The sequence below is a fragment of the Salarias fasciatus genome, chromosome 2, assembly GCF_902148845.1.
Source record: "Salarias fasciatus chromosome 2, fSalaFa1.1, whole genome shotgun sequence".
Lineage (NCBI taxonomy): Eukaryota > Metazoa > Chordata > Actinopteri > Blenniiformes > Blenniidae > Salarias > Salarias fasciatus.
Genome location: NC_043746.1, coordinates 13,789,980 through 14,366,695, shown reverse-complemented (window position 1 = coordinate 14,366,695; position 576,716 = coordinate 13,789,980). Strand labels below are relative to the sequence as shown.

Here is a 576,716-nt window from a genome sequence, read left to right as displayed (position 1 = left end):
GGGTAGACTACTCACAATTACCCCGAGCGGTAGGCAGGCTACCAACCCAGGTCAGAATGCATTCACCAATAAGGGGGTAACAGACTGCAACTCTTCCGATCGTGGGAAGCTCAGCTTAACTCGCATGAAAATATGAGGGATGACATTGACACCGTCTGGAGGGAAGCAACTAAAACATGAGCCATGTTCTGGATAGGGGTCCTAGTCTTCACACAGCTCTGCTGACACTAAATGTTTCTTAGGAAGTGCTGGCTTTAATGATGTTATTTTATTATTTCAGATCAATGCAGGCTGTTATTTACATAAAATTAAAATGTGTCTCTGTAAAAGTGGATGATGCAATATGAAGATGTGAGATAAAATGAATGATACATGATAAAATGTACTATTGAATGCACAGGACACTAAATCATAGTATCATGATGTAAAGTTTGTTGGGGTTTTTCCTTTTTCTCCCCCTTTGGACTCTATTTGCCCAATGTGAGTCCCTTTGTTATTCATAGTCCATGTGTTTGCTATAACACGCAACCTATTGCAGCTCTGGACCGAGTGATTGACAGCTAAATTCAAGCGCTGCCTGAAATAGAAACACACAAGATGAGTTTTTAATGAGAATGTGCAAGAGTTCACTGGTGACAGATTCTGACACTACCAGTCTGGGAGCTGTAGTATAACTATGATGAAGTTCATATTAGAGATCATTTATCACCATGCAGGGCTGGGTAAAGAGTTGTTGAATTCTAGTTTTTTCTGCTAATATTTCTTGTCCCTTTCGTTGAGATGGTTTCCAAAACTGTGTAAAGAGAAATGATGCTTATATATACACTACTGTGAGTGTAAGCTCAAACTGTAAGACAACACAACTCTTTTGACAGGTCTATTTGTGCGTATTCTCCTGTGGGACACAATCTACTTTTGTAGTCATTAATTAAGACAAAGACAGAGGGTGTCCATGCAGGTGTGTGTTGTGGTGAGCACGAAACAAAAGAGTGAACTTGAGTGGAATAGTGAGGACGTGCTGTGAGCGGCTGTGCATAAGACAATGATGAAAGCTAATGAAAAATTTTTCCAGCTTAAAAAAAAAAAAGATCGGACAGGAGACAAGACACTGCAAAGCACCCGTCTTATCCTTGTCCCCTTTTGTCATTTGTCACTCGCTCTTCCTCCCATTGTCAGAAAGTCCTTGCATTGCTGTCTCTCCATTTCTGCTTCTCTTTGAAGGCCTCAGACAGATAATGGGAAAAGTGGAGGCAAGCAAGAATTGAGGGTTTCCTAATACTTCCTGAATGTGTCATTATATTTATCAGGCCTGGAGACCAAGCTCAGCAAATTTAATTAGCTCTGAGGAAAGACCCCTTTATTACTTTAATTACTGAATATTAATACCATGAATATTGCTTTTTTTGTGTGTGTGTTTGCAGAGAGAAGCTGCACAGAACTTACTCATACAATGTCATTTCTGTTTCCTGATCCATGATCAAAAAGAGTGGACAACGTGTAAAATGGATACCAAAATAGGACGCAAACAAAATGGGTCATAAGTCCATATTTAAATTATGAAGAACAATATAGAATATGTTGTGTTCAGTTTTGTTAAACATTTGTCAAAACTCATTTAACATTTAGTGTTTTGCATATTCATAATAGTGAACAAAATTTAGGCTTTACTCAATTTTTTTCTTCCTCTTATGTTAGATTTGATTCTGTTACTGGATGATTTGTGACTGTACTTGTCTTTCATTAGTTCAGAGTAAATCTAAAAGCTGCCAAATATGGTCACCTGCCAAAAAAAAAAAAAAAAAAATTGGGAAAATTGTGAACATGACTCTCAGCCTTTTTTTCTTTATAGTTTGAGGTTAGGGTGCCTGAGGGTTCATGGGTTTTGTGGATTCTGAAAAGACATTCAACCGTGTCGCTCGTGGTACTTCGTTGGGATCCTTTGGGAGTATGCAATCTGAGGCCACTTGTTAATGGCCATCCGTTTTCTGTATGACTGAAGTACGGGCTTGGTCCACATTGCCGGCTGTAAGTCAAACCTGTTCCGAGTGCATGTTGGCCTCTGGCAGGTCTGCCCTTTGTCACTTGTCTGTTCATAATTTTTATGGACAGAATTTCTAGGTGCAGCCAGAGGGGCTCAAGTTCGGGGACCACGGGGTTTCATGTCTGCTTTTTGCAGATAATGGTTGTCCTGTTGGCTCATCAAACCTGGACCTTCAGCATGCAGTGGGGCAGTTTGCTGCCGAGTGTGAAGCAATGGGGAAGAACGTGGACTATCCTCTCCATGTCAGCAGAAAAATCCTGGCCCAAGTGGAGTACTTCAAGTGTCTCGGGGGTTTGTTCACAAGTGGGGGAAGGACGAAGCGTGAGATTGGCAGGCGTATTAGCACAGCGTCGGCAGTGATGCAGTTGTTGTATTTGTCTGTTGTGGTGAAGAAGGTGCTGAGCCAAAAGGCAAAGCTTTCAATTTACCAGTCAATCTACATTCCTACCCTCACCTAAAGCCATGAGCTTTGGGTCATAACTGAAAGGACAAGATCTCACACAGAAGCACCTGAAATGAGCTTCCTTCTTAGGGTGGCTGGGCGCTCCCTTAGAGACAGGTTGAGGAGTTCGGTCACCAGGGAGGAGCTCGGAGTGGAGCCGTCACTCCTCCACATCCAGAGGAACCAGCTGAGGCAACTCGGGCACCTCTTTAGGATGCCTCCTGGACGCCTCCCTGGGGAGGTGTTCAGGCATGTCCCACTGGGAGGAGACCCCGGGGAAGACCCAGAACATGCTAGAGAGACTGTCGTCTCGGCTGGCCTGGGAACGCCTTGGGATCCTCCCTGAAGAACTGGAGGAAGTGTCTGGGGACAGGGAAGTCTGGGTATCCCTGTTCACACTGCTGCCTCTGCAAGCCGGTCCCGGATAAGCGGGAGATGATAGATGGATTGATTGATGGAGGCACAGGCGTAATTTACGTAGGATTGGTGGGTCAGATATTTCGCAGTCACCAGGGAAATGGACATTGGAGGCATCTTATTCTTTATGATCTCATCTCGTTCTCTTTCATCCAGTGTAAGTATTTATACCCACATTCACTGTTTGGACAAAGTGTATTCTCTCACATGCTACCTTTACTGGACGTCATAAATGTAACAAATCATAGCCTTCTATTTGCCTGAAGGATGTCTGTGTATTGTGCCCCTAATAAAGAAGGGGCAGAGGATTCGCAGTTGCTGTAACTGTTTGTCATGTCTCTATTATTAATGCCTGAATTATTAAGGAATATAATGCACTAGAGACAAAAGAAGTGGTAAAAAAAAAGGTTTAACTTCCGAGTTTGGCAGTGGGAAGCCAAGTCAATTAAACTTTTACATCTCATTTAACACTTTTTAAAGGCTATTAGAAAGAAAGAAGGAAAGTGAGGAAACATCCATTCATTTTATTACTTCGAGTTTTTTTCTTCATCACATCCCATCAGGAGCAAATACTGTAACTTTCCTGAGCAACAAGCAACAAATTCACTTCTTAAGTTGTGTCCTGTTTCATTCTGTAGGGACTGACCAACAAGATCACAGTAGAATTAAATGTAAGAATTTACTGAGTTACATTTTAAAGTGCTTACAAAAATCATAGCAATGCTTGCACTTGAATATGTAAGTGAAATATTAGTGCTCTTCCTTGACCAATATTATTGACCAAGTGTGTTTCTTTAGAATCATAAGTGTTAACATTTGACTGCAGCCTAGTATTTTTGTATTTTGGACAATAACAGATCTACTTTGATAGAAATATTTCTATGCAGTGCCTGTAAATGTTAAGGCTTACTGACAAATTCCAACTGAATCAAATTTAATTTTGTGATCATAAACTAAATTATGATTTAAATTAGAAGAAACTAATAAAACCGTGGCAGTTCTCTGGAGCCTTTTGGGGTGGCTGTGCTTCAGTGGGGAGAGCAGTCGTGTCACAATCGGGGGGTTATTAGTTCAATTCCTGTCTCCTCCCGTCTGCATGTCGAAGTGTCCTTGGGCAAGACACTGAACCCTAAATTGCCCCCAGTGGACGAACTGAGCGCCTTACATGGCAGCCGCCTCCACTGGCGAGTGAATGTGTGTGTGAATGGATCATGCAGTGTAAAGTGCTTTGGACTCTGTCAATACAGGGTAAAAAGCGTTATATAAGTGTTGTCTATTTACCATTTTTTTATCTTTGGAATGGAAAAAAGTAAATGTTGCCAAAAAACAGATCTTTAGTAATGTCACTCTTGACATGATCACTCTTACATTTGTCTATATTTGCAACTTCGCTATTAATGTTGCCAGAACTGGAATCCTTTCACTGTCAGTGAACTTTTATCAGGTTGAGATTGAGTCAGTTTAACACGGTCAGGAAGTAGGAACTATAGATATTTGTGTTCAGTTAAATGGTGGGAGTAAAAATATCAAGGCATTAAAAAAAAAAAAAGAAAATTCAAGTACACCTACTTGGAAAAAAATCTACTTCATTAATGCACAAATACTGTTACTTTTTTAATGTTTTTTTTTACCACAATTTTTCAAGGTTCTTTGAACTTACAGTACTTTATTTTACTTTATTATGTATGCCACTTAGTTTATGCACTTTGAACATCTTTAATATAGTATTTTTTTTCTAATGAAAAGTCATCAAGCTAATGAATGTGAGCTATTTAATTCTGTTGGAACAGTTTTAACAACAAACGTTTGTAGGATACTGAAAACTATTCCAAAGCAATGAAAACCAGTACAAATACTCTGTCACTTGCCATCTCTGTGTTTGTGGCCAAATGAAATTTTGTGTTGAAGAACAATGTTTCCCCAAAAATATCCAAAACCTCTGATGTTGATCTACACAGTGAAAGAAATTAGCGGCTGTTTAGAACCACATGAACCAAACATACATTCCTTTCTGAGCTTCTTCAGTTGTTTGGTTTTCAGATGAGGTGAAGTGTCACTGGGAAACAGGGATAAGAGATACTTGGACTCATAAAGAAGACAGATTGGAGAGCGAGAGAGACACAGAGGAACAGAGAATTACCAAAAAAAAAAAAAAACGGAGAGCGAGAGAGAGAATGTGAGACAATGTGATGCAGACAAGTGGCTGCACGTTGATAGATAAGCCAGGCAATTCTCAGCCAGGTCCTCATATCTCCTATTATGGCTGATTGGGGGGACAGAATAACCTTTCAGGAACGTCCCATCTTTCCTTCCTCCCTGCTCCAGCTCCATTTTCAGCCTCCAAATTAGACTTGCATTTGCTCACACAGTGTGCTTTTACATCGGAAGGGTACCTGGGTTCAATTCATTGCGGCTTTGTGTGGTTCTTTGTTGTGGTTCCCAAGGTGGTGGAGTGACAGGAATGAACAGATGAATTTGTTAATTCATTATGGAATGAGCTTTCTCCCATTAGGCAGTGGCCACGGTGGACTCCTCCAATGTTACTGTAGAGAAAGATAAGTGACTGGAGAGAACAGATCAACTGAGAAACATAAATTGGACATGATTTCATTTGGGGGGAAATTTCCCAGCTGGCATTACCTTCAAATCAAATGTTTAGTTTGTGTATTTCTCCTACTAGAATGAAAAACAAAATGGATTTTTATTCTTGTGATGCGTGGTTTCTCTCTTTCTTTTCTCCTTCCATCTTTTTCTCATTTGTGGCCTTGGTTTCAGTTCCTAGCTCTGACTCAGCCAAAAGGCTCCTGTAAATCAAAGGGTATGTTGTCGGCTGCAAGAAGTCTCACATCCTTTGGTTATTATTTTTGCTGGTGCCGTCCTTCCCAACACATAAAAAAAAGTCTAAACCTTCATTGCGTGGTCTCACGCATTTTTTTTTTACAGAAGCTTTTGTCCACAGCTCAGGTTTTTTTTTTTTTTTGGGGGGGGGGGGGTGGAGAAAGAGCACGGACACAGCTGTGAAAGTGCTAGACAGCTGAGACTTTAGGGGAAACACTAACAAATCCGAAAGAAGAGAAATGGCAGAGGAGTTGAAAGACAGGAGAGCAAGTACAAAGTGTGTACACTGTGTTTAGTGCCTTTTCTTGTGAAGAAAGAAACACACATATACTTTTCTTTCTTCTGGATCTTGACAAAACAGTGCATTCTACCAAGAATATCCATGCAACTTTTAAATTGTTTTAGTTATTGAAATCTGATTACAGGACAGTTTTTATTTCATTCATCAGAAGAAAAACACGAACAAGCAAATATGGTCAGATAGTGTTAGTTCAGCTGCAGCAGATTAAAACTCATGAGCAGCAGATTAAAACTCATTTTCTGAGTCAAAGGATTCAGAATTTATTGCCAAAGCAAAAGATGGCCGTGAATCTGAAAACTGCTGGCAGACCACGACTGATACCTGATCTGCTCGGTTACTGCAAGATTTCCACTCCACATTGCATCAGATTTGCTTAAGTCTTTTCAGAGAGCATCCGTAATTTTACTTCACTTTATGCAAGGATGCGTTCTGTTCTTTTTTTTCTTTCAAGTATCAGGAGTCTCTTCCCTTCAGTGATATAAGCATTTCATCTGACAGCAGCAATTGGCCAGTGGGAGACAGCTCCTGTCTTTTGCTCTGCTGGTACGTCTGCAGTGCAAACACATAGCGTACACACAATCCTGTTTAACGAGCAGAAACCTCAGCCATGCAGCAAGCCGGCTGGATGAACGATGTTTTATGCCGGTGGTTAAAAAAACACACACACACAGGACTCTGTGTGTGTGTGTATGTGTGTGTGAGAGAGGAGTCTTTATCATGAACTTCCACACTGTGCACACTTGTCTGGCTTTCGCCTCTTTGGATGTACAGTATAGGCTGAATTTCACCAGTCTGCCACTGAAATATGCAGTGATGGCCAACAGCTGCTTTTGAGGGATTACTGTCCTCCATTGTGTGCCTCTTTAAGTCTGTCTGCACATATATTCCTCACTGAAAGTTTGTATGTCAATATTTTCCAGCTAAAATTAAAGTCTAATTGTCAAGCATTCATTCATGTCAAAACCCCGCAAGTGTCAGAGGAATGTTGTGTCTGTCTTCTAGACCACTTTAACTAATTTTCTTGTTGTAGGACAGCTGTTCGTGCTCTTGATTCATACAGAAAAGGTCATGGTTTCTGTTTGGGGTTTACATGTTCTTGGTGTGTATGTGTGGACTTCCTGGGTACTCCAGTTCAATCCAAAAACATGCTTGTTGGGTTAATTGGTGACACTAAATTGCCCATAGGTTGTATGTTGTCTGTCTCTGTGTTTAAACTGTGATGGACTCTCATACCCCGCTACCCCGAACAGAAGAAATTCTCACTCTGCCGAATACAGGATTCAGATAGTTGCATCAAATCACGGCACAGGTCAGTGGAAGGCCGACATGTTGGAGCAAACATGCCAAAATGAGAACTGTATGATGGCAGAGCTGCAGCAACAGTATGCTCTTTGTTTGAGGTATTAATGTAAGATTGAGCCTTTCCTGCAGGGATTGGTAAAGTCAAATTAAATTCTAATCAGTGATGAAAGGATAATATATGATTAGAATAAAGGTCAACTTTAAATTGCATTTTAATGTATTCATTTGTTCTCAGCCACTTAGTAGTGTTTGCTGATTTTGCTCATAAATGACTGAAGCCACCAAACTGTGAAAATAAGTCAGAGCGAAGCAGCTCATGTGTGAATAACAGTACTGCTTTGTAAGAGATTTCCGTGGTAGTAATCTCATACTGGTTGGATTTAAACTGAAGAACTGCTGTTTTGGAGATACTCTGAATAAATATTTATTGCTCCAGTGGTTTTCCTCATATCTGATTGTTGGGAGCTTCACAGTGTATCAGCCATGTCATGTCTATGACAGCCAGCCTGCAGTGTGGTGTGCCTCAGGGCTCAGTTCTGGGACCCCTCCTGTTCCTTCTGTATTTGCTTCCTCCGGGTCAGATAATCCAGCAGTTCGGTGATGTTTCGTACCACCTATTTGCAGACGACCTGCAGCTGTACTGCTCTCTCAAGCCCTCTGAAACCCACAAAGTGAGCTCCCGAATAAACTGCTTATCACTAATCAAGCAGTGGCTAAGAGACAACGGCCTCCAGCTGAACTCAGAAAAAACAGAGAACCTCACTATTGCCCCAGACAGTGCCATCCCTGCTATTGAGCGGCACCTTGGTGATCTGAGCCCCTCAACCACAACTGAACTGAGGAACCTTGGAGTGATCTTTGACAGTGCCACGTCACTAGACCACCACTCAAGGCAGCTGGTTAGAAACTGTTTCTTCCAGCTGCGCAACATCGCTAAGCTCAAACCCATGGTGTCTAAAAATGAGCTTGAAATGGTCATTCATGCCTTTATATCCTCGTGGCTGGATAACTGTAAAAGCCTATTTACTTGTCTTAAAGCTAGGGTTGGCGATCTGAATTAGATCCATTTTTTTTAAATGCTGGTTAAAATGATCTTCCGATGGGAAGCAATTCATAGCGTGTTCTTAAAGTAGATCGGAAAATATCTGCTATCTACAGCAGGAGTAAAACAGGAAAAACAGCAACCAATAGTCTTGGCGGGACACCTTGGTTGTAAACCAATAAATCCCTTCGCCGTTCGACCTGCACCCTGCGCGTACATTTCAATGGCGTGCACTGGCCCTGGTTCAGTGCACGCGTTGCCAAGCTGAGAAGGACGGAGCGTCATTGCAGAATGGCGGAGAAGAATGTTTGGGGGTTTGCTTACCGTTGAGTGCGCCATAACTTGGCGTAGTGCAAATAAAGAAAAACGAAGCACTGAGGACAGGTTAGTACTGTAACAGTGGTGCTCGTGCATGTAAGCGGGTGAGTCCCATGGGAGCTCCTCCAATAGGGTGGGAGCTGGGCGGGAGCTGGGCGGAGCTAGGCGGAGCCTTGCGGAGATGCTACATTCAAGAACATGCTAGTTTTCCAAGATCGCCAACCCTAGCTTTAACAAGAAAGAGCTGGCTCGTCTCTAGTATGTTGTACTGTGAAATTTTTTTTTGTGATTCCTACACTGTGAAGCACTTTGTGACCGAAATAAACCAGAAGCCACACAGACAAAAAAGGTTTGCAACATCTCCAGTTTGTCTCTGTACATTTTTGTTAACTGACACCAATATTACTTTCTTTTAAATGCTGAAAAAAAAACCCTACACAACTCATTTGAATTTCAGCATGACACTTCCACTTCAATCTCGTTTGGCTCTCTCCCAGGTGGGAAGTGGACCGTAGACTCCTGCAGCTAAGCCAGTATGGGAAAATGTATCTGAAGTGTCACAGAATAATGGGGTCTTCTCCTCAGAAATTGAGCTTTTTCAACCTCTGTTGAGCTTAAAATGGCATGACAGTTCAATAATGGTTTCCGAATGGATACATATTATTATCGATAATATAATTACACAATTTAGATTGATTTAATTGTCATTACATAATAGTGCTTTAAAACATGCCTGATACGCATGACTGAGACCTGCTTTGTATATCATTGAAGTGTTTTTGAATTGTAGCTCAGTGCAAATGAAGGCATGATGAATGAAAGACGAAGAAGAGCTTTCAGGTAAGCAGTGCAGCAAACATGATGAAAGTCTGTTGTCATAGTGAGACATCCCAAATAAAAACAGCTCCTGAAGAACAACATTACTTGTGGAACAGAGAGATCAATGGCCACGAAAATATGAATTGTCATTGATTCGTTGGATTCAATGCATTTGCGGTCTGGTATCATTACTGCATTAGATTTTAATGACAAAAAACTCTGTTGTTTCACACTAAAGACCAGTCACACTCAAAGTTGTCATGGTGTTTTATTGTGAACATTTAAGCACCTTTTCATTTTGTCACATTCTGAAGAGGCCATCATTAGGTGAACTGCTTTCAAATTAGAAGACTTTTATCACGCTTTGTTGAATGATGACTTTTCATAAGCTCCATGTTTACTGAAGATATTATCTTACTTTGAGGTTAGCTGGAAACTGTTACAGGTGATTTCAACAGGTGTAGACTGTTTGCAGTTCAATAGACCAGGTTCATACAAAGCACAGAAGACATTAACAAACAGAGGTCAGATTTTTTTTAGGGATGGAGCCCATAGGGCATGGTGGCCGAATTTTTTTTTTTTTTTTTTTTTGCTTGGTTGTGTATTGAATCAAGAGAACTTTAGAAAATATAACAACATGATTGAAGGGAAAATAAGCTGTGTTTTTGAAGATGTGTGTTACAAACCAAGCCAATAAACCCCAGACAGTCTAGTATTACATCATCATTCTGTACCCCAAGGTGATTTCTTCAGTCATTTTAAAGTGTAGTCTGTCCTCAGGCCAACAAGAGAGGGAAAAAGCAAAAACTGTTTTCAAGTGTGTCTATTGTACAAAAACATCAACCAGAACCAGGCAGAAACGACTCTACAGAAATACTTACAAATATTTCAACAGTGAATAAAGACACTGGAAAATCACACTGGTTTATGTGCTATTTACATATCTAGTAGATTTCACAGCATCTCCTGACACTTGAGGAGTTATAGTGAGATTGTCTTCCTCTGTTAACCTCACTGATGTACCGGAATTTAACTACTTCAGGCATCATGCTCCTTTAATGTACCATGGACCAGTTTGAGCATTTTAGTTGCCTGTGTTACTTAGTTTGCTACAGTAAAATTAATAGAAAACATGCATGCCACTAAGTGTAAATTGTAATTCAGGTTATACATGTTTACACACAGATGTAAGCATTTCAATAGGAAACATACAATGTGCAAATGTGAAACATCAAGATCAAACGTGTATCATTATTTCATTTCCCGTCATTTGATTCCCATATTCTTTGATTTTTTTTTTTTTTTTTTTGTAATGTCACCAGCATTTGTTTTGAAAGCTCTCACTACTCTCACAGCCTCCTGTCACTTCCACTTCTTTGTTCAACAGTGTGAAAAGGCAGGCCTTGCCAGCACCTTCATTCTCTCAGGACCTTTTTCAATTTACAGCATGGATTTCCCATGACTGTGCAAGCTGGGTGAGAGTGTGAGATGAAGGCGTTTGGCAAAGACTGCTAACATGTAACAAGTCACTTATGAAGTGTGCGTGGGTCGACCACAGGCCTGAGGGCAGGTATACCGCAGAGCCATTCACAGTTCAGAGAGGTTTTATACCTCTATATAAGATATTTTGTGGGTTGACATGGGATACTGGTGTGAGCCACTAAATATGTCCTTTTGGGTCGATTACTCCCCGCCCCCCCCAACCCCGAGGAGTTGTTTTTTTTTTTGATGGCTTCAGTTGATCGTTTGTTTCAATTGAGGCAGTAACTTTTGAGAGAGAGCCATCATCATTGACTCAAATGAAGTCTGAATTTGAGTTGCTGTCTTTTTCTGTTATACTGTTTAAAAAAAAAGAAGGTGTGTAGTGACTTGAATACACAGAAATGTGTTCTCTCTCCCAGGGCTGCAAGAAAAAAAACAATATCACTCAGGTCAACATGAAAGGGGATGGACTGTCTAGTTGTGCACCTTTTCTTCCATTTCCTCCGTAGGAAGCTCTGCGCTTGATTTTCTTGATAAGCATGAAACGCCCAGGAGAGACGTGACTTTGCTCTTGTTCTTGCAATCTTGATGAACACTCCGTCTACATAAAGTTTGTGTGTGTCTACACCTGTGTGTGTGTCCGTAGGCATTTAGTCATACAACTGCTTCCCTTTCACCACCTTTACTTCTGTTGTTGGTTTATTGTTAGAACAATTTCTGTCACAAATCCACATTTCTTTTCTTTTTTAAATGATACCCATGTCACTTCTGCTTTTCATGTGTTTTCTTCAGTTTGTCCTTAGGGCTTTGTTGATTTGTCATGTCCTTGTCAATGAGGCATTACGTCCATTTAGCCACAATAACTTTTTTCTATTCTTTTTGTGTTTATAATGTCTAACTTTTAACTAGAAAGTAATGAGTGTTGACAGTTTTATTCACAGAAATCAATGACATTGCCTTTTATTTTGTCACGGTGTCATTTCCACTGTCACAGACTTTAACAGTTAAAGAGGGTCTGTGTTTTATATTGACTAGAACAGCTTCACCCATAGACATTTGGCCCATCAAGCTGTGAAGTCAATAATGATTCGGGAATTAGATTTCCATTCAAACTGGCATCAGTATGTATTAATTTGATTTCAACCCAGGAGGTTTGTTTACATAGCAGGGGGGCCTCACACTCAGGGCTACACTGCAGGGACATCCAGTTCTCCAGCTGTTGTGTTCGACGGGGGAAGCAGACTCACTGCCACAGACAGTGTTGATCCTCCCAGCATAGGTCACTGGTGGGGATAATTGATGGCAGCTTTCATTGATCTGCTCTGCGTGAGCGAATGAAGCCACATTCCTCACTTCACATAGACTACGAGCTGGAGTCTGCAACAAGTCCAAAAGCCAAGGTGCAGACGGCTGCTGCTGCTGCATTGTGGGAACGTTTATGGTGGTCATTCATCAATGCAGACTTAATCAGGAAATTGAAGGATTGTTTTAATTGGACTCTACTTCGTCACTATGAATTATTTTGAAAATACTTTGAAGGAAATAAATTGTGAAAGAGAGCAAGGAAATCACTTCCACTGTTGTTTTGGGAATTCTTTGACTTTATTGAGCTTAAGATGAATACTTAGGAAGACTAATATGATGCATTCATGAGTGAATGAGAGGGTAGAAAGGTCCGTCTTCACAGTGGAAACGACTACCCTCACTGCACTGACATCATTTAACTTGGTTTTGGTGTTCCTGAAACTTAAGAAATGTTCTCACTCGGGACACAAACTTATTTTCATCATTTGGTGTAAACATGAGTTGTGCCTTCTGAGTTTCAGTTAATTTTACTGCAGCAACAAGTTGCTTTGCAGAAAGAGGCTGTTTGTTGTTTTTAAATCTCATTTAAAGATCGAGAAGTGGTTATCATTTTGCTTCACAACTGCTCAATCATATAAAATTGTGAATAACAATTGGGCATATTTCAATTTACTTCTTTAATCAAATCAATAAATAACTGTTGCCATCTTTTTTATGTGTTGAAGGAGTCATTTTTAGTTTATTGAACAGAGAAAATTTTAATAAGGCTCTTCTTTTATTTTCATGCATACAATGTGCATAGGCTCCCCATGCAGTGTATATTAGGGATTTAGACAATTACGCACTCAGCGTAGCTGTGTGTGAGATTCAGACAGCTACGCAAACAGCGTCTGATAGCTTTAATCCATGCAAGATGGCAGAATACCTCATTAAATGCTCTGTCACAAGTCATTCATCAAATCGTGGCAAGCAGACATAATAAAAGTTTCAAAGATTTCAGTGCCTGAGCCATTACTTGGCACCAATAAAATATGCATGGAGTGTGTATTGGCTCCAATATGAACCTGTATTAAAACCTTAGCAGTGAAATATCTCATTGATGGAGGAATGGAGTGAGGTTGAGAGAGAGAGGTGAATATCCAAAGTAAACTCAAGGGTAAATATGCAGCCCTCATGGGAGTGGCACTCACATTGACGGGCATATAATTGATTAAATGACCACTAAAATGATCATGGAGTCATTGAAGGTTGTGTGTGATTTGCATTCATGCCCTTCTTTCTCTGACACATTAACATAGATCGGCCTGTCTGAAGTCAGAAAGCTACAACGCTCTCTTCACTCATGACTGGCCCTGCGTTATAAACCACACTTCTCCTCTTTAATGACATGTAACTTGACCAGCATGGTGTGATTGTTTGACATCTTCTAATCACGGCTTCTTCCACACTCTGCTACACAGATGTCAGTTCTCAGCATAAACTCTATCCATCCCCCCTATATTAACCTAACAGGGATGTTTTGTTTATGGTCTTTCTCTACTTACTTTGCGGTTTAATTTGATTTTAATCATCTCCATGTGAACGGTACCCCCAAGCACATCCCCAAGCTGATATACATAATAAAACAAATGAGTAAAGAATTGATCTGTAATCCCATTAACACATTTTCCCTTATGGGTCGCAATGTGGACAATATGCCTCCAGACCTGAAGAAATAATGACTTGAACTGGGACCAAACAGAAGGAGCTGCATGTGTGTGAGACCGTGTGAGACAGCGAGGGAATGAGTAGAGGACAGAGTGTGAAAAACAGGACGACATACATTATGCAGAGACGGAGAAAAGCGCAACAGAAATGATTGATGTCTGTCAACCTTTGCTCCTCTGTGTAATTTCCTCTCAGTCATTTAAACTCTGCAGCGACACTTCTTAACCAACACGCTCACAAGCATAATTTACATGAGAAAACAGGAAATAGAAAAGTTAATGGGGCCAAAGATTTCTTTCTGACCAACTCTGAGAGATGTTAATATTGAAGGAAGCTTCAAACTGACTGTGGGAGCAAACTGATCAGATTGACGGTCTCTGCAGAACTTTTGCTGTCAGCATTTTTCATTAGTTTTCCTTACGATATCCTCTTCTGGCATGAGAAATGTTTTACTGGCTATCGCAGGGATCTCAAAGTGCTGTTAAGACTGGGGAAGGAGTGCAGTCTCAAATACTGAGAATGTCAGAGCTGACTCAAAATGAAAGGATCAACTTGACAAAGTGCTTCAACAATATTTCTTCCAGTACAGACAAAGCTCACTGGTAACATTATGACTCTGTCATATCAGTATATCAATATTTTCACATGTAAGCTCCAGGTCTACAGACAGAGGTCAGGGTTGTCAAACAGATCCAAGGCCAAGATGAGCCCACCAAAGGCCCTACTACAACCTTAAACAAATTACAAAAAAATAAATGAACTTTTCAATAAAAGTGCCATTGTGATGGTAAAATCTGGAGTAACACAACACTGTAACCCAGACCTACACATCACTGATGCGGTGGTGAACACTAGATACTGCATACTAAGCAAAGTAGCATCAAAGTCTTAATCTGAGGGTGAATTTGTAAAAACATGAATGGTGAAAGGCTGTAGAAAGGATCTGCCTGGAGAGAAGACGAGTTTTTACATGTCACTGTATTCTGCTCCAGGAGGCATCATTAAAAAAATAGCTCGCTGTTGAAGTTGCTCTCAAAGCTCGTTGCAGTCAAATAAACTCGAAATTTGCAGCTGTTATTATTTGAAGTGAGTTATATAATTTTAGTGGTTTTCAAATCCCTGATTTAAATGATAGAGTTATCCCTATTTAGTGAAAGGTGTCTGCACTTGCCTTTGAGATTGGACAAAATATGGAAATGTTCTCGCTCCAATGGATAAAATTACAAGGATGATGTTGCATGGTTAAATATATCTCTTCTCATAGTAAATCATTGTTAATGACCAACTCTCTTCACACACTTGAATATTTAATGAGTGATCAGTGCAATTGTAATCATTTAGAATGTTTGTAACAAGTAGCTCTCGGTTTCAAAAGGTTTGATGACTCCTGGTGCCGTTGTGCAGATTGTGGATGTGACTTTTGATCATGTGCCTGTAAATCTGATGCTGTCAATACACCGGTTGTCAGTCTGTATAACATGAGACTTATTCGTTATTTTTTTCAATGTATGTGACTTTTTTTGCATCGAATGGATGATTTACATGTTAATCATGAGAATAGTTTATCACAACAGATGATAAACAAGGAATCATGACATGGATTTGCTTTGTGTTGCAAGCAGTGCCGCTTCAACATTGGGAGTGGATGAACAAACAGGAAAAAGACAAAGGTATTGACGACTATGTGAATCTCCTGGTGTAACAAAATTTATAGATTTCACTCTTTGGGAGTTTCCACAGACATATATCTTTGTTTTGATAGACTTCTCTGTCCGGATGTTGTAGGTTTGCAACAGTGAAACGCCTCGTTTGAACCAGACTGATTGTTGGCATCACCAAGGTGCACATCTGCTGTCCCCTGCTTCCTCCTCCTCCTCTTTCTGACAGCTTGTCCAACAGACTGGACTAACTTGGCTGCTGGAGGGACTCACCTGCTTGATTTTTAAACCAGATGCTGGAAGTAGCTCGGAGCTGGAAGTGAAAGCGTGGCTTGTGGGTATGAAGGACTGCTGTCATGTCACGTCTCAGCCAGTGAGTGCTGCGATCGATGCATTCAATGTGTGATTAACTGTTGGGGCCAAATTAATTTATTCTTTCGTCTGAAGACAAGAGCATTTCCAGATTGTCCCTGTTCTGTACTCACTGTCTGATTCTTGACTGAATATAATAAGAGTAGCTGCATATTTCAATATGTGCTATGGAAGAAGAGCGTTTGGGTCACTGGTAAAAATTGGAGTGCCGTTTAATATGATAATATTTGACTTTTGCTCCGTTGCAACACATAATTCAATCACATCTGTCCAATACTGTCTGCTTTTCATTTGTCTTTGTCTGTTTGGCCTGAACACTTTAGGAACAGAGCGTGGCGGCAAACACTCGAGATGACGCTAAGCATTTAATGTGATGTTTAATATGTGACAAATCCCTCCATATTAATCATGTGCTGGATTTGCTTTGAAATCATAATTTCACACAGAATATAGGAGTTCTCCTGCACAGGCACGTGGCTTTACTGAACAGTCTCATCAGTGATTTCACAGCAGGAGTTTTTCCTGTGACAGACAATAGAAAAATCACCCCCCTGAGACAAAGTGATTGTACTGAGGTCTGAATATTTCCAACCTGTGCAGAGACGCTACATTAGAGAAATCTGATTTAGCCACTTGAACAGTCAAACAAGGTGTTTTTGTTTTCATTATACCAGCATCTTAAAACTAATCTAACCTGCCTAACGTGTTTTGCATGTATTTTTCTGTCCTGAATACAAGACTTTTGTTTTTTATGTTTTTTTTTTCTGTGAGCCTATTTGCCTTTTCATGTTTCATCTTTGAGAACTAGCTTGAAACATTGGCTCATTGAAGACGTCCTCTGCCCCTGTAAAATTTGTGAATGAATGAAATAATGATGTAGTGGATTATATGCATTGAGGAAAGGGAATAATAGTGTTCATTGGACAAAGAGAGAACAAATAATGACCTCCATTTTTATGTCTTCTCACAACGTATAACATGCACTTCTCTGATTGTGATTCTCGAGGACTTGACAAACAGAAGAAGCTTGGGTGGTAGTGAAAACAAATTACTCTGGATAAATCATACTTTAAGTAGCTTAGTGTGGCTTTGAAATCACATGCATATAGGCAGAAAAAGCTTTTCTATGCAAAGCCATATGGCAGAGGAGGTATCATGACAGACCCCTACACATGCTGAGATGCACAGCCACTCAGTGCCACTCAGGATTTCATGTGCAGTGTTACGCTGTTTCACCCATTTCTCATTCATTTTCAAATTATCGGTTAGGCTGGAGATTAGAGTGGAGCTCCAGCAATGCTAATGTGCCACCCGGTAAAATTTTCTTCCATTTCGAGGTGTAGTCAACTTGGTATGAAAGCACAAATTGGTGTTCAGGGAGGTTTCCAAAAGTGAACCCAGCACCATAAAGTGAGCCTGGTAGCAATTCAGTGTCATTAAAATATTCATTTCCATGTGTGTAATTAATCCTGCATGGCCGCTTCACTGGATTTTCAATTTTAGTTCAATCACTGCATTGTGGAAACAAGTTGAAAATATGACATAAGAATGATTCACAACTGCTCCAATTTAATATTAGAAGCTGATATTTAATCATGTATAGGCTAGGTACCTTTTTACATCTTAAAGTGTGAAAGATAATCATTTGGTTAAGCCAAATGTTGGATGAACCAGTGAAAAGATTAATTTAGGTTCATATGATGATCAAAGGATAGCTAAATCCAATTTAAAATCTATACATACTCTGCAAGAACAGAGACATGTATTTTCTCTTCTTTGGCTGTGAGAGAAGAAAGATGCCTTTGGTTAACCAGTCCTGATTTGGAAGTTCAAGCAGCTTGTTCTTGACACATGCTCTGGCAATAATTTTCTTTTTTTTTTTTTGTTGTTGGTCAGAAATTTGAAATGGGTGTGGTTAATGTAGAAAATCAAACATGCTATCTGTTTAATCTTCACTTGATCTTGAAACGTGACAAAAATATTTGTTATATAACATTGTCATTCAACAAAACTTATATATGTATAAAAGAAAATCTCCACACTTTGATAATAAGGTTAGAAATATGACCACCAATTACAACTGCTGTCTGTGAACGTGCTGGGTGCATAAACAGGAGTGGATCAAAGTTCTTGGTCAGGACTGGTTAATGTCTGTGTGGGGGTGGAGGAAGTCTCTCATCATAACTAATGGGTCTCTGCGTCCAATTAGCAGACATGACAGAGGCACAAGACACAAATGGAGTGACATTTAGCCAAGCTCTGGATGTCCTTCATCTGCTTCATATTTTACATCAGAAACGTCCAGATTTGTTTAAACCAGTGTGGATTGGGATTATAATGAAGATCACCAGAGAGATTCAGGAGGATGTAGCAGCAAGAACGATTTGAGGGTCCTGGGTACTGGACTGGGTACTTTTTTATTATTATTATTATTATTAAAATGATTATCTTCAAAAGAAATCCAGATGAAAAGAAATTACTGGAGTGTGCAACTTATGTAGTTAAAACACATTTTGCATTTGTAAATTTGTTGTAAGTTTATTAGTGACTGATTAAAATAAGAATTAAAATAGCGAAGTGAAGGCACAAGTGTAACAACAGCTACAGATGACCTATTGAGACCTCCTAGATTTAAAATTAAGAGCTGTCTTACTGGAACTGGAAGAGTTTCTATTGCCGTGGATTGTACTAATCATTATCAACATCTTATCGTATGGATGAAAAACATATGCAGCCTGACTTTCAACGATATATTGCACGAGACATACTGTAGCATCAGTGCAGGTGAAATAAATGGGTAGCTTTAAATTTCACAAGTCCAACTCTATATCAGGAACTTCAATATATCATAAACTCAGCATCTTATGCAGCCGCAGTGCCATAATCACTCCCGGTGTAACATAAATCACAGAACCCGGCCAAAGTAACACAAACACTGAATAACATGAGTGATTATGACACAAAACAACAACAATTTATGAACAATAACACGATCGCTTTTGAACCAAGAACCCCCTCCAAAGAACATGTCCCACAATGCCTTTCAGCCACTCACCCCAGGCCGCTGCTTCAGTAGTGTCAGCGTTGCCTGAGGGTGAGTTAGGGTTTTCCATAAAGTTTTGTAATAATCCCTAAGTCTAAAGGCACCAAAGTGCTGCAGGATTCACACTGTTGTTGTCTGGAGCTGAACCCATATATGCCAGCAACTGGCCAGCAAAAGGTGGGGATGTTTAATGTCTTAATTATCTCATGAGGATGAAAGCCATTTTCAAAATGCACAACTGCTTTTCTTTCCTTCGTTTCTAACAGTGAAGTGTGACAGTGTCCGCTGGTCAGTGTGAGTTAATTCATTTGGAGCCGGTGACACACCTCCCTTTCCATTTTGTAAAGGGTTGGCTTCCTGCGCGCGCACTCCGGGTGCGCTCTAATTGGCGGGCGCGCTCCCGTGCCAAGGTGGAGGTTCGGCACATTCGCTGCTGCGCCGCTCAGAAGAAACTTGTCCTATCGAAACTTTGGCCAACGCGGTTAAATGCCTGTCACACAGGCACTCTTCTTCTTCTTTTTCATTTTTTAAAAGTAAATGTTGCACAGAAGCTCTCCAAATGTGTGACGAGGCAGAGGACAGCGACAGCGGCGAGAGAGCGCATCTCTCCGAGTCTCCCTCCCCGCCGCTCTCTGTCAGTCTTCCCCGAGGATCGCCGTCCTCTCCGCGGCCCCTGAACCTCTTCTCCTCCGCCTCTCCTCTCCTGGGGGACACGGACCCGCCTTACCTCGCCTCTCAGGAGTGTCTCCACGCCTCTCCGCAGGAGCGGGAACCGGAGGTCTCCACGCACTTCACGCCGACAAAGTTCCCCCAGCGCGCGGTGGACCCCGGCTCCCCGCTGTATTCGCGGTCGGATGTGCGGTTCGATGTGGCGCGCGACCACCACGATGACCCGTTCCCCAAGTGGAGAGGACGCGGAGCGGCGACCGCCGAGCGCTTTCAGCACCGCGGACAGAGACTCCACCGGGGCCCGGAGCTCTCGGACCACGGGAACCACTTCTCCGCAGAGCACATAGACACCGAGTTCAACTCGGAATCCCGGCAAACGTGAGTCCCTCTATATATTGTTATACCCACAATTCAGTTCCTCCTGTCCGGTGAACCGTTTGACGGCCTGGGTCAGGTTTTGGTGCTCAGTTGTGAACTTTGTAGTTAGACGAAGGGAGTGCTGCGTGTGAGTTTGGAAATAGCAAACCTATTTTGAGGGAGGGGAATTTATTAAAGAGCACATAATCCGCCAGAAATGTCAACAAGTAGAGGTCACTTTTGTGAAGTGTCGAGTAAAGCAGCCGGGATTTTCTAGCTGCACCTATCCTGTGGGCCACGGTTCATGGTTATGTGCTTTGTAATGCCTGTTATTATGGATTACATTTGTTCTGGATTACAACAAGGTGACTGAACTGCACACTTTTGAGTTAAAGGTTACATGGGTTGTGATTTATTCTGCTTTTACCTTAACCTCTGCTGTGCTGTGTTTCCTCTCAGATTTCTCCAATTTCTGAAGCTTGAGATTGGAAAGTGATGAGTCCCCTCTGGGTGTTTTTGAGAGAACACATGACTTTAAATGTATCTTTTTTAACTTCTTTCTTGAGAAAAACTATCTTGGTTGACTCTATTGCACAATAAATGCATAAGCTCAGATGTGTGTTTGAGTGTGTGAGTGAGTGAGAGGGCAAGATGATTTATGTGATGTATGATGTATGTGTGACGTATGTGTTTGTGTGTGTGTGAGTGTGTGTGTGTGTACAATATAATGGTCCCCTATATGGTCCCCTATAATATATTATTCCAATACTTTCAAAAATATCCATCTAAATATATTTGCATAATGTTGAGATGAAAGCTTTCAAAGCCATAGTCACAATCCAGTGAAGTGATTTCATGTAGAAACTATCTACAGAGACAAAGTGGCACACATACGCTGACATGTAATAGATGTGCATGCAGCAGTGCCAGCTTAGCTATGACTATCAGGCACTGAGACTGCCAGACCTCTGTCCTGGGTCTTTGATCTTCCCTGGTCTGCTTCTTTGATACCCCAGTGTTCATCTTGAAAGGCCTCGCATGGAGGAGAAGCATGTATGCTCTCACTGCTCCCTGACTTGGCTCAATATTGGACTCCCATATGTGTGTGTGTGTGCGTGTCTTGTGTGAAAGTGGGTGCAGAAGAGAAGGGGACATGTCTGTTTCTCATTACCACTAAATTATGGTGAGCAACTCACCTTTGATCTTAAAAATTGCCAATTTACTGCTTGAAAGGATGTCTGTGTGTGCATTTGATGAAGACAGAGGGAGAGCTGAGGATTCAGCCCTTCTCAAATATTCAGCTTGTGTCTTCGTACTGATAAAGTTGTCACTCATTTGATGATTTTACACATATTCCTGCTGAGCAGAGACATATTCCTCACTCTCCATTCTCATTATTTGATTTCAGACCTGGGTCATCTTCTTTTCCTCTCCTTCCTGTCTCTTGTTCACCGGTAAATGACCCAACGTAATTGATTGCTTGGCACTGATTACAAGTGACTTGATGGCCCAACCTCCGAAAGTTCATCTCTGAAAAGGAGGACATTGTGTGCAAATAAGACTTGATTAACGGCTGTAAAACTCATGGTGACAGCTATTTTGTGGGATTTTTAGGAAAGCAATGTTTTCTTCATCACATTTTTACCACTGATAGAATAATCATACCTTTTATAAAAGGTGTCTGATCACTATTTGCTTGTCTTTTTGCAGTAAAGTCAACAAAATTAGGAATTAAATATTGATTTGTGTTTTTTTGCATCATAACTTTTTAAAGTAACATTCACATGAGTGCCACTTCAAGCAGACAACAGTGAACATAGTTCTGTTTTTTTTTCAATTTAAAAATACATAACTAATTATAATGCTTATATAACATCGAAGTGTGAGGTTTCATCACTTCGGCTTTCCAAATGCACTTAATTACTGAAACTTTGATTCAGATTGAACTGTACAACTTTATACCAGAGCCAATTAAGTTTCTAAACTGTCAGAGTGAGAACTTTAGCTAAGTTGAGGAAGATTTTAGAATATGTACTGCAGTGGTCTGTTGGAATCACATTCAGTAATGATACATGAATGTACTCTTCAGTCTTCTGACAGTTTCTGTTGTTAATAGGAGAAGGAGCTATGGGATTGGACAGCCACTCTGATCTGTAGCAAGCTCTGACCGAAACATGAATGTAGTTAACTCAGTCGAAGCTCAAATGCTGTGTTGAGAAACAATAATCTAATGAGAAGTCCGTTACACTAAATTATTTGGTGCGAAAAGGTTAACACCACTGCCAATTTCACTATGAATAAAAAACCCATTGATTTTCCATTCTGTGAGACTGAGTCTACACTCCTTCCAAACAGAGTGACAATACACTCCGGTGCCTGCTCAGCTCAGTATTAGATAAAGGAGAGTAGTAACAAACAAATGGGCAGTTAAGACGGTACACAACAATAAAGTTTAGCACATGGGCACACGGGAGTTCCTGAGGTACTGATGTTTTCATTTTTGTACTTTTTTTTATTTGACATAAAGAGTGCATTTCAACTAATAGACTGGTTTTCCTGGCCTGTTCTCATAATTTGCAACTTGAACTAGAAGTGGTGTAAACACATTGTACAGAACATTGTGGATAAATAGGTTTTGGCACATAGATGAACTGAAGACATCCCAAACAACCATTTAGCACAAGAATCAAAAGAAAAATTAATAAGTTGGAAAATGTGCTAACACAACAAATAAATTATGACTCGGTCACAAGCAATCGACGCTGAGGATGTGGGAAATAGATTTGCATATGTCAGATCAATGTAAAGAAAACCATAATAATTATAAATCTGAAAATATTGGTTGTGTGTATAATTGAAAGGCTTCAATACAAAAGACTGGAAGTCATTTACATGATGTGTGTTTGAATATAAATCCAGCTTAGTCACACGACTGCAATGTGGCGAGTTCTTCATTCATGTTTAACTATTAAAAGATGCCTCAGACAAACAGTGGACAAATGACTGCACATTCATAACTGTCCTCTATTTTATTTATGATCTGCCCAACATATTGTTCTTTTCTATCAATTCGTCTCCATTGTGTCTGTTTCTGCTTGTCCGTGTGACTTTAATTCTGCACAGAAATGATGCAGGTAAATTGTATTTAAGATTTGAATCACAAACAGTCAGAGATGGATGGGGTGGCAGATAGAGAGGGATGGAAAATGGCGATTCATTACCTGACTATACAAGGTTATCTAAATGGCCTGGCAGCCAGATTGTTCATTCATTTAAGAGGAATTCCCTCTAATGCTAACCAATGTGTGTGTGAAAGTGATGGTGTGACCACATGCTGTGTGTGACTCTCACTTTGGCCTCATAGCAAGAGTGACCTCAGTTTGAAGCAGGCCTGGGGTTCTTTGTGGCCAAGTCTTAATGTGTGGCAGTTTTATCCAGGTGTTCTGGTTTCCATGTTTGTGGTTGTTTGTCTTTCTGCATTTGCCCTGTGATGGGCTGGTGGTCTGTCTCAAGCATCTATAGTCAGCAGGAAGTGGCACAAACTCCCCAGTTGCACAAAATCTTATCAGAGATAGGTGAATGGAGTGGTTGTGTGCACTCAGAAGTAGGAGGCTATGGGAGGTTTTAGATACAATCTACAATATAAACCACTGGGCCACACAAACTGTGGCCTAACAAAACAACTTTCTTCTGAGTAAACACAATAATAAGCTTCATAGGGAATGCTGTAGGGTATGCTTGGTATGCATTACATTTTACAAATAACGTATAATGGATTCACCTTTCTGTGTGTGTGTGTGTGTGTGTGTGTGTGTGGGGGTGTGTGGGTGTGGGTGTGTGTGTGTGTGTTACCTCCAAATTGATTGGCACTCAAGGTGTGCACGGCTGATTGTATAAATAGAAAAATCAAATCTTACTGAGCTTTCTCAACCTTGAATCAAAAGTATCTCTTTTTCACAAATTTCTATTCGCCGCACACGTCCACATTTGTCTTGGTGTTTTCTTTTCATCCTCTCTGTTCCACATATTTTGATGGGGATGTATTTCTGCCTTTCGTTTTAACTTTTCATTCGACGGTCTGTCTGCACACACATACATCTGCATATGCACACAAATGCGCATGTTAAAAGAATATCAACACATTCCAATAAAATGATGTACAATTTTTTGGGGATATGGACAGGACCAGTAATGGTGTTGATTTCTTTTAAGTTCACTAGTCTATGCGATTTCCTTTGGCTCACTCAAGCAGGACTGTTCTAATTAGGTGCTGAGTGACATACTATCATATTAGCCTTTTCTAAATGAAATCGCAAGTCTGAATTGGTTAGTTCAACGTGGAAAATCAATCTGTGCTGGTCAATGACTTTTTCGCCAAGGCCACTCCTAATTTCCATTTCCTGATTTTCATTTCAAAGCTTTCCAGTCTGTTTGTGGTGAGCTTCAAGGGTTTCTTTCACTGTTAAAGCGCACAACAGTCAGAGATCATAGTTTGGTAAATTTTCGTATTCCTAAAATGCAATTGAATTAAGAGGATGATGTTTTGTGCAAGTGACAGTGTGTCAAATTTTAATCTGTGCTACAAATGAAGGTACTGCTTAGAACTCAAGGTGCATGTTTACACCTGTCGTTGACAAGTGATGACAGGTAAAGGCACAGTCAGCAATGGTCAAAGAGTCATTTAGGATGACCTCTCCTGTATTCTGGGTGTCTGTCATGCCTGAGCCAATTAAACTGACAGCCTCATCCCCGTCTTGCCAATCACAGCTATTGACCTGAGATGGCCATTCGGCGAGCTTTGACCCTGACTGCAGTTCATTGATCGAGCCAGGAGCAGATACATCACTGATGTCTTGCTAATGCTTTCTATGAGGTCAGGGGAGAAGCCTGTGTTAAGCACTGCTGATTGTGTTTGAGTCAGCCGTGTCCACGGCGGACGTGTACAGGAGGAGACACTAATGACTATGTTTACCTTAATACACCATAGGAAGTTAGATGAAACTAATGATGCTGTCTTTTCCTCTCGCCTGTACAATTTCCTTTCATGCTGTCTACTTTAGTGCCCCTCGCTCTCTATCACCTCAGTGCTCTTACATGTCCTCTCACCTCTATTATGACAATCAATTGTTCTTTCGCCTCATTTCACTGTTTCTCCATCTCTCTGCTGTCTCCAGGGTGGAAGCCATGCATCGGCGGCACACCACGCTGAGGGAGAAGGGGCGTCGCCAGGCGGTGCGGGGCCCAGCCTATATGTTCAACGAGCGCGGTTCGCCCCTCACTGCAGAGGAGGAGCGGTTTCTGGATGCTGCCGAATACGGAAACATTCCTGTGGTTCGCAAAATGCTGGAGGAGTCCAAAACCCTGAACTTCAACTGTGTGGACTACATGGGCCAGAATGCTTTGCAGCTGGCGGTGGGCAACGAGCACCTGGAGGTGACTGAGCTGCTGCTGAAGAAGGATGGTTTAGCTCGGATCGGGGACGGGCTGCTATTGGCTATCTCCAAAGGTTACGTTAGAATCGTCGAAGCCATTCTCGGCCATCCCGCTTTCGGTGGGGGCCTTCGGTTGGCCCTGAGCCCTCTGGAGCAGGAAATGCGTGACGATGACTTTTATGCCTATGACGAAGATGGAACTCGGTTTTCTCATGACGTCACGCCCGTCATTCTGGCCGCTCACTGCCAGGAGTACGAGATTGTCCACATCCTTTTGTCGAAGGGGGCCCGCATAGAGAGGCCCCACGACTATTTCTGTAAATGTTCAGAGTGTGTGGAGAAACAGAAGAAGGATTCCTTCAGCCACTCGCGTTCCAGGATGAATGCATACAAAGGTCTGGCCAGTGCGGCTTACCTGTCCCTCAGCAGTGAAGATCCTGTGCTGACCGCCCTCGAGCTGAGCAATGAACTGGCTCGACTGGCCAACATTGAGACCGAGTTTAAGGTGAGAGAATTCTGTGTTTTTATTTGCTTTTTTGTTTGTATTTGCCAAGTGGTGGGACAAATGGTGTATCCATTAATCCCATTTGATCAAACCTGATTTTGGTAGGTGAATCAGTCAACAGATTTCTGTATGTTCATACAATCACATTAGCATTTATTCATCAGTTTTTAATTGTAATTTTATCTCCGGGATCCATACTCATAGCTGCTTGTTTCTTTGTAGCTCTTTCAGTCTTTCTCTAGTCATGGATGATAATTCAATTGGAATTTTAAGGTTATAATGAAATGTACTACAGTAAGAAGAAGAAGAAACTGTCAATACCAAACCTTTAATGCTGGGCTGATTTGGTGGTTTGTGTGCTCTTCATTGCATGCAACTGCCACTCTGAGTTCCCCCTGCCAACACACGCACACACGCACGCACATACACACGCGAAAACTCTTCCCTTGGGCCTCTGCAGTGTCCACACTCGGCCTTAAGCATGACTAACACAAGGGAAATATTAGTCTTACATCTTTATCCAGTAACCATCAATTCAATTAAAAATTCTTTGTGGATGGCAGAATGATCACACTTTTACATCACTGTAAGTCCCTGAACAAGGCAGGCTACACAATATATTTTAAGATGAATTAAAACAGCACATGTTCTTACTTTGACACGTTGGATGAATCTTTTAACAGGGGGAGATATCGTTTCCTCTTTGTTGTTCTCAAGTTATTCCATTTTACAGTTTCTTCAGTGATATCCAATGAGCACAGCGGTTTTTGCTAAGTTTTCACACGTTTGCAAACATCATCTGTTCTTTTTCCATGGCCAGCAGCCTCAGGAACAGAGAGTCAAAGCAGACAGGTTAAACAAAGGATCAGAATCAAAGGTTTAATACCTGATTTTCTGGCTACAGATCTTTACAGATACGTAGACATCCAACTTGAAAATAAATCCATTGTTAATCTATAATCTGATCCTATTGATTGTTCTGGCATTGCTATGTGCAGGACTTTTTACAGCTTTACTTTTTTGGAGTTTATGTACAATAGAAAGATAGAAAAAAAATAGATAGAAATAGAAAAAAAAATCAGTAGCTCGGCCTCTGCCAGTGTTTTATCCATTTTTCTGGCAACAATTCAACCAAGTCACTTGACTTTCATCTTTAATGGATTTCCCAGTGCTCTGCTGGCACTTTATTACTCTTCCTTTGGCGCTGGTTACAAATGGGATCGCTTATCAAGTTCTGTTGAAATAAGAATTGCAAAGCAGGAACCCTGTATTGTTTGAGAGGAAGTAGAAACGAATTTTGTGAACTTTAACCGAGAGGAATGATTGCATTCATTCATTCATCTGCAGCTGCTGGAATGCTTCTCAATACCGATATTGTGCTGGCAGAGCAAAATAATAACATATAGGAATATGTTTGTGGGTTTGTAGTGGTCTCTTGGTGAGTAATCATTTCAGAAAAAAATGTTGTGAATGTACCACAAAGTGTTGAAGAGTAAAGACCTACTCCAGTTTAAGGATTAAGGTTAAAAATAGATGAAGGTTTTAATGGCGGAGGTCTGATGGCTAACGGTAGGAGGCTTTCCGATGCATGATTTTAAAAATTCTTCAAAAATGTCACGCATTAGTGTGTTGTAATGTTTGGTAAATTAACTGATGATAAGTAACTTGGGTTATCAGGAATTAAACCTAACTCTTTGCTGGTATCTGTCCTGCTTCAGGCTGATTGCTTTGGGCTCGAGGTACAACATGTTACACTCTGAGGGGCACGTGTGCGATTTCCAAGTAGCAGCTTGAGGTGGAAAGGAAAGTAATTCCCTCAGACGGTGCCAGCAAGTAAATCTGTCGTAAATCATTTGGCTCGGGATATTAAGGCCATCACACTCTCTGGCAAATGACAGACTCATGAATAAGCATCTGAACATATTTAACCTGTTCAATTCTCTCTTAGATTAGTTTTTCTCAGCTCTTTGGAAATCAAGGCCCCACCTCTACAATGCCAGTGTTTCATTATGGAGCTATTTAACACCTCCCTGTCTAATTTAGACAACCTCAGTTTGATTTACAATACTGCAATATATGATATAAAACAATGCAAATACTTGTATATGAGCTCAAACTGAAAGTAATCCATTTTCCTTGTTATAGGACGTAAAATTTATTTGAGTGATTATACAGTATTTTTCAAATACTCTAATGCCTGGGGCAGAGAGGGAATAAGGATTGGCTCGGTCCGGCTCACTAATACCCAGCTGTAAACACACCATCCTTTCGAGTCAACTTATGTTCAAGGTTAAAATAGCGACAAGAACGAAAAGTTACTTTTAAATTTCACTTGCTCAATACAATTTCCTTCTGTGACCTCAAGTCGGAAAAACTGTCCCTTAGTTTTAGCGTGTTTACTGGCACGTCAATCAAATAGTTTATTAATGAGTTTTTCCGGAGTGATTTTTTTCCCCATTGATTTTCTTTCACTTTGTCTCATTGAGAGTACAGGTTGTAAACAGGTTCAGTTTCAAGCTGAAACATCAAGCAGCCTGCAATATCCTGCATTAGTCCAGATAATGTTTGCCGTTTTAGTATACACCTAATCATATTTACAGTTGAGCTCATTAAATTGAAAAGCAAACTCCTATAATTGGACCAAGCAGATAAGAATAATCTTATCGTGTTACAGTTCCCATCTCTCTTTATATTTGTTTGCCTTCATTCACTCGTGTTGTTTTGCTTTTTCTTTCTTTTTTTTTTTGTCTCCTAGCACTCTTTTAATTTCCGCCTGCCCTTATGCCTGTGTTCCTTCCGCTTTTCCAGCCAGCCCTGTGTTTGATATTCACTCGTTGTGCTTGTCATTCTGTTCCCTGTCTTCAGACAAGTTAATGAGGAGGGCTCACCTGAGGGACCAGAGTTGTGTTAGAGCTCATCTGTCTCATTACCATCTCATTATCACCCCCGAGTCTTCTCTTCTTATTTGTATCTCTGTCCTTCCTTAGATCATCTTCTTGTTTATCTAAAATATGTAATAATGTTTTGACAGTCTGCCAACAGTCAATCAAGTTTTATATTGAGACATAAAAGTTAAGCGATCTTGCTCCAGGCAAAGAAATGTCATATAAATATGGAACCTTAGTGTGAGCCAAGCAGGTACCTAAAAAAGTCAACAAGTGCAGTCTGGAACTATAATGATAATTTCTGCTGAAAACAAGTGTAAGTTAGTGGCACCAGAAGAAAGAATTGCATGTAGGCCATATTTTCCTGGAGGCTTTTTGAAAGTATTGCTGGCTAAATATTCCTCTCTGTGACTTCAAACTTAACAGGTTGACATTCAAGCAGTCAATCTGAAATGTACACATTTTCTCATCAATGCTTGACAATTTAAAAGAATTATTTAAAAGATTAATCATGACAGTCAAAATGAACTCATTTCAGAGTGTCATTTCTTCAATTCCATCACCCTAAAAAGACCCAAATCATCCCAGAACAGCAGTATATGGCGAGAGGTGGCTGTTATGTCTCTCTGCAATTTACACTTGACTGCTCTACATCACTTTTTTCTGTCTAAATCTGTGAAATATGTCTTCGTATGAGAGCGAAGCAGAATTACAGTGTAAACCTGGAGCCGATATGGTCTCCAGGTTTGACTAAAAACAGCTCAGGTGAAAGTTGCGTTTTTCTAACCAGCTCCCAGACTGTTCATAAAGGAAATGTGTTTAAAAGCACGCGTCCACATCGATATTAAAACTCAATTCATACTTTATTAATCCCATGGGAAAATTTGTTTTTGACCAGTCGGTGGTGCAGCCACGTTACAATGCTTCAGGGGGGTCAAAGGTCTTGCTTGGGCACCTACAGTGGTGGCCTTTTTGCTGTGGGGATCAAATGTGCAAACTTCTGATCCCAAGTCCGCCACTTTAACCACTTAAGCCTCATCTAGACTGCAGGAACTCGTGTTTCATTACCTCTCCTGTCTGATTCAACATGTTTTAAAAGCAATATAGTACCATTAATAACAGCACAAGTTAAACCTCCTTTCTGTTGACAGTCTGTGAAAAGACAAATGCGGCCTCTTCACCTACATTCTGTCATTGTTATATGACTTTGGTCTTATCAGTATTTGTTCTTTTTTCCCTCCAAGATTAAAAACCTACTTATATTCATTATTTTTTCAAACCTTATCAGTCAGATGGCATAATACTCTATACCAGGGGTCGGCAACTAGATTTGGCATCGGGCCACTTTTTTTTTTTTGGGGGGGCACTTGAAGATGCCGTTTGGACGGGTGTCGTACATCCGGTCGCGGGCCCGGGGGTGGCGTGCGTGCTTTGGAATCCAGTCGTGGGCCGAATTGGATGGTTCGGCGGGCCGGAGTTGGCCCATGGGCCGCCAGTTGCCGACCCCTGCTCTACGCCTTTAATATGGCGTGGAAACACAGGCTACATTGAAGGAACCTTTTTATTTACTTAAACCTTAACTACCGAAAATTACTAAATGTTTCAGGTACTTATTGTCAGAAGTGCCTTTAATATAAGATGTAAGAAGACTTGTCAGTCAGATTTGAGTTGTCAGTGAGATTGCTACTGCATTAGTAGTATCAAGTACCTGTAAGTGTATTGCTGCATTTTAAGACACTGCTTGCTGCAGTGTGTACCTTTTACTTTACTTACTACTCGGCTTTTCCGTGAAACGATGTCAGGAACCGCGTTTGATGCTTGCGGTTGTGTATAGTGAATATCCAGTTTGTTTTGTGCTCCTCCAGAGCAGTCGCATGCACAGGATAGCTTTTAATATAGAAGCTGGGATGAGTCAGGATGCAACAGCAGATGATACTGTGGACTCTTCTTCACTTACACAGTCACACAGTCACACAGTCACAGTTCAGGGTATTTGTTGCTGTTGGGCCTGATCTGAACCACAGCTGTTACTTTCACGTCACGTATTTACGTAGTTGACCCAACAACTGATCCTGACAACATTTATCCTATTTCAAAGGTTCAATAAATGTGAACCCATCCCACTCAGCATCTTCATTCATATACTGGCTTACATTAATTCAAAATTTCGATAAAAAAGACTATTTTAATATGAAGGATTAGGGAAACCTTTCAGAACAATTTGACAAACTTTTTATGTCCATCCATTGGAAAACATCCAACCTTCTTCCTAAAACTATCCTTAAAGAACACCAACACTGTTTCAAGGCTCCTGTAAACCTTGATTCCACCGAGATACATTAGTGCCATCAGAAATGATGGTGCAGTTTCAATTAAAGCTTTCTGCTGTAGTTACTCCAGATGAATATGTGGAAATGTTTTTCAGAATACAGTTATTGTAACAGTTCAAAGTTAAATGTTCTAGTAGGATTAGTATACAATATGTCAGGATGACAGGTTTTTGCATGTCGTATGTGGAAAGAGACTGAAGGGCGTAGAATATGTTTCTATTAATATGAAAAACAATCCAATTTGAACATGTGCAAGCAAGCACCACTTTTTGGCTCACTGGCTCTATATGAAATTAGACATTTATCACACGCAGTAACTCAGGATTACATTATGCAGTTTGAGAACATACAGAAACACAGATGGAGTTAAAAAATGCTATTTAATATTCCTATTTGCGTCTCAAATTGAACTTTGATTTTAAAGTTCTAATTTATTTCATGAGTTGATTTAATGATGAGAAGTCAAGAGAACATGCAGAAAAATAAATAGGGTGAAGGTTCACTGAAGTGCAATCTTTCTCTTCTTCTCATCCGTCTCACATCTCCTCCTCTCCCTCGGTTTGCCTCATGTCCCTCGCAGTTCACTCATCTGTGACTATTCTCACTCTGTTTCACACCACTCAGTCTCCAATTTCAATCTCACAGCATCATTCCCTTTCCTTAATCTCAGCTCCCCAAGCGAAATCCTCATACCTCGTAGTGTGATTGGATTTGCTCGCATGTGTGTGTGTACTCGTGTGTGTCCCTGTTATGTGTCACATAATAAAAATATCATTGATGAAGAGAGTATTTTTTGAAGATTGACCACACAGAAAAAGATTGCAATTGATTTGTTTTACCCAGAGGCTTAAATAACCCTAATGCTGACTTTTTCATCTCCATCGCCTGAAAGTCCAACAGATGTTCTTGCTTGATGTGGAGAATGAGCTTTTTAATTTGACCATGGGTCCTCACGCCTCTCCGTTTCTGGACCAGAGGATAAAAAGTATATTTTGTGGCTGGATGGTGTAACAGACTACAACCATTTGACAAAACACTAGTTAATATTCAAGGCAAAAAATGTCCAATATATTCCATAGGGAAACATGTTTTCTTAAAGGGTCACATGCTGAAGGAATATAAATTATCATCGGCAGAACATGTACCCTAATACTGTACAACCTCACACTCCCAATTGTTCATGCAGGTAAATGTCTTAAAAGAAGCTGAGACTAGAAAGGGTCACTTTACAATGATGCTTAGGGGATAATTATTTTAGCGGAACAACCCATGTAAAAGGTTTTGCTTCAACACACTGTGCTGGTTTGCTTGAACACTGCACAAACATGGTGATGAATGTGTAATGAAAACCATTCTTCAGGGAACTGGACCCTGACCTCTTTGTCCTCAACCAAGTGCCATTGAACAGAGCGAGGCAGGAGGGCAAAGGAAGGTGAAAAGCTAGGAGTTAACTGTGGAAATTGCAAGAGCTTCAATTACTTTTCAAGAAAGCCAATCAGCTAATAGTGTACGGTAAGTTAAATGCAACATATGCAGTATATCAGACTCCAACTGGTAATGAACTGCTACTAGCACATGACACACTGAGTGGCTGCTGCTCGGGAGGTTAATGCAAAGATGAGATATTTCGAAAGATGTTCGTGGTTTTCATCTGTGCTCATTGTTAGACCTTGGTATACATGCCAGTAAGATGAATGTGATCTTCAGCGAAGGTCGTTTTACTTTTCAACGCCTACATTTTCTACATTTTGTAAACACTTGTGAAATAAAATGTTCATTCTGATCACTTTCTGACATCTACAGCCTTGATCTAGCTGATTAGAGGTACATACATTCATTTATATAGCAGTGAAGTTTTTACTGCTGTTCAGAGTGTGGCCAGCATCTGGGGTTTACCACAGGTCTAGAGTTATGCCTTTCCCCAGCATTTTTTTTTTTTTTTTCAGAAGAAGCCATGAAAGCAACATAAACAAGAAAAAAGAAAACTGTAAATCCATTTTCAGATCATCTCAAAGCAAATGGAATCAGGTCCTTAGACGTTTCACCACTTATTCAAGTGGAGTCGTCAGTTCATGTTGTTCACTTGCCTATGGGCTGACCAGTATTATTGATTATTGATTATTTTATAAGGAATAACAAAATAAAATGATTCAAAAAAAGTTTAAAACCCAACTGTAACCATTCAGCAATTGCATACTATATTTACTAGAGATTTCAGATTGAAAGCGTTTTGTCCCTTTTATTGTCTTTGGATCTCAACATGTGTCAAAAGCATTGTCCTGGACAGTTTTTTGGCATTTAACTGACAGTGACTGCTTGGTGTGAGATCAAGCCTGTGTGATGTCAGCGTTGAGCATTGGGGTGAAATACATAAGGATGGATGCATTATTTAAGAAGGAGTCTTTATTTTATTTTCTGCTATCTGTCTGGTACATTTATAATTCTTTGGGGGTTTTTTTCTCACTGAACCTGAAATCCCTATGTTCTAAATTTTGGGGGGGTTTTCAGGCATTTGTTATGCTTTTTTCTTCAGCTAATTCAAATGTGTGCATAAATCAGAAGGATCAAAATTGACTAATTAATAAATCAGAGTGAATCCCCATATTTTCTTTTGCATATCATTTTGAATGGCTTGACTAACTTTTGCTCTATGGACTTTGAATTAAATATATTTTTTAAGTTAAGGTGTAAATTGAAAAGGTGAAGAAGCCAATTCTCACATTTAATTTCTTGCACCTGAGCTATTTTATGGTCTCAATAGGAATAAATAAATGTCTGCGTGATGTCGGCGTGTCTTATGCCAAAAGGCTGGAGAGCTGGTTTCAAGCAATGTTCAACAGATTTTCTAGAAATCATACAAAAGACTGTGGAGGTGAACGACTGCACTCTACACAGTCAGACAGTTGTCAGCTGAGTCGACAGCCAATCGCCAGCTTTTGTAAGATGAGATCGCACTCAGACAGAATACAAAGAGCGCTGGTTGGGAGTTTGATTGAGGCGAGGGCACCAAAGTGCATGATGTGAGAATATCTGAAGTGATGTGTAAAGCAAGAGAGGAAAATGCGGCGCCAACGAAGGGACACAAAAGACAAAAGACTAAAACAAAGGGGCAGCTGGAGACTGTCACAATCTGATAAACCCTGTAGTTTTCTGTTCTCACTCTTATTGTAGATGAATGAATGTCTACTGTATAACATTGACATGACAACCTGAAGGTGACTTGCAGCTAAAATCTTCTTTCTCATTTTGTCCTTTCTTCCCATGTCTATCGTCCACCGCCTCCTTTCACGCAGAATGACTACCGTAAGCTGTCCATGCAGTGTAAGGACTTTGTGGTGGGCGTGCTGGACCTTTGCCGGGACACAGAGGAAGTTGAGGCCATACTGAACGGTGACGTGGATCAGTGCCCACCGAGCCCTTACAACCGACCCTGCCTCAGCCGCGTCAAACTAGCCATCAAGTATGAAGTGAAGAAGGTAAGAAAACGAGAATAATATAATCCTTTGTTCATTTATCGGACCGGTGGTGTTGTTATTCGTGCATGCTTCAGTATGCCACAGTGACTGTCTTCTCTCATTCAGAGGAGAGTGACATCGGGCACGCAAGCCTGTGAAATCCACATCACACTGTGTAGCAGGTAATAAACACAGGTGTAGGAGGGCAGAAACCGTCTGAATGGAGACGGGGGATGTCATAAAAACATAAAAATGACAATAACTCAAGACAATAACAGAAACATTATGAGAGGGGAAACAGTGTTTGAGTCACACAATGAATTATGCAAAACAGTAGAGCAGACACAGGCTAGGAGAGTACGTACATACACTCCAACAAAATAGAGAGATGTGTGCGGCCAGCCTTTGTGTATCTATTATGTGCCTATTTATGTAAATCTTTAATTGATAAGTATGAAATACAATGGATTGTTCAGATTTAATCACTCTAATCCTGTCTGCAGGCAATGAGTGAACTTTACTGACAGTTTCACCACTTGAGCAGTTGAAAGTGCTATACACTATTAGTCACATTCTCTTTCTCTTTCTCTCTCACACACACACACACACACACACACACACACACACACACACACACACACACACACACACTGATTGCAACTGATCTGACATGCAAGACAGAAGCCCTCCATTGGGAGGAACTTGTGGTTCAGTGTGTTGCCGAAAGGCCCTCCGGCACAGAGACAGGTGGAGAATAGGTTTGGGCTGCCAAACTTGCATTTGGTGACAACCTGCTTTTTCCCCTAAGCCAAAGCCGCCCCAATTTGTTTTCTTTTTCTCGAGGATAGTAGTGAGTAATAATTGCAGAAACAGCAACATGGTACAAAGTACCAAGAAAAGGAGTCACAAAAAGTATTACTTCAAGCAGCCTTCAGTCACATACAAGTATGAGCTACACCATAGCTTCTGCTTCAGACCTCAGCAAATCATCACTTCAGAACCGATAGTAATGTTCATGTCTTGATTTATCTCAGTTTGGTCATGTTGTCTTGTGTTCGGTAGAGTGACCACACTTTCATTTTCAAAAGCGAGCTGGCTTCACAACGATTGAAATGATACTCAGACTTCATGCACCAAAGCGCTGCAGTATTCAGTGCTGTGTGCCAGTCAATGTCAATATATGTTTAATATTTTCAGGAAAAACCTTGAAAACCAGACTTTATTCTGAATTGATTAGAAAAATGTGAAAAGAGTGCAGGTCTCTGAAACGAGGAGAACATCTGGTCACCGTCATGTCCTTCATGATTGAAATCTTTAAGATGGTTAGATTCTGAGTGATGTTGGGTATCTCAGGAAGAGAATGAGCAATTCTTACATTATGGCTTAAAACCTGTGGTATTTCATAATAACCTGAGACAGGTTTGTGGAGGGACTGACTGCATACAGCCTGAGAGTATTTTTCCAGCAGTGTCAGAAATGTCACTAAACCACAGAGTGTACGAGCTACAGCAGCTAACAACCATTAGAAATGCAGCAGAGAACGGCACAAGAGTCACACGCTCCACATACACAATAGTGAGCAGATTCCCAAGGAGCTAAATGTCGTGTCATGTCCACACTCTCCTTTCATACCAAACATTTCCGCCGCGCATCCATGTCACTAGAACAGCGGCTCAGTTCTGTTTCACCGGTTGACTTCATGAAGCCGCTGGTGACCTGCTGTATTTAGATAAGGCACAAGATAATTCTGCTTCTCTTGTGTCCTGAAGTACATGGGATCAGCTGTGACTCCTCTTTGTTTATATATATCAGCTTTAACCTCTACTTAAATCTGTGTTATTTGTTTTTAGCTTTTTTTGTTGTCTCGGATTTACTGATCTGTTGATCCTGCTTTTGTTGTTCATTTTTTTATCATCTTAATGAAATGTTTCTTCCCATTGTTCAGTTCATGTCTTAATACTTACTGCTACGATTTGAAGTATTTTTGCTTTAACCTTGTTTGCGATCTTTTGAAGTCTTAACCATGAAGTCAAGACTGATTGAAACTTCTGTAGCTAAACTTCCCATTATGGATGACAAGCATACGACCTTGTAAAAGGATCAATACTGTTTCACGTCACATCTCACTAGTGAAATAAATGAAAACTGGGACAAGGGCAGGGCAGACAGCCCATCCCACAGTCGTACGATCTATAAATGTATTTTATCCAGAATGCAAGTGGATGCAGTAGTGATGATTTATTTGGTCATTTGTTTTTCACAAGTTCACAGTGGACACAGAAGTAAAGGCAACTCCTCATGCAAGACAACATTTTAATTTTATGTAAAGTTTTGTACATCAACTTAACCAGGAGATACATAAACTGATTCAAGATACATCACCCTAATTGGTGTTGTTGAATCTTCATCTCTAAGCCAATGTTTAATGATTTTTATTTGCTGTTAGAGTGCCGTGAGACTGCAGCGCTAAGAAACTCAAGTATTTTATCGTATGGTTCACAGGTGTATTTGTTTATATTCAGGTTACATTGCCACTATTAATAGATGTTCACTCTTTTAAACAGTAACATTGAGTCGTACATGATAGTTTTAAATATCTTCGATATATACAGTAGCTTGTGAAAACTTCAAATAGCAGGGGGACAACTGCTTGTCTATGACTTGTGCAAAAGTTTACTTCCAGGAGCCTTTTGTACACCTTTACATAGAGTGTGTATTTTTGTTTTTTTGATGCCGTGCATGTGGCCTCAAAGGGACCCAAGTAAACAACTCTTGGCCTCTCTGTAAGAGCTAATCCCTGCTGAGCGGAAGTGCTTTTTCTAAATGTCAGACCAAATCCCCTTTCTGTTGCTCTAACCATACCCTTTCATTCACTGGAGTTTCTGTTTGACCCTGATGCGCGCTCGTGTTTTTGTTATCAGGTGCATTTTTGCAAACATATTTGTGTAATAGTGTGAGTCTGTGAGCATGTTGGGTGGCAAAGCAGCCGGTTTGAGCCGTACTTTTGTTTTCACCCTGCACATTATTGTGTGCCCAAAACAAGGTAGCTAATTACACGAGAGACAAAGAGGAGAGAAGGATGGATTGCCATGGAAACCAGGTGGTGCTTGACTATGTGTTTTGTGTGTGGTGCTGGACACGGGGAGGGTTCATGTCATGGGTCAGTGGTTTGACCGCCTGCTCACTGGACACCTGTGAGAACCGGTCTTTTGTGTTGCAATGTTGTGTGTGGTTTTCTTTTCTATGTAGACCTGCCTGATAGCACCGACACACACTGTTCATGTGTGAGTGTTTCCACTGGCAGACGTAAGCAGAGGACATCAACTGGCAGCCCAGATAAATGCTGAATGTGATGATGGAGGCTGGTTTGTGAGGAGGAGAAAGAACTGATGGATGGAAACAAAGAGGCAAGCAAAAATCAAAAGACGGCTGGTTTGACCAGAAGAGAACCTCTTGGTTCGATCTCGGACATGAACCAAAAACAATACACAACACAGTGTCAGATTGTTACACTGGTCGACCACCGACTGAGCATTGATTATTCTGTTGTCCACATCCTTCCTGCAGCTGGAGGAAAAACATCCATCCTCTCGTTCCTCATCAGACCATTGCAGCTTTCTATTTATCACATCTTTTCTTGGAATGAAGTCCATAATTAATGTGAACACTCAGTCCTTCATATTTGCTGCTTGGGTTCTGTTTCACATTATACAATGAATTGATTTTCCAACCTGCTTGTTGACATTTTTTTCTCTCTATGAAGCAAAGTGGCAGCCATAAATACAAACATGTTGTGAATAATAGAGTCAGACTTCAATGAAAACAAAATAAATTTGGCTCTATATATAGCCACCACACTCAGCTGCATGAAATACTTTGAAATCTAAATTAAAATTATGAAGCATTTTCATGGAAGCAGTATAGATGTGAGCCTTTATTTCACATTGATATATTTGAAACAGTCAGAGAATAATTGGTACTTCACATATACTTCACAAAAATAAACACCTGATAAGCGCTGGGTGTTGAAACCTGCTGTCGCGGTGTAATATTGGGTTTTTTTTTTTACATTCCTCAGCCACTTAAGATCCTTCACAGGATAAAGCCAAAATAGATAATGGTTAATGTGGTTGGTCAGGTCACATCTTGAAAATACATCCTGGCAGCTCAATTTGGAGTTGTTGAGGTGGATGCACATTTTAATACAGCCGAACCTGAAGCCATGGCTTTCTGCCCTTCTGTTTGATGAATGAGTGGAACCGTGGCGTTTCTTATGTCCTGTGAATAGAATATCTTGTTTGACTTAAGCCTCCAAGGTTTGAGTTCTAGATCATAAAAAAACAAAAGAAGATGAAAACTTTAATTGATATCACTGCGACAATTCAACGTATTCCTTTGGTTTTGTCGCTCATTTCACCTCTTCTTTCCCTTCAGTTCGTTGCCCATCCCAACTGCCAGCAGCAGCTGCTCACGATCTGGTACGAGAACCTGCCCGGCCTGAGGCAGCAGTCTGTCGGTGTGAAGTGCTGGACGGTGCTGGGAGTCACCGTGGGTCTGCCCTTCTTGGCTATCGCCTACTGGATTATGCCGTGCAGCAAGGTATTAACACACAGCATGCACCAGCACATTATTAACCCACAGTAACACCTGCAGACAGACGAAACACATGGCACATTAGGATGTCTATTACTGTTGTTTTGATTTCTAATATAATCTCTGAGAGAAATGTTCTCATTTATTATTGATGTGGTAACAGCAGCTGCTGCAATACACTGGATGGAATTTTCATTACATTTCTGTAAACACTCTTGTGTAATACATCTTTACAGCACTTTACACCAAACCTGTATTTGCCTTTTCAGGGCATTTCAGACTCAGGTAGTCTGGCTCCACCCTACAACTTAGTTTGAATGACACACCTCTCATTTAGATTTCTTTTAAAAGCATTTTAATTTGTTAAAATAGCAGCAAACTGCATGTTTAAGAGGTTTATTCATTCCATCTCTTTTTGGGACTGCTTTGTTCAATTCAGGGTTTCTCGTGGGTCCTTTATCTGCTTTATCCAATTCACGGTTACTGTACTCTGGAGTCATTCCCAGCTGACGAAGAGTGAAATCAAACTAAGAGAGACACACACACACACACACAACCCCACACTTTCATTCACACTTTATAGTCACCATGCAAACTTCACCCAGACTGGGACCAGGGAAATCCTCACTGAGAAGTGAGAGTGCTCAACACTACAGTCACTTCAGTTGTAAACTTAAGCCAGTTTTAGTCTAGCTCATTTATTATAGTCAAGACTGCAATGATAAGTCTATTTCGTCATTTACAAACAGGCGTCAACGCTGTGTTTATGCTGTGCACACACACTCAAACTCAATATATTGCTCCTACGTGCCATTTTAAACTTTCAGGTCGTGAGATGATGTTACGCTAATCCCTGAACATGTGTCCAAACTTGATGCTCGTCCACTAGTTGTTGGGATGATTGACTTAGTGCCAATATACACAGACAGAGAAATGACTAACCTGTCTAAAAACATCAGAGATTTCCGGTTTAAAGAGTGGCGTGTAATCACCATTTGATTATCTGGCTTGAGGCATTTTATCAGGCTTTCTTAATACTCCATCAAGCAAATTATAATTTGTAAAGTGACACAATATGACAGAGGCTACACACACACGCATGCAGCAGCTGAGCGAGCCGTTATGCAAATGTACTCATCAACCTGAATGATCCTCAACCTCATCACAGTGTGTGTGTGCGTGTGCGCCAAAGTGCTATCATTTAGAAAAGTGTTGAGGACTTGTGAGTGCTTCACGTTAGGTGTAACTGATGAATTAGTCATTTTTGCAGACAAAGTGGGAAAAGCGCAGCTGATGTCAAGTGTGTGTGAGAGGATGGAGGGTTGCGGCGGCGCCGCCAGTGCGCCTCCTCAGCTGACATATGCATTCCATCATGAGACAATATTTGTATCTGATCCCGTTGCGCCGTCTACACCTGTCAATGTAAATGTGTGCCAAGTGCGTAAGTGTGCACGTTTGTGCGCGTATGATTACCTTTGATTATGAGGCAACCGACCGTTGAGTCTGCATGTCACAGTCTGCAATTTTGTGACGCAGCTGTGAGAGCACAAAAAAAAGTAGGAGCGTATGAGGAAAAACAGATTATTTTTGGAAGCAGAGCTTGGCGACATCTGATGTTATCACTTTTTATTTCTTGACTTGCATAAAAGAAACTGGTTACATTTGAGATTTTGGAAATGCACTGCTATGAAGGGTGGGACAGTAAAAACTGTTTAATGAAATAAATAAGTTAGAGGGGAGAAGCATGTTTATTCATGCTGAACAACAATGTGTCCAAGGGCTCAGCAGAGACAAACAAAAAAAATGTCCACAAAGGATTTGATAATGAAAAATCTAACAGAAAAAGCACACCAGAAAAATACAGAAAACAGAAAGACACTCAGGGTGCAGAGAGACAGCTTTGATGTGATTTGGCTGATTGTGTATTGTGGGCTCTTCTGCACCTGCAGCTAATCGTGATATTTGGTTCTGCTCATTGCCTCAGTTGCTCATCTCGTGCAGTCCCTCTCTGTTTTCACAGCTCCACAACAACCATTATCAAAACCACAGACCTCTCCACGTCATCTGGAGGAGATATGGAACATGTTGATATATGTTCTCCTCAAATAGGAGCAATAAGTCCTTGATAACATGCATAAAAAACATGGCTATAATCCTTTTTAGAAAAAAAAAATCCCCATAAAATCTTATGGTTTTAATGTTATGACAAATAGATATGCATGTAGATATGCCATCTTCTTATTGGTCAGCAGTATAATACAGTACAATGATGTGATTAGATAAGAAGTTCACTGTGAGACCTTCTGCATCAAGCTTCCAGTTAGTAGAAGATGAACTGTGTCTGTGTTTCATCGATAAACAATAGATTCTTATTGCTCAATTCAAATTTACACAGTATTTATGAGTACAGATATAAAACTATCTGGTCAAGGGAGTCATATTTTCCTATAGAACAGGATTCCAGCTATCACAGTCAATTAATCGTCGACAAACGCTGACATTTGCAAAGCTGCTTAAGTTGCTCCCATGTTAAGTAATTATTTTTGTTTAATTACTTTCCTACAGTCTGCTAATCATTTAATTTGCTCTAATTCCATTGCGGTAAAACTCTGACCACACTGTTCAGAGTTTTTGATGGTAATGTTTCTATAAATGTATCCACATAATGTGAGCATACATGTCTATATATGTATGTCATACGTATATAGGTTACATATCTCTGGATAGATCTGCACTGGGCACAATCTTCAATATACACCAAAGTGACACTTGTGCTGCTTCAATATCACTAATTTCATTTCCCCCAGTTTGACTAGAGGATCGGTTCAGATGTAAATGTAGATTGTCGTACTTTTCTGTGAACAGTCACAGAGGCTCTTTCACAATGGCAAACACCTTTGGTTTATATTCATTGCGAAAAATAGGAAAAACCGTAAAGATGACAGGACATATCTTGTTTTATATATATTTTTATGTTTTTACCAATATTTATTTCAGCTCGAAAGTGTTGCACTCATGGACACTGTAGAGTTGTAAAAAAAAAAAATGCATACAATCCATCTTCTACAGGGTCGCATGACACAGGAGCTGATTACAGCTGACTATAGATGAAGGCAAGGTCACTAGTCCATCACAAGGCACACAGAGAATCTGAAAATCATGCACATTCACACCTGTGAGCAGTTCAGAGTCCACCTAATGCACTTTGCTGGACTGTGGGAATTGGCCTCTGCAGAGGAGACATGCCTGCAAGAGCAATGGTGAAACATGTACTTACAGGTGTCTGCATTATATTTCCATTATAAAATAAAACAAATTCAATACGACACAAACTAACTAGTGCTGTCAGTTTTAATCGCATTGATCGCAATTTAATCGCATTGATCACAATTAATCGTGATTAATTCATGGAGAACTGTCAACAATTAACTTTTTTAAAGTTGAGATTAATTGCAATGAAGAATCTAATCCTCATAAATCAGTCCCAATGTCAGGAAAAAACACTATTATCCTCTAGTTCTTTTCTTTGACCCAATTGGCAGACCTCAATGGATTAATCGCGATTAAAATTGACAGCACTAAAACTAACACATGAACAAATCACTGTTAGCTTTAAATTAAGAGACAAATTGTTGAATCAATAGGAAATAGTGACATCTCTTCTCATGCATAGACTACACAGAGTGGCAATCTCCATGAAAGCTGTGTACATAGGGATTGACTCAGAAAGATGTTCAGGAATGAGAGGACCTCGCAACTTTACTCTGGCTTTATTTCTAGTTTTATTTCAAACCCGACTTCTTTTATTCAGCCTGCAATAGCCAGCCACCAGCAGCCAGCGCAGAGAGAATCAACCCTGCTCACTATCTCACTTAGAAATCGTGTTTTGCAACCATCACACATCAGAGGGAGTTGTATCCAAGAAGATCATCTCATTTGACCGACAACATGAAATGGATCAACCCTATTGGCACAGCAGCTGTGGAAAATAAAGGGAGCGAAAGGAGGTCTGGAGGAGGTGCTGTAGGGTTAAGAATCAGCAGACATCCTCTTCCCACTTGGTTTGGTACTGTGTGCAGCAACGGTAGAGCGGCTGGATCTGATGTGTTATGGTGCATGCGGAGAGAGGAGATGTCCTGTGGGTAGTTAATATTGAACTCAGCAGGTTCAGAGAGTGGCGAATGTTCGATCTTAAATGTCTCTATGGGATTGGAGGTTTGTGTGCAAGTGTGTCTGTGTGAGTATGTGGATTTTTGTTGCTGTTATGGAGGACCTAAACCTGTTTATGTGGTCACATTCTGTGGACCTTATCAGCACGTGTTAGATGAGATGGTTCAGCGTTTGAAGTTAAACAGATAGATTGGGGTTTTTATTATATCAAAAGGAAAATAAGTAGTTGTCATGTCCCAGTAGAATAATGTTGCATAACACGGGCCTGTGTGTCATTGTCTTGGCTTTCGTTTGTGCAGTTATAAGCATTCCTCTATGTGGAGGCATGTTGAACACTGTTTGTGGAGCAACATCTTGTGTTGCGCTCTCCCCATATGGTGCAATTCTCAAACTCTGATTGTTTGGCATCTCGTTACCCCGGCATTGTGTTTGCCATGAAAGCAATTGGCGGTTAAGCACATCCGTGACTGACAACAGCTGCTGTTTGCCTGCTATGATTGTTGTGTAGTGGTGCTTTTCAGCTTTTCATCGCTGGGGACCGAATTCTCAGGAACCCCACTGAGAGCATGAGCTGTCTCGGTAAATAAAAACAGATGTTTTGTTCGGCTGCAATTTCAACTGTTCAAAAACAAGTTGTATGTTTTTTTTGTATTACTCCCTAAGAATCAAACATATCCTGTAAGCTTTAACAGCAGTAGTTGAATTGCTACTTTGTATGAACAATATGTCGGAATATGCATCTGCTTTCCATGAAGTTTATGAAGCACTGCTGTTACAGTTCCAGTTTCAATTAAGTTTTGAACTTTATCTGCTGATCATAGTCACAGCTCTTCAGTCTCTCACCAATATTACCCAACCACACCTTCATATCAGACTGTGAATCACCTTGAATCTTTTCCACAACAGCTTGGTCAGATCCTGCGAAGCCCCTTCATGAAGTTCGTGGCTCACGCTGTCTCCTTCACCATCTTTCTGGGCCTGCTGGTCATCAATGCTTCTGACCGCTTTGAGGGAGTCAAGAACCTGCCCAACGAGACCATCACTGACCACCCGCGGCAGGTGTTCAGGGTCAAAACCACCCAGTTCTCCTGGACTGAGATGTTGATCATGAAGTGGGTTTTAGGTGAGTCGCAATTTGTGTAAACATGCAAGGTGTGTGTGTGTGTGTGTGTGTGTGTGTGTGTGTGTGTGTGTGTGTGTGTGTGATTGTGTGTGTGTGTGTGTGTGTGTGTGTGTGTGTGTGTGTGCGCACAGATACAACTGAAATACACATGTATAGATTTTTATCGGTCACTGATATTGTTGATCATGAGTAAAAGTAAGATTAACATTCCCACCTTGGAGTACAGGGAGAGATTACTGGAGGGTTCAAAAGCATTGCCTGCTGTGAGATTTTCAGAATGATTTTTGCAGATTTGGAAAAAAAAAAAAAAAACATACAAAGACGCTTTGTAGAATCCAGAGTAGTCTGAATATGTTGGGGAAAACTGGTGTGTCCTTCAGCGTTTTGCTCAGATCTCATGTTTTAGCAAATCAGAAGTCAGAGAGGAGATTCACATGCTGTAGTGTTTTTGTTTGTGATCACAGGCATCTTTATTGTGATATGTGAACCAAAGTTAAAAAAGTATTCGAGGCCAATTCAACATATCCTTGAGAGTTTATCTAAGAAACGATACCCCCCCTCAAGTCAACACACATCCTAGAAAGGGTTTGAAAACCCTGTTGCCCATCTTTGATATGAACCATATTTAAAGTTTAATAGTACACTGTACCAACCATAAAGATGAAAGCCAAGGTACTGGCAATACAGGGATTGATTCATTTTTATCTTCAAGAGATCAAATAGAAGTTTCCTAGTTGGATTGAACACTGGCTGGATTTCTCAAAGCCGTGGCCATGCTGAGTCTCAACTGTAACCTAGAAGGAAGTTTTAAAGTCGAAATGAGAAGCGGTGCAGAAGACATGTTAGAGAAGATAGATAGGGAGTTGAGGGAAAAGGGTATGTTGCGAAAAGTATTCGAAGGTGTAGTGTGTCGTATGCAAGAAGACAGGCATGAAAAAACAAGATGCTAGAAAGGCGTGACAGACAAAACAAACTCAATAGATAAATAATCCGTGGCAATATCCTTTAAACCTTAGCCATTTCCCATCTGTCATGCACACACACACATAATAAAATTATCTGTGTGGTCTGTGTATGTAGTTGCGCATATGGTTCTGTTTTTATCTGTTGACATATAATAGCATCATTTTTTCCCCCCGTATTGGGTAATTTAGGCAGCAGGTGCTGTTTATCCTGCATAAACCTCCACCGTACCGTACCTCTGTGTGTGTGTGTGTGTGTGCGTGGGTGCGTACATGCACATGTGTGCGTGTACATGCAGGCTTAGTTAGACCTGGTAATTGGAATTCCAGCACCGTGCTTTGAAGGCCCAGTAATTGTTATAGAGATGATACAGATCAGGGCGCCTTCTTCACTAAGCAATTTTCTTTTTGTTTTGGCCACAGATAGAGAAGACAGAGTGGTTGCGTAAGAGGAATTAGATCTGTGTGTGTGTGTGTGTGTGTGTATGTGTGTTATCATAGCATTATCAGAGCTCTTTGTTGGGCAAAACAAATGTCCCTACAATGAAAATCATAGCATGTTCGGGTTAAAGACACTTTTTAAGGTTAAACTGTGGTTGAGTAATGGTTATGTTTAAGTCTAGAGTTGGTCATTGCAAAGTCTGAAAGTGTGTGTGCATGTGTCTGTGCAGATACACGTGGAAATTCCATAATGTACCGCTGACTGCTTTGGGTAAAAGGAATCTTTAACGAATGGTCTTTTTGTAGTTTATTTGGAGTACAGAAGTCATGCAGCCACCGGCTTGCCTGCATGACCAAATCAGCCTGAGACACACAGAGAAGAAAAAAATTACACACCTCCCAAAGTCGGAGGAGACCCGAGCAGGTGCTGAGCAGTTTAGAGAAAGCAATGCAGTCATTATCAAATTCCACAACTCTGCAAAAACTGGACATCTAATCAGAAAATTTCCCAGACCTGAATGTCAACATAATATGAATCTTATGAGTTATTAAAAAAAAGTGTCATGAAGCTAGCTGTTAGTACTAAAGGAATATTCTGTCATGTGGTTAAACTGTTAGCAGAAAAAAAACACAAAAACTGTAGTATTTCATTTTACCATAACAACACATATCCACTCTGTGTCTACTTACAACCACTTCCAGCATTTACAATGTATTTCTGAAATTTTGATTGAGTTTGAGCTAGTAATACTTTTAGAAAGTGGAACTGGGAGCCCCTGGAAAACTTGTTTTTAAGAATGTGTGCTACATTTCTAAGGAACAAGCAGATGGTATGAGAAGCAGAGACATTTGAATTAAAAATTAACAAACACCAAACAGGTTTTCTTTGCTCTTGCTCTTAATTCTTTGGAGTTTCTGGCACACAGTTCCCTACTTTTGTTGATAAGAGCCTCCTCATCTTTTAGCATTCAAACAAGTTCTGTGTATATATGTACGCTTATTTTCTGTAGTTCCACAACAGTTCATTTTTGTGTCTCTTCTCCACCTTCAGGTATGATTTGGTCAGAGTGTAAAGAGATCTGGAGCGACGGGCCCAGGGAGTACATCATGCACCTCTGGAACGTTTTGGACTTTGGCATGTTGTCAATCTTCGTGGCGTCATTCACGGCACGCTTCATGGCTTTCCTCAAGGCGTCCAAAGCCCAGCAGTACGTGGATATGCACGTACCAGATGAAGACCTCAGCAACGCCTCACTGCCTGATGAAGTGGCTTACTTCACTTATGGTAAGCAGGAGCAAATTGAAAGACATAAAAAATTTCAGCACTGATTTATGCACAATTTGGTGTTTATGACAAGTACACAGTTAAAATTTATGAGTCTCATCTTAGTCTTGCTTCATGGAACTTTGATTTATTGTTGATTCTAGTATTTCTCTCAATCTGTGTTTGTAGTTGTATTTGATGCTAACTGTCTAATTCTTTCCATAACACTGGTTCACATTTATTCTTCAGAAAAGACCAACTTGACACCAGATAATAGAAAGTATAAACTCTTGAGTGCCTGAAGGTTTGCGGTACTACATCTGTCACTGATAAGGACTGACAAATCAGAAGGGTATCTGTGTGCAAATGTTCCGAATACATAAAATTCTGAGATTGTGGCAGAACCAAGACACGAGAATCTGGATGTATTTGCAATTTAGATGTAAATGTCATTTTTTGCATGCTTACCATGAAGACGTGTTTGTGCACACGATCGCTTTGATCATCACAGCACAGCCTGTGAAACAGAGACAATGCTTACAATAATACAACAACAAATTCAAACACATGCAAGTCCAAGTGGCTGTGTGAGTGCTCATAAATTACTCAGCAGAGACACAAGCATGGAGGTGAAGAACACATGCAGATAGATACAAAAGCATGAGCAAATAAAAGCAGCAGCTCCGTGGTCTTCCTGATACATCCTTCATCAGTGCTGCCCCCTGGTGGCCTGACTCCGTCATGACACGGTAGATCGATCGAGGGGTATCACATATGGCAGCAGCTGTCGCCATCATCATAAACTGTTTTCTTTATGTCCCTTGGCGCGATGAAATGTGGATAGATTGTATATGATACCTCTATGCCTGGATCTCAATAGCCACAACAGCAAAATAGTCGAAAGGGGTCCCTCAAGCTTTAATCATCTCTTTTTATGTTTCCCTCTTACTTAATTATGTCGTCTTTCTTCATGTTGCCTCATCGGCAATCCATTTTTCTCATCTCTGTCTGTCCTCACCGGTCCTTGAGGACTCTATCTCTTTATCCCTCCGTTTTGCTGCAAGCCCAGCTCATCCGCCTTGCCTTCCATCTTCCTTTTCCTCTTTAAGTGCAACTTTCCAACATCCATCCACACTTAATCCGCCTCATGTGGTCCCATCTCCCTGCATCCAGGCACAATGTTCCTAATAGCCATGATTATGCTTCTTATGAACATTTCCCACCGATCCCCTGCAATCACACGTCTACTCAGTACACGCTGTACTCAGGAAGGATTCAGACTCAGCGAAAATGATCACAAACTTCTCAATAAATATGCACGAACTGAAAATACGGTGACACTGTAGTTTATGTGCCAATATGTTGAATACAACAATGCTCAATCATATTTGTATGTGGTTATTTGCTATTAGGAAAATTTTTATCTTTGTCCTTAATTGTGTCATTAATGTTAAATTGATGATATTTAATTTCCTTTATACAGATTCAAAAAGTCAAAAAAATGCAGAAAATGTGTGTTTTTAGAAATGAGGCATACTCTCATAAATTTTCATTATGTGTGGGTTTGCATTTCTTTTAAAGAGATAAACATTCCTTCATTTTTCATTTAGTTCCCTTTTGTTTTTTAATATTTGTTTTATCTTCTTCATTTTATTTTTTTTTATTGAATTTGTATGCTTTTGTGAAGCAAAACAGTTCTGTGAAAAACAATGCTATCAAATCAGCTTCGGACTAATTTTTCTTCGGTTTTGTATCGGAGAGAAAAGTAAATCACGGATCTAAAGTTACCATCTGTGAATGAGGGCGAGCTGAGATGGGTGTTGTGTAAGTGCTATTTTTGGAACTTGAACCTTGCTTGATTAATCAGATGCTATTTGGTGTAAAGATATCTGCTCAAGACTGCACAGTGATGGAGTGCTTGGAGATCTCACAGTTCACTGCAAGAATAGCTCAGTTTGAATCCAGGCATAGGGGCCTTTCTGTGTGGAGTTTGCATTTTCTTCTTGTGTATAACTGTGTTTTCCGAAGTTGATTGGATTTTACTGTTAATTCGCGGAGGTTAACTGTGGAATATCCTGAGTTGTGCTGATGAGTTTGATTCAGTTTTGAGAGGATGGATGGATGGATATCAGCTGGGTAAAACCTGCCATGGCTGTTTTGAAAAACAGATTCCATTAAATCAAAACTCTCCACAATTCTCTCATTTGTGGTTTATTTCAGTTTATTTAGATTTACAAAACATTTATGCTCTGTTTTAGCCAGGAACAAGTGGAGACCATCCGACCCGCAGATCATCTCAGAAGGCCTGTATGCCATCGCTGTGGTTCTCAGCTTCTCGCGCATCGCCTACATCCTGCCGGCCAACGAGAGCTTCGGCCCTCTGCAGATCTCACTGGGACGCACAGTCAAAGATATCTTCAAATTCATGGTCATCTTCATCATGGTGTTTGTGGCCTTCATGATCGGCATGTTCAACCTTTACTCGTACTACCTGGGAGCGAAGTACAACCCCGCCTTCACCACGTGAGTTCCGAATGTCTGTCGTGGTCGTTTTGTCTGTGCACAGGTGACATACAAATGTGACTGTGTGAGCAACACATCTCTTGTCGGTCTCACTTCATATACAAACACAAGTACAGTTTGGTGTCATGACATTTAGCCCTATGCCTGTTAATTTTACTAGATTTACTATCATGTCAAATAATTGAATTTGAATGCCTCATATCATTTCCATAAGACCATGTCACATACAAATCCCCAGGACAGTGAGAATCATCACAGAGCTGCTTAGATGAGATTGTTTTCTAGGTTCATTAAATGCTCGGTGCTTTATCAGCAGCCGAGATCGAACTTTAATCTCCCCTCAGGCCTAATGTTGGCAATAAGGCCATTCAGTTAAATTTAATAAGGAGAACGGTCAATGGGGTGGTTCACTCACTAAAATCCATAACAAACACTGGTAAATTATGGTTTTAGCTCTGACAGATTTGCGGATATGAAACGAGACACTTCTCTATCCCCAATTTGTATTCACTGGTCGATACAGGAACAATCCACGGAATGAAAATGGATGAGAAAACAAAATTACTGATTTAAATGCAGGATAGGTCACATTTCTGTCTAATGCTCCAGTATTAGTAGAATTACATTGTCTATTTTGTCTGATGACACAAATGAAATGATTGATACTTACTTTTGAATCAATATAGATTTGAAATGTCAACAAGTGAACACTTTCTGAGTTTCAACACTAATGCTTGGGATTTCAGTGCCTCTGTGGTACAGGACTGAGCTCCTGAATTGATCGCCGCCAGGCGAGACTCAGTGAATTAAATTGTTTGTAAACTTAACAGAGATGAGTATCTTGACACAGCATTTATTTACCATAACACACATATCCTCTTCACTCTTAGCCTCTTGCATCCCAGAACATATGTGATGGAGTTCCAGGTAAAGGAAGACAATTAAAGTGGGACAGATTATGTTTCTGTTCAATAATTGAGCTTAATGCAGATGGAAAGGTCATTAAAAACACCCGAAGCTTTAAATGCACTCCACTTGTAGAAAGTGCTACACATTCAATGCAAATGTAACGGTTATTCAAATGACAAAGGATTCACTTTCACAGGGGTGTCATTTTAAAGCTGGTCTTACAATACTAAATGTGCTTTTTTCTAACTTTCAAACTTTAACCACATCATTGAGTCATTCCAGGCCTAGTGTTTATCCATGTCTCTGCCTACACATACAGTACATGCAACACTTTGAGCTGCAAACAGAGTCACAGTTAATGCTTCACTTACACTGTTGAACATTTGAGGGAAAGTTATCTATCTTACCAGAGACGCTCTCTGAGTTCTCTCTCTGTCACATTTCAGTGCTCTTTTTCTCAGAGGAACTTGTTGGCAAATTTTGTGAGAATGCTTTACAATTAATCTGCCCAATCCCTTAAAAGAAACCATACTTAACAAGTTCACTTGTAACTACACATCACATTCTGCTGTCTGACTTACTAACCAGAACATAAGCATTTAATGTAAGAGTACCTTATGTTTAAATGTTTATCATGACAGATCTTTTAATGGGCTGCATGGTGGTTTAGTGCTAGGCACTCTTGCCTAACAGAAAGAAAATTCCCAGTTTATTTCTTTATTCCCCACATCATGCTTGGGGGATTTATATGCGGAGTTGCCCATTATTTCTGTGCATCCATCTTCTAAAGTGGTTTATCCAGCTCAGGGTTGCGGTGCACTGGAATCAGTCAAATCGGCTGTGGCTAAAGGCGAGTTACACAGTGAACATGTCGCCATTCTAACACCGGGCAGTCACACGGATGTAGACAATTACGTGCACTCCCATCCACTGTCATGGGTAGAGTGACCAATTATTATTTTTCTTATAGAAGATAAATGGAAAGAAAGTCAAGGATGGTAGAGCCATGCAGTGTAAAAACACCTGGGTTCAAATCCAGGCTCAGTCCTTAATGTATGGTGCACACCTTGTGGCTGCATGCCCCCGGAGCTCCCCAGCTTCCAACCAAAGACACATACAGTATGTGATTAGAAGAACTGATGCCTGTTAGTAGCCAGTGACTGCAGGAGGGTGTGAGCTGTTAACAGATTTTTTCGTAACCAGTAAAGATCCCCCCCCCCCATTTTGTGGAAGAAAATTGTTATGAATATTTCCCCTTATTTTTCAGTTACTCAGTTCTTCTTGTCAGAGCAAGCTTTCCAACCTCCAACCTCGACTAACTGCTGCCAGATGTCCACATCTATCTAATCATACGCACAAGCCTCGTGCTGTGTGCTTTATGCTTGGCCTCTGGCCTGTTTGCTTATGCTGGTTTGGAGTTCTCCCAGTACACCATGAGGCAGTCAGAGGCGCCAAAGTTTTACACTGCAGACTCATTGCACTGCACCCAGGCTTCAACTTCCCAACACAGCCGAAGCTGAGGGATTCAACGAGATAAAGTTAGACTGACCTCAGAGTATTGCCACCACTTTGTTGTTTGTGGTTGTTTTGGCAGGCTGCACAGTGAATGTGATCCAGTTTTCCCAGCAGCCTTTGCCATGCCAGTCTGCTTACTTGTCCATCTGTCTACTTGCTAATCTGGTTGTTCACCTGTATGGTACAGGAGCTTCTCTCTTTAACATGTGTGTGTCTAAGCTTCCCTGCACCGTGTTTTCATTTATGCATCTCTGTTTTGCCACCATCAGGACAGAATGTTTTTATACTGCCGTCAATCCATTTTGATAAATCATCTACTTAAATGTGAATGGGGATTGCCACCAGATGCAAATATTGCTAGCACACTTTGATTTGAACTCACTCTACAGTATCCTTACATATTTCCATTAGCTGTGAAGCATATGCACAATATAACTAATTTTCAAGTTTGTGACTCACTGAACATTTATTTATTGCAGAATAAGGAATGATAACAGGTGTGTGATCTGACTTCTGTTGCGAGGACTCTGCTTTCCTTTGCTGACTTACTTGCACCTCTCTGCATGCATATACACTGGCTCTTGTGCTGAGCTTCAGCACCAAGGGTCTTAGTGGCTGTGAGTTCTGCTTGGCTGCCCACATGGAGCCAAGGATCCAGGCAGTGTGATGAGCAGACAGACAGAGCAGAGATTTCCCTGACAGGGAAGCACACAGACAGGTAGGAGTCTAATGGAGTTGAAATGGAGTGTCAGAAAGATAGTGGTCACAACCCAACTGTCTGACATAATGAAGACTTTAAAAAAGCCAAGAACAAGTACAGAGAATACCCTTGGCCTTGTAGATGGAAGTGTCTTATCACTGTCATTATACAATCATTTTCATTGTGTGTGACCCAGCTCCATACATTGTCCCCTTATTGCTTTTCCCTATGACTTCGCAGATCAACATCAAGGCTGATTTCAGAAATCAGCTTTGACACAGACGTGTTAAAAATAGAGACCACTTCTTGTATCAACATCCTTTCATTGCACTTCTTATCAGAGCGATACGGGGAGGTGCCCCTGAAATTCTGCTTCTCAAAGAGGCTCTTACACTTGTTCAGCTGCAAATTGCGGCCGTACAAGACTCACTGACGTTTTTACTTGCTGTTGTATTTCCTGCCACCAGGGGTCAGTCTGGCATCAAATCTCACCGTGCCTGAATAGTGTTTGTCAGAGCTAATATTTGACTAAACTGAAAACAGACAGAGTGAAGCGTTTATTTAGTCCAGAGACATGTTTTGTATGTATTTATAATTTTAATTTAAGGATTATTTTGCCATAAATGCATCACTGAAACCGCACCTTGATGCGTTTTTTTTTTTTTAGCCTTGTTGACTTCACTGTCAATTCAGTTTGAAGTTTGCGTCCCCCACCCCTTTTCATCGAGCAGGGAACATATGCCTTTATGGGTGTCTGTTTCTTTCCTCATGTCAATGTGGGTGGGCAGTGTGACTTTTACGTATTTGACAGGATGCATTTGATGGAGGGCAGAAGAAAGGGCTTTGCTGATAGCTCTGACTTAAGAAACTGAAGAGGGAGCCAGGTGGAGGTGGTAATGATACCCCAGGAGGGACCTTCCATCTGGGGGACAAAGGCAGGGATGTGAAGGGCAGGATACTGCTGTATGACAGTCGAGTGAGGCTGAGGAGGGTATCGCTCCCCTTCACAGCGGCAAAACTCACACTCATAAACGCACAGCTTGATGGGGCTTAATGAAGACTGAGCAGTAATAGCCACACGCTCTACATCCCCAGAGGCGTGAAGACACCTCTGACTCACACACTTAAAAAAAACACACACACTCACACACACATACGAGCCACATGCTCTTTGTGGAGTCCCACGCAGTTATGGTTTTACATGTGCAAACACATTTCAGATGGAGCAGTGCAAGCTGATACCCACAAAGGACGCTCTCAGTGTCTCTCACGATATCCCATAACAGGTGCTTGATGCACAAACAAACCGTGAAAAGATCAATCCAAACTCATCAAGGGCCTGTCCTTAAGTGTTCCAATTAGCCCAGCATTACAACACGCCACAGAACAAGGCAGCAAGGGAATGGAGATGTATAGAAAAAAGAATAAGACAGACGTTGAACCTGCACATATCAGGGCAGTTTAAAAAATTAGGCTGTGTAACAGCAGGGCAAAAAAAAAAAATTGGGAAGATGATGTCTGTTGGGAAGAGGAGGAGGGCAGAGGGAGATGGAGGGAGTCAGGGATGAGAGGAGAACGACATGGAGCGACGCAGAGGAGGGTGCTTTTGGCTTGGTCCTTTGTTCTGGCAAAATGCGGGAGATGGGCCAAAATACATAGACAAAGGAGGAAAAAGAAGAGCGGGAGGATGAGAGAAGGTCACGCAGACCAGAGGACAGACAGACACAGGCTCAGTACACATTTACTGTGGTTATTTGAAAAGAAAGGGGTGGAATTAGGATGTGCTTTGTCCACCGTCGGTCAACTCTCATTCTTAAGCGTCTCTTGATCATTGTGTTTTGCCTGACACCTATGCCATCATGCTGTTTCATGTCATTACTTCAGTGTCTTTCATGCCAGTAAAACGTGCACGTATCTGAAGCGAATTGTGAGACACTTTTAATGCACGCAAATACAGGCAAGATAAGAGGCATTTGAGACTAAGCCAAAGAACAAAGTCGGTGAAGACAGAGGGGGCAGGGATTTAGGGGTAAAGAGAATAGTAGAGTCAGAGATGGCAGATAAAGGAATTTCAAATGAGAAGTGAGGTCTAAAAAAAATGTTGGGAATAAAAGGGGAAAAAACTAAGCGAACGTTAAAGAGGGTCTGGAGTGGCAGATCGAAGACAGGTGGTGAAAGAGACTTGGTCTGAAAGGAGGATAAGAGGTGGGTGAGAGAACTGAGAGTCAGAGTGTGAACAAAAGAGTGAATGTATTAACTCTGACGCCAAGGCAGAGGTGTCGTGTTCAGCCTTTAACAGCAGCCACATCTAAATGTCAAAATAAGGAAAGGAAACGCCGTTATAATTTAGGCAAGACAGGGAAAGTGAAAAGAAACCTGAAAGTTACAGAATAAAGAATTTGTTCACGCTGTGTGACCAGCGTCGACTTTTGGATTGTCAATGTCACGTTCAAAATGATATTTAATATGTTAAAATAACTCCCTACATTATCATTACAAATGATTTTAAGCACTTAATATCCTTCTTTGTGACTTATAATACTTCTAATACAATACTTTGGTTATTATTGGACACTTAATCTTTGGAACAACATGTATTCTTTTAGCGAGGCTTAACCCTTTGTGGAGAGTGTGTTTGTAAACTTCAGCTTTCCTTCATTAACTGATTTTATTTCAACTTCCGCTTTATGAATTGGCATTTTTGAAAAAGTTTGAAAAGAAGCACTTGTACTTTAGCATTTTGAAAACAGATTAGAAGCAATGTCTGCTCCCTCAGGCTGTGAGCAAAGTAGAGTCGCTTACAATTCAGTCTGTAGTAGACTGTGGCAAACAACCCAAACAACCCAGTGCTGTAGTGTCCCGGACAAACATCAATCAAATTAAATGTTTGAAACTCTTTTTAAAATTCAATTAAACTTAAATAATACGTGAATAATTTTGGGAAGCATCGGGACTTGAAAAGTGGATGTTTCTTGGAACAAAATGCCGTGTTTGATCACCCTACCGTCCAAATACCAACGTCCATGTGACATTTTGGACGCACAAACTTTCAATAAATTAGAGCAGATATATCAGAATATGAGTTGAAGGGTATCTACTTTTACATCAGAAGCTTAAAAAGTAGGCTTTCTTTCAGAAAAGCAGAATAGGTACCCAAACCTACATATAACAATGGACATGTTGGAATTCATTAGGCAAACAGATAATTTCAGGTCTTGTGTATTGCCTGTACGTCTGATTTTTTTTTTGTTTGTCTTGTTGTTGGTTTTGTTTTGCTGCAACCATCAAACCAGGCTTGTCGTAGACAATCATATTTGTATACCTGCAACACAGTGGTGAGATTTTTGAAGAGTTACAGAGCAGCATGTAGCTGTCGACAAGGGTACCCTCTATTAAAAAGTTCACCTGAACTAAATGACTCAAACATTTAAAAGTTAAGTTCTGTATTCAAATAGTAAAATGAAAGAAATATTCTTAGCTGCTTTACAAATATGAAATATTAAGAAGAAGGCCTGAAAAAAAGTTTTATTCAATGCAGCCAGTGTACAGTGTAAATTTGTGGACAGATTAAATCTAGAGTAATATTTATAAAATTGTTATAAGTCAATATGTTCATGGGCAATTTTTAACATTCATATCTGAGCCGCTTCAAATAAATAAAGTCCTCTGTTTTCTCCATCCAAACAAAAGATTAATTGGATGGCTCAGACGTGCGTGTACGTTTATTGCAAAATATTATATATTCTGAATGCGCACTCATGTGCTACAGGACAAATGAATGGATACAAAGGTCAGTTTTTCCTGTGTCCAACCTTGTCTGAGACATGCATACAAAAAATATTAAATACAAAAAATATCTGAATGTTATCCTCAGCAGAGTATAATTTACTGTATTTTTTTTTACAAACCACTTGGCTTCCTGTTAAGGAAGATTGAGCAAAATACTGATTTGAAAGGTTGTAACATTAAAAAAATAATAAATCACTCTTCCCGGCAAATTTCTTCCTTCCAGCCTCAAGTGGCGCATGGTCAACAGGATCAGGTGTCTAACTCTGTTCTCTTAGAGCATAAGAGCTTGCAACATCAGAGGGAGACTGTGTTCCTGAAGCTGACGCAGGTGAGGAAGGATGATTGACAATGTGCAAATCTGAAACACTGGCCTCTCCACCATCTCCTGAAAGCTGCAACAAACAGGTCAGATGAAAAGAACCACCAGTGTGAATCAACAAGTGTCAAGTTATTTGCCCACTTCAGTTTGTCTGGTTCATTGATTTATAAAACAGTTGATAAAAACTATATTATAATGAAACGAAAAATTGAGTTTTTATGTAAGTGTGTATAAGAGTATATGTTCTTTATGTCATATATAATATATTACATCATATTAAATATAAAAATGTCAATGAGGTTTAAAAGAAAAACATGAAACACCGTGCATTTGAAATGCGCATATTGAAATTCAGATGCTATAGATAAGTTTGTCTTTCAAGGTTAACCATTGTCTTTATTTGAAATTACATTGGTATGTATTCATCCATTGCAGTCAACAATGGACAAGTCAGATTTTTAAATAAACAAATTGAATTATGGTTGTTTCATTTTCCAGGTGGGTGGTACCTGTCACTGTTTAGTTGATATATACTTTGAGCTATTGCAGGAGTTGGCTGTCTTAGATGCTGAAAGTTTCTGGCCATTTATACAGCTTGTCTTCAAAAAGTATGACAGTGTTTCTTCTTTATGTCTCAATCAGTTTGTAATTGCACTCAGCGGTCATATCAGCCCCACTGTTGATAGTGGTATTGCTCCCTTGGCTTCCAGTAACAGGATACAAACACTGAAAAAATTCATGGAGAATCTGAATAAATGGCTTTGTGTACATCTGGAAACTGATATGTGTATCTAATGCCGTGCATAAATGAGCCTTGAAAGAGAGCAGGGACATTGACGCTTACTTAGAAATGATTGATTCAGATGTTTTGAACCGATAGTGTCCCACACTATCACCAGACCAGACCACCCCCTCAAAGATACCACAATTTTCTTACTCAGTTTGTTAAACATTTAGGAAGACCCCAGTTTAAGTATTTTCCCCCATTCAAGTTAAGCCAGTTTGTTGGTTTCTGATACACTCTATTCATTCAAGAGAAAAGTATACTAAAGCTAATATGTGAGATAATTAAGAATTGAGCTTGCGTCACAGTTTAGAGAAGACTTTGGGAATGTGGACTGCTCATGGTGTTTGGAAAACTTAATCTGAGAACTGTAGAATTGTGGTAGAATTGTGGTTTTGTTTAGCGTTCTATTAACCCCCACCCCAAAATAATCCATTTAGATAATGGTATGGAGAAAGATGGGCCTTATTTTTCCCATTTGTTATAGTAGGTTTTTTGGCTTTTAAATGGCTCAGAATCCATTGAAAACCATTTCTCTGGCGGCTGTGTGAAGCTGTGCCTTTCAAAATGTTGTTCTAGGGAGAATTTGATTAGTTTGCTATGACTGAACATTGCCAAGAAATGAAGGTAATGGTCATAATGTGATTCCAATTTGTCAAAAGGAATAAATAGAAGCTGAAGATAGAAGACAACACAGAATAACACAGAGACAGGGAAAAAAGGCAGACATTGAGGGAGCAGGCAAATAAAAAAAAGGGTTGATGTCGTGCTTGATTCGCTATCAAAACACTCTTAATTGCTCATCTTGTGGTGTTGTATTCCCTGCTTAATAAGATTTCTCTCACAGCTTGCCTGAAGACACACACACACACGCACAAACACACTCTACAATGGCAGCCCTTTTGCGTTGTTCACTTACTGCCTCATTTTCCTCCCGACTGTCTGTCACACAAGCATGCACACACTCATAAACAGACACACGCCGGTTTAGTGCTCAATTTCCTTTTTGTTGAGCATCTTGGTTTTTTTTTTTTTTTTTCCTCCCTATCAAACACACGCACACGCACATCCAGCCGTCTGGAGCCACGTTCATGCATTCATCTTTCATTCATTCATTAAAATACCGAGGTGGATACGGCACCCCACTGAGGTCACCATGGTGACAGCTCCATTGGAATAACAGCAAGTTAAACTCGATTTAATATTTAAAGACTTTTCATCTATATTTGTCTGTGTGACCACTTGTCTGTCAGCTGGAGATGAGAGGAGCGCTCGTCGAGAAGCTGAATTTAATATCTTGCTAATGACTGAAGGGCATAGGGAAGGAGGGAGACCAGGAGCAGCCATTAGCGATAAGCTATATTTACATTTGACCATTATAAAAATATTGCCTCAGATTAAACAAAGAGGAGATATATGTGTGGAGAAAAGATGATGAAAAGAGGGGGGGGGGGGAGAAAGTCAAGACGAGAGTGAGTGACAGAAATGACTAAAAGCTGTCGGGCTGAAAATATGGAAACAGTGAGACTGAGGCAGGGGGAGCGAAGTTGAGAAAGATATAAAAGCAGTGGCAATGGGAATATAATGAGAAAATGGGTGAGAGACGAGGCGGCCAAACAAGAGACGATGATGATGATAATAGAGGAGAAGAAGAGTTGAAAACAACGACAGCCGCAAACATGAAACGCAAGGCTGGAGGAGAGATGGAGACAGGCTGAGAGCACGTCTCTGGGGCAAAGAGGTTGATTTGGGCCTGTCGGCGATTAGGCTTGGACTGCTCCGGAATAGCAGAGGTGACTCACCAGTCTCCCACACACACACGCACACACACACACACACACACACACACACACACACACATACATCATGCTGTATGTGGCATGAGAAAGCGAGTGAGTAGCAGAGAGCCAGCTATTTCCTGACAGTGTCCTGCAGCTGTGTGTCTGTATGAGCAAGAGTACCTTATATTGTGGGGACATATTTCTGATTAAATATTTTGTGAACTGAAGCTTTTTTTGGAGACAAAACCTCTCACTGTATTGGATTTTTGGGTGAAGGCTTGGCTCAAGGTTGAAAGAGTAGGTTGTGGATGTAAGCAGAAAATAACAGGAATGCCCTCGGGAGTGATTGAAATATGGCAGAAAGAATATGGCGATAAACTTTAGAAAAAAAAAACATTGATGACAGGACATAGTTCAAGGTCAGTGTGTTAGGCTTAGGGGTGGACAAGTAGTAGTGGCCTAAACTTTGAAGTCAGTCTGCAGGAAGTCCATGTTTATTTCCTATAATAATACACTGCGTGCGTGCGTCATTCAGCCTTTTGGAAGCTGCCACTCTTAATAACAGATAATAACATACAGTCGATCGCCCCTTCCAGCTGCTCACTTCCCCTGCTGATTCACTGCCTGTTGTACAATTCTGTTACAAAATGCACAACCCCCCACACACCCAATTCTGAAATGAAATAATCGGATGCTCAATGTTGTTAAAACATCTTCCATTATCCAAAGCATGGCGCCTCATCCATCTCAGTAACACGCTATTGTATTATACCCACATAATCTGTATCCTAGCCAATGTTAGTGAGCGAGAAAGTTCAAGTTTATCAGCACTCTTGATCTCCAAAGACACATTTAAAATGTTCCATAATTGCACGTCCTCCCTGAGAGGCAACTCACGCATGTTTCGAGAAATTAAATGAGTGGAAAACAAGGCAAGCAAAACAAATGACGACGCACAAAGCTGCTGGCGGCCCATACATCAGCATTATGCAGCGTGGAACAGGAACCTCTGCTCTGTCTGATTAAGTGTAATTTGAAAAAAAAAGTTGAGGTGTAATATACACATATACTTAAAGCACCACTCAATTTAACCATTTCAGCAGGAATTCTGCCAAGACATAAATATCACACACATTGTTGGAATTTTTTATTTTTTTTTTATTTTGTAAAACTAACAATCTGTCAGGGTGAGCAGATGAACTGTGAATATGAGCAGTCTGCTATGTGCCGATGTCTTATTATAATTTTGTGTGTGTGCGTGCACATTTGTTCCGCCCGTTGTGTGGTTTGATGGAACTTTACTGTAGGCTGGGAGAAAGCCCTTCATCATTATCTACATTTACATTTTGGGGGACATGAGAATTTAAATCAACTGAATATTTCACAAGGGTTGGAAAGTGAGCCAGAAGCCTGATTTGAAGAATAATTTGATTTAAAAGATAGTTGGGATACAACGTAATCGAGACCAGATTATTGTTCTCTTTATTTTGATGCATTTCATATTTCAAAGCCATGGGGAGAGCATCTTTATCTTAAAAGAGAACCTTCAGATAAGTGACGAGGCGTTATTAAAAGAGAGAAGGCTCCCAATAACAGAATTTCAAGAGGAGTCCACCAAAATTACCTTCCTCCACTCCTCTGATTGTAAGATAGAGTTGCGGATGTGTGTGATGAGAATAGTGAGTGAAGAGATGGTACTGTTGGAAGCCCATCACTGTTAATCTCAAAACACTGTCCTGTAGGATCCCAGTGTAAAAAAAAAAAAAGAGCTGTGTTTACACTGTCACTGCATGTTTCTTTATTCAGTACTATAATAGTGTTTGCAAGCCACAACTGGAAGACTCAAGTGAATCATTCCCTGTTGGTCATTGATATTCTTGTTGTCTGTTTTTGTTTATGTTTTTGTTACTTTACACAAACTGTTGATTTCATGCTTCGTGTCTTAAAGGAACCGTTCGGAACATCTGAAAATCGGTTGCATGGGGCTGTTGTGGACAGCAGTTCATTAGCTCAGAGAAGCCAGCGTGCAAACAGCTAAGCAAGGGGAAACTTGTAAAATAAATGTAAGTCTGAGCTGTAATCAGACGGCTGTCGCTGCTGCTGTCAGGCAAGTCTTTCTAATGAGAACCGAAGCTGTTAGAACTCCATCTTTGAAGCCACCAGACTCCACTGACAAAAACAGTCATTTTATCTGCCAAAACACGGGACCTGCCGGTCCACCGACGGCTCAATTAGTTCGCTCGTGTTATTGTGTGACTTTGTGGCACGTCACCAAACTTGCACAATAACATGAAGTAAGTGATAGAGACAGCAGTCGACCCGCATTGCCCGTGTCCGGGTGGGTGCAATAACAGTTTTTGACAGAGGAGTCAGATGCATGTAGCAGTCCAGGTACCTGCTCCCTCCAAACTGAAGACAGGGAGACCATGATTTACCAGAGATTGGACTCTGTCATCAAGTATCTCTTTCAATCTTACTTCAAATCAAATCACATTGAATCAGTCTTTATTTAAAAAATGTCGTTCATACATAAAAGCAACACAAAGTGCTCAAGGGCAGTTAAAACGAAGAAAAACATCCAAAATAGACCCTTCCCTCCCACCCACAATATATACATACCGTATATACGCTAACACATACATGCACACAAACGCAGACTCACATGACTTACATTAAGGAGACATGGCATGATACTGTGGATCAGTAAAAACACCTTCCAATAATCCCCAGGTCTTTGAAAAATACTGCCTGAATACTACCATTTTCAAAATATGTTTAAATTTAATTTGTTATGACATTTTGTTGCACAAGTTAAACTCTTTGTGTTGCCAACGAACAAACTGAAAACTTCTTAACAAATGTGTCCACTCTGTGTCACAGAAACCTCGAATGGACCAAGTGATCTGACAGTTTTTCATTACTTTTTCCCCGCATTGTCCTAATTGGTAACAAAACACTGGTTCTCAAAATGACAAAATATTCACATTTTAGATTTTAGTTTTGTTTTTGTTGAAAGTCAAAATCTGATGTAGGGATGTTTGTAATATCACTTTCATGAATCTCGCTGTTATCAGGCTTTTTAAAAAAAGAGTTGTCTGAAATATGTGATCTTTGAGCCTTTCTATAGCTTGTAGGAAATAGAACATTTATGATTACATGATCTGCTGTCTCATTTTGGCCCCAATCATCCTACTTATGGCCCAAATGTGAGTGAGGAGGGATAGATGGAGAGTTGATGGGTGGTTGGATGTCAATAAAGGAGGAAATATGTTTTTTTGAGTCTTAAAAGTCATATTTTTGAAGTCTCAGGGAGCATGTAACTATTTTGTTTATGTGCTTTCAGTAGCCCCATTCGCATCAACAAATGACTGATTGAAATTTTGAAATGAAAATACTCATTTACAGTTATTTCAGGATAGGTCAGTTCACCATGTGTTACTTGCCGCTGACAGAATTTACTATTATCATCCTCACGAGCTGTCATCTGCATTGAACAGCTGCTCTCTTGTTCACTGAATTCCTGCTCTCTTCAGAATGGCCTCCATCATTAATTTGGAAATGGTTCAATCCTCCAAAGAGAAGCATCGATGATGTCTAAGTGTTTCTGCGGTTATGTTTAATAAGCACAAGCTTACCTTCATAATAGCTATCCACTGCAGTCTGCATGTTTGTGTTTTATGTCAGCTGTTTTTTGCTGAAACTTCCTATTGTCATTGCTTCATGAATTCATTTTTCAGAACTGAACTTGCTGAGTATTGCACACCTTCCCAGAAATAGCTGGTCAAACTTCGGCTGAACTTAAAAACTGAATCAGCCATTAGACTGACCCACATAATGGTGAGAGCCTGGGGAATGTGTCACAGCAACTCTACAGTAATACACCTATGTCTTCACCATTAACTCAATTGAAGGACACATTGCAACATTGCAAGAGTTTCTTCCTCCACATACCAGGAACTACACTCCTTTATTTTTTATGGCTGTACCTTCAATACAATCTCACGTTCAGTAATATGAAAATATTGTCTACACTACTGTTCCATTGCAATACAGATTTGCGAGTTTTCCATGGGATTTGTCAGTCTATCCAGTCGGATTAAACGCAGGACATTCTACAGAAAGGAGATATGGTTTGATACTTTAAATGTTGAACATCAAGGCTATTTCTCCATTCAAAACACCAAACTGTGACATATGGCTGTTATGCTGCTCTGACTTTGGTCACATTTGCAGAGGAACCCTGGGTGCATTTCTGTAGTTGCTGTACAGTTATTATCCTTGAATACACTTGAGAGCCAAGTAAGTACAGATAAGCCCAGTGTTCCTTTATCTGATATGTCAGCTGATGCCATATTCTATCGGATTTCAGAAATGTAAAGGTTTCAGGAAAGTTCAACCTGGAAAACCATGTCAGCTTACTGCAGTGCAGTGCAGCCAATCTGGCCTTTAAATTCTGTTACACAATTATACAACAGTTAAAATAGCCAGCTGCAGTATATCCTCTCATGTATATGGCGATAATCACAGTTATAATCTGTCTGTCACAAGGAGCCAGTTCAGCAGTTTGCGAGAAAGCTGAAAGCAAATGCAAAAGCAGTTCCCAGAACATGCCCCCCTCTGAACCCCCTTTAACATGTTAATACTGAGCACTCGGCACAAAGTTCTGTCTTACTTATAAATTCAAATCATCCACATTGTGTGCCTATGCTCATGTGGAGATTTTGACTGACTGTGAGGGCATGTTTGAATACCACAGAAATGGCTCCTTTTTTTTTTTTAGGGTTCAGAAACGATAAATGTGAGGTCTTCAGCTTATTTCGAGCAGAGCCGGAGACTGTATGTCAACACCTAGAAGCCAGCCTTGTTCAAGGAATCACTTACATGAGCTATGCAATTAAATCTGTCGAGACATTGGCAGTGTATATTGTTCGAGTTCATTTATCCGGGTTAAACAAATGATGAGATACACAATGATGAACAGCCAGTGTTGAATGTTGAAGAGTACGTCAGGCTTTATCCTTGAAAGGTTGAAGCTGAAGTACCAAGAAAGGTCTCTGCGTTTGTTTCCGTGTTGGAGAGAGGAGGGAACACTCTATTCCTGTGTCTGCTTCTGTCTGCTTTTTTTATGCATGTGAGTGCTTCTTCACTTTGTGTGCCATCACCTGGCTGTCTGTTTGCCAGGGAAGCTGCATCTCTTTAAAAGATAATTTGGAAGACACCGACAGCTCTCCAGTCCATGAGCTCACTGATCCTCTCCCCCCGCAGCCTCCTCCTACCCTCCCAGCCCCTCCAGCAATCCAAGCAGGCAGCTTCTCCTTCCCTACGAAGCCCCCCCTCTGTCATCTCAAGCCCATGCTTGCCACTCATGGAATATTTAACAACAGACATGTACTTGAATGTCAATGTTCACAAGTCTCTGAGCCTTGTGCTGTTTTTTTTTTTTTTTTTTTTCTTGTGTCTGTGGTTCTTCATTCTTGGCCCTCTGGCACAAAAGCACACAGTGGGTCAGTGTCAGAGGATGATCCTTCAGAGCACACAGATTTGAGTGTAGACTTCAAGAGCAGAGTACCCTATAGGTTTAAATGAAACAATAGCAGTGCTATGATATGCAGTTGCCAAGAGGAAAAAGCAAGTGCAGTTGTACCATGTAGATTGCCAATAAGTGAGAAATTTAATTCAGAGTAACATTCAGAAGAAGAAAGTATGACGAGCATGCATTTTTGAAAAAGTTCACGCCAATAAAGTATTTAGAATAAAATGAAGTACAGTCCTAACACCCCAAAAACAAACTTTATTCCAGAGGAGAAAAACTATTATTGATTCACCGATCACTATCGTGATGTTTCAGTGTGTTTTGCATCTAGTTTGACCCAGGACTACACTGCAGGCTTAATGAACTGGGTTTTATGAACCAAACAGTCTGTAAATGCTAGAGCTGAGTCATTTCCTGCTATTTCAGTCCTGTTTCATGCATGTGTTGGTAATATATGCCTGTAATAGCAGGTGGATGTGCGACAGTGAGGGAGAGAGAGGAAGAAATTAGATAATGTGTTCAAATTGGGCATGACTCATCAGGTATTTCATCAGTGCCACATCATAAAACCCACAATATTAAAATTCCTTTTATGCACTTGCATATGTGTAACTGAAATCTGTTAATGCAACGGGCTTTTATCTGTGTAGGCACTACCATGTGATTTTAATTCATTCTCTTGCAGGGTCGAGGAAAGTTTTAAGACTCTTTTCTGGTCGATCTTCGGGCTGTCTGAAGTGATCTCCGTGGTGCTGAAATACGACCACAAGTTCATAGAGAACATCGGCTACGTGCTGTACGGAGTCTACAACGTCACAATGGTGGTTGTTCTCCTCAACATGCTCATCGCTATGATCAACAGCTCGTATCAGGAGATAGAGGTACGTCAACGAGATTCTCATTTGATCGAGAGAGAGATTGTTATTGTCAGCAAGTCGATGAGGTTCTCTGTTTGATCGTCTGAGCCTGAGAGTCTGACTTTCAAAAATACCAACAGCTTTTAAAGACCAATATGATGCCAACAAGCAAAATTACTGAATAAAAGAAGTGTCGCAAAAAAACTGAAGTAGTTTGTATTTAATTTATTGATTTCTTTCAATTCTGGCACTCTTACCAAAAGAAATCTCATCTGATTGAGGGACTTTGCAGTTTGCGTGTATATTTCCTGCTGTAGACAGACTTATGGTTTGACTGATTACTTTATAGTATAAGCAGGCAAGATGGACAGGGGTTCCAAACATGTATTAGGTTTAAGCTAAAGTCAGGCTTTATTAGATCCTGCAGTAGAACGGCAAATACTAAAATGCCGCAGGATTGGAAAGATCGGGTGCAAGATGGAGCACAGACAGCAGCATGAACAGACAGATGAACAGAAAGAACTAAGACTCATAACTACGACTGATAACACTGGATACATTTACCTTAATTAGGTGGACCAGCGCAGACACAAAGAGACTGACACACACACACGCACACACACACACACGGAAGCTTGTGGGGAGGATAGAAACAATTAAGGCTGACATTCAAATGAGGTACATGAAGAGCAGATAACAAGACACTCAGAATGGTTTGAGAAAAGGTGCACTTCAACATCCATCTATCTTACATACAGCTTCATCCACGTTATCCAACTCAAGGTTCCACATTGCTGTGTAAAGGTGACTGTTTTTAGTTGTCAGTTGGCCATAAATGAATGTATGTGGACTGTGGGAGGAAAACTGAAGCCAGTGGGAAAAACTCACACACAGAACATGCAACTCTACACACACTGGCTCCCACGCAGACTTCTACAGGTAAACTTCTAACTTTGAAGTGAGAGCACTAACCTTTACACCACCATACAGCATTCCGCAAAAAAACTACATCATTATATGAGACATGAAATTCAACAAACACTTCACTACATCATGAACCCTGGCCGAAACTAAACACAAGCTGGACATAATGTGAACCATGGTATGCGCCACCAAAAGCATCCAACAGAAACGCAACAGGAACCAGAAATGAAAAAAAAAAAAAAAAAAAATCAAGTAACAAGGAAGAATGCAAGCAGTACGCATGACCATAGCACATTGTGCATCGCCTGCAGGGCAAGCTCTAAATATAGAGGTCAGTGTGAATGACATGACATGATAGATAGATAGATAGAATCAAGAACTACATTTTTGGTATGACACACACATAGTTATAGGCTACACAATGTAGAAAGGCAGAGTTTAACTACATGAAGTTAATCCAAGCAGTCAGAGGTTTAGAAACAGACAAGGTCAGGATACACTAAGAAAGGCCTGAACTAGGACACAACACTGCAACGAAAGCCTCTCACTGTCTCTGGCAAGTGAGACAAACTGGCACTGATACTGTGAACCAAACATTTATACACCAAGGAGAGGGTGTATAAATGTGTACAACTCAGCTGACAGTGATGAAGGCATGCAGCAGACAGGATACAGAGGCAGGGGCAGACAGTCACAAGAGGGAAGTTAGAGGGCAATCCGCACAGCAGGAAACATGAGTAAAAAATATGATCAGAGATCCCTGACAGTTACGAAGTAAATCCAGGCTCGCAGCACGGCTGTGAAAGGTAACAGTGTTTGGTGCTAAAATGTTGGGTGTTATTGTTTAATGGTGTTGTGGTTTGATTAGTCACTGAATGCCATGTTAATCCTGATATATCCTAAATAATAGTGTCATTCTGTGTAGTCAGTGTAAGTTTTGCATGGAATTACTATGATGATTTGTTTGTCCTGCATGGTATTCAGAGCTCTGGTGTTCATCAGCCTCTGTCTCTGTCTGCACAGGAGGATGCCGATGTGGAGTGGAAGTTTGCCCGGGCCAAGCTGTGGCTGTCGTACTTTGATGAGGGTCGCACCCTACCTGCTCCCTTTAACCTGGTTCCCAGTCCAAAGTCATTCTACTACCTGGTCCTTCGTATTAAGTCGTGCTTGATACGCCTCTGCAAGGCCAATGGCCATCACCACAACAATGAGCTGGAGATGGGCATGCTCAATTCACAAGCCAAGGTTGGTGTCAGTGAACTGTATGAGTCACGATCTCAAGTACACAGACAAAGTCAGTATATTTTGTCATTTTGTGAAGTCCCATGTCAACGAATGACATGATTGTATATGATAATGTTGCAAAGTGATTAAGTATTCATTTTTGTCAAAAAAAAAAGGTGACTGAAAACAGAATAATATTTTTATCATTATCTATGAAGTGTAAATCTGCAGAAAAATCACCACTGTCTAAAAATTGGTTTTACTTTATTGTAACATTACTTGTATTGTTTTTATGCAGTGGTGAGAAAAGTGCAGTTTCCACGTCATATCCAACCCACTTTAATCTAACTCTGGCCCGATAATATTGACCTTTAAATACTAACAACTCTTATTTATTTATTTATTTTTTATGTGCAAACAACAGTACTCACCCAAATGCAAACTGGATTTCTCAATATTGCACATTCATTTAATCTAATGTTGGCAGAAGTGTGTTGTTTCTAGGGCTGCACTGTTTTTCCGGCATTCAGTGCACTTTTTCCTCATAAACTCACCCTCACACCATGGATTTGAGGTGCAATGCAAATAACAGTGGGCTAAGCAGAAAACTTACCTTCACTGGAAAATTGCTGTTGTCATCTTCTTTGCAATTTTGATCCTTTACAAGGACATTCAAGCCAAAACGGTCCCCCCGGGGGATTGAAAGTGGCCTGTAAGCCATATGTCTGGCACTTCTGCTTTAATGTATATTTTATCTAAGTCATTTTTGTGTTGAATTCCATACTGATTTACCTGGGGAGCACTCTTTTGTTTATTCAAAAATATTTTCCCAGGCAACTTCATCGTAAGCAGTCTTTATTTCTATGTGACTTTAATTAAACTTCTAGTTTGTCAAAAGAAACAGCCTTCAGTACACTGTATGTCATGTGTAACCTTTAATTCAATTCAAATAGTTATGTTATGACCGCAAGAATGTCAGATGTTCACACTGTGAGCCTACAATTGAACTAAAGCAATCATTTTCAGGCTGTCTGCATTTTAAAGATCGTCAATCAAAATAAAGTCGGTGTAATGAAAAGAAAGACTTGCGTGAAGAAAATAAGGCAGACCGTTTAATGTGGAATCAATCTGAGCGCTGCACTTGTCTGCAGACGTTCCCCCTGTCTGATCCCTCAGCTCCAACAGCTCAACACAGCACCTCAGTGAGGCTATTAGTCAGGCCGTTGGCTCTGCCGGCGTCGGCTCAAATGCTTTGGCAGGTTTCACATGGGGACAAGACGGGTTACACCCCGCTGCCTTCGTGAACACCTAAACTTGTGTGCAGCACAGAACACCCGAGCAGGTGCAGACGGCGATCGATAGGTGCGCTCCGACTGAAACACCGTGCGGCTCCGTGAATGTCAAGTGAGACGTCGAGAAGGCAACGTGGTCTTTCTGAGACGCTGCATAGTGCATGTTTCTCAGCACTTTAAATGAGATGAAGCTAATTATATTAATTTCAAAGCAACATATGTTTATGGAGATAGTTTGTCTTGGTGAAATATTTTAATGACTTGAATGTCTGTGTTTAGGGGGCCACAACTCAGCCACTGGTAATCTATTTTTAATTACTGTGTGGAATTGATATAAAAAGTAATAACTTTACATGTTCATTTAGGAAATGTGTGTATGTGTACTTATTTGTACTGTTTGTACTGTGTTTGTACTGTGTGTGTTTGTGTGGGTTTGTGTGTATGTGCCTTCTCTTGCTTGCAGACAGTAATTTATGCGCGGTCCCTTTGGTGTATTTGCCTTTCATATATTCACAACAGTTTGGACAATTAATTTCTTGCTGAAAAGGAAGCAGAGGAATTGAGTATATGTTTAATGGAGCCAGCAGAAGTCAACAAAGCAAGTTATGGATAGGGAAAAGCTGACGGAGTCCAGTACAACACTACAAAGAGATCCGAGCCAAGCCAGTTGGCCTTTGGAAAACTTCTGCATAAAAGATGTGTCCCTCACTCTCACATGGAGCTGAAGCAGCAGATGCCATCCGAGCAAGGCCTTCAGATATTGTAATGATAGATTGGTTGGGGGGGGGGGGAGTATTCGCCTTTTTACAGCTAATAATTGGCTCTTGCAGTTGGCGCAAAATATTCTACAGCATTACAAAAAAAAGGTACATGTTGTTCATGTTGTTTACAGCAGTAGTTCTCCTGCAAACTGAAAAACAGCTTTCATGATTTTCATTATAAAAACATTGAAAGAGTAAATGAATGCCGAAGGGGATTGTCTCCGTGGTAGCTAATCACTGAAGTAACAACATAATAAATGCTTTCGCCTGATGAACATCAGTCTTTTTTATTTTTTTTGCGTCACAATTGACACAATTACATCTACTATTGTACATACAACTTTTTGAAACAGACTCTAGATATAACGCCAGGGACATAAATGATATGTTCTTCACTCAGTACCATCAGCAAGAGTTAAAAGCTTTTGTGTTCTGTGTCTGAAAAAGAAAATATCCAATTGGTAGAGTGGGTCTTTTAACAATCCTCCGTTTTGCTCTGTGGCAAAGTGTCCTTGAGCAAGTCAGTGAACCCCAAGTTTCTCCCAATCGTGTGTGAACATCTTGCACGACTGTGTGTGTGATTGTGTAGCTGAATAAGAACATCAGGTCAAAGTGTCTCTGAGGTCTTATATTCAAATCCCAGCTGGGCCTTTCTGTGTGGAGATTGCATGTTCTTCCTCTGCATGTTCTTCCTGTGGGCATGTGAGGTTAACTGATGACCCAAAATTACCCATAAGTGTGAAAGTGAGTGTGTGGTTGTGTGTTTCTTTGTGTTTGCCTCGTAATGGACGGGGACCTGCCCAGGTTAACCCTCCGTCCCCCAGGATGGACGGGTGGATGGATGGACTGTTAATTTTAAAACATATACTGAAAAAAATAACCCTTGGTTCAAGTACAGATGATGATTCTCTTCTCAACTTAAAAATCTTTAATTTCAAAATTTGCAGCTTGACAATTGTTCTTGGGTAGATAGATATTTTTTATTCATTTCCCTGCATTTTTTTTTTTTACAAGAATAAGTTATGAAACTGAGAACTGTCCATGTCTGTGCAGCATTAGTGCTCACTTTGTAGAGTAGCAGCTAGTTGCATGAGTCCACACTTCAATGAAAACTCATTTTTGCACCACTGTGTCAAAATGGCACACATGCTACAAAGCAAGGTCATGGACGTGGGCGGCATCTGGAAGTAAGCTAATAAAGATTCACTCAGGTCAAGTGATGTTGTCGAATATCATTGCCTTCTCTCTGAAGACGTACGAGCCTCAGACACAAACACTACCACCTGCCTTTCATCGTTGTTTTGTTGTGCCGGCATATTGCCCCTTTAACACCTGTTTCGAATTCTTCCATTTTACAAGATTGCTCAGCCATGAAATGCGAGGGTAAATCTGGGCTGCTGTCTGTTACAGGATGAACGCTTCAGGTCTTATCCACGACCGGGAGAAGAGTTCATCCAGAGAAAATCTCGAAAACACCCGACGAGATATCAGGTAAGACAGAGGCAAAATCAGAAACACAGGATGCGATCAAAAATAAATAAATAAATAAATAAATAAATAAATAAATAAATAAATAAAAATGAACAATTGACGGAGCCAAGAGTGAAAATGCAAAGAGAGACAGAGAGAAACTCACAGTCTGAGTAAGATTAGACAGAAAAAAAAGGAGAGCTATGTAGAGTCAGGGAGTGAGGATGGCTGGAGTGTGTTGACAGGATGACAGGAGAGGAGGAAAGGAGACACAAGGAGAAACTGATGCAAGAGACAGAAGTAAGGAGGTGTGAGGGAGATTGGCCAGACGACATAGAGGAAAGAATTTAACAAGTTTGGATAGAAGGGCACTGACTGGAATGAAGTGGCAAAAAGAAAAGGAGAACAACGGGGAGAGGCTGAAAAATATCTCTAATGAGCTGTTTGGGAGAGATCGAAGGCAAAGCGCTTCACTAAATGAGCTCAAAGTATCGAAGATGAGCGAAGGGAGTCTCTCTTCCTGAGGCTGCTCTTCACCTTTACACAGAGGGAAATCATACCTCCTTTCTCGGCCGAGTGCACTTTTGTCTCATGATTCCCATTATGTGTGTTTTTCCATTCCACACTCAACGGCAAGATTAGTCATTTGTATGTGTGCTGTATGAGTGGTGACAGGTATCGACCCGCAATCCACAGTGGGTTGCATGCAGGGAGCGACTGCTGGAGCCGTGTGAGCAGCTGCAGGACGTCCCCATTGGCCAGAGATTAATACTGAGTCTCTGACATCTCATCTCTGAGACGGAGCTATTATGCTGTTCACTTAGCTTAGTCCGTGTGTGCACACAGTGTCGCTGCAAACAAGCACAGGCGCTTCGAAATTTAACTCGATAAGCTTATTCATCAGGTAAGTTGAGCACGTCACCCTGTTGCATCCTCGCCATGTAAACTCCTCCTTTCCTCTTCTCGTAGAAGATTATGAAGCGCCTGATTAAGCGGTATGTACTGAAAGCTCAAGTGGACAGAGAAAGCGACGAAGTCAATGAAGGTAATAATTCTGTCTTCATTAAGAACTGCTTCCACTCTGTCATTCCACGCTCAGGGTGCTTAAGGGAATTGGATGGAGATGTGCTGGTGTCAATGTGTGTGTGTGTGTGTGTGTGTGTGTCTGCATGGGTAAAATCGACACTAAAATGAGGCTGTGCCGAGATACGTGCCATCTATCATGGTATAATAAGCACTGTGCGGCACTAGCACGTGCTATCGGCTGTGCTGCTGCGTGACCTTGTGGCTAAGAGCCTACCTGCAGAGATCACTTGTTGTCGTCGTGTTTGCTCACTTCTCTCTCTTGCATCTCCGTCCTTGTGTTACTGTGTTGTAGGCGAGCTGAAGGAGATCAAGCAAGACATTTCCAGCCTCCGCTATGAGCTCCTGGAGGAGAAGTCCCAGGCCGCAGGAGAGCTGGCTCTGCTCATACAGCAACTTGGCGACAAGTTTGGCAAGAACACTATGAGACACTGACAGGACTAGAAAGAATGGGAGTGGGGGGTTGAGGGGGGGGGGGGGGGGGGGGGGGTGGCGGATAAAATCAAAAGGAAGTGAGGGCAGAAAGGAGGGTCAACACAGGTATTTTTACTCAATATTGTAAGAGAGAGAGAGAGAGAGAGAGAAACAAGAGAGCGGAAGCAGGATGTTTATGAGGTTAGACAGGATGAATGGAGGACAGCAGAGGAGTCAGAATGAGAATTTGCTTAAAGAGCCAAGAGATTTCGGTATGCTGTGTCCAATTAGGAGGACGGAGAGGAGATTGTGATTGTAAGAGAGCATGAGGTCAAAGAGTCAGAGGTGAAGTAAACTCAGTCAGAGGGGCTTTGTGTTGACAGTTCAATTCTAATTAAAGGCAGTGTCTTCGGGGAGTGAGACGGGAGAAGCTCCTCGCAGGACGGGTGGGAGGCAGAGCGAGACGAATGAGAAGGAGAACACAAGCACTGCGAGATATGAGGAGGCACCACAGGGCACAGGACTGAGGCAGCGCAGTAAGGAGGGCCCCCACATCCACTGCCAACAGATATCAGTGCATCACTAACTCTGAGAGAGAGATGGAAAGAAAGGGAAACCCAGACAATGGATGACACAAAGAGAAAGCTAGGGGAGGGGGACATAGGGAAAGATATCTTCAAAAACTGCCAGTTATTCACTCCCGAAAGGCCGGCTTTGCGCCTGCCTCTTCACTTTGTCAAGACAAGCAGAGATCCCTGTCAAGACACTGCACACACTTTTCTACGCCAGGCTGTCTAATTAATGCATTTCCATCCGTAATGCACAAAGTTACGATCAGGAGTTCGACGATTCAGGAAAAAAAAAATGCAGGAAAGTATGATTTATGCACTCATTTGAAAGTCATTAAAGAAACTGCTCAAAGATTAAACATCATCCTCTCATCTTAATGCCGCCCAGAGACCGAGGTCCGCTTCACACTTAGTACTGCAGCTCCATGAACCACCTCCAACAGAGCTGAGTATGTAAAAAAAAAAAATATTTAAAAACCTCACAAGGGCCGTTAAAATCTCTCCGGACAGCACCTTGTCTTACCTTAGTTATGCTTCCAGAAATGTTGCAAGTACAAGTGAATCTCAAATAGCAAATGCCAGTAGCATGTATAAACACAGATTGGAAACAAATTCATGACCTCACTCTCACTTTAACAGTTTGGTGCGTATTTGAACAACCTTAAACCAACGTGTTTTTAATATGACCTAGATAATGATGTTGTGGATATTTTCCTCTTCATTGTGCCTTCGCAGCACTAATTGTCTCCGTGCAGCGTGTCTTCAGAAATAATAACCAAATGTAAGGTGTCCTGGAGGAGCTGTGTTTACAGCTGTAAAAATCCTGGAGGTCAGTGCTTCGATGAAGCGCATAAAGTAAGCAAAACTGTTCTGTCTGATTGCTTTAGGGGTGCCAGATGAGATGAGAAAATCCGAGAGATGTAGAGGTGTGTTTATGTATGCCATCATTGAGTTATAAAACTGGGATACTGCCGCAGAGGCTATATGTGGAGTCGATTTTGCTCTTGTTTTTCTTCTTGAGACATATTTGACACACTGCTGCAAAAACTGAGATATTCACTGACTTGTGGGAGTATGACTAATAGGTGAACCATAGCTTTGACTTTAAATTTCTGAAAAGTATGATCTGGATAATAATACTAAGTTTAAAATAACTGCTACTTTTATCCCCCAAAAATTTGATGTTTTTTTATTTGATGTTTTTTTTTTTTTTTTATTGAGAGCAAATGCGACGGGTAGGCACATTAGTGTTGATTTCTTCTTTTAGCAGTGTCCCTTAGCAATAAATGTTATGTTTTGGAAATGCTGGAAAATCTGTTTACTCTCCTTTTAAATGGGGGCCACAGAAGAAAGATGCATTTGCTGGATGAGCGGCAAAACTCATTGCACAAATCACTAGTAACAGCAGAGAAAAGCTGTTGACCTTGGAAGATAGAAGGTTTGGGCCTGTTTTCATGGTCACACCCCACATTTTCAGCTCTGCTATTCGTCCCACAAATGCATGTCGCCCACAGATATGGTGCCGTTTGAAAGGGAAACAGTCCGTCTTTCCAGCGTTATTACATTTATTGCCAAAAGCATTGCTATTAGAGAACAGTCCCACTTAAACACAAACATCCTTTCTTTTTGTGCACAGCTAATTAAAAAGTATACCTCATGTGACACTGACTTCAAATGTTGTCAGATTTTTTTTTTTTTGTTTATTATCAATCCCATAGATATGAGGCACCTGAACCAACTGCTACCTCTCCATTTGCTGAATTTTATTCTTTAATGGCATATGTATGACATTATTGCCAAACCTTTGTCATCATGTAAAAAAAAGGAAAATTATTACATTTGATGCTTTTTCATTCAGACCTCAACAATATAACAAATACACAAAAGGAAAATATAACAGGTTATCATAACATGTTAATGTTGTCATGAAGATTGCAGAAGAAATTATGTTTTTTAATGTTTTTTAATGCATTAACTGCATTTGTAATATTACTTCAGTTATTATAAGGGCATGTTTTTTGATGAAAGCAGAAGAAAGATGGGACTTCAGATAATGAGATTAAATCATATGAAAATATACGATATGCATCAGGTAAAACTTGGAATTTTATGAAAACACAGACCACCACAAAAACAATGTTTTCAAGTAATTTAATAAATTCAAACAGAAATACATGATGTGTCAGCTGCAGAGACCTAATATAGCATTTACTGTCACAATTAAGTCTCCAACTAGCACCTGAAAACAAATCTCAGCTATGGACTATATGCACAGCTCCATTACTTCCTGAAGTTCAGACGGCACCTTTATTTCCTGTGTTTCATGATAGGATGAACTGATTAATCCACTGAGGTCAGACACACCTGGATTAATCAGTTCATCCTATCATGAAACACAGGAGATAAAGGTGCCGTCTGAACTTCAGGAAGTAATGGAGCTGTGTATATAGCCCATTGACAACGGATTAATTTCATCTCCAGTGTTTTCCCCGAGACACTTACTTTTACTACAATTCTTCCTTCATCATCATATATTTCTAATTTGCCTCTTAATTTGTAATCCGGTTGGGTACTGTGCCATACCTATGTGACTGATACGAATTTTTTTTTTTTTTTTTTTTTTTGGATGGAATGATGGCATTCAAATCCACTTCAGTGTAAATTTAAAGCTTTAAAAATACTGCAGATATAATTTGCAGTAATGTGTGTCTAGATTATGTCACAAACCTCGGGTGAGAAATTTGTGCATGACGTCAGATTAATTTGATCCTTGATTTATGTCATGATAGATGAAGGTGTTTTCTACAACCTCGGTCTCTCCATATTCCTGCAAAAACAGCCATTAACATATTTTAATTTAATGAATGCACTGAAAAGGATGCATTTTTCTGTGGAGTCCAGTATTTAAAATACATATTTCAGTCTTTTTACTACTTACAAAGCATCTCAAATAGAATACCATCAAGCCAAAATAGCACGCTCTTAGTATTCTATTATTGTGTGGCACTATCAAATGTCATTAGCCTGAAGACGGGAGGGTCAGCAGGGGCTTACTGCATCTATTTACACTTTCAGAGGAGTGCCATTTGTTGTGACCGATTAGAAAAGAAAAAAATTAACAGGTTTTGTTTATTTAAACACCTGTTTCTCTTTCAGCAAACTTTCAACCAGCCAGACTGTGAGATGACTTATTGCCATAATGTAATGTATTTATATTGAAATTCTTACTTATAGTGCTTGAGAAACGCTTGGAGGTTAAAAGGCTAATCTCACAGGGGGGGGTATAGTAGACACAAACAGACTTCCCAGCACCATAAAAGTAGCGTGTGTAATATTTATTTTGTTGATTTTATGGAGCAATGAAAGGATCGTCCTATTACATTTTTCTTACGTGTAGCAGCTGACTCTGTTTCTAATACACAAAGCTCTTGTTATTGTCTATTTATTTGTGTTATGTTTGAAAGCAAGTCTCTTTTTTTGGGTTTTGTTTATGTGAAAATGGATAAGGCTCTCAGAGATTGTTTTTGTGATTCCCACCTTCTAATGACAAATTACCTGAAATACTGTATTTTTAACTTATACGCAAGAGATACTGAATAAATCAAATCTTGTACTGTATATTGTCATATTTTTGATCCTAAATTAAACAGAGTAATCTCTAACCTCATTGGTTTGACTGATGCGTTTGGTGTTTTTGTGCTGATTTCGTGGAGTGGTCTAACTCTTAGTCGAGCTGTTGTTCAGGCACTGCAAACAACCCAAAAATTGACCTGACGAAGTAAAAATGACAGCAGAATAGCTCACAGATAGAAAACTCAAAATTTTTTCAACCCTTCGTTTTAGCTTAAAACTAAATGTTGATAGGTGATGCACTTTTTCACTAAATCAACCAAAGAACTCAAATCTAAAATCTGCAGCCTTCATCTAACTTGCCACTTATTCAAATTATGATTGTGGGGTGCTGAAATCATTCCAGCTAGCTATGGGCGATGACAGGGTACACTCGGGACAGGTTTCTAGTCCATCCGAGAGAAAACACAGAATCAGGCAACCACACACACTTGGATTTGGACCTTCCTGTAGGAGGAGACTGAAGAAACCAGAGAAATGTTCCACGCAGGAAGACCGTCAAGCCTGGACTCAAACCAGAGATTTTCTGGCTGTGAGGGGAAAGTGCTGATCACCACACCACCACACAGCCCACCGTGTTTCTCTTAAGCCTGTTTTTTTTCCCTTGGCCACATGATTTCTCCAGGCTTTAGAATGATTTCCACCAACTCACGCAATAATATTTAAGCTCGCAATAAATCTGCTAGATTTTACTGCTGCATTACTTTGAGCATTCCTGCCATCCCGAAGTTACTTGTTTTATTTTTAAATTGCAAATAAGCTTTGTCATTTTTGTCTTTTGTGAGGATATCCCACGGGCTGACTTTGGTCTTCTGGCCTGTCAGTTTAGCCCACAGGCGGTGTGTTTGACACCCCGGGTCTATTTGTTCATTGAGGTTTGTTCCCAGACTCTGACAGATATGGGAGCAAAAACAACAGTAGCAGTGCCTCAACAAACACACAGAGATACACAATATATGCAAAGCCAAAAGGTTTTTGAAAATGCATTAGAGCAGCTCAGAGAGAACAACCATGGAAAGATGCTCACATTCATACACTTTCATAGCACATGAACATGTGAGGTTTAATGCTTTTTTCTGCTTGTTTAAGAAGCTATATTTGAACTTACAGAGGTTTGTATGGGGGGGGGGGAAATGACATACTACAAATCCTTTCATCACATCAGTCGAGCATGCCCTCTCCTGCACAGCTTGGAAAGGATTGCCTGGAGTGTCGTATCCATGCCCAGTATGACCCCTGATCAATGTCTCCACAAGCCTTGTCCGTTGCCTATATGCACACGCGTTGGTGGAGCTGGCAGGCAACTTCTAAAACCATGTAAATAAAACTCCTTGAGCACAATTCACGAGAGGGAGTATGCGGTGAAAAAGTGGGTGACCTGGGAACCTACTGTGGGCCAAAGCAGTGCAGTGGAAAATACCTGCCCTCTCCTTCTCCGTCTTGTTTTTCTCTGCTTTTCTCTCCTCAGCCAATTCTCCTCTGCTCCAGCCTCCTCGTCCTGTTACTCATTTTGTCATCGCCCTTGTACTGTGTAGTTCTCCTTCTCAACCCTGTCATCCTCTTTGACAGGGTTTTCCAAACAGATATTTACTGGCGGGCTATTCATAGTGCACAAACTGGAATTCGTGAGAAACCTGTCTGAAAGTGTTATCATGTACTGTATGTGTGGGCGGCTGTTGGCTAACCAGAGTGCTTAAGAAGATACCGGTGTTTACAAGTTTTACCTTTATCCAAGTTTGAGGATTTTTGAAAACCACAGTGTCACTATTTTTACATCCAATTACATTTGAATTTGCATTCTCTTCTCCCTCTTTTTTTTTTTTTTCAAATTTCTTGTGACTCCTCCTGTACTTGAGGGCTTCCCCTAACTCTGCGCCCACGAGTAATGTCTGTTGAACTGAAGTCCTGAAAGTGGAAGCAAAGCAAAGAAAATCCACCCATGTTCCAGACCTACATTATCGAGATTAGGATCATAATCTTACCCTTACTGTGCTCACGGCTATTGGCAATTTAGAGCCACCTATCTTTAGATTGCAGAAGAGAGCCGGAGTATGTGGAGACAAACTGAGGGATTCAAACCAGGAACCCTCTTGCTGTGTGGCGACTGCGCAAACCACTAGCCCACTTTTTTTTTTTTTTTTTGACAAAGTCACTTCACATAACTAAAGGTGATTTGTTTGAGCGATTGGACTTTGTCAAAGGAATTCATGTCATTCAAGTCAAGTTAGGAAAGCAACACAATAATGGGACCTGCTCTAATTCCAAATGGAAGACTGGATACACCCTGGGCACGATGCCAGTCCATCGCAATGTGAACTCTGACTACAGAACAAACTGTAACTTGCCTGAAGTGCAAGTCTATCCCAGGAGGACATATATATGTGATAGATATATATAGAGTGATATATACATATCTCTTTCTATTGTTTTTGGGGTAGTGTTAAGCAGTTTGGCTATGAAGTAATGCAGTGGAATGGTAACAACTGACATGGTAATGTCAGTGGCTGTGGTTTGCATTCTCACCTCAAAGTGAGAGCATCCTCATCGGGATTCCAGACTACCTGTGCAAATTGTTTATGTTCTCTCTGCACCTTGGTGGGTCTCGCTCATGGTCCTCAGGTTTCTTCCCACAGTCCAAAAACATCTGAGGGTCTTTTGAATGTGAATCTCATCCAATACACAACCTATTTTCCAGACTTTAAGTCACAATTTTTGGTTGCCGTTTAGCTTGTCCTAAAACTTCTATCAAAATATATCGCGACATTGCTACCGTGTCATTGAAAAATGTCTTTTACCATTATTTCACTTACAAAAGAAATACAATATCAGATGAAGAAAACGCTACAAAACAAATTCTATCTATCCATTATTCACTCAATCTAGTGCAAGGATGAAAAAATGATTAAAGAACCAGTAGATAGTGGGACCGGGCATCAAAGATAGAGTTTAAAGTGTGTGAGAAACTTGCGAGGGACTGGAGAAATGCTAGAAAAAACAAAAAAAAAAAAAAAAACATGATGAAGAAAATAACGAAGTTTAATGGTGCACTGAAAGCCTGACAGAGTTGGACAAATTCGCAGATGGTTCTGGAACAGCAGCTGCTGGCTGAGGCGTATCGACAAGGCAGTCACTTCTGTGCATGGAAAAAAAATATGTCTAAAATGCCAGTGCAGTTTATTTTCAGTGTGCTTTTCTTCTGTCATATGACACATTTTTTTGACAGGAGCAACTTATAGTCCAGAAAATACGGTACTTCTTTTCCAGCCCTTAACTTGTGACTGGAGTGTGTGCGTGCGTTGCGCCTTCTGAAGCAGCTCTATAAACACTCTGTTCCAACATGCGCCTCGGTGTGCCTCGGGCCACAGTTCCTCCATACCGTTCACTCATGCCTCTCTCTGCATTGTTTCAAGCTGTCAGTGAAGGACTCACTTTTTATTGTCTTGTCCTCTATAACGAGAACCTCAGCAAACATTGTAACATTGTCACGAGAACCTTCCTTACTTGGTCATCTTTCAGTCAGATTTGTGGAGGGTTTTTTTTCACCTCTATTAGAATTTATTGTCAGTTCTGAAGAGCGAAATATTTTTAATTTAAGAGCTACTTTGCCATTCACCTTTCCTTCTTTTATTCATCCGTGTTTTTGTGTCATTTTCAGTGATGCTGCAGATAGTGATCAATTTTCCAGACAGACAATATGTCTACACAAACAAGAAAGAACGCTGTGGTATTCAGAGAAGCATCTTTAGCTCACAGTGCAGCTGAGTGTGGTTTGTAACCTCTTTCACATCCTCTCTCGCTCTCGCTTTCTTTCTGTTTCCTCCACCCTTCCTCTCTCTTTCCCATCATTCACTGCTGCTCTATATATGAACACCAATAAAGCACAGATGCCAAAACACTGTCAGAAACGCACACACACACACACACACACACACACACACACACACACACACACACACACACACACACACACACACACACACACACACACAGTCTTCATTTAACCCTGCACAGGAATGCCAAACTGAACACAAACAGCAGTTGACACCCCGACTGGATAACATCCAAAGCAAAGAAGTCACTTTAAAGAATGTGTGTTTTTTGGAAATTCAAAGGAAATTCTATTATCTGACTTCCTGCGGCACTCTGATAGTAGTTTTAGCCACACACAAAAAAAAGTGTGTGTGCGTGTGAGTGTGTTACGTTGTCTCAACCTGTTAGTCGGCATGAAGAGATGTAAATGTGTCGTTCTTTGAGTGCAGGTCACAAGGTATCGCAGCTCGCCCAGCCTCCTGTTACCATGAAGCGGCCTGCCTTGTAGCTAAAAAGTAAAACAGAACAAACAAATAGGTTGAACTACATCTCCAGAGAAAGCCAGCAAACATGATATTAAAGTTGAGAATTAGAAAATCCATCACAAAAACAAGTGAAGATTACCTCGAGTTACATTTTTGACGTAAAAACCTGCCAGTTTCTTCCAGATTGCTGCATTTTGACATGTGGAAGAACTGTGTGTTTCTCTGTGTTTGCATGTACGTGGATGTGATGTCTACATGTGTTTGTCTTTCATCTGTTTTAACCAGACACCATCTTATTGAAGGAAATATGTCTGTTTATGCAGTTTGTCAGTGACCTGTAAGCTAACACTGACCTGTTTGCTTGTGCAAGAAATCCAAGTGTGTGTGTGTGTGTGTGTGTGTGTGTGTGTGTGTGTGTGTGTGTGTGTGTGTGTGTTCTCGTATTTCTATCCTTGTTGGGGCCAAATGTCCCCACAAGGATAGCAAAACGTGAAACAACGTGCCTTGTGGGGACCTTTTTCCGGTCCTAAGTAGGAGAAACAGTGTTTTCTTGACCATGTTGTTGTTACTGAAAAAAGTAAAAGTGCAAAAACATTTCTTTAGGGTTAGGCTTTATTGTGGTGTGGGTTAGGGTTAGGGTAAGGGTCAGGGTTAGGGGCTAGACATGAATGGGAGTCAATGGAAGGTCCCCACAAGGATAGAAATACGAGACTGCGCGCGTGTGTGTGTGTGTGTGTGTGTGTGTGTGTGTGTAGACTCATGTGTGTCTTAGAGCAACACAGTATAACTGACATCCTTTCTCTGGTGTAATTTGTCCCGGAGGCCCAAGGCGAGGAAGTCTTCATAATCTCCCTCCCTCCATCTCTCCTCCTCCTCCTCTTCTCTTCATCCTCCCTCTCTCTCTCCTTCTCTCGCTTTCTCTCTCTCTCCATCCCTCTCGCCTCCTCCATCGGTCTTTCTCGGTTTCTTTCTCTCCTGGCAGAGCAGTGAGCGATGTGACCTCTTGTTTCTCACGGGTAGTGATACCAGGGATTCAAAGGAGACTTTAGAGACTCTCTCGGGTGTGCCCTTGCCTCCTGCAAAGGTCACACTTAACACTGGTACACATGTGTAAATAAATATGCATGTGTGAGCACAGACGTGCACGGCAGCTTCATTTCCCCCTTTTATTGGAAGCCTGAATACAAACGTAGGTGGGCTCAATGAGCATCTTCACCAGAAATCCACACACACACACACACACATCGCACACTCACTGAAGCGTGAAAGCACACATATGCATGCACACTCTCACACCAGACCATCTGTTGTAAACATTCACATTTAGCCTCTAAATGATAACTTGCTTGCATGCAAACAAAAAAAAAAAGGATCACTGGGGTTTATTAATGGTTACATTAGCACAGGTGAAGGTTACGGATACGTTAGTCTTTATGCGTGGCTCTTACTCTAACAAATGTACTCTCACAGTTAACTGTGTGTCACTCAGCGATCTTACGCTCACTCACATAAGGATACAGTTGCCATTCAAGCCATCAATCCCACCCTGAAGCCATCTCAGTCCCTCATCTCGCTATCTCATTAGAAGAAAGCCCGCCTGGGACGACCTCATCAGGAAAACTTGCTCAAATAAACCGAAGCACCAGCGTGAAGCTGTCACTGTCATGCAGCCGTACTCATTTATCACCGAAAAGATCCACTTTATCAGTTATCAACTTTACCATCATCAGCCTGTTAGAAGAAATCACAGATCCATTCTTGTGAGGTTTTATTTATTTATTTATTTATTTTAATGATTGCCCATTGCTGGTAAAATGCCAATATCTCATTTCAGCACCAGTCAGGGGTGCTGATGAAGTGGTGGAGGACAGACCTATGGGGGGCCTATCAAAAGAACAGATTTGCCAAGTGTTTACCAATTCTTCAAAGGCACAGTGCACCGGTGAAAGATGGATGGGGGGAAGGATATAAGAATTCTGACAGGCTCTCCAGGTGGCTCAACTGGCCCTCAAGCTACATGGTCTGCTGCTCAGAGAAGCCATGAGTGCACTCGTAATCGCGAGCGAGGCGCACTGAAATGCACATGGGCAAGATAAATGCATCTATGATGAGATGCTTTTTCCTTCTGAAATTGTCATTATTGCTGCCTTCTTCCTTGACACAATTGGAGAGAGCTTCAGAACAGTAATTTCATGCACTTGTGGCATATAGTAATTCACCGAGCCAATCATAGAGTCTGATTATTTGAAACCCTGATGTTTCTCATTGTAGAAGGAAGCTTAATCAAGCGTGCATTCTTTGACCTGATGTTTAACCTAATCGAAGCGACAATTAAGCTTATTTCTGTTCCTTAGTGGATGTGTAATCCTGATTAAGACCCAAGTCCATTGACTGCCCCCATCATTGAACTGCCAGTGGGATACATCACTGGAATTTGGAGATTCATAGTTTTGTTCTGCTTTTACATTTGCAGCATGAAATACACAAATCAAAAATATAGACGCAACACTTTAGTATTACTCCTATTTTCCATGTGCTAAACTCAAAGATCTAAAACTTTATCTAAGTACACATAAAGAGAAGCAGTAATTGGCTCTTAAATATAAGTCCTATCATAATTTCCATGTTCCAATCACATGTCCAAGCTCGGATCCTTTCGACATAATTACCAGCAACAGGGAGTAATAGAAATTTATGATACAGCAGAACTACTGGTGAATTATCCTGGACAGCAAACATTGCCTATTCACTCTCTGTGATCACCAGGTGGGAGTAAGAAAAGAAAATAAGTGAGGCACGGAGAGGAAGTGGTGTTTACAACAATCCCAGTGTGGCTACTGCTAATATACAGCAACATTTCCCCTCAGTTTATTTATGTACCTACAACATATTTTCCCTTTTATGGGCGAGCCATAGTTGTGGCTCTCCTCTGACTCTGCCTTTCTTTTCTTTTCTATCTTTTTTTCTTTTCAAGCATTACTGTTTCAGTCATTCACCTATTTTGGGTTTATTTCCGTTATTTTCATCAGCAGCCTGAGCATGTGTTCTTTGGTCCTTTCCTTCTATCCTCATTTAGGCAGAGGATATTCACACACCTGAACTTTACACACAAGTGCACACACATTTATGACAAGACCGGGAGGTGTGTTCTGTAAGGAATACTGCCTCTGTTATTTACCTTTTTATCTGTTCAGGCCAGTCCTCCTCCTCCTCCTCCATTCTCACCACCTCCTCCTCTCCTCTGCAACGTCTCTATTTTACTTTTTATGTTTTTCACTTTCTGGAGCTCTACAGGCGGGTCTCTGCTCTGTCGCTTAGCCACTGGACCGCAGGATCCCTCCTGCACTCAGACAAGCACCCATTTACCTGGGGCACTCCCTCCCTTTGGTCCTCAAATCATCTGCACTCATCCCGAACGTAACATCTCCAGAATGAGTCACATTTGAAATTCAGATAAACTGCAAGGGAATGCAAAGCCGAGCCGAGCTTCAGCTTCTTTGCTCCTTGTTTTCGGTTTGTTTATCATACTTGCCCCGAAATTCGTGAAATACCCTGCTTTGGTATAGTGCTTTTTCACCTGATATCCAAGAATAAAATATGGTTCTGACCTCTCACTGCAATACAATATGATTAACTATCTCCTTTTGTGAGACAAAACAAAACAAAAGCGCGATGAACTGATGTGCTTTTCTCAAAAATCTTTTATAGTTTTTGCAGAAAAGCACAGACATTGTAAAAGATGGCAAAAGTAAGACATTTTAGCATTTGAATTTTAGAAGAACCTTTTTGATAAGATGGCAGAAATCAAACAAAATTGGGACAGAGGCCATTAAAAGCAACATCGCAGCTGCATGTATGAGCATAGAAATGCAATTACAGCTACTTGATCCTGAGCGTACATTGATGTAGGATTCCTAAGTTTCCATTGTATGCAGCATCTAATACATTATTGAACAATTCATGTAATCTGGAGACATTTCTGTGCACAAGGTCACAATGTGTTACACCACATACTGCATGAATCAGCTTGACTTCACAGTAGCAGAGTCTGGGTGCTGAACTGACCTGCACAGAGCAGGAAGGACTGTGGAGCAGCGAGATTCTTCCATGAGATAAGAATGCAACAACAGTCCCCTCTTAAAGTCTCCTCACCTCCCAGATGTTTGGAGGCTGCTGTTAGAAGAAGACAGTATACTACAGAAAGATAAACATGGCCCTGTTCCAACTTTTTCAGACGTTTCTGGTCTGCCACTTTATTCAAAGTGACCCAGCATCTTTAATGATTTGTAAAGAATTACTATACATTCAACATCTGATACGCTGTCTGTGTTCGGTTGTGGATCCAATGGGTGTTGACGGAGGAGACAGATCATTGCATCTTTCATTTTATCACTTCACACATTGTTCCAACCTTTTTGGAATTGAATTTGTATGCATACAAATATGAACAATAATGCATCGTGCAAGTAACAAAACGAATTTTGCAAATGAGGGTATTTGCATGTCTGCGTTTGCACAGCTGCAATTTGTTATATTAGATTAGATTATACATTATCAATCCCACAGCAGGGGAAATAGATCAATATAAATATATAAATGCTGTTAGGACAATAGACAAATCTACACAGTGAGGTTGTTGTGGTGCAGTAGTCTGATTGCAGTTGGGATTAACGACCTGCAGTAATGCTCCTTCTTGCACCGTGGGTGTATCGGTCTGCTGCTGAAGGAGCTGCTCAGACCCCACCGTGTCACGCAGTGGGTGAGATGTGTGTTATAATCTATAATGAAGTGGTGCGTTCGATTTACGATGTATATCCTAAATCAAACAGCCGATCTTGAGTATTTTTGTCATTTTTGCTGAAATGCGAAATGCTCTTTTTGGTTTTCCCCGTGATAAGAAGGAGCATTTGGCGTTCTGGTGAGATAATCAAGTGACTAATTGTAGAGCGTCTGATTTCTGCCAATGGGGGCATTTGATGTGCTGGCAGGGAGAATTGCTTTTTTCTGGATGATTTTTCATCTGACATTAAAAGGGAGAGCGTTAGAATAAAATAAGCACAATTGAAGAAACTGGAGGAGGCATTTGTGTGTCACATTCATTTTTTTAAGGAGGGGTTTGTTTTGGATTCTTGCTGCAAATTTGTTGGAGTGTTAATAGAAGTTTGTTGTCAGAAGAAACAGAAGAGTCATAGCCGATCGTGCAGCCATTAGTGATCGTATTGTCTGCGGTGTGTGACAGCGTGTTTCCCTCGCTCTGCCTGCCGGCACGTCTGCGTATGTTTATGCAAGTGTGTAGTAGTGTGTTGATACTCCTGCGTGTGGTTTACATGCCAGATGTCTCCTTCGCAAGTGTTTGAGTGTGTACATGAAGGACAGTGCACAACAGTGCTCTTGTAATCTGTCTTGCTGTCTTGTTTGTGTTTTTGTCTGGAGAGTCTGTCAGGGGAGTTTTATCGTTATCAGAGGCCATATGTATTGTTCTATGTGGGTCTATTCTGTGTGTGTGTGTGTGTGTGTGTGTGTGTGTGTGTGTGTGTGTGTGTGTGTGTGCCTTTACACACAAAGGAAGATGGTTTCATTGTTTAGAAATATCGATCATTAATGTTTTGGGACCTTTGGTAGCAACGATTTTATGAGCAGTAAAAAGCAGAGATGGATAGACTCTTCAGACAGTATATTTCATGTACTTTTGGACTCTATGTGGCAAACAACTCAACTGCACTGTGGTGTCGGTCCAGGGGAAAGCAACAAAACAGTTTTACTCTTTAATAAAGCAAAAATAAACAAAGCTCTGCTCACTCAAGCGATGTGGTCTCAAAGGAATTAGCGGTAACCACTGAGTAAAACACTGCTGTGAGTACAGATTTCCACTTCTTATGGTCGTACTTCTTAGTTTGCCCCTCAATTGACAGGGCATAATGTGAGGTGACCGAAGACTAATGATGTGAGAATGTGGCAGAGCGCTTTGGGGAAAGGCTGTATAGACGTCAATCTTTTCTCTCGCAGAAATAATGGAAGGTATAAGTCAAAAAATAACTATCCCCTGAGCAGACTTCTCTCAAGTTGCTTGAGGAGTGTGAATCATTGAGAGCTTCATCAGAGTGAAGGAAAAAAAAAAAGAGTGGCGTGGAGTGGTATGTGTAGCCTACACATTCATATAACCCACTGACACATGTGGTTCGTCATTTTCTTTGCTCATGCCCCATCAGGAGGAACATTAAGCTTCTTCTCAGCATTGTTCACTTCCTGTTTTTCCTTCATGGAAAAACATATTCTGAAATACAAAGAAACAAAAACCGCCAAACTTTTCATTCCCTTGTTTATCTCCATGCTGAGTTCTTAGTGTTTCATGGATGAGTTGTCATTCGCCCCTTTTTTATGGATTAACAGGATTAAGGAACTGAAAGAGATGGAGAAAAGGGTGTAGGAACAAAGGGGAGTTGAAGGAGGGAAAAGGCACAAAGCGAAGCAATAAAGACATAACACACGACAGATTAAACCAGTGTTCCTATAAGTCCTGGGGTGAAGCATCAATCAGTTCATATGTTATAGTATATTTAGCACTTAGTTCTCCCTGCTTTCTTTATTCCATATTCTCTGAATGAGGTAAGTCAAGGCAACTTCTGACCATGTAAGTGTTTGTCAACCTAACACTGTTCATCACTCGAAGGCACTCACACAGATTTCGACAATAATGGGTCAGATTTTCTCAAAGCTTGTGCATTTGTGTGAATGCGTGTGTGAGGCTACGAGGACAGAAGCCTGTAGCGAAGCACACTGCCACACGCAAAAAAAACTGCAATAATAAACAGTAATCTCCATCATAATTGCTGCTGTCCCTTCACGTATGTAAACAAGGCTTTAGGCTGAATTTAGATTTCCCATGTGACATTCACATTCCACCAAACTCTGGCCCACTGTAATCCTCTTTTGTGTTTACTCCTAAATTGATCTGGAGCAACAAGCTATTAGGTATTTTTTTTGTTTAATATTTGAGGAGTAGTTTTGGAACAAACTAAGAATTGTTGGCCCATAACTCACATTGCGGCGATGTGGCTTCAAAGTTGTTTTCCAATTTGGATTTGATTAACGTTAGAGTTAAGGTGTGTGTTTGTGCTGTTTGTTGTGCCTTTTTCGGATCCTTTCCAGCAGCAACACTGGTAACGGGAATGAAAGTTTTCATGAGATAATGTAATTTCTGAGGTGACGTCTCAAGCTGTGTCATATGTATGGTTTAGTTATGAAGTGAGAATTTGGAATTTGGATATACTGTCAACGATGGATAGAAACTATTACCATGTCCTGACAAAGAGGGTGCACAGGCGTGCGCATGCGCGTGCATGTGCGTCCCCCTGTCCTTGCTCTCGTTGCCTGCCAGCTAGTCTGTTGTGACAGAACAGGTGCAGATGAATATGAAACAGATCGGCATAGCTTTCAGGGGTCGGCTCTTTGCATCTCCACTCATGTCTGAAACATCATGTAAGAGCAAACTGTCTTCCAACCTCCATATCCAGCACCTGCTTTATAATGTCTGCTAGACAAGAAATGGCACTCATGGGTTATTTCACACACAAAGAAGCAAACTCATTCATATCCCAAATGCACCAATCAGGCTAGATGATTACACTTGACTAATCAAAAGTTTTTGACCATTTGCATGCTTCAGGCACTGAAACTCGGATAATTAACAACTGGCTGAGCAACTTTTGCAATTTAATAAATGTAATCACCACCCTACGAGTTCATAAGGCACTCACCAATCTCACACCTTTTCCTGGACTCCCTTCACTCCTGAGTGAGACATTTCCCACAGAGGTTCAAAAATGGCTCTGACTCAGCTTTCTCTCATCACCCTAGATAGATAGATAGATAGATAGATAGATAGATAGATAGATAGATAGACAGTCATCTCATTTTAGGACACGTCTCCGGTGACTTCCCCGCCATCCTTACCCTCTCCTATAATCTGAATGACACCCCTGCTCTCTCTTTCACTCTCTCTCTCTCTCTCTCTCTCTCTCTCTCTCTCTCTCTCTCTCTCTCTCTCTCTTCCTCTCCTCCTCTCTCCATCTCTGTCACACACATGCAAGGAGAAGGGACGACGCGCGCACGTCCAGGACCTGCTGTTCTGCTGTGTTTTCCCAGTCATTAATTTCTCCTTTTTCTTTTATTTTATTGGCACTGGATCGATAAAGCCGTGAGGGCAGACTGGCGGTCGTAGCGGTTCACCATGAGCTATCGATCTTTCTCGGGATAAAAAAGGACAATCAAACGGAAGGAAAAACGAGACTTCTATTCCTTTGCGCTCCGGACGCGCAGGTACACAGCCGATCGTCTTGCGCTGCGCACTTACGCACAAAACATGTGTGCGCACCAGCGTTCGGTCGGTGAACTTCACCACCTCTGCCAGATCTTACAGTCACAGACATCAGGATAGCCTATGAAAACGCGCTCAGTGCCGAATCAACCGCGTGGCAGGAGAATTTGGATTGGAAAGCCAACAAGTGGAGATCGGTAATGTAGCCCCTTTGCTTGCGCGTGGATATTTTTTTTTGGCCGGGTCTGTTGGAGGAGAAGGGTGCCGCCACGGTAGTTTCCCCTCTCGGTGGCATCTGGTCTGTCGGTGTAGATTTGAAGCGATCGAGCCGCAGCTGCTTGACGTTGCGCCCTCGGCGGCGCTGGAGCAGACAGAGCCGGGGACGCCGAGGAATGCGGATCCCAGATTTAGTCTCTGTCAGCTCACCTGCGGAACTCTTCGCAGCTCACGCCAAAGTAAGTAATAAATGGAACTGTGCCATATTGTATTTTGAAGACTCCACAGTATTGTCAAAAGTCTACTTTGTGGTGTTTTTCCTATGTCCGTGGATCCGTAGGAACAGAAATGTGAACATTATGTATCATTGACCTTGTCAGACATCAGAGCATTGTGACTGCTTGCAAAGACAGACCTGGATAACTACAACTAGTATCCAAATGTGGCACCAAATGTCTCTTGTTTATTGCTTTGTTGAGTCGTTGCTTTGTGTTTCAGTCTCTTTTCGTGTCTTGAAGACGCCCAGCCGGAAACAAACGGTCAGCGGAGCGCATGACCTGCGTGTGTTTTCTGTCCCCGCGCAGCAGACCGACGCAGCGGGTGAGCCCACGGAGCGACATGCTGAGGCAGATCCTCCTCAACTCCACCGACAGCCCGGACTTCGACCTGGTGCTCATGGCCGGCTCCACCACGCACGCCCCCACCTCTCTGAACGCCTCCCACGGCGGCGGCTCGGTGAGCGTGGCCGCTCTCCTGAGACCCACCACGGGCAGAGGAGGCGGAGGGCTCCGGGAGGGCGAGCTCCACAAACCGGACCTCATCACCTACATAGTCATGTGCCTGCTGCTTTTCCTCTTGGTGCTGCTCATTGTGTTCTTCATCAACTGCCAGCTCCGGAACTCTTTTTTCGCCTCCATGCCATATGACAGGTCACTGAGGGAGGCTCGGACCTCCTACAAGTAGAAAAAGAAAAGAAAAGAAAAGAAAAGAAACTTGTGGGATTCTGGGTGTTTAGTCAGATTCCTGAATCTGAACTACAGCTGCACACCTGGACACATGAAGATCTTGCCTTTATCAGTTGTCTTGGACACATGGGGACCTCAGTATCCTGGAATCTAGTATATGGAGTCTACATTTTTAACTTAAGGTTCATAGCTCAGAAAATATGGCATTTTAGAATATTGTGGATAGATATAAAGAAAAAAATATGACTTTGATCACACGAGTGAGCTGAAATGAGTGAAATAAGCTGTTATCTTGAGTCACCATGTAGTTTGACAATAGCTAAGATGTGAAATAATTTATCATGTGCTAACATTTTCATTTCCAGGGCCTGTGATCCAAAGTTAGATTGATCTGACACAATTGCACATTAATTTGACCTAGCATTTTCAGTTGAATTCAAAACTGATTTGACAGTGGTCCTGTGAAGGTGAATCTGTCCTTTTTCTATGAGAAAGTATGTCATTATGTCATCCTAGGGGTCTGCAGTATTCTGTATATAGACTAAACTATTTTGTAAGATTGTAACTTAACTGTTCTGTCTTGTGAAGCTAAACAATCAACACACAATTCTCTCCAAAATCATCCATTGTGAAAATGATTGAATGACCTCTGGCACTTCTTCAGCTCCATTAAAATATACAAATATAGCTGACTTTGAAGTGGCAGTCTTTTCGTCTGTGCACGTGTAAATGACTAACGATGCTGAGGACTATGTTGCAGCTGTGCGTGCAAAAGGCCAACTGTTTATCATTTAGTACGTCATTGGAGGCTCTTTTACGAGAGCCACAGGGCTGCCATGTCTTATCGTGCACTTTCACTTTTAATTAACCTCTCTTCCATAATTTATAGTGCCAATATGCCAGAGAATGAAGACTTGAGGCTGAAGCATGCCGAGTCCTGTACGATAAACCAAATTGTTGTCTGTTTCAGTGCCACTGGTGATGCACAAATCCTCTCCAATCTTGTTGTTGGAAAACATCTTTCACATACCAAGGCAGATAAACCAGTCCTATCTCTGTAATCCTGCGCCCGTGTATGTATGCGTGTTCCCAAGCGGGTGTGCACCATCACTGGTTTTCGGACAAGAAGAAGCTGCATTTTAAGCAGCTTTTGGACATGACTTCACAAAGTTACCCAATTCACTGAAAGTGATGTCAGACATTCTTCTGAGCAGAATTCATTCAATATCTTCTGGATGCTCCATCTTAGAGATGTACAATTTCACTGAGATGAGCTAAAAATGGTGATTATTTCTGGCTGTGGTGCATAATCAGGATCTGTTGTGGATGTTAGGAGCCTTGAAATCAGACATTATGGGTGGCTGAGATCTGTATTTGCTAAAAGTTGGACACTAAAGCAAATAAATGCTGTTATTTGGGGAAAATTATGCCAGGAATTGAGCAATTATTTCCCACACTTTTGGTTTTATGTCCTTTGATAACTGCAGTTTCTTTGTGTACTTTTGCCCACACCGCCTCATGCACGCTGTATCTACACATGTGCATCAAGGCAATTAAGAGAAGTATGAAGTAGTTTTCGTCACAGTTACACTATTGATGAGTGACACCAAACCGCCTGCTGTTTACATTCTAACCACGTGGTGGAGCCTCGGGTTCTGATCATTTGCATGCAGAATTGGATTATTGTACAAGGAAATTTTAGTGCCTAATCTATGGAAATGTCGGGAATTTACATTTGCAAATGACTAAAACCACATACACCACTTACATAAAACAGATATAAAGAATCCAGCCGCACCACTGGTGTCTTTGAGAGGAAAACCAGGTCGTGACGCACACTTTATTAATAGCCTAATCATTGTGACGCTGGTACAATTAAGATCTCTCTGCTTCATCAGAGAGTTCCTTTGCAGATACGTGTGATAAGATAGACTGCGTGTGTGTAATAATAAGGGAGTGTGCAACTACAGAAGACTGAGAGGTTGGTGTGACACTTACATTTTGACAGATCTTGAAGATAGAAAGACTGGAATGCAATGAAAGAGAAGGGGCAGTCTGCCAGCAGAAAGCTTTAAAAATAGCCCAAAGACAGCACACTAAATTTAGGAGAAATTTTCATGCTACATTAATTTTGTAAAATTCCAGAGCAAAATGAATTTCCTCAGCTTGCCTCCAGAAACTCTGCCTGTCTGGTTATGTGTGCTGGATTGTAAAAAGCTTCTTAGGCTATTTCCAGCCGCTGGCTGCTGTGAAACTTAAGTGTAGGTTGTATGTATGGAGCTGACAGTGACTGCTGTGCCTCATAATCCACGCTGGAAGTTGTTAATTTCATATCTCAAGACAGCAGAAGGTTACATACCAGAAACTGTCATCCTTCTCGGTATTCAGATTAACTGGTCTGTACTGCCTACTGCTGGTGGGTTAAACTACTACAATACTTTCAACTGACCTTTGTGTGGATTTTAAACCACGTTTCCCTCTGTCATAAACAAAAAAAATATTGATAGACAATTTGAAAAACCAGATTAATAATGGCCATTATAAAAGTCACAAATGGAAACCCTTAGAAGTGCTGCTGAAGTTACATCTCATTGGTTTGACTTTTCCTGCCTCAAGGTAGTTTGTGAGGTTCATCATAAGGGTCATCCTAAAACAGATCATGGACTTGAAGGAAATGAGAGTCACAAGTGTGATTAAAGGGTTGCAGCTAGATTGAAGAAGGTCCACTCTCGTGAAAGATATGTACGGATGAGAGACAGTCACACTACCCAAAAGGCAAGAGGTGGAACTGGAGGCGGTTGAGTTGAAAGATGCCAAGGTTTTCACTGGGAGTGAGCAGAATAAAGAGGATTTATAAGAGAGGGATAGCTTGTGGTGGACAATCCAGAAGGAAAGAAAGAAAAGAGAGATGAGATTGATTTAATTCAGACACGCATGTCAGAGAAATGATAGCTCTGTCAAGAAAAGGTGCTGGAAATGGAGCTGTCCGTCAAGAAGAGAAGAGAGTGAAGAAGATGATCTGCTTTGGCAATATAAAATGATTGAAGGAAAATAAAAAAGAACAAGCTTCACTACATCAATTATAATAAAGACTTCCACAGATGTTGAAACAGGAAGCAAGCTGAAAACTTGTTGACAGATGATAACCGGATCACAGTTGATTTTCAAACAGCAGATTGGTTGGCCAAAGCAATGTATGATCCCAGGGTATGTGAAAATTACCTAAAATATATGTGGTCCGTTTAAAATCTTTTCTAAAAACTAACCAGAAACTGCAGCGAAATTATTAAAGATCAGTCACCAGCTAGCGAGACCTACTGTCTGGCAGGCCAGTCAAGATACCATCACATTGTTATCTAGTGAAGAGTCTGGAAATGAAAAGGTGTCAGAATGTGAAGAAAAAGTGAAGGAGGTTTCACTGAGCACTGCAAAATGAATCATCTTGAGTCAATTACTGAGGGCATACCTAGAAGCATTTGAAAGACTGATCTATGTCTATCATTTAATATCTATAATTAGTTTTACAGTGCCTGCTGATACGACCCCAGCCTTGTCCAAGCTGCTTAAAATACCCTCATGATTATTTCACCAAAGCTTTTGGACATATGGCATTAACCTTGGTCACCAACTAATCCAATCAATATTAATTATTGAATATATTTAAATGTTTGTTTTGTGTTCTTTTCATGTGAAGAAACCATTATTTCACTTCTGCTTGTCCATTTTACAGATTCTAAATGTCTTAATCCTCTGTCTGAAACAGACTGTTTTGTCTTTGTCTCTTTCAAGCAGGCTCAGACTTCTGACTCCACTGACAGACTGCATTGAGTGTTTGTAATTGGGGATGCATGGATGTGTTTTCTCTTGAAGGATTCAAACAACCAATGCTTTTCTCTCCATCAATAGCTACACAAATAAACTAATATTTACATTTTCCCATTTTTGTGTTTCAAAAACATCTAGATTAGCATTTGTAGACTTGTATAATAATATAAGGTAGGAAATACAAAGATTTATCTTGCTTTTTTAAGTAATATTTATGTACCTCAGTATATTAATCAGAGCATGTGTGATAGCCATGACTGGGCACATATCTGAAAAGTGGTGCATTTTTTAAAGAGTTGAGCATAATCAGGATACCACAAGAGGAAACATTTCTTCTTTTCTTAGATTAAAGTTTCTGCTAAAATTCAAGCACTTTCACCCCCTCAAAATCTGTATAGATTAAACATTAAGGACAGCTCACGCCTCTGGTAGGAGCTGCAGGTGTGCCAAAGCAACAACAAAGACACTCAGAAACAGTTTCTTTTCCAAAGCCACAACCACCTTAAATTCACCCATTCGGTAATTCTGCACATCACAAACAACTCAAACATCTTGTGTGAAATATCTGCAATCCTGTTGTCACATTGCACTATTGTTTCTTCGTTCATTTGCCCTGTGAGAAGAGCAGCTCTCCAATCCTGTTGTACATTGCATAATGACAGTAAAGGCATTCTATTTTTGTGAATGAAAATGTTGAAAGACTTTTTTAAATTTTTCAACACAAAACGTGAATCCATAAGTCAATGAAATAAAAAAATAATCAAAGTATTATGCAAGGCAAGGCAAGACAAGATTTGTGTCTATTGCACCTTTCAGACACAAGGCAATTCACAGTAAAGACAAACATTAAAACAAGATGATTAAAAATGATGAAAAATATTTAAACAAAGCAATTAGAAGGAAAATAAATAAAGTAAATTTATTAAAATTGAGGCAATAAACCAAGTAAAATCTATTGTCTAAAGGAAATCCTGAGCGATAGTGCCTGATTTTAAAGTGTCTGTGAGTAAATATCTCAATATTTCATAAAACCAGATGTTTTCATGTTTTTTTCTTCAATAAAAATACATTTTGTGTTATTTGTCTGCATAAATGATTTGATTGTTCATGACAGCTTGATTTTTTTACATGCATCTGAAACCTGATCTATCGTAAAAGAAGCATCTGAACACTCTGATATAAATAATTGACCAAGATCATCCAGCCAAGTCAAGCAGACACTGCAGGTGTTTTTGTCTTAGCATGCGCAGGCAGCAGCCGTGGTGTTTCTCGGTGTAAACTTGTGGAGGAGGCTGTCAGAGCTGATGTCACTTAAATCCTGTCAGGTGAAGCTGCAGAGCTCAGACTCCTCCCCAACCAGCCCCGACCGGACTGTCAGAACAGGAAGACTCCTCTGCGGCTGGCATTCAGGGGTTAAAAAGTTCCCCAAACTTCAAGCAGTCATGGAAACAACCCCGGGACACGCCGAGGACCGAAGTCTCCCGTAGCACCACCTTGTCTCCGGTGTTGTGGCGGCTTGAACAACTTGTGGAAGTTTTGTTTTAGGTTTTTTTTTTTGTTTGTTTTCACGTCACGTAGCCGACGAGCTAGCCCTGCTAAGGCTAACGTTAGCTTGGTTAGTGCCGCATAATTTGTAAAAGTTTACTTTGCTGAGACGTCGGCTTGTGTCACATGTGAGAGGTGTTGGAGAAACGCCTCGGTTTATGTGTTTAAGGACTCCGCAGGCTCTTTTCATACTTGTCCTGAGCCGGACTTGTGGTCGAGCTTTGAATTTCCCTCCTTCGTCCGGAGAAGCGGCTCACCGAGGGGCTCGCTGGGTTTCCCTTGGCTCTCCACCAAATCATTAGCAACGCGGTGCTAATTGTGGCTAGTTTAGCTGGGACTCTACCAAGGCCCCAGGGGGATTATCGGTTCGCCTTTTCCCCCCCAAAGTTAATAAACACCGTAGCTCTGTGGTGGAAGCGGAGAGATTACCGCTACACGTGGTTATTTTGACACCCAGTTCAAGGAAACGGATTACCGTATAAATATGGATCAGCACACGGGCAATTCTGCCTCCGCCGCGGGTCCCAAGAAGGACAAGAAGTCAAAGAAGAACTACGAGGATGGCGATGGGAAGAAGAAATTTGTAAGTATGACACTAATGTACCCATATGAGTAGCCCAAACACTAATGATCAGATTTTCTTCCGGACTTCTGAAGCGACGGCACACAGACTGTCACCACACCTGTAATTACTGTCACCACCTGTCAACACAACCTGAAATGTTTTCCTGCAGGATTTAGGTCAAAGTACTGATAAATGTCACTGTATGAGGAAGTAGCTTTAATCTGACCACATAAACTCTACCAGAAGTTGAGCAGAATGCAACAGGTTAATTCATCCTTTTCACAACTTATCATTGTTGTATCCTGAGAGGGTTGTAGGTATTCTAAATTGTATTCCAAACAAAATTCTAGAAAGTGTGGATGGAATGAGTGAAGTGACTTTCCAGGGTAAGGAGTGGCTTGGAATTTTCTCAACTTAGCCTCATCGTAATGACCTCACAGTTTCTACCTGGCTGTGTCAGCATGTATGATTCAGCACGGTGTCTGTAGGAGTCACAGGTGGGGATGTCTGTCAGCAGCCACAGCAAACTGTTGTGCAACTTAAAACCCATGGCCGTGTCTAGCAACAAGTGAAAACTGATATTGTACATGGTAACTATAGAGGATGCGCAGCTAGAATAAGCAACTCTATCACATATACATGGTTAGTTTCCAATGATCTTCTTGTCCTTTATTTAAACCCAGTTGTTGTTTTAAACCTTATTTACAGAAATGAACACAAATGGTTGAATACAGAAAAGTTTGTTGAAACTTTTTGTGTAATTATACCACTTGGGCCATGAGCCCAGAAGCACATATGCCAAGCAGTGGGGGTTGATGTTGGACAAGGCCTGGCTTTGGTGACAAGGTCAGCTATGCAGTTTAAACTACCATATGATGCGATGCGCACACACATACACCACTGCACTGAAAACAAATTGCATTTAATGACAAAGGTTAAGATTTCAGGGCATTTCTATGCCCAAATATTGTACTTGTGATAATGTGCACATAGGTGAGGTAGGACTGTAAGTAAACATGAGTCACAGCAAGTGGTTATGCAATGACCCTGAGATAAGTGTCTTTTTTGCCTTAAAGTGTAAGTGCCTGTGTGTATGAGCACAGCTCAACTTTCCAACTGACAGAGATGAATACCCCTGACTTTAGCACACCACTAACGCTGAAATGTGAACTTTTTGTGCTGAATTTTTATTAGACCGTCACAACCAGAGTTCAGACAAAGATAAAAGCTTGACAAATTATCTGTGTTGAGCTTGATGTACAGCAAAACATGCACTTTTTCAATCATCTTATCTGTAACAATGACTTATGTGTGTTCATCATCTCATCTTCTTGTGGACAGTAACACAATGAGAAACACAGGGCTAATGATGGGTACATTGTTGCCATTCAACCTGTTTGCTATTCTGCTTTAAAGTTGTCTTTGTCTGAGTTGATCAGTTTTGGTCATCATCTTTATAATTGTAGTCTAAATGAGACCGCATGATTGTCAAGAGAGCCCTGTTTCAGGAAAAAATACAAGTTAACAAACAACTGGTTTCAAGCAGAGTGTTTCTGTAAAGTACAATATAATCAATGTAGTGCAGAATACAGCAGGTTAAAAAGCTAAAAATAGCTTTTCAGAGATTTTTTTACAAGTGCTTTTGAGTTCTTTGTAAGTTAAAATATGTTGTTGGATTTACATCAATCTAGTTTGGGGAAAAACAAAAACCAATGTTTCTTACTTCCCCTCATTAATTTGACCAAAATTGGTCAAATTAATAAAGGGAAGTAAGAAATCTATTCTTTCACATCAAGTTGGGTTTGTCAGTTGTCTCTAACCTACAAATTCAGTACTTTTTAAATTGACAAAAAAAAAACAAAAAACACAAAAACATACTGCTTGCGTGTAATGCTCCCCAGCCATGTGTGTGTTCGGTCAAACCGGCCATTCATTATCTGATTAACCTGCAGTTATTTATTTATTTTTTTTTTTTATATTGAATTAATATTTGCAGTATTCAATAAGATTGACTGCTTACAGATACATCTTCAGCTTAATGTTCAATTTACAGATACACGCAGCATACTGATGCATGAAGCTGTTGCCAAGATATTCAGTTTGAAGCCAAAAGCGGATCATTTTTGCTGTGAACCCTGAAGGGCTATCTGTGTTCTTAAGACTCAGATACAGAAGGGATCAACATTCATGAATGCTGTTGACATAAACATACAGGATCAAGCCTGCAGGCAGGAACACTGTAGATTAGCCAGGGATCACTGCTTTGGACAGTTATGAATACAAGGTAGCCCAGGTTCTTCAGCTGGAATACCTTTGTTGAATTTGGCAGATTGTTTGATTTTTCTTTTTTTGCCTGGAAGTTTCCCTTAAGAGACTCCTTTGTACTCTGATAAAAAATTTAAACCAAATAGACTAATAACAAACATTTGGTGAAGGTTGTGTAACTCCAATATTATTCTGATGACCACAGGAGATTATACTTTACCTTCTCTCTCTCTCTCTCTCTCTCTCTCTCTCTCTCTCTCTCCCCCTTTCTTCCACCTTCTGCCCTCCTTTATCCAGTTCAGGGTCTTGTGGAACTGGAGCCAAAACTGAACTGGCACCCCGCCCATAGTCAGTTAACACGAATACACACTCACATGCACATCTATAGGAACTTAAGTGAGACCATTGAACCTCAGACATGTTTTGAACTGCGAGTTTTACTACTTGGAAAAAACATTCCAAACAAAGCACTGCACTCAAACCTGGGGTATTTCTGCTGAATGCGGAGAGCAGTAACCACTACACAACAGTAAATTGTAGTCACTGGTAAATAATTTTGTCATTATAGACATCTTGGTTGAATTTTTAGCTGGGTTTATAGATGTTTTTTCCCAAAATTTGAATTAATGGCGGATAATAGTTTGATTTGCTTTCATATTACAAATGGATTATGAAGATATATCGCTATTAAAATTGAAATTATTATAATAATTCAAATTTTTATGTTTACTCCGCTATTCAGGATGATCTAAAACATCTATATTCATATTCACTTTTTCATTTGTCTGGAAGAAGACCAACCTGTTGTGGTTCACATCAAGCAGTATCTATGCACAACATTCTTCTTTTGTGATGAATATTTTCAGAGCTGGAAAATATGCTGACTTGCTCAAGCGTGCAATCTCAGCCTGCCAGTTGGACTGGTTTTCACAAGGACCTGATAGTAAAAGTAATCTATTATATTCATTGCTTTAATGTAATCTATGTGGAGTTACTGTACGTTATGAATTGAATAAAATAAATGCCAAGTATGATTTTGACACTGGCTTGGGGTCTTTAAATCTGAATCTATAATTTCTGAATGGCGCAATTATTACTATCTTAAATAACATTGTAAATATCACCTTGCAAATGATTTGATTTGTGCTTGCCACTCGCCTGTTTAGCAGAGAGAGTTCCCTCATGACCTATCAGTCTGTCAGTGCACTGAATAAATCAGTGGCCTTGTTCTTGTCTGTCTGATTTTATTGCAGTCTTATATTTAAGTGCTCAAACTGTCACCATTGTCCTTGAGTTTCAGTGTCAAATTCAGGTTAATATGGTGCAGGTTTTTTTTTTATATTATTATTATTACTAAAAGTCAGATGAATTGCAAAGATGAGTGCACGGTCCTCCAAGCATGAAATCTTGTGCTTTTGTGCAGCAGTGCACCTACATCCTGGGGGAGCTACCTCAGCAGAAGCTCAATTTATGATAACGCTAGAAAGTACAGCAGTCGGGTCACGACTCTGTAGTCACACTTGAATTTGACTCTCATAATTTGAGTCAAGTAGAAACAATTTTTCTTTGTTGCACATTGAGTCTCTTGCCTCTTTCCCCCCCATACCACACTCCGAGGCATGCACAGACACACAGCTTCCTGTTCTGTACATCTCAGGGGAAGAAGAGCACACTGTGAGTTGAAGAATAGGATGACTGAGTGCCAGCGTGAAACTGGAGTGGTTAATGGACTGCCAGTGGCAGGGGTCTCTTGGCTCAGAGTGAACGACGGTATTTTAGAGGGTGAACTGCGAAAGCGAGTGAGCCATCATCGAGGAAGTGCAGGGGAGGCAGGCACGAAGTGAGCAAGGAAGAGAGTAAGAGGGAGTTAAGTGAAGAGTGTGACAAAAAGCTAAGAAAAAAAGAGTGGGAGGGACGACGGAAAAGGAAAATGCAGATAAGGAGATTAATGCACATTTTCTGCCTTCCTTGGAGGCGGTGTAGTGAGTGTTAATAACAAGTTATAGGTGATGTGAAATTTGAATTTCTGAGTTGAAGCTAGCAAAACTAAAGGTGCTACGAAAGTATTATGTTACTGAAGCAAAGAATGTTTTCTAATTTCTAAAGATGAATTAATGTGCTTGTAGTTGCAACCAAAGTCACTTTGTGATTACAATAACCGTGCGTTAGTTGTCAAAGAAAACTCTTTGCTTGTGAGAACTTGAAATGTTCTGGAATAATTCCTGTCAATGAAATGAAAATCAGTGTCAGAGTTCTGGATGTCTTCATAAAAACTATTAGTGGTCTATTCTTGTTTTAAATGATCTTGTATGTTGCCATGTTGACTTGTTGCCATGTTGCTATGTTGCTATGTTGCCATGTTGCTTGTATGTTGTGGATTTAAAAGGATGTCTACATTAATGAATTGTGGAAACCTCCTCAGGTTAAGCTTGTAACATGGGTCATTTGGCCTGGTCAGTAAGAGAGGTGTGGCAGTACAGTTGGTGAACCCTCTGTGCTCCACTGGGTGTTTATTCAGATGTGTCATGTTTGAATTGAAATCATTTACCACACAAATAATCTGCGCTGGAGAGGTTGCTACAGGACCGCTAACAGCATGTGGCACGCAGTTGTCAGTTTATCGTTAGCTGGCTCAGTTTGATGAATGTTGATCAATTAAATAAACATTGAAATCACCTAGATCGGATTAGGACGTAACTAATGCGATATCGTCATGGAAGAATACAGAAAGAAGCTATTACACAGACTGGAGCAGTTACTTTCAACACAGCTGGAAATGAGCCCGAAAAGGTGGTCTCCAACTGTGGTGATATTGATATGTAATTAATATATAAAACTGTATATTATTACATAACTTTGGCTCTACATCTGCAAAACAATAATAGTTTGAATACCACACATTATAAAATCTATTTGCTGAATGCACAATAACATTTTAAACAGGTGACACACATTTTTACTGAGAAAAACTTCATTTCAATAGTGTCACTTTTCAGATGCCATCCATTGATTTCTGTTAGTGGTCTAATACACCAACCAACTTGTCATTCATTTTGAAGCTAGACTAATAGCCTGTCCAGATTTCAGTAATTACATGGAAGGAAGACGATTGGAATAATGTGCTGTGGATAAGTGTAATGATTAATGTACACATTAGCTGCTTTTCCTCATTCACGCTGTAATCCAAAAATGGAAAAGGAGCAGCTGTTTTCTCTGAAGCCTGTTCTGACAGGATGTGAGCTGTGCATTGTGTCATAAAAGTGCCAGTGACCAATTTGTTGAGGCAGGCACACAGTGGAATGTGGAGTCACTGTGCCACTATACTTCAAGTGGAATTTCACCTTTTTTTGCAGAGCTATTTGATCCGTGATTTTTTTTTTCCCCCCCCCCGACTCCACAACTCATCCCCTGTGAGTCTTATTATTACAGCATATCAGTTGACAGTGTGCTGCAGGTGTCAGTTTGGTCACTGGTGGATTGGCTGCGTTCTAGGAGGGGCGGTCACCATAATGCTGATGTGCACAGCTGCAGTAGTGCAAACATTAACAGGTGTTGTGACTAACTGCTACTGTGCTGTCTGCTGACTTTGCATGGCTCTGTTACAGCAACATGATTTGCTCAGCTCTCAGCGGTTCTTGATCTTATTGGCTCTCTGTGTTGTCTGTGAAGACATGGATGGTGCGGAATCTGTGGGTGCCCAGTGATGAGATTTGCTCCGCCCAGCTGCATGATTGTTTCAGCGCAGAGCCACTCTCATTATCGTTGGCAATTTGTATTCTTTATCAAAGCATGGACAAATGAAGTCTATGAAAGCGTATCGACTATGTTTTATCTTTCTATCAAGGAAAAAATATTTCACGATGCATATCTTTGTCATTATATCATCCAGTTTTAGTATAAGGCAATAAGTACAAGTCATTTGTTCACAATGACATATTGAGGGGATGGGGTGTGGTTAGGTAGTTCATTTTTAATTGACATGACTTGATACTTCATAAGTGAGGGGTCACACTGCAGTGTTGACCGCTCCTGCCTCACTGCCAGATGATTCCCAGTTTTAGTGTGGGCTTGGAGCCTCCTCTCTCTGTGGAAACTGCATTTTCTCCAGACACTGTGGCTTCCTACCACATGTTTTTGTGTCTAATTGGTGAAACCAAGTTTTGTGTATGTGTGTAGTGGACAGGACTGTTGACCTGTTCGAGAGTGTACTTGTCTTTGCCTAAAGTCAGTTACAGTCAGCTGGCTACAGTTGCTTGTGACAGTATTTTAGATAAAGCAATATAGAAGATGCATGGAGTGGTAGATGAATTTCAACTTTATTCTCGATATTCTTTCTTCATTCTGAAAATTACAAAAAAAAATGAAAATTTTCTTTATGCAACCTGATCTTAAAATATTGATGTTTCATAAGTTAGTGGCGACAATTTGAAGCCCTATATCTTGTTTAAAGTTCCTCTTCCCCTATCCCTTTTTATATTGTAGACTGAAATTCTCTTGGTTTGTAACTGCTGGTATGATCATTTGATCACTGTGGTTTCTGAGAAATTGAAATGAACTTTTCTCAGCAAAATGTTTGACTTTGGTGATGTGACAACCTCTTAGTGGGGGAAAAATAAGCTGCCAATAAGCACATAATGAAAGCAATTGTTAGCTGCTGTCCTAATCAAACTGCATGTACAGTGATAGAGGACTTAGGCTAATCCATATTGCTCACACTTCAGTATCTGAGTTTTATTTGTGTGAGGAGCCCTTGTAGGCTCACTGTAGAAGATATTGCTTGTCTGTTTTTTGCACCAATAAATTCACCAAGGGTGGGGTGGTGTTGCTGTCTTATTACCACAAACCCCTGTGACAGCAGTTTTTCTGCCTTGAGAGGAAAAAGTTGTTGTTCTGTTGCCGTTTAAGTTTTGTTTTGTGTTTCAATACTGGCACTCAGTGGTAGAATGTGCACAGTGTGTTATTGTGCTGTTTATAAGCTGCTGTGCAAGTGGGGACGTTTAAGACAATTGTGAAATGAATTATGATTTTATTGTAAAATTGGGGGTAAGGACAAAGTGAGCAAGGCCCACACTCACATATTCAGTAGAAAGCCACAACTGTAACTAGTATTAGTTCCCCTTTTCTTGTCAGGTGGTGCAGTTGACAGTCGTTTGCCATTTCTGCACCGAAGCACGTCTTCCGGTTTGATTGCTGCATGAGTTTCTGAGTGTGACGCAGTGAGCCTACAGGGGAAGTGTAGCACTCTGTTTCTCTGCATGTCATTCCTTGTCACCATTATTTCCCCTTAATCAGAGAAGTTGCTTCAGCAAATACCTGGGAGCATATGCTGCCTGGGGTTGTTGAATATTTGCCACTGTCGGGCTAATCCACTACCACCTTATGGCTTGTGGAATTTAGAAAGTCCACGCTTTGGTTAACAGTATAAGTAAGTTTGTCCACTCAGATCAATTCTTTCATCAGTTTTACCAAATAACAGCTAAATCTGGTCTTTTTATTGCACAATTAGATGAGATTTTTTTCATAAATGAAGCAGTTTTGGACATTAAAACCGTTTTGCTTGTTTTTTTATTTCACACCCTCTTTTTGTCACCTATTTTCTATTACCTCTTATTTCTGATAGGCATGCGTCAGTGTTGCTGCTGTACTGTATTTTTTTTCCCTCAAATTCTGAGGCCTGTGACAGGAAGTTGTGCAAATACAGAGAACAGGATGCTTCCTTATTTGTCCCCATTATTTTGTATGCTTATCTCCGTCATTCTCCCTTTCCATCAATTGTACTTAAATGTACCAGTGGGGTTGTAAAAATGTCAAAGAACATAGGCACAGCCCAGCTCTGTGACTTTGAAAGCCTGACTCCTCTAGATGCCTTGGATGTGATGTTCCACTAAATGGCAGCAGTCACTAATCAGTTGAAATTGTAACACTTTACACATGGTTTCTGTTCTTCAGATTTGTATGTAAATGAGTTTATTTCTATTTCAGCGGAGCATTATTCGAAGCCTCTCTTAGCTACATCTCATCCGATGAACTTGAAACCATAGTAATGATCTTAATGGGACTCCTTTGCTTCAGTAGCGTTTGATTACAGTCTTCTACCAACTACAGAAGGTTTAGGCCTGATTCACACATAAGCGGTCACTGCGTGGGCATGGGGTGGACGTGTAGACGGCGCTGGAGCGGCGTGTTCAAGTGTCCCTTTCTCACCAGCGCGGTCTGCGTGAGCGGGTTGTCCGCGGCAATGGGCTACTAGTGTAATATGTTTGAAGTAATTCCAGAGGCGTTTCGGGAGCGAAAAGATGTTTATTCCCAAGAGCAGGCATCCAAAAACGTGCATCAGCAGTCAAAAACACACAACACAATGCGGCTTCTGTAGCGGTGACATAGACCCATATCGATATAGATCTCGAGATGTATGTATCTAGACACGCGCGCGTCTCTCAACTGTGCCGAATAGCAAATTCAAACAGAACATATATCTGCATATATGACAACTAGTCCCTGTCTTCATTGTTTTCAATGGGACCCCGCTCCAAGCCGAGCGGAAAAATAGACGGAGCAGAACACTGGCAAAAGCCTCTTGTGTAGACTGGTTTGTGGGCAGACATGAGCTCAATGCATGCATAGAAAGCCTAGTTGACACGAGATGTGTGTTTATGCCATTGGTTTCAATGGGACACGGCGCACAGCCCGCTCAAGTCCGCGCAGAAAAATAGACTTGATTTCTATTTAGAAATCGCCGCGCGGATATGAACGGGCTACGCGCCGGGCCCGCGCGTTCCCCGCGCGTGCAGTGTGAAAGGACTGATCTGTTTGCATGCAGTTCTGACTTTTCCGCGCAGACACCATGCAAACCCGGACAGATCCGCGCCCGCACAGCCGCGTATGTGTGAATGAGGCCTTATGCTGCTGATTAATAGTTTGTGTAGAGTCCTCAAGTGTGTCAAGTCTTTGTCATACATTCTCATCTATGTAACACAGCTAGAGGTGATGAGGCCCCAGCTTTTGTCCAGCAGCCCACGGATTGCCTCCTGACTTGCTGTCTCTGTGCCCTCTGTCTTTTGAACCCTGTGATGCCCAGCATGCAGTTTGCAAACCCTTTGCATCTCACTGCCATTTGCATTTTCATTTTTGCAGTTCAGTATAATTTAATTGGTATTTAAACATTACAATCTTTAATAACTTGAAGCAAAATAAAGGACAAAGTCTAAAAATGTCATGGCCTTAATATATAAATACCTCATGCTGCAGGTATTTTCTGTTAATGTTTACCACGGCTGCTATTTATGTATTCACATGATCATTTTTTTTTTCTTTCTGGTACTTGGTAACTGGGAAGCATTTCACTAAGTTCACTTGAATGAAGATAAAGATGAGCAGAAACTTTGAAGTCGAGATGTTGAAATTCTCAGTTCCCACTTTTTTTTTTTCTTTGCTTGATTTTCCTTTGCGCATTTGAATGTTGACTATCTTCACCGACTTTCACCTCGCTGAGGGTTTCATTGCGTCAGGTCTATTTGTTTTAGGTTAACCATTCCTCATATTTTCCCTTTGCTTTTGCTGTTAACATTTTGATTCTGCTGAACCTATTACCCCACCCCCCCACAATATCATTTTTCTTCACAATATGAACTACATATTTACTTGTCTTGTGTTGTAATTTTATGTAAAAGCTCATAGGAGGCGAGACTTCTGGAAATCTGTCCCCTTCAAATAACTGGTACCAATAAAGTTGGTGTAAAGGGAGTTCCATGACGTATGTCTAGATAATCCTCTGTATCTTTTAAAGAGCAAGTAGAGAAGTGAAGAAACAATCCAGGAGACGGATCCTCCCAGATAGGAGTATTTTTTTTACCTGTGTGTGTTTTACATAATGGGGGCGGTGGGGGGTTACAGGCCTTAGTCAGGATTATAGTGTCAGTCTGCTTCTGTGACTCTCCCCAGTCTTCCCTTGAGAGATTAAAGCTAATCTCAGACTGCTCTGTGTGTTGCCACAGCTTTACAGCATGGGCCTTCATGTGGATGGGAACACTTATAGTAGGAATGAAGTCAGATGTTGAAACGTTTATGGCTACAGAAGCAGTTTAACAGTTGAACACACATGCACATCACATCAGAGGGTGTTTTGGTGAGCGCTGTAGGAAACTGAGGTCACTGAAGTCTATTTTTACTTCACATTGTAATGACTTTGTGAATGACGTTATGAAAGTTTATGGCTCGCTAATAGCTAAATATAGCACCCTCCGAGTGTGACTGTGTCTGGAATGCAACAGAAAAAGGTTTTTCTATTAATTCGTTCAACCGTAGAGTTGATTATAGTATGATACCTCAAAATAGTTTTCAGTCAATCCAAGACAGAATTCTCCACACCAAGATGCACATTATAAAGACAGTCTTCATATGGGCATTGCATTGTATATTTCCTAGTAAGCTGTTGGAAAGGATCTGTACAGAAGAACAGTACAAATGTATTCCATGCTGGTCTCATCATTCTGAGAACTGAAACCTTAATACTCGCCGCCAATTAGGGGTATGACAAAAATTTCATGTCACAGTTTTTTTTAAAAATCATATCGGTTTCACAGTATTTGATGGTATTTTTTTTCATGCATGAGTGTTCTTACTAATAACAAAATAATTACTGCAGTTGATTGGCTTTAAATAACCCATTTTGCTGTCATAAGGACTGTATCATGTTTTTTTCATGTCTAGATACAGGTAAAAGCATGACCCCTTCAAAGTGTGGTTGCCAGTAGGTTGGCAGTAATTAAGTTAAATATTAGAATGATAATGGTTGCAGTCAAAATAGAACATTTTTATTGAACAGAGTTAGCGTAATCAGTGCAGTTCACCATCATTATTATTAACGAACATCCCATGAGGTATTTCAGCTGGTATTAGGTTAGGAAAGGAATCAAACATATTTTCTTTCTTTCTTTCTTTCTTTCTTTCTTTCTTTCTTTCTTTCGTAGACCAACATACATTGCACACATTGTTAATATTGAATATTCCTGTTCCCTGAACAACTGACCCTCCATTCAATTCATTTGGGCTACACAATATCTTAACAAATGAACAATAGTGTTCAACTTCCAGTAATTATGCTGCTTAAGAAGGTACATCACACAATATTCAAGGAAAAAAAAGCTCTAAAACGACAATTTGCATCAATAAAATAATATTGCACAATAGCAAGGCACATTTCAATAAGTGTTCAAGTATCTATAAAGTGCAACTTGGCTCGTATTATTCAGTAGTAACAGCTTTCACTCATCTGAACATGAAAGGCAGAGGCACAGTGATTATAAGTTACGAGCAAGGAAAATCAGACGTTCGACTGCATCTGGTTTTAGTGCTGCCCTGTGGCATGTGACAGTGTTCCCACCAGTACTGAAAACTCTCTCTGATGGCGTACTGGTGGCAGGGATGCATAAATATCGCCGTGCTAATTTAGCAATGCGGGGGAAATTAGCTTCACGGGATTTCCACCATGCCAGGGGGTCGTGTTGCTGTCCACTTCTATAAACTTCTATAATCTGCAGATATGTTCCGAGCTCCATCTTGATGCTGTCCTCCTTTTGCAGTGTGTCACTGGAGCCCATGCTGCTCTTTTTCTGACTCTTAAAAAAGCCAGACAAGGGCTTTTTTCTCTTCACCTCCTACACGCTGTGTTGTTGGTGTGCAGCAGTGAAATGGGTCCCGGCTGAAACACTTTACTGCCGCATGAGGAGGACGTTCTGGACGTTGTTTGGGCTATTCACCGGTATTGCGGTATATGAAAGCTTTGTATCATAATGAAAATAAAGACCGGTTTTCGCTACGAACTGGTATACCACACAGGCCTACCACCAATGCATACTTTGTGTACTTTTTGAGAGTGAAAATACAAGTTTATTACATGGAAATCCATGGCTGATAACTTCTCTAAGTGACTCTTAACACGCTCTTGTGCTACAGCTTGACTTGACAGAACGGTGTAAAATGCTCAGAAACAGTCTGTGCTGAATAATTGTCACGTTCATCAACTCTCTAGCTAGGACGTGGGTTGGGGGTGGGTTTTGTGTCTCCATTAACAACAGTAGGCCATCCATGAGGAGCAGTCATGCAGCAAACATGCCCCACTTGAGCTGATATACAATTAAAATGTCTTTCGCACGTAGACAGTCTGTGCACTCAAATGCACCTCACGCCTATGGGACAGTCAGGTGTGTGCGATCATTAGAAGCAGCTGCTTAGAGGTTGGATCTAGAATCACAGCATTACAGGCTTGGTAAACAATATTGCCTCTTGGCTTCTCCTCTGATGTTTTTCTTTTGATTACAGGTTTCTTAAAATTGTGATTGATGTGTTGACAGCCAGATTTCAAGTCTGAAACAAGCATTTGTGCTTGGACCTAAAATTGTGAATGTTTTGTTATTCGTATTATCAGCTAAAGCTTATTCAGAACTTTAAAGGTGGTTCGTCTCTCAGCAACCGAAACTCTAGTCAGAGAAGAGTTTCCCCTTACACAGTGCGTGACTGCGCAACACATAGTGGTTGTTTGTAATTTCCTGTGATGACTGTATGTGTTGGAAACGTTAACTGTGCCTGGGTGTGCCTGCCTGCCTTAGTACTGACTGCCTCCTCCTCCTCCTGCACGCTATGTATGTCGCTATGGCGACGCCTCAAGTCATTATGGTCCACAAGATGACACAACACACCCAAACATTAACTGTGTTTTGTCAGACCAAAAAGAGAACAACTTAAGTGTATGTATAAAGTGATGAATATCTTATCCTGATAATGAGGTCATGTTTTTGAAATATTCGATATAACAATAAAATATAACAATTTATCAACAATATCACATTGTTTTTCAGCGACAGTCATGCAGAGAATAATGGTAGTATTCTTAGTTATATTGACAGATGTTTTATTTCCACCCTCTCCTTTCTAAAAAGTATTGTGCATATAACGGATAAGTGAGTGAACGTTGATGACTAGTGTTAAGTACCTGATCTCAAACAACACAAAAAACAGATGTGATTTGGACATTTATGCATATGTCTGCATAAGCATATAAGGTACACATATACCCACAAAAATGCATGTATAAAAATCAATCACCTGTGAAATGGATATACAGTACAAGCAATTTACAAAATGGAAAAAAAAAACACTGGGCTAAATTAAAGAAAAAGATGAGAACAAGTGAGATGACTGGCATGACATGTAAAACTTAAAGCGATACTTCAAGATTTTGGCAAATTGGCCCATTTAGGGCAATTCCCTAGTCATTTAGAACAGCCTACTTACTTTTTTTGTGAGGGCGAGCTGTTTATTCAGCGGTGAGTCTGAGGAGAGCTTCACGGCGGACATAATGGAAGTGGATGGTACTTTTGCTTCCCTCGTCAAACTCATCAAATACACAATCCAACAACCCCAAAAACACTTAGGTGGACACGTTATAATCTGCACATTCACTACGCTGTGAAATAATAATGCAAAATTACGAGATTGAGTGGTTTTTGCGAAGATTGCTAAGACGGAACTACTTACTAAACATGGCGTCTGGGCGTAGTGATTTCAAAAGAAAAAGTAGTTCCCAGTATTTGCTTCAATGTCGTAACGCTACAATATTATTTGTAGGTGTTTCACAGCTTAGTGAATGTGCAGATTATAACGTGTCCACCAAAGTGTTTTGGGGTTGTTGGATTGTGTATTTGATGAGTTTGACGAGGGAAGCAAAAGTACCATCCACTTCCATTATGTCCGCCGTGAAGCTCTCCTCAGACCCACCGCTGAATAAACAACAGCTCGCCCTCACCAAAAAAGTAAGTAGGCTGTTCTAAATGACTAGGGAATTGCCCTAAATGGGCCAATTTGCCAAAATGTTGAAGTATCGCTTTAAGAAGAATTGTTTGATTGCTATGATCCCAAAGATTTGTTTTTGTAAGAAATATGTTTTGTTTGTTGGACAGGGACTACTTAAAGCAGTGAGGTGGTAGAAAAGCACAAAAGACACAACAGATGTGAAAATGTTTTTAGCAGCCTTAAAGATTGTGTCATCATTAGTAAACAAATAGATACTTTTTATTAATCCCCACATGGGGAAATTCAAGGGTCATTCAGTAGCAACACATAAAATAGGACAGTATAATAATAAATAGCATTAAAAACAACATAAGAAAGAAGAATCCCGTGTATAAACCCCAGCATATTAATGTTACATTAACGGTGCTCATTATAAAATCGAATGGCAGCAGGAATTAATGATCTGCTAAAGCGCTCCGTCCTACAGCGCACTGAGAGGAGACGGTCTGATCTGTGGCTCCTCTAAGCAGACAGAGTGTCATGTAGAGGGTGCCTGGTGTTACTGAGGATGGACATTAACTTTCTCCCCATGCACCTCTCCACCACCGCCCCCACAAATGTGTGTGAGTGGGTGGATATTCCAGTGTGGGCCTTGACATATATATAAGTTTGTATTGTTGAATAATCATAAATTCTAAATGTTAAGTCAATCAATTAAAATCTTACAGAAGATAAATGGTTGTATCGCATGCTTTCGTACTAAGTTTATACTGCTCTGTGCACCCTTTCATCCTCACCCTGTCCTCCCCCTGACACAATATAGCACTTCACTAGCCCTGCCCACAAATTTGTCTCACCACGATCCTTCTCTGGCCCACCAGACAGTGGTCTCTTCGACCTGTTGACGCAGGGTAATATCTTAAAGGTTTATGGCCTGTGGCGGGAAGGTGCATGAATTAAATTGATTAATTACTGTTTTGACCTTCTAACATCTCCAGGTCCACTCATGCTGACATGTTCATTTAATTACGTTTTTCACATGGGCACTCATTCTGCCCTTAAAGCTCTGGAGTAGCTTTAATTTTAATTGCGCCTTCATCTGCAGAAGGCAGACAACAACAAAATGGCATTTTGTGACACACAGATGTGTTTGACATTTCTCACCTAACTAGCAGCAAGCTTTCCAAACTGATGTAGTTCAAGTATGATTCATCATAACAGATGGGTCATTTGTCTTCCACCCATTCCTTTAAATGTTTTAAAATCCTCTTGTTTGGTAGATTTGACAAAGAATTAAGAGTACATGGTAAAGCATAGATATAGGGGGAGGGTTATCTTTATTTGTTAAATAAATTTTAGATTTGAACAAATCTTTACGAATTGCATTTTTGAGAGATTCTTTAAACATTTTGCTCTTATTCAGAAAACAGACAAGTACAGAGGCATAACATGCCAAAACTAACAGTAAGTAAGGCGTTTTGTGTTCATGTTACCTTTTGTTAACCCAAGATAAATGTTGCACAAAGATGTGTTTACAAAATGACAAGGTTTTTCTTTCACTTGCCACTGTGGCTATTAGCAGTAAAATGGGATTTCCCACATTGGTCATACCCATTTCAACTAGTGTTTTCAGTTTTAATCGCATTAATTGATGGAAGCCTGTCAATGATTAATTTTTTAAAGTTATTTTTAATCACATTATTTGTGAACTTGTAATCAAGTTTCAAATGAATATTCACCTGTACTGCACAAAGATGAAAAAAAACATCCCAATGACAGTAAAATGAGTTTTTATTGTCTATTTCTTTTCTTTGAGCCAATTGCGATCAATAAGTTTTAAAAAAATTGACAGCTCTCCATCGATTAATCATTAATAATCACGATTAGAACTGATAGCACTAATTGAAATGTATTCCTCATGAGTGAAACTTTACCTTTATTCTTGCCTTGTGATCCGAGATGTAAGGATCATCTTTGACAATATAGATAATATTTAAACAGCTTACGTTCAGTATTTCTAGACTTTAAATTTAAACACAATTAATTAAAAAAGCCTCTCAGTAAATTACAGTCCCCATTATACCATGCCATCTTGTCACTAAAGTCATAATATCATCAGAAAATGAGAATGCTCCCAAATCCCTCGGCACCTCATCCATTTTAATTAGTTGGCGTCATGGCTGAGCTCTGTTCATGCATCATGTGTGTTCAGTTGTGTTCAGTAATGTGCATGTCCTCTATATGTTGAGTCACAGTCATCGTGCTGCCTACTAGAGACATTTTTAAATTAATCCTACAAATAATCTGGTGGTATCATTTCTCCATCTTCTGTTTTGCTAATCAGCTGAGGACTCTTTCTTTGTACAAAAATACCTATTTCTCTCACATATTGTTGACAAATGTGTCAGAGTCTGTTAGGGAGCATTTCTCCTTTGCTCAGATAATCCATCCATCTCACAGGTGTGGCATATCAATATGCTGATTAGACAGTAGGATTATTGCACAGGTGTGCCTTAGGCTGGAAACAATCAAAGGACACTACAATTTCCAGTTTTACTGTATGGAGGGGTGGATATCAGAAAGCCAGTCAGTATCTGATGTGACCACCATTTGCCTCATTCAGTTTAAGACTCCTTTGCATAGAACTGGTCAGGTGTTTTGTGGCCTGTGGAATGTTGGTACCACGTTGCTGGATATTGGCAGGAACTAGAACATGCTGTCGTACACCTCGATCGAGACTAGCATCCCAAGCATGCTTGATAGGTGACATGTCCAGTAATCCCATTCAAGAACTGGGGTGTTTTCACCTTCCAGGAGTTGTGTGGTCCTTGCAGCATGAGGCCGTGCGATGACATGCTGCAACATGAGGTCACCCTATTGACACCTTGGGCCACTTGATTCACGACACCATACATGCTTCCTGCCATCTGCTCTGTTCAGGGACTACCAGGATTCATCCGAGAAGAGAGCACCTCCACGAACTGTCAGATCCCTGCAAATGTGAGCATTTACCCACTAATGTCAGTTACGATGACAAACAGCAGTCAGATCGAGACCCCTATGAGGACAACACGCATGCAGATGAGCTTCCCTGAGACAGTTTCTGACAGTTTGTGAAGAAATTCTTTGGTTAAGAAAACTGATTGTTGCAGCAGCTGTCTGAGTGGCTGGTCTCAGATCATGTTGGAGCCGAAGATGCTGGATGTGGAGGTACTCGGCTGGTGTAGTTGTTCGTGATCTGACGTTCTGTGGCCAATTTTCTGAAACTCCTTTGGAAACTTTTTATGGTAGAGAAAGTGCTCAACAACGCATATTTCGACACATTTGTTAGCAATATTTGGGAGAAATAGGTCATTTGTGTACATAGAAAAGGTCCTAAATCTTTGAGTTCAGCTTATGAAAACTGGGAGCAAAAACTGAAGTGTTGCATTTATATTTTTGTTCGCTGCATGACACATTTTGTCCTGCTGTAGATTCAAAATGAACCGAAAATAACTTGACGTGTCATAACACGAAAACAGCGATTTTATGCTTTGCACCACTACTCCGGCGGTGCTCCTTACTATTTGTAGCTCATCCTCATCCTCACTGAATACATGCTGTCAGCATTCACCTGTCCATGAAGTGTGCAGATCCATCTGTGGCATTTAATGGGAAACTGTACTGTCACAGGTACACAGTATGAACTCTGCAGCATCCACAGCAGTTTTATTTGTGATTAGGGATGGTACTGTTGTGAATTTATTGACACTACTGCTTATTTCAATGCTGCTTGTTGATCCGTTACTTTAATGGTATTCTTTTTGGTACTTCTTTTACTTTTTGTATAATATTTTTAAATGATTGCATGATGATTACACTGAACAACAACAGCTGTTTACGAGACTAAACTGTCCTTGGATCATTCAGTACCAGGCTGCAAATAGAGAATCAAGTTTTATTTTGAAAGTAAATTTAAATTTCCATTAGTCTGTGCATTGAGTTTTATTCTGAAAAATGATTCACTTCCGTCAGCGCTTCTTTCCTGCACTTAAATTTATCCTTTTTTTTTTCGTGAATCTTTAAGCCCTTGCTAAGGCGTTTTTATACACTGTCTTGCCGGTCCGCAGAAAAATCAAGTTGTTAAAAACCAATTTGCGGTGCCAAAGAGATTAGGGACCGTTGTTCTAAGTTACTGTTTAAATAACCACTGTCAGAGCTTATTGATCCTCCAGTATTTAAAAAAAAATGTTGCAGTGGGGCTCAGTACCCATCCCTGCTTATCACCCATAGGCAGCAAGTGACATCAGTGCAGGACTGATATTAATAATTTACAGTAATCAGACTTTTTTTTTTCAGCAACTTGATGTGTGACTTGCATTTAAGAATAGGTTCCTTCACGATTCAATCTAAGGAGTTTGAATTGGTTTATGAAGTAGTAGTAGTTGACATCAGAGGGTAGCACACATTCCAAAGGAAAACAAAACTGGGTGAATATAGGAGGTCAGATAAAAGAAGAATGACACAGAATATAATCACCCAGAGTTATCCGTTTTGATTTGCTGTATTTATTATTGTAGCAATACCAAACCCAGACTTTAAAGGAATCACTGTCTGACAATGTCTTTCTTCATAACAATTTAATGTCAGTATCAGTTTTGTTTTATTTGTTCTGTGCAGATAGATTAAGATGGAATTAGCTGTAAACAGTGAACTGTTTTGGGGGCAAATTTTTTCTTTTCTTTATCATTATCATATTGAAATGTATAATGATATTGGCAATGATTCCTTCTCCTGGAGCTCAGATTATGATTGACGCAATACAATAATTAGAGGTTATTCACTCTGTGTCGTGGCCATGAGGCAAATATAAGGCATGACATAATCAGATGCCTTTTGGTAATAACTGCCTGTGAAACCTGCTTTTTTCTTCCTTCTCTCCAGTCTTCTCCCATATCACCACCTTGTGTATATCCATCCATCTGACTTGACAGTGGGTACTTCATTTATTTGGCAGTTAAAGTGGACACTCAGCCTTCTGTCAATCTGCATTTGCTTAGCTTTGTTTCTTGCCCTCATTTACATATGGTTTCTCACCGCTCTTGGACCAGCTATTTAAATATGTATGCACAAATAGGCGCAGGTGTACGCACACAGAAACGTCTGCAGCAGCATGGGACTGGCTCATTACATGGCTGTCAGAAACTGAATGCGTCGACTAATTTGTTTTCTCTTCAGCTGTCCGATTTTAGAGACAGACACATGACAGCGAGATGGAGACAGAGGCCTAAACTTCATTGGCGTCTGCAATTCTGTAACCTCATTGAGGGCGCTAGCTGTATGTGCACTGCAGGTCATTCTGTTTGTGGGTGTTTAGTGCAGTGATTATTTGGGACATAGAAATGTAAAATAATAATAGGTACTTCACCCTGGAAATCTCTTTTTCATACATATCCCTTTCCTCTGAACCGTTTTAGTTTGTATTTTTGTTCAAAGAAATACCGACACCTAGGAATGTAAAATGTCCTTGCGTTCTAACTGGCCTGCCTCATCTCTTCTTGAGGTGCTCCGTCATATTCAGCTATGTATGGAAAAATTGCTAGCATCTTTCCAATTACATGACCAAACCATCTGAAGCTGGTCTCTCACTGTTCTGCCTAACTGTTCCTCTAATCTGCTCTTTCTTCATCCTGTCTATTCTACTCACGCCCAGTAAAACTTCAACATCCTCAGCTCTGCCACCTGTAGGTCAACCTCTGGTCTTTTGGTCACTACACTGTATGTGAAGCATGCAGCATAGCTGGTCTCACTACTGTAGTCTTTATCCTTCATACATTAAGTAACTGTTTTAGTCGACTGTTTTCAAACTTCAGGTTAAAGTGAGTAGCGTGACTTCAAGTGTTGTCCAACAAGTCAAATTCATACCACGTGTCGAACAATTAACCCCTAAATCTGGAAAAGGTATTTTACTTTTCCGCCTTTACAGCATTTGTTAATATTGTTTTAATTTACTGCTCACAAAAGACAGCAAAAGGTTGGAGACTAGATCATTGCTTGCTTTCTGGAAAACCACTCTGTTGGAGTATGTTTTAATTTCAGTTATGTTACTACCAAGCACAGACGCTGTTTTCATAAAACTTGATATTTGTTTCAAGTTTAGTGGCTACATCTCTTCTTCTCCTTGAATTCTTTGTGGCAAGTATCCAAATAACAGCAGCTATGCAGAAGAGAAGTAGTAGAGTGAGGGTGTTTTCACTGTCACTCATACTACAGTAAGAGGGAACCCGGTACATATACAGCTTCATCTAATGAGCTCATTGTGTATGATTAGATGAATCAGCTCATTTAACTGGCTGCTTGAGCTTCTGGAGCCTTCTGAATTATAATGAAGTAATGAGCTTGTGACTTTGCAAGTTTGCTGTTTGTTCTAAATTAGAGGCAAAAACCTTCAGACCTCATCATAGTATTCCATATCCCACAGAGAGGTTGCTTGTTTTGTCCAATCAGCAGTGCGAAACCCCACAGGTATTTAACTGATGCTGCAACTGGAACAAAGTTGCAGGTTTTGCTTGCCAAAGGACTTTAGCTGTCATCACAGTAATTGTTGATTAGTTTTTTTTCTTCCCTTGATTAACCATTAGTTTATTTTAGCACCTGTTAGAATGGAACAACAACAACACAAATCTCAGTTTGTATTTTTTTTGTTGTTGGTCGTTTCAGTTTGTACTCAACCTTGCAATTTTCAGTTAACCTTAAGGTAATCATGACTTTCCTTCAGTTGTTTTTAATTTAAACACGCTTTCGGCAAAACTGTTGACGCTACATCCAAAATGGATCTGTACTTTATAATGTTCAGTACTCTTCTTGTTTATTGTTATTTTTGCATCGAATCTAACAAGACATTATTGGTGTTTTATCCTCCTCATATTATGTATAATTAGTCTCATTTACATGTAAACAAATAATTTTGGTCATTTCATTTTTAGAGTTGGGATTTTATTGAAGCTCTCATCTCTTCAAACAATTGATGAGAGCAATGTGTTTCTGCCGAGCTTACAGCCCCCGTATTTTGGGAAAAGCAATTTATGTTGCTTAATTAAGGAATATACTCTGTTTCAAACCCGTTGCATGAGGTGAGCCCACACATACATATGTGGGTAAACTGTCTAAAATAAGATGTAATGAAGTAAAAGTATTGTTACATTACCATATAACTCAAGTACAAGTAAAGAGAAGGGATCCAAAAAATGGCTTGAGTAAAAGTAAGAATGCATTTGCATTGAAGTCAACGCAAGAGGGCACGTGCTCAGTAAACTTCATCTGTGCCTCAACAAAATAACATATTGGGGCAACTTCTACACATCCTTCTTAATAGCTGTCTTCTTTAAAATTTTAAGTAGATATTGGCATTGGCATTAAGATATTGGCATCTTCTGTGAGACACAGATTTCACTACAACCATTTGATGCATTGATATGGTCAGATTTGGGTTTTCACCTGCAGTTTCATCCTTCATATGTGATGTGACACAAGTGTTCGTTAAGTCTTTGCTCAGTGTGTTTGATCCCTTTAGAGAGTGCAGCACACACACTTGCATACTCCTCATTTCATGTTTTGAAATACTCTCAAATATTTCCATCCAAAACGACTAACATTTGTCTCTCTGATGTGTCTCCTGCGAGCCTCATTTCACCACAGAAGCCTCGTTCTATGTATTTTTGTAACTGTTTTCCCCTTGTGTTTTTGAATTGCGCTGTTTCCATGAAAATGGGTCGTCTTGGGTCATCTTTTGACAGGGCATTGTACTTCGATTGTGACTCCTCGTCATCACAATTCTTACTTACACTATTGGTTTAAACACTGTACATGAGGATCTCTACATGATTGTGCTTGTGGTTTGCAAAGTGAAGCCTCAGTTTGTTCAATTCACGAGTTTTTTGGGGGGAGTTTGGCTTCCTCCCTAAACTATCTCTTCAGCTTTCTTTCAGACTAGTTTTCAGTTTTCCTGCCAGCTGTCTGCTGTGTGTTTCCGTTCTGTGGGTTGAATGGCACTACCGCATTTGTTTGCTAGAGGTTCGTCTTCAGTCTGTTATTTCTTGCCAGCTGAGATAGCAGACATGCTTTTTTTTTTACTTTTTCTTTTTTTTTCTTTTTTTTTTTTTTTAACTCCGCTCCCCTCCCCCTTTCTTTAAATGTAAAGAAGAGAGGGCTGGTTAGGGGAGTGTTTTAGAAATGATTATTTAAATCAATTAATGCCTATTGCAAAGTCAAGTAGAAATCTGTTAATCTTGTGACTGAATCCTTTGCCTTGAAAGCAGCATCAGGGCAGTTGTTGAAGATGTTTGCATGCAGGTTGTAGGACAACAAAGCACAGATCTTATGGGGATGTAGTCTGGTTCAGATCCTTTCTTTTCTTCTAACCTAAACCTTGACAGATCGGATAAAGTGAGCATTGGGGCGCTGTGGAGACTCATTGTTCTTCACGTTGAAGGTAGTTCCTAATAAACACTGTCTCTTCACTTCTTGTAATATGCCTGTATACATACTTAAATATACTACATTTGTATCAAATGTCCACATAATTCAATTTTACCAAAGTTTGACTTTACTAGCTGAAAACTTGATGAACTGATCGGTTTATATTAAATGCCTGGAGGCATTCCGCTTTCAACCAGTGACCAATAAATTTAAAACGTCATCAAAAAATTATAATAATTGCAGCATAATTGTGACAAAAACCTGAAAGACTATCAGCAATATATCCTTCTACGGTTTTTGTCGATATCATTCCTCAATATTAATCATTAGTTGTGTTGCTTGTCAGCAGCAAATCTGCACACACACACACACACACACACACTTTCTATAGTGTGGTTTTTGGAAGGACACACAGTAGTTTGTGCTTGTAGTTTGCACTCCATTTAGAACTTTTATAGTATGTTTACAGTTTTTCTTCATTTACAGCCATCAGGCTTAAGTCTAGGCTTAAGTCTTGGCTTAAAAGTAGTCAAGAGTGTACTCATTTGTAAATAGCACTGTGAGTGAATGAGAAAATGAGTGTGAGTGCGTTAATGTTTTTTGATGTTTTCCGAGTAGGTTTGTTGTGGAGGGGGTGTATGTGTATGTGTGTAATCGTGAGTTTTTAAGCATGTTTTAGATCTGCCTGTCTGAGGGTGGATTGATCATATGATTAGTTTTATCTTGTGCAGAAAAGCCCAACTAGGGACGGGAGTTGTGAATTAGCTCTGGCTATAAACTCTTAGGCCCCACATCAGCTGCAACTATGTCTGTCTGCAATTGTCCCTATCAAATAAATAAATAAATAATGTAATCAACTATGAACAGTTTTGTGTGTAGCCCTATAATATTTGTTTTTAGAGATTTTAAAATGCAAACTGTACTTTCACACATTGCAGATATGGCACATCAGATTAAGTCTGCATCGATTGTGGGGGAACAGGCTTCCAAATCTGTTGCAGTTTGATCCAGTGTAAAAATCCACTGTGCAGTTTGTATTAACCTCCTGTAGTGGTCTCACGAACAGAGAGCTGCTGTTTTTTTGTTTGTTTTTTTCCTTCACATGTTTTTAGCAGGAGAGAGCTAAACGGAAGTGCAGAAGAGAAACTTGTTTGCCAATAACATGAAGTCTGCTAGAAAAAAAGGCCTGTGAAATTTAAAACGCTACTTTGGTCTAATGGTTTCACCAAACTGGACCTTGGGTGTTGCTAATTGCAGGTTAACAGAAACATCTGTCCGCATTTCTACCGCATTCCTCAAAACAGACAGGGTAAGGATGATCCTGTGTTTGACTATGGCCCATTGACCCTCGGGCCCCTGCAGCTTGCAGTAAATATGTAGTTTTGTCCAAACTCCTCCAGTTTTGTAGGCTCTTCAGTCTTACAGGTTAATAGTACTGTTTTTAGTTCTCAACCACTGGTGATGTGTGAACAGCTTTGTATTTGGATTTGAGCCAAATTCACTACAAAGTAAATGTTTATGTTGTTCAGCCTCAACTTTGATGTTTCTCTTGAAATATAATTTTCATTGACTGTGAAGTACTCACTGCATTTACGTTGTCTCCCTGATATCATGTTCATTCTGATGATTCCGAGTTAAAAAAAATCAAGGACTGCAAAGACCATAACACACAATATGGTCATTATTACTGAAACATTGTTGTAAGTAGCCTGACATCTAGTGGCCAGTCTGTGTTTGACTCTCCTTTCACGTCTGCACTCTTCCACTTTCTTGCCATTTATCACTATAACTAATAAAATTCCAACCATCTTGAAGCCTTTACGACCTGAACTTATGCTTTACCTTAATTTATATGGATTAGATCTGAATGAAGAATTAAGTGACGTTTTCATGGTTATTGGTGTGGTGTTTCCATCTGTCCTAAATCACTCCTCAGAGCTTCAGATTTTTTTAGAATTCTCATCATGAATGATTTCTGTCTAATGGATTCTCAATTTTTTTTTCTCCCTTCACTCCCTTGTCATTTCTTTTCCCCACCATCTGGTTAATTTTTTTCCCCCCTTTCCCTTCCTGGGCAATTTTCTTTCTTTCATCCATTAATTCCCCACAGAAACTCAAACGGCTGATTCCTGATGAGGTAGGTCTGTCAGTGTCCTCACCGCCTGTGTGCTTCTCGTATCTGCCTGTGGTTTTACATAGAAACTAACTTGCTGTCTTGCATTCATTGTCGAGTCACCGTGTGTCACAAGCCTAATCCATCATAACAAATTGTTATCTGTGTGTTGTCCTTTGCTGACTTCATGTCGAACGTGCATGTGTACAGAATGCACGCTGGCGGCATGAAGTGCTTGGCGCGTTGAACAGCGACGTTTAATCCACCAAAAAGAAAAATGCGATCACTGTGTCAACATGTGCCATGGTGACGTGCACTGCAAAGTCGATGTGCTTTAATTTCTGTTGTTGTACAAACATTCTTTAACACTGTTTTGAAAACTAAAGTGAAGGAGCATTGTTTGTTTTCACTGCATTGACATGGCGTGGCCAAAACCTTTCAAGGTCTAATCCCCAATTATCCACTCACATTGTAAATTGCTCCTGACTTTTGCAGACAACAGCCCTTTTCAGAACTGGAAACTCTAATATCAAACAGGTATCAAGGTGCTAAGGTGTTGGCTCTGTCTGACTTACAAGTATAACATTTAACGGTCTTTATGACTTTTTTCAGACGTAACAGTGAAATTAAGGTGAGGGCCTGTCTAATTTCTGCATTTGGCTAAGAGTGGAGACATGAGGGAGACTTTAGTTAAGATGAAAGGTTATTTGTTCTCATTCTTGCTTCACACCTCTTGTAGAATTTAAATCTATTTTTTTTCACACTGTTGAGTATAAGGGGAGCTTATATTAGAATCGGTGTGTTTTTTCACATTGCTCTTTTGTAGCTATTTATTTATGCTGAGTGTTCATTTATCATTATGTTACCAATAATGTGTATTGGGGTTATGTACTCACTTTGTCCACATTATTTTTCTTTTTTAGTTTTATTTTTATCTTTGTACACATGCATTAGCAATTTTTTGTGTTTTTATATTTCTGAAACTGCATTTATAGATTACTCATATCAGGCACTCACAGTTGAGTTGCTGCACCATTCTTCTGTCAGGCCTCATATCAAATTACACTCAGATTTTTCAGAAGAATGCATCCATGTCTGAAAAGGGCTCATGTATTATTTCCCCCCAAAAAACTTAAATTTGCCATCATTCATAAAACCTAACATGATTGCATTAAAAAAGTTCTTAAGCCTAATTTTACTCACAATGTTTTGTCATGTCGTTTGATCATCCAGTTGGAGCGATTCACCAGCATGAGAAAAAAGGACAAAGACAAGGACAAGCCTGGTCAAATGCCAAGTCAGAGACACTCGTCAGCTGCCATCTATGAGATCAACGCTCAGAGTGCCATGCTGCACGACCACTCGGATGAATATGTTCTGGAGCTGTTTGAACAGATGCTGGTGAGGAACAGTTTGAAAGTGTATGCATGCTTTGTGTCATCAATGCTTAGTTCATCAATTATAAGCTGCTCGAACACCATGACACCTCTGAAACCTGTCATGGTGTAGTTTGGGCTGATGGCAGCCTTGTGGTCCACCCTGTGCTCAGACTTGTAAGGACAGCCTTTTTTTAAATGGAAAAGTGTGAAAATCTTAGAGATGTGTTTTTTGACATGATGTTCAGTATCTAAGAATAACAAAAGCACTGCTGCATTCAGCACCTCCTTTGTATCTTCTTAATTAAAAGTCCACATATCAAAAATGATTGCACAGATTGGTGAGTTCACTGCTGACTGAAATTAGACATTTGTTTCTGTTAAATTGCCTGAATAAACTTCTCATCGTGCTGTCTGCCTGTTTGACAATGCTTTGCTTATTCCACACCTTTTATTCTGTTTAATTCTCTCCTGTCTTTCTCCAGGTGGATATGAACCTGAATGAAGAAAAGCAGCAGCCTCTCCGAGAGAAAGACATAATGATTAAAAGAGAGATGGTCTCCCAGTACCTCCATACGTCAAAAGCAGTCAGTAGCCACAATATTATTTAAACAGCACTGTAATACATTTGCAGAAGGCTCCACAGTTATTTGAATAGTGAACACAATCGGTACAATAGCATCAGCATCACGACCATTAAATGCATAATGGGCAGTTTTAAGGCGATCTTTTGAACAAATACAATGGAGTTACATTAAAGTGACTTCCAAATGATTATTCAATCTTCTCTGTCGATGCCATACAGCTTTTCTTTGCTGTTGTCATTAACTGTTGTTTCGACATGCTGGACAGTCAGATGTAAGCTTGGAACTTCTCAACGCAGAGATCAAGATGAGATTAATAATCTTTTTTTTCTTCAGATGCTAATGAAACAGTCCACAAGAGTCAACAGAAAGAGAAGCAGATGGGCATTGAAACGTGGCGAGATTTAAAAAAAAAAAAAAAAAAAAAAAACATGCGACAAAGTCAGGCTTTTTAATGGTGCAAGATTTATTGTCTGAATCATTGTTACAACAAAGAATAAACCCACTGAACGCATTCTTTACACAGATACTGTAAATAAAAACCTGTTTTCGCTCATTAATTGTATTTCAAAAGTAATGGGGTGTATAATTATGCTGTGGAGAAGGTAGGGCCGTCACCTCGTATGTCAAAGTTCCAATCATCAAAACAGACTGTTTTTTAATCCAATACATTTCACTGTAAAATGAGCCAATTAGGAGAGAAATCCTCCGAGATGTCTTTCATTATACTAAAATATATTCTTGACTGTTGCCCTTGCTGATGTTTTTTTAATGGAAATATCATCAATTAGAAGTTATTGATGGACCAGTTTGATGCAGAGCGTGAAGTCATATTCTGGGTTTTATTTGCTTGTTGTTTTTGTCTTTTCATTAGGGCCAAGACCAGAAGGAGAGCTCCAAATCGGCCATGATGTACATCCAAGAGCTGAAATCGGACTACCGAGACACACAGCTGCTGAGCTGTCTGGAATCATTACGAGTCTCACTGAATAACAACCCTGTCAGGTTAATGCTCACATATTTATACATTTTGGACAGTTTTTCATTTATTTATTTTATGATCTGAGCATATTTCTCAGTATGTTCAAGTTAAGACAAGGAAAATGTAATAACTGTACTACTTGTCATTTCCAGTTGGGTGCAGAATTTTGGAGATGAGGGTCTGGCTCTGCTTCTGAACCTGCTGAGAAGGCTGCAGGAGGAAAAAGATGAGTACCCGTAAGTGAAATGAACCACAGGAAACACAATTTTACGTTTCAACTAATGCCCTTCTAATGTCTTTCTGCATCTCTCTGCTCTCATTCACTATGCAGACTGATGGGAGTAAAATGTCAACATGAAATCATTCGCTGTCTGAAAGCCTTTATGAACAACAAGGTGAGGTGTTTGTCCTCCTTAGACAAGCATAATACATTACTTTGATAGATTTGCACTCCCACTATTGGGGAAAAAAAAAGATTATTGTTGGTTGTAGTGTAGCAGCACCTCCACTGGGTGGCAATGTGATGCATTCAGTGTTATGGCAGCTGTCATTATTAACCTTTGAGGATTCATTGTGCTGGTGCACATAATTGTCTGCCAGTCATGATGAATCTCTTCAGTATAAATGCCATTTAATAATGAATAGCCAATCAAATGAAACCGTCATTATTCCTTATTAATGATTCAGTAACATTGCGTAAAGAAAAAGACAACAGATGCCCCAAATATTGGGTGAAAAGGTACGAAACATCTATTTTCAAATGTTGATCAAAAGCTTATTTATAGTATTTTAATTGCATTCAAACTGATGGTTCAGAGAAATCGGCATTGTATGTCTTCCTGTATCAGTCCCAAAGAAGATTTGAACTTAAAAATACTGATAAATTAACTCATGGAATAGCCTTTGTGCTGAGGTATGAATATACTCCCTGAGTGTAATCACTATCTAATCTCTAAAACAGCCTTTAGCAATAATATAGGTTGGTGGTAGACAACAATTAGAAATTTTCAAAGAGTGTGCTTTTATCTACACAATTAAGTCTCATTTCCAGAGTTGTGTTCAGAAAACATCTTATCAGGACCAAGACACCTTTTCTTGTTCCACTATAATTTAAATACAAAATGAGCCTGGATTTCTCTTACAAAATGAATCTAGATCTCTTTGAGTCACCCTGATTGACCTCTTTCTCCTCCTCCTTTCAGTATGGCCTTAAATCCATGCTGGAATCAGATGAGGGGATTCCTCTGCTGGTCAGAGCCATCAACCCCAGAGTTCCTCATATGATGGTGGATGCTGTGAAGCTGCTGTCTGCTATCTCCATTTTGGAACATTCCGAGAACCTGTAAGCATCACTGAAATAATGACAATGATTTTATTTCAGGTCACAGAGCTTTTTGACCTGCATAGCTTTTCACTACATGTTAAGCACTGTGAACCAAGCATGTAGCGGTTAGCATCAAGCATTTCCAACAGCATAAATATTTGTCTTTGTTAACAATGCTGGAGATATTATGGAAGACTGATTTTCTTTGTGAACTGCTTTTTAAAAAGTTTATTTGTCTTGTGTTCATTGCAGTCACGAGCGTGTTTTGGAGGCCATAACAGAAGAGGCTGAGAAGCGAGATATTGAGAGGTTTCAGCCTCTCCTTGAAGGCATGAAAAATCACAACATTGCTCTTAAGGTGCGCGTGCGCACACACACACACACACACACACACACACACACACACACACACACACACACACACACACACATTCACAATTGGTGAGATCTTGTGTTCAGTTAAAAAAAAAAAAAAAAAAAATACACCACATTTTCTTTTTTTGATGTACTGCCCTCCTTGGATTAACTTCCAGATTAAGCTCATGTCAGCTGTCGAGTGTTGAGTGACAGTTTTCATCCTTGCCGGTTGTCTGCTGTTGTCAGTCTAACAGTGTGATGTGGGGTTGGCAGGGTGGTTGCATGCAGCTGATCAATGCCTTGATCAGCCGAGGAGACGAGCTGGACTTCAGAATCCATATTCGCTCTGAACTACTAAGACTGGGACTTAGAGACCAGCTGAAGGTACAGAAGATGATTCTTTTGATATTTTTTCCCAAGGGCTTCTTGCAGCAACATGCATTTCCACAACTGTACTCTGTTTCTTTGTTTTGATGCCCCTGATTCCTGATGAGGTGAACACACTCATGCTTTAAACTATCCAAACTTAGAGTTTGATTTTCGTTCTTTTTCTGCTTTTCTTTCCCGCGCCTTTTCTTTTCCATGTCTGTATCCCATCCCTTTCTCTGCAGGAGGTGCGGACTATTGAAAATGAGGAGCTGAGGGTGCAGCTCATGGTGTTTGATGAGCAGGCTGAGGACGACTCTGAGGACCTCAAAGCACGTCTTGATGACATCCGCATTGAAATGGAATATCCTTCAAAATATGAACTGCTGCTGTTGGAGCTGTCAGTGTCTATTGTTTGTCTTTTGGGATGCAGAGAATCAGCAGTAAAGTCTTTATAAAATATCCCTGGTTATGTCAAAACACTTTTATGCCTCATTTCCACCGCACAGTTTGTGGCTGTGTGCCGCAGTACGGGTTGGGATGTTATGTGTTTCCACTGACTAAAGTTGTGGATAGTACCGAAAGAACCGTACTCAGCCGTTGCGCCCCCCCCCCCCCCCCCCCCCCTTTTTTTTTTTTTTACCTCCATTGCGGTGCCTCACAGAACAGAACGGTAAAAATAAGGAGTGAAAACACTGCTGTCACCTGATTGATAGTGAGCCGTCACTCTCAACAAACCCACCATGTTTAAACAGCTCATCGGCTACGTAAACCCCTCTGCATGTGTCGCTTCACACACTAGTTATTTTGTGGACATGTTTTATTATTATTTTTTTATTCTTGAAATATTGGCGCTCCACACTGCGCAGGTCTTCTGACGACGTGCAGACGCTCCTCCCCATAACAGGAGAGGACCGTGCTGTTCGGGATGAGAAAGTTTTCCCAAGCTGCATCACAGAGATTGGAGTCTCCTGGCTTCACTTAAGGGGTGAGCAGTGCAGCAGAGGAGTGACAGCCGGAGAATGAATGACCACAACAGGCAGACTGGAGCCCCGCTTTGACCATCGCGTAATGACGTCACGTACCTGCGTCATTACGGGGTCCCTCACAACTCCGCTTACATTCCAACCGTGCTCTTTGTAGTAGAGACGTGACGCAGGTCTGGTTGTGGTTACGCTTCAGTGTACCCATACAGTAACGAGCGTCTCTCACCAGTACATCGTGTTTAGTGAGAGAAGCAAATGAATCCCAAAACAAAGGCAGTGATATTTTTATGATCTTGTCAGTCTTCCTCTACATACATTTTTGAGTTTCATTCCTGATTGTGTTTAATATTTAATCTATTTTTGTCCAAAGTCTAATGCTTTACCAATTCTACAGTCAAGCAGTTTTTGCATATTTAGTCCACTAGAGGGCACACAACCATTGGTTAATCTCCAACGTGGCCTTTAATGAATACAATTCATTATTGATACAGAGGTCCGCACATTACTCAGTGCCTTGATCTCCATGGTGCTTTAGCTGCTGTCTGCCTTCTTGTTTGCTGATCATTCAAAAGACGACATACGTGACATATCTTTGATGTCTGCAGTGCTGATAGCCATCTAGGTATTTTCACACGTCACATGTCATGTGACAGCAACATTCACATGTGGAGTTGCTAATCCAACACATTTTAAAATGAAAAAAAAAAAAACATTTGATAGGTGATTGTTACATTTTATTAGTTTTTAGCCTTTCATGACCGACTTCAAAAAATTATTTTGCCCCTTTCTCTGCTTTTCTAAGACATCTCCATTTTACATCTCGATAACAATAAGTAGTTTTCATCAGTGGTGTCTATTTTTTTTGGCAAAAACAAAGGTGTGAAAATATGATACAGTCAATAAGTAGTGTACAATAAAATTAATGAAAACATCTGTTTTTTCACAAAACTGTCTAGAGTAAAGTAATTCAAATATGGGTTACATGTTTTTACAGAGCTAACTGGTCCTACTTTATTGATCCCTTTGTGGAAATTCCTTTTTCCTACATTGACCAATCGTTGATATATCTGAAATTATGATTGACATCAAACAAATAGATCAGGATGGTTTAAGGAACAAAATCCCCACAGTGTGTTTTGATTAATGCTCAAATTGAAAGTTAATAAAGTCACATCATGACCAAAGACCTCTGAACAGACCCACTGTAAAGTATTATGGACCTCAAGAGGTGCCATATCCTTGTTGCTTAAATTATGTCTGAAACAAAGGAATTTTTGCTGCAGTTTTGAAACCATCATATTTATCATATTTTTAGTGGTTAGCAAGTTCTCAGTGGGCATAATTACCACTTTAAATTGAATGAATTGCCCAACAACACAAAGCACCATTGTGGTGGAACTTAAAAAGATATGCCTCAGAATATATTTAATTTCAGGTTTCTTTTTGTCTGTCAGTTCAAAGTAATTTTCACAACAGCGAATCATGATCTTTTCCGTTTAGTTTGGGCCGGACCATAAGAGTTGGTGAAGCCATTATCTTGTAGGCAGTCAGAACATTGTCAAACTACATGTGTGCATCCTCCTTCTTTTTCCTAATGGCATCTTACTCATCTATAATTCATCCAGCCACATGGAGGTTTTTAATGTTTTGTCACTTCTGTCTTAATCATGAAACAATACATTTGTCTAACAGGGGCAGCTCATCTGTTATAGAAATTAGTTAAATGTCTTTTAAATGACATGTTTTGTGAACGTATAATTCGATGTAGAATGGAGGTTGTGAAAATCTACCTTATTATGATCTTTTGTATGCATTTGAAAGCCGTTTTGACCAAATTTCTCTCACTGGATCTTCTGACGTGCACTTACAATTTCAAGCACAAGATGTCTCCCAGGGCTAACCACACTGTCTGCATGTGGTTTCATGATTCATGCAGTAATATTATAATCCTTTTAAGAAACATTACCATGCTTCATAGAAATTATTCCAGTAGTTGATGAATATGTGCTGAGGTTAAATCACATTTTCTGGAGTGAGACAGACAACTTATTTTCAATTTTTTTTCTGGACTGCTCTGCTTCCCTGAGCCTTTTGTATGTTGGTCGTGGAAATGTTGGTTAACTGAGTGATTGTTGTCACGGAACCTTAACTGTTTTCCCCTTCAGTGATGTGAGGGAAATATTCGAGATCTTGGTCAACACCGTCAAGGACTCCAAGGGTGAAAGCCACTTCCTGTCCCTTATGCAGCACCTCTTACTGATTCGGAATGATTATGTGGCCAGGTAAATGCATTCCCAGGCACTCTCACATGTCAATGCTCTCTGACACATGCTCCTATTTAAATATTGCCTCGCAAAGTAAGCCACACTCAAATTTATTAACTGTATTGAGTTGAGAGCAGAACACAACTCCTTTAATACCGCTTAATTTTACTTTGTCACTGTTGAATTCAAAAAAGCACTTTCATTTTTTTTTTGTAATCAACACATTAGAAGACTGCAGAACCAGGACATATTTGATAAATAGCTAAAAAAAATTGTAAAAATACCAATTCACCCAAGACAACAAGAAAACCTATTTATCTTCACTCACACCTCCATTTTTCTCCAACTCCTTCATGCATTTGCTGTTTGTTTGCCCGAGCACCGTTCCGAAGATTTGAAATTAATACATGTAAAGAACTCCAATCCAATTTTAATAGAAATGAGCACCATCGACTCTTATCACAGAAAATATGCTAATGTCTCTCCCTGTGTCTTCTAAAAGCCCTTGGAGTTTTAGCTTGAGAAGTGAAAGGGGTGGGGTGGGATGGCGGTGGGGAAAAGCAGAGAATACTTTAGGGGAAAGCCAAGTCTTTACAAACGCCCGAAGCAGAGATACATTTTTAATTATGAACCATGAACACTGCTAAAAAATGCAGAGATGCAGCTATGAGAAGTAGCTGTGTTGTTGGTCAATGTTTCCTTGATGGTCTCGAGACAGCCTGGAAATTGTGGTTGATTTGAAGCAGCGTTTTGGGAATAAATTTGGCCAGCCATTCTTTTCCATCTTCACATCAAGTGGTCTCAGCAGAAATATTTTTAGCTCCCCCTCCATCTCTTCCATCCACCCTTCTCTCGCATTCAGCTGTTTCCGTCCAGGTGAACCAGTGGAACACAATAGAGCTGGTCTCTAATGGACTCCTTAGACCGGAAGTAAGACTGAGAGAGGGAGCATTGTCGAGTGGCAGAAAATACTGGGTAATTTCAGATAGAGGAAAAGAAGAGAGATGTTGTGGGACCATCATAATAAAGAAATCAATGCTATTTCATCCTCTCTTATGCCTCAGTGTTTTTATGAAGTAGAGATGAATCCTGTGGGTTCATTATGTTCATGTACTTTATGGGCACACTTGAAGTCAGGCACAGTGTGAAATTGTTAAGCGTTTTATCTGCATTTTAATCATCCTATTACTCTAAATGTATCTCAATATTTAGTAAGCATGACTTTAATTTTATTAAATTGTACCCGACCCTATTTCCCTTTTATGTCTGGTGTCTTAATTTGATGTGTTTGCGATTATCAAGACTCTCAGATGTAGGGCGCAGCAAAATATATTTATGTTCAGCTTTGACTCAGTTTTCCAGCTCGTCACTAGATGTCTCTCTCGCTCCATGGATGAATTTAAGTTTTTTGAAGGGAAGGGGAAAAAAAGGAAAAACAGTCTTAAAAGTATACTGAAGGAGCGGAATAAGTGTTAGACAAAGGCTGAGTGACGAAGAGAGGGACTGGGAGGGAGCGAAGGAGGGAGACAGAATAAATAAAGTATTGAGTTTTTGACTCTGGCAGAATCTAATGGGGTCAGGGAATAAGACACCTCCAAAATTGAGTGTCTGTGAGTAGCTGCCTTGATCAGACACAGAGGGCTGGACAAACCAGGACGCTTTCACACAAAAAAATGAGTGGAATGCAATCAATCTTGGTGACATGAGACTCAAACTGTCATGCTTACAGAAACAGCTAATCTCAGCTCGAGAGAGACAAAGTGACAAGACATATGTGTTCTCTCATTTGTCTGAACATATGAACCTAGTTGTTCTCTGTCAGTCTGCGCCACAATGTCAAATGTGATTTAACACAGATTTTTTTTTTTTTTTTTACCTCCACACATTGGCTTTAATCCTCTCATGCTTTTCTGTGTCATCATGGGAATTGTTTTGTGAAGAATGATGTATTTTCTCTGGTTTGCTTTTTAGTGTCAAATATAAATCCTTCACTGTCACCCTCCTTTATATTTTATCTTCCCCATTTTTCTCTATTTCTTTCTCTTTATCTCCTAATCCATCTGTCCAAAAAATCCATGGCTTCCTCTCTCTCTCTCTCCCTCTCCCGCAGGCCTCAATACTACAAGTTGATCGACGAGTGTATTGCTCAGATCGTACTTCACAAAAATGGTGCAGATCCTGACTTTAAGTGCCGCAACCTCAGCCTCAACATCGAAGCCTTGATAGGTGAGTCTTAGACCCCAGTGGAGCAAATGTTATGTCTCTTGAACGCGTTCTGTGCATGATGCCACCTTGACCTTCACCAGTAGTGGAACACCAAACATGAGCACACACAAACGATAAAGACACACAACTGTCTGAATGGAATCCTTGAAGCAGTGTTTTCTTTTAACACGGGTACTGTGCTGCTGTGGATGCTTACATCCAATATGAGGTCTCGTGTTAATTTGGTTTTTATGACTGATTGTGGAAAGCTGTCAACTACATATATACAACCGCCAGTAGATGGAGCCAGAGGGAGTGTGCTTTTGTGTGGGTTGAGATTTGCTCCAGGTCAGTTGCAGAAAATGAATTTTTGGATATAGGCGAAATGTTTTGGAAAGCAGCTTTCTCCAAGCCTAATTTTTGTCAGGTGGCGAATTTCAGGGACCGGCTTAGAATTGATTGAAAATAGGTCACTGGCACTCAGGTTCGTGTTTTTTTTTTGTTTTTTTTAACTGTCCTCCTGTGAGACAGAATCCTTACCAGCTACAGACATGAACACAGACTTTTCTCAGGTCCGGTTTGTGCTCCGTCACCACTCCTTTGTAACATGAACAGTCTAACCTTGTTGGAAAATCAGAAGTGTCTGCACCTGATCCAAACGGCTGTGCTCCCAGACGAGGTGAAAGGAGCACATTCACAGATAGTTTCTTCAGGAACAAATTTACAGTGAAGCACTTTTTCAACCATGAAAATGGCCTCAAGCAGTCTAACAAATCAAGAAAAGAGATAAAGGGAGAGGTTTAAACCCATTACTGTGTCACTCAGCTAGTCAATAAAGATTTGACGTGGTTATGAATGTGGGATTGTCTGTTTCGTAAAGTTGCTGGAATCATTGGACACAGACCTTAGTGGCAATCATAATCTGACATAGAAAGCTTTCTGTGACACTTTTTATGTCAGCTTGCGGCGGCCAGTAGTCCTTATGATCAATTTTCTGTCACCCTTGTTTGACTAGAAAGATGAAATGTGGCGTTTTCTTTGAAATATAATCATTTTGATGAAATAGCTCAGTGAACCGCATTGCTGGAGTTGAGCTTTTGAGTGGCACCACTAAATGATCACTGGCTATAGGAGGCTAAAATACAGCCCACTGAAGGTACGGACCGTGTCTTAGGAGTTCAATGCTTTTCATGGCAGGTCTCTTGCTCACCACAGGCGGCTCTAATTGCACTGCTTTCTAAATGTGTCCTGACACACGCATGGACATGCGCACGCGCACACATATACACAAACATGCGCCCTTACTGGCTGGCTGGCCTCCTTTAAGGCTGCCAGAGTTATTATTGGTGGAAAGCAGCCCAATTCTGCCCTGCATGCATTATTTAGTGTTTTTCTTTGAACTCTGAAATTCAGCACAGTTTTATTTCCCCCCTACATTCTGTCTCCCTTAGTGTGCGCTATTCCAAGTTTGTCCCATTTTGCATAGCCACCATGACAGAATTACACCCTCCTACCAATCCGTTATACATCCGATAACCGTGTAAACTCATACCCAAATGCATATTCTGAAATTGGATGTGGGTTTGGATTTTATTGTAAAGTTCTCTCATGTGCTAAACTGTTAGGTTTCATATTCTGAGAGTCTTGTTTATCTACATGTAGATATACAGACTCTTGCAAAGCTTTAGATTTTTTTTTCCCCATCCATATTTTTACTACACGTCTTCATCTCTTTACAATCCGTACTGTTCACTTTTCTTGTAGTTCATATAATGTCGTCATTTTCTATTTTAGCTTTTCTCAACCTTCTATCTCTGCTCTGCATCTGCTTGATCCCCCCCCCCCCCCCCACCTCCTGGGCATCCTGATTAGCAGTCTTTGATCCAGTGACATTGTGGCATTCATCTTCATGTTAATTAGCTCTTTTACTGCACAGGCTTGGTAAGCCCTTCAGCACTGAACCACCTGTAGACCCTGCAATTATTCTGCAAAAGTACCCTGATGGTCAGTCTGTGTCCTCCTTAATTTGCTCTCTGCCGAGAGGAGTCTCTGCTGATATATTATTCCTATAGTGTTTGTTTTATATTTGCTGTTGCTGACCAGAAAAAAAAAAAAAAACGCTGCACGTGTTGTAGGCTTAAAAGTTAATGAAGGAGCACTGTGCATCACACAGCACCTCGCTGTAATGAGATGCCTCCACAGTCACCTCGTATATCTTGACTTTGAGTAGTGTGATAAGAGAAAAATAGGGAGACAGATGGGACGCTTGCCCTGTGTGTCAGTGTGTGTTGGTGAATTTATGTGAGGACACAGCATGTGCCAGACTGAAGGGTACGATGCCTTCACGGCCAGACGTGTGCAGGTGTGCCGAAGCTCGTATCTCATCCACCATCTATTTTCCTCTTTTCCCTCCTTTCTGCCTGCAGACAACATGGTGGATCAGACCAAAGTGGAAACCAGTGAGGCCAAAGCCACTGAGCTGGAGAAGAAGGTAGATTTGCCACAGATACATTCACATTGAAAATCATAAATGCACGCCCACAGAGGAATCCTTTATACGCCAACATATTAACGTATCAGCTTAGAAGCTTACAAGCTATTACAGTGAAAAACACAAAAGCTAACATTTCTCATCACACAGACAACCAGGCACATTTGGATTGTAATGAAATTCTAGGCGACCATTGTCTGTCATGAGATGACAAATGAGAATAAGGGGCGAATAGAGGTTGACAAAAAAAAAAAAAAAAAAAAAATGAGCGTAAGCACGTTTGACAGCCGACAGACAAATACTCTTACAGGCTAGCAGCAAACACACACACTTTCACACACTCACACATGGGGGTAAATGCCTTGATTGTGGTGTGCTGCTACCCTGATGTTTCTGTCCCAGTGACAGGATAATTGCAAAGAGGGAGCTGAAACTAGCCTTCAGTCATGCACACTTTGAGACGCACTCGCTCGTGCGGGATCATATCTATTGAATGCACGCACATCCACACAGCCATGCATTGCACAAAGCACTCTTCAACTAATTTTCATTGACCACGCACACCGCGGTGCTAGTTGTGCATGATGGGGTAATTGCAGGCAGTCTCTTTGGCAGGAGTTAGGAATAGGCCTGTCAATACACTGACAGCGGGAGTAACGGATCTGTTTTCTACAAATTAAACAGCTGTGTACATTTATGTGTTCATGTATTCATCCTGTTTAAATACTCTCAGTCTGTTCAGTGTTTGTGGAGAATTTCAAAATTTATGAGATGAAAATTGAGGGTGAAACGGGTCTGTTTCGTATTTTTAGGAAAGCAGAGACTTCATTGTGAAAGTGAAAATGGGTCTCATACAAATGCATTAAGACATTCTAATTCATGAAGTGACACCAATTTTTCTGTGTAAATTATACAGTAAAAATAAAAGCACTCGACAGCAAGTAATGACAGCAATGGCTCTGAGATGCAGATGCATCTTTCTGTAGAGGGATACTGAAACACTAGTGTGTGATCCTGAGGCTATGTTCAAGAACTTTTGTGTCTTAACTAACAAGAATTTGTCTGTGATCTTGTACATCAGCTGGACTCTGAGTTGACAGCACGCCACGAGCTGCAGGTGGAGATGAAGAAACTGGAGGGGGACTATGAACAGAAGCTGATAGATTTGAACCAAGAGAAGGAACAGCTGGCCTCCTCTAAGCAGGAGAGAGAAAAGGAGAACCAGGGACTACAGCAACAGCTCAGCACTTTGCAAAAACAGGTACGTACACAAACATGTACACATTCCTGGCCTTCCCCTGTTTGAAAATTCACAAGATTCGTGTATACAGCAGACTCCATAAACAATCCACTATTGAGTTCTTTATAATTCATGAGCTACAAACACTCTGCGAATCTCTCCAGTTTTTAAATCGATTCACATTGGTATTGTGGTTTAAGTAAACACAGGATTAAAACATTTGCAGTCGGCAATGATAAAGATTCATACATAACAGTCATAAGAAAACACTGCCTGCTATTCAGACTGCAAAAAAGTAAAGATTGGTTGAGCCTTCAAGAAGTACACTATTGTAAGTCTAAGTAGCAAAAAGTTGCGAAACATTCAGACACACCCACACAAAAACTGAGTCCCCCCCAAAAAAAAAAAAAAAAAATTTAAATGATTTAGCCAACTTAAGAGCATGGCATGAAAAGAGGGAAAAATACCTAAAAGGATATTGTGAGAAGGAGCCAAATCCTTTACAGATTAAGACTCTCAATAAACAACATAGGAAGTGAGGAAATAGGAGTGTTAAGAGCGACTACAGAGAGAAGAAAAAAGGATGGAAATGGGACCAACAATTTTTAAGGCCAAGACACATTTTGTGTGTGTGTATGTGTGTGTATATACACTCACACAGTAGTGAGGCAAAGATGAGGATTGTTTAGCTGTCAGGGTCCTGCTGCCACACCAGCTGGATTCTGCCTTGCAGTGACACCCAAAACTCACAAACACACCAAGTGACCCAGAACAATCTGCCTCTGCCCATGTGTGCTCATACCCTCATGAAGATGTCCGTGTGTGTGCGTGCATATGCGCGTGTCAGTGAAACAACTATGCAACTTCCAAAATGAGCCTCATCCAACGTGGCTGATGCCAGCAAAGTCATTTTCTCACCACGCACAAACCCAAACAGACACACGCATGCACGCGCTCACGCACACAGTTGTCCAAAGCATCAACAGCATCACGAGCCAGGCATCAAACAAGCTTCTCATACTAAGATGGCTCACTTTCTCTTTGTTTGAGGCACTGCCCATCGAAGATTTCTTCACATGTAGAGATCTCTCACTGTTCCTTCTTGTGATGCTGTGCCCAATTTATCATCTGCTGCCTCGCTAAGAAAGCCTGCCTCAGAAGTTCTTTGTGTCTGCTGCAGTCTTCTTTTCAAAACGACACAATTTGTAACACTGCGAACGGTCACTAACACTTGTCCATGCACACTGTTTACACTCGATTCACCCAAGAACACACTTGGGGAACAAACTTCTCAATACATGGAAACCTTAATCTGCTCCTTTCGTGGCTCACTTGCTTTTATTGAAAATGGCTTCCCTCCTGATACAGGTTCTGAAATCAGTATTCAATTGTTGCAATAATTTGATTTTCCCCTCACTTCTAATTCTGAAGTTTTCTTCCTCTTCAAAACTTCTCTTTGAATTCTCTGTGGACCTAATTCCATCTTGCTTTGGCTCTCTCTGCACCTTCTCCTTTTTTCTCCATCTCTCCCAAAGCTCAATCCTGCCCAAGCTCTGGCTAATCACTCATTCCCCTCTTTTGTTCTTTCTTTCTTTTGTTGGCATGGATATTTATTGGAATTGGAAATGCCAGTTCCATGCAAAATTAATGATAATGATAAAAATAGACCACATCCGGCCAGGACAGAATTCAGGATCCATTTACATACAGGAAAGAAAAGTATTTTGCACTACTTGTAACTTTTTTTTTCCTCCTGCAGATTGACAAACTGTCCAAGGATCTGGAAGAGGCCAAAACTAAGGTGGTGACAGTTACTGTTCCTGTGCCAACACCCGTTGTGCCTGCTCCACCACCCGCGCCACCTCTCCCAAGCCAGAATGCCACTATGCCTCCTCCACGTATGCCCCCACCTCTGCCAGGGCAAATAGGCATTCCTCCGCCACCTGCTTTACCGGGTCAGATGGGTGTACCTCCGCCACCTCCTTTACCGGGTCAGATGGGTGTACCTCCGCCACCTCCTTTACCGGGTCAGATGGGTGTACCTCCGCCACCTCCTTTACCGGGTCAGATGGGTGTGCCTCCGCCACCTCCTTTACCGGGTCAGATGGGTGTACCTCCGCCACCTCCTTTACCGGGTCAGATGGGTGTACCTCCGCCACCTCCTTTACCTGGCATGGGTGGACCCCCACCACCACCGCCACTCCCTGGCATGGGCGGGCCACCACCGCCTCCACCCTTACCTGGAATGGGAATTCCTCCACCACCACCGCCGCCTGGCGGTCCTGGTTTTCCGCCTCCGCCGCCAGCCCCAGGCATGCCCCCACCTCCACCGTTTGGCATGGGTGGCTGGGGTGCTCCCACTCCACCTGCTCTACCTTTTGGTCTGAAGCCTAAAAAAGAGTACAAGCCTGAGGTCCAGCTGAAGAGAGCCAACTGGAGTAAGGTCAGTTTGAGACCAACATTTCCCGATCATGTAAATATTAAGAGAATGACTGTAAAGTTGTGATGCCAAGATATCGAGAAGTAGTGACAGTTTAATTTCCTTGTTTGGCTTCATTTACTTTGCTGATGTTTAATCAAATTTCGCAGGATTGTGTGTCATATTGTGAGTTAAAACAAAACTGAGCGTTAATGCTGTGATGGTGATGCTCCATGTAAAACAAAAGAATACACTGGTTAAAGATATATGCCCTGTCATTAATGTCCTGACAGATTCATCGTCAGTTGTGTTCAGAAAACTTATCAAAGAGCCAGCCTTAATTATATCTCCCTAACTAAAGCACACATTTTTTTTCATTTTTGGCCAACTTAAAGTAATACTCCCTTTTCAAGTTATTCATTATACTTTCAATAACTTAAATTATAAAAAGTAAATAATAAAAACTGTGATTTTCACTAATCATTCACTGAATAGTGTATGCAAATCAGATTAATCCTCTATGCAAGTCACAAATTAATGGCAAGGTTTAACCAATTATCAGACGCAGCAAGGTACATACTAAACAAAGTCTCGACCACTTAGAATACAGAAGTCCTTGAATCAGCAATTAATCAAGTTATATTACCATATTTGTTGGTACGTATGACCCTGATTATAAGACAATACCCCCGCTTTGACTAGTTTAAAGCCTTGACAGTGCAACTATGCCTCAGATGTTTCCTCATAGCATACAATATTATATACCGTGTCAAGTTATTCAAGCCTATTCACAGATATTCAGTCTTACTGGTTGAACTGGCGCTATCGTCGCTGTTCCGCATGCTCCTCCTGTAGTGCGGCTTCTACGCCGCCAACCATAGTATTCCAGACAGTGTTTTTAAAAGCTTCAAGCATTTTGTTAGCAACATGCTGCCATCATTCCAAATGAAGAGTCTCTACTAAGGAAATTAAATTAGAAGTGTCTTTTACACAATTGAGCCACTGTTAGTAGTTTTTTTTCTTCCATATGGATCTAAAAAAAACGACTTGGAACCACAATTCATTTGGACCATGCATTTGTTTTTTTTGTTTTTATTCGCTAGATCTGTCACTAACCGATAGATGGGGTCTTGGTAGGTTGTGCCACAGATATTTAGTCAAGTTATGATTGCTTGTGATGATCTTGAGGCCAAAAAAATCTTAACAGTTTAAAAGTCAGCTGGCTGTCAGCCAATTGATTGTACATCAGTTACATATGCTTAAGCTGGTAGAACAAATTAATTGTTTACCTTCTGTGTCATTCTTCCACAAAACAGTTTGAAATAGCTCAGGGTGTGCCTTTGTCTGTGCACCGGTGAGATGAAGCTTTTACAGCGAGGTTCTGACCTAAAGTGACTTGCATACATACGTGTATCTCATGACTATGTGCTTCATGTTCTCCTCCTCCCTCTCATCTGTGATGGTTAAAACATCAAAACGACCCTCTGTCTTTCTTTAGCCTAAAGCTACTGTTTAATGGCTTCAGTAGACTTCATCAGCATTAAGCCTCTCGCTCTCTCTCTCGCACTCCCTCGCTCTCCCCCAACCCCCACCCCCCTGTTGGTCTGGTGAGAGTGTTTGACAAGGATGTCACAGAAATTGCTTTTTAATAAGCCTTCTTCTTTTAACTGCACCACTGAAAGATAATTAAATTGCTGCTAGAAAGGACGGTATTCTTTTGTAATTTAAATTAACTTTTTTTTTCCCTGGCTTGGTCTCATCCTCCTTTTTACATGCTCTCTTGCTTTCTTTTTGCTCCTTCAGCTCATTCCCATATCACATTTCCTTTCCTTGCTCTCTGTCTTTACTGTCCTACACCCATCCCTGAGGCTTTGTCCATAATGAAAGGCCTGATATCTGTAAACTTACTGCCCCTTCTTTTCACTCGCTCTGTTTTCCCCCTTCACTTTTTTCCTCCCTTGATAAGAAAATCCAGAGAGTAAATGGGGGAAAAAAGCATTCAATGTTAATTGTAACTTGTGAGAAAACTCCAGAGAAACCTTAACGGGGTAAAAAGAATGGGTGAGGGAAAAGTAAAACCTTATTTTCTTCACATATCTGTGTGTGAAGCTCAAGATGCTTTGTGGTAAAGACAGCGTGTGGCAATTAGAGAAAATGACTACTTCTTTGTACTCTCGCTTTCCTTTTGGTTCCTTTCTTCATCTCTTCCCCCGTCCTCTGCAATCATACCCCTGCCCCTTTCTTTTGTTCCATCGACGACTTCACCTGCCCATCTCATTGTTTGCCCAGGTGTACGGGTGACTGTTTTTTTTTTTTTTTTTGTCATGCGGCGTAGATTTGATGATGCTCTCGTTTAATAAATACTGTTCATGTCTCTCTGATCCACTTGGTCCTCCTGTGTTATACACTTTCTGTGTATGTCTTTCTGTTATAGATTGGACCCGAGGAGCTATCTGAGAACAGCTTCTGGATCAAGGCAAAAGAAGACCAATTCGAAAACGACGAACTCTTTGCCAAACTCACCTTAACCTTCTCTTCACAGACCAAGAGTGAGTTTGTGATCTGTGAATTTTTGCTGCTCATTGTCATCATGTTCTGTTTCACACTGATGAAGAGTATGTTGTTTTTTTTTTCTTTTTCCTGTCACTCGTCCCTCTTCCACATCTATTTAAATCCTGCCCTGTTTCCATCAGGCACTAAAGGTAAGAGTGTCACGCTTATGCTTCTCATTTAGTCCTTTTCACACGTCTTCTTCAGGCTTTCTCACGCCTTTTCTTCTTCAAAGACCTAACTACAGTTTTACATTATTCAAAAATGTGTCACAACAGCATCTCACATGAGGTCATAAATAAACCACACACCTGTCTCGGTGTGTGTGTGTGTGTGTGTGTTCATCTTCCCGTGTGCTCATCACTTATGCGGAGACACGCCACGGTGCTCACTCAACTGGGAGAGATGAGTTGAGACTCAGGGACAGAAGAGGAGATAGACAAAGTGATGTGGGTAGAGGGAGGGATAAGGAGAAGGTCACTTATGTTCTTTGACTAGCCACCTGCTGTCCTGGCACAAAGCGCTGACACACGAGTGTACGCTCTCTCACAAGCACACACACACACACACACACACCTGTCCACTTCTATCACCTTGTCCTAGTGTCACAGAGCCTTCTGCCCTATCTCTTCCATATTCAAATTGTAACCGGGACACAGGAAGTCACAGGCAGTGTGTGTGGGTGTGTATATAATTCTATCTGACCTTCAGATTCAGCCTCACTGCACAACACACACACACACACACACACACACACACACACACACACACACACACACACACACACACACTCAGGTCGTATACATAAACAGGAGTGTGCATGAACACATGAGCTGATGCTGGCTGTTGATTTAAATGTCAGCTTTGGCAGCTGTCCCATCTGCATTCACCTGTATGGCAACTCCGAGCGTCCGCCTGTCACTTCTTAGATTGACCCCCCCCTCCTCCCCTCCCCTCCCGCTCCCCTCCCACTCCCTTTGGCCTGTGCACCCATGCTTTTTCTTTTTATTGGCTAAGACAGCCGGCTGTTCTGGATGATGTCTAATAACCTTTTCTCAGTTCTGTACATAAAGACACTGGCCTTTTCACATTCCCACACCTGTCTGTTTGTGTGGATGAGAGTGGCGGGACGGAAAGGGGCAGTGGGCGGTGAGGGGTGGTAGGCTACTGGGTGCTGCTGATCTCTTTCAACATGCTCTAAAAAAAATTTTTATTCTTGATAGTTACGAATTAAACATGGTTTCGGATGGAATTGGGATTTCAGTTTATGAACATAACATGCTTTTATGTACATGTGCAACTGTGTGTGGATTCAGTCTGTTTGTTTTGGATTGTAGTTATGGAGGATGGATTTTCACTCCTTGTCCTTCATACTGCAGCTTAAACATATGGCTCAAGGTCTAATATATTACTCCTCAACCTCGCTATGCTTTTTTATACCCTTGACCTCTGGGAACTCAGCTTCATGCTTCCTCATCTTGCTTTTTCCTCTTTGTGTGCCAACCATTCTTCCTTACCACACTAAAAGCAGATCGACACCACACCAAGCCACCACTGACCTGCTCTGACCCGTCCTCCTCCTCCTCTCCATCAGCTGCCCCGCAGCTGGATTTAGGAGCACGCACACACCCACACAAAAAGCCAACTTATGGGGGGTAGTGTGCTCAGGGCAAGGTCAGAGGTGTTGACCTCTGCTGCTTGCACGAAGAGCAGAGAGCTGATGGTGAGAGACGCACCCTCTGGCTGCCCACAGCTCTTGTGGATACAATTCGGTTGTTTTGCACTCTTGCTTTGTGTGCACACACAAACACATGCACACACTACAGATGTATATTTAAGGTTTTGCTCTTTATCTATGTAGCAATTTTTATTATCAGCCCAAATGTCTATAACTGCCTAAATCTCTTTGTGCTCCTTCTGAAAACAGGGTGAAGTTCAGTTCATTTCAGGACATCGTTCTATCTTTCTGTTCTCCCTTCTGCTATTCAATATGTCAACATTTAACAAAAGAAATATGTCACACCATCTGGGGCATATTTATGTGATAATCGTTGTCACACACCAGGCTGCACAACCTGGAAAGAAAATGGCAACACAGGATAACAGACAGCCCAGAGTTGTCCTTTTTTTTTTTTTTTTTTTATATCTGCGTTTTCTGTAATGGGTGGAGTGATAATGCTTTTTCAAGATGACAGCAAATTTCTCAACTACATCAGATATTACTTTACACGTTTATTCAATAGCTAAAAAACAACCTGTGCATGCACAGGAAGAACATGCAACCTTCACGCATAAAGGCTATCATGCCTGAATTGAACAGAAGTGCTAACCACTATGGCATTAAAGTAACATAGCAAAGCCAATATAGAGAATTCATTCACTTTTCCTAAGTGTTTCTTTCTAGTTTCACACCTGATGCTGTTTCATTGCTTTTGATTAGTTATTGACATGCATGCATTACCGTTACGCAGGGGTGTTATTCATGTATTGATGTAAAACTGCCAAATGGCCATCTTATCCAGTCACATTATTTTAAGCTGTGTGAAAAGTCTTTTTATACCTGATAGCTTTTCATGCTTCCCACAGGTGAGCAAACTTTGTCGTCTTCTTAGTGAAAATGTGTTACACTATTTGCGAAACATAGAATTGAATGTGAGGCAAACAGTGAAGCATGTGACCGATCTACTCATTACAATAATTGTATGTATGCTTAATAATCACTCTACCAACATGAACTAAAATGGGAATTGAACATGGTAGTTCTAGTGAAGTCATCGTTATGTAATTGATGCGATTTAGCAACATTTTCATTGTTTTCTGTAAAAGAGAAGCCTTTAACCTCCCCTCCCCCCAAAAAACTTTTTTTGTCTGAATCTACTCTCCTTTTGTCTTTACAACATTCCAACTTTCTCATTTCGGCTTACCTCTGCAGCAACTTTTGCAACTGAGGCCGCTCAGTGCTGCGCTGATGAACATTTGATTTTTAAACAGAGTGGAAACACAAAGCCGTGCTGCTAGCATGGAAAATGAGGTAAAAATATGCTTTTTATAGTCCAGCAATAAATGAGATTCATGATTTTCAGATGTAGTGCCACCTCTACGAGTTGTTTGGACTTATTCTCAGACTTGCACGCAAGCTTCCTGATGCTTTTGTCTGTGGCCCAGTGTGTGTGAATGATGCCGCTGAATCAGGCTGTAGGGAAGATATATTTTATGTGATGCATGTCTGTGTTTTTCTGAAGATCTGTGCGACTGTCCATTATAAGTAAAACTTGGTATTGCATAAATCCTTAATGAAATGGCACACCACAGTGTATCATGTAGCTGAACTTCAATCTGCTCAGCTTAAGTACTTTTTGGAATATTTACAACAATGTGCAGACATTATTGCTTGTCAAATCAAGCTATTATATTTCCCATTGTTATGTTCCGCAGGTGTAAAGACTTATGCAAAGATGTGGTATACTACTTGGTTGTTTAGTGCTCCGTTTGTGTGAAGCAGTTGGTTTATGTGGAGTGTGCTTATCTCCGCATTCTCCCTTCAGCTACCGGTTCTTTATTTCCTTACTTTGAAGTGCTTGTGTTTGCCTTCTCCTTTTTAGTGTTTGTTTTCTACACCCTTTTCTTTTAATACCAATGAATAATATCAGTCGATCAGAGTTCAGCGGTTGTTTTTATGCATACCTTTTTGGGATCTGCAGCTGCACAAGGACAATGCAAGGATTTATACACGGATAATCATTTGTATGTGCGTGCGAGTGTGTGTTATATATCCTCAACCGTCCTTTCTCCACTCTTTCAGCCTCAGTGTTTGATAGCAGGTGCCTTTTGAAGCCGGCACCTCAGATAGCACAATTAGCAAAAGAATGAGGCAGACCGAAGGAGGTGGAGGTGGGTGAAATGAAAGAAAAAGTGAACAGAGGGAAAGACTTGGGCTTGGGGGAACGGTGGTGATTAATTTGATTCGGGAAAGAAAAGGGCCACGAGCATATATAGTTATTAATCCTCATAATGGGAGGATCATTTTCATATCCCAATTCTCCAGGCTTTACACCCGTCTCTCGACTGTGTGCCAGTCCCTATTGCTGTGTCTTTGGTCTGTTGTAATATGTCGTCCTCGTTTCTCTTTTTTGGAGTGCCTCCCACCCCAGAAAACCCTTTCTGATGCCATGCACTGTGTACGGCTACATAGCACACCTACACATGAAACTGCTCCTTCCTGTACACTTCCTATAAATTACAATCATGTTTATTGCGGATTAAGTCATGTTTTTCAGTGTGAGGCTGTCTCAGGAGAGTGGGTGGGTGAGCTCAGCCACATTTACCGACCAATTATAATAAGCCTTTTGATCTCCCTGTGTTCTGACTAAATCAATTTTCCTCTCTGTAGGTGTGTGTAGGTGTGTGTGTGTGTGTGTGTCCTCAGTAGGTCTGTGTGTGCGTGTCTGAATTCATGCACTTATTTTCTGACTTTTCTCTTGATTCTCCTCCATCCACTTTTCACCTTAATGAGCCACCAATCAGCTACAGAGTGCCCACTGTGTGGATGTTTGCACATAAGCCTGCCGGGGGCCGCACCAGGGTTGAAGGCCAATCAGTTAAAGAGATGAGAAATGCAATATATTAGCAGTAAAGACGAATAGGCATGACGTATTATGGTGTGGTGTTGATTACATCTTCTCGACAGACTTCGCTACATTTGCTGCTTGTTTTGTTGCGGTATACCAGCACAAGGTCATTGGAAGTTACAGAATAATTACCATGCTAATGAGATAACTTAAGCGCCTGCCCTTCTAGCCCAGTTGTTTACAATGGTCTACGTGCTGGACATGGACAAAAGTGTTGGCCATGTGACGACATGAAGTCTTGTCACTGTTGTAGGATGCTTTAAGCAAGCAGAGTGAGTTCATGGACTATTTTTCTTGCTAAAGGACAAGGCATTTAGATGTCTCTTCTCAATCTCTATCTTATGGCCTTTTGGCCACTGCTTGAGATTTTGCAGACCTGATGAATGCAGATTTTTGTTGAGATGAATAAGTGAGTGACTATGCTATTAGTTACAATAATCACAAGCCGTCATTTATTACCTGCAATGACCTTGGTTTGATCATAATGTCCAGTAGAAGGTGTTGTGTTTTGGGGGTCAAGGCAAAGAAATTACCTAATTGTTCACTGTGTGTGTTTGGTTCCTTTCATTTTTGCATATTACTACGAGGTTTTACATAACAGTTTGTGGGTTGTGTAGACTCAGGGCTGTTGTCTCCTGAGATTGCTTAAAATATGTACTAATAAGCCATTTAGCTGAGGAATGGGCATACTCTATTAAGCCATAAAAGTGTTTGTGTTCGCCTCTGCAATTGGACTAAATTAGTATTGGCTTTGAAAAGCGTGCGCATAATGTGTTTTAACTTGTCTGGGAGTATGTGTATATCTCTGTGTGTATGTTTGTACTTGTGTAGTCTGCAGTAGCCCTATTATTAAATTGTGAAATGTTCAGGCTGGGGCTGCAGAAAGAGAATGGGGTTAATGCAGGGGTCACTAATGCTGCATCAAGAGCTGGGGGAAATATGTTTTTTTTTTTTTTTCCCTGATTTATTCCATTTTTGGATGCAGACGCTTTTTATGTGCTCCGTTTCCTTTTCTCTCCATTTTTTTTTTTTTTTTTTTTTTTTTTTTTGCCATCCATGGTCACATGATTTGATAACAGTAGGTTTGTATTCAGTGGTGCTTGGGAGATTCATAAAACTGATCAGCTCCCTCTGTCCTTCACTGCCTCTTCTCTTATCCTCTCTGAGTAGCATCACAAGTTTTTTTTTTTGTCAATGTGCATGCAGCCAGCAGCGTTGCTAAGTTTCTCAGAGGTGGAATTGAAAGTCTTTCAGGGAAACCTCGAGGGTGAGGTTTTAATACCTTTATGCAATTAACAGACAGATTGTGAGTCACTACTACGTGATAACCTTGACACCAAATAGAATCGGCTCTGCTTAGTGCTCCTTCTGGTTCTTTTTACTCCTCATCCTGAGAAGGGAAACTCACTTTGGCCAATGGGGTTTCTGTGGTTTGGACAATGGTGAAGTTTTAACACCCAACCAGCGAGCTTTCTCTGACTGCAATCATTCCAGGTCCATTATGTGGATATTCACGTATTCATCCTGCGTGGTTAAGAATTAAATTTATTTATTTATTTATTTTTTTTTTCTTTCCCAATAGCAGCCACTTTTGAATTGTTACATTGATACCTGGGATGTGCCCGTATAGTTAGCACAAACATTCAATCTCCACTTCTACCTAAGTACTGAGATATTCAGCCTGATTCAACAGTGGCTTTCTAAACTGTGTGGTTGAAATCCATCATTTGTGGCACAGAACCTATGGCCTGAGTCCTGTTGGTACAAAATCTCATCCCCATCTCAGCACCTCCATACTCCATACAAACTGTACATTGCATGTTGAAAGCAGTAGTGGGCCACAATATTTGCTCAGAGCTGAGAAGCAGTCTATTTTCCCATGCAAACGCTCTCCTCTTACTGCTGCAGCGTCTCAAATTCAGTTGTAGACATAAATTGCAAAACAGGGCCTGCTGAATATAGGTTAGCTTTTTTTAAGGTGCTTTTTAAGTATGACCCGCAAATGGAATGTTTTTAGGTTGTTTTTGGTCTGTGTTTGTGTCTACCAGTGCTTAAGTTAAATCCAAACTATACCACTTAAGCCCTCAACGGTAGCACTGCATTAGGTTTGCTTTGCTTGCTCTCTAAGCCTTGTGTATTCTCAGTAAGGCAATAGCCAGAGCGTTCCCTCATTCACCATCTCTTTATGTTTACGGAACACCAGCGAAACGCTGCTTATTCATCAGGCCTTATCAGGTTCAAACACATCTGTGCATGCACACATTGGTTCTCACTGCCAACTGCAACGACTCACTTATATGCACAAACACAAGCATACACTAAAGCACACACATAGCATGTAGACAGTCACACACACACTTGCTCTTTTGTCCCGCTCATTCTCTTCATTCCATCCCTCTCTCCATCCCTCCCTCGTTACATTTTTCTCTCCACTGTTTTACATGCAAATGAGCTAAGTGTACTCATGCTGGAGCATTACCGCTGTGTGTGCCTAATCTCCTTGCTGCCTTTTCTCTTTCCTGGAGATTATCCTGTTTTTAGACGGAATAGGCCTTCTACGCTTCACTCGGCTCTTCTCCCAACCAGCCCGCCAGTCGGTCAGTTAGCCAGGCATCCAGCCTGCCAGCGTCCCGACGCCTCATCGCGCTACCATTACCATTTAAATGTTCTCGGTGGTTTGACAGCCGAGGTGCGCGTGCACGTGTGTGCACATGTGTGTACATGTAGAACCTTTGTAATCTCTGTGCATGTGTATGTTTAATTGAAGGATTGGCTGATAAGCTCAAGAGCTTGTAATAGATGCCAGGAATCCTGAGCGTGAGGGACTGCGTCTCTTTTCACCTCGGCCAAAAGGGAAGAAGCATGAACGGAGCGGGAGGGGTGTGTGGATGAAGGCCTATATGTATGCACACCTACAGTCTTTCCACCCACACTCCTCTTGGGTTTTGCTCCTCTTGGTCACAGCAGCATTCTCTTACTCCTCCTCCCCCTCAATCCAGCTCTGTTTTTCTGTAACATGTAGATTTTTTGTGTTCGACCAGCCTTTCTGAAGAGACAGGTAGAGGTGTTTCAGATTTGGTTGGAGGAAGCAGAAAAAAAACAAAACTGTGATTTGAAGTCCTGTTAATCACAAGCAATGGGGAAAGTAGTGGAAGGACTCAAATGGAACAAAGCGCAGATTCAGTCACCTTCTCTGAACGAAAGCTTTTCCCTCTGTTTGTTTATTCTCAATATCTAATACTTAATGTGGCAGCTTGCTCGCTCATACAGACACAAACACACCCTGCCACAGACTCACACAAGAGACGTAGCCCACTTTGATGTCACTGATAGCATACATGAAAAAATGGAGCAGTAAAGAGCAACAACTTCAAAGATGGATTTGACAAGATAGGAGCATTAACCCCATCTCCCTTCTACTTCTTCCCTCTACTGATTTCCTCATGTTTCTTATCACCGGCTGATAAAGGGATTCTAATGAAATGAGACAATGGATGAGGAGAGACCCGGGAGAACGATGGCAGCCGGTGTGTCTGAAGATAAACCAAACTAAAATGCGTACAGGCAGGGATAAATTGCAGCGATAGAAGCAATAGGAAATGTCCCTTAAAGTCCAAATCCTCTATCTCAGTCTAATTGTTCAGCAGTGGCCTTAAGCAACAACTAATTCATTCTTCGCTGAGTTATTAGGGTGCGGTTAGCCTTTTAGCCTTGTGTGCTTCACATCATGTCCTCAGGTTTCTCGCATAGCCACTTTTATTAAAACTTCCAGATTCATTCAAACTTCATGCACACTTGGTTAACGGACACATTATTACTTTATTTCCAGATGTGTTTTCAGACAGTTATGACCAATTTGAGCATGGTCAGGGTTGACATGAGCTGTGGGTCTGTAGGGTTTTTTTTTGTTTTTTTTTCCTACTCTGCCTCTGCACTGACCTGGGCCCCCATTTCTAGATGTGGAGGCTGTGTGTAATATGGATAACCCAGTGGCATTTACACCAGACACCAATGGTATTTACAAAGCTCGGTAGGGTAGGGCATGCTCCAGTTTCTGACCTTAATCTGCTACCAGTATCCGTGCGATGGTGTGTGGACTTAAATTATGTGTTTGTGTGCCGTGGATGTTTGGGCCGCGAACTTCGACTTACACTCTGACTTGACGCGAATGCAATTACGGTCTTCGTGCATCTGCTGCCTCGTCAATTACAGTTGGTCTGTTTCCATGTCATTGTGTTTGTAGCTGTCTGTTTGTTTGTGTGTGTGGTTTCCAGAATCCCCTGCTCGGTTACTCAGTATCTGCGTGTGTCATGTTCTGTAAGACGTGGGTTCTGTTTCGCCTGGCAGGCACCTTAATTTTTTACTGCGTTATGTGGTACACTACAGCGTGCCGCATGAAAGTGTACATCTGCACCCTCTCCTGCTCTCGCTTCCTCGTTACTCATCTACCTCCCCCGTCTTCCTACTCCCCCACCACAACGAGCACCCTACCTACACGCCTCTTGCCACACACTTGTGGCCGCCTAATCAAAGCAAGGAGCTCTCTGGATTAGCACTTGAGAAACCTCCCTAAAGACATTCATTCATTTTTGACCATTTTCAGGTACTTTCTTTCCTTCTACCCTCCACCTCCTCCTTCCTCGCTTTGAATTTTTAACCTCCCCACTGAATAAGAGATGTGGCCATCCTCATGGGGGAAGAAAAGTTGGAGGCAGGGCAAAGATTGAAGGGAGGGGGGGGAGGTAGAAGGGAAAAGGTTGTCCCTAAACACGCTTTCACATTTATCCCCTAAAAACTCTACTCTGTGTACTCAATAATGCATGGCCAGCTCTCACTCTCCATTCCCTTCCCCCTCCTCTCATTCCTCTCTTCCTTCATCTCCTTCATCTTCCTCTTGTTGGTTCCCCAAGCGCTCATCACTTCACCCAGCAGATTAACTGCAGGGTGAAACTGAAACTGGCAAATCAGGGTGATGGTAGCAGAGCATTGGGGACTAACAGTAAGAGAAGAAAGAGCGAGAAAGCAGATGAGTCATTTGTCATTGTGCGACTGGAGTTCTTACTTTAAGTATGGATCTGACTGAGTGGGCTTTGAAGTTGTACTATTTCAGAGGGGCAGCAGAGCTTGACTGGGCCTCCAAATTGGATTCGGACTCCAACTGAAACCTCCAAAATTTTATCTCCACTTGAAGAAAGCCTGTGGAGTGCCTAAACCCCGCTGAATTTTTTAATCATTTTTTTTTTTTTCCCAGCTTGTTTTCATTTTCACAGACAAAACCATTCCAGCCAAACCTCAAATCTGTCTGTCACAGTTTTTCTTTTTTTTTTTTTTTCCCCCAGTCACAAATATAGAATATTATGGCCACAGCACTGCCTTGATGTGTGCTCATAACAAAAAATAATCCCACAAAGGTGTGAAACAGTGGCATTTCATTTGAGGCTACGAACAATCATACATGACACATACACTGCCTCATATAAGCAATGCAAGCTACAGCCGTTGTGTATACACTGCGTCTGCTTCCTCTTTTGAAGGTATTCCACTTGAAAGTGTGTTGTTTGCCAGCACTGTTACATTGTCAACGTGTAGTGAGCGTTGCGAAGTTTCCCGCTCAGGACTTGTTGTGCATGCACATGGTGTCAGCAGCCACTGCTGTCTGTTTGAGTGAATGAAGTAGTATGCTCGAGACTTCTAAAGATCTCTCCAAGAAGGCTTTTTCATGTCTATTCTTGAAAGTGAGAGTTTGTGCTTTCAAACTTTCATGTTGATTTTTTTCCCCCCTGCTCTGAAGTATTCCTATCTCGCAGATTTTTTTTTTTTTTTTTTCAAATCTTAAAAGATGGTGGTTTCATACTGCAGGAGCAGTGGACTGTAACAACCTTACAACTACTAATAATATTAATAATGACAAGTGCGAAACCAAAATATTGACTGATTTTTAAAATGACTCTCCAGTGAATAAAATATGTGCATTGTGGCTAAAGATTGGTTTCTTTCTAGAAAAATGGTAAAATCAACACTGTTTTTGAATGTTCTCTTTAAAGAGATTCAGTATTCTACAGCTTCCTGCATGGAGCTACAAACATGCTGCTGTCCCTTTCTTCTCGATGGAAAAACCACCAGCAGCACTGGATGCAGCGCTTCAGCATTTTAAGAGAAAAAGTTGGTTTAAAAAAATAGTGTTTGTTGGCTCACAAGGTAGTTGGCTAACTTAAGGAAGAGGAAAATCTTACCGCCATTATTGGAAAGTGCAGATTTCTGGCGGCTCCATTGACGATAACAAGAATGCTGTGTGATTGAAGGCAGTTGAAAGGCACAAACATGAAGGCTACTGCATTGTTTACTCATAAAAAGCCCCAAAACATACAGAGGCAGACGGTAGTAGGTGTGAAGGTTCACACCTTCCTTCTGAAATGAAAGTTTGCCTTGAGAAGTCAATATATCAGTTTTTGTTGCTGTACTGAAGTTCAAAAATTAAAGTCCCCATCCTCTTAAATTGTGTATTTTTTTTTTCTCTCCTCCTTGTTTTCATTGCTGGTGTGCTTCACGGTGCAGAAAGATTTATTTACAGAGTTTAAGACTTCAAGGTTGTTTATACTGCCATCTCCTGAAGGAGGAAAGTTTTTTTTTTTTGTGTGACTTGAATTCTAATTTACAGGGGTGGGGCTTACAAGCATATTTCGTATCATCACAAATATATTGAAAATCATTCTCTACATTTAGGCTTACACAAATACCCAATGTACTATGGTCCTCCAGTGTAATGTCGAGACTGAAATAGAAATGCTTTTTGTATAGAGAATTTATATTTGCATCATCACAGATTGCCTCATTTTGAGAGAGAAATGTAACGAAATGTCCTTTTGAGTCTCTTTCTTTGTTGTAAGCCATTTCAGACACAATATTTGATTCAAAGTGACTTCAATTTCTTCCAGCATGAAATATATCGAGTCTTCTATATAACATATTTAATAACATCATTGCTTCCAAGACAGCTGTGAATGCTGTGTTTGAAACATGCAGGTGCTCTTTGGAACAAAGGAGAGATTGTTGTCAAAGATACAGATGGCTAGAGACTAATCTTGGCTCAGCAGATGAGAAGATGGACGGCGTTATTGAAGGTAGAGTGAAGGAGAGAGGTGCAGAATGAATGAGGCGCAGAGAAGGACGAATAGTGGCAGGAGTGATCTGTATACGATTGAAGAGAGCACAGAGGGAGAGCAGGAAAGAATGACAAATTATCAAAAGGCCAGGAGACATGAAGGAACTGCTGTGATTGAAGAGGTGGATATGGGAGAGAGGTAAAGTAAGGAAAGTTAGTTAAGTTAGCTCTGAGAGTGAGAAAAGGTGAAATAGAAGCACCAGGTCAACTCCAGGTGTCTTAACATATTACTTGCTGGCTCTTGTAATCATTTGTAGTAGGTCTGAAAGCCCAGCAGGAAAGTTGACACTGCTGCGCTTAACAAAAGGTGACTTCATCAACGTGTGCGTCCTACTTGCCCTTTTCTCTGCCAGCATAGTTTATGTGAGAGACCTTTCTGACGTTTAATCTTTTCCTTACACTGTGGTGTTTCTTTGTCTGTGCTGTTTGTCTCTGTGACATCAAATACGTCACAGCGAGAACGTCTGGCAGCGTTTGGAGAGTAGAACGAGGAAAGGGAAGTGGATATTCAGGGGGGAGCCAAATAGGTTATTTAGGGCTCTGTACTTAACTGTACACAGTTAGCGGTCAGTCTGCACACACCACGCACACACTAACCCACAGGGCTTCCTTAGAGATTGTCTGCTTAATACTGCATAGCACTTAGAGGCATCAACAAGCCCCGTGGTGCTCCACTGAGGCGAAGAACGCATGAAAGCATGCTAATTCCCCCCATCGCACTCCATCTTTTCCTTTGTGACCCCCCTCTTCCATCTATCCATCACCCCACTTCCACTTTCTACTCCTCCAAATCTCCTCTGGAGCTAGCACAGTTTAATGAGCACAAAGAACACAACATATTGTGCCCAGTGACAATACAGTGTCACATGATATGAAGTTAGACTGTTATCTAAATGTAGGTAGTTTTCCGGTTATCCTGTTTGAATTTGTAGCATTAGAATTTTTTTTTTCATATATCCCAGAGAATATGTTTCATTTCATCTACCGTACTAAAATTTGTAGAGTAAAAGTTTGGTAATTTTATGATTTGTCGTTCTCATAGTTGCTTGTAACGTAAATTCTTGAACGTGAGCTTGAAGTATTGTCATTAGTTTTTTTTTTTTTTTTAGTCCCATGTTGCTCATTGTAGGAAGTAATAAGTCACAAGATTTTTAAAATCAGACTGTAGGAACCCTAAGGAGGAAATGCTGATTGTTTTTTCTCTTTTGGAGGCTCCCTCCCGTAGTCACCACAGCACATTATGTGATAGACAGGTTTGCCGACATGCTCTCTTGTTGCTCTTGCTTCTCTTGCAATATGAAAGTGCTGGAAAACAGCACTTAGTTTTTGAATACAGCTGTTAGGAGGGAGATTTACGCAGTCTTCTACACAAACAGACGAAGATTCCTGGTGCTGTCTTGTCTATTCTTCTGCATGCACGCATGCAAACATACATGCTCTAAGTGAAGTGAGTAAAAGCTTTAGAATCTTGCTCTTTTTCCGTTGGACTTTATGGATGGTAACCACATGTCGCCGTATCAACATTTTGCTTTTCTTAGTGACTATTTATCCTGGGATATATCACTCAAGTGTTTTCCACAACATCTTTGTGATGTGTATGGATGTCGCCTGTAACTCAGGTGCTAGTGTGGCCCGTCTCTCAAGAGGAATGTTAGTTTCAATTCCCCATCTCCCTCTGCCCGCATTTTAAAGTGTCCATGAGCAAGGCACAGAACCCCAAATTGCTTCCAATGGATGGATTTTGCATGGCAGCCACCTCCATTAGGGTGTGTGTGTGTGTGTGTGTGTGTCAATGGGTGAATATGATTAACAGTGTAAAGTGCTTTGGGGAATTCCAAAGCAGTGGGAAAGCACTATATGTGAATTCCATTTACTTTGTTTTCTGCTATGCATATTTAATATGTTGACAATATCTGTGTTTACATATTGTGAATAGCTAAAACAGCCATGCACTGTATACCAGGGATTTATTGATCCATACTTGATCATCATACTGCAGTCCCTGCAGCTGCTGTGCGGTGATAACGTTCTTTACTTTTCAGAACTTAGACTAATTTTATTCAGTAACTGTACACATTCTTGAAAATTCAAGTGGAGGAGTAAACAGAAAAGAAAGTTACTTTCTTGTACTGAACACTTCTCAACTCATCTACAAAGTGAAATAGAACATAAAATGAATTCATTAGTGTTGGTTTCCTTCGACTGCTCTCGTTTTTATTCCAGACTGCAGTATAATGCAGAGCACATCACATGGGACAGTTTGTGTGGCAGCTTTCAAACCAAGTATCTGTGTGTCGGGGGACTTGTGTCTGTTATGTAGTAAGCATTTTTTCCCCATGCGAGCTCGCACTTAGAATGTGTAAAGTAATGCTAAGAGTTTTCGCCACTTGCCACAATAATTCATAAGCATCCGAGGGCCTCCTTGCACATTCGTGCGCGTGTCGTACAGGACACATTGTGTATGTATGAGAAATGGTGTGAGTGAAAGAGTGAATGGATAAGAGTGTATTTCTGTTTATGTCACAAGGGACCACTGACACTTTCAGCTTCATTTCCCAACATCATGTAACTGAGGACAGGGCAGCTTTATGAGGACGTGAGCTGAAAAACGGCAATGTGACATCCTAGACACACACACACACACACACACACACACACACACACACACACACACACACACACACACACACACACCAGGGCAGACGGGAGGAATCCTGTCCTCGTCATGCTCTGTGCCATAATCCAGTTTAGAAGGATTAATTAGGAATTAAGGAGTGTAATGTTATCAGTGCATGATCCATTCGCACACGTGCACACTTGTACGTTCTCACGTATTTTACTCTGAATGTGTATATAGGGCACGGATTATTCCAAACTGAGAGATAACTTTTTTTTTTAATTTACTTTTACAACTACTTTTTAATTTTTCATATTCTCTCTGCCCTTTCATCCCCATTTTCTGACTGCCTCACATATTATCATCCTTGTTAGTTAATACAGTCTCCTCTTCATTTATCTTCACACTGATTTTTTTTTTTCCTCTTCAGCTTTCTTCAGTTTGTGTGTTTTAGGAACATCCATAAAATAACTTTTTTCTGCCTTCTTCGTGGCCTTGTTTTCAGCTTCTCCTTTCTGTGCTGTGTGCCACCATTATCCTGTCTTTTAAGGTCTTGTGTAGGCTTTCATTCAGTGCTTTCATCCTTGCAGCCGAGCTTTGTCAAAGAGAGAAAGATGAGAGAGATTTCTATAGCGGTGCTACTCTTTCAAGAAGGCTACAGCATTCAGGTGTGCCTCTCTGGATGTCCATTTTGTGTCTGGCTTCCCATTTTTCATATTTTTTTCTTTATTCCCATGTGAAAAGTGCGATTGGGGAGCCATGCTACTTATAGTTGCTTGACTCAAGTCTCAGCCTCTTTGCAGTATGGAGTAGCTCTGCTTTCAGACGCGACTTGAGTGGCTTACCTTTGTCCTTGAGACGATGCTTTCAGTCATCTTGTTTTAGTTTTTCCCAACTTGTGCAGCCATGTAATTTCTCATTTGTGATTGTGTGCACTTGTATGCCCATACTGTTTGTGCGTTATCTTGCACAGCGATTTTAAAGATAGATTGGTAGATGAAAGGCAGTAAAAAAAGTTTGAGAAAAACAAGGCAAATTCAGTCAGACAAAAAAAAAGAGAGAGAAATACAATGCACGACAAGGTTGTTTATGTCTGCATGAGTCTTTCCTGGATGTAATTTTCTCTGTGGGCCTGCCTGTCTGAATCAGTGACGTGTGTGTCGATAGTTCCTTAGGCAGACGGTAATGATATTGTTTTTATTAATGCCTGATTAAATTTTTAGTGTGGCTGCTGGAACTCTTGGTGCCTTTACAGCTCGATGCCTCTGTGAGCCCACAACCCTCCAAACACACGAATACAAAACAATGCCCACTCCCTTCTTTGCTTTCAACAAGCATTTGAATTTGTCCAAATAACAGTAGAATTGGTATCCATCATCCTGTGACCACTGTGCTTACCACTATCTATTTTGTCCATATTTTCATGTCTGTGATTTATGCTCCTGTTCTTTGTCTCCTTTCTGAAGCTGTCTGCTCTTCCCTCCATCCCCCTTTCCTTTCTCACTGTCTGCCACCTTTTTGTCTCACTTGTTCCCTCTGGCGCTATTGGCAGCACTCTGTCTCTGTCAGGTGTGTGCGAGATAGCCTTCACGCCATTGACTTGAAGGAGATAGACTTTTGGATGCCTCTCTTCAACTGATTCCTTAACTCTTCGTTTTCTGAGCGACATACCAGGCTCTTGTTCTTGTTCTCTGTATTTATCATTGAAACCTATTACGAGCTCTGTTGTTGTATAATGTATACTTGTTCCTTAGAAGTGTGCTGATACATTGTTAGATTAATTGCTATGCGACCAGTAAAGATTAAATTAAGATTCATTAATGTTCAAAAGCTTTATTTTTTCATAATATTTAAAGGGCAGGAGTACAACTGCTGCCCGCGGAACTAAAGTAATAGTCACCACCCGGACACCTCAAGGGACGGACCAGGTGAATATTGTAGTAACTACAGTTGCAGAGGCCACGGTTTCATGGCCTTTTCAATTAAAATGTTCTCCTTTATGTTTTCGTGGGAAACCGAACTGATTAATTCTGGTTTAACTCTCGGAGGTTGGGAAGGGAACTGATTGGACAGCGGGCTAAGTTGAATTATTTACATCTACTGGATATAAACAAGTTCCGCTACCTGTGTTTTTTTCTTGCTTTCTTTCTCAGTACATTTTGATACTACAGCTTTAAAAAGTTTTTCAATTTTTATGTTTCCGTCCGTCGTTCTTTTCATCACGCCCATTTCTTCAAAGGCGCTCATTAAATAAATTGTCTCAGAGTCCGATGCTGGCTGCGGGCCGCCATTTTGGAATATGTGTGTATGCTCCTGGAACAAGCGTGAGCAGAATGACAGCAGTAAGTGCTAAGGGCTCCTACCCTGTTCCTGTAGAGCCCCTGTCCAACATGTTTTAGCTTTATTCCTGCTTCAGCTCTCCTGCTTGCATTGACAGGCTCATTACTGGGCCTTGCTAGGTGCTTTGATTGTGTTTTGGCCAAAGTTGTATTTGTGTCTAGACATACTCATGGCACATCAGAGGCTGTCCTAAAATTGAACATCAGTCAAACAGTGGAACAGTCTAAGCACAGATAATTTGACTCGATAAGTTAGATGGGTTTTCTTATCATGAATTCACCTCACTTGCAGTTTCATTGATGATAGTAACTTTAAGAAAAGGGAGGGCCAAATACACTAGTGTGGCAGTGATAAAGTTTACACCACAAAGTAGTTGGTTTTTATGAGTTGGTTTTCGTAGTAATCCAAAAAGTTTCTAAAGCTAACTCAGAACAACAAACTTTATGACCTCATTTGGTGATTCTTCAGCCAATAAGAGAAGAATTTGAACCTGGCTCACAGTTTTGGCCTGGATATGTTCATCTTTTACCTAAATGCTGCTTCTTTCAAAAAGAAGCATTATTTCTTTAAGCTTGTTTAATCAAATAAGAAAATTCATAATGAGTTATTTCACATCAGTCCATCCTTCCACCTTCCCTCTGTGTACCACATTTTACAACTTAGGGTCATGGGAAGTCGAGTTAGATCCCCAAATCCCAGACTATACCCTAACTGGGTCGCCATGCACACGCGTTGAATTTAGAGTTACCAATTAGCCTCAAACCCATGTGTTGAGACTATGGAAACTAGAGTACGCAGCGAAACCCACACACAGGGAGAACATGTAAAATCTGCACAGAAAGGTCAGAGCTGAGGTTTGAATCGGGGATTATTCTCACTGTGAGAAAAGGCTGCTAACCACTCCACTGCCTCGCAGCCCTCTGGTTAACCTCCATGAGCTGGAAGCTGCACATGGCCCGAGATGTAAATTTTAATTCTCAGCTGGATAAATAGTCCTTAACTTAAAGGACTGGGTATCTCATCATTCATAGCTCTGTGACATTCTGGAAAAAACCACAAACCCACATTTTAAGTGTCATTTGGTAAAGACATTGCTCAAAGGGCATGAATGTATATTTAATTAAAAAGCATTGTTAATAACATGAATTATTCATATGAATGTAGGCTCTTTCTAAATATTTTAACTTTACATGAATTAGCTATCACATAAGAATTGTACATTCTCATCGGAGAATATTTTCTTTGTTAAATAGGCAAAGCTGTGTTTGGATGAAATTTGAGGTTTTGTGTGTATTTGTGTGAGTGTGTGTGAAAGAGAGAGAGACAGCGAGACTAAAGCAAGAGTAACAAGGCCAGCTTTGCCTCCGGGCTGTTTGGCCCCAAACTCTCATCAGCCTGCTGGTCCTGAAACACACAACCTTCTGCCCCTTGCCACTGTATAACCACACACAGACAAATATACAACACCACCAACGCATGAGCGTACAAAAGGACCCGCACATGCGTCCTTAACACACAAAGTTGGTGACTAAACCATCTTCTCCATCTTTTACTGTCATCCTTCTTGTTTTATCAGTGCATTCCATCTTCTTTTATCCACCTCCCTAATCTGTCTGTGCCTTTATCAGACACTTTCTATTCCCATATCGTGCCTTTGAGATGAGCTTTTTTTTTTTTTTTGCTCCTCCACTCCCTTCATCCATATCTCGTTTGCTCGCACACCCATACATCCACCAGCTTTAGATTACTTTAAGAATGTTTCTCGTCCCCCCTTCGTTTCCATTTCTCTGTCGGTCTCCATCCCTCTACCCCCTCCCCGTCTCTTCCCTCTCCCCTCCGCTCTTCTCAGCGGTGGTTTTAATGCATTATGAAAATGGACTGGGGCTATGAAAGCGAAACAGGACAAGTTTGGCTGTTTAATGTGACTCCTTTCACTCCTCATCTGCCTCATTGGCAGCATGCGTTTGTGTGCGCGCCTTCTTGCTGCTGTGTGAAATTGTGCTTTTTGCGTGCATATTATTGGTATGCATGTGGATACACATTCACATTCTTTGCCTTTTTTTTTTTTTCTTCATTTTTATAACTGTTAACACTGAATACTCAATGTGACTAGGGCATCAGCTGGTTTCTCAAAGATGTTGTGGCATGTTCCCGCTCTTTAACATGGACTTCCAACACTAATGCATACATGCGCACACTTTGGGCAAGCATTAAACTGCATGAATAATAAAAGAGAAAAGCAGACAGCGTGGAACACATGTTTCTGTGAGACATGTGCTAATGGAAAAGCATGCTCGGGCTTTAATAAAAGAATGAAGGGGCTGGGAATGGCTTTTTATGTGACGGAATAAGTTGTGCTCTACAGGGTGGTATGACCTGGATGCAAGTCTCCCCAGTTCTTTCTCTCTCTTGTCTCTGATTTATCTCAACCTCTTTTCAAGTCTTTCCACTATCCCCACTTTGTTAATTTGCGCAAAGTTAAACCTCTTCATCTCTGGAGAGACCGAGATCATCCTGTGGGGAGATGGAGCCAGATGAGCCGATTAGATGGATAAAGATGAAGTGAGGTGCAGAGCAGGATGAACACAACTGATAACCGAGTTTATTTTACTGGGAGATAAAAGGTGGTGAGTGTCTAGGTAGTTTGAGGTCACTGGCCCACCTTGTGGTTTTACATCAACTTCGAGTATTCAAAGTAGATGACGCTGGTTGTATTTGGGCTCCCAGTTTGATGAACTTTTACTGTGCTGCTCGAGAGAACAGTTGCATTGATTTAAAATAGCCTCAGTCTTTTCTTGTCATTTCTTTTTTCCCTTTCCCAGCCTCCCCCTTTCTGCCTCTCTGCCACCTCCTCTCTTGCTTGCACTTTCTCTCTGATGTTTCTGCGTGTGTGTGTATGTGTGTGGCTGGCAGTGGATATTCTGAGCGTGGACGGTGTGTGTGTGTGTGTGTGTGTGTGTGTGTGTGTGCATCAGGGTTTAATTGCGGTGTGCATAGAAACGAGTGTAATTAGCCGGCGCTCGCTTCCCTGCCGCCCGGCTAACAACCAGCATCCCCTCTGTGCTTGCTCTTTCTCTCTCTCTGCCTTTCTTCTCCGTCTCCCTCCCTCTCTCTCTTGTCTCATGCCTGTTGCCACAACGACAAGCCCCACTCCGCCATTGTTTCCTGCTGTTCTCCAAGAACAAAGGAGGAGGCTATTAGCTCCCTGAGAGAGGAGTGGAGGAAATGGAGGCTGGGGATAGAGAAAGGATTGCTGTGAGGGTGGGATGATGAGAGTGGTGAAGAGAATTGCTGAACAAGTGAGGGAAGGAGGAGAGAGATGGGTGTCGAAGAAGTGTGCAAGGACACAAAGAGACTGAAATGGGCAACTTTACTCAAAGGAGAAGAATGCAGGGAAGATGGCGCAAGAGAAGAAAAAAAACTGACTTTAAGACTAAGAGTGGAAACAAATTTAGAAGAATAAAGGCTGCGGCTGAGATTACTCTTTCTAGGAGAAACTATTAAATAAAGAAATTAGTTTAATTTAATTCAGAGACAAACTTTGGATGAAACTCTATGCAAAGAGGCAATCTACCGTTGTGTGTAGGATCCTTCCCTCATTTTCCCCTCTGCCCTTTGTCAGTTCATTACAGAAAGAATTTAAGTGTGCGTATACACTTTGTGCTTTTTATACACTCGTAGCTTATGTGTCCTTGCTCTCCTCACTTGGGAGAGTGTGTGTGCGAGTATGTGTGCACTCTGTGTGAGGGTCATTAGTAGCGAGTGTAGGCGGGTAATGCGCTGTCTGCAATGCCGGCCATCTGAATGTTAACAGATTGTAACACAGGACAGAAAGTGAATTTGGTTTCCAGAGGAAAATGGAGCAAATTACACTTTTATAGCTCTCTGCCACTATCCTTTGCTCCCACCATTACTCACTGGGTGCAGCGGGAGGGATGAGGGGAGAGAGAGAATGGCAGAACAAGTGATTGGTAAGATGTCCTTACTGTTGAAGACGATTGAGATCTGATGGTAGAGCTGTGGGTTATGAGGAAATGTGGGGGCAGCATTTTAAGAGGTTGATTGTCTTTTTTCCCCCCCACACCATATTGAGCATACAGCTTAAAGTAGTGTGTTCAATTGTCCCGGAACATTTAGGCAATTGTCAGCTGTCCAGTTCCAGTAATAGAGGACATTTTCAACACTCGCCTGGAATCAAAAGCTGGGTATGCACATTTGGATCAGAATATCTCAGTGCTCCTCAGACTTAATTTTTTTTTCTATTAATTTAAAATCTAAGTCAGTTCTGGAAAGTGTCAGCACAGTTACTGGAGAACTGTGAGTGCTATGGTAATTCAGACATTTCACTTTCTAATGCTGATGTAATGACATGCAATGCCCACATGAATAACTGTCATTTGAATTTCTCCATGAAAACTGTAATAATGTAATGATGTTTTAAAATAAGATGGACTTTGTATAGTAATGGTTGGATGATGATGGGCTGTAAATACATTGAAAAATCTAAGCTATAGCCCATTGGCTGGACTTTTGTAGTCTAGAATCTGCTTCACAGTAATTTCTAAACGTTACAAAACTGATAATTTTCCATCCCACATTGATGTGTCAAGTTATGCATGAATGGTACTGGTGAGACACAATCATCTGTATCAGTGGTTCTTACCCCCAGATTGCCTTTGAGGAAGACCTCAGACCCCTTCTTTAATCCTGATTCTGAACATTACCATGAAGCCAAAAGCTCCAGGATACTCTGAACATTAAAAGTAACTGGCAGTGTCCCAGGTCTGGTCTAAATACTATAACGTGTCTTATTATGGCTTTCTTTGATTTATGCACATCTAATTTGACAATGTAAACCAAGTTTGGGAACCGCTGGTGTAATTAAATATAGCTAAACATTTTGAAATATCACAATGCTTTGACAATTATTTGTGGCTCAGAGTAATTTTAAATAAATTGGTTCAACAGGTTATTAGCAAGTGTTAACATATACTGGGAGATTTCACTGCTGCACATCTTTATTTAGCCAGACTGCCTCAGTGAGTGTAATTGCTGTGGAGCATGTGACTGCTAAAAGTTCTTTAATTTTTACTTTTGAATAACCTCAGCTGCCCCCCATTGACCTTAGGTTAACTTAGATCTGTTCAACTCATTAAAATTGTATTTCCCTTTAAGATTCACCTGGCTCATGTTTCCCCTGACAGCATGCCTGTATTATCTGTATTCTGGCTTTTTGAGGCTGTTAAGTATTTGATCTGTATAGACTGTAGCCAGCGTTGTCAATTTGACCCATTATTACTGGAGTAACATTTGCATCCTCCTGTTTGCTTGGTGTATGAGATGGGTTTTTGGACATGCCTGGTGTAGGGTGTACCCCGTCTGCCCCCATAGTCAGCTAGGAGTGGCTTTGTTGCCTCCATGAGCCTGATTTGGAGAAGAATGGATTTCTGTGAAGTGGCCCTCTCCACACGATTTATGAGGCCCTTTTGTGTTAGCATGTTAGGAAAGGCATGAATGAAACAAAGGTGGTTTTGAAATTAGTCATGGGTGCGGGAACATGTATGTTGTGTGGAGAATTTCATGTTCTTGGTCCGTTCACTTAATCTCAAATCCAGTAATGTATTTTTTATTTAAGTTGAATAAGCCATATATGTAGTGTTGCTGTAAGTTACTCAAATTAATCAAATCAATATGAAATCCAGTAGATCCACCTCCTGCTTTTAGTTCTTCGTCTGTGAAAAGAAGGCTTCAAACTTCTCAACAACTAAACTTTAAAGACCAGCCTGAGAAACCTTTTTTTTTTTCTTCCTGTTGTTCTATCAATCCCCGATGAACGCAGTGAAAGTGATTGGATTGAATTAGAGCAGAGCTCTCCCACAACTGAGTGATACAGCAGTCAAGGTTGGCTCAAGGGCAACATTTCGCAGCCAGGCAGTGAATGTGTTAGTGCAGAAGCACACAAATATACACTCACGCGTAGATACTCTCATATGAGGATTCACCCGTCTGACCTGGCAGATCTGTTTCCCTGCTGTGGGAGATGGGGGATATCTCTCTTGGTGATGTGGTGTGCCTGAGCATCAGAAAGATTGTATTCCCGCTTTGTGGAGGAGAGCAGTGATGGGGCATTGTCTCCATCACTCCAACTCTACCTGTCTCATCTGAATATTTTGTTTCCCCCCCCCCCTCCTTCCACCCTCTCTGTCTTACTCTCCCTTGCTCCCTCCATCTGCTCCCCTCCCTGAGCTGACATTTGCTGTCAGGCAGCCTTATTATTTTGTTCTTCACATTTCTGATTACAATTCTCTCGTTCCCTCTTTCTCTCCCGTCTTGCCTCCTCTCCCTCTTTTAGTCTCTCTGCTCTTCCATTCGCCCCCCCCCCAAACACCTCAATCCAGTAATGTTTCCTTTCCTGCTTTTTCCTTCTCGCTATTTTTTCTTTCTTTGCCGCATTCAATTCAGCATAATCTAATTCAGTCTATCTCCCACTATCCCGTCTTCCATTACACCTTTCTCATCTCTCACCATTTCTCTCTGTCTCACTCTATTTTTAAAGGTCAGTTTTCTTTTTTCTCTCTGCCTCTTTTTTTTTTTTTTTTTTACTCTCCCCATAAAGTTCTTGCTGCAGTCACTCCCAAGGACTCTGTGTCTCTGGCTTTTAATTATACTCTGTAGGCCCTCTACCTTCTCCCCCTGGAAACATGCACATAAGCCAGTTTGTACACCTGATGACGTGCGCAGATGCGATGCACGCTTGCGGCAAGTAAACAATATAAGCCTCTAAATGATCATCCAGGTGTTCCTTTATTGCCATTGTCTCCCCCCCCCCCCCCCCCCCTTGTTTTCCTCGAATACGTGTCTAGTTTGAACACACTTTTGAAATCGTACGTTGAAGTTATTGCAGACTGATTATTGAGCTCAATAGTTAAGCAGATTTTTTTTTTGTCTGACCTGAGGTCTGCAAAAAGTAGCAGGAGTTCATCATGCAACTGGACAGCAAAGGAGAACAGAGTGGGGTTGCCATGGAGATCTAAATCTCTCGAGGTTATACTTTACCCCTCATTTACTCTCCACAAGTCTGCATCCTCTCCAGTCACTGCATTTTTTTCCCCCCCTCGCTCTCTTTCATTGCATCTGACCATCTTTGTGTTATGATCCCATTTCTTTCTGAGCCTGTTTTACGCTGCTCCCTCCCTATTTGTTGTCTTCACATCTCTCCCAGGCTTCTTCCTCTATATCTTAATGTCTTACTTTGTTCCCATCTTTCCTGTTGTTTCTCTTTGTCTCTCCTTTCTTCTGTCCCTGTGGTCCTCACCTCTTGTCCAGGCGTTGAGGGAGGGAGCAGCAGAGGAAGGAAAGGAATGCTAATTTTATCACCACAGTGACGGAGTGCAGAAGGAGAGACGGAAAGAGAGAGAGAGAGAGAGAGAGAAGGAAAATGTCACTCGTCTGAGGAAATGAGATGGCCATTGCACTGTGTGTGTGTGTGTCTGCGTGTGTGTGTCTGCATGCGTCTCACAGAAAAGATCAGGGTGACAGTCTGAGTGACATTTCGTGTATTTTTCCTCCGCTTTGCCTCGCTCCCCTGCCGAGTAAATGATAGTGTGTGTGTGTGTGTGTGTGTCTGTGTGTGTGTCTGTGTGTGTACAGGGGCAAAATGCTAATATATGTACGTTGTGCGTCTAAGCAATTGTTTTTTCCCATCCAGCACAGGAGCTGTTTTCTACCCTCCCTTTGTTTTTCAAGTCAATCATCTGTCTCTCTCACTTTTTCTTCATTCCAGTGCTCTCTCTTCACCCCTCACTCATGTCGGAAATGTAATCACGTTCAGGGGCTGCACTGAGAGAAAGGGGGGAGGTAAAAGAGAGAGTTTGAAGCAAACGTGGGGATGAGGAGGAAAAAGGCATTGGTATGTGTACCCAATTACCACTCCAGCCTGCCCAAAGTCACCTTCCCAGAGAACGGACGCACGCGCTCTCAAAATAGCTACTTCCATCCCACGTCTGTGTGTGTGTGTGTGTGTGTGTGTGTGTGTGTGTGTGTGTGTGTGTGTTCCAGTGGTGATGAGGTGGACTGAATATCATGGCCTTCCTCTTGTCCGTCAACACAAGGCTTAGTGTTGCGTGCGTGTGTGCGTGCACGCATCTGTCTCTCTCTCTGTCTCTCTCTCTCTCTGTCTCTCTCTCTCTCTCGGTCTCTCTCTCTCTCTCTCTCTCTCTCTGTCTCCCTCCCTCGCCCACCACCCCCACCCCCAGGTCTGATTGCACTAGCTGATTGAGTACTAGCCCTGCAGATTTTAACCGAGGTCCTCATCCTCTGATTAGGTGTTGTTGTGTTAGACAGAAATAAATTTTGTGTGTGCGTTTGTTTGACCTGAACCGCGTCTGTTTCTCGTGTGAGCTTGTGAGAGCATCTTTATGTGTACTGTTTTTTTTTTTTTTTTTTTTTTTTTTTTTTTTTTTTTGGTGAAGCAGAAGTTTGGTTGCGGTATCTAGCAGGGAAGACAGGATATAAGTACTTTTCCTTTGTTTCCCAAGGTAGAAATGAAGGGTTACAGGTTGAATTTATTTTTTTTTATAACCGAATAAGGTAATTTTCAGTGTCAGTAGGTTCAGGTTCACTCTTGTGGTTAACTTTCACGTTGGAGCCTGTAGGACAATTACAAGCAAAGTAATGCATATGGAGGTGTATGTGTGTGCCCTTGTTAACTGTGGCCTCGTTCCGCCGTGCTTCTTAATTAAGAGACCATAGGCCTCCCAGCGCTGCCTGTTATCCCGAACTCCGACGGGGCAGAAAAGGACAGGTGCTGAATGAGAGGAGGAACAGTAGGCTGACCAGAGCCTGAGAGGATGGAAAAATGAAGGGCTATGTGACTTGGAAAAAAAAAAAGTGATAGATTTTGAAAGGAAAGAGAGGGAAAACAAAAGATGGATGACTTGAGAATGAATGAGAAGCCAAACCTGATGAGGGAGAAAGCAATAAAGCAATAGAAAGTCAGGAGATGTGGATTTAGAGAGAAGGATAGTGTGGGCTGACAGGGCATAAGATCCATACGCATTCTCCATTTCCCCTGCTGAATTGATGCCACTCTTTTCCATAACTGTCTGTGCATCGTGTGTGTGTGGTTTTTCACTGGTAATCTGTTCCATCTCATTCTTTTCTTTCCATCTGTATAGGATCTTTCGCTCCATCGCTTCCCATCTTCTGCAATCACATCTGACTGACTCCTTGGAAACAGTGTGCGTGCACACGTGTGTGCGTGTGATGAACATTGTGTGTACATATCTGTGGTTAGATACATTCCTGTACATCAGTGCATGCCTGCCTGACCATTTCTGCCATTCTTCCTTGCTCTCTTTTCAGTGAGTGGTGAGATAGTGGGTTAAATTTTAATGGTGCTGCCATCTCTCAGTAGCTTCTGAGAGAGGGCCAATGCAGACTGACACACTCACTGAGCCGTGAGAAGAGACAAGACGGAAAGAGCAGCGATAGCTTGCTAGACATAGACGCTCGTGCTAGTCCACACATCTGCTTTTTAGACAACAGGTAGAATAAAGCAGATGCTCTCTGTCTTGTGTTACAAGATTTTGAGGTGTACTTGACTTCTTGTTGATCATTCAGAAAAAAGCTACTTCTCTTTATGTGCTATTTTCATGACCCAGGTTATGTTAAAGCATATTTCTGGTCAAATGTTCTACAGTAGACAATGAAAATGTCATATTGTGACAAATTGATAGTTCAGTTTAAAAAAAGTTCTAGAAATTTTCAGAAATCATCTCACTAAAGTTATACATTATCAACCACAAATAAAATCAGCCACAATTTAAGCCACATCGATTTTATTGATCATACCTGTTTGACCTTTCCTGGTATTTTGGTGGTGCTCTGGTGTTTATTTTGAATCCATGTTCTAGCTTTATCTACAGCAGTAGTGTTTAAAGTGTGAGGCGGGCCTTGGGAGATCCGCAGTAAAACTCTGCGGATCAGGGAAGAGCTTTTTCCAAACATGATTCAATCATGATGATTGTTTGATTTAACTTTTGAGAAGAAGAAATTATCCATTCGTCTTCTGTAGTACTTATCAGGGTAACTGGGTGCTGGAGACAATCCCAACCATCTATGGGCGAGGGCAGGGTCCACCTGGACAGCTCACCAGTTCATCACAGGGCAAAAACACACAGAGACTGACAGCCACACACACTCACATTTACTCTTATGGACAAATTGGTGTTACCAGAAAACGTCAAAGAAAATACAGTTAAAGAATCAAGTGCATGTTAGAAGTACAGACAGTAGATGTGCTCATCATTCAAAACCTTCTAGAAACAGTGCTTTTATTTTTACGCTTTTTTTACGGGTCACTTTAATTTCCTTTGGGTTTCACAAAGTTATATTCTCATTAAGTCAGAACAAGAGTACAGTAGATTTCTCATTGAAACATGAGACCATGTATAAAGCCAATGAATAACAGGATGAATCTACAGGTGGCTGTGACTCTTCTAGTAGCATCATCTTCCAGTGGCTAGTTTGTCATTTCATCCTCGGTTCATATCCTGAAATATCCTTCGGCAAGACACTGAAACAGAAATTGCTCTTGGTGGTGTGTGAAAACTGCATGGAAACCTTCCTTGTTGGTGTGTGAATGTGGTCATATGAAGCATGTTGGGACTCTTGAAGTGGGAAATTTCCACTGCTTATATTGTCTATGTTCACATTTTGTTTGTAAATGACAGTGTGAGGTGACACCCACAATAATGCTCGGCATTTATGAAACACTGAAGGGCTCCAACTTTGACCTCCTGTGCACGAGGGCTACCTGTTTAAAAATGTTGTTTGCCCTGCTTATTCTACATGCAGGTAATGAAAATATCATGTTTCATTCACCACTGTTGTAATCGTGAAGCCAATATATTGCTCAAAAGACATACTGTCTACCCTGTTGCTTACTTTGCTGGATGCTGACCAGGATTTCACGAGGGATTTAAAAACGCAGTAATCACACACAGTATTATTGATTTATTAAAATTTTTGAAATGGTACTACCAACCATTAAATCCAGTAAGCATTTCAGTCCTAATAGAGACTGAACACTAATACTCTTAATGACGAACAAAAACAAATCACATCCAGGTCATACTGTAGGTTGAATGCCTAAGAAGCTCAGCGTTGCTGAATATAATCCTTACGCTATATTCATTTTCCAGAGGCTTTGGTCCCAAGTCACAAGACGTACAATGAATCCTAAAAAAAAAAAAAAAAAAAAAAAAAGCTCCCATGCACAGCCCATGTAAGAATGCTTTGGGTAAGCACAGAGGGCTGTCTGGTCAGGTCTGTGAATCTGTGGACTCAGTCAAGCGAGCGTTCATCCACAGAACCGTTTACACAAACATGCCAGTCGCTGAGCCATATTGTGTGTTGTTTCTTGATTGTTTTCTTTCGCTCAGCCTCACATAGCCGTCTGATTGGCAACGCGTCCCCTGATGGCTCACTAAGCACATGGAGGGATTAGGTGTGTACTTTTGTGAAATTGATGTTTTTGTTTGCGTCTTTGGTGTGTGTGCATGTGTGTCTTTTTGTCTATCCCCAGCTACAGCCAATTCCAGAGAGAGGGGCCAGCAGACAGATGTTCTAGGAGAGGATTTGCATGTCTGTCTGTTTAAATATATATTTCTCTTGTTTAGTTTATTTCAGGAGTTGGAGCTTCTTTGTCTGTTATTTTGAGGGGTTAAAACAGATTTTTAATCTGGAACCCCGGCAGCACCCAGTGGATCTTTGATGTGATAGACTTTTCCCCAGGTTCCCACACAAAGGTAGAGTTTGCCAGATCATGGTTGTCATCCCCCTCCAGCTACTTGGTTTGTCTATGATCTGTTATTTTTTGATGTATTTCAAATATCTGCAGTAGATTTCCCACAGTATATGCAACAAAGAGAATGGTTCAAAGACACACAAATATAAAAGTACTGAGAGGGTTCTCAGCATTATGAACAACAAGTGATCGCAGGGTCACTGTACTTTTGTTTTTCAAAATGATTCAAAGCAGAAAATAGGAAATTCTTGTGCATTCAGGTACACGGAACCTGTTACTTCTTCGCTCATTTTGTTGCAGATTTTATTGTAAAACATATTTTCATCCCCATCATCATACATTTAGTAACCCACAATAACATAGTCTCTTTTAATTTCTGAAAACTTTTATCAGGAAATTTCAGGCTTGGAGAAGTACTCACACTTTCTGCTTTACTTACTATTAAGTCTCCATAGTTTCTCTGATGTCTTTATCCCATGTTGCAGAAAACCAATACACCAAGTTCAATACTTGCTGATTAATATCCCACCAACATTTCAAAACTGAGTTATGCAAAGTCAATATATGAAACCTCTTTCTGAAGTGTTACTTTTGCCAAACTACATTGTGCCTCAATAATTGTGAAAGTGAAAGACACTTTCAACCACATTGAATATTCCTAGTGTTTGTCTTTCAGCCAAACGGAGTAGCAGAGCAATAAGCGTATATAGAACAGGAGCTTTGCAATGACTTTTCAGCACTCATTCTAACAGCTTCAAGGGTTTGCTGCAGAGATCAGAGAAAATGCTGAAAATATGACCATCCCGGTAGCATTGCATAAATCAGTCTTTTAGTGGCTAGATGGAAGCCACTTTAGAGTAAAACGCATATAATGCTTGAGGTATGTCAGAGGGCATGTAACGGATTTGGAGAGCATCGAGGGACAAGACTTCTGAAGAGACAAAACTGAAAGACACGACTAATTACCTGTCTGTTACTTTCCCTGCAGTGAAGCAAGGTGGCTGTGTTGTCATGTGATAAGGGCGCTTGTCGATAGTGGCAACAGGGACACCGAAGGAAGGATGAACATGGCCTAATCCAGAGCAGCCATTGGGGGAAACCTTTTCCAGAGTGTACATGACATAACCCTGGGGCAACAGTTCACCTTTCAGCATGCAAACAACCTGAAGCAGAAACCCAAGACAAATCTGGGAAGGCTTCAGGACTCGTCTGAGGCAGTCATTCCGAACGCAGGTTAAAATCCAGGACAGCTAAAAAACATCCAGTGATCGCGGTTCATAGCTACTCAATCATTTAGATGATGTGAGTATGATGTGCAATCATAAACCAAGCTGGCACGTAAATATTTTTAGCCTCAATTGCTTTGTTTGTCAACATTCATTAATGCAAAGTCTGTTTCCTTGCATGTCTTCATGTGCAATTTTAGTTTTATTGTAATTGTAAAGTGCCAGTTATTCAAAAATGCTTTCCCTTCATCCTCATATATCACATGGACCAATGGGACGTTATTGACAAATGCATCAGTGTAAAAATGATACCTGCACCAGGTTACTATTCTAAATAGAAAAGAATACATTGTAGCATCACTGTATGTCGAGGGTAAGGACTGCCTTCTGTCTTAATCTTCACATTTGCAGAAAACTCTTTCTAACAACAGTCTCTTCTTTTCTTTCTTCATTTTTAATTAACTGTATCACATTCCATCCATCTTCCTCCCTGGTCATCTCCTTTGCTCCTGTCTCTCTCCCGCTATTCTGCCTCCATTTGAGATCGCTGAACTTTGTTACTCATGTCTTATCATTCCTCCAGCATTGCTCCCTACATTTTTACTGTATATCTTCCTCTCCTCTCCTTGGGATGATCATGTTTTCCAGTGACAAGCACCAGAAAACAGCCCAATCTTTTTGCCTCCAGACTTGTGCGCGTCTGTGTGTGTGCGTGTGTGTGTGTGTGTGTCCGTCCATGTCTGCCCTGCGAGCAATGGCTGACATTAGAAATTTCCCCACTCCTTTCCAGCTCTCTCATGGCGCCTTGCTGAAGGGGTAATTAGACCTACCAAAGCTGGCCCTTGTCATCCTCTTTGACACATTTGTGTGTTTGCATATACATTTGTGTGTGTGTACGTGGTCCTGTGTGCGTTTGTACATGTGTGCCAATCTTTCCACCATGCGGTCAAGTCACAATTGCTAATCAGGCCCGTAAGCCTCGCCTGAAGAGACCAAGAAACGCGAAGGGGTGGGGGTGGAAGGGTGCGCAAATGATTGAGTGCTTTTCTTTGTCCTCATCACTGAAGCAGAGATAAAGACGAGTGAAGGGATGGATGGTTTGTGACGAGAGGACAGAAACTGAGGGATTAGCAGGATGAGTGTGTGCACCAGCACTGTGACGCGCTTTTAACTGTCCTCCATGGCATGACACCACGCAGACCTCCATTTTTCTCTGTCCTCCTTTCATCTATTTTGCTTTGCATAAGTCAGAACTGCATGTATCCATAAAGTGCCTCTCTATCACATCCTCATGCTCCTTTTTTCCCCCCTCTCCCTTTTTTTCTTGCTCCGTCTTGCTTCCATTCGCTCTCTGCCTGCTATCTTTCCATAAGGTAATAATGAATATTTGAGGCCTGACAGGAGTGCAGTACCTAATCCGTTTTGCCCCGGGCCAAATGTTCCTCATGGGGTGTATGTGTGTTGGAGTTCATCTAACTTTTTAATTGAGATAGAAACCCAATTTTTGAGTTTTCATTCCTACCACTATGACCATGTAAATGAGACTTTCTGCATGGATGTGCATATATCATGGAAGCATTCAGGATGGACACTTGACTGGCGGAGACAGGCCACTACTTTAGAATGGCTGCTGGCACTGTACATAGAGAGAGGAGCATTCACCAGCATGGACTGAGTCTAATCTTCTAATAGATTAAGTATCCACGAGCAAGTACGTGTGTACCCCTGTGTTTAATGGAGGGAACGTTAAATGTGATGTGAAATTATTAGCAGTTTTTTAATGTTATTTTTTTTTACTCAATTCCTACTGTTAAGTGCTGAACTCCTTCTGTGTTAGACCTTCACAGATTATAGTCTGTGTGATCACTATTCTCATCCATCAGCCCCGTGCAGACAGAAGTAAACGATCTCTACAAATGTCACGACATGTCATCCACAACTTTAGGAGCCAGGGATTGGGATTTGATTGATACCCAGCATCAGTGAGCCTACTTAATGATGTAATTCACTCTGCTCTCCATAGAGGGAGCACTGTGCTGTGAAGGCCAGTGCAGCATCAAGGACATCCACCCTGTGAATAACAAACACCAAAGCGCCACACAGACTGCCAGAGTACCACAAAAAAAAAAAAAAAAAGTACTTACATACTCACTGAGTCACACAGCTGGTTTGTGAGTTCAGACAATCGGACAAAGATCCCTTTGTGTGTTTTCGTTGCGTCTCTACACTGTGCTCCAAAGTCAGGTGTTTGGGTGGCTCAAGGTCATGCCGTCACCATCTTTGTCCTTTAAACTTATTTCTGTCCCTTGCCTCTTCATTTGCTTCCTCGTTGTCTCAGTTTTCAAACCTTTATTTGTTCTCACCCCTTTTGATTTGATTTCCTTTTCCCCTTTATACTCTGTAGCTCTCCTGCACTCCCTCTATCTCCCCTCCTTGTAATTAGCCAGTGTAATTGCTGTAGTAAATCTTTTCTGATGTCCCAAGGAGACTGGCTGATATAGGACTGATTTAATAAGCACACCATAGCAGCTCACCTCTGTGTGTGTGTGTGTGTGTGTGTGTGTGTGTGTGTGTGTGTGTGTGTGTGTGTGTGTGTGTGTGTGTGTGTGTGTGTGTGTGTGTGTGTGTGTGTGTGTGTGTGTGTGTTGTGTGTGTGTGTGTGTGTGTGTAACACTCTGTGTCCTCTGTTATTTGCTATGGGGATTTATTGGCTGTTTGTGTGGTTTCAGCAAGTGCGAATTGGAGTTCAAGGTAGTGCTGTGCTGTGTCTGTGTGTCGACTGTAGCGCACCTTATCAGCAATGCAGGCAGCATACTCTGGGTGTATGTGTGCAAGTGTGTCTCATCAGCGATGCCGTTACGTGCCATGTGTGCGTCATCGCTGAAGACCTTCATGGCCAGGAGAGCAGAGAGAGGTCAGATTGGCCCTGAGAGAACAACACTAACACACACACACATACACACATCCACTGTCCAACCTCCTTTCACCCTTTCTCCAACCAAGCACTTCACTACACTCTACAACAACACATAAACATAAACACAAAACTCTGTGCCATCACCGCTGTCTGTCTTCCTTTTAGCTACACATACACAACTTGGGTTGTGAGTGAGGTGGAGTGTGAAGGTAATAAACAGTGTTCCCAGGTGTTAGGGTTTTGCCATCCTTGAATCTTTAAGGGCCAGTTCCCCAGTTCTGCCAGTGGAGGGCACTGTGACTCCACCAATGAATTGTAACGCCACTGATGGATCCTCACTTCATGCCTCCTGTGGTTCGTTGTCCATATATCACACCACACTAAGGTTTCAATTTTAACAGATTTAAAATATCAGGTAACAATAAAAATTTTTAGTGTCAAAATAAATATTAAAACAGATTTGTTAAAAAAGGACAGAGATCAGTTCATTTTAATTGTAGATGTGATGTATTTTATAATAAATTCCAAACTGTTGTGTATTTGTAGTGATCTAAATTCAGAATGGAGCGCAACCCACCCCCTCCCCCCAAAAAACAAACCAAAACAAAAAAAAACACTCATTTATCATATTAAAATGAAGATAGGCTTTAATGTTATCATCAACATAATTTTATGTAGTGAAAACGGAGAAAATGGTGTGTTTGTTCTTGTGTAAAAATGTACAGTATCTAATAGTTTAGGGGTGTAAATTTAATCAATTTATTTTTTTAAGAATGAGAGGCATAGTAAAATATTGTGCTCATATATTTGGCCCTTCATTTGTTTGGTTGTTCAAGCCTTTAGGTCTGTACAACTGACCATAAACCATAAGGCAATATTTTACAGGGTTTTACTATTTTTAATATAATTTTTTTTTTAAAGAAAAGAAATCTTTTTAAGTAAAAAAAATAAAAACATTAAACTTAGGAGTTCTAATAAAATATCAGCTGCAATTGCACTGTTCATGCGCCAGGGGTGCGCAAGTGAGCACATCCTTAGCCCCTCCCATATGCCCGCCCCCGGCCGACTGGCCCTCCCATATCCTGCCCAGTCCCCCCTCCCCACTGCCCCACCCTGCCATCTGGTCCTTTTCACACAATTGAACACATACACACACACACACACACACACACACACACACACACACACACACACACACACACACACACACACACACACACACACACACACACACACACACACACGCACACACGCACACAGAGCCAGGAATCCTTTCTCCTCATTTCCTTTCACAGTGGAAAAACAGGATGAAGGGGCTCTTTCAGACCCAAGGTTACCGTGGAAACCCCCTTATTCTTCTCCTGTCAAACACTTTTGCATCGTCACACACACACACTTATATAGAGAATGACAGAATGTTGGACATTTAAAGTTTAAAGGGACCAAGACTACAGCTGTCCTTCTGTCTGCTATAGTTCGAGCCTTCTGTTTATGATAGACAAAGAACTTCACCCCCCCCTCCTGTTTTCTTTTGCATTCTTTCCACTGCTTGTAATTTATCCTTCCTAAAGTAAACCTTCTACAGCTAAAAACATTCATTGTTCTCATCAACTTTGTGTAAAGCACATCTCTCTTTGTGTTAAAGTTGGCAAAAAGGTTTGTTTTCGTGTCTGTTACCTCTCTGTAGCACATTCAGCACTTAGTTTTTTTGTTTTTTTTTCCTAAGAACAGCTCAGCCTGGAGATATTGATGTTGAAACTTTACACCCTCTCCCTTGCTCCACTTTGTTAAACTCCAGCACTGGAATGCTGAATGGAAAAAGTTAGTTTGAAGTTATATAAAGTTAATGTGTCGTTCTTCGATTTCACCACCAGAGGGCGCATGAAAAAAACCGCTCATGCTGAAAATGTACAATGGAGGACATCATCTGAAAGCTCTTAGTGAGTTAAAAATAAACCACAGCAATCCACAAACAGGGAGTGGTGATAGAAGGATGAATACACTGTATGTAAGACTACAAAGTGATTGTGAAGAGGGGAGGCTATGTTTTCTGAGAGGCCTGAAACTATTTGAGTTGAGTCTGTAATTCAGAGTAGCCAGAGATGAAACAGTAATGCTGCTCTTTTCCTTTGTTTTGCTCACTTTGGCTTTTTCTTTCGCCTCCTTTCCAGCCATCTCTGTCTTTGTGTATTTTATCCTTCCAAGTCTGCCGACACAACTTCAACTACACATTTCTCCTTTTAAGGAAAGAGGGAACGAGAGGGAAGGGAATAGGAGGGGGAGTGAAGGACACACTCAGGTCTGCTGACTGATAAACAGACTCCTCTTTGTGCAGATGGAGACACACACACACGCGCACACGCACACACACACACGGTTACATATTGACAAATGACCTCAACATAACTTGACTATTTTCCCCCTTCCAGTCTTCCTCGCTGTCTTTGCTCTGCCCCCATCTTTCCACTTAATTAGAAACAGAAGTCAAAACCAGAAGAATTTCAATACTCGCCTGTGTTTGTGTACACGCGCACACACACACACACACACACACACACACACACACACACACACACACACACACACACACAAAGACCAAAGGTCCCCCCCCCCCCCCCAACTTTTCCCCCCCTACATCATCTTTCACTGCCAGGCAGCTGTTGGGGAGACAAGAGGGAGGTGTTCCCGGAACTGTCTGTGTGTGTGTGTCTGTGTGTCTGTGTGTGTGTGTGTGTGTGTGTGTGTCTGTCTGTCTGTGTCTGCTTTTTACATAATGTCAGTTGTGATTTGCTTTCCAAATAAGGAATTTGTGTGCGTCCCATCACTATCAAAAAAGACGTTATGGCAGTACTCCAAAACTGTGTGTGTGTGTGTGTGTGTGTGTGTGTGTGTGTGTGTGTGTGTCTGTGTGTGTGTGTGTGTGTGTGTCTCTCCAGTCACACATATGTTCTGCCTCAGTCATCTCCTTTCCTCTTTTCCTCCCCCACAATGACTAAGACCACTGTGATACAGTGCTTCATACTGGCCACTGGGGGCACCATCTGCTCATAAATGAAAATCTGTCGTGCATGTGGAAAACCACAGAGCAGCCATTTTACAATCTGTACACCAGACCCCATTTTATGAATCAGCCATGATGACAACATAGCTACGGCTGATTCTATTGGTTAAAGCGCATCTGGCATTAGTGATGATCCACACATGCTCCCTCACCAGCCTCCTGTCTCTGAGACACACACACACGCGCACACACACTGACCCAGTGACATGATGCTGCCACTAGGTCAGTGTGCTTGTCACAGACTAAAAGGATTCCCACCCCTTGAGATTATAAACTCCAGGTTAAAGGACTAGTCGTGCTGTAGTATATATAGTGGTATGTCTGCACAAAAGGGGATCAAGCTTATTATGGTTGTTACATTCTGTTTTCTTTTTCTTTCAGTGCTTTCATCAGGAAGGGTTATTACAGTTTTTTTTACTGATCAGTCTCACTGCTTCAGCTCTCCCCACTTGTTTTTGTTGAGTCTTGTCACTTCCTTTCTTCCGACTCTTTTAGCTGCGACTTGCTGTGTTTCCTCTCAGATGTCCAGATGGATGTTTTTACTGTGTGAGTGTGTGTTTTCGGCCTTCCTGCTTTGGTTTCCTGCCCTCAGCATGAACAATGCACGTTGGAAGTGATATTCATTGTTGATGAATACTGATGTAATGCAGACTGTTAAAGATGAAGCCAGAACGGATCACTGATTGTGTGTGAGGATTTTAATGAAACTGAAGCTGATGCTTAGTGGGACCGGGGAACGTGTCAAGGCCGCAGTCCACTGACTGCCTGCTCTGTGTGTTCTGAATGAATGGCTGAGTGGCGAGATGAGGAGCCCATTAGGAGCCGGGCCTCATTAACAGACTGTTCAACCGACTGGCTTCTCATGTGTAGACAAAGCTTGGCTTGACTGGACATATGGATGGATAAACAAATGAGTCAGTTGTATTGCTGCTTCTGCTGTTTCATTGACTGTGGTCAGAGTGCTTGTCTTCATGCTTCTTCTGTCATGCAAAAAATAATTTTCTAATGTTAAAAAGTTTTTTCTTAAATCCAGACGTATTAGAAATGACAATATTCACACAGCTTTCACAGAAAGAATAAAAGTCACTCACCAAAGAAACCTTAAGACTCTGTAAACCTTAATTGTAGCACACAACAGTTAGACTTGTCATTATGCAGGCGCAAAAATGTCCTTAACAACATTTAATTATTGCTTTTCCGCTGCTACAGCTGAGTCTGTCCAGCAAGGATGTCCTGTAGTTACAAAGCCCATAATTTTAGCTTCTGATGGTGTTACATGAGGTGATCTCCGGCCTGTGGATGTAAGTAGGCTGCTGAGGATGTGAGTTCTGGCTTTGTTTGTCTAACAGACCGAGGTCACATTCATATCCTGCTCATCCTAATGCATTCTTGTCTCTTGTGAAAATAAATTCAAGGATTTTTTTTCTTAGTTTCAGAGCTTATTGAATGTCGAGAATGAAAGGAACTGATGGACCTGAAGGTTATGTGACATAGTTAGAACTTATCTACAGGATAAGAATGTGAGACATGACTTTAAAAGAGTTCTTTAAAAAAGCAAAACAATAAATACCATGCTCGGTGTCAAGATTTGAAACAGTGAGATTGGAATGAGAAGAAGGAGTACAATGTACTCTTCTGCTCTCTTTGGCCTCCTCTTGTTTGACCTTCACAGAGATAAGGTCTTCACAGAGGCTGTTCTGTTTTCCAGCAGGATTTAAAGCAGAACTATGAGAAGAGTAAACAGACAAAACCCCTACAGTTGACATTCTTTTGGCTATATGAAGAAGTGAATAGGGCTGGGCAATATTGGAGGGTTTGTAGTATAATACTGTCGGAAGATGTGCTGATTAACATTACCTGTTGTTTTTTTGTTGTTCCTTTGACATTTATAACAATGCTTTATGCATCAATATCACAGCAAATAGTCCACCAAAACATAATTCTTGTGATGAATTATTTTGGTTTGAAGTTTGCAGGTTTTCTGGTGGTGTGGTATGAACATACTGCATGAGTTCATACGGTTCATTATATTGAATTCTGAACTGTCCAGCACTTTGCTGACCATACAGCTGATGTTCCTGGGTACAATGCAATATTATTTGATCAAACTCATGTGAATGCTCATCTTTCATTCACTGTGGATTTTCATCTATTGCCTGCACATCCCCCCCCCCCCCTCCCTGACACATCCTCTCAGTCACAATGCTGACCTTGTCAGAACAATTTAATGCAAACTGTGTCTGTCGGGTGTCATAGTGTTCTGTGTGCACACGCATATGCCGGATTCAAGCTTTAAATGCCTTTCAGCTTGCAAGTGTCTGGCAATATTTGAAAGGTTCACACAACCCAAAGACATGCTTCCTCCAGGGTTACAGATATTTCATGTTAGTTCAGGCTCACCATGGGCAACTCATGCAATAATCCCAACACCTCCATGACACCACACAGTTGGGAGAAAGCGAAAAAAATCCAACGCTCTGCCAAATCTGTCACTTTCCATAGCATCACATCTGTACATCTCATTAATTCACTTCTTTCTCTACTACAGACTGTGCTGAAATCACTGCAGTTTGTTGTCATTCTTTCAAATCTGATGCACATTGTCAAGTCAGCAGGAATGGAGTTTTTAACTGTCTCCCTTTCTTCTTTCCTTGTCTGAAACTTATCACCAATCTTTCACCTCTCCAGCCAAGAAAGAGCAAGAAGGTGGAGATGAAAAGAAGCAGGCGCAGAAGAAGAAGGTGAAGGAGCTGAAGTTTCTGGATGCCAAGTCTTCACAGAACCTCTGTACGTATCCTGGCCTCATGCCAACAACTTGCCAACAAAATGTTGTAGAGGCAATTTTTCTTCATCAAAAGCCGAAATTTTAAGTGAGTTCTTGTGTTGATTGTTTGCTCTCACAGCTATTTTCCTGGGCTCATTCCGACTCCCATACGAAGAGATTAAGACTGCCGTCTTGCAGGTCAACGAGAAGATTCTCACAGAGTCCATGGTTCAGGTGCGGAGCTCAGATATATCTTATTGCTGTTACTGCAGTTGTTTTTTCCATAAAATATTACAGTAGGGATTGGTCTTCGGTGAAATAATCTCTTTTCATGTTTTCAATAGATAATACCCTGGTCAAGGAGCAGTTAGAGGCTCAGTTGCACATCTCTTTGACTTTCTAACTTATTTATATTTTTGTTTTCTTTTCTTTGTAGAACCTTATCAAGCAGTTGCCATCAGAAAAGCAGCTGAAATCTCTGGGAGAAATGAAGGACGAGTATGATGACTTGGCTGAGTCTGAACAATTTGGAGTAGTTGTAAGTAAAGTAAAACACACGCAAAACTGCATTGAGATAATGTGTTTAATTTTCATTACTTGCTGACTCGGGAATATTCAAAAATGTTAATCAGCGTTTTGTCACTTGCTTGATTTTCATTGTAAAAACACAGTGTTTAATTACTTCAGGCCTTTTCTTTACGTTAGTTTTGCTGTTCAATATTTGGCATTTCTTGAGTTTTGCTACAGATACTGAGAAGCCGATGTCACAAATATGTGACACACGGGTTGGACACTTATGCTAGGGAAGTCCTGGGACCACCATAACCACTAGTAAATGGTAGTAAAAAAGGAAAAAAAAACAAAAAACTTAGAAATTATTTTTTAGCTGTCATAAATGGTCTGCAATGTCATTGTGAGAACTACACATTCTGCCAGCCCTGTCAGGGCAGACATGCTAGGACTAATGTGGTTAAACACAAATGCCTTTGTTCAGTGTTGGAAAGATGTGAGTAATGGAGAACATCTGTCTCTCTCCCGCTCACTCTCCATGTGGCAGCAAACGTGCCAGGATGTGATCTGAAACCCACCCTTTCTCTTTTGTCTCTCCAGATGTCCAGTGTGGAAATGTTGATGCCACGGCTTCGGGACATTCTCTTCAAGCTGCAGTTTGAGGACCAGCTGAACAACATCAAGCCAGATGTGGTGTCTGTTACGGCCGCCTGCGAGGAAGTCATGAAAAGTGACAGCTTCGCCAAGCTTCTGCAGATCACTCTGCTTGTTGGCAACTTCATGAATGCTGGATCTCGCAATGGGAAGGCCTTTGGCTTCTCCATATCATACCTTTGCAAGGTGAATTGTGCATATGTGACACACTTATAAAAGAAGCTTGGTAAACTTTTTTTTTGGGGGGGGCAACACTTACGTGAAGTAAGTCATTTACAACTCGTTAAGTTGATACACAGTGATAGAAAACAATACAGCAATGTCAGTCTCGTAACATTATTTCAGGCTGTGACAACAGTAAGAAAATGTGCATTAACTCAAGTTGTTCAGTATTTGAAAAAATATCTTTCTGTGCATTATTTTAATCAGTTCTTTTTTCTGATCAGCTGCGGGACACCAAATCAGGTGATCTGAAGCAGACGCTGCTCCATTTTCTTGCCGATGTGTGCCAGGAGCAGTATCCTGAAGTCATGACCTTTCCTGAAGAACTCATCCATGTAGAAAAGGCCAGCAGAGGTATATTTCCCATGAAGCACATGTTCTAATCTAATCTGATTTTCTACATAGTTTCATTCTTTGTTGGTTTCTGTTTACATTGTCTTTGTCTAACTGATGTAGTGGGTTCACATTTTACAGCAGATATACATGTCCATTCTCTATTAGTGTCTTTATGCCCAGTAAAAAGTTCATTTTCATGAATACTCTCTCCGTGGTTCTGTCCATGACAGTTTCTGCAGAGACTATTCAGAAGAACCTGGAGCTGATGGGCCGTCAGATCAAGGACCTGGAGAAAAGCTTGGAGACATTCCCTCCTCCACAAAATGACAAGGACATGTTTGTGGAAAAGATGTCAATATCCTCTTTATACAATCTTTTTTCCATAGTCATTTTGAATGAAGCTCCCAAATTAGTCTTGTGTTTTTGTTTTTGTTTTCTTAAGAAAATGAGTAGAACAGACGTCAACTTGTTTTGTAGAAGTTCTGAATAACCATTGGGCCTTCTTTCTTAGTTTTACACTGAACTGTAGTCTATGTATATATATATATATATATATATATATATATATATATATATATATATATATATATATATATATATATACATATATATATATATATATATATATATATATATATATATATATATACATATATATATGCAAGTCTTGTTTCTGTTATTTTTCAGTTTTGGCTGTTTGTCTTTAACGTGAAATATTCCCTTGCAACATAAAATATGCCAATCCCATTATGAATCTGTGCACCTTGACAAAATGTCTTCACAGTTTTGTGACCTCTGCCCACGAGCAGTATGAGAAGCTGGATCTGATGCATAAGAACATGGAGAAGCAATACGCTGATCTGTCAGGCTATTTTGTCTTTGACCCAAGAAAACTGTCCGTGGAGGAGTTCTTCGGGGACCTCAAAACCTTCATAGACATGTTCCAGGTGTGTGTGTGTGCACACAGGCACTTCTCTGTATTGAAATGAACAAAATAGAAAGTGAGCTCACAAGAGAGACTGGTGTGACTTTCAACGTTGCTTTGAGAATACATAACGTAATTAAGAGTATGTTCACAGACAAATCCACAAGCATTTGTGAAAAGGCAGCAGTTGAAAAGAAAACATTACGCCAGGTGCCCATGCACCTGTTTATATTGACTTAAGGAAAGAGAGTGACAGCATTATATTGTCAGTCTAAACAGTAACTCTGGGTGTACATATGGGCAGAGCCTCTACATGAGATAATTTGTTTTGCCAGTTAGTGAGGGGAGCAGTTAATCAGTAGTTATGAATGCACCCATCAGATTAGCCCTTCACCTGAAATTTTTACAGAATCACTGTGATATCTTTAGGACAGACTTTCAATTGAAATTGATTATTCATACATACACTGATTTTTTATTCCTGCTTTTGTCACTTCCCCCTCTAGCAAGCTGTGAAAGAGAATCAGAAGAGGAAAGAGGCTGAAGAGAAGATCAAGAGGGCCAAGTTGGCAAGGGAAAAAGCTGAAAAGGAAAAAGAGGAGAAGCTCAAGAAGAGCCAGCTCTTGGACATCAACGCAGGTCACATTTTGATCATATCTCTTTACCTCTGTGTGACTGAGAAGCAGGGAGAGATGGTGCTCCCTCACTTTGTATTTCCTGTCAATTCCAGTTGGGGGCAGTCAGAGTCCACACTTCTTAGGAGCTCTCTCTCTCTTTGTGTGTGTGTGTGTGTGTGTGTGTCTGTGTGTCTGTGTGTGTGTGTGTCTGTGTGTGTGTCTGTGTGTGTGTCTGTGTGTGTGTCTGTGTGTGTGTCTGTGTGTGTGTCTGTGTGTGTCTGTTGGAGCAGCAATTCAGTATTTATAGACCAGAGTTAATCTAATGTTGATGACTTGTTTGCCGTCCACAAGTAACAATGAAGCTCCACATAAACTGAGGACAAGGAAGACGTATGCCAGGAACTGTGACCTCGTTTCACTCTGCTATGAGGTTTTCACCCTTTACATATATATATATATATATATATAAAAAACTAATATACTGGGAAATTTCTTTATCAGCAGAAACACATTTTCACTCTTCCGTGAGATGCTGTTATACTTTGAAAAGTGCTTAAAGCGTTTTCTCCCATTTAGCACTCTCTCGCACACACACATACACACACACATCTTCCCTCATTCATTCCTACAGACACTCTCATCACACAGTTCCGTACAGGCACTTTTCCCCCGTCTCTCTGTCTGTGACCTACTTCCAGTACATTCTTCATCTCTAGATTCTCCAGAGGCCCGGCTGTCGCACAATCACAATTTGCCATAACCTCTGTGTGCTCCAGCGTTTTGTGTGTTACAATTTACTGTGCTTTTTTTCTATTCGGAATGTTTCTCTTGGGTATTGCTGATGAGTTGGAAAGTGTTATTTTGGCCAAAGTGTGTCCAAACTGTGTGTGTATGTGTGTGTGTCTGTTTTCTGAAGCTCTCACAAAAAGTCTTTGTGGCCTTTCTCTCAGTGGTCCATGTTCCAGCTGGCTTCTTCTCTTCTCTCTTTCTTGCTTTTATTCCATGACTCCCACTTTCTACCCTTCTTCTCCCTCCCCCTCTGTGCCTGTTAGTCATGAAGTGAACACTTAAAGGCACACATGCTCCACTTGGAAGGCTCTGTTCAAAAGTTTAGCGCACTTGTTGATTGGGGGGGGGGGGGGGGGGGGGGGGGGTTAGTTAGAATTTTATGACAGCCTGCAGAGATGGACACAGCTGGAACATGATAGTGCTCTTCCGATGACTGTGCATGAGCATATCAGGGAGCTGCAGATCATTTGCATACAGGTGGCATTTGACTATCCCTGCAGCCTGGAGATATTCAACACCCCCTCTGTATTTGAATTTAACCATACACAAATCCAGCATGAACACACCTGTTCTTTGTTCTCTATTTGTTTTTAACCCTCATACAGGATGTTGGGCATACAATGGCTGTTTGTAGCAGGTGCTCCAATGTCCCCCAACCTGTTCCTAGCTCCCTTTTTTCCCCACTTTTAATCTCTCCCTTTTGTCCTCACTCTAACTATCACAAGAGTATGTCCTTGTAGTTCTCAGTAGTTGCTTCTGCACACAGATATTTCCAGTTGTTTGTTGAATCCCATAAGGTCAAAGTGTGTTTAAACATTGTGGCCTTGCCATTCCTGTGTGAGTCAGGCAGTTTCACTCATTTTAGTCTCACTTGACACATGTGTGAAGCATGTGATGGTGTTTATTGTGATCAATTTGCTGTTCAAAGATTCTCTGATGATTATGTTGTTTTTGTCCAGGTTGATAATCTAATCATAATGTCTCTTTTTTTGGCTCTCATAGAGTTTACAAGTATAGGCTGAGGCTTTTTAAGTGGCACAGCTTGCCACGCCCTGCAGTCCACATTCACCATCTGTGGTTGAAAGTCAGATGTTTGCTCCAGTTTGATTTGATAAACACAGCCTTGCTTGTGAAATGTGAAATCCTCCCCTGGCTGCCATGAACCTATTTTTGGACATATGCCAACACTGCATTAAACATTGACTTTACCACCTTGCCACAGCTAGGTGTCAGTACTGCCTGCAAAAGACTATGGGAGATTTTTACTCTTGTGGTGAAGGGTGTGTGCTTCATAGGTGCTGGTATGGGAACTGACTCTAGGAGTGCTCGTGCTCCACACAAAGAGCAGGAGTGCAAGGCGTAGTGATATGGGGGAGGGGAGGATGAAGAAGAGAAGGGCAGGGCAGCAGATGCTCTGACGGGGATTAGACTGTGCTGTCTGTTGAAAAAGGGGATGGGGAGGAGAGAGAGGAGAAAGGCACAAAGTACAAGAGAAGATTAAACTGGATAAACCCAGTTTGCCTGACATCTCAGACCAGGTGATTGTTATGCTATGCTGTTATGTTACATGACACAATTGTGACATACAGAAGCAATGTTTCTATCAGCAACTAATCACCCAAAGGGTTTTTTCCACTCAATTTATTCATTTTATTAAATTTTTCTCTGGGAAAAAAAGGTCAATTCATGTTCTTTTCAGCAATTGTGTGAACACCCAATAGGGGCACTATTGCTCCACAGAAAATCCTGTGTGTGTGGGTGTGTGTGGGTGGGTGTGTGTGTTAAACAGAGATGTTGGTCATGCATTCACAGTAGATTGGATTCAGAAAGGCAACTTTAAGAGCTCACAATCTAATGCTATTACAATAATTAATCCTTCTTAAGTTCTTACAGTCTTCAGTATGTTGCTGTTTATATCATGCCCTGGCATGTGTGTGTTTGTGTCTGTCTGTCTGTGTGTTGGGGTGGTGGGAGTCTTTGTCCTGCTTCCAATGCTGCAACCAATCTTTGATGCTGTTTCAATGAGTATATTATTACCACAACAGGATTGATTTCTGTGCTCACAAATCACACATTGTACAACTTCTCTTCATTTGTAAAGACCTGTGTGTGGTTTTTTTTTTTGCCCACAGCTACATTCATACAAAAATACTACAGAGATGTGTTATTGAGGTTATAAAGAGCACAAACCCCAGGGCTTACCAGTTTTAGCTGGGTGTTCATCAAGTTCAGCATGTTAGATTCACAGTTAGGCCATTGTTTGGTTCTTCTACTACATTCTCACAAATACTTGTGTGTGTTTTTTTTCCTCATGACAGTAGTTTAAGTCATTCATGTGATTAGTGTCAGTGGAAATGATCCATATGTGTGTCACCGGAAGGGGGAATCATGGCCTACATTTTTCAGAGCTCTCTGTGCAGTTCCACTACATGGACATTGAGGGGTGTATACGAGCCATGTAAGGCTTGTGGGTTGTGAGAGAGAGACTTTCTCTGACGTGACAGGCCAGACCGCAGGCCATCTGTTTCCTGGCTTATTGCAGGATTTGTGTTGTTTTTGTGTGTGTGTGTGTGTGTGTGTGTGTGTGTGTGTGTGTGTGTGTGTGTGTGTGTGTGTGTGTGTGTGTGTGTGTGTGTGTGTGTGTGTGTGTGTGTGTGTGTGTGTGTGTGTGTGTGTGTGTGTGTGTGTGTGTGTGTGTGTGTGTGTGTGTGTGTGTGTGTGTGTGTGTGTGTGTGTGTGTGTGTTCAGAGGGTAGAGGAGGTGGCAACATAAACCTTTAACCCCCAACCCCACTGCCTCCCCCCCAACACCCCACTGCCTCTCCATTGAGATCTAAATAGAAGTAATCAAAACCATCTGCCTGAGTGTGGAGCTGTGCCACCGAAAGCTACCCTTAAAGTAACCATGGTAACACTCACATATGTAAACAGAGATTGAGTGCCCTCCTTGGGTGTTGCCCCCCCTCCTTTAACTCATGACCACCAGCCAGTAGTGCTGTGAAGAGTATGTAACTGTAAATAAAGATATAACAAGGCCAAAGAGGGCACTGATTGTTCCAGTAAACATAGACAAATACAAAGATCATTTCCAGTCTCTTTTTTTTTTTCCTTCAGTTGGCCACATTATTTTTGTGTTTTGGTGTGGATTTGGTTTTTAGTGGGTGTGTCTTTCCAGTAAGCCTGTGTTTTACAGACTGTCTCTCTGAATGGCCAGTTTGTAGCCCCAAGCAGTGACAACTAGATGAAATAGGTCACTGCCCTTCTAGGTTGATGTTGCTAATTTGCGAGCGTGGTAACATGGGCGTTAAATGTCCCCTCTGCCCACGTGTGTGTCGGCACATCAGAAAGAGGAGTAGGTAGAGAGCTCAGTTAAACTACCCATCATTCCTTTGCGTGGTAAGAAAATGACTGTGTCAGAGCAGAATTGATTAAAATAATAGGTGTGTGAGTGAGAAATTACAGTTTATTGCTCCACATGTTTACTTGATCTGCTGTTTGCTGCATTGCTGATGTTGTGTTCTGATGCTGTTTACAGAGGGTGATGAAACTGGTATCATGGATGGCCTGCTGGAGGCACTGCAGTCCGGCGCTGCTTTCAGGAGAAAGAGAGGTCCACGCCAAGCAGGTACTTCAACACATGTGGGGTTGTAAATCCTCACCAAACATGCACATGTTTCAAAGTTTCATGGCTTCCTTCCTTTCCAGATTTTTCTCATTATTGCTTCCACACATGTCGTAACCATTCTGGACAGAACCGCGTGCCGCGTATGAGACTCATTCATTCCTTCCCCTTTTGTCACTCAGTGTCTGTGTTGCAGTCAACACACAACAGATTTGTTTATGTTCTCTTGTCTCCGTTTCATCTGTGGCATGGCTGTGAGCTGTGGAAATTTCCCCTGGCCGTGGTCACAGTGGTATAGGAAATGCCATCAAAGGCTGGCACAACAAAGGGAGAGACCGTGGGCGTGGACAGTGAGACGCTCGAGAAAGGGGCAGCTGAAGAGGGTGTGTCTGTGGAATAAGGAAATATTCAAGGAATATGAACGTAAGAGAGGGGTGAACCAGAGTGTCTGCGGAACATGGGCGACGCATGTGTGCAATAACGAAACATGTCTGATGAGGGTAGTAAATTAGAAAAAAAAAAAAAAAACTTCTAAAGAAGTAATAAAGAATTAACCCACCCTGAACAGGTCACTCTTCAAAATGAGACCCTGAGTCGCGATGAGACTACCTGTAACAATAAAGGTGAATAAATAAATAAATAAATAATAAAAAATTTCACATAATAAATGGAACTTTTTCTCATTAATGAATAGCCCAACCAGAATTTTTAGGCTCCCGCACAACTCTCAGGTTATACAAGTTCTCATTGTGACCATATTTTTCAGTTCTTCTGCAGAGATGCAGTTCACTAATGTGATTATTATTTTTCTCCATACTGTGTCTTACTTATCGACGTAGTTTTGTTTTGTGCTTGAAAGCATGTTCTCACAGCTTATTTAGTCGAAAATGTTAAAGATCAAAAATGAAAGCAACACAAACCGAGCTGTAACTTGGTAACTCGATCCCTCGTATGAGGCAACTAATGTGAGCGAGAAAAGCGCCCGGCGCCCATTAACAGAGAGGGGTGAGAGAAAGTTAGTGTGCGTGTGTGCGCGCGTTCAGTATTTGCACATAAGAAAGGCTGTGGAGTGTGTGCAACCCAATCCCCCCTCTCAATAGAAGCCAGATGTGAAGCAGTGCTCCAGAGTGGAATAGCTCAGAGCCAGAGGGTAGACTGCTTTCCTTTCTTTCTGCCTTGTAGTCTCTCTTTCCCTCCTTATGAATTTCCAGGTTGGTTGACTCTGAGCATAGTTTATAGTCCTTTAAAAATATTTGCCTTTATGTTTGAACTACTTGTAGTCATTTGTATCTGTAAAAGGCACCGATCCATCAGTGTTTGTCAGATCCCTTCCTGCTTTGTAGTCAGCTTCAAGAGGTTTTGCTTAGGATAAGTAGAGCAGATATCCCAGGAGTCGAGTCCTACTCTATTGACCTTTCCTGCCTCTGAATTGTTAGCAATCCATCTCACCACAGAGCTCTGCTGGGTCGAACAGAAATATCTGAAGTTCGTCTAACTCAACCCCCTCCAGTGTATCTCTCTTTTTTTTTTTGCATGTAGATCTGAATGTTTTTACAGTGTCTGTAAATTTCAGATTTTTTTGTATGGTATTTCCTATTAAGATGCTTCTGTTTCAGTCTTTTAAGCTGTTCTGTGTTGTTTCTCTCGGTAAGTGTACATAGGTTGTTTGCTTTAAGATAAAACTGGTGTTAAGACGTGTTGTTTCTAATCCTTCTGAGTCACACTAAGTAAGTCATTGTGTGTGGGAAGTTCACTTCAGCAAACGCACACACACAAACACTCATCAAAGCTAAACTTAGAGACGGCAACAGTGAGCAGGGAAAAGGAGGGAGAAACAGGAGCTGGGAAGAAAGAGTGGGGCCCATTTGAGGGCTCAGTCAGTCATCCACAGTGCTATTTGGCCACCTCACACTCTTTAACAGGAAATACTTGAACATGTGTGTGGAAATAGGGGAGAATAAGCTTTGCTCCCTGCTCATGTTCGCCAGTTGGAAAAAAATTGATTGGCCTTATGCATTCCTACTGTTTAGGGTCTGCACTCTTGCCCCGTTGTACGATTACTGCTTATTTTTACATTTTCTGTGGCAGATGTTGTAGGCTGCTAAGTCATGCTGTTGTTTGTATCTTTGCTTTGTTTCAAGGTTATTTTCTTCTCTCGTGTTTAAAGGCTGCTCCTTCTCGGTTACCCACAATCCTTCCTACACTCAGGAAGTGACTGAAGTTGTTCACCCACTCAGTTAGAGCCTTTCCTAGAGCACACATGTTCGAGCAGCTGGTTGAATCAGAGCTCTTGATCATTGAACTTGTCGGAGGAGGCACATCCTGACTGGCTCAACTGAATATAAATCTGGGACCAGGTTAACAGGTGTCCATCATCTAAGCTCAAATACACATGTAGATTAGTTATTAGTTTATTGTACCTAAAAAATTGAGACATATAGCCTGCACCTATATAAAATCAGTTTGCAAACACAGATAAATATTCATTATAGAATTACAATATTACATTATTCTTTCGCTTTTTTGTGTTTTGTTAGGTTTTAGGTAAAAACTAATAATGGTGAGTACATTTTAAATACAGGGGACCCTATAAGTAAAAACAGTCTAGTTAAAGAAAAATTTTCCCGCTCACCCTAACTTTTTGTGACGTATCATGTTTCAAGACACTAGTTAAAATCAATGGCCCATCATAACTGTAATTCTTTATCCAGCATATTGAATCACAGTTGGCTTCAGCCAGTGTGCTTCATGTTGTCACAGAATCCATTTCATTTCATGTGTTTGCAACCACAGGAAAAAGTTCACTCGTCCAATAAATAACCAAACAAAGCTAAATATCAGGGATCTTTTCATCTTGCCAATAGAATGAAAACTCAAGTTTCAATTACTCGATCCACCGCAATTTGTTTTGAAATACATTTGAATTGCCTCAGAAAAAGATTTTACCTGTCTTCAGATCATTATGGACTTGCTGTAAGAGCAACTGCACTGCAAGGCTTTGATAGATGAAACTTTAGCAGTATGTGTTTCTTCAGACCTGAGCTGCTGTCTTCATTTTTAGTTTCAGTTGTATGGATTTTTCCAGCTTTTAGTATTTGACCTTGTGGGGATTTTGAAAGGGATTTGCTTCAACAGATTTTTCTAAAGCTTGCTGAAGGAGGGCAGTATCGCAGTAACTTCGTTTGTAGTCAGTGTCGCAGTCACTAAAACAAATGTGTCACAACCACAATCACAAACAAAGCTCACCCACTGCAGACATAATGACAATGACAGCTATGTCACACCAAGGCTGGAGTCATAATCACAGCCGCAATCCTTCTCACCAGGAGTGGAGAGAACTGGTGCACTCAGCCCCTGAATTTTCCCTCTGAATAGACACAGCTGAGGAATAAGTGGCTCACAATGATGGTGTGTGAAAGTTGCTGGTTGAAACATTTATTTGTGAATAAGACATATCCGACCACAATGAATGTCCTCTAAGTTGCTCAGGAACTCAAAAGCAGGAGCTAAGTTTGTTCATTTCTGTAGAAAAGACCTGCTCTGCTTTGAATTTGAAGTATTACAGCCTGAGGCGTCTCCCCGTTCATTCTGGACAAAACATACTTTTTGCTGCTAATCAGTGCACACGATTGATCACGGTGGTAAAACATAAATGCGCTTCCATCTTATCTGGCTCACAAGGGAAGTTTGTGCACCTGTTACTTCAAGTCTTCTTCAATTACGGCAACTAGACTGTTATTCATGGATGTCGTCAGTGTTAAGATAAGTGTTAGTTAACAGCATTGCACTGATACGCTGATTGTAGGTACATGGCACATTATAAGAGTAAGTTCAGATTATCAGCATTGCAGACGATGAAAAGTTGGTTACAATAAAACAAAACTATATCAGCACGTTTTAAAACTCAGTGCATCTCAGTGGCACTGCAATCATTTTCATGCCAACTTTACATGCTCCTGAAACAAAGCTCACAACTTTTAATTCATTCATGACTTTTGAGTATGGAAGAGACTTTATTGGTGTCCCTCCCCTCACAGCTGCAGCGACTGCACACGTCACCGACTGTGCATTAAGAGACTACTGAGGGCCCATTGAGTGTGTTGTCACGCTCATTGTGTCATGCGGTGTGACTGAATGGGTAGCCACGAGGCTACGGTGCTATATACCCCCTCACCTTTGACCTGCACCGCAGCTCTGTGTGTGTAGTTTGTGCTGTCTGTGTAAAAAGAGCAGACAGCACAGGGGGGGATGCTCAGCTGTCTGCTCTCTGTGGGTCTGCCCTCCCCCCTTCCTTTAAATCTCATACAGACAAAACACACACACACACACACCAGATGCTCGCATGCCGATACAAAGGCACACATGCGTGTTCGCATACTAATGCATGGACCCCAACAGGCACATGGCATTCCTGAGGACACATTGTCCAAAATACAACATCAACCTTCTCTGACTTTCAGTTCTACAGCAGCACAAGAACGGTATTTGCTTTCTTATATAAATACACACTTGCCAGATTGATTACACTTGCCTAATTGTGCTAGTGTGTTCAAAGCAACTTAAGTGGTGGAATGATGTCTCTAAACACTCTTTATAGACCCATCTGCTGGGTCATGACCCTCGCTGTAGCAACCAATCACAGTAGCACCAAGCTGACAAAGCACCAATCACAACAGAGAGACCTCGGCAAAGGACATAGCAACAATAGAGGCACACGCTGGCTCTGCAGACAGTCTGCTCTGACAAAGAGCCGCAATGAAGGCTCGTCCAAAGCCTTGTGCTGCCACAGATTTGTACAAACAACAGGATGGTATTATTCAAAGTGCTCATCAATCAATTCATCTATGGAACAGTGGCCACGTCACACATTTAACTCTCTCTACGAGAATGAAGGGCAGCCACACGCACACACCAGTTGGACCTATTCAGTGACATAAAATCCATCCTTTTACATCAATAGCGGTTCAAAGACACTAGCCAACAGTTGCATGGGATGACGTCACCGTTTCCCACAGTCCTCCAGTGCAGATGAGCAGTGTGTTACCCCGTGGAGCCTGGAGAGGGTGCTACAAGTCTCTGCTAAGTTAAAGGGATTGATGAAGGTTCAGCCTACATCTGCAAATACAGTGTGGTTGTAGCAGTTTTTGTACATTGTGCATCATGTGACTGTGGATTTACTGCTGACAATGTGCGATACAAGGGGAAATCAAAGATGGCAGCTTTCTTGTTGTATCACTAACATCCCATGTCAGTATGAGAGGAAGATGTTGAAACCTACAGTAAAAGAAGACATGCTGATTACATGTACTTCAGAAAAGCCGCTCTACGTTGTTCTCCTGATCCCATATTGGCTTGTCTGCAAATTCTCTTCACTTTTCTCACCGTTTCTGTACTTTCCCTTCATAAGTGAAGCGGATCTCGCTGTACAACAAAGCATTCTTTCCCTCAACAGGCAGTAATTATTAGGTGTCCTGGAGAGTAATGTTTTACAGATGATCTTTTCACCACAGTCTTTGTGCCACTGACCAGGCTCCACTGTGCAAAAACACTATCCTGTCCATCAGTAGACGCTGCTTTTCTCTGTGCTGCTGCAGCCAACATGCTTCATGCCATCTGCATGCGTCATTCAGTCAACACTGGAGCTGCCATGTGTTTGCAACATACATGCTGAGAATTTCCTGTTTGTTGTGCCAAGTGGTGCACAGCTACCACACGGATGTTGTGCTTTTTTTGCAAAGGTAAAAGACTTGCTGGAGAGAAAATGAGAAATGATTTGAGTCAATGCAGCAGAGGCCAAGATATCCTGACTGTCAGTCACTTACGTGGGTCAGTATTCAGAATTAATTTCTGATCTGCATTTTTTTTTTTTTTTTTTTTTAAATTTAGGGCAGCTCTCCCAGGAGCTACATGTGAAATTTACCAAAAGGTGACGTTAATACGTAGATGTGTCTAAAAAATGAATACAGCTGAGTGTTTTGTCAGTCATCTCTACATACATATAACTTAAAACTGAAAGAAAAATGCAATGAAGAAAAACATCTGCTCTTGTAACATGTCACAGTAAAGTTTTTGAGGGACAGTGGTGGCCTGGAGGTTGGTGAAGTGCTCCTGGCTTTAGGAACCGGTTCAAATCCCGTAGCTGGTAGGTCCCCACTGTAGGTCCATGAGCAAAGCCTTTTTCCCGCAGCAGCTCCTTGGGAAACCTACCATTTTATTTATCCCAGCTGTAAATGGGTTGAATATATTACTGAATGTTTTGTCCTCAATGTTGACGCATTTCGAGGAAAAAAGAGGAAGTATAAAGATTTCCGTGATCTGAGCTTTACAAGGGCCGGATTGTGATGGCTTGACCTCAGGGTCAGAGCGTCTCCAAAGCCACAACTCTTTTGAGGTGTATCCAGGCTTTAGTGGTCAGTATTTATCAACAGTAGTCCAAGGAAGAAGATTTGATAAACTGGAGACTGAGTCACAGGCAGCCAAGGCTCGTGTGTGTAGGATGAAGTCTGGCTCGTGTAGTTTGAGCCAACAGGAGAAACGTCCAGTCATGCATCCATCCCGTACACAGTTTTCTCCAACTCGTGGTCGTAGGGGCATGGAGCCAATCCCAGCAGACTGGGCCATGGCAAGGTGCAGCAAGACCAGGTCACCACCACATCTAGCAAACACAGAGACCTTCGATTTTAGACTGTGAAAGGAAACAGGAATACCTGGAGAGAAGCCAAGCTTACAGAGGGAGAATATTTCTTCATTGCACTATTTACAGAAACCTCTTAGGCCCAGTTGAAATGTGGCAAGAAGATTACATTTCTGTCCTGTTGACTTGGCCCTCTCATTTTTTAACATCTTGCGTAAAGATGTAAGTAAACCACATGATACCTCATACAACCCCCATACCTTACTGTTTGTTGTGCTCAACAAATTGACATTTCCCCAGCTGAAAACTGATCATCATTTCTAATTTGTATAAATGAATCCAAGCAGCTGCCGAAATGTCTGTTTCACATACCAGTGAAGCAATTCTGCAAGTGAATGGCCGTCCTAACACCTGTCACAGCCTGTGCTAGAACCATTTAAACTTCTTTGGCTCGTGCTGACCGGAGTCGTTCCATCTTCTTTCCAATCCAGTCAAACTTTGCATTTGTGAACATAATTTTGTCCCGTTTTTAAGTTAATGCCTGAAAGACTTCTGTATTCAATTGATTGACTACTTTTAGATCCTTAACTGTTTTTGTTGAATAAAAAGAAAAAGAAAAAACTTCAATCTTAATTAAATTCCCCAGTGTGTTTTACAAGTGGATGATATATGTAGCATCATTTTGGGAAATAACTGCTTGTGTGTGCTCCTTCAAGTCTTTCCAGTCAAGTTATGAATTTGCACCTCAGGCTTTTAAGTAGATCCTATGAAGGATCATTTGCTCCAAAAATTATTCACTTCTTACTTCTGCAGGTTTCTGAATTCATCTTTTTTTCATGCTGCTTTCCACTGCAACAACCCTCTGATCCTGACTCTTATCCCTGTCTCTCTTTCTCCTCTCATTCTTCACTCTGAGGGGAGATGACGAGGAGGAGGAGAGCTCAGTTTGACAGCCTTTGAAGAGCTTTTCTCTGCGGCTTGGAATTTTTAGGACAAACGCAGCACACACACACACACACACACACACACATACACTCTCTCTCACATAACAGCCACACTAACACACTCCTCTCGGTTTTTGGGTCATTTGCATAATGTCTAATTAGTAAGTTTATGAGTAAAACCGGTGTTAGAAATGGACAGAAATAGATGCAGAGGGACCGTGAGAGTTGAGCGAGAATGAGAGAAAGTGTTCTTGTGTCCTGGCGTTTATGATGAAGAGAGATCTGTCTCACTCGGGGTGTTAATTCGACACCCCGGCTGTCTGTGCTGATCAGTCCAGCTGAGACTCACAAAGACAAGTTAACCATGAACCATCATCCTTCTTTTTCCACAGACTCAATTGTTTCCTTGTCAGAGCTAATTCTGGAGACCTCGGTAACTTCATGTTTGTGTGTTTGTCTTTTTTTTTTTTTTTTTTCCTGTCTGAACCATGCGACAAGTCTGTGTGTGCTGTTTGTCTAATTATGGTTCATTTGCATGTTTGCTCGCCTCAAACATTCCAGCAATGTTGTGTTCACGATGAGGTTGTCCTCTGCTGATGCTTGACAAGTAAAATGTGTGTATTACAGGCAGCCATGAAACTGCAGCAAACACACAAACACAATCTCCCACTGACCTATATAATTCAAAATGGCCGCTGCTGCGCAGCTGTCTTCCCACACAGGAGCAGTAAAGGATGGAGGGTGGGAGTGAGAGATAGCGTGCGTGCGTGCGTGCGTGCGTGCGTGCGTGCGTGGGAGAGGAAATAACAGTAAGCAGGTAGAAGAATAAAAGCGACAACATCCTCAGGGCGCAATCTGTCACCCTCTATTCCTCTCTCCTTCCCTGTTTCTTATCTCTCCCCACTTGCGTTCTCAGGTTCCCAAGATTTATTTTACTAAATATTTCTGCCGCTTCTCGTCGTTTCTCAGAGGTCATCCCTCTGACTCAGTCTTCTCATCCATATTCGCCTCATTTTCATTCAGCCTCTTTAATCTTCTCACAACATGAATCATCCTGCCCCTGATGGTGTCTCATCCCTCTTTCTTACCCCTTGACCTCTCCATTCCTCCACAACACCTCTTCCTCTTCCTTCACAAGTGTTTTCCATCCTGCAAGCCTTTCCTGTTCTCCTTCATCAGTATCATGTTAGGTTTTATCTGACAGACATCATTTGCTCCAGATACCCACTAATCCACATACATGCATACAAATCCACAGTGCACGTGCAACTCTGTGTGTGTGTGTGTGTCATGGTGATGCATGTGTGTCTTTGAAGGAACAAACGGGAGTGTCCATTTTGTTTCATCATCCAGTACAAAGACGTATGTCTTTCTCTGAATTGCAGTTTGCTTCAGGTCAGACCAAACACCAGTCAGTGGAATCAAGGCGTGATGGAAGGAATAAGGAATAAAATAATGTAACTAAATGGAGTTTCATTCTGGTGTGGAAGCACTTTACACAGCCACGACAGCCTGGCTTCCTTTCTTATCGCTTGCACAATGTGTGTGGCAGCGTCCCATCCGTCAACTAGTGTGTGCCAACTCAGCCAACATGGTTGTGTTGGTTACTCTGGCCGAATGACGTGCCGATGCAGATCCTTCAATTCTTAATTTATACGCGTGGTTTAGAAGCTGTTTTCAGAGCAAAAGAGTCTCCATGTGTGACTTGTCGTTTTTAACATGCATGGGCAGTCAGTCTCTCACTTGATGATCTTTGCGTATTTGTATGACATTTGTACACACTGTTCACTTAACTATTAGAGGCAGTGGCGCGACTGTTTTCTTTCTTCCAAAGTTAAATAAAAATGCAAATTTTCCCCGCGCACACAAGAAAAGCGTTTCTTAAATGGGCACAATTGGATGTAAGAATATGTTTGTATCACTCAATGATGGAAAGGTGTGTCAGAAATCAACGAGAGGACTGACATGTACTGAGTAACTGACTTGTCACGCCATGAGTACGTGAAAGCTTGTGACCTTTGTGTTCACTAATCAAACTCTCCTTTTTGAAGGAACAGCTGCTGATGTGGTGGATGACTAATTAGCATGTGTTTTTGTTTTTTGTTGTTTTAATTCCATGTGTTTTTCATCGAATATGTCACTTCATGGCATGCACTGACATATTTGTATGGACTTAGGAGGATAAAAACACCAGCTGATCTCCTGAAGTTTGTGTCACTCACTCTTTTCTCCTCATCTCTTCGCCAGCCAACCACAGACGAGCTGGCCATGCAGTGACCAACATCCTGGCCAAAGAGTTGATGCAGGAGGACGCCCCCTCATCCAATAAAGGTCCTGCTAAAAAGCTCAAGATGGAGGAGAGGGAAGAGGCCAAGCCTGAGGCAGCGGAATCTCTGGAGGAGTTACTGGAGAGGGCTGCTCCTCGCTCAAGTTAGGCACCCAGGTTGAAAAGTGTTTTTACCTATGCGGTCAGTGATATCTGAACAGATTTTCTTGAAGACATTCCATCGGCCAATATCAATATGAGATGAGTTTAACGAAGACGTCTTTTCAGGCCCCTCTGCAAATCTTTCAGAATAGCATTGATTGTGTGTTGCTGGAGAGCCAGAGCTCGACATGCGGGGCTCTCCAATGTCATTGGAATTCTCTTTTTTTTTCTTTTTTTTTTTTTTTCTTCAAATGCACATTTCTCTTTGTATCACTCTGTTTCTGTATATTTCTGCATTCTGTGATTCACCTGTCGCCAATCGAAAGGCATCTAAAATCATTCCAAAGACTCGATTCCCAGGGATTCACTTATTTTTCACTGTTGTCTGGAATTTTCCTGCAGATCGATCAGATTATATTATGTAGACGTTCCAGCCAAGATCACTTTGCGCTTTAGATCTTTTCTTTTCTTTTTTTTTTTACCTGATAATACGGCTTTGTAATAGTCTAATATACTGTACATTTTTGTTTTGTCAACAATATAATTTTTGATATATTTTGGAAAAAGTGCCAACCAATAGAAATCCTGTCTTGTCATTTCACTTATCGGCTTGATTCAGTCGCAGTTTTGCATTGTAGAAGCATGTTGACCATTCCAACACTTCTTCAGCATCATTTATCACTTGATTTATCTTTCAGTATTTTTCTTTTTGTCTTTTTTCTTTCTTTTTTTTTACTGAGAAGGGATGATTTAACTCACTGGTTTGCGCATAAGCGTTAATACAAAAATGGGAGTCACTTCTGTTATGACTATAATTTTATCACCATATGTGCCCGCAGCAGCTATATGAAGGATACATTCATCCACACATGAACATTATCATTCCTACAAACCTGAGAGTTCAGTCAGATAGGATGGGAAGGGTTTCTTCATGCAGTCTAACCAAAAAATAACATCCCTCTTTAAAAAGGGTGTTTCCTTGAAAACGAGGGCTTCTGTGCGTTTTTTTTTTTTTCTTTTTCTTTTTGTATGTGAAAGAATTGTGGGTGTGAAGCAGTTCTGTAGTCTGTAGTTAGATTTGAAAGTGCGAGTGTGTGTGTGCATGTGCGTGCAAGTTCAAGTGCATGTGTATCGCCATCTGTAATTACTGTATGGTACTGGCCATGCTGTCAGAAATGTTCGGTTTCTTGAACAGCGTTGTGGTCTTTCTGCTGACGATAGCGCACTGGAAAACTGCCCAAAAACTGCTGAGACGAGTATGTGTTCGTTCAGTCGTCTGTGAGAGTGTGTACATGCGTGTGTCTGTGTGTCAGTCGCCCAGTTTCCCTTCTCGCTGAACTGCAATTGTAGTTTCCGTGAGTCTGGCCTTGCTTCTATTTGTATTCATCTGCCATCAGCATACGTGTTGCCATGGTGTTGTGGTGTAATACGAGACAGCTGCTTCACACAATTTTTATTCCTATGCAAAGTGCACTGCGGTGTCGTGCACCTCCGTGACGGTTAAAGAGGGAAAATTCTCACAGTTCAAGCATTTCGGCACTTGTTTTTTTTTTCTTCTTCTTCTTTTTTGTTTCCCCACCAGCATTTTTTAAGGCATCTTTCATGAAAACTGTATGTCTTTGGAACAAATGGCACTTAAAACACCATAAACAAAAAAAGCTGCAGTATGGGAGGTGTAGAAACCATTGTCATTGTTGATCTCATAACAGAAATACTGCTGAAAGTGCTCACAAACGCAAAATGTCATAGCTCAGTTGAACCCACAGCGGTTTCAGTCGGTTCTGTCATCAGGTGTACAGATCCAGATGACTGTGTAAACAACGGTTCAGAAGAGGACGGTAATTAGATATCATAAATGTCACTGGAATAATTGTCCTGATTTGAGTTACTCCTTTTGTTCAATAATTTTCTTTTTTAAGAGATTTTTTTTTCCCCTACGTGAATTTTTATGGTTGACCGTTTTAATGTATTTGAAATGAGACTTTTTTTTTTCCCTGAATGCTCTTTGCTATATACAGAAAAATGCACACAGTCGTTCTGTTTGTTACACCGAACCATTAAAAATGTCTTAAGTAATTTACTGAGTCCATCGGGTCGTTCTTTGCTCGTGTGTTGTTTTTTATGTAGCTGGTTGTGAGTGTGTGTGTCATCTGCTGCTGCTCGTATGGGGTTACCAGCTCAGTTGCACTCCTGTATCTTTGCCAATGTAAATTCTTTTGAAGCCCGTTTGATGGAGCCTCTCTTTTTCTCTGCTTTTTCTCATGTAAACACATTCTGCAGTGAAATACCAGACAGGCTCTGCACGCTGTTGTGCTATAATTTTATTGCCAAGAAGCAGCCGCAGAATGAATCAACAGTGGACTTAGTTATTTTTACAGATAAATCCCAGGATTTCCCGAGGCTCCAGGCCGTCCAGAGACATTTTCCAGTATTGATAGCCAGCACATCGTCACTCCTGGGGACACATTGCTGTTAGCGACTTCACATGAAGAAAAAACATTAACATTTAACCTCGGATCACTGCACTGTGTTCTGCTCTCAAGTCTGATATGAGGTTGCATGAACTCTGAGAAAAGCTGCAGGCACTTCTGAAGACCAACCACTGCTTTTCTCTCAACATTGAACCAAGTTTTTGAATGGTTTGTTCATCATTTCAAAATATCTAAATATCCAGAACTATTCACCAACTTGAAAGAGTCAGATGATTTTCAAGGTAGAAACATTAAATCACCAAATACTTCACGCTCAATCATGGTGGAAGGCCTCTTTATAGCCAAGTCAGTCTTTGCCTGGTGGAGCATTTACTGGCTAACGATAGGTGTCACCAGTTCATTACAAGAACAAACAAACACAAACATTTACACAACCGGCACTTAAATGACCAGTTAGCTTCATGTGCTCCCCCCCCCCACAGACTCTCAGTGAGGCCCAAAAACAGACTCACACAGAGCAAACTGTCCCACTGAAGTGACTCGATTTCCCATTACACTAGTGTATGGGCTGGATATAATGCTTTAAAGCCATAACCTTTTCAACCACGTCATTTGCGAATGCTGTAAACAGGAGTGTTTTTAGATCTCAAACAAAGAGTCCTTTAACACACTGTCAGAAAAATAGCTCAACAACTCATGAAAACAGGAAATGTCATAAGCACATGAAAGTGTCTCTACTCCGCTTCCAAGACTTTAGATTAGTGACTGAACTGGCATAATTTGGGGAGGGTCTCAGGTGCTGAGCAACTCCAACTAAAGCACAAAATTAAAAATATAAGCTCTATGTTTTTACACAACTCACAGCAGTTTTGTCATAGCTCTATAAAGAAAAGTGTGAAATGCTGTTTATCTATATATATGCTTATCTGCTCTCTTGGAAACTACACTGACTCATAAAAATATGAAATAATTTCTCCTGCTGCTTTTGACTGCCAGTGGTGGAAGGATCTCAGAAGCACTCTGCTGTACCACACATGCCTGTCAGAGTCTGAAAATGTTCCCACATCTCCTAAATATTTCACTGACAGGATATTCGTGTTGGCTACAGCTTGTTCAGACTGTAATCTCTTGCATCTGCTTTTTATTCAAACCGGAAAGAGAAAGGCATGAATCTCTAGCGCTGTATTCTCAGGGACTACTGTTCTTTTAAATGCACCTGTAAAGTGGAAGCGGTGTTATTAATGTCCCTGGTAAAACTAGGTCTTTGACATCTCATTCATGACAGCTGAACTCAGTGATTTTTTTTTATTAGACAGTAAAGTCCCCAAAGAAAGCTGCACCAACAACTTGGTTCAAGGGTAAAGTAGCTCAGGTTGAGCACATTCGGAGGGTTCTCGAACCCCAAGGCCTTGTTGTCACTGAATACATATCTTGTGAAAGCTTTGCAAAAAAAAAACAAAAAAACAAAAACTGAGATTTCAGGAGTGAAACATGTTCTTTTTTTTTTTCTTAATTCCCGATCAAACATTGAAATGCACACAGTGATCATGCAACCTCATGCAAAGTGAAAGTCGTCATGAAATAGATGGCGCTGTCTTCAGAGTCCGTTTCATGTCCAACACGTTGAACTCCCTCTGGCTCTGCCGTTCAGTAAAAGTGATACTGGCATCCTTTCACCTCATTAACCAGCCCTGTTAATTTCACCAGAAAGTCCCAACTTCCTTTCATCATTTACGACCTTTTTTTTTTCCCTCTCTTTCTATGTGTGCGTACATGTGCAGGCCATCAGGCAGAAACAATTCTGACTGCATGCTAAAGGACATTGTGATTAATAGTGTCTGTGCATAATTTCTTCATTTCCTTATGTGTCTGTCATACTTCCTGTCTCTTTGAACTCAAGAGTATCATACATCTGATCCCAATCCCAGGAAGATTAAAAGGATCAGGACTTTTTCTGCATTTCTGTGGTTTGTCTTTCTTTTCTCACATGCATGTGTTCAAGCTTTGGTGAAAATTTGTCAACACTAGTGTTCATCTTTGCTCAAGAGGATAAAGGTCAATTTTAGAGTCCGAAACTGAAATGGTTTAGAAAGATGGTTACTTTTCCATGTAAGTGGTAATATTGGGAACAGTAACATCCTCAGTGAGAATCTTATAACTTCTGACCAGAGAAGGATATAAAAACTAGGCGAAATGTCATTATAATTCCACAGGACAATATTTATATATTTTCATGGGTAAAGAAGTTTAATGCACGGCAAAATTAATAGCATTGTAACATTAATGTGGAAATAGTCACAGTTTATGAACTAAGCCTACATAAGATAAGATTCACTGAAATTTCTCTGCTGTCTTGTGATATCCCAGCACAAAATCAATCATTTCAAGTGTGTTGCAGATTTTTTTAATCATATATTTTGTAGATGTTTGGAACACTGACTTCTTGGCTGCTTGGAAATTAAAACAGGACTTTCAAATTCCCGAGTTTCCGTTTCATGAACGCACCATTACATCTGTGTTCCTAAAACTACTGCAACTTTGAAATTCCTACGAAAGCTGTCTGCAAAACTTTTTCAACTGTAAAAAAAAAAATGTATATGAACACCTCATGTTTGCACGTGGTTTATTTAATCTAATAATGAACACTGACTTAGCACGTGTAGTCAGGAAACAGGAGCATTTGGAAATCACGTGAACGCAGCATGGGAGGCGTCACAGCAGCACTCAGCAACAGTGACCAGGGAATGTGAAAGCGTTCATGAAGTGGTAAGTTCTGGTTACAAATGAATTTCCATCAGAGGACATTTACATGAGCAGCTCATATTTGAAGCAAGTTTATGGTTGTTTATCCATTATTTAAGTGTTGTAAGTGAAAAGAAAAAAAACAACTCTTGGATGATAAATCTTACGTCATGGAAAATCAAGGCCAGGAAAGGCCTCCATCTCACAACATTTTAAGTGAAGACACATCATTTTTGCATTCTTGTTTCAGGAAAGTTTCCGTTTTCACAGCAATGGCTGAAACACTGATAATGATGTAGTTAGCATGCATGCCCAATGCTGGTGTTTGTTTGTTTTTTCTCCTGAAACTGTCAGCATTAACAATAGCAAGTACACAGACACTCATATAGACAGATGATGAAGCTGGATTGCCATCATGACTTCACAACTAAACTACCAAGCCCATCTATTCATGGATATTACATATGTGCCGAGGAAATATTTACAATGGCTGTGGGGCACATGTGTAGTGGCAGCATTTCAGAAAATGTTGAATTTTCCCTCATTTACAGATTTGGATCATTTTCAAAAAGTTGCGTTTTCACAACATTTTATTCTGAATTAAGCAATTCCAAATTATATTCATGGGATCCTTCTTTATGTGGGAAAAACTAAATGATTTATGCTGGGGGCTGCAAAGTGTTCTGATTGGGCAGGGAGCGACCATGACGTACTTACGCCTCTTGGAAGTAAACAAAGTATTTCGGCCGCAAATTTTCTTGTCTTTCTTGATTATCTTGGATGCTACAGTTTTGAAAATGTCCACATTGTTATGCACCTGACCATCCGCTCTTTAAATTGTATCTGTTTCTTCTTAAGCTCCTGTTAAATAAATCCTCTCCGTATGAATCGAACCGCAGGCCACCATCTTGGAATATTGTATCATCGTGACGACAAGGATGCCGCAGAACAACCAAAATAAAGTCACACCTAATTTACATAGAATTCTGCTCCTGAAGAAGAACGCCGGCCAGTATAGTTGGATTTAAACTTAATTCTGAACAAAGATTTCAGGCATTTACATCGTCATTTTAGAGCAGAATTAAGCTTTATTTTGATTTAAACAGGAATAATGTAAACACGCTGATAGTAATATAAATTAAGGAGAAGCTTGGGAATCATGGTGCCCCCTTAGTCTCTGTCCAGACTGACTACCTGCTGTTGATTCAGTCCCATTCATGTGATCAACTATGAATCCTTTGGTTACCAGATTAAAAATGGTCTGTTGTAAGGTGATCACTGCTCAGGCAAGTCAAACTGCTAATCCAGAAAGTTCAAACAGCGTCCAATTTACTGAATCATTTTACCGCTGCATTAGGAAATTTAAAAATGCAGAGTTTGACTTCCAATAGGACAAAACTTTAAGAGCACATCACAGCTAGCAAATTTCAGGTTGAAAGCGAGCGCCAAGTTTATGTTTTCTTGCCTTTTGACATCATTTTTCATACTGTGCTTATGCACTGTATTCTCCTGTTTTCAGCATTTCCCCAAAACAAGAATGACCACAAAACACACTCCTGTGTGTGTTAGCATAAGGTGGGTGTAGGAGACTGTCAAACAGATTAGTTAACTTGCGAGGATGAGAAAAAAAGCTCTAAACAAACACGAAATAAGGAACTACTACATAAAGAAGTACGCAAAAGAAAGACTGAGTTGCCAAGGATTCTGAAAGATGGAGGGACAGTGGGGAAGCTGGAGAATATAAATGAAAAGAGGAAATTAAGGAGCAGATTAAAGAAAGAAAGAGGTTAGATGTGAGGAAAAGTTGGCCAGGATGAAGTGATTAGTTGACAAACACAAGCAGAGGTAAGATAAAAACTTTGAGAACTTTGTTCACTTAGACAAAAGTGTGTGCGTCGCGTGCGTCATTTAGTTCAGTTTGTTTAGCAGCACATTTCCGTGTGTCTGTACACGCACCCAGTAGATGCGCTCTCATGTGGGTGTGTCTGAACGTATGCTTGTGTTTTGTGTTCTGTGGACCGCGTGCTGGTGGCTGTGTTTGTTCAACACACCTCGTTGTGTCAACATGTGAGAGCATCCTGTTCAGAGATCTGAAAGAAGGAAGACAAACTGTGCTGGTGGTTACCCTTTCTTTCTTTTTTTTTTATTTGAACAGAAGATATAGAAAATGAGACACAGGATTTGCTTCTCTTTATAGTTATTCTGTTGTACAGTGTGTTTTGAAGGTGGACGATGAAGAGTTAAGTTGTTTTTGTGGGCCTCACTTCAGCCCTACTGCCACCAGATATGACGTAGTACCTAATATATGAAGTGAATTACAATTCATCACATATTTCTGCATCACCTTTTTGGATGTGCTAAGTCTTTTGTGTCGGAAATTCCTGTCTGGTTCAATCTCCGTTGTCGTGCAACTTGGCAATAGATGAGCTGTGTCTGGTGGAAAAATGTGCACCGTGTAAAATGGATGTGGATCACACTGAGTGCAGCCGGTGTAAACTTTAACTTCACGAGGCCACAACCTTCTGGTTCCACTTATCTTCACTTAGCATGAGCTTAGCATCTACTTAGTGCCACTTAGCATTCAAAAACATCACATGTTTATACCCTCACTATGACTGACAGCTAGGACCTCAATCAAGTTGCTCCGCTTTACGTCTGCATGTCCTGTAAAGTACAAGCAGGCATTGATACCTGCATCAGTGCTGGTGCAGACTTATAAAATTGTGAATAAAAGTTTTGGAAAGAAAAATTAGTGAGTGTGCTGAACATAAATCCTGTCACTCATTAGTTAAAAAAAAAAAACTATTTTGGTCTTAGTTCATTTAAGGTAAAACAATAAATTTCAGTCCGTTTAACTTTGATTGCGTATGTTCCAGCACTACGAGGTGATATTTGGACTTAATGCTGATGAGGTCTATAAAGATGTCTCATTACTATGAGTTTCAGGTTCTTCTCATTCCCAGACTCTCTCAGGCTCTCCATGTGACATTCTGAGGAGTCAGGGGAGATTTGTGTATGTGTGTGTGTGTGTGTGTGTGTGTGTGTGTGTGTGTGTGTGTGTGTGTGTGTGTGTGTGTGTGTGTGTGTGTGTGTGTGTGTGTGTGTGTGTGTGTGTGTGTGTGTGTGTGTGTGTGTGTGTGTGTGTGTGTGTGTGGCTCTGCCCTTCTATGCATGAAGGGGGTCTGCTGGAAAAAAAGAGGTCTGAACAAAGAAAAAGGGGCAGTATAATTGGCTTCAGCCCTGCCAGACGACACAATGACACGGCTATTGATAGTGGAATGGGTTCCTGGGAGCGGTGGACCAATGGAGGAGCGGGAGACTGTTTTTCACAGCCTGTGATTGGCTGGACGAGGGAGGCTGTCGGTCTCCAGGTAGCAAAGTGAACCTCGGAGCATATCTGCCACCTCTCCAGCTCCTGGAGGAGAGAGGGAGTGTTAGAATATGGAAGAGGAGGTGTGACCTCAGCTGTGGAGGAATAAAAACAATGAACTTACCTGCACAGAACATATTACCTTACATTTCCTTTGTTGTTTTCTTTGTAAGTTCTTTTTTGTGCGTGAGCGAGTGTGTTTGCATTTCTCTAGATGCTTTTACCATCTCCATGCCAGGACTCTGAAATAAATGTGTTTCATTTGTCTTCAACTTGGCTGTACACTCCACATCTCTCTCTCTCTCTCTCTCTCTCTCTCTCTCTCTCTCTCTCTCTCTCTCTCTCTCTCTCTCTCTCTCTCTCTCTCTTTCTGAGAACTTGCTTGTTTAGATTGGCCATTTCTCAACTTTCCTGCAGCTTCAGGAGAGAAACACACACTGCTGCACGGTGGCATTTAAAGTCCACAGTTTCAGACTGAAGAAAGGGAAGGAAAAAAGCGGCCTGAATGGCAGTTTAGAATGGCAGCATGAGTGTGTCTGTGTACATATGTATTTGAATACGTGTCTGAGCTTATTTGCCTCGTTTTGAATATGTCTCGTTTTGAATATGTCCGCACGGGAGTACACACGTCCGGTCATCCTGCTTGGTCTTAATAATATCACTTTGATCAAATTACTCGGCTGCTTGTACCAACACTCTCCATGTGACACACGATTAGCACACAATTAACATGGGCCAGGGAGTGTCAACCGATTGGCTGTGCCATCACACCACTGAGTGACATCTCCATCATCACAGAGATGTCCGTAGTCACCCAGAAGACCCCCGGGTAAAGATGAAAAAGTCATTCTGCCTTTGTGTCCATTTCTTTCCACTCAGTGCAAAACTCCTCCTCCCTCCTTAAAGGGAGTTTATTGTTTATTGTTGACTCCACTTGTTTTCATCCTCTTTCCTTTTCATATCTGCCTGTCATCAGATTTTCATGCAGATTTGTACTGTGCTGGTTCCTTGTTTGTGAGTTCAGTCATGTGGAAGTGAAGCGTCTCTTCGGCTAAAACATTGTGATGCTGAAAAACAGTCTGCGCGTCAGCACAATCGTATGCGCTTGTGAGTGCACGTTGATGTGTTTGTGTCTGCATGAGATGCGAAAATGTGCAACACAGAAAGACAACATAAGCATCAAATCATGCTAAAGCGTAGATGTGGCTTTAGTAAACAAAAATATATTTCTGGTTATTTGTAGAAATAGAAGAAAGTGGGTCTGTGGTGACCTTTTTACCTAATTTTCCCCCTTTTTTTTATATACCCACAATCCTCTAGTCAAAGAGTATAGAAGATAGATGTATTTAATATGGATCATACTGAGCATGATCAGAGTGAATCAGGTGAAAAACAGTAATGTCACTTCCTTCACAAGTATTACTAATTATAAATTTAGCAAAATAGATTTTTACTATGACAAACATCAGATGCTTCTTATATGTTTGCATCAGTGTGTTTCTTTGCAGTATTGCTGTCTGGTATTTTAGTTTTTCCATTCATCTTTTGAAGCATTCTGCTATCCTTCTGCCTAAAGTCAGAGGAAACCGTAATGCAATCCCCACTGCAGTTCAACACATGAACGTGCCCAAATGTTGCCACCACCCACAATTTTCATTTATTCACAGCGTCATGGCTCATCCTGGCGTATCATCGTCTCTCTGGGGATGTTTTTCTCCCCCTAATATGAATGAGACTGAGAAAGAGGAGGTTCTGTCTGCTCTGCAGGCTCTGCCGAAGGCTGATGCAAACAGAATATCAATAAGCACAGGAGTTACACCACCACATGCATGCCCTTTGTGTTCCCCTTCTCAATTTCTCTCCAATTCTTTATTTTTTCACTCCACAAAATCACATGGGGAATTCAGAATTTGCACAAATTCCTACAGTAATGTGAAACTAATGGTGATGAATGGAGCTTGTTTGGGGCTGAAAGAATTTGATTGCATTATGTGGTTGTTAGCATTAGTAACAGTAAGGGCTACACAGACCTGACATTCAGTAACTCACACTGATTATAGTGAGAAGTTGACAACATCGTGCCATGTGGGGTTCAGTCCTGGTGGAGCCACCCTTCCTCATGCCGATGACGATCCCGACAAAGTGTTAATGCGAGCTGAGATGTGGAACCTGAGTCGGTGCATAGCGTTCCATAACTGGAACCTGAGACATGCAGTCAGGTTTTTCACTCTCGTTTCTTCCCAGCTGTTTTTCCGCGGATATAAATCTATGACTATGAAAGATGTAAGATAATATTTAAACTTGTAAACACAGTAGGTGTAAGGTGACTCTGAAACAGAGGAGATGTTCTGAAGGTGATGCTGAAAGTATCTAATGGGACAGCTGTCATATCAGTTCAAATAATGTCTGGGTGTTTGCTAGCCTGACCAGCCAGGTCCCTTCTACATCCGTCACATGCTGCTTGGATGCCGAAGGGACTGGACCCGGAGCGTTAGCCAATAATTTACTGTCCCGTTTTGCGGCGGACCAATTACAGCACGGCCTCTCTCATGCGTCACACGAAGCAGACGGAACTCCCCAGTTCATAACATTCAACATGGCGGACTACAGCGATCGTGTTTTTTGCGTATGCTCTTTCTACAATTTTGAACAATTTAAGTTTAATCAAGCTAATTTAGTTTAAATCCCCAAATGCTGCGTGCAGCGCCGCGCTGCGTGACTACAGCGCCTCTAGTTTGTTTACATACCCGGGTCCGTCGCATGTTATTGCACGTCACGCACGGGTTCTCGCATTGGCCCACAATACACAGATAAAAAAACTGTGAGAAACTGAGAATAGGCGCTGCGACCCCAGACCAAACCGCGTCTTTGTAAAGTATTGAGGAAGCGCGTTTTGGTCTTGGCTGGTCAGGCTGGGGTGTTGCAGTTTGGTTATCAGGGTGCTTGGTGGAGCTGAGATGCAACACATGTTCAAAGACTGAAGAAAAAAAAAGCTGTGGCCTTTACAGGAATAAAGCCTGGACAAAGGCTCTTCTGAACTTTTTCATATTCTGGGACATGACCATGAAGAAAGGATGTGTGTTGAAGAAGTGAATGATGAGGAGCGACAGTAATGTGAAGAAGTTGAGTTGATGCTTGTATCCATGTGGAACCCCTCGGGGCTATGGTGCCCATCCAGACGAGTCAGGCTCTTGTCACGAGGGTCTGATCCTCTGACACACTCTGTGAAATCATCCTGTTTGTTTTCAGAATATTTATGAAGCTTAGACACACACACACACACACACACACACACACACACACACACACACACACACACACACACACACACACACACAATATTGGTGCTGATATTTATCACGCTCATACAGGGGTATTCTGTAGAGTGTATTTCGATGTGTATTTATTGCTATCATACAAACTGCAATTTGCCCACACACTTACATCACACAGTTATCTCCCCCGTCTGTTGTCATGACCCTTTTAGGTGAAAACTCGTTTTTAAAATCAAAGTACGATCAAGTTTGAGTTGTAGTCGAAGTCACAGTAAGTTCAGGAAACTAATATAGATCAGTGCTATGTCCCCAAGAACACAACAACAGTGTATGTGTGTTTTCATATGTATATATCTCTCTCACCCTTTTCCCCCTGGATGTCCACCCACATTGGTGGAGGTAGGGCACTTGACCTATATCAGCTGAGCCTGCAGCGGTCTGATTTCCTTTGGGGGCAGTCAATCTGTGGGTGTGGTAAATGTGTGTGTGTGTGTGTGTGTGTGTGTGTGTGTGTGTGTGTGTGTGTGTGTGGCTTGGTATGGACTGATGTAAACTGGGTTACATCTGTGGTGACATTTAGAGGTTAAGGATGCTTCTGCAACTACAGACACTATCAGTGTCCTCAATTAAGCAGAAGCCTTCCATGAATTAACAACATAGTCTGTTATACACATATAAGCTGCACCAGTGGTTTTACAGCCTTCAGATAAAGGACAATGTTTCTTTTTGAGAGCCTGCAGCTGCATGTGTGTTCATATTATATAATCATACGTTGCAAATCGTCACATTCTTACCCTTTATATGTGGAAATTTGTGAATGTTTGTCTGTAGAGTCTGATTCATGTCTGGTGTAGTGTGGAGGCTAAATATAACCTGAAAAATCCAAATACATAACTCAGTATCGACGCCTCTTCTCTTCCGATGACAGACAGGTGAGAGACAGACTCTCAACCCCCCAAAAAATCCCACCACCATCGATTAGAAGCAATGACGTAGCTCCGTTGCCTGGTAACCATGGTTACTCTTCCCTCCTACTGCTAAAAATCACCCATACCCGACTTTCCTTGATGTTTCTTTGTTTCCCCTCCCTGCATGTCATGTCTGCTCTCCGTGCCTCTCCCTCTGCTTCCTCTGTCCCTTCATGTCATCTCTTTTCCTTTCCTCTTTAACCTCATCTCCTCTTCTCTCTTTTCCTTCACCGTACATTCGTTACATCTCCAGCCTCCTTTAAACGTGAATGCTGAGAAATATGGTGAAATAAGATGTGAGTCAAAACAAAGGCAAACCCACGTGGAGTGCGAGCTGACCCACATAGGCCGAGAGCACACAGATGTGCACTTATAGCAGCAGCTGAAAGAGCAGAGCACCTTGCACCGAGGACAGTAAACACTGCAGATGATGCTCAGTCAGATGGAATGTAATGAGAATGACAGAGGCAGTGAGAAGAAAAGATCCGGATCGTAAACAACGACTCAAGTGAGATTGGTGGGGAAATAAAATCAAAGCCTGATAATCTCAGTGTGAGGCACAGATGGGTCAAGCTTCGTATTTATTAATTTCAGAATTTGCTCTTATTTTATCCACATTTTAAAAAAAAAAATACTAAACATGTTCATTATTGGGATTATTATCTGTTTATTGGTTAACAGAAACAGCTACAGTAACAAAGCAGTACATGAGGATACTGGGAGCAGTCCATTTTGCAGACAGGCGGTCCGGGTGGGGGGTGAAGGGGTATTAGGGGTCTTTGTGAAGCTGTATTATGATAAGCTGCTTACAGTCACTGTGCTGAGATGCTTCTTTATGGGTGGGGGGAGCAGAGAGACAAAGAGGCCACACCAGGAGGAAGTTTTCACCCGAGGTTCTCCTCAATTTAACATGCTTTTTTTTTTTTTCATTCAGCTTTTTTTCTCCTTCTCTCTTCTATTAATTATTTGCACCTTATCCCATCTCCTCTCCCTCTTCACTCCATCTCTCACTCATCTGAGTGATCTACTCCCTGTGATGCCACCCCCCCCCCCCGCCACCCCCTTTAGCTGCATGTTTTTCAGCGAGGTAATCACCCCTGCCTCTGTTCCTCCCTCCTTCCCTCCCTCCGACCCAACTGAGTCAAGAGGAGGGGAATCGGATGGTGGAGGTTGCCATGGAAACTGGGAGTCTTTTTGCCAGCCGACATCATCTGCAGCTACGAGGAACGAAGCGGGCACATCAATATTTGAGCATTATGGACAAAAGCATACGAGCGACACAGACTAGATCCCCGTCCCTCTCTCAGATGGAGATACAGAGAGGTCACTGCAGAGGAACGGAGGGAACACGGGGATGGGTGCATGGATGACTTGGTTCACAGATGAAGGAAAGGCGGGGTCACAAACGGAGACTGACAGACCTCCATTTTATCTAGGGCAGAGAGTCTGGCTATCTAGGTTAGCAAAAGAGGGACAAGAAAATGGATGTAGGGACAGCAAAAGCGAAAAATGAAATGAAGGGGAAAATTTTTGAACAAATAAATGAGTTTTTTTCTGTGCTGGCAGAAAGGCAGATGGGAGGGAGAGAACAAAGAGTGTGAGATGAAGGGAGGGAGGGAGTGAGAGGGTCGGTGACGTACCATGAGAGCAGTAAATTAGGGCACTGGAGCTTGTTTTTCCCTCTCTTCTCTCCTCCTCTTCTTCTCTCTTCATTTCTCTGAACATCCTGCAGTATTTCCCAACCTAATCCTCTCACAGGGTTGTTTTCTCTGCCTGCTGTTTAGGCACATACACACTCATGCAAACAAGCCAGTCATGATTCATGCAGATTTCCAAATGAGACAGTGAACTGGTTTAGGAAAATTAATTGTGCACAGCCCAACTGCACTGCGTCAAAAAAAAAAATCACTGAAACTGGAACAAATCCGACTCATAACCTCCACAGTGTGCACATATTCTCAGTGCGAGCGACATGCCAGCATTTAAGGCTCTTTCTCTTAAAACGTGTTTAGTTGATATCATCAGTGCAGTTCTTTGACATGTCTTTCTGTTACAGCGATCAGTGCAAACCTCATGGATGTTTCATGCTGGCTCTGATTTCCCATGTTCCCAGTGTGTTTTAGAGTCCTCCTCTCTTGATGGTTTGAGCACCTGTCCCAGAGGTCCTTCCATGAACCACAGTCCACTGCTGACGTCCAGGCAATGCTCACAGTTTGACATAAAGCTCCACATTCCCATGATTCTTCTTGCTGATTCCATATGCTTAGATCCAGTTTGTTATCCCCCAGAGTTTCTCAAATATGCAGCCTTGGCCTGGCTCCTACTTAAGTGCATGTTTGTATGTCTGCTCTCACTGGTTGGTTTATTCATTACTGTGGAACTTAATTAGAATTGTTCATTTTCATCATGTCTGTGTGAATTCTTGTGACAATAGCATTCAAAACAAATGCTTCTTGATACTGGTGAGTGATGAGAAAATTTTCCAGATTGCGAAAACTGGTTTTGGCCGTGCTTCATTAGCTGTCCCTTCTTATCAAAATGCAGTATATTTCCACTACTGTGTGTTAAAGATGAACGTCCCCTCCGGAGTTTACATTCTTGCTTCTTATTATCAGCATGTTGATTCAAAGTGGTGGGGAGAGAGGGAGGTGGCGTTCAGAGTGACTTGATGGTGCACGGGTATTAGGCTGAAATATCCATGCAGCAGCTGCACCATTTCCGAGGCAACACCTGTCGCCATGGCGCTGAGTTGTCGACATGTCTCTGTGTGAGTGTCAATGTCTGAGGAGCTGCACATTCACATTCCAACCTTTGGAAACACACACTGACACATACATACCCATCAGGAATTTTTAAATTTTAAACACATGGACTCTCTGCCTGCTGTCATTGTTGAAATCAGGAATTTCTGCTACACTGACAACTGCATTGGTAATGGCCATGGATTGGATAGTGCTCTGTAGGGGGTGGTAGCTTTGTTTGTGTGTGTGTGTGTGTGTGTGTGTGTGTGTGTGTGTGTGTGTGTGTGTGTGTGTGTGTGTGTGTGTGTGTGTGTGTGTGTGTGTATGTGTGTGTGTGTGTGTGTGTGGGTAGGTGGCTGGGGTGGGGAACTGCTTATGGGGTCCACAGCCTGTACAGGGGGATTGAGTTAATAGTTGAATGTTGCTTTAAATGTTAGTGTCTGGGTTTGAGAGAGGGTGCAGGGACAGGGTGGGGGTGGAGGATCCCCTTGAACCATAATACACCAGATGGAGGCTTTTGATCTTCACACACACGCACACACACACACACACACACACACACACACACACACACACACATACATACTGTTCTGTCCTTTCAGCTGTAAGGAAATCAGATCACAGTTCATCATTTTGTGCTTCCTGTCAGCTGATTTTCCTGCCACTGACTGTCAGTGGGACCTTTGACTTCATAAAATTCTCTTCTTCCATCTTCTCTTTTCTCCAGCGTGAAATCATAATGAAGCAATTAACCCCGCCTCTCCATCAGCCTAAATTCAGCCCTCTCAATCCCTCAGTCTGTCTGCTTCACTCCTATCGCTCATCCTCTTCCCCTCCCCGCTGTCTGATTTCCATCCTCCCAGCTGAGAAAACAGGAGCAGGCGCTTTTGGCAAAGGAGATGAGGCGAGAGAGGGATGAAGTGAACTAGAGAAAGAGTAGAGAGGAGACTTTTCAGGGGAGGGAAAAAAGGGGTTGAAAGGGAGCATTGTGTCGTTTCTTCCACGTTGCTACAGCTCCATCTCTGTGATTTAATCGAGCCAGCAGCCAGCACATTACTGTGTCTCTTTAAATCAGGGCAGTGTTAGCCTTAGCAACATTCAGGCTGCAGTGCTCCCTCTCAATGGCCTCCTCTTCTTTCGATTGAAAAGCACTGAACTCCCTTGTAACTCGGCCTGATGGACACATTCAGCTCAGATAGTTCATGCAAACACGCTGAAGAGATGCTCCGTAAATCATATCTGCTTCTAGATGATAATAAAGCACGTGCTGTCATACTTAACCCATAGTTTTTATTTACTGGCATCTAAGAATGTTGGATACTATTTTTGAAGCTGTGTGCCAGAACACAAAAACGATTTCCATCGATCCATTGATTGTATTAAAAGAAAAAAAAATGTAGAGGCTCTTTTCTTATGACTGTGGGTTGCATAAGAAGGAGCCACATTGACCTGCTTTTGTCTGATTTCTGTCTGATTCTACAAAATTTTCATGTGCCATTTGGATTAATTTGGATTGAATTTGGCTCTGAAAATGTATACATTTCGTCCCTGAGTTTTTACCAGCTAAAGTCTAGACTAAGCCGGTCTTTATCTTGGTTGTAATGGCTCCACAGAGCAGAGCTCTGTCCTCCAACATGTGGCGACCCAACATGCTGCAGAGACAGCTGCAGGAAAGGAGGGAGGAGGAGGAAAGGACGAGGGCAGGGAAGGAAGAAGAAAAGAGGAAGTCATGGCAGAGGATGAGGGGGAGGATTCCTTCCTTTCACTTTACAGCTGAGGGAGAAACCCCCCACAAAAACAGGCGCGGAAACCGACTTCCTGTCCCGCCACCAGCAGCTTGTTACGCTACATCCTGTTCCTTCCTCCCACTGCTCAGATCCTCCTCTCCCTGAAAGGAGAAGGTAGAAGTTTGTGTTACTTCATGAATTTGCTTTCTGTTTCAACATTCTGAGTGAAGAATTTAATTTTTTAATTTTAATTTAAAAAATCTGATTCAGGAAGTAATTAGGAAACTTGACTTTAATCCAGTTTAATTTATATACAGTAGTAACAAGATATTGCAGCTATGCAAAAATATAGACTCAATGCACGACTCTTGGCTATCATAAATTATAGAACAATAAATCAACCATCCCACATGATCAAGCAAAGATGATTGTGGAGATAAAAACCCTGATTAAACACAAAAACCTCAAGCACAGGACTTGCTAACAGATTCAACACTGAAAGCTGGAATATACGATAAATCAACAACACTGCGAAGCGCAACACAACAAGACTATTATACCTCATGAGATTTTTGACATAAATCAGCAAAATATGAATTAGTATTTTAATTCTTTTTTTCTTTATTGGGGTCCCTTGTTTGTTCTCCACCATCTTTTTAAAATCTGGCTTATAATAAGCTGTGGCCACTCAAAGTAGCTCTTTCACATGTCTTTCTGTGAGACCAGTGTTTGGACTGCACGTTTCAGCTTAGAGAAGACTGATCGACATGCATAGGTGATCCAAACTGACATTAACTTGAGCCTGTGTGATATCGGGATATGTGTCTGTGGGCACAGTTTTGTCCAAATTGATGTCAGTTTCAGACCCTGAGAGAGTTCAGTCAGCTGTAACTCAGATGCTGCTTAATCTTCTACAAAAGTGGCTTGCAAGCAGTCTGAATGATCTGTTTTCCTTCATGTTACACAATCTGTCTTAAAAAACAATTAAACAAAAAAACAACACACATACTCTGCTGTAGGCTTTAAATCAGTGTTGCATAATTTTCCCATTGATGTGAAGAAGGAAATGATTTTGAAGTGTTTTTTCAATGTATCAAAGAACATTTTTTTCCAGATTGGTCTCTTTCTGCATTGCAACCAAGTTGTTATTATCAAATATTTGCTGTTCAGCAATGCACCACAAAGCTTCAGGTGGGACCTGGAGCCCTTTGCAACATTTTCAGAACTTAGTAGAATCACTACGTGTTTAAGAAATAACTGCTCACATTCACCTTCAGTGCATGACTTTTTAGCACAATTTTATAAGCTACCTCATACGATGCTAATGTGACATTGTCTGAGTGTTTGGTAAACATTTGGAAGTTTATGGCCTTTTGGAAACTCCTTTGCAATGTTAGCATGAAGTGAGGAGAAATAGCACTCCAGGTGTGAAGGTTAAAAATCTGACAGGGACATCTGGCATAGCAGACACAAGGATTTCCCATTTCTCTGAGCATAAATATAGAATTCCTTCTATTCATGAAATGTCTAGAGCTCCTCTTCATACTTCTTTTTTTGCTTTGCATTTCCTGTACTGCTTGGTGATAAACTAACATTGACCTTGCTTTTGCATCTGGACAGTGCATGACAAAACTTGAGGTAGAGTGTTAATGTGTGCTAAAGAGGCAGATGAAGTACATTCACCACCACAACCAGACTCAGGTGGTGGCCACCTTCCTTGACCTGTTAAGGGATCTTAAAGACAGAAAATAGCAAGGTAGAAAACACAAAAAACTAACAGGTGAACTTACCAACATGTTGTAGACTCATGGGGAAATAAGACATGAATTACAAACTTCCAATTCCACAGCACATAATCGGCCTCTAGCATTGATCAGGAAAGAGACGGTCTGCCATATTGACATTCTTGTGGGGCATAGAAGCTCTGTCAGAAACACTGTGAATCTCTTTTGGCCAGGATCGATATTGACATGGAGAGCTTCAACAGGACCACTTTCTTACAATGATCATGACATTACTGAGGCTGGATGGGACGACAGAAGAAAACAATAACAATATACAAGGATGAAGGACACTTACCATGTGTTTGTCACGTTGTTGGTTCACATATTTGGTGCATTAGCGTACTGTGTTTTTTGTTTATTGAAAATAAATTGTAGTTTACTGTAACTGATGGCCATGGCAAAGAAATTTATCTAATTGTTTTGACTTCTTGGGATCTGCCATGGATTTTTGTTTATTTCTTTTGGTTGTTGTTGATGATCAAGATGTCTGTGTGGGATTGAAGTGAACTTTTTTCTCTTTCTTTAAAACTTTAGTCCATAACAGGGAACCACACCAAAAGTATGAGCACTGCATAAGTGTGTCTGTGGCCTGCCTCATAATCAGGATGTGACAGTCGCTCTGTCTTGTGTTCAGGACTGTCTGACTAATGCTGTTACCGCACACAGGCGGCTCATTGTCAAGGTCCAGTCAGTAATGACGCCCCACTCTTCAGGCAACCCTGCTATACTTCACTACTTTGAAGGCTTTTTTTTTTTTGGCTGTGTGTGACTGGTTGTGTCATTCTATTGTGTTTATCTTTGTGTATAATCAACAGGAATGTGCTTAATTAAGCGAGATAGGGTGGGTGGCTGGGTGGGTGGGTGGGGGCATGAAGGGGGCAATAAAAGAACAATCTGCTCTTTCTGCTGGGGCTTTCCTCAGGGAAATGGATGACACATGGGGACAGTGAGGACAGCAGGAGTCTCTGTGAGTCACAGGGTGACAAACATCAGCTGACAGTGTCAGTCCAGAGCTGTTTAATGTTCTAATAGTGTCCTGTGGCGCATATGAATGAAACGCTGGTTTCCTTTGATTGTTTACCCGAAATAGATCAGCTCTCCATTGAAACTAACACTAGTGATCTCCAATGAATCAAAGTTGGACAAACCCAAAGTGTTTTTTTTTTTTTTTAAATAACCTCTGAGTCATCATGTGTGTCTTGTTTCCTCTCCATGTTGCCAAGGTTGACTAATTGCTCAATATGTTTATCTTAGTGCAGGTCGTTCCGGCCCCAGTCAGGAAGTGATCATGGCCGCCTGGCTGGTCTGTAAGGAAGATGTGCATGACGGAGTGACAATAATCGGGAGATGGGGCTGGTGGTTCCTGCGGCAACCGCACAACACAACAGAGGGAAGAGCGAGAGGAGTCGGCCATTTTGGGTATGTGAGTCTGCAGTGACTGTTGTTATGATTCCTTAGTGAGATTTTTTTTTTAAATGTCTTTATTCAATCTACAACAGAGAGCTGTTCTGTTAATATGTTGAAAAACCTCATTAGCCGTAAGTTTGCCTTTAAAGAACAGCCTTACTCATGCACATCTCTCACATAATACCCATCTCTCTTGCATCTAAGGCCCTTCCTCCATCCCCCAACATCTGCAGCAGTGAGCTGAAGCCCACTCCTTTTGTTTTGCTCAGTGACGTGTCATGGGCTATTTATAGGGACATGTGTTATTGTGTAAGAGCTTGTGAAAGGCACAAAGAGCTGCAGCAGGCTAAGACGTTCCCCTCACCGGCCCCCAGGATCTGCAGGAGGAAAGATAAAGAACATGTGGCTCCACTGATGGACGAGCAAAGGAGAGACTTGAGGAGGAAAGAATGAGATGCCTGTATAAAGATGTATTAAATTGTGGTTTACTTTTCTCTAATACCTTGTTAATATTGCATTTTTTTTGGTATTTACAAGATGGATCTGGTAATAAGATGTTGTGCAACTTTCAGATGACTGTTCAAGTGAAATAGTGAGGGGAGAGTTACGACTGTCTTATCTGTACTTGGTTTTCAGTTCAGACTTTATAGAGCTCATAAAATGTACATATCATGGCACATTTAACTGTGGATCTCTTAATGAACAGCAATGAAGTGAGATAATGAATTTTTACTCCTATTAATATTTTACGAGAGAACCAACACACATTACCAGTATGATGAAAATTAAAGAAATTAAGTACTTGAACACAGTTACTTTTTTTTTTTTTAAGAAGGATCGGAAAGACTGAATAGTTTCTTAAAATAAAGCCGTTGAGTACTTCTGCACAAATCTTTGGCTAATGATAATGATAACAGATTAATCAATAAGAAGGACAATCAAAACATGGCTCTGCAACTGTTTTCATGTTGTCTACGACAAAAGAGCAGTGGAACAACCTCACAGAAAATTTAGTGGTGTTACAGTAACACAGCACATTACTCAGTTATCTGCAGTCACACAGATGGAAATTAGCTCAGGAGAGGCTTTTAGTGAAGAGTGCACAGCATTTTCCATCAAGACGAGCTATAATGATAAAAAAAAAAAGATTAACAGCTTTAATACTGGCAGGGGTTAACACATTCCAGCAGCTTTTTTGAAGAATTAGACACAAGCCACACGTGTAAGTTTTTTTTATATGATTTCAGAATCTTTTTATTTGAAATGTCAGTGTTCAAGAGAAAATAAAACAGCAATATAAATATTAGCATAAAAATAAGAGGATAACACGGGGATAAAGCGTGGGAGGGGCTAAGCATTTGATAAGAAAGATAATACAGCAGGATAGAGTAGTATTAATTCAGCAGCGGACAAACTTACACATATATAATATTTATAATCATTTGTTCATATGGACAGAAAGAGATGAGAGGCATTCTTTCACAAATGCACAAGATAAAATCACCGCAAAAGAACATTAAGAGGTTACAGAAGGATAGAAACATTTCCATTTTTTTTTGTTTTGTTTCTTTACAGGGTGATAAAAGATAGTAGAGAGAAAATAAACACAAAAATATGCGCAACACATACCACAAGTTAACTATTCTACGTGTGTCACTTTGTTTACTTATCTAAAGTTATCTTTAATTCATTTATTTACACTTAAGAGTTAGTTGGCTTCCATGGTGCTTAGTTACTACATTGCAACACAAACTGTTGAAGAACATCTCAAATTTTTATTCATTGTTTATTTTTTTTTTTTAAGTGTGGTTTTCTTATTTTTCTTGAAAAAAACAAAATGCAACACATTCCAGTAGTAAGCCACGCCTTGTGGAGAGGGACTTGTTGTTTTTGAAAATGTTTGACGTTGTCCCTGCTTTACAAACACCTGGCTCATACCATCGACAGGACTGGTGTTTATTTACAGTGGGGAGGAGCCTCGCAGGACCAGGGAGTGGATGTGGAGAGGTTAGTGGTAGAGAGGCTGAGGTTTCTCATTGATTTCAGGTGAGGAGAGAGATCTCATAGGGTTTGTGAGTGGTGTCTCCTCACTAACAGGGACGACTGTGCTTGGCTCTGATGACCTCTGCCTGGGTCAGTGCATTAGAGAAAGTGTCAGGGGGGTTGGTCTTGTCAACAGTGGTTCCTGTGTACATTCAGGGGGCAGAGCCGAGGTTGTTTCCCACCCCCTCCCTTGTCGATACAACGATGCCACCTCAGTCTGTTTACCCCTCACTGTGCCCCCTCCACTCCCTCTGACCCAGCCTGCAGGATGCCTTCTTTTCATGCAGTTGTACGTGGCCAAAGGCCTGACATACAGATGGACGGCAAAATAAAGACTTCATACCTTATACGAATTATTCCTCTATGTTATCGAATTGTCATTTCCCAAAGAAAAGCAAAAAACAAAAACAAAACAAGTTACTGTGTCACATCTAGAAGTTTCGTCAACACTTCAGGGTAGTGAGAGGAAATACTCCATTGTGGCCCTAAAGGCCAACAAAGTGTCTAGAAACTCCTAAGCACTTACAGTTTACCACATCTACATGTTTCCCTAAAGACTGAAGTGATTACTACCCTTACTTGATCTCGTCTTCAGAATACAAACAGTGCATTTCTATTTGTTTGGCTATCATTTTGGGGTTGTGAGTGAAGGGAAGTACACAAGCTGGGTGTGAGGAGGGGATTGCAGATGGCGCGGCGCAGCAGGAGGTGTCCTCACCCATCTGGAGCTGTTATAAGAGAATCCTGTCCGCTGCTGCCCCCCTCTCTGCCAGCTCCTCCTCTCCTCTGTATGCATGCTCAGGTCATAAAAAATATCAGAAGGTTAAAATCTTTTTTTTTTCTTCTTTAAACTATGATTACAAAAGTAATTTTCATTTTTTGTCAAGTAAATGCTACATGTGCATTCTATTGACCTGCGATTGGAGTGAGGATAAAAGATTCAGGATGTCCTCCACTTTGTTTTTCTAATGCATAGTTTGCAACTCTAAACTAGTATATGTGGTCTGAGCCTTGATGAGCATGCAGAAGAGTTTGTAACAGGTGTCAAACAGAAGCCTAAGTATTCGCAGGACCTTTGCTTCAAGAACCTGCAAGGCTGACCCTATAGGAATCTAATGGATAGCAACTAGCATACTTTACAACAGCTGACTTTCCACCAACAGGAAAGTGCACAATAAATCCAACATGAAAGACGTTAACATTTCATCTCTGAATACATCACTGCGCAAAGCCTTGTCACCCCAGCAAGGTTCCCTACACTGAATCTCTTTGTCCAAGTTTGATTTTTTTGTCTTTGCCAAAAGGTAAAAAAAGAGGAAAAACAGCGGTAACCCCCCACACCCTGCCAATAATATCTCCAGACACTGAGTATGTGAACAATACTAAACCTTCAACACAGCACACGGTAGAAACACTAACGACCTTCGGCAAATTCGGATTCTGAGGTCTTCACGAAACTTTGAGAGAACCAACAACATCATTTGGAGTGATTTTCTGTCAGCGTATAGACTGTGGCTTCATGAGTGACAGCAGAGCAGGGAGATATGTGATGGTGGGGTGTGAGGGGTTGGATTTCTCTTCCGATCAGGCCGGGATTTATCATTCTTCACCTCCTTGCACATCTACTTCTTCTCCTTCTTGGTGGACTTCTTCTTGGAGGCCGGGGTTTGGGCAGCCTTGGGGGGCTCGGGCTGGGCTGACACCTGAGGTGGAGGCAGCGCCTGCTGGGCTGCCTGCTGGGCGGTGGCCTGCTGCTGCTGGGGGTTGGAGGTCAGGGTGGCAGTGCTGCCTGGGATGTAGACGTTCTGGCGATAGTCAGGCACGTGCTGCAGGGTGAACTGGGGGCTGTAGCGGGTGCTCAGACCCATGGTGCCGGGTCCGAGGGTGGCCGTCACCTCGCTCACTTCTAGGGGGAAGAGGGACAGAGTGGGGGTAAGAGGGGGGTGAGGAGGGAGTGGAGAGAGGGATGAAAATTGTTAGAAAGAAGCATTTGGAAGGTTTAGTATGACAGTGTTACACAGAGGTGGTGAAAGGAAAATAGGTAACAAAAAGGACACTAAACTAATTAGTTTTTAATACTGCTATGAAAGATGAGGTTGCCGAGGGAAATTTAGTGTCAACATCATGTTATATTCCAACAAGCTTGGACTGTATGAAACTGAGAGCCTGTACAGAGGACGACATTAGCAAGAGGTGTGACAAAGTGATTGATGATCAGCAGATGTTTGCATTTTAATCTCAAACGGATGATGAAGCTGCTTCCCAAGCACTCTGCTCTGAGTTCCCAGTTTTCCATCCAGCATGCACTGTGTGTGCATGACGTTGCTGCTCAGCTCATAACTCTCCCATAGCCCCTGCAATGCAGAGCCAGAGACACAAGCGCTCCCTCCCCCATCCAGCCGTCCCTCTCCGCCTCTATAAACACACACGTGTATGATCTGTCACGTTAACTTGTGCTTCCTCTCAAAGGGCAAAAGCAAAGACAGAAAACAGTCCTCCAATGTGAGGATTAAATAATGAAGCAATCGTTCCTGCATCAAGCTCATTCACACACAGACTTTGAAAACAAGCACTGTTTGTTCTTTCCTCTGTGATGGTTTTGACTGTTCATCTTGTGTAGCCTGCTGCTGACCTGCAGTTTAATGTCACCTTCAGGAGATGTGTTTAAAAAAAAAGAAAAACACACGCAGTGTCCGGTGCAGTGTCGAGGAGAGGAGAAGGGTGTGTGCAGGGAAAGGGAGAAACAATGTTCTGACATAAGAGTGGAAACACTGATCTGTAACAATTAGGCAGCACATTTCATTAAGTGTGGCCTTCCTTCATCTATGTGCAGTTTGGATTTGCCTGTCACTGCACTTGCTCAGCTTGCTTTTACCGCCAGTTTTATGTGTAATTTTCCATGTGCAAAGCCTGAAGATGAGTCAGTGTGTGTGTGCAGCTCAGTGCAGGAACTGTTTGTGCAGACAGGAAGAGTGCTGCATGTATCCTGGAATATGCCTTAGTTATTGGAATGTGAGGCCTGCATGTTGAAAAAGGTTGATAGAGCTCACTGATTATATTAAAACAGAAAGCATGTGTCTGCAGTGTGAAGTGGAAACATGCAATTGTGTCATGTTAGTAAATTCAACAAATTCACTGTTCTCTTTCAGGAAAAACTGCAGGTAGTTGCATTCACTAAACAGATATTCTCTGTAACTTCCACTCTATTTCTATCAGTACGGATTCACCGCATGGAAACATCAATGTGGACAGACTGAGCTTCGTCAATGAGTGCGTCTGGCTCACTGCCCTCTAACCAAACTGGGGAGCTCAACAAAACACCTCTTCCCACACATCCTGCACCCATGTGCCAAGTGAAAGATAAATCAGTTTGTAGAAGACAGCATGAATTGAAAGCAGAGAGGAAGCAGAGATGATGAGGTGTAGGACTCACCGTTTGCTGCAGCCATCAAGGCCTGGAGCTGCTCAGCTTCGGTAGGGGGCTGGGGCCAGGGGCCAGTTCCCATGGCAACCTCAGGTCCTCCAGTTGCCCTGTGGTGAAAATAAGGAGACAATAACTGTAAATAACTACTGTCTTGTCCACTGCAGTGTGTGTTTGTGTGTGTGCACATGTCGGTGTGTTTCGCGCACTGCCTTGACAGTTGGTGGTTTATGATGTAAAAGCAAAGCAGCCGACAGTGAAGTACACAGCCTGAAAAGAACTCAGCGAGAATAACAAGGAGGATGTATATAGTGTGCAAAACAGGGTGTGTCTCAAACAAACACACGTTCGTCTTCAGGCTTTTACAAATGTGCCTGCACTCAGACACACAGCAGAGAGTGTAAAGCCACATTCATCGTACAACATGCCCACGGGCACCGCGCCGTCGGGTAAATGTGGTTAATAATTTAGTGATTCTACCTTTAAGTGAATTAGTTGGTTTGGAACATTTCCATCGGGGCAAACTTACCCTGCAGAGGCTGTTGTACTTAACATTTGCATTTTGCATGTAGCTAACAAAAGAAGAACCACAGATCTATGATCTTGTTCCATCAACATTTCTAGATGTGCGGTGCACTAAGAACACGCTCCATAATGGAAAACTAGGTCACAGTATTTTAATCCCAGCTCTGTTCCTGTTCACAAAGTACTAATGAACCTACATCTTTGGATTTTCAGGTTAAGCATAACATTGATGCCAGACTGCAGTGTTTCATGTGAATGCTTGCAGTCCCTGGTGTTAGACAAAAGACATTTCATTTCCACAAAGTCACAAAGATCATTTAAAACATCTATAGTAGCACAATCGCTGTATTTAACTGGTGAAATGTCAGAAGCAAGTTTAACTGTCATTTGTCTGGTAAACTGTGGCAGTGTGTGTAATGCATGATGTAGGTTATTCGTTAGGTTTTTTGTTTGTTTTTAGCTGCCTTCGGGGTACTTATATTCTGATTATATGTGCAGCTCGCAGTCACACAAACAAATTTCTACAACAAAAAGGAAAAAAAAAGGCACTGTTTACACTATGGTGAAACATTTCAGTCACAAAATAGCTGAGTTTAAGGTTCACTCCTGGCTAGAGAGTCAATTTGGAACATGCTGTTCCCCTTAACTCTCTTTTACCTATTTTTTTCCTGGTTTCTTTGCAATGTCAGTCTACTAAAAGTCCAAAAAATGGAACATGAATGTCAGTAATGTATACATTCTGCAAGCACAAAATTGAGCTTGGTTATGCAGCCAGAGGCATGAAAACTGGGAAGTGATATGGTCCCTACAGAGCTCTGGTCTCAACTTCAGCAAAAGGTCTGATTTTACAGGAAACACTGAAATCTGCAATCTGCAAAGGAAATGTGACGATCCCTTGTTAATGCCTGAAAAAATCATACCTGTATCTTTTTATGTATAAATATTTTTTGGAGAAGAACTGCTGCTTTAAATAGCTTTTTCGAAAGTCAAATCCATATCACTCTTAGTATCTTAAACCTTTTCACTGTGAACAATATTTTACATCTGTCTGACAGAAACAAAAACCCTCTTTACTGATTGAACAGAATTCAAAAAAACTATATTGAACAAACAAATTGGTCAGCTCCAGAAGATTAGCAGAAAGTGAAGGACACAGCAAGAGAAAAAGTGAAAGAGGAATTCCAAACACAAAAACTCGGCTCTGTTTAAGCACAGGTTGCCAGATTCGGCTGCCAATACTCTGAAGTGGTTTTTCAGCACAGAGCCAGAGAGGGAGACCAAGGGAGAGAAACATGCATGTCCTGTGCCAGACAGCCAACGAGAACCAGGCTGGGTAAAAGCACGGTCAGACATGCCGAGGCAGCCATTTTGTGCCTCCTTGCACAAGTTAAGATAAAAGGAAACGGTTCATTTATGTTAAATTAGCGTCTCTTTCTGCTGTTATCACATCCTGTAGTTGTGTCAAGCATTTCCTGTGGTCAGGACTATCACTTCCTCAGAGAAAGATTGCACACTGTGGTCTGGGAGGACATCATTGGTTAGCTTGACAGGATTTTTTTTTTCCTCACAACCTGCCATGTCCTGGTATTTTAGTATTAACTGTGTCAATAACACCTCTTGTTATCGTATGAATGTAGAACTTTTTACATATCAACTTCAAGTCAAATGGTTTTGTGTGTATTTTTTTACTTGGCAACATATTTAACCTTCAGCTGGCTTTTTTTCCTGATATCAATGCTGAGATGGATTTTTGTTTGTTGTTTGTCTTTCAGGTCATAAAAGACATGAAAAAGCTGCATGTGGTGGCATTGAGCTACAACCATCACGGACATACATCAAAGGCAACACTGCATGGTAAGCCAGTCTTATAGGAGCGAAGAGCTCTAAAACCGTCATGACTGCATGTATAGCACAAGTACAAGGCATAGCAACTTTACAGAACACTGCACACAAACTCAAAAGTTTCACAATCCTTTCTACGCCACAGCAAGCATTGTGGCCTATGCACATTGATCAACAAACCCCATCAAACTTTCAGGGGAGACTAACAGAAGCTATGGGTTAGGTACAGCTACACACAGCACAGCACTCGACTGCAGTGCACTACCTAACACGATTTCAGTCCCCCTCTGTCCTCATCAGCTGGTCTGCTGCTTTTTCCACTGAATGGTGGCTTTATATATGGTGGCTCAATCAGCTGCTGAGGACAGACAGCGGACACACAGTGTCTACGTCTAGGTCGGTACCTTGTCCCACTCTTCGGCGTCCATCGTATGTGTGTACCGTATGGCATGTGGGGACTAAAAACACAACAAGTTATACAGTCTGAAGATTGAGGTTAGTGAAGAAAAGAGTTCAAATGCCGGTACACTGATTTTTGAGATTTCATTGGAAAATATGTGGAGTCTGTGACCTGAAATAACAAGAGGTGAATGGTTTGTTATCTTTTCCCTGAGACATAAATTAGGATTCATGTGTCAGTCATCCCAGTGGTCTCTTTAAACTGTAGTGGCTTGTGTTTGTGTTGACATTTTCTTCAGAGAGAAGATTTTTTTTTGTGTTTTAGGCAGAAGCCACGTTCGCAGAATGTGTTGTGTAATGACTGTTGTGAAAACGAGCTGCGCGCCCTTCATTTTGGCCCACTCGACATGGGCAGTGATCAACCATCAAGACACACAACACACATGTCCTCAAGCCAAACAACAAAAACAGGGTGCTACATTCAGTCGAGTATTACAAAATCAGAACGCTACTAATGTGAAAAAAGATGTTGAAGGAAGGAGAAAAATAAAGAAGGATAAAAGCACTATCCCATCCCCCCCAGCTTGCTCTGGTCACAGTCGCTCATCAGTAGTACTGAGTGATGGCGCACAGGCTCAGGGAGCGCAAAGAGGAAAGAAACAGCAGGAGAGGGGGAGGGGGAGTGGAAGCTGCGGCAGCCATTTTATAAAGCAGCCTGCAAAAAGGCAGGGATGCTGGGACAGGAGACAAAACCCAGAGTCTGAGATTGCTGAGGACAACCGTGCTGTAAAATGCAGCAATGAATCCATTCTGCATGAATCAATGCACGGAATTTAAAGTCAGATTAACAGGTAACAAGCTGACTGAAAGCACCACCGCCCCTCCTCTTCTTTTACTCCTCCTTCCTCATGCTCCTATGATAACAACATGGCACTGAACTGACAGCATTCTATCAGTGTGTGTGTGTGTGTGTGTGTGTGTGTGTGTATTTGTGTGTTTGTGTGTCTTAGTTTACTCACCCACTGGGTCCAGGTCTCTGTCCCTGCGTGAAGCGCCAGTCATTGTTGGGTGGCTTTTGCTGTGAAAAGAACAGAAGATGATACATGAAATGTGTGCTGCAGTGCAACATGAGGGAAACCTTCCCGAGTCGTGGTTCAATTCATCAGACATTTATTTGTGGGTGATGGTGTAGGTTTGTGTGTGTCCTTTAGTATATTTATTTGAGCTCAACATTTTTGTGAAATCCATCAGGATCTCAATATTTATGTTGTTCTTAAAGCTATAAGAAATAAAATCCTGTGACAAACTGAAGCAGTGCTCATGACTAAAAACAAAAGGTAGACAGTCCTTCAATACAAATACATCAACTTACAGCTTGACATTTTCAACAACTGTTCAGTTAGAGGATGGAAACTAAAAGTTTGTTCAAGAGTTGTAATGCTTATACTGTTTTCCCCTGGTATTGTGAAGTATTGTCACAATAAATGAAGAAAAAAAAAAAGAATTACACAATCGCTTACTTGAGACACTGACTATATACTAGACAAACGAAACAGTGCCATTACATGATGATGTGGCCATCCACAGGTCTGCCATATTTCAGTGATTATCTTCGAATATGACAATGCACATATCTTTCTTAAAGACAGATTCCACTCATGAAAATATGTATACCAAAGCCATGGCAGTGAAAAGACAACTGACAATGAGCAAATCACAGCCAAACAAAGAGGGTTATTACTCCAATGACAAAACTAAATTAAAAAAAAAAAAAAAAAGACTTCAGTGACGGCAAAGCAGAGGTTAAAGCCTGGAATCTTCCCTTGCTCCTGTCTGTTTATGTCAGTAAGCCTACCTCACTCTTGTCTATCTCTACCACACCCGGCCATGTCACCATGTCTTTTCCTTCACCCTCACTCTCTCTCTTTCAATCTCTTTCTCGCTCTCTCAGGCTGCCTTGTTGTGCAGCGATGCGGTGAATAGACCCCTGGCTTGGTTCCAAACTCCGCTGCCTAATCGACACAAGAGCTCCCTGGAGAGAGAAAGGCCAGCAGGATGATGTGCTGCATTATTAAAAGAACTGTCCTACCCGAGGGAATGATGGAGAGATGCAAGACAACGGGAGAGAAAACTGAATGATAAAGAGAACAGCATTGTGTGATAAAGGGGTCACTCTCATGGCCGGACCACTGATTAGCATACAGCTAATGAAAGAATGAATGCAATAATCACAAACTGTAAAAACAGATGTTAACATTTTTTATATGTGACATCAGTCAACAGCATGTACACAAAAACAGTTCAGGTAGTACAGAGAGAAATTTAGCTCTCACAGGTTTAAATCTTTATGCTGTTTCCTTCACAGTGATGGACACTGAGCAACCACGCACAGAAAAAGTGTGTCAGATAAACACATTTGGGTTGGTTGCATCCTCATAACGAACTGCGATGCCAGAACTCACAAGCTGTTACAGCTACTGCATGAGACATCCCAAAGTGGGTGAAGACGAAAAGCGGAGAGCAGAATCTGAATGCAGAGCTCGGTCGGTGTGTAAAGTGTAAAAATGGACTCAGAGGAGTGTACTGTACATGTGCGTGGGCAAGCGAGTCTGTCTGAGTTCTAGTGATGGGCAGTGAGTTGACTCAAACATCCACAGTGAGGCCCAGCATTCCTGCTGCGTGACTCGCTCTCACCGCACACATTCGCAGACCTACGCATGTCAATTCCAAGGTCAGATCCCTCCCCAGACGTGTAGAAAAGCGTAACAAAATATGGCACCTCACTGCTAGTTTAAGGTGAAACACCTAATGCGGTGCAGCTCAGCAAGGTGTAATACTCACAAGAGTGCAATGCTGATCCGCTTAATAAAAAGGTGAAACTGAGGAATGTTTACGTACTTATCTGAACCATAAACTGTTACATGTTGCTGAGTTTTTTCAGTGGTTCAGACAAGGGTGGTCAGACAAAACAAAGCCAACACCACATATAATGGTTTTGTAAAAGGATGTCATTAGGTATTATTATTGTACTTTTTTTTTCCAGGACACAAGTTAAACTTGAAGGAAAGGAGCTAGAATCTAAGACATACTGGGGGGAGAGATGGTTGGATCTCACAGCCCTGTGAGCCCTACTTCTCATCCCACATAAAGACCCTCATACTAACCTGGGAGCTTTAAATACTTTCAGTGTGCTTCTTGTAAACCTTCAAATTGAATCACAGGATTTTGAGGGATCTTCAGGTGAATTACAAGCTGACCAAGCTCCTGTGCTACTGCACTGCGTTATTTTTCAGGATACAGAAATAAAACAAATGAAAAAAAGAGATGTTTTATCTTTGAGGTTTTGAATTAATTCAACAATTAGTCCACTGTAGGCTTAGCAATTATACATGGTCGAGGTTTTTTTTCTAGATGTCTTTTTACTGTACGTTTGTTGTGCTCTGCACTATGACAATAAAGATTCTTGATTCTTCTTGATTCTTGGAGTGAAACTGATATTAAAATCCTCAAACATGCATCACAAACTAACTGAAAAAAAAACCCCAAAACCTTAAAGACAATTTGACTGAGACTCATAAACCAGGCACAGCTTTATCATCTATCACATTTACAAAACTCTTGCCCTTAATCTGTACATAATACGTAGGCCTTATAAACTCTCAGACAGATAAATTAATCCATAGCCTTGGGAATATCAACAGCCTAAAAAAAATGGAGGAGGCAAGATATCACAAGAAACACACAGCAAGTGACACTCTGGAAATATAATGCAATTTTCCACCAAACATTCTGTGTCAGCACATGGTTAAATAGAGTGTGCCAAAACAGCTCACTGTGAATGAATAGAGGAAATAAAGAGGGGCAGTGGGAAGGGACCAAGGCCCCAAGGTCCTGCTAAAATTACAAACTACTGGAGGGCTCCTTGTGTCTGAGGCTTTGTGTATCTCATGCACACAGCCTCATAAACACCCATGGTGATAAACCTGCATGGTCAAAGCCGTCTGTCACTGTGGCACACGTGCGTTAAGCTATCCTCTCTCTTCAGTTATCTGTCTCTCTATCCCCTTTCTCTCTCTTGTCCTCATTGCACACGTGTCACTAGAGCAGGGGGACAGATGGTATCCTGCTGACCCCAGGGACAACCTAATTCAGTGCATAGTCATGATGAGAAGCATGAGAAATTCGTCAATATTAAATATTCTAGGGTAACAACCATGATCAAAACGCTCTGCAATAATAACAACCGACCATCAAGAACTCTAAAAGATAAATTTTAAAAAATTACACAATGTCTTCCACCAATTCTCCCCCTCAGCACTGAAATCTTAGTCAGTATCATGTTTACCTGCTAAATCCTGTTATTCTTTAGTGCATGTTATGATCTGATGAGCCTTCATTTAATATGATCTCAAAAAATGCAATATGTAAAATGAACATTAGAAAATATGGCACAGATGACAATCTAAAATCAGCCTCACTGATGTGATGGTGAGTCCTGGAACCAATCACTGAAGCTTCACAGGACAACAGGAAGCAGAGGGTCAGGTCACTGACCCCCTGAATTCCTGTTTTTCAAATACTGCTTTATTCTTTACCTCTTGTCCTCCACCCCCTCCCCATTTTCTTCCCTTTTCCTCGCTCTCACCCTCCATCTTTCCTTCTGTCATCCTGTTTCTCTTCCACAGCACAGAGCCAGCTCCACAGGAACTATTTTCATCTGGCTGTCTCCTCCTCTCAATCTGCTAGGAGCTGTTATGCTTCCTCATTTACCCCCGATCCTTCTGTTATTTCAACTATTTTCAACTCGTTTGTTTTTTCTCCTCACTATCTCGTTATCTGCAGATTTCTCTGTACACAAAGAGAAGCATTCTCTGTCATGCATGTTGCCTCAAGTCAGAGATAGTAACCACATTTCCCACCCTCAAGTCAGATTAAATATTAAACACATTATCACTTGGCCTGAACCTGTGGAGTGCAAACAACACATCTCTGGGAGCCCTCTCAGCATGTGGAGTGTGATCTTCCCACTAAAACAAATGCTGCAAAACTTTTCACTAAGTTAATCTCAGTTACAATTTAGAGTTTGAAAATTGCAATCTGTGGAAAAAAATCATATACAAATATACGATTAGCATATACCAAAACGGGTTAAAGAATAAATTCCCAAAGCAACGTATTGATACTGCAGCAGTTAAACTGTCACAGTGCTTCCTCCCCCATGTGAGTCCTCACCTCACTGGCTGAGTTCATAAGGTGCTTCCTGCTGAGCGTCATGTTGAGTGTGTTGTTGTGACTCAGCATGGGTGTCTTCATAAATACAAAGTCACTTCGGCTTGATATGGTGGAGTAGCACGGCCTATAGGTGCGTGTATGTGGGTCCTGAGCCCCCCCCACAACCTCCATATATCTTATAGGTCCATCAGTGTTGAGCTGCAGGTGCAGGTCTTTGCTGGGCCTCTGATGGTAGCGGCTGGACCTGTGGCGACTGTAGCAGCAGCAGCACTCAGAGTCTCCCAGCCCTGGCCCACGGTGCCTGAGGCAGCGCACCATGAGAACAGTAAATGTGATGAAGGCCACGCCAGACACGCAGGCAAGAGAAATGATAAGGTACAGCGTGATATCCGGCATTCCCGTGTGGTGGTAGAAGGGCGTGTGACGCGGGTGTGCTGGCGCATCGTTGGCGGTGCCCTTCTCATCCACGCTCACTGTGATGTTCACCAAACTGGATTTTGGTGGGTCACCATTATCCTGGATGATGACCATGATGTCATAAGTTGAACCAACTTCCTCCTCAGCCCACTTCCGGGCTGTGCGGAGCTCCCCGGAGTGTGCCCCAATACGAAACATGCCAGCATTTGGTCCCGGGGCAATGGAGTAAAACAACCATGCATTGTGCCCACTGTCCGCATCCACCCCAACCAGTTTATTAATAAGGTGGCCTGGGCCTGCAGATGGGGGCACAGTCAACTGCAGTCTTTTGTCTTTTGGGTAGGAGGGGTGTACAATCACTGGTGTATTATCATTTACGTCCACCACAAACACATGCACAGTGACATTAGTTGTCCGTGGGGGGACCCCAGCATCCCGGGCCTGCACCTCAATCCGGAAAGCATTAAGCTGTTCATGATCCAGAGAGCGCATACTGTATATGTGGCCGCTCTCTGGGTTGATGTAGACATAAGAGGATATGGGTGAACCCTGGACCATGCTGGGAAGGATGGAGTATGAAACGCGGGCATTGTCACCAAGGTCTGGGTCGGTGGCAGAAACAGCAGCAATGGGGGCGCTCGGAGCATTGTTCTCTGGGACATCCACAGAGTATGAAGGCTGTGAGAAGGTGGGGGCATTGTCATTTACATCAGAGAGCTTCACCACAAAGGTTGTCTGTGATGAAAGGGGAGGGGAACCACCATCGGTGGCCTTGACGACCACTGTGTACTCTGGCACAGTCTCACGGTCCAGGGCCCTAGCAGTGGTGAGGCTGTAGTGTGTGCCAAATGCAGAATTAAGTTTAAATGGCAAACCTGGTGGGATACTTAAGGTAACTTTCCCATTGACACCAGAATCAAGGTCTCGTGCCTGGATGAGTGCAACCACGGTCTCTGGCGCAGAGTCCTCTCTGATGGAGCCGGTCTGTGACGTCACTGTCACCTCTGGCACGTTGTCATTCACATCAATGATGTCCACGACAACGTTACAGGAGCCCTCCATGGCGGGGGAGCCCCCATCCCTGGCCTGTACCGTGATGTGGTATGTAGTGGTTTTCTCATAGTCCACATCACCGTTCACGCGGATCTCGCCGCTTTTGGAGTCCACAGTGAAAACAGAGATGGGCGTGTATTTACTAAACAGGAATGATATTTCCCCGTTGCTACCCGAATCCGCGTCAGTCGCGTTTAATTTAGTCACTAAAGTGCCCGGTGCAACATTTTCTAATAGTCTAACTTTTTTCACAGGCTCTTCAAAAACGGGCGCATTGTCATTCACGTCCAGAATTCTGATGAGCAGAAGTGTTGAGCCAGATTTCTGTGGCTGACCTCCATCTACTGCAGTGAGCAGCAGCCGAAACGAGTCCCGCGTCTCCCTGTCCAGAGCTCTATTCACTGCCAGCTCTGGGAACGTGCTGCCATCACTTTTAGTCTCCACATTCAAAATAAAGAAGTCATTCGCTGCCAAGTGGTAGGTGCGTAAAGAGTTGGTACCCACGTCCGGGTCGTGCGCGCTCTCCAGGCGAAATCGTGTCCCCGGCACTGCTGCCTCAGATATTTCCAAAGAAATGTTGCTGGTTGAAAACTGCGGTGCGTTGTCATTCACATCCTGAACCTCCACCTCGACGCGAATGATCTCTAAAGGATTCTCCAGAAGAATTTGAAGGTGTAATGAACACGATGCACTCCTTTCGCACAGCTGCTCCCTGTCAATTTGTTGTTTAATCACCAAATCGCCGGTCGCCTGCTTCACCTCGAAATACTGAGTTGTCGATTCCGAGACCACGCGCAACTTTCTCTGAACGATCCGCTGTGCAGTAGCATCCAAATCTTTTGCGATATTCCCAACGACAGAGCCCGGGCTGAGTTCCTCCGAAACCGAGTAGCTGAGCTGCGCTGACGCAAAGGAGAGCGAGGCCAGACAGAGGAAAATCCTCCAGAGTCTCCCTCCTCCGGAGCGCTTCCTCTGCCTGGAGTCCATTGTGCTGCGCTCCGAGGATCGGGGAAAGTTTCTAACTTTTTCCTCTACCGTAACGTATCCATGGTAGTGTTAAAACGAGACGGATGCGCTCCAACATAAACATATCCATTTTAAAAAGAGGAAAAAAGTCAGATTTGATATAATCATGACGTTCACTTCCCAAAAAGAAGAGGAAGAAAAAAAAACGAGGAGGAAAAAGTATCTGTGCCTCCGCTGAAACTCTGTGCGGTCTCCCCCCGCCTCTCTGTCTCTCTCTGCATGGGCGGGGAGAGCGCACAGAGGCCTCCCTCCCATTGGAGGACAGGACTGGACCAGCACTGTTGCACATCTCACACAGAAAAGCTTTTCAGTGACTCATCACACACCAAGAGGAGTGGATCAACTTTATACCATAAAACTTCGAGAGAAGAAAGAGAGAGCGAGAGAAGAGAGAGAAGAGAGAGACCGAACAAATTGCATAAAACGAAAAACACCGAGGAATTAATTATATTGAGTTACAAGCCAGTAAGAACCGTCCAAATCCAACTTTTTCGATGTATTCATTGAGAGCATCGCTCTAACAAACGCTCCTCGAAATAAAAGCAACAGGATGTCATTGAAAACAGCACGTTTTCTGGCCGCATGGGGGCGCTGTTTTCATACCCATAGTTGTCATACTAAAATAAATTCCCCAAAGTAAAGTGAACTGAAACAAGATGTATTATGGTGACAATGGGTTAAAGTCTCTCTTAATCAGTTTGTGAAAAATGCCACATGGGAGAGGGCATAATCTGAATTTAATGATTCAGATAGATCGATAGATCGATAGATAGATAGATAGACAGGCTATGATGCAAAATTGTATAAGGAAAAGCAATACTAATAATTAACATTTTGTCACAATCTACATATTTTATGTCAACATGGTAAGATCACATAGCCCTGGAAGAGTATATATGTTCTTATTAGCAGAAATGTGATTCAAAGTTTAGACAAAGGTTGTTCGGGTTCTTGTTATATTACAATGATACACCGTTTCAAATGAAAACAGTAGTTTTGAATCCGTTTATTTCAGTCGGATTCTGGAGCAGCCGACAGGATGGAGAAGCAATTGCGTAATACCATAAGATTCCAAACTTCGAAATTAATGTACGCACTCTGAAAGTTAAAATGTAAACCATCTTCATAATATTATCAGACAATAACTCGTTGATCTTCATTCATTTTCTCACCTGCTGGCTCTCAAAGGTCCAGGTGCTGTCGGGTAAAGACGCATCCAGCACACTGATCACCTCCTTAAAGTCTGTGGTGCTGCTGGGTTTGATCAAAGTGAAATCACTGTACTCCGACATTGGAGACATGCAGGACCTGAAGGACTGACTCTGAGACAACATGTCTCCTCCCAGGACCTCCACGTACTTTATGGGTCCGTCAGTGTTGAGCTGAATCTGCAGGTTTCTGTTGGGGTTCTTGTAATCATCACAGTCACTCCGTCTCGTGCAGCAGCTCCCGCTGCTCCTGCTGCTCCTGATGCATTTCACCGCTAAGATGAGAAAAGTGACCAGAGACAGCACGGACACCGAGGCCAGAGACAGAATCAAATAAAGGGTGATTCTGCCAGTTTTCTTGCTGGGCTCGGCCGCTTTCTGTCTCAGGTCTAAGATGGGTTCATGGAGCCCGTCCTCCATCAGGATGGACACCGTGACGGTGGCGGACTGGACCGGTTCTCCGTCGTCCCTGATCTCAATGAGCAGCCTCTGAGAGGAGTCGTCCTGCTCGGACACAGCGCGTTTAGTCCTCACCTCTCCTGTGTACAGATTGACGGTGAACAGAGAGGCGTCCGTGGCCTCCGCCAGTTTGTATGAGATCCAGGCGTTATGGCCCGAGTCTGCGTCCACAGCCGTCACCTTTGTGACCAGGTGACCCGCTTTAGCGGAGCGGGGCATCCTCTGATGAGAGAGGGAGCCCAGGACAGCGGAGGAGGGGTAAATAACAGCGGGGGCGTTGTCGTTCTGGTCCAGGATAAAAACATGGACAGTGGCGTTGCTGCTGAGAGACGGAGAGCCCTGATCCTTTGCCTGGACCTGAATCTCAATCACTTTCATTTTCTCATAATCAAACGAGTGCATGCTGTAGATGCTGCCGTTATCAGAGTTAATGTAAACATAAGAAGACACAGAAACGTCCTGGACTTTAGAGTCCAGTATGGAGTAAGAGATTTTCGCGTTTTCTTCAGAATCCAGGTCCGTAGCTGATACTGAGTACAATATAGAGCCTGGTACTCCGTTTTCCTTCCAATACACATTATATGAGGGCTGAGTAAATAAAGGAGGGTTGTCATTGACATCAGTGATAGTGACAAATACAGTTTTCTTGCTGGACATGGGAGGGGAACCTGAATCAGTGGCTGTTATCTCAATCTTATACTCGGAGCAGCTCTCCCTGTCTAAAGCACCACTGGTAACTAGTGCGTAATTATTCGAAAAAGATGGTTTCAGATTAAAAGGCAGGCCTTTAGCAAGTTGTAATGTCACTTTGCCGTTATCAGCAGAGTCAAGGTCTCTCGCACTGATCAAAGCAACGACAGTGCCGCTTGGTGCGTCTTCCCGGACTGGCTTTGGCTGAGAAGTGAAAACTATTTCTGGGGCATTATCATTAAAATCTGTAATGTCGACCTGCACACGGCAATGACCCTCCATCTGAGGACTGCCTTTGTCTTTTGCAGTGATATCAATATCAAATGACTTAACTGTTTCGAAATCTAAATCTCCTTTCAGAGTGATTTGACCTGTTAAAGGGTTAATCTCAAAAACAGACAAGACAGATTCTGGTGTCCTTGAGCCGAAAGAAAATTCTATTTCACCATTTAAACCTTCATCTGCATCTGTTGCTTTGGGGTTTATCACAACTGTTCCTTTCACACTTTTCTCACCAAGGGATACTTTGTAAACGTTTTCCTCAAATAATGGAAAATTGTCATTTATGTCAAGCACCTTTATTGTTATGTGCGTGGTTCCAGATCTTACTGGATTTCCTCCGTCTAAAGCTGTTAATAATATTTTATGAACAGACTTTTTCTCTCGATCGAGAGGTTTATCCAAGACGAGTTCTGGAACAGTCTTGCCACCCTTGATTTCTTTGATTTTAAGGGAAAAACACTCATTTTTACCGAGTGTGTATGATTTTAATGTATTACTTCCTACGTCTGGATCAGCTGCGCTCTCCAATGGAAAACGAGTGCCCACCGCCGCTGATTCAGCTATGTTCAGCGATAGTTCATTTGAAAGAAAGCTTGGGGAATTATCATTGATGTCTTTAATTTCAACTTCAATGCGATGTAGCTGCAGCGGATCCTCAATAACTACCTGCACAGGTAGAACACAGTTGGCGCTTTGTCCGCATAAAGCTTCTCTGTCTATTCGGTCATTCACCACCAGCTCGCCCTTCCCAGCATCCACTCTGAAATACTGCTCACCGGCTTCAGAGGCGACGCGCAATTTACGTTCAAATACATCTGACAGTCCCAAAGTCAGATCTTTAGCAAGGTTTCCTACCACAGATCCTTGTTTTAACTCCTCCTGTATGCTGTAACGAGTTTGTCCGTCTATTGTACTCCACAAAAGAATAAAATGATTCCACCAAAGCGCAAGCCACCTCCAGTCCCGGTATCCATTTCTCTTTGTCATCCCCGGCTCACGAAAATGCATCATTTCCATTTCACAGCCACAGAAATCAAAACGATAAAATCCATATTCCAAAAGCGTGACACATCCCTGAAAAAGGCCGACTGATCATCGCCAAGAATAAAATAAAGATATTTCCTCATACTCGTACACCATTTAGGGTACCCACTCTCGTTGCGCTGTGAGCATTGTGGTGCTGAAGCTGCGTGGGGGAGGGAGTAGATCTCTTTGTACAGTTCTAGACGCCATTGGTGCCCAATATCTATTCCTCACATCCAATGAGAGTGGAGTAGAGCAGCACAGTTAAAGACACAATGACTGCAAGACACGGGCATCATGAGACACGGTGCAAATCCATTCCCTTTATCATACGTACAATAAATCTGAATATACCACTAAAAAAAAAAAACAAAATTAATATAAATGTGTATTCTTAAAACATCTATTTTTTTGAAAGGAAAAAATATAATTAATTGAAAAAATTGTATAATTTCGAAAGAGACACTGCTTTGACATTTTTCGATGTTTAATGTCGTACATGAACCTTTATGTGATTTTACAAGAAACAGTGACTTCAAAAATTGAAACAAGCCAGTTTACCTCACTGTGATAGTTAAAGGTTCATGTAGACTTATTCAAAAATGCCACTCAAACCCACTGATCAGTATTTTTCAGACACTCGGTTTGGCTCGCAACTCAGTGACGCTGTCCACCGCGGTGGTGCTGAAACGGTCAGCGCCAAACACTAATTTAATACATTGCTGTGGTCAAATGACAACAGCAACTTTGACAACGCCAAATTGCCGACAAAAAAAAAAGACATTTTACTGAAGATATAAACAATATTTTAAAGACATAAAGAGTCCACAAAACATGTTGCGATATTCTGTTCAAAGAGTTTTACTTCTTTTACCGCCAGAGAAATATGGACAGCCTATATGTGCATGTTAGCAAAGAAATGCATGCGTCTCTGTGTTTACAGGATTATGCAGTTCCACTTCTGGAAACTTACATATACCACCTTTAAAATCCTACAACATGCGCTCGTATTCACTCAGAAAAGTCACGTGCTCACCTGCTGGCTCTCAAAGGTCCAGGTGCTGTCGGGTAAAGACGCATCCAGCACACTGATCACTTCCTTAAAGTCTGTGGTGCTGCTGGGTTTGATCAAAGTGAAATCGCTGTACTCCGACATTGGAGACATGCAGGACCTGAAGGACTGACTCTGAGACAACATGTCTCCTCCCAGGACCTCCACGTACTTTATGGGTCCGTCAGTGTTGAGCTGAATCTGCAGGTTTCTGTTGGGGTTCTTGTAATCATCACAGTCACTCCGTCTCGTGCAGCAGCTCCCGCTGCTCCTGCTGCTCCTGATGCATTTCACCGCTAAGATGAGAAAAGTCACCAGAGACAGCACGGACACCGAGGCCAGAGACAGAATCAAATAAAGGGTGATTCTGCCAGTTTTCTTGCTGGGCTCGGCCGCTTTCTGTCTCAGGTCTAAGATGGGTTCGTGGAGCCCGTCCTCCATCAGGATGGACACCGTGACGGTGGCGGACTGGACCGGTTCTCCGTCGTCCCTGATCTCAATGAGCAGCCTCTGAGAGGAGTCGTCCTGCTCGGACACAGCGCGTTTAGTCCTCACCTCTCCTGTGTACAGATTGACGGTGAACAGAGAGGCGTCTGTGGCCTCCGCCAGTTTGTATGAGATCCAAGCGTTATGGCCCGAGTCTGCGTCCACAGCCGTCACCTTTGTAACCAGGTGACCCGCTTTAGCGGAGCGGGGCATCCTCTGATGAGAGAGGGAGCCCAGGACAGCGGAGGAGGGGTAAATAACAGCGGGGGCGTTGTCATTCTGGTCCAGGATAAAAACATGGACAGTGGCGTTGCTGCTGAGAGACGGAGAGCCCTGATCCTTTGCCTGGACCTGAATCTGAAAAACCTTCATTTTCTCATAATCAAACGAGTGCATGCTGTAGATGCTGCCGTTATCCGAGTTAATGTAAACATAGGAAGATACAGAAACGTCCTGGACTTTAGAGTCCAGTATGGAGTAAGAGATTTTCGCGTTTTCTCCTAAATCCAGGTCAGACGCTGATACTGAGTACAGTATAGAGCCAGGTACTCCGTTTTCTTTTCCAATACAGCAAGTTATGAGGCTGAGTAATTAAGGAGGGTTGTCATTGACATCAGTGATAGTGACAAATACAGTTTTCTTGCTGGACATGGGAGGGGAACCTGAATCAGTGGCTGTTATCTCAATCTTATACTCGGAGCAGCTCTCCCTGTCTAAAGCACCACTGGTTACTAGTGCGTAATTGTTCGAAAAAGATGGTTTCAGATTAAAAGGCAGGCCTTTAGCAAGTTGTAATGTTACTTTGCCGTTATCAGCAGAGTCAAGGTCTCTCGCACTGATCAAAGCAACGACGGTGCCGCTTGGTGCGTCTTCCCGGACTGGCTTTGGCTGCGAAGTGAAAACTATTTCTGGGGCGTTATCATTAAAATCTATAATATCGACCTGCACACGGCAATGACCCTCCATCTGAGGACTGCCTTTGTCTTTTGCAGTGATGTCAATTCCAAATGACTTAACGGTTTCAAAATCTAAATCACCTTTCAGAGTGATTTGACCTGTTAAACGGTTAATCTCAAAAACAGACAAGACAGATTCTGGTGTCCTTGAGCCGAAAGAAAATTCTATTTCACCATTTAAACCTTCATCTGCATCTGTTGCTTTCGGGTTTATCACAACTGTTCCTTTTACAGTGTTCTCACTAAGGGATACTTTGTAAACGTTTTTCTCAAATATTGGAAAATTGTCATTTATGTCAAGCACCTTTATTGTTATGTGCATGGTTCCGGATCTTACTGGATTTCCTCCGTCTAAAGCTGTTAATAATATTTTATGAACAGAGTTTTTCTCTCGATCTAGAGGTTTATCCAAAACAAGTTCCGGAACAGTCTTGCCTCCCTCAATTTCTTTGATTTTAAGGGAAAAACACTCATTTTTACCGAGTGTGTATGATTTTAGTGTATTACTTCCTACGTCTGGATCAGCTGCGCTCTCTAATGGAAAACGAGTGCCCACCACCGCTAATTCGGCTATGCTCAGAGACAGTTCATTTAAAAGAAAAGTTGGGGAATTATCATTGATGTCTTTAATTTCAACCTCAATGCGATGTAGCTGCAGCGGATCCTCAATAACTACCTGCACAGGTAGAACACAGTTGGCGCTTTGTCCGCATAAAGCTTCTCTGTCTATTCGGTCATTCACCACCAGCTCGCCCTTCCCAGCATCCACTCTGAAATACTGCTCACCGGCTTCAGAGGCGACGCGCAATTTACGTTCAAATACATCTGACAGTCCCAAAGTCAGATCTTTAGCAAGGTTTCCTACCACAGATCCTTGTTTTAACTCCTCCTGTATGCTGTAACGAGTTTGTCCGTCTATTGTACTCCACAAAAGAATAAAATGATTCCACCAAAGCGCAAGCCACCTCCAGTCCCGGTATCCATTTCTCTTTGTCATCCCCGGCTCACGAAAATGCATCATTTCCATTTCACAGCCACAGAAATCAAAACGATAAAATCCATATTCCAAAAGCGTGACACATCCCTGAAAAAGGCCGACTGATCATCGCCAAGGATAAAATAAAGATATTTCCTCATACTCGTACACCATTTAGGGCACCCACTCTCGTTGTGCCGTGAGCATTATGGCGCTGAAGCTGCGTGAGGGAGGGAGTCGATCTCTTTGTACAGTTCTAGACGCTATTGGTGCCCAATATCTATTCCTCACATCCAATGAGAGTGGAGGAGAGCAGCACAGTTAAAGACACAATGACCGCAAGACACGGGCATCATGAGACACGGTACAAATCCATTCACTTTATCATACGTACAAGACATATGAATATACCACTGGATAAATAATGCACTAAATTCATATAAATGTCTAATAAAAAAAAAATTATTCGGGAGTAAAAGTACACTAGGTTGAAAAAAAAATATAATTCCGAACGAGACTCGCTACTTTAACATTTTTCGATGTTCAGTCTGATACATTACCTTTATATGACTTTACAAGAAACAATGACTTCAAAAATTGAAACAAGCTAGTTTACCTCAGTGTGATAGTTAAAGGTTCACGTAGACTTATTCAAAAATTCCATTCAAACCCACTGACCAGTTTTTTTTCAGGGGCTCAGTTTGGCTCACAGCTCAGTGACGCTGTCCACCGTTGTGGTGCTGAAACGGTCAGCGCCAAACAAAAATTTAATACATTGCTGTGGTCAAATGACAACAGCAACTTTGACAACGTCACAATGCCGACAAAAACAACGCATTGATGTTTGACTGAAGATATAAACAATATTTTAATGACATAAGGAATCCACATAGGCTGCGATATTCTGTTCAAAGAGTCCTACTACTGTTGCCGCCAGAGAAATATGGACAGCCTATATGTGCATGTTAGCAAAGAAATGCATGGGTCTAAAAGTTCCACCAGGTCATGCAGTTCCACTTCTGGAAACTTACTTATACCACTTTTAACATCCTTCAACATGCGCTAGTATTAATTTGGAAATGTCACGTGCTCACCTGCTGGCTCTCAAAGGTCCAAGTGCTGTCGGGTAAAGACGCATCCAGCACACTGATCACCTCCTTAAAGTCTGTGGTGCTGCTGGGTTTGATCAAAGTGAAATCGCTGTACTCCGACATTGGAGACATGCAGGACCTGAAGGACTGACTCTGAGACAACATGTCTCCTCCCAGGACCTCCACGTACTTTATGGGTCCGTCAGTGTTGAGCTGAATCTGCAGGTTTCTGTTGGGGTTCTTGTAATCATCACAGTCACTCCGTCTCGTGCAGCAGCTCCCGCTGCTCCTGCTGCTCCTGATGCATTTCACCGCTAAGATGAGAAAAGTCACCAGAGACAGCACGGACACCGAGGCCAGAGACAGAATCAAATAAAGGGTGATTCTGCCAGTTTTCTTGCTGGGCTCGGCCGATTTCTGTCTCAGGTCTAAGATGGGTTCGTGGAGCCCGTCCTCCATCAGGATGGACACCGTGACGGTGGCGGACTGGACCGGTTCTCCGTCGTCCCTGATCTCAACGAGCAGCCTCTGAGAGGAGTCGTCCTGCTCGGACACAGCGCGTTTAGTCCTCACCTCTCCTGTGTACAGATTGACGGTGAACAGAGAGGCGTCCGTGGCCTCCGCCAGTTTGTAGGAGATCCAGGCGTTATGGCCCGAGTCTGCGTCCACAGCCGTCACCTTTGTGACCAGGTGACCCGCTTTAGCGGAGCGGGGCATCCTCTGATGAGAGAGGGAGCCCAGGACAGCGGAGGAGGGGTAAATAACAGCGGGGGCGTTGTCGTTCTGGTCCAGGATAAAAACATGGACAGTGGCGTTGCTGCTGAGAGACGGAGAGCCCTGATCCTTCGCCTGGACCTGAATCTGAAAAAACTTCATTTTCTCATAATCAAAGGAGTGCATGCTGTAGATGCTGCCGTTATCCGAGTTAATGTAAACATAAGAAGATACAGAAACGTCCTGCACTTTAGAATCCAGTATGGAGTAAGAGATTTTAGCGTTTTCACCTAAATCCAGGTCCGAAGCTGATACTGAGTACAGTATAGAGCCTGGTACTCCGTTTTCTTTTAAATATACAGCAAAGTTTGGTTGGGTGAATTTGGGGGGGTTGTCATTCACATCAGTAACAGTGATGTTTATCGTCTTTTTAGTCATTAAACGGGGCGAGCCCAGATCAGTGGCTGTGACCTCAATGTTATATTCAGGAAAAGACTCTCTGTCTAAAGCACCACTTGTAACCAGAGCGTAATTGTTCGAAAAAGAAGGTTTTAGATTAAACGGTGAATTCTTCGGAATCTGTAATGTTACTTTGCCATTATCACCTGAATCGAGGTCCCGAGCATTTAGCAATGCAACGATTGTGCCTCTTGGGGCGTCCTCTGGCACTCTGCTTGGTTTGGATGTCAGAACAATTTCTGGTGCATTGTCATTTATGTCTTTTACCTCGACCTGCACCCTACAATGGCCTTCATTTTCTGGAATTCCTTTATCTTTTGCAGTAATATCTATTTCATGTGTTGTTGCGCTTTCATAATCTAATTTGCCAATAAGAAATATTTCTCCCGTGACTGTATTGATCTGAAAAATAGATCTTAAGGTATCAGGTGTATGATCAGCAAACGAGTATTCAATTTCTCCGTTAACACCCTCGTCCGGGTCCGTTGCTTCAACTTTTGTCACCATGAATCCACTCTGACTGTTTTCCGGTAAAGTTATTTTATACAACGGTTTTGAAAAAATAGGTGCATTGTCGTTGTTGTCCAAGACAATGACCGTTATTTTTAGTGTTCCAGTTTTTACAGGATTGCCTCCATCTAACGCTGTGAGCTGTAACTGATGGACATTTTGTTTTTCTCTGTCAAGGGGTTTTTCTAAAACAAGCTCCGGTACGTTTCTTCCGTTAGCGAGTTCTTTAATTTTTAAAGCAAAACACTCATCTTTACTCAGACTGTATAATTTGAGTGAGTTGCTGCCCACATCAAGGTCTTGTGCCGTTTCCAAAGGATATCTCGTGCCCACCGCAGTCATCTCCGGAATTTTAAGGTTTTTCTCTTTACTAAGAAACGTAGGAGAGTTATCATTAATGTCTTTGATTTCCACCTCTATCCTGTATAGATGTAATGGGTTTTCTAGTACTACTTGCAGAGGCAACACGCAGCTGGCGCTTTGTCCACACAATACCTCTCTGTCTATTCTGTCGTTCACCACCAGCTCGCCCTTTGCCGCATCCACAGTGAAATACTGCTCATCAGCCTCCGAGGCGACGCGCAATTTACGGTCAAAAATATCTGTTATTCCCAAACCTACGTCTTTGGCAAGATTTCCTACCACAGATCCCTGTTTCAGTTCCTCGGGGATGCTGTAACGAGTCTGCCCGTCTATTGTACTCCACAGGAGAAAGAAATGATGCCACCAGAGCACCAGCCATCTCCAGTCTCGGTATCTACTTCTCTTTGTCATCCCAGATCCGTTAGAATATGTTACTCCCCATTAATTTCGTCTTCCAAGATCAAGTGCGATGTCAATTCCAATTCCATGACGAATAATCCATAATACATTAGTCCACAACTGCACGACAAAAACAAACGAAAAAACTGCGGTAAATCTGTAACAGGCGCATGTCTCTCCACCTCATAGCACTGATCGAGCGTCCACACTGAGACTGAATGAGGGAGGGAGTAGATCTCTTTGTACAGTCCTGCACGCCATTGGCTCACAGCATGCAGCGACATTATCCAGTCACCACGCTCTATCATTGCTGTGAAGGATACTGCACCTCCTCTGCTGTAATAACATTACATGGGAAGAAACTGGGTTTTTATAACAATTTTTTTAATACTAAACAGGGAAATAAAAAAGAAATTTTATCACAAACATACATATTAGATTTTTTTTCTTGGATAACAAGTATTGCTACAAAGTGATTACTAATAAATTATGATACAATCAATTGTTGAGTTGGTTGTCAAATTGGCCTATTTGTTCCATAATATTCATGACATATTTTTATTTCCAGTCCAGTAAACTAAAGATATGAAAAAAGTGCAATCTATATGATGAACGTACTGTATAAGAAGACAAAAAGAAAAAGGTGAAGGCTATGCTGAAAGATAACTTCAGATTAAACAAATATATATTTTCACAAAAGTCAATGTTATCCTCAGCATCGCTACGAAAAATAATTTTCTTTATAGAGCAAAAAAAAAAAAACAAAACAAAACAAAAACAAACAAAAAAAAAAACAACAACAAAAAAAACCACCCCTTGTTCAATCTAACAGGATCTCACAAGTACTTTTTTATCTTCAAATCTTTGGCCATTAACAAATGGAAATCAGAGGAAAGAACACACATGTGCTTAAATGTGAATTGGTACATAAATAAATGCAATTGCAGATTTTTAGTTATCTGCTCACCTGCTGGCTCTCAAAGGTCCAGGTGCTGTCGGGTAAAGACGCATCCAACACACTGATCACCTCCTTAAAGTCTGTGGTGCTGCTGGGTTTGATCAAAGTGAAATCGCTGTACTCCGACATTGGAGACATGCAGGACCTGAAGGACTGACTCTGAGACAACATGTCTCCTCCCAGGACCTCCACGTACTTTATGGGTCCGTCAGTGTTGAGCTGAATCTGCAGGTTTCTGTTGGGGTTCTTGTAATCATCACAGTCACTCCGTCTCGTGCAGCAGCTCCCGCTGCTCCTGCTGCTCCTGATGCATTTCACCGCTAAGATGAGAAAAGTCACCAGAGACAACACGGACACCGAGGCCAGAGACAGAATCAAATAAAGGGTGATTCTGCCAGTTTTCTTGCTGGGCTCGGCCGCTTTCTGTCTCAGGTCTAAGATGGGTTCGTGGAGCCCGTCCTCCATCAGGATGGACACCGTGACGGTGGCGGACTGGACCGGTTCTCCGTCGTCCCTGATCTCAATGAGCAGCCTCTGAGAGGAGTCGTCCTGCTCGGACACAGCGCGTTTAGTCCTCACCTCTCCTGTGTACAGATTGACGGTGAACAGAGAGGCGTCTGTGGCCTCCGCCAGTTTGTAAGAGATCCAAGCGTTATGGCCCGAGTCTGCGTCCACAGCCGTCACCTTTGTGACCAGGTGACCCGCTTTAGCGGAGCGGGGCATCCTCTGATGAGAGAGGGAGCCCAGGACAGCGGAGGAGGGGTAAATAACAGCGGGGGCGTTGTCATTCTGGTCCAGGATAAAAACATGGACAGTGGCGTTGCTGCTGAGAGACGGAGAGCCCTGATCCTTTGCCTGGACCTGAATCTCAAACACCTTCATTTTCTCATAATCAAACGAGTGCATGCTGTAGATGCTGCCGTTATCCGAGTTAATGTAAACATAAGAAGATACAGAAACGTCCTGCACTTTAGAGTCCAGTATGGAGTAAGAGATTTTCGCATTTTCACCTGAATCCAGGTCAGAAGCTGATACTGAATACAGTATAGAGCCTGGTACTCCGTTTTCTTTTACATATACATTATAAGACGACAGAGTAAATTGAGGAGAGTTATCGTTCACATCAATGATTGTGACCAATATATTTTTCTTACTTGACAAGACAGGTGAACCTGAATCTGTAGCTGTAATCTCAATATTATACTCGGAGCAGCTCTCTCTGTCCAAAATTGCATTTGTAACAAGAGCATAATTGTTGGAAAATGAGGGTTTCAAAGTGAAGGGCGATCCATTTGGCAGTTTTAATGTTACTTTTGCGTTGTCCCCGGAATCAAGGTCACGTGCCCTGATCAGAGCTACCACAGTACCTCTTGACGCGTCCTCACGAACTGGATTTGGCTTTGAAGTGAGAACTATTTCAGGGACATTGTCATTAATGTCTATGACCACTACTTGTACACGGCAATGACCCTCCATCTTTGGAACACCTTTATCCCTTGCAGTGATCTCTAGTTCGTGCACCGCACTGTGTTCATAATCTAATGATTCTTTCAAGAAAATTTCCCCAGTATCTGGGTGCAAACTAAAAACGGACAATATATATCGAGGGGTGTGCTCAGCAAAAACGTATTCAATCTCTCCATTAACACCCTCGTCTGCGTCCGTGGCTTCAACCTTGACCAGAACAGAACCAACAACACTATTTTCGTGCACAGATATATTAAACAGCGGTCTCGTGAAAACGGGGACATTGTCGTTGTTGTCGAGTACTGTAACTGTGACTTTTGTGGTTCCAGTTTTGACAGGGGTTCCTCCGTCTATCGCAGTCAGTAATAACTGATGAACACCTTGTTTCTCTCTGTCGAGGGATTTGTCTAATATTAACTCAGGCACTTTTCGGTTACCGGGCAGCTCTTTAACCCTTAAACTAAAACACTCATCTTTACTCAGAGTGTAAGATTTTATGGAGTTACTGCCAACATCCTGATCCTGTGCAGTGTCTAAAGGAAAACGTATACCCGTGGCGGTAGATTCTGCTATCTTTAGAAAGCGTTCTTCTGTTGAAAAAATCGGAAAATTGTCATTAATGTCCTTTATTTCAATTTCTATTCGATGCAGCTGTAGTGGATTCTCTGCTACAATCTGCAGAGGTAACACGCACATTACGTTATCTCCACATAATGCCTCTCGGTCTATTCTGTTGTTCACCACCAGCTCGCCCTTTCCCGCATCTACAGTAAAATACTGCTGGTCAGCCTCAGCATCAACGCGCAGTTTACGATCAAGTACATCTGATAATCCAAAACCTAAATCTTTTGGAAGGTTTCCTACCACAGATCCCTGTTTCAGCTCCTCTGGTATGCTGTAACGAATCTGTCCGTCTATTGTACTCCATAAGAGAAAGGAATAATGCCACCATAGCGCAAGCCACCTCCAGTCCCGGTATCCATTTCTCTTTGTCATCCCCGGTTCACTAAAATGCATCATTTCCATTTCACAGCCACAGAAATCAAAACGATAAAATCCATATTCCAAAAGCGTGACACATCCCTGAAAAAGGTCGACTGATCATCGCCAAGGATCAAATAAAAATATTTCCTCATACTCGTACACCATTTAGGGCACCCACTCTCGTTGCGCTGTGAGCATTGTGGTGCTGAAGCTGCGTGGGGGAGGGAGTAGATCTCTTTGTACAGTTCTAGACGCTACTGGTGCCTCATAGTTTTTCCTGACATCCAATGAGAATGGAGTAGAGCAGCACAGTTAAAGACACAATGACTGCAAGACACGGACATCATGACATATACGGTACAAATCCATTCACTTTATCAGACGTACAAGACATAAATATACCACTAGATAAATAATTCACTAAATTCATATAAATGACTAATTAAGAAAAGCATTTATTCAGAAGAAAAAGTACGATTAATTGAAAAAATATGTATAATTTTGAACGAGACTCGCTTGCTTTAACATTTTTCGATCTGATACATTACCTTTATATGATTTCACAAGAAACAATGACTTCAAAAAGTGAAACAAGCTAGTTTACCTCAGTGTGCTTGTTAAAGTTTCATGTAGACCTCTTAAAAAATGCCACTCAAACGCACTGACCAGTTTTTTTTTTTTTCAGGCGCTCGGTTTGGCTCACAGCTCAGTGACGCTGTCCACCGCTGTGGTGCTGAAACGATCAGCGCCAAACACTAATTTAATATATTGCTGTGGTCAAATGACAACAGCAACTTTGACAACGTCACAATGCCGACAAACAACAACACACATTTGACATTTTACTGAAGATATAAACAATATTTTAAAGACATATGGAGCCCACAAAATATGCTGCGATATTCTGCTAAATGAGTTTTACTTCTTTTACCGCCAGAGAAATATGGACAGCCTATATGTGCATGTTAGCCAAGAAATGCATGAGTCTCTGTGTTTACAGGATTATGCAGTTCCAATTCTGGAAACTTACATATACCACCTTTAAAACCCTGCAACATGCGCAAGTATTCACTCGGAAATGTCACGTGCTCACCTGCTGGCTCTCAAAGGTCCAGGTGCTGTCGGGTAAAGACGCATCCAGCACACTGATCACCTCCTTAAAGTCTGTGGTGCTGCTGGGTTTGATCAAAGTGAAATCACTGTACTCCGACATTGGAGACATGCAGGACCTGAAGGACTGACTCTGAGACAACATGTCTCCTCCCAGGACCTCCACGTACTTTATGGGTCCGTCAGTGTTGAGCTGAATCTGCAGGTTTCTGTTGGGGTTCTTGTAATCATCACAGTCACTCCGTCTCGTGCAGCAGCTCCCGCTGCTCCTGCTGCTCCTGATGCATTTCACCGCTAAGATGAGAAAAGTCACCAGAGACAGCACGGACACCGAGGCCAGAGACAGAATCAAGTAAAGGGTGATTCTGCCAGTTTTCTTGCTGGGCTCGGCCGCTTTCTGTCTCAGGTCTAAGATGGGTTCGTGGAGCCCGTCCTCCATCAGGATGGACACCGTGACGGTGGCGGACTGGACCGGTTCTCCGTCGTCCCTGATCTCAATGAGCAGCCTCTGAGAGGAGTCGTCCTGCTCGGACACAGCGCGTTTAGTCCTCACCTCTCCTGTGTACAGATTGACGGTGAACAGAGAGGCGTCCGTGGCCTCCGTCAGTTTGTAATGAGATCCAAGGCGTTATGGCCCGAGTCTGCGTCCACAGCCGTCACCTTTGTGACCAGGTGACCCGCTTTAGCGGAGCGGGGCATCCTCTGATGAGAGAGGGAGCCCAGGACAGCGGAGGAGGGGTAAATAACAGCGGGGGCGTTGTCATTCTGGTCCAGGATAAAAACATGGACAGTGGCGTTGCTGCTGAGAGACGGAGAGCCCTGATCCTTTGCCTGGACCCGAATCTCAAACACCTTCATTTTCTCATAATCAAACGAGTGCATGCTGTAGATGCTGCCGTTATCCGAGTTAATGTAAACATAAGAAGATACAGAAACGTCCTGGACTTTAGAGTCCAGTATGGAGTAAGAGATTTTTGCGTTTTCACCTGAATCCAGATCAGAAGCTGATACTGAGTACAGTATAGAGCCTGGCACTTGGTTTTCTTTCAAATACACATTATAAGTTCTCTGAGTGAATAATGGAGCATTATCATTCACATCAATGACTTTGACTGGTATGAGTTTTCGACTGGAGAGTGGAGGTGAGCCTGAGTCAGTGGCTGTTATTTCAATACTATACTCAAAGATATTCTCTCGGTCTAAAGCACCACTGGTAACCAGAGCATAATTATTTGAATATGAAGGTTTCAACGTGAAAGGAGAGCCTTTGGGCAATCTCAGTGTCACTTTGCTATTATTACCGGAATCAGCATCACGTGCATTGAGTAAAGCTACCACAGTCCCTGTTGGTGCGTCTTCGCGCACAGGCTGTGGCTCAGATGTAAGAACGATTTCTGGGGTATTATCATTGACATCGATCACATCTATTTGTAAACGACAACTGCTCTCCATTACAGGAAGTCCTTTATCTTTTGCAGTAATTTCGACTTTATAAGACGAGGCTTTTTCATAATCTAGTCCTCCTTTCAAGCGTATTTCTCCAGTTAACGGATTGATTTCAAACACAGATAACACGGAGTCTGGTGTCCGTGAACCAAAAGAAAATTCAATTTCCCCGTTTGGTCCTTCATCTGCATCAGTCGCTTCAATTTTTATCACAAATGTTTCTATTGAAGCATTTTCCTCTAAGGAAATTTTGTATGCGTTTTTATCAAAAATCGGAAAATTGTCATTCGCATCAAGTACTGTTACAGTTATTTGTGAGGTACCAGACAGGACTGGACTTCCGCCGTCTAAAGCTGTCAGTAACAGCTGATGGACTGCCTTTTTCTCTCGATCAAGTGGCTTCTCTAGCACTAACTCTGGGACCGTTTTACCATCATCAATCTCCTTCATTTTTAAATTAAAACATTCATTTTTTCTTAACGTGTAATATTTTACAGAATTACCTCCAACATCTGAATCCTCTGCACCCTCCAAAAGAAAACGAGTTCCAACTGCAGCCAGCTCCGCAATTTTCAAAGATAATTCTTTCGAGGGGAATATGGGAGAGTTGTCATTGATATCTTTTATTTCTACCTCAATTCTGTGTAATTGTAAAGGGTTTTCAAGAACTATCTGAAGAGGCAATATACAGGTGACACTGTGTCCGCATAAAGCTTCTCTGTCTATTCTGTCATTCACCACCAGCTCGCCCTTTCCCGCATCCACAGTGAAATACTGCTCACCCGTTTCAGAGGCAACACGCAGTTTACGATCGAAAATATCTGTTAGTCCCAAACCCAGATCTTTGGCAAGATTTCCTACCACCGATCCCTGTTTCAGTTCCTCTGGGATGCTGTAACGAGTCTGTCCGTTGATTGTACTCCACAAGAGAACGAAATAATGCCACCAGAGGACAAGACATCTCCAGTCTTTGTATCCCATTTTCTTTGTCATTCCCGTTTCGTTAGAAAATGTAGTTTCCCATCAATAGTATCGAAGTAAATATCCACTTCCAGTGAGCTCTGTCTCCACCCGCTGAATCATGTGAAACAGTTTGGGCCATGTCTGAAGCTTAAAATTGTAATTTTGTTCTCAGCTCCGTGATGTGAGCTCATCCCACCGTCCGTCACCCTGTTTCATTGTGAACGTTTTCGGTGCTGAGACAGCAAGGGGGAGGGGGTAGATCTCTTTGTACAGTTCTGCGTGCTATTGGAGAAGAGCGTCTCTCACAGCGTCCAATAGGAGAAAACCGGAGCAATGCCTTTAAAGAAACAGCTGTGCGATTTGAGAATCTGCCGAGCGTGATTGAGGCGTGCTTGTCATAAGTGCACAGGTCTCTCAAGTGAGGTGATTTCCACAATAACCAAAACATACGGTCTCGGAAAGAACAAGCACACTGAATAAGTTAAACGAAAGCAACAGTCCTTATGTTGCACCAAGTAACTTCTGTTCAACTTAAAAAAAAAGCTTAGTTTCATATAGAAAAAGGAAAAAATAACAGCAGATACTAGAATGAAAATTAAATAAAAAAACACTCACATTCATACCATGATATTTGTTTCTGTTAAAAAAAATGCTGTCAGTTGTTGTGTTCTGAAAGAAGTTGTTGTTTGAGCAATTTTCAAAATATTAGACAGCTGACATCACAAAAATCATTAATTCGATTCATATCGAGAAGAGTAGACAAAACGAAATTCAACAAGGCAAGCAATCTATTATTTAAATGCGATAGTGGGGGTTCAAATGGCATTGACTAGATTACAAATGCAACAAATGAATAAAAAAACATAACGACGTCAAAAGACAGATGTTGTCTCACCTGCTGGCTCTCAAAAGTCCAGGTGCTGTCGGGTAAAGACGCATCCAGCACACTGATCACCTCCTTAAAGTCTGTGGTGCTGCTGGGTTTGATCAAAGTGAAATCGCTGTACTCGGACATTGGAGACATGCAGGACCTGAAGGACTGACTCTGAGACAACATGTCTCCTCCCAGGACCTCCACGTACTTTATGGGTCCGTCAGTGTTGAGCTGAATCTGCAGGTTTCTGTTGGGGTTCTTGTAATCATCACAGTCACTCCGTCTCATGCAGCAGCTCCCGCTGCTCCTGCTGCTCCTGATGCATTTCACCGCTAAGATGAGAAAAGTCACCAGAGACAGCACGGACACCGAGGCCAGAGACAGGATCAGATAAAGGGTGATTCTGCCAGTTTTCTTGCTGGGCTCGGCCGCTTTCTGTCTCAGGTCTAAGATGGGTTCATGGAGCCCGTCCTCCATCAGGATGGACACCGTGACGGTGGCGGACTGGACCGGTTCTCCGTCGTCCCTGATCTCAATGAGCAGCCTCTGAGAGGAGTCGTCCTGCTCGGACACAGCGCGTTTAGTCCTCACCTCTCCTGTGTACAGATTGACGGTGAACAGAGAGGCGTCCGTGGCCTCCGACAGTTTGTAGGAGATCCAAGCGTTATGGCCCGAGTCTGCGTCCACAGCCGTCACCTTTGTAACCAGGTGACCCGCTTTAGCGGAGCGGGGCATCCTCTGATGAGAGAGGGAGCCCAGGACAGCGGAGGAGGGGTAAATAACAGCGGGGGCGTTGTCGTTCTGGTCCAGGATAAAAACATGGACAGTGGCGTTGCTGCTGAGAGACGGAGAGCCCTGATCCTTTGCCTGGACCTGAATCTGAAAAACCTTCATTTTCTCATAATCAAACGAGTGCATGCTGTAGATGCTGCCGTTATCCGAGTTAATGTAAACATAAGAAGATGCAGAAACGTCCTGCACTTTAGAGTCCAGTATTGAGTAAGAGATTTGAGCATTTTCACCTGAATCCAGGTCCGAAGCTGATACTGAGTACAGTATAGAGCCTGGTACTTGGTTTTCTTTCAAATACACATTATAAGTTCGCTGAGTGAATAATGGAGCATTGTCATTCACATCAGTGATGGCAACGGGTATGATTTTATTAGATGAAAGCGGAGGGGAGCCTGAATCAATGGCGGTAATCTCAATATTATACTCTGAAAAGGATTCTCTGTCTAATGCCCCACTAGTGACAAGTGCATAATTATTAGAAAATGACGGCTTCAGAGTGAAAGGAGAACCGTTCGTCAACTGTATCGTTACTTTACCGTTGTCACCGGAATCAAGATCACGGACACTGAGCAAAGCCACCACCGTCCCACTGCGAGAGTCTTCAGGCACTGAAGTTGATTTTGAAGTGAGCACAATTTCAGGAATGTTGTCATTTACATCTAATACATCAACCTGAACAGTACAGCGACCCTCCGTCTTTGGAAGACCTTTGTCTTTTGCAGTAACGTCGATACGATATGAACTTTGAGTTTCATAATCTAACTGTCGTTTTAAATATATTTCTCCTGTCAATGCATTTATATAAAATAGGGACAGTACAGATGGCGGTGTGTGCACACCAAGTGAGTACTCAATCTCCCCATTCAGACCCTCGTCTATGTCAGTTGCTTTTGTTGCAATAACAAACGAACCATTGGCAGCATTTTCTTTAACAGCAACTTTATATGAATCATTTTCAAACAATGGCACGTTGTCATTAAAATCAAGCACTGTTATTGTTATTTTTGAAGTCCCGGTTTTAACAGGGTTTCCTCCGTCCAGTGCAGTAAGAATCAAATTGTGAATGGCTTTTTTTTCTCGATCCAGTGATTTATTTAATACTAATTCCGGTGTTTTTCTGCCATTTTCAATTTCTCTTATTTTCAATGTAAAACAATCATCCTTGCTTAACGCGTAACTTTTTAACCCGTTACTCCCGACATCTGCGTCCTCTGCCATTTCTAGCGGAAAACGAACTCCTACAACGGTAGATTCGGAAACTTCTATTACGTGATCGCTTTTGAGAAAACTCGGAGCGTTGTCATTTACGTCCTTTATCTCCACTTCTATCCGGTGTAACTGCAGCGGGTTTTCTACAACAACCTGCAGGGGTAAGACACAGCTTGTGCTTTGTCCACATAAAGCCTCTCTGTCTATTCTGTCATTCACCACCAGCTCGCCCTTTCCCGCATCCACTCTGAAATATTGCTCACCAGCTTCAGAGGCGACTCGCAGTTTACGCTCAAAAATATCCGAAAGTCCTATACCCAGATCTTTGGCAAGATTTCCAACCAGAGATCCTTGTTCCAGCTCCTCTGGGATGCTGTAACGAGTCTGTCCGAGTATTGTATTCCATAGGAGAAAGAAATGATTCCACCAAAGTGCCAGCCGTCTCCAGTCCCGGTATTCCATTCTCTTTGTCATCCCTGGTCGGTTACAATGACACTTATTTCCCCATCAATATGTCAATTAAAATATAGAAATCAGCATGGAAATCCAGAAACGGTGGACTTGCCGCACACCGAGGATATCTGTAATTATACATCGTGAGATATAAATCCAATGTATATTATTTAATCCGAATGTGGAAAAGCATCCTGCTCTCTGCTCGGGATCGAAGCATATACTGACTACAGTGTGGAGAATGGATGGGGGAGGGAGTAGATCTCTTTGTACCACGCACACTCCTATTGGTCGACAATTCCCTCCCTGCGTCCAATAACGAAGACTGAATGTTCAAGAAGCAGCTCTTCGGGACGATGTTGCATGAAACGGGCGACACAACACGAGGGATATGGAAAAGCATTAAGAAACAAGGGGAAAAAAACAGAACAAAATGAATTTCGGGTTGAGAGTGAAACTATAATTTTTTTACGGGGCTAATTTCAGTCAGAAAGAAACTATGTTATGAGTTTCAGAAATAGACCACGTATGACCTCGAACACACCATATTGTATGTTAAATCGAAAAAAAAAGGCTTAATTCAGTATCTCTCTCTCTCTCTCTCTCTCTCTCTCTCTCTCTCTCTCTCTCTCTCTCACACACACACACACACACACACACACACACACACACACACACACACACACACACACACGTTTTTTTTTTTTTTTACACAACGACGTATTGTGTCCCTGCACGAAATTGAGAACATTGCAATGCATGAACACTGCTAATTAATTTTTCCAATAGAATAAACATGAAAGTTGTTGAGGAGAATTTCACTCTGCTCACCTGCTGGCTCTCAAAGGTCCAGGTGCTGTCGGGTAAAGACGCATCCAGCACACTGATCACCTCCTTAAAGTCTGTGGTGCTGCTGGGTTTGATCAAAGTGAAATCACTGTACTCCGACATTGGAGACATGCAGGACCTGAAGGACTGACTCTGAGACAACATGTCTCCTCCCAGGACCTCCACGTACTTTATGGGTCCGTCAGTGTTGAGCTGAATCTGCAGATTTCTGTTGGGGTTCTTGTAATCATCACAGTCACTCCGTCTCGTGCAGCAGCTCCCGCTGCTCCTGCTGCTCCTGATGCATTTCACCGCTAAGATGAGAAAAGTCACCAGAGACAGCACGGACACCGAGGCCAGAGACAGAATCAAATAAAGGGTGATTCTGCCAGTTTTCTTGCTGGGCTCGGCCGCTTTCTGTCTCAGGTCTAAGATGGGTTCGTGGAGCCCGTCCTCCATCAGGATGGACACCGTGACGGTGGCGGACTGGACCGGTTCTCCGTCGTCCCTGATCTCAATGAGCAGCCTCTGAGAGGAGTCGTCCTGCTCGGACACAGCGCGTTTAGTCCTCACCTCTCCTGTGTACAGATTGACGGTGAACAGAGAGGCGTCCGTGGCCTCCGCCAGTTTGTAAGAGATCCAGGCGTTATGGCCCGAGTCTGCGTCCACAGCCGTCACCTTTGTGACCAGGTGACCCGCTTTAGCGGAGCGGGGCATCCTCTGATGAGAGAGGGAGCCCAGGACAGCGGAGGAGGGGTAAATAACAGCGGGGGCGTTGTCGTTCTGGTCCAGGATAAAAACATGGACAGTGGCGTTGCTGCTGAGAGACGGAGAGCCCTGATCCTTTGCCTGGACCTGAATCTGAAAAAACCTTCATTTTCTCATAATCAAACGAGTGCATGCTGTAGATGCTGCCGTTATCCGAGTTAATGTAAACATAAGAAGATACTGAAACGTCCTGCACTTTAGAGTCCAGTATGGAGTAAGAGATTTTAGCGTTTTCACCTGAATCCAGGTCCGTAGCGGCTACTGAGTACAGTATAGAGCCTGGTACTTGGTTTTCTTTCAAATACACATTATAAGTTCGCTGAGTGAATAATGGAGCATTGTCATTCACATCAGTGATGGTGACAGGTATGTTTTTTTTAGAAAAAAGCGGAGGGGAGCCTGAATCGATGGCGGTTATCTCAATATTATACTCTGGAAAGGATTCTCTGTCTAATGCCCCACTGGTGACAAGTGCATAATTGTTAGAAAATGACGGCTTCAGAGTGAAAGGAGAACCGTTCGTCAACTGTATCGTTACTTTACCGTTGTCACCGGAATCAAGATCACGGACACTGAGCAAAGCCACCACCGTCCCACTGCGAGAGTCTTCAGGCACTGAAGTTGATTTAGAAGTGAGCACAATTTCAGGAATGTTGTCATTTACATCTAATACATCAACCTGAACAGTACAGCGACCCTCCATCTTTAGAAAACCTTTGTCTTTTGCAGTAACGTCGATACGATATGAACTTTGAGTTTCATAATCTAACTGTCGTTTTAAATATATTTCTCCTGTCAATGCACTTATATAAAATAGGGACAGTACAGATGGCGGTGTGTGCACACCAAGTGAGTACTCAATCTCCCCATTCAGACCCTCGTCTATGTCAGTTGCTTTTGTTGCAATAACAAACGAACCATTGGCAGCATTTTCTTTAACAGCAACTTTATATGAATCATTTTCAAATAATGGCACATTATCATTAAAATCAAGCACCGTTATTGTTATTTTTGAAGTCCCGGATTTAACAGGGTTTCCTCCGTCCATTGCAGTAAGAATCAAATTGTGAATGGCTTTTTTCTCTCGATCCAGTGATTTATTTAATACTAATTCCGGTGTTTTTCTGCCATTTTCTACGTCTCTTATTTTCAATGTAAAGCAATCGTTTTTGCTCAACGCATACGTTTTTAACCCGTTACTCCCGACATCTGCGTCCTCTGCCATTTCCAGCGGAAAACGAACTCCTACAACTGTGGATTCCGCAATTTCTATTAGATGATCGCTTTTGAGAAAAGTCGGAGCGTTGTCATTTACGTCCTTTATCTCCACTTCTATCCGGTGTAACTGCAGCGGGTTTTCTACAACAACCTGCAGGGGTAAGACACAACTTGTGCTTTGTCCACATAAAGCCTCTCTGTCTATTCTGTCATTCACCACCAGCTCGCCCTTTCCCGCATCCACTCTGAAATATTGCTCACCAGCTTCAGAGGCGACTCGCAGTTTACGCTCAAAAATATCCGAAAGTCCTAAACCCAGATCTTTGGCAAGATTTCCAACCAGAGATCCTTGTTCCAGCTCCTCTGGGATGCTGTAACGAATCTGTCCGTGTATTGTATTCCATAGGAGAAAGAAATGATTCCACCAAAGAGCCAGCCGTCTCCAGTCTCGGTATTCCATTCTCTTTGTCATCCCCGGTCGGTTACAATGACACTTATTTCCCCAACAATATGCCCCCTAAAATACAAAAAATAACATGGAAATACAGAAGCGGTGGACTTGCCGCACACCGAGGATATCTGTAATTATACATAGTGAGATATAAATCCAATGTATATTATTTAATCCGAATGTGGAAAAGCATCCTGCTCTCTGCTCGGGATCGAAGCATATACTGACTACAGTGTGGAGAATGGATGGGGGAGGGAGTAGATCTCTTTGTACCACGCACACTCCTATTGGTGGACAATCCCTCCCTGCGTCCAATAACAAACACTGAATGTTCAAGAAGCAGCTCTTAGGGTTTATATTGTATGAAAAGGTACAACACGAGGGATATGGAAAAGCATTAAGAAACAAGGGAAAAATACAGAACAAAATGAATTTCGGGTTGAGAGTGAAAATATCATTTTTCACGAGGCAGAAAGAAACTTATCACTTTCAGAAATAGCCCACATATGACCTCGAACACATCATATCAATGAGCATTAAGAAACCCGGAAAACACACACACACACACACACACACACACACACACACACACACACACACACACACACACACACACACACACACATTCGGGTTGAGGGCAAAAATGTCCTCATGGGGCTAATTTCAGTAAGAATGCAAATTTATTTTCAGTTTCAGAAAAAAAATCCAAAGAAGAGCTCGAACACATCATATTGTATGTAAAATCCAAAAAAAATCTCAATCCGGTTACACACACACACACACACACACACACACACACACACACACACACACACACACACACACACACACACACACACACACACACACACACGCTCAGTCTCGTATTTCTATCCTCGTGGGGACCTTCCATTGACTCCCATTCATGTCTAGCCCCTAACCCTGACCCTTACCCTAACCCTAACCCACACCACAACAAAGCCTAACCCTAAAGAAATGTTTTTGCACTTTTACTTTTTTCAGTAACAACAACATGGTCAAGAAAACACTGTTTCTCCTACTTAGGACCAGAAAAAGGTCCCCACAAGGCACGTCGTTCCACGTTTTGCTATCCTTGTGGGGACATTTGGCCCCAACAAGGATAGAAATACAAGAACACACACACACACACGTTTTTTTTTTCTTTTTTTTTTACACAACGACGTATTGTGTCCTTGCATGAAATTGAGAACGTTGCAATGCATGAACAATGCCAATTAATTTTTCCAAGAGTACAAACATGAAAGTTCTTGAGAATTTCACTCTGCTCACCTGCTGGCTCTCAAAGGTCCAGGTGCTGTCGGGTAAAGACGCATCCAGCACACTGATCACCTCCTTAAAGTCTGTGGTGCTGCTGGGTTTGATCAAAGTGAAATCACTGTACTCCGACATTGGAGACATGCAGGACCTGAAGGACTGACTCTGAGACAACATGTCTCCTCCCAGGACCTCCACGTACTTTATGGGTCCGTCAGTGTTGAGCTGAATCTGCAGGTTTCTGTTGGGGTTCTTGTAATCATCACAGTCACTCCGTCTCGTGCAGCAGCTCCCGCTGCTCCTGTTGCTCCTGATGCATTTCACCGCTAAGATGAGAAAAGTCACCAGAGACAGCACGGACACCGAGGCCAGAGACAGAATCAGATAAAGGGTGATTCTGCCAGTTTTCTTGCTGGGCTCGGCCGCTTTCTGTCTCAGGTCTAAGATGGGTTCATGGAGCCCGTCCTCCATCAGGATGGACACCGTGACGGTGGCGGACTGGACCGGTTCTCCGTCGTCCCTGATCTCAATGAGCAGCCTCTGAGAGGAGTCGTCCTGCTCGGACACAGCGCGTTTAGTCCTCACCTCTCCTGTGTACAGATTGACGGTGAACAGAGAGGCATCCGTGGCCTCCGCCAGTTTGTAGGAGATCCAAGCGTTATGGCCCGAGTCTGCGTCCACAGCCGTCACCTTTGTAACCAGGTGACCCGCTTTAGCGGAGCGGGGCATCCTCTGATGAGAGAGGGAGCCCAGGACAGCGGAGGAGGGGTAAATAACAGCGGGGGCGTTGTCGTTCTGGTCCAGGATAAAAACATGGACAGTGGTGTTGCTGCTGAGAGACGGAGAGCCCTGATCCTTTGCCTGGACCTGAATCTGAAAAAACTTCATTTTCTCATAATCAAACGAGTGCATGCTGTAGATGCTGCCGTTATCCGAGTTAATGTAAACATAAGAAGATACAGAAACGTCCTGCACTTTAGAGTCCAGTATGGAGAAAGAGATTTTAGCGTTTTCACCTGAATCCAGGTCCAAAGCTGATACTGAATACAGTATAGAGCCTGGCACTTGGTTTTCTTTCAAATACACATTATAAGTTTGCTGAGTGAATAATGGAGCATTGTCATTCACATCAGTTATGGTGACAGGGACAACCTTCTTAGTAGAGAGTGGCGGAGAGCCTGAATCAGAAGCTGTTATCTCAATTTTATATTCAGAGACATTTTCCCGATCTAAAGCACCACTTGTAACCAGTGCGTAGTTGTGGGAAAACGATGGTTTAAGGGCAAAATGAGATTTCAAGGCAAGTTTTAGTGTTATCTTTCCATTATCCCCGGAGTCTAGATCTCTTGCGCTAAGCAAAGCTACAACTGTGCCATCAGGCGAGTCTTCACGCACTGGCTTCGGATGAGAGGTCAATATTATTTCGGGGGCATTATCATTGACATCTAAAACTTCAACCTGCACCGTGCAATGTCCCTCCATCCTCGGACTGCCTTTATCTTTCGCACTAATGTCTAATTCATAATTTGCCGTCTCCTCGAAATCCAACTTCCCTTTAAGAAATATTGTCCCCGATATTTTGTCCATCGTAAAAACTGAAAGAATCGCATCTGACGTGTGTGCACCAAATGAGTATTCAATCTCTCCGTTTTGACCATCATCCATGTCTGTCGCAGTTGTTTGCACAATCAGTGTACCCTCTGCGGCGTTTTCACTCACAGATATTTTATACAGTGGTTTCTCAAAAACAGGGACATTATCGTTGATGTCAAGGACTGTGACTGTTACCTGAGCAGTCCCTGATCTCACTGGATTACCTCCATCTAAAGCTGTTAAAAGAAGCTTGTGCACGCCTTTTCTCTCTCGGTCTAATTGTTTTGTTAAAATCAACTCAGGGACTTTTCTTCCGCCTGCGACTTCCTTAACTCGAACACTAAAACATTCATCTTTACTGAGAGTGTATGATTTTAATGAATTGCTGCCAACATCCGGATCAATTGCGCTTTCGAGGGGGAAGCGAACCCCTGTAACTGTGGATTCTGCTATTTCCAAAGTAATATCATTGGATGGAAATCTGGGCGCGTTGTCGTTAATATCTTGAATATCGACTTCAACGCGAAAAAGTTGTAATGGGTCTTCAATTACAATTTGCAGAGGCAGCACACAGTTGGCGCTTTGTCCACACAATGCCTCTCTGTCTATTCTGTCATTCACCACCAGCTCGCCCTTTCCCGCATCCACGCTGAAGTACTGCTTACCAGCCTCAGAGGCAACACGCAGCTTACGCTCAAAAATCTCCGACAACCCCAAACCTAAATCTTTGGCAAGGTTTCCTACCACAGATCCCTCTTTTAGTTCCTCTGTGATGCTGTACCGAGTCTGTCCGTCTATTGTACTCCACAGGAGAAAGAAATGATGCCACCATAGCGCCAGCCACCTCCAGTCTCGATATCCTTTTCTCTTTGTCATCCTTGGGCTGCTATAACATGTTAAATCCAATCAACATCGTGCCAGGAAAAAAACAAAGTGTATTCCATGATCGCTGGTATACTCCTAATTGAATATTTTTCGCAAATTGCAGCATGTGGAATCAAAGCGGAATGCGGAAGCGTCATATTGTAAAACAAGAGCTCATTGCTGCCTTTCTCTAGTTCTTTGCATCGAAGGAGTCTAAGCATCGAGGCTGAATGGGGGCAGGGACTGGATTGCTTTGTACAGTCCCGAATCCCATTGGTGCACAGCGTTCAAATCTGTGATCCAATAAGAAGCAGGCTGATCTACAGTCTTAAAGTCACAGCTTACCTCGCATGTCTGCACTGTCACGGAGAGATAAAATGATAATCATCTAACCAGGGACACAAAGGAGCAAAAGATACACAATGCACTGAAAAATATCGTATTAAACATGAAGAAATCAAAAAAAAAAAAAATCAAACAACAACGAATATATCGCATCATGTTTCTGAATTATCTTGGACACTGCAAGTCGCTGTCCACCTCCATGGTGCTGAATTTCTCACAACTGGCTACGGAAAGCTTTGAATGGAGCACGATAGATAGATAGATAGATAGATAGATAGATAGATAGATAGATAGATAGATAGATAGATAGATAGATAGATAGAAATACTCCTACAATTAAATTAGCTATATAAAAAAAATATTTGTACAACATTTACCAACACATGGAACTAAACGTAGCTTCATAAAATCTTACGTGCTCACCTGCTGGCTCTCAAAGGTCCAGGTGCTGTCGGGTAAAGACGCATCCAGCACACTGATCACCTCCTTAAAGTCTGTGGTGCTGCTGGGTTTGATCAAAGTGAAATCACTGTACTCCGACATTGGAGACATGCAGGACCTGAAGGACTGACTCTGAGACAACATGTCTCCTCCCAGGACCTCCACGTACTTTATGGGTCCGTCAGTGTTGAGCTGAATCTGCAGGTTTCTGTTGGGGTTCTTGTAATCATCACAGTCACTCCGTCTCGTGCAGCAGCTCCCGCTGCTCCTGCTGCTCCTGATGCATTTCACCGCTAAGATGAGAAAAGTCACCAGAGACAGCACGGACACCGAGGCCAGAGACAGAATCAAATAAAGGGTGATTCTGCCAGTTTTCTTGCTGGGCTCGGCCGCTTTCTGTCTCAGGTCTAAGATGGGTTCGTGGAGCCCGTCCTCCATCAGGATGGACACCGTGACGGTGGCGGACTGGACCGGTTCTCCGTCGTCCCTGATCTCAATGAGCAGCCTCTGAGAGGAGTCGTCCTGCTCGGACACAGCGCGTTTAGTCCTCACCTCTCCTGTGTACAGATTGACGGTGAACAGAGAGGCGTCCGTGGCCTCCGCCAGTTTGTAAGAGATCCAAGCGTTATGGCCCGAGTCTGCGTCCACAGCCGTCACCTTTGTGACCAGGTGACCCGCTTTAGCGGAGCGGGGCATCCTCTGATGAGAGAGGGAGCCCAGGACAGCGGAGGAGGGGTAAATAACAGCGGGGGCGTTGTCGTTCTGGTCCAGGATAAAAACATGGACAGTGGCGTTGCTGCTGAGAGACGGAGAGCCCTGATCCTTTGCCTGGACCTGAATCTGAAAAACCTTCATTTTCTCATAATCAAACGAGTGCATGCTGTAGATGCTGCCGTTATCCGAGTTAATGTAAACATAAGAAGATACAGAAACGTCCTGCACTTTAGAGTCCAGTATGGAGTAAGAGATTTTTGCGTTTTCACCTGAATCCAGATCAGTTGCTGACACAGAGCACAAAATATTTCCAGGAGCATAATTTTCCTTTATATAAACTACATATGCGTCCTGGGAAAAAAGTGGCGGGTTGTCGTTTACATCCAATAATTCAACCATTATGACTTTTTCACTTGTTAATGGGGGTTTTCCACCATCTGTGGCAGTTATCCTGACACTGTATCTGTCATTTTTTTCACGATCAAGCCGTTCATTTGTCACCAGTGAATAATGATTCGACACCGACGGATTTAACTTAAAAGGGGACATATGGGATATTTTTAAATTAACTTTGCCGTTGTCACCAGAATCCATATCTTTTGCAGATAATATTGCTATAACTGTTCCTATTGCTGAATCTTCAGAAACAGGTGTTGTTAGTGATGACACAGTTATTTCAGGGACATTGTCGTTCACATCAATTACTTTAATTTCCACACCACAATGTCCATCCATCTGTGGATTTCCTTTGTCTTTTGCAGTTACATCAAACCTATGTAAAAAGTTAGTTTCGTGGTCTAAATTGCCTTTAACCTTTATCATTCCAGTTGACGCATCAATGTCAAACATTGATAGTATCAAATCTGTAGTTTGCTCTGCAAAGAAATATTCAATTTCCCCATTAGGTCCTTCGTCGGCATCTGTGGCTTTAAGACGCACTATTTCAGTTCCAGATGTTGCCTTTTCGCTGACATTTGCCTCATATAGCTGCCTTTCAAACTGAGGTGCATTATCATTATTGTCAAGTACTATAACAGTAATTTCTGTTGTACCTGAGCGCACTGGATCTCCACCATCTACAGCAGTGAGGATTAAGTTATGTTCTGGCAGTTTTTCTCTATCAAGAGGTTTATCGAGGACCAGTTCAGGGATCTTTCTACCATCCTTATGATTTTTCACTGTCAGTTTGAAATGTTCGTTTTTACTGATAATATAAGAGCGCACTGAATTAATGCCCACGTCAGGATCCTGTGCGCTTTCTAGAGGAAATCGCGTGCCTGGATTAACCAGCTCCGCAATTTTTAGCACCTTTCCTTTCGTAAGAAAATGTGGAGAATTATCGTTTGTGTCTTGTATTTCAATTTCAACCCTGTGCAGTTGGAGGGGGTTATCTATAATCAGCTCTAATGGCAACAGACACGACGGTCTTTGCCCACACAGTTCTTCCCTATCAATTCTGTCCGTCACCAACAATTCTCCTTTCCCCAAGTCCACATTAAAATACTGCTTTCCCGCTTCCGAGGTAATACGCAATTTACGCCGGTACAATTCAGAAACAACCAAACCCAAATCTTTGGCTAGATTTCCTACCACCGATCCCTGCTTCAGTTCCTCTGGGATGCTGTAGCGAGTCTGTCCGTCTATTGTACTCCACAAAAGGAAGAAATGATGCCACCACATTAACACCTGCCATGTCGGTAATTTCTTCCACATTATTCCACGTTCAATAAATCCCATATCTTTCCACTGGAATCCCAATGTCGCAGTAGTATCAGGGTTGCATAATCCAAAGGAGAAGCGTCCTCAAAGAAAGCGATGTCAGTCATACTTTGTGTCTGCATATGCATTCCTCCCCTCCCGTGCAGAACAGTGTCTCGGTTAGGAGTCTGATGCTACTCGGTGGAAGAGAGTGGATCTCTTTGTACAGCCCTGGATCTCATTGGCTGAGAGAGGAAAGCTACTTCCACCAATCCTATTATTAGTGAGCATCTACACATCATTCACGTGGAAGGGTGATGAAGACAAAGAACTCAATGTGTATAACATGCACATTTTAACGGTGAAAATCATTAAAGAGACTTCACTATTTTACGTATCATTTTTTTTTAAATTTCTTTTAAGAAAATAAATATTACAACAGTAGTTTTGAAGTTGTAATATTGGATGTATAAACGATTATGAATTCAAGTGCGCTTGAAATAGCTCCTTAACTGATAAGAGCATGATTAAACGTGCTTATAATATTCTCTCCACTCCCCTGCCTCTATGCACCTGCATGCATGCACATGTCATTGCTGCAGAATAGGCTCTTCGTTGCCTTCCTGTGGCAGGAGAGAGCCAGTGCAGCCTACCAACGTCATTACGTCTTCACGGCTTGACGCACGCCTCAGAGAGATAATCCTGTCTGCAGCCGCGCACAAAAAATACCCGTATGGAGGTCTGTAGAGCAAGTGCGATGGGAGGGGGAGCTGCAGATGGAGCAGGAGGGCGTTTACTTCTATTTGCATCTCTCTCTCTCTCTCGCTCTCTCTCTCTCTCTCTCTCTCGCTCTCTCTCTCTCTCTCTCTCTCTCTCTCTCTCTCTCTCTCTCTCTCTCCCTCCCTCCCACTCCCTCTCTCATATACACAGTCAGGCATAGCATGTCTTCAGTCTTTCTCACACCTAGGTATATATAGCAGATAGGCAGACAGAGCGGCGTTATTTTTCTTAGAAAATTGTAGTCTTGCCCGTATTCTTAAAACTTTAACATTTTAAGACGCATAAAACGTAAAAAATAAATGAATAAGCAACAACAACCATAATAATAATAATAATAATAATAATAATAATAATAATAATAATAATAATAATAATAATTGCGTATTATACAGCCTCGCTTTGAACATATGCAAAACACCATGTTAAATATCACAATGAATATATATACATATATATATATATATATATATATATATATATATACACACACACACACACACACACACACACACACACACACACACACACACACACACACACACCACCAAATTCTTAAACAGAGAATTTTCTTATGTATAAAATAATAAGCAAATGCCCCATTTTAGTATATTTGCGGGTTTATTTGCAGAAGTAATTTCTTAAATAAAAGTGGGCGACAGAGGGAGATCGAGAGACTGTGTGAGAAGCAGTCATTGGGAGGGGGGTGAGTGCTATTTTCAGCACCACAAGGGTGGACAGCGCCACACAGGCGGCCAACTGCTGCTGCTGCACGCTGCAGCCAGTTTCTACCAGGGAGGGCGGACCTCAGCAGTCAGCACTACTTATACTGCTGCACGAAACACACGATCCAAATACACTAACAGTGGAAACAGCATTAAAAAGGAGTAGATGCAAATACTTTGAAATAATTTATTTTTCTTTTCTTTGGGTCAGTGGGGGTGGGGGAATGGTGGTTGGGTGGTTATATTTGTAAATTTATTGTGACTGAAAAATACAATGTTCACACATGCCAGCCTTGGATGTAAATTGAGTAGACTTACTGTATCTATTATATTCTCTACACTATTTCATGTTCTTTTTCTTCTTGTTTCAGACATTAGAAACAAACAACAAATAAACTAAAGATCTGAAAATCATACCCAAAGTGAAACAGACAGCTAGACAACTCGCTAAACAAAAAAAAAAAAAAAGAAAGAAAAAAAAGAAAGAAAAGGACTTCAGGGTAGCATATCCAAGTTCCTGATTAATGAAGCCCAGGGTTGATGTTCATATTCCCCCTCACACAAAACGAAAAAAATAAACAAAAAACTCCAATATCCTCTGGATTCAGTTAAACTGGTTAAAGTCACAGTACAACAAAGAACAGTGTCCACCGAAAATCAAATTAAATAACAGAGGCCATATACATATGTTGGTAAAGGACCACTCCACTTGCCAGACTACCTGTTTAATGTGGAAAAGTTTTCAACAGGGAATTAAATATGCAAACTTACAGGAAACCTTATCCATATGGATTTTTAACTTTATCTTAATTATATTTTCAAACGTAATTAACCACACAAACAACTTATTATCCTGTACATATACATCTGTAAATATTTTAACCTGATAAAAGTCAATTTTTTATTCAAACACAAATAACTTTTTAAATATGAAACCAGTCTTCACCTGAATTAATCCAAAATGTATTTAGGCTTCTACAGCATAGTCTCACAACCGTCACTCAAAAAGTTATCAACACAATACATCTCATTCAGTCTTTTCCCTAAAACATTCACAACCATGGGAGTAACATTAACATCAGTACAAGCTTGCTCAGCTTGCATCCAGAGCATTTTAAAGTTCAGCGACTTGCTCAGGCCCAGGCACAGAGATGGAACTGGGAATCAAACAGCCAATCTTCCAGTTGGAGGAAAATCAATTCCACCACCTGAACCATCACCTCTCCTCAATATGTTATTTTATAGATAAAAATAATTTCATCTAAAAAAGTCTCCCCCGTTGACCTATACAGAGGAAGTGATCTGTACTAAGATGAACTGTTTTTTGTGTGTTCTATTCCCATGGATGTCAGACAGAGTAACCACTTGTAATAGTGGAATAAAAAGTGAAATGTTGGGATTTCAGCACTGCAAACATATTGCAACCACATGTTTGCAGTCTTTGTTCAGGAATAAAATGTCCACGGGATAAATATGTATATATATACAGTATATATGTATATTTTTAAAAGAGCAAGAATAAGTAAGTTGATGTAAAATGAGCCCACACATAATAAAACAAAGAGACTGTTGACAAATACGACCCAACACACTGTGTTCTCAGTAGATTTTAGAAAAACTATGATGAATAACATCGAAATGTCTAAAAGCTGTCTGAAACTGGCCTACACACAAAAAAGAATTTTCCTAATCAAACCAAGTCAACACAGATTATAAAGAGTGGCAGATAAAAGTTTATTAAGCAAGCCTGCAGTATAATGCACAAGCCCATGGAAATCCTTACCTTGTTGAAGATTGCAATGTTCAGTTATCAATACAGCTGCAGCAAAGGATGTGACATTGAACTATCTGGATAAGTGTTTCCATTTTGTTGTCATTGCATTTAAATAAGTGAAAAACGGTGACAAATGCAGTAGCTGTGAAAATACAGGAAGACTTTATAGAGTAATGCAATGTTTCTCCAAAAGTCAATTAATTACATTGTGATCACGTTTACAGCAATCTGCTGACACAATTTTATTGTATATTACAGTATTTCTTTTCATGTTTTGGTCATGTCAGACCCTTACTTTAGCCTGCCTGTACCTAATCTTCAACAATGAATGTAACATTAAATTAAACTATAGTACAGCTCATGATAAGTAATTAAAAATAATTTGCTCATTATTGAAGTGCCACATAAACCACTAGCATTTAATTGGAATAAAGAGTTGTGCGGGTTATTTTCAGGAAACCAAGGAGCTATTGATTTTGTTTTTCATTATTGTGAACTGCACATTAGATTCCTTGTATTTCAGCTAGGTGTGTCAAATTATTACAGATCATGACAAAGTATGATACAATCCTATACACTAGCTCAGCAAATAACAGAGTTAAAATGAGAGAAAAAAAAAGGTGAAATCAACATAAAATAGGTTCAGGAGTATTTCCTTATAATTAATATGGTAAAACAGCTGGGCCTGTTCCTTTTTTTTTAAACAACCATCTTGCATGTTTAACATTTCCGAACCAATCATGGATGCTTTTGTTTGTCTATGTGCTATGATTTAATATTTTACTAATTAATTTTAATATCATACTCTATTTATTAGTAAATGTAGGGCGATAAGTCAGTGTCTAAAATTCAAGACGCTCAGCAGGATAATCGCTGCAACTCTGTTGATTTACTTTAACAGCTGGTCTTCACTGCTAATACTTTCTTTAAACCATGTAAGCCTGTTTGTAGGATAAGCAGTGCAATTTGCACTCATGTCATATGCAAGGCACTACTGTTCCTTGTAAACTAGAAGCAAACCATCTCCTCCATGTGTTCATCTGATGATGTGTCTGATTCAGTGTTCAATAAAGATAATGTGCCTTATGTGCCTCACAGTGTCTCAATTGACCTGATGTCAACAAATATTTAATCTATCAATGTCTGAATGAAACAGATAGCTTGGAAAGTATGTGAACAGATGATTTGCTCAAAAATGCAGTCCACTGAATTAATTTCTGTAGTTTTTGGTTAATTATCTGTAACAGTATGATGTTCTCGCAGATAAAATTCAATTTTAAGTTCACTTGTAATCTGTCATGTTTGTAAATGAACTAATATTTGTACAACTGTAATTGTTTAAAGGTACAGAGTAGAATGGCTGGTCTTACCTTATGTGATGATTTAACACGCAGGGGGGAGGAAACGGGGGCAGCATCAAGCAACAAGGGGAAACATGGAAGAGAAAAAACAAAAGAAAAAGGATGTTTGGTTAGATTGATGGTTATAGAAAGCTAGACTTTGGGAAGTACAGAAACCACCAGCAGTATACTTACCGTGAGGCCCACAATAAACAAAGTAAATTTTCCCTATGACGATCAACATATTCTGTGGAAAGTTAATTGCCTATTTTGAGCCTGTTTGCATGTGCATGCAAACCATTGAATTGTTAGAAATGTGATAGTGTTTCTTGTAAATGTGTCATCTAATGTACTGTACTGTTGTCTGAAAGATAGAATTCAGAGGTCAGATATGATTTCATGCAATGAGGAAATAAAAATCATCATCAGCAGAACTTCCTAACAAGGTTCAAATGTGAGTGGCATGACTTTATTCTTGAAAGAGACAAGCTCACACATTCAACAATGTGAAAGTAGATCAGACCCTGACTCTGACTGTATTGTTGTCTGTCTTCTGGTGTGCCTGTGTATGTTACTGAGTGCAATGGCTTGTGTGTGTGTGTGTGTGTGTGTGTGTGTGTGTGTGTGTGTGTGTGTGTAAGTGAGTGAGTGAGTGAGAGAGAGAGAAAGAGAGAGAGAGAGAGAGAGAGAGAGAGAGAGAGAGAGAGAGAGAGAGAGAGAGAGAGAGAGAGAGAGAGAGAGAGAGAGATGCAAGCAGATATAAATGCTGTCCGGCTCCATCTGCAGCAGTCTTAAATCCAACTCTCAAACAAAAAGGGAAAAATAAAAGAAAAATCTGTGATAAATTTTCAGCTGTTTCACTCACAGCTGCAAATGTTCTCTTTTTAAACAAATAATAATTTCAGTCTGAAATTACACTGAATCCCAATATCATCTGAACTCAAATAAAAAAAATATGAAGGAATATGTGTGAGATTTTGTAAAAATCATCAATTCAAAAAATGTAATAAAGCAAAATAAAACAAAGAAGGGATATTTGCCAAAAACTGTAAATCAGCAAATCAGCATGTAGATTTGATAGCTAAAATCAAGTAAGTAAATCCAAGATCAACACAAACTCAAATAAAAACCGTCAGGAAAAGCCAAACTTACTCAACATTGGTTGACTATAATAAACTTGCCAGTGAAAGCTTAAAAAATTAAACAGCTGCAAAGAAAAGCAGTTCAATTTGATTTCAAGAACACGATTTTTTAAGTCTTGCAAATGAAAAACAAATGAATCACTCTAGCAGCTGGTGAAAACATGTAAAGAAACAGTAAATCCATCTGAGCAGTATTTTAAAGCAAAAATTTACATTTTTAGATCTTTGTTAATCTGGCTTTCATAACTGATGTTGTATATATCAAATCATATGCGTACATTGTATTCTGCTGTTCAAACGAGAATTGAAAAGGTGCTCATACAAACAAAAAGAGAGTGAGAATGAATTCTTGATAAAGGGCAGCAAACCAATATTAATATACAATTATTACAATTAATAAATTAATATAATATAATCAATAGAAAAAAAATAAAACTAAAAGGATACGAATTAGAAAATATTTTAACTTTTTGTCAGATGACATATGAATCATTCCTGTGTGACAGCAACATTCTTAGCAGCATGAAAAACATTTCTAGTAATATATCTTTTGTAAAGCATTTCAGTTGCATTCAAAATATGATGATGGATTATTATTCCATACACATAAAAGAGTGTCAAGCAAATACACACAGAATATGATTTTGCAGTACAATAACACTAACTTTACCAATGCTGAGCAAAGAATTAGGACTTGTAATTAATGATAATAATAATAATAATAATAATAATAATAATAATAATAATAATAATAATAATAATAATAATAATAATAATAATATTTTTTCAGCAGTGATGACACTGAGAGTGCCTGAATCACAGTCAAAATACTGCACTGCTGCACAAAATCACTACCTTCAAAGCAACAGCAGAGGGCCTCAAGGCGATGCCCCGTGATTAATCCATGGGATCTTTACACAGTGGACCTATGATTATTGCAGTTGTGTGTCATTGACAGAAAATTGAATCTTTCTTTTTTTTAAAACAAACAAAACAATTACTGTATGATTGCTATGTTCTAATATGAATCACATGATATATTATGAAATGTCACTGCTAACACATGCAAGTTTTACATAATGACAAAACAGCTCAGTGATGTGCATGTAAAAAAATAGGTCATCTGGTCTATTATCAAGACTGCAATGACACAAAAGAGCTGCCTCTCATTTTCAATTGGAATGAAACTGAGAATTTAACAAGAAATATCCAGCATGTCAGCAAACTCGATATGTACAAGAAGTACTTCAAAAAGTGGAAGAGAAATCAAATAAGGCAGCAGAGATTACAGCAGACAATCAGCCATGGTTACACACTCCCCCTCCTTCTTCTCCATCACCAGACACCCCAGATCTGAGCAACCAGATCCTATTTTTGTCTAAAACAGGGGTGTCTCCTGTGGTCCCAGTATCAACATTAACAGAGAGCAATCACATATCAGAGGCTGCATCTGCTGCTGACCCCCTGTGGCTTCCTAAAATGGTACAGTCCTGCCAGTGAGTCAGCTTGTTGCTATAGCAACACATCCCACCTCCCTTGCTTGCATCCCACCCTGCTGCCTGCAAAACTGGCAGGGGTGGAAAAAAACAACAACATGGAGTATGAATAAGATGAAACAGAAAAAAAAGGCATGGCAGAGGACAACTACAGGTGCAGATGTACTGAAAACATGTTCACTTAAAGTAGCCTTTTCTACTCTGCTGGGTCCCAAATAACTGATTGACAAATGGCAAAAAGCAATTAAAAATAAATAATTTTCCATGCCAGCAATATTGCACCAACCACTGATATAACATGATGTCTTTTTATAGACCTGAGAAAACAGGGAGAAACCATCCTCTCCCTTTCTCTCTCTGTCTTTCTTTCTATGCAGCAGAGTGGTGCAGCTGGAGAGGGGGAGGGGAGCGTTGAAGAAAAAGAGATCAGGAGAAAAAAAAGGAGAGCCTGCTGGAAACACAGAATGTCTGGCAAATATGTCTCATCTAATTTTTGCTCAAATATTGCACAGTTTTGACCCCAGCAAATCAGTTAAAGTTATAAATGCAAATACCTATATCATTGTGAAGCAAAATGTCATCAACAGTCTTAATTATGTGTAAAAGAAAGCCCCGTAATTATAAATAACAGAATGATTACCTTCCTACACAAAACAATGTTTGATAATTCTTCGAAATCACAGCTTTGTCAAATTTGATAGCTCACCAGAAGTAAACACTACATGACCTATTTGTTCTATGTAAACAACACAGAGTGATCCTTCCAGGAGAACTAACCAGAGCAAAAACCACAAATTTCAGAACAGCAACTCACATCAAAAGATAATATTTTTGATATGATCTGAAGCCATCATATGTCTCAATGACATGGCATCATGCAAAGATACACCAAAGTAATATAACTTAACAACAGACTGATAATTTCATTTGGGAAGCACTTTGTGACTTTTCACTGTTCTCTTTCTCCTCCTCCTATTACTACCACTACTACTACATACATAATGTCTCCATGTCAAAACATCCCATTTGTAAAAGCAGACGAAACCCTTCATGTTGAATAGATAACACAGTACGCATCCTTATAAAATGCACAAAAAATGTCCACGAAACAGACTGCACCAAGAGGAGAGAGTATTGTTTTCCTGAGCCTGTTTGAATATGTTTTCAGAACAATATACTTCAAGTCTTACTGAGGAGATTGTTCTATAGAAGTCACATTTGACAATATGTCAGATATGACAAAAAGAAACAAGTTATGATAGGATAAACAACAACATAATCCCAAAACATAGTGCACAATGTGTTGACAAGCCCCACAGGCATGGGCACACAGCTGCTGACCACCTTGGGTGGGAAATCCATCCGCTTAATAAAAAAAAAAAAAGAAAAAGAGGTGGGACCTGTGGGAACCAGGAGCTTGTCTGTTTGAGCATAATGTTGTGGTTTGTAACACGTTTGGCATATTACTAACCAAGAGTTTATACTGAATTTAAAAGGCCTGATAACAGCTTCAAAGTAGGTTTCTCCAACAAAAATAAAACAGCATGTTGAACTTTTACAAGGGGAAGAGCAGGTTGAACCACTTAGCTGTTTGAAGAGATAACACTTTAGAAACAGTCAAAACAGGTAAAGTAGATACAGATGTGAGCTAATAATTATGACAGAATAATTCCAGCGGATATGGGGATTGCCACAATTGACCACCTCTGCTTTGTAGTCTGTCGACATGTGTTTTCATACGCTCACATCCTCGGCGTCATGCAGACTTTACTGCTGAACCACATCCACCACAAGAAAGTCTCATCTGAGCAAACGCAACTGCACTGAGACTACACACCACATAGTAGAACAGGTAAGCAGGTTACACATGAAAATAAGGACTAATACATCCAGAGTAACAGTGACATGCACAGCTATAGAGAACAAACGCAGTATTTTTCTTTTGCTCTGCCAGCTATACACACACAACACTGGAATTCATACTCCTCAAATTGTTGTCTTTGTGAGCAACAGTGGTTTTCAATATAAATGAGGTCAGTTGTACTGTGAATGCCCTATTTAATACACACAGCCGTTGCCCTAAGTCCTGCCATTCCCTTGCCGTTTGTTATATAACTACTCTCTGACTGTTCTACTGGCATTCTCTTCTGTTATTCCTTTATTTTTCAACAACACCTCATATCTCCACTTATATGCAGTCTTCAAGGTGTGAAGCATAAAAGGTGCTTGATGTTGCTATTTCACACAGAAGACTGACTTATTTTTACCTTATTATAGTGGACAAAGAAGAGATCAAAATGGCTGCGGTGCTTCACTCACAAATGCTGCACAGGGATGGAGAGTCTGTGCCGGTTACCACGTGTCTCTTCCCCTCCCCCGCTCTGCCTCTCTCCTCCTCTACAGCCTGCATCCCTTGCTTTCAGCCTCCTCAGATCAGCAGTGACTGTTTCCTCATTTTGATACCACCGTGTTCACCTCAGCATGAAAATACATGATTATAATTAGCATTTTGAACAGTTTTATATTGATTCTCCTTTGTTACATTTGAAATGTCATAGACACAAATTCTGTCTGAACAAGCAGCCCCGTGCAAATGGCAGCATCGTGTTGTGACGAGAACTAGGTCACTGAAAAAGTAGTGCATTGCATGGTTATGTGTTTCTGTATGAGAGTGGTCTGAATAAAAACTTCAGCAGGGTTGTGCCTCAAACTGTTTCTTTCAAAATCTGTCTATTTTCTCTCCCATGCCTCTTCATTTCATTGCAAGGTGCTATTTGCAACAGTTCAGGGCAAGTAATAAAAAAAGACCTGAGAAGAAAGACATTTTTTTCTGAAATTATCATCTCATAATATTATGTTCCAATACTAGACATGCGATAAATCAAAATTATTAGGAAATAAATTCATTCAATGATTAATATAACTGATATGAGAGGTCAACAAGGCAAGAACTGACATATGACAAAGAAAATGTATACGACATAGTTTATACAATAAAACAAGGTCCACAAGTGTCACCTTGGCATTGAATATGCACCAGAGCAAGAACCTATCAGTGTATGTGCAATTAGAATGTATGACATATGAGCCAAACAGAAAAAAAAGATGTTAGTGGGATCATTCAAAAAAGATATATTTTTTAACAAAATCAAGATGGTTGATCAGTAAACGCATGAGATCAGGATACATTGCAAAGACCTGAGCATGCTTGGGAATGAAAAAAAAAAAAGATGTCTTGGAATAATTCAATTTACAAATGAAATCCAATATCAGAAAGCAGTCTGTTGTTCATATTTTTCCTCAAAATCATCAAACCTTGGCAGAAATCTTGAATGAAAAAAAAAATCTAACTAGCAACATAAAGAGAAGAACAACTGCGCACACACACACACACACACACACACACACACACACACACAGAGAGAGAGAGAGAGAGAGAGGGAAGGGTGTCTCTTGCTCACCTCTGTGACCATACTATTTGACTCTGTTTTAAGTCTTGGCACTGTCCTGGAGCCACTGCCATCAACACTCAGTGTGCTTTGCGTGAAAGGTCCAGAGAAATTAGTATCGCTCATCCGGGAGTCAGTAGTTCCGTACACTTCATAGCTTCCTGGCTTCAATGTGCCAGTGCCAGTGCCACCTACATCTGCATAAAGAGGTGGATAATATGGAATAACAGGGAGATGTGCACTGGATTTGTAAAAAACGCGCTCACGTTTCCATCTGTAGATTTTCACTGAGATAATCACCACCACACATGTGATGAACAGGAAGGAAACTACAGCCAGAGCCAACACCAAGTAAAAAGTCAGGTTGTCATTGTACTCCTTGTCGTGGATCAGGTCAGTGAACTCTGACAGCACTTCAGGGAAGCTGTCCGCCACCGCCACGTTCACAATGACTGTAGCTGAACGAGAGGGCTGTCCGTTGTCCTCCACTGTAACAGTCAGTCTTTGTTTGACTGCATCTTTATCATTGACTTGGCGGATAGTTCTGATTTCTCCATTCTGTGAGCCCACTTCAAACAGCGCTCTGTCTGTGGCTTTCTGGAGTTTATATGAGAGCCAGGCATTCTGTCCAGAGTCCACATCAACAGCCACCACTTTGGTCACCAGATAGCCCACATCTGCTGAACGAGGCACCATCTCAGCCACCACTGAGCCACCAGTCTGCACTGGGTACAGGACCTGAGGGGGGTTGTCGTTCTGGTCCTGGATCCGGATTTTCACTGTCACGTTGCTGCTGAGTGGAGGAGAGCCTCCATCCTGAGCTTTGATATGAATACAGAACTCTTTTGTTTGCTCATAGTCAAAGGAGCGCACAGCAAGTATTTCTCCACTCTCTGCATTTACTGAAAAATAAGATGATGCTGGCATTCCATTTAACTGACTATTCTCTAGGAAGTAGGAAATGCGTGCATTGCTTCCATAGTCTTTGTCACTGGCTTTGACAGAGAGGATGGACATACCAGGTGAATTATTTTCTGTAATGGAAGCTGTTAACACATGTTGTGGGAACTCTGGGGCATGATCGTTTACATCAGAAATTTTTAAGTTAATGGTCTTGTTTGAGGAATAGGGTGGGGAACCCTCATCCATTGCAGTTATTGTTATGTTATATTCTGGCACTGTTTCTCTATCTAAAATGTCATCTGACACCAAAGTATAAAAATTGGTTGTAGAAGACTTCATTTTGAAAGGTAGACCTGGGCTAATAAAACATCTAACTTGGCTGTTTTTACCCGAGTCCAGGTCTTTAATGTTAAGCATTGCAATAACAGTATTCAAAGCAGAATCTTCAGGTATTGGGTTTGATAAAGAAATTATGCTTATGACAGGTGCATTGTCATTCAGATCTACAACCTCAATTGATACCTTACTTGTGTCTGCCAAGCCCCATTTATCTGTTGCTTTGATGTCAATTTCATAATGTTTAGCTTTTTCATAGTCTAAAACACCAGTTACGGTAATATCCCCGCTGTGTGGATCAATATTAAACAGGGAGGATGCTTCGTCAGTGTAATGAGAGAAGGAATACACGATTTCTTCGTTTGCTCCCTTGTCATTGTCAGTCGCGCAGACTTTTACAATGACAGTGCCCTTTACTGCATTTTCTGGTATAGATACACTAAAAAGGGACTGGGTGAACACTGGGGCGTTGTCATTCGCATCTAAAACGACCACGTTTATTCTGACAGACCCTGACTTTTGAGGATTACCACCGTCGATTGCAGTCAGAGTTAATTTATGTTCTTCCTGCGTTTCTCTGTCGAGTTGTGTGTGAAGAACCATTTCGATATATTTGGTTCCATCAGCTCGAGACACGATATTAAGCTTGAAATGATCTGTAGGGTTGAGTTTGTATGTTTGAATTGTATTTTGTTCCACATCTGAATCTTTTGCGCTCTCGAGCGAATAACGAGCCCCTGGTGCGGCAGATTCACTAACCTGAAAACTGTATTCTTTCTTGGGAAAAGCCGGAGCATTGTCATTGATATCTGTAATTTCAATATCTATTCTGTGAAGCTCCATTGGATTATCAAGGATAATTTGGAAGTGAAGAGAGCAGGGAGATACTTCCTTGCACAATTCTTCTCTATCAATTCTTTTAGCTACAACCAATGTGCCTTTATCCGCATTCAGACCAACATACTCACTGCCATCCTCAGTAAAAATCCGAGCCCGACCCGATTTTAGTCGCTGAATATCCAAGCCGAGATCTTGAATTATATTCCCAACAACAGAGCCCGTCGTCATCTCCTCGGGAATAGAATAGCGGACCTGACCGACTGTCAGTCCTGCGACGCAGATGCAGATAAGCAGCGACAACCACGAGCGAATTTTATATTCGGCCAAGCAACAAAGAACAGCCATGATGGTGAGATCGTCCGAACAACCAAACGAAAGAAAATAAATAAAACTGAATGACGATTAAAACAATCAGTAAAAGGAATTACAAAGACAAAAAAATTGACCATACGCTTATTGTCGAGTGCTATACGCCAGCTCTGCGGCCTCAGTTCCGATTATTAATGAACCGATTTTCAAGCACCGAACAGTGGAGTGCATGTTCAATCAGGAAAAAAAAAAAAAAAAAAAATTCTCAAACTAACCCACAGTGGCACCTAGAGACGAATATATAGACTGCAGCAAATAAAATATAAAAAAGGTGCACAGACAGAAAGGCAGACAGACAGACAGATAGACAGATACAGATAGATAGATAGATAGATAGATAGATAGATAGATAGATAGATAGATAGACAAGGCCAAAATGCCAGTAGCTCTACTCTGCCTCTGTCCATGGTGCTGACTGTCCAACAAAATCACCCAAACAATGCCGGAGCCTGCTTGTTTAAAATGACAAAAAGCTACGATTAAAATGATTGATGAATTAAATAGAGGCTTTTGCATAATTCTAACCTCTATAGGAGAGTCAGGTTCATCCAGGATGCTCTTCTCACTCTGTATCCGCTGCATCGTCCCTGTTGAACTGGGGTCCATGATCAGAACGTTCTGACTACCAGCTCTGCCAAACTTACAGTCACTCTTTCTGGAGTCTGTCGTCCTGCACACCTCATAATTGTACACATGTTGGAGAGTCCCTGTCCCCAAAGTGTCTGAGTAACGTGGAGGATAATATGGAATCACAGGCAGGTTGGACTGATACAGGATGCGGGACTGTCTCCATCTGTAGATTTTCACTGAGATAATCACCACCACACAGGTGATGAACAGGAAGGAAACTACAGCCAGAGCCAACACCAAGTAAAAAGTCAGGTTGTCATTGTACTCCTTGTCGTGGATCAGGTCAGTGAACTCTGACAGCACTTCAGGGAAGCTGTCCGCCACCGCCACGTTCACAATGACTGTAGCTGAACGAGAGGGCTGTCCGTTGTCCTCCACTGTAACAGTCAGTCTTTGTTTGACTGCATCTTTATCATTAACTTGGCGAATAGTTCTGATTTCTCCATTCTGTAATCCCACTTCAAACAGCGCTCTGTCTGTGGCTTTCTGGAGTTTATATGAGAGCCAGGCATTCTGTCCAGAGTCCACATCAACAGCCACCACTTTGGTCACCAGATAGCCCACATCTGCTGAACGAGGCACCATCTCAGCCACCACAGAGCCACCAGTCTGCACTGGGTACAGGACCTGAGGGGGGTTGTCGTTCTGGTCCTGGATCAGGATTTTCACTGTCACGTTGCTGCTGAGTGGAGGAGAGCCTCCATCCTGAGCTTTGACAAGGAATTGAAAATCTTTGATCTGCTCGTAGTCAAAAGAGCGCACTGCATGGATGACTCCACTGTCTGCACTGACAGACACATATGAGGATACTGGCACTCCGTTAACCGATGAGTCCTCCAGTATGTATGAAACGCGGGCATTCTGGTTCCAGTCAGCATCTGTGGCTTTCACTGTAAATATGGAGAGGCCTGGTGTGTTGTTTTCTATGATGTAGGCCTCATATAAGGTTCTCTCAAAGACAGGTGGGTTATCATTCACATCAGAGATCTGTAAGGTGAGAATGACGCTGCTGGAGAGAGAGGGCACTCCCTCATCAGAGCAGGTCACTGTGATATTATACTCAGAGGATCTCTCACGGTCTAAATCACTATCTGTCACTAAGCTATAAAAATCACTGGTTGTGGACTTCATCACAAAAGGAATATTATTATTTATAGCACAATAAACCTTACCATTTTCACCTGAGTCTGCATCTTTAATATTAATCATTGTTACAACAGTACCAAGTTGGGCGTCCTCTGATATTGCGTTTGTCTTTGACATTATATGGATGTGTGGTTTATTGTCATTCATGTCAATGACGTCAATCATTACTTTACACGAGTCAACTAGTCCTCCATCATCACTGGCACGAATGTTAATCTGGAAGGAACGAGACTTTTCATAGTCAACATTTCCTTTTAGCCGAATTTCACCAGTTTTTTCATTTACTTCAAATAGTCCACGGGTATTGTCCAAAATACTTGAAATTGAATATGTTATTTGGCCATTAGAGCCCTGATCTGCATCTGTCGCGGTGACTGTCATCACAATTGTACCGAGAGGTGAATTTTCATGTACAGATGCTTTATAAACAGGCTGTGTAAAAACGGGAGCGTTGTCATTAACGTCTAACACGGTGATTAGAATCTGCATTGTTCCAGTCATCTGCGGCTCTCCTCCATCCACAGCCGTGAGGACTAAAGAGAGGTGCTCATGCTTTTCTCTGTCGAGAGGCTTTTCTAAGGTCATTTCCACGTTTTTTGTTCCATCTAATTGATCATGCAGTTTAATAATAAAATTCTCCGTCGGTTCGAGTTTGTATGTTTGCAAGCCGTTCAAGCCCACATCGAGATCAACTGCACGGTCTAATATGAACTTAGCTCCGCTGACAGCAGACTCGCTAATTTTAAATTTCACGTCATTTTTTTCAAAAGAAGGCGCATTGTCATTAACATCTGTGATCTCGACCGTGACGGTGTAAAACTCCATCGGATTTTCCAATATAACCTGAAAATGTAACGCGCAGGGCGTCGTTTGTCCGCAGAGCTCCTCTCTGTCTATTCTGTTTTTGATGAGGAGAACGCCTCTGTCGTTGTTCAGTTCAATATAATCGTCGCTGTCCGGAGTAAAAACACGAGCTTTACCCGACTTGAGTCTTTTAACGTCTAACCCAAAATCTTTTGCAATGTTTCCAACGAGAGATCCTTTTGGCATTTCCTCGGGGACAGTGTAGCTGACCTGTGCGAAGACCGAGTCCAGAGAAAGCACCAAAGAAAACAGCAAAGAAAACAGCAGGACGTGTCCTCTCATTGTTCTGCTCGACGTTCTTCCAGTGTGAACCATTAAAAGGCCTTTAGATGTCTTGATTTCCGAATTCATAGGTCACCGGGAGTTTTGTGGATCATTCCGTTCGCGTTAATATGAGAAGACGTTGTCTCTCTGTGGTAAACCCAGACAGTGCGTTTACTTCTGTGCCCTCTGTCTCGACAATAAAAGCGTGATGCAAAGTACGAGACTGTTAAATGTTAGACTATCTGGACAACAGCGGCGCTGTGAGTCCATGTTAAAACACTGCATCTAAAATCCCCCCAAATGCTTTGCCAAACCCAGAAACACAACGCCGAACAGAAAAAAACCGTGCTACATGAGAGCAACGATGGAATATGATGCTACAATGACGTGATCGATGAAAAAACATAAAATGTCAATTAGGCACATCATTGTGCCATAAAAATAATGTGAAAATAAAAACAAAAAGCCTATATTAGGTATTCAGTCAAAAAACATTGAAATATTACGGTGCGTAGCTATCCGAGGTGCTGAAAAAAGAGAGAAGCGCGTATTGCAGCTGTCAAGTCGTCCGGAATATTACGAACACATTGCAGGCATTTTATCAAATTTCTAACCTCGATAGGAGAGTCAGGTTCATCCAGGATGCTCTTCTCACTCTGTATCCGCTGCATCGTCCCTGTTGAACTGGGGTCCATGATCAGTACGTTCTGACTACCAGCTCTGCCGAACTTACAGTCACTCTTTCTGGAGTCTGTCGTCCTGCACACCTCATAATTGTACACATGTTGGAGAGTCCCTGTCCCCAAAGTGTCTGAGTAACGTGGAGGATAATATGGAATCACAGGCAGGTTGGACTGATACAGGATGCGGGACTGTCTCCATCTGTAGATTTTCACTGAGATGATCACCACCACACAGGTGATGAACAGGAAGGACACTACAGCCAGAGCCAACACCAAGTAAAAAGTCAGGTTGTCATTGTACTCCTTGTCGTGGATCAGGTCAGTGAACTCTGACAGCACTTCAGGGAAGCTGTCCGCCACCGCCACGTTCACAATGACTGTAGCTGAACGAGAGGGCTGTCCGTTGTCCTCCACTGTGACAGTCAGTCTTTGCTTGACTGTATCTTTATCAGTGACTTGGCGGATAGTTCTGATTTCTCCATTCTGTAATCCCACTTCAAACAGCGCTCTGTCGGAGGCTTTCTGGAGTTTATATGAGAGCCAGGCATTCTGTCCAGAGTCCACATCAACAGCCACTACTTTGGTCACCAGATATCCCACATCTGCTGAACGAGGCACCATCTCAGCCACCACAGAGCCACCAGTCTGCACTGGGTACAGGACCTGAGGGGGGTTGTCGTTCTGGTCCTGGATCCGGATTTTCACTGTCACGTTGCTGCTGAGTGGAGGAGAGCCTCCATCCTGAGCTTTGACAAGAAACTGGAAATCTTTGATCTGCTCGAAGTCAAAAGTGCGCACGGCATGGATGACTCCACTATCTGCACTGACAGACACATATGAGGAGACTGGTACTCCGTTAACAGAGGAGTCCTCCAGTATGTAAGAAATGCGGGCATTCTGGTTCCAGTCAATATCTGAGGCTTTCACGGTAAATATAGAGAGGCCTGGTGTGTTGTTTTCCACTAGGTAGGCCTCATATGAGCTTCTCTCAAACACAGGTGTATTATCATTCACATCAGAGATCTGTAAGGTGAGAGTGACGCTGCTGGAGAGAGAGGGCACTCCCTCATCAGAGCAGGTCACTGTGATATTATACTCAGAGGATCTCTCTCTGTCTAAATCACTGTCTGTCACTAAACTATAGAAATTATTTGATGACGACTTTAATACAAAAGGAATATTATCATTTATAAAACACCGAACTTTTCCATTTTCACCGGAGTCTGGGTCTTGAATATTAATCATTGTCACGACTGTGTCAGGGCCTGCATTTTCTGATACAATTGTTGACTTCGACATAATTTTAATTATTGGTTCATTATCATTTATATCAACGACATCAACTATGACTTTACAAGAGTCCGCAAGTCCTCCATTATCTCGCGCCCGTATATTGATCTGAAAGTGTTTTTTCTTTTCATAATCCAAACGCCCGATCAATCTTACTTCACCGCTTTCCTCGTTCACTTCAAACATGTCTCTGACCTCATCCAAAGTGTTTGTGATCGAATACGTTATTTTGCCATTATAACCATGATCAGCGTCAGATGCGCTGACAGAAGTGACAACGGTGCCTTTTACTGAATTTTCAGTGACCGTGCCTTTATATACGGGCTGTGTGAAAACAGGTGCATTATCATTAACATCCAACACTGTAATGATAACCTGCATTGTTCCTGACATCTGCGGCTCTCCTCCATCCAGAGCCGTCAACACTAACGAAATAAACTCATTTTTTTCTCTATCTAAAGGCTTCTGTAAAACCATTTCCACATTCTTCGTACCGTCAGCTTGGTCGTGGAGCTTAAGTAAAAAATTGTCGCTGGGTTTGAGGACATAATTCTGGAGAGTGTTTGCACCTACATCCAAATCCACGGCTCTCTCTAAGTCAAATTTTGCACCGAGGACTGCGGACTCGCTTATGATGAATTTGATTTCGCTTTTTTCAAAGGCTGGCGCATTATCATTAATATCCGTAATTTCCACCATTACACTGTAAAATTCCATCGGATTTTCTAAAACAATTTGGAAATGCAGGGCGCACGGTGCCGTGTCACCGCACAAAGCCTCCCTGTCGATTTTCTCTCTGATAATCAAAGCTCCTCTCTCGGTATTGAGCTCTATGTACTCCGTGCTGTCACCAGAATAAACACGCGCGTTTCCTAACCTCAGCCGTTTAACATCCAAACCTAAATCCTGAGCTACATTGCCGACCACAGAGCCTTTTGCCATTTCCTCGGGAATGGAGTAGCTGACCTGCCCAAAGGATAAACGGAGACACACAACCAAAATCAACAACAGTACTTGCCGTTTCATTGTTCAATTTTATGTCCCTGCGAACAAACAAGAGCTTCCTACAGTTCCTCGGTAAGATGAAGGGTCGGCGAACGAATCGGAAAGAAAATCAGTTCTCTGTTAAGGTAAAAATGTGAATAGCGATCCTTCCTCATCGTGTACATCAACCCCAAATACAAGACAATGCGTCTGACGTTCATCGTCGAGAAAGACAAGGGAGTACTGCTGCAAATACCACAACCGCAATTGAAAAGACAACAGCGGCCCAGTGAGTCCATGAGGGAAACTGCAGAAAATGTTCAGAAAAAAATAAATCCAAAGTTGCTGGGATTGAATAACCAAAGGAAACACGTGTGCACATTTTCACAAAAGAAAATAGTGATTAACAATTTACGGAGAATTTACTCAAAACAAGTCACATAGATAAGTAGCTTCTGGAGGTGCTGAAATACATAAAATGTACCAACCTCATAATGCATTGTTGTATAAAAACTCGAAAAAGGCAAAGGCAACAGACACTCTTCAAATTCTAACCTCTAGAGGAGAGTCGGGTTCATCCAGGATGCTCTTCTCACTCTGTATCCGCTGCATCGTCCCTGTTGAACTGGGGTCCATGATCAGCACGTTCTGACTACCAGCTCTGCCGAACTTACAGTCACTCTTTCTGGAGTCTGTCGTCCTGCACACCTCGTAGTTGTACACATGTTGGAGAGTCCCTGTCCCCAAAGTGTCTGAGTAACGTGGTGGATAATATGGAATCACAGGCAGGTTGGACTGATACAGGATGCGGGACTGTCTCCATCTGTAGATTTTCACTGAGATAATCACCACCACACAGGTGATGAACAGGAAGGAAACCACAGCCAGAGCCAACACCAAGTAAAAAGTCAGGTTGTCATTGTACTCCTTGTCGTGGATCTGGTCAGTGAACTCTGACAGCACTTCAGGGAAGCTGTCCGCCACCGCCACGTTCACAATGACTGTAGCTGAACGAGAGGGCTGTCCGTTGTCCTCCACTATGACAGTCAGTCGTTGTTTGACTGCGTCTTTATCATTGACTTGGCGGATAGTTCTGATTTCTCCATTCTGTAATCCCACTTCAAACAGCGCTCTGTCTGTGGCCTTCTGGAGTTTATATGAGAGCCAGGCATTCTGTCCAGAGTCCACATCAACAGCCACCACTTTGGTCACCAGATAGCCCACATCTGCTGAACGAGGCACCATCTCAGCCACCACAGAGCCACCAGTCTGCACTGGGTACAGGACCTGAGGGGGGTTGTCGTTCTGGTCCTGGATCCGCATTTTCACTGTCACGTTGCTGCTGAGTGGCGGAGAGCCTCCATCCTGAGCTTTGACAAGAAACTGGAAATCTTTGATCTGCTCGTAGTCAAAAGAGCGCACTGCATGGATGACTCCACTGTCTGCACTGACGGACACATATGAGGAGACTGGCACTCCGTTCACAGAGGAGTCCTCCAGTATGTAAGAAACACGGGCATTCTGGTTCCAGTCATCATCAGTGGCTTTCACTGTGAATATAGAGACGCCTGGTGTGTTGTTTTCTACTATGTAGGCTTCATATGAGCTTCTCTCAAAGACAGGTGCGTTATCATTAACATCAGAGATCTGTAAGGTGAGAGTGACGCTGCTGGAGAGGGAAGGCACTCCTTTATCAGAGCAGGTCACTGTGATGTTATATTCAGATGATGTCTCTCGGTCCAAATCATTATCCGTCACGATGCTATAAATATTTCTCGAAGTAGAAACAATTGAAAACGGGATATTTCTGTTTAACACACAAATAACTTTTCCATTTTCCTCGGAGTCGGGATCATGTACACTCATTACAGCAGCAACGGTGTCCAGACGCGAATCCTCTCCGATCGTATTTGATGATGAAATTATATTGATAATTGGACTGTTGTCATTGATATCATACACATCTATAATTACCTTGCTAGAATCAGAGAGACCTCCATTATCGACAGCCTCGATATCAATCTCATATTCTTTAGATTTTTCATAATCGATCGGACCATTTAGTATGAGGCTTCCGTCTTTGTCAACGTGAAACAACGTTGATATTCCCCTCATACGATTGACAATAACATAGCTAATCTCTCCATTTGAGCCTTTGTCTGCATCGGAGGCACTCACTTTAGTAATCAGTGTTCCTCTGACAGAGTTCTCCTTGACACTTGCTTTGTAAACGTTTTGGGTGAAAACGGGAGCATTATCATTAGCATCTAATACTGTAATATGAATCTGCATCGTTCCGGACCTTCGTGGATCTCCTCCATCTACTGCTGTCAATAACAAAGACGCAAACTCCTGTTTCTCTCTGTCGAGGGGTTTTTGCAAAATCATTTCTACTTTTTTTCTGACATCAGCTTGACTGCGCATTTTTAAAATAAAATTGTCATTGGGCTTCAGGGTATAGCTCTGGAGACCATTCAGTCCAATGTCAGCGTCTAATGCATTCTCGAGAATGAATTTAGAACCAACGACTGCCGACTCACTAATTTCAAATCGCCTCTCACCTTTATCGAAAACAGGGGCGTTGTCGTTAATATCAGTAATTTCGACAGTCACTGGAAATATTTCGATGGGATTTTCTACTGCGATCTGAAAATGTAAAGCACAGGGTGTTGCATGGGCACAGAGAGCTTCACGATCTATTTTCTCTTTGATGACGAGGAGTCCCCTTTCCCTGTTAAGCTCAATGTACTCCGCATTGTCTCCTGTATGGATGCGAGCTTTTCCAACCAGCAATCGTTTAACATCCAACCCTAAGTCCTGAGCAATGTTTCCAATCAGAGAGCCTTTTGCCATTTCCTCGGGAATGGAGTAGCTGACTTGGCTGAGCGCTGAGCGCAGACACAGGACCGAGACAAACAACAGTACTTGCCGTTTCATTGTTCTACCGAGCACATCCGTCGAACAAAAATAAGGCATTCTCCTGGTATTCCAATCAATTATCCAGATGAAAATATAATAGAAAAGCGTGTTTTTTCGCTCAAAATAGTAGCAAATGTTAATCCAACATGGGATTCCGTGTTTTCTGTTTCGTTCGGTGTCGGCGAAGCGAGCAGAGGATCTCCGCGCTCATGTGGGAGCTCAGAGGACGTCCCCGTTTAAATAACAGTTTGGACTCAGTGGAGCTGGTCGACAGCGTCCTACCGAGTTCAAAACACGAAAGTGCAATTCAAAATCTTAAAAAAAAAACAAAAAACTTTGATTTTCCGTCAATGAAGTAAATATCATTTAGTATTTCATTTGTAAAAAAAAACTATTTTTTTCTGCACAATGAATGATAACAAAATGCAATGATATGAAAGATCGAGACATGAAAATATGATGGCACATAGTTGCTCTCAAAAAGAAAAAATTAAAGGTAAAAAAAGAATGAAAGTTAGCATAAAAGAGAAAGAAGGACTTTTCATTCGCTGTCCAAGGTACTGAAGCTGACGGGCGCTCCAATACATACAGAGGAATAAGAAAGAAAGAATTAGTTTATTCACATAAATTACGGTCTAACCTCTAGAGGAGAGTCGGGTTCATCCAGGATGCTCTTCTCACTCTGTATCCGCTGCATCGTCCCTGTTGAACTGGGGTCCATGATCAGCACGTTCTGACTACCAGCTCTGCCGAACTTACAGTCACTCTTTCTGGAGTCTGTCGTCCTGCACACCTCGTAATTGTACACATGTTGGAGAGTCCCTGTCCCCAAAGTATCTGAGTAACGTGGAGGATAATAAGGAATCACAGGCAGGTTGGACTGATACAGGATGCGGGACTGTCTCCATCTGTAGATTTTCACTGAGATAATCACCACCACACAGGTGATGAACAGGAAGGAAACTACAGCCAGAGCCAACACCAAGTAAAAAGTCAGGTTGTCATTGTACTCCTTGTCGTGGATCAGGTCAGTGAACTCTGACAGCACTTCAGGGAAGCTGTCCGCCACCGCCACGTTCACAATGACTGTAGCTGAACGAGAGGGCTGTCCGTTGTCCTCCACTATGACAGTCAGTCTTTGTTTGACTGCATCTTTATCATTGACTTGGCGGATAGTTCTGATTTCTCCATTCTGTAATCCCACTTCAAACAGCGCTCTGTCTGTGGCTTTCTGGAGTTTATATGAGAGCCAGGCATTCTGTCCAGAGTCCACATCAACAGCCACTACTTTGGTCACCAGATATCCCACATCTGCTGAACGAGGCACCATCTCAGCCACCACAGAGCCACCAGTCTGCACTGGGTACAGGACCTGAGGGGGGTTGTCGTTCTGGTCCTGGATCAGGATTTTCACTGTCACGTTGCTGCCGAGTGGAGGAGAGCCTCCATCCTGAGCTTTGACAAGGAATTGAAAATCTTTGATCTGCTCGTAGTCAAAAGAGCGCACTGCATGGATGACTCCACTATCTGCACTGACGGACACATATGAGGAGACTGGCACTCCGTTAACAGAGGAGTCCTCCAGTATGTAAGAAACACGGGCATTCTGGTTCCAGTCAGCATCTGCGGCTTTCACTGTGAATATAGAGACTCCTGGTGTGTTGTTTTCTACGATGTAGGCCTCATATGAGCTCCTCTCAAAGACAGGTGCGTTATCATTCACATCAGAGATTTGTAAGGTGAGCGTGACGCTGCTGGAGAGAGAGGGCACTCCCTCATCAGAGCAGGTCACTGTGATGTTATACTGAAAGGATCTCTCTCGGTCTAAATTACCGTTTGTCACGATGCTATAAAAATTACTTACAGAAGAAGTAATAGAAAATGGTATATTCCTGTCAATAGCACATTGAACCTTTCCGTTGTTGTCCGAGTCGTGATCATTTACGCTCATTACAGCAACCACGGTGCTCAGAAGCGAATCCTCTCCGATTGCATGTGATGATGAAATTATGTTGATAATTGGACTGTTGTCATTAACATCACCCACATCGACAATTACTTTACTAGAATCAGAGAGACCTCCACTATCCACAGCCTCGATATCAATTTCATATTTTTTTGCTTTTTCATAATCGATTGGGCCGTTTAGAAAAAGGTTCCCATTTTCATTAACAGCAAATAAATTTGGAATGATTCCAACACTACTGCCGATAACATAGCTAATCTCTCCATTTGAGCCTTTGTCTGCATCGGAGGCACTCACTTTCGTAATCAGTGTTCCTTTGACAGAATCCTCTTTGACACTTGCTTTGTAAACGTTTTGCGTAAAAACGGGAGCATTATCATTAACATCTAATACTGTAATATGAATCTGCATCGTCCCGGACCTTTGTGGATCTCCTCCATCTACTGCTGTCAATAACAAAGACGCAAACTCCTGTTTCTCTCTGTCGAGGGGTTTTTGTAAAATCATTTCTACCTTTTTTCCACCATCAGACTGGCTATGCATTTTGAGAACAAAATTTTCACTGGACTTGAGCGTGTAGCTTTGCAAACCATTAAGTCCTATGTCAGGATCTATCGCTTTATCGAGCATGAATTTAGAGCCGACAACTGCCGACTCGCTAATTTCAAATCGCCTTTCTTCCTTTTTAAATACAGGGGCGTTGTCGTTAATATCTGTGATTTCGACAGTCACCGGGAATATTTCGATAGGATTTTCCAGCGCGATCTGAAAATGTAAAGCGCAGGGTGTCGTCTGAGCACAGAGAGCTTCACGATCTATTTTCTCTTTGATGACGAGGAGTCCCCTTTCCCTGTTAAGCTCAATGTACTCCGCATTGTCTCCTGTATGAATGCGAGCTTTTCCAACCAGCAATCGTTTAACATCCAACCCTAAGTCCTGAGCAATGTTTCCAACCAGAGAGCCTTTTGCCATTTCCTCGGGAATGGAGTAGCTGACCTGGCTGAGCGCTGAGCGCAGACACAGGACCGAGACAAACAACAGTACTTGCCGTTTCATTGTTCTACCGAGCACATCCGTCGAATAAGAATAAGGCATTCTCCTGGTTTTCCAATCAATAATCCAGATGAAAATTAAATAGAAAGGCGGGTTTCTTTTTCAAAATGGAAGTAAACGTTATTCCAACATGTGATTCCGTGTTTTAAGTTTCGTTTAGTGTCGGCGAAGCGGTGTGCAGAGTATCTTCTGGCTCATGTGAGAGCTCAGATGACGTCCCCGTTTAAATAACAGTTAGAACTCAGTGGAGCTGGTCGACAGCGGCACACAGAGTTAAAGACAAGAAAGTGCACCACATAATCCAACGAAACACCCCGGCATTACTTAAATGAGACCTGAAGGAATACCCTTAAGGATTTTTTTCGCTAGTTCTCACTCACAAACATATTTTTTTGAGCTATGACTTTTGAAAATAACTGCCAAAAATGATCAAGACAGGAGCATTTAATGAAACAGTTACTCTCAAAAAGAGAAGCAAAAGTGATTAGAAAATCGTCAAGAGAACGGAGAATGCAACTCATGACATCATTACATTCGCTATCCAAGGTGCTGAAGCAGAAAGACGCGAAAATCGTCACTGAATAAGAAAGAAAGAATGACTGCATTCATATAAACAACAATCTAACCTCTATGGGAGAATCAGGTTCATCCAGGATGCTCTTCTCACTCTGTATCCGCTGCATCGTCCCTGTTGAACTGGGGTCCATGATCAGCACGTTCTGACTACCAGCTCTGCCGAACTTACAGTCACTCTTTCTGGAGTCTGTCGTCCTGCACACCTCGTAGTTGTACACATGTTGGAGAGTCCCTGTCCCCAAAGTGTCTGAGTAACGTGGTGGATAATATGGAATCACAGGCAGGTTGGACTGATACAGGACGCGGGACTGTCTCCATCTGTAGATTTTCACTGAGATAATCACCACCACACAGGTGATGAACAGGAAGGAGACTACAGCCAGAGCCAACACCAAGTAAAAAGTCAGGTTGTCATTGTACTCCTTGTCGTGGATCAGGTCAGTGAACTCTGACAGCACTTCAGGGAAGCTGTCCGCCACCGCCACGTTCACAATGACTGTAGCTGAACGAGAGGGCTGTCCGTTGTCCTCCACTATGACAGTCAGTCGTTGTTTGACTGCATCTTTATCATTAACTTGGCGGATAGTTCTGATTTCTCCATTCTGTAATCCCACTTCAAACAGCGCTCTGTCGGAGGCTTTCTGGAGTTTATATGAGAGCCAGGCATTCTGTCCAGAGTCCACATCAACAGCCACCACTTTGGTCACCAGATATCCCACATCTGCTGAACGAGGCACCATCTCAGCCACCACAGAGCCACCAGTCTGCACTGGGTACAGGACCTGAGGGGGGTTGTCGTTCTGGTCCTGGATCCGGATTTTCACTGTCACGTTGCTGCTGAGTGGAGGAGAGCCTCCATCCTGAGCTTTGACAAGAAACTGGAAATCTTTGATCTGCTCGTAGTCAAAAGAGCGCACTGCATGGATGACTCCACTGTCTGCACTGACGGACACATATGAGGAGACTGGCACTCCATGAACATAGGAGTCCTCCAGTATGTAAGAAACACGGGCATTCTGGTTCCAGTCAGCATCTTTGGCTTTCACTGCAAATACAGAGAGGCCTGGTGTGTTGTTTTCTACTATGTAGGCCTCATAAAAGCTTCTCTCAAAGACAGGTGCGTTATCATTCACATCAGAGATCTGTAAGGTGAGAGTGACGCTGCTGGAGAGAGAGGGCACTCCCTCATCAGAGCAGGTCACTGTGATATTGTATTGTGGAGCAACTTCTCGATCTAAAGATACTTCTGTCATCAGACTGTAAAATCCATTCATTGTGTTTTGAATTTTAAAAGGAATATCATCATCAATAGTACATTTCACCTCCCCATTTTTCTCAGAATCTGGGTCATTTACACTGAGCATAGAAATTACAGTATTCTCAGGAGAGTCTTCTAAAATATGTTCTGATTTAGAGAGTATTTTCAACTGAGGACTGTTATCATTGACATCTGTAATGTCAATTAAAATCTTACTAGAGTCAGACAGTCCTCCGTTATCTGTTGCTTCAACGTCGATTTGAAAAAGCTTTGTTTTTTCATAGTCTATGTCACCAGTTAAGATCACCTCTCCTGTTTTTCTGTCAATCTGAAATAAGTCGGATAAACGACGTTGGCTCTTTGAAATGGCGTATGTTATCTCTGCGTTCGAGGCCCCATCTTTATCTGACGCACTCACGGTTATAACACTGGTGCCTCGTGGGGAGTTCTCCGTTATCGTAGTTTTGTATACTGATTTTGTGAAAACCGGCGCATTGTCGTTTACATCCAATACATTTATATTTATCTGCATTGTGCCTGACATCCGCGGCTGACCGCCATCCAGAGCCGTTAATAACAAAGACATTTTCTCTTCTTTCTCTCGATCGAGAGACTTCTGCAGGACCATTTCGACTTTTTTACTGCCATCAGCTTGACTTTCTACTTTCAATGCGAAGTTATTTGTGGGATGAAGTGAATAGCTTTCGAGCCCGTTTGTGCCAATATCAGCATCGATGGCTTTCTGCAATACAAATTTAGATCCAACGATGGCAGATTCGCTTATTTCAAATCTCTGCTCAGTCGTTGTAAAAGCGGGAGCGTTATCATTTATATCGGTGATTTCTATTGTTATCCTAAACAGTTCCATGGGATTTTCCAGAATCAGCTGAAGATGCAAAGCACAGGGCGTCATTTCTCCACAGAGTGTCTCTCTGTCTATCCTGTCTTTAATAAGGAGGACACCTCTGTCTCTGTTCAGCTCGATATATTCCGCGCTGTCTCCCGAATGAATGCGTGCTCTGCCCAATGTAAGTCGTTTCGAATCCAAACCCAAATCCTGAGCAACATTACAGACTAATGAACCTTTCTCCATTTCTTCGGGAATTGAATAGCTGACTTGCCCAAAGACTGATGCGAAAGAGAGCACCGAAACGAACAACAGTACTTGCAGTCTCATCGTTTTGTCGGAATCCTCCATTTTTCCTTTGAGAAAACTGTAATCCACACGAATGCTGTTACAAATTCAGACTGTATCGCAACGACTTGTTCAAGAAAAAAAAAAACCCTTTCAGTTTCCGTGGTGCAGGTTTCCAAAAGACGGGAGATCGATTGAGCGTGTTTCATTGTCTGAAGGATGAGAATATAAAGGGGAGGAACATTCGCCACAAAACTCGATGTGTGACTGCCACACTCTGGCCAAGAGCGGCCCTTTCTGTTCACAATATGAAACAGCAGAGTCCAAAGTAAAGCAGTGAGTGAAAAATTTAGTTCAACCCACAAGCCAAAAAGTTGAAGGCAAAAAAGACATTAAATGAAATAAGTAAAAAAAAAAAAAAATCAATATCAATATTATTATTATTATTATTATTATTGTTGTTGTTGTTGTTGTTGTTGTTGTTGCTACTATTTAATCTGTTATCTTCACATTCATATTATGTAAATACACTTTATTTTAAAATCAACATAGATGTACATAACTATTGCCTTTTTCATTTGTCATGACAATAAAATACAATACAAAAAGAGAAAATTGTGCACATGTCAACAGAGATAAATCTGTCGATCAAACGTCCTGTTATAAGACACACAGTATCCTGGAGCCAATCACAGCTTAGTATGGGTGAGGTCAGGGTCTCTATCAGCAAACTATTGCACAGCAAATACAAAGAGACAAGCAACCATACAGACTGACAATAATGCAGACGGGCAAAAGCACATTTCATCTAAATAGAAACAATATCAACAAAAATGATGACATGTGAGAGGGAGTGATTGGATAAATTTGCTAAGTTGTGGTCAATGTGTCACTGGCCAAGGTTCTGAAACCTGGCCTTCACTACAAAGCATAGAGTTTGCAGAATACACATCAAATTGACAGCTTTACGGTATTTACTTCATAAACACACCTCAAAACTAACCTCTAGAGGAGAGTCAGGTTCATCCAGGATGCTCTTCTCACTCTGTATCCGCTGCATCGTCCCTGTTGAACTGGGGTCCATGATCAGCACGTTCTGACTACCAGCTCTGCCGAACTTACAGTCACTCTTTCTGGAGTCTGACGTCCTGCACGCCTCGTAGTTGTACACATGTTGGAGAGTCCCTGTCCCCAAAGTGTCTGAGTAACGTGGAGGGTAATAAGGAATCACAGGCAGGTTGGACTGATACAGGATACGAGAATGTCTCCACCTATAGATTTTCACTGAGATAATCACCACCACACAGGTGATGAACAGGAAGGAAACTACAGCCAGAGCCAACACCAAGTAAAAAGTCAGGTTGTCATTGTACTCCTTGTCATGGATCAGGTCAGTGAACTCTGACAGCACTTCAGGGAAGCTGTCCGCCACCGCCACGTTCACAATGACTGTAGCTGAACGAGAGGGCTGTCCGTTGTCCTCCACTATGACAGTCAGTCTTTGTTTGACTGCATCTTTATCATTAACTTGGCGGATAGTTCTGATTTCTCCATTCTGTAATCCCACTTCAAACAGTGCTCTGTCGGAGACTTTCTGGAGTTTATATGAGAGCCAGGCATTCTGTCCAGAGTCCACATCAACAGCCACCACTTTGGTCACCAGATAGCCCACATCTGCTGAACGAGGCACCATCTCAGCCACCACAGAGCCACCAGTCTGCACTGGGTACAGGACCTGAGGAGGGTTGTCGTTCTGGTCTTGGATCAGGATTTTCACTGTCACGTTGCTGCTGAGTGGAGGAGAGCCTCCATCCTGAGCTTTGACAAGAAACTGGAAATCTTTGATCTGCTCGTAGTCAAAAGAGCGCACGGCATGAATGACTCCACTATCTGCACTGACGGACACATATGAGGAGACTGGCACTCCGTTAATAGAGGAGTCCTCCAGTATGTAAGAAACACGGGCATTTTGGTTCCAGTCAGCATCTGTGGCTTTCACGGTAAATATAGAGAGGCCTGGTGTGTTGTTTTCCACTAGGTAGGCCTCATATGAGCTTCTCTCAAAGACAGGTGTGTTATCATTCACATCAGAGATCTGTAAGGTGAGAGTGACACTGGTGGAGAGGGAGGGCACTCCCTCATCAGAGCAGGTCACTGTGATGTTATACTCAGAAGATCTCTCTCGGTCTAAATCATTGTCTGTCACTAAACTATAGAAATTATTTGATGTCGACATGATGGATAAAGGGGCATCACCATTAATAAAACAGTGAACCTTCCCGTTTTCATTTGAATCCGGGTCTTGAACATTCATCATTGCCACAACTGTATTTGATTTGGCTTGTTCAGATACAGTGGTTGACTTTGACATGATATTAATCACTGGTTTATTGTCGTTAATATCTATTATTTCGACTTTCACTTTACATGAATCTGTAAGTCCACCTTCATCAACTGCACGTATGTTAATATGGTAACTCTGTGCGTTTTCGTAGTCTATTTTCCCAATCAATTTAATTGCACCTCCGTCTTCATCGATCTGAAACAATGTATGGGCCTGATCTAAACTGTTGGTAATGTAATATTTTATCCGGCCATTTGTTCCATAATCTGCATCTGAAGCAGTGACACTTGTTATAATCGTTCCTTCTGGTGCATTTTCAAAGACCGTGGCTGTGTAGCTTGACTGCGTAAAAACAGGCGCATTGTCATTGCTGTCTAACACCGTGATGAAAATTTGGATTGTTCCTGACATTTGCGGATCACCACCATCAAAAGCAGTTAAAACTAGATGTATGGACTCCTCCTTTTCTCTGTCAAGAGGCTTCTGTAAAACCATTTCAATTTTTTCTGTGCCATCACGTTGAATTTCCCGTTTCAGTACAAAATTATCGGTGGGTTTGAGCTCGTATTTTTGCAATCCATTTTTGCCAACATCAAGATCTATTGCTCTATCTAAAGCAAATTTACCACCAATCACAGCTGATTCGCTTATTTTAAAGCGCACTTCGTTCTTTTCAAAGGTGGGGGAATTGTCGTTTATGTCAGCTATCTCGACTTTGACACTATAAAATTCCATGGGATTCTCCAAAATTATCTGAAAATGTAAAGCACAAGGCGTCGTCTGCCTGCAAATCTCCTCTCTGTCTATTCGCTCTCGAACCAGCAGGACTCCGCTTTCTCTATTAAGCTCTATATAGCCCGAACTGTCTCCGGTATAAACACGAGCTTGGCCAGATTTCAACCGTTTTACATCTAAACCCAAATCCTGAGGAATATTACCAACTAAAGAGCCAATGGGCATTTCTTCGGGGATGGAGTAGCTGACCTGTCCGAGAACAGCGCTCAGATAAAGAACCGAGGAAAACAACAGTACTTGCCGTCTCATTGTTCTGTTCGACATTTTCCCAATAAAATTCAAGTAAATTCCACTATGAGCTGATGTCCATTACATTCCGTGAAAAAAAATCCACAGAGGCTTCAATACTTGATAAAGAAAACAATGTTCAAAGCGCCATCCTTGTGTCCGCAGACATAAACGGTTTGAGGCTGGCTTTTTTTTTTTTTCCTATTATAATGAAGGGGGAGGTTTCCGCTGACGTCTGAGTTTTTCAAATCATCAGCCAACAGCGGCTCTCCGAGTAAATAAGGTTGAACTACAGGGAATGATTGTCAATAATTATAACACCAACCTTATCCCATGAGAAGACCTTTGAAAAAATGCGATGCAGCTCAAGAATCAAATCTATCAAAATGAATTTAAGCGATTTTAAATAAACGGCGTGTATCAATTACAATACAAAATATTGAACACTTCAATAGTGCTGTTGTGATAAGAAGCCCGAAATTATACATGCACTTTAAATTCAACAGAGCAATTCTGCAACAGATAGATAGATAGATAGATAGATAGATAGATAGATAGATAGATAGAAAAGGTCAAAACTCCAGTCTGAGCACTACTTTGCCTCTGTCCATGGTGCTGATCGGAGAAAAAGGAAAGCAAGCTTGAGGAAAAGACCTGCATTTAAGAAATTTCATTCATTTCAAAGAGCAAGATCATAATTTCTCAGCTGAGTTAATCTCCAAATGACTAACCTCTATGGGAGAATCTGGTTCATCCAGGATGCTCTTCTCACTCTGTATCCGCTGCATCGTCCCTGTTGAACTGGGGTCCATGATCAGCACGTTCTGACTACCAGCTCTGCCGAACTTACAGTCACTCTTTCTGGAGTCTGTCGTCCTGCACACCTCGTAGTTGTACACATGTTGGAGAGTCCCTGTCCCCAAAGTATCTGAGTAACGTGGAGGATAATATGGAATCACTGGCAGGTTGGACTGATACAGGATGCGAGACTGTCTCCATCTGTAGATTTTCACTGAGATAATCACCACCACACAGGTGATGAACAGGAAGGAGACTACAGCCAGAGCCAACACCAAGTAAAAAGTCAGGTTGTCATTGTACTCCTTGTCATGAATCAGGTCAGTAAACTCTGACAGCACTTCAGGGAAGCTGTCCGCCACCGCCACGTTCACAATGACTGTAGCTGAACGAGAGGGCTGTCCGTTGTCCTCCACTATGACAGACAGTCTTTGTTTCACTGCATCTTTATCGTTGACTTGGCGGATAGTTCTGATTTCTCCATTCTGTAATCCCACTTCAAACAGCGCTCTGTCTGTGGCTTTCTGGAGTTTATATGAGAGCCAGGCATTCTGTCCAGAGTCCACATCAACAGCCACCACTTTGGTCACCAGATAGCCCACATCTGCTGAACGAGGCACCATCTCAGCCACCACTGAGCCACCAGTCTGCACTGGGTACAGGACCTGAGGAGGGTTGTCGTTCTGGTCTTGGATCAGGATTTTCACTGTCACGTTGCTGCTGAGTGGAGGAGAGCCTCCATCCTGAGCTTTGACACGAAACTGAAAATCTTTTATCTGTTCATAGTCAAAAGAGCGCACTGCATGGATGACTCCACTATCTGCACTGACGGACACATATGAGGAGACTGGCACTCCGTTAACAAAGGAGTCCTCCAGTATGTAAGAAACACGGGCATTCTGGTTCCAGTCAGCATCTGTGGCTTTCACTGTAAATATAGAGAGGCCTGGTGTGTTGTTTTCTATTATGTAGGCCTCATATGAGCTCCTCTCAAAAACAGGTGCGTTATCATTCACATCAGAGATCTGTAAGGTGAGAGTGACGCTGCTGGAGAGGGAGGGCACTCCCTCATCAGAGCAAGTCACTGTGATATTATACTGAGATGTGAACTCTCTGTCCAAAGGGATTTCTGTTACTAAAGTATAAAAGCCATTCAATGTAGACTGCATTTTGAATGGTGTGTTGTAGCCTATTTTACAATCAACTTTTCCATTATTCTCTGAATCTGGATCATTAACACTTAACATTGCAATGACAGTATTTACTGGTGAGTTCTCTGAAATGGACTCTGATTTAGACACAATGTTTATTTGTGGCTTGTTATCATTTACATCAATAATCTCAACGACCACTTTGGTTGAATCAGAAAGCCCACCACTGTCAATTGCTTCAATATCGATTTGATAAGTGTTTGCTTTTTCAAAATCTAGTTCTTCTACCAGAATAATTTCACCGGTTTCGGGATTTATTTTAAATAGTTTAGACAAAATACGGTCACTGGTTGAAATAAAATATGACACATCACCGTTTGAGCCAATGTCTTTATCGGAAGCACTGACAGTCGTTACACTAGTGCCTTTGGGTGAATTTTCATGTATTTTCACCGTGTACACCGTCCGAGAAAAAGTCGGTGCGTTGTCATTCGCATCTAATACAGTGACAAAGATCTGCATTGTCCCTGACATCTGCGGTTCTCCTCCGTCTACAGCAGTTAACAAGAGTGACATGGATTCCTGTTTCTCTCGATCTAGAGGTTTCTGGAGGATCATCTCCACCTTTTTCCTGCCGTCGGCCTGGTTTTCTAGTTTCAGTACAAAGTGATCAGTAGGAGTCAGTGAGTATTGTTGTAAGCCATTCATCTCTATGTCGGAATCCACGGCTTTTTCCAGGACGAATTTGGATCCTGCCACAGCAGACTCGCTAATTTCGAAGCGCTTTTCCGTATTTGTAAAAGTGGGAGCGTTATCATTAATGTCAGTAATCTCAACCGTTACTCGAAATAATTCCATCGGATTTTCCAGAATTAGCTGGAAATGCACAGCACAGGGCGTCAATTCTCCACACAAAGCTTCTCTGTCGATCCTCTCCTGGACAAGCAAGACCCCCTTTTCTTTATTCAGGCCGATGTATTCCGCGCCGCCTCCCGTGTAGACACGAGCTTTACCCGATTTCAGTCTTTTAAGATCTACATCCAAATCGCGCGCTATGTTTCCAACGACTGAGCCTTTAGCCATTTCTTCAGGGATTGAATAGCTGGCCTGTCCATGTGCAAGATTGATGCGGATGAGCATTAGAAAAAACAGTACTTGCCGTCTCATTGTTCTGCACGACCGCGATGTTTTTCTTCCAACAATGAAAATAGACAGTTACAGCCAAGGGACGGGAAAGAGTGAACAAAACACTTTTTCCACAGTAATGCTTGAATAAAATTTGAAAAATCAGAAATACTCAGCTCTATCGTCCCACACAATGGTGCATGTGAACGCGACCGTCGTTCACTGATTGTGTCTGTCATATGGGCAGCGAGACACGACTTGAACAGGAAAACACCAAGACAAATCTCGACACGCTTTCCAACAGCGACCCTGTGAGTTGAAATTTTATATTACAAGAGATCATGACCAAAAAAGAAAAAAAAAAAAAGCGAAAGACGGAAAGCTGAACTGACATAGAGACCTGAATTCACTAATTTAGGTATTATTGCATGAAAATGTCTTCAACGACTCTGGTTTAAATAAGAACATATGTGCAATCCAAATGTAACTCTTGTCATGTGCAGGGAATGGAAGTGAAAGACAGGACGCACAACAGTTTTCCTCTCTGCACCACAGTTGTGTTAGGTGTTGCTCTCCATGGTGCTGAATGTGCGAGATAAATGGGATGACACTTTCTACAGACACAGCAGATAGTTTTTTTTTTTTTTTCTGAAGCGAAGTAAACAATCGCACTGTGGTATGACATCTTTTTTTTTTTAATGAAAGTACTAATAATGCTGTTGAACAAAATTTCTAACCTCAACAGGAGAGTCAGGTTCATCCAGGATGCTCTTCTCACTCTGTATCCGCTGCATCGTCCCTGTTGAACTGGGGTCCATGATCAGCACGTTCTGACTACCAGCTCTGCCGAACTTACAGTCACTCTTTCTGGAGTCTGTCGTCCTGCACACCTCGTAATTGTACACATGTTGGAGAGTCCCTGTCCCCAAAGTGTCTGAGTAACGTGGAGGATAATATGGAATCACAGGCAGGTTGGACTGATACAGGATGCGGGACTGTCTCCATCTGTAGATTTTCACGGAGATAATCACCACCACACAGGTGATGAACAGGAAGGAGACTACAGCCAGAGCCAACACCAAGTAAAAAGTCAGGTTGTCATTGTACTCCTTGTCGTGGATCAGGTCAGTGAACTCTGACAGCACTTCAGGGAAGCTGTCCGCCACCGCCACGTTCACAATGACTGTAGCTGAACGAGAGGGTTGTCCGTTGTCCTCCACTATGACAGTCAGTCTTTGTTTGACTGCATCTTTATCATTGACTTGGCGGATGGTTCTGATTTCTCCATTCTGTAATCCCACTTCAAACAGCGCTCTGTCTGTGACTTTCTGGAGTTTATATGAGAGCCAGGCATTCTGTCCAGAGTCCACATCAACAGCCACCACTTTGGTCACCAGATAGCCCACATCTGCTGAACGAGGCACCATCTCAGCCACCACAGAGCCACCAGTCTGCACTGGGTACAGGACCTGAGGAGGGTTGTCGTTCTGGTCTTGGATCAGGATCTTCACTGTCACGTTGCTGCTGAGTGGAGGAGAGCCTCCATCCTGAGCTTTGACAAGAAACTGGAAATCTTTGATCTGCTCGAAGTCAAAAGAGCGCACGGCATGGATGACTCCACTATCTGCACTGACGGACACATATGAGGAGACTGGCACTCCGTTAACAGAGGAGTCCTCCAGTATGTAAGAAACACGGGCATTCTGGTTCCAGTCAGCATCTGTGGCTTTCACTGTGAATATAGAGAGGCCAGGTGTGTTGTTTTCTACAATGTAGGCTTCATATGAGCTCCTCTCAAAGACAGGTGCGTTATCATTCACATCAGAGATCTGTAAGGTGAGAGTGACGCTGCTGGAGAGGGAGGGCACTCCCTCATCAGAGCAGGTGACTGTGATGTTATACTCAGATGATCTCTCTCGATCTAAATCATTCTCTGTCACTAAGCTATAGAAATTATTTGTTGATGATTTTAAAGTAAATGGTATGTTTTCGTTGATATAACAATTCACATTACCATTGTCTCCTGAATCTATGTCTTCACTGTTTATCACAGTAACAACCGTCTGAAGTTGAACGTCCTCTGATATCACATTAGATTTTGACATTATATTAATTTCTGGTTCATTATCATTAACATCTTGCACATCTACGATTAACTTACAGGAATCTGTAAGGCCTCCTTCGTCACTTGCAAGTAAATTTATTTGAAAGTGTTTTGATTTTTCAAAGTCGATGCTTTCTATTATTGAAATCTCCCCATTTTCCTCGTTTATCTTAAATACTTTTCTCACATTGTCTAACGTGTTCGTAATCGAGTATGTTACTTTACTGTTGGAGCCTTGATCTGCATCTGAAGCTGTTACAGTGGCAACAACTGTACCTTTAGGTGAATTCTCAATAACAGTAGCTTTGTATGTTTGCTGTGTAAAAACAGGAGCGTTGTCATTAACATCTAAAACTGTAATGACGATCAGCATTGTTCCTGACATCTGCGGCTCTCCACCATCTACCGCTGTTAACACGAGAGATATCTGCTCCTGTTTCTCTCTGTCTAAAGGCTTCTGCAATACCATCTCCACGTTTTTATTTCCATTCGTGGTACTGTGCAATTTCAAAACAAAATGATCGGTTGGTTTTAAAATGTAATCTTGCAGGCCATTAACGCCAACATCTAAATCTGCAGCTCTGTCGAGGACAAATTTTGACCCTGTGGTCGCAGATTCGCTAATTTTAAATTTCATCTCATTTTTTTCAAAACTTGGCGGATTGTCGTTAATATCAGTAATCTGCACAGTCACTGTATAAAACTCAATGGGATTCTCTAAAATGATCTGGAAATGTAAAGCACAAAGCGCCGTCTCTGTACACAGCGCCTCTCTGTCGATCCTTTCCTTAACGAGGAGGACTCCTCTTTCTCTGTTCAGCTCGATGTACTCGTCGCTGTTTCTTGTGAAGATTTTTGCTTTACCGGATATCAAACGTTTAATTTCCAAACCTAAATCCTGCGCTATGTTTCCCACTAGAGATCCTTTAGACATTTCCTCTGGAATAGAGTAGCTGACCTGCGCGATCAGTGCGTCGAAGGAAAGGACGAAAATAAACAGCAGTACTTGCCGATTCATTGTTCTATTCGTTTTTTCCACTGTAAAGCTACAGTCCGTTTATAATCCACGAGTCACTGTCCACAATGATCCCACCGCCTGTTTTTTAAACAAGTAATCTGAATCCGAGAAATCCAAATGGAAAAGCTTCATGATTCATTGTTAATCATTCCGCGTCGATCAGCATTGTCCGATCCTTCTTCGTCGTTTTCTCTTTGTATAATGACGACATTAGAAGTGAGGACCTGCTGCAAATGCAGCCTCACTAAACAGCACTCATGGTGAACAGCGGCCCTAAGAGTCCAAATCATAAAACTGCAGAACAAAACGAAAAACCAACTCTGTGTGTACTCTCGATTAACGTCAAGGGTGTTAATTGGCGTCGTTTTAACTTAAACAAAACAAAAAAACGAACAAAACAAAAAAGAGCTCATATATTCGATAATGTTATAAGTATGCCCACTGGTAACGAGTGTTCAATAAGATAAACCATGCACGATAACGAAAGCCATCTCTTCAAAACAGTTTAAAGTCACGATGATAGTGGACTCAAATGGTCTGTGGTTGTGTCAACACTAAACTGCGACAAAAACGCTTTTAAAAAGTATCTTACAAATGACACCAATTTTTAGACAAAGGTGAACTCAGAAAAGAAGACATAGGCCGAATACAGTTTGGAAAAAACAAGTTCACTGAATGCCACAATAATTTCAATTGATAACGTTACTGTGTGCAGTTCTGAATGAATCATAAAACAGAAAAATCTCAAAGATTGCTCCTTCAGCGGCATATCACGATCAATCACAACAATATAGAAAAAGAAACTATTGACACATGTACTGCAATTAATAAAGCAAAACACATGATAAACAACCCAGTTAAAGCATCCAAACAGACAATATTTATCAATAGAACAATTGAAGCATGTTATACACAACATGCAATGATGAAAAATGTGTGTTTTAAGGGGAAAAAAAGATCTTTTTTCTTGTCTTTTTTTGCTGAATCTTTGAGCGTGTATAACAAATTGTATAACCCATGCAAATCAAAGTAACTGCCACAGAACACTTTACGGTTGGTTGGTTTGTGTTGAATTCTCAAAGCAAGATAACCATTTAAAACAATAAAAATGGTTCACAGAAAATAGTGTTGAAGTCTAACCTCTAGAGGAGAGTCAGGTTCATCCAGGATGCTCTTCTCACTCTGAATCCGCTGCATCGTCCCTGTTGAACTGGGGTCCATGATCAGCACGTTCTGACTACCAGCTCTGCCGAACTTACAGTCACTCTTTCTGGAGTCTGTCGTCCTGCACACCTCGTAGTTGTACACATGTTGGAGAGTCCCTGTCCCCAAAGTGTCCGAGTAACGTGGAGGATAATATGGAATCACAGGCAGGTTGGACTGATACAGGATGCGGGACTGTCTCCATCTGTAGATTTTCACTGAGATAATCACCACCACACAGGTGATGAACAGGAAGGAAACTACAGCCAGAGCCAACACCAAGTAAAAAGTCAGGTTGTCATTGTACTCCTTGTCATGGATCAGGTCAGTGAACTCTGACAGCACTTCAGGGAAGCTGTCCGCCACCGCCACGTTCACAATGACTGTCGCTGAACGAGAGGGCTGTCCGTTGTCCTCCACTATGACAGTCAGTCTTTGCTTGACTGTATCTTTATCATTGACTTGGCGGATAGTTCTGATTTCTCCATTCTGTAATCCCACTTCAAACAGCGCTCTGTCTGTGGCTTTCTGGAGTTTATATGAGAGCCAGGCATTCTGTCCAGAGTCCACATCAACAGCCACCACTTTGGTCACCAGATAGCCCACATCTGCTGAACGAGGCACCATCTCAGCCACCACAGAGCCACCAGTCTGCACTGGGTACAGGACCTGAGGGGGGTTGTCGTTCTGGTCCTGGATCCGGATTTTCACTGTCACGTTGCTGCTGAGTGGAGGAGAGCCTCCATCCTGAGCTTTGACAAGAAACTGAAAATCTTTGATCTGCTCGTAGTCAAAAGAGCGCACTGCATGGATGATTCCACTGTCTGCACTGACGGACACATATGAGGAGACTGGCACTCCGTTAACAGAGGAGTCCTCCAGTATGTAAGAAACACGGGCGTTCTGGTTCCAGTCAGCATCTGTGGCTTTCACTGTGAGTATAGAGAGGCCTGGTGTGTTGTTTTCTACTATGTAGGCCTCATATAAGCTTCTCTCAAAGACAGGTGCATTATCATTCACATCAGAGATCTGTAAGGTGAGAGTGATGCTGCTGGAGAGAGAGGGCACTCCCTCATCAGAGCAGGTGACTGTGATATTATACTCAGATGATCTCTCTCGGTCTAAATCACTATCTGTCACTAAGCTAAAAAACTTTTTTGATGTTGTTTTCATCAAAAAAGGCATACCATCATTAATATCACAAGTTATTTTTCCGTTCTCACCTGAGTCAGGATCCTGAACATTAAATATTGTAACCACAGTTCCTGGCCTGGTATTTTCTGAAACAGAATTGGTTTTAGACATGATGTTAATAGATGGGTGATTATCATTGGTGTCGGTTACATCAACAATAATCTTACAAGAATCTGTCAGTCCCCCTTCATCACTAGCCTGTACATGTATTTCATATGTCTGAGCCTTTTCATAATCCAAATTTCCAATCAAAGACACAACCCCAGTGTCTTCTTCAATTTTAAACAAAAGGGAGACGTCATCTAACGTGTTTGTTATAGAATACAGCACGTTTCCATTCAACCCTACGTCAGCATCTAATGCACTCACGGTGCACAAAATTGTAGCTTTAGGAGCAGTCTCAGTTATAGAGACCTTATAGATTTCTTGTGTAAATACAGGAGCATTGTCGTTCACGTCGAGCACTGAAATTTCTACTCGCATTGTCCCCGACAGCTGAGGGTCGCCACCATCGACAGCCGTGAGCATTAAGGAAAGGTGATCCTGCGCCTCTCTGTCTAAATGTTTTTGTAAGACCATCTCCACCTTTTTGCTCCCATCCTGCTGACTGTGAAGTTTCAGATGAAAGTTGTCTGTGGGTTTTAACGAATAACTCTGCAATCCATTCATTCCCACGTCGAGATCCATAGCTCTTTCGAGAACGAATTTTGCTCCGATCACAGCCGACTCGCTAATCCTAAATTTCATCTCCTCCTTTTTAAAACTCGGTGCATTGTCGTTAATATCATTGATTTCAACTGTGACTGTGTAAAATTCAATCGGGTCCTCCAACGTGATTTGAAGATGCAAAGCGCAAGGTGTTGTCTGCGCGCACAGCGCCTCTCTGTCGATCCTCTCTTTCACAAGCAGGACTCCTCTGTCTCTGTTCAGCTCGATGTACTCCGCATTGTCCTCTGTATATATGCGAGCCTTACCCGACTTTAGCCTTTTCACTTCTATTGCTAAATCTTGCGCTATATTACCAACGAGCGAGCCTTTCGACATCTCCTCGGGAATAGAGTAAGTAACTTGCCCGCCTGCTGAGCTGAAAGCAAAAATCAAGAAAAATAATACTTGCCGCCTCATTGTTCTGTCCAATATTTTACATCCACAAAATGCACGAGGTGTAGAAATAGTCAAGGTCTCAATTGTAATATTCCTCAATGATACAACATTCCAGAGGGGGGGAAAAACATCAGTATGTTTCGTGTATCCTGGGTCTGAAAAGAGAGAACCGCAGGGAGGAAACCTCCTGCCTTTCTTCAACGATGGCTCTGTGCGAAATGTGTGTCTTTCTCTGTTCAATGTATAAAACAATAACCAAGGGACGGTCTCCTTTAGTCAACAGCGGCCCTGAGAGTCCAAACAAGTGCACTGCAGGAAACTTCAGAATGAGCTCCAATACACAGGCAGCACAGGGGATCATGATCAGCAGTTCAACAGCTCCTACCTGCCATTACGTGGCGTAATTCAAGAGTTCTAGATTCTTTGAAATGGAAAAAACCAAACCAAAACAAAAAAAAAAACTCAAATTCTATGATTTCATAATTTGCTTGGCAGTTCAGTGAGGGTAGTAATGTGCAGAGAAATATTTTCAGTGCAGCTTGTGGAGATATTTTCCCACATACTATTAGGCTATAGTTCATGATCAATTTTAAAAATATAGCACTGTTCATGAATTTCAGTTCTTTTTTAACGGCAAAGTACACTCAATATGTATTTAAGCAGAACAACGACTAAAACCTGAAGTGAACAATTTTATACCCATTTCAAGGTTTGAACACTGACACAAAGGCAGCATAAATTCGATTAAAAAATATGGAATAGTTTAAATATATTTACATATTTGCAAATCTTTCAAACATAAAACTAATTTGAAAACAAAAGATATGGTTGCAGAAACAGATTTTCCAAAAGGACAAAGTAAACAAGCACATTAAAAAATATATTGCAGCTTTTCCATATGATGAATACATATTTCTTTACAGTGGATTGCTAACTGTGGTCCTGAATGCACAATGAAATCAGAAACAACTACTATTTGCTTTAATTTCCAGAATAATAATTTTTTCCAAGGTTGAACGATGAAAAAAACCATTGTTTAAAAACTCTGTATTGCTGAAAAAGTTGGCCTGGCAAAATTGAAACGAAATTGCCTTGAGTTGCAAAGGATCTTGAATGCAGCATCAGTTGAACATTGATTCTGACTGACAGGGATCAGTATGAGGTTTTGGCAATTCTTTCAGTCATTCAACGGATACTAAACACAGTGTTAAGAAAAAAAGTAAGGTTGTTGATGTGGCATGAAAGATTTTAGCTTCAATTGCAACTGTAATTTTATTTATTTAATCTGTTTTCTTTCAGCAAACGTTAAGCCACACAGCTTACAAACGTGGACCTGAAAAAGTTCTTAACAAGAATAATAACTAACTAAAAACATTAGCCCTAAATGTCCTGTCAGATTTCAACCACAGAATGAATCACAAAAAAAGTGTGCAACTTGACATTGATAATTAGATATTAGATTCCAGTTATAGTGCATATTTTCATAACAATTAATTGTGATATTTGTAGAATGAACTTGAAATCTCTATGAAAACAATCTGTAACCATACCATGGTGGCTGGGATTATGATAAATAACGTTGTATGTGTAACATTGATAAGTATTCATTGCAAAAATCTTGAAACTCTTGAGGAAAATGTTATGAAAAGGATTGGGACCATTTAGAGAAGAATGCATTACATTATAGTTCAAAGTTGTTCAAGAGCTTGTTTCTGTGATGGAAAAAACAATGGATTACTCAATACTATATAATACTCAAACTAACCTCTAGAGGAGAGTCAGGTTCATCCAGGATGCTCTTCTCACTCTGTATCCGCTGCATCGTCCCTGTTGAACTGGGGTCCATGATCAGCACGTTCTGACTACCAGCTCTGCCGAACTTACAGTCACTCTTTCTGGAGTCTGTCGTCCTGCACACCTCGTAGTTGTACACATGTTGGAGAGTCCCTGTCCCCAAAGTGTCTGAGTAACGTGGTGGATAATATGGAATCACAGGCAGGTTGGACTGATACAGAATGCGGGACTGTCTCCATCTGTAGATTTTCACTGAGATGATCACCACCACACAGGTGATGAACAGGAAGGAAACCACAGCCAGAGCCAACACCAAGTAAAAAGTCAGGTTGTCACTGTACTCCTTGTCGTGGATCAGGTCAGTGAACTCTGACAGCACTTCAGGGAAGCTGTCCGCCACCGCCACGTTCACAATGACTGTAGCAGAACGAGAGGGCTGTCCGTTGTCCTCCACTATGACAGTCAGTCGTTGTTTGACTGAATCTTTATCAGTGACTTGGCGGATGGTTCTGATTTCTCCATTCTGTAATCCCACTTCAAACAGCGCTCTGTCTGTGGCTTTCTGGAGTTTATATGAGAGCCAGGCATTCTGTCCAGAGTCCACATCAACAGCCACCACTTTGGTCACCAGATAGCCCACATCTGCTGAACGAGGCACCATCTCAGCCACCACAGAGCCACCAGTCTGCACTGGGTACAGGACCTGAGGGGGGTTGTCGTTCTGGTCCTGGATCAGGATTTTCACTGTCACGTTGCTGCTGAGTGGAGGAGAGCCTCCATCCTGAGCTTTGACAAGAAACTGAAAATCTTTGAGCTGTTCATAGTCAAAAGAGCGTACTGCATGGATGACTCCACTATCTGCACTGACGGACAAATATGAGGAGACTGGCACTCCGTTAATAGACGAGTCCTCCAGTATGTAAGAAACGCGGGCATTCTGGTTCCAGTCAGCATCTGTAGCTTTCACGGTAAATATAGAAAGGCCTGGTGTGTTGTTTTCTACTATGTAGGCCTCATATGAGCTCCTCTCAAAGACAGGTGCGTTATCATTCACATCAGAGATCTTTAAGGTGAGAGTGACGCTGCTGGAGAGGGAGGGCACTCCCTCATCAGAGCAGGTCACTGTGATATTATACTCAGATGATCTCTCCCGGTCTAAATCACTGTCTGTTATCAAGCTATAAAAATCATTTGATGAGGCTGTAATTACAAAGGGTACATTAGGATTGATCCTGCAGTTCACTTTGCCATTACTGCCAGAGTCTGGGTCCAGGACACTGAACATCACTATAACAGTACTGAGATGTGAGCTTTCCGGGACTGAATCAGATTTAGACAGTATACTGATCACTGGTGTATTATCATTAATATCAATAATATCAACTATAATCTTACTTGAATCTGAAAGACCACCACTATCTCTGGCTTCAATATCTACCTGATAATATTTGGCTTTTTCATAATCAACTTGCCCTGTCAGTATAACCTCACCCTTTTCATTTATTGCAAATGTGTCAGACACGTTATCAATTGTCGTTGATACTGAATAAAATACATCTCCATTTGTTCCTTTATCGGCATCTGCGGCACTCACTGTCGCCAGTGTTGTTCCCATTTTAGAATTTTCCGCAATCGCTGCCTTATAAACGGGCTGTGAGAAAACTGGAGCATTATCGTTTACATCAAGTACTGTAACAAAGATCTTTACTGTTCCAGACATCTGAGGTTCTCCTCCATCGACGGCAGTTAAAAGCAAGGATATCTGTTCTGCTTTCTCTCTATCTAAAGGCTTGCGTAAAACCATTTCAACCTTTTTATTTCCATCTGCTTGGTTTTCGATTTTCAATACAAAATTGTCTGTGGGCTTCAAGCTGTAATTTTTCAGCCCGTTTATGCCAATGTCCGCATCGACCGCTCTTTCTAATACAAATTTCGACCCACTGACTGCAGATTCGCTGATTTCAAAGCGCTTTTCGACATTTTTAAATGTGGGTCTGTTGTCGTTTACGTCGGTGATTTCAATGGTTATGCGAAAGAGCTCCATTGGATTTTCCAGAATAATCTGCAAATGTAAGGCACAAGGTGTCGTCTGTCTACAGAGCGTTTCTCTGTCGATTCTCTCTTTGATAAGCAGGACTCCTCTGTCTCTGCTCAGCTCGAGGTACTCGGGAGTGTCGCTCGTGAATATCCGAGCTTTGCCTGATTTTAGTCTTTTGACATCCATCCCTAAATCTCGGGCAATATTTCCGACAACTGAGCCCTTCGCCATTTCCTCCGGAACAGAGTAGATGATTTGACCGAAGACAGAGGCCAGAGAGAAAAACCAGATGAGAAACAATACTTGCCGCTTCATTGTTCTATTCACGGCTCGTCCTGCGCCACAACAACGGTGGTCAGATCCGTGTCACAACAGCAAATATTTCCGTGCGTGAATAAAAAAAAAAAAAACCGCTGAAAGGATAGGCATACACCCAGGATAAGCAGAATGAAGGTATAATACTTTCATGTATCCATCTCAGAGGTTCTTCATCCGTGAACAGTGCGTTCTGTCTGTAACAGTCGAAAATAGTGACTGAAATGGGAGGACCTGCCTCACACCCTGAGTCTACCACTGAGACAACGTTAACCAACAGCGGCCCATGGAGTTCAAAAACAAAACTACAAGCGGAACAGTCACGATGCCAAATGCACTGAGTAGCACTTGCAATAAAGTTATGACGGAAAAAAGGTTACAAATACAGAACAGCATATACAGTTTTTTGAAAAAGAGTAAAAAAGTTAAACTGATCTTTTATATTAACTTCGCTACAGCTCAGAATGGAGACTAAATTTAAAAAAAAAAATGAGAGAATGTACAAACGTGTAAAGGAATAATGTAGACAATAATAATAATAATAATAATAATAATAATAATAATAATAATAATAATAAGAAGAAGAAGAAGAAGAAGAAGAAGAAGAAGAAGAAGAAGAAGAAGAAGAAGAAGAAGAAAAGGAGGAAGAAGAAGCAGCAGAAGAAGACCAATAACACTGAAACTGACACAACACTTACTCTGTCCATGGTGCTGAAATTTGCAGCACAGATCTAAAACATGCAGTGTGACCGCACGAGAATGACAAGTGCTGTTGATGAACCACAAAAACTGAAAGAACGCTGCGCTTAAAATACCAAAAGGACATCCCCAATTCAACCATGGCAAATTTTTATGGGAAAAAAACCAACCTCAATAGGAGAATCGGGTTCATCCAGGATGCTCTTATCACTCTGTATCCGCTGCATCGTCCCGGTTGAACTGGGGTCCATGATCAGCACGTTCTGACTACCAGCTCTGCCGAACTTACAGTCACTCTTTCTGGAGTCTGTCGTCCTGCACACCTCGTAGTTGTACACATGTTGGAGAGTCCCTGTCCCCAGAGTGTCTGAGTAACGTGGAGGATAATATGGAATCACAGGCAGGTTGGACTGATACAGAATGCGAGACTGTCTCCATCTGTAGATTTTCACTGAGATAATCACCACCACACAGGTGATGAACAGGAAGGAAACTACAGCCAGAGCCAACACCAAGTAAAAAGTCAGGTTGTCATTGTACTCCTTGTCGTGGATCAGGTCAGTGAACTCTGACAGCACTTCAGGGAAGCTGTCCGCCACCGCCACGTTCACAATGACTGTAGCTGAACGAGAGGGTTGTCCGTTGTCCTCCACTATGACAGTCAGTCTTTGTTTGACTGCATCTTTATCAGTGACTTGGCGGATAGTTCTAATTTCTCCATTCTGTAATCCCACTTCAAATAGCGCTCTGTCTGAGGCTTTCTGGAGTTTATATGAGAGCCAGGCATTCTGTCCAGAGTCCACATCAACAGCCACCACTTTGGTCACCAGATAGCCCACATCTGCTGAACGAGGCACCATCTCAGCCACCACAGAGCCACCAGTCTGCACTGGGTACAGGACCTGAGGGGGATTGTCGTTCTGGTCCTGGATCAGGATTTTCACTGTCACGTTGCTGCTGAGTGGAGGAGAGCCTCCATCCTGAGCTTTGACAAGGAATTGAAAATCTTTGATCTGCTCGTAGTCAAAAGAGCGCACTGCATGGATGATTCCACTATCTGCACTGACGGACACATATGAGGAGACTGGCACTCCGTTAACAGAGGAGTCCTCCAGTATGTAAGAAACACGGGCATTCTGGTTCCAGTCAGCATCTGTGGCTTTCACTGTGAATATAGAGAGGCCAGGTGTGTTGTTTTCTACGATGTAGGCCTCATATGAGCTCCTCTCAAAGACAGGTGGGTTATCATTCACATCAGAGATCTGCAAGGTTAGAGTGACGCTGTTGGAGAGAGAGGGCACTCCCTCATCAGAGCAGGTCACTGTGATATTATACTCAGAAGATCTCTCTCGGTCTAGATCACTGTCTGTCATTAAGCTATAGAAATTATTTGTGGAAGATTTTAAAATAAATGGTATATATTCATTAATGAAACACTTGACGATACCATTTTCTCCAGAGTCCAAGTCTTCGATATTTATGACTGTAACAACTGTATTAAATGGGGCATCTTCTGATATAACTTTTGATTTCGACATTATGTTAATATCAGGTGTATTGTCATTTACATCTTGAACTTCAATTATTACCTTACATGTATCGGTAAGTCCTCCGTTGTCACTGGCAATTAAATTTATTTGAAATAGTTTTGACTTTTCATAGTCAATGTTTCCAATGACAAAAATCTCTCCATTTGTCTTGTTTATATCAAAAATCTTCCTCACACTTTCTAATGTATTTGTGATTGTAAAGGTGAGCTCGCTGTTTGAGCCTTGATCTGCATCAGAAGCTGTTACAGTAGCAACAACTGTGCCTTTAGGTGAATTCTCGGTAACTGTAGCTTTGTATGTTTGCTGTGTAAAAACAGGAGCGTTATCGTTAACATCTAAAACTGTAATGACGATCAGCATTGTTCCTGACATCTGCGGCTCCCCTCCATCTACCGCTGTTAACACGAGAGATATCTGCTCCTGTTTCTCTCTGTCTAGAGGCTTCTGCAACACCATCTCCACGTTTTTAACACCATCTGCAGTATTGTGGATTTTCAGGGCAAAATTATCTGTGGGTTTCAACTCGTATTTTTGAACTCCATTCAATCCAACATCCAGATCTAAAGCTCTTTCCAGTACAAATTTTGCTCCCACAGTAGCTGATTCGCTTATTTTAAATTTAGTTTCGCTTCTTTCAAAATTCGGTGCATTATCATTAATATCAGTAATCTGCACAGTCACTGTATAAAACTCAATGGGATTCTCTAAAATGATCTGGAAATGTAAAGCACAAAGCGCCGTCTCTGTACACAGCGCCTCTCTGTCGATCCTTTCCTTGACGAGGAGGACTCCTCTTTCTCTGTTCAGCTCGATGTACTCGTCGGTGTTTCTGGTGTAGATTTTTGCTTTACCGGATATCAAACGTTTAATTTCCAAACCTAAATCCTGCGCTATGTTCCCTACTAGAGATCCTTTTGACATTTCCTCTGGAATGGAGTAGCTGACCTGTGCGATCACTGCGTCGAAGGACAGGAGGGAAATAAACAACAGTACTTGCCGATTCATTGTTCTACTCGATCTTTTTTCCACTGTGAAGCAACACAATCCGTATATAGTCCACAAATCAGAGTCCTCGATCCCACAACCCTGTTTTCAATTAAGTATTATGAATCCCAAATTTCGAAATGGAAACACGTCATGATTCATTTTCGATCAGTCCGCCTTGAGCATCATTGTCCGATCCTTGTTCTTCGTTTCCTCTTTGTATAATGAAGACGCCAGAAGGGCGGTCCTGCTACAAATAGTCTCACCAAGAAACAGCCATGGTCAACAGCGGCCCTAAGAGTCCAAATCTTAAAACTGCAGAAAAAAATAACAACTAAACTAAAAGTGGCATTTACGTTCGAGGAGAGTAGTAATTATTCCGGTGAGTTAAACGGCACATTCAACATTAATCACACACACACACACACACCCACACACACACACACACACACACACACACACACACACACACACACACACACACCACCACCACCACCACCACCACCAACAACAACAACAACAACAACAACAAACAGCAACAATAAGCAGGAAAATATGTGAAAAGAAATTAATTGGACGAAAAATCAATGTGTTGATTTGAAGATACTGCTGACTCAAGGCATATCCGACAATGGAAGCATTACATTTAAAGAAGGTCAATGCATTGAGTGGAAAATGAATTCTCTGACTGAACAGCCATCCAAAAGAGGTTAAAAAACTCGAATATGAATCAGGCGGCACACGTAGACCTAAACGAGAAAACATCTTTGTGAAGATGATTTTCACAAAAGTGTACGGATTCAACTGAGCGTGTCGCTGTCCGTGGTTCTGAAATGAAACCATCGGTTGAACAATAAGACGCCCACGTCTCATGACATGCCACAAGCCACAATGACTGAAACAAAAACAATAAATGAATAAAATTAAAAAAAAAAAAAACAACAAAAAGTTACAAAACTCTATTATTGCATTATTGATACGGCTAAAATCACAGCAAATTAAATGAAAAAATAAAATGAAATTTCCTCGATTAATACTATCCAAGCTTTCATTCATAAAAGAATTAAAATAAACTATGAATATCATGATGAGGGTGAAGATTTGTTCTTCTTGAGGGTTTGTTTTAAATTATGAGTGTGGCAGACTTTTAAGAAATATCATTTGTCTACCGTTACAAGACGAAGATCGTGCCAGAGAAAATGGTTGGCTGAATGACTTTTAATGTGTTAATAAATCAATACAGCAATTAATATTTGTCTTCATGTAATTTTCCAAATGATAAAATAAAAAAAGAAAAAAAAAATCAATCTAACCTCGATAGGAGAATCAGGTTCATCCAGGATGCTCTTCTCACTCTGTATCCGCTGCATCGTCCCTGTTGAACTGGGGTCCATGATCAGCACGTTCTGACTACCAGCCCTGCCGAACTTACAGTCACTCTTTCTGGAGTCTGTTGTCCTGCACACCTCGTAGTTGTACACATGTTGGAGAGTCCCTGTCCCCAATGTGTCTGAGTAACGTGGAGGATAATATGGAATCACTGGCAGGTTGGACTGATACAGGATGCGGGACTGTCTCCATCTGTAGATTTTCACTGAGATAATCACCACCACACAGGTGATGAACAGGAAGGAAACTACAGCCAGAGCCAACACCAAGTAAAAAGTCAGGTTGTCATTGTACTCCTTGTCGTGGATCAGGTCAGTGAACTCTGACAGCACTTCAGGGAAGCTGTCCGCCACCGCCACGTTCACAATGACTGTAGCTGAACGAGAGGGCTGTCCGTTGTCCTCCACTATGACAGTCAGTCTTTGTTTGACTGCGTCTTTGTCAGTGACCTGGCGGACAGTTCTGATTTCTCCATTCTGTAATCCCACTTCAAACAGCGCTCTGTCTGTGGCTTTCTGGAGTTTATATGAGAGCCAGGCATTCTGTCCAGAGTCCACATCAACAGCCACCACTTTGGTCACCAGATATCCCACATCTGCTGAACGAGGCACCATCTCAGCCACCACTGAGCCACCAGTCTGCACTGGGTACAGGACCTGAGGGGGGTTGTCGTTCTGGTCCTGGATCAGGATTTTCACTGTCACGTTGCTGCTGAGTGGAGGAGAGCCTCCATCCTGAGCTTTGACAAGAAACTGGAAATCTTTGATCTGCTCGTAGTCAAAAGAGCGCACTGCATGGATGACTCCACTATCTGCACTGACGGACACATATGAGGAGACTGGCACTCCGTTAACAGAGGAGTCCTCCAGTATGTAAGAAACACGGGCATTCTGGTTCCAGTCAGCATCTGTGGCTTTCACCGAGAAAATAGAGAGACCTGGTGTGTTGTTTTCTAATATATAGGCCTCATATGAGCTCATCTCAAAGACAGGTGCGTTATCATTCACATCAGAGATCTGTAAGGTGAGAGTGACGCTGCTGGAGAGGGAGGGCACTCCCTCATCAGAGCAGGTCACTGTGATATTATACTGAGAAGATTTTTCTCTGTCTAAATCACCGTCTGTTACTAAACTATAGAAATTATTTGTTGATGATTTTAAAATGAAGGGTACATTGTCAGTGATTACACATTGCACTTTTCCATTTTCACCTGAGTCTTTGTCATCAATGTTTATCATCGTAACGACTGTATGTGGGGCAGAATTTTCTGAAATCACAGTTGATTTTGACATTATGTTAATTTCAGGTACGTTGTCATTTATATCTTGAACATCTATCGTTAGTTTTGAGGAATCCGTAAGTCCTCCTTCGTCACAAGCATGCAAATTTAATTGGTAGATTTTTGACTCCTCAAAATCAACATTTCCAGTTAAAAAGACTTCACCATTTTCCTGATTAATTTCGAAGATTTTCCGATCTTCATCTAAGTTATTTGTAATTGAATATATTATTTTACTGTTTGAGCCTTGATCTGCATCAGAGGCTGTTACAGTGGCAACAACTGTGCCTTTAGGAGAATTCTCAATGACTGTAGCTTTGTATGTTTGCTGTGTAAAAACAGGAGCGTTGTCATTAACATCTAAAACTGTAATGACGATCAGCATTGTTCCTGACATCTGCGGCTCTCCTCCATCTACTGCCGTTAACACGAGAGATATCTGCTCCTGTTTCTCTCTGTCTAAAGGCTTCTGTAATACCATCTCCACGTTTTTATTTCCATCCGCGCTGTTATGCATTTTTATTACAAAATTATCCGTTGGTTTTAACTCATATCCATGAACATTATTTGTTCCGACATCTAAATCCACAGCCCTTTCCAACATAAATTTTACTCCTGTGATTGCTGATTCGCTGATTTTGAATTTCATTTCACGTTTTTTAAAAGTCGGTGCATTGTCGTTAATGTCTGTAATCTGTACAGTAACCGTGTAAAACTCCATCGGATTCTCTAAAATGATCTGAAAATGTAAAGCACACGGCGTCGTCTGCCTGCAGAGCGCCTCTCTGTCGATTCTCTCTTTGACGAGGAGGACTCCTCTTTCTCTGCTCAGTTCGATGTATTCATCACTGTCTCGGGTAAAAATTCGAGCTTTGCCAGAAACCAAACGCTTTGTTTCTAAACCCAGATCTTGTGCTACATTCCCGACTAACGATCCTTTTGTCATTTCTTCAGGAATAGAGTAGCTGACTTGCCCAAACACCGAGCCGACGGTGAGGAGACAGATCATCAACAGCACTTGCCTCGTCATTGTTCAGTCCGATTTAATTTGGGGTCCTCCCGGAGGTTTATATTCCACAGAGTCGGAAAAAAAATCCTTATTTCAGAATATGCATTACATACAGTAGAAGCGTAATTTCCAAAATTGAAGTGTTATTTGAATATTAGTCCAAGCTCGAGTGACAGCACCTCAGCACCGTGCTCTTCTTTTATTGTGTAGACGAGATAGGGGAGGTGCTGCAACAATCCAGTTCCCAGAAACAAACACTAACAGGCCAACAGCGGCCCGAAGAGTTCATATCAGAAAACTGCAGGAATTCAACGTGATTTTTTTTTAGGGCATTTTTGAGCCATATTAACGTGTTTACAGATTTTTACCGCTTCATTGATGATATGCATATTGCCTTCTGGGCCATAAAATTTCATAGAAAACAATTCTTCATATTGTTAAAGTATGATATTTAGAAGAATCAACCATTTACAATATGTTAGGATGGCCAACTGTTCAGGGTATAGACGCCTTGCTCCTGATATTGGTTCGAGCTTCCCGTTACCCAGAAAAGGTTGAAGTGGTAGAGAAGAAAGATAAAATAATGGAAAAATCTAAGAAGAAGCAAACAAACAATCATCAGTTGAAATGTTTCAAATATTTCACATTGTTGATTTAACATTCCTCGAAGGTATTGTTTAACATAAAGCTGTTTGAGTTGAAGCAAAAATTAACTGCCACTAACATTCGCTGTCCAATGTCCTAAAATAACTGAACGCAAAGGACTTCCCACTGTGCTGAAACTCCCATTATGTGTCCAAAAAATGATCTTTCCGCGAAAAGGCCGTAAGCACAAATAAGCCCGGATCCAATTGGCACACAGAGCTCTCACGAAGAACTGCAAGGATCATAAGATATCCCAATATGTTTTTAAATATCACAGAAAAAAATAACACCAGAGAAATATATGGACGTGAATTTTTCAAATTAGACTTTTGTGATTCAGGAAAATACAGAATGTAACATTTGATAGGAATGTCTATGTCTACAATACTTGACCAAAGAAAAATAACATCAGAAATAAGTCAAAAATAAAGGACCAAGCATATTATATACGAGTAAAAAGTCAACCTGGAACACCAGTTGCTGTAAAATATTTTTGGAATGAGTTGAAAAAACAAACAAAAAACCCCCCTAAAGAATTGAGCCAATAAACTTCATGTGTTCACCTTGAAATGCAGCTAAGGACAAGATGAATGTAAAAGCAGTCTAACCTCTATAGGAGAGTCAGGTTCATCCAGGATGCTCTTCTCACTCTGTATCCGCTGCATCGTCCCTGTTGAACTGGGGTCCATGATCAGCACGTTCTGACTACCAGCTCTGCCGAACTTACAGTCACTCTTTCTGGAGTCAGTCGTCCTGCACACCTCGTAGTTGTACACATGTTGGAGAGTCCCTGTCCCCAAAGTGTCTGAGTAACGTGGAGGATAATATGGAATCACAGGCAGGTTGGACTGATACATGATGCGGGACTGTCTCCATCTGTAGATTTTCACTGAGATAATCACCACCACACAGGTGATGAACAGGAAGGAGACTACAGCCAGAGCCAACACCAAGTAAAAAGTCAGGTTGTCATTGTACTCCTTGTCGTGGATCAGGTCTGTGAACTCTGAAAGTACTTCAGGGAAGCTGTCCGCCACCGCCACGTTCACAATGACTGTAGCTGAACGAGAGGGCTGTCCGTTGTCCTCCACTATGACAGTCAGTCGTTGTTTGACTGCGTCTTTATCATTGACTTGGCGGATAGTTCTGATTTCTCCATTCTGCAATCCAACTTCAAACAGCGCTCTGTCTGTGGCTTTCTGGAGTTTATATGAGAGCCAGGCATTCTGTCCAGAGTCCACATCAACAGCCACCACTTTGGTCACCAGATATCCCACATCTGCTGAACGAGGCACCATCTCAGCCACCACTGAGCCACCAGTCTGCACTGGGTACAGGACCTGAGGGGGGTTGTCGTTCTGGTCCTGGATCAGGATTTTCACTGTCACGTTGCTGCTGAGTGGAGGAGAGCCTCCATCCTGAGCTTTGACAAGAAACTGGAAATCTTTGATCTGCTCGTAGTCAAAAGAGCGCACTGCATGGATGACTCCACTATCTGCACTGACGGACACATATGAGGAGACTGGCACTCCGTTAACAGAGGAGTCCTCCAGTCTGTAAGAAACACGGGCATTCTGGTTCCAGTCAGCATCTGCGGCTTTCACTGTGAATATAGAGAGGCCTGGTGTGTTGTTTTCTACAATGCAGGCTTCATATGAGCTCTTCTCAAAGACAGGTGCGTTATCATTCACATCAGAGATCTGTAAGGTGAGAGTGACGCTGGTGGAGAGGGAGGGCACTCCCTCATCAGAGCAGGTCACTGTGATGTTATACTCAGAAGCTCTTTCTCGGTCGAGCTCACTGTCTGTCACTAAACTACAGAAACTATCTGTTGATGATTTTAAAATGAATGGTATGTTTTCATTAATGAAACACTTTACAATTCCATTTTCTCCTGAGTCCAGGTCTACAATATTTATCATAGTAACAACTGTGCTAACTGGGGCATTTTCTGATATTACATTTGATTTTGACATTATGTTAATTTCGGGTGTATTGTCATTAACATCTTGAACATCAATTATTACCTTACATGTGTCTGTGAATCCTCCGTTGTCACTGGCAACTACATTAATTTGAAAAAGCTTAGACTTTTCGAAGTCAATGTTTCCAATCACAAAAACCTCCCCACTATCTGTGTTTATGTCAAAAATCTTCCTCACATTTTCTAATGTATTTGTGATTGAAAAGGTGAGCTCGCTGTTAAAGCCTTGATCTGCATCTGAGGCTGTTACAGTAGCAACAACTGTACCTTTAGGTGAATTCTCAATAACAGTAGCTTTGTATGTTTGCTGTGTAAAGACAGGAGCGTTATCATTCGCGTCCAAAACCGTAATAACGATCAGCATTGTTCCTGACATTTGCGGTTCTCCTCCATCTACCGCTGTTAACACGAGAGATATCTGCTCCTGTTTCTCTCTGTCTAAAGGCTTCTTTAACACCATCTCCACGTTCTTATTTCCATCTGCATTGTTGTGCATTTGCAAATCAAAGTTGTCTGTAGGTTTCAATTCGTATTTTTGAACTCCATTTAATCCTACATCCAGGTCGACAGCTCTTTCCAGAACAAATTTTGCGCCGATTGCAGCTGCTTCGCTAATTTTGAATTTCATTTCACCTTTCTCAAATGTAGGTGCATTGTCGTTAACATCAGTAATCTGTAAAGTCACCGTGTAAAACTCCATCGGATTCTCTAAAATGATCTGGAAATGTAAAGCACAAAGCGCCGTCTCTGTACACAGCGCCTCTCTGTCGATCCTTTTCTTAACGAGGAGGACTCCCCTTTCTCTGTTCAGCTCGATGTACTCGTCGCTGTTTCTCGTGAAGATTTTTGCTTTTCCGGATACCAAACGTTTAATTTCCAAACCTAAATCCTGCGCTATGTTTCCCACGAGAGATCCTTTAGACATTTCCTCTGGAATAGAGTAGCTGACCTGCGCGATCACTGCGTTGAACGACAGGAGGGAAATAAACAACAGTACTTGCCGATTCATTGTTCTACTCGATCTTTTTTCCACAGTGAAGCAACACAGTCCGTTTATAATCCACAAATCAGAGTCCACAGTGATTCCACAACATTGATTTCAAAGAAGTGATATGAATCCGAGATCTCCGAATGGAAATGCGTTATGATTAATTTCTAACCGGACAGCCTCGAGCGTTATTGTCCAATCCTTGTTCGTCGTTTTCTCTTTGAATGACGACGTTAGAAGGGAGGTACTGCTGTAAATACAATATCACCAAGCAAAGCGTACGGTGAACAGCGACCCGAAGAGTCCAAATCTTAAAACTACAGAAGAGCGAGACAGAGATAGAGAGAGAGAGAGAGAGAGAGAGAGAGAGAGAGAGAGAGAGAGAGAGAGAGAGAGAGAGAGAGAGAGAGAGAGAGAGAGAGAGAGAGAGAGAATCTTTTCAGGGTCAGTAATTAATTATTCCGGAGATTTAAATAGCACATTCTCCATTAAAAGAAAAAAAACACAGGATGAATGTCAAAAATTAATTAGACAAAAAAAAAAAAAAAAAAAAAAAAAAAAAATCACAACCAATCTGTTGATCAGAAGATAACACTGAGGCACAGCATATCGGATTATAGATCGCATCACATTTAAATAAGGTATTGAGTGACGAAATAAATTCCTCGACTTAACGGCCTTAAAAAAACGTTAAAAGACTCAAATACGAATCAGGTGAAAAACAGACTAAATTAAGAAGACATTGTTGTAACAATCATTTTCACAAACGTTCACTGACACGACGACTTCAACTGAGCGTGTCGCTGTCTATGGTTCTGAAACGAGACCATTGGCGGAAATGTCAGTCTTCCGCAATGCACGACAAGCTATAAGTCGCAATTACTGAAATAAAACTACAAACATAAAGTTACTGAACTACGGCTGTGGTATTAATGCGACTAAAATTACAAATGCTTAAACGAAAATAACAACATGAAATGAAATGAATCCCCCTTGATATTAATCAAGTTTTAATGAGCAAAAAAAAAAAAAATATATATATATATATATATATATACTGGCATCATGATGAGGATGAAGGGATGTTTTTTTTTTTAGATCTCTGTGTGAATGGGCAGAGGTTTGAAAAAACTTAGAATTCGTCAACAGTTACAAGACTGAGATCATGCCGGAGAAAACGGTTGGCTGAGTGCCTTTCAATAAGTTCACAAACTAAAAAAACAGTTAATGATTGCATTTACGGACTGGCGAAATATGAAAAGCGTCAAATTAGTCTAACCTCAACAGGAGAGTCAGGTTCATCCAGGATGCTCTTCTCACTCTGTATCCGCTGCATCGTCCCTGTTGAACTGGGGTCCATGATCAGCACGTTCTGACTACCAGCTCTGCCGAACTTACAGTCACTCTTTCTGGAGTCTGTCGTCCTGCACACCTCGTAGTTGTACACATGTTGGAGAGTCCCTGTCCCCAAAGTGTCTGAGTAACGTGGAGGATAATATGGAATCACTGGCAGGTTGGACTGATACATGATGCGGGACTGTCTCCATCTGTAGATTTTCACTGAGATAATCACCACCACACAGGTGATGAACAGGAAGGAAACTACAGCCAGAGCCAACACCAAGTAAAAAGTCAGGTTGTCATTGTACTCCTTGTCGTGGATCAGGTCAGTGAACTCTGACAGCACTTCAGGGAAGTTGTCCGCCACCGCCACGTTCACAATGACTGTAGCTGAACGAGAGGGCTGTCCGTTGTCCTCCACTGTAACAGTCAGTCGTTGTTTGACTGCATCTTTATCATTGACTTGGCGGATAGTTCTGATTTCTCCATTCTGTAATCCCACTTCAAACAGCGCTCTGTCTGTGGCTTTCTGGAGTTTATATGAGAGCCAGGCATTCTGTCCAGAGTCCACATCAACAGCCACCACTTTGGTCACCAGATAGCCCACATCTGCTGAACGAGGCACCATCTCAGCCACCACAGAGCCACCAGTCTGCACTGGGTACAGGACCTGAGGGGGGTTGTCGTTCTGGTCCTGGATCAGGATTTTCACTGTCACGTTGCTGCTGAGTGGAGGAGAGCCTCCATCCTGAGCTTTGACAAGAAACTGGAAATCTTTGATCTGCTCGTAGTCAAAAGAGCGCACTGCATGGATGACTCCACTATCTGCACTGACGGACACATATGAGGAGACTGGCACTCCGTTCACAGAGGAGTCCTCCAGAATGTAAGAAACACGGGCATTCTGGTTCCAGTCAGCATCTGTGGCTTTCACTGTGTATATAGAGAGGCCAGGTGTGTTGTTTTCTACTATGTGGGCTTCGTATGAGCTCCTCCCAAAGACAGGTGCGTTATCATTCACATCAGCGATCAGCAAGGTGAGAGTGACACTGCTGGAGAGAGAGGGCACTCCCTCATCAGAGCAGGTCACTGTGATATTAAACTCAGAGGATCTCTCTCGATCTAAATCACTATCTGTTACTAAACTATAGAAATTATTTGTTGATGATTTTAATGCAAAGGGTATGTTGTCGCCAATGAAACATTGCACGTTTCCATTTTGTCCCGAGTCTCTATCCTCAATGCTGATCATTGTCACAACAGTATTTATTTGCGCATCTTCCGAAACGATATTAGATTTAGACATGATGGTTATTTCAGGGTTATTATCATTTCTATCCTGTACGTCAACAGTTAATTTACATGAATCTGTGAGACCTCCGTCGTCACTGGCAAGTACATTTATTTCAAAACTTCGTGACTCTTCAAAATCAATATTTCCAATAACTATAATTTCTCCGTTTTCTTCATTGACATAAAATGCTTTCCTGACATCATCTAATGTGTTTGTGATGGAATACGTTACTTTACTGTTCGGGCCGTGATCTGCATCTGAGGCTGTTACAGTAGCAACAGCTGTGCCTTTAGGGGAATTCTCAATAACAGTAGCTTTGTATGTTTGCTGTGTAAAAACAGGAGCATTATCATTCGCATCTAAAACTGTAATGGCGATCAGCATTGTTCCTGACATCTGCGGCTCTCCACCATCTACCGCTGTTAACACGAGAGATATCTGCTCCTGTTTCTCTCTGTCTAAAGGCTTCTGTAATACCATCTCCACGTTTTTATTGCCACTGGCGTCATTGTGTGTTTTAAGAACGAAGTTGTCCGTCGGTCTCAGTTGGTAGCGCTTTAGATTATTGATGCCGACATCAAGATCAACCGCGCGCTGGAGAACGAATTTTGCACCGATCACGGCGGACTCGCTGATTTTAAAAATCATTTCGCTTTTTTCAAACGTAGGGGCATTGTCGTTAATGTCAGAAATTTGAACAGTAACCGTGTAAAACTCCATCGGATTCTCTAAAATGATCTGAAAATGTAAAGCACACGGCGTCGTCTGTCTGCAGAGCGCCTCTCTGTCGATTCTCTCTTTGACGAGGAGGACTCCTCTTTCTCTGCTCAGCTCGATGTATGCATCACTGTCTCGGGTAAAAATTCGAGCTTTGCCAGAAACCAAACGCTTTGTTTCTAAACCTAAATCTTGGGCTACATTCCCGACTAACGATCCTTTTGTCATTTCTTCAGGAATAGAGTAGCTGACTTGCCCAAACACCGAGCCGACGGTGAGGAGACAGATCATCAACAGCACTTGCCTCGTCATTGTTCAGTCCGATTTAATTTGGGGTCCTCCCGGAGGTTTATATTCCACAGAGTTGAGAAAATCTACAATTCCTTATTCCAGAATTACATACAGTGGACGTGTAATTTCCAAAATCGAAGTATACTGCTCCAAACTCGAGTGACCGTTCCTCAACGTCGTGGTGTTTTTTTTTTTTCTTATTGTGTCGACGAGATATGGGAGGTGCTGCAATAACCCTGCTGCCAGTAACAGACACTCACAGGCCAACAGCGGCCCTAAGAGTTCACAATAGAAAACTGCAGATATTCAACGATAATGTTGAATTCTGATTAATTTTTTGAGCAATTTACACTTTTTTGTTAGGTTCGATCATTTCTTAAGTGATATGTATATTTTGTTCGGGACCACAACATTCATTAAATAACAATGTTCATGTTAATTTAGTGCAATATTTCAAAGAATCAACCAAGCAGTGTTTGTGGACTGGCAAACTGTCCTGCTCTTACCTATAATTACCTGGGATGGGTGACAGCTCCCTGGTCCCCTGTCCAGGTTATATTTGTTTCGAAGAAACATGAATGAATGGAACCATCCATACATACAAAAGATCACACTGAGAATGTCTCAACTATTTCACTATGTAGATTAGACATGTCTCAAAGACATTGTGTAACATATAGCTGCCTGAGGTGCAGCAAATAACTGCCACAAATTATCACTGTCCAATTTTCTTAAAAACACAAAGATGAACACAAAGTACTTCCAAAAGTGGTGCAACTCACCTCAAATTGCCAAATGAATGATATTCAATGGAAAGCCACTAAACCACAGACATGTGAACCAACTGTAACACAGCTGAAACTGTGAATCGCATGCATTGTCAATATCACAATATGATTTTGAATACAACAGAAAAATGTATATCTGTGATACAGAGTAGATATTAGTGTTTCAAGTTAGTTGCACATTTGTGATTCCTGAAAATCCAGTAACACTGGATAGATGTGTCTTTTTCTGCAATATATGACCAAAGAACAAACAACTTCATAAAAGAGTTAAACGTGAATAAAAATATCAAAGAGTGATAAATTGACACCAGATTAAACCACCAGTGGCCGTAAAATATTCTGTGGGGCTCAGTTGAAAATTAAACAGGCATCTAGTCAATGAACTTGATATATTCACATTTGAATGCAGTTGAAGCTTTTCATGAAATGCTCATACATGGAAATGAATAAGAAGAATGTTAAAACAGTCCAACCTCGATAGGAGAGTCAGGCTCATCCAGGATGCTCTTCTCACTCTGTATCCGCTGCATCGTCCCTGTTGAACTGGGGTCCATGATCAGCACGTTCTGACTACCAGCTCTGCCGAACTTACAGTCACTCTTTCTGGAGTCAGTCGTCCTGCACACCTCGTAGTTGTACACATGTTGGAGAGTCCCTGTCCCCAAAGTGTCTGAGTAACGTGGTGGATAATATGGAATCACAGGCAGGTTGGACTGATACAGGATGCGGGACTGTCTCCATCTGTAGATTTTCACTGAGATAATCACCACCACACAGGTGATGAACAGGAAGGAAACTACAGCCAGAGCCAACACCAAGTAAAAAGTCAGGTTGTCATTGTACTCTTTGTCGTGGATCAGGTCAGTGAACTCTGACAGCACTTCAGGGAAGCTGTCCGCCACCGCCACGTTCACAATGACTGTAGCTGAACGAGAGGGCTGTCCGTTGTCCTCCACTATGACAGCCAATCTTTGTTTGATTGCATCTTTATCAGTGACTTGGCGGACAGTTCTGATTTCTCCATTCTGCAATCCAACTTCAAACAGCGCTCTGTCTGTGGCTTTCTGGAGTTTATATGAGAGCCAGGCATTCTGTCCAGAGTCCACATCAACAGCCACCACTTTGGTCACCAGATATCCCACATCTGCTGAACGAGGCACCATCTCAGCAACCACAGAGCCACCAGTCTGCACTGGGTACAGGACCTGAGGGGGGTTGTCGTTCTGATCCTGGATCAGGATTTTCACTGTCACGTTGCTGCTGAGTGGAGGAGAGCCTCCATCCTGAGCTTTGACAAGAAACTGGAAATCTTTGATCTGCTCGAAGTCAAATGAGCGCACTGCATGAATGGCTCCACTATCTGCACTGACGGACACATATGAGGAGACTGGCACGCCATTAATGGAGGAGTCCTCCAGAATGTAAGAAACACGGGCATTCTGGTTCCAGTCAGCATCTGTGGCTTTTACTGTGAATATAGAGAGGCCTGGGGTGTTGTTTTCTACTATGTGAGCTTCGTATGAGCTCCTTTCAAAGACAGGTGGGTTATCATTCACATCAGAAATTTGTAAGGTGAGAGTGACGCTGCTGGAGAGGGAGGGGACTCCCTCATCAGAGCAGGTCACTGTGATGTTATACTCAGAGGATCTCTCTCGGTCTAACCCACTGTCAGTCAATAAACTATAGAAATTATTTGTAGACAATTTTAACACAAATGGCACATTGTCACTGATAAAGCATTGCACTTTTCCATTTTCTTCTGTGTCTTTATCATCAATATTTATAACAGTAACAACAGTATTGAGACTTGCGTCTTCTGATATCACATTTGATTTTGACATTATATTAATTTGGGGCTTGTTATCATTTACATCTTGCACATCAATAACAAGTTTACACGAATCTGAGAGTCCTCCTTCGTCACTAGCACGTAAATTAATCTGAAAATGTCGCGCATCTTCGAAATCAATGTTTCCAATCAAAGAGATTTCTCCATTCTCCTCGTTAACATGAAAAACCTTTCTTACGTCATCTAATGTATTTGTAATCGAATATGTTATTCTACTGTTGGAGCCTTGATCTGCATCTGAGGCTGTTACGGTAGCAACAACTGTCCCTTTGGGTGAATTCTCAGTAACTGTCGCTTTGTAAGTTTGCTGTGAAAAAACAGGAGCGTTATCATTCGCATCCAGAACTGTAATGATGATCAGCATTGTTCCTGACATCTGCGGCTCTCCTCCATCTACCGCTGTTAACACGAGAGATATCTGCTCTTGTTTTTCTCTGTCTAATGGCTTCTGTAACACCATTTCTACGTTTTTATTAACATCTGCGTTACTGTTTCCTTTCAGGGCAAAATTTTCAGTGGGTTTTAATTCGTACCTCTGGAGATCATTCGTTCCAACATCTCGATCCACAGCGCGTTGCAGCACAAATTTGGATCCTATCGTGGCAGATTCACTTATTTTGAATTCCATTTTCTCTTCCTCGAAGGTCGGTGCATTATCATTAATATCCGTGATTTGCACTGTGATCGTGTAAAATTCAATGGGATTCTCTAAAATGATCTGGAAATGTAGCGCACACGGCGTCGTCTGTCTGCATAGCGCCTCTCTGTCGATTCTCTCTTTAACAAGGAGGACTCCTCTTTCTCTGCTCAGCTCGATGTATGCATCACTATCTCTCGTGTATATGCGAGCTTTACCAGAGGACAGACGCTTTGTTTCTAGGCCTAAATCCTGCGCAATGTTACCGATTAACGATCCTTTCGCCATTTCTTCTGGTATTGTGTAACTAACCTGAGCAATCACCGAGTCAAAGGAAAAGAGAACTAAACACAACAGCAATATTCCCTCCATTGTTCGTTCACAGATTTCTCTCCTGGCGAGATTTAGAAATTCGACTGTATTTCCAATGAGAAGTGAGCCATTCCGGTAAAAAATAAAATAAAATAAAATACAAAAGTCGCTGTTTTTAATCCACAACAAGTAAAACGGCCAGGAAATTGTTAGAATCAGAGAAGGCACAAATCCGCAATGTCTGTCGTTTCGCTTCGATCCTGATGGCTTTCTGTCGGTGTCACATGAGAGGTGCTGCTATTCTAACTCTCAGTTATAAACACCATGGTCAACAGCGTCCCTGTGAGTTCATAATGTAACACTGCAGGAAACAACCACTGCACTGGATATTTTAGTGAGGACCAAACACAAAAGGAGACAACTCAGCAACAAGTAATAGAATTAACTAAAGAAGTGATTTGCAACATTCCTGAAGTAGAGACGATTTTGAATTAAAAAAAAAAAATACTGAGGTAAAGATATCAATAAATACACCAAAGTAACGCGACTGGATGTACACTCAATGTGGGTGAAAAGAAAAAGGACTTGAAAACGTCAATACATCCGGACTGAAGGGACTGGGCTGGAATTTTTTTTTGCGCTGTCCAAGGTGCTGAATTAACGACCCACTCACAAGTCAACAAAACGAGCAATGCACAGAAATGCATGCACCGAAGTGGATAAAGTTTTCAGCAAAAGATGAAATCACGAAAAAAGCAACGAAGAACAACTGTTGTCACCTGATTTGAACAGCTCAGCACCACGAAACCCACAACGGTAAAGAATCTTTCAGACAGAAATCTGACGTCAACGGATGAAAACGATTACTGATGGAAAATCTTGTTTGTCGCATTAGAAAATTTGGTGGTAAAACACACACACAAAAGACCAAGATAATGTTAAATTACGTGACGTTTGAAAAGTAAGTAAAAAACTTCTTTATCGGTGTCAAAAAGAAACCTGACAGAACACAATGTGGAAAACAGAACAGACAGAACAAAAAGAAAAAGCATCAAAACTAAATACTGATGGAAACTTAAGGAGGGAAAACAAAGCCTGAGCTCACGAGAATTGTAACATATGCATATACCCTCAAATGCCATTTAAAAATAGATTCATATGAGGCAGACTTAATCAACTAACCTCGACAGGAGAGTCAGGTTCATCCAGGATGCTCTTCTCACTCTGTATCCGCTGCATCGTCCCTGTTGAACTGGGGTCCATGATCAGCACGTTCTGACTACCAGCTCTGCCGAACTTACAGTCACTCTTTCTGGAGTCTGTGGTCCTGCACACCTCGTAGTTGTACACATGTTGGAGAGTCCCTGTCCCCAAAGTGTCTGAGTAACGTGGAGGATAATATGGAATCACTGGCAGGTTGGACTGATACATGATGCGAGACTGTCTCCATCTGTAGATTTTCACGGAGATAATCACCACCACACAGGTGATGAACAGGAAGGAGACTACAGCCAGAGCCAACACCAAGTAAAAAGTCAGGTTGTCATTGTACTCCTTGTCGTGGATCAGGTCAGTGAACTCTGACAGCACTTCAGGGAAGCTGTCCGCCACCGCCACGTTCACAATGACTGTAGCTGAACGAGAGGGCTGTCCGTTGTCCTCCACTATGACAGTCAGTCTTTGTTTGACTGCATCTTTATCATTAACTTGGCGGATGGTTCTGATTTCTCCATTCTGTAATCCAACTTCAAACAGCGCTCTGTCTGTGGCTTTCTGGAGTTTATATGAGAGCCAGGCATTCTGTCCAGAGTCCACATCAACAGCCACTACTTTCGTCACCAGATAGCCCACATCTGCTGAACGAGGCACCATCTCAGCCACCACTGAGCCACCAGTCTGCACTGGGTACAGGACCTGAGGGGGGTTGTCGTTCTGGTCCTGGATCAGGATTTTCACTGTCACGTTGCTGTTGAGTGGAGGAGAGCCTCCATCCTGAGCTTTGACAAGAAACTGGAAATCTTTGATCTGCTCGAAGTCAAAAGAGCGCACTGCATGGATGACTCCACTGTCTGCACTGACGGACACATATGAGGAGACTGGCACTCCGTTCACAGAGGAGTCCTCCAGTATGTAAGAAACACGGGCATTCTGGTTCCAGTCAACATCTGTGGCTTTCACTGTAAATATAGAGAGGCCTGGTGTGTTGTTTTCTACGATGCTGGCCTCGTATGAGCTCCTCCCAAAGACAGGTGCGTTATCATTCACATCAGAGATCTGTAAGGTGAGAGTGACACTGCTGGAGAGAGAGGGCACTCCCTCATCAGAGCAGGTCACTGTGATATTATACTGAGAAGATCTCTCCCGGTCTAAATCACTGTCTGTTACCAAGCTATAGAAATTACTTGTTGATGGTTTTAAAATGAAGGGTATGTTTTCAGTAATATAGCATTTTACATCTCCGTTTTCACTTGAGTCTAAGTCCTCGACATTTATAACAGTCACAACTGTGGCTTGTGTGACATCTTCTGATATAACATTGGATTTTGACAGTATATTAATTTCGGGTTTGTTGTCATTTATATCTTGAACATCAATGAGCACCTTGGCTGAATCAGTCAGTCCTCCTTCGTCACTTGCGCGCACATTTATTTCATAATGTTTCGATTTTTCAAAATCAACATTTCCGACTACAGAAACTTCGCCACTGTCAGGGTTTACTTGAAATATTTTAAACACATTTCCTAATGTATTTGTAATAGAATATGTTACTTTACTATTAGAGCCATGATCAGCATCTGAGGCTGTTACAGTAGCAACAACTGTGCCAATAGGGGAATTCTCAGTTACTGTCGCTTTGTATGTTTTCTGTGTAAAAACAGGAGCGTTATCATTCGCATCTAAAACTGTAATGACGATCAGCATTGTTCCTGACATCTGCGGCTCTCCACCATCTACCGCTGTTAGTACGAGAGATATCTGCTCCTGTTTCTCTCTGTCTAAAGGCTTTTGTAACACCATCTCCACGTTTTTTACACCATCTGCATGATTGTGAACTGTCAACGCGAAATTATCCGTCGGTTTGAGTTCAAACTTTTGAACGCTGTTCGTTCCAACATCGAGATCCTCAGCTCTCTCCAGGTCAAATTTCGATCCAATAACCGCCGACTCGCTTATTTTAAACAATATTTCTTTTTTTCCAAAGACTGGCGCATTGTCATTAATATCAGTAATCTGTACAGTTATCGCATAAAACTCAATGGGATTCTCTAAAATGATCTGAAAATGTAAAGCACAAAGCGCCGTCTCTGCACACAGCGCCTCTCTGTCGATCCTTTCCTTGACGAGGAGGACTCCTCTTTCTCTGTTCAGCTCGATGTACTCGTCGCTGTTTCTCGTGTAGATTTTTGCTTTACCGGATATCAAACGTTTAACCTCCAAACCCAAATCCTGCGCTATGTTTCCCACGAGAGATCCTTTAGACATTTCCTCTGGAACAGAGTAGCTGACCTGTGCGATCACTGCGTCGAACGAGAGGAGAGAAATAAACAACAGTACTTGCCGATTCATTGTTCTACTCGATCTTTTTTTTCCACTGTGAAGCTACACGGTCCATATATAATCCACGTATCAGAGTCCGGGATGATCTCCCAACATCGTTTTTTTTCTTTTTAATGAAGTCTAAAAAATCCGATATCTCCAAAGGGGAAAGCGCTTTGATTTATATTTTTCATCAGTCCGCTTCAATGAGATGAGATCCTTGCCCGACGTTTTCTCTTTGTATAATGACGGCGCTGGAAGGGAGGTTCTGCAACACTGACATTCATCAACATCTTAGCCAACAGCGGCCCTGAGAGTTCACATCGTACAACTGCAGAAAACCAACTAAAAACCAACTCAGTATGAAATGTCCGCCAAATACCAATGCGTCATCATAAAAATAAAGCACATTTCATGTCATGTTCCAGTTTTCATACGATTTATGAAATCAGTCAACACGATTTGCGTTTGATAAGTCTAAAATACACAGATATTAATGTTTGAAAGGGCTATTTGAACTCTGGGACCTGTCTTTTACCGTCCTGTCTGAGTGATCATTACCCGCTTAATACAGAGGAATGATAATAGAGATGATCGTTAAAATGACCTGTTAACATAATTGAAAGCCCAGGTTTCAGTGTTAAAAGATGGTGGGACTCACAATAAAGTGTGTTAACAGTATTTGATTTTAAGTTCATAAGTCTCACGAAATGTTTTCGCATATCATTTATTTACGTGTTCATTGTCTTTGTCTGTCAATATGAACTTGTGCAAATATGAATATTCATGAGGGATTGGTATATGTAAATACGAAGAACTGCTGACTATCAATTATTGATAAAGGAGAAGGCGTATATAAAATGAGCATTTGCTTCTACTCCTTTTCAGACATGGGAACATTGTTTTACTATTGACTATTTTAGTTTGGGGTATTTTGATGTTTTGTTTTCATCATGTCTGAAATAAAGCCTTCAATCAATCAATCAATCAATCAATCAATCAATCAATCAATCAATCAAATGCTGCTTTTCACGATGCTGAAGTTAGAAAATGCAATTCGTGGTAATACAAACAACTTTGTGAAATTCCATGATTAGTATTTGGCCTACCGCTCAACAACACAACTGTGAGTTTCAAATTACTTGACCGCGTGTTTTAAACACAGCTTTCAGGGCATTTTTTTCTCTCTCAGAACTCTGACAATAATTCTAATTACAAAAACGTGTTGTATTACAGACTCACCATGTAGTATAAAAGCACAACCAAACTTGAGTTACGAGAGAAACTAGCTAATGAATGCAAGACAGCACGAAAAACAAAACAAGAATATCACCATCACCCCAAGCCCCCAAAATAAATAAATAAATAAATAAATAAATACAGCTTCTAACCTCGATAGGAGAGTCAGGTTCATCCAGGATGCTCTTCTCACTCTGTATCCGCTGCATCGTCCCTGTTGAACTGGGGTCCATGATCAGCACGTTCTGACTACCAGCTCTGCCGAACTTACAGTCACTCCTTCTGGAGTCGGTCGTCCTGCACACCTCGTAGTTGTACACATGTTGGAGAGTCCCTGTCCCCAAAGTGTCTGAGTAACGTGGAGGATAATATGGAATCACTGGCAGGTTGGACTGATACAGGATGCGGGACTGTCTCCATCTGTAGATTTTCACTGAGATAATCACCACCACACAGGTGATGAACAGGAAGGAAACTACAGCCAGAGCCAACACCAAGTAAAAAGTTAGGTTGTCATTGTACTCCTTGTCGTGGATCAGGTCAGTGAACTCTGACAGCACTTCAGGGAAGCTGTCCGCCACCGCCACGTTCACAATGACTGTAGCTGAACGAGAGGGCTGTCCGTTGTCCTCCACTACGACAGTCAGTCGCTGTTTGACTGCATCTTTGTCAGTGACTTGGCGGACAGTTCTGATTTCTCCATTCTGTAATCCCACTTCAAACAGCGCTCTGTCTGTGGCTTTCTGGAGTTTATATGAGAGCCAGGCATTCTGTCCAGAGTCCACATCAACAGCCACCACTTTGGTCACCAGATAGCCCACATCTGCTGAACGAGGCACCATCTCAGCCACCACAGAGCCACCAGTCTGCACTGGGTACAGGACCTGAGGGGGGTTGTCGTTCTGGTCCTGGATCCGGATTTTCACTGTCACATTGCTGCTGAGTGGAGGAGAGCCTCCATCCTGAGCTTTGACAAGGAACTGGAAATCTTTGATCTGTTCGTAGTCAAAAGAGCGCACTGCATGGATGACTCCACTATCTGCACTGACGGACACATATGAGGAGACTGGCACTCCGTTCACAGAGGAGTCCTCCAGAATGTAAGAAACACGGGCATTCTGGTTCCAGTCAGCATCAGTGGCTTTCACTGAGAAAACAGAGAGGCCTGGTGTGTTGTTTTCTACAATGTAGGCTTCATATGAGCTCCTCTCAAAGACAGGTGCGTTATCATTCACATCAGAAATCTGTAAAGTGAAAGTGACGCTGCTGGAGAGAGAGGGCACTCCCTCATCAGAGCAGGTCACTGTGATGTTATACTCAGAGGATCTCTCTCGGTCCATGCCACTCTCTGTCATAACAGTGAAGAAATTGTTTGTGGATGACTTAATGGCAAAAGGTATGTCTTCATTCAAAACGCACTTAACTTTGCCATTGTCGTTTGAATCTGAATCTTGAATGTTAAGCATTGTCACCACTGTCCCTGGTTTCATGTTTTCAGACAGTGTGCTGGATCGGGACATAACGTTAATGATGGGAGCATTATCGTTTGTGTCTGTCACATCTATAATTACCTTACATGCATCGGATAACCCTCCTTGATCTGACACCTGCACGTCTATCTCATAAAGTCTCCTTTTTTCATAATCCACATTGCCTGCTAATGACAGCACGCCACTGTCAGCATCTATTTCAAAAAAACTTGCTGCTGTCGATTTGGGAATCATGTAGGTCACTTTTCCGTTATTTCCTTTATCCACATCAGTAGCCTTCACGGTTGTTATCACGGTGCCAATTGGAGCGTTTTCTACAACACTCGCTTTGTACTCTGAATTTGAACAAACGGGTGCATTGTCATTTGCGTCTAAAACAGTTACAGTTATTTGCATTGTCCCTGAGAGCTGTGGTGAACCGCCATCCAGGGCGGTAAGAATTAATGATAAATGTTCGTGCTTCTCTCGATCTAAGGGTTGTTGTAAAACCATTTCGACGTGTTTGGTACCGTCCCCTCGGCTGGTTGTTTTCAATGCAAAATTATCGCTGGGTTTTAGCGTGTAGCTGCTCAAGCCGTTTATACCAACATCGCCATCAATCGCTTTTTCTAGGACAAAACGAGCTCCAGTGAGAGCCGACTCGGAAATTTCATATTTTATCTCACCTCTTTCAAATATTGGAGGATTGTCATTTACATCAGTAATTTCAACGGTTACTGTGTAAAACTCCATGGGATTTTCCAGGATCATTTGGAAATGTAGTGCGCAAGGCATTGTCTGACCGCAGAGCGTTTCTCGATCTATTCTCTCCTTCACGAGGAGCACTCCTTTTTCTCGCTTCAGCTCTACATACTCCTCAGTGCTACCAGTGAAAATACGAGCTTTACCAGAATTCAATCGGCCTACTCCTAATCCTAAATCGTGGGCTATATTACCTATGACAGCTCCTTTTTCCATTTCCTCTGGAACAGAGTAGCTGACCTGCGCCCGTGTGACAAGGAGATAGAGCATCAAGATAAAGAACACCGCTTCCAATTCCATTGTTCCGATCACACCTTTTTGAAGAAAAAAATGTTAAAATCCCAGTTCAGCTTCGGATTTTGACTTGTAGGCAAAACCGGAAGGTCCAGAATGTGGAATTTACCAGAAATCGCAAACAAAAGAATCACTCCACATCACTTGCTTCTGATCTCCATGTTAAATCCGACTAGAAGCGCAGGGTCTCTGTTTGAGTGCAAGGCGCTGACGTGTATGGGAGGCACTGCAACACATTTCCACCTCACAAAATTTGCAGCTAACAGCGTCTCTTTCTGTCGAATGTGATGAACTACAAGGCGCCTTTTGGAGACGTCTTATTTAAATAAAAATGTGACGGACCTATTAGTTTTTCTTCAAATAATTATAGTTTAATTTACAATGAAAAGAAATCAGTAATTTTAAAAAAATTACTAATACAACACACTGATCACAATTTATGATATAAAAAAAGGAAGCAAAAGCAGCAGCAGCAACAACAGCAACAACTCACAAAGCTTCACAATCTTCTGTCAAAAAATGTCTACACCAGCATGAACAGAATACAACCCGGAATCACTCACATTGCTGTTAAAATTTTAAGAACGAAATAATGGTTGATTCCTAATACACAAGTAGCAACCAATGTCACTAAAGAAACATTGATGTTATGTTTTCGATGTTGTTAAACAATGTTACCTAGAAGTACGAATATTTTTCGAAATATAATAAAAGCGTGACGGGGTTCCTTCTGGGAAATGTCTCACAAAATATGGCGCATTTGAAGATGACCGTTTGCAAATGTTTATTTCACCACTCCACAAACACCAGTGATAAAAAAAAAATACTTGCAAGTTCTGTTTTTTCCATCACTCGTGTTTTTTAGCGTGACACCTGTCGCGGAAGGAACCCTGTCACAAAAGGTCAGACTGACGAAGGCAGAAAACACTTTCAGTTACATGCACTGTCCGTGGTGCTGTAGCTCAAGCTGCTTTGCAGGCGGACTTATCCTAAACAGTGGGGCGTGTTTTTTGAAGTCAAACTACAAATGTTGAAATATTATCTGCGGCATTCATCCATACATCCAGGGCCGGCTCTAGGCATAGGCGAACTAGACGGCCGCCTAGGGCGCCACGTCCCGAGGGGGGCGCCGCGGTCGTACAAGGGGCGCCACGACGCTTTGTGTTCCGTGTGCCCCGCTGTGCAGCGGTCCGACGCACTGCGCTCCTCGTCCTCGGCGCTGGCCGGCACTGAGGCGCATACCGGCGCTGGCCTCGGCGCACCCCCCCCCCCCCCCCCGCTCAACAAATATCGGGACCGGTCGAAAAACACGCTCCCAAGGGGCGCTCGTCTCGGTCTCGCCTAGGGCGCCTCTGAAGCCCGGGCCGGCCCTGCATACATCAAAACAAAACACTCTTAAGCGACCGAAGATTTACATTTTGAGCATCAACTAACAGGACAAAATGAGCAACGCAACTATATCAATACAACTGGCTAAAAATTTCAATAAGCAACAAGCCCATCTTATAATCAATCTGTTTAAAATGTGTGCAGTTTTAATCGTAAATAGTTCAGAAAAACAAACCTGTTGATTTAAAAGACAGTAAATTAGGTATTTTTAAAATACAACAAAATGTGTGCAGAAGATAAAAAATGTGACAAGGAGGGAACGCAGGAAACGAAACCACGATCCAAAGTCAACTGCAACCGTTGATACACTGTACTCACAAATACTTATCAATTCCATACCATAACAAGCTGTGCAACTTTCAGTCAGACTTCTTTATCTGTCCTGAAACGCAGTTGAGGGCGATGGGGGAGCTCTCCGTGGTGCTGAACTCATAGTTGCACGGGCATAAAGGCAATGTCTGAAGCTATTTTCTACATATTGGGAAGCATCAAGGGAAAGTTTTGGGACTTTTTTTTCCCACCGACATTGAAATAATGAAACAAAATAGTTTCACCGGTGGCTTATTGGGTGAAACAAACTGACATTTTACGAATCATTTCTAATTTCAAAAAGTGTAAATGATGGAAAACGTCGTAACGTAGTTTTAGAGTCCTTCATTCTGAGATCAGAGTTATGTGTTTTCCAAATGTTCAATTAATATGAAAGAACAAACCTCAACCACGGCAGATCATAGCTCGAGGCAGAACTACTTGTAAACTATAAATACATGATAAAAATTTTGACCACAAAGGCACCGGCAGCTAAACAAAGTTAGCCTGATAATCTGACAAGAACCAAAAATAATTCAAACTAATGCAATGCATGAAAAAGACAAAAGGATCAAAAGAGATTAAATGCAGAAAAAAACAGTAGAGAGACAGAGAAAGAGAGAGAGAGAGAGTCAGAGAGAGAGACTGTGTGTAGTGATACAGATGAACAACATTTATAGGATAAGATAAGAAATACCATAGTCAGGGAGTAGGAGCAAGTGAAATGTATCTAACCTCAACAGGAGAGTCAGGCTCATCCAGGATGCTCTTCTCACTCTGTAACCGCTGCATCGTCCCTGTTGAACTGGGGTCCATGATCAGCACGTTCTGACTACCAGCTCTGCCGAACTTACAGTCACTCTTTCTGGAGTCAGTCGTCCTGCACACCTCGTAGTTGTACACATGTTGGAGAGTCCCTGTCAAGTCCCTGTCCCAGTTCAAAATAGGAAGAATGTACCAGTTTGTCTTTCCAGTGCCCGTCAATGTAACGCACTCTGTCTGCTTTTCCTCTGACACCACAGCGGGAAAGGAGGGACCTGTATGGTGATATTTTAGATTGACCAACAGCGTCCCTTAGAGTCAACCATCTGTAATTTCAAGCCGCATGACAATATCTCAACAAGATTAATCAGAACATGAGATGTGGCCTACAGTATATTAGAGTGTTCTAATCCCAAATTTGAAAGGAACAGCTCCACACATAGCTCCTCATGAAAAGTAATTTTGGATGACACACTAACTCAAATAAAAAAAAAAGAAAACAAAAGAAAAAAAACCCCAGCAAACTTAGAGATATGACAAAATGTTATCTTCAATTCGGAAAGTGTGGAACTGTAGAAAAACATGTATACGCATTTAAAAAAAAACCCTGTTTTTATGACATATTGATGAAGTCTTCTAAAGTATTGATTGTCAACTATTTTCCTGTGGAGATAATTCACAGTGGGTATAACAATTATGTTGTATATGTATTTTTAACAATGATTTACTGAGAAAAACCCTAACAGATATGTCTGAATCAACCATTAATAAAAATGAAAGCAAATGTAATTAAAAATTAGCACACCTCCAAAAATCTGTAAGACTGAATACCTGATGCGTGTCAACAAAGAGAGATGCTCTCCATGGTGCTGAAAATATCCACACAGGAAAGTACAACCACTCAAAGCAAAAATAACTAACCTCTAGAGGAGAGTCAGGTTCATCCAGGATGCTCTTCTCACTCTGTATCCGCTGCATCGTCCCTGTTGAACTGGGGTCCATGATCAGCACATTCTGACTACCAGCTCTGCCGAACTTACAGTCACTCTTTCTGGAGTCTGTCGTCCTGCACACCTCGTAGTTGTACACATGTTGGAGAGTCCCTGTCCCCAAAGTGTCTGAGTAACGAGGAGGATAATATGGAATCACTGGCAGGTTGGACTGATACATGATGCGGGACTGTCTCCATCTGTAGATTTTCACGGAGATAATCACCACCACACAGGTGATGAACAGGAAGGAAACGACAGCCAGAGCCAACACCAAGTAAAAAGTCAGGTTGTCATTGTACTCCTTGTCGTGGATCAGGTCAGTGAACTCTGACAGCACTTCAGGGAAGCTGTCCGCCACCGCCACGTTCACAATGACTGTAGCTGAACGAGAGGGCTGTCCGTTGTCCTCCACTATGACAGTCAGTCGTTGTTTGACTGCATCTTTGTCAGTGACTTGGCGGATAGTTCTGATTTCTCCATTCTGTAATCCCACTTCAAACAGCGCTCTGTCGGAGGCTTTCTGGAGTTTATATGAGAGCCAGGCATTCTGTCCAGAGTCCACATCAACAGCCACTACTTTCGTCACCAGATAGCCCACATCTGCTGAACGAGGCACCATCTCAGCCACCACTGAGCCACCAGTCTGCACTGGGTACAGGACCTGAGGGGGGTTGTCGTTCTGGTCCTGGATCAGGATTTTCACTGTCACGTTGCTGCTGAGTGGAGGAGAGCCTCCATCCTGAGCTTTGACAAGAAACTGGAAATCTTTGATCTGCTCGTAGTCAAAAGAGCGCACTGCATGGATGACTCCACTATCTGCACTGACGGACACATATGAGGAGACTGGCACTCCGTTAACAGAGGAGTCCTCCAGAATGTAAGAAACACGGGCATTCTGGTTCCAGTCAACATCTGTGGCTTTCACTGTGAATATAGAGAGGCCTGGGGTGTTGTTTTCTATTATGTGGGCTTCATATGAGTTCCTCTCAAAGACAGGTGGGTTATCATTCACATCTGAGATCTGTAGGGTGAGAGTGACGCTGCTGGAGAGAGAGGGCACTCCCTCATCAGAGCAGGTCACTGTGATATTATACTTAGGGGACCTTTCACGGTCTAACTCACTGTCTGTCACTAAAGTATAGAAATTATTTGTTGATGATTTCAGCACAAATGGGATATTTTCAGTGATATAACATTGCACATTTCCATTCTCTCCAGAATCAATGTCCTCAATATTTATCATTATAATGGCTGTGTTAAGTGGGGCATTTTCCGAAATCATGCTTGACTTTGACATTATGTTAATTTCAGGTGTGTTATCGTTAATATCTTGCACGTCGATTAATAATTTACAAGAATCAGTGAGTCCTCCGTCGTCGCTAGCACGTACATTTACTTGAAAGTGTTTCGATTTTTCAAAATCAATGTTTCCAACTACAGAAACTTCACCAGTTCCCGGGTTGACTTCAAACATTTTCTTCACATTGTCTAACGTATTTGTAATCGTATATGTTACTTTACTGTTTGAGCCTTGATCTGCATCTGAGGCTGTTACACGAGCAACAACTGTGCCTATAGGGGAATTTTCTGTAACTGTAGCTTTGTATGTTTGCTGTGTAAAAACAGGAGCGTTATCATTCGCGTCTAAAACTGTAATGACGATCAGCATTGTTCCTGACATCTGCGGCTCTCCTCCATCTACTGCTGTTAACACGAGAGATATCTGCTCCTGTTTCTCTCTGTCTAAAGGCTTCTGTAATACCATCTCCACGTTTTTAACGCCATTTGTGTTACTGTGCATTTTTAGCGAAAAATTATCCGTTGGTTTGAGTTCATATTTTTGAACGCCATTAGATCCAACATCGAGATCCTCAGCTCTCTCCAGGTCAAATTTTGCTCCAATAACCGCTGACTCACTAATTCTAAAAACTATCTCACGTTTTTCAAATGTAGGTGCATTGTCATTAATATCAGTAACCTGTACAGTCACCGTGTAAAACTCCATCGGATTCTCTAAAATGATCTGAAAATGTAAAGCACAAAGCGCCGTCTCTGTACACAGCGCCTCTCTGTCGATCCTTTCCTTGACGAGGAGGACTCCTCTTTCTCTGTTCAGCTCGATGTACTCGTCGCTGTTTCTCGTGTAGATTTTTGCTTTACCGGATATCAAACGTTTAACTTCCAAACCCAAATCCTGCGCTATGTTTCCCACCAGAGATCCTTTAGACATTTCCTCTGGAACAGAGTAGCTGACCTGCGCGATCACTGCGTCGAAGGAAAGGAGGGAAATAAACAACAGTACTTGCCGATTCATTGTTCTATTCGATCTTTTTTCCACTGTGAAGATGCACAGTCCATTTATAATCCACGAATCACAGTCCACATTGATCCCACAAGTCGGCTTTCAATGAAATCTTAAAAGCCCGATATCTCAAAAGATGAACACTGATTGAATAATTTTTAATCAGTCCGTTTCCATCAGCGTTGTACGATCCTTTCTAGTCGTTTCCTTTTTGTATAATGACGACGTCAGAAGGGAGGTCCTGCTATCCTCTTTCATTCATTAACATCTTAGCCAACAGCGGCCCTAAGAGTTCACTTCATAAAACTGCAGAAAACAAACGAAAAATTAACTCTATGAAATGTCTGTTGAATATGTGACTTTAAAACAATGATGCACGTTTTGATATCATGCTCCACATTTAATAGCTTTAAGAAACTACTCAATAATATTTGCAAATGGTAAATGACTAGAATATATAAATAATGATGTATGAAACGAGTATTTCAAGACTGAGACCCGAATAAAGAACTGTCTTTGAGCGACGCTTATCCACTTAATGTAGAGCAATAACAATTTTAACAATGCTTTGATTTTACATAGCGCTTTTCGGGACACTCGGAGTTGCTTTACAATTGCATTATTCATTAACTCCATACTCGATGCTGGTAAATGCACAAACACCTGGGGTAAAGTGACGGAAGACCATTCGCCCCTCCGACCCCTCCGACCACCACCACCAACCAATCACTTTCACACGGCATTCACACAGGCTTTCTTGTGTTCACGCGCAGTCTCTCATATAGGCTCTGTCCAGGCCAGAGCTTCAGAGATCTGACAGGTTGTGGTATGAGCGAGGCGTTATGATATAAGAGATAATTGTTTAAAACAAAACAAAAACAAAAAACAAAAAACAAAAAACAAAAAAACTAAAAACTAATCATTAATATAAATTGGGCCATGTTCACTGTTAAAAGTAGATGTTTCGACTCAAAATGAAAGCGTGATCACAGGACTTGATTGTAAAGTTAGAATACTGCAACAAGAGTCTCGCTGATTCCGTCGCTGTCCACGGTGCTGAAATTACAAAACGAAAAAAAAAAAAAATCTGTGCAAAGAACTCTGTCACACGGCGTGGTTACTGTGATCACTCTTATCAACACCACGACTGATCGTAAGTTTCAAATTACTGCACTGCTATTGACACAGAACCTCAATGTTTTTTTTCTCTCAGAATTCAATTCACACGCGTGTAGTATTTAACACGACTTTACGTCTAATAAAAAACACAAGCAAACGAGAGTTATGAGGGAAAAAAGATGAATACGCAGGTAAAACAGCACGTAAAAAAACAAAAACAAAAAACAAATAACTTCTCACCTCTAGAGGAGAGTCAGGTTCATCCAGGATGCTCTTCTCACTCTGTATCCGCTGCATCGTCCCTGTTGAACTGGGGTCCATGATCAGCACGTTCTGACTACCAGCTCTGCCGAACTTACAGTCACTCTTTCTGGAGTCTGTCGTCCTGCACACCTCGTAGTTGTACACATGTTGGAGAGTCCCTGTCCCCAAAGTGTCTGAGTAACGTGGAGGATAATATGGAATCACAGGCAGGTTGGGCTGATACATGATGCGGGACTGTCTCCATCTGTAGATTTTCACTGAGATAATCACCACCACACAGGTGATGAACAGGAAGGAAACGACAGCCAGAGCCAACACCAAGTAAAAAGTCAGGTTGTCATTGTACTCCTTGTCGTGGATCAGGTCAGTGAACTCTGACAGCACTTCAGGGAAGCTGTCCGCCACCGCCACGTTCACAATGACTGTAGCTGAACGAGAGGGCTGTCCGTTGTCCTCCACTGTAACAGTCAGTCGTTGTTTGACTGCATCTTTATCATTGACTTGGCGGATAGTTCTGATTTCTCCATTCTGTAATCCCACTTCAAACAGCGCTCTGTCGGAGGCTTTCTGGAGTTTATATGATAGCCAGGCATTCTGTCCAGAGTCAACATCAACAGCCACCACTTTGGTCACCAGATAGCCCACATCTGCTGAACGAGGCACCATCTCAGCCACCACTGAGCCACCAGTCTGCACTGGGTACAGGACCTGAGGGGGGTTGTCGTTCTGGTCCTGGATCAGGATTTTCACTGTCACGTTGCTGCTGAGTGGAGGAGAGCCTCCATCCTGAGCTTTGACAAGGAACTGAAAATCTTTGATCTGCTCGTAGTCAAAAGAGCGCACTGCATGGATGACTCCACTGTCTGCACTGACGGACACATATGAGGAGACTGGCACTCCGTTAATAGACGAGTCCTCCAGTATGTAAGAAACACGGGCATTCTGGTTCCAGTCAACATCTGTGGCTTTCACTGTAAATATAGAGAGGCCCGGGGTGTTGTTTTCAACGATGTAGGCCTCATATGAGCTCCTCTCAAAGACAGGTGCGTTATCATTCACATCAGAGATCTGTAAGGTGAGAGTGACGCTGCTGGAGAGGGAGGGCACTCCCTCGTCAGAGCAGGTCACTGTGATATTATACTCAGATGATCTCTCTCGGTCTAAATCACTGTCTGTCGTGATACTAAAAAAATTATTCGATGTTGATGAGACTGAAAACGGCACATTTTTGTTTATGTCACAATTAACTTTTCCATTTTCACCCGCGTCAAGGTCTTGAATATTCACAATGGTGACTACAGTGCCAGGCTTGATATTCTCTGCCACCACATTGGATTTTGACATTACATTAATAGCAGGCTCGTTGTCATTTGTATCAAGTATTTCAACAATAATTTTAGTAGTGTCGGTCAGTCCTCCTTCGTCACTGGCTCGAACGTAAATTTGATACTGACGCTTCTTTTCAAAGTCAGCATTTCCGACTAATTTCACTTCTCCAGTTTCTCCATGTATGTCAAATATATCAGAGGCATCATCAACAGAGTTTAAAACTGAATAGGATATTTTTCCATTTGATCCCTCGTCTAAATCAGTGGCACTAACTGTGACTACTACCATCCCTGAGAGTGAATTTTCCCTCAAGGTGGACTTATACGTTCTCTGTGTAAAAACTGGAGCATTATCGTTACTGTCAAGCACAGTTATGTGTATCTGAACCGCGCCAGAGAGCTGCGGCTCCCCACCATCTACTGCAGTCAGCTCGAGCAACAAATTGCTTTGTTGTTCTCGATCAAGAGGTTTCTGCAAAACCATTTCAACCATCTTGCTTCCGTCTGCTTGATTGTGCAACTTTAAAGCGAAGTTATCAGTTGGTTTTAACATATAACTCTGGAGGCCATTTTTACCAACATCCAGATCGATCGCCTGCTCGAGTAGAAATGCCGTTCCTGTAACAGCTGACTCGCTTATTCTGAATTGCATTTCACCACGTTTGAACATCGGAGCGTTGTCATTGACGTCTTTGATTTCGACGTTAATGCTGTAAAACTCCATCGGATTCTCCAAAATAACCTGCAAATGCAAAGCACAAGGGGCCGTCTGTGCACATAGCAGCTCTCGGTCTATTTTATCTTTCACGAGGAGGACTCCTTTTTCCCGATTCAACTCGATGTAGTCTGCGCTGTCAGCCACATATATGCGAGCTTTTCCTGACTTCAATCTTTTCACATCCAAACCCAAATCTTGGGCAAGATCACCGACAAAAGATCCTTTCGGCAACTCCTCCGGAATAGAATAGCTGACCTGCCCAGTAACTGAGATGATTCCAAATAACGAGATGAGAAGCAGTACTTGCCGTTTCATTGTTCTGACCGTCGTGTGACTGTCGAAATACAAGAATCAAAATCCCCCCAAAAAACAATAAATTAAAGCTGAGATATGATCCTCTTTGTCCTGAGGTTTTGTAATCACCAATGAGATTGTAAATGATTCTGGAAAAATAACATCTATCCACAATCCACTAATTGCAAACTGTGTCGATGGCGTATTCCGTTCTGTTCATTGTGTCTTTTCTCTTGCCCGATATCCGTCCTTATGGGTGGAGGAACTGCTGGTTCCTTCTCCTCACAAACACTGTTTGGTCAACAGCGGCCCTAAGAGTTCATCATATTGAACTACACACTGCTGTGGCAGCCAGAAAATAATTTACTGTCCCCATATTATTTCACATCTTCAGTATAACGTCAAAAACAGATAAAACCAAATTAAAAATTACTTCTTTTTTCCTTTCAAGAAGAGTGTGAAAGATCACCTTCAATGTACAGTGTACTGGGATGAGAAAACGATCGGACCCTCCTCAAAATACACGAAAAAGTGAAAAAAAAAAAAAAAAACAGAGAGAGAGAGAGAGAGAGAGAGCGAGAGAGAGAGAGAGAGAGAGAGAGAGAGAGAGAGAGAGAGAGAGAGAGAGATTGATATCGAGATGGAAGAACGACGCTCAAGTATTAAAACTGCAAGGATGGTTTCAAACACACACACACACACACACACACACACACACACACTGAAGATTCCACTTTGCAACAGTTGTTTGTCGCCCCTTTGTCGTTAAAATGTCTATAAATACAGACTGAAATTCCCCCCCAAAAAACAAGCTTAATTTCTGTTTCACATTAATGTGGCTAGTACTACTACTACTACTATCAATAATAATAATAATAATAATAATAATAATAATGATAATAATAATGATGATGATGATGATGATGATGATGATGATGATGATAATAATAATAATAATAATAATAATAATAATAAAAAAATAGTAATGATATATCAAATGAGAAATATTGAAACGATCTGCTACATTGAAGCATAGCTACATTAAACACAACACTGATCAGCAACTGATAATTTACAATTTTAGCATGAACATGTCAAAATGAGTTCCACAGCTATATCATTACGACTGATTTTAATTTTCAATTTCTTTGCTCACCTTACAATCAATATGTTTAAAACATGTGCAGTTTTATCATGAAGATTCTATAAAGCAAATTAGCTAATTTGAATAAGAGTACATGAGTTATTTTTGTATTATTATTACTGTTTGTAATCCACCCAAACGTAGTCAGAACAAAAAAAAAAAACTGTTAATAACACAGAAACAGGATCACAAAGTATGCCTACATCTCAGCATCCCGCAATGAAGCAAATATTTATAATCACTATTCAAAGTCAACTGTCAATAGCTTCAAACAGTGAGGAAATTCTTTCAGACACACACTAAAATAACTACTACACAACAACTTCAAAACCCAGAGGAAGCGCCATTATAAAATTTCTCTACAAGCTCTACACAACATTCAATCACACTTCTTGGCTTGTTCTGCAACTCTCCCCAGCTGTGATGGACTGAGGAGCTCTCCATAGTGCTGAATTCAAATGAAAGAAACACAAGGCTATTTTCCACATACTGAGAAGCATCAGTATGTGGACACAATTGTAAGATGTCATTACTGATCTAAAATTGAAACTGAAGAGATACATGGCAAGCACACATTTGATGTTTTATCAATCATGCTGATTTTAAAGGAGTGTGAATGAGAAAGACTTGTTATATACGACTTTGATTGTCACAGGCCTTCATGCAGAATTCAGTTTTTTGTGCTTTTCAAATGTTTTGCTGATACAAAACCATGAAAGATGTAGCCTGCAGCAAGACAGGATTAAAATAATAAATCTACAGAAATCGTGAGCATGAAGACAATGAGAACCAGCTGAGGTTTGAATTTTGAATATTTTGTAAGGACATTTTCCTCCTTCAAACAAGGGCATGCTTGAACAGGAAAACTTACAACAAAAGGGAAAAAGTGCCAAAAAGAGAGAGTATTGTCTTTCCAACACCACTCACCAATTCAAAGAAAATAAAATAATAAAAAAAAACCCACTAAACATAGTGACACACAAAACAAAGAACTGTGTTTATCCAAACCATTATGACTTTGAAACTAACCTCAACGGGAGAGTCAGGCTCATCCAGGATGCTCTTCTCACTCTGTATCCGCTGCATCGTCCCTGTTGAACTGGGGTCCATGATCAGCACGTTCTGACTACCAGCTCTGCCGAACTTACAGTCACTCTTCCTGGAGTCAGTCGTCCTGCACACCTCGTAGTTGTACACATGTTGGAGAGTCCCTGTCCCCAAAGTGTCTGAGTAACGTGGTGGATAATAAGGAATCACAGGCAGGTTGGACTGATACAGGATGCGGGACTGTCTCCATCTGTAGATTTTCACGGAGATAATCACCACCACACAGGTGATGAACAGGAAGGAAACTACAGCCAGAGCCAACACTAAGTAAAAAGTGAGATTGTCATTGTACTCCTTGTCGTGGATCAGGTCAGTGAACTCTGACAGCACTTCAGGGAAGCTGTCCGCCACCGCCACGTTCACAATGACTGTAGCTGAACGAGAGGGCTGTCCATTGTCTTCCACTATAACAGCCAGTCTTTGTTTAACAGCATCTTTATCATTAACTTGGCGGACAGTTCTGATTTCTCCATTCTGTAATCCCACTTCAAACAGCGCTCTGTCTGTGGCTTTCTGGAGTTTATATGAGAGCCAGGCATTCTGTCCAGAGTCCACATCAACAGCCACCACTTTGGTCACCAGATAGCCCACATCTGCTGAACGAGGCACCATCTCTGCCACCACAGAGCCACCAGTCTGCACTGGGTACAGGACCTGAGGGGGGTTGTCATTCTGGTCCTGGATCCGGATTTTCACTGTCACGTTGCTGCTGAGTGGAGGAGAGCCTCCATCCTGAGCTTTGACAAGGAACTGAAAATCTTTGATCTGCTCGTAGTCAAAAGAGCGCACTGCATGGATGACTCCACTGTCTGCACTGACGGACACATATGAGGAGACTGGTACTCCGTTAATAGACGAGTCCTCCAGTATGTAAGAAACACGGGCATTCTGGTTCCAGTCAGCATCTGTGGCTTTCACTGTAAATATAGAGAGGCCCGGGGTGTTGTTTTCAACCATGTAGGCTTCATATGAGCTCCTCTCAAAGACAGGTGCGTTATCGTTCACATCAGAGATCTGTAAGGTGAGAGTGACGCTGCTGGAAAGGGAGGGCACTCCCTCATCAGAGCAGGTCACTGTGATATTATACTCAGAAGCTGTCTCACGATCTAAATCACCGTTTGTTACTATAGTGAAGAAATTATTTGACGTGGAAGTGATTTTAAAATGATCCTTATCATCAAAAGTGCAGCCCACTTTTCCATTTTCGTTTGAATCGGGATCCTGGACTTTCATCATTGCTAAAACAGTTCCTTTTTTAACATCCTCAGATGTGGAAGATGACGCTGACACAATGTTAATTACTGGCGGGTTATCATTTGTGTCAAGCACCTCAATTACAACTTTGCATACATCCGAGTTCCCGCCTTCATCAGATGCTTGAACGTCGATCTCATAATTAGGGAATTTCTCATAATCAAGTTTCCCCATCAGCATGACCTCACCGGTTTCCTTATTTATGTCAAGTAATCCCGAGGTTCCTTTAGGTGCATTAGAAATGGAGTACCTTATGGAGCCATTGGGGCCTTCATCCGCATCGGACGCACTGACTGTGGTTAAGACAGCTCCTTTTGGTGCATCTTCTTTCACAGTGGTCTTATATTCCGTCAGAGAACAAACGGGCGAATTATCATTTGCATCCAACACGGTTACAATAATCTGAATAGTCCCAGAACGCTGCGGGCTGCCGCCATCCAAAGCAGTCAATACTAAAGTCACACGCTCCTGTTCCTCTCGGTCAAGTGCCCTTTTCAAAACCATTTCAACATTTCTACTGCTCCCTATTCGATACGGGTTTAAACTGAATAATTCGTTTGAACTCAGGGAATAGCCTTGCAAACCGTTGTTGCCCACATCTTCGTCAAGAGCTTTTTCTAAAACGAATTTTGACCCGATATATGTAATTTCACTGATATCAAACCTTATTTCACTGTTTTGAAATGCTGGTGCGTTGTCGTTAATGTCGGTAATCTCCACCGTGATGCTGTAAAATTGCATGGGATTCTCCAGAATGATTTGAAAGTCAAGAGCGCAGGGCGTCGTCTGTCCACAAAGCGCTTCTCTGTCTATCCGTTCTTTAACAATGAGGATTCCCTTCTCCTTATTCAGCTCGACGTATTCTTTATCTTCTTCTGTATAAATTCGAGCTTTTCCCGTTTTCAACCGCTTTATATCTAAACCTAAATCCTGCGCAATATTTCCGACCAAAGATCCTTTCACCATTTCTTCAGGAATAGAGTAGCTGACCTGAGCAGAAATGGAGCTCAGAGTCGCAACCGAGAGAAACAACAGTAAATCCACTGACTGTGCCATTGTTCTGTCAGATTTCCGAGAGCAAAAAGTACAATAGAATCCAAAGAGCAGCAATAATATCCGAATGGATAAACGACAGAAAATGAGACCAAGCACTTGAACTGTTAACAAAAAACAGTGTTTGTCCGCGTGTATTCATATCCCGGACCCGGTTCTAACTGTGCCTTTTAGGTATTTTTTTCTTCTCCGTCACATTTCAACATGATGGGGGAGGTACTGATAGAGTGAGGTGTAATCATTCTGCACACTGGTCAACAGCGTCCCTGTGAGGGAGATGTACAGAACTGCACACTGCAGAGACACAAAGGCTTTACCTTGTCAATGAGCTGATCACAATGTGTTCACAAGTTGGAAATCACTCATGCATTTCAAATGTGAAAAAATAAAAACTACAAGATGCAAAAATCACAAGGGGGAAAAATGAATGAGAATGCAAGCGGTTGAAGTATTTGCTTAACTGCATATACGCCAACCAGACCAGAATACGTGATCAAAAAAAAAATAAATTAAATAAAATAAATAAAAAAATAACAATAACCATTAAACACCACAATTAAAGTAATCCAGTTTGACTTATTATAGCAAAAAATATGACCAGGATGCTTGTGTTTTCACACAATTATTGAAAATTGCGTTCATTGAGATTAGTTGACCTCTAAAACACCATTACGTTATTCTATTAAAGATAGATTAGCTCAGATGAAATGATGGGTCAGTATTGACATTTTGGGAAGACAAAGATGAAGTACTGAATAATTCAATTCTGGACAATTAGTATCATTATTAGAATTGAACTGAACGTGTATGAGGACAAAACTGCTGCATGGGTTGTTGTTGTAATTGCATCCACCAAAAAACAAAAACAAAAAAACAAAAACAAAAACAAAGATATAACAAAAAAAAAAAAAAAAAAAGAAACTAGGTCATCTTTTCACACTTTGCCTCTTTCACTTTACCCAATAATGCCAGATCATATTAAAGTGTACTGCAAAGCCAAAAATTATACTGGAGGTATTCATTAAACTTTCAACGTGAAACTGAAGTTCAACAAAAAGACAGGAAGAACAATTTTTTTAAAACAACCCACCAGAACTAACCTCTATTGGAGAGTCCGGTGCATCCAGGATGCTCTTCTCACTCTGTATCCGCTGCATCGTCCCTGTTAAACTGGGGTCCATGATCAGAACATTCTGACTACCAGCTCTGTTGAACTTACAGTCACTCTTTCTGGAGTCTGTCGTCCTGCACACCTCGTAGTTGTACACATGTTGGAGAGTCCCTGTCCCCAAAGTGTCTGAGTAACGTGGAGGATAATATGGAATCACTGGCAGGTTGGACTGATACAGGATGCGGGACTGTCTCCATCTGTAGATTTTCACGGAGATAATCACCACCACACAGGTGATGAACAGGAAGGAAACTACAGCCAGAGCCAACACCAAGTAAAAAGTCAGGTTGTCATTGTACTCCTTGTCGTGGATCAGGTCAGTGAACTCTGACAGCACTTCAGGGAAGCTGTCCGCCACCGCCACGTTCACAATGACTGTAGCTGAACGAGAGGGCTGTCCGTTGTCCTCCACTATGACAGTCAGTCTTTGTTTGACTGCATCTTTATCATTGACTTGACGGATAGTTCTGATTTCTCCATTCTGTAATCCCACTTCAAACAGCGCTCTGTCGGAGGCTTTCTGGAGTTTATATGAGAGCCAGGCATTCTGTCCAGAGTCCACATCTACCGCCACCACTTTCGTCACCAGATAGCCCACATCTGCTGAACGAGGCACCATCTCAGCCACCACAGAGCCACCAGTCTGCACTGGGTACAGGACCTGAGGGGGGTTGTCATTCTGGTCCTGGATTATGACTTTAACTGTCACGTTGCTGCTGAGAGGAGGAGAGCCTCCATCCTGAGCTTTGATGGTTAATTCAAGCTGTTTGATTTGTTCATAATCAAAAGAGTGAAACGCAGTGATCACTCCTGTTTCAGAGTTCATGGACACAAAGGAAGACACTGGATGTCCACCGACCTGTGTGTCTTCTAGAAAGTATGAGATTCTTGCATTTTGGTTCCAGTCAGCATCTTGTGCACTTATACTAACTATTGACATCCCAGAGGGATTATTCTCAGTTACATATGCAGAATAATATGGCTGGGTGAAGACTGGAGCATTATCATTTACATCTGAAAGTTTCAGATTTAAAGTCTTTCTTGTGGAAAGTGGGGGTGAACCTGAGTCAGTTGCAGTAATTGTTATGTTGTACTCGGCTTTTGTTTCACGGTCAACAGCTACATCTGAAACCAAATTATAGTAATCAGTCAAGGATGATTGAATTTTAAACGGGAGATTGGAATCTACTGAACAAAATATCTGACCGTTTTTGTCAGAATCTGCGTCTTTAACATTAAAAACAGCTACAGTGGTGCCTGGAGAGATGTCTTCCGAAATCACACTCGAGAATGACATTATGTTAATAAGAGGAGCATTATCATTCACGTCAACAACTTCAACCACAACTTTAGTGGCATCACTTAGGCTACTCTGGTCCTTCGCAATAACTCTTATTTCATATTTTTTGTCTTTTTCAAAATCAATAATATCAACAACTGTAATTTTTCCAGAAACGCTGTCAATTTCGAATTTTCCTGCATTTTTTCCCTTGACATCGGACAAACTATATGTAACTACGCCATTTAAGCCAGCGTCGGCGTCGGAAGCATTAACTGTAGTTATATAGGTTCCAATGGGAGCATTTTCTGCCACTGTAGCTTTATACAAAGACTGATTAAATACAGGAGGGTTGTCATTAACATCAAGGACAGTGATCTCTATATTTACTGTACCAGAGCGTTGTGGAGTCCCTCCATCGACTGCTATCAGCTTTAAAGAAATGTGCGCGTTCAACTCTCTGTCCAGTTGCTTCTGTAAAATCATTACAGCAAAGCGAATTCCATCAGCGTTGGAATGTTGCTTCAAAACGAAATGATCATTAGGGGACAACACGTAATTTTGCAAGCCGTGAATCCCGGCATCGGCATCATAAGCGTTCTCTAAGTCAAAGTGAGATCCGATTGTAGCAGACTCGCTTATTTCTAAATTAATCGCTCTATTTTTGAAGGTCGGTGCGTGGTCGTTGACGTCTAAAATCTCCACTGTTATCCTGTGTAGTTCGATGGGATCCTCTAAAATGATTTCAAAGCTGAAGCTGCACGGTGTGACCTCCCCACAGAGCTCTTCTCGGTCTATCCTCTCGTTCACCATTAAAATCCCTTTGTCTGCATTCAGCTGGGTGTACTGGTTGTTTTCTCCGGTCACGATCCGGGCCCGACCAGAGCGGAGCCTTCTCAGATCCAAACCAAGGTCTTGTGCAACATTTCCGATCAGGGATCCTTTTTTCATCTCCTCCGGAATTGAATAACGGATTTGACCACTTATCACGAACATCGTTGAAGCGAGAATACACAGTTGCCATGTCACAGTCCATTTTCCACATCCTCGCTGCTGTATGCCCATGTCGTCAAGAGCTAAACACCGACTCGATCGTCAAATCAAAACAATCATTCACGTACAATATTCCAAGAAATACTGCAGATCAACCACGTCGCATTAATATCCGGAAAAAGAAGTCATTTGATCAAAAATGTGCATCCAAAGTGGATCTTCCTCAAACGCACGCATACACTCCCTCCTCTCTCTCTCTCTCTCCTCCGTAACAAACCATAAATCCAGCCTATGTCTGTTTCACTGACCAACAGCGTCTCTTAGAGCCCAAATAGAGGAATGAACCTTCCAGAGTGCAATAAAACATCAGCAGTAGTTTTCATGTGATCTACAGCATGACCCAACCCATAAAATCAACACTCAGTCTGAAATAAATGAAGAAATGTCAAAGCGTCATGAAAGTATAAATGAAAGTATAAATACATGTGTACACTAATGGCATATGAGGATATTTATAATACACTCCTAATATTTGAATGCTCAAATGTCAGGTAAAGAAACTTAATGTATTAACGAACAGATATGTTAGACAGAAATAATAAAATAAATATTGTTCAGACATATTCATGGGGGTGTGTCGGGAAGATTCTCAACATGACTCATACATTTAAAAAAACTACTGAAAAAATTAATTAATTCACGCATCACTCCGATTCGTCTTATAGTGTAATATTTGTCGAGAACATCAAAAAAGAAAATATATATAATTGTAGGTGTTGTGTATGGACTTTGAGAACATGAAAAAGGATAATATTTGGGGAGGCAACATTGTTACTGTCCATGGTGCTGAAAACGTGAGTCCAGACCAAAAATGCTTCGGATCAATTAATCCAAAAAATTATACAAATCTAAACACAAATTGAACCACTACGATGTCTCAAGGGGAGAAACGTTGTTGAACTAACCTCTAGAGGAGAGTCAGGTTCATCCAGGATGCTCTTCTCACTCTGTATCCGCTGCATCGTCCCTGTTGAACTGGGGTCCATGATCAGCACGTTCTGACTACCAGCTCTGCCGAACTTACAGTCACTCTTTCTGGAGTCAGTCGTCCTGCACACCTCGTAGTTGTACACATGTTGGAGAGTCCCTGTCCCCAAAGTGTCTGAGTAACGTGGAGGATAATATGGAATCACAGGCAGGTTGGACTGATACAGGATGCGGGACTGTCTCCATCTGTAGATTTTCACTGAGATAATCACCACCACACAGGTGATGAACAGGAAGGAAACCACAGCCAGAGCCAACACCAAGTAAAAAGTCAGGTTGTCATTGTACTCCTTGTCGTGGATCAGGTCAGTGAACTCTGACAGCACTTCAGGGAAGCTGTCCGCCACCGCCACGTTCACAATGACTGTAGCTGAACGAGAGGGCTGTCCGTTGTCCTCCACTATGACAGTCAGTCTTTGTTTGACTGCATCTTTATCATTTACTTGACGGATAGTTCTGATTTCTCCATTCTGTAATCCCACTTCAAACAGCGCTCTGTCTGTGGCTTTCTGGAGTTTATATGAAAGCCAGGCATTCTGTCCAGAGTCCACATCAACAGCCACCACTTTCGTCACCAGATAGCCCACATCTGCTGAACGAGGCACCAACTCAGCCACCACAGAGCCACCAGTCTGCACTGGGTACAGGACTTGAGGGGGGTTATCATTCTGGTCTTGAACGATAATTTTTATTACAGCCACAGAGCTCAGAGGAGGAGACCCAGCATCTCGAGCAGTTACATTAAATTCAAACCACTTGATCTGTTCATAATCAAATGACCTAATTGCATGAACAACACCAGTTTCTGCATTTATGGACACTAATGATGACACAGCTACACCATTAATTTCTTTTTCCCCAAGAAAGAATGAAATGCGAGCGTTTTGGCCCCAGTCTTGATCAGTGGCACTGAGAGTGAACACTGAAAGTCCAGGTGAGTTGTTTTCTGCTACAATTTCGGTATATTCTGATGTTTCAAACATGGGTGGACTGTCATTCACATCAGACACCTTTACATTGATTTTTTTACTGCTTGACAGAGGTGGTAAGCCCTGGTCTGATACAGTTATGGTCATGTTATACTCAGGAACGCTTTCTCTATCCAACAAGTCATCGGTCACTATCGTGTAATAACCTGTTAATGATGACTCGATTTTAAAAGGAATATCAGGGTTGATGGAACATTTTACAACACCATTCCCATCAGAGTCGTCATCATCTACATTAATAACAGCTATTGTGGTACCAGGAGGCGAATCTTCTGATATCGAGTTAGAAAATGACATAAGCTGTATTGTTGGGATGTTGTCATTCTCGTCAGTTAACTGAATAATTACTTTACACGTATCAGTGAACCCCCCGTGATCACTAGCCTGAACATTTAATGTATAAGTGTTAGACTTTTCAAAGTCTAGTTTACCTGCAACTTTAACCTCTCCACTTTTAACATTTATTTCAAACAGCTGCTTCGTTTCTTTGGACAAATGTGGTATGGAATACAGTACTTCAGCATTAATTCCCTCATCTGCATCCTTAGCACTAACTGTGGTGACAACCGTTCCTTCAGGAGAGTTTTCCTTCACCTCTGTCTTGTATACAGGGAGCTCGCACACTGGCGCATTATCGTTAGCGTCCAAAACAGTGATGCGAATACGGACGCTCCCTGATCTGTGCGGTTCACCACCATCCGTAGCTATTAAAACGAGTGACTGGGTCTCCTCTTTTTCTCGATCGAGTTGGTTTTGTAAAATCATTTCAATCGATCTGCTCCCATCCGGATGATTCTGTTCTTCCAATTTGAAATGATCAGAATTTTTGAGGGTGTATTTTTGAACATCATAAATACCAACATCGGGGTCCTCTGCACTCATCAAAGTAAAACGAGTTCCCGGGATTGCATTTTCTGCAATTTTCAGACCAATTTCATCCTTCGGGAACGATGGACTGTTATCGTTAACGTCCATTACTTCTACTGTCACACGATAAAGTTGGATAGGATTTTCTAAAATGACCTCGAAGCTGAAACTACAGGGCGTCGTCTTTCCGCACAGCTCCTCTCGGTCGATCCGCTCTTTAATAAAGAGTGTGCCTTTGTCTCGGTTCAGGTCGACATATTGTCGGCTTCCTTTTGTTATAATACGAGCTTTACCTGAAATGAGTCGCGCAACACCCATGCCTAAATCTCTCGCAATGCTTCCAACAATAGATCCCTCCGCCTGCTCCTCCGGGATGGAATACAGGGCCTGACCAGTCACCGAGCTCAGCTTCAGAAGACAAAGAATAAAAAGCGACGTTTGCCATCGGCCCCTGCCAGTAACGATCCACAAACGAGCCATTGGAAATCCAAAGGTGACGACGTTGTGCTCCTGTGATCGTTTAAAATCCTTATGGTGAAATGATACTGAATTAATAGCTTTCCCGGAAGGGAAAATGACGAATGGCAACAGCCACACTGTGAAAGCGACTGTCTGTGCTTTAAATTCGAATCGCTTTGGCGAGGTGGACCGCTGCTCAACCAACACGAACAGCCAGACATTCAGTGATGTATCAACAGCGGCACTCTGAGCCCATTCAGGGTAATGTGCATGTTGAAGAAGATATTTAATCGTTACAACTCAAATCCAAAAAAGTATACAGATATATGCATATATTGAAAATACTCAATGATAAGATATCATTCAGTTTCACACTGAGTATTAGTTGGCAATGTACGTTAATACTGTCAGACCAGAGTTTGCTAATTGTCCTTAGAAATAAAAGGAAACAATACTACTTCTTAACTATTACCATGAGCACTTTAGAGAGGAATAAGATGGGATGCATACGTAAACAATTCATGAACATACTCTTGAAAAAATCAACACTCATATTAGGCACACAAAAGTTGGCAAGAATTCTTGTTGTTAAATATGTTAACACCTTAGTATGGCATTCAGTAGTGTTGCCATTTGAACATTTAGAAATAAGTAAAGCAAAGCAATTAAGCATCAATAAAGAACACTTTAAACCACTGTATTTTTATTAATATTATTTTTTGCATTTTATATGCATACAGATGCCAAAAAGGATATTTAATATATGTTCATGTGTATTTTAATATGGATAAATACGTAGTGAATCTAACCAGTCTTGTGAGCAGAGCTTTATACTGGTACTTAATTTTTGAAAGTGTATAAGTTCTTAAAGGATGACAGCAAAACACTTTGAGATCAAATGGAGTTCATTAAGACAATAGCACCTTGAAAAGCAACACTGAGATGCAACTGAAATATTTGACTTATTATACTGGATAAGAAAAACACAAAGCAGGAAGAAATATAAAATAAGACACTACAAATAACACTAACCAAAGTTGACATGTGTGACAATTTGCCTGACATTTTTTTTTTCCACTTCAGTCTTGTCTGTCTCAGCTCCATTTAAACTCATGAGACATGGACATATCGGTTGCATGAATTTCAAGTCACTATTCTTGGAGTCAATCATCCTGCACACCTCATAATTGCGCACTTGTTGGAGAGTCCCTGTCCCCAAAGTGTCTGAATAACATAGACAATAATATGAAATCACAGGCAGGTTTGACTGATGCGGGATGCGGGATTGTCTCCATCTGTAGTTTTTCATTGATATAATAACCACCGCACAGGTGATGAACAAGAAGGAAACTACAGCCAGAGCCAACACCAAGGAAAAAGTCAGGTTGTCATTGTACTCCTTGTCGTGGATCAGGTCAGTGAACTCTGACAGCACTTCAGGGAAGCTGTCCGCCACCGCCACGTTCACGTTCACGTTCACGATGACTGTCACTGAATGACAGGGCTGTTCGTTGTCCTCCACTATGACAGTCAGTCTTTGTTTGACTGCATCTTTGCATAATTGAGTCAACATCAACAGCCACCGTTTAGTAACTAGATAGTCCACATCTGCTGAACGAGGCACCATCTCAGCCACTACAGAGCCACCAGTCTACACTGGGTACAGGACCTGAGGGGGGTTGTCATTCCAGATCACTATCATTTATATCTAAAATTTCAACGATGACACAATGAAGTTCGATTGGGTTTTCAAAACTTATTTCAGAGCTGAGGCTGCATGGTGTCAAGTCCCAACAAATCTGGCCTTATCTATTCTCTCACTCACGATGACAATCCCATTGTCTGACTTCAGCTCTTCCTACTGGAGGTTCTCTCCGCAGACATCACGGGCATGAGCCAAATGCAGTCTCCACACGTCAACACCTAAGTCTTGAGCAACATTCTCAATCAGAGACCCTCTTTTCATTTCCTCTGGGAAGGAATAATGAGTCTGACCGTCCACATTACTTCTCCAAAAAGAAAAACGATTAATCCCACTTCACACTGGAATAGACAAAACAATCACCATGCTATGTTTGCAGAGTAGAGCTGAGCAATGGATTCCATATCAAAAGAAGAAAAAAATCCCAAAAGACGTGCTGCCTTTTAAAGAAAGAAATAACATGCTTGAATACACCTTAAAATTGACTAGTGATGGTAACTTCAGGTTCATATATCCCAAATAAAACCGTGCTTCAAATCCTCCTAATACTAGTCTCCTCACTCATGAAGGACAAAATCTCAACTGTCAGTATAACCAGAAAGGGAAGAGGTGTTGTGAGCTCCTCGTTCCTTTTGTTAACCAACAAATCTTGAAATCACTGTTATGAGGAAATAACATTTGTAAATGTAAATATCATGGTATTACTTTCACCTCGATAGTTGCACTGTGTTGAAACAGATTTTAGAAAGCTGTTATTGAAAAGTTACGATAACAGTATACAGCAAACAGATGCAAACATTTGCAAAGTCAAAGGGGAGGAAGAAACTCCAGGAGAAGCTGCAAAAACAAGCAGCTTGCAAGATTTTGCTTAGAACCAATTGCAAGAAAGACTACAATGATCCAACAATCAATACATAATACAGACGTGTAAAATTGTAGTTGCTGATTGTTCTTTAAAACAGCACTGTATTCTGTGTTGTTTTGTTTTGATTTGATGTAGACCAGTGATCGTTTGACATTGTTCACTATTTAAAACAAAGTAGTTTCAGTTTTCCATATAAAAAACATCAGATGAAACACGGCAATGCAAAATGCTGTCCACGGTGCTGAAATGTATGTGAACAGGACCAAAAAGTGAAAACAACAAGACAAAGAAGACTACCCTACCAACCTCGACAGGAGAGTCAGGTTCATCCAGGATGCTCTTCTCACTCTGTATCCGCTGCATCGTCCCTGTTAAACTGGGGTCCATGATCAGCACGTTCTGACTACCAGCCCTGCCGAACTTACAGTCACTCTTTCTGGAGTCTGTCGTCCTGCACACCTCGTAGTTGTACACATGTTGGAGAGTCCCTGTCCCCAAAGTGTCTGAGTAACGTGGAGGATAATATGGAATCACAGGCAGGTTGGACTGATACAGGATGCGGGACTGTCTCCATCTGTAGATTTTCACTGAGATAATCACCACCACACAGGTGATGAACAGGAAGGAAACGACAGCCAGAGCCAACACCAAGTAAAACGTCAGGTTGTCATTGTACTCCTTGTCGTGGATCAGGTCAGTGAACTCTGACAGCACTTCAGGGAAGCTGTCCGCCACCGCCACGTTCACAATGACAGTGGCTGAACGAGAGGGCTGTCCGTTGTCCTCCACTATGACAGTCAGTCTTTGTTTGACTGCATCTTTATCATTGACTTGACGGATAGTTCTGATTTCTCCATTCTGTAATCCCACTTCAAACAGCGCTCTGTCTGTGGCTTTCTGGAGTTTATATGAGAGCCAGGCATTCTGTCCAGAGTCCACATCAACAGCCACCACTTTGGTCACCAGATATCCCACATCTGCTGAACGAGGCACCATCTCAGCCACCACAGAGCCACCAGTCTGCACTGGGTACAGGACCTGAGGGGGGTTGTCGTTCTGGTCCTGGATCAGGATTTTCACTGTCACGTTGCTGCTGAGTGGAGGAGAGCCTCCATCCTGAGCTCTGACAACAAACACAAGCTGTTTAATTTGTTCATAATCAAATGAGCGCACTGCATGAACAACTCCACTTTCGGCATTTACTGAAATATGTGAAGAAATAGGAGATCCAGCAACAGTAGTTTCTTCTAAAATGTAGGATATATGAGCGTTTTGGTTCTCATCGTGATCTTTAGCCCTGAGTGTGAGAATAGAAACACCTGGAGAATTATTTTCAGTGACAAATGCATTGTACATGCTCTGTAAAAACACAGGAGCATTGTCATTCACATCAGTGATCTTGAGATTAAATATTTTTTTGGCAGAAAGTGGTGGCATCCCTGTATCTGTGGCTACAACACTGATATTATACTCTGAAACATGTTCACGATCGAGTACAGTATCAGTTATTAAAGTGTAATAATTTCTCAAATTGGACTTGATCTTAAAAGGAGCATTTCCTTCAATTCTACAATTCACTTGTCCATTTTCACTTGAATCGATGTCTTTTACATTGATAATGCCAATCGTTGTCCCAGAGGGAGAGTCCTCGGACACAGGACTAGTGAACGACATGACGCTGATACTCGGGGCGTTGTCATTCACATCAGTCACTTCAATTATCACTTTGCTTGAATCTGTCAATCCTCCTTGATCTTTTCCTTCGATTATCAATTCGTATGTTTTATCTCGTTCAAAATCAATTGAACCTTTAGTTAAAATAGTCCCATATTTTTCATCAATTGTGAAAAAATCCCCGATACCACTGTTTAGATCTGAAAAAGAATATGTCACAATACTATTTGATCCGAAATCCGCGTCACTTGCATTTACCGTGGTGATATAAGTATCTCTCGGGGCATTTTCCATCACTGTGGCTTTGTACACCGATTGATTAAATACAGGTGCATTATCATTAGCATCGAGAACAGTGATGTCTATATTTACTGTACCAGATCGCTGCGGAGTTCCACCGTCCACCGCGACTAGTTTGAGAGACATATATGAATTTGTCTCCCTGTCTAATGGCTTCTGCAGCACCATCTCTGCATATTTCTTTCTGTCGGCATTTGAGTTTTGCTTGATAAGAAAATGATCATTCTCGGTTAAGAAATATTCTCTCAATCCATTAACGCCAACATCCGGATCGTCAGCTGTTGTCAGTGGAAAACGAGCTCCAGTGAGAGCAGATTCACTGATTTCAAACTTGAGATTGCTCTTTTTAAATGTTGGCGAATGGTCGTTTATATCCGTTACTTCAACTGTGATTTGATGGAGTTCCATAGGATTTTCTAAAATGACCTCAAAGCTGAAGCTGCAAGGCGTCGTGTCTCCACAAAGCTGCTCTCTGTCGATTCTCTCGTTCACCACTAAAATCCCTTTGTCTGCCTTCAGCTCGGTGTACTGGATGCTCTCTCCGGTCACGATGCGGGCCCGACCTGACCGGAGCCTCGTCAGATCCAAACCAAGGTCCTGCGCCATGTTTCCGATGACAGAGCCTTTTTTCATCTCCTCCGGGATTGAATATCGGATATGTCCATTCACCGAGTGACTGACACAAAAAAGGAAAAACAGGAGCTCCAAAACATGTCCGCAGTCAACGCGCAATTTTAAGGACAAAATGAGGGATCCTTTTCCAAAAGCCATGGCAAAAGAGAAAGAAAATAAATGGCAGGCTCAGTATCCGTGTGATTAAGAATCTTAATCTGCGGCGAGTATATCACCGCAGATGAAATATTTCCCGTTTTCAGATTACAATTCGAAATCGGCAAATTATATCCGTTAGTCTCTCCAGTCGCCGACAATATAACGCACGCTATCTCATCTTCTCTCTTACGCAGAGGAAAAGGAGGGACCTGTGCGGTGACATTTTAGATTGACCAACAGCGTCCCTTAGAGTTAACCATGTGTAATTTCAAGCAACATGAGGGTTTTTCTCCTAAAAATGGACTAGTAACATGTGACCAAAATTAGACACTTCAAATCCAAATTGCTCAGGAACAAAGCCAGACTTCACGAATTAAATATAATCAAATGACATGAGGAAACATCTCGCAGCACTTACTAAAAAATGCAAAAAGAATTATGGTTCGATTTCAACTTGTGGAATTGTTTAAAATCGTGTATTAAAAATGTTGACTGGAGACAACATCCAAGTGATGTTTTTGTTATCGGCTTTAATGTCTGTACAGACATTGAAGCTATTGAAGTTGAACTAAGACTGTGCAGACAATTCAGAATATGACAGAGTAATTAGATTGGTGTAGGAGCCATTTATTATTTCTTTAATTTGACCACTAAGGAGAGCCGGATGGCAGGGGAAGGTTAGGAGCGCACAGGTGATGAGCTGCAGGTGTGTGAATGGGTCAGCAAATAGTCTTCTGACCGTGAAGGATCAGTGTGTGGGATCATGTCATGCTCGGTGGATGGAAACTGTATGGATGAGTTTTCCGGAACCAGCTTTACATCTGTAATCAGTGATTATATGCACACATGGAAATGAATGGGTTGCTGCACCCAAACACTGAAAGTGAGTGGTATATTGACTCGCCAGGACACGCGTCCGAAACGGTTCTCCCTTTCCACCCTCACAACTAACTCAAGATGTATCAGCCCAGACTGGGAATGGGCTTACAAAAGAGGATGTATTAGAAAAAAATTACAAATAAATAAAAAACAAAAAGCAATGAATAAATGAATAAATAAACAAACATAAATAAATAAATAACAGGGATGCTGTGCACCAAATAGTGAGTGCAACACCAAAAAGCAGCATGACGACGTCACAGAAGCTATTAAACCAAAGAAAGATGCTCTCCATGGTGCTGAAAAACAGTCCTACAATACTCACGTTTTGGCAACAAACATCAAAGAATAGTTGCAGCAAAAATATTGTTGAACCAACCTCTAGAGGAGAGTCAGGTTCATCCAGGATGCTCTTCTCACTCTGTATCTGCTGCATCGTCCCTGTTGAACTGGGGTCCATGATCAGCACGTTCTGACTACCAGCTCTGCCGAACTTACAGTCACTCTTTCTGGAGTCTGTCGTCCTGCACACCTCGTAGTTGTACACATGTTGGAGAGTCCCTGTTCCCAAAGTGTCTGAGTAACGTGGTGGATAATACGGAATCACGGGCAGGTTGGACTGATACAGGATGCGGGACTGTCTCCATCTGTAGATTTTCACGGAGATAATCACCACCACACAGGTGATGAACAGGAAGGAAACCACAGCCAGAGCCAACACCAAGTAAAAAGTCAGGTTGTCATTGTACTCCTTGTCGTGGATCAGGTCAGTAAACTCTGACAGCACTTCAGGGAAGCTGTCCGCCACCGCCACGTTCACAATGACTGTAGCTGAACGAGAGGGCTGTCCGTTGTCCTCCACTATGACAGTCAGTCTTTGTTTGACTGCATCTTTATCATTGACTTGACGGATAGTTCTGATTTCTCCATTCTGTAATCCCACTTCAAACAGCGCTCTGTCTGTGGCTTTCTGGAGTTTATATGAGAGCCAGGCATTCTGTCCAGAGTCCACATCAACAGCCACCACTTTGGTCACCAGATAGCCCACATCTGCTGAACGAGGCACCATCTCAGCCACCACAGAGCCACCAGTCTGCACTGGGTACAGGACCTGAGGGGGGTTGTCATTCTGGTCCTGGATTATGACTTTCAGTGTCACGTTGCTGCTGAGAGGAGGAGAGCCTCCATCCTGAGCTTTGACGATGACTTCAACCTGCTTAATTTGCTCATAATCGAAAGAGCGAACCGCAGTGATCACTCCTGTCTCAGAGTTCATGGACACAAAGGAAGACACTGGATGTCCACCGACCTGTGTGTCTTCTAAAAAATATGAGATTCTTGCATTTTGGTTCCAGTCAGCATCTTGTGCACTTATACTAACTATTGACATGCCAGACGGATTATTCTCAGTTACATATGCAGAATAATATGGTTTGAAGAAGACTGGAGCATTATCATTTACATCTGAAAGTTTTAGATTTAAAGTTTTTCTTGTGGAGAGTGGGGGTGAACCTGAGTCAGTTGCAGTAATTGTTATGTTGTACTCGGCTTTTGTTTCCCGGTCAAAAGCTACATCTGAAAGCAAATTATAGTAATCAGTCAACGATGATTGGATTTTAAACGGGAGATTGGAATCTATTGAACAAAATATCTGACCGTTTTTGTCAGAATCTGCATCTTTAACATTAAAAACAGCTACAGTTGTGCCTGGTGAGATGTCTTCTGAAATCAAACTTGAGAATGACATTATGTTAATAAGAGGAGCATTATCATTCACGTCAACAACTTCAACCACAACTTTAGTGGCATCACTGAGGCCACCCTGGTCCTTCGCAATAACTCTTATTTCGTATTTTCTGTCTTTTTCAAAATCAATAATGTCAACAACTGTAATTTTTCCAGAAACGCTATCAATTTCGAATTTTCCTGCATTTTTTCCCTTGACATCGGACAAACTATATGTTATTTCGCCATTTAAGCCAGTGTCGGCGTCGGATGCATTAACTGTAGTTATATAGGTTCCAATGGGAGCATTTTCTGCCACTGTAGCTTTATACAAAGACTGATTAAATACAGGAGGGTTATCATTGGCATCAAGGACAGTGATCTCTATATTTACTGTACCAGAGCGTTGTGGAGTCCCTCCATCGACTGCTATCAGCTTTAAAGAAATGTGCGGGTTCAACTCTCTGTCCAGTTGCTTCTGTAAAATCATTACAGCAAAGCGAATTCCATCAGCGTTGGAGTGTTGCTTCAAAACGAAATGATCATTAGGGGACAAAACGTAATTTTGCAAGCCGTGAATCCCCGCATCGGGATCATAAGCGCTCTCTAAGTCAAAATGAGATCCGATTGTAGCAGACTCGCTTATTTCTAAATTCATTGCTCTATTTTTGAAGGTCGGTGCGTGGTCGTTGACGTCTAAAATCTCCACCGTTACCCTGTGCATTTCGATGGGATCCTCTAAAATGATTTCAAAGCTGAAGCTGCACGGTGTGACCTCCCCACAGAGCTCTTCTCGGTCTATCCTCTCGTTCACCATTAAAATCCCTTTGTCTGCATTCAGCTGGGTGTACTGGTTGTTTTCTCCGGTCACGATCCGGGCCCGACCAGAGCGGAGCCTTCTCAGATCCAAACCAAGGTCTTGTGCAACATTTCCGATCAGGGATCCTTTTTTCATCTCCTCCGGAATTGAATAACGGATTTGACCACTTATCATGAACATCGTCGAAGCGAGAATACACAGTTGCCAAGTCACAGTCCATTTTCCGCATCCTCGCTGCTGTATGCCCATGTCGTCAAGAGCTAAACACCGATTCGATCGTCAAATCAAAACAATCATTCACGTACAATATTCTAAGAAATACTGCAGATCAACCACGTCGCATTAATGTCCGTAAAAAAAGTCGTTTGATCAAAAATGTGCATCCAAAGTGGATCTTCCTCAAACACACGCATACACTGCCTCCTCTTTCTCTCTCTCCTCCGTGTGAAACCACAAATCCAGCCCGTGTCTCTGTTTCGCTGACCAACAGCGTCTCTTAGAGTCCGAATAGAGGAATGAACCATCTAGAGTGCAATAAAACATCAGCAGTATCTGATCTACAGCATGACCCAACCCACAGAAAATCAACACTGAACTCAGCCTGAAGTAAAAGAAGCAATGTCAAAGCGTCATGAAAGTTTAAATATACATGAACATTTACGGCATATGAAAATATCTATAAAACACTCCTAATATTTGAATGTTCAAATATCAGGTATTAAAAATGTATGTATTAACGAACAAAAACGTAAGATAGAAAGAATCTAATAAATATTGTACAAAGATGTTCATCGGTGGCGAATTGGGAGGATCCCCAACATGACTCATACTTTTAAAAAATAATTGAATAAATCAATGAATTCACACATCAATCCCTTTAATCACATAATGCAATGTTTTTCTAGAAAAGTAAAAAAAAAATAAAGACATACAATTGTAGGTGCTGTGTGGACTTTGAGAAAATGGAAAAAGGATTACATTTGGGGAGGCAACATTGTTACTGTCCATGGTGCTGAAAACGTGAGTCCAGCGCGAAAATACTTAGGATCAATTAATCAAAAACAATGATACAAATCTAAACACAAGTTGAGCCAAGTCTCAAGGGGAGAAACGTTTTTGAACTAACCTCTATAGGAGAGTCAGGTTCATCCAGGATGCTCTTCTCACTCTGTATCCGCTGCATCGTCCCTGTTGAACTGGGGTCCATGATCAGCACGTTCTGACTACCAGCTCTGCCGAACTTACAGTCACTCTTTCTGGAGTCAGTCGTCCTGCACACCTCGTAGTTGTACACATGTTGGAGAGTCCCTGTTCCCAAAGTGTCTGAGTAACGTGGAGGATAATATGGAATCACAGGCAGGTTGGACTGATACAGGATGCGGGACTGTCTCCATCTGTAGATTTTCACTGAGATAATCACCACCACACAGGTGATGAACAGGAAGGAAACCACAGCCAGAGCCAACACCAAGTAAAAAGTCAGGTTGTCATTGTACTCCTTGTCGTGGATCAGGTCAGTGAACTCTGACAGCACTTCAGGGAAGCTGTCCGCCACCGCCACGTTCACAATGACTGTGGCTGAACGAGAGGGCTGTCCGTTGTCCTCCACTGTAACAGTCAGTCGTTGTTTGACTGCATCTTTATCATTGACTTGACGGATAGTTCTGATTTCGCCATTCTGTAATCCCACTTCAAACAGAGCTCTGTCTGTGGCTTTCTGGAGTTTATATGAGAGCCAGGCATTCTGTCCAGAGTCCACATCAACAGCCACCACTTTGGTCACCAGATAGCCCACATCTGCTGAACGAGGCACCATCTCAGCCACCACTGAGCCACCAGTCTGCACTGGGTACAGGACCTGAGGGGGGTTGTCGTTCTGGTCCTGGATCAGGATTTTCACGGTCACGTTGCTGCTGAGTGGAGGAGAGCCTCCATCCTGCGCCCTCACAACCAATTGAATTTCTTTGATCTGTTCATAATCAAATGAACGTACTGCATAGATAGCACCGCTCTCAGCATTTATGGAGACATAAGAAGAAATTGGGCTCCCACTGATTTGTTTTTCTTCAATAAAGTATGATATCCGAGCATTTAATTTCGAATCTGTGTCTCGGGCTGTGACTGACAGTATTGACATCCCAGGGGAATTATTTTCTATGAGCTGAGCAACATAACTAATGTCATTAAACACTGGGGCATTGTCATTCACATCAGATATCTTTAAACATAAAATTGCTGTGCTCGACAAGGACGGCTTTCCCGAATCAGTGGCCCTGACAGTTATATTGTACTCTGCTACAAGTTCTCTGTCAAACGACGAATCTGTTATTAATGCATAGTAATTAGTTAATGTTGATTTGATTTTAAACGGGGTGTTCTTGTCCACTGTGCAAGTGATTTGACCATTTTTTTCCGAGTCCATGTCTATCACATTAATTATTGCTACTGTGGTACCTGAAGCTGAATCCTCTGGTACAGAACTAGTAAAGGACATCACATTAATGATCGGTGCGTTATCGTTCACGTCGATAATTTCAATTTGCACCTTACTGGAATCTGTCAAACCGCCTTGATCCATCGCTTCTATCATAATTTCATATTTTCTGTCTTGTTCATAATCAACTTCTCCGGTGAGCGTCACAGTTCCAGTCACTTCATCTAAATGAAATATATCAACTAGCTCTTCTTTCATGTTCGAAAATCTAAATGTGATTAGGCCGTTTGGGCCGTCGTCAGCGTCACTGGCATTTACTGTCGTAATATAGGTGCCCTTTAATGAATTTTCAGCCACAGCAGCTCTGTAAAGAGACTGATTAAATACAGGAGAATTATCATTCACGTCAAGTACTGTGATGTCAATATTTACAGTACCAGATCTGGGAGGAGACCCACCATCAATGGCAATGAGCTTTAATGACAGCTTTGGCTCGCTTTCATGATCCAAAGATTTTTGTAAAATCATCTCGGCATATTTGCGACCGTCAGGGCTTGAATGTTGTTTCAAACCAAACGCATCATTCGCACTGAGTACGTATTTTTGGACACCGTTCCCTTCAACGTCTGCGTCTTCGGCACTGGGTAACAAAAAGCGGGATCCTAACGCAGCTGACTCACTCATTTCGAATTTGATCACATCCTTCCGAAAGGTCGGGGAGTTGTCATTTATATCAGTTATTTCAACTGTTATTCTGTGCAACTCCATCGGATTTTCTAAAATTACTTCGAAGCTGAAGCTGCAGGGTGTTACGTCTCCACAAAGCTGTTCTCGGTCTATCCTCTCATTCACCACTAAAATGCCTTTGTCTGTTTTCAGCTCGGTGTACTGGATGGTTTGTCTGGTCACGACACGGGCACGTCCCGACCGAAGTCTCTGCACATCTAAACCAAGATCTTGAGCAACGTTCCCAATAGGCGATCCCCTTTTCAGCTCCTCCGGTATTGTATATCTGATTTGACCAGAGACGGGCTGATCAAGGCACGACAATAACAGCAGGAACGAACATACTGACCTGCGACAAAAACGACCTCTTACACCCGAAACGGGGTTCTTTTGACACTCCATTGCGGATAAAAATGTGAGCCAATGGACTTGATGTACTAAATTCACTGTGAAAACAGAGACATCTTGATTTAGGATCCGTATAATTTGTTGAATATATTCCCGTCCGTTTATGAAAAAGAAACGTCCCTTCTCTGTCGGAGCGAAATGAAAAGAAAAAAAAAAGCCCTGCCTCCTTCAGTTCAGTACTGCCGACTTGTTAAATAAACCAACAGCGTCCCTTACTGTTCAAGCTATGAACACTGCAGACAGAAAATAGCAGCTCTTCTTATACTGACATAGTCGAAGGCGTGAAAACGTGCATTGGAAATGAATATTAGCAATACAAAAGGCACTATGCACTCCCAATTATATTCTTCAAAATAGAAGAGTGAGAAGAAACTGACTGGTGTACTCCGTGGATTCTGCAGCGACTTCGAGGAAAAGTTGTCTCAACTGTCACGGGAGCTGTCCACATGTGGTGGTTCTGAAATGTCATCCACTCGTTAACTGAGCATCATAGACGTGTGTCAAAATGGTTTGAGGCAGGATCACCTTGACATCATAATTATGTAGAAACTGTGGCCATAAATCTTCTTTCTATCTTTGCACCTCCAACAAAACAAAAAAGAAAAAAAAAAGAAACTACTGGTTTAGTCTACGAAACGTTGCAATAAACCTGCTTCTGATTCTGAGAGATAAAATAAAGTTGGACTGTTAATCACAAGTGACACAGTCCCGCTTCAAACCTATAGCATTCACAAATCAGAAAAAGATAATAAAAAAAACCCTATTATAAATCACCAAGGAAAATCAGTACACAGTGTTTAGCTAAACCAGTATGAGGGTGAAACAAACCTCTAGAGGGGAGTCAGGTTCATCCAGGATGCTCTTCTCACTCTGTATCCGCTGCATCGTCCCTGTTGAACTGGGGTCCATGATCAGCACGTTCTGACTACCAGCTCTGCCGAACTTACAGTCACTCTTTCTGGAGTCTGTCGTCCTGCACACCTCGTAGTTGTACACATGTTGGAGAGTCCCTGTCCCCAAAGTGTCTGAGTAACGAGGAGGATAATACGGAATCACTGGCAGGTTGGACTGATACATGATGCGGGACTGTCTCCATCTGTAGATTTTCACGGAGATAATCACCACCACACAGGTGATGAACAGGAAGGAAACGACAGCCAGAGCCAACACCAAGTAAAAAGTCAGGTTGTCATTGTACTCCTTGTCGTGGATCAGGTCAGTGAACTCTGAAAGCACTTCAGGGAAGCTGTCCGCCACCGCCACGTTCACAATGACAGTGGCTGAACGAGAGGGCTGTCCGTTGTCCTCCACTATGACGGTTAGTCTTTGTTTGACTGCATCTTTATCATTGACTTGACGGATAGTTCTGATTTCTCCATTCTGTAATCCCACTTCAAACAGCGCTCTGTCTGTGGCCTTCTGGAGTTTATATGAGAGCCAGGCATTCTGTCCAGAGTCCACATCAACAGCCACCACTTTGGTCACCAGATAGCCCACATCTGCTGAACGAGGCACCATCTCAGCCACCACTGAGCCACCAGTCTGCACTGGGTACAGGACCTGAGGGGGGTTGTCGTTCTGGTCCTGGATCAGGATTTTCACTGTGACGTTGCTGCTGAGTGGAGGAGAGCCTCCATCCTGAGCTCTGACAACAAACACAAGCTGTTTAATTTGTTCATAATCAAATGAGCGTACCGCATGAACAACTCCACTTTCTGCATTTACTGAAATATGAGAAGAAATAGGAGATCCAACAACAGTAGTTTCTTCTAATATGTACGAAATACGAGCGTTTTGGTTTTCATCAGGATCTTTAGCCCTGAGTGTTAGAACAGAAACACCTGGAGAATTATTTTCAGTGACAAATGCGTTATATATGCTCTGTGAAAACACCGGGGCATTGTCATTCACATCGGAGATCTTTAGATTAAATACTTTTTTGGCAGAAAATGGTGGCAACCCTGAATCTGTGGCTACAACACTGATATTATACTCTGAAACACGTTCACGATCTAGTACAGTATCCGTTATTAAAGTGTAATAATTTCTCAAATTGGACTTGATCTTAAAATGAGCATTTCCTTCTGTTCGACAATTCACTTGTCCATTTTCACCTGAATCGATGTCTTTTACATTGATAATACCAATCGTTGTCCCAGAGGGAGAGTCCTCGGACAAAGGACTAGTGAATGACATGACGCTGATACTCGGGGCGTTGTCATTCACATCAGTTACTTCAATTATCACTTTGCTTGAATCTGTCAAACCTCCTTGATCTATTGCATCAATTCTTAGTTCAAATTTTTTATCTTTTTCAAAGTCAATATCTCCAGTCACAGAAATTTTGCCGTTTTTTCCATCAATTGTGAAAAAATCGCCGATACCACTGTTTAGATCTGAAAAAGAATACGTTACAATACTGTTTGATCCGAAATCTGCGTCACTTGCATTTACCGTGGTGATATAAGTACCTCTCGGGGCATTTTCCATCACTGTAGCTTTGTACACAGATTGATTAAATACAGGTGCATTATCATTAACATCGAGAACAGTGATGTCTATATTTACTGTACCAGATCGCTGCGGAGTTCCACCGTCCACCGCTATTAGTTTGAGAGACAGATATGAATTTGTCTCCCTGTCTAATGGCTTCTGAAGCACCATCTCTGCATATTTCTTTCCATCTGAATTTGAGTTTTGTCTGAGTACAAAATTGTCGTTCTCGCTAATAAAATATTCTCTCAGTCCGTTAATTCCCACATCCCGGTCGTCTGCACTGGCAAGAGAGAAACGAGCTCCAGTCAGAGCCGATTCACTGATTTCAAATTTGAGATTGCTCTTTTTAAATGTTGGTGAATGGTCGTTTATATCTGTTACTTCAACTGTAATTTGATGGAGCTCCATAGGATTTTCTAAAATGACCTCAAAGCTGAAGCTGCAAGGCGCCGTGTCTCCACAAAGCTGCTCTCTGTCGATTCTCTCGTTCACCACTAAAATCCCTTTGTCTGCCTTCAGCTCGGTGTACTGGATGCTCTCTCCGGTCACGATGCGGGCCCGACCTGACCGGAGCCTCGTCAGATCCAAACCAAGGTCCTGCGCCATATTACCGATGACAGAGCCTTTTTTCATCTCCTCCGGGATTGAATATCTGATATTTCCACTCACCGAGTGACTGAGACAAAAAAGGAAAAACAGAAGCTCCAAAACATGTCCGCAGTCAAAGCGCAATTTTCTAGAAAGGGTGGAAAATCCTATTCCGAAAGCCATGGCACAACGAACGGGAAATAAAAAGAGGGTTTAATGTCCGTATTATTTTTATCCTTGTTCGTTCGGTGAGGAAAATTTATCACTGGATACGAAATGTTTCTCGTTTTCAAATCACAGTTCAAAATAGGAAGAATGTACCAGTTTGTCTTTCCAGTGCCCGTCAATGTAACGCACTCTGTCTGCTTTTCCTCTGACACCACAGCGGGAAAGGAGGGACCTGTATGGTGATATTTTAGATTGACCAACAGCGTCCCTTAGAGTCAACCATCTGTAATTTCAAGCCGCATGACAATATCTCAACAAGATTAATCAGAACATGAGATGTGGCCTACAGTATATTAGAGTGTTCTAATCCCAAATTTGAAAGGAACAGCTCCACACATAGCTCCTCATGAAAAGTAATTTTGGATGACACACTAACTCAAATAAAAAAAAAAGAAAACAAAAGAAAAAAACCCCAGCAAACTTAGAGATATGACAAAATGTTATCTTCAATTCGGAAAGTGTGGAACTGTAGAAAAACATGTATACGCATTTAAAAAAAAACCCTGTTTTTATGACATATTGATGAAGTCTTCTAAAGTATTGATTGTCAACTATTTTCCTGTGGAGATAATTCACAGTGGGTATAACAATTATGTTGTATATGTATTTTTAACAATGATTTACTGAGAAAAACCCTAACAGATATGTCTGAATCAACCATTAATAAAAATGAAAGCAAAATGTAATTAAAAATTAGCACACCTCCAAAAATCTGTAAGACTGAATACCTGATGCGTGTCAACAAAGAGAGATGCTCTCCATGGTGCTGAAAATATCCACACAGGAAAGTACAACCACTCAAAGCAAAAATAACTAACCTCTAGAGGAGAGTCAGGTTCATCCAGGATGCTCTTCTCACTCTGTATCCGCTGCATCGTCCCTGTTGAACTGGGGTCCATGATCAGCACATTCTGACTACCAGCTCTGCCGAACTTACAGTCACTCTTTCTGGAGTCTGTCGTCCTGCACACCTCGTAGTTGTACACATGTTGGAGAGTCCCTGTCCCCAAAGTGTCTGAGTAACGAGGAGGATAATATGGAATCACTGGCAGGTTGGACTGATACATGATGCGGGACTGTCTCCATCTGTAGATTTTCACGGAGATAATCACCACCACACAGGTGATGAACAGGAAGGAAACGACAGCCAGAGCCAACACCAAGTAAAAAGTCAGGTTGTCATTGTACTCCTTGTCGTGGATCAGGTCAGTGAACTCTGACAGCACTTCAGGGAAGCTGTCCGCCACCGCCACGTTCACAATGACTGTAGCTGAACGAGAGGGCTGTCCGTTGTCCTCCACTGTAACAGTCAGTCTTTGTTTGACTACATCTTTATCATTGACTTGGCGGATAGTTCTGATTTCTCCATTCTGTAATCCCACTTCAAACAGCGCTCTGTCGGAGGCTTTCTGGAGTTTATATGAGAGCCAGGCATTCTGTCCAGAGTCCACATCAACAGCCACCACTTTGGTCACCAGATAGCCCACATCTGCTGAACGAGGCACCATCTCAGCCACCACAGAGCCACCAGTCTGCACTGGGTACAGGACCTGAGGGGGGTTGTCGTTCTGGTCCTGGATCAGGATTTTCACTGTCACGTTGCTGCTGAGAGGAGGAGAGCCTCCATCCTGAGCTCTGACAACAATCACGAGCTGTTTAATTTGTTCATAATCAAATGAACGTACCGCGTGAACAACTCCACTTTCTGCATTTACTGAAATATGTGAAGAAATAGGAGACCCAGAAACAGCAGAGTCTACTAATATGTAGGAAATACGAGCGTTTTGGTTCTCATCAGGATCTTTAGCTCTGAGTGTGAGAATAGAAACCCCTGGAGAATTATTTTCAGTGACAAATGCATTGTATATGCTCTGTAAAAACACCGGGGCATTGTCATTCACATCGGAGATCTTTATGTGAAAGATTTTTTTGGCAGAAAGTGGTGGCAACCCTGAATCTGTGGCTACAACACTGATATTATACTCTGAAACACGTTCACGATCTAGTACAGTATCAGTTATTAAAGTGTAATAATTTCTCAAATTGGACTTGATCTTAAAAGGAGCATTTCCTTCTATTCTACAATTCACTTGTCCATTTTCACCTGAATCGATGTCTTTTACATTGATAATGCCAATCGTTGTTCCAGAGGGAGAGTCCTCGGACACAGGACTAGTGAATGACATGACGCTGATACTCGGGGCGTTGTCATTCACATCAGTTACTTCAATTATCACTTTGCTCGAATCTGTCAAACCTCCTTGATCTATTGCATCAATTCGTAATTCAAATTTTTGATCTTTTTCATAATCAATGGCTCCAGCTAGCGAAACTATGCCAGTTTTTTCATTAATTGTGAACAAATTACGAAGAGGACTGGTCCTGTCTGAAAAATAATAGGACAGCACACTGTTTGGTCCGAAATCTGCGTCACTTGCATTTACTGTTGTAATATAAGTATTTCTCGGTGCATTTTCCATCACTGTGGCTTTGTACACCGATTGATTAAATACAGGTGCATTATCATTAGCATCGAGAACAGTGATGTCTATATTTACTGTACCAGATCGCTGCGGAGTTCCACCGTCCACCGCTATTAGTTTGAGAGACAAATGCGGATTTGTCTCCCTGTCTAATGGCTTTTGAAGCACCATCTCTGCATATTTCTTTCCATCTGCATTTGAGTTTTGCTTAAGTAAAAAATTGTCATTTTCGGTAATAAAATATTCTCTCAGTCCGTTAATTCCCACATCCGGGTCGTCTGCACTTGCAAGGGAAAAACGAGCTCCAGTTAGAGCGGATTCACTGATTTCAAAAATGACACTATTACTCGAGAAAGAAGGGGAATTATCATTTATATCTGTTACTTCAACGGTGACTTGATGGAGCTCCATGGGATTTTCTAAAATGACCTCAAAGCTGAAGCTGCACGGCGTCGTGTCTCCACAAAGCTGCTCTCTGTCGATTCTCTCGTTCACCACTAAAATCCCTTTGTCTGCCTTCAGCTCGGTGTACTGAATGCTCTCTCCGGTCACGATGCGGGCCCGACCTGACCGGAGCCTCTTCAGATCCAAGCCAAGGTCCTGTGCCATGTTACCGATAACAGAGCCTTTTTTCATCTCCTCCGGGATTGAATATCGAATATTTCCACTCACCGAGTGGCTGAGACAAAAAAGGAAAAACAGGAGCTCCAAAACATGTCCGCAGTCAAAGCGCCATTTCTTAGACGGGGTGGGGAATCCAACTTGAAAAGCCATGGCAAAACGAATACAAGTGCGAAATGTCTAATAATGGCCCGGAATTGCCTCGAAGCAAAATAATAAAATATATGAAAACAGCGAGATTAATACTAAAGATTAACCTTTTCCCGTTTCCAAATCGCAGTTCAAAATTGGAAGAACATTTTTGTTTCTCTCACAGTCACGGACAATATAACGCACTCTATCTCCTTTTCTCTCTTACGCCACAGTGGGAAAGGAGGGACTTCTGTTGTTATAGTCAGGATATATTGACCAACAGCGTCCCTCAGAGTCAACAGCATGTCATTTCAAGGAACAAGTCAGTATTTCTCGAATGAAATGATAATGTGATTAAAATCAAGTTATCTCAGTAAAACATTCAGATGAAACAGGTAATAGAATAGATGTTTTACATTATTTTTAAAAATAACAAAGCAGCTTTTAAAACCAAATGAAATGCATACATGGAAGAACGCATGAATTCGTAAAATGTATGACAAATATGACTAAATTATGGCTCTATCATGTCAGGCGGAAATTCAAATACATAGTGTTGTGGTAAATGGTAGAATAAACCCAATGATGATCATTGATAGTATATGATTCAGAAAGGTAGAAAAAAAATCGTGACATCTGATTAGTGCAGTGCGGAGAAAATTGAGAGTGCAGACAATTCTGCAACGCTGTTGATCACAATAGCTTCTCTTATCGAAGAGCGCTTTCATTAAATGAGAAGATAAAACGATCGATAGCCTACAACAAACATGAATGTATCTTGTGACAAACTGAGAAACACTGACAGAAATTTAAAGGAGAACGCCTGTGCAGCAGACGTCAAGCAGGAAAGCAAGAGGCTCTTGATGGTTCTGAAAATGGGTATCAACTAACCTCAATAGGAGAGTCAGGTTCATCCAGGATGCTCTTCTCACTCTGTATCCGCTGCATCGTCCCTGTTGAACTGGGGTCCATGATCAGCACGTTCTGACTACCAGCCCTGCCGAACTTACAGTCACTCTTTCTGGAGTCTGTCGTCCTGCACACCTCATAGTTGTACACATGTTGGAGAGTCCCTGTCCCCAAAGTGTCTGAGTAACGTGGTGGATAATATGGAATCACAGGCAGGTTGGACTGATACAGGATGCGGGACTGTCTCCATCTGTAGATTTTCACTGAGATAATCACCACCACACAGGTGATGAACAAGAAGGAAACTACAGCCAGAGCCAACACCAAGTAAAAAGTCAGGTTGTCATTGTACTCCTTGTCGTGGATCAGGTCAGTGAACTCTGACAGCACTTCAGGGAAGCTGTCCGCCACCGCCACGTTCACAATGACTGTAGCTGAACGAGAGGGCTGTCCGTTGTCCTCCACTATGACAGTCAGTCGTTGTTTGACTGCATCTTTATCATTGACTTGGCGGATAGTTCTGATTTCTCCATTCTGTAATCCCACTTCAAACAGCGCTCTGTCTGTGGCTTTCTGGAGTTTATATGACAGCCAGGCATTCTGTCCAGAGTCCACATCAACAGCCACCACTTTCGTCACCAGATATCCCACATCTGCTGAACGAGGCACCATCTCAGCCACCACAGAGCCACCAGTCAGCACTGGGTACAGGACCTGAGGGGGGTTGTCGTTCTGGTCCTGGATCAGGATTTTCACGGTCACGTTGCTGCTGAGTGGAGGAGAGCCTCCATCCTGAGCTTTGACGATGACTTCAACCTGCTTAATTTGCTCATAATCGAAAGAGCGAACGGCACTAATAACTCCCGTTTCAGAGTTTAAGTTCACGTATGTCGAAACTGGACTCCCGCTGACCTGTGTGTCCTCTAAAATATACGAGATTCTGGCGTTCTGACTCCAATCAGAATCTGTCGCACTGATAGCAAATATCGAAATGCCGGCTGGATTATTCTCTGTCACGTAAGCAGAATAACGATCATTATGAAACAATGGTGCGTTATCATTAACATCCGAGATCTTCAGATTCAATGTTTTGGAACTGGAAAGGGGAGGAGACCCACCATCAGTGGCTTTTATTGTTATGTTATATTCTGACACTGTTTCTCTGTCAAACTGTTGATCTGAAATCAAATTGTAATAGTTCGTTAGAGATGACTCTATTTTAAAAGGAAGTTTACTCTCAATAAAACATTTTATTTGCCCGTTTTTATCCGAATCAGCATCTTTTACATTTAAAACTGCTATGGTGGTACCAGGTGGTGAGTCTTCCGATAGTGGACTCGAAAACGACATAACATTTATAACTGGCGCATTGTCATTGACGTCTAAAACTTCGATTACAACTTTACTTGTGCCGGTTAGACCGCCCTGATCTTTAGCCTCTACTCTGAGCTCATATTTTTTGTTCTTCTCATAGTCCAATTCACCAGAGACATAGATATTGCCGGTGGTTTCATCAATCTTGAATATATCTGCAAGGCTCCCTTTCATTTTAGATAAGCTGTATGCAAGTATGCCATTCGAACCACTGTCAGCATCTGTAGCATTTACAGTTAAAATGGATACACCTTTTTTCACGTTTTCACTAACGAATGCTTTGTAAACTGTCTGGTTGAAAACAGGATCGTTGTCATTGGCATCTAACACAGTTACATCTATATTTACCGTACCGGATTTCTGTGGCGTTCCTCCATCAATTGCAATTAATTTCAAAGAGAAACGTGGGTTTTGCTCTCGATCCAAAGGTTTCTGGAGCACCATTTCTACATATTTACTACCATCTGGGTTCGAATGTTGTCTCAATATAAAATTATCATTTGACGAGAGGATATAATCTTGCAAAGCGTTTAGACCGACATCACCATCCTCTGCACTCTGCAGTGGAAAACGCACTCCAATAGCTGCCGATTCACTTATTTCAAAACTTAAAGGCTTGGCCATGTTAGGAAAGACCGGCGCGTGATCATTTATATCCAAAACCTCAACAGTGATTCTGTGTAGCTCTATGGGATTTTCTAAAATCACCTCAAAGCTGAAGCTGCACGGCGTCACATCCCCACAAAGCTGTTCTCGGTCAATTCTCTCATTCACCACGAGAATCCCTTTGTCTGTCCTCAGCTCTGCGTACTGAACGTTTTCTCCGGTCACGATCCGGGCGCGCCCAGAATGAAGCCTTTTCACGTCTAAACCGAGATCCTGTGCTACATTACCGATCAAAGAGCCTTTCTTCATCTCCTCCAGGACAGAATACCGAATCTGACCACCTGCCATATGAAGCAGCAACAAACAAAGGCTGAAGAGTGGACGCAGTCCGCAGAACCATCGCCATTTTAAAGATTGATCGTGACTGCATCCTCCAGTCGCCATTATTATAAAAAAAAAAAAAAAAAAATCAGAAGACAAGATTATATCCTGTTGAATTTGTCTTGGTATGTCCCTTTTCTTGGAATACGGGTGTGCAGCGTCTGCGTTTCAGTGTGAAATCCTGCGTTCATACAAAACCTCCATTAAACACTGAGATCCTTCTCGTCTGGTTGCTCAGTCAGCGGTTGGACTCAATGAGAAGGCGGCACACAACAAAGTTAACCAAGAGCGTCCCTTACAGTCTGCTTATGAAATGTCAACCAAAGGCTGCAATCAATACAAACGGTTCACAATAATTCAGGCATATATATATATATATATATATATATATATATATATATATATATATATATATATATATATATATATATATATATATATATATATATATGTATATATATATATATATATATATGTATGTATATGTATATGTATATGTATATATATATGTATATACACATATATGTTCAGAAAATTGTGAACCGAACACTAACTATGAACTTGTTACAGTAATATATTTCCCGTAAATGTGTCCACATTTTGAAAAATCTCTCAAAGTTTAAACTGTAGATTTTATTTTATTTTATTTTTATTGATGAAAATAGTTCAGCTGATGTTGTTTCTTTGTATTCTTCATAATAATTGAATGAATAAAACTGACAATAATAATAAAGTTATTAGTATCATTAAAAACACATATACACTATTAAAACAAAGGCCTTGAAGGATTTAAAAATTAGTAATGGTGTTAGTGTGTATTTGTTTGATCTAATAACCTTAATGCAAGCAACAATAATATTAGAACAGAAACATTAATGGTGTAAGATACACCACTAAACATTGAGACAAAAAGAGGAATGTCTTCTAAAACACAATGTTAATTTCTGTTGACCTAATTCAGTTTGCTGCAACTAAGCTAAAACTGAGTTTATAACAAAATGCAGTGCTATTGCAAACAGCCATAAACCGGGTCGCTGTCCATGGTGCTGAAAGTAAAACGGCCCACTCGCCCACGTTTTTTGCAACACATCAAAGAAAAGTCACAGCAAAAATATTGTTGAACTAACCTCAATAGGAGAGTCAGGTTCATCCAGGATGCTCTTCTCACTCTGTATCCGCTGCATCGTCCCTGTTGAACTGGGGTCCATGATCAGCACGTTCTGACTACCAGCTCTGCCGAACTTACAGTCACTCTTTCTGGAGTCAGTCGTCCTGCACACCTCGTAGTTGTACACATGTTGGAGAGTCCCTGTTCCCAAAGTGTCTGAGTAACGTGGTGGATAATACGGAATCACGGGCAGGTTGGACTGATACAGGATGCGGGACTGTCTCCATCTGTAGATTTTCACGGAGATAATCACCACCACACAGGTGATAAACAGGAAGGAAACTACAGCCAGAGCCAACACCAAGTAAAAAGTCAGGTTGTCATTGTACTCCTTGTCGTGGATCAGGTCAGTGAACTCTGACAGCACTTCAGGGAAGCTGTCCGCCACCGCCACGTTCACAATGACTGTAGCTGAACGAGAGGGCTGTCCGTTGTCCTCCACTACGACCGTCAGTCGTTGTTTGACTGCATCTTTATCATTGACTTGGCGGATAGTTCTGATTTCTCCATTCTGTAATCCCACTTCAAACAGCGCTCTGTCTGTGGCTTTCTGGAGTTTATATGACAGCCAGGCATTCTGTCCAGAGTCCACATCAACAGCCACCACTTTGGTCACCAGATATCCCACATCTGCTGAACGAGGCACCATCTCAGCCACCACTGAGCCACCAGTCAACACTGGGTACAGGACCTGAGGGGGGTTGTCGTTCTGGTCCTGGATCAGGATTTTCACTGTCACGTTGCTGCTGAGTGGAGGAGAGCCTCCATCCTGAGCTTTGACGATGACTTCAACCTGCTTAATTTGCTCATAATCGAAAGAGCGAACGGCACTAATAACTCCCGTTTCAGAGTTTAAGTTCACGTATGTCGAAACTGGACTCCCGCTGACCTGTGTGTCCTCTAAAATATACGAGATTCTGGCGTTCTGACTCCAATCAGAATCTGTCGCACTGACAGCAAATATCGAAATGCCGGCTGGATTATTCTCTGTCACGTAAGCAGAATAACGATCATTATGAAATAACGGTGCGTTATCATTAACATCCGAGATCTTCAGATTCAATGTTTTGGAACTGGAAAGGGGAGGAGACCCACCATCAGTGGCTTTTATTGTTATGTTATATTCTGACACTGTTTCTCTGTCAAACTGTTGATCTGAAATCAAATTGTAATAGTTCGTTAGAGATGACTCTATTTTAAAAGGAAGTTTGCCCTCAATGAAACATTTTATTTGCCCGTTTTTATCCGAGTCAACATCTTTTACATTTAAAACTGCTATGGTGGTGCCAGGTGGTGAGTCTTCTGATAGGGGATTGGAAAAAGACATGACATTTAGCACGGGCGCATTGTCATTAGCGTCTAAAACATCGATGACAACTTTACTTGTACCGGTTAAACCACCCTGATCCTTCGCCTCTACTCTAACCTCGTATTTCTTAATTTTTTCATAGTCTATCTGCCCAGACACACAAATTGTTCCACTGGTTTCATCAATTGTGAACATATCTGCTGCGCTTCCTTTCATTTTGGACAGGCTGAATTCTATTACGCCATTCAAAGAACTGTCGGCATCTGTAGCATTTACCGTAACGATTTTAACGCCTTTCATGGTGTTTTCCATCACAGATGCTTTGTAAACAGTTTGGTTGAAAACCGGAGCATTATCATTGACATCGAGAACAGTCACATCTATATTTATTGTCCCTGATCTCTGCGGCGTCCCTCCGTCAACTGCTATCAGTTTTAAAGACAGACGTGATTGTTGTTCTCGGTCTAAAGGTTTTTGAAGCACCATTTCTACATATTTACTACCGTCGGGATTTTCATGTTGCTTCAAGATAAAATTGTCGTTTGATGATAAAATATAATCTTGTAAAGTGTTCTGACCAACATCTAGGTCTTCCGCGCTCTGCAGTGGAAATTGAACCCCAACAGTTGCTGATTCACTTATTTCAAAACGTAAAGGTTTGTCCATGTTAGGGAATACCGGAGCATGATCATTTATATCCAAAACCTCAACAGTGATTCTGTGTAGCTCTATGGGATTTTCTAAAATCACCTCAAAGCTGAAGCTACACGGCGTGACGTCTCCACATAGCTGTTCTCGGTCAATTCTCTCATTCACCACGAGAATCCCTTTGTCTGTCCTCAGTTCGGCGTACTGAACGTTTTCTCCAGTCACGATGCGTGCACGCCCAGAACGAAGCCTTTTCACATCTAAACCGAGATCCTGCGCTACATTACCGATTACCGAGCCTTTCTTCATCTCCTCTGGTATAGAATATCGAATCTGTCCACCTACCGTGTCAACCATAAAAAGCAACAACATAAGTAGTCCAATACGTGGGTGCAGTCCACAAAACCATCGCCATTTTAAAGATGTGTTGGAAACGCATCCCTCAGACGCCATTGCAAAAAAAAAAAAAAAAAAAAAAAAAAAAAAAAAAAAAAAAAAATCCCAAACAGCTCGATTTTGCAGTGTGTAATGACAGGTCCCTGTTTTTTTTTAATTCACTACTTAGATAAAAATCCTCAACGATATGTTCATTAGAATCTGCAAGACTGTATCGCTCCAGTTCTCGACCTAACACAGAAATGGTTTATCACTATGTGACTGGGCTGCAGAAAGACGAAACAACACAGAACCTGTTTTCTTGACCAACAGCGTCCCTTAGAGTCAAAACTGTGAAGCACAAACAGTGCGTCAAATACTTAACATCAGTCAGTGGAGACGCAGCTAAACCCACCGCACGTGTAGGAAAGATGGAGTGATGTCTTGGTAGGCATTTTTTTCAGTTACAGTTTACTGTTAATGAGCAAATGAAAGTATTAAATCACATAGAAGGGTGAAGCAAAAAAAAAAAACAAACAAAAAAAAAACAATGAGGCCATGAGGGTGCTGACTGAGAAGACTTGGTGCATTGTTTTTGTTGCTGTGAAATAACAAGTTTTTTTTTTTTTTTTTTCCTTTTTTAATAGATACACGTATTTTCACAAATATACCGTTCTATCAGTAATCAAGTTATGCGTGCAGTGTATAATCAACTCCGGGGAATAAAAAAATAAAAATAAAAAAATGAGATAGCAATAACAAATCAATAAATCTCAGCAAGACGCTCTCCATGGTGCTGAAACTGGAAATCAACTAACCTCTAGAGGAGAGTCAGGTTCATCCAGGATGCTCTTCTCACTCTGTATCCGCTGCATCGTCCCTGTTGAACTGGGGTCCATGATCAGAACATTCTGACTACCAGCTCTGCCGAACTTACAGTCACTCTTCCTGGAGTCTGTCGTCCTGCACACCTCGTAGTTGTACACATGTTGGAGAGTCCCTGTCCCCAAAGTGTCTGAGTAACGTGGTGGATAATATGGAATCACAGGCAGGTTGGACTGATACAGGATGCGGGACTGTCTCCATCTGTAGATTTTCACTGAGATAATCACCACCACACAGGTGATGAACAGGAAGGAAACCACAGCCAGAGCCAACACCAAGTAAAAAGTCAGGTTGTCATTGTACTCCTTGTCGTGGATCAGGTCAGTGAACTCTGACAGCACTTCAGGGAAGCTGTCCGCCACCGCCACGTTCACAATGACTGTAGCTGAACGAGAGGGCTGTCCGTTGTCCTCCACTATGACAGTCAGTCTTTGTTTGATTGCATCTTTATCATTGACTTGGCGGATAGTTCTGATTTCTCCATTCTGTAATCCCACTTCAAACAGCGCTCTGTCTGTGGCTTTCTGGAGTTTATATGAGAGCCAGGCATTCTGTCCAGAGTCCACATCAACAGCCACCACTTTGGTCACCAGATAGCCCACATCTGCTGAACGAGGCACCATCTCAGCCACCACAGAGCCACCAGTCTGCACTGGGTACAGGACCTGAGGGGGGTTGTCGTTCTGGTCCTGGATCAGAATTTTCACAGTGACGTTGCTGCTTAGTGGAGGAGAGCCTCCATCCTGAGCCTTCACTACAAATATTAGTTCTTTTATCTGTTCATAGTCAAATGAGCGAACTGCACTAATGACACCGTCCTCTGCATTAACTGAAACATATTCAAATATTGGGGATCCACCTATCTCCCCCTGCTCCAAAATGTATGAGACACGCGCATTCTGGTTTTCATCAGGGTCTTTAGCATTTACATTAAAGATAGACACGCCCGGTGAGTTATTCTCAACAATAAATCCAGAATAATGATTATAAGAAAACACTGGGGCATTATCGTTGACATCTGAGACCTTCAAATTGAGAGTCTTTTTAGTTAAGAGGGGAGGTGACCCAGCGTCCGAAGCAATGACAGTTATGTTAAACTCGGACAGAGTTTCGCGATCTAATGTAGCATCAGTTATCAATGCGTAATAATTTCTCACATTGAATTTAATTTTGAAAGGAACATTTTTTTCAATTGTACATCTTAGTTTCCCATTTTCCCCTGAATCCAGATCTTTCACATTAATTATGCCTATCGTAGTACCAGCGGGTGAATCTTCAGACAGAGGACTGGTGAATGACATGACATTTATTACAGGAGCATTATCATTCACATCTATTATATCTATCTCTATTTTGCTGGAATCCGTCATCCCTCCTTGATCCTTCGCTTCAACATAGAATTCAATTTTTTTGTCTTTCTCAAAATCAATTTCGCTTGTCACATATATTCTTCCAGTAACAGAATCAATGCCAAACATATCAGCTATCCCTGCTTTTGATTTTGAAAAGGAATACGTGACTTGTCCATGTGAACCACTATCTATGTCACTTGCATTAACCGTAATAACGTGAGTGCCTTTTGGAGCATTTTCTATCACTGCAGTCTTATACACAGACTGATTAAATACGGGTGCGTTATCATTAGCGTCTAAAATATTTACGTCGATGTTGACTGTGCCAGATTTTTGCGGATTCCCACCATCCACAGCCAAGAGCTTCAGAGACAGGCGTGACTGTTCCTCTCTATCTAAAGGTTTCTGAAGCACCATTTCAGCATATTTACTTCCGTCCGGATTAACGTGTTGTTTCAAAATGAAATTATCATTCGGAGTGAGGATGTAGCTGTGCAAACCGTTTTGCCCAACATCAGCGTCGTCCGCGCTCTCTAAAACAAAACGGGAGCCGAGTGCAGCTGACTCACTTATTTCAAAATCCAAGTCGCTGTTCTGAAAAGTCGGAGCGTTGTCGTTTACATCCAGAACTTCTATGGTCACGGGATGCAGCTCCATTGGTTTTTCAAGTAAAATCTCAAAGGTGAAGCTACATGGGGTGACATCTCCACAAAGCTGCTCTCTGTCTATTCTCTCATTCACGACGAGAGTCCCTTTGTCCGTCTTCAGCTCTGCGTACTGGACGCTTTCTCCCGTCACGATGCGGGCCCGACCGGACCGGAGCCTGTTCAGATCCAATCCTAGATCTTGAGCCACGTTACCGATAAGGGACCCCGTCTTTAACTCTTCTGGTATTGAATACCGGACTTGTGCCTCCGTTTGAGAGAGAAAAAGCAGTTGCAAAATAAGGAGGCTGATTGTTCGCCATTTTGCGCTTCTGTGTCGACGCAGTTCTTCGAAAAACATCTCACAAAATTCCCTCCAAGCTAAACGAGCAATAGAATGCAATTTCCGACAGGGCAGGGGGACATATGAATATGTAGCTTCAATCGATGTGTTCATCATAAAGCTTTAGCATCCAAATGAGTTTCAGCTCTTGGGGGAAAAATATCATCTGCAGATAGAAAAAGAAAAGATCTGTTCGGGAGGGGACAGCCCAGCCTCGACTGGAATTGTGGATTTGATCAACAAGGTAACAGCGCCACTTGCAGACGGAAAGAAAAACTAAGCAATCCTTAACTCATGACTGCGGTAGTGCTTTGGTTCATAAAGGAGCTTACAGCAGGTTTACCGAGGTGTTCAAACTGAACACTGAAAAATAAATCATAAATGTTATTTGTAAACTAAATATTCACTTATGCAATGGTACTTTGATAGCACAACGACAATTATGGTAAAAAAAATCAGCATCAGTGTTTCCGGAAGACAGCCCAAACCATCGATCTCTACACAAATGTAGCAATCAGCACCATGGACAGAGACTTTGCAGACTCAACCACTGCTCACACAAATATCGCAAACACCTATTCATCAGCTACTTTATTTGGTACTATTGTCAATTCTATCACTGTACGTTGAGAAATTTGGTCTGATAAAATGTCCATTTGACCTGAGGGGACGTTTAATTTTCATACACGTGTTGTGGCTCCCTGGCTTGGACTGGTATTGAAAAAGTGAGAAAGAAAAAACTACATTGTGTGATGCATGCACCACACACAACGTAATGTGGATGTCTGGTCAGTTCAATGCATTGCAAAATACTGAACGACTGTTTTTTTTTAACCAGGTGACAAGACAGATTTCTGAAAAAAAATGTTCAACAAGTTAGGAGCAAAAAAGTAAAGAAAAGAAAAAAAACAATCAACAGTCAACTTATTCCTTTTCAGGGTCACGGGGGCTGGAACCAATCTGAGATTCATTTGGGCGAGGGCAGAGTGCAATGTGAAACAATACATTTACAATGAAAAGCAACGCACATTCTCAAAATTGATGCGAGTTGAGACAGTGTGGATGCCGGGTAATTGTGAAATAATGTGCGTAACTTTTATAAGCAAATTTAATGAATGAACTGACCTCTAGAGGAGAGTCAGGATCGTCCAGGATGCTCTTCTCGCTCTGTATCCGCTGCATTGTCCCTGTTGAACTCTCAGCTCTGCCGAACTTACAGTCACTCTTTCTGGAGTCTGTCGTCCTGCACACCTCATAGTTGTACACATGTTGGAGAGTCCCTGTCCCCAAAGTGTCTGAGTAACGTGGTGGATAATAAGGAATCACAGGCAGGTTGGACTGATACAGGATGCGGGACTGTCTCCATCTGTAGATTTTCACGGAGATAATCACCACCACACAGGTGATGAACAGGAAGGAAACTACAGCCAGAGCCAACACCAAGTAAAAAGTCAGGTTGTCATTGTACTCCTTGTCGTGGATCAGGTCAGTGAACTCTGACAGCACTTCAGGGAAGCTGTCCGCCACCGCCACGTTCACAATGACTGTAGCTGAACGAGAGGGCTGTCCGTTGTCCTCCACTGTAACAGTCAGTCGTTGTTTGACTGCATCTTTATCATTGACTTGGCGGATAGTTCTGATTTCTCCATTCTGTAATCCCACTTCAAACAGCGCTCTGTCTGTGGCTTTCTGGAGTTTATATGACAGCCAGGCATTCTGTCCAGAGTCCACATCAACAGCCACCACTTTGGTCACCAGATAGCCCACATCTGCTGAACGAGGCACCATCTCAGCCACCACAGAGCCACCAGTCTGCACTGGGTACAGGACCTGAGGGGGGTTGTCGTTCTGGTCCTGGACACGTACAATCACCGAGGTGTTCGCACTTTGTGGAGGTGAGCCACCATCTTGAGCTTTGACGTATATTTTATATTCTTTCACTTGTTCATAGTCGAATGATCGCAAAGACTGGATAGCTCCACTTTCTGAATTGATAGAGAAAAACGTGGATACTGGATTGCCATTAACTTCATTGTCTATGAGAAAATATGATATCCGCGCATTCTGACCTTGATCAGCATCTGTGGCTTTGACCTGCAGCAGAGTCTCACCCGGGGAATTGTTTTCCATCACCTGTGCACTATATAAACTTTGACTAAATGATGGGACGTTATCATTAATATCAGTTACGTCTAAAATGATTTCTTTTCTACTCGACATTGCAGGAGCACCTTCATCGGTGGCAGTTATTGTAATGTTGTACCTTGAACACTTTTCTCGGTCCAGGCTTTGCTCTGTGACAAGAGTATAATAGTTTCTCAGGGATGATTTGATTTTGAAAGGGAGACTTTCATCTGTAGTTAAATGCACTTGTCCGTTTTTGCCAGAGTCTTTATCTTGGACACTAATTAAAGCTACAACCGTCCCGGGGGGAGAATCCTCTGTAATTTTCCCTGAAAACGAAGCCATTATGATTACCGGGCTGTTATCATTAACATCCACTACCTCGATAACTATTTTGCTGGCGCCCGCGACACCCCATGGATCTTTTGCTTGGAGGTTGATTTCGTAATTTGGAGAAATTTCGTAATCAATGTCACTAGTGAGCTTAATCTCTCCAGAGTAAGAAATCATTTGGAAAGGACAAGAGGAATCCGCTTCAAGATGGGTGAAAGAATAAGTAACATTCCCATTATAACCTTGGTCTGCGTCGATCGCACTTACTCTGGCAATGACAGTACCTTGAGAAGCATTTTCCGGGAGTGATACTTTATATAAGGACTGCGTAAAAACAGGCGCATTGTCGTTTGCATCTAAAACGTTTACAAGTATCTTTACTGTTCCTGATCTTTGCGGCTCTCCCCCGTCTACAGCTGTCAAAATGAGCGTGTGCTGAGTTTGTTTCTCCCGGTCCAAACCATTGTGAAGTATCATTTCGGCGTATTTACTACCGTCCGATCGAGTATTCTGCTTTAGAATAAAATGTTCGTTTGACTTTAGGGAATAACTCTGTAATGAATTGATTCCGACATCCGGATCAAGTGCGCTATCCAGCAAGAATACGGTACCGGTGGGCGTCGATTCGCTGATTTCCAAATGTATCTCCTTTTTCGGAAAGGCTGGAGCATGATCATTTACATCCTGAATTTCGATAGTAATGGAAAACAATTCCAACGGATCTTCAAGTACAATTTCTAGACCGAAGCTGCAAGGGGACTTCTTAGCGCACAACATCTCTCTGTCTATTCTCTCGTTTACAACGATGTGTCCTTTGTTATTGTTCAGTGCGACATATTTGTTATCATCATCTACAGCCAGTCGAGCACGACCAGAAACCAACCTTCTGACATCCAGACCGAGGTCTTTTGCAACGTCTCCGACAAATAGTCCTTTCCTCATCTCCTCCGGGATTGAATAACGAATTTGTCCGCTAATAGTTGGAACAACAAAGGAAAGCAAAATGGAGATTTTCCAGTCCAACACGACGGCATTGTGCTTCAGAATACCCATCCTTCTGACTTAAATACCATACGCAAAACAGAAGGTTGTCTACACTGACACTGACATTACATGCGTGTTGGTGTTTTTTTAAAATCCACCTGACGACACAAACCATCTACAGCCTTTCTAGACGTGTACACAACCGTCGCATTTTTTCTCTCTCTCAAAGATGGGTAGAGATTTTACAAATGAGGAGGGGACCAATGATGCACATTTTTCCTTAGGCAACAGCACCACCAGCAGTAACGAAGCAAAACAGCATCACTCAAGTGTGTGGTACAGCGAATCATCATTTCGTGCCATCCGCAGCACAGTGCAACGCGCGCGCGCACGCACGCACACACACACACACACACACACACACACACACACACACACACACACACACCCACACACACACACACACACAAAGAGAGAGAGAGAGAGAGAGAGAGAGAGAGAGAGAGAGAGAGAGAGAGAGAGAGAGAGAGAGAGAGAGAGAGAGAGAGAGAGAGAGAGAGAGAGAGAGAAACTCATTCCAAGTGTCCCTACAGACACAATGAGCACAAACATGTAGATAATGAGTTTGTTTCAACATTCAACTATCAGACAGATTATTGTAGAGGAGCAGAGATGGGATATTAATTACAAAAGTTAGATTGAAACTGTTCTTTTTTTTTACACAAGAGTAATAATCCTTAAATAAAACGGCATTGCTTGTCATGAAAAAAACACTTCCGGCTTCATCTCTAATAATAATAATAATAATAATAATAATAATAATAATAATAATAATAATAATAAGCTTATATCATCTTAAAAAATTCAGTCATTTGAACTCAAACTCCTTCATAAATGTACAATGAAAGGCAAGAAAAAAGAAGAGAGAATAAAGTGACTCTGCATCATGTTCGGCAGCTCAAGGGAGGAAAGGTTTCAGGACCAAGGACAGTGACAAGAGGCACACCAGTGAAGCATACTGATAGGGTTCAGTAGATGGAAAGGCAGCCATTGCAGTAAAGCTCTCAGGATTCATCAGAATCCCCCAAAACATCATAAGTCTGATGGACTTTTCCTCAGAGTCTGGTCCGCAGAGGCTTGTCATTGTAAGAACTCACAAACTTGAAGTCGATAAATAAATATCAATCGAGTCTTCTTTCAGATAAATTTAGAATTAATGTGGTGCATTTTCACAGCGCATTTACTCTGTTGTGCCAAAAAACTGCTCCAGCAGTCCAAATTCTAAGGGATATAAATAATCCAATAACTAACCGGGTGAGATCATACACAGACAAGTAAACACAAACACCTTTCTCCATACACAAATTTCAGAACAATTATTAGCAATCGGTGGATAATATAGATACATAGATTACAGAGATATGTAATCTACCCCCTGAGGATCTAATCTAACTCATCTAACTCATAAGTCCAGTGACCTACATTCAAGCAGTGCAATAGGCAGCTAGTCTACTGTCAACAACATCCTTACAAATATCACAGCTGCATTTTCCTACTCCATCTACGGCAGACATGGCTGGCATGAATGCCTATATCTTTAAAAGTGGGTCACCACCATATTTTTCTCTTTTCCCTCTGCCCATATTAGCATATCCTGCTGCAGAGGAGAAAAGAAAAACTCTGCACATCATGATTGTGCATTATTCAGGTGTACTGCATCAGGATTATAAATATTCATGTCGCATGATGCATGGGAGCCCAAAGAGCTCAAACAAAGGCAGGTATATTGTGTTACAAAGCTAAAAGGAAAAATTACATCCTTGCAAAAATACAATTTCGGTAACATTTTCGCAGATATAGGAATGTGTCAGCAGTGAAAAAGAGAGAAAGAGATGGGACAGAAGGAAATGTGTTGAATGTTGACTATGAGAGCTGAGGATGGCACCCATACTGACAGAAATAAATACACAAAATAGATTTCCTTACCTATTCGATGTTTCATCCAGGAGAGGGCACCAAGAAAAGAAGAAGAAAAATAACATTTAGTTTTCAGTACAATAGCAGTCATGTACAAAACAAATCAATATCAAGATAATGCTGTTTTGCCACATTTTATCTTGAGTTCATTGGCAATATAAAAATATTAAATGGGAAGAAATACAATAATTTGATCTTTTCACATGAACAGATACAGGTTTTTTTTCTTTTTTTTTTTGCATGATTGCACCACCAAGTCAGAAACATGGGCAAAAATTTAGGTCCAATAACACGTATTTGTGCATCTTGACTTCATTAAAGAGGTGTTTTTGGAGTTTTAAAGTGATATTTCTTTTATCTGCAGCTTTATTGTATCTTATCCTCTTTATCATTGCAATCAAAAAGAAGAATTGTTTTTTATGATTCAATTAAACCATTGAAAGTTCAGTTTGGTATAAACACATGGTATTAAATGTGTGAAGTTTATTTGTGACTGTAGTCTAAAATTGTTCTGCAATTTCACTGACATTGTCAGATTTGAAGTAACCATTGAAATTAAATTTCACTGTCATGTATGACTACATCTAAATCAACCACTCAATCAATCAACCAATCATGAATTATGAAAATAAAGAGAAAGGAAAAAACTGTGAAGCTGACATAGCCTATATCTCACTCAGTTCAGTGTGAGTCATTCTTCCCAGAACAGATTTCCTGTGACCCAGATATAATAAACAAATGTTAAGCATGTTACATTTTTCTCCCTGCACTGTTGAAATTAGGAGCACAAATGAGCCTAAAGCTAAATCACGAATTGAGATGCAGACAAATTCAGCAGGGAATATATTCATGGAACATCTCTACTACACTGCCATCACAAAGCCGAAGGAATGCAAAAACATACAAGCACGGACACACACACATGTCACAGCTTAAATGTTGGATGGCTTTTGTCATGGATCAGAACAGCTTGCTGGTTAGATTAACATCTTATTTTATTATGTTGTTAATTGTGTAAGGTTCTTTAATTCTGTACCCTTACTTTCTGTTTTTGCTGTGTTGAAATGTGCACCAGCTTCTGTTGTATATTCACAGCCAAACACAAATACAGGTATTTCTAAAGAAGGTGAAGAAACTATACTTGTGGTACTGTGTAAGACTAGAGATTTACCCCAACTTGAACTGGAGAAAAGACCACCAATCAGTCATAGATGAATTTATACTTTCAGATACAAATATCCATAAGATTTAATGGAATAATAAACAATGATTTAAATAGCATTCTCTGTCATGTCCCTCCAATCAATGCTCGATGTGCCATCTTTTCCCAAACCTGAGGGTAAACCCCTTGTTTACCCAGCAACTCTAGTCAATGAAAGCCAAAAGTTGACAACTGAAACTCTACAAAAAATCACAAGGTTGACTCCACAAGGCTTCAGTAGGCTCAAACCAAACCTTGTCTCATAAAGCTTGTTGTTTGCACAAGGCAATTTGGAAATAATGAATTGGAATAAATTTAAAAAAAAAAAATCTTTTTAATCTGAACAATAGCAGCAATAATAATAATAATAATAATAATAATAATAATAATACACTTTCATGTTGTAAAATGACATGTCAGTGGGGGAATTACAATGCAAGACCACATGGAAACTATCTACCATTGAGAATTATTTTTTAATAGATTATTTTTTGTAGAAAACAAAGAACATGGCGAAATTATATACCAGGGGTTCTCACTTAGAAATGTATAAAGTCCCGAAAATAAAATTTGAGGAAGTCATAGGTTAATAGTGTCAGCGTGGCAGTGAAAAATATTGGACTTTTTTTTTTTTTAAATATTTTTATGTAGTTTGTGTAGGTGTACTGTACTGTAATAATCAGGCACAAAAACATTTATTTTCAGTATCATGCTGACATTCTTTCTTACTTAGAATTACTCAGTAAAATAAAACTAAATAAACAACAACTTTCATGAAAGGTAAAGGGGTGTATTGAGAATTCAAACGTTCACATAATACATCTCAAAGTAAAACAAAGTGTCCTTTTCAACAAAATAAACCCTCATATCCTCAGATGAACAAAGTCAAGATGCACGAGGTCATTTTCGTGCGAGAAGCCTCATATGACTTTTTCAGCTTTTTTTATTGTATCTCTTCGTAGCTCTGATTTTGGAGGACAATGTCTTTCAAAATCGCGGTGGCGCTTCTCATAATGGCGTTTTATGTTTTCACTTTGTATCAGAGCGACAGTACTTTCGCACAAAAGACATTTTTGTGACTGAGTGGCTTTGTGCTCGAAGGCGGTAAGACAAACATGTTTGTCTGTGCATTTGTCATTAAATCGGTTACTTTCAGTGGCCACCTTTTGTGGCTTGCCACTTTGTTGTCGGGTGTGAGCAACACTCCTGCAAAGACGTTACTGCTGCCGCCTTGCAAAGGAGACACACTGAAGGAGGAGGGTGTGTGACTGCCGGTTTGCGTTATCAGCCAATCAGCACATCGTTGTCATGGGAATGACAGCCCACTTTAAATCATGTAAGTGGAATTTATTCTATTGTTGACATGGGAGACATAACTTTGGCCAGGCTTTCATGCTGTGGCTTTAGTGTTTGTTGTTAAAATTCTTCACACATCATTCAGATATTTTGTGACTAAGATCAGTAATGAGGGTAAAAAAACAGCATGTTCTGCCCTAGCTTACTTTTTTGGTAAATGCAGTGGCAACATTGTCAAATCAGTGAGACGTGCAACCTACTTACTTTATCGGTCACACAACAAATGGTTGATGTGGAAAAAATGAAACATAGTCAAATTTTAGTACATTTTAATTCTAAATAGTGTAATAAAACAACAACAAATGTAACAGTTATTAATGCATTTCTTTAAGATTTACACTCACAGAAGATCGAGCCTGGGAAAATACAGAAAAGTCAGAAAGGTATATCATGTGTTACTTTAACAGGTGATAACATCTTCCAATCCAGCTGTACAAACAAATTCTTGTTGATTTACCTGTGATATGAGGTTAAACAACAAGTTTTTGATTAACTTAGCATTTTTTTTTTAAATTTTATTACAGCATTTGAATTGTAGGGATGAAGGATATTAGTTAATAGGATGAGAATAAATATCTGGATGACAAAATCAATACTATAGCACAACAAAATCTCAAATTAAATATAGGTCAATGTAAGAGAACAAAAAACACTTTATGTATGCATCTGTATTATATTTTTTTCAAGAAGACTAAGACTGTGCTTGAGATCAGGCGAGTGAAAAAGTTGAGGTTCAGTAGAAAACTTGAAGTATACTAAGCAAGACCATAACACTGAAAACTTACATAACACTTGGGTCGACATATATATTGAACTTTTACACAGAATATGAATTACAACATACTTGGCAGTTAAATATTCTTTCAATAACATCATGTAATATGTAAGTGTCTCACTGGATCACGTAACAAGGTTGCGGTGCACCTGCCCTCACCTTCAGAGTGCCTCTATCTGCACTCACGCGCCTCAGTGTATTTTTCTGATAAGCAGCGCTCCTTTTCTTTAATGTGTCAGTGTCTGTACTCGACCCGAAACGAAAATCGCCCCTCCAAGACCCGGTGGTCAAGAAGGGATCATATCGATCATCTTTGAGCAACGTCCCGCACCGACTGAAGTCAGTAAAAGTCGAGGGGCAGTATGTTGTGGGGAACACGGGGAGAGTCGCTGTCGTGGACCGGTAGACGTAACTACGGCGACAGAGTTTAAAGTAAAATACTCCCCCGATTAAAAGGAAGAATAATGACGAAACAACAGACAACGCAATTATCAAATACAGTGTTAAGTTATTGCTGTCCTGTGATTCATCTGCAAACTCGAAAAGTTCGCTTAAAACTGGGAGACCGTTTGCCAGCATTATGCTGACAGTGGCCGTGGCTGAGAGAGACTCCCGCCCGTTATCTGTCACTAAAATAACGACTGTCTGTTTTGGTTCATCGTCCGCCATGAAGTTACGAAGGGTTCGAATTTCGCCTGAATGCAGATCGACCATAAACAGGTTAGGACGCGTTGCTTTCATTATTCTATACGAAAGCCACGCGTTATGGCCAGAGTCTGCGTCCACAGCGACAACTTTAGTTACAAGGTATCCTCTGGGCGCTTCGACTGGCACTATGTCCTCAGCGATAAAGCCGGAGGTTTGGACCGGATAAAGGACGACTGGGGCATTGTCATTTTGGTCCTTAATGAAAACATTTACGGTGCATGTTGTGGAAAGCGGAGGCCCGCCTCCATCTCGAGCTGACACTTTAATTTGGAAGTGAACCAGCTGTTCGTAATCAAATGAGCGCGAGGTAAACAGTTCCCCTGTGTCCGAGTTGATGGTGAGAAAAGACGACATTTCCGAGTTCGTTTCCATTGATATCTGGTACAATATCTTAGCATTAGATGCATCGTCAATGTCATCTGCTTTCACTTTCATCACAAAAGTACCAACTGGTTGGTTTTCCAACACATTGACATTGTATTCAGGCTGTGTAAAAGCCGGGGGATTGTCGTTTACATCAGTAATAACAATTGCCATTACTTTCACACTTGAGAGAGGCGGAGAGCCAGCGTCGGTGGCTGTAATCGATATATTGTACTGTGGTTGCAGTTCCCTATCTAACATTTCGTCAGTCACTAACATGTAGTAGTTTTTTACCTCGGACACAAGTTTAAAAGGAACGTGATCTGGTATTGCGCATGTGACGCGTCCGCTACTTCCTGTGTCCAGATCATAAATATTAATCAGAGCAACCATCGTCCCTGGCTTAGAGTCTTCAGCCAAGTTAGCAGAGGCCGACTTTATTTCTATCACGGGCTCATTGTCGTTCACATCAATAACATCAATTATAAGTTTACAATGAGAAGCTTGACCACCACCATCTTTCGCCTGAACACCCAGCTCGTGTGAACTGGCTTCTTCATAATCAATAAGTCCTGTCACACGGACTTCTCCATTCGATTGGTTGATTTCAAATACACCTCCACTCTGGTCAGACAGGTGAGTGAAAGAATAAGTTATCTGTCCATAGATGCCCTCGTCAAAGTCTGTGGCATTTAGCTTTGCAACGACAGTTCCGACTGGTGAGTTTTCTTGCACGGATGCCTTGTAAACTCGTTGGCTGAAAACTGGGACATTGTCATTGGCGTCCAAAACTCGGATGTAGATAGAAGCTGTTCCTGATCGGGCTGGCTTTCCCCCGTCAATTCCATTGATTTTCAGTACGTGTTCAGCTTGTGCCTCCCGATCCAAAGCCTTTTTAAGCACTAGTTCGGGATAGGTATTGCCGTTTATTTGGGTGCTCATTTCCAAAGCAAAATGCTCGTTCTGGCTCAGTTTATAATGGCGCACAGAGTTGGTGCCTAGATCCGGGTCATGTGCGCTCTCCAAGGGGAAGCGCCTCCCCAGAACAGTAGACTCCACTAAATCCAGCTTTATTTCGCCAGCGGCAAATACTGGGCTGTTGTCATTTATATCAGCAATATCCAAAACTATGCTGAATGCTTGAAGCGGATCTTCAAGTAAAAGCTGATACTGTAGGATGCAGACGGTGGCTTGCGCGCAGAGCTCCTCTCGGTCTATCCGTTGGTTGATCAAAAGGTTTCCTGATGCAGTGTCCAGTTCACAAAGAAGTCTGGTACCTTCTGCAACAACCCGGGCACGGCGAGCATTAAGCTCCGCCACCTTCAGTCCAAGATCCCGCGCAACATTTCCGATAACCGAGCCCCTCTGTTTCTCCTCTGGAAGAACATACCGCACTTCTTCGAACGAAAAACCACAACAGAGGATAAATGTTAAAGTATGCAACAACCATTTTAAGTTTACACGACGGCCCTTTACAAAATATGATTTCATAAAAGGATGTGCCATCATTGCAACTAAAATTCGTCGACAAAACATCCAAACAGCGTTTCTGTCGGAATGGAAATGCTGCTGTAATCCAACGATTCCCTGCTCCTCTGGCTGAGTTAATCATGCTCTATTAGGGACGCTGTCAGCCTGCATCCCTCCCTCTCTGTCCCATTTCCAGCAGAGTTCTCTCTCTCTCTCTCTCTCTCTCTCTCTCTCTCTCTCTCTCTCTCTCTCTCTCTCTCTCTCTCTCTCTCTCTCTCTCTCTCTCTCTCTCTCTCTCTCTCTCTCTCCCCCCCCCACTCTCTCTCTCTCCCCCCCCCCCACACACACACAGACATCACGCAGCCTCTCTGCTTCTCTCCCTCAGTCTCACACGCACGCCAACGCACACAGACACAAACGCAAATGCGCGCACACAGAAAGCCCTCGGCTCTAACCCAATACTCCAGTTCCACTGACACAGATAGAGTGAGACACGAGCATCCCTGAGTCAGGCATTATAACAGAGCGTCACCAAGAGACTGAGAGAGAAAGTGCAACAGTCACACAATTTTGGACAAATACAGCAAAATAAGATATATTACCTTTGGATATTTTAAATGCATTTTGAGATGCATATTTAAAAACAAATGAACACTGTAAGGCAATACCTAATGCCTCCGAATTGTTGGAATAGGCTTGTGATATCACACTCATGAAAAAAGGTAATTCCAAAATATGAATTAAAGGATGTTGAACTATCACGCAAGATGTGCAAATGAATCATAGGATTTAACAAATGAAACGGCCAAAAAAAAAAAAAAACTGTATCAACAGCTTACTATGGAACATATCACGTCTTTTTAGTGGGATTTCATTGCACATCTGACACTTTTTCATGAAACTATAAAATAGTAAAACCCTGAACTATAGATGAGCAAAAGAACACAGAACACTTCTGTTGCATTTTTAAAATTAAGTTAATGTAGGGAACACTAAAGGAAAGTCTCTTTTGTCGATTATTGTATTTGTTTGGTTCTTCCTTAAGGATCTGATTTTTTTTCTTTTTGTCTTTTTTTATTTGCATATAGAAGCTACAAACAGTATTAGACATTTTGAAAAATATACCCAACCTTTAAGTACAGGTTCAAAGTCCTATATTACTTTTGAAAATACATGATATGCAGTTGTAGAGAACTTTTGTTTCTTGGGCTTGTTTGAATGTCAAGGATACAAATCTCATCTGCTATATGCTCAAATATGCTTTATATTTATGCATCCATCTAAACCAATAAAATCTTGTTTGAAACATATTTAACAGTTTGTATATTTTCCCTGATGTAGCAACAACAACCATATAGATCAGGATGTGTATAATGGATTTAATACGCTGCTTTGCTCTGTTGAAGGAACATTTTTCAACATATAAGAGAACAATGACCTAAAACACAAACCTGCATGAATGAAAATTGTTTTAATGTAATACTCCAATATGGATGAACTGAAAAGGAATAATAGTTGGATTTCTCTTAAATAGATATGTGCAGATTAAATTAAACACACACACACACACACACACACACACACACACACACACACACACACACACACACACACACACACACACACACACACACACACACACACAAGGTGGAATGAAGAGAAGCCAATTCCACGTGTCCCTACAGACACAATGAGCACAAACATGCGAATAATGATGAGTTTTAAAATGAATGAAAGCATTCAACTATAAGACAGATTATTGTAGAGGAGCAGAGACAGGATATTCTTTACAGAAGAATATTTACAAAATTCTTTTTTACATACTAGTAATAATCCTTAAAAAAATGCCATTGCTTGTAATGAAAAAAAAAAACACTTCTGGCTTCGTCTATAATAATAATAATAATAATAATAATAATAATAATAATAATAATAATAATAAGCTTATATCATCTTGAAAAATTCAGTCATTTGAACTCAAACTCCATCATAAATGTACAATGAAAGGCAAGAAAAAAGAAGAGAGAAGAAAGTGACTCTGTATCATGTCAGTCAGCTCAAGTGAGGAAAGGTTTCAGGACCAAGGACAGTGACAAAAGATACAACAGTGAAGCATACTGATAGGCGGAAAGGCAGCCATTGCAGTAAAGCTCTCAGGATTCATCAGAATCCCCAAAAACATCAACAAAGTCTGATGGACTTTTCCTCAGAGTCTGATCAGCAGTGTGTTGTCATTGTAAGAACTCACAAACTTGAAGTCGTTTGAGATCCTGTTGTCAGGCAGACATCATAATTGTAAGTGTAACGTAAAGTTCCTGTTCTGTCAACATCTGTGTAATTTGGGAGGAAATAAGCACTAGTGATGGCTAGTCCTCCGTCAAACAGCAGTCTGAATTTTCCCAGAGGCTGCACACTGCTGAGTAACAAAGCATTTTAAGAATATACTGTATATACTGTGCTTTCTTGTGAGATTCTCAAATCAACTAAAAAGTGCAATGAGCGTATCAATCAGAAATGCATATTGCACTGACCAGGGTTGGGGAGGAACGCATTACATGTAACGTAATTAGGACACAAAAAAATTTAACTGTAATCTACAGTACATAAAAAATATACAATCTTGTTACAGGTATATCTGATAAAAACACGGATTACTGAGCAGAACTGCTTTTGAAAATCAGACGGAATATACCAGAATTAACAGACATACGGGCCATACAGACATTGTGACACTTTATGGTACTTGACAGCACTTTATGGCACAAACCGCAACACCACCATAAACAATAGACGCCGAAGATATATAAAGGATTGACGCCGCATCGATGGCTATGTTGATCTTGGAGCACCCTCCTGCTCTACTGTTATATGTTTAACCGTGAATGAAACAACCCGCGATGCTATGGATTTTACCACCTGCTGCTTGAGTCATGGCTGCTCCCAGAGAGAGAAACTCATTCTTTGCTTGGAAACTTAGACGTAATTTTGTATTTAAATCAGATGAGGAACATAACTTATCTGTACAACGTGAATTCTGCCTCCCAGCTGTGAAAATGCTCTCAACATCCAGTGAGTCATTATCAAACCTGAAGAAACATCTGCTGGTGTGATACACACCTGAACTCACAGTGAAGGTAAAGTTTTACTAGCCTGCTTACCTGTCAGTAACCTGCTGTTGAGAACTGCAGCCTCACCAGGCTGAACTCAGAAAAATCTGATGGAGGCAATAATATCTTCAGCCTGGATGGAGGATTTATTGGAGAGTGCATGTTACCTTCTGTCACTGTGGAATGAATGAACTCTGAACTCTTGAAAAAATACTGTGCATGGCATACCTGAACACAAAATACTGCTCCTCACTACGGCAGTACAGCTACACAACATATTTAGTATATAATATAAATGTCTCTTAACACTGTGAATACAGCTCCTGGTGCTGGTGTTGTACTGTAGAAATACTAGAGGAACACAGTTTGAACTGATGGTGCTGGTCCTGAGTCAGAATGAAAGAAAGTCAGATTCTCAGTAGGTTAGATGGTATTCATTGGGGCCGGACACACAGAGTTCAGCAGAGTTCATAACATAAGAGCATTTTGTGTTTGCTGTGTGTCGAGTCATCAATACACCGTGAAGATGACACATTGCATTTGTCTATGTATTTACTTTATGTTTGCTGGTGAAGTATCTAAAAGTAACTAAAAGTAATCTGGTACCTCACTTTTTAATTGAAGTAATTACAGTAGGTTACTGGTCAAGTTTTTTTGACAACTAACTTGTAATTGTACCGGATTACAATTTTAAAGTAACCGTCCCAACCCTGGCACTGACAAAAACTCCTCACTCCTGACAACCTCCAGCTCTGCAACAGCAAGCCTCCACCAGGCTACCAGCCTCCAGCTCTGTATCAGCTAGACACCAGCTCTGCAACAGCTAACTGACCCTGCTGCAGTTAAGGTCAATCAGCCTTGCATCTGCAGCTCCTCACTGGTCACACTGACTTTCATAAACGATGCACCTCCCAATCACTGCTGCTGTGACTCTCTGGGACTTCATCGGTTACCGAGGGGTGTTCACACCAGGAAAGATCTGTTACCCCCAGATTGTTCCTGTTCAAAGCCCTCAAACAGTTGGCTTGCTCAGTGATCCAATTGTACAAGCACTGCCTCTCTCTTACGTGGACTGATCTAAATATGCCAAATGGCTATGTCTTGTTTGGATTTTTCCTCTACAGACTGATTTCGTCCTGCCTGAAAAGTCTCTTATCAGCTACATTACACTTGAAAAAGATAAAAAGATGAAAAAGATATCTCCCAGTAACCATGATGGGTTTCGGAAAAGTTATTTTAAGACGGGGTGAAGACAAACATGGCCTGTTTGATAAAAAACAAAAAACAAAGTTAAGAAAAAAAAGAGGGACAGCACTGGACTGGTTTCGATCACACTTAGCAGAGAGGTTCACTTTTGTTAATATTAATGATGACTCTTCAGCTCAGAACAAAGTTAAACATGGAGTTCTGCAGGGCTCCGTGTTTTTCTGTCCCCGGACTTATATTCTTCACATTGTCCATGCTTCCTAAACGGAATATCATCAGGAAACACTTTATCAATTTCCATTTTTTTGCAAATGATACACAAGTCGATCTACCTATGAAGCCAGATGACACTGATCAACTTGTCAAACTAGAAGCTTGTCTGACATAAAAACCTGGAAGAGTCTTAATTTTTTGCTCCTAAATTCAGACAGAACAAACATTCTTATATTTGGCCAAAACCACCTGAGAAAAAAAATGTTTAAGCATATATTGACTCTGGATGGTGTTACTTTAACCTTCAGGAACACTGGGAGAAACTTGGGAGTCACTTCAGACCCGGACTTATCCTTGAACTCCCAGATTAAACAAGACCTCATTCTTTTACCTTTGGTAATATTTCTAAAATTAGGAACATGTTGACTCAAAACAGCACTGAGAAATTAATCCATGCATTTGTTACCTCTAGAGTAGACTATTGTAATTCCTCTTATCAGGGGGCCTCAACAACTGCCTAAAAAGTCTTCAGCTGATTCAAAATGCTGCAGCAGGAGTTCTGAGTAGAACCAGTAGGAGAAATCACATCACTCCAATGTTAGCTTCTCTTCACTGGCTTCCTTTTAGAATTTAAAATGATTCTCATTGCTCTGATTGAGGAATCACAAACAGATCATCAATCAACAGCTGATCCATTGATCTAATGAGACAACCTGGACCCACTGGGAGTGAACAATTCCTAACTGCCCTCCCACCCCCATCCCCGCCCCCCCAGGATCCCACGACAGTCTTCATCTGAGGACTCCTGCATCTGATACACCTACATCAATCGGAGCCAGAAAATCAATCTGTCGGTTTTATCTTGTTCTCTCTTTCTATCCCCTCCTCCGAACCGGACCAGCAAAAAGCCACATTCTCTGAGCCTGATACTGCAGAGGTTTCTTCCTGTTAAAAGGGAGTTTTTTTCTTTCCACGATGACCGATGTTTGTTCATGTGTAACTGTTGGGTTTTCTCTGTACAAGTCTCCAGAAATGACTATGTTGTAACTGATGCTATGTAAATAAAGCTGAAAGCTGAACTGGGAAAAGAAAAAAAGAAAACATGGGACACAATGCAAGGAAAAGACAAAAAAAAAAAAAAAAAAAAAAAGCCAGAAAGAGAAAAAAAGGATGGCTCAGAAAGACTTTAAAAGAGTTAGATGAATTTGGGCTTTGTGCCTACCTCGGGAGAGCTGTCACCATCTCCAAAGACATCAGCAAAGTCTGATGGACTTTTCCTCAGAGTCTGGTCAGCAGGTAGTGTGTTGTCATTGTAAGAGCTCACAAACTTAAAGTCACTGGTTCGAGATCCTGTTGTCAGGTAGGCGTCATAATTGTAGGTGCTGCGTAAAGTTCCAGTGCCGTCAACATCTGCATAATTTGGAGGGAGATAAGCACTGGGGATGGCCACTGCTCCATCAAACAACAGTCTGGGCTTTCTCCTGCGACAAAACCTCACACCCAGGATGATAATGATGAAAGTCAGAAAAAAGGTGGACACAGACACCAGAGCAATGATCAGGTAGGAAGTCAGCTTGGAGTTCTTCTCATCATAAGAAATGTCCTTCAGCTCTGGAACCTCAGCCAGGTTGTCAGAAATCAGTAAATACATGGAGCAGGTGGCAGACAGAGAGGGCTGACCGTTATCTTTCACTGACACGATCAGGTTCTGTTTCATGCTGTCAGATTCAGAAATGTCCCGCTGTGTCCTGATCTCTCCACTGTGGACACCGATGGTGAAAAGTCCCGGATCAGTGGATTTGACTATCTGGTAGGACAGCCAGGCGTTCTGTCCGGAGTCCGCGTCCACTGCGATCACTTTGGACACCAGAGAGCCTCCGTGTGCAGCTTTGGGGACCAGCTCGGTCATAAAGGAGTTGCCCTCCGGGGCGGGGTACAAGATCTGAGGAGCGTTGTCATTCACATCTGATATGAACACACTGACTGTCACGTTGCTGCTCAGTGGAGGAGAACCGTTGTCTCTGGCCATCACCTGCACTTTGAAACTCCTCAACTGTTCATAATCAAATGACCTCACAGCGTGGATCACCCCCGTGTCTCCATTCACGGACACATACGAGGACACCGGGGCACCGTTCACCTCTCCAGCTAACAGTGAATAAATCACGGTCCCGTTTTGTCTCCAGTCAGGGTCTCGAGCAGCAACAGAACATAAAGTGGAGCCAGCTTTGTTATTTTCACTCACATATGCGCTGTACGACTCTTCCTCAAACACAGGTGGGTTGTCGTTGATGTCAGCTACAGACAACTGAACACTTTTAGAGGAGGACAGAGGTGGAGATCCCTCGTCAGTGGCAGTGATTGTAATGTTGTAATCAGACACCACTTCACGGTCCAGTTGTCCTGTGCTCACCAGAGAATAATAGTTTTTAATAGAGGGAACTAACTTAAAAGGGACACCCTGCTGGAGGGAGCAGCTGACCTGTCGGTTCTTCTCAGAGTCTCGGTCCTGCACATTAATGATGCCCACCTCTGTCCCAGGTGGGATGTTCTCAGGTATGGGATTAGTTAATGATTTCACATTGAGAACAGGGGCATTGTCATTTACATCTGTGATAGAAATTATTACCTTGGCATACGATGACAGTCCTAACCCATCCTTAGCTTTAACACGTATTTCAAATGATGTGGCGGTTTCATAATCTACAGCTCCAATAACACGTATGTCACCAACTTTGCGATCAATACTAAATATCTTCTTCACTTCTTCACTCACATGTCCAAAGTCATAAGTCACATCTCCATTCACTCCTTCATCTGCATCACTTGCACTCACTGTGACCACCACAGTGTCCAAAGGAGAGTTTTCAGGCAGACTGGCTTTATAAACGGACTGACTGAACACTGGGGCGTTATCATTGGCATCCAGCACAGTGACATGTATGACAACAGTACCTGATCTCTGAGGAGAGCCGCCATCTAGTGCTGTGAGGAGCAAATTGATTTCTTTTTGTTTTTCTCGATCCAGCTCTTTATCAAGAACGAGCTCAATTGCGTTTCCTTTAACATCTAGAATAAAATTTTCATTCTTCTTCAGACTGTACTGTTGAACTGCATTCTGTCCTACATCCGCATCGTGCGCCTCCTCTAACACAAAACGAGCGCCCCTGACTGCAGACTCCCGAATTTCTAAATTGATCATTTTCTCGTTGAATTGTGGAGAATTATCATTAATATCTTGAATGTGAAGGCTAACACGATGAAGCTCGAGAGGATTCTCCATCACGAGCTCATATTTTAGGACACAGGAAGCCTTTTCACCACAAAGCGCTTCTCGGTCCATCCTGTCAGCAACGACCAGCTCTCCGGTGTTCAGCTGGATGTCACAGTAGCGTTCACCAGCTCCTTCGGTGTCAATGCGGGGTCGTCTGTTGGAGAGTGCGCGAGTATCCAGCCCAAGATCTTTGGCGATATTCCCAATGACCGACCCTCGTTTCTGCTCCTCCGGGAAAGAGTAGCTCATGTCTCCATATGCGCTGCTCAGCCAGACGAGGAAACAAAACCAACGTGTCTGAAATTGGATTGTCTTCCGATCCATGATCAGCAGTGATGTCCCATCAAATTAAAAGAGAGAGGAAAAAGCGAACGAACCATGTAAGAGGGGAAAGACCTCCACTGCCTCAACGCTCGTCTTTCTTCAAAGAGTGACCATAAAAAAAAGGTCCAAAAGAGAGATGGATTGTCTGGTCTACAGCGCCACCGTGAGTGAAAATGTTTAATTGTCTAATTGTGATGTAGAGAAAGGTGTGGAGTGACAATAGTGCATGAGATTCAAACGGAGCTGCATGCTATACCGATTAAAAACGTCAAGTCTTATTTCTTTATTCATTATTTTATAATGATTTCCAAGTGAAATGGGGTCATTACTAATAAATTATGCAGCTGACTCACGTAAAAAAGTTATAAAAAAAGTCTCATGACTAGCTGAGACTGTTATGATGTATGTCTGTTTAAATCCACTTTGTGGAGATAACTGATTGACCATGAGGCACACTGTGCATGAGTTATCAATCAAAGGTAGATAGATGTTACGTTTGATGTGATAATTATTTTTCTTTCTTGTAAAAAAAACAAAACAAAACAAAAAAAAAAACGTCAGTATCTTAAATCTGCTGGCCTAAAAATACTTTTAAACTGTAGGCTCAATGTGAACAAATTTCACTAAGATTTATTTCGGAAATTTAACTTTATATCGCTGACAATAAATTCATTAAGTTCAATGTCACCTCATTAATATAAAATCAGTGACATAAAAAATGCAAATGTGTGGTATTACGAACTTCAGCAGGAGTATAGCTTTCATTTCATTTCTCATAGTTATCTTAATCTTGGGTGTGTGTGTGGTCATATGTTTCCTAACTCGTTTCCCAACACATCCCAGCAATGACAGATGTTCAGAACAAGGGAGAGGTGAATTGGAGCATTCCTGTGCCCGAACTCCTTCATATTTAACAGGGGAAAAAAAAACAACCAAACATTCATTGGCAGTGATGACAATCCTACTATTCTTTCAAGTAACGAGTATAGTAAGGTATTACGCCTGCAAATAGAGTAATTAAATCACCGTTACCTGAAAGCAGGCTGCGTAAACCGTGATTTCGTTTCGCGAAACTGTCGCGTGACAATGTCGTACTAGCGGTGCGACGTCAGTGGTGGACGACCATAGACATTTATGATATAGATACATAGACCTCTGCATATAGACATACGAGCCGCGTTTCCATTACGCAGTTAGTGACAGTGGAAACAACAGACGTGTTGCGATGAACAGATACCGTGGAGCGGGAGACTGGCAGGACCATTCTGATGTTTGGAAGTATCGACATTACTTTGCGGTAAAAGACATGGCAATAACGTCTGCTCTTCACAGCTTGGCAGAGCGCACGGAAAGAAAGCGTTCATCGACAGCGAAAAATTCCACCTCGAAGCTGAGCGAGCACCTTGCAAGTTTACAAAGGAAACTCAGCGAGAAACCCAAACATAAAACCACTGACATGCCCGCTGTGGAGGCCACATCCCCACCAGGGGAACCTCCGGGGACCCTTCTCCTAAACGCGATAAATTAGACTGAAGCAACAGGACTGAACCGAAGAAGATCATCACTGTCTATATTGAGGACATGATTCCCTTTTCCAGTGAAGACTGAAACTTTTAGTTGATTTCTATGTTTCATTCTATAGATGATGAAAGGAGCCACACCATGAATTATTTTACTTTTCATTTTATTTTGTTCAAATGAAGGAGTACACACAAAAAATTGATTTGTATTTATATTGTGCTGGAAGATGCAGAAATATAACTTTATTTTATTAAAATACGGTGCATATCATATCAAGATATGTTGTGTGGAACTCAAATATTTACAATTAAAATGCTCATCAGATGAGAGACGTGTGAATGTATATGTTCTAATTAAGATAACAAGTAATTCATTAAACTTTTCAAATGAGTTGACACAAACATTGCAGAAAAGCATAACGCCACTTCAGTGACGCTTGGACTTTCCTTCAGAGGATAACATTCATGACGTTCGTTTTAAGCAACACCTCAAAATTATTAGGTGTCCAGTTAAATAATTAACAGCCTTCAGAAAACTCACGGGAGGGAAAAAAATTACAAAACTAAAATATCAAAGCATAATGAAGGTGTTATGGCTATTGATGTCTCAGAAACCCGTATTGACAATGTGTGCGTGCGTGTACGCAGGTGCATGTGGGTTTGATCTACTAAGCAAATAAAATACAAACTACAGTAAGGTATCATAGTGCAAGCTACCTCAGTTTCATGAAAATAAAAAAAACTGCAATCACATTCATCAACAGGAAACAACAGACCCTTCCTGACCCAACAGGCCACACAGCTTCTGGTTCAGGCTCTCGTGATATCACGCATTGACTACTGCAACTCTCTTCTGGCGGGTCTCCCTGCATGTACAGTCAAACCTCTACAGATGATCCAGAATGCAGCAGCACGTCTGGTCTTCAACCAGCCCAAAAGAGCTCATGTCACTCCTCTGTTGATCTCCCTTCATTGGCTTCCAGTTGCAGCCAGGATCAAATTCAAATCTCTCCTCCTGGCTTACAAAACGCTGACAAGAACGGCTCCGGCCTACCTGGATTCCCTGATCCAGGTCTACTCTCCTTCACGCCCTCTTCGCTCTGCATGTGAGAGACGTCTGGTGCTTCCAGCCCAGCACGGCTCTAAATCTCTTGCCAGACTCTTCTCCTCTGTTGTTCCCAAATGGTGGAACGAACTACCGAACTCGGTGCGTTCCGCCGAGTCTCTTTCTACTTTCAAGAGACAATTGAAGACTCAATTGTTCAGAGAACACCTAGGGTCTTAATCCGACCCCATGTTCGGGGAAGAATAGATCAGGTGTTCTAAAACCCAGCACTTATGTACCACTGACTAAGTCGACACACAAAAAAAAAAAAAAAAAAAAAATAACAAAAAAGGGGATAGTGGCTCCTCTTCTGCAACTTGATGGCAACTCCCTTGACCAATCGCACTTGAAGCAATTGAAGCATTTACGTACTAATGGTTTCTTTCTTTCTTATGTCGATATTCTTGCTTGTGTTGTACGTCGCTTTGGACAAAAGCGTCTGCTCAATGAAATTGTAGAATTGTAGAACCCATGAACTAATTAAAGCAAAAAAAAGATTATCTAATCAAATAGATGAAAACACTTTAAATATGTATCACAAACGTTAGTGTGAGCTTCGAAACTGTAAACACAAGCCATGCTGATGTATCAAATACCCAGTATCTGTGTGCAGTTTGAGTCTGTGTGTGTGCAGTTTGTGCTTGAGAGGGAGAGGAATAAAGGAAAGTTGGTTTCAAACAACAACGAGAGTAACAGTAAAATGATAGATGGCATTAAAATATATTCTGACGGATTATCAATAAGTGTTCAAAGAAATCGTAACTACTCCTCGAACTCAGAGGCTCTAATATTGTGAGAATTGAGCTGATTAATGTTTTGATTTTTATTTTGCAAAGGACAGATATGTCAAAAAAGAAAAGGAAATGCATAGATATGCTCATCAGAATCGCCATTGTCAGATATACATTGCAAAAAATGGCATTAAAATGAATGATAAAGCTCAAAAGGTGGATGGTTCCATGCATATGACTTGAGTTTGCTGTAATTAACAGCTGGATTCACAAGATGACATGACATGGGCATGCTTCTGGACATCCATCTGACTCTCGAAAAACATCAGCAAAGCCTGATGGACTTTTCCAACACAATTTTTCAAATTCTTCTTTTTCCATGAGCCATAACAACAAAAAAAATCATAAAATGAAATCTAATTGCTTGAAATGAAATACAGCCGCTTTCTTCATGAATAGTAATAATAATAATAACTATAATTTAAAAAAAAATACATCACTCATACAAAACAATTCACATGAACTCACACCCATCAAATGGACAATGAAAGGCAAATTGAGAAAGTGATTATTTGCATCACATCAGTCAAAGGTCAAGGGAAGAAAGGTTTCAGCACAAAGGACAGCGACAAGAGACACAAGTGGACTCAAAGGCAGTCATATGCAGTGAAGCTCTCAGGATGAACAAGGCAATAAAAAAGTGGAAGACAAAACAAATACAGATTGGATGAAATGTGCCCCCATATATAAAGAATGAGAATCTCCAAACACATCAGCAAAGTCTGGTGGACTTTTCTCAAAGTCTTATCAGCAAGGTGTTGTACGAACTCACAAACTAAAGTCAGATAATGGTGTCTGACAGTCGAAGTTATTGTTCCATCAACATCTGACTATTTTGGGTGGAAGTAAGCACAGGAGGGGGCCAGTCCTCATTCAAAGAGTAGTATGAGCTTTCTGAAAACACTGCACGTTGTTGATCTCCAATATGATGAATAAACTGTATATACTGAGCATCAAATGAAATGTATAATCAACGTAATACTCTGAGTGCATATTGCTATGACAAACGATAAATGATAAATTGTCAGAGTAATCGTAATGATGAAATTTAAGGTACAGCTGACTGAACAACATGCTGTGAATTTGATTCAGCACCATGGACAACATTAAGGAAAAATATTTTTAGAAGAAGTGCACCCATCACAGCCAGAACCATTAAGATCTGGCCTGAAGTTGCATCTCAGCAGCTGCAGGACTGCTTTAACATGACAAACTGGGAGGTGTTTGAACAACAGGACCTGGAGCAGCACACCACAGTGGTCCTGGACTACATAAAGTTCTGCACAGACATCATCACTGTGGACAGGCACATCAAAGTCAATCCTAACCAGAAGCCTTGGATGACTCAACAGGGCAGTGCCTGCTCAGGGAGAGGAACACCACCTTCAGGTCTGGGGATTGAGAGCTCATTGTGGCCAGAGCTAACCTGAGGAGGGGAATCAGAGGGGCTAAGGCAGCATACAAGAGGAGGATTGAGGACTGCTTCATGAACAATGACTTAAGACAGGTCTGGCGGGGGGGTCCAACATATTACCAACTACAGACCCAGCAGCCTGTCAGTGGATGATGGTGACACCTTACTAGCAGAGGAGCTGAACAATTTATTTGCTTGTTTTGAGATACCGGGAAAGCAGATGGCCTCATCAGACCCTCCAAGAGACAGCAGCAGTCCCTTTACGGTGGAGGAACAGCAGGTGAGGAGCATACTGGCGACGGTAAAATCCAAGGAAATCTGCGGGCCCTGACGGCATCTCCGGACAGGTGCTTACTGTAAGTGCTGTGCGGCTCAGTTGGCGGGGGTCTTTACAATGATCTTTAACCAGTCCCTGAGTCAGGCCACTTGTCCCCCCCTGCCTGAAGTCCTCCATCATTGTCCCCCTCCCCAAGACAAGAGTTATCAGCAGTCTAAATGACTACCGATCAGTAGCATTAACACCCATCATCACTAAATGCTTCGAGAAACTTGTCCAGTCCCACATCACCTCCATCCTTCATCTCGGGTTAGACCCTCTTCAGTTCGCGTACAGGGCAAACAGATCCACACAGGAAGCTGTAACAACAGTCCTTCATACTGCTCTGTCCCACCTAGAGCAAGAGGGGACCTATGTACGCCTGATCTTTGTTGACTTCAGCTCCACGTTCAACACAATATTACAGAACAGACTGGTGTCAAAGCTGAACGTCCTGGGACTATCGGACTCTGTTTGCCAGTGGATCAAAGACTTGCTGACAGATCGTTCTCAGAGGGTGAGAGTAGGCTCCCATGTCTCTTCAGCCATCAGCCTCAGCACTGGCTCTCCTTAGGGCTGTGTGCTGAGCCCCCTACTCTACACTTTCTACACGCATGACTGCACATCCACACACCTCAGCAACAGCATCATAAAGTTTGCTGACGACACCACCGTGGTGGGGCTCATCTCTGGAGGGGATTAGTCTGCACACCGGGACGAGGTGGAGAGGCTGTCTGCGTGGTGTTCAGAGAACAACCTGATCCTGAACACCAAGAAGACACAGGAGATGATCGTGGACTTCAGGAGGAAGAAGAAAACAGATCTATCTCCCCTCTTTATTGGTGGGGATAAAGTTTGGAGATCGTGTGGAGAGGGTCTCCAGCTGTACATTTCTGGGTGCGCGCACATGCAAGAGGACCTGACCTGGAGTGCCAACACCACAGCCATCATTAAAAAGGCACAGCAGAGACTCTATTTTTTAAAGACTCTAAGAAACAACTCCCTCAGACAGGAACTGCTTGTGTCTTTTTACAGGTGCTCCATACAGAGCATCACATGTACTGTATCTGCATGTGGTTCTTCACCTGTACAGCAGCAAACAGGAAGACGCTTCAGAGGATCATTAGCACAGCTGAGAAGATCACCGAATGTCCCCTTCCATCTTTGGAGGAACTCTACAGTTCCCACTGCCTCAGGAGAGCGCAAAACATAATAAAGGACAAAACCCACCCAGTACATGCACATTTCGAACTGCTGCCCTCTGGCAGATGCTTTCGAACATTCAAAACAAAACAAACAGACTAAAAAACAGCTTGTATGCAAGAGCCATCACTGTACTAAACACGTCCTGATGCTGCTGTGTCATTTATGAAAATCTATGCAATTTTGAGTAGGTTGCTGTTTGAGTGATGTAAATACTTTCTTATTATTATTAGGTTGCATGTGTGGGTGTGCATATGCACACGCATGCTACATGGGTGAGTTTGGGTGAGTGTATGTATGTATGTATGTATGTATATGTGTGTGTATAAACATAGGGACATACATAAACATTCTTGTTTATACTCTTTTTGTTTTTTATCTTGTCGTTTTGGTAGTTTGAAATTGGCACTTAGCGAGGAGACTTAACGTGCAATTTCGTTGTACGACTTACAATGACAATAAATACATTCTATTTTTGTTTCTACGTTTGTCGCTGAAATTCGTGCCATAAACATAGAGAAAAATATGTTTGGAATGAAAGCAAAGAAGAGGAAAACAGTGAAAAACTACAGTTGACCAACATCCTGCCACAACTGCAGAAAAAAAATGGCAAAAAAGGAAGATTCAGAAAGGCATGACTGATTTTGGCTTTGTGCCTACCTCAGGAGAGCTGTCACCGTCTCCAAAAGTGTCAGCAAAGTCTGATGGACTTTTCCTCAGAGTCTGGTCAGCAGGCAGCGTGTTGTCATTGTAAGAGCTCACAAACTTAAAGTCACTGGTTCGAGATCCTGTTGTCAGGTATGCATCATAATTGTAGGTGCTGCGTAAAGTTCCTGTGCCGTCAACATCTGCATAATTTGGAGGGAGATAAGCACTGGGGATGGCCACTGCTCCATCAAACAACAGTCTGGGCTTTCTCCTGCGACAAAACCTCACACCCAGGATGATAATAATGAAAGTCAGAAAAAAGGTGGACACAGACACCAGCGCAATGATCAGGTAGGAAGTCAGCTTGGAGTTCTTCTCATCATAAGAAATGTCCTTCAGCTCAGGAACCTCAGCCAAGTTGTCAGAAATCAGTAAATACATGGAGCAGGTGGCAGACAGAGAGGGCTGTCCGTTATCTTTCACTGACACGATCAGGTTCTGTTTCATGCTGTCAGATTCAGAAATGTCCCGCTGTGTCCTGATCTCTCCACTGTGGACACCGATGGTGAAAAGTCCCGGATCAGTGGATTTCACTATCTGGTAGGACAGCCAGGCGTTCTGTCCGGAGTCCGCGTCCACCGCGATCACTTTGGACACCAGAGAGCCTCCGTGTGCAGCTTTGGGGACCAGCTCGGTCATGAAGGAGTTGCCCTCCGGGGCAGGGTACAAGATCTGAGGAGCGTTGTCATTCACATCTGATATGAACACACTGACTGTCACGTTGCTGCTCAGGGGAGGAGAACCGTTGTCTCTGGCCATCACCTGCACTTTGAAACTCCTCAACTGTTCATAATCAAACGACCTCACAGCGTGGATCACCCCCGTGTCTCCATTCACAGACACATACGAGGACACCGGGGCACCGTTCACCTCTCCAGCTAACAGTGAATAAATCACGGTACCGTTTTGTCTCCAGTCAGGGTCTCGAGCAGCAACGGAACATAAAGTGGAGCCAGCTTTGTTATTTTCACTCACATATGCGCTGTACGACTCTTCCTCGAACACAGGTGGGTTGTCATTGATGTCAGCTACAGACAACTGAACACTTTTAGAGGAGGACAGAGGTGGAGATCCCTCGTCAGTGGCAGTGATTGTAATGTTGTAATCAGACACCACTTCACGGTCCAGTTGTCCTGTGCTCACCAGAGAATAATAGTTTTTAATAGATGGAACTAACTTAAAAGGGACACCCTGCTGGAGGGAGCAGCGGACCTGTCGGTTCTTCTCAGAGTCTCGGTCCTGCACATTAATGATGCCCACCTCTGTCCCAGGTGGGATGTTCTCAGGTATGGGATTAGTTAATGATTTCACATTGAGAACAGGGGCATTGTCATTTACATCTGTGATAGAAATTATTACCTTGGCATACGATGACAGTCCTAACCCATCCTTTGCTTTAACACGTATTTCAAACGATGTGGCGGTTTCATAATCTACAGCTCCAATAACACGTATGTCACCAACTTTCCGATCAATACTAAATATCTTCTTCACTTCTTCACTCACATGTCCAAAGTCATAAGTCACATCTCCATTCACTCCTTCATCTGCATCACTTGCACTCACTGTGACCACCACAGTGTCCAAAGGAGAGTTTTCAGGCAGACTGGCTTTATAAACGGACTGACTGAACACTGGGGCGTTATCATTGGCATCCAGCACAGTGACATGTATGACAACAGTACCTGATCTCTGAGGAGAGCCGCCATCTAGTGCTGTGAGGAGCAAATTGATTTCTTTTTGTTTTTCTCGATCGAGCTCTTTATCAAGAACGAGCTCAATTGCGTTTCCTTTAACATCTAGAATAAAATTTTCATTCTTCTTCAGACTGTACTGTTGAACTGCATTCTGTCCTACATCCGCATCGTGCGCCTCCTCTAACACAAAACGAGCGCCCCTGTCTGCGGACTCCTGAATTTCTAAATTGATCATTTTCTCGTTGAATTGTGGAGAGTTATCATTAATATCTTGAATGTGAAGGCTAACACGATGAAGCTCGAGAGGATTCTCCATCACGAGCTCATATTTTAGGACGCAAGAAGCCTTTTCACCACAAAGCGCTTCTCGGTCCATCCTGTCAGCAACGACCAGCTCTCCGGTGTTCAGCTGGATGTCACAGTAGCGTTCACCAGCTCCTTCGGTGTCAATGCGGGGTCGTCTGTTGGAGAGTGCGCGAGTATCCAGCCCAAGATCTTTGGCGATATTCCCAATGACCGACCCTCGTTTCTGTTCCTCCGGGAAAGAGTAGCTCATGTCTCCATATGCGCTGCTCAGCCAGACGAGGAAACAAAACCAACGTGTCTGAAATTGGATTGCCTTCCGATCCATGATCAGCAGTGATATCCCATCAAATTAAAAGAGAGAGGAAAAAGCGAACGAACCATGTAAGAGGGGAAAGACCTCCACTGCCTCAACGCTCCTTTCTTGAAAGAGTGACCATAAAGAAAAGGTCCAAAAGAGAAATAGATTGTGTGGTCTACAGCGCCACCGTGAGTGAAAATGTTTAATTGTCTAATTGTGAAGTACAGAAAGGTGTCGAGTGACAGTGCATGAGATTCAAACGGAGCTGCACGCCTGTTAAGTGTTGCCAATAGATGGCGCCCTTACTCTATGTAAATAATGTTGATGTTCTGTTTGACAAAGAGTCGCACATCTGACGTCATCATTGTGCTCCAATCTGTTCGATTCGCTGAGAGCAAACGTGTGTTAAATCTGGAGGAAATGATGAAGAAATAAAGACGTCTGAGGAGTGAATAAGAAGATTGACTCAAGCTCCGCTCATTCTTCATCACGCAGATGCCACTGCGCTTCTCAAGCTTTACAGGTTATGGGCCCAGAGCCAGAGACATGCGCCGGAGCAGTGGACAGGAGCTAACGAGCGAACGTGCTAGCTTTAGCTGAAAAGCTTTTCGTGAAGTATTACACGGAGCTTAAAGAGACTGTTCGGCATGATGACCAGTGTGAAGATGAGCGAGCTGTTCTACAGAGACGTATAACTCGGAAGCCAAAGAGACTGAAATGAATCCAGGCAAGCTAACACACCGTGCAACAGAGTTGATGCTAAAGAAGAAGAAAAAGTGAAAACAAAATGGCGAGTAGAGCCACTGGAGTCTTGGCACCACAACTTTTGTTTGATGGCTCAGAAGATAAGTACGACCTCTGGGAAACAAGGTTTTTGGGATGTTTGCACACTCTGAAGCTAAAAGAGACTATCTTGAATGAACCTCCTGCCGATGCTGATGCGGCGCGACTAGCAGAAGATGCAAGGAAAAATGCTGACTGCTATGCTGAGCTAGTAAGACTGATAGATGATAAGAGCCTATCACTGATAAGACATGAAGCACCAGATGATGGCAGGAAAGCTCTTAAGATATTGAAAGAGCATTATTCTGGCAAAAGTAAACCACGCATAATAAACCTGTACACATCCCTGACCAAGCTGCACATGACAGAAAATGAGAGCGTTACAGAATATTTGATACGAGCCGAGAACATCATCACAGCTCTGAGAGATGCAGGTGAAAGCTTAAGTGACGGGCTGACTGTAGCCATGGTTCTCAATGGGCTACCAGATTTTTTCAAGCCACTCGCTGTTCATGTAACGCAAAACGAAGACACAGTTACATTCACCGACTTTAAAAGAAGACTACGGATCTTTGAAGAGTCAGAGAAAATGAAAGTGGCGGAGTCTACAGATAATGTGATGAAAACACACATGAGACGAGGCCGAGTCCCCACAAAGACACCCACCAACAGCAGAAAAGATGAAAATGCTAGTCTGACATGCTACAAGTGTGGACTGAAAGGACACAAAGCAAGACAATGTTATCGAAAAGTGTGGTGTAGCCACTGCAAAAGTAACACACACCAAGAATCTCTGTGCAAGAAAAAGGGTGGACAAGACAATGCCAGAAAAGTTGAGGAAGAGCACCACAGTGATGAAGACCACCTCTTTAAGGCCAAGCACACAAGGGACAACTACAATGTAAAGATGAAAGGCATTATGGTCGATGCAGGAGCAACCTCCCACATCGTGAATGACATCAAGAAATTCAAGAGCTTCGATACTACGTTCCAGCCGGAGACACATTCAGTGGAGTTAGCTGATGGGACCAAATGCAGTGGGACAGCACAAAAGAGAGGAACAGCGGTGATCTATCTGCTAGACAACGATGGACGACGACAACGTGCACAGCTCCGAGATGCCCTGTACATGCCTTCGTATCCACAGGACATCTTTTCAGTGGCAAGAGCAACCAATGGAGGCGCAACAATCACTTTCAAGAAGGGGGACAGCCACATGGTTACCAAGCAAGGAAGCAGGTTTGACATTCATCAGAGAGAGAACTTGTATTACCTTCATACTGTTGAAGAAAATGATAAATGCAAAGTATGTCATGATATACAAACTTGGCATGAGATTTTGGGTCACTGTAATTATGATGATGTGCGAAAGTTACAAGGTGTTGTGAAAGGCATGGAGATTCAAGGGAACGCAGCTAAGCCAACACAGTTATGTGAAGTGTGTACACAAGGAAAATTCACAGAGACAAGGAACAGAGAACCCGACAGAAAGGCTGACAGACCTTTACGACTTGTTCACACTGACCTAGCCGGTCCCATGCAAACACCAAGCATAGAGGGACACAGGTACGCACAATCTTTTACAGACGACTACTCAGGCACCATGTTTGTGTACTTTCTGAAATCCAAAAGTGATGCAGTTCAAGCAACAGAAAAGTTCTTAGCTGATGTAGCTCCATATGGTGAAGTTAAATGTATCAGATCAGACAACGGAACTGAATTTACCAGTCGAGATTTCAAAGCGCTGTTAACCAAGAATAAGATCAGACACGAGACATCTGCACCTTATTCACCTCACCAAAATGGAACAGCAGAAAGAGGTTGGAGAACCCTCTGCGATATGGGGAGATGTTTACTGCTAGAAAGCAAGTTACCAAAAAAGCTGTGGAACTATGCTATGCAGACGGCAGCTTTCGTGAGAAACCGGTGCTACAGTAGACGCACAAAGAAAACCCCATACGAGCTTTTCACAGGAAAAGAGCCGAACATAGCCAAGCTACAGAAGTTTGGATCAGTTTGTTTTGCTTACAAACAAGAGAAAGGCAAACTCGATTCTCGATGTGAAGAAGGTGTTTTTATTGGTTACGATAAAAACAGCCCAGCATATTTGGTGTACTATCCAAACTCAGAAAAAATCCAAAAACACAGGTTGGTGAAATTCACAACCATGACAACTAACGAAAAACAAACGCAGACATCTGAGTCACACACAGAATATTGTGATGGAGGTGTACATTCCAGGCCAGATGACAATGAGGACAATGTACCAAGTTCCACTATTCAGAGTGACATGTCTGACGTTCTACCTGACAAGACTGAAGAGACACAGCAAGGACAGACCACTGAAACTGTAACACGAAGAAATCCTCCAAGAACCAGGAGAAGGCCAGTTCACCTTCAAGAATTTGAAACTGATGATGCTGATGACAAACAGCAGATGTGTATTGATTCGTGTTACAGGGCAGTGTGTGACATTCCTCAAACTTACCAGGACGCAATGGTGTCAACCAAGTCAAAGCACTGGAAAAGCGCGATGGATGAGGAAATGAGATCACTTGAGGAAAACAAGACGTTCAGCCTCACAAAATTACCACCAGGTAAACAGACAGTGGGGGGCAGATGGGTCTATGCACTCAAACGTGACAGTGACGGATCAGACAAATACAAGGCGAGATTTGTGGCAAAAGGCTACAGCCAAAAACCAGGAACTGACTATGAGGAGACATTCTCACCTACAGCTGACATGACAAGTGTAAGAGTGATTATGCAAAAAGCAGCACAAGAAAATCTAATCTTACATCAAATGGACGTCAAAACAGCATATTTACATGCACCCATTGACCAAGAGATTTACATCGAACAACCACAAGGGTATGAGAAAAAGACAAAAACAGGGGAAACACTTGTGTGGAAATTGCAAAAATCACTTTATGGCTTAAAGCAATCAGGTCGAAACTGGAACACTGTGTTACATACACATCTGATTGAAAATGGCTTTGTTCAGAACCCGGCCGATCACTGTGTATATTCAAAAGAGAAACATGATGAGAAAGTAATTTTGATCATCTGGGTTGACGATCTAATCTTGGCAGCCAATAGTGACAATGTACTCGAACGTGCAAAAACCATGCTTGCTGAGAAATTCAAAATGAAGGATCTTGGAAAGTTGAAACATTTTCTGGGGATAGATTTTGACCAATCAGAAGATCAGGTTAAAATGTCTCAGAAGAAATATGTAAATAAACTACTGGAGAAGTTTGAAATGCAGGATTGCAAATCCAGAGAGACCCCATGTGAGTCACAACTCGTGTACACAGAAAATGCAGAAAGAATGAAAAATCCAAGGAAGTACAGAGAAGCAGTGGGAAGTTTAATTTACTTATCCACATGTACTCGACCAGACATAAATTTTGTGGTCAGCAAACTGTCTCAACACTTCGCTGAACCAACAGTGGAACATTGGAACACAGTGAAACACGTGTTCAGATACCTTAAAGGTACAGCGGAACAAGAACTACATTTCAAAAGAAATGACACAGAAAAACTTGGTCTAAGAGTCCACAGTGATGCTGATTGGGCATCAGATGCAACAGACAGGCGCAGTACAACCGGATACTGTGTTAGTCTAAGTGAAGGAAGTTCTTTGATCGCATGGAAAACAAGAAAACAACCTACGGTAGCGTTATCGTCCTGCGAGGCAGAATACATGTCCTTGGCACTAGCTTTACAGGAATGTTTGTATCTGAACCAACTGCTCGAGGGTATTGACAGCTACCAGTACGCCAAAACCAAAGTTTATGAGGACAACCAGGGAACTATCGCTTTAGCGAAAAATCCAGTTCACAGGCAACGATGCAAGCACATTGACATCAAGTACCATTTCATAAGGGAAACTGTCAACACTGGAAAAGTAACTCTGGAATATTGTCCAACTGAGCAAATGGTTGTTGATGTGATGACAAAGCCAGCAACAAAGCTAAAGCTGAAGAAGTTTGCTCAACACATGTTTGGACTTTGAAATGTGAAGTGAAATGATGGTGTTTTCATTTTGTTAAGGTCAAACTGGAACCTTATTTTGTTGTTTTATTTTATATAACCCAGTAGAGATAAGTGCGAGTGGGGGTGTTAAGTGTTGCCAATAGATGGCGCCCTTACTCTATGTAAATAATGTTGATGTTCTGTTTGACAAAGAGTCGCACATCTGACGTCATCATTGTGCTCCAATCTGTTCGATTCGCTGAGAGCAAACGTGTGTTAAATCTGGAGGAAATGATGAAGAAATAAAGACGTCTGAGGAGTGAATAAGAAGATTGACTCAAGCTCCGCTCATTCTTCATCACGCAGATGCCACTGCGCTTCTCAAGCTTTACAACGCCATTAAAAACTTCAAGTCTTATGTATTTATTCATTATTTTGTAATGATTTCCAAGTGAAATGGCGTCATTACTAATAAAATATGCAGCTGACACACATAAAAAGTAAAAAAAAGTTTCATTACTAGCTACAGAATGTTATCATGATGATGTCTCTTTAAATCCACTTTGTGGAGATAACTGATTGACCATGAGGCACACTATTCTAAAAAAAAAAAAAAAAAAAAAACCCAAAAAACCTGTCAGTATCTTAAATCTGCTGGCCTAAAAATACTTTTGAACTGTAGGCTCGATGTGAACAAATTTCACTAAGATTTATTCCGAAAAGTGAACTTTTTATCGCTGACAATGAATTCATGAAGTTCAATGTCACCTCATTAATATAAAATCAGTGACTTAAAAAAAATTGCAAATGTGTGGTATTACGAACTTCAGGAGTACAGCTTTCATTTCATTTCTTATAGTTATCTTAATCTTGGATGTGTGTGTGTTCATATGTTTCCTAACTCGTTTCCCGACACATCCCAGCAATGACAGATGTTCAGAACAAGGGAGAGGTGAATTGGAGCATTCCTGTGCCCGAACTCATTCATATTTAACACGGAAAAAAAACAACCAAACAAACATTCATTGGCAGTGATGACAATCCTACTATTCTTTCAAGTAACGAGTATAGTAAGGTATTACGTCTGCAAATAGAGTAATTAAATCACCGTTACCTGAAAGCAGGCTGCGTAAACCGTGATTTCGTTTCGCGAGACTGTCGCGTGACAATGTCGTACTAGCGGTGCGACGTCAGTGGTGGACGACCATAGATATTCATGATATAGATCCAAAGACCTCTGCATATAGACATACGAGCCGCGTTTCCATTGCGCAGTTAGTGACAGTGGAAACAACAGACGTGTTGCGATAAACAGATACCGTGGAGCGGGAGACTGGCAGGACCATTCTGATGTTTGGATGTATCACAATTACTTTGCGTTTGACACCATAAAAGGTATGGAAATAACAACGTCTGCTCGAAGGTGGACGGGTTTCATGCATTAACAGCTGGATTCACAAGATGACATGACATCTGCCTGCTTCTGGAGATCCATCAGACTCTCCAAAAACATCAGCAAAGCCTGATGGACTTTTACAACAACATTGTTCAAATTCTTCTTTTTCCAAGATCCTTACTAAAAAAAAAAAAAAAAAAAAAAAAACCATAATATGAAATCTCATTGCTTGAAATGAAATACAGCCACTGTCTTCATCAATAGTAATAATGATAATAACCATAATTAGAAAATTACCGGTACATGACTGATACAAAATAATTCACATCAACTCACACCCCATCATAAATGGACAATGAAAGGCAAATTGAGAAAGTGATTATTTGCATCACATCAGTCAAAGGTCAAGGGAGGAAAGGTTTCAGCACCAAGGACAGCGACAAGAGACACACAAGTGGACTGAAAGGCAGTCACATGCAGTAAAGCTCTCAGGATGAATGAAACAATAAAAAAGTGGACGAATAAACAAATAAAGATTAGATTAAATGTGCCCCTACATATAAAAAATGAGAATCTCCAAACACATGAGCAAAGTCTGGTGGACTTTTCCTCAGAGTCTGATCAGCAAGGTGTTGTAAGAACTCACAAACTGAAAGTCAGATTTTGGTGTCAGATACATGTCTGACAGTCAAAGTTATTATTCCATCAACATCTGACTATTTTGGGCGGAAGTAAGCACAGGAGGGGGCCAGTCCTCATTCAAAGAGTAGTATGAGCTTTCTGAAAACACTGCACGTTGTTGATCTCCAATATGATGAATAAACTGTCTACACTGAGCATCAAATGAAATGTATAATCAACGTATTACTCTGAGTGCATATTGCTATGACAAACAATAAATGATAAATTGTCAGAGTAATCGTAATGATGAAATTTAAGGTACAGCTGACTGAACAACATACTGTGAATTTGATTCAGCACCATGGACAACATTAAGGAAGCATATTTTCAGAAGAAGTGCACCCATCACAGCCAGAACCATTAAGATCTGGCCTGAAGTTGCATCTCAGCAGCTGCAGGACTGCTTTAACATGACAAACTGGGAGGTGTTTGAACAACAGGACCTGGAGCAGCACACCACAGTGGTCCTGGAAAATAAAGTTCTGCACAGACATCATCACTGTGGACAGGCACATCAAAGTCAATCCTAACCAGAAGCCTTGGATAACTAAACAGGGCAGTTCCTGCTCAGGGAGAGGAACACCACCTTCAGGTCTGGGGACTGAGAGCTCTACAGTGTGGCCAGAGCTAACCTGAGGAGGGGAATCAGAGTGGCTAAGGCAGCATACAAGAGGAGGATTGAGGACTGCTTCATGAACAAGGACTCCAGACAGGTCTGGCGGGGGGGTCCAACATATTACCAACTACAGACCCAGCAGCCTGTCAGTGGATGACGGTGACACCTCATCAGCAGAGGAACACCAGGTGAGAAGCATACTGGCGACAGTGAATGCAAGGAAATCTGCGGGCCCTGACGGCGTCTCCGGACAGGTGCTTAAGTGCTGTGCGGCTCAGTTGACGGGGGTCTTTTACAAAGATCTTTAACCAGTTCCTGAGTCAGGCCACCGTTCCCCCCTCCCTGAAGTCCTCCATCATTGTCCCCCTCCCCAAGACAAGAATCATCAGCAGTCTAAATGACTACCGTCCAGTAGCATTAACACCCATCATCACGAAATGCTTCGAGAAAATGGTCCAGTCCCACATAACCTCCATCTTTCATCTCGGGTTAGACCCTCTTCAGTTCGCGTGCAGGGCAAACAGGTCCACACAGGAAGCTGTAACAACAGTCCTTCATACTGCTCTGTCCCACCTAGAGCAAGAGGGGACCTTTGTACACCTGCTCTTTGTGGACTTCAGCTCCGCATTTAAAACAATATTAAAGAACAGACTGGTGTCAAAGCTGAACGTCCTGGGACTATCGGACTCCGTTTGCCGGGGGATCAAAGACTTGCTGACAGATCGTTCTCAGAGGGTGAGAGTAGGCTCCCATGTTTCTTCAGCCATCAGCCTCAGCACTGGCTCTCCTCAGGGCTGCGTGCTGACCCCCCTACTCTACACTCTCTACACGCATGACTGCACATCCACACACCCCAGCAACATTATCATAAAGTTTGCTGACGACACCACCGTGGTGAGGCTCATCTCTGGAGGGGATTAGTCTGCATACCAAGACGAGGTGGAGAGGCTGTCTGCGTGGTGTTCAGAGAACAACCTGATCCTGAACACCAAGAAGACAAAAGAAATTATTGTGGACATCAGGAGGAAGAAGAGAACAGATATTTCTCCCCTCTTCATCGGTGGGGATTGTGTGGAGAGGGTCTCCAGCTGCACATTTCTGGGTGTGCGCACATGCAAGAGGACCTGACCTGGAGTGCCAACACCACAGCCATCATTAAAAAGGCACAGCAGAGACTCTATTTTTTAAGGACTCTAAGAAACAACTCCCTCAGACAGGAACTGCGTGTGTCTTTTTACAGGTGCTCCAAACAGAGCATTCTCACGAACTGTTTCTGCGTGTGGTTCTTCACCTGCACAGCAACAAACAGGAAGACACTTCAGAGGATCATTAACACAGCTGAGAAGATCACCGAATGTCCCCTTCCATCTTTGGAGGAACTCTACAGTTCCCACTGCCTCAGGAGAGCGCAAAACATAATAAAGGACAAAACCCACCCAGTACATGCACATTTCGAACTGCTGCCCTCTGGCAGATGCTTTCGAACATTCAAAACAAAACAAACAGACTAAAAAACAGCTTGTATGCAAGAGTCATCACTACACTAAACACATCCTGATGCTGCTGTATCATTTATGAAACTCTATGCAATTTTGAGTAGGTTGCTGTTTGAGTGATGGAAATACTTTATTATTATTATTAGGTTGCGTGTGTGGTGTGTATATGCACACGCATGCTGCATGGGTGAGTTGGGGTGTGTGTATGTATATATTTATATATATGTGTATGTGAATGTATATGTGCATGTGTATGTACATAGGGACATACATACACATTCTTGTTTTTTCTATTTGTTTTTTATCTTGTCTTTTGGGTAGTTTTCATTGGCACTTAGCGAGGAGACTTAACGTGCAATTTCGTTGTACTAGTTACAATGACAACGAGAATTTGGCACTCAGAGAGCGCAGACCTCCGCCACAGGTCAAATCAGTGACCAACAACAATAAGAACACCATATGTAACAGAATGCACACTATATTATGACTCGTGTTTGTCATTTGTTTTTGTTTATTCAACAAAAATGACCACAGGTCATAAACCTGAAATACAATTAAAAAAAACAAACCATCACAAAACAATTACTTGAACGTAATCATTATTCAAGCAAAGAAAGCTTACATCTATCTAAATAACAGACGGCTGAAATTAATCAAAAACTACTTTTCCCAGAATGCGCCTACACTCAAAATAAGCAAACTGGTAGGCTGTTACATTAACTCAATTGTAACATGTTTCATCTAAGCTATAATTTAGTGTTTCCATCATGAACATGACAAAATCACGTTGGCTTTACATGAAGTTAAGCAACTAAACATTCATTAAATTAATTCACATTGCAGTTACGTGAAGAAATTGTGTTTGTACAACTAGGCAGTGAAAGCAACGCCAATATCGCGATGATCCGCGAGACTTTGCTGTTGCGACAGTTCGCAGTGACACCTGGGAAGAGGAGCTGACCGCACACATGGAAAAGGTATGTTATAAAACTTCATTATTAGCCATCTAAATGCAAACGAAATACTATGCATAAATGTTGCTGGTTAGTGCGCGTTGCAGCGGAACTGTGTGCAGGTTGTTTGGTCGCAGGTTGGTGTATTTTATGCTGTATTCACACCGGACGCGACTTCAGGGCACCGGTGATCAATTTCAGTGCAAAGTCAATGGCGATGAGCGAAGACGAGCGATCTCTGCACTCGCGTCCTGTAGCCCAGAACGAGCCACCTGAGGTCGCCCGTAGCCAGAGTTAAAATATTTTAACTTTTGAGCGACCTGAGACACTCGGTGCTAATGCTAAAATGCTAATCACAAACGCATGCGGACGGTGGAGACATGTCGATATTGGGCGTACAGTAAATAAAATATTCATAAAGAACCGTTTGTTATTATGATGGCAGATATAGATGCGCAGCTGCCTACTTTCTTTTCCTGCAGTTATCTTTTTAATTCTGAAGATAGATTACATGGATTGTTGCCTGGCTCTATGAATAGTGTTCTGTCTGTTCATTTTCTGTTCATTTGTTTAACAATACTGCAGTCCGTTTTTTTTTCTTTTTTTTTTTTTTTTGATAATGTTGCTTGTGGTAATAATAATGATAATAATAATCATGAATGGAAGAATCTTTTAACATCTTGTAGCATCTTTGTTTTCACACTGGATTATGTATTTTAGTATTGAACTCTGATATCAATGTCAGTTTATTATCTCTTGTCATATGTTCAAGAAAGCACAATTAACTTGATTTTTATTGTGCCACTGTCATAGTGATAACTAATTTCACACCTGCAAATAATGCCCACATTTTCTAAGCAGAGCTTAGCATTTTAAGCAAAGCTGATGTGTTTATGAAAATGTGTTTTCATGTTCAAAATGAAAAGCACCTTTTCATTACTTGTGTTTGCATCTGTCAATTGTCAACTGTTGTCTTGTCATGCACAAGAATTGATTGATCTCCCCCATTTTCTCACAGCAGTTTGTCACCAAAGTGTCCTGTTTCTTCAAGTGAGCTGTCCCACTACATCTGTCTTCCATTCGTTTGCATCAGTGATGTCATCTTTTCTGGAAAAGGTATGAAGTGTGTTTGAGGGATGGTGGTGGTGGTGGTTAAATTCCTTAGTAACATTTTCAGTGCAGGATTGCAGTGTGGCTGCAGCGATGCCTCACCTAGAGATTAGATCTTGCATATTTTTCTTGATGTGTGCCAGTTTCAGCCAAATGTATTTTCTTGACAGATGTACCTTAAAGGATAAGTTTGGATTAAACTGTTTTCACGTTGTTTATAGAAAGATGTAGAACAATATATTCACTCAGAAGGGTTTTCTGATCCGAAAAGTGGTCCGGGAGAAATTTAGATCCATAGTTGAGCTGCAGACCTCCATATACTGTTAGCCAATGGGGCATGCGTGGCACCGGCTCCCAAAACGACTTTAATCATCCAAAAACTCATTAGTTTCACCAATATTTCCTCATGGTCTGCTCAGCCTCTCCTCCACCACAGCCCGGTGTCGCAAAATACATACTGTTGCGGTTTTACAGATCTCTGAAGTGAATACAGTGATCTGGAAGCAAACTGAAGTACATTCACCAAGAGACACAGAAGGTGGCGCTGTGCACCGAAGTTGTTGGTCGCCACCCGCTCCACAGAAGAAGATCTCTGAACTGCAAACATCTGTCCCGATGTCTGTCCTGCTGAGCCCGTCTCTCTCTACCTATCAAATAAGCCTCCTTTCGATTTGTAATGACACTTACAGTGTGTATTGGGAAATGCTGTCAGTCATTTGTTTTGATTATGTGAATTAAGGTGATGGGGGGGGGGGGGTGTCAAATGTATATCAGAGAAAAATCATTGACCTTTTCTGAATTGTTTCGGCAGGCTGATGATGAAGGCTCTGGAACAGCTATGGCAGAGACGGTCTTTGGAATATTTGTCATCCGACAGGAAGGAGCCGGGCCTGCTGATGACCCAGAGGATGTTGGAATCATTCTGGAAGGGGTGGAGGTACTCAACAACTTGAGAAATGTTCCTTTTGCTGTTGCGATGTTGCTCGCTCTTGTGTATGCTCTAAACCTGAGCTACCCTCCGGAGTTGAAATAGACCTTCGAAGCACTTCAGAAAATCATAATGGAAGTAGACGGAAGCAGACTATCCAGAGAAGAACAAGCTCTCAAAACATTCCTTTGCCGTTAGTGAAGTGATGGAGAATCCTTCACACAGGAATTGGAGCTCAGACAATTAGTTATCTGTGAAGGACAAATGTTTAAATGGAAGGAGACTCAGGAGGTAGTCCCATCTCCCAACAGTTAATGGTCAGAAGCAAGGCAAGATATGATCTTGTTATAGTCTCATTTTGAATACTGTCTTTTTTTGGTTGTTGTTGTTTTTGTTTTGTTTTTTCCTTTGGAGTGGATTAAGTATGAAGTGCTGTCCATTTGATTTGTACTAACCCAAAAGCGGTGTTTTGTTTGATGAGTCAGAAAAAAAAAGCAACAAAAAAATATTTTAGGTTGACTGTATCTGTTTTTTTTATATGGCTCTATTATTAGGTACTGTGATTTATTCTCTGAGCATATTTCTTTAAAAAAAGCAGGGAAGCACTGTGATCTTTTATTTTTATTTGAAAAAGAGAAATGCATTTTCATTTTGTTGAAGCTACTGCTTTTGTTAAACTGTTATTGCCTACTTGGAGAAAACATGTTACAGCAGCATTTTCCTGTTTATTTTCTGTTAATGCCCACCATTTAGTGGTTGTTTATTTCAGCTAGCCCAAAAAAAAGCAACATTTTTGTGTTGTTGCACACTGCTTGTGTTGTTGCATACTGCTGCATTGTTCCATTTCATTTTACTGAGAGTATGTGACTATTTTGAAAAATAAAAATCCAAAAATTGTATGGAATTGTGTACCTTCTTTTAGGTTTCTTTCCACTTGACACCAAACTGTTTAAACTAAAATTGTATTCGTTGAATGAATGTAATTAAATTATGGAAAGTATTTCCATTTAATTAAATGGCTTTGGTCAATCAATAGGAAAGTGTGTTTGGCTGACATATTTAACCTGGGTTGGATCAACTTAATATACTGGTGTAATTTGGCTACTGTGAAATTAGTTGGTCTAATAGTATTAAAGTTAGTTGGTCCCAACCATAGTAAACAAGTGGCAAGAACCCGAATGAATCAATTGAATCAACGCGACTAAATTAATTTGGACCCAAACCTAGTAAATTAGTTCACACAACCCGAAAAGGTTAAGTTGAAACAACTTAAAAACATCATGTTGGACTGACTAAATTGTTTAATGCTGAAGAAAAGACATTTAATCATGTGGAAATACTTTCCATGATTTTTTTAAGTTCATTCAAAGAGGGATTTTTTTGAGTGTACTGGGCATGCGCAGTTTGAGCCCTGCCTCCAGGAGTCTTCTCAAACGTAAACAAAGCGTCACGTGCTCATAAAGTGAATATGAACTCTCATCTTTGAAGCGCAACACTTAAAAATAAATCGACACTATGCACCACGCCGCTGCCAATGTTGTAAGTATTGAAGTATAGAATTAGTAATTCTATACGTCATTGCAAACAACAATCAACACTGGCCTGGCGAGGCGCACATCGAAACACATAAATAACATGTATGCGGCATAGCGCGCGCATGCCGCACAGGCCCCCTGTCGGCGGGCCTGCCCATGTGAAAGACTGCCCTATTGCTCAATGATAAAGAATCCTTCAAAAAATCCCTGGATCCAGACAGTGATCCGGATCATCACCAAAAGTTAATGGATTCTAAGTTAGACCAAGACCCACCTTTCCACAAAGTTTCATTGCAATTCGTCCATAACTTTTTCCATAATCTTGCCAACAAACAAACCAACCAACCAACCAACCAACCAACAAAGCAATGTGATTCCATAACCTCCTGGCAGAGGTAATAAATATATTCTATTTATATTTCTATGTTTGTCGCCAAAATCCGTGCCACAAACATGGAGAAAAATATGTTTGGAATGAAAGCAAAGAAGACGACAACAGTGAAAAACTACAGTTGATCAACATCCTGCCACAACTGCAGAGAAAAATGGCAAAAAAAAAAAAAAGGAAGATTCAGAAAGGCATGACTGATTTTGGTATTGTGCCTACCTCGGGAGAGCTGTCACCATCTCCAAAAGCATCAGCAAAGTCTGATGGACTTTTCCTCAGAGTCTGGTCAGCAGGCAGCGTGTTGTCATTGTAAGAGCTCACAAATTTAAAGTCACTGGTTCGAGATCCTGTTGTCAGGTAGGCATCATAATTGTAGGTGCTGCGTAAAGTTCCTGTGCCGTCAACATCTGCATAATTTGGAGGGAGATAAGCACTGGGGATGGCCACTGCTCCATCAAACAACAGTCTGGGCTTTCTCCTGCGACAAAACCTCACACCCAGGATGATAATGATGAAAGTCAGAAAAAAGGTGGAAACAGACACCAGCGCAATGATCAGGTAGGAAGTCAGCTTGGAGTTCTTCTCATCATAAGAAATGTCCTTCAGCTCTGGAACCTCAGCCAAGTTGTCAGAAATCAGTAAATACATGGAGCAGGTGGCAGACAGAGAGGGCTGTCCGTTATCTTTCACTGACACGATCAGGTTCTGTTTCATGCTGTCAGATTCAGAAATGTCCCGCTGTGTCCTGATCTCTCCACTGTGGACACCGATGGTGAAAAGTCCCGGATCAGTGGATTTCACTATTTGGTAGGACAGCCAGGCGTTCTGTCCGGAGTCCGCATCCACTGCGATCACTTTGGACACCAGAGAGCCTCCGTGTGCAGCTTTGGGGACCAGTTCGGTCATGAAGGAGTTGCCCTCCGGGGCGGGGTACAAGATCTGAGGAGCGTTGTCATTCACATCTGATATGAACACACTGACTGTCACGTTGCTGCTCAGGGGAGGAGAACCGTTGTCTCTGGCCATCACCTGCACTTTGAAACTCCTCAATTGTTCATAATCAAATGACCTCACAGCGTGGATCACCCCCGTGTCTCCATTCACAGACACATACGAGGACACCGGGGCACCGTTCACCTCTCCAGCTAACAGTGAATAAACCACGGTACCGTTTTGTCTCCAGTCAGGGTCTCGAGCAGCAACAGAACATAAAGTGGAGCCAGCTTTGTTATTTTCACTCACATATGCGCTGTACGACTCTTCCTCAAACACAGGTGGGTTGTCGTTGATGTCAGCTACAGACAACTGAACACTTTTAGAGGAGGACAGAGGTGGAGATCCCTCGTCAGTGGCAGTGATTGTAATGTTGTAATCAGACACCACTTCACGGTCCAGTTGTCCTGTGCTCACCAGAGAATAGTAGTTTTTAATAGAGGGAACTAACTTAAAAGGGACACCCTGCTGGAGGGAGCAGCTGACCTGTCGGTTCTTCTCAGAGTCTCTGTCCTGCACACTAATGATGCCCACCTCTGTCCCAGGTGGGATGTTCTCAGGTATGGGATTAGTTAATGATTTCACATTGAGAACAGGGGCATTGTCATTTACATCTGTGATAGAAATTATTACCTTGGCATACGATGACAGTCCTAACCCATCCTTAGCTTTAACACGTATTTCAAATGATGTGGCGGTTTCATAATCTACAGCTCCAATAACACGTATGTCACCAACTTTGCGATCAATACTAAATATCTTCTTCACTTCTTCACTCACATGTCCAAAGTCATAAGTCACATCTCCATTCACTCCTTCATCTGCATCACTTGCACTCACTGTGACCACCACAGTGTCCAAAGGAGAGTTTTCAGGCAGACTGGCTTTATAAACGGACTGACTGAACACTGGGGCGTTATCATTGGCATCCAGCACAGTGACATGTATGACAACAGTACCTGATCTCTGAGGAGAGCCGCCATCTAGTGCAGTGAGGAGCAAATTGATTTCTTTTTGTTTTTCTCGATCCAGCTCTTTATCAAGAACGAGCTCAATTGTGTTTCCTTTAACATCTAGAATAAAATTTTCATTCTTCTTCAGACTGTACTGTTGAACTGCATTCTGTCCTACATCCGCATCGTGCGCCTCCTCCAACACAAAACGAGCGCCCCTATCTGCCAATTCGTGAATTTCCAAATTGATCATTTTCTCGTTGAATTGTGGAGAGTTATCATTAATATCTTGAATGTGAAGGCTAACACGATGAAGCTCGAGAGGATTCTCCATCACGAGCTCGTATTTTAGGACGCAGGAAGCCTTTTCACCACAAAGCGCTTCTCGGTCCATCCTGTCAGCAACGACCAGCTCTCCGGTGTTCAGCTGGATGTCACAGTAGCGTTCACCAGCTCCTTCGGTGTCAATGCGGGGTCGTCTGTTGGAGAGTGCGCGAGTATCCAGCCCAAGATCTTTGGCGATATCCCCAATGACCGACCCTCGTTTCTGTTCCTCCGGGAATGAATAGCTCATGTCTCCATATGCGCTGCTCAGCCAGACGAGGAAACAAAACCAACGTGTCTGAAATCGGATTGTCTTCGGATCCATGATCAGCAGTGATGTCCCATCAAATTAAAAAAGACAGCAAAAAGCGACCGAACCATGTAAGAGGGTAAATACCTCCACTGCCTCAATGACCGTCTTTCTTGAAAGAGTGACCACAAAGAATAGACCAAAAGAGAAATAGATTGTCTGGTCTACAGCGCCACCCTGAGTGAAAATGTTATACTTAAATCTAGACGAAAAGAACGGTGTGGAATGACAGAAGTGCATGAGATTCAAATGGACCTGCATCCCACAGTTATTTAACACATTACGTCTTGATTATTCATTCATTCATTCAGGCGTTCATTCATTACCTTGTAATGATTGCCAATTGAAATGACGTCATTACTACTGAAATATGCAGTTGACAAACGGAAAAAGAAAAAAAAATTCTCATCACTAGCTGAGACTGTGATCACAATGAACGTCTGTTTAAATCCGCTTTGTGAAGAAAATTGAGCACGAGGCACATTGTGCATGAGTTATCAACCAAAGGTGGCGGATGTTTGCATATAATATCAAGATATGTTTTGTGGAACTCAAATATTTACAATTAAAATGCTCATGAGATGAGAGACGTGTGAATGTATATGTTCTAATTAAGATAAAAAGTAATTCATTAAACTTCTCGAATGAGTTGACACGAACATTACAGAAAAGCATATAAGAGCGTCACTTCAGTGATGCTCGGACTTTCCTACAGAAGATAAAATTCATGACGTTCTTTTTAAGCAACATCTCAAAAGTATAAGGTGTCCAATTAAATAATTAACAGCCTTCAGACAACTCACGGGAGGGAAAAAAATTACAAAGCTAAAATATCAAAGCATAATGAAGGTGTTATGGCTATTGTGATGTCTCAGAAACCGGTATTGACAATGTGTGCGTGCGTGCGTGCCCGAGTGCGTGTGTGTGTTTGACACTAACCAAATATAATACAGACAACTACAGGAAGGTATCATAGTGCAAGCTACCTCATTTTCATAAAAATAAAAACTGTGCAATCACATTCATCAACATTAAACAACTCATGAACTAATTAAAGCAAAAAAAGGATTGATTATCAAATCAAATAGATGAAAACACCTGAAATATGTATCATAAAGATTAGTTTGAGCTTCAAAACTGTAAACACAAGCCATCCAGATGTATCAAATGTCCATCTGTGTGTTTCTTTGTCTGTGCATGTGAGTGCATGCATGAATGCACATATGCGCTTGAGAGGGAGAGAATCAAAGGAAAGTTGATTTGAAACAGCAATGACAGTAACAGTCAAATGATGAATGACATTAAAATATATTCTGACAGATCACCTATAAGTGCTCAGAAGAAAAAACTACTCCACAAACCCAGAGGCTCCAATTTTGTCAAAACTGAGCTGATTAGTGTTTTGTTTTTGTATTTTGCAAAGGAAAAATACATCAAGAAAGAGAAGAAAATGCATAGCAATGCAAAACAAAATCTCCGTTGTCAGAAATACACAGCAAAAAATGGCACTATAATGAGTGACAAAGCTCAAAAGGTAGACATTTACGACTGGAGTCAGCAGCAATAAACAGCAAGATTCACAAGACTACATGAAATATCTGCCTTCTTCTGGAGATCCATCTGACTCTCCAAAAACATCAGCAAAGTGTACTGGACTTTTCTAACAACTTTGTTCAAATTTTTCTTTTTCCAAGATCCTCACTAAAAAGAATAAAAATAAAACTTTCTTTAAAAAAGACCATGGTAAAATAAAATGTGATTGCTTTTAATGGAATACCACTTCTTGCTTCAATAATAATAATAATAATAATAATAATAATAATAATAATAATAAACTTACACCAACAAAAGATCACTATAACCCAAAACCCATCATAAATGGACAAAGAAAGGCAAACTGAGAAAAGAAAGTGATTTGCATCATGTCAGTCAAAGGTCAAGGGAGGAAAACTATCAGGACCAAGGACAGCGACAAGAGACGCCAGTGAAACATACTGATGGGGATTAGTGGACTGAAAGGCAGTCACAGCAGTGAAGCTGTCAGGGTTAATGAAACAATAAAAAAGTAGATTGTAAAACAAAAACAAATGGGATGAAATGTGTCACTCCATATAAAGAATGAGAATCTCCAAAAGCATCAGCAAAGTCTGATGAAGTGTTCCTCAGAGTATGATCAACATGGTTTTTTTCATTAAAAGAACTCACAAAGAAAAACTCATATATTGGTGTCAGATAGATGTCAGAGAATCAAAGTGACAGTTCCGTCAATATCTGATTAATTTCGGGGGAAATAAGCACTGGGGTGGCCAGTCCTCCATAAACAGTAGTTTCAGATTTCCCCAGACGCTGCACGTTTTTGAATTCCAAAGCGTATCAAGAAAAAATTTTACACTAAGCATTTTCGTGACATTCTCTTATCGAATAAAAGGGAGGCTATATTAAATGTATCACCCGCAATGCATACTGCTATGCAAAAGAATAAATTACAAATTGTAAGTACAATCGTAATCAAAATCAATCTACAGGTGAAATATCAATATCCTGTGAGTTTCACATCAGGACCACCACACTCTAAACTCTAACAAGTTGGCATTACTTAAAAAAATTGTGGAAACCGATTGCCTCAAAAAAATTAAGTAAATATGAATAATAGTCTTAGATTACATTTACTTTATATTCACTTGTTCTGTGTACTCAGAACCTTGTTGTATGTACTTAATTCTATTAAATTATTGTAACTTGAATTAAGAAAGTTATCTTAACTTATAAATATCAAGTAAAATCAACTCAGCTACACCAAGTTATTCTGACTTACATGAACAGTACTATTTACTTAGTAGAATCTAGGAAACCGATTGCCTTAAATAAATCAAGTAAGCCCAACAAAGGATAGTTAGTACACAAGGAACGATACTTTATTTTTTTACCAACGCAAATAAAAGTGATTGTATGTTATGGTAAAAACACTGTTTTACAGGATTCAACAATTACAGCATGTCAAAACAAATACCCATGAACCTGAGTGAAGTCTTCCATGGCATCACAGTCCTATGGACAATGAGAAAAGTAAGAAGAAATTTACACAGAAATCTTGGCTTCCAATTGCACATATAGTATAAGCATAAACTTTTAGAATACTTACAAAACAGACAGCGTAGAAGTCACTTCCATCATCCTCGAGGAAAACTGGGAGGCATCGGAACACGGCTGTCCTCATGGCAGCGACATCAGTGATCTGCCAATGGATAACAAAGTTTTAAAAAAGCAGAATGTTTCTTTGACTGTGCATGAGTGTCTCTGTAGATTAGTGGGTTACGAAATTAAAAAGAGGGCCTACACTAGTGTGTGTGTATATGTGCAACTAGCTGACTTGTGTACAAGCGAGTGAGTGAGTGAATGAGACAGTGAGTGAATAGAATAGAATAGGATAGAATAGAATGTGTTTATTGTCATCATACATGTATGACAAATTTAAAAACAACTCTTTGGTGCGAATAGAAAATAAAATCAAAATAGCAATAAATAATATACACAGAGCAGCAAAAAATACAAGGGGCATAGGAATATAAAAAGTACAAATGTACAGATGTACAGTAGAGAGCCCAGTGTGAGTGAGATAGTCAGCAAGTGAGTGAGAGAGTGAAAGAGTGAGACCGTGAGCAAGTGAGTGAGTGAGTGAGAGACTGAATGAGTGAGTGAGTGAAAATGAGGGCCTATGGTGGTGTGTGTGAGCATGTGTTCAACTAATTAAAAAAAAAAAAAGAGAGAGATATTGCAGAATACTCACCCTCTGCTCAACCTGGGCAAGAATCTCTGAGAGTTGCTTGCCAACCAGCCCCTTTTTGGACCTGAAGATTTCAAGGAAGCGGGGTGTGCGACGATCCAAAGATTCACAGAAATCTTTCTACTCTGGTGAACTCAGCAAAAATCTTTGAGGATGAAACAGAACAAAAACATTTTAAAGACAAGTTCAAGGAGAACTCCAACATCAAAAAACCTACATGGGGCAGGCATATTTTTATTTTTCTGAGTCACATAAATATTTACCTGTTGTTTGTAAAGAAGATGTTGGAACGCTGGCCAGCTCTTTTCTACAGATGGCTGCTCTTCCACGATTTCTTTACGTCCTAATGAGAAGGTGTAGTTCATCAGGTGATTCACAGACCTTTTCATCATGCCATTTTCCAGGATCTGTTGAGAGATTTTCAAAAGGAAGGAAAAAAAACTCATTTATGTGAAATATCAATGTTTAATTATATTATTTTCTAATTTAGAGAGATTCTACAAGTTGCACATTCAAGTTCATTTCTCGTCACATAGTGGGGTGCAGCATGCAACATTTGGAGTCTAACTGGTGGACGCTGTGAAGCCAGAAACAGTCCCCCACACTGGAGCTCGATTTTATCATGGGTTGGAAACTGTGGCATAGTCTGGATTATATCCAGTGGGTATACTCTGAGCACCCCTCCCACCCCCCTACTCCTGCTTTATACACATTCACTAAAAATGGCACTTTTGGGCCTCAGACCACAGGTTGAGAATCGCTGCACTAGTAGATTGTATTATTCTTGGCAAATAAGTGATGCAGAATACCTGATATTAATTTATATTTATAATTTAGAAAGAAAGTAAGAGTGAGTATAAACAGTGGCACAGAGCTGGACTGCTGCAGGATTGTTGACTTTTCATGAAGCTAACTCGTGATTTTTTAATACTGGTGTCACAAACAGTGCACATGCATGTTTACATGCACATGGGCTGCCTGCATATCACGTACACTACACCACTGGTGAGAAAGATATCAAAACTTTCAAGAGTGAATGTATTAGCGTATGAAACAGCCGGTGTGGGCGCACCGCTGAAGGGATATTCGACCGGACTGGCACTCGGTGCTGGCCAATGCTACATGTGCTGGTGTTGGTTCGATTGGCGCTCACCTCACTCCTCCCCATTAATGTCCCTGCATGCATCTTCAATGTTATTTGCCTACTGTAAACGCGCTCAAACACGAGGCACGGACACTCCGGTTAAATTCTTCTTCTTTTGTTTAATTATTGTGACGCTACTCCACTTGGTGCGAGTGCTGCCCCCACATGGCCGACTGAGAGGCTACATGCATGTCGGCATGCTTAGTTTGGGACGGTTTGGTCACAGACACACCAAAGTAATGCATGAAATGAGCGTTCATATCACACTGAAACCAAACCTAGTCTTATCATAGATGTAAATAGAAAAGGCTAAAAAGTATAGCCATGACACAGCTTGTTAATATTAGCTAGACCTGCTTAGCTTTGGCCGAGTTTAGCTAGCTAGTTAGCTAGTCTGTCAATTCATTTATTTTAACATGAAAAACTGGTCTGCCAAAATATGGTCAATAATAACGTCGTGGATGGCAAAAAAGATGTATAGTGGACTTGAATAACTCACCTTGAGACGTAGAGAAATTCAGCGTCCTTCCACACCAGAGACAAGCTGCAGTGAACTCCCGCTCGGCTTTGCTGCGCATGTGCAGTCCTGAATGCAGTGTTTATTCACCGTGACAAAACGTTTCCAGTCCAGCTTACACACATGAATTTAGTTGTAAACTTTTTTCAGGCTAAATTGGTTCCTTACTTATATTTATTGAGTTGAATCAACAGGTTTCTAAGATATGAGTAAAGTGCACAAATGTAATTTAAGTAAGAATAATTATTATGTTTTAGAGTGCATGGATGAAATTTAGGAAATATATTTCTTGCAGAAATCCGTGCCATCAACATGTAAAAAAAGGTATGTTTTGGAAAGAAAGCAAAAAGGCAAAGAAGAGTAAAATTACGACAAATTACAGTTTATCAAAAGCCGTATAACGCCAGAAATCCAGAAAAATGACCAATAAAAGGAACATTCAGAAAGTTTTGATTGATGTCGATTTTGTGCCTACCTCAGGAGAACTGTCACCGTCTCCAAAAGCAAAGTCTGATGGACTTTTCCTCAGAGTCTGGTCAGCAGGAAGCGTGTTGTCATTGTAAGAGCTCACAAACTTAAAGTCACTGGTTCGAGATCCTGTCGTCAGGTAGGCGTCATAATTGTAGGTGCTGCGTAAAGTTCCTGTGCCATCAACATCTGCATAATTTGGAGGAAGATACGCACTGGGGATGGCCACTGCTCCATCAAACAACAGTCTGGGCTTTCTCCTGCGACAAAACCTCACACCCAGGATGATAATGATGAAAGTCAGAAAAAAGGTGGACACAGACACCAGCGCAATGATCAGGTAGGAAGTCAGCTTGGAGTTCTTCTCATCATAAGAAATGTCCTTCAGCTCTGGAACCTCAGCCAAGTTGTCAGAAATCAGTAAATACATGGAGCAGGTGGCAGACAGAGAGGGCTGTCCGTTATCTTTCACTGACACGATCAGGTTCTGTTTCATGCTGTCAGATTCAGAAATGTCCCGCTGTGTCCTGATCTCTCCACTGTGGACACCGATAGTGAAAAGTCCCGGATCTGTGGATTTCACTATCTGGTAGGACAGCCAGGCGTTCTGTCCGGAGTCCGCGTCCACTGCAATCACTTTGGACACCAGAGAGCCTCCGTGTGCAGCTTTGGGGACCAGCTCGGTCATGAAGGAGTTGCCCTCCGGGGCGGGGTACAAGATCTGAGGAGCGTTGTCATTCACATCTGATATGAACACACTGACTGTCACGTTGCTGCTCAGGGGAGGAGAACCGTTGTCTCTGGCCATCACCTGCACTTTGAAACTCCTCAATTGTTCATAATCAAATGACCTCACAGCGTGGATCACCCCCGTGTCTCCATTCACAGACACATACGAGGACACCGGGGCACCGTTCACCTCTCCAGCTAACAGTGAATAAACCACGGTACCGTTTTGTCTCCAGTCAGGGTCTCGAGCAGCAACAGAACATAAAGTGGAGCCAGCTTTGTTATTTTCACTCACATATGCGCTGTACGACTCTTCCTCAAACACAGGTGGGTTGTCGTTGATGTCAGCTACAGACAACTGAACACTTTTAGAGGAGGACAGAGGTGGAGATCCCTCGTCAGTGGCAGTGATTGTAATGTTGTAATCAGACACCACTTCACGGTCCAGTTGTCCTGTGCTCACCAGAGAATAGTAGTTTTTAATAGAGGGAACTAACTTAAAAGGGACACCCTGCTGGAGGGAGCAGCTGACCTGTCGGTTCTTCTCAGAGTCTCTGTCCTGCACATTAATGATGCCCACCTCTGTGCCAGGTGGAATGTTTTCAGGTATGGGATTAAGCACTGAATTCAAGTTGAGAACAGGGGCATTGTCATTTACATCTGTGATAGAAATTATTACCTTGGCATACGATGACAGTCCTAACCCATCCTTGGCTTTAACACGTATTTCAAATGATGTGGCGGTTTCATAATCTACAGCTCCAGTAACACGTATGTCACCAACTTTGCGATCAATACTAAATATCTTCTTCACTTCTTCACTCACATGTCCAAAGTCATAAGTCACATCTCCATTCACTCCTTCATCTGCATCACTTGCACTCACTGTGACCACCACAGTGTCCAAAGGAGAGTTTTCAGGCAGACTGGCTTTATAAACGGACTGACTGAACACTGGGGCGTTATCATTGGCATCCAGCACAGTGACATGTATGACAACAGTACCTGATCTCTGAGGAGAGCCGCCATCTAGTGCTGTCAGGAGCAAATTGATTTCTTTTTGTTTTTCTCGATCCAGCTCTTTATCAAGAACGAGCTCAATTGCGTTTCCTTTAACATCTAGAATAAAATTTTCATTCTTCTTCAGACTGTACTGTTGAACTGCATTCTGTCCCACATCCGCATCGTGCGCCTCCTCCAACACAAAACGAGCGCCCCTGACTGCAGACTCCCGAATTTCCAAATTGATCATTTTCTCATTGAATTGTGGAGAGTTATCATTAATGTCTTGAATGTGAAGGCTAACACGATGAAGCTCGAGAGGACTCTGCAGCACGAGCTCGTATTTCAGGACGCAGGAAGCCTTTTCACCACAAAGCGCTTCTCGGTCCATCCTGTCAGCAACGACCAGCTCTCCGGTGTTCAGCTGGATGTCACAGTAGCGTTCACCAGCTCCTTCGGTGTCAATGCGGGGTCGTCTGTTGGAGAGTGCGCGAGTCTCCAGCCCAAGATCTTTAGCGATATTTCCAATGACCGACCCCCGTCTCTGCTCCTCCGGGAATGAATAGCTCATTTCTCCATGTGCGCTGTGGCGCAGAGTGACAAAAAAGCTTAATTGAAACACGGCGATTTTCCAGCCCATCGTCGGTAATCAGTCTGTAATCCTCAAGTGAAGAACTGCTACAAGCGATGCCCAAAAATAAATGTTGAAAAACAAGAGCAATGCAGGTCGGACACGATTGCATCCAAAACGCTTGATGGGCGTACAGAAACCTCTGCCCATTCAGGCTACAGTTATTTCATCGGAAAATCTGGTCTATAGCGACACCACGAGTTAAGACACACGATTACACTTCTCTGTGACTTCCAGAGTTTTTTTAAACCAAAGATTCACAGTAAGTTCATATATTAAAATACAAGGAAATGCTGTTGTTGAATTTAAAATTGAAATTATCCAAATTAAGACTAAAGAAAACAATAAATCAATTGTTTTTTTAGAGACAGTGAATTTAAAAAGGGTATGTACAATTTCACAGTTAACACTTAAAAAAACATTTTTATTGAATCTGTTATTTTATAAACACATGGGATTTCGATTGTGTTTTTGTCAAATTTATTTGCAAATTTGACAGATATAGTACATAATATCACAACATGGACTTCAGCTGTTGAAATTATCATAAACCAGTCATTGAGTCCGTTCACATAAGCCAAGTATGACTTCTATGAGATTTAAAAAAATCTTGCATCACAATCAAATTTGTGTAAAGAAGATGGTGGGTAAGTGATGTAGGAGGGTGTAATGTTTATTGCAGTTTAGACACTGGAACAGTCAAGTGTTCATCACCTCAAAATGCAAGATAACAGTCTCTTTGAAAGATTCTCTATTGTGCCTGAAAAGTTAAGATTAAATAAAAACAACTGCTTCTTCACATGGAATTTGAAAGATCCATGGAAGTCACTGTAGGCTGAATATGCACCTTATTGATTTAAGATTTCTCTGAAAATATTATTTCCATTCAGTATTGCTCTGTGATCATTGTGGTCTTAATTTTGTGTCTGAATCATGGCCTGGGTGTAACATGAAATGCCCGTGTTTGGTTGATTAATGTGGAGGCAATAGGCTGTCATCACCATAACCACAAAGTGTCCAAAAACAATGAGGATTCTGTAATTTGGACAACCCAGTATTTTTGATTCTCTACAAATGAGCCACATTGTGAGGAGAAACAGTGACTTAAAAATATACTGTTCTTCAAAGATTATTTTATGACCTATTTGTAATGTAAAAGTACATTTATAGCTTAAATACAATGCAGGTCAGCAATAAGTAAAAAAAAAAAATAATAAAGAAGCGATCACCATTCATTTGTAAATATCTCAGTACACATTTGTTCTATGACATCATACCTTTGCTCCCATCTTGTATTTGTTGCTGTATGTTAATAACATTAAAGAAAATATCTATAGAAATGATTTGTAATGCACTTTTTAAATTGAATCTCAAAGTGTGAAATGAAGTTGCTGTAAAAGTAATAGACCAACTGATTAAAGACAACACAATTGGCATGTTGTGCATTTGGAATGCTGGTCTTCTCTGTTTCCACTCAAATTGAGACAGTTCCCAAAGGTAAGGCTTCCATTCATTCTAAGATGCAGGTAAGGGAGACTGATTTCTGGCTATTGGCTGTCTGATATTTCCTGACACATCACAGAAGACAACGGTGGTACAAGCAGATTTGCGTTTGCCCTTACTCCGGTGCAAGTGCAACTTGTGACATGCGCAAAGGCTTAGCTGACACCATTAACGTCCAGACAGTTCCAGTGGTGTCTGAAATGTCCTTTATTTTTGCCGTCAGCTCCACAGCCTGTCCACAACGCATGGTCAAAACTGTTTGCTCCATCTCTCATGCACACCTGCCTGATTACTGGGGCTGCCTAAATGTATTCCCACCGGAGGCGTTATAGTGTCATCCACAAAACCAAAATATAACAACATAAAATTAATTAACTAACTTAAAGAAATGGCTGTAACAGGTGGAATCGAATGGATGCAAACTACAAAGCTTGTGTCCTCCACAAATCATCTGAAGAAAAAGACACACATTCAGATTATTGTGTGCTATTGTAGCCCACATACAGAAAGTGAGATCATTCAATCTTATGTACTTCACTCACTGAATGTTGCAACGTTTCAAACATTGACTGTTATTCAGAGTGGCATGTTGTTTTTAAACTCTATAAAAGTCGACAACTCTGGGTAAGTCAGGAGATAACTCTGGGTAAGTCAGGAGATCAGTAAGGCAACAACAATTCTAAATGAACCTCACAAAACATGAATTGCTTCAGTGTGGTAGAAGAGACGTATTAAAATACAACCCTACAATCAAAGATGAAAGGTGCAGTTTATATTTAAGTTTGCCAAAACTGCATCTTTATTTTCACAAATGCAGAGGAACTACAAAAATCTCAATCAAGAAGAGAAACACACATTCAAACACAATAGCAGTATGAGTATGCCACAGCTAAAAGAGACTTATTCTTTGTTGCGTCACCTACCTTCCTCTCAAGCAGAATTACAATATGACACAGGTGAAATTTATTTGTATGTTGTTTTTTCAAATCATTTAACTGGACATTGCTTGCCTGCTTTAAATTTGTACAAATAACATTTAAAGCAGAAGAGTACTCCTTTAGGAGCATTGTTACAGTGGAAATAAATTAATAAAAAGTAAAAGTGTCAGAAGAGAAGTTATTGGAAACAAAGCATGTATAAAAAAAAATCAAGTCAGAAGATTTATACATTACATGGATCTTCAAGGGTGGGTGACAAGCCAATAAACTTGAACTAAAAAAATATTTTGGCGAAATCGCAATTCGTCAGCTATAAGTGGCAATAACACCACTGGAAAATAAGGCATGAAGCATTTTTGCAGAACACAAGACTCTCAGTAAGCAGCCTTGATATTGTCTGCAGTAAACTTATTCAAATCACAGGATGTGGACAAAAACATGAAACAATTAGATGACAAGAAATATAAGTCAATCTAATTACACCAAGGACAATAGGTCTGACAACAAGACCGGTGCATGTAACATTGGGAAAATATGACAAGGTCATGTTAAAATATAACAAAGGCAAATGATGATGACAGTAGTAGGAGGATTACATAAACCCAATTTTTTTTTTTCTTTTTCAGTAGATCACTTCAATCCAATAAAAACAGCTCAAACCCTTAGGAAGAAGCAGACTATTCAGCTGCAAATTCAAGCTTGATGCTCAAGTATCTGGAGTGGACTTAAACCAAAACATGATTAATTGATCCAGACCTGTAAACTTCCCAAGAACAACTGGAAGCTGGGAGTACATTGACTCTGTACCAGAATTTTCTAGAAAGTATCCTGACACATTCCACACCAAACAATATTTCCTTCTAAATCATAATTGCAACACTATTAGTGATTGTTGGAAAGTGTGGACGTGTTGGTTTTGAGTTGCGAAACTTACACAGGATGATGTGCAGCTATTATTAAACATATTGGGCCAAATCCACAATGAATACGTAAATACTGCAGATGTAGCGTAGATTTACACATTCAAGATTAGCTGATTGTCCAATGAAGTTTAAAACTGAAGGACAGGTGCAAGTTTGGAGCGCACAAATGAGATTTAGATTGCTCCTACCTCAGGTGATCTATCATCATCTCCAAAAGCATCAGCAAAGTCTGATGGACTTTTCCTCAGAGTCTGGTCAGCAGGCAGTGTGTTGTCATTGTAAGAGCTCACAAACTTGAAGTCACTGGTTCGAGATCCTGTTGTCAGGTAGGCATCATAATTGTAGGTGCTGCGTAAAGTTCCAGTGCCGTCAACATCTGCGTAATTTGGAGGGAGATAAGCACTGGGGATGGCCACTGCTCCATCAAACAACAGTCTGGGCTTTCTCCTGCGACAAAACCTCACACCCAGGATGATAATGATGAAAGTCAGAAAGAAGGTGGACACAGACACCAGCGCAATGATCAGGTAGGAAGTCAGCTTGGAGTTCTTCTCATCATAAGAAATGTCCTTCAGCTCTGGAACCTCAGCCAAGTTGTCAGAAATCAGTAAATACATGGAGCAGGTGGCAGACAGAGAGGGCTGTCCGTTATCTTTCACTGACACGATCAGGTTCTGTTTCATGCTGTCAGATTCAGAAATGTCCCGCTGTGTCCTGATCTCTCCACTGTGGACACCGATAGTGAAAAGTCCCGGATCAGTGGATTTGACTATCTGGTAGGACAGCCAGGCGTTCTGTCCAGAGTCCGCGTCCACTGCAATCACTTTGGACACCAGAGAGCCTCCGTGTGCAGCTTTGGGGACCAGCTCGGTCATGAAGGAGTTGCCCTCCGGGGCGGGGTACAAGATCTGAGGAGCGTTGTCATTCACATCTGATATGAACACACTGACTGTCACGTTGCTGCTCAGGGGAGGAGAACCGTTGTCTCTGGCCATCACCTGCACTTTGAAACTCCTCAACTGTTCATAATCAAATGACCTCACAGCGTGGATCACCCCCGTGTCTCCATTCACAGACACATACGAGGACACCGGGGCACCGTTCACCTCTCCAGCTAACAGTGAATAAATCACGGTGCCGTTTTGTCTCCAGTCAGGGTCTCGAGCAGCAACGGAACATAAAGTGGAGCCAGCTTTGTTATTTTCACTCACATATGCGCTGTACGACTCTTCCTCAAACACAGGTGGGTTGTCGTTGATGTCAGCTACAGACAACTGAACACTTTTAGAGGAGGACAGAGGTGGAGATCCCTCGTCAGTGGCAGTGATTGTAATGTTGTAATCAGACACCACTTCACGGTCCAGTTGTCCTGTGCTCACCAGAGAAAAATAGTTTTTAATAGAAGGAACTAACTTAAAAGGGACACCCTGCTGGAGGGAGCAGCGGACTTGTTGATTGTTGTCAGAATCTCCATCCTGAACATTAATGATGCCCACCTCTGTACCAGGTGGCACGTTCTCAGGTATGGGATTGGACAAGGACTTCACATAAATTGCAGGTATATTATCATTTACATCGACTATATCAATAATTACTTTTGTGTATGAAGATAATCCCAAACCATCTTTTGCTTTAATGCGTAAATCATAAGTTGTAACAGCTTCAAAGTCAATATCACCATTTACTTTAATCTGTCCACTTTTACGATCAATGCTAAACACCTTTTTCACCTCATCTGAAACATGTCCAAAGTCATAAGTCACATCTCCATTCACTCCTTCATCTGCATCAGTTGCACTCACTGTGACCACCACAGTGTCCAAAGGAGAGTTTTCAGGCAGACTGGCTTTATAAATGGCCTGACTGAACACTGGGGCGTTATCATTGGCATCCAGCACAGTGACATGTATGACAACAGTACCTGATCTCTGAGGAGAGCCGCCATCTAGTGCTGTGAGGAGCAAATTGATCTCTTTTTGTTTTTCTCGATCGAGTTCTTTGTCAAGAACAAGCTCTAAAGAGTTTCCGTCAGCAGCTAAAACGAAGTTATCATTATTCTGAAGGCTGTACCGTTGAACTGAGTTTTGCCCTATGTCCGCATCGTGCGCCTCCTCCAACACAAAACGAGCGCCCCTGACTGCAGACTCACGGATTTCTATACTGTGCGATTCTTCGTTAAATTGCGGTGCGTTGTCATTGATGTCCTGAATATGCAAAGTGAAAGCATGCAGCTCCAGAGGATTCTCCAGAACAAGATCGCGTTTTACTACGCAGGACAACCTTTCTCCACAAAGCTCATCTCGATCAATCCTGTCGGACACAGTTAAATCTCCAGTGTTGGTATTAATTTCGCAATATGGTTTGCGATTCCCCGTGGCATCCACACGAGCATTCCTCGAGTGCAATTTACTCAAATCCAGGTTGAGATCCCTCACTATGTTTCCGATGAAAGATCCGCGCTTCATTTCCTCCTGAAATGAATAGCTAACGTCACCATGAGCGGTGTGCCACAGCGAGAAGAACACCAACCAGACACACGGTCGCTTCATTCTGAGCATGTCCGAACAATAATGCAAGTCTTTCTAAAGGTCTGAAGAATCACAACAGATCAGAAAGTCAGACAAATCCACAGTAGATCCGCTCGTGTCCTCCGATCGACAGAGAAAGAGTAACCAGCGTCTCACTGGGCGAAACAAAAGACGATGGAGTGGAAATGCCGCACATATCCAAGCAAATAGCGACACCATGAGTGCAACAACAAAATCACAATATACAAGCTCAATTAAAATAAGCATTAATGCATACAGCACATCGAATGCCAAAATACACAAGCTTTTTTTCACAATATGCAAGGTATTTAAAAATAGGTAGTATATTTTTGAATACTCCAATAAGCATAATCAATTTTGAGAAAAGATGTTCAAGTAACTCGTGTAACACAACGATGATTACTTTGCCCTTTCAACAAAAAAATAATATCTTTAAAACGTTTTGAGCAATGGAATATGCTGGCGAGTTCGACAGAAAACATTTCTTCAAAACACAAAGCAACAGTGTTGTGATTTCTCTGTGTTTCTCTGTTTCTAGAAGAAAAAAAACATCTAGATAAACTCTGTGATAAGGATAACTCCATCAGTTTTTTTTAAAAGACGTTTAAATGCAAAGAGATATCGATCCAGATGTTAAATTAAACTTCTCATGGGGGTAAAAACAGGATTGACTCCAGAAAAGGTAAGTCAGTTTATAAATAAACAAATTAACAACACAGATGTTTCAACAAATACCGAAGAATGAGACACAAAGTGATTTAAAAAATATGAATAATAAGTGGCATATAAAAAAACCGATCTGATATATCATTTTAAGTGTTGATAAAACATTAAGAATAAGTAAAGTTTGCTGTGACTACACACAAGTATTTCAATACAAGCTATGTGACGGATAAGGACATAATAGAAATAATGTTATATGTTTTAGATGTATAAAAAGAATACTTTGATTAAAATTCAGCAATAATATTTAATACATACTGTTAGCACATTTTAACTAAAACAGACTACTAAGATTCAGACTGCTACCAAACATGTCACCACAATGTCACCCCAAATTTGCTTCAGCCTCTCAACACTGAAAGTCGAAATATTTTGACATGAAAATAATCTTGCATGAAGTGCAGGTGACACAGGATGTCATTCTCATTTCAGCACCATGGACAGGTAATAAAAAGCAATACTAAGTAAATCTCCAAGTCAGTCCTCATTAAAACCAAAATTAAGAACATCACACAAGCCAAAAAAAAAAAAAAAAAAAAAAATCAAAAAATAAATAAAGAAAAAAAAAAGAACAAAAGACTATCTGAAGACACCTGCAGTTAACATGGAATCTGGAATATACTGCTGCAATTCAGCTGATATGGAAGACATCACAAAGGTAAACTTGAAAACAAACAGGAAAAAAAAAATCAAGGGCAAAACTGAAATTGAAGTAGAAAACTATTTCAGAAATATCAATTCCAAGCCTACCTCAGGTGAACTATCATCTCCAAAAGTGTCCGCAAAGTCTGATGGACTTTTCCTCAGAGTCTGGTCAGCAGGCAGCGTGTTGTCATTGTAAGAGCTCACAAACTTAAAGTCACTGGTTCGAGATCCTGTTGTCAGGTAGGCGTCATAATTGTAGGTGCTGCGTAAAGTTCCTGTGCCGTCAACATCTGCGTAATTCGGAGGGAGATAAGCACTGGGGATGGCCACTGCTCCATCAAACAAAAGTCTGGGCTTTCTCCTGCGACAAAACCTCACACCTAGGATGATAATGATGAAAGTCAGAAAAAAGGTGGACACAGACACCAGCGCAATGATCAGGTAGGAAGTCAGCTTGGAGTTCTTCTCATCATAAGAAATGTCCTTCAGCTCTGGAACCTCAGCCAAGTTGTCAGAAATCAGTAAATACATGGAGCAGGTGGCAGACAGAGAGGGCTGTCCGTTATCTTTCACTGACACGATCAGGTTCTGTTTCATGCTGTCAGATTCAGAAATGTCCCGCTGTGTCCTGATCTCTCCACTGTGGACACCGATAGTGAAAAGTCCCGGATCAGTGGATTTCACTATCTGGTAGGACAGCCAGGCGTTCTGTCCGGAGTCCGCGTCCACTGCGATCACTTTGGACACCAGAGAGCCTCCGTGTGCAGCTTTGGGGACCAGCTCAGTCATGAAGGAGTTGCCCTCCGGGGCGGGGTACAAGATCTGAGGAGCGTTGTCATTCACATCTGATATGAACACACTGACTGTCACGTTGCTGCTCAGGGGAGGAGAACCGTTGTCTCTGGCCATCACCTGCACTTTGAAACTCCTCAACTGTTCATAATCAAACGACCTCACAGCGTGGATCACCCCCGTGTCTCCATTCACAGACACATACGAGGACACCGGGGCACCGTTCACCTCTCCAGCTAACAGTGAATAAATCACGGTCCCGTTTTGTCTCCAGTCAGGATCTCGAGCAGCAACGGAACATAAAGTGGAGCCAGCTTTGTTATTTTCACTCACATATGCGCTGTACGACTCTTCCTCAAACACAGGTGGGTTGTCGTTGATGTCAGCTACAGACAACTGGACACTTTTCGAGGAGGACAGAGGTGGAGATCCCTCGTCAGTGGCAGTGATTGTTATGTTGTAATCAGACACCACTTCACGGTCCAGTTGTCCTGTGCTCACCAGAGAATAATAGTTTTTAATAGAGGGAACTAATTTAAAAGGGACACCCTGCTGGAGGGAGCAGCGGACCTGTCCATTACTCTCAGAGTCTCTGTCCTGCACATTAATGATCCCCACCTCTGTACCAGGCGGTATGTTCTCTGGTATGGGACTAGATATAGATTTCAAATGTATAACTGGGGTGTTATCATTTATATCTGTCACCTCAATTGTCAAAGTTGCATATGTTGCCATTCCCAGACCATCCTTAGCACTTATTTGCATTTCATAAGAAGACTCCTTTTCAAAATCAATGAGTCCAGCTACCTTGACTTCCCCTGTTTTGGGGTCCATAGAGAAAACCTGATTTTCATCAGAAACCTGATCAAAACTGTAAATTACTTCAGCATACATCCCTTCATCTTCATCAGTGGCACTAACAGTAATCACCACTGTATCCAGAGCAGCGCTCTCAGGCAAACTGGCTTTATACATATTCTCAGTAAACATGGGTGCATTGTCATTCGCGTCCAGAACAGTGACATGTATGACTGCGGTGCCTGATCTCTGAGGAGAGCCGCCATCGAATGCAGTAAGCATAAGCACAAGCTCCTTTTTTTCTTCCCTGTCCAATTCTTTGTTTAAGACCAATTCTCCATATTTACGCCCACCTGGTTTCATTTTAACGTGCAATTTGAAATTATCATTTTGCTGAAGTGAATAACCCTGAACAGTATTTTCTCCTATGTCGCCATCATGGGCCTCGTCCAGCATAAAAGAAGCACCTTTCACGGCAGACTCTTGAATTTCAATTTGAAGCGACTCGTCTTTAAACTGTGGCGAATTGTCGTTGATGTCCTGAACGAGAATATTTATACGATGTAGTTCTAATGGGCTTTCCAGCACAAACTCCTGTTTCACAACACACGATGATTTTTTCGCACAAAGACTCTCTCGGTCGATTCTGTCATGGATAATTAACTCGCCGGTTTTCAGATTTAGGCTGCTGTATTGCAAGGTATTATCCTCAGTGTCAATCCGGGCTTTGCGTGTAGTCAGTGTGCCCAAATCAAGTCCCAGATCCTTGGCGATATTTCCGATCACAGATCCACGTTTCATTTCCTCTGGAATCGAGTAGCTCACGTCTCCACTGATTGGAGAGAGATCCACAAAAATGAAAATAAGGCCACACTGCAGGACAAATGTGAAGTACTCCATTGTCAAGACAAAACAAAGCACACACGCTGAAGTAACGCGGACAAAGTCAAATGCAGCAACGAAACAACAAACGGCGGCTGTCCAGAACACAGTATTTCCAAACGACAGAATCTGGGCTTGAATCCGCTGGTTCAGAAGGGTGGAGTGTCGCTGTGTCTTTGCGTTTCCTGGTCTACACTGACACCATGAGTTTAGATTTGGATATAACATATTTTTATGGATATATTGCCCCATAAAGTCATCCTTGTTGAATAACAAAAATGAATGCTCATAAATCACAGTGATCTGTTGAGGACTGGTGAGCGAACAGCTGACAAAGTTTTGCAAAGCTGAACTGTTAAGTAAAAGAGAGAGAAAAGAATGGCATTCCACCTACGTTTCCGAAGAAGTTTGTCTAAAATTGAAGGAAATAAAAGCATCGAACATATCCTGGCCTGATTAACGGTTATCTAACATTAATCAAATCTTTACAGGCATTTGCGTGTGTGTGTGTGTGTGTGTGTGTGTGTGTGTGTGTGTGTGTGTGTGTGTTGGGGGGGGGGGGGGGGTTGAATTGTGCACAGACAGAGACGCTGAGCTACTTATACAGAAGAAGGCATTGCTGATCACGTCCGGAAGCAGTGATAAAAAAAAAAAAAAAAAAAAAAAAACACTCCCTATAATTCAGCATATGTGGCTCTCGTGCCAGTATAATGTCAGGCGTTATGTGACTGATCACGCAAAAATAGTGAAGAATTACACTGGCAGATTGTTGGGTCAAAACAAAACCTCCTGTTCTCTTCATCTGATGAAAATGAGAAGCTCTATTCAAAACTAAGCTGAGAAAGAAAAAAAAAACCAACGAGATGTCATTAAACAAAACGCAAGAGGCGGAACGACGTTGTCTTTCAAAGTAATGGGAGATAATAAACTCCTAAACTACAAATCCAACAGTTGGAGAACTAAACGAAATAATTACGAAATAAAGCTGCAGAGTCACTGATACAGGATGTTTTAACACACGTATTTACGAACAAAACAGAAAAGGGAAGGGAGGGCTCGACCCCCCCCCCCCCCCAAAAAAAAAAAAATAAAACCAAAAAAAAAAACCAAAAAAAAAAAACCGATGAAGTGAAAATGTTATTTCAACGTTTGAAAGAAAAATTAAATCAGCATATTTAAAAAACCCAGTCTACACAGTGCAATCAAGCCGTGGCATTGGATTCAGGGCGTGACATTTATCTACCTCTGGACAACCATCGCTATCCACGAAAACTAAGTCTGATGTAAAAGACAACTTTGTTTAAACATCAATTCGTCAGCACAACAATTCACATTTTTTTCCAGTAATTCCCTTCCACAAACACTCAAAGGTACGCAACAACAGAAGTAAAAAATGTATGCGTCGGATTGCAAAACAAATTCGTTCAAACCTATGGCTTAAACAATACACCGGACATTGGTTTCAGGCAGAAACGTCATTAGTTATGACTGAAACAGAAAACAAAACGCTGTACTTCATGGAGTTCCAGTGCACCTGTAGTACCTCAAAGTAGTGTGTTTCTTAAGAATTTCAGTACAACTTAAAACGCCGTCTCAAAAAGAAACGGTACAACAATTTATATCATAAGAGCACAAACGTGAAACACATTCACTATTGCCAAAAAAAAAAAAAAGGTAAAAAGCCGAAAACGAATTAGACTGAAGCCAAAAACAAGACCTGTTGAATATCACTTCAGCACCATGGAAAGAGAAAACAGAGCACCATTGTCGGTGAACGTCCTCTTAACACCATGAATGCGGGAAATGCAGAGACAGTGAAGAAACAAAAGAAGCCTGAAATGGAGTAATCCAAATCCACGAAGAAGGATAATCTCAGAACAAGGAAGAAAAATAGCAGAGGGGGAAACAAATTTGCTCTGAACAAGCTTGTGAGTTATAACATTGTTAGTTTCGTGCCTACCTCAGAACTGTCACCGTCTCCAAACACGTCAGCAAAGTCTGATGGACTTTTCCTCAGAGTCTGGTCAGCAGGCAGCGTGTTGTCATTGTAAGAGCTCACAAACTTAAAGTCACTGGTTCGAGATCCTGTTGTCAGGTAGGCATCATAATTGTACGTGCTGCGTAAAGTTCCTGTGCCGTCAACATCTGCGTAATTTGGAGGGAGATACGCACTGGGGATGGCCACTGCTCCGTCAAACAACAGTCTGGGCTTTCTCCTGCGACAAAACCTCACACCCAGGATGATAATGATGAAAGTCAGAAAAAAGGTGGACACAGACACCAGCGCAATGATCAGGTAGGAAGTCAGCTTGGAGTTCTTCTCATCATAAGAAATGTCCTTCAGCTCTGGAACCTCAGCCAAGTTGTCAGAAATCAGTAAATACATGGAGCAGGTGGCAGACAGAGAGGGCTGTCCGTTATCTTTCACTGACACGATCAGGTTCTGTTTCATACTGTCAGATTCAGAAATGTCCCGCTGTGTCCTGATCTCTCCACTGTGGACACCGATAGTGAAAAGTCCCGGATCAGTGGATTTGACTATCTGGTAGGACAGCCAGGCGTTCTGTCCGGAGTCCGCGTCCACTGCGATCACTTTGGACACCAGAGAGCCTCCGTGTGCAGCTTTGGGGACCAGCTCGGTCATGAAGGAGTTGCCCTCCGGGGCGGGGTACAAGATCTGAGGAGCGTTGTCATTCACATCTGATATGAACACACTGACTGTCACGTTGCTGCTCAGGGGAGGAGAACCGTTGTCTCTGGCCATCACCTGCACTTTGAAACTCCTCAACTGTTCATAATCAAACGACCTCACAGCGTGGATCACCCCCGTGTCTCCATTCACAGACACATACGAGGACACCGGGGCACCGTTCACCTCTCCAGCCAACAGTGAATAAATCACGGTCCCGTTTTGTCTCCAGTCAGGATCTCGAGCAGCAACGGAACATAAAGTGGAGCCAGCTTTGTTATTTTCACTCACATATGCGCTGTACGACTCTTCCTCAAACACAGGTGGGTTGTCGTTGATGTCAGCTACAGACAACTGAACACTTTTAGAGGAGGACAGAGGTGGAGATCCCTCGTCAGTGGCAGTGATTGTAATGTTGTAATCAGACACCACTTCACGGTCCAGTTGTCCTGTGCTCACCAGAGAATAATAGTTTTTAATAGAAGGAACTAACTTAAAAGGGACACCCTGCTGGAGGGAGCAGCGGACCTGTCGGTTATTCTCGGAGTCTCTGTCCTGCACATTAATGATGCCCACCTCTGTGCCAGGTGGGATGTTCTCGGGTATGGGATTATTCATTGTTTTCAGGTGTATTATTGGGGCATTGTCGTTTTCATCCGTAACTTCTATAATTAATGTTGCATACGAAACCAGTCCTAAACCATCCTTAGCACTGATCTGCATTTCATAAGATGTCACTCTTTCATAATCGATAGTTCCTGCTACTCTCACCTCGCCCGTTTTAGGATGCAATGAAAACGCGTCGCTATTTTCATGCGAGACGTGATCAAATCCAAACGTAATTTCACTGTTAATTCCATCGTCTGGGTCAGTGGCACTGAGTGTGATTATCAATGTTTCCACTGGAGAGTTTTCAGGCAAAGTGGCTTTATAAACGCTCTGACCAAATGCTGGTGCATTATCATTAGCATCCAGTACTGTCACGTGTATAACCACTGTACCTGATTTCTGAGGAGAGCCGCCATCAAATGCAGAAAGCAAAAGAGTCATCTCGTTCTTGTCCTCTCTGTCCAACTCTTTATCTAAAACTAGTTCGCAGTATTTACGCCCGCCCGCCTTCGTGTTAACATTTAAACTAAAGTGATCATTCTGCTGAAGCGAGTAGCTCTGAACTGCGTTTTCACCGATGTCGCCATCGTGCGCTTCTCCCAGAAGAAAACGAGCATCTTTGTCTGCAGATTCCCGGATTTCAATCTTCAGCGACTCTTCTTTAAACTGTGGTGAATTATCGTTAATATCCAGAACGCGAATGTGAATACGATGCAGTTCAAGCGGATTTTCCAACACAAGTTCCTGTTTTATGACACACATTGCCTTTTTCCCACAAAGCCCTTCTCTGTCGATCCGCTCCTGTACAATCAAGTCTCCTGTATTGAGGTTCAGCCCGCAGTACTGCACGTTGCTTTCTTCAGAGTCCACACGGGCCTTTCGAGTGGAGAGTCTGCCCAAATCAAGCCCCAAATCTTTAGCGATATTTCCGATTACAGATCCACGATTCATCTCCTCCAAAACGGAGTAGGTCACATCACCATCGACGCGGAGGGTGAGAAAAATAAAAGCCAGGCCGCACTGCACAGCAACTGTCCAGAATCCCATCGTGCCTCCAAAAGAGACGCAGCTGAGTGTTTAAAACATTTCAAAAGACTGTTATCTCAGAAAAGTCTTCACACTACAGTCACGTCTTTTCTTGGCTTGTGACTGTCACACAAATGCAGGGACAGGCTCTGGTTTCCTTGAAACAAAAGGGAGGAGAGTGTTATGACTTTTTGTTGGTACACACTGACACCGTGAGTATTTCTTGGTACACAGCAGCCTCGGATTTTGTTTCATTTTTCGATAGATTTCAGACAGCCAGTTGTGGGAAACGGCAACAAGACAATTATAATACCAACATGTGAATGATTGTCGTTCAAATTTTACTACTAATGACTCACCACTGTGGTCACTTTAACCCCGTGGTCTCTCTCTAGATGATTGGGTTTAATGCAAAAAAAAAAAAAAAAGAGGGTCACTGTTGATACTAAACGATATCTTCCGACAAAACCAAATTATTTACTTCAAATCAGTGCAATTTTTGCTGTACTTTAAACCTGTCAAAACTGACCGTCGGTAGGATTTTTGAATCCCCCAACTTCTCCATTGTTATCCAGAGAAAGATGACCTGTTGACCATTTGAATAAAATCTGAAGACGCTTTAATCCCACCCATCCGTTGTTGTACACAACGAAGAATTAAAGATCTGAACTTATCTTGAAAATAACGCAGCTTTAAATTAAATAGATATGAATATTCATTGCAAATCTACATTTTTGCAAAGTTTTTGATGGGACATACTGTTGTTGCCTTTTAAACTTTGTCCAGAGTGCATCATCAGACCCTTCACCAAAATATGATCTGGCTTTAACTAAACCTCATAAAATTCAATATAGACTTAGACAGAAGTTATGCATTTTTGCTGAAAACAGTGTGCTGGCCTTTCGAAATATCAATAAAATACAACAAAAATACTGGTCCTGTAATTCATAAAAAGCGTCCAGCAAAAGATAAATCTTTGTCAGTAATATCACAACAAAAGCAGCTGTGAAAAAATAAGAATAATTGTTTTGTTTTTCCCATTTCCAAATTACCGCATCACTGGAAAGGCACGCATCATTGTGCAAACTGCTTCACCCTCTGGACAGAAAAAAAAAGGACTGGACAGAAATATGGTTTCGACAATGATCAATGATGGGCCGAGAAAAGCACGAATGCTATTGTCACGCAGAATATCCACGAACAGATATTTCGAACAGAAAACTGAACTTACTGAGTTCTAATGCACCAACTGAATGTCAAGAAAATATTTAAGACCTTTGTTGTGAAATAAACTGTGAAATTAATATAAATAATGAAATGTCACCAAGCACGCATAATGAACTGACAAAGAAGGAAAAAGATTTCATCAAAAGCATAAACAAGCTGTTAATATCTTTTCAGCACCATGGACAGAGACAAGACAACCAACTGATCAAATATGAGAAAATATCCTTTGTTTTAATTAAAAACATAAAATAAAATATTAATCAACAGTTTATCAAAATCCACCAAAAAAGTACAATGCCCACATAAAAAATAACAGAAATTCAAATGAAAAAAAAGAGTGGTTCAAAAACATCGTGACAGAGTTTTAGTAATGTTAGTTTCGTGCCTACCTCAGGAGAACGGTCACCGTCGCCAAAGACATCAGCAAAGTCTGATGGACTTTTCCTCAGAGTCTGGTCAGCAGGCAGCGTGTTGTCATTGTAAGAGCTCACAAACTTAAAGTCACTGGTTCGAGATCCTGTTGTCAGGTAGGCGTCATAATTGTACGTGCTCCGTAAAGTTCCTGTGCCGTCAACATCTGCGTAATTCGGAGGGAGATAAGCACCGGGGATGGCCACTGCTCCATCAAACAACAGTCTGGGCTTTCTCCTGCGACAAAACCTCACACTCAGGATGATAATAATGAAAGTCAGAAAAAAGGTGGACACAGACACCAGCGCAATAATCAGGTAGGAAGTCAGCTTGGAGTTCTTCTCATCATAAGAAATGTCCTTCAGCTCTGGAACCTCAGCCAAGTTGTCAGAAATCAGTAAATACATGGAGCAGGTGGCAGACAGAGAGGGCTGTCCGTTATCTTTCACTGACACGATCAGGTTCTGTTTCATGCTGTCAGATTCAGAAATGTCCCGCTGTGTCCTGATCTCTCCACTGTGGACACCGATGGTGAAAAGTCCTGGATCAGTGGATTTAACTATCTGATAGGACAACCAGGCGTTCTGTCCGGAGTCCGCGTCCACTGCGATCACTTTGGACACCAGAGAGCCTCCGTGTGCAGCTTTGGGGACCAGCTCGGTCATGAAGGAGTTGCCCTCCGGGGCGGGGTACAAGATCTGAGGAGCGTTGTCATTCACATCTGATATGAACACACTGACTGTCACGTTGCTGCTCAGGGGAGGAGAACCGTTGTCTCTGGCCATCACCTGCACTTTGAAACTCCTCAGCTGTTCATAATCAAACGACCTCACAGCGTGGATCACCCCCGTGTCTCCATTCACAGACACATACGAGGACACCGGGGCACCGTTCACCTCTCCAGCTAACAGTGAATAAATCACGGTACCGTTTTGTCTCCAGTCAGGGTCTCGAGCAGCAACGGAACATAAAGTGGAGCCAGCTTTGTTATTTTCACTCACATATGCGCTGTACGACTCTTCCTCAAACACAGGTGGGTTGTCGTTGATGTCAGCTACAGACAACTGAACACTTTTAGAGGAGGACAGAGGTGGAGATCCCTCGTCAGTGGCAGTGATTGTAATGTTGTAATCCGACACCACTTCACGGTCCAGTTGTCCTGTGCTCACCAGAGAATAATAGTTTTTAATAGAAGGAACTAACTTAAAAGGGACACCCTGCTGGAGGGAGCAGCTGACCTGTCCATTACTCTCAGAGTCTCTGTCCTGCACATTAATGATCCCCACCTCTGTGCCAGGTGAAATGTTCTCTGGTATTGGGTTGGAAAGGGATTTTAGGTTTATAATTGGAGGATTGTCATTCATGTCACTTATTTCAATTATTAAAGTTGCATATGAGGCCAGTCCTGGACCGTCTTTAGCACTAATTTGCATTTCGTATGACGATTTCTTTTCGTAATCAATAATGCCAATCACCTTAACGTCTCCAGATTTAGGATCAAGAGAAAAAACTTGATTTTTATCTGAGACATGATCAAAACCATAAGTGACCACACCATTTATGCCCTCATCTGCATCAGTGGCACTCACGGCTAAAACAACAGTATCAAGAGGAGAGTTTTCAGCTAGTTGTGCCTTATAGACAGGCTGACTAAATACTGGCTCATTGTCGTTAGCATCCAGCACAGTAATATGAATAACCACTGAGCCTGATCTCTGTGGAGAGCCACCATCAAAAGCAGAAAGCAAAAGCATCATCTCTTTTTTATCTTCTCTGTCTAATTCTTTGTCCAAGACCAGTTCAGCATATTTCCGTCCACCTGCCTTTGTCTTCACATTCAGTTTGAAGTGGTCGTTCCTCTCTAATGAATAGCCCTGAACTGCATTTTCACCAATGTCCTCATCGTGCGCTTCGTCCAGGACAAAACGCGCACCTTTGTCTGCCGATTCCCGAATATCAAAATTTAGTGAGTCGTCTTTAAACTGGGGAGAGTTATCATTAATGTCCTGAATACGAATATTGATACGATGCAACTCTAAAGGGTTTTCCAGAACAAGCTCTTGCTTCACAACACACGATGTTTTTTTGTCACAGAGCCCCTCTCTGTCGATCCGGTCGTGGACAACCAAGTCTCCGGTGTTCAGGTTTAACCTGCAGTAGTTAACACTGTTGTCCTCGGAATCAACACGGGCCTTCCGCGCAGACAGTCTTCCCAGCTCCAGTCCCAGATCTTTCGCGATATTTCCGACCACTGACCCGGGTTTCAGCTCCTCCTGGATGGTGTAACTCAGATCTCCACGAACGGGAGGAAAGGCGAGAAAGACAAAAGCCAGGCCGCAGTGCAGAGCAAACGTGCTGCAAGTCATTGTCGCAGCGATAAAAAAAAATGCATAAAAATGCTGAAAAAGAGCAACGAGACAAAAAAAGTATTTATCGGAAACAATAACCACGTGCTATGTGGAATAAAGACACGCCACATACGAAGAACTGCAGTAAAAAAGCAGATTCAGGCTGGGATGTCATTGGCAGAGGGTGGAGAATGGCTGTTGCCTCCGTCACCTGGTGCACACTGACACCATGAGTATATTTTGAGACATGACATGACTTACTCTTTCATAAAAACAAATATTCAAAATTTTCAGCAACTTAAAACACAATCGTTTCAAAACAAATACACCTTGCAACGTGTTACTTTTCTTTTTTTAAATCAGGCCATGAAGACGCTCATTAGCCTGACAAAGGGAGGCGGATGATCGGTTAAAACATGAGAATAGACTTTATGTCCTATTTGACAGTTCTGAAAGGCATTCGTGAAAAGAAAGAAGTCAGATATACTGTAATACTTTTTTTTTGTTTTGTTCCCAAGAATCTTGACCATCTTGTACAAGAGGTTTTAGGTAAATAATTCCAATTTCGAGAGTTTCAACCTTTCAGATCTACCATCTTTGTTTTCATTCTCAGCGGCTTGAAATATAAACACCCTTATACTTTCTAAGAATTGCTCATGTTTGTATTTCTCCTCCAACTTCAGAGTCCGAGATACAAAAATTGGCAATCTACATTTTAATATCAATGATGAACTCATACTGTGGTAAATGTAACACAAAAAAAGCAAAAAAAAAAAAAAAAGTTTAATTAAGATAGAGCCGAACAGATAAATTACTGAAACTTAATGTATGTCTTTGTGTTGGGGGGGGGGGGGGGACTGTAATAAAAAACAATATGTTTAATTGAAACAACTTTTCAAAGCAGACAAGTTACTCCCCTAAAACTCACTATAAAATCAAAAACTCTGTATGACTGTGATATCAGTATCTCATAAAATTGCATGTGATATGAGCGTATTGCAATATATTGTTGTATGAAAAACTACAATAAAAAATGTATCCAATAAAGGACAAAAAAAATAAATAAGCACGTATTCCTCTTGAAATCAAATCAGAAACAGAACACAGATGAATCCGAGGAAGGAAAACAAGATGCTGCCTGCAAAAACAAAATTATCACTTCAGTGCTATTGTATAGTGATTAAAAATAGAAATACAAATATTTTTGTCAACATAAAACCGGAAGACAATAGACTGAAAGTCCAAAACAAAAACAAAAAATATTGAACTGTTCATGACTGTGCAAAACCAAATGTGTGAAGACAAAGAAAAAAAGAAGAATGACAAAGAAAAGAAGCTCATATTTTAAAGTGATCCCCAGGTGAGCAAATTGTTGCAGAATCTTCTGCCATTGGTAGACAAACATTCTCCAGCCAACAGGAGCATGATAAGAGGCATGTACTAAACCCTGGGAACCCAGCAGGTGTAACCGGAAAAGCTGTGAAGGACATGCAGACAAGCTCACCACGACAAGGACAGGCCATGGCACCATCCTGCTTGATCCTCAACCATGCTGCAAAAACACGCCTGTCCAAAAACACCAGCAAACTGCCTAAAGGATTTCCAGCCAGAGGTTCTCACTCCGGTCATTTGAAGGGTGTTTGGGAAACTGGTTAGAAGTTACACCCCAACATGAAATCACCATCATTTGGGTCCAGGGCCAACTGATCAACAGAGGATGTCTAACAAAATGCTATAAATTTACAAGGAAATTTCAACGGGAAGATCCTGTTTGTTCATGTACAAGACAACCCTGTGTAATAATGATTTAGCTGTATGATTGCTTCAAGGAAAGAAAACAGTAACTTCTTGTACTTTTTGTATTGCACTTTTGAACAATAACATGTAAACATATGCTTGGGAGGAGAGAAGGAACATTAAACAACTTGTTACCCAACCGCCTTCCACACAATAAACAAGTGAGTGCCTCACTGCTTTGTTAGAGTAGGCAAAAACTATCACTTAATAAATTTGAATTAATTTCCAAAATTCACAGTAGCTAGACTTTTATATGACCCCCTAAGTGAATGAATTCTTCACCAGCTAACATTATCTGGATTGTAACAGTTGCTAAGTGAGAAACCCCCACAAACATTTTTTCTTATAATTTCAAATTTCGTAAGGAGTTGTTATATGGGTTTGTTGAAACATATTAAAAAAGACCAAAAAGTTCCAAAAATTGCCATTTTTGCAACATAAATTGTGCTGATGTCTGCAGTTTTGTAAATACTGTAAAAACTGCATACACTGCCACACCCCTGCCCAGGAGTCAGCAGTCCATCACCAGATCTTTAGTCCAGTCCATCAAGTGTGCTCTCACTCTCTAATTCATAATCTCGGAGTGCAGAAGACTGAGCGTCCCCCTCCACCGTCACAAAAACATGGCCGGAGACATTCCTGGTGCCATGGATCCTTGTGCCTCCGGAAATCATTCAGCCATTTCTAATGGAAAGAGACCTCCACCTAAATCTGAAGTATATCTGAATCTGAACCTGCTGCAGGGGGACAGACATATTTAACACTTATCTGTATATATGTTGAATTTCAACGAAGAGATATGGTTTGAGAAGACATTTTGAAGATTTATCATTTGTCTTGACATTTTAAGTTGCAGTTTCAAAGGATATGTTTATTTATTACATTAAAACATGTTGTTCATATAGAAGAAGGGAATTGAAGTTTTCTTTTGTTGGAATAGAGTACAGGGAGGTCTTACACTGTATATTAGGAAAACATGTATACATGAAGTAAGTTGTTGATGGGTTGATGCCATCTGAATGTAATAATAATATTGAAATAACATTGTGCTTGTAACATGGCATGTTGGTAAGTAATTTATGAAATCAATAGGTTTAGACAAATGAATATGTTTTCAACTTAGCTAGAAGAAAATATATTTACAGCAAGGTGAGTACTGCAACTCACAGTGAAAAACCACAAACATACTGTACATCTTCAGAAAAAGTGTATACAAATGGTAATAAACGTCTAATCTTTGAAACAGCAGTATACTGCTAATGTTTAAATAACACTTTCTTACTATATTTAAAAAACTGTAAAAAAGTGTAAATTTCCGTAACAGTAATATACTGTTAATTTTACAGGCAACCCTACTGCCAATTGTTTACTGTTTTTTTAACAGAGGGAATTTCTACGACTGTCTCGCCATAGCCCTCCATACAACCCTGTTCCCTGTTCAAAGGTGTGTATAGCAACCACCCTAGTAACAAGAAAATTGGAGCATTGGAACAATGTTTTTCATCAAGTGTATATTTGTTGCAAGAAAAGTTGTTAAAACAAGCTAAAAGTCTGAAAACTGTCTTGAAATACAGCATTTTCCATTATGGGAGGCATGTTCATGTGATGTTTTTCATTGGAGCCTGGCAGAAAGAAGGCAGTCCCATGACCTGAAGATATGCCCAAAGGAAAGACTGGGATGATCAAACACAGCATTGTAGCCTTTTAGGCATTTTTCGTGACATGACGACAATGTTTGCTGTGAGCCAATGTCCTTCAGAGGAGCTCCAAAAGGTCACTGAACGATTTTAGGATTCTCTGAGACAAGAAGCCTGTTTTCACCTTTGAACTCTGTTACTCTTTTGCTCTCATTGAAATGCAACTGTTGGTCACAATTTTGCACATGAATTAATGACCATTGTGGTCGTTTGAGTTGGAGGACTTATCAATTTTGCTCATGTGCATGTTACTATTGAACTTCTCGCTATTTTAGGCCTCACCAGTTCACTAGTGGGAGAACATGCCTGTAAGTAGCGAACTAGTACGGTGATTTTCAAATTAAATAGCAAAAATTCAGACATATCAACTTTTACGAGTTAACCAGTGAATCATTTCACTCTGACAAGCTTACCAGTGAGGGAAAACCATGTATAAATCTAGTTATAGTCAGCATCCAAACTTACCCAATGAACATTCCTGATCTTACCAGTTAAATAAATGACAAATGGACGACACTTATATAGTGCTTTTTACACTGTGACAACAGAGCCCAAAGCGCTTCACACTGCACTATCACATTCACCCATTCACATGCCAGTGGAGGTGTCTGCCATGCAAGGTGCTCAATCCATCCACTGGGAGCAGTTTAGGGTTCAGTGTCTTGCTCAAGGACACTTCTGTTGATGGACAGGGACAGACAAATAGTGAAGATTATGTACTCACAAGTTGACTAATTAAGCCCACACACCTTCCCTTAACAACAAGGCCTTTTCTCATTAACCAAATGTTGAGCTTCACTATTGAACTTGTGAGGTCAACCTACTAGTTTACCAATAGTGAACAAGCTGACATGTCCACTGGTTTCCTAGTAATGCAGCTTGCATGTGCACCAGTTTACTAGTAAACGAGCTGACATGTCCACTGTAAAAAATGTCTGCCAGATTAATGCTAACTACTATGAGAAAAAAACCACTGACATGCTAAAAGTCGGCACAAAAGTCACAGAACTTGCTGTAAAAAATTTAACTGAAGAACATCTCGCTGATGAAATATGAAGCACAAACACTAATTGTTTCAATAATAGCAGGCAAATAACTCACACAGAAAAACATCAACAATCAAAAACACTCATCATTCTCAGGGTAGGGTGGCAGCATTATGGCATGTTTAAATGATGATGGAACACACCAAGAGCTAAGACACAGGTTAAAGAAAACACATAAAAGACCTGAATGAGCTGAAAACTTTTTTCAGCAAACCAGATGGACAGTTAGCAGGACAAAGTTGATCAACCATTTCAGTCAGAGCAGGAAAAGAAACAGGCTCAAACGACTGAAATGCAGCTGAGCTTGCTGGAAGGGTCCTGAGCACGCTGAGCCGATGGGGCTCTCAGAGCAGTGATCTTCTTTACAAAGAACTCCAGAAAATCCTCATACAGAGAAGGGGCTTTAACAGAGATAGCATCACAAGGATTCACAAGAAGGTTCAAATACATTAAAAAGAACCTGGGGTTTGTGAGCATTATTGGTGACCAATGAGGAGAAATATTCAGTTTGCAGCTTTCACAGCCTGCTGGTAGATCAGAGGACAATCATGCGGTCACAAGAGACTTGGAGACTGTCTGTTTTCCATTTTCTCTCTGGCTGTCTACATGCACGTCTGCGCTCATGAGTGGACTCTTTCAGCACATTTAGCCAGATGTAACAGCTGATCTCAATAAGGGGCAAGTGATTGGGCTGTATTACAAACTTGAGGGTGACATCAACTTCAGATTGACGTGTGCCGAAGCAGAGAAACATCTAAAACATGTAGGATGTCAACCCTTTTGACAGTCAACTTCACACCCCTGGTAAAAGCTATGATGGGCTGAGTATTGTATGAATGCTATGTTCACGGAGGAACGCTACCACCAATATTAAACAGATATGAAAATCCAAACACTGAACTTCACTAACTTCCAATGCAAGAAATGTGTATCACGAAATCATCTGCTCAGACCTTACAAGTGTAAAGTCAAATAAGCAGTGAACGGATGAAAATGATGAAAAATAGACCAGAAACGCATTTTGAACTGACGAAGAAAGATTAGTGTGAAGCTGTAATAACAAAACAAAGCGAATGTCATTTCAGAACCATGGACAGAGACAAGAGATCACACTTGACCAAGGGGTTAAAAAATAAAGCAATAATAACAACACTTAATCAAAAAGTTAAAAAAAATGTCCAAACTCTGAAAAATGACAAAAGCAGATGACAAAAAAAGAATGGTTGAGAGACACTGTGACGAGTTCTAATAATTTTATTTTCGTGCCTACCTCCGGGGAGCCATCTGAGTCTCCAAACACGTCAGCAAAGTCTGATGGACTTTTCCTCAGAGTCTGGTCAGCAGGCAGCGTGTTGTCATTGTAAGAGCTCACAAACTTGAAGTCACTGGTTCGAGATCCTGTTGTCAGGTAGGCGTCATAATTGTACGTGCTGCGTAAAGTTCCTGTGCCGTCAACATCTGCGTAATTTGGAGGGAGATAAGCACTGGGGATGGCCACTGCTCCATCAAACAACAGTCTGGGCTTTCTCCTGCGACAAAACCTCACACCCAGGATGATAATGATGAAAGTCAGAAAGAAGGTGGACACAGACACCAGCGCAATGATCAGGTAGGAAGTCAGCTTGGAGTTCTTCTCATCATAAGAAATGTCCTTCAGCTCTGGAACCTCAGCCAAGTTGTCAGAAATCAGTAAATACATGGAGCAGGTGGCAGACAGAGAGGGCTGTCCGTTATCTTTCACTGACACGATCAGGTTCTGTTTCATGCTGTCAGATTCAGAAATGTCCCGCTGTGTCCTGATCTCTCCACTGTGGACACCGATGGTGAAAAGTCCCGGATCAGTGGATTTCACTATCTGATAGGACAGCCAGGCGTTCTGTCCAGAGTCCGCGTCCACGGCAATCACTTTGGACACCAGAGAGCCTCCGTGTGCAGCTTTGGGGACCAGCTCGGTCATGAAGGAGTTGCCCTCCGGGGCGGGGTACAAGATCTGAGGAGCGTTGTCATTCACATCTGATATGAACACACTGACTGTCACGTTGCTGCTCAGGGGAGGAGAACCGTTGTCTCTGGCCATCACCTGCACTTTGAAACTCCTCAACTGTTCATAATCAAACGACCTCACAGCGTGGATCACCCCCGTGTCTCCATTCACAGACACATAGGAGGACACCGGGGCACCGTTCACCTCTCCAGCTAACAGTGAATAAATCACGGTACCGTTTTGTCTCCAGTCAGGGTCTCGAGCAGCAACGGAACATAAAGTGGAGCCAGCTTTGTTATTTTCACTCACATATGCGCTGTACGACTCTTCCTCAAACACAGGTGGGTTGTCATTGATGTCAGCTACATATAACTGAACACTTTTAGAGGAGGACAGAGATGGAGATCCCTCGTCAGTGGCAGTGATTGTAATGTTGTAATCAGACACCACTTCACGGTCCAGTTGTCCTGTGCTCACCAGAGAAAAATAGTTTTTAATAGATGGGACTAGCTTAAAAGGGACACCCTGCTGGAGTGAGCAGTGGACCTGTCCATTACTCTCAGAGTCTCTGTCCTGCACATTAATGATCCCCACCTCTGTGCCAGGTGAAATGTTCTCTGGTATTGGGTTGAAAAGGGATTTTAGGTTTATAATTGGTGGGTTGTCATTCATGTCACTTATTTCTATTATTAAAGTTGCATATGAGGCCAGTCCTGGACCGTCTTTGGCACTAATTTGCAGTTTGTATGACGATTTTTTTTCGTAATCAATAATGCCAATCACCTTAACTTCTCCAGATTTAGGATCAAGGGAAAAAACTTGATTTTTATCAGAAACATGATCAAAACCATAAGTGACCACACCATTTATGCCCTCATCTGCATCAGTGGCACTCACGGCTAAAACAACAGTATCAAGAGGAGAGTTTTCAGCTAGTTGTGCTTTATACACAGACTGACTAAATACTGGTTCATTGTCGTTAGCATCCAGCACAGTAATATGAATAACCACTGAGCCTGATCTCTGTGGAGAGCCACCATCAAAAGCAGAAAGCAAAAGCATCATCTCTTTTTTATCTTCTCTGTCTAATTCTTTGTCCAAGACCAGTTCAGCATATTTCCGTCCACCTGCCTTTGTCTTCACATTCAGTTTGAAGTGGTCGTTTCTCTCTAATGAATAGCCCTGAACTGCATTTTCACCAATGTCCTCATCGTGCGCCTCGTCCAGGAGAAAACGCGCACCTTTGACTGCAGACTCCTGAATTTCAAAATTGAGTGACTCTTCTTTAAACTGGGGAGAGTTATCATTAATGTCCTGAATACGAATATTGATACGATGCAACTCTAAAGGGTTTTCCAGAACAAGCTCTTGCTTCACAACACACGATGTTTCTTGGTCACAGAGTCCATCTCTGTCGATCCGTTCGTGAACAATCAATTCTCCGGTGTTCAGGTTTAACCTGCAGTAGTTGTCGTCGGAATCAACACGAGCCTTCCGCGCAGAGAGTCTTCCCAGCTCCAGTCCCAGATCTTTCGCGATATTTCCGACCACTGACCCTGGTTTCAGCTCCTCCTGGATGGTGTAGCTCAGATCTCCATGAACGGGAGGAAAGGCGAGAAAGACAAAAGCCAGGCCGCAGTGCAGAGCAAACGTGCTGCAAGTCATTGTCGCAGCGATAAAAAAAAATGCATACGCTGAAAAAGAGCAACGAGACAAAAGAAGTATTTATCGGAAACAATAACCACTTGCTATTTGGAATAAAGACACACCATTTTCGAGGAACTGCAGTAGAATAGCAGACTCAGGCTGGGATGTCATTGGCAGAGGGTGGAGAATGGCTGTTGCCTCCGTCACCTGGTGCACACTGACACCATGAGTATATTTTGAGACATGACATGACTTACTCTTTCATAAAAACAAACATTCAAAATTTTCAGCAACTTAAAACACAATCGTTTCAATACGAATCCTCCTTGCAAAGTGTTACTTTTTTTTTTTTCAATCAGGCCATGAAGACTCTCATTAGCCTGACAAAGGGAGGCGGATGATCGCTTAATGGGCGTATGTATACGAAAATAGGCTTTAAGTCTAATTTGACAGTTTTAAAAGGCATTCATGAAAAGAAAGAATTCAAATATATTGTACCATTTTTTGTTTGTTTTGTTCCCAAGCATCTTGACCATCTTGTACAAGAGGTTTTAGGTAAATGATTCCAATTTCGGGAGTTTCAACCTTTCATTGTTGTTTTTCATTGTCAGCGGCTTGAAATGTAAAAACCCTTATATTTTTTTAAGAAGTGCTTCTGCTTGTAATTCTCCTCCTACTTCAGAGTCTGAGATACAAAAATGGGCAATCTACATTTTAATATCACTGATGAACTTATACTGTGGTAATGTAACAAAAAAAAAAAAAAAAAAAAACAGAACAAAACAAAGCCGGCGGGCCGGCGTACTTTAACAGATGGAGCTGAACAGATAAATTACTGAAACTTAATTTATGTCTTTGTGTTAGGGGTTGTAATAAAAACCACTATGTTTAATTGAAACAAATTTTAAAAGCAAACAAGTTACTCCCCTAAAATTCACTATAAAATCAAAAACTCGGTACCACTGTCAAACCGGTACCTCATAAAATTGCATGTGATGATATTAGTGAATTTCAAGATATTGTTGTATGAAAAATTACAATAAAAAATGGGTAGCACTTTATAATACGGCCCGCGTCTTACAGAGTAACTTCCCTTCTCTTACAGTGTAGTTTCCTCAACTGTGAAGGTAACTGTCGGACATGTACAAGTTATTTCGCGGAACCCGAGGAGTACTTACACTTGTGTCTGACAGCGTAAGTGCTGTTGTCTTACAGTGTAGTTTGATGTGTCTTAATAGGTAATTTCCTAAAGTGTGGGGGTAACTTTCATAAATGTAGCATGACATTTTACAGACTCTTATGGGGTACTTACGTTCGTGTTTACAGTGTAAGTTCTGAAGTCTTACACGGTAGTTTCCTGTGTTTTACCATATAGCTACTTGTCAAGACAGTGTAATTTTCCTGAACATATGTGTTGCTCCCGTAGTCCCCGGCAATGAAGATCCACAGGATGGATTTTTAATAGATAGATTTTATTTTCGATTCCGAACAAGATTCATGACGTCTCCTCAGCTTCAACTGCTCTCCGACACTCTCAATGTTTAGTTCAAAGACGCTCGTTTTTCTGTGAGGCATTCAATGACATTCAGTGCCTCCAGAAACAATAAAATAAAATAAAATAAAAACACAGGATATGAATTAAACAAACATGGGGTGCCTACGAACAGCAAAAAACATTAACAATGGTTCACCCACTCTTGAAATAGCAAAAACTGTTCATATCTCTCACATATGCTTTTACTGTACAACCTTGATGAGCCACTTCCTCCTAAGAATCACCATGGACCCCTACAGATTGTGTGACCAATGACAAACTGAAATACTGTAACGTACTGATTAAAATGTGTTTCACATAATAATGACAAGACATGCAGACGTGCAAAACATCTTTATTTAATGTCTTCATTTTTCAGATACACCAATTCACCTTTTAAAGTTACCCAGCCCTGAAGATCACCCCTGTCTTCGGTACTTCCACTGCAACTACCGAGTACTTATCCGGTACTTCCACTGCAACTACCGAGTACTTACCTGTAACTACTGCTCAACGACAGGGAACCGGGCCGTATTCTAAAGCGAACACTTGTGTTCTTCACTTACTGTGCAACTACCGAGTACTTACCTGTAACTACTGCTCAACAACAGGGAACCGGGCTGTATTCTAAAGCGAACACTTGTGGGCTTCACTTACTGTGCAACTACCGAGTACTTACCTGTAACTACTGCTCAACAACAGGGAACCGGGCCGTATTCTAAAGCGAACACTTGTGTTCTTCACTTACTGTGCAACTACCGAGTACTTACCTGTAACTACTGCTCAACAACAGGGAACCGGGCCGTATTCTAAAGCGAACACTTGTGTTCTTCACTTACTGTGCAACTACCGAGTACTTACCTGTAACTACTGCTCAACAACAGGGAACCGGGCCGTATTCTAAAGCGAACACTTGTGTTCTTCACTTACTGTGCAACTACCGGGTACTTACCTGTAACTACTGCTCAACAACAGGGAACCGGGCCGTATTCTAAAGCGAACACTGGTTGGCTTCACTTACTGTGCAACTACCGAGTACTTAACTGTAACTACTGCTCAACAACAGGGAACCGGGCCATATTCTAAAGCGAACACTTGTGGGCTTCACTTACTGTGCAACTACCGAGTACTTACCTGTAACTACTGCTCAACAACAGGGAACCGGGCCGTACTCTAAAGCGAAGACTTGTGTTCTTCACTTACTGTGCAACTACCGAGTACTTACCTGTAACTACTGCTCAACAACAGGGAACCGGGCTGTACTCTAAAGCGAACACTTGTGTTCTTCACTTACTGTGCAACTACCGAGTACTTACCTGTAACTACTGCTCAACAACAGGGAACCGGGCCGTATTCTAAAGCGAACACTGGTTGGCTTCACTTACTGTGCAACTACTGAGTACTATGCCAGTAACTACCTTCCCTACCTATGCAGGTACCGGGTACTTACACTCAAAGTACCCAAGACTTACCTGTACGGGTTCTGTGATATTGCTTCCATTATTAAAGACATTTATTTTCAAAATAACCAATTCACAAATCAGAGTAAAATAATCAAAACATGATGCACTATTGATAACTTTTACTTTTAAGAAAAAATATTATATTTATTCAAACTAACAATTGGAAACTACTACAAAAGCTAAACCACTATATAAATAATATTCAACTACTATATTTGAAAGTACTGCTAATTTTCACAAAAAACATTGTTGTGCCCAATTCAACAAAATAAAAGTGCCACACAAACTCCACTAAAACATAGAAAATTACAACTGCAACAATAGTTTTTCATTCACATAGATAGTCTACATCTTAGACCTTTTCTTTTTTGATTTCTGCTTTTTCTTCTTTTTTTTTTCTTGGGCTTCTTCTTCTTGGCTTCTTCTTCTTCCTTTCGTCCTCTGATGAGAAAGTTATTGACGACGATCTAGTTGAGATGTCTTTTGGTTTTGCTGTTGTGAGTAGAAAAAAACAATACATCTTAATTAATGTCATCAATGTATTACAGCTTGATCAATGACCACATCACGTGTTTAAGGCTTACAAGTATGTGTGCTTCTGTTACATCCTGTAAAGGGATAGTTGAGGAAAAACACAGACACGCTGCTTCTTGAGTCATATCCAAAGTATCTTTATAATGACTTAAGTCAAATTTGAACTATACAGTCTGAGTGTTTCGTATGGACTGACATTTTACATCTGCTAAAATTTACATATACCGTACTGAAAATATCAATTTTAGTCATGTATAGCTGTCATAACCAAAGTAATATCAGCATTTTACCCATAAAATATAAACACAGAAGCATGAAACACATTTTCTTATCAAATATGTACTCATCAAATGCTTAACAGTTCACAGCAAAATTATAAGCATTGCTCAGAACGCTGCTTGTGCCGCCAAGCAGTCAGCAAGGAATCTACAATGAGTGTGACGTTCACTTTGACTCTGAAAGTTACTGCAGACACCAGTATCTTACTTTCCACGTTTCTCTTAACAAACAGAAAACATAAATACTTCTACACATGCATTATCATGACGTTTCTTACCTGTAAAGGGGATAATAAAGGAAAAACACAGACACGCTGCTGATGAACGAAGCAGCACGTTTCTTTCCACAGTTCAGTTCAGACATGAGCAATCAAACCCCGATCATTGAACACACAAAAAAATAACTTTCAAAGAAATAAAATTGTGGAAACGGAAACACTGCAGAAAACATCATTAAATAGGAACCGAATACATCTTTCGAAATTATATCAGACATTAAATGATGCTGAAACACAGATTATCCCTGTTTGGCTGAACACTGTGCTTGTTTGAATGGGAGACCAGAGTAAAACAAGACAGATAACTCAATCAACAGATCACGATGATTTTTACCTTAATCTTTTTCAACCTTTGATGAAGTGTTATTTTTAACCAGGTACTTTCATGAATTGAAGCAATTGAAGTTTCAACAAGTTTTTTTCTTTGAAAGTTGTTTCTGTGCTCAATGATCGGGTTTTGATTGTTTATGTCTGAGCTCAACTGTGGAGGGAAGCGCGCTGCTTCCGTTCATCCATGATTCCACCGGATATGACTCAAGGAGCAGCGTGTCTGTGTTTTTCCTTTATTATCCCCTTTACAGGTAAGAAACGTCATGATAATGCATGTGTAGAAGTATTTATGTTTTCTGTTTGTTAAGAGAAACGTGGAAAGTAAGATACTCGTGTCTGCAGTAACTTTCAGAGTCAAAGTGAACGTCACACTCATTGTAGATTCCTTGCTGACTGCTTGGTGGCACAAGCAGCGTTCTGAGCAATGCTTATAATTTTGCTGTGAACTGTTAAGCATTTGATGAGTACATATTTGATAAGAAAATGTGTTTCATGCTTCTGTGTTTATATTTTATGGGTAAAATGCTGATATTACTTTGGTTATGACAGCTATACATGACTAAAATTGATATTTTCAGTACGGTATATGTAAATTTTAGCAGATGTAAAATGTCAGTCCATACGAAACACTCAGACTGTATAGTTCAAATTTGACTTAAGTCATTATAAAGATACTTTGGATATGACTCAAGAAGCAGCGTGTCTGTGTTTTTCCTCAACTATCCCTTTACAGGATGTAACAGAAGCACACATACTTGTAAGCCTTAAACATGTGATGTGGTCATTGATCAAGCTGTAATACATTGATGACATTAATTAAGATGTATTGTTTTTTTCTACTCACAACAGCAAAACCAAAAGACATCTCAACTAGATCGTCGTCAATAACTTTCTCATCAGAGGACGAAAGGAAGAAGAAGAAGCCAAGAAGAAGAAGCCCAAGAAAAAAAAAAGAAGAAAAAGCAGAAATCAAAAAAGAAAAGGTCTAAGAAGTAGACTATCTATGTGAATGAAAAACTATTGTTGCAGTTGTAATTTTCTATGTTTTAGTGGAGTTTGTGTGGCACTTTTATTTTGTTGAATTGGGCACAACAATGTTTTTTGTGAAAATTAGCAGTACTTTCAAATATAGTAGTTGAATATTATTTATATAGTGGTTTAGCTTTTGTAGTAGTTTCCAATTGTTAGTTTGAATAAATATAATATTTTTTCTTAAAAGTAAAAGTTATCAATAGTGCATCATGTTTTGATTATTTTACTCTGATTTGTGAATTGGTTATTTTGAAAATAAATGTCTTTAATAATGGAAGCAATATCACAGAACCCGTACAGGTAAGTCTTGGGTACTTTGAGTGTAAGTACCCGGTACCTGCATAGGTAGGGAAGGTAGTTACTGGCATAGTACTCAGTAGTTGCACAGTAAGTGAAGCCAACCAGTGTTCGCTTTAGAATACGGCCCGGTTCCCTGTTGTTGAGCAGTAGTTACAGGTAAGTACTCGGTAGTTGCACAGTAAGTGAAGAACACAAGTGTTCGCTTTAGAGTACAGCCCGGTTCCCTGTTGTTGAGCAGTAGTTACAGGTAAGTACTCGGTAGTTGCACAGTAAGTGAAGAACACAAGTCTTCGCTTTAGAGTACGGCCCGGTTCCCTGTTGTTGAGCAGTAGTTACAGGTAAGTACTCGGTAGTTGCACAGTAAGTGAAGCCCACAAGTGTTCGCTTTAGAATATGGCCCGGTTCCCTGTTGTTGAGCAGTAGTTACAGTTAAGTACTCGGTAGTTGCACAGTAAGTGAAGCCAACCAGTGTTCGCTTTAGAATACGGCCCGGTTCCCTGTTGTTGAGCAGTAGTTACAGGTAAGTACCCGGTAGTTGCACAGTAAGTGAAGAACACAAGTGTTCGCTTTAGAATACGGCCCGGTTCCCTGTTGTTGAGCAGTAGTTACAGGTAAGTACTCGGTAGTTGCACAGTAAGTGAAGAACACAAGTGTTCGCTTTAGAATACGGCCCGGTTCCCTGTTGTTGAGCAGTAGTTACAGGTAAGTACTCGGTAGTTGCACAGTAAGTGAAGAACACAAGTGTTCGCTTTAGAATACGGCCCGGTTCCCTGTTGTTGAGCAGTAGTTACAGGTAAGTACTCGGTAGTTGCACAGTAAGTGAAGAACACAAGTGTTCGCTTTAGAATACGGCCCGGTTCCCTGTTGTTGAGCAGTAGTTACAGGTAAGTACTCGGTAGTTGCACAGTAAGTGAAGCCCACAAGTGTTCGCTTTAGAATACAGCCCGGTTCCCTGTTGTTGAGCAGTAGTTACAGGTAAGTACTCGGTAGTTGCACAGTAAGTGAAGAACACAAGTGTTCGCTTTAGAATACGGCCCGGTTCCCTGTCGTTGAGCAGTAGTTACAGGTAAGTACTCGGTAGTTGCAGTGGAAGTACCGGATAAGTACTCGGTAGTTGCAGTGGAAATACCGGATAGTTAGACAGTAAGGAAAGACAGGGGTGATCTTCAGGGCTGGGTAACTTTAAAAGGTGAATTGGTGTATCTGAAAAATGAAGACATTAAATAAAGATGTTTTGCACGTCTGCATGTCTTGTCATTATTATGTGAAACACATTTTAATCAGTACGTTACAGTATTTCAGTTTGTCATTGGTCACACAATCTGTAGGGGTCCATGGTGATTCTTAGGAGGAAGTGGCTCATCAAGGTTGTACAGTAAAAGCATATGTGAGAGATATGAACAGTTTTTGCTATTTCAAGAGTGGGTGAACCATTGTTAATGTTTTTTGCTGTTCGTAGGCACCCCATGTTTGTTTAATTCATATCCTGTGTTTTTATTTTATTTTATTTTATTGTTTCTGGAGGCACTGAATGTCATTGAATGCCTCACAGAAAAACGAGCGTCTTTGAACTAAACATTGAGAGTGTCGGAGAGCAGTTGAAGCTGAGGAGACGTCATGAATCTTGTTCGGAATCGAAAATAAAATCTATCTATTAAAAATCCATCCTGTGGATCTTCATTGCCGGGGACTACGGGAGCAACACATATGTTCAGGAAAATTACACTGTCTTGACAAGTAGCTATATGGTAAAACACAGGAAACTACCGTGTAAGACTTCAGAACTTACACTGTAAACACGAACGTAAGTACCCCATAAGAGTCTGTAAAATGTCATGCTACATTTATGAAAGTTACCCCCACACTTTAGGAAATTACCTATTAAGACACATCAAACTACACTGTAAGACAATTAGTAGTTACTGGATGTAACTCCAGTTCTACGAGTAAGTGCGTGCCCGCCTACGGGCTTCGCTAGTGGCACACCTCCAATCTCTGTCCAATCCACTGAGACTATACAAAGCTCGACGCACCAATCCCCCGCACGCGATGGCGCAGCGCCACGCCCCACACCGAGGGTACATAACCTCGGATGGCGCTAAGCAAACCCTTCTTCTGACGTAGCAAAAACAAGGGAAGCAGACAGCTGGGCCAGCAGGTAGGCGGGCACGCACTTACTCGTAGAACTGGAGTTACATCCAGTAACTACTAATTCTACTTCGTAAGTGCTTAGCCCGCCTACGGGCTTCGCTAGTGGTACTCACCAAGGCGAAGGCCGTAGGTCGATGAATGTACTCCCAGCTGGCCTGCTGACGGGATTGGTGCATAAGACGGAAGTAAACAAACCGTACGTCCAGAATGGCCGTAGAACTCCCGAAGGACGAGGCGGGCACCTAGCGATGTAGCGCGGCCCACGACGTACAAAGCATCGCCACAGCGACACACACACACGCCGGCCGGGAAACCACAGCGGCAGGCGGTGAAGGGGGGGACCCCTGGCCCGCGTCCCACGCACGGGGAGCGGCAGCGAACCCAAAAACAGCAAGCGGCAGAACTCCTGCCCCTGCAACACCGTAAACAACATCCGCAGACCGCGGCAGAGCCGAGCGGCAGGTGGGGAACCCCTGGTCCGCGAGCCCACCCGGGACGCGGCAGCCAGGCCAGAAGGACCGAAACGGTTAGACGACTGAACTCCTGTTCTCGCCGAAAACCGACATGGCCACAGAGTCAGTGCACATATCCAACAGATACGAACGCACGAAGGTGGACGCAGAGGCCCAGGAGGCAGCCTGGCAGATGTCACTCACCGTGACCCCTCTGCACAGGGCCGCAGAGGCAGCCACACGTCGTGTGGAATGAGCACGAATCACTGCTGGTGGCGAGAGATTCTGTGCCTCGTAGGCAGCTGCAATAGCGCCCCCCACCCAGTGGGCGAGACGCTGAGAGGTCAGCGGGGAACCACGCCCCCGGGCTCCAAACCTCACAAACAGCTGGTCCGTGGTGCGAAAGCCAGCTGTGCGCTGGACATAAAGACGCAGAGCCCTGACCGGGCACAGTGACCGCAGGCGTGGGTCGTCCCCAGACGAACCAGGCATGGAGTCAAACGTCCTGACCCGGATCACTCGCGACCGGAAGTCTGAAGTGATCACCTTGGGATGAAAGGCCGGGTTAGGCCAGAGGTGCACGAGTCCCCCATCCTGGCTGAACACCATGCAGGATGGGTGGACTGACAATGCGCAGAGATCCCCAACTCTCTTGGCGGATGCTAGCGCCAACAAGATGGCGGCCTTAAAGGAGAGAAAGCGGTCCTCCGCCTGCTCCAAAGGCTCGAAAGGAGGTCCCTTAAGGCCCTCCAACACCACATGGAGGTCCCATGGAGAGACCACATGCCTGGGGGGCGGTCGCAACCGACACGCCCCGCGCAGAAACCGCTTCACAAGCGGGTGGCTGCGTGCAGAAAAGCGGCCGAAACCGCCGTGGCCCGCTGTGATGGCCGATGCAAACACCGCCAGGGTGGATGCAGCGCGACCGCTGTCCAGCAGGGCCTGGAGGAACTCCAAAACTCCACCAACGGTGCAGGAGACCGGGTCCAAGCCCCTCTCCGAGCACCATGATGTGAAGAGCTTCCACCGAGACCTGTAGGCCTTGACAGTAGAGGGGGCCCTGGCACTCTGGATGGTGGACACCACCGCTGGGGGGAGGTCTAGTTCCACCAGCCTCACCCGCTCAGCCTCCAAGCCAGGAGCCTCCCGCCCAGGAAGGGGCGGGACCGAAGGGCGCCTCCTGCCTGCTGCAGTGCGTCGGGCCCGTCGGGAATCGGCCACGGGTCCCCGACTGCCAACTGAACCAGGTCCGGGAACCACCGCGCACTCGGGGTGTCCGGAGGCACCACGATCACGTGAAGATTGTGCAACCTCACCCTGCGCAGCAGCGGGGTCAAGAGGTGGACTGGAGGGAACGCGTACAGGATGCCCGACGGCCAGCTCCTGTGTGCGAAGGCATCTACCCCTAGAGGGGGGGCGTCTGACAACCTGAGCGAGAACCAGAGTGGGCACTGTGCGTTCTCTGCACTGGCGAAAAGGTCTGCCACTGGGCATCCGAACCTGCGCCAGAGTCGGGCTGCGACCCACGGGGACAGGCCCCACTCGTCGTGGAGTGGGCCTCCCCGGGACATTCTGTCTGCACCGACGTTGAGGACTCCGGGCACGTGACGCGCCCTGAGAGACGCGAGGTGCCGGTCCGCCCACCGGAGGATCTCCGCCGCTATGCGATGAAGAGGGGGAGACCGGGTCCCCCCCTGCCTGTTCAGGTACGCGACCACCGTAGTGTTGTCCGTCCTGATGAGCACATGGCTGTCCTTCAGCCTGGCTTGGAAATGGAGCAGGACCCTCTGCACCGCCGTCATTTCCAGCACATTGATGTGAGTGGGAGTCAAATCCCAAGCACCGCCCACCGCGTGGTGGTCTAGGGTGCCTCCCCATCCCGCGAGAGACGCATCGGTGAACACTTCGACGTGATGCGACACGCAGCCCAGGGGAACTCCTTGCATTAGGAGAGCAGGATCCATCCAATAAAGGAGATCCTGGCGTGCTTGGGGCGGGATCGGGAACCGTTTGCATCCGTCCCACTTTCCCACGCAGCGGAGGCGTGCAAACCACCGTTGCAGCCTGCGCATGTGTAGAAGGCCCAGCCGGACCACTGGGTGGGCCGCGGCCATTAAACCCAGGACGGTCCTGATCAAACGAACCCCGACCAGGGGTGTGGTCACTGCAGACCTCAGGGTCGAGAGAAGGGAGGTCCGTCTCTCCTCGGAGAGGCGGGCAGTCATAGAGAGCGAGTCCAGCTCCAACCCCAGATAAGCCATGCTCTGAGCTGGGGTGAGTGCGCTCTTGTGTCAGTTCACCGTGAACCCCAGGAGCTCGATGTGGTGCAGGACCTGGGTCGTGTGCAGCACAGCCTCCTGATGAGAGGACGCCAGTATGAGCCAGTCGTCGATGTAAGTGAGGATCCTCAGAACACGACGACGGAGGGGCTCCAACGCTGCTTCGACACACTTGGTAAAGGTGCGAGGGGCGAGAGAGTAGCCGAAGGGGAGCCGGTTGTATTGAAAATACCTGGTCCCCACGGCAAAGCGGAGGAAGGCTCTGTGCCTTCTGAGAATGGGGATGTGGAAGTAGGCGTCCGTCAGGTCGATCGAAGTCATCCAGTCCCCAGGTCGAATGCTCTCCAGGAGGTGTTTGACCGTCAGCATGCGGAACCTCCTGGTGGCTATGTGAGTGTTGAGGACCCTCAGGTCCAGAATGGGTCTTACACCCCCGCTTTTCTTGGGGACCAAGAAGTAGGGGGAATAAAAACCCGAGTGCGCCTCTGTCGCGGTCAGCTCCGTGACTGCACCCCGGCGGAGGAGTGAGGCTACTTCTGCCTCGAGAGCGGCCGTCCCCGCAGGGCATGCGAGCCGCGTACGAAGGATGCCGTTGAAGAGAGGCGGACGACAGGCGAACTGCAGGGCATAACCGTTTCTCAGCGTCCTGGACAGCCAGGGAGAAAGCGGTCCCAACATAACACGCCACGTGTGAAACCGGAGCGTGAGTGGCTGTACCACGGCCAGCGGGGACGGCCCACCCGTCCTCCCGGCCTCGGGAGACGGGGGGCCCCGGCGAAAGGGCTGTGGAGCAGGCGTCCCCTGAATGAGAGCGGGCGGCCGCCAGGCGGCCGCGGACCGGCGCTTTGCTGGGGACAACCCGAGCAGAGGCAGCGCGATCCCGGAGTTTTCCGGGTCGCTGTCCTCGGTGCTGATGTCGGAGCCTTCCGGATCGCTGGCCGTGATGCTGAAGCCGGAGCCGGGACGCTCAATAGCGGGAGCCCGGGACGGCAGAGCTCCGCTGCTCCGAGGCTCCGCTGTGACAACACACGGGGAAGCCGAGGGAGCGCTGCCGGGAGCAACACCAATAAGGCCGGGATCGGGGCGCTTTACGGCGGACACCCGGGCCGGCATGAGTCCGCCGCTCGGCGGAGAAACTCCGCTGGGAGCGGCATGAGTGGCGCCGGGGCTGGGGCGCTGCACGTCGGCAGCCCGGGGCGTAACGGCACCGCCGCTCTGACGCCTCGTCATGCTAACACGAGCGGAGGTCGGCGGACAGACGCTGCTGAGAGCGCTATGGGTGCGGCCGGGGCCGGGATACCCCACGGCGGGGATCCGGGCCGGGCCGGAGCCGTCGCTCTGACGTTTCGAAATGCTCACTCGAGCCGAAGCCGGTGGAGAGTGCAGCCTGAAGCGTTTGCGGGGCGCTGAAAAGACATCAGCAGCGCACCGCTTGCGTGACGCACACAGCGGGAAAGCTAGCGGCTCCAGCGCGCTGCTATGCCCCGCGTCCGCAGCCGCATTGCGGCCAGAGCGCGAAGAAAGCGCCGGTGAAGAGGCGGTTCCGTGCGCATTCCGCTCACCATCCTCAGCCGCCTTATCGCGGAGCGGGAGGAGGGAGGGAGAAGGGCCCAGCCGGGTTTTGCACTTTTCGATCATGCTAACACGGGGGAGAGGAGGGACTGCCGCTCTTTGGAAGATGTAACGGGCCTGACGGCCTTTATTTGCATGTTTGCTGGCAGGTGCGGGTCGAGCGGACGGGGCGCTCCGTGTCTCGGGAGCGCGGGACCGTCTGGGCTGATCGGCGCCCCGGGAGGATCGGCGGAAAGACGGTCCGGTCTGTCCAGGTGCCGAGGTGCTCCAATGAGCGGGACGCCGCTGGTCCGCGGAGCGACGGCGCTGCGGCGGCGGCTCACGGCGGGGCTGGAGGTGCGGGGTGAGCTGCTGCGAGCCTCGCGCTGCTGCCTCCAGGCGCTCGATGATCACCTGTATATCGGGCCCAAAAAGAGAAGAGGTGAACAAGGGGAGTCCCAGGACGCCCCGCTGGTCCCGCTCAGATAAAGAAGACAGACCAAGCCACAGGTGCCTCATGGCGAGCTGTGCGTTGGCCATGACGCGGCCTCCACTGACGGCGATGGCTCTGCACATGCGCATCAGGACTTCGGCCGTATTTTGGACTTCCAGGATGTCTTCGGGGGAAAGCTGGGACTTCTCGTGGCAGATCTTGTCCACAGAGCCCAGGAGGAAGGTCATGTTATTGGCTGTGGCGAACGTCAGGTTGCCGCTAGCGTAGCCACGATCCAGGAAGCTCGCCATGCGCCTGTCCCTTCCGACAGCAGCACGGGCTTTCCGCCGGGCCAGGCGGAGGATCGGGGGAGGAGGCACAGCCGAACGGAGTCCTCAATGGCAGGCACTCCGGAGACCGGCGGCCAGCCCTCCACACAAGAATACTCTCGGTAGCCCTTCACCGTACCCTTGGCGGCAAGTGGCGTACCCCAGTCCCGCTGCACGTGAGCTTGAAACGACGGCACGGCGGGACATAGGACCGCAGTCCGGGACCGAGCCCGTGACTGGGTTGCCAGCCCGAGTGCAAAATCACGCTGCACCGGCTCCGGAGGCTGCGGCGGCAGCGCGAGGCCGGTGCGCTCGGCGGCTGAAGTGAAGAGCCCCGCGAGGTGCTCCACAGGCTCACGGGGGAGACGGGATGCGGTGGAGGCGGAGTCGAACCGAGTCGAACTCCGTGACACAGACACGCTGCTGCTGCTGCTGCTGCTGCTGACGCTGCCGGGGATCTCGGCCCAGTCGTAGGCGGCGGCGGTGGTCTCCTCGGCGTCGTCCTCACCCGCAGGAGCCGGGGAGGTTGCGCCCATGAAGGCTGCTCGCCGCTGGCTCTCTTCGAGCGGCAGCGCGAGGCAGGCCGGGCAGGAGGTCTGCTGGCGGTGATGCTGCCAGCCAAGGCAGAGGAAGCAGAGCTCGTGACAGTCCCGTACGATGAGCGGAATGCCGCAGGAGCGGCAGGAGAACGGCCCGACGCCCGATGGCGACTGGTCCCGGGCCGGCGAATCCATTCAAGTCGAATCTTGATCCGTAGAAGAGGCTTCTAAGTCTCATGGAGATGCTGAGAAAGAAGAAGGGTTTGCTTAGCGCCATCCGAGGTTATGTACCCTCGGTGTGGGGCGTGGCGCTGCGCCATCGCGTGCGGGGGATTGGTGCGTCGAGCTTTGTATAGTCTCAGTGGATTGGACAGAGATTGGAGGTGTGCCACTAGCGAAGCCCGTAGGCGGGCTAAGCACTTACGAAGTAGAACCGCACTTACGCTGTCAGACACAAGTGTAAGTACTCCTCGGGTTCCGCGAAATAACTTGTACATGTCCGACAGTTACCTTCACAGTTGAGGAAACTACACTGTAAGAGAAGGGAAGTTACTCTGTAAGACGCGGGCCGTATTATAAAGTGCTACCAAAAAATGTATCCAATAAATGACAGAAAAAAACAAGTATACGGATTCCTCTTGAAATCAAATCAAAAACAGAACACAGATGAATCCGAGGAAGGAAAACAAGATGCTGCCCGCAAAAACAAAATTATCAGTTCAGTGCTACTGGATAGTGATTAAAAATAGAAATACAATTATATCTGTCCACATAAAACCCAACGATAATAGACTGAACGTCCAAAACAAAAACAAAAAATATTGTTGATGACTGTGCTACAAAAACCAGATGTGTGAAGACAAAGAAAAAAAAGAAAAATTACAAAGAAAATAAGCTCGTTTTTAAAGTGATCCCCAGGTGAGCAAATCGTTGCAGAATCTTCTGCCATTGGTAGACAAACATTCTCCAGCCAACAGGAGCATGACAAGAGGCATGTACTAAACCCTGGGATTGGGAACCCATCAGGTGTAAACGGAAAAGCGGTGAAGGACATGCAGAGAAGCTCACAGGAATATTTAATAAACTAGCCTGTCACCACTACAAGTACAGGCCAGGGCACCATCCTGCCTGATCCTCAACCATCATCTCTGTTGCAAAAACACGGCTGTCCAAAAAGACCACCATCAACTGTCAAAAGGACTTCCAGCCAGAGGTTCTCACTCCGCTCATTTGAAGGGTGTTTGAGAAACTGGTTAGAAGTCACACCCCAACATTAAATCTCCATTATTTGCATCCAGGGCCAACTGATCGACAGAGGATGTCTAGCAAAGTGCTATACAATGACATTTCAATGGGAAGATCCTGTTATGTTCATATACAGGACAACCCTGTGTAATAATGATTTACATAACTATTTAGCTGTATGATTGCTTCAAGGAAATAAAACTGTAACTTCTTGTACTTTTTGTATTTCATTTTTGAACAAGACCATGTTAACATATGCTTGGAAGGAGAGAAGGAACATTTCCCAACTTGTTACCCAACCCCTTCCACACAGTCAACAAGTGAGTGCCTCACTGCTTTGTTAGTTAGAGTAGGCAAAAATTGTCACTTGATAAATTTGAATTAATTTCTAAGATTCACAGTAGCTATAGACTTTTATATGACCCCCTAAGTAAATTCTTTACCAGCTATTATCTTGATTGTAACAGTTGCTAAGTGTGAAATCCCCACAAAAATGTTTTCTTATAATTTCAAATTTCGTAAGGAGTTGTTATATGGGTTTGTTGAAACATATCAAAAAAGACCGACAAGTTCCAAAAATTGCCATTTTTGCAACATAAATTGTGCTGATGTCTGCAGTTTTGTAAATACTTCACCACAAATGTGACCTTCTGCATTGCATTAAACTTTACATTCTTAAATAGTGGCCTGACCTTTTCTCTAAAAGTATATATTTCAGTGAAAACTTATGGTTCAAGAGATTGATTGTCATTTCAAATGCCTGTTCCTTGTTTTTCTCTTCTTTTCCATTTCCAGAGATGGTTGTGGACATTTTGGAACTGCATACACTGACACACCCCTGCCCAGGAGTCAGCAGTCCATCATCTTTAGTCTAGTCCATCAAGTGTGCTCTCACTCTCAAATTCATAATCTCGGAGTGCAGAAGACTGAGCGTCCCCCTCCACCGTCACAAAAACATGGCCGGAGACATTCCTGGTGCCATGGATCCTTGTGCCTCCGGAAATCCATTCAACCATTTCTAATGGAAAGAGACCTCCACCTAAATCTGAAATATATCTGAATCTGAACCTGCTGCAGGGGGACAGACATGTTTAACACTTATCTGTATATATGTTGAATTTTTCTGAAGCAATGTGGTTTGAGAAGAAAATTTTAAGATTGATCATTTGTCTTGACATTTTAAGTTGCAGTTTCAAAGGTTATGTTTATTTATTACATTAAAACATGTTCATATAGAAGAAGGGAATTGAAGTTTTCTTTTGTTGGAATAGAGTACAGGGAGGTCTTACACTGTATATTAGGAAAACATGTATACATGAAGTAAGTTGTTGATGGGTTGATGCCATCTGGATTTAATAATAATATTGAAATAACATGGTGCTTGTAACATGGCATGTTGGTAAGTAATTTATTAAATCAATAGGTTTAGACAAATGAATATGTTTTCAACTTTGTTAGAAGAAAATATATTTACAGCAAGGTGAGTACTGCAACTCACAGTGAAAAACTACAAATATACAGCTTCAGAAAAAGTGTATACAAACGGTAATAAACGTCAAATCTTTTCAACAGCAGTATACTGTTAATGTTTAAAATCACATTTCCTTACTATATTTATAAAAACTGTAAACTGTAAATTTCACTAACAGTAATATACTGTTAGTTTCACAGTAACTTCCTGGCAACCATACTGCCAATTGGTGACCACGTATTTGAGGGAGTGGCACCCACTCTCTGGAACTCCCTCCCAATCAATCTAAGATCAGCGGACTCTGTCGACTCCTTTAAAAAGCAGCTTAAGACGCATCTCTTTAGTCTTGCTTTTCTCTGATTCTGTTGTTTCTTTTCCTGTTTTTGTGTTTTCTGCTCTGTGTTTTTAACCCTTGTTATTTATGCTGTGTAAAGCACTTTGTGACACGATGATCCAGAAAGGTGCTATACAAATAAAGTTTATTATTATGATTGTTTACCGTTTTGTTTTTTTTTTTTTTTTTTTTTTAACAGAGGGGAATTTCTACAACTGTGTAGCTATATACCCTCCATACAACCCTGATCCCTGTTCAACCGTGTCCATAGCAACCACCCTAGTAATAAGAAAATTGGAGCCCTGGAACAATGTTTTTCATCAAGTGTATATTTGTTGCAAGAAAAGTTGTTAAAACAAGCTAAAAGTCCAAAAACTATCTTGAAATACAGCTTTTTCCATTATAGGAGGCATGTTCATGTGATGTTTTTCATTGGAGCCTGGCAGAAAGAAGGCAGTCCCATGACCTGAAGATATGCCCAAAGGAAAGACTGGGATGATCAAACGTAGCATTGTAGCCTTTTAGGCATTTTTCGCGACATGACAATGTTTGCTGTGAGCCAATGTCCTTCAGAGGAGCTCCAAACGGTCACTTAACCATTTCAGACCTCTGAGACAAGAAGCCTGTTGTCACCTTTGACCTCTGTTACTCTTTTGCTCTCATTGAAATGCAACTGTTGGTCACAAATATGCACATGAATTAATGACCATTGTGGTCGTTTCAGTTGGAGGACTTATCAATTTTGCTCCACAAGTTCACGAGTGAGTAAAATGTGTATGTTACTATTGAACTTGTCGCTATTTTAGGCCTCACCAGTTCACTAGTGGGAGAACATGCCTGTAGGTAGCGAACTAGTACGGTGATTTTCAAACTAAATAGCAAAAATTCAGACATATCAACTTTTACGAGTTAACCAGTGAATCTTTTCACTCTGACAAGCTTACTTGTGATGGAAAACCATGCATAAATCTAGTTTATAGTCAGCATCCAAACTTACCCAATGAACATTCCTGATCTTACCAGTTAAGTAAATGACAAATGGACGACACTTATATAGCGCTTTTTACACTGTGACAACAGAGTCCACTAATTGTTTCAATATTAGCAGGCAAATATTAACTCACACAGAAAAACATGAATAATCAAAAACACTCATCATTCTCAGGGTAGGGTGGCAGCTTTTTTAAAAGAGGCTGCACTGCGGCATGTTTAAATGATGATGGAACACACCAAGAGCTAAGACACAGGTTAAAGAAAACACATAAAAGACCTGAATGAGCTGAAAACTTTTTTCAGCAAACCAGATGGACAGTTAGCAGGACAAAGTTGATCAACCATTTCAGTCAGAGCAGGAAATGAAACAGGCTCAAACTACTGAAATGCAGCTGAGCTTGCTGGAAGGGTCCTGAGCACGCTGAGCCGATGGGGCTCTAAGAGCAGTGATCTTCTTTACAAAGAACTCCAGAAAATCCTCATACAGAGAAGGGGGTTTAACAGAGATAGCATCACAAGGATTCACAAGAGGTTCAAATACATTAAAAATAACCTGGGGTTTTTGAGCATTATTGGTGACCAATGAGGAGAAATATTCAGTTTGCAGCTTTCACAGCCTGCTGGTAGATCAGAAGACAATCATGCAGGAGATCACAAGAGACTTGGAGACTGTCTGTTTTCCATTTTCTCTCTGGCTGTCTACGTCTGCGCTCATGAGTGGGCTCATTCAGCTCATTCACCTAACAGCTGATTTCAATGAGGGGCAAGTGATTGTGCTGCATTAGAAACTTGAGGATGACATCAACTTCAGATTGTCGTGTGCCAAAGCAGAGAAATATCTAAAATATGTGTGTCAACCCTTTTGACAGTCAACTTCACACCCCTGGTAAAAGCAGTGATGGGCTGAGTATTGTATGAACGCTATGTTCACGGAGGAACTCTACCAATAATATTAAAACAGATATAACAATCCAAACGCTGAACTTTCCTAACTTCCAATGCAAGAAATTTGTATCACAAAATCATCTACTTAGACCTCACAAGTGTAACATCAAATAAGCAGTGAATGGGTGGAAATTGTGAAAATAGACCAGAAACGCATTTTGAACTGACCAAGAAAGATTTAGTGTGAAGCTGTAATAACACAACAGAGCGAATGTCATTTCAGAACCATGGACAGAGACAAGAGATCACACTTGATCATGGTGTTAAAAAACAAAGCAATAATGACACTTAATCAAAAGCTAAAAAAAAAAAGGTCCAACCTCTGAAAAATGACAAAAGCAGATGACAAAAAAAGGACGAGAGACACTGTGACGAGTTTTAATAATTTCAGTTTCGTGCCTACCTCCGGGGAGCCATCTGAGTCTCCAAACACGTCAGCAAAGTCTGATGGACTTTTCCTCAGAGTCTGGTCAGCAGGAAGCGTGTTGTCGTTGTAAGAGCTCACAAACTTAAAGTCACTGGTTCGAGATCCTGTTGTCAGGTATGCGTCATAATTGTAGGTGCTGCGTAAAGTTCCAGTGCCGTCAACATCTGCGTAATTTGGAGGGAGATACGCACTGGGGATGGCCACTGCTCCATCAAACAACAGTCTGGGCTTTCTCCTGCGACAAAACCTCACACCCAGGATGATGATGATGAAAGTCAGAAAGAAGGTGGACACAGACACCAGCGCAATGATCAGGTAGGAAGTCAGCTTGGAGTTCTTCTCATCATAAGAAATGTCCTTCAGCTCTGGAACCTCAGCCAAGTTGTCAGAAATCAGTAAATACATAGAGCAGGTGGCAGAGAGAGAGGGCTGTCCGTTATCTTTCACTGACACGATCAGGTTCTGTTTCATGCTGTCAGATTCAGAAATGTCCCGCTGAGTCCTGATCTCTCCACTGTGGACACCGATAGTGAAAAGTCCCGGATCAGTAGATTTCACTATCTGGTAGGACAGCCAGGCGTTCTGTCCGGAGTCCGCGTCCACTGCGATCACTTTGGACACCAGAGAGCCTCCGTGTGCAGCTTTGGGGACCAGCTCGGTCATGAAGGAGTTGCCCTCCGGGGCGGGGTACAAGATCTGAGGAGCGTTGTCATTCACATCTGATATGAACACACTGACTGTCACGTTGCTGCTCAGGGGAGGAGAACCGTTGTCTCTGGCCATCACCTGCACTTTGAAACTCCTCAACTGTTCATAATCAAACGACCTCACAGCGTGGATCACCCCCGTGTCTCCATTCACAGACACATACGAGGACACCGGGGCACCGTTCACCTCTCCAGCTAACAGTGAATAAATCACGGTGCCGTTTTGTCTCCAGTCAGGGTCTCGAGCAGCAACGGAACATAAAGTGGAGCCAGCTTTGTTATTTTCACTCACATATGCGCTGTACGACTCTTCCTCAAACACAGGTGGGTTGTCGTTGATGTCAGCTACATATAACTGAACACTTTTAGAGGAGGACAGAGGTGGAGATCCCTCGTCAGTGGCAGTGATTGTAATGTTGTAATCAGACACCACTTCACGGTCCAGTTGTCCTGTGCTCACCAGAGAATAATAGTTTTTAATAGAAGGAACTAACTTAAAAGGGACACTCTGCTGGAGGGAGCAGTGGACCTGTCCATTACTCTCAGAGTCTCTGTCCTGCACATTAATGATCCCCACCTCTGTGCCAGGTGAAATGTTCTCTGGTATTGGGTTGGAAAGGGATTTTAGGTTTATAATTGGTGGGTTGTCATTCATGTCACTTATTTCTATTATTAAAGTTGCATATGAGGCCAGTCCTGGACCATCTTTGGCACTAATTTGCAGTTTGTATGACGATTTCTTTTCGTAATCAATAATGCCAATCACCTTAACTTCTCCAGATTCAGGATCAAGGGAAAAAACTTGATTTTTATCTGAGACATGATCAAAACCATAAGTGACCACACCATTTATGCCCTCATCTGCATCAGTGGCACTCACGGCTAAAACAACAGTATCAAGAGGAGAGTTTTCAGCTAGTTGTGCCTTATAGACAGGCTGACTAAATACTGGCTCATTGTCGTTAGCATCCAGCACAGTAATATGAATAACCACTGAGCCTGATCTCTGTGGAGAGCCACCATCAAAAGCAGAAAGCAAGAGCATCATCTCTTTTTTATCTTCTCTGTCTAATTCTTTGTCCAAGACCAGTTCAGCATATTTCCGTCCACCTGCCTTTGTCTTCACATTCAGTTTGAAGTGGTCGTTTCTCTCTAATGAATAGCCCTGAACTGCATTTTCACCAATGTCCTCATCGTGCGCCTCGTCCAGGACAAAACGCGCACCTTTGTCTGCCGATTCCCGGATATCAAAATTTAGCGAGTCGTCTTTAAACTGGGGAGAGTTATCATTAATGTCCTGAATACGAATATTGATACGATGCAACTCTAAAGGGTTTTCCAGAACAAGCTCTTGCTTCACAACACACGATGTTTCTTGGTCACAGAGTCCATCTCTGTCGATCCGTTCGTGAACAACCAATTCTCCGGTGTTCAGGTTTAACCTGCAGTAGTTGTCGTCGGAATCAACACGAGCCTTCCGCGCAGAGAGTCTTCCCAGCTCCAGTCCCAGATCTTTCGCGATATTTCCGACCACTGACCCGGGTTTCAGCTCCTCCTGGATGGTGTAGCTCAGATCTCCATGAACGGGAGGAAATAAGGCGAGAAAGACAAAAGCCAGGCCGCAGTGCAGAGCAAACGTGCTGCAAGTCATTGTCGCAGAGATAAAAAAAAATGCACTCGTTTAAAAAGAGCAACGAGAGTAAGAAAGTATTTATCGGAAACAATAACCACTTGCTATTTAGAAAAAAGACACGCCATATACGAAGAACTGCAGTAAAAAAGCAGACTCAGGCTGGCCAGAAGAGGGTGGAGAGTGGCTGTTGCCTCCGTCACCTGGTGCACACTGACACCATGAGTATATTTTGAGACATGACATGGTTTAATCTACCACAAATGCGGAAAACATTCAACAAATTTCAGCAATAAACTTAAAAAAAAAAGTCACTGCAGCGTCCTCTGCTATTGGAACAAAGGACCAACACTGAAAATTGAAACAGAAACAAGAGTTTCTAAGAATAAACACATAAAACGATCTATTTTAGGGATGAAAACGTGGAATGTAAACACAAGAAACAGGATCTCAAACATGTGGCCATTTTTCAACATCCAAACAATGAAAAAAATTCAATAAAGGGTCTCTTTGATGACGGATCTGTGTTAATGATAAACTCGGTGCGAACAGACCAAAAAAAAAAAAACATTTCAATAACTTCATCCGTCATCACTTACAAACACTCAATTCAAACCAGAACTAAATAAACGGTTTGAAAAGATAAAAACCAATAATAATGGAGCAAGTGATGCCATTTGGAAAGCTCACAGATCCTAAAATGATCAGTGTAACAGAAAAAATAGCTCTGAAATACAACAGTATTGGAACGAAACGTATTAAAAAGAAGGAGCGGCAAAAAATACCATAAGCGCCATGGAGAGAGAAAATGGAATCAACTTCTCAAGACAGACAAATAAAATCACTTGTTGCTTGAAAATAAGTTTTGTTGTCGTCATAACATTTCCAGGAAATGGGTGACACAAAGGATGCGTGACGACGTCATATTGACCTACAATACGTGATATCAAAACCCTCCAAAATACAGTATGACTTTTGCTCAGTTTAGAAAGATCGCATGATGCTGTGAGAGTAAAAGCTGAATGCACAAGGCTCAATGTTAAAACAAAACAAAACAAAACAAAACAAAACAAAAAAAACAGACCAGCAAATAAATCACCAAAATGTTTAAATTTATACCAATACGATTTCATCAAAGTTAGTGTGATCATCATAAACTGTATTGACTGTGGGATGATATTTCCTACCTCGGGAGAACTGTCACCGTCGCCAAAAACATCAGGAAAGTCTGATGGACTTTTCCTCAGAGTCTGGTCAGCAGGCAGCGTGTTGTCATTGTAGGAGCTCACAAACTTGAAGTCACTGGTTCGAGATCCTGTTGTCAGGTAGGCGTCATAATTGTAAGTGCTCCGCAAAGTTCCAGTGCCGTCAACATCTGCATAATTTGGAGGGAGATACGCACTGGGGATGGCCACTGCTCCATCAAACAACAGTCTGGGCTTTCTCCTGCGACAAAACCTCACACCCAGGATGATAATAATGAAAGTGAGAAAGAAGGTGGACACCGACACCAGCGCAATGATCAGGTAGGAAGTCAGCTTGGAGTTCTTCTCATCATAAGAAATGTCCTTCAGCTCTGGAACCTCAGCCAAGTTGTCAGAAATCAGTAAATACATGGAGCAGGTGGCAGACAGAGAGGGCTGTCCGTTATCTTTCACTGACACGATCAGGTTCTGTTTCATGCTGTCAGATTCAGAAATGTCCCGCTGTGTCCTGATCTCTCCACTGTGGACACCGATAGTGAAAAGTCCCGGATCAGTGGATTTGACTATCTGATAGGACAGCCAGGCGTTCTGTCCGGAGTCCGCGTCCACTGCGATCACTTTGGACACCAGAGAGCCTCCGTGTGCAGCTTTGGGGACCAGCTCGGTCATGAAGGAGTTGCCCTCCGGGGCGGGGTACAAGATCTGAGGAGCGTTGTCATTCACATCTGATATGAACACACTGACTGTCACGTTGCTGCTCAGGGGAGGAGAACCGTTGTCTCTGGCCATCACCTGCACTTTGAAACTCCTCAGCTGTTCATAATCAAACGACCTCACAGCGTGGATCACCCCCGTGTCTCCATTCACAGACACATAGGAGGACACCGGGGCACCGTTCACCTCTCCAGCTAACAGTGAATAAATCACGGTGCCGTTTTGTCTCCAGTCAGGGTCTCGAGCAGCAACGGAACATAAAGTGGAGCCAGCTTTGTTATTTTCACTCACATATGCGCTGTACGACTCTTCCTCAAACACAGGTGGGTTGTCGTTGATGTCAGCTACAGACAACTGGACACTTTTAGAGGAGGACAGAGGTGGAGATCCCTCGTCAGTGGCAGTGATTATAATGTTGTAATCAGACACCACTTCACGGTCCAGTTGTCCTGTGCTCACCAGAGAATAATAGTTTTTAATAGAAGGAACTAACTTAAAAGGGACACCCTGCTGGAGGAAGCAGCGGACCTGTCGGTTATTCTCAGAGTCTCTGTCCTGCACATTAATGATGCCCACCTCTGTACCAGGTGGGATGTTCTCTGGCATGGGATTAGACATAGACTTTAAATATATAACCGGCGCATTATCATTGGCATCAGTGATATCAATTATTACTTTTGCTTCTGAAGACAGACCATAACCATCTTTAGCTTCAATCATCACTTCATACTTTGATCCCTCTTCATAATCAATAGCACCAGCTACGTTAATTTTTCCAGTTTTTGGATCGAGTGAGAAAAGCTTTTGTGATTTATCAGAGATTCTGCTAAATTCATAAGTGATCTCTCCATTGACGCCATCGTCTGCATCTGACGCACTAACGGTGATTATCGGGGTGTTTAAAGGGGAGTTTTCTGGTAAACTCGCCGTATACACAGCCTCAGAAAACACTGGAGCATTGTCATTCGCGTCGAGCACACTCACATGTATGACTACAGTCCCGGACATCTGAGGAGAGCCACCATCTACAGCTGTCAGCAATAATTTCATTTCCTGTTCCTCCTCTCGGTCTAACTCTTTGTCTAAAATCAGTTCACAATATTTACTACCAGCATTTGTTGTCTGAATATTGAAGACAAAATGGGCATTCTGCTGCAAGATGTAGCTCTGAACAGAATTCTGGCCTATGTCCGCATCTTGTGCTGCATTAATGCGATACCTCGCTCCTTTGTCAGCGGATTCTGTAATATCTAGCTTTATTATAACCTTCGGGAATATTGGTGGATTGTCATTTATGTCTTGCACCTGCACGGTCAAACGGTGTAACTCCAGCGGATTCTCCAATAACAAGTCGAATTTCAGGACGCAGGCCGGCTTTTCTCCACAATGCTCCTCTCGGTCAATTCGTCCTGCGACGAATAAATCTCCGTTTCTGGGGTTAATCCCAAAGTATTGTCGGTCGCTTCCTTCCACTTCCAAGCGAACTTTGCGAGCAGAGAGTCGCTGGATATTGAGTCCAAGATCAGTGGCGACATTTCCAATAACCGAACCGGGTTTCAGCTCCTCCTGCACTGAATAGCTCAGATCTCCGTGCCCGCAATGCACAACAACAAAGAGAAACACAAAGTCAAAGCCTTGTGGCACAAATCGACCAAACAGCATCTTCCAGATGTTTTCTAGGAGTTAATCAAAGAGGAATATTTCCATTAACCCGTGTGGCTGGGTTAATTTCAATTCCAACAGAAATCCACTGATGTTGGAGAGAAAAATCTACAGGGATGGACGAACTCAACAATGGGTGGTGTGCAAAAAAGGCTCAGTATTCAGCCCCTGAGCTGGTCTATAGTGACCCCATGAGGAACATCTCTCATATCACATGTCAAAACGACCCAATTGTTGCAAAAAACAAAAAAAAAAAACAAAAAAACAAAACAGATTTTACGAGAGAGGTGCCTTTAAGTGTGATAGAATTCAACGACAAACATTATATTGAAGTGTCCTCTGGTCAAAAAAAATGTCTTCTCAATATAGTGAACTTTATCACTAAGAAGTTTAAAACACATTTTCCCACAACACCACAGAAAGACAAGAAAAAACAGCCCTCCGTTGAAACAAGCCATGAACACACGAAGTCCTAAAGTGGGGCAGCAGTGATTTTAATAAACAGTCTGTGACGCAAATAACATTATCGCAAAAGGGACATTCTGGCATGAATAATCTGACTTTTGTTCCCTAAAACAACAAACAGACATGTAACCGATGATTGAAAGACATGTTTAATACCTCTACCTGCAAAAACAAGAAAAAAAAGAAATCTGTATTGTTTTGTTTTTTTTTTTTTTTGTTTTTTTGCATTAAGTTCATGTTTAGCTCCAATTAAAACAGGTTAATTTGATCATACTGTTAGTGAAAAAGTCGACGAGTTATAACAAAAACATATTATATGACTGACAATAACTACTGTTCTGCCTTAATAATAATAATAATAATAATAATATCATCGTCATCATCACCAACATTTTCAAAAAGGGAAACAAGAAAGGGAAGTTGAAAAGATGGGCTTAAAAATTGGCATGTGATTCAGCACCAAGGACAGAGACACGAAAAAAGTGTAGTTTCTCCGATCAAAAGGGAAAAAAAACCAAAGGAAGTCATGAATTAGCACCAAAATGAGTTGCCATGTGTGGTAAGACCAGTAACATCGAAAAAAGTTGGTAATATTTATAAACAGCAGGAATTTTGGAAGTGCAATGAATCATCGAATCAAGACTGCACACAGAGATGATACAAGAAATAGAACTTGTCTCACTTTGAAGCTAAATTTCAATGATGCTGTGTGACTTCAAATGAAAGCAACTTATCAAATCAATGCAAGAAAAGAAGAAAACTCAAATACTGTAACAAAACATGTTGGTGGGGAACCGGCGCCTACCTCAGGAGAAGAATCACAAGATCCAAAAGCATCAGCAAAGTCTGATGGACTTTTCCTCAGAGTCTGGTCAGCAGGCAACGTGGTGTCATTATAAGAGCTCACAAACTTAAAGTCACTGGTTCGAGATCCTGTTGTCAGGTAGGCATCATAATTGTAGGTGCTGCGTAAAGTTCCTGTGCCGTCAACATCTGCATAATTTGGAGGGAGATACGCACTGGGGATGGCCACTGCTCCATCAAACAACAGTCTGGGCTTTCTCCTGCGACAAAACCTCACACCCAGGATGATAATGATGAAAGTCAGAAAAAAGGTGGACACAGACACCAGCGCAATGATCAGGTAGGAAGTCAGCTTGGAGTTCTTTTCATCATAAGAAATGTCCTTCAGCTCTGGAACCTCAGCCAAGTTGTCAGAAATCAGTAAATACATGGAGCAGGTGGCAGACAGAGAGGGCTGTCCGTTATCTTTCACTGACACGATCAGGTTCTGTTTCATGCTGTCAGATTCAGAAATGTCCCGCTGTGTCCTGATCTCTCCACTGTGGACACCGATAGTGAAAAGTCCCGGATCAGTAGACTTGACTATCTGGTAGGACAGCCAGGCGTTCTGTCCAGAGTCCGCGTCCACTGCGATCACTTTGGACACCAGAGAGCCTCCGTGTGCAGCTTTGGGGACCAGCTCGGTCATGAAGGAGTTGCCCTCCGGGGCGGGGTACAAGATCTGAGGAGCGTTGTCATTCACATCTGATATGAACACACTGACTGTCACGTTGCTGCTCAGGGGAGGAGAACCGTTGTCTCTGGCCATCACCTGCACTTTGAAACTCCTCAACTGTTCATAATCAAACGACCTCACAGCGTGGATCACCCCCGTGTCTCCATTCACAGACACATACGAGGACACCGGGGCACCGTTCACCTCTCCAGCTAACAGTGAATAAATCACGGTCCCATTTTGTCTCCAGTCAGGGTCTCGAGCAGCAACGGAACATAAAGTGGAGCCAGCTTTGTTATTTTCACTCACATATGCGCTGTACGACTCTTCCTCAAACACAGGTGGGTTGTCGTTGATGTCAGCTACAGACAACTGAACACTTTTAGAGGAGGACAGAGGTGGAGATCCCTCGTCAGTGGCAGTGATTGTAATGTTGTAATTAGACACCACTTCACGGTCCAGCTGTCCTGTGCTCACCAGAGAATAATAGTTTTTAATAGAGGGAACTAACTTAAAAGGGACACCCTGCTGGAGTGAGCAGCGGACCTGTCCATTACTCTCAGAGTCTCTGTCCTGCACATTAATGATGCCCACCTCCGTGCCAGGTTTGGTGTTTTCTGGTAAGGGATTCGATAGTGATTTCAGACTGATAGCAGGTGCATTATCATTGACGTCTGTTATATCTATCATCACGGAGCAGTAAGAGGTCAGACCTGGACCATCTTTTGCTCGTATGCGTAATTCAATTGAAGTATCTGTTTCATAATCAATGGAGCCAACGAGCCTCAACTCCCCCTTCTTATGGTCAAGTGAGAATAAGGACACACGGTCATCTGACATATGATCGAAATGATATGTAATGTCACCATTTGACCCTGTATCCACATCACTTGCTTTCACTGTGACCACCACAGTATCCAAAGGAGAATTTTCAGGCAGACTGGCTTTGTAAACGTCCTGGCTAAACACAGGGGCGTTATCATTGGCATCCAGCACAATGACATGTATGACGGCTGTTCCTGATCTCCGAGGAGAGCCGCCATCTACAGCAGTCAGCACCAATTTCAATTCGTTGTCCTTTTCTCTGTCCAGTTCTTTTGATAAAACCAATTCCGAGCGTTTCCGTCCACCAGGCGCAGAATCCACATGAATGGTGAAGTGCTCATTATTTTGAAGGCTGTAATCCTGCACGGCATTTGAACCAATATCTGCATCCCGGGCCTCGGTCAGCGGGAATTTTGCTCCTTTGATGGCCGATTCTCTTATTTCAAATAAAATCAAGTCCTCACTAAACTCTGGGGCATTGTCATTAATGTCCTGCACATGGATACTGATCCGATGTAGTTCTAAAGGGTTTTCCAAAACGAGCTCCTCCTTTAAAACGCAGGTCGCCTTTTTTCCACAAAGACTTTCCCTGTCGATCCGGTCAGTCACGATCAAATCCCCGTTGCTCAGACTGATATCACAATACCTTTTGTCATTCCTGTCCGTGTCAATGCGAGCTTTTCGTGAGGAAAGTGTAGCAATCCCAAGGCCAAGATCCTTAGCAATACTCCCGATCACAGTACCGCGTTTGATCTCCTCCGCGACCAAATAGCTCACATCTCCGTCAGTGAAATGCAGGCTGAGATAAAGAAAGGCGACACAACAGCGAATCAGACGAAACCGTCTGTCCATTGTATTCACAAAGAATGCCCAGACGTTCATCCTCGCCCAAATCATTCCATAGATATGGAAATGTATTTGAATTCTCACGATTACACAGTGACTGTAATCACAGAGTTGGCTCTCCGCGCAGCGTCCTCAGCCGACAGACACGACGAGCCATGGGCTTGCAAGTGTGCAAAAGACGGTATTCATCTGGACACAATTTCTCTTTGTTGGTGCACAGTGACACCAAGAGTATGAACGTGAAAAAGCAGAGTAAAGTCAAACAAACTTGCAACTCAGCATTGACGATTTTTTTTAAAATAATAATAATAATAATAATAATAATAATAATAATAATAATAATAATAATAATTATTATTATTATTATTATTATTATTATTAGTCTTAATTTGGTAATATGCCAATTCAGTCGTACATATTTAGCAGGCATATTCCCGATCAAAAACTGTCAAGTATTTGGTGTCTGAAGTTTTCTCTATTGAAGCTGACTGTCATGTCACTTTTTTTTTTATTTATTTTTTACTTATTTTAGGGACTACTTTTTTCATCCACTAATTACAGTTAGATGGAAAGGAGGACTAAACTGCCCCCCCCCCCTCAAAAAAAAAAAAAAAAAGCTTTTTTCCACGGAAAAGTGATCAGTCTGCATCAAAAAGCGTTGCTGGTTCAGATTAAACGAACACGTCACAGTAGAATATCAATAAACAATGGCAATGAATTCATCATTATCAGCCAATTTCAATTATTTTTAACATCACCCATCACTGCCTCACATCGATGAAGTGATAATGTAGTGAGGTGGAAAACAATAGCAACATTACTTTATTCAGCTGGAGTGAAAGCATGTTTAAATACTGTTTCATTATTTTGAGATTTCTTTTATATTCTAATTGAGTGAACGCTGGTGCATCTGGCTGCCGCTGCTCACCGGTAATTTTTTAAGTGTTTTTAAGTCCTTTCAGTGCTTTGAAAGTCTGTCCAGGCACTCTCGGACCACCTAACAGTTTCTGATTAGGAATTCATCCTTCCTGCGATACCTGCACATGCCCTCCGCCCAGCTCCGCGTCATCGCCTCTCCGCCGAGCTTCATGGTGTGGGTCAGCAGGCTCGATGTGTGGTCTGGGCTGTCTTGTCACTCCTCCACCGACCCCGTGGCGAGACTACTCCAGTATTCGACGGCGAAACTTCTCGCGCTCTGCTCTGAGCGATCCTCCACTCGCCACCCACACAGAAACACTGGCCGGTCTGTGGACCACACCTGCTATAGGTCGGCTCATGCTCATCTTGCCAACACCTGCGCCAGCTTCAGTCTGTCGAACATCCGGTCACTCTCAGGTGAATCTCATTCAGGATCTTCTGACTGATCATACAGGTTAGATTTTCTCTGTTCAACCGAGACGTGATTTTTCTTGACCAACCACTAACCAACTCCACACATACAAAGCTTCAACGACAAGCAATTCAAACGAGTAAAAACGCATGCAGGCACACTGTGTGACACATGGATGAATAAACATAAAGGAGAGTTATTTTTCTTTAAAATGCATTTTCTCAGGAGAGCACACACACCAATGTCCACTCAACACTTGGCCATAAACATTACAAAACCACAAAGTCTGAGTGATGTAGACTGTTCTCAGATCTTGGACGAAAAAACAAAGGGCAAACTGCAGTTCAAATCTATACCTTTAAAAAAGTTTTTCAAAACAAGTCAAAGTACAAAAGTTACGTAAAAGCAAGAGAGACAAAAAACTACAGCAACGTCTTAAATTGGATGAATACAACTCAGTTCAAAAGCAAGTGCCAGAAAGCCAGTAAACTCAATTAAGAAAAACTGATGTGGAAACAAAAGTTTTACTTATCAAATGGATTTTGTGCGACTGATAAGAGCACTCCCAAACTGTATTGGTTTTTAGGGGGTCTCAGCTGTTTTAAAGCTCCAACAATCTACTGTTGAAAAGCTTTTGTGAAAACAAGCATCCATATCTGGAGTCCTTTTCTTTAACATGAAAATTTAGGATGAGTGTATATTTGCAGACCACAAAATAAAAAGTTCATCTCGAGAGTTTCATCTAAAATATTCTGTCAAACTTGAGTCTGGTCAGCAGGAAGCTCACAAACCTGAAGTCACTGGTTAACATCTTGTTGCCATGGTATAGGGTTTAATAAATGTAAGGGCTGCATAAACTTTCTGTACCCTGAACATTAGTTTGGACAGTAGCAAGAGCCAGAGAAGGCCACAAACAACAATATGGGCACACACACAAAAAAAAAAAAAAAAAACTCTTGAGTGTTACAATCCAAACCCAAGACAGTGTAAGACAGCTCATACCTCTTCAGATGAATCCAAGTCTCCAAAAGCATCAACAAAGTCTGATGGACTTTTCCTCAGAGTCTGGTCAGCAGGCAGTGTGTTGTCATTGTAAGAGCTCACAAACTTAAAGTCACTGGTCCGAGATCCTGTTGTCAGGTAGGCGTCATAATTGTAGGTGCTGCGTAAAGTTCCTGTGCCGTCAACATCTGCATAATTTGGAGGGAGATAAGCACTGGGGATGGCCACTGCTCCGTCAAACAACAGTCTGGGCTTTCTCCTGCGACAAAACCTCACACCCAGGATGATAATGATGAAAGTCAGAAAAAAGGTGGACACAGACACCAGCGCAATGATCAGGTAGGAAGTCAGCTTGGAGTTCTTCTCATCATAAGAAATGTCCTTCAGCTCTGGAACCTCAGCCAAGTTGTCAGAAATCAGTAAATACATGGAGCAGGTGGCAGACAGAGAGGGCTGTCCGTTATCCTTCACTGACACGATCAGGTTCTGTTTCATGCTGTCAGATTCAGAAATGTCCCGCTGTGTCCTGATCTCTCCACTGTGGACACCGATAGTGAAAAGTCCCCGATCAGTGGATTTGACTATCTGGTAGGACAGCCAGGCGTTCTGTCCGGAGTCCGCGTCCACTGCGATCACTTTGGACACCAGAGAGCCTCCGTGTGCAGCTTTGGGGACCAGCTCGGTCATGAAGGATTTGCCCTCCGGGGCGGGGTACAAGATCTGAGGAGCGTTGTCATTCACATCTGATATGAACACACTGACTGTCACGTTGCTGCTCAGGGGGGGAGAACCGTTGTCTCTGGCCATCACCTGCACTTTGAAACTCCTCAGCTGTTCATAATCAAACGACCTCACAGCGTGGATCACCCCCGTGTCTCCATTCACAGACACATACGAGGACACCGGGGAACCGTTCACCTCTCCAGCTAACAGTGAATAAATCACGGTACCGTTTTGTCTCCAATCAGGGTCTCGAGCAGCAACGGAACATAAAGTGGAGCCAGCTTTGTTATTTTCACTCACATATGCGCTGTACGACTCTTCCTCAAACACAGGTGGGTTGTCGTTGATGTCAGCTACAGACAACTGAACACTTTTAGAGGAGGACAGAGGTGGAGATCCCTCGTCAGTGGCAGTGATTGTAATGTTGTAATCAGACACCACTTCACGGTCCAGTTGTCCTGTGCTCACCAGAGAATAATAGTTTTTAATAGATGGAACTAACTTAAAAGGGACACCCTGCTGGAGGGAGCAGCGGACCTGTCCATTACTCTCAGAGTCTCGGTCCTGCACATTAATGATCCCCACCTCTGTGCCAGGTGGGATGTTCTCAGGTATGGCTTTGGAGATGGATTTCAGCTGCACAACTGGAGCGTTGTCGTTCATATCCACAATATCAATGATCAAAGTTGCATATGAAGCCAAGCCCAAACCATCTTTGGCACTGATTTGCATTTCATAGGATGACTCTTTTTCGTAGTCAATAGATCCAGAAACTGCAACCTCTCCTGTTTTGGGATTGAGGGAAAAGGAAGGGCTTTCATCTGAAACATGAACAAAACCATAAGTGACCTCACTATTCATTCCCTCATCTGCATCAGTGGCACTCACTGTTAAAACAACAGTATCAAGAGGAGAGTTTTCAGCTAGTTGTGCTTTATACACAGGCTGACTAAATACTGGTTCATTGTCGTTAGCATCCAGCACAGTCACATGAATAACCACTGAGCCTGATCTCTGTGGAGAACCACCATCAAAAGCAGAAAGCAAAAGCATCATCTCTTTTTTATCTTCTCTATCTAATTCTTTGTCCAAGACTAACTCTGCATATTTCCGTCCACCTGCATTTGTCTTCACATTCAGTGTGAAATGGTCGTTTTGTTCAAGAGAATACCCCCGAACAGTGTTCTCTCCGATGTCGCCGTCGTGCGCCTCGTCCAGTAGAAAACGCGCTCCTTTGTATGTAGATTCACGAATTTCAAAATCAAGCGTTTTCTCCTTAAATTGAGGAGAATTGTCGTTTATGTCCTTGACACGAATATCAATACGATGCAATTCTAATGGGTTTTCCAGAACAAGTTCCTCCAGAATAACACACGATGCTTTTTTGGCACAAAGTCCCTCTCTGTCGATTCGTTCGATTACAATCAGATCTCCAGAATTCGGATTTAAAGAGCAGTATTTAACACTGTTGTCTGTGTCTAAACGAGCCATGCGTGCTGATAGTTTTCCCAAATCAATTCCCAGATCTTTGGCAATGTTTCCGATAACAGATCCACGTTTCAGTTCCTCTTCTACCGTGTAGCTCAGATCTCCATTGGCCGGAATAAGGCCAAGAAAAATAAAAGCCAGGCAGCAGTGCAGAGCAATCGTGTTACAAACCATTTCCGCAGCAATAAAGAACACATGCAGTTTTAAAAACGAGCACCGATGAGCATTAATATATGAACAAAAAATTGCGAATTGTCATCAGCAAGACACGGCACTGTTTCCGTCCACGGAGCGTATATCCTTTACTGCAATTCAAAGACAGGACGAGGCTTTGACTTCATCGACAGGGAGGGTGGAGAATGAGAGCTCCGTCAATTGGTGCACACTGACACCATGAGTATTTTTTAGAAATAACAGGCTGATGTAAAACATGTTGTACATTCTTTAAATATTTAACTGCTCAAATTAGTTGCAAGTGAATGGTACAATGCATATGATTTAATGAGGGAAAGCGTGTAGAACTGTTTCTGCACTTGAAAAACCAACTTGAAAATAAAGTATCCATGCAATACAAGGAAACTGTTGTTCAAAAGTGAGCAAGTACCTCTTATCTTTGCATCATCAAATTAGAATGAGCACAAGTGAGAGTTCCGTTTGTAAACTAAAATTTTGGATACTTTTCTGTACTTCAAGTCTGTTTAAAATTAGCTAACTTGAAGAGTGCTATTTTGGAACAACTAATTTTGTATTTAATGTATTTACATTGTAATTCAGTTGTAGTAAAGCTGAACTTTAAGTGTATTAAGTATATGACTTTACATGTTCTAAGATATGTTTAGTCAAATTAAAGTGTACTTTGAATTCTAAGTATAGTGTCGTTAGGATAAAATCACAATGTGTTCCCATTTATCTTGCAAAAAGCCACGGTTTGATCTTCAAGTGACAGCAATAAAGGTTAATTGTATCACAAAACATAACAACATGACAATGATTCCACAAGTTACATCTTGCACTGAAGAAACGTGAACAAAATTCAAGCAAGAGCAGGTCTTTTTCTTGAACTTCTACTCTGACGGAGGGTTTTTATGTACTTTTGTTGAGGCGACTTGGTTTCAAGGGAATACAAATCGAATAGTCACTAAAAAATCCCCAAACTGTCTAACGTTTTAGAAAAGCCCCCAATCACAACAAATATACTAGACGTAATCAAAGTGATAGGTTTAAACGCAGCAATAGAAATCATAACATAGGCAAAAAAGTTGCTTAAAAAGATGGCGATGAAAAGCCACATTAGTTTCAGCACCAAGGACAGAGTTACAGAAAAGTCACAGTTTCGTCAGACTAAAATCAAATGTAAACAAAGTGAGGTTATGGCGTAATGGGTCAAATGTTCAAACAAGCAACGTCGGGGATGGTAAATGTAAGAACATATGATTCAGCATCAACATCAAAAAATGTGTCACGTCACCAAACAGAAGTCATTGTCGAAGAGAAAAATAGTTATAAAATTAAAAATCATTCGATTTGAGCCAAAAACCGTCCAACAACCTATAGAACTTTAAACCGGAAGGAAACTGTGCTTTTCAAAAGGTTTCATGAGTTATTTGTCAAAAAATTGACATGTTCATGGTGAATTAAAAAAAACCCCAAACAAAACAAAACTAAGGTACTCCAACTTAAGATGAAAAACTAGAAAATCTGAATTTGTGCAGCGTGCTGTTTCAGTCTGAATAAAGGTCACTTTCACATGACTATTCGAAGAGAAGAAGGGACAACCAGACAAATGCAAAGCTGTTTGATTTGTTCTTTTAAATTGTTACTTACGCTGTATACTGTTAAATGAAAAATTGTCATACCTCGGGAGACGAATCACAAGATCCAAAAGCATCAGCAAAGTCCGATGGACTTTTCCTCAGAGTCTGGTCAGCAGGCAGCGTGTTGTCATTGTAAGAGCTCACAAATTTAAAGTCACTGGTTCGAGATCCTGTTGTCAGGTAGGCGTCATAATTGTAGGTGCTGCGTAAAGTTCCTGTGCCGTCAACATCTGCGTAATTTGGAGGGAGATAAGCACTGGGGATGGCCACTGCTCCATCAAACAACAGTCTGGGCTTTCTCCTGCGACAAAACCTCACACCCAGGATGATAATGATGAAAGTCAGAAAAAAGGTGGACACAGACACCAGAGCAATGATCAGGTATGAAGTCAGCTTGGAGTTCTTCTCATCATAGAAAATGTCCTTCAGCTCTGGAACCTCAGCCAAGTTGTCAGAAATCAGTAAATACATGGAGCAGGTGGCAGACAGAGAGGGCTGTCCGTTATCTTTCACTGACACGATCAGGTTCTGTTTCATGCTGTCAGATTCAGAAATGTCCCGCTGTGTCCTGATCTCTCCACTGTGGACACCGATAGTGAAAAGTCCCGGATCAGTGGATTTGACAATCTGGTAGGACAGCCAGGCGTTCTGTCCGGAGTCCGCGTCCACTGCGATCACTTTGGACACCAGAGAGCCTCCGTGTGCAGCTTTGGGGACCAGCTCGGTCATGAAGGAGTTGCCCTCCGGGGCGGGGTACAAGATCTGAGGAGCGTTGTCATTCACATCTGATATGAACACACTGACTGTCACGTTGCTGCTCAGGGGAGGAGAACCGTTGTCTCTGGCCATCACCTGCACTTTGAAACTCCTCAACTGTTCATAATCAAATGACCTCACAGCGTGGATCACCCCCGTGTCTCCATTCACAGACACATACGAGGACACTGGGGCACCGTTCACCTCTCCAGCTAACAATGAATAAATCACCGTCCCGTTTTGTCTCCAGTCAGGGTCTCGAGCAGCAACGGAACATAAAGTGGAGCCAGCTTTGTTATTTTCACTCACATATGCGCTGTACGACTCTTCCTCAAACACAGGTGGGTTGTCATTGATGTCAGCTACAGACAACTGAACACTTTTAGAGGAGGACAGAGGTGGAGATCCCTCGTCAGTGGCAGTGATTGTAATGTTGTAATCAGACACCACTTCACGGTCCAGTTGTCCTGTGCTCACCAGAGAATAGTAGTTTTTAATAGATGGAACTAACTTAAAAGGGACACCCTGCTGGAGGGAGCAGCGGACATGTCCATTACTCTCAGAATCTCTGTCCTGCACATTAATGATGCCCACCTCTGTACCAGGTGGGATGTTCTCAGGTATGGGATTGGTCAATGATTTCATATCGATTATTGGAGCATTGTCATTGACGTCAGTGATATCAATCATAACTTTGGAATCAGATGAAAGTCCATAACTATCTTTGGCATCTACACGCATTTCATATTTTGAATTACTTTCAAAATCAATTCCTCCAATGACCTTTATCTCACCAGTTTTACTGTTCAGTTCGAAAATCTTCTTCGCTTTTTCAGAGATTCGACTGAACTCATAAGTCACCTCCCCATTCACTCCCTCGTCTGCATCAGTTGCTCTTACAGTTAATACTACTGTGTCCACAGGAGAGTTTTCTGGTAGACTTGCTTTATATACAGCCTGATCAAACACAGGGGCGTTATCATTGGCATCCAGCACACTCACATGTATAACAGCAGTCCCCGACCTCTGTGGATTTCCACCATCAACTGCAGTCAATACAATATTTAAATCTCGCTCTTTTTCCCGATCTAATTCTTTGTCTAAAACCAGCTCAATGTTCTGAGATCCATCCGCTCCACCTTGTACAGATAAAACAAAATTCTCGTTCTTCTGTAAACTGTATTGTTTAACTGTGTTTTGTCCGATGTCCGCATCGTGAGCTTCATTGACGCGATATCGAGCTCCTCTGTCGGCTGATTCTCCTATTTCAAATTTAAATATATCCTTTTGGAAAACGGGTGAATTGTCGTTCACATCCAGAATGAGCACTGAAATGCGGTGCAGTTCCAAAGGGTTTTCAAGGACTAATTCAAATTGAAGCAAGCATGAAACCTTCTCTCCACACAGCTCCTCTCTGTCAATCCTTTCTTTCACGAGTAAATTCCCAGTTTTAGGATCAATTTCAAAGTAATGTTGGTAGTTTTCATCAGCATCGATACGGGCTTTACGGGAGGACAATTTCCTCACTTCAAGGCCAAGATCTTTTGCAATATTTCCAACAATGGATCCTGGTCTCATCTCCTCCGGAACGGAATAGCTCAGGTCCGCCGTGGTGAGGTGGAAAAACACAGCGATGCAAAAGAAATCAATGAGCCAAGACCGTCCTTTACAATCCATGTTTTTCCCGGACAATTCCATGTTCAGAGAGATGTTCCCTTCATGTAAAAATACAACAGTAAATCTCTAATATTCACATCGGCATATTCTACCCGCACAACAATGGCTGCTGTGGTTTATGCTGAATGACTGACTTGGCTATGGGTGGAGAAATGACCGTCTTCATATTTATGAGTGAGCAGCGACGCCCGGAGTTTATTCTACATACTACAAAAAAAGTTACAGCCTATACGAATTTAACACAACCGCCGTAATTGTCAATGTCCAAGAAGCGCATTTTATTTACGTTGTAATATGTTGTTATTACAGATTTTTTGTTTTTTTGTTTCTAGTGAAGTTACTCGGACATCTGCTCTTCAAGTTTCAGTTATGATTCAGCACCATGGACAGCGCTGCAAATGCAAATTCTCTGTTCCTGTGAATTACAATCTTCCTTCATCATGACGTCCCATTGAGTCAGTCAATAGAAAATCTAATTCGGTCTTCCTGGCTTCATGGTTAACTATATATTTTCAAAAGAAATACGGCATTACTGACACTTGACCGAAATCTGTGGCATGTCAATTCTGCACTTCTCAGGAAAGGAAAAGTGCATTTGTGAGAGATGAAAGCAAAAACAAAACGATAAAAGTGCATCTTCACGTAATTTGAAATATGATGGACTTTGTTCAAACACCAACAATTAGGCAAAATCCCTTGGTCAGGATTAACACGAGGAGCGACCCGATTGAAGTAAGCTAAAAAAAAAAAAAAAAAAAAAAGAAAAAAAAAGAAAAAGGAAAGAACTATAGAACGAAAAAAACCAGCAAAAACTGATTCTGGTAAATTTTGATTGTCTGATAAACTAAAACAAAAGAAGAAGAAGAAAAAGAAGAAGAGGAAGACGAATGTCATCGTCATCCTTTAGGTCTGTCATAATTTCTGATTTTGGATTCACTTTCTCGCTCTACTGAGTCTGGCACTCCTATGACCAGGACCGTCTTGACCACTATAGGTATTTATTTTTGTTGACTGATTCGCCCAGACAACAGTGTCCACTTCAGAACATCTTGATGGAGCAAATGGTGGAGGCTCTGCTCTCTTCACTGAAGACATCCAAAGCATCTCTGATCAGCCATTAGGCTTTGTAATTCTACAGAAAATGGCAGATGAACTGGCAGAAACATTAATTTACCTTTTAGGATGAATAAAGGTTGAAACAAGCTCTTTAAATCCTGATATAAGAAAAGTCAGTGTTCTCTACGGTTCCCTTGGTCTGCTTTTTATATGATTTTAAATGTTATTTATTTGTTTCAAATCTTGAGTTTCAGATTGTTTACCCTGATTTTGCATTAGGAGTGTGGTATGAAGGGACAGCATTTCCAAACTAGCCTGTATCTTAAAATATATTTTAAAAAAATGTGTAAAAAAATTACAAAGGTATACTTTCAATATTACAGATGAAGTGTAATAGTACATTTTATATTTCTATCAATTGTGATATGTCCGTATATTTAAGGGTGTGTTAAAAGTGTTACTGTGAAAGCCTGCCATGATTACCCTCACTAATTATTTACAAGAACTACAATTTGTGGAAGTGCATTTTCAATATTGTGGTGCCCTTGAACACGTTGATGTGACCTTACACCGTAAGGTGTTAGCAGGTTTGTCGGCGCTGTTCCCGCCCTCCTGTTGGCTAATTCGAAATGTATTAAAAAAAAAAAAAAAAAAGTCATTCATTCATTCATTGAGGCAACCCGGTCATCGCAGCATCATTAATGTGGCTATAATAAATATACAACAGACCCTATGAATATACTTATCATTCAATAAAGCACACTTTTTTTTTTTCACCAGGGATATCACACCTGTGCCCCAATGACAACACTCAGGTCACAGCTTCCTTGTTTGTCTGGATGCGTTCTAAAACAGTCAGAAGTGAAAGCTTTAGCATCGAAGTTGTCTGAAAGTCTGACAATCTGGCATCGCCAACTAATTAACGCGAAATTCACACGGGAAATAAAAATATCAAACGCAACATTTAATTTAGCACAGTAAGTCGGGTGCGTACTGAGAGTGACATCAGTCACTTTCAATCGGAGCGACTATGAATATGAAAAAAACATTATTTTTACTTCACTGCTCAAGACGTATTGTCAAACATAAAGAAATGTTACGTCTTTAGGAGAAAATCACAATATACTCCAATTTATCTTGCAAAAAGCCACGGCTTGAACTTCAAGTGACAGCAATAAAGGTTAACTTTATTATAAAACATAACATGACAATGAGTCCATAAGTTATATTTTGCACTGAAGAAACGAGAACAAAATTCAAGCAAGAGCAGATCTTTTTCTTTAAGTTCTAGTCTAACGGAGGGTTTTTATATACTTTGATTGAGGCGACTTGGATTCAAGAAAATGCTAATCAAATACTCACTGCACTATTGATCATTATAAAGAAAGACACCACTTTAAAAAATCTCAAAACTGTCTAACGTTTTAGAAAAGTCCCCAATCACAACACAAATACTAGGGGTAACCAAAGTGATAGATTTAAACGTAGCTATACAATTCATAACATAGGCAAAAGAGTTGCTAAAAATGGCGAAGAAAAGCCACAATAGTTTCAGCACCAAGGACAGAGTTACAAAAAAGTCACAGCTTAGTCAGATGAAGAAAATGAAATGTAAAAAGAGACATGTTATGGTGTAACGGCTCAAACGTTCAAACAAGCAACGTTGGGGATGGTACACGTAAGAACATATGATTCAGCATCAACATAAAAAAATGTATCACGTCACCAAACAGTAGTCAATCTCGAAGTAAAAAAATAGTTATAAAACTAAAATCATTGGATTTGGGCCAAAAACCGTCCAACATCAGATGAAACATTAAACCGGGAGGAAAGGTTGCTTTTCAAGTAAAAAAGTTTTATAAGTTATTTGTCAGAAAATGAACATGTTCACGGTGAATTAAAAAAAAAAAACAAAGATACTCCTACTTAGAAGAAAAACTTCATTTGTGCAGTATGATGTTCAAATTTAAATAAAGGTCACTTTCACCACACAATTCAAAGAGAATAAGGGACAACCAGACAAATGCAAAGCTGTTTGGTATGTTCTTTTGAATTCTTACTTCTGTACTGTTAAATGAAAAATGGTCATACCTCAGGAGACGAATCACAAGATCCAAAAGCATCAGCAAAGTCCGATGGACTTTTCCTCAGAGTCTGGTCAGCAGGCAACGTGTTGTCATTGTAAGAGCTCACAAACTTGAAGTCACTGGTTCGAGATCCTGTTGTCAGGTAGGCGTCATAATTGTAAGTGCTCCGCAAAGTTCCTGTGCCGTCAACATCTGCATAATTTGGAGGGAGATAAGCACTGGGGATGGCCACTGCTCCATCAAACAACAGTCTGGGCTTTCTCCTGCGACAAAACCTCACACCCAGGATGATAATGATGAAAGTCAGAAAAAAGGTGGACACAGACACCAGAGCAATGATCAGGTAGGAAGTCAGCTTGGAGTTCTTCTCATCATAAGAAATGTCCTTCAGCTCTGGAACCTCAGCCAAGTTGTCAGAAATCAGTAAATACATGGAGCAGGTGGCAGACAGAGAGGGATGTCCGTTATCTTTCACTGACACGATCAGGTTCTGTTTCATGCTGTCAGATTCAGAAATGTCCCGCTGTGTCCTGATCTCTCCACTGTGGACACCGATAGTGAAAAGTCCCGGATCAGTGGATTTCACTATCTGGTAGGACAACCAGGCGTTCTGTCCGGAGTCCGCGTCCACTGCGATCACTTTGGACACCAGAGAGCCTCCGTGTGCAGCTTTGGGGACCAGCTCGGTCATGAAGGAGTTGCCCTCCGGGGCGGGGTACAAGATCTGAGGAGCGTTGTCATTCACATCTGATATGAACACACTGACTGTCACGTTGCTGCTCAGGGGAGGAGAACCGTTGTCTCTGGCCATCACCTGCACTTTGAAACTCCTCAACTGTTCATAATCAAACGACCTCACAGCGTGGATCACCCCCGTGTCTCCATTCACAGACACATACGAGGACACCGGGGCACCGTTCACCTCTCCAGCCAACAGTGAATAAATCACGGTCCCGTTTTGTCTCCAGTCAGGATCTCGAGCAGCAACGGAACATAAAGTGGAGCCAGCTTTGTTATTTTCACTCACATATGCGCTGTATGACTCTTCCTCAAACACAGGTGGGTTGTCATTGATGTCAGCTACAGATAACTGAACACTTTTAGAGGAGGACAGAGGTGGAGATCCCTCGTCAGTGGCAGTGATTGTAATGTTGTAATCAGACACCACTTCACGGTCCAGTTGTCCTGTGCTCACCAGAGAAAAATAGTTTTTTACTGAAGGAACTAACTTAAAAGGGACACCCTCCTGAAGGGAGCAACGGACCTGTCCATTACTCCCAGAGTCTCGGTCCTGTACATTAATGATGCCCACTTCTGTACCAGGTGGGATGTTCTCAGGTATGGGATTGGTCAATGATTTCATATCGATTGCTGGAGCATTGTCATTGACGTCAGTGATATCAATCATAACTTTGGAATCAGATGAAAGTCCATAACTATCTTTGGCATCGACACGCATTTCATATTTAGAACTACTTTCAAAATCAAGTCCTCCAATGACCTTTATCTCACCTGTTTTACTGTTCAGTTCGAAAATCTTCTTCGCTTTTTCTGAAATTCGACTGAACTCATAAGTCACCTCCCCATTCACTCCCTCGTCTGCATCAGTTGCTCTTACAGTTAATACTACTGTGTCCACAGGAGAGTTTTCAGATTGACTTGCTTTATATACAGCCTGATCAAACACAGGGGCGTTATCATTGGCATCCAGCACACTCACATGTATCACAGCAGTCCCCGACCTCTGTGGATTTCCACCATCAACTGCAGTCAACACAAGATTGACATCTTGCTCTTTTTCACGATCTAACTCTTTGTCTAAAACCAGCTCAATGTTCTGAGATCCATCCGCTCCACCTTGTACAGATAAAACAAAATGTTCGTTCTTTTGTAAACTGTATTGTTTGACTGTGTTTTGTCCGATGTCCGCATCGTGAGCTTCATTGACACGATAGCGTGCTCCTCTGTAGGCTGATTCTCTAATTTCAAATTTAAATACATCCTTTTGGAAAGCGGGTGAATTGTCGTTCACATCCTGAATGAGCACAGAAATGCGGTGCAGCTCCAAAGGGTTTTCAAGGACTAATTCAAATTGAAGCAAGCATGAAACCTTCTCCCCACACAGCTCCTCTCTGTCAATCCTTTCTTTCACGAGTAAATTCCCAGCTTTAGGATCAATTTCAAAGTAATGTTGGTAGTTTTCATCAGCATCGATACGGGCTTTACGGGAGGACAATTTCCTCACTTCAAGGCCAAGATCCTTAGCAATATTTCCAACAATGTATCCTGGTCTCGTTTCCTCCGGAGCGGAATAGCTCAGGTCCGCCGTGGTGAGGTGGAAAAACACAGCGATGCAAAAGAAATCAATGAGCCAAGACCGTCCTGACAAATCCGTGTTTTTCCTGGACGACTCCATGTTCAGAGAGATGTTCCTTTCGTGTAAAAATACAACAGTAAAGCTCTAATATTCACATCGGCATATTCTACCCGCACAACAATGGCTGCTGTGGTTTATACTGAATGACTGACTTGGCTATGGGTGGAGAAAACACCGTCTTCATATTTATGAGTGAGCAGCGACGCCCGGAGTTTAAGCTACATACTACAAAGAAAAAAAAAGATATATAAGAATTCAACACAATAACCGTCATTGTCAATGTTCAAGAAGCGCCTTTTATTTATGTCATTATATATCGCTATTATATTTTGTTTTTGGTTCTAGTGAAAGTACTCGGACACCTGTTCTCCAAACTTTAGTTATGATTCAGCACCATGGACAGCGCTGCAAACGCAAATGCTCTGTTGCTGTGAATTACAATCTTCCTTCATCATGACGACCCATGGAGTCAGTCAATATAAAACTTACTTCAGCCTTTCTGACTTCATGGTTGATGACATTTCAAACGAAATACGGCATTTCTGGGACTAAACCGAAATCTGTGGCATGTCAATTCTGCACTCCCCAGCAAAGTTGCATCTGTGAGAGATGAATACAAAAGCACAACAATAAAAGCGCATCTTCACGTAATGCGAAGCATGACGGATTTTTTCCAAACACCAATAACTAGGCAAACATCCTTAATCAGATTGAACACGAGGAGCAAACACGAATGAAGTAAGCTTAAAAAAAGATAGAAAGAAAACAAAAGGAATCAAAAACAGATTCTGGTACTTTTGAATGTCTGATGAAGTGAAAAAGAAGAAGAAGAAGAAGAAGAAGAAGAATGTAATCGTTACGTTTTAGGTCTGTCATAATTTCTTATTTTGGATTCACTTTCTCGCTTGAGTGAGTCTGGAACTCCTATGACCATGACATTTAATGTTGTTGACTGTTTTGCCCGGACAAAAGTGAATCGGTCTATTTTGGATTCGTTTATTGTTCCGATGATTTACATTTTTTGTGGTTGCACTCGGTCAGTATTCGTGACTGACAAATTCCTGGTGCATTTACTGTCTGGGGCCAGGCTTACAGCTACTTGTGAATGTTGACACTACGAAAAACGGGGTGAAAGTGTGAACGAGGTGCACAACAATACGTGGAGATGATTGACGTATCAGCGCATTTTGTGGAAAGGCCAAACTAAGACCAAACAACTCCGAAGGGGCAGAATAAGTTATGTGCAGTTAATAATACACAGACGAAGAACTCAGACAACAAGAGGGGGAAAGGCAGAAGCTTCCAACAAACAGAAAACTAGACAAATTTCAACCTTAATCCAGTTGAAAACGATAGGAAAGCATCGACCATAACACATGCAGAGGCACAACTGAAAAACAAGTAGAAAACAGCAGCCACAAATCATGTGAAATATATTTCCAAAATAAAAAAGATTCTATCACGGTCCCTCCAAAAACAACTGGCCATTTCAACTTAAAACAAATATTGCTGATTGTGATAGGTGTCTAATTCTCAAAGAACAATGGTCACCAAGTATTGAGCATTAACTGACTGGGTCGGGAAAAAAACGAAGCATGGTGATCATTGTATTAGGTCTGACAAAAAACACTTTGGGCCTACCTCCGGAGAACCATCCGAGTCTCCAAACACGTCAGCAAAGTCTGATGGACTTTTCCTCAAAGTCTGGTCAGCAGGAAGCGTGTTGTCGTTGTAGGAGCTCACAAACTTGAAGTCACTGGTTCGAGATCCTGTTGTCAGGTAGGCATCATAATTGTAGGTGCTGCGTAAAGTTCCTGTGCCGTCAACATCTGCGTAATTTGGAGGGAGATAAGCACTGGGGATGGCCACTGCTCCATCAAACAACAGTCTGGGCTTTCTCCTGCGACAAAACCTCACACCCAGGATGATAATGATGAAAGTCAGAAAAAAGGTGGACACAGACACCAGCGCAATGATCAGGTAGGAAGTCAGCTTGGAGTTCTTCTCATCATAAGAAATGTCCTTCAGCTCTGGAACCTCAGCCAAGTTGTCAGAAATCAGTAAATACATGGAGCAGGTGGCAGACAGAGAGGGCTGTCCGTTATCTTTCACTGACACGATCAGGTTCTGTTTCATGCTGTCAGATTCAGAAATGTCCCGCTGTGTCCTGATCTCTCCACTGTGGACACCGATAGTGAAAAGTCCCGGATCAGTGGATTTCACTATCTGGTAAGACAGCCAGGCGTTCTGTCCGGAGTCCGCGTCCACTGCGATCACTTTGGACACCAGAGAGCCTCCGTGTGCAGCTTTGGGGACCAGCTCGGTCATGAAGGAGTTGCCCTCCGGGGCGGGGTACAAGATCTGAGGAGCGTTGTCATTCACATCTGATATGAACACACTGACTGTCACGTTGCTGCTCAGGGGAGGAGAACCGTTGTCTCTGGCCATCACCTGCACTTTGAAACTCCTCAACTGTTCATAATCAAACGACCTCACAGCGTGGATCACCCCCGTGTCTCCATTCACAGACACATACGAGGACACCGGGGCACCGTTCACCTCTCCAGCTAACAGTGAATAAATCACGGTGCCGTTTTGTCTCCAGTCAGGGTCTCGAGCAGCAACGGAACATAAAGTGGAGCCAGCTTTGTTACTTTCACTCACATATGCGCTGTACGACTCTTCCTCAAACACAGGTGGGTTGTCATTGATGTCAGCAACAGATAACTGAACACTTTTAGAGGAGGACAGAGGTGGAGATCCCTCGTCAGTGGCAGTGATTGTAATGTTGTAATCAGACACCACTTCACGGTCCAGTTGTCCTGTGCTCACCAGAGAAAAATAGTTTTTGATGGACGGAACTAATTTGAAGGGTATCCCGCGCTGCAGGGAGCAGCGCACCTGCCGGTTATTCTCGGAGTCTCTGTCCTGCACATTTATGATGCCCACCTCTGTTCCTGGAGCGATATTCTCGGGTATGGGATTTGCTAATGAATTGACTTGTATTACTGGGGCATTGTCATTTACGTCTATTATTTCTATCACCACTTTTGCCTCCGTGGACAGTCCATATCCGTCTTTTCCCTCAATTAGCATTTCAAATTTCGACTCTTCTTCATAGTCAACATTCTTTGCCAACGTAATTTCTCCAGTGACTCCATTCAATAAAAAGATGTTTTTCGCTGTGTCACTTATTCCGCTAAATTCATATGTAACTTCACCATTCACCCCTTCGTCTGCATCCGTTGCACTCACGATCACCACCACTGTGTCAAGAGGAGAGTTTTCAGGAAGCGTGGCCTCATAGACGGTCTGGCTAAACACAGGAGCGTTATCATTCGCGTCCAGCACGGTGATTTTTATGACTGCGGTGCCCGATCTTTGAGGATTTCCACCATCAACGGCTGTCAGAAATAAATTCACCTCTTGCTCTTCTTCACGATCTAATTCTCTTTCTAAAACTATCTCACAGTACTTTGAACCAACCGAATTTGTAAGCAAATTTAAAGCAAAATAACTGTTTTTTTGTAAGACATAGTTTTGAACAGCGTTTTGTCCAATGTCTGCATCTCGTGCCGCATTTATTCTGTAGCGAGAGCCTTTAGGAGCCGATTCGCGTATTTCTAGTTTCACAGTATCCTTACCAAAAACTGGCGGGTTATCATTCACATCCTGTATTTGCAAAGATATCTGATGCGATTCAAGAGGATCTTCAAGTACCAGTTCGCATTTTAAATTACATGAAGCCTTCGTTCCACACAGCTCCTCTCGGTCAATCCGATCACCAACGACAAGCTCCCCGGTGTCAGTGTTGATCTCACAGAAGCGTTTGCGGTTCCCTGAAAAGATAACACGAGCCTTCCGAAGTGGAAGCCTGCTGACTTGAAGCCCAAGGTCCTTGGCAATGTTTCCAATCACAGATCCGGTTTTCTGCTCCTCCACAAAAGAATAGCTCACATCGCCATGACACAGCCTTAATCCCAAAAGCAAAAACAGAGAGCCACAGAAGAATTTCATGGGCCAACTGAGCCAAGCCATCGTTTAGAAGACGAAAAGAGTAAAAATTGGGTAACTGATTTTACCCACATACAGATAAATATGCGTGCAGTTCGAAGCAAAAAAAATTGCGACAAACAATGAGAGGGAAAAAGCTCATGGGTGGAGACACTCAACAGTCTCAGGTTGAGCACATTATATTTTTTCGACTGGTAGACAGCGACACTTACAGCATCTCCTGAAGATTACAGAATGGAGAAAAATGTTTCACAAACCAACCATAACTTGCTTTAATCGGTGCAGTAATATATTGATAAATAGAGCAGTGATAGCCAATTAAAATTGCCCCTTTATTCCAACGTAGGCTTTGAATATAAAGAGATATACTGTGTTAGAACTTCAGTTGATCTTTTTTTAGACAAGAAAAAGCAAGACGTGTAAAACAAATTTGAAAATAAAGCACGTTGCGGGCCGAAATACACTGCCTTAAAGACAATAAAACCAAAATATACTGTCACAAAGTGTTGTAACATTAAAATTATATATAATCATTTTCATTGTGCCTATGATATTTGGTATTAATTTATGCGGCGGCTCACTCAACCAACCAACCAAATTTTAGATGTAGAGTACTTTTTAAGATTAAAAAAAAACAAGGCAAAGTGCTTTACAGCAGACATGTTGCATTAATTTGTTTTTTTTTTCCAGACATTTTGTTACATACTGTAAGGTCTGCATCTTACTCTGCTCTATTCACCAAGTTTTGGTTGCTACTTTCATTTGTGTAGGTACAGCACAACTGACTAGTGCATGGAGGGCGTCGGGCTGTGGAGCGGTCAGAGCTGGTGAGGCTAACCAGACAATAAATCTACTGAAACTGTTCTGCCATTTTGGTGATTTTTGTACCACCGAAGAGAGTAAAAGAAAACACGGACTAAGGTATTTATAACACGCATAACCGACTCCCGTGAAAAACGGAATTTAAATTGTTTCAGCATTTACCTGAATGCAATGAGTTGCTTGCCGAATTTGTAGACTTGGTACACAAACAAATGCGCAGTAGTGGTGAGTTTTTCTCTTCGATTTCTTTTCTTTTCCTCTCTTTTTTAAACCGTTTTTTTAAATCACTGTCAATGGTTGATTATTACATACATTAATCTGTCACAAAAAGGTCTAGATATTAATTGCGTACCCTATCTATCAAAATAAACTTCCTAATTGTCTGCCATGTGAAAGAGAGGTGAGACTGAAAAAAATGGCACCTTCTGCAGTTATAAGATCTAAGTGTTGTGGTCTGGACCTCAGAGAGCAAAAAGAGAAATAAAAAAAAAAAACAATGGGGGGGGGGGGGGGGCTTGTTCATGTCAGCAGACCAACAAATCTACCTGATAAAATTTCACTGTTTGAATAAAACAGGTACGAAAGAACAAATGCCCATTTTAATTTTTAAAATCAGATTAAATTAACACACTACAATATCAAAATGTTGTTCCATCATGATTGAAATTTTAGATGAAAGTGAAAAACAGTTTATAGATAACAACTTAATAACTGAAAGGTATAAAGCGGAAGAGAATTTGGTCATACATTCTTATCTCTGCAGAATCGTCGGAATCTCCAAAGTTCTCGAGGAAGTCATTGGAGTTATTGATCAGAGTATGGGCTGCATGTAGCGTGTTGTCATTGTAAGAGCAGGAAGCTCACAAGCCTAAAGTCACTGGTTAACATCTTATTGCCAGGGTTGGGTTTAATAAATGTAAGGGCTGCATAAGCTTTCTGTACCCTGAACATTAGTTTGGATGGTGGAAAGTGCCAGAGAGGGCCACAAACAACAATCTGGGCACAAAATAAACACTTGAGTGTTACAATCCAAACCCAAGGCAATGTAAGACATCTCATACCTCGTCAGATGAATCCAAGTCTCCAAATGCGTCAGCAAAGTCTGATGGGCTTTTCCTCAGAGTCTGGTCAGCAGGAAGCGTGTTGTCATTGTAAGAGCTCACAAACTTAAAATCACTGGTTCGAGATCCTGTTGTCAGGTAGGCATCATAATTGTAGGTGCTCCGTAAAGTTCCTGTGCCGTCAACATCTGCGTAATTTGGAGGGAGATACGCACTGGGGATGGCCACTGCTCCATCAAACAACAGTCTGGGCTTTCTCCTGCGACAAAACCTCACACCCAGGATGATGATAATGAAAGTCAGAAAAAAGGTGGACACAGACACCAGTGCAATGATCAGGTAGGAAGTCAGCTTGGAGTTCTTCTCATCATAAGAAATGTCCTTCAGCTCTGGAACCTCAGCCAAGTTGTCAGAAATCAGTAAATACATGGAGCAGGTGGCAGACAGAGAGGGCTGTCCGTTATCTTTCACTGACACGATCAGGTTCTGTTTCATGCTGTCAGATTCAGAAATGTCCCGCTGTGTCCTGATCTCTCCACTGTGGACACCGATAGTGAAAAGTCCCGGATCAGTGGATTTCACTATCTGGTAGGACAGCCAGGCGTTCTGTCCAGAGTCCGCGTCCACTGCGATCACTTTGGACACCAGAGAGCCTCCGTGTGCAGCTTTGGGGATCAGCTCGGTCATGAAGGAGTTGCCCTCCGGGGCGGGGTACAAGATCTGAGGAGCGTTGTCATTCACATCTGATATGAACACACTGACTGTCACGTTGCTGCTCAGGGGAGGAGAACCGTTGTCTCTGGCCATCACCTGCACTTTGAAACTCCTCAGCTGTTCATAATCAAACGACCTCACAGCGTGGATCACCCCCGTGTCTCCATTCACAGACACATACGAGGACACCGGGGCACCGTTCACCTCTCCAGATAACAGTGAATAAATCACGGTACCGTTTTGTCTCCAGTCAGGGTCTCGAGCAGCAACAGAACATAAAGTGGAGCCAGCTTTGTTATTTTCACTCACATATGCGCTGTACGACTCTTCCTCAAACACAGGTGGGTTGTCGTTGATGTCAGCCACAGACAACTGAACACTTTTAGAGGAGGACAGAGGTGGAGATCCCTCGTCAGTGGCAGTGATTGTAATGTTGTAATCAGACACCACTTCACGGTCCAGTTGTCCTGTGCTCACCAGAGAATAGTAGTTTTTAATAGAGGGGACTAACTTGAAAGGGACACCCTGCTGGAGGGAACAGCGGACCTGTCCATTACTCTCAGAGTCTCGGTCCTGCACATTAATGATGCCCACCTCTGTACCAGGTGGAACGCTCTCTGGAATGGAATTCATCAATGATTTAATAATAATCGATGGAGCATTATCATTTACATCAGCAATATCGATCATAACTTTGGTGTCTGATGAAAATCCGTAACCATCTTTGGCATCAACACGCATTTCATATTTTGAATTACTTTCAAAATCAAGCCCTCCAATGACTTTTATCTCACCAGTTTTACTGTTCAGTTCGAAAATCTTCTTCGCTTTTTCTGAGATTCGACTGAACTCATAAGTCACCTCCCCATTCACTCCCTCGTCTGCATCAGTCGCTCTTATAGTTAATACTACTGTATCGACAGGAGAGTTTTCTGGTAGACTTGCTTTATGAACAGCCTGATCAAACACAGGGGCGTTATCATTGGCATCCAGCACGCTCACATGTATCACAGCAGTCCCCGACCTCTGTGGATTTCCACCATCAACTGCAGTCAACACAAGATTGATATCTTGCTCCTTTTCACGATCTAACTCTTTGTCTAAAACCAGCTCAACATTCTGAGATCCATCCGCTCCACCTTGTACAGATAAAACAAAATGCTCGTTCTTCTGTAAACTGTATTGTTTGACTGTGTTCTGTCCGATGTCCGCGTCGTGAGCTTCATTGAGACGATAACGTGCTCCTCTGTCGGCTGATTCCCTAATTTCTAATTTAAATAATTCCTTTGGGAAAGCGGGTGAATTGTCGTTCACATCCTGAATGAGCACAGAAATGCGGTGCAGCTCCAAAGGGTTTTCAAGAACTAATTCAAATTTTAGCAGACATGAAACCTTCTCCCCGCACAGCTCCTCTCTGTCAATCCGTTCTTTCATTACCAAATTTCCAGTTTTAATGTCAATTTCGCAGTAATGGTGGTCGTTTTCTTCAGCATCGATACGGGCTTTACGTGCGGACAATTTCCCTACTTCAAGGCCAAGATCCTTCGCAATATTTCCAACAATGGATCCTGGTCTCATCTCCTCCGGAAAGGAATAGCTCAGGTCCGCCATGGAAAGGTGGAAAAACACAACGATGTAACAGAAACCAATGAGCCAGGATCGTCCCGTAACTTCCATGATCGTCCAGAAATTTGATCCTCAAATCTGAAAAGATTTTTTTTTCTTTGCTGTTGACAGCAAAAACGCCCAGTGCATCTGCTTTCCCAACAATGGCTTCCCTGGGCTCCATACAAAGACTATTTCTACTGTGGGTGGAGAAAAGAGTCTTATCTGTAAGTGAACAGCGACCCCCGGAGTTTTAGTAGACATATCGCAAATTAAAATAAATAAATAAACCACCAGAACAGACGAATATGTGAGAATTTTTGTGAATGCCGTCAATAATGTGATAGTTCATGGTATTGTAAGCGAAACGACACTTCTTCCATCTTCAATGCGCTAAGTGGAAACCAAACCATTCAGGACCATGGACAGTGATCAAACAGCAACCCAAATATTCAATGATTGTTCAAATCCACTGACCGGTCTAGACCACTTTCACGAATCCAGGAAAATGAAGACGGATTATTCTCGCTTTTTCGTTACAATTTCTGAAACATGCGATCATGAAAAGCCAAATAATATCCACATTCGTCATCTCTCAATCGGAAAAGTGATCAGAAAAAGGAAAGTGTTGAAGTAACACTAACACAGTGGAAGTTTACTGGAAAATTTTAACACACCGAGTTGTTTATATATCGATCAACGGATATAAGAGTTTTTATTTATATGAAAAAAAATGAAACTTGATCTAAGCTCAAAAGAAAAATTGCATTCCTCAAGTTCAATTCGCACTCAAGTTGTTTCTTTTTTCACACAAGATTTGAGCGAAGTTATGGTAGCTTCAGACACACATGAAATATGCAAACAAATGCAAACATTGAAGAGACATATTCTTACTTTTAAAAAGGAACTTGGTTGCAAGATGTTTTGTAAACTAAATATTTCAAATCATTTAGATTTTCAGTGAAACCATGTTTCATTGCATGACGGAGGACCGAGAGTAGACTGTCCGGAAAAATAAAACAATATGAAATTTGAAAAAAAAAAAAAAAACACCGGAGAAAATAATGAAGGCAAGGTATGGGATGAGGCAAAAGTTGTTGGGGTTTGATCACAATTTCCTGTTTTTTTTTGTTTTTGTTTTTTTTAGTTTCATGAACATTAATTTAAGTGTCAGTGATATAGGTATCAAACTAAATCGTTTACTTATTGAGAACTCTTTTAAAACCTTTTCTTTTCAGATCAAATTTTACCCTTTTTGAAATTTGACACAAGTAAAAACACCCTACAGGCCATCTATTATCCTGAAATTTGATGTGTTCTCCTGAAGCGACCCAAAATACAAATAAAAATATTTTATTCATTTATGTTTTATGTAGGTGCTACACATTTTTGCACACTGACTATTGTGAATTTTAGATCTACCAGTTTGACTCATATATAAAAATTTATAGAATCTTGAAACTGTGAGAATGTAAATGTCATGTTTATGTGCATTTTATATTCAAAAGGGGTGACAGAGTTCAATGAGTCCTCAACACTGTCACTAGAACTCTCTGTGTTTCCAAAACTTTTGCACAGGCGCTTTCAACCCAAAAGCCTTACTCGCCTATACTTGTCGATACATGTTCAAACCATTTGACAGAGGAGTTCAGCTCGGCTAAAAGTGAACGAGTCTTGAACTCAATCATACCGTGCTGACATACCAACACAGTTCAGCACAGTTCAACACCAAAGGCAGCAAAAGCATTATTCAACTGAGAGCAGAGTACGATAATATATCGACTTTTTGAAAAGTTGGCTCGGTGGGCCACAAGTTAAGGTATCACAAATTCAAAAGGAAATAATAGATTCAATCACCACTCGAAAGGCCACACAGTAAGCCTTGCACTCTGCAAAGTCATCCACAATGCACTTTATGTCCATCGTCCTGGCTCACTCATTGTCAGTGGACAAAACGCAAGTCCAGTGAGTACCTCCTGTGTCATGCTCTTCAAGTGTTTTTTAATCCGTTTTAATTAGGAGACTGACGCTCTTGCAACAGTAACTGGGAGGGTCAAAAATAAAAGGAGGGCTTTTCTTCGTAAATCACAGTCTGCTTGGAATGCTGTGCAGATGGATTCACCTCATGGTCCTGCCAAAGTTATCTCTCCAGAAAGTGTTTGCACTGCTGCAACACTGCGCTGCAGACACAAAGGGACCATCACTGCAATCACTGAAACCAGAGACCACCTCTAACAAATACATACTATGGGTAAAGTGGTAAAGTACCATGGGCGACAGTAGCTCAGTTGGTAGAGCAGGTCGTCTTATAACCGGAAGGTTGGCGGTTCGATCCCTGCTCCCGCAGGCGTAAAACTGGCGTCGTGTCCTTGGGCAAGACACTTCACCCACGTTGCCCAGTATGAAAGTTGTGAGAGTAAATGGTTGGTGGTGGTCGGAGGGCGCCGATGGCGCAGATTGGCAGCCTCGCTTCCATCAGTCTGCCCCAGGGCAGCTGTGGCTACAGCAGTACGGTGTGAATGAATAATGAGTCTTTGAGTGTCCTGAAAAGCGCTATATAAAACCAATGCATTATTATTAAAGTGTGATACCATGTCTGAAATTACAGCTCAATGAAGATGTTGTTCAACAACAACAAAAAATCGAACATGCTTGCTGTCTCATTATAAAGGTTGCATGAGACCTTCTGGGAGTCTTGGTCATCTGTGTTTAAATGAATTGCATGGGGTGAATATGTCTTCAATTCTCCAATTTACCATCTGCGCCACCACTTTCCCCCCATCTCCAAAATGTTTGTGCTCGATGAGAATCAAAATGGACATAGAGGTGCGCACATTCAGTTAAGTTTATTTCTATAAATCACAATATGAAGTGGTGCATGCATCCATGCTTCATTTTGTGCGTAATCTACGTCTATAAATGAGGCAGCCTGTCCTTGAAGCATGCAGGATCTACAAGAAAGCAGCTAGCCAGAGAAGCTAGAGGACAATGTACAATGCCAACCATATAACTAACTTACACACTGTTTACCATGTCCATAACTGATAAAATTGTACCTGTCAACCTGGCTTCCTGACTGCTGGTGGGCTTCAATTGCTGTTGACCATATCAGGCTCAACAGGATTATCACGCACAAAAAAGTGTCCAGCTTTTGACAACTTCATTTATTCATCCTGTCTTTGTTACATTGTGTCACCTAAGTTTTATGCTGACATGAACTACTCATGGTGTACGGCTTTCACTCTGTTGGCATTGACAGGTGACTCATGATGACTTCGGTGAATGCAGTGATTATGATGTTACCCATAATTAATTTGGTCACAATATCTGTGATCCATTTGTAAATCTGCACATGGCAAAGCTCAACATGAGACTGAATATGAAGCCTGTCTTGTAACATTACAGTTTTATCCAATGTTCAAACCTCTGTCAATCTTGTAGAATTTTTACCAACCATGACCCTTCAAGGCTGGGACAAGCTAGGCTAAAAGCTATGCAGCAAACATGACACTTGCTTTGTTTTTTAAAGAATTTTCTTTGTAAAAGAAATCTGCCTGTGCAGAAAGTTCACCGAAAATTTATCAGGGTTAACGTATTCCTGATATGAGGCCGTGACTGGGGGACCACCGCTCCTCAAACCCCTCTCTGATGCTCCGATCCCACAGACAGACACTCGCTTGAGTGTGAATTGCCAGAGGAAATCCCAACACAGTAAAACAACAACAACAACAACTTCAGAAGTATGGCCCTCAGGTTTCCTTGTGTGAAAAAGCGACATCACCACGCCTGCACAGCAACATCGGTGAGGGCAGAGCAGCAATCTGAGCCTGCCCTGATCAAGCAGCACGTGCAAGAAAACACAACAGGAGATGCAGCTTCCACCCTGCAAAAATACTGTAAAAAAGGGACAACTTGCTGCAAATGTTGGAAACATTTGCGAGATCCACACACAGAAAGTGTCCCATCTCTGCTTTGAATGCAGACGAGTTCACAACAACCACTTTATACCTTATGATACAGTGAGAACAGTGGTCAATGGTTATTATTTAAAATCCAAAAGTTCCAGAATGTTCACATAATTTTCAAAGTAAAAACAATATATATTCAAAACATTATGGCTTTTATATTTTGTGTTTGTTACATAAGCATGGTGAGAACAGAACTACAAACTTAACAGAGCTCAATAACCGCAGAGCTGTCCATGCTTAAAAACACTATGTGAGAGATAGAAAGGAGCCTGTCGTCCTGCACGAATGAGTCTACAATAGAAAACGGCTTGCCTCAAAACACAATCCTAGGCACTACAGAACTACAGTCAAGATTTAGGGGTGAGGCTGACAAAGAATCACATCTGAATTTTGGGGATGCAGGAGAGCCCAGGTAGCTCCACTGCTGCCATGTCAGTGCTATTACATTCCATCCATTCCAAATTGAAAAAAGGTTGGATAGAACAGATATTCCATTGTAATTACGGATATAGGTCAAGAGGACCTGCAATACTAAAGAAAAGAATGACATCAGGAAAAAATTATCCATTTACCAGGATTAATGTTACACTAGACAAAAAAAAAGGGGGGGGGGGGGGGGTCATTACTTTTTTCTCAGGTTTGATTTTTTTTTTTTTTTTAATAATCTTATAGAAAAAGCTCCTGACCTGGCGGTGTGTAACTGGCTGACATTGGGTTGGGACTTTAAATGTGAATCTAGTTGCATGAAGGGAGCGACATGCGCTAACTAAACGACACGCGTAGCAAAAGACATGCAAAAAAAAAAAAAAATGGCATGCTGCGGCCCCCCACTCTCCTATCTCCAGTTGACTGCTGGTAAACACGCCCTATAGTTACCTGTCAATCACCGCATGCATCACGTGACCCAAGCTCCCGGGCGTTACCACAGTAACCCCAAACACCTTGTGACACATACACTCATTATGTTATGGCTCCTACAACTACATAAGTTCATTCCATCGCGAAACCAAACGATGACCAAAGTGGCATGCACTGATTTCATTATTCAGCCAATGTTCCACGTGATTTGATCCCTGAAGACACTCAAATCCCACTACCAGGCAATTGTCATTTTTCTCACCGGTTCATCTTAAATTTACTATAACCCGATTGATCACAGAGCCATCTCATTTGTAACCAACTGCCAATACCATGATCTCTGAACACTGCCCTGTGCAGCGAAACACAACAATTCCAAACAGTCCGGCACCTCAGTTTTTATGGCAACTCGACCCACGATTACTAACAAATAATTAATTCACTAAGTTCATGCTGACCAAATAGACTTCTACTTAGTTTAACTTTTGGGATGATCAGACCATTTTAGATGCAACCCACAGGGGGAAAAAAAAAAAAACAAAGCGCCTTACAGAACTGACAGATCAGAAATTTCGCATTGATAGCAGACGAGCCCAGGATTCTGGTTAAAGAGTGAATGTTGTAACAGACAGTGTGCCGGCCTCAGCCACAACGCGAAGATGTGATGTCCTTTTTTACAGATGTTTTTTGGTTTCACTCATACCAAACACCGTAGAACTGATAACAGAATGCAAAACACAAAACATAACAAAAGCGATTAACCCCATTACCAGCATATATATTTACAGAGGAAAAACACAACGTACCGCTTTGGCCTGGCTTTGGCTAAGGCTGGGGTCTTCTTTTCCTTTCACATCTTGCCTTAACACGACAAACTTGACACACTGAGACGATCTTCTGCCATCAGCTGTTCAGACGCGTAAACCTTCAGCTGGCATAGCATTACCCGGAAGCGGAACTCATTCGAGTAAATCATGTTTTTCCCCAACATATCAATAAATAAATGCAGCTTTAATTTTAATTCTTAGAAAAATACTTAAGTTGATATACAAAACAAACAATATTTACCGTGATTCTTCAAAAGTACAACTTACAAATAAATGCATTTTTAAGTTATTTACAGTGCAACACCGCCATCTATAGGATTTTAAATGACAATTCATAAACATGTACATCCTTTACAGACAGAATGTAACAATCTCTCTGTGAGACAAACTGAGAATATATTACTCAAAATAAAACAAATATTATGAACGAGGTGAAAAGGCAGGAAAAATACTTAGCCATCAGCTTAGACAAGCTCAGGCATGCAGTGCAATCCCTGAAATTTACATTTCACCAAATTCAACCTCCATACATTCCCAAACTATTAAAGCTCGTGTCCGAAGTTTTCGTTCGTTTCCAACGTATGTATCATTTTTCAACAGAGCTTAAATGTGTTAGTCTGGATCTGGATATAAAAATGTATTTATGAGCCCCGCCTTCGTCTCATAGACCCCCATGTTATCCGAAAAAGCGCCGGTCAGCGTCAGCCAATAGACTTCGAGCTTCCGCATTCTCGTGTTGTCAATCAAAGTGTGCGCGCAGCCAGAGAGCACGGCCGCTCGCCCAGGCAGAGGTGAGTTAGCTCCGCAGCAGCCGCCCCGCTTACCTCGGATATATCCATTGTCTGCTGAACATCCACAGTAAACAGCTAAACATGTAGAATGCTGTAGGACTCGGAGGCACTCATTTTCACCCGACAGATAATAGCGTGCACAATTAAAGGGGCGTGGCTTGGTCGCTCATGAAAGCAGAGGGAGGGCGGAACCTCGAGACGTTGGATTAAAAAAAAAAAACCTCTCTCTTTCAAAACTCCGGACACGAGCTTTAACTTATTAAATTAGCTTAGTTCCCCTTAGTTCTGTTCTGCTCAACAATGCTGCGTATCACCGCTAAGCTACTGGTTTTGCTTTTAGCATATTCCATGCACCCGATCCATCCAGTGTGTGTGTGTGTGTGTGTGTGTGTGTGTGTGTGTGTGTGTGTGTGTGTGTGTGTGTGTGTGTGTGTGTGTGTGTGTGTTCGTTTCTTTATCTTTGTGGGGACCAAATGTCCCCACAAGGATAGGAAAACCTGGCACGATGTGCCTTGTGGGGACCTTTTTCCGGTCCTAATGAGGAGAAACAGTGTTTTCTTGACCATGTTGTTGTTACTGAAAAAAGTAAAAGTGCAAAAACATTTCTTTAGGGTTAGGCATTGTTTTGGTGTGGGTTAGGGTTAGGGTAAGGATCAGAGTTAGGAGTTAGATATGAATGGGAGTCAATGGAAGGTCCCCACGAGGATAGAAATACGAACCTGTGTGTGTGTGTGTGTGTGTGTGTGTGTGTGTGTGTGTGTGTGTGTGTGTGTGTGTGTAACTGTGCAAGCCATTACACCACCTACAGTCATTACCAATGGGCATCAGTGTACTTCCTCAACTCAATTCAACTCAACTCAACTCAACTTTATTTGTATAGCACGTTGAAAACAACTAAAGCTGGCACAAAGTGCTGTACAAGGACACAAATACATAAGTGCAAGTGCATGAGTAAAATACAGTAAGAACAAACAAAACAAAAACTATCAACAACAAAAAGAGCCATTTAAATAAACATTAATAAAAGAAGGGCAGAGTCTCAGGCTGAGTTAAAAGCCAGTAAATAAAAATGTGTTTTAAGATCTTTCTTAAAAATGTACAGTGAGGGGGCCTGTCTGATGCCCAGTGGCAGCTCATTCCACAGCTTGGGGGCCACAACAGAAAAAGCTCTATCCCCTCTGAGCTTACACTTGGACCTCGGCACCTCCAGGAGCAGCTGATCAGCTGATCTGAGGCACCAAGCAGGAGTGTAGAGGTGAAGCAGCTCAGAGAGGGAAGGCGGGGCGAGATCATTCAGGGATTTAAAAGCAAATGAAGAACCTTAAAATGGACTCTAAAGTGCACAGATAGACAGTGGATGGAATCCAGGATGGGAGTGATGTACTCCCTCTATTCCAGTTAGTAGCCGCGCTGCAGCATTTTGGACCAACTGGAGACGTGCGGTGCGAGGGACATCTGGCTGACTCCAAAAATGAAGTGCCTTACAGTAATCCAGCCGAGATGAAGTAAAGGCATGGATTACTGTCTCAAAGTGCTCACGTGCAAGAAAAGATTTCACTTTGACCAACTTCCTGAGGTGGAAGAAGCTGAACTTAACCACTGCACTTATCTATGAATCTATTTTAAAATCACTGTCCATTTTAAAACCCAGATTTAAAACAGTCGCCTTCATGTGTGGAGCCAAGACACCCAAGTCAGCAGGTGGAGGTTCAAAGGAATCACTGGGACCAAGCACAATCACTTCGGTTCTCCTCTCATTAAACTTTAGAAAGAGAACAGGAATAGGAATTTAGATTTGGTCCAACATTTGTCTTTTGGATTAAAATAATATATACATTGCCAGTAGCAATATGCATGAACTGTACCAGGTCTAATTATTTTACTAATTTGATCTAGCAATCAGGCTGTGAGCCATAGCCATAAAAATGCAACAGGATTTTGAAGGTGTAAACAGGAATTAAATAAGCCATAGTATCCCATATAAACCAAGTATTGTTGCATGCGGCTGATCTCTTAATGTACATATCTAACTCTGTCATATCAATTCCTAAACTCATATACAGTATGTGCTCAAAAATTTGGTAAAATTTGAAGCTGCAAATTAAATTTCTCAGAGTTTACTTTTTCCAATGAATCACCTTGTAGCTTCCACCTACGACAGTAATTTCCCCTTTGAAGAAGAAAAAACATTTTTCTTACTTGGGCGTAAATGTTACACATACTTAGAAAGACCTTTTTGACCACAACTTCAAATTGCTTCTATAGGTCCTTCTAAAAAAATTTGCATATTGTGATAAAGTTCAGTATTTTCTATAATGTACTGATAAACATTAGACTTTCACATATGTTAGATTCATTACACACAACTGAAGTAGTTCAAGCCTCGTATTGTTTTAATATTGATGATATTGGCCAAAAAGTAAAGAAAAACCAACAATCCCTATCTAAAAAAATTAGCATATTATGAAAAGGTACTGTAAACAAGCTATTAACCTAATCATATGAATCAACAAGTTAACTCTAAACACCTGCAAAAGATACCTGAGGCCTTTAAAAACTCCCAGCCTGGTTCATTACTCAAAACCGCAATCATGGGTAAGACTGCCAACCTGACTCCTGTCCAGAAGGCCATCATTGACACCCTCAAGCAAGAGGGTAAGACACAGAAAGAAATTTCTGAGCGAATAGGCTGTTCCCAGAGTGCTGTATCAAGGCACCTCAGTGGGAAGTCTGTGGGAAGGAAAAAGTGTGGCAGAAAACGTTGCACAACTGGAAGAGGTGACTGGACCCTGAGGAAGATTGTGGAGAAGGGCCGATTCCAGACCTTGCGGGACCTGCGGAAGCAGTGAACTGAGTCTGGAGTAAAAACATCCAGAGCCACCGTGCACAGGCGTGTGCAGGAAATGGGCTACAGGTGCTGCATTCCCCAGGTCAAGCCACTTTTGAACCTGAAACAGCGGCAGAAGCGCCTGACCTGGGCTACAGAGAAGCAGCACTGGACTGTTGCTCAGTGGTCCACAGTACTTTTTTCAGATGAAAGCAAATTTTGCATGTCATTCGGAAATCAAGGTGCCAGAGTCTGGAGGAAGACTGGGGAGAAGGAAATGCCAAAATGCCTGAAGTCCAGTGTCAAGTACCCACAGTCAGTGATGGTCTGGGGTGCCATATGTCAGCTGCTGGTGGTGGTCCATTGTGTTTTATCAAGGGCAGGGTCAATGCAGCTTTACTGTATCAGGAGATTTTAGAGCACTTCATGCTTGCATCTGCTGAAAAGCTTTATGGAGATGAAGATTTCATTTTCAGCACGACCTGGCACCTGCTCATAGTGCCAAAACCACTGGGAAATGGTTAACTGACCATGGTATTGCTGTGCTCAATTGGCCTGCCAACTCTCCTGACCTGAACCCCATGGAGAATCTGTGGGATATTGTGAAGAGGAAGTTGAGAGTCACCAGACCCACCACTGTGGATGAGCTAAGCATCCTGGGCCTCCATAACACCGCAGCAGTGCCACAGGCTGATTGCCTCCAAGCCACGCTGCATTGAAGCAGTCATTTCTGTAAAAGGATTCTCTACCAAGTATTGAGTGCATAAGTGAACATAATTATTTGAAGGTTGACTTTTTTTGTACTAAAAACACTTTTCTTTTATTGGTCAGATGGAATATGCTAATTTTTGGAGATAGGGATTTTTGTTTTTTCTTGACTTTTTGGCCAAAATCATCAATATTAAAACAATAAAAGGCTTCAGTTATGTGTAATGAATCTAACATATATGAAAGTTGAATGCTTATCAGTACATTACAGAAAATAATGCAATTTGTCACAATATGCACATTTTTTGAGAAGGATGTAGAAGCATTGAACAGGATTTTAATAGATGGACAGTGCTTCCTCCTGCACTGGCTTGCAGGATCGACACAATCAAAATGACAGGATTACTGCGAGTCTTGTATCTATTTCAATTAACCCCCATTCTACTTCCTAAAACCTGATTTAAAAATCCTAATGGCCTAATTACTATTTTCATTTGGAACAATGCTAACCCACGAACTAAAATAAGTTGGAGGTACCCAAATATTCTGGGGGATGTGGTTTGCCCAATTTTCTTATTTTATAACAGAGTGGCAAATACTTCCAAATTGAACTATTTGGTCTCAGTGTATGTGCTGAGGATTGAGACCTCTGAATGTTGATTTGTGAATTAACTGAAAACTGCAGGGGTCTGGTCAGAAAGCACATGAGACATCAGAATGAGTTCAAACATTTACTGTATTGATATGTGATGTATTCTGTTTACAGAGCAGAGCAGTTTCTGAAATATAAACAGAAATAAAAGACTGAATTCAAATTGTGTACTACTGTACATTCAGTGAAGTAAACAAACAGTAAAGGAACGAAATCATGCTGGACTCAACCTGCACTCAATATACATGAAGCAGACATAGCCTGAGGCTAAGCCATACACTCACTCAGATAGCTTCATGATGCTGACTGGCAATAATGCTAACAAGCAAAAATGGGCATTTAAAGCAATGTAAAAATGGTCCAGGAGCAACACAACACTAATAGAAGATGCAAATGACATTTTCATTTAACATCACTTTGAACATACTGTATACCATTAATGACTGCTACATATGAACACATGAGTAGCTGAACTTAGGAGCAAGAAGGAAGTGCCGAAGTCGTTCAACAATAAGACTTGAAAAATTCTTAACAGTATGGAAATAAAAATAAAAAGGGACCAGCATGGTCCTCTATCGAACTTGTCTCCAACTCCTCACTGTCACCTATCTCTATGTTAAGTACCCATTTACCTGTTAGTATTACTTCCCTAAATGTAAGCCCAGTGCTAAAAAGAAACAGTCTCAAAATATTTTTGGTTCAAATTCAGTCAAGTATCTTCCCATATTTAAAAATCAATAAATGATACAAACAGAAGGAAAGATAGAGTTTACAAGCTAATACAACATATAAGCCCCGCCTCTTGGTAGAAAATGAAATTGGCCTGGGAGAATGATCTACACATAGCAATCTCAGATGACACTTGGAAACACTCAATACAAAGATACATACAGACAAAATCCTTCTGTGTAAGACATGGCCTCATCCAGTTCAAAGTTTTTCACCAGTTACATTTATCAAATGAGAAACTGGCTGAAATATACCCTGGCACAGACCCCAAATACCTTAGATGCAACCTTAGCTCTGCAATATCAGGGCACATGTTTTGGTCATGAAAATCAGTGTTGAGTTCTGGACAAAGATAACTGAGGCTATTTACAAGTGAAATGAGATCCCATTCCAATTGCTCTTTGGGAAGTTTTTACAACATCCCAACCAACGTCTATCCAAGCAAATGTGATGGCATTCACAACATTATTGGCTCAGAGGCCAAGTATCTTCGCCTTGCAAAATCAAGAAAAAAAAAAAATCGTTCCTACCTCAGGAGAACTGTCACCATCTGAAAATGCGTCAGCAAAGTCCGATTGACTTTTCCTCAGAGTCTGGTCAGCAGGCAGCGTGTTGTCGTTGTAAGAGCTCACAAACTTAAAGTCACTGGTTCGAGATCCTGTTGTCAGGTAGGCGTCATAATTGTAGGTGCTGCGTAAAGTTCCTGTGCCGTCAACATCTGCGTAATTTGGAGGGAGATAAGCACTGGGGATGGCCACTGCTCCATCAAACAACAGTCTGGGCTTTCTCCTGCGACAAAACCTCACACCCAGGATGATAATGATGAAAGTCAGAAAAAAGGTGGACACAGACACCAGCGCAATGATCAGGTAGGAAGTCAGCTTGGAGTTCTTCTCATCATAGGAAATGTCCTTCAGCTCTGGAACCTCAGCCAGGTTGTCAGAAATCAGTAAATACATGGAGCAGGTGGCAGACAGAGAGGGCTGTCCGTTATCTTTCACTGACACGATCAGGTTCTGTTTCATGCTGTCAGATTCAGAAATGTCCCGCTGTGTCCTGATCTCTCCACTGTGGACACCGATAGTGAAAAGTCCCGGATCAGTGGATTTGACTATCTGGTAGGACAGCCAGGCGTTCTGTCCGGAGTCCGCGTCCACTGCAATCACTTTGGACACCAGAGAGCCTCCGTGTGCAGCTTTGGGGACCAGCTCGGTCATGAAGGAGTTGCCCTCCGGGGCGGGGTACAAGATCTGAGGAGCGTTGTCATTCACATCTGATATGAACACACTGACTGTCACGTTGCTGCTCAGGGGAGGAGAACCGTTGTCTCTGGCCATCACCTGCACTTTGAAACTCCTCAGCTGTTCATAATCAAACGACCTCACAGCATGGATCACCCCCGTGTCTCCATTCACAGACACATAGGAGGACACCGGGGCACCGTTCACCTCTCCAGCTAACAGTGAATAAATCACGGTACCGTTTTGTCTCCAGTCAGGGTCTCGAGCAGCAACGGAACATAAAGTGGAGCCAGCTTTGTTATTTTCACTCACATATGCGCTGTACGACTCTTCCTCAAACACAGGTGGGTTGTCATTGATGTCAGCTACAGACAACTGAACACTTTTAGAGGAGGACAGAGGTGGAGATCCCTCGTCAGTGGCAGTGATTGTAATGTTGTAATCAGACACCACTTCACGGTCCAGTTGTCCTGTACTCACCAGAGAATAATAATTTTTAATAGATGGAACTAACTTAAAAGGGACACTCTGCTGGAGGGAGCAGCGGACCTGTCCATTACTCTCAGAATCTTCATCTTGCACATTAATGATGCCCACCTCGGCACCAGGTGGAATGTTCTCAGGAACTGGATTAAACAACGATTTCAGATAAACTGCAGGGATGTTATCATTTACATCGGTTATATCTATTGTCACCCTCGAATCAGTTGAAAGACCGTATGTATCTTTAGCAAAAATGCGCATTTCGTATTTATTATTACTCTCGAAATCAAGAGCACCGATTACTTTTATCTCACCAGTTTTACTATCTATTGTGAAAACCTTCTTTGCTTTTTCTGAAATACGGCTAAACTCATAAGTTACTTCCCCATTCACTCCCTCATCTGCATCAGTTGCTCTTACAGTTAATACTATTGTGTCCACAGGAGAGTTTTCTGGTAGAATTGCTTTATATACAGCCTGATCAAACACAGGGGCGTTATCATTGGCATCCAGCACACTCACGTGTATAATTGCTGTCCCTGACTTCGGTGGATTTCCACCATCAACTGCAGTCAGTACTAAATGTATATCTTGCCCTTTTTCACGATCTAACTCTTTGTCTAAAACCAGCTCAATATTCTGAGATCCATCCGCTCCTCCTTGTACAGATAAAACAAAATGCTCGTTCTTCTGTAAACTGTATTGTTTAACTGTGTTTTGTCCGCTGTCCGCATCGTGAGCTTCATTGAGACGATATCGGGCTCCTCTGTCGGCTGATTCTCTGATTTCGAACTTCACGGAATCTTCTGGAAAAGCGGGTGAATTGTCGTTCACATCCTGAATGAGCACAGCAATGCGGTGCAGCTCCAAAGGGTTTTCAAGGACCAATTCAAATTTAAGCATGCACGAAACCTTCTCTCCGCACAGCTCCTCTCTGTCAATCCTTTCTTTCACGACTAAATTTCCAGTTTTGAGATCAATTTCGCAGTAATGTCGGTACTTTCCTTCAACATCGATTCGAGCTTTACGCGTGGATAGTGTACCCAAATCCAGGCCAAGATCCTTCGCAATATTTCCAACAATGGATCCTGGTCTCATCTCCTCCGGAACGGAATAGCTCAGGTCCGCCATGATCGTGTAGACACCGACAGATAAACAACATAAAACAATTGAACAAGATAGTCCTTTAAGACCCATACTCCGACAGACGTTTTGGACACGCATATAATCTTGAAGCAGAATGAATCAATTGATCATCAGCGTCAAAGCATCACAATTCAGATGGATAGACGTTGTTCATGGACAATGGCGTGTTCTGGGTGAGATCCACTGACTCTGCAATAGGTGGAGATACATCGTCGATCTGCTAGTCAGCAGCGACCCTCAGAGTTTATTAGGTGTATTGCTCATTAAAGCCTGACAACACAGAACAGTTTGACCGAATTGGAAATTAAAAAAAATGATGCATTGAACACATCGCAAAATGTGAGTTTGCAAGTATATATATCGCATTTAAACGAGTTGCTTTGCAGAAGCTCATGGGATTCAGCACCATGGACAGCGTTAAAAGACGAGGAGAGAACCCACAGCGGTTGCCATGTCTGAAGTTTCTTGAAAAAATATAATTACTGGAAGCGAAGTGGGACCAACCAAACGTTTTGTTATACTTTGACGATGAACAAAAATGTATGCGATCTTTAATCTGCTCAGCAAGTTTGCTGTTATGCGAAAAACTCTGAACAGTGGAATACAGAAGTTGAGAGAAATAACTAATGCACTGATCAAAATGAAAGGATATTACCTGAGTGAAAGTATTGCAGTAAAATCAATAGCATCATTTTCATCACCCATTATTTTTTCATTTTTTTAACCACCGTGATTAGTGGAAAATAAAGAGTGGCCAGAATGATACTGTGAATAACGCCCCTATTTATCCAACTATACGTCACGTGCAGTACATTGACAAACATAAAACTCCATAACTCGTCATTAAAAAAATCATGTCATATTAAGTAAATATAATTAATGCAAGATTTGTTTTTGATTTGCTCAACACTGCGTTTAATCTAGCGGATTCAAAATAAGCCATGTGGACTTTGAAGACAACGTGAGTCTTGAAATTCTTGTCCGATAACACCAGTAAATACGACGGAATATTTGGGAAAAAAAAAGAAGAAAACTAAATTCTAATTTGACTTTTTTAAGAATGTATTGGGCAGCTCTCGTTCAAATGGGTGAGCAAAAGAACAGGAATGCAACACGGCCTGTTTGCATGGCGACTTCGTTGTTATGATTTGTCTGAAAAAGACACATCCAGGTCAACTGATGTATTTTGAATTAATGTTTAGTTGTATTAAATTTCTTTCCAAAAAGTAAAAAAACAGGAAGGGAAGACTTTGACCTTTAAATTTACCAGTCATTTTTTTCTGTTATTTCAGTTACATAGGCTACTCAGCTTTAGGTGGACATCACTCACACGTCATTAAAGCTATAATGTCATAAGTTGTAAACACAAGACACATCTCTATAGGGCTAGCATGTTCTCATCGATGATTCCATGGATGCAATACATCGATTCCATGACAAAACGAACAAGGATACCGATGGACACAATACAAAGCAGACAGAACGTTGACTGAAACGACACTGCAAGATGATATTATAACACTCCAACTAATCTATTAGGAACGAAAACCATATAGTTTAAACTAGACAGAAATGAGTTTAAAGCACATGGTACAAGTTGTCAAATCCACGTAGTGCTATGATGTCTACGTGAAAAACTTGACAACTGAGTGGACGATCGCGTGGCAGCTTTGCATATGTTATATTGTCTTGACCTTGAAGAATCAAAAGTTATCAAATACGGTATTTCCTACCTCAGGAGAGCTGTCACCGTCTGAAAATGTGTCAGCGAAGTCCGATGGACTTTTCCTTAGAGTCTGGTCAGCAGGCAGCGTGTTGTCGTTGTAAGAGCTCACAAACTTAAAGTCACTGGTTCGAGATCCTGTTGTCAGGTAGGCGTCATAATTGTAGGTGCTCCGTAAAGTTCCAGTGCCGTCAACATCTGCATAATTTGGAGGGAGATAAGCACTGGGGATGGCCACTGCTCCATCAAACAACAGTCTGGGCTTTCTCCTGCGACAAAACCTCACACCCAGGATGATGATAATGAAAGTCAGAAAAAAGGTGGACACAGACACCAGCGCAATGATCAGGTAGGAAGTCAGCTTGGAGTTCTTCTCATCATAAGAAATGTCCTTCAGCTCTGGAACCTCAGCCAAGTTGTCAGAAATCAGTAAATACATGGAGCAGGTGGCAGACAGAGAGGGCTGTCCGTTATCTTTCACTGACACGATCAGGTTCTGTTTCATGCTGTCAGATTCAGAAATGTCCCGCTGTGTCCTGATCTCTCCACTGTGGACACCGACAGTGAAAAGTCCCGGATCAGTGGATTTGACTATCTGGTAGGACAGCCAGGCGTTCTGTCCGGAGTCCGCGTCCACTGCGATCACTTTGGACACCAGAGAGCCTCCGTGTGCAGCTTTGGGGACCAGCTCGGTCATGAAGGAGTTGCCCTCCGGGGCGGGGTACAAGATCTGAGGAGCGTTGTCATTCACATCTGATATGAACACACTGACTGTCACGTTGCTGCTCAGGGGAGGAGAACCGTTGTCTCTGGCCATCACCTGCACTTTGAAACTCCTCAGCTGTTCATAATCAAACGACCTCACAGCGTGGATCACCCCCGTGTCTCCATTCACAGACACATACGAGGACACCGGGGCACCGTTCACCTCTCCAGCTAACAGTGAATAAATCACGGTCCCGTTTTGTCTCCAGTCAGGATCTCGAGCAGCAACGGAACATAAAGTGGAGCCAGCTTTGTTATTTTCACTCACATATGCGCTGTACGACTCTTCCTCAAACACAGGTGGGTTGTCGTTGATGTCAGCTACAGACAACTGAACACTTTTAGAGGAGGACAGAGGTGGAGATCCCTCGTCAGTGGCAGTGATTGTAATGTTGTAATCAGACACCACTTCACGGTCCAGCTGTCCTGTGCTCACCAGAGAAAAATAGTTTTTAATAGAGGGAACTAACTTAAAAGGGACACCCTGCTGGAGGGAGCAGCTGACCTGTCCATTACTCTCAGAGTCTCTGTCCTGCACATTAATGATGCCCACCTCTGTACCAGGTGGGATGTTCTCAGGAACTGGATTAATCAACGATTTCAGAAAAACTGCAGGGATGTTATCATTTACATCGGTTATATCTATTGTCACTCTCGAATCAGTTGAAAGTCCATATGCGTCTTTAGCAAAAATGCGCATTTCGTATCTGTTATTACTCTCGAAATCAAGAGCACCGATTACTTTTATCTCACCAGTTTTACTATCTATTGTGAAAACCTTCTTTGCTTTTTCTGAAATACGGCTAAACTCATAAGTTACCTCCCCATTCACTCCCTCATCTGCATCAGTTGCTCTTACAGTTAATACTACTGTGTCCACAGGAGAGTTTTCTGGTAGACTTGCTTTATATACAGCCTGATCAAACACAGGGGCGTTATCATTGGCATCCAGCACACTCACGTGTATAATTGCTGTCCCTGACTTCGGTGGATTTCCACCATCAACTGCAGTCAGTACTAAATTTATATCTTGCCCCTTTTCACGATCTAACTCTTTGTCTAAAACCAGCTCAATATTCTGAGATCCATCCGCTCCTCCTTGTACAGATAAAACAAAATGCTCGTTCTTCTGTAAACTGTATTGTTTGACTGTGTTTTGTCCGCTGTCCGCATCGTGAGCTTCATTGAGACGATATCGGGCTCCTCTGGAGGCTGATTCTCTGATTTCGAACTTCACGGAATCTTCTGGAAAAGCGGGTGAATTGTCGTTCACATCCTGAATGAGCACAGCAATGCGGTGCAGCTCCAAAGGGTTTTCAATGACTAATTCAAATTTAAGGATGCACGAAACCGTCTCCCCGCACAGCTCCTCTCTGTCAATCCTTTCTTTTAAAACCAAATTCCCACTTTTAAGATCAATATCGCAGTAATGTTGGTACGTTCCTTCAGCATCCATACGGGCTTTACGGGAGGACAATTTCCCCACTTCAAGGCCAAGGTCCTTCGCAATATTTCCAACAATGGATCCTGGTCTCATCTCCTCTGGAACCGAATAGCTGAGGTCCGCCGCGGTGAGGTTGAAAATTACAACAATACAACTCAAATCGACGAGCCAAGACCGTCCTGTAAAATCCATTTTTACGCAGAAAATAATAATAATAAAAAAATCAAATCTGATCAGAGAATAGTTGTCTGTGTGGAATCAAAGCGTCCAGCAAGCTGCTTTCACCATGCTCTCCCGACAATGGCTTCCGTGGGTTTCCATACAATGACTCTTTCCGCGATGGGTGGAGAAAACACCGTCTTCATATCTGCGAGTGAACAGCGACGCCCGGAGGTTTACTCGACTTATCACAAACAAGCCACAGTCGGTACAGATGAATTCGTGGGAATATCGTCACCAACTTTGACACTGAGGTATAGCTAATTGTAAAGTCTTGTAAGTTAAACGACACTTCAACCTCCTGTGCATGAAGTAGAAACGACAGGATTCAGCACCATGGGCAGTGATGGAGCGTTAAAATTTTGGAACGTTCAAATTTCAATTACTTTTCATTCCAACTGGCCGGTAAAGGCCAATGTCATGAATCATTGAACTTGAAAACGCACTATTCTGTCTGTTTCATTTTAATTTTTTATGACAAAACGAGAAGTCCCATATTAGCCAAATTCATAAAGCATTTCAGACCTGAGAAGAAAAGGGACAATGTTTGTTTCAGCGAAATAATACCTTGGAAGAACCATGGGTGGGATTAGGTATCAGAGTAACTTTCAAACAGCTCTGTATATGTTGTCATTTTAGAAATCCTGAAACGTGAGGAAAGCTCAAATTGCAGATCGTGTTCCTCGGGATCAGTTGTGCGTTCAATTCTATTTTTACTCAATAGTATCTTTAAATAAGTTATACTTGCTTAAAGCGTGCGCAACTGATGCCAATAAAAGTAAACATCGTGACACACTCTTGCTTTAAAAATGAATGTGGTGACAACATAAAGTTTTGAGAACGCCAAATTTTCAAGGATTTTGCTCTTTAGTAAAACCACATTTCACTGCAGGACGGCAAACACAGGAAAATCGCTGTGGGAAAAAATCTGCCTCAATGTAAAATTAATAGAAGAATAAAGAGATAACTGTAAAAATATGCACGGACGAACTTTTATCTCTGAATTTGAACGTTTTTTTTCTTTGTTTAACTGCATGACTCTACCGCTTATGCAAATGTTGTTGGTGACATACGGCATAATATGATGCCGTTTGCCGAAACAGACCGTTGCCTTAAATAAGTTAAAATGTTTTGCATATAATATAGGCTTCTAAATGGAAAATCGTTGTGTCTAACATAAAAGAAAAAATGCAGAAGGTATCGCCAAAAGTATGACATTCGAACATTTTTTGCACTACAAGCGACTAAAAACAAAACAATAAACAATAATAACTAGCATTTAACACTCAGAGAGCGAAAACCTCCGCCAGAGCTCCGGATCATCACCAAAATTTAATGGATTCTAAGCTAGCCCAAAGCCCACTTTTCCACAAAATTTCATTGCAATCCGTCCATAACTTTTTCCGTAATGTTGCCAACAACCCAATGAACAAACCAGCACACCGAAGTGATTACATAACCTCCGTGGCGGAGGTAATAATACTGAAAAATATCCACATCAAAAACGAGAAAATCAAAAAAGCGGAGAAAAAATGGCTTACACCTGTTTAATATAACTGGAGAATAAGGTCTATGTAAAATTGGATGTACCATTTTCTTCACATTGCTACAACAGGTGAGAGACAATGATGAAATAAATTAATGAAGCGGGAATTGTCCTACCTCAGGAGAACAATCTGGATCACCAAAAACGTCAGCAAAGTCTGATGGACTTTTCCTCAGAGTCTGGTCAGCAGGCAGCGTGTTGTCATTGTAAGAGCTCACAAACTTGAAGTCACTGGTTCGAGATCCTGTTGTCAGGTAGGCGTCATAATTGTAGGTGCTGCGTAAAGTTCCTGTGCCGTCAACATCCGCATAATTTGGAGGGAGATAAGCACTGGGGATGGCCACTGCTCCATCAAACAACAGTCTGGGCTTTCTCCTGCGACAAAACCTCACACCCAGGATGATAATGATGAAAGTCAGAAAAAAGGTGGAAACAGACACCAGCGCAATGATCAGGTAGGAAGTCAGCTTGGAGTTCTTCTCATCATAAGAAATGTCCTTCAGCTCAGGAACCTCAGCCAAGTTGTCAGAAATCAGTAAATACATGGAGCAGGTGGCAGACAGAGAGGGCTGTCCATTATCTTTCACTGACACGATCAGGTTCTGTTTCATGCTGTCAGATTCAGAAATGTCCCGCTGTGTCCTGATCTCTCCACTGTGGACACCGATTGTGAAAAGTCCCGGATCAGTGGATTTCACTATCTGGTAGGACAGCCAGGCGTTCTGTCCGGAGTCCGCGTCCACTGCGATCACTTTGGACACCAGAGAGCCTCCGTGTGCAGCTTTGGGGACCAGCTCGGTCATGAAGGAGTTGCCCTCCGGGGCGGGGTACAAGATCTGAGGAGCGTTGTCATTCACATCTGATATGAACACACTGACTGTCACGTTGCTGCTCAGGGGAGGAGAACCGTTGTCTCTGGCCATCACCTGCACTTTGAAACTCCTCAGTTGTTCATAATCAAACGACCTCACAGCGTGGATCACCCCCGTGTCTCCATTCACAGACACATACGAGGACACCGGGGCACCGTTCACCTCTCCAGCTAACAGTGAATAAATCACGGTCCCGTTTTGTCTCCAGTCAGGGTCTCGAGCAGCAACGGAACATAAAGTGGAGCCAGCTTTGTTATTTTCACTCACATATGCGCTGTACGACTCTTCCTCAAACACAGGTGGGTTGTCGTTGATGTCAGCTACAGACAACTGAACACTTTTAGAGGAGGACAGAGGTGGAGATCCCTCGTCAGTGGCAGTGATTGTAATGTTGTAATCAGACACCACTTCACGGTCCAGTTGTCCTGTGCTCACCAGAGAATAATAGTTCTTAACAGATGGAATTAACTTAAAAGGGACACCCTGCTGGAGGGAGCAGCGGACCTGTCCATTACTCTCGGAGTCTTCATCTTGCACATTAATGATGCTCACCTCTGTACCAGGTGGAATGTTCTCAGGTATGACATTCATTGTTGACTTCATATATATGACAGGGGAATTGTCATTAACGTCAGTTATATCAACTATTACTTTGGAATCTGAAAAAAGTCCATAACCATCTTTCGCATAAATACGCATTTCGTATTTATTATTACTCTCGAAATCAATGGCACCGATCACTTTTATCTCACCAGTTTTACTGTTCAGTTCGAAAATATTCTTCGCTTTTTCAGAGATTCGACTAAATTCATAAGTCACCTCCCCATTCACTCCCTCATCTGCATCAGTTGCTCTTACCGTTAATACTACTGTGTCCACAGGAGAGTTTTCTGGTAGACTTGCTTTATATACAGCCTGATCAAACACAGGGGCGTTATCATTGGCATCCAGCACACTCACATGTATCACAGCAGTCCCCGACCTCTGTGGATTTCCACCATCAACTGCAGTCAAAACAAGATTGATATCTTGCTTGTTTTCACGATCTAACTCTTTTTCTAAAACCAGCTCAATATTCTGAGATCCATCCGCTCCACCTTGTACAGATAAAACAAAATGCTCGTTCTTCTGTAAACTGTATTGTTGGACTGTGTTTTGTCCGCTGTCTGCATCGTGAGCTTCAATGAGACGATATCGGGCTCCTCTGTCGGCTGATTCTCTTATTTCTAACTTAAATGTATCTTTTGGAAAAACAGGAGTATTGTCGTTCACATCCTGAATGAGCACAGAAATGTGATGGAACTCCAAAGGGTTTTCAAGAACTAATTCAAATTTAAGCATGCACAAAGCCTTCTCTCCGCACAGCTCCTCTCTGTCAATCCTTTCTGTCATGATCAAATTTCCAGTTGGAAGATCAATCTCACAATAATTTTGATATTTTCCTCCAGCATCGATACGGGCTTTACGGGCCGACAATTTCCCCGCTTCGAGGCCAAGATCCTTCGCAATATTTCCAACAATGGTTCTTGGTCTCATCTCCTCCGGAATGGAATAGCTCAGTTCCGCCGTGGAGAGGTGGAAAACTACAACAATCCAACAGAAATCAAGGAGCCACGACCGTCCTGTGAAATCCATGGTTATACGCAGACAGTGGAATACCAATCTGGTCAGAAAATGTTAGCCTATCTGAAATCAAAGCGTCAAGCAAGCTGCTTTCCCAACAATGGCTTCCGTGGGTTTCCATACAATGCCTCTTTCTGCAATGGGTGGAGAAAACACCGTCTCCTTATCCCTGAGTGAACAGCGACACCCGGAGTTTTATTCGACACATCACAAAGAAGTAACAGCAGATACAGATAAATTCGTGGGAACCGTCTAAAACACCGAGGAAGCTAATTGGAACATGTTGTAAGTTAAACTGCCCTTCAATCGTCTTTCCCCTCAATAGAAGCGACACGATTCAGCACCATGGACAGTGATGGAACGTTTGACCAAAGATTCAATGATTATTCATTCCAACTGACCGGTCGAGAACAATTTCATGAATCATTGAAATAAAAAAAAAGTGTTATTCTCTCTGTTCTTTGGAATTCATATGACAAAACGAGAAACCACATTACTGGCCAAATTTATAATGTAAGTCAGACCCGAGAAAAAAAAAGGGACAATGTTAGTTGAAATGAAGCAATACATTTGAAGAACCGTTGGTTGGTTTAAGTATCCGAGTAACTTTAAAAAATGTGATGTGCTCTGAGTATGTTGTTATTTTAGAAAGTCTGAAACGTGATCAAAGCTCAAAATGTATACCGTACTCCTCGGGATCAGTTGTGCGTTCAGTTCGTCTCATTAGTTTTTATTTTTACTCAACATTATCTTGGACTAAGTTATAGCTACTTATTTAAAGCATGCGGATTGATGCCAATAAAATCAAACATCAACGAGGCACACTCTTACTTTTAAAATGAATGTGCTTACAACATAATGTTTTCAGAACCCAAAATTTAGAAGGATTTTGAGCTTCAGTAAAAGTACATTTCACTACATGTATTAAGACAGAGGGCAGATGCTCCGCGGGAAGAAAATCTGCCCAAATATTAAGTGGCTAGAAGAATAAACAGACAATAAAAAAATAAAATAAAATTATGCACACATAAACATGCACCTATGAATTTTAAAGTTTCACTTTTTTTTGGTTTACAGTCGATGACTCTGCCGTTGGTTCAGAGGTTGTTGGTGACATACGGTATAAAACGATGCTGTTAACCGAAACAAATCTCTTTTGACCTACATATGACAATGTGTATTGCATTTAAGATAAGAAATGGCAAAACACTGTCTAATAGAAGAGAAACAATCTCAAACGTATCACAACAATTACAACATTCGAAAAAAAAAATATGTACCACAGGCCACTAAATAAACAACTAAGCAATAATAATGATTTAAAAATATAAACCGAAAAAAATAAAAACACGGAATTTAAATTTCCTGTTCAATATATCTCGACCATAAAAAATATATAGCTACTGACAATTTCGTGCACTGGTTTTCACTGAAATGCGACAGCAGGTGACAGACATTGTTTACACAAATTGATGAAGCGGGAATTGTCCTACCTCAGGAGAACAATCGGGATCACCAAAGACGTCAGCAAAGTCTGATGGACTTTTCCTCAGAGTCTGGTCAGCAGGCAGCGTGTTGTCATTGTAAGAGCTCACAAACTTAAAGTCACTGGTTCGAGATCCTGTTGTCAGGTAGGCATCATAATTGTAGGTGCTGCGTAAAGTTCCTGTGCCGTCAACATCCGCATAATTTGGAGGGAGATACGCACTGGGGATGGCCACTGCTCCATCAAACAACAGTCTGGGCTTTCTCCTGCGACAAAACCTCACACCCAGGATGATAATGATGAAAGTCAGAAAAAAGGTGGACACAGACACCAGAGCAATGATCAGGTAGGAAGTCAGCTTGGAGTTCTTCTCATCATAAGAAATGTCCTTCAGCTCTGGAACCTCAGCCAAGTTGTCAGAAATCAGTAAATACATGGAGCAGGTGGCAGACAGAGAGGGCTGTCCGTTATCTTTCACTGACACGATCAGGTTCTGTTTCATGCTGTCAGATTCAGAAATGTCCCGCTGTGTCCTGATCTCTCCACTGTGGACACCGATTGTGAAAAGTCCCGGATCAGTGGATTTCACTATGTGGTAGGACAGCCAGGCGTTCTGCCCGGAGTCCGCGTCCACTGCGATCACTTTGGACACCAGAGAGCCTCCGTGTGCAGCTTTGGGGACCAGCTCGGTCATGAAGGAGTTGCCCTCCGGGGCGGGGTACAAGATCTGAGGAGCGTTGTCATTCACATCTGATATGAACACACTGACTGTCACGTTGCTGCTCAGGGGAGGAGAACCGTTGTCTCTGGCCATCACCTGCACTTTGAAACTCCTCAACTGTTCATAATCAAACGACCTCACAGCGTGGATCACCCCCGTGTCTCCATTCACAGACACGTACGAGGACACCGGGGCACCGTTCACCTCTCCAGCTAACAGTGAATAAATCACGGTACCGTTTTGTCTCCAGTCAGGGTCTCGAGCAGCAACAGAACATAAAGTGGAGCCAGCTTTGTTATTTTCACTCACATATGCGCTGTACGACTCTTCCTCAAACACAGGTGGGTTGTCATTGATGTCAGCTACAGATAACTGGACACTTTTAGAGGAGGACAGAGGTGGAGATCCCTCGTCAGTGGCAGTGATTGTTATGTTGTAATCAGACACCACTTCACGGTCCAGTTGTCCTGTGCTCACCAGAGAAAAATAGTTTTTAATAGATGGAACTAACTTGAAAGGGACACCCTGCTGGAGGGAGCAGCGGACCTGTCCATTACTCTCGGAGTCTTCATCTTGCACATTAATGATGCCCACCTCTGTACCAGGTGGGATGTTCTCAGGTATGGGATTCATTGTTGACTGCATATAAATCACGGGGGAATTGTCATTAACGTCAGTTATATCAATTATTACTTTGGAATCTGAAAAAGTCCATAACCATCTTTAGCATAAATACGCATTTCGTATTTATTGTTATTCTCGAAATCTATGGCATCGATCACTTTTATCTCACCAGTTTTACTGTTCAGTTCGAAAATCCTCTTAGCTTTTTCAGAGATTCGACTAAATTCATAAGTCACCTCCGCGTTCACTCCCTCGTCTGCATCAGTAGCTCTTACAGTTAATACTACTGTGTCCACGGGAGAGTTTTCTGGTAGACTTGCTTTATATACAGCCTGATCAAACACAGGGGCGTTATCATTGGCATCCAGCACACTCACGTGAATAACAGCAGTCCCCGACCTCTGTGGATTTCCACCATCAACTGCAGTCAAAACAAGATTGATATCTTGCTCGTTTTCACGATCTAACTCTTTGTCTAAAACCAGCTCAATATTCTGAGATCCATCTGCTCCACCTTGCACAGACAAAGCAAAATGCTCGTTCTTTTGTAAACTGTATTGTTGGACTGTGTTTTGTCCAATGTCTTTATCGTGAGCTTCAATAAGACGATAACGGGCTCCTCTGTCGGCTGATTCGCTTATTTCTAGTATAAATGTATCTTTTGGAAAAACAGGAGTATTGTCGTTCACATCCTGAATGAGCACAGAAATGCGATACAGCTCCAAAGGGTTTTCAAGTACTAATTCAAATTTCAGCATGCACGAAACCTTCTCCCCGCACAGCTCCTCTCTGTCAATCCTTTCTGTCATGATCAAATTTCCAGTTGGAAGATCAATCTCACAGTAATTTTGGTATTTTCCTCCAGCATCGATACGGGCTTTACGGGAGGAGAATTTTCCCGCTTCGAGGCCAAGATCCTTCGCAATATTTCCAACAATGGTTCTTGCTCTCATCTCCTCCGAAATGGAATAGCTCAGGTCCGCCGTGGTGAAGTGGAAAAATACAACAATCCAACAGAAATCAATGCTCCAAGACCGTCCTTTGAAATCCGATCATCCGATAGATCAGAACTATTATATGAGAGTGCAGACTGTGAACAGTCTTCAATGCTCAACTTAAAAAAGATCAAATGTTCGGTTTCAGACACATTTTTCCAGCAAAACAACTTTTGGAAAAAAGAAGAAACATATCGAAATGCATACAAAATAAAAATCAGAAAAAAATGCATCATTCTTGCCTCAGCAGCCCTGAATACAAAGAAACAAACAAATGACTTAAAAAGGAAAGACACTTGATCCGTGTCGACAAAATGAATGGGTGGACTGACGTTAATCGAAATGTCACAAGAGGTGACAAACCACGGTCAGACAAATTTATGAAAGTGAGATTGTCCTACCTCAGGAGAACTGTCACCGTCTCCAAAAGCATCAACAAAGTCAGATGGACTTTTCCTCAGAGTCTGGTCAGCAGGCAGTGTGTTGTCATTGTAAGAGCTCACAAACTTAAAGTCACTGGTTCGAGATCCTGTCGTCAGGTAGGCGTCATAATTGTAGGTGCTGCGTAAAGTTCCTGTGCCGTCAACATCTGCGTAATTTGGAGGAAGATAAGCACTGGGGATGGCCACTGCTCCATCAAACAACAGTCTGGGCTTTCTCCTGCGACAAAACCTCACACCCAGGATGATGATGATGAATGTCAGAAAGAAAGTGGACACAGACACCAGCGCAATGATCAGGTAGGAAGTCAGCTTGGAGTTCTTCTCATCATAAGAAATGTCCTTCAGCTCAGGAACCTCAGCCAAGTTGTCAGAAATCAGTAAATACACGGAGCAGGTGGCAGAGAGAGAGGGCTGTCCGTTATCTTTCACTGACACGATCAGGTTCTGTTTCATGCTGTCAGATTCAGAAATGTCCCGCTGTGTCCTGATCTCTCCACTGTGGACACCGATTGTGAAAAGTCCCGGATCAGTGGATTTCACTATGTGGTAGGACAGCCAGGCGTTCTGCCCGGAGTCCGCGTCCACTGCGATCACTTTGGACACCAGAGAGCCTCCGTGTGCAGCTTTGGGGACCAGCTCGGTCATGAAGGAGTTGCCCTCCGGGGCGGGGTACAAGATCTGAGGAGCGTTGTCATTCACATCTGATATGAACACACTGACTGTCACGTTGCTGCTCAGGGGAGGAGAACCGTTGTCTCTGGCCATCACCTGCACTTTGAAACTCCTCAACTGTTCATAATCAAACGACCTCACAGCGTGGATCACCCCCGTGTCTCCATTCACAGACACGTACGAGGACACCGGGGCACCGTTCACCTCTCCAGCTAACAGTGAATAAATCACGGTACCGTTTTGTCTCCAGTCAGGGTCTCGAGCAGCAACAGAACATAAAGTGGAGCCAGCTTTGTTATTTTCACTCACATATGCGCTGTACGACTCTTCCTCAAACACAGGTGGGTTGTCATTGATGTCAGCTACAGATAACTGGACACTTTTAGAGGAGGACAGAGGTGGAGATCCCTCGTCAGTGGCAGTGATTGTTATGTTGTAATCAGACACCACTTCACGGTCCAGTTGTCCTGTGCTCACCAGAGAAAAATAGTTTTTAATAGATGGAACTAACTTGAAAGGGACACCCTGCTGGAGGGAGCAGCGGACCTGTCCATTACTCTCGGAGTCTTCATCTTGCACATTAATGATGCCCACCTCTGTACCAGGTGGGATGTTCTCAGGTATGGGATTCATTGTTGACTGCATATAAATCACGGGGGAATTGTCATTAACGTCAGTTATATCAATTATTACTTTGGAATCTGAAAAAAGTCCATAACCATCTTTAGCATAAATACGCATTTCGTATTTATTGTTATTCTCGAAATCTATGGCATCGATCACTTTTATCTCACCAGTTTTACTGTTCAGTTCGAAAATCCTCTTAGCTTTTTCAGAGATTCGACTAAATTCATAAGTCACCTCCGCGTTCACTCCCTCGTCTGCATCAGTAGCTCTTACAGTTAATACTACTGTGTCCACGGGAGAGTTTTCTGGTAGACTTGCTTTATATACAGCCTGATCAAACACAGGGGCGTTATCATTGGCATCCAGCACACTCACGTGAATAACAGCAGTCCCCGACCTCTGTGGATTTCCACCATCAACTGCAGTCAAAACAAGATTGATATCTTGCTCGTTTTCACGATCTAACTCTTTGTCTAAAACCAGCTCAATATTCTGAGATCCATCTGCTCCACCTTGCACAGACAAAGCAAAATGCTCGTTCTTTTGTAAACTGTATTGTTGGACTGTGTTTTGTCCAATGTCTTTATCGTGAGCTTCAATAAGACGATAACGGGCTCCTCTGTCGGCTGATTCGCTTATTTCTAGTATAAATGTATCTTTTGGAAAAACAGGAGTATTGTCGTTCACATCCTGAATGAGCACAGAAATGCGATACAGCTCCAAAGGGTTTTCAAGTACTAATTCAAATTTCAGCATGCACGAAACCTTCTCCCCGCACAGCTCCTCTCTGTCAATCCTTTCTGTCATGATCAAATTTCCAGTTGGAAGATCAATCTCACAGTAATTTTGGTATTTTCCTCCAGCATCGATACGGGCTTTACGGGAGGAGAATTTTCCCGCTTCGAGGCCAAGATCCTTCGCAATATTTCCAACAATGGTTCTTGCTCTCATCTCCTCCGAAATGGAATAGCTCAGGTCCGCCGTGGTGAAGTGGAAAAATACAACAATCCAACAGAAATCAATGCTCCAAGACCGTCCTTTGAAATCCATGGTTAGCCAGAAAAGGGTGACCAAATCTGAACAGAAAGCATTTATCTCATTTGAAACAAGACGCACAGCCGGCTGCTTTTACAACAATGGCTGCCCTTGCTTTCTGTGCAATGACTGGTGTGGGTGGAGAAAACACCTTCTTATTTGTAAGTGAACAGCGACGCCCGCAGTTTTATTCGACAAATCACAAATAATCGCCAGTCCAGATTAATTCGTTAGAAATCCTGTCAAAATCATCAACACTGAGGTAGCTCATTGTCACCTAATGGAGTAGAGGCGGCAATGCTTCAGTCTTCTGTGCACTAAGTTGAAACGAAACCATTCAGGACCATGGACAGTGCTGAAACGGAAAGCTGAGAATATTTAACGATTATTCATCCCCACTAGCCAGTCTCAGTCCTTTCATGAGTTTATGAAAATGAGGACGCATTATTCTCGCTGTTTCATTGTAATGTGTGACAAGTGAGATCATACAAAGTCACAAGCATGCCGTAATTATCATTGGTCATTAAGACAAGTAAGAACACATGAAATTGTTGGAGTGAAAATAAATATTCCACGCTTACTGGACGTACTTAACAATTGGATTAGTTTCCATTTCTTCCGATGAAATGACATATCTTGTCATTTGTAAAAAAAAAAAAAAAAAAAAAAAAAAATAATAATAATAATAATAATAATAAATAAATAAATAAATTAATTAATTAATTAATTAATTAATTAATTAATTAATTAATTAATTAATTAATTAATTAATTAATTAATTAATTAATTAATTAATTAATAAATAAATAAATAAATAAATAAATAAATAAAACTCAAACGTGGCCAAAGGTGTACCGCATTCCTCAGGTTCAATTGACATTCAGCTCGTTTCTTTTTTCCACACAGATTACCTTGGGGAAAATATGTTTGCTTAAAACACGCACGATATGCCAACAAATGAAAAAAATAATGTGGCAAACTCTCACTTTTAAAATGAATCTGATCTCAAGTCAATGTTTTGTAAACTCCACATTCATTTTGACAATCAGTGAACTTGTGCTCCTTTTCCTGACGAAACGGACATGGGTTGCCCTTCAAAAGAAGAAGAAAAAAGGGAGACCGTGACATTCTGCAATGAGCATAAAGTTTTTCTTCTGAATGTTGTAATTTGTTTGCTGTTGATTGTTTTTTGTGAGACTACTTGAACATTTATTGAAATGCCAGTGACATACGATGTGAAATTAAATCGTTTAGCTTTAGAGATTACAGTGTACAGATTACACTTACAAATAATGTTCTCATCAAAATTGACCCGTTTTGATATTTAACAACTGTAAACATGCAATACTCATCATTCTTTCAGATTGATATTTGATTACTTCTCCTGAAGTGACCCAAAATACATATGGATAAAGTATTGTTTGGATTTTTTTTGTTTGTTTGTTTGTTGTTTTGTTTTTTTGCATAGGTGTTGCACATTTCCACACACTGAGGCTGTGTTCAGACGGATGTGTGATCTACCAGTGTGAGTCGAATAAATGTAAATAGTGGCATGACAGAATCTAGAAACCCTGAGAACGTAGATGTTATGCTGGTGTGCCTTTTGTATCAGAAAGATGTGACACAGTTCAAGGGGTTTTCAACACTTTCAAGAGAACTGCCTGTGCTCCCAAAACATTTGCCCTGCTTCATGCACAAGCATAAACCTGCTGGTGTGTGAATGGGCAGAGGGAATCGCAAGATATCAAAATACTGAAACAACTTCAACGTGATCAAATATGGCACAAATGGATCCTTCTATGTAAAAGTGACAGCACCTCTTCTGCACAGGGGCCGCTGCAGCACTGGTGAGGGCAGTGCAACAATCTGAACATGCCCAGAAATAAGAAGCAGCCACGAGGAAACAAAATAGAAGGACATGCAGCTTCTGCATTGTAAAAAGGCTGTAAACATGGAAATCCTACTGCAAATGTGAAAATATGCAGGAGCCACACACGGAAAGTGTCCCATCTCTGCTTTGAATGCAAACTGTTCACAATCAGCACTTTACACCAGATGAAAGAGTGAGGATAGTGGTCAATGATTAAATTCAGGAATTTAAAAGCTCCAAAATGTTCATGCAGTTTAAAAGTAAAAACGCAAATAAATAAAATAAAACCACAGTGGCTTAAATAAGATCTGCTTCTTTCATGTGACTTTATTTGTTTAGTATAGGTACTTGTAACAAAACAGGACATGGTTAAATCTTGGGGTAAAGAACTGTGTTAGCTGAACAAATTTTGAAAGACTAATCTCTTTTTTACTTGTTTTTTTTATATGGCATGGGGTAAACATTCTGATTAAATGGGTAACTTTTAAAAAAATGTGTGGAAACTTGTTACAAGGGAATTTAGATCAGAACTATTATATGAGAGTGCAGACTGTGAACAGTCTTCAATGCTCAACTTAAAAAAGATCAAATGTTCGGTTTCAGACACATTTTTCCAGCAAAACAACTTTTGGAAAAAAGAAGAAACATATCGAAATGCATACAAAATAAAAATCAGAAAAAAATGCATCATTCTTGCCTCAGCAGCCCTGAATACAAAGAAACAAACAAATGACTTAAAAAGGAAAGACACTTGATCCGTGTCGACAAAATGAATGGGTGGACTGACGTTAATCGAAATGTCACAAGAGGTGACAAACCACGGTCAGACAAATTTATGAAAGTGAGATTGTCCTACCTCAGGAGAACTGTCACCGTCTCCAAAAGCATCAACAAAGTCAGATGGACTTTTCCTCAGAGTCTGGTCAGCAGGCAGTGTGTTGTCATTGTAAGAGCTCACAAACTTAAAGTCACTGGTTCGAGATCCTGTCGTCAGGTAGGCGTCATAATTGTAGGTGCTGCGTAAAGTTCCTGTGCCGTCAACATCTGCGTAATTTGGAGGAAGATAAGCACTGGGGATGGCCACTGCTCCATCAAACAACAGTCTGGGCTTTCTCCTGCGACAAAACCTCACACCCAGGATGATGATGATGAATGTCAGAAAGAAAGTGGACACAGACACCAGCGCAATGATCAGGTAGGAAGTCAGCTTGGAGTTCTTCTCATCATAAGAAATGTCCTTCAGCTCAGGAACCTCAGCCAAGTTGTCAGAAATCAGTAAATACACGGAGCAGGTGGCAGAGAGAGAGGGCTGTCCGTTATCTTTCACTGACACGATCAGGTTCTGTTTCATGCTGTCAGATTCTGAAATGTCCCGCTGTGTCCTGATCTCTCCACTGTGGACACCGATAGTGAAAAGTCCCGGATCAGTAGACTTGACGATCTGATAGGACAGCCAGGCGTTCTGTCCGGAGTCCGCGTCCACTGCGATCACTTTGGACACCAGAGAGCCTCCGTGTGCAGCTTTGGGGACCAGCTCGGTCATGAAGGAGTTGCCCTCCGGGGCGGGGTACAAGATCTGAGGAGCGTTGTCATTCACATCCGATATGAACACACTGACTGTCACGTTGCTGCTCAGGGGAGGAGAACCGTTGTCTCTGGCCATCACCTGCACTTTGAAACTCCTCAATTGTTCATAATCAAATGACCTCACAGCGTGGATCACCCCCGTGTCTCCATTCACAGACACATACGAGGACACCGGGGCACCGTTCACCTCTCCAGCTAACAGTGAATAAATCACGGTACCGTTTTGTCTCCAGTCAGGGTCTCGAGCAGCAACAGAACATAAAGTGGAGCCAGCTTTGTTATTTTCACTCACATATGCGCTGTACGACTCTTCCTCAAACACAGGTGGGTTGTCATTGATGTCAGCTACAGATAACTGGACACTTTTAGAGGAGGACAGAGGTGGAGATCCCTCGTCAGTGGCAGTGATTGTAATGTTGTAATCAGACACCACTTCACGGTCAAGTTGTCCTGTGCTCACCAGAGAATAATAGTTTTTAATAGATGGAACTAACTTGAAAGGGACACCCTGCTGGAGGGAGCAGCTGACCTGTCCATTACTCTCAGAGTCTCGGTCCTGCACATTAATGATGCCCACCTCTGTCCCAGGTGGGATGTTCTCAGGAACTGAATTTATCAAAGATTTCAGATAAACTGCAGGGACGTTATCATTTACATCGGTTATGTCTATTGTCACTCTCGAATCAGTTGAAAGTCCATATGCATCCTTTGCAAAAATGCGCATTTCGTATTTGCTATTACTCTCGAAATCAAGAGCACCGATCACTTTTATCTCACCAGTTGTACTGCCTAATGTGAAAACCTTCTTAGCTGTTTCTGAAATTCGACTAAACTCATAAGTCACCTCCCCATTCACGCCCTCGTCTACATCAGTTGCTCTTACAGTTAATACTACCGTGTCCACGGGAGAGTTTTCTGGTAGACTTGCTGTATATACAGCCTGATCAAATACGGGGGCGTTATCATTGGCATCCAGCACACTCACGTTTATTATTGCTGTCCCTGACCTCTGTGGATTTCCACCATCAACTGCAGTCAATACTAAATTTATATCTCGCTCTTTTTCACGATCTAATTCTTTGTCCAGAACCAGCTCAATATTCCGAGATCCATCAGCTCCACCTTGTACAGACAAAACGAAATGGTCGTTCTTCTGTAAACTGTATTGTTTAACTGTGTTTTGTCCGCTGTCCGCATCGTGAGCTTCATTGAGACGATATCGGGCTCCTCTGACAGCTGATTCACTTATTTCGAACTTTACCGAATCTTCTGGAAAAGCGGGTGAATTGTCGTTCACATCCTGAATGAGCACAGAAATGCGGTGCAGCTCCAAAGGGTTTTCAAGGACTAATTCAAATTTAAGGATGCATGAAACCTTCTCTCCGCATAGCTCCTCTCTGTCAATCCTTTCTTTCATTACCAAATTCCCATTTTTAAGATCAATGTCACAGTAATGTTGGTACGTTCCCTCAGCATCGATACGGGCTTTACGTGAGGACAATTTTCCCACTTCAAGGCCAAGATCCTTCGCAATATTTCCAACAATGGATCCTGGTCTCATCTCCTCCGGAACAGAAAAGCTCAGGTCCGCCGTGGTGAGGTGGAAAATTACAACAATACAACACAAATCGACGAGCCAAGACCGTCCTGTAAAATCCATATTCACGCAGAAAAAAATGATTCAAATCTGATCAGAGAATATTTGTCTGTTTGGAATCAAAGCGTCCAGCAAGCTGCTTTCACCAGCTATCCCTACAATGGCTTCCGTTCGTTTCCATACAATGACTCTTTCTGCGATGGGTGGAGAAAACACCGTCTTCATATCTGCGAGTGAACAGCGACGCCCAGAGTTTTATTAGACATATCACAAACAAGCCACAGCCGGTACAGATGAATTCGTGAGAACATCGTCACCGACACTGAGGTAGCTTATTGTAAAGTTTTGTAAGTTAAACGACACTTCAATCTCCTGTGCAGGAAGTAGAAACGACAGGATTCAGCACCATGGACAGTGACGGAACGTTAAATATTCATTATTCATTCAAACTGGCCGGTAAAGGGCAAATTCATGATTCATTGAACTTGAAAACGCATTATTCTCTCTGTTTCATTTTAATTTTTCTGAAAAATTGAGAAGCCACATATTGGCCAAATTTATAAAGTATTTCATACCTGAGAAGAAAAGGGACAATGTTTGTTTTAGTGAAATAATACCTTGGAAGAACCATGGGTGGATTTAAGTATCACAGTAACTTTCAATCATATGATCAGCTCTGTATATGTTGTCATTTTAAAAATCCTGAAACGTGATGAAAAATGTGCATCGTATTCCACGGGATCATTTGTGCGTTCAATTCGTTTCATTTTTCTTTTTTTTTTTTTTTTTTTGCTGAATATTATCTTTAACAAAGTTAAACTTGTTTAAAGCATGTTCGACTGATGCCAATAAAGGCAGACATCGACGTGGCACACTCTTATTTTAAGATGAATGTGGTTACAACATAATGTTTTGATAACGCCATATTTTTCAGGATTTTGCTCTTTCGTGAAACTACATTTCACTGCAGGACAGCAGACAGAGGACCGTCGCTCTGAAAAACAAAATCTGCCGCAACATAAAATGATTAGAAGAATAAAGAGATAATCGGACAATTATGCACGGACGAACTTTTATCTCTGCATTTGAAAGTTTTTTTTTCGTTGTTTAATTGTATGATTCTACCACTTAAGCAAATGTTGTTGGAGATAGGGCATAAAACGACACCGTTTGCGGAAACAGACCGAAGGCCGACTTAAATAAGATTAAATGTGTTGGAAATATACTACATGGAAAAATGCTGTGTCTAAAACAGAAGAAAAAATTGTAAAACGTATCGCCAAAAGTAGGACATTCCTTGGACAACAAGCGACAAAACACAACAAACAACAATAAAAGACTTAAAAAAATATGGACATCAAAAACGGGACATTCAAAAAAGTGAAGCAAAAAAACTGCTTACACCTACTCAATATACCTGGAGCATAGAGAAGGTTTGTGTACTGTTTTCATTGAATTGCTACAACAGGTGAGAGACAATGATTTAACAAATTTATGAAGGGGGAATTGTCCTACCTCAGGAGAACAATCGGGATCACCAAAGACGTCAGCAAAGTCTGATGGACTTTTCCTCAGAGTCTGGTCAGCAGGCAGCGTGTTGTCATTGTAAGAGCTCACAAACTTGAAGTCACTGGTACGAGATCCTGTTGTCAGGTAGGCGTCATAATTGTAGGTGCTGCGTAAAGTTCCAGTGCCGTCAACATCTGCGTAATTTGGAGGGAGATAAGCACTGGGGATGGCCACTGCTCCATCAAACAACAGTCTGGGCTTTCTCCTGCGACAAAACCTCACACCCAGGATGATAATGATGAAAGTCAGAAAAAAGGTGGACACAGACACCAGCGCAATGATCAGGTAGGAAGTCAGCTTGGAGTTCTTCTCATCATAAGAAATATCCTTCAGCTCAGGAACCTCAGCCAAGTTGTCAGAAATCAGTAAATACATGGAGCAGGTGGCAGACAGAGAGGGCTGTCCGTTATCTTTCACTGACACGATCAGGTTCTGTTTCATGCTGTCAGATTCAGAAATGTCCCGCTGTGTCCTGATCTCTCCACTGTGGACACCGATAGTGAAAAGTCCCGGATCAGTGGATTTGAGTATCTGATAGGACAGCCAAGCGTTCTGTCCAGAGTCCGCGTCCACTGCGATCACTTTGGACACCAGAGAGCCTCCGTGTGCAGCTTTGGGGACCAGCTCGGTCATGAAGGAGTTGCCCTCCGGGGCGGGGTACAAGATCTGAGGAGCGTTGTCATTCACATCTGATATGAACACACTGACTGTCACGTTGCTGCTCAGGGGAGGAGAACCGTTGTCTCTGGCCATCACCTGCACTTTGAAACTCCTCAGCTGTTCATAATCAAACGACCTCACAGCGTGGATCATCCCCGTGTCTCCATTCACAGACACATAAGAGGACACCGGGGCACCGTTCACCTCTCCAGCTAACAGTGAATAAATCACGGTCCCGTTTTGTCTCCAGTCAGGGTCTCGAGCAGCAACGGAACATAAAGTGGAGCCAGCTTTGTTATTTTCACTCACATATGCGCTGTACGACTCTTCCTCAAACACAGGTGGGTTGTCGTTGATGTCAGCTACAGACAACTGGACACTTTTAGAGGAGGACAGAGGTGGAGATCCCTCGTCAGTGGCAGTGATTGTAATGTTGTAATCAGACACCACTTCACGGTCCAGCTGTCCTGTGCTCACCAGAGAATAATAGTTTTTAATAGATGGAACTAACTTGAAAGGGACACCCTGCTGGAGGGAACAGCGGACCTGTCTGTTATTATCGGAATCTCTGTCTAGCACATTAATAATACCCACCTCTGTACCAGGTGGAATATTCTCTGGAATAGGGTTTGACAGTGATTTTAGATTCATAACAGGGGCATTGTCATTCACATCAGTCACATCTATTAACATTTTGGCATATGAAGTCAGTCCGAAGCCATCTTTTGCCTGCACTCTCATTTCAAACGACCTTGTTTCTTCAAAATCAATTGCACCTATAACTCTTATTTCCCCCGTTTTTTGATCAACGGAAAAAACATCTATGTTGTCATCAGACACATGGCCTATTTGATAAGACACTTCTCCATTCACCCCGTCATCCACGTCAGTAGCACTGACAACAGCTACTACCGTCCCGAGTGGAGAATTTTCAGGCACATTGGCTTTATAAATGGTCTGACTGAACATTGGGGCGTTATCATTGGCATCAAGTACAATAATGTGTATGACCACAGTACCTGACCGCTGAGGAGAGCCGCCATCCAAAGCTGTGAGGAGTAAATTCATGTCATTTCGTTTTTCCCTGTCAAGTGAAGTTTCTACCACCAATTCTACCTTACTGCTATCAGCAAAGAGAATAAAATTGTCATTTTTTTCAAGTATGTACCTTTGTACATCATTGTGGCCTATATCTGCGTCATGGGCTTCCGCGATGGAGAAGCGGCTCCCTTTGACTGTTGACTCGCTTATTTCCATTTGAATCAAGTTCTCTCTGAATTTTGGCGAGTTATCATTTACATCTTGAATATGGAGGTTTATGCGATGAAGTTCTAAAGGATTTTCCAGAACCAAATCTATTTTCAAAACACACGACGGTTTCTTGCCACAAATGCTTTCTCTGTCAATTCTCTCAGATATAACCAAATCCCCGGTATTCAGATTAATGTCACAGTACATTTTTTGAATCTCCTCGAAATCCAAGCGGGCTTTCCGGGAAGATATTGTCCTCAAATCCAGTCCGAGATCTTTTGCAATGTTGCCAACAATAGCCGTTCGCTTCATTTCTTCCAGAACAGTGTAACTCAGATCGCCATGAACCGTCTGCAACGTTAAAAGAAAAGCAACAAAGGAGAGCACCAGACGAAACACTGGAAACCCCTCGTTTGCCATTGTTGCTGCAAAAGGTCCCCAATCCAACAATCTTCAGTGTCCACTTCAAAAACACAAAGTCAGGTCAAAACAAACGATAATTCAGCACTTTCGAGCGAAGTCTGTGATTTTAAATGTTCGATGGTGTAACCACTTCCCTCATGAAGACGCAACTGATCTACTGAACAGTCTGCTGGTGGATGGATTGCCGCGTTTATGATGTGTCAGACAACAGCGACACCACGAGTCATTTCGTGATCCTCACACCAAGATGTGATGAAAAGAAATTCATCAAGTGCCTAAACAGTATGAGTGAAAACATCAGTACTTGTTTGTTGACTTCAAGACAACACTTATTTATTCATGCAGTAATCAATTTGTGGAGCTCATATGAAGTTAAATGCACGGAATCGATTGGTGTTGACAGTTGGACATATCTATAAATGTTGCCAGAAACAATCAACAACAACAAGAAAATTAGGAGAAAGCCCTTCAAAGCTCTTGTAAACAGGTTAAGTTTTCAGGATGTTAATGTCGGTTCGTTTAGAATTGCAATATATAGCCGACATGCCAGCGTTGATTTTGGAAAATATTCGATTGTTAGTTTGTGTTATTTTTTTTTTCGTTTTGCTTGTTGTTCTCTTAAGTTAGACAATGTTTGTTTGGTCATAGTGTTTTCTGATTTTGGTTTTGGTATTCATTAATGTGGGCATGTGAGGGGACGACATCACACATCAATTAACATTGGGATGTACAGAAAGTTTATTTATCCAATGACTGAGTCAAGGTCAAGATGGGTATATTGTGGATTGAACTTAAGGCTAACTGCATAAAAAATAGATCATGTATAGAAGATCTCTTATTTAAAGACAAATGCTTAAAGACAAAGGTTCATCCACAGCTCAGTTGGAAGTTAGTTGCCGCAAAGTCGACTGTCAATTCTGAGAAAATTCTGCAACATCGGACAAATGCAAACTGATAACGATCAACGATGATCTGACGTCCAAATGAATTACCAATAGAAATTTGAGGACGAACAACATACATCATACACAAAAAAAATTGAATATCAAATAGAATGTCAAGATGTCCGAAGAGTTATACTAAACAAATATTTCACAAAAACCGAAAATTACACACGAAAAATTGTTTCACTCGAATGATTTATCTCCGAAATCCGCGGAGAAAAATTCATATCGGGCAACACGCAAGAATGCTGAACTGCATCTCAAGAAATTGAATTTTAAAAGCTAATGTCACAGTAAGGTAGCAACAGTGTGCAAGAGGATGAAGTGTTTCCTACCTCTTCAGATGAAGTTAAATCTCCAAATGCGTCAGCAAAGTCTGATGGACTTTTCCTCAGAGTCTGGTCAGCAGGCAGCGTGTTGTCATTGTAAGAGCTCACAAACTTAAAGTCACTGGTTCGAGATCCTGTCGTCAGGTAGGCGTCATAATTGTAGGTGCTGCGTAAAGTTCCTGTGCCGTCAACATCCGCATAATTTGGAGGGAGATACGCACTGGGGATGGCCACTGCTCCATCAAACAACAGTCTGGGCTTTCTCCTGCGACAAAACCTCACACCCAGGATGATAATGATGAAAGTCAGAAAAAAGGTGGACACAGACACCAGAGCAATGATCAGGTAGGAAGTCAGCTTGGAGTTCTTCTCATCATAAGAAATGTCCTTCAGCTCAGGAACCTCAGCCAAGTTGTCAGAAATCAGTAAATACATGGAGCAGGTGGCAGACAGAGAGGGCTGTCCGTTATCTTTCACTGACACGATCAGGTTCTGCTTCATGCTGTCAGATTCAGAAATGTCCCGCTGTGTCCTGATCTCTCCACTGTGGACACCGATAGTGAAAAGTCCCGGATCAGTGGATTTGACTATCTGGTAGGACAGCCAGGCGTTCTGTCCGGAGTCCGCGTCCACTGCGATCACTTTGGACACCAGAGAGCCTCCGTGTGCAGCTTTGGGGACCAGCTCGGTCATGAAGGAGTTGCCCTCCGGGGCGGGGTACAAGATCTGAGGAGCGTTGTCATTCACATCTGATATGAACACACTGACTGTCACGTTGCTGCTCAGGGGAGGAGAACCGTTGTCTCTGGCCATCACCTGCACTTTGAAACTCCTCAGCTGTTCATAATCAAACGACCTCACAGCGTGGATCACCCCCGTGTCTCCATTCACAGACACATACGAGGACACCGGGGCACCGTTCACCTCTCCAGCTAACAGTGAATAAATCACGGTCCCGTTTTGTCTCCAGTCAGGGTCTCGAGCAGCAACGGAACACAAAGTGGAGCCAGCTTTGTTATTTTCACTCACATATGCGCTGTACGACTCTTCCTCAAACACAGGTGGGTTGTCGTTGATGTCAGCTACAGACAACTGAACACTTTTAGAGGAGGACAGAGGTGGAGATCCCTCGTCAGTGGCAGTGATTGTAATGTTGTAATCAGACACCACTTCACGGTCCAGTTGTCCTGTGCTCACCAGAGAATAGTAGTTTTTGATAGATGGAACTAACTTGAAAGGGACACCCTGCTGGAGGGAGCAGCGGACCTGTCCATTACTCTCAGAGTCTTCATCTTGCACATTAATGATGCCCACCTCTGTACCAGGTGTGATGTTCTCAGGGATGGGATTCATGAATGATTTCAAAAATATCCCTGGAGCATTGTCATTTACATCAGTGATATCAATCATAACTTTGGTGTCTGATGAAAGTCCATAACCATCTTTTGCATCGATACGCATTTCATATTTTGAATTACTTTCAAAATCAAGTCCTCCAATGACTTTTATCACACCTGTTTTAGCATTCAGTTCGAAAATCCTCTTAGCTTTTTCTGAGATACGACTGAACTCATAGGTCACCTCCCCATTCACTCCCTCGTCTGCATCAGTTGCTCTTACAGTTAGTACTACTGTTTCCACAGGAGAATCTTCTGGTAGACTTGCTTTATGTACAGCCTGATCAAACACAGGGGCGTTATCATTGGCATCCAGAACACTCACATGTATCACAGCCGTCCCTGATTTCTGTGGATTTCCACCATCAGCTGCAGTCAATACTAAATTTATATCTTGCTCTTTTTCACGATCTAACTCTTTGTCTAAAACCAGCTCAATATTCTGAGATCCATCCGCTCCACCTTGTACAGATAAAACAAAATGCTCGTTCTTCTGTAGACTGTATTGTTTGACTGTGTTTTGTCCACTGTCGACATCGTGAGCTTCATTGAGACGATATCGGGCTCCTCTGGAGGCTGACTCACTTATTTCATATTTAAATATAATCTTTGGAAAAGCGGGTGAATTGTCGTTCACATCCTGAATGAGCACAGAAATACGATGCAGCTCCAAAGGGTTTTCGAGGACCAATTCAAATTTAAGGATGCACGAAACCTTCTCCCCGCACAGCTCCTCTCTGTCAATCCTTTCTTTTATCACCAAATTCCCAGTTTGAAGATCAATGTCACAGTAATGTTGGTACTTTCCTTCAGCATCGATACGGGCTTTACGGGAGTATAGTTTCCCAAAATCCAGGCCGAGATCCTTCGCAACATTTCCGACAATGGATCCTGGTCTCATCTCCTCTGGAACCGAATAGCTCAAGTCCGCCGTGGTGAGGTGGAAAAATACAACAATACAACAGAAACCAGTGAGCCCAGACTGTCCTGTAAAATCCATGGTTACGCAGACAGTGGGATACTAATCTGGTCAGAAAATATTTGTCTACTTGGAGTCCCAGCATACAGCAAGCTGATTTCCCAACAATGGCTTCCGTGTGTTTCCATACAATGCTTCTTTCTGCAATGGGTGGAGAAAACGCCGTCGTGTCATCTCCGAGTGAACAGCGACACCCGGAGTTTTATTCACATATCACAAACTAGTAACTGCCAATACAGATGAATTCGTGAGAATTGTCAACATCTACACCGAGGAAGCTATTTATAACGTCTTGTAATTTACACGACACTTCAATCTCCTGCGCACTCACGAGAAACGACAGGATTCAGCACCATGGACAGTGATGGAACGGAAGGCCAAGGATTCAATGATGATTCATTCCAGCTGACCGGTTGAGAGCATCTTCATGAATCTTTGAAAAAGACAAGATATTATTCTCCCTGTTTCGTCTGTATTCATATGAGAAGGTATACTGGGGGAAATAATGTTATTCAGATGTGAGAAGAAAAGGAAACATGTTTGTTTAAGTGCAATAATTCCTTGGAAGATCCATGAATGGATTTAATAATCGGAGTGACTTTCATTCATATGGATCCAAAGCTCTGAATATGTTGTCATTTTAAAAATCTGAGACGTGATCAAAGCTCAAATGTCTGTCGTATTCCTCGTGATCAGTTGTGCGTTCAGTTTGTCTCATTAGTTGTTATTTTTACTCAACATTATCTTCGACTAAGTTATACTTATTATGCGCGACTGATGCCAATAAAATCAAACATCAACGAGGCACAATCTTACTTTTAAAAAGAATGTGCTTACAACATAATGTTTTGAGAACTCAAAATAAAAAGAATTTTGACCTTCATTAAAAGCACATTTCGCTACATGAATTAAGACAGAGGTCAGATGCTCCGTGGGAAGAAAATCCGCCTATATGAAGTGGATAGCACAACAGAGAGACAATAATAAATAAAAAAATAAATAAAGTTATGCACAGATAAACCTGTATCTATGAATTTGAAAGTTTTTTTTCTTTTCTTTTTTTACATTCGATGACGCTGACGTTTATTCAAAAGGTTGTTGATGACAAAAGGTATAAAACGATGCTCTTAACCTAAACAAATCTCTTTTGACCTAAATATGACGAAATGTATTGCATTTAAGAAAAGAAATGTCAAATCATTCTGTCTAATAGAAGAGGAAAAATCTAAAATGTATCACAAAAATTACAACATTCGAAAAAGAAGTTGCAAGACAAGCCACTAAATAAACAACATTAAGCAATAATAATGATTTATAAATATAAACAGGATCAACTAAAAACACGGAGTTTAAATTGCAGACTCCTGTTCAATATATCTCGGCCAAAATATATAGCTATCGACAATTTCGTGCACTGGTTTTCACTGAAATGCGACAGCAGGAGACAGACAATGTTTAGACATATTCATGAAGCGGGAATTGTCCTACCTCAGGAGAACAATCGGGATCACCAAAGACGTCAGCAAAGTCTGATGGACTTTTCCTCAGAGTCTGGTCAGCAGGCAGCGTGTTGTCATTGTAAGAGCTCACAAACTTGAAGTCACTGGTTCGAGATCCTGTCGTTAGGTAGGCGTCATAATTGTAGGTGCTGCGTAAAGTTCCAGTGCCGTCAACATCTGCGTAATTTGGAGGGAGATAAGCACTGGGGATGGCCACTGCTCCATCAAACAACAGTCTGGGCTTTCTCCTGCGACAAAACCTCACACCCAGGATGATGATGATGAAAGTCAGAAAAAAGGTGGACACAGATACCAACGCAATGATCAGGTAGGAAGTCAGCTTGGAGTTCTTTTCATCATAAGAAATGTCCTTCAGCTCTGGAACCTCAGCCAAGTTGTCAGAAATCAGTAAATACATGGAGCAGGTGGCAGACAGAGAGGGCTGTCCGTTATCTTTCACTGACACGATCAGGTTCTGTTTCATGCTGTCAGATTCAGAAATGTCCCGCTGTGTCCTGATCTCTCCACTGTGGACACCGATAGTGAAAAGTCCCGGATCAGTGGATTTGACTATCTGGTAGGACAGCCAGGCGTTCTGTCCGGAGTCCGCGTCCACTGCGATCACTTTGGACACCAGAGAGCCTCCGTGTGCAGCTTTGGGGACCAGCTCGGTCATGAAGGAGTTGCCCTCCGGGGCGGGGTACAAGATCTGAGGAGCGTTGTCATTCACATCTGATATGAACACACTGACTGTCACGTTGCTGCTCAGGGGAGGAGAACCGTTGTCTCTGGCCATCACCTGCACTTTGAAACTCCTCAGCTGTTCATAATCAAACGACCTCACAGCGTGGATCACCCCCGTGTCTCCATTCACAGACACATACGAGGACACCGGGGCACCGTTCACCTCTCCAGCTAACAGTGAATAAATCACGGTCCCACTTTGGCTCCAGTCAGGATCTCGAGCAGCAACAGAACATAAAGTGGAGCCAGCTTTGTTATTTTCACTCACATATGCGCTGTACGACTCTTCCTCAAACACAGGTGGGTTGTCGTTGATGTCAGCTACAGACAACTGAACACTTTTAGAGGAGGACAGAGGTGGAGATCCCTCGTCAGTGGCAGTGATTGTAATGTTGTAATCAGACACCACTTCACGGTCCAGTTGTCCTGTGCTCACCAGAGAATAATAGTTTTTAATAGACGGAACTAACTTGAAAGGGACACCCTGCTGGAGGGAGCAGCGGACCTGTCCATTACTCTCAGAGTCTTCATCTTGCACATTAATGATGCCCACCTCTGTACCAGGTGAGATGTTCTCAGGTATGAGATTCATGAATGATTTCAAAAATATCCCTGGAGCATTGTCATTTACATCAGTGATATCAATCATAACTTTGGTGTCTGATGAAAGTCCATAACCATCGTTTGCATCGATACGCATTTCATATTTTGTATTACTTTCAAAATCAAGTCCTCCAATGACTTTTATCACACCTGTTTTACTGTTCAGTTCGAAAATCCTCTTAGCTTTTTCTGAAATTCGACTAAACTCGTAAGTTACCTCCCCATTCACTCCCTCATCTGCATCAGTTGCTCTTACAGTTAATACTACTGTTTCCACAGGAGAGTTTTCTGGTAGACTTGCTTTATAAACAGTCTGATCAAACACAGGGGCGTTATCATTGGCATCCAGAACACTCACATATATTACAGCTGTCCCTGATTTCTGTGGATTTCCACCATCAACTGCAGTCAACACTAAATTTATATCTTGCTCTTTTTCACGATCTAACTCTTTGTCTAAAACCAGCTCAATATTCTGAGATCCATCTGCTCCACCTTGTACAGATAAAACAAAATGCTCATTCTTTTGTAAACTGTATTGTTTCACTGTGTTTTGTCCGATGTCCGCATCGTGAGCTTCATTGAGACGATAACGGGCTCCTCTGTCGGCTGATTCTCTAATTTCATATTTGAATATATTTTTTGGAAAAACGGGTGAATTGTCGTTCACATCCTGAATGAGCACAGAAATACGATGCAGCTCCAAAGGGTTTTCGAGGACCAATTCAAATTTAAGGATGCACGAAACCTTCTCCCCGCACAGCTCCTCTCTGTCAATCCTTTCTTTTATCACCAAATTCCCAGCTTGAAGATCAATGTCACAGTAATGTTGGTACTTTCCTTCAGCATCGATACGGGCTTTACGGGAGTATAGTTTCCCAAAATCCAGGCCGAGATCCTTCGCAACATTTCCGACAATGGATCCTGGTCTCATCTCCTCTGGAACCGAATAGCTCAAGTCCGCCGTGGTGAGGTGGAAAAATACAACAATACAACAGAAACCAGTGAGCCCAGACTGTCCTGTAAAATCCATGGTTACGCAGACAGTGGGATACTAATCTGGTCAGAAAATATTTGTCTACTTGGAGTCCCAGCATACAGCAAGCTGATTTCCCAACAATGGCTTCCGTGTGTTTCCATACAATGTTCCTTTCTGCAATGGGTGCAGAAAACGCCGTCGTGTCATCTCCGAGTGAACAGCGACACCCGGAGTTTTATTCACATATCACAAACTAGTAACTGCCAATACAGATGAATTCGTGAGAATTGTCAACATCTACACCGAGGAAGCTATTTATAACGTCTTGTAATTTACACGACACTTCATCTCCTGCGCTCTCACGAGAAAAGACAGGATTCAGCACCATGGACAGTGATGGAACGGAAGGCCAAGGATTCAGTGACTATTCATTCCAACTGACCGGTTGAGAGCATCTTCATAAATCTTTGAAAAAGACGAGATATTATTCTCCCTGTTTCGTCTGTATTCATATGAGAAGGACTACTGGGGGAAATAATGTTATTCAGATGTGAGAAGAAAAGGAAACATGTTTGTTTAAGTGCAATAATTCCTTGGAAGATCCATGAATGGATTTAATAATCGGAGTGACTTTCATTCATATGGATCCAAAGCTCTGAATATGTTGTCATTTTAAAAATCTGAGACGTGATCAAAGCTCAAATGTCTGTAGTATTCCTCGTGATCAGTTGTGCGTTCAGTTTGTCTCATTAGTTGTTATTTTTACTCAACATTATCTTCGACTAAGTTATACTTATTATGCGCGACTGATGCCAATAAAATCAAACATCAACGAGGCACAATCTTACTTTTAAAAAGAATGTGCTTACAACATAATGTTTTGAGAACTCAAAATAAAAAGAATTTTGACCTTCATTAAAAGTACATTTCGCTACATGAATTAAGACAGAGGTCAGATGCTCCGTGGGAAGAAAGTCCGCCTATATGAAGTGGATAGCACAACAGAGAGACAATAAAAATAAAAGCAATAAAGTTATGCACAGATAAACATGTATCTATGAATTTGAAAGTGTTTTTCTTTTCTTTTTTTTACATTCGATGACGCTGACGTTTATTCAGAGGTTGTTGGTGACATAAGGTACACTGTAAAAAAAATTCCGCAGAATTTACGGTAAAATACTGGCAGCTGTGGTTGCCAGAAATTCCCCGTAAAAATTACAGTTACCATGCAGTAGCCTTTACAGTATAGTGACTGTAAATTTTGCAGTATAAAACTGTTATTTGTTTACAATAATCTCCTGTCAAAATTACAGTCTATCTCAGTAATAAACACAACACTTCAAAAATTAATTTAATTAGTATTTGTTCATTTCCCAAGCCACTTTGTCCTTTTCAGGGTCACAGGGGGCTCAAGCCAATCCCAGCTACTTCAGGCAAGGACAGGGTCACTGGACAGTTCACCAGTTTGTGGCAGGGCTGACACACAGTCATACACATTTACTGGAGGCAATTAACCTGGCATGCATGATTTTGGACTGCGGGAGGAAGCCAGAATACCCAGAGGGAACCCACACACATAGGGAGAGCATGCAAACTCCACAGAGGCCTCAAGCCCCTACCAGTATTTGAACCTGGGACCTTCTGGCTGTGAGAGAAGAGGCTAACCACTGCGCCGCCATGCAGCCCATACCTGCAATCTGTTCTAGGATATGCTCATGATGAATTGTATGCGCTCAACTTGTGCTCCAAACAGTCAATCGATAACATTAAATAACAACAGCTGATATTATGTCATTGTGAAATATTGTTTTTCTTTAAATCAGCAATATATGGACCACATTTGAACATGTTTTTTCTGTAGAAATGACAGTGTATATCAGTGGTCGTGAATGAGATTTGGCTTCGGGCCATTGTTTTTTGGGCACTTGGAACACGGGCTGGGGAGGGGGGGCGTACACACGCGCGTGGACTGGACTGTGTGCGGGGTGCGTGTTCGGTCGCGGGCCCGGGGGGTGCGTGCATGCTTGCGTGCACCCGTTGCAATCCAGTCGTGGGCCGGATTGGGCGGTTTGGCCCGCAGGCTGCCATTTGACTGTCACTGGTGCATCACTTGCTGAATGATTAACGGTTTTTCCCTGTAAATTTAAACGTACACATCTATGGAATCCGTGATTTATCCTGAATAATACTGCAGATTATAGACTTATTATCCACTTTTGTCTTCATGATATTTCCTCATAAATTTTACAATTCTTTGAAAATATCACAATAAAATTGTCTGTCTTTTATATATTGGAAAATTACAGTTATGCATTGCATCTTGATTTACAGAAATTCAGTGTATTTACTACGGTGATACACAATTCTGGAATTGACGGTGCTTTGCTGTTGCTATTTGACAGTTTTTTACTGTATTTTTTACAAACTTTTTTTACAGTGTATAAAACGATGCTGTTAATCTAAACAAATCTCTTTTGACCTAAATATGACGAAATGTATTGCATTTAAGAAAAGAAATGTCAAATCATTCTGTCTAATAGAAGAGGAAAAATCTAAAATGTATCACAAAAATTACAACATTCGAAAAAGAAGTTGCACGACAAGCCACTAAATAAACGACAATAAGCCATAATAATGATTTAAAAATATAAACAGGATAAACTAAAAACACGGAGTTTAAATTGCAGACTCCTGTTCAATATATCTCGGCCAAAATATATAGCTATCGACAATTTCGTGCGCTGGTTTTCACTGAAATGCGATAGCAGGTGACAGACAATGTTTAGACATATTCATGAAGCGGGAATTGTCCTACCTCAGGAGAACAATCGGGATCACCAAAGACGTCAGCAAAGTCTGATGGACTTTTCCTCAGAGTCTGGTCAGCAGGCAACGTGTTGTCATTGTAAGAGCTCACAAACTTAAAGTCACTGGTTCGAGATCCTGTCGTCAGGTAGGCGTCATAATTGTAGGTGCTGCGTAAAGTTCCTGTGCCGTCAACATCTGCGTAATTTGGAGGGAGATACGCACTGGGGATGGCCACTGCTCCATCAAACAACAGTCTGGGCTTTCTCCTGCGACAAAACCTCACACCCAGGATGATAATGATGAAAGTCAGAAAAAAGGTGGACACAGACACCAGCGCAATGATCAGGTAGGAAGTCAGCTTGGAGTTCTTCTCATCATAAGAAATGTCCTTCAGCTCTGGAACCTCAGCCAAGTTGTCAGAAATCAGTAAATACATGGAGCAGGTGGCAGACAGAGAGGGCTGTCCGTTATCTTTCACTGACACGATCAGGTTCTGTTTCATGCTGTCAGATTCAGAAATGTCCCGCTGTGTCCTGATCTCTCCACTGTGGACACCGATAGTGAAAAGTCCCGGATCAGTGGATTTCACTATCTGGTAGGACAGCCAGGTGTTCTGTCCGGAGTCCGCGTCCACTGCGATCACTTTGGACACCAGAGAGCCTCCGTGTGCAGCTTTGGGGACCAGCTCGGTCATGAAGGAGTTGCCCTCCGGGGCGGGGTACAAGATCTGAGGAGCGTTGTCATTCACATCTGATATGAACACACTGACTGTCACGTTGCTGCTCAGGGGAGGAGAACCGTTGTCTCTGGCCATCACCTGCACTTTGAAACTCCTCAACTGTTCATAATCAAATGACCTCACAGCGTGGATCACCCCCGTGTCTCCATTCACAGACACATACGAGGACACCGGGGCACCGTTCACCTCTCCAGATAACAGTGAATAAATCACGGTGCCGTTCTGTCTCCAGTCCGGGTCTCGAGCAGCAACGGAACATAACGTGGAGCCAGCTTTGTTATTTTCACTCACATATGCGCTGTACGACTCTTCCTCAAACACAGGTGGGTTGTCGTTGATGTCAGCTACAGATAACTGGACACTTTTAGAAGTTGACAGAGGTGGAGATCCCTCGTCAGTGGCAGTGATTGTAATATTGTAATCAGACACCACTTCACGGTCCAGTTGTCCTGTGCTCACCAGAGAATAATAGTTTTTGATAGATGGAACTAACTTAAAAGGGACACCCTGCTGGAGGGAACAGCGGACCTGTCCATTACTCTCAGAATCTTCATCTTGCACATTAATGATGCCCACCTCTGTACCACGTGGGATATTTTCAGGTATGGGATTTGAGAGGGACTTCAGATAAATCACGGGGGCGTTGTCATTGACATCAGTCACATCAACTAACAATTTCGCATACGAAGTCAGTCCTAAACCGTCTTTTGCTTCGAGTCTAATTTCAAATGAACTTTTTTCTTCAAAATCAATTGCACTTCGTACTTTAATTTCTCCACTTTTAGAATCAATAGAAAAAACATGTATTTCGTCCTCGTGTATGTGACCAAAATCATATGATACTTCGCCGTTGACTCCTTCATCAGAATCAGTTGCGCTTATCTCAATCACTGCTGTGCCTGGTTGAGCATTTTCTGGCAGACTGGCTTTATAAACGGCCTCAGTAAACACTGGAGCGTTATCATTGGCATCCAGCACAGTGATGTGTATTACTACAGTACCTGATCTCTGAGGAGAGCCGCCATCTAAGGCTGTGAGGAGTAAACTCACTTCACTGTTCCCCTCTCGATCGAGTTTATTCTCAAGAACCAATTCAACCTTGTTATTGTCGACAGAAAGTATAAAGTTGTCGTTTTTTTGAAGGGTGTACCTTTGGACATCATTATGCCCTATGTCTGCGTCGTGGGCCTGCTCGATGGTGAATCGACTCCCCTTCTCTGCTGACTCCGATATTTCCATTTCAGTCACCATGTTTTTGAATTGAGGTGAATTGTCGTTGATGTCCTGAATATGAAGGTTTATCCGTCGAAGCTCCAAAGGAGAGTCCAGCAACAGATCGATTTTCACCACACATGAAGGTTTCTTTCCACAAAGGCTCTCTCGGTCAATTCGGTCCGATATGATCATATCTCCATTATTGAGGTTAATATCACAGTAGCGTTTACGAGTCCCTTCAAAGTCAATGCGGGCATTTCGAGAAGACATTGTTTTCAGGTCAATACCTAGATCTTTAGCTATATTTACAATCACAGATTGCCGTTTCATCTCTTCGGGTATAGAGTAAGTAAGATCTCCATGAACAAGATGCAGTGTTACGATGAAGAGAGCTAAGCAAAGCATCGAACAAAGCAGAGAAATTCCTTTGTCTCCCATCCTGGAATAGAACAGGCACCGAAAATGTCCAACTTCTTTTCTTCACTGCTAACAAAATGAGTTCATATATGCGCAACACTCCAACAATGAAGGTGATGTCTGCTATGTTGAATCGCTATAATGTAATCGTTTCGAAGTACATTTATCAGCAGATTTAATATACCGGTATTGGGAGGAGGAGCTGGCTGCCTTCATTCTGTGAGCAGACAGCGACACCGTGAGTCACTTTACATCATTCACAGTTGGAGTCACATCGGCACCAGTCTACATCCCAACAACCTGAAACAGAAGAGTCGCCTACTTCAAGACTTGTATATGTGTTTAATTTTCTCAGGCTAACAAGCCACCAAATCAATAAGGCTGTTGGAAGATAACAAGTTCATTTTATTTCATTTTGATAAAAAAGTATAAATTAATCCACAAAAAAAAAACAGATAAACCATGAATTTCAGAATAACGCCCTACTTTTTCTTGATTGAGCCCCAGAATTTAGACGAACTGACATAATTTGAGCACAAAACAATGCAAGCTGTTAACATCGGAGACCTGAACCATGGAAATACACTCAATGTCACATCTATTTTTTTATATCTTTTTTACACCATTCTGCAGTCATAGAAAGTGATCAAAAAACAAACTCTCTTTCAGTACAAACTTGAAAGACACTGAAACATTTTTGTTTGCACCATGGACAGCTACTTCAACATAGAGAGCAGAGCCCTGTTGCCTGACATAAACTTGCGATGGTGATAGTTTAGTTTAACAAGGTGAATATCAGACATAATGTTAAAAAACATAATGTATTATAACCGGATTAAAGCTTAGTGGACATATTTTTATTTATTTGTTTTATTCATTTATTTAATTTATTCATTCATTCATTCATTTATTTATTTATTGTTTATCTATATTTTTGTTTTTTTGGTTTTTTTTTTTTTGCTCGACCCTCGTTCTTGTTGCTCCGGAGTAAATGAAGGTGTGTGAGGAGACCTAAAACAGGTGTTTATGTACACACTCAAAACAATCATCAGATTTATGCAAACATTTTTGAAATCAAAATTCTCTGCAAAGTTTGGAGTGACAGAAAAAAAAGTTGGCGGATCAATGAAAACTTTTGAACTTTATAAAAAAGCTCACATCAGTCAAATTCACAAGCACTTATCAAATCCTAAGAATAAAAAACAAGCTGCACAACGAGCATAATCAAAACACTTAGTGATCAAAGTAAAACAGCTCATACCTCGTCAGATGAATCCAAATCTCCAAATGCGTCAGCAAAGTCTGATGGACTTTTCCTCAGAGTCTGGTCAGCAGGCAGTGTGTTGTCGTTGTAAGAGCTCACAAATTTAAAGTCACTGGTTCGAGATCCTGTTGTCAGGTAGGCGTCATAATTGTAGGTGCTGCGTAAAGTTCCAGTGCCGTCAACATCTGCATAATTTGGAGGGAGATAAGCACCGGGGATGGCCACTGCTCCATCAAACAACAGTCTGGGCTTTCTCCTGCGACAAAACCTCACACCCAGGATGATAATGATGAAAGTCAGAAAAAAGGTGGAAACAGACACCAGCGCAATGATCAGGTAGGAAGTCAGCTTGGAGTTCTTCTCATCATAAGAAATGTCCTTCAGCTCTGGAACCTCAGCCAAGTTGTCAGAAATCAGTAAATACATGGAGCAGGTGGCAGACAGAGAGGGCTGTCCGTTATCTTTCACTGACACGATCAGGTTCTGTTTCATGCTGTCAGATTCAGAAATGTCCCGCTGTGTCCTGATCTCTCCACTGTGGACACCGATAGTGAAAAGTCCCGGATCAGTGGATTTGACTATCTGATAGGACAGCCAGGCGTTCTGTCCGGAGTCCGCGTCCACTGCGATCACTTTGGACACCAGAGAGCCTCCGTGTGCAGCTTTGGGGACCAGCTCGGTCATGAAGGAGTTGCCCTCCGGGGCGGGGTACAAGATCTGAGGAGCGTTGTCATTCACATCTGATATGAACACACTGACTGTCACGTTGCTGCTCAGGGGAGGAGAACCGTTGTCTCTGGCCATCACCTGCACTTTGAAACTCCTCAACTGTTCATAATCAAACGACCTCACAGCGTGGATCACCCCCGTGTCTCCATTCACAGACACATACGAGGACACCGGGGCACCGTTCACCTCTCCAGCTAACAGTGAATAAATCACGGTCCCATTTTGTCTCCAGTCAGGGTCTCGAGCAGCAACAGAACATAAAGTGGAGCCAGCTTTGTTATTTTCACTCACATATGCGCTGTACGACTCTTCCTCAAACACAGGTGGGTTGTCGTTGATGTCAGCTACAGACAACTGAACACTTTTAGAGGAGGACAGAGGTGGAGATCCCTCGTCAGTGGCAGTGATTGTAATGTTGTAATCAGACACCACTTCACGGTCCAGTTGTCCTGTGCTCACCAGAGAATAGTAGTTTTTAATAGACGGAACTAACTTGAAAGGGACACCCTGCTGGAGGGAGCAGAGGACCTGTCCATTACTTTGAGAGTCTCTGTCCTGCACATTAATGATGCCCACCTCTGTACCAGGTGAGATGTTCTCAGGAACTGGGTTGGACAGGGATTTTACATCTATCAGAGGTTCGTTGTCATTCATGTCAGTAACATCTACAACAACTTTAGCGTATGATGTGAGTCCTAAACCATCTTTCGCTTTTACTCTAATCTCAAATGAACTCCTGTCTTCAAAGTCAATCCCACCTGTCACTTTTATTTCTCCAGTTTTTGGGTCAATTGCAAAAATATGTACATCGTCGTCAGATACATGGCCGAAATCATAAGTCACGTCTCCATTGACCCCTTCATCTGCATCAGCAGCACTGACATGAACCACCACAGTGTCTTTTGGAGAGTTTTCAGGCAGACTGGCTTTGTAAACGGTCTGGCTGAACACTGGGGCGTTATCATTGGCATCCAGCACAGTGATGTGTATTGCGACAGTCCCTGATCTCTGAGGAGAGCCGCCATCTAGTGCTGTCAGGAGCAAATTGATCTCTTTTTGTTTTTCTCGATCTAGGTTATTCTCGAGCACCAGTTCAACTCTGTTACTGTCTACAGCGAGAATAAAGTAGTCATTTTGCTGAAGACTGTACTTTTGAACAGCATTTTGGCCTATATCTGCGTCATGGGCCTCTTCGATGGAAAAGCGGTTTCCTTTATCTGCGGATTCACTTATCTCCATGTCAATTAAATTATTTTTAAATCTTGGCGCATTGTCGTTCACATCCTGAATGTGGAGGTTCACACGATGTAGTTCCAAAGGGTTTTCTAACAACAGATCCACCATCACAACACATGAGGGTTTCTTTCCGCAAAGGCTCTCTCGGTCAAATCTCTCCAGTGTGATCAAATCCCCGGTATTTAGATTTATGTCAGAGTAGCGTTTCCGAGTCCCAACCAAATCAACACGGGCTTTCCGAGAAGACAACGCCTTTATATCAAGACCGATATCTTTTGCTATATTTCCAATAACAGATTGTGGTTTCATCTCTTCGGGAAAAGAATAACTGAGATCTCCGTAGACGAGGCGGATCGTTATGATGAAGAAAGTGTAGCAGACGATCGGCCCAAGCGCTGATGATCCTTTGTCTCTCATCCTGAAAAAGAAATTAAATTAAACAAAAAAGTCCAGTGTTCCCACAAAGTCTTGGTCTCACAAACACAAAAAAAGCACAAAACAAATAAATTAGATCCAACAAGTAAGCAATAATGATTCCTACGATATCCGCGGTATGAAGGGATTCATCTCCAAATAATGAAGAAAGAGTGGGTGGAGATGACTGCTCTGTCTGTTCTTATCCAGTGGTCCACAGCGGCACCACGAGACCACTGTTATTATCTGCATGCAATTTTATCCTCTTTCCTCACATGTAAATGAACAGACCCGCTCCACTCAAAATCTGAACATGTAATAAGAATGCATATACACAGGAGTTTCAGATGACTGAAAGTTATTTCAGTTTTTTAACAACATGCAAGTAGGCCTGCATATAATTATGAACTTTTAAGTAGTGTTTCATACAAAATGTATCACATGTAAAATTGAACTGAATGGGACATTGGATGAAAGGTCCTGGTGACTCCATCGTTTTGACTGAGTATGAGACAAATATTAACTCTGAATGGACTCAACAACCAGGATGACACTTAACCAAATGACTTGTAATAGCCATGAACATTGAACATTCCGTGTTGCAAATATTTAAATACATTGATTTTTTTTTTTTTGAAGCCTTCATTTTTTAAGGACTTTATTGAACAAAGAACATACATTGAACAAACAGTTCTATCAAAAATAATGATGAATTTTTGTGGGTGATGTGATCGTTTTGCAATTGCATTTCCACGTAATAAAATGAAGCCCACTCAGTATTTTGAATGTGATTTGGAATTAAAAACCATATGGAGTTTGGTGCTTTAAGACGTTCCTTAAGCCACTTTCGTTTAAAAGTTTTTTTTAGATCAGTACATTTTATTAATTCAATTCTCCCTACTTTCCTGGCTCCGTATCTTTTTTCAAATGGTAGTGACGATTTTTCCAAGCGAAATCGGTGTTAATACATTATTTCTTCAGTCATGAATATATAGAGGTTTACAGTCAGTAGACAGGGTAGGATAAACAAGTCTTGAGATGCCTTCAGCAGGTTAAAAAGTTTCTACCAAAATAAATCACACTGGAGCCATAAATTCACAATATTTTTTTTCCCCCAACCTAGGAGAAAAGTTAAGCTGTTGTCTGTAGGACAGATCCTGAACCACATTAATGCCCAAATATTTAATAGTTTTTTTTCGGTGGAACGTTAAAGAAAAAGTTATTTGAATTTACTTCAATTTAATGTGTTCATTGGTCCTACATGATCACATTGTGCTCACCTGATGAATCCCCCCCCCCCCCCCCCCCCCGTATAATGATATCTTGTCAATCCATACTTTAAGCACAATAGACTGATGAAAAACTGTTTCAACAGTATGATATCAATCTATTGTGTAATCTTGAAGTGATTTCATCATCTCTCAATGTTCATCTCCAATTTTCAACTAACTCCAAATTGATTTGCTAATGGTAATATTCAGAAATACGTTACTTCAATGCAATTTCATTATGTCCTTCTGTTCAATACAAGTCTGTCAATATAACTTGATTTGCCAACTATGAAAATGTAATGTAGGCATCAGTTCTGTTTCAAGTGTGTGAATAAACGTCGATTTGCATTTAAAAACCCAGAAATGAGTCAGTTCATTAATAAGATGTTATTGAAATGTTTATTTCCCCACCAGAAAAAAATACAATTTGCATAAACTGATTAATCAATTATTGGGAATTGATAGCAGTGGATTCAAAAAGTGCATGACAGTGCAAACCATAACCGTTTTCACATTTGTATTAAAAACAAAATTATAACTTCTAAATGCAGTGTATTCACAATCACAAAAAGTTTGTCCAATGCATCCGTGTCAATGTGTGTATCAATGAGAACATTATGCAAACAGTAAAGACATTTTTGAAACTGGAATACATTACAGGAACATAGTGCAAAGATCATCAACAACATTATAGCTAGGGTCGGCGATCTTGAAAAACTAGTGTGGTAAATGACCGAGCAGTAAACCCCTTTTTAAATTTCACATGCACAGGTACATGATCCGGCATTAAAGAAAACCAAGGCAGTGATAGCAAAATATAGTGGTTTTATTTTAGACTTTTGCTGAAGTTTTAACAATTTAGATTAAATATTTTAGTAAGCACAGTAGCTAATAATTGAAAAGTAAACATGGAATTCAGAAGTTAAACAAATTTAATACACAAAATTAGTAAAGAAACTCCAAATCAATTAGTAATGGCAAACCAAAAAGAATTCCAAAACCCATATTTTCTTCGATTTTAAAGTGCTTTGAGTCCAAAGTGCAATTGCTGTGCAAATGGGCAAAGGGTAAAGTGCTTTTAGTTTGAGGTAGATGTTGAGATATTAAACACTAAACCACAAAACCCAAAAGCAATCCCTTTATTAACTCAAACACTAAACACTACAGAATTGGGACAGGCTATCAGTGTTAAGGGGGAGGGGGGAAATTAAGCTCACTATTTATTAGAGATATCTTTTTGTTTAAAAAAAGTAAAGTTACTTTCTAAAATGTATGAGAGCTAAGAACAGCAACAAGAGTTAAGCCAATACTAGAATTAGAAAGCTTAATGAACTCTTCAGGCAAATAGAGCTTAAACAACAGCAGCGGCCAGCTATGAACAAAAGAAGGTTTGTGAGAAACCAGCCGATTGCCTAAATGTCCATGTTTTTAGATTTAATTTGTTCATAAGCAAACTTACATTCAGCACAACACGACAGCACCCTGCACCCGAGCTCTCAGACGCCGAACCGAACCCACCTGTGGTCAATCAGCTGATTAAGTAGCGTGAAGGAGGGAGGGGACCGGGCGGTGCGTTCAGGCCCCTCCGCTCACAGAACACTACAATAACCCACTCGGTTAGACATAGCACTAATAACATCAAGGTTAGACTACGGGAGTGTTGCATATGGATCAGCAGCAAAGTCTGTTTTGTCAACTTTGGATGGAGTTCAGGAGAAAACCTTGGGAATCTGTTTAGGAGCCGTGAAAACATCACCAGTGTGTGCTATCCAAGTAGAGGCAAGATACTTATAATAATTGACCTGCTCATAAAAAAAAAACAAGTAATCTTATTAAGGTAATCTTAAACATTTAACTTAGTTTAAACAGAAGTAGCAAACAAATGCAGTAATAAATCAAATGCACTTCCACATAACATCCTCTAAAAATTCATTTTTTTTGTGAATTTTTAACATAAACTTCATCAACGTCTTAAATAATTACTAATTCGTGTTTAAATCTAATGATCCATACAAAGTTTGGACATTCACTGAAAAAAAAAAAACCACATTAAACACATTCGCATTTGAAGCTGGAATTTCCCAGGCCTTCCTGAACGCAACAAACATTCCCTGTTAAGCCAGCGGAGATATTTACACAACCACAGTTCGTTTCGCAGCGCTTACCAGCCGTCAATCCACAGTTGTGAAGAGTTTTTGCACAGGTTATTCATAGAGAGGAACGTTTTTCTGTTTTGTTAACAGTTTGGGTGAGGTGTGTCTTGCTTCATGTGAAGGTCAGCTGCAATACAGGTGTCTCCTCCACACCCAGCCGGCCTGAGACATTAACCAGGTAATCAGTTCCACCTGGTCTTTTTCCTCCTTGATACACGCGCGCGCGCGCACACACACACACACACACCAATTAAATAAACGAAAGAAAAATATAAAACTTTGCTTTCTCAAATCTTACAGCATGTCCACCAAATTGCGCAATGGGATATAATTGTTACTGATGTCTTCTTAGAAATACTCATGCCTCTGGCTCAGGGAAGCATCATCTGGTGTAAATCTTGTCCAACATAATTCCGCTCCATCTACAATATTTTGTTGAAAGAAGTCTCTATATTTTCAGAGTTTTGAACCTCTCCCATTGCACTGTCAGTAAACAACCAATAAACTGTCACCAAAATTATTTAAATGTGATCTCTGAAAGTGTTTTGTGTCTTCTTTAGGGTTGGTGGTGATAAGGGAGTGGAGAACATGTGGATACTGCACACCTCATGTTTACAGTTTTTGGCATTGGAAAGAACAGCTTTATATCTGTGAGGAGTGTTGACAACCAGGGTTTGTTCACTGAAATAGATCCTGCTAAATAAACCTGCCACCTCACTGATATCATGTAGTGGTAGTGTGTTAACATACAGCTGCTTTCGGGAGGACTAGAACTGGTCACATCTGCAGAGTGGAATGACAGACGGTATGTACAACCAGATAGTGGGTTATGCATAAGCACATAAAGTGGAAATTCAAAGGCATGGTCTAAGCTAAAATGTCAGTTGCATATTTTAACATTTTATTTTTTGTGTGTTTCTGAAATAACAATTTCATGAAAGATTATTTTTCTAATTTAAATATTCCAGGATTGAATGGTTGTTGGGAAACCTGGGGGCGCTGGAACATACATCGACCCTGATGTTCTCCACGACCTTGAAGAAGAGGACAGCGCGAACATGCATCTACATGACGTTTTCCACTACCTTGAAGCAGAGAACTTCCTCAGCATTTCCAGTGATAGACACCTCTTCTGCTGTCATTTTGTTTCTTCCACACCTGCAGCATGAACTGACACTCCTCGCAGTGGTTGGTTCAACCACCCAGTGAAAACAGGTATTAAAAGGAGGCCTGACCAGCTGTGGGAGCTGGGTCAGAAACATTACCAAGTTCACAGCCAGACCTGGATCGCTGCTGTTCAGTGTTGTGAGCAGGTTCTTGGTCTGTGAAAGAACTGACCAGAGAATCACAATGACTCTTGTTTTGAGTTAAAAGACACAAAGAATCAGACTTTTTATTTATCTTCATATCATCTTAATTTTATTGTGTTATTGCTTTGAGAAAAGAAAGACAAATCTTAGTTGCAAAAATAAAACAAGTACAGTTCATTTAACCTGTATTTTTGATTTATTTAATGTGAAAAAGGGATTCTCAGTAACAGTGTGAAATTAAATTCCATACACATGAAGAAACTCTTAAGTGCTTGCAGAGATGGTTTGCAAGAAAACGATTTGTGAGACATACTTTCTTCGGATAATTCCCTTCAGTTTAAAAGTCTTTTAAACCATAACATTACACAACAAGCTAATAATAAAAGAACAGCTAACAAGCTTCAAGACAAACAAATGACCATTAAAAGACCAAAGAGAGGAGAAAGTTAGGGAGGAGTGGGGTGGGCCAGGTGGGGCTGGGCTGGGATGAAGAAGGAGGGAGGGGGACTGGAAGGTTTTGGGGGATTATGATACCCTGGATCTCGGGTTATGCGGCTGGAGCACTGGTGGGGGGGCTGGCCTGGGGTGGGAAGCTGCCCATGTGGGCTGGTTCTCCTGGGTATGGTCATGGCCCTCTGCCTGAGTGTTGGGCCCTGGCCTCTCAGCTCTGCCAACCCTGGGTGTCCGGTGCCCAGGCGAGCCGGCGCCTGTCGGTCTTGGTTCCCTGGGGCCCGGGCCCCCGAGCCGGGCCTTCCTCTGCCCCCTTCTGGACCGGTGAGTGGACGTCTGCCCAGGGTAGTGGCTTGGATCTGGACTGTAGAATGGCCGCCGATTGTCTGGGCCCTGCGGGCCTCACTGGCCTGCTTGTGGACTCGGTTACCTTGTTTTCTTGTGGTGGGTTAGACCTGGGTGATCTGTAGTAGGCCCCTCCTGATGCTCAAGAGTAATTTCATACCTGGATTCTCAGTTTGTACACCCCGGTTCACTACCAGCTATATTGTCCAACAAAAGTTCTTAGGATGTCCTCTGTCATATCTTTATGCAGATGCAGTAGTTGGTCATCTGGAGTGTCAATATTAATTAAAAGACTGTCATATCGTTGCACTCTCTTCCTTCTCTTCACTCTTTTTTTTTTTTTTTTTTTTTGTTTCTTGCTTGTTTGCTCACAAGTTCCTTTCTTCCACTTTCTGTCTCACCCATCTTTCTGTCCCCCTGTCAGGTCCAGCAATATCATGTATCAGAACTCAAAATAAATAAAATAAATTCTTCTTCTGTCTTCTTCCCAAACACATACTCGCCTGTTGATACCAACCATGATGTATTGCTCCATGTCGGTGGATTAAACACAGTTTTTTTTTTTTCATTTTTATCTCTTACTATTTTTATTTTTTGTTATTCTCAATATAAAATGAAAATGTAAGCATTTTTAGAATTGTATGTATTTCTCTTTGATCAAGGAAAGGAAAAAAAAACGCAAAGTATTTCAAATATAATATCTGTATTTTAAAATGAAAATCAAATAACCACTTGTTTTTTGCTTTTCAATACCTGCTCCAACGGAAAATCCAATCAGTCCAATCTGCATGAGATATCAGCAGAGCTGAGCCACTACGGCTGGCATGTTTTGGAGTTGCAAGGCTTTGAACAGTTTCTGGAAAAACATATGTGAGGTCCTTCCATACATGTGTAAATACCTTCTCCATTCATCTCTACCATTGGGATTCCACCCTCAATGGCCCGGACTCATCCTTAATCAGTGGGAATGAGATAAGCCTCCCTTTTATTAACAGATGGACTGGGGAAATGCTTTCTATAATACAGCTAGAAAAACTGGGATGCTAGGTGAAGTTCAGTGCGACCTGGTCTTTTCTTTGAATATGTGAAACACTTGTGTCCATTTAAAAATATATAACTTTTCTTGTCAGTACAGTTTATGATGTCACATAAATGTGAAAGGGAAGAAGAACCTATTTTACTTGTTTATTTATTTTCATGATGACTTAACAAGCACACCAAGCACTTATTTACTTATATATTTATGGTTTCATTTAATTCAAGCTCAATTTTATAACTGCAATTGCTTTTCTATTATCGCATTTTCTTTTTTTCAGTTCTTGTTTACTTTTTATGTAAATTAGGAGTGAGAGGGTGAGGGGAATATTTCTTGTTTTGTTTATTCTTTTTTTATATGTAAACTAACCAAAAAAAATGACAACGTTAAAAAAAATCACAAATTCAAGTCAGTTTCTACTAATATGGGAATCATATAACTCACTGTCTCATGCCCAGAGGGATTGATTGACTGTACATTCCAAAATCTAAAGCCCATTTCATTGCATTTGATATGTTAAATTGTACATTTGATGGATTTGCCTCGTACTTCAGCCTTGCTAAAACTGAAATTTCCATAAAACATCACTTTTCCCTACACATTACATTGTTGACTAACAGTTTCACCTGGAACCACATGAAGCACTACTGAAATAACATACATAGCAAGAGAAATGCAAAGCTTGTATGACCTACCCAAATAAA

The 576,716-nt window shown here is 41.9% G+C and overlaps 34 protein-coding genes and 4 pseudogenes across 72 annotated transcripts; 3 read left to right on the top strand and 35 right to left on the bottom strand.

Moving 5' to 3' along the window:
- Positions 1–19,646: 19,646 nt before the first annotated feature.
- Positions 19,647–73,187, top strand: trpc7b (transient receptor potential cation channel, subfamily C, member 7b). Its single transcript, XM_030115070.1, has 12 exons — positions 19,647–20,134; positions 25,288–26,050; positions 34,559–34,741; positions 39,155–39,319; positions 44,390–44,606; positions 47,061–47,294; positions 49,532–49,796; positions 65,812–66,007; positions 67,931–68,152; positions 71,595–71,675; positions 72,624–72,699; positions 73,033–73,187. The coding sequence occupies exons 1-12, from the start codon at positions 19,647–19,649 to the stop codon at positions 73,170–73,172; spliced, it is 3,030 nt and encodes a 1,009-aa protein (XP_029970930.1). The 3' UTR covers positions 73,173–73,187.
- Positions 73,188–89,844: 16,657 nt separating this feature from the next.
- smim32 (small integral membrane protein 32) lies at positions 89,845–93,811 on the top strand. 2 transcript variants are annotated; one of them, XR_003932744.1, is made up of 3 exons: positions 89,845–90,417; positions 90,776–91,296; positions 93,800–93,811. XR_003932744.1 is itself a non-coding variant. In XM_030107600.1 (2 exons), exons 1-2 carry the CDS (start codon positions 90,355–90,357, stop codon positions 91,139–91,141), a joined length of 429 nt encoding a protein of 142 aa, XP_029963460.1. In that variant the 5' UTR covers positions 89,845–90,354; the 3' UTR covers positions 91,142–92,537. The 2 variants fall into 2 exon arrangements, 1 of the variants encoding a protein (XP_029963460.1); XM_030107600.1 differs by lacking the exon at positions 93,800–93,811 and having other exon boundaries at positions 90,776–92,537.
- A 2,748-nt stretch (positions 93,812–96,559) lies between these two features.
- diaph1 (diaphanous related formin 1) lies at positions 96,560–199,121 on the top strand. 3 transcript variants are annotated; one of them, XM_030106950.1, is made up of 29 exons: positions 96,560–97,096; positions 121,701–121,727; positions 122,937–123,104; positions 123,565–123,666; positions 124,538–124,668; positions 124,798–124,881; positions 124,977–125,040; positions 125,848–125,987; positions 126,222–126,327; positions 126,600–126,710; positions 126,938–127,056; positions 129,844–129,960; positions 132,053–132,168; positions 134,574–134,638; positions 135,720–135,899; positions 137,638–137,838; positions 137,875–138,321; positions 140,732–140,846; positions 140,991–140,999; positions 179,296–179,394; positions 179,511–179,605; positions 179,808–179,909; positions 180,482–180,721; positions 180,982–181,111; positions 181,324–181,448; positions 181,876–182,040; positions 182,525–182,657; positions 186,959–187,048; positions 196,871–199,121. In XM_030106950.1, the coding sequence occupies exons 1-29, from the start codon at positions 96,998–97,000 to the stop codon at positions 197,056–197,058; spliced, it is 3,768 nt and encodes a 1,255-aa protein (XP_029962810.1). In that variant the 5' UTR covers positions 96,560–96,997; the 3' UTR covers positions 197,059–199,121. The 3 variants fall into 3 exon arrangements, with proteins under 3 accessions (XP_029962810.1, XP_029962794.1, XP_029962802.1); XM_030106934.1 differs by having other exon boundaries at positions 137,638–138,321; XM_030106942.1 differs by lacking the exon at positions 121,701–121,727 and having other exon boundaries at positions 137,638–138,321.
- A 19,611-nt stretch (positions 199,122–218,732) lies between these two features.
- LOC115397429 (protocadherin gamma-C5-like) lies at positions 218,733–510,983 on the bottom strand. 35 transcript variants are annotated; one of them, XM_030103895.1, is made up of 6 exons: positions 380,485–381,219; positions 375,344–376,978; positions 226,747–226,805; positions 225,733–225,786; positions 222,974–223,071; positions 218,733–221,446 (listed from the first exon to the last, which is right to left on the bottom strand). In XM_030103895.1, the coding sequence occupies exons 1-6, from the start codon at positions 381,217–381,219 to the stop codon at positions 221,163–221,165; spliced, it is 2,865 nt and encodes a 954-aa protein (XP_029959755.1). In that variant the 3' UTR covers positions 218,733–221,162. The 35 variants fall into 35 exon arrangements, with proteins under 35 accessions (XP_029959755.1, XP_029959746.1, XP_029959727.1 ...); XM_030103886.1 differs by lacking the exons at positions 375,344–376,978; positions 380,485–381,219 and adding an exon at positions 508,595–510,983; XM_030103867.1 differs by lacking the exons at positions 375,344–376,978; positions 380,485–381,219 and adding an exon at positions 461,812–464,222.
- Positions 238,142–240,784, bottom strand: LOC115397607 (protocadherin gamma-C5-like; annotated as a pseudogene).
- Positions 245,078–247,789, bottom strand: LOC115404200 (protocadherin gamma-C5-like). Its single transcript, XM_030113437.1, has one exon. The coding sequence runs from the start codon at positions 247,571–247,573 to the stop codon at positions 245,078–245,080; it is 2,496 nt and encodes an 831-aa protein (XP_029969297.1). The 5' UTR covers positions 247,574–247,789.
- Positions 248,612–251,397, bottom strand: LOC115397623 (protocadherin gamma-C5-like; annotated as a pseudogene).
- On the bottom strand, positions 255,087–257,711 carry LOC115404191 (protocadherin gamma-C5-like; annotated as a pseudogene).
- Positions 258,814–261,504, bottom strand: LOC115404182 (protocadherin gamma-C5-like). Its single transcript, XM_030113418.1, has one exon. It carries the CDS (start codon positions 261,385–261,387, stop codon positions 258,814–258,816), a length of 2,574 nt encoding a protein of 857 aa, XP_029969278.1. The 5' UTR covers positions 261,388–261,504.
- On the bottom strand, positions 262,104–264,895 carry LOC115397615 (protocadherin gamma-C5-like). The gene has a single exon (XM_030104023.1). It carries the CDS (start codon positions 264,610–264,612, stop codon positions 262,132–262,134), a length of 2,481 nt encoding a protein of 826 aa, XP_029959883.1. The 5' UTR covers positions 264,613–264,895; the 3' UTR covers positions 262,104–262,131.
- On the bottom strand, positions 270,821–277,700 carry LOC115404175 (protocadherin gamma-A11-like). The gene is made up of 3 exons (XM_030113405.1): positions 275,357–277,700; positions 271,132–271,142; positions 270,821–270,826 (listed from the first exon to the last, which is right to left on the bottom strand). The coding sequence occupies exons 1-3, from the start codon at positions 277,698–277,700 to the stop codon at positions 270,821–270,823; spliced, it is 2,361 nt and encodes a 786-aa protein (XP_029969265.1).
- On the bottom strand, positions 284,129–286,586 carry LOC115404165 (protocadherin beta-16-like). Its single transcript, XM_030113394.1, has one exon. The coding sequence runs from the start codon at positions 286,559–286,561 to the stop codon at positions 284,129–284,131; it is 2,433 nt and encodes an 810-aa protein (XP_029969254.1). The 5' UTR covers positions 286,562–286,586.
- Positions 303,169–305,686, bottom strand: LOC115404158 (protocadherin beta-16-like). The gene has a single exon (XM_030113382.1). It carries the CDS (start codon positions 305,575–305,577, stop codon positions 303,169–303,171), a length of 2,409 nt encoding a protein of 802 aa, XP_029969242.1. The 5' UTR covers positions 305,578–305,686.
- Positions 307,301–309,716, bottom strand: LOC115404151 (protocadherin beta-16-like). The gene has a single exon (XM_030113369.1). The coding sequence runs from the start codon at positions 309,701–309,703 to the stop codon at positions 307,301–307,303; it is 2,403 nt and encodes an 800-aa protein (XP_029969229.1). The 5' UTR covers positions 309,704–309,716.
- On the bottom strand, positions 317,834–320,364 carry LOC115404075 (protocadherin gamma-A2-like). The gene has a single exon (XM_030113218.1). The coding sequence runs from the start codon at positions 320,249–320,251 to the stop codon at positions 317,834–317,836; it is 2,418 nt and encodes an 805-aa protein (XP_029969078.1). The 5' UTR covers positions 320,252–320,364.
- On the bottom strand, positions 321,495–323,908 carry LOC115404065 (protocadherin gamma-A5-like). The gene has a single exon (XM_030113208.1). It carries the CDS (start codon positions 323,892–323,894, stop codon positions 321,495–321,497), a length of 2,400 nt encoding a protein of 799 aa, XP_029969068.1. The 5' UTR covers positions 323,895–323,908.
- On the bottom strand, positions 325,110–344,277 carry LOC115397678 (protocadherin gamma-A11-like). Of its 2 annotated transcripts, none has more exons than XM_030104116.1 (2): positions 342,909–344,277; positions 325,110–326,169 (listed from the first exon to the last, which is right to left on the bottom strand). In XM_030104116.1, exons 1-2 carry the CDS (start codon positions 344,256–344,258, stop codon positions 325,120–325,122), a joined length of 2,400 nt encoding a protein of 799 aa, XP_029959976.1. In that variant the 5' UTR covers positions 344,259–344,277; the 3' UTR covers positions 325,110–325,119. The 2 variants fall into 2 exon arrangements, with proteins under 2 accessions (XP_029959976.1, XP_029959985.1); XM_030104125.1 differs by lacking the exon at positions 342,909–344,277 and adding an exon at positions 333,399–334,780 and having other exon boundaries at positions 325,110–326,145.
- LOC115397707 (protocadherin gamma-A2-like) lies at positions 328,590–331,064 on the bottom strand. The gene has a single exon (XM_030104152.1). It carries the CDS (start codon positions 331,024–331,026, stop codon positions 328,633–328,635), a length of 2,394 nt encoding a protein of 797 aa, XP_029960012.1. The 5' UTR covers positions 331,027–331,064; the 3' UTR covers positions 328,590–328,632.
- LOC115404055 (protocadherin gamma-A1-like) lies at positions 353,147–360,912 on the bottom strand. The gene is made up of 2 exons (XM_030113197.1): positions 358,474–360,912; positions 353,147–353,203 (listed from the first exon to the last, which is right to left on the bottom strand). Exons 1-2 carry the CDS (start codon positions 360,910–360,912, stop codon positions 353,147–353,149), a joined length of 2,496 nt encoding a protein of 831 aa, XP_029969057.1.
- LOC115397769 (protocadherin gamma-A7-like) lies at positions 364,617–366,187 on the bottom strand. Its single transcript, XM_030104231.1, has 3 exons — positions 365,459–366,187; positions 365,024–365,025; positions 364,617–364,647 (listed from the first exon to the last, which is right to left on the bottom strand). Exons 1-3 carry the CDS (start codon positions 366,150–366,152, stop codon positions 364,630–364,632), a joined length of 714 nt encoding a protein of 237 aa, XP_029960091.1. The 5' UTR covers positions 366,153–366,187; the 3' UTR covers positions 364,617–364,629.
- LOC115404036 (protocadherin gamma-A1-like) lies at positions 368,706–371,171 on the bottom strand. Its single transcript, XM_030113176.1, has one exon. It carries the CDS (start codon positions 371,169–371,171, stop codon positions 368,706–368,708), a length of 2,466 nt encoding a protein of 821 aa, XP_029969036.1.
- LOC115404025 (protocadherin gamma-A2-like) lies at positions 382,032–384,464 on the bottom strand. Its single transcript, XM_030113164.1, has one exon. It carries the CDS (start codon positions 384,462–384,464, stop codon positions 382,032–382,034), a length of 2,433 nt encoding a protein of 810 aa, XP_029969024.1.
- On the bottom strand, positions 432,661–456,028 carry LOC115404001 (protocadherin beta-16-like). Its single transcript, XM_030113127.1, has 6 exons — positions 454,940–456,028; positions 435,584–436,885; positions 433,829–433,854; positions 433,451–433,511; positions 432,806–432,898; positions 432,661–432,711 (listed from the first exon to the last, which is right to left on the bottom strand). Exons 1-6 carry the CDS (start codon positions 456,017–456,019, stop codon positions 432,661–432,663), a joined length of 2,613 nt encoding a protein of 870 aa, XP_029968987.1. The 5' UTR covers positions 456,020–456,028.
- Positions 441,476–443,860, bottom strand: LOC115404017 (protocadherin gamma-A12-like). Its single transcript, XM_030113152.1, has one exon. It carries the CDS (start codon positions 443,858–443,860, stop codon positions 441,476–441,478), a length of 2,385 nt encoding a protein of 794 aa, XP_029969012.1.
- LOC115404007 (protocadherin gamma-A11-like) lies at positions 445,295–447,712 on the bottom strand. The gene has a single exon (XM_030113141.1). It carries the CDS (start codon positions 447,707–447,709, stop codon positions 445,295–445,297), a length of 2,415 nt encoding a protein of 804 aa, XP_029969001.1. The 5' UTR covers positions 447,710–447,712.
- On the bottom strand, positions 449,595–452,036 carry LOC115397650 (protocadherin beta-16-like). The gene has a single exon (XM_030104083.1). It carries the CDS (start codon positions 452,034–452,036, stop codon positions 449,625–449,627), a length of 2,412 nt encoding a protein of 803 aa, XP_029959943.1. The 3' UTR covers positions 449,595–449,624.
- LOC115403997 (protocadherin gamma-A11-like) lies at positions 490,440–492,689 on the bottom strand. Its single transcript, XM_030113113.1, has 2 exons — positions 490,530–492,689; positions 490,440–490,446 (listed from the first exon to the last, which is right to left on the bottom strand). The coding sequence occupies exons 1-2, from the start codon at positions 492,677–492,679 to the stop codon at positions 490,440–490,442; spliced, it is 2,157 nt and encodes a 718-aa protein (XP_029968973.1). The 5' UTR covers positions 492,680–492,689.
- Positions 499,037–501,434, bottom strand: LOC115397697 (protocadherin gamma-A11-like). Its single transcript, XM_030104141.1, has one exon. The coding sequence runs from the start codon at positions 501,431–501,433 to the stop codon at positions 499,037–499,039; it is 2,397 nt and encodes a 798-aa protein (XP_029960001.1). The 5' UTR covers position 501,434.
- On the bottom strand, positions 504,575–506,992 carry LOC115403992 (protocadherin gamma-A11-like). Its single transcript, XM_030113098.1, has one exon. The coding sequence runs from the start codon at positions 506,990–506,992 to the stop codon at positions 504,575–504,577; it is 2,418 nt and encodes an 805-aa protein (XP_029968958.1).
- A 1,861-nt stretch (positions 510,984–512,844) lies between the features above and the next one.
- Positions 512,845–515,187, bottom strand: LOC115397747 (protocadherin gamma-A12-like). The gene has a single exon (XM_030104209.1). The coding sequence runs from the start codon at positions 515,173–515,175 to the stop codon at positions 512,845–512,847; it is 2,331 nt and encodes a 776-aa protein (XP_029960069.1). The 5' UTR covers positions 515,176–515,187.
- An 11,845-nt stretch (positions 515,188–527,032) lies between these two features.
- On the bottom strand, positions 527,033–543,329 carry LOC115404983 (protocadherin gamma-A12-like). The gene is made up of 2 exons (XM_030114371.1): positions 543,127–543,329; positions 527,033–528,367 (listed from the first exon to the last, which is right to left on the bottom strand). The coding sequence occupies exons 1-2, from the start codon at positions 543,271–543,273 to the stop codon at positions 527,033–527,035; spliced, it is 1,482 nt and encodes a 493-aa protein (XP_029970231.1). The 5' UTR covers positions 543,274–543,329.
- Positions 539,052–543,104, bottom strand: LOC115403984 (protocadherin beta-16-like; annotated as a pseudogene).
- A 3,558-nt stretch (positions 543,330–546,887) lies between the features above and the next one.
- On the bottom strand, positions 546,888–549,311 carry LOC115404975 (protocadherin gamma-A11-like). The gene has a single exon (XM_030114360.1). The coding sequence runs from the start codon at positions 549,309–549,311 to the stop codon at positions 546,888–546,890; it is 2,424 nt and encodes an 807-aa protein (XP_029970220.1).
- Positions 549,312–550,652: 1,341 nt separating this feature from the next.
- LOC115404969 (protocadherin beta-16-like) lies at positions 550,653–553,148 on the bottom strand. The gene has a single exon (XM_030114347.1). It carries the CDS (start codon positions 553,146–553,148, stop codon positions 550,653–550,655), a length of 2,496 nt encoding a protein of 831 aa, XP_029970207.1.
- An 892-nt stretch (positions 553,149–554,040) lies between these two features.
- Positions 554,041–556,821, bottom strand: LOC115404963 (protocadherin gamma-A12-like). The gene is made up of 2 exons (XM_030114333.1): positions 554,431–556,821; positions 554,041–554,079 (listed from the first exon to the last, which is right to left on the bottom strand). Exons 1-2 carry the CDS (start codon positions 556,819–556,821, stop codon positions 554,041–554,043), a joined length of 2,430 nt encoding a protein of 809 aa, XP_029970193.1.
- Positions 556,822–558,255: 1,434 nt separating this feature from the next.
- Positions 558,256–560,679, bottom strand: LOC115404956 (protocadherin gamma-A12-like). The gene has a single exon (XM_030114321.1). The coding sequence runs from the start codon at positions 560,677–560,679 to the stop codon at positions 558,256–558,258; it is 2,424 nt and encodes an 807-aa protein (XP_029970181.1).
- A 2,728-nt stretch (positions 560,680–563,407) lies between these two features.
- On the bottom strand, positions 563,408–565,878 carry LOC115404948 (protocadherin gamma-A11-like). Its single transcript, XM_030114309.1, has one exon. The coding sequence runs from the start codon at positions 565,823–565,825 to the stop codon at positions 563,408–563,410; it is 2,418 nt and encodes an 805-aa protein (XP_029970169.1). The 5' UTR covers positions 565,826–565,878.
- Positions 565,879–567,053: 1,175 nt separating this feature from the next.
- On the bottom strand, positions 567,054–569,453 carry LOC115397718 (protocadherin gamma-A10-like). Its single transcript, XM_030104164.1, has one exon. It carries the CDS (start codon positions 569,448–569,450, stop codon positions 567,060–567,062), a length of 2,391 nt encoding a protein of 796 aa, XP_029960024.1. The 5' UTR covers positions 569,451–569,453; the 3' UTR covers positions 567,054–567,059.
- Between the last annotated feature and the right edge of the window lie 7,263 nt (positions 569,454–576,716).

What these genes read in the sequence shown, in the direction of transcription:
- LOC115403997 (XM_030113113.1), bottom strand. Translation starts at nt 492,679, where the DNA reads ATGAACGTCTGGGCATTCTTTGTGAATACAATGGACAGACGGTTTCGT.
- LOC115404969 (XM_030114347.1), bottom strand. Translation starts at nt 553,148, where the DNA reads ATGGCAAACGAGGGGTTTCCAGTGTTTCGTCTGGTGCTCTCCTTTGTT.
- LOC115404963 (XM_030114333.1), bottom strand. Translation starts at nt 556,821, where the DNA reads ATGGATTTTACAGGACAGTCTGGGCTCACTGGTTTCTGTTGTATTGTT. An exon ending in ATTTAACTTCATCTGAAGAG is followed by an intron (nt 554,080 to 554,430) that starts GTAGGAAACACT and finishes CCGATGTTGCAG; the next exon opens with AATTTTCTCAGAATTGACAG.
- LOC115404983 (XM_030114371.1), bottom strand. Translation starts at nt 543,273, where the DNA reads ATGCGTATTTATGCTAAAGATGGTTATGGACTTTTTTCAGATTCCAAA. An exon ending in ACATCCCACCTGGTACAGAG is followed by an intron (nt 528,368 to 543,126) that starts GTGGGCATCATT and finishes CCTGGTGCCGAG; the next exon opens with GTGGGCATCATTAATGTGCA.
- LOC115404182 (XM_030113418.1), bottom strand. Translation starts at nt 261,387, where the DNA reads ATGACAAAGAGAAAAGGATATCGAGACTGGAGGTGGCTGGCGCTATGG.
- diaph1 (XM_030106934.1), top strand. Translation starts at nt 96,998, where the DNA reads ATGGATCAGCACACGGGCAATTCTGCCTCCGCCGCGGGTCCCAAGAAG. An exon ending in AAGCCTTTATGAACAACAAG is followed by an intron (nt 125,041 to 125,847) that starts GTGAGGTGTTTG and finishes TCCTCCTTTCAG; the next exon opens with TATGGCCTTAAATCCATGCT. An exon ending in GACTTAGAGACCAGCTGAAG is followed by an intron (nt 126,711 to 126,937) that starts GTACAGAAGATG and finishes CTTTCTCTGCAG; the next exon opens with GAGGTGCGGACTATTGAAAA.
- LOC115404007 (XM_030113141.1), bottom strand. Translation starts at nt 447,709, where the DNA reads ATGGAGTACTTCACATTTGTCCTGCAGTGTGGCCTTATTTTCATTTTT.
- LOC115404165 (XM_030113394.1), bottom strand. Translation starts at nt 286,561, where the DNA reads ATGCCTTATTTTTGTTCGACGGATGTGCTCGGTAGAACAATGAAACGG.
- LOC115404025 (XM_030113164.1), bottom strand. Translation starts at nt 384,464, where the DNA reads ATGTTTTTCGAAGAACTGCGTCGACACAGAAGCGCAAAATGGCGAACA.
- LOC115397697 (XM_030104141.1), bottom strand. Translation starts at nt 501,433, where the DNA reads ATGGATTGTAAAGGACGGTCTTGGCTCATTGATTTCTTTTGCATCGCT.
- LOC115404151 (XM_030113369.1), bottom strand. Translation starts at nt 309,703, where the DNA reads ATGAAGCGGCAAGTATTGTTTCTCATCTGGTTTTTCTCTCTGGCCTCT.
- LOC115404036 (XM_030113176.1), bottom strand. Translation starts at nt 371,171, where the DNA reads ATGGCTTTCGGAATAGGATTTTCCACCCTTTCTAGAAAATTGCGCTTT.
- LOC115397678 (XM_030104116.1), bottom strand. Translation starts at nt 344,258, where the DNA reads ATGAAACGGCAAGTACTGCTTCTCATCTCGTTATTTGGAATCATCTCA. An exon ending in GGAGCTCATATGAGGCCTAC is followed by an intron (nt 326,170 to 342,908) that starts ATCGTTGAAAAC and finishes TACGAAGCTCAC; the next exon opens with ATAGTAGAAAACAACACCCC.
- LOC115397707 (XM_030104152.1), bottom strand. Translation starts at nt 331,026, where the DNA reads ATGAATCGGCAAGTACTGTTGTTTATTTCTCTCCTCTCGTTCGACGCA.
- LOC115404065 (XM_030113208.1), bottom strand. Translation starts at nt 323,894, where the DNA reads ATGACGAGGCAAGTGCTGTTGATGATCTGTCTCCTCACCGTCGGCTCG.
- LOC115403992 (XM_030113098.1), bottom strand. Translation starts at nt 506,992, where the DNA reads ATGGAGTCGTCCAGGAAAAACACGGATTTGTCAGGACGGTCTTGGCTC.
- LOC115404158 (XM_030113382.1), bottom strand. Translation starts at nt 305,577, where the DNA reads ATGAGGCGGCAAGTATTATTTTTCTTGATTTTTGCTTTCAGCTCAGCA.
- LOC115404017 (XM_030113152.1), bottom strand. Translation starts at nt 443,860, where the DNA reads ATGCTCAGAATGAAGCGACCGTGTGTCTGGTTGGTGTTCTTCTCGCTG.
- LOC115404075 (XM_030113218.1), bottom strand. Translation starts at nt 320,251, where the DNA reads ATGAATCGGCAAGTACTGTTGTTTATTTCCCTCCTGTCGTTCAACGCA.
- LOC115397769 (XM_030104231.1), bottom strand. Translation starts at nt 366,152, where the DNA reads ATGGTGCCTCGTTCAGCAGATGTGGGCTATCTGGTGACCAAAGTGGTG.
- LOC115404975 (XM_030114360.1), bottom strand. Translation starts at nt 549,311, where the DNA reads ATGGATTTTACAGGACGGTCTTGGCTCGTCGATTTGTGTTGTATTGTT.
- LOC115397718 (XM_030104164.1), bottom strand. Translation starts at nt 569,450, where the DNA reads ATGAGAGACAAAGGATCATCAGCGCTTGGGCCGATCGTCTGCTACACT.
- LOC115404956 (XM_030114321.1), bottom strand. Translation starts at nt 560,679, where the DNA reads ATGGATTTTACAGGACAGTCTGGGCTCACTGGTTTCTGTTGTATTGTT.
- LOC115404175 (XM_030113405.1), bottom strand. Translation starts at nt 277,700, where the DNA reads ATGGCTGTTCTTTGTTGCTTGGCCGAATATAAAATTCGCTCGTGGTTG.
- LOC115397429 (XM_030103742.1), bottom strand. Translation starts at nt 237,111, where the DNA reads ATGGAAATGATGCATTTTCGTGAGCCGGGGATGACAAAGAGAAATGGA. An exon ending in GGACCTTTGAGAGCCAGCAG is followed by an intron (nt 226,806 to 234,627) that starts GTGAGAAAATGA and finishes TTCTTTTCACAG; the next exon opens with CAAAAGCCACCCAACAATGA. An exon ending in CTTGATGGCTGCAGCAAACG is followed by an intron (nt 221,447 to 222,973) that starts GTGAGTCCTACA and finishes TCTTCCCCCTAG; the next exon opens with AAGTGAGCGAGGTGACGGCC.
- LOC115404948 (XM_030114309.1), bottom strand. Translation starts at nt 565,825, where the DNA reads ATGGGAGACAAAGGAATTTCTCTGCTTTGTTCGATGCTTTGCTTAGCT.
- LOC115397650 (XM_030104083.1), bottom strand. Translation starts at nt 452,036, where the DNA reads ATGGGATTCTGGACAGTTGCTGTGCAGTGCGGCCTGGCTTTTATTTTT.
- LOC115404001 (XM_030113127.1), bottom strand. Translation starts at nt 456,019, where the DNA reads ATGACTTGCAGCACGTTTGCTCTGCACTGCGGCCTGGCTTTTGTCTTT. An exon ending in ACATTTCACCTGGCACAGAG is followed by an intron (nt 436,886 to 454,939) that starts GTGGGGATCATT and finishes CCTGGCACAGAG; the next exon opens with GTGGGCATCATTAATGTGCA. An exon ending in ACTTCTACGCTGTCTGTTTT is followed by an intron (nt 432,712 to 432,805) that starts GTAAGTATTCTA and finishes CATTGTCCATAG; the next exon opens with GACTGTGATGCCATGGAAGA.
- LOC115397615 (XM_030104023.1), bottom strand. Translation starts at nt 264,612, where the DNA reads ATGGGATTTATTGAACGTGGAATAATGTGGAAGAAATTACCGACATGG.
- LOC115404200 (XM_030113437.1), bottom strand. Translation starts at nt 247,573, where the DNA reads ATGGAAATGATGCATTTTAGTGAACCGGGGATGACAAAGAGAAATGGA.
- LOC115397747 (XM_030104209.1), bottom strand. Translation starts at nt 515,175, where the DNA reads ATGGCGGACCTGAGCTATTCCTTTCCGGAGGAGATGAGACCAGGATCC.
- LOC115404055 (XM_030113197.1), bottom strand. Translation starts at nt 360,912, where the DNA reads ATGGCTTTTGGAAAAGGATCCCTCATTTTGTCCTTAAAATTGCGCGTT. An exon ending in AACCTGACTCTCCTGTCGAG is followed by an intron (nt 353,204 to 358,473) that starts GTTGGTAGGGTA and finishes TCTCCTCTAGAG; the next exon opens with GTTAGTTCAACAACGTTTCT.
- trpc7b (XM_030115070.1), top strand. Translation starts at nt 19,647, where the DNA reads ATGTGTGACGAGGCAGAGGACAGCGACAGCGGCGAGAGAGCGCATCTC. An exon ending in AACTCGGAATCCCGGCAAAC is followed by an intron (nt 20,135 to 25,287) that starts GTGAGTCCCTCT and finishes TGCTGTCTCCAG; the next exon opens with GGTGGAAGCCATGCATCGGC. An exon ending in GATCATGAAGTGGGTTTTAG is followed by an intron (nt 44,607 to 47,060) that starts GTGAGTCGCAAT and finishes CTCCACCTTCAG; the next exon opens with GTATGATTTGGTCAGAGTGT.
- smim32 (XM_030107600.1), top strand. Translation starts at nt 90,355, where the DNA reads ATGCGGATCCCAGATTTAGTCTCTGTCAGCTCACCTGCGGAACTCTTC. An exon ending in TCTTCGCAGCTCACGCCAAA is followed by an intron (nt 90,418 to 90,775) that starts GTAAGTAATAAA and finishes AGACCGACGCAG; the next exon opens with CGGGTGAGCCCACGGAGCGA.